The 519,160-nt window shown below is 40.8% G+C and overlaps 4 protein-coding genes and 6 long non-coding RNA genes across 69 annotated transcripts; 6 read left to right on the forward strand and 4 right to left on the reverse strand.

Annotated features, from left to right (window-relative positions):
• Window positions 1–13,775: 13,775 nt before the first annotated feature.
• SMAD1 (SMAD family member 1) lies at window positions 13,776–92,032 on the forward strand. Of its 8 annotated transcripts, none has more exons than XM_072773457.1 (8): window positions 15,276–15,326; window positions 16,379–16,484; window positions 47,015–47,597; window positions 74,722–74,979; window positions 77,685–77,801; window positions 81,008–81,229; window positions 87,209–87,465; window positions 90,686–92,032. In XM_072773457.1, the coding sequence occupies exons 3-8, from the start codon at window positions 47,198–47,200 to the stop codon at window positions 90,827–90,829; spliced, it is 1,398 nt and encodes a 465-aa protein (XP_072629558.1). In that variant the 5' UTR covers window positions 15,276–15,326; window positions 16,379–16,484; window positions 47,015–47,197; the 3' UTR covers window positions 90,830–92,032. The 8 variants fall into 8 exon arrangements, with proteins under 8 accessions (XP_072629559.1, XP_072629561.1, XP_072629558.1 ...); XM_072773455.1 differs by lacking the exon at window positions 15,276–15,326 and adding an exon at window positions 17,003–17,174 and having other exon boundaries at window positions 16,173–16,484; XM_072773458.1 differs by lacking the exons at window positions 15,276–15,326; window positions 16,379–16,484 and adding an exon at window positions 13,776–13,920.
• On the reverse strand, window positions 44,614–58,567 carry LOC140603027 (uncharacterized). Its single transcript, XR_012006055.1, has 2 exons — window positions 58,284–58,567; window positions 44,614–45,989 (listed from the first exon to the last, which is right to left on the reverse strand). It is a non-coding gene; the product is annotated as an uncharacterized lncRNA (long non-coding RNA).
• Window positions 92,033–122,486: 30,454 nt separating the features above from the next.
• On the forward strand, window positions 122,487–131,956 carry LOC140603026 (uncharacterized). Its single transcript, XR_012006054.1, has 2 exons — window positions 122,487–122,609; window positions 131,741–131,956. It is a non-coding gene; the product is annotated as an uncharacterized lncRNA (long non-coding RNA).
• Window positions 131,957–141,800: 9,844 nt separating this feature from the next.
• MMAA (metabolism of cobalamin associated A) lies at window positions 141,801–164,153 on the forward strand. Of its 6 annotated transcripts, XM_072773476.1 has the most exons (8): window positions 141,864–142,120; window positions 143,161–143,320; window positions 152,609–153,111; window positions 155,502–155,624; window positions 158,083–158,253; window positions 160,253–160,338; window positions 161,373–161,522; window positions 162,567–164,153. In XM_072773476.1, the coding sequence occupies exons 3-8, from the start codon at window positions 152,667–152,669 to the stop codon at window positions 162,852–162,854; spliced, it is 1,263 nt and encodes a 420-aa protein (XP_072629577.1). In that variant the 5' UTR covers window positions 141,864–142,120; window positions 143,161–143,320; window positions 152,609–152,666; the 3' UTR covers window positions 162,855–164,153. The 6 variants fall into 6 exon arrangements, with proteins under 6 accessions (XP_072629575.1, XP_072629576.1, XP_072629577.1 ...); XM_072773474.1 differs by lacking the exons at window positions 141,864–142,120; window positions 143,161–143,320 and adding an exon at window positions 141,801–141,857; XM_072773475.1 differs by lacking the exon at window positions 143,161–143,320 and having other exon boundaries at window positions 141,846–142,120.
• On the reverse strand, window positions 160,092–176,728 carry LOC140603034 (uncharacterized). Of its 3 annotated transcripts, none has more exons than XR_012006071.1 (5): window positions 175,050–176,728; window positions 173,997–174,256; window positions 173,231–173,407; window positions 161,406–161,563; window positions 160,092–160,415 (listed from the first exon to the last, which is right to left on the reverse strand). It is a non-coding gene; the product is annotated as an uncharacterized lncRNA (long non-coding RNA). The 3 variants fall into 3 exon arrangements; XR_012006070.1 differs by having other exon boundaries at window positions 173,993–174,256; XR_012006069.1 differs by lacking the exon at window positions 173,997–174,256 and having other exon boundaries at window positions 160,096–160,415; window positions 175,050–176,724.
• On the forward strand, window positions 174,503–276,554 carry C13H4orf51 (chromosome 13 C4orf51 homolog). 34 transcript variants are annotated; one of them, XM_072773502.1, is made up of 11 exons: window positions 175,182–176,684; window positions 177,786–178,878; window positions 180,669–180,745; window positions 186,291–186,412; window positions 202,237–202,294; window positions 202,711–202,835; window positions 231,452–231,560; window positions 265,142–265,320; window positions 266,805–266,971; window positions 270,059–270,152; window positions 275,135–276,554. In XM_072773502.1, exons 4-8 carry the CDS (start codon window positions 186,293–186,295, stop codon window positions 265,195–265,197), a joined length of 468 nt encoding a protein of 155 aa, XP_072629603.1. In that variant the 5' UTR covers window positions 175,182–176,684; window positions 177,786–178,878; window positions 180,669–180,745; window positions 186,291–186,292; the 3' UTR covers window positions 265,198–265,320; window positions 266,805–266,971; window positions 270,059–270,152; window positions 275,135–276,554. The 34 variants fall into 34 exon arrangements, 24 of the variants coding, with proteins under 24 accessions (XP_072629604.1, XP_072629605.1, XP_072629603.1 ...); XM_072773485.1 differs by lacking the exon at window positions 186,291–186,412 and adding an exon at window positions 200,200–200,258 and having other exon boundaries at window positions 175,188–176,684; window positions 177,786–180,239; window positions 275,135–276,549; XM_072773482.1 differs by having other exon boundaries at window positions 175,188–176,684; window positions 177,786–180,239; window positions 275,135–276,548.
• On the reverse strand, window positions 219,906–389,151 carry ZNF827 (zinc finger protein 827). 11 transcript variants are annotated; one of them, XR_012006056.1, is made up of 16 exons: window positions 388,453–389,151; window positions 356,902–357,945; window positions 346,809–346,981; window positions 340,551–341,031; window positions 323,245–323,478; window positions 297,493–297,732; window positions 295,070–295,127; window positions 278,387–278,490; window positions 239,583–239,720; window positions 237,993–238,164; window positions 236,756–236,922; window positions 227,956–228,147; window positions 227,422–227,599; window positions 225,693–225,759; window positions 225,378–225,410; window positions 223,832–223,916 (listed from the first exon to the last, which is right to left on the reverse strand). XR_012006056.1 is itself a non-coding variant. In XM_072773467.1 (15 exons), exons 1-14 carry the CDS (start codon window positions 388,493–388,495, stop codon window positions 225,395–225,397), a joined length of 3,240 nt encoding a protein of 1,079 aa, XP_072629568.1. In that variant the 5' UTR covers window positions 388,496–389,150; the 3' UTR covers window positions 219,906–223,916; window positions 225,378–225,394. The 11 variants fall into 11 exon arrangements, 10 of the variants coding, with proteins under 10 accessions (XP_072629568.1, XP_072629564.1, XP_072629569.1 ...); XM_072773467.1 differs by lacking the exon at window positions 225,693–225,759 and having other exon boundaries at window positions 219,906–223,916; window positions 388,453–389,150; XM_072773468.1 differs by lacking the exon at window positions 225,693–225,759 and having other exon boundaries at window positions 223,418–223,916; window positions 227,409–227,599.
• On the reverse strand, window positions 239,791–245,596 carry LOC140603036 (uncharacterized). Its single transcript, XR_012006074.1, has 2 exons — window positions 241,794–245,596; window positions 239,791–241,304 (listed from the first exon to the last, which is right to left on the reverse strand). It is a non-coding gene; the product is annotated as an uncharacterized lncRNA (long non-coding RNA).
• On the forward strand, window positions 279,504–293,821 carry LOC140603037 (uncharacterized). 2 transcript variants are annotated; one of them, XR_012006076.1, is made up of 2 exons: window positions 279,504–280,611; window positions 291,805–293,821. It is a non-coding gene; the product is annotated as an uncharacterized lncRNA (long non-coding RNA). The 2 variants fall into 2 exon arrangements; XR_012006075.1 differs by lacking the exon at window positions 279,504–280,611 and adding an exon at window positions 288,438–288,959.
• Window positions 299,210–331,667, forward strand: LOC140603035 (uncharacterized). Of its 2 annotated transcripts, none has more exons than XR_012006072.1 (4): window positions 299,210–299,451; window positions 325,793–325,937; window positions 328,195–328,372; window positions 330,059–331,667. It is a non-coding gene; the product is annotated as an uncharacterized lncRNA (long non-coding RNA). The 2 variants fall into 2 exon arrangements; XR_012006073.1 differs by having other exon boundaries at window positions 330,062–331,667.
• Window positions 389,152–519,160: the final 130,009 nt, after the last annotated feature.

A 519,160-nucleotide genomic window follows, 5' to 3' on the forward strand; every position in this document is an offset into this window, starting at 1 on the left:
AATATTTCAGTAGACATCTCTAAAAGATAAGAGCTCTTTTGAAAAAATATCATAACAATATCATTATCTCAACAAAAAAGTTAACAATTCCATAATATCATTAAATGTTTAGTTAATACTAAACCAAATTTATAGGAACTCAAGTCGTCATGAAAAGGTAACTTGCCTCAGCCCAATCTTTGTCTTCTTGAAGCTTATAGTAAAGAAGTGTTCATCTTTACTGTAGCATTCTCCCCTCTTTGGTCCATCACCATCACTAACTCCTAGTTCAAGCTATAGTTTTCTCTTGTGATCACTGTAGCAGCTACCTACCTGGCCTGATTTCACTTTTGATTCTTCTGTTGTTCCCACTTTTCTACAGAGAAGCTGGGAAATTGTAATCCCAATCCTGTCTCTTTCCTGCTTAAAACTATTCAATGACTTCCTGTCTCACTTTGAATAAAATCCGAAGTCCTTATGAGGGGCTACAAGTGATGTATAACTTCTACAGCTTCTTTCTTGTTGTCCACATCTCAGCTCAAAGTTCTCCAATCAGGTAGGCCCTCTCAGCCACCCTATCTAAAATAGAACCCTGCCCACTCTCTGAAGTCACTGTCACAGTATCCTGTTCTATGTCCTTGCAGCTTAAATAATCATATCTTAACTTACCCAGTCTTCCCCTATTCATTGTCTGTCTCCCCAGTTAAAATATGTGCGAACCAGAAATAAAAGCTATTGCTCGCCAGAGTAATCCTGGTGCTTTTAACTGTACTGCCACATAGCAGGCACTCAATAATTAATACTGTTTTTTAATCAAGTAATTAATGTATTAATATTGAATTAATATTGTTCTTTCACTTTTGCCAGGACTCTCTATAATAATCTTCCCATCTTTTACCTATTATTTTCTCTCCTTTAGTTTTACATGAGGCATTTTAATTTAGCAGTTACAGCTTTGGGCATCAATACAACTGTAAAAACTTTGAAATGGATAAAATCTGAGTTTGAACTTCTTAAACACAAAATGCAAACTTTAGGGGACATTATTCAGGCAAAGTGGTGTATTCATGGGTTAACTGGAAAAAATAAAACAAATACCACCTTGTCTCGGGTGGAAAAGGGCAACACTAGGCTTTCTTTAGAAGGATGAGCTAACTGGGTGTATGCAGAGTTTAAGATACAGAGTGAAAGAACTCTCCAGGAAACTAGAAAAAGAGCATTTTTCTATGGAAGGGAATGACCTTTTTGATGCACAGCTGTGCAAGTGAATTTCAGCCCATTGGCTGCTCCACTATGTTAATGCCTGAGACTTTCTAATTTGGAGGTGGAATATTAGCAAGGCAATTTGGCCACAGATCTATGGCTAAATGTTGCAATACACTTTATAATTAATAAAGATCATATTTTGAGTTCCATCTGTCTGACTTCTGGGTTTGGTTCTGGTTTGTCTCCACACTCAGGACAGGAAGCAGGTGTTATTTATTGACCATCCTCCAAAAAAATCCTGGACAGAGCTCAAACGCGGTTGGTTTAGTTGGATAGCCAAGCCTTCTAGATTGATCACTATTGATCAGTGTTTTTATTTTCAAATAAGGACCTTTATCACTACTGCTACAGTTGGATAACATTAGCTATGGTAAATCCTACCAAGCAAGATTTTGAAAAGAAAAATCTTTTAAGGAAACAAAAAGCGCTTACTATCTTTAATTATATAATGGACTTTAAAGGTGACAAAACAACACTAAAAATTCCTGTCCTAAAGGGTAGTATCCAAAGAAATAAAAACTGAAAGGAAAGTTTAATGCAAAATTTCAAAGGCTTCTTCTTTTCCATTTATCACAATAATAGAAAAGGAAACTTCTAAGATACATTTTGCAACTCTAATTCACACGTGACTTTGTTTCTGGTGCTCATTTCTAAATAGTCTAAATTCTATTTTAGAGGCAAGACCCCTAGTGTGGGGTCATCTTCACAAGCCCTTGAGATTGATTTTCTTCTCGTTTTTTGGCTCAGCTCCTGAAATCATTCTTCTCATTTCCTTCCTTCAAATCAAAGGGAAGGCATTCTTTGTCCCTATCAGTGTTGTGTTTTTAAGTACCTGTTTGTGTTCAAAAGAAAAGCAAAAAAGACCTACCTAGGGAGTCTCCTCCTTAAGAATGACAAACTATTGATTCCTCCTCATAACCAGCAGGAGAAAATGTTCCACTTTACTCTTTTCCCAGGAATAAATTTTGGATGAGGTAATTATTTTAAAGGATTTTTTTTTATACCTCAGTGAAGTTATACTTTAACTTAGAAAAGCTGCTCTGTCTTAGGCAGGGCCTGATACAACAATTGCCTCAAATACAGAGAGGCTGTTTCTGCACGTATTTCTGCAGAACTTCCCAGAATGGACTATTTTTTACACAAAACCTTTTCAGGTTCCTGAATAGACATTTAGAATATTTTCATGACATCCCTGACTTACTACCAAAGAACAACTTGTACATTGAGGAAATGTCAAAACACAATATAAATGCACATGCTTAACACTTTTATGAAATAAAGACAGGGTGATTGTTAGTATACCAGCAACTTCAAAAGATTGCCTGCCCAAGTGTTCACAGGTCTTAGTCATTCTAGTTGGAAATAAATGATAAATATAATAAGGCAAAATAAAAAATTTTCTGGGACTCTTGGCCACCTATGCAATACTCAGTGGTATGTTGGCAAATGACAACTGGCTTCATTATTTATTTATTTATTTATTTATTTATTTATTTATTTATTTATTTATTTTAAAGGCCTTAATTGGTGGTGTTTGCCAATTTTTGCAGTGTAAAGACTCCCACTATAACCAATTTCGGGCTACCGAGGTGTTTAACAACTAGGTTGTAAAAAACTTGAAAATTTAACCATCGGCTCCCAGAAGCCACTACAAACCATTTGGAGCCCATGTTTGCATTCATCCTTTCCTTCTTCATCACTAGCAGAAATATTATCTATTGTGGCAATTTTTTAGAATTAAAAACAAAAATGACATTTTCCAGCCATCTTTGCAAATACAGGAGGCCATAGGATAGTATTTACTAACGGAGTGGGCTGATATCATTTGGTGGTAAGGGCCTACCCCAGCCGGTGGTGGTAGTGTGTGCTCCTTACAGGGCCTTTGAACTCAGTTTACCCCTTCTATACTTGTCCTTTTCACTTTCCAGTCTGGAATGCAGACACGATGACGAGAGCTGCAGCAGCCATTTAATAATAAACAATGGGAGAGGACAAGGAAATCACAGTGATCTTGGCCCTAACATTTTTCAGTTGCCTCACCTCCCCTGGAATTTCTATTTCTGATCTTCTTTTTTACAAGAGATAAAGTCAATTTCTTTATTGCTTAAGCCACTGCCATTTTGCTTTTGTGTTAAAGGAAGCCAAGGCTAGTCTTTCAACTTGGGCAAACTTCCAGTGGATGTAGGCTTAGTGAAGAGAAATTGCAGAAAGCAAATTTCCAGAAGCAAAACTATTTAAGAGTTTTTCTTCTGAAATTGGGTAGTTGTTAAGACTTAAAAACTGACCAGTCCACTAAATATTTTGTCAGTGTGAGTGTGAGTCTACCTCAAACACTTGACTTTGGAAGCAGAAATTGTGCCCAGCACACAGTAGGCACTATGAACATTCAGTCAAAAGAAAACTGACTACTTTTATTGACCTGACTACCGTATACCAGATACCATGTTAAGCACTTTAGATGCATCAGCATACATGCTGTGGGACCTTAGGCAAGTCACTTCACATGTTGGTGCTTCATTTTCTTCATCCATAAAATGGAGATAACATAATAACTATATCATCAGGTTGTTTTGAAGGATAAAGGAGTTAATAACATATATGGAAGGTGCTCAAAACAATGCCTGGAAAATTGTACACACTGACTAAGTATTGGCTATTACCATTATCAGTATTGTTCCGCACAAACCCTATGCAGTAGGCCCTGATACCACCAGCAGATGAGGATAGTGGCATCTATCTCATAGGGAGGTCCTCAGACTATAAAGACGATGCCTCTCAGATGTTCACATTGTGCCAGGTAAATGCCCAGTAAACTCTAGCTATTATGAGTTTGATATGTAGCAGCACTCGAATGCGGCCCTTTTCAAATTTGCGTTTAAATATTGTGTCAGGGAAGAGAAAAAAAAAATAGCTTTTTGTGGGAAAAAAGGCTAGTCATTATTCATCCATCTCTACAATGTACTCATGGGGCCTCCTGATATGTAGTTAATCGGTCAAAGGATGAGTGATATGTGATGTGCAACACACAGCAACCAAGTGAACAGGGCACAGCACAAGGAAGGGAGCAGAGAATGCCTAGGGATAAAGCTTTGGTATGGAAAAGAGATTGCTCTTGAGTAGGAGGCCCAGAATTGGACTTGATTCTGCCATTTACCAGGTTTTTGACCTTGTGCACATTACTGAACTCTTTTTTTTAAAATAAATTTATTTTTTATTGTTCAATTTACCAACATACAGAATAACACCCAATGCTCATCCCTCAAGTGCCCCCCTCAGTGCCCGTCACCCATTCACCCCCACCCCCCACCCTCCTCCCCTTCCACCACCCCTAGTTTGTTTCCCAGAGTTAGGAGTCTTTATGTTCTGTCTCCCTTTCTGATATTTCCCACACATTTCTTCTCCCTTCCCTTATATTACCTTTCACTATTATTTATATTCCCCAAATGAATGAGAACATATAATGTTTGTCCTTCTCCGATTGACTTACTTCACTCAGCGTAATACCTTCCAGTTCCATCCATGTGGAAGCAAATGGTGGGTATTTGTTGTTTTTAATGGCTGAGTAATATTCCATTGTATACATAAACCACATCTTCTTTATCCATCATCTTTCGATGGACACCGAGGCTCCTTCCACAGTTTGGCTATTGTGGACATTGCTGCTATAAACATTGGGGAGCCAGTGTCCCCGTGTTTCATTGCATCTGTATCTTTGGGGTAAATCCCCAACAGTGCAATTGCTGGGTTGTAGGGCAGGTCTATTTTTAACTCTTTGAAGAACCTCCACACGGTTTTCCAGAGTGGCTGTGCCAGTTCACATTCCCACCAACAGTGCAAGAGGGTTCCCTTTTCTCCGCATCCTCTCCAACATTTGTGGTTTCCTGCCTTGTTAATTTTCCCCATTCTCACGGGTGTGAGGTGGTATCTCATTGTGGTTTTGATTTGTATTTCCCTGATGGCAAGTGATGCAGAGCATTTTCTCATGTGTGTGTTGGCCATGTCTATGTCTTCCTCTGTGAGATTTCTCTTCATGTCTTTTGCCCATTTCATGATTGGATTGTTTGTTTCTTTGGTGTTGAGTTTAATAAGTTCTTTATAGATCTTGGAAACTAGCCCTTTATCTGATACATCATTTGCAAATATCTTCTCCCATTCTGTAGGTTGTCTTTTAGTTCTGTTGACTGTATCCTTTGCTGTGCAAAAGCTTCTTATCTTGATGAAGTCCCATTAGTTCATTTTTGCTTTTGTTTCTTTTGCCTTCGTGGATGTATCTTGCAAGAACTTACTGTGCCTGAGTTCAAAAAGGGTGTTGCCTGTGTTCTCCTCTAGGATTTTGATGGAATCTTGTCTCACATTTAGATCTTTCATCCATTTTGAGTTTATCTTTGTGTATGGTGTAAGAGAGTGGTCTAGTTTCATTCTTCTGCATGTGGATGTCCAATTTTCCCAGCACCATTTATTGAAGAGACTCTTTCTTCCAATGGATAGTCTTTCCTTCTTTATCGAATATTAGTTGACCATAAAGTTCAGGGTCCACTTCTGGGTTCTCTACTCTGTTCCATTGATCTATGTGTCTGTTTTTGTGCCAGTACCACACTGTCTTGATGACCACAGCTTTGTAGTACAACCTGAAATCTGGCATTGTGATGCCCCCAGATATGGTTTTCTTTTTTAAAATTCCCCTGGCTATTCGGGGTCTTTTCAGATTCCACACAAATCTTAAAATAATTTGTTCTAACTCTCTGAAGAAAGTCCATGGTAATTCGATAGGGATTGCATTAAACGTGTAAATTGCCCTGGGTAACATTGCATCCCAAAGATTTTGAACGGTTGTATCTTCATTCTCATTAGTTTCCATGAATCTTTTTAATTCTTCCTTAATTTCCTGGTTGACCCTTTCATCTTTTAGCAGGATGGTCCTTAACCTCCAAGTGTTTGAGGTCCTTCCAAACTTCTTTGTGATTTAGTTCTATTTTCAAGGCATTATGGTCTGAGAATATGCAGGGGATGATCCCAATCTTTTGGTATTCGTTCAGACTCGATTTGTGACCCAGTATGTGGTCTATTCTGGAGAAAGTTCCATGTGCACTAGAGAAGAATGTGTATTCGGTTGAGTTTGGATGTAAAGTTCTGTAGATACCTGTGAAATCCATCTGGTCCAGTGTATCATTTAAAGCTCTCGTTTCTTTGGAGATGTTGTGCTTAGAAGACCTATCGAGTATAGAAAGAGCTAGATTGAAGTCACCAAGTATAAGTGTATTATTATCTAAGTATGTCTTTTTTTTAATTTTAATTTTTATTTACGATAGTCACAGAGAGAGAGAGGCAGAGACACAGGAAGAGGGAGAAGCAGGCCCCATGCACCGGGAGCCCGACGTGGGATTCGATCCCGGATCTCCAGGATCGTGCCCTGGGCCAAAAGCAGGCGCCAAACCGCTGCGCCACCCAGGGATCCCCTAAGTATGTCTTAACTTTGGTTTTTAATTGATTGATATACTTGGCAGCTCCCACATCTGGGGCATATATATTGAGGATTGTTAAGTCCTCTTGTTGGATAGATCCTTTAAGTATGAGATAGTGTCCCTCTTCATCTCTCACTACAGTCTTCCGGGTAAATTTTAGTTTATCTGATATAAGGATGGCTACCCCTGCTTTCTTTTGAGAACCATTCGAATGGTAAATGGTTCTCCAACCTTTTATTTTCAGGCTGTAGGTGTCCTTCTGTCTAAAATGAGTCTCTTGTAGACAGCAAATAGATGGGTCCTGCTTTTTTATCCAGTCTGAAACCCTGCGCCTTTTGATGGGGTCATTAAGCCCATTCACGTTCAGAGTTACTATTGAGAGATATGAGTTTAGTGTCATCATGATATCTATTCAGTCCTTGTTTTTGTGGATTGTTCCACTGAACTTCTTCTTAAAGGGGAATTTTAAGAGTCCCCCTTAAAATTTCTTGCAGAGCTGGTTTGGAGGTCACATATTCTTTCACTTCCTGCCTGTCTTGGAAGCTCTTTATCTCTCCTTCCATTTTGAATGAGAGCCTTGCTGGATAAAGTATTCTTGGTTGCATGTTCTTCTCATTTAGGACCCTGAATATATCCTGCCAGCCCTTTCTGGCCTGCCAGGTCTCTGTGGAGAGGTCTGCTGTTACCCTAATACTCCTCCCCATAAAAGTCAGGGATTTCTTGTCTCTTGCTGCTTTAAGGATCTTCTCTTTATCTTTGGAATTTGCAAGCTTCACTATTAAATGTCGAGGTGTTGAACGGTTTGTATTGATTTTAGGGGGGGATCTCTCTATTTCCTGGATCTGAATGCCTGTTTCCCTTCCCAGATTAGGAAAGTTTTCAGCTAGAATTTGTTCAAATACATATTCTGGCCCTCTGTCCCTTTCGGCGCCCTTGGGAACACCAATTCAACGTAGGTTTTTCTTCCTCAGGCTGTCGTTTATTTCCTTTAATCTATCTTCATGGTCTTTTAATTGTTTGTCTCTTTTTTCCTCAGTTTCCTTCTTTGCCATCAACTTGTCTTCTATGTCACTCACTCGTTCTTCCACCTCGTTAACCCTCATCGTTAGGACTTCTAGTTTGGATTGCATCTCATTCAATTGATTCTTAATTTCTGCCTGATTAGCTCTAAATTTGCAGTCATGAAGTCTCTCGAGTCCTTTATGCTTTTTTCTAGAGCTCCCAGTAGCTGTATAATAGTGCTTCTGAATTGGCTTTCTGACATTGAATTGTAATCCAGATTTTGTAACTCTGTGGGAGAGAGGACTGTTTCTGATTCTTTCTTTTGAGGTGAGGTTTTCCTTCTAGTCATTTTGCTCAGTGAAGAGTACACTACAGTACTCTGTACTGTACAATACAACAAAACAAGTACAATACAGCAAAACAAGTTGTATTGGGAAAAGGAGAAAAAGAGGAGAGAGTACAATACAACAAAACAAGTTGTATTGGGAAAAGGAGAAAAAGAGGAGAGAAAGAAGGAAAGAAAAGAGAAAAAGAAAAAAGGAAGAAAAAAGAAAAAAGAGAAGAAAAAGAGAAAGAAAAAGAAAGGAAAAAAAAGGATGGGGGAAGCAAACAGAAATCAAAAAGCAAAAAAACAAAACAAAACAAAACAAAAACACAGGGGAGTATCTTCTGATTCTGTGTACTTTAAGTCCCTTGACTTCCCCTGGAACTTGTCCATCTAGCTGGTCTTCTGGGGGAGGGGCCTGTTGTGCTGATTTTCAGGTGTCAGCACCTGGGGGAGCTGCTCTGCCCCCTGCCTGGTGCAGGGCTCAGTGGGGGTTGTTTACCCCGTGAGGCCCCAGGAGGAACAGCCCCAGTGGCGGGGCCAGCTCTGGAGCCCTGGAGTCAGCCCCCGCAGTAGCTCCGGAGCTCTCCGTCTGCAGGGCCTGGAGGCTCCGGGGCGGGGCCGCTGATCTGCTCAGCTGGGGCAGGAGCGTCCTCGCTGTCCTGGGCCCTCCCGGCCTCTGCCTGTCCCCGGGGGAGGCCGGATCCTGGGCTGTGTCCCGGCGCCCTGTGCTCCGGAGCCTGCGCTGGTGGATTCGCGCTCCCGCCCCGCAGCCCCCTCCGCGGAGCCGCTTCCCGAGCCCCTCCGAGCTGCTCCCGGCCGCGCAGCCCCCTCCGCACGGAGCCGCTTCCTCTGCCGGAGCCGCCGGAGCTGCTCCGGGTCCCGCCGTGCGCGCTGCAGACCTTAGGGAGCTCGGCGCACTCTCCCCGGGCGCAGGTGTCTGTTACTGTCCCGGGGAGCCCGAGGGCATCCCCGCCCTCCTGGGTCCTGCTCTAACTCCCTGCGAGCCCCTTTCCGCCCGGGAAGGTCGGTGCAGCTCCTGCTCCTCCGGGACGGGGCTCTCCTGTCCTGGGGACACTCGCCCCGGCCTCAGCCCGGCTCCTCGCGGGGCCCCTCCCCCTTGGACGCCTTTTGTTTCTTTATTTCTTTTTCCCCGTCTTCCTACCTTGATAGAAGTGCGAACTCTTCTCACTGTAGCATTCCAGGTGTTCTCTCTTTAAATCTCAGGCCGAATTCGTAGATTTTCAGGATGATTTGAAGGTTATCTAGGTAATTTGGTGGGGACAGGTGACCTGGGGACCCTACTCTTCCGCCATCTTGCCCCTCCCTGATATTACTGAACTCTTGACTTCACTTCCCTCATTTGTAAAAATGAAGATTTTGAGCTCAACCAACCCATCCCTCCCAGCTATCAGAAGGAGCTCAACCAACCCATCCCTCCCAGCTTTCAGAAGGATCTTTGTTTGTTTAATGGCTAGGAGATGATGTTGGCTCTTAAAGAACAGGTAGAAATTTGAAAACTAGAGATGCTGGGATCACATAGAACTATGGAGAAAAATAATCATATTTAAGTGCTTTGGAGGAATACCACTGCAAATTTGCTGGTGTTTGTGCAGGAGAATGAAGGAAACCAGGCAGGGTACTTCAAGGGACCTTGAGTACCAGGCCTCAGAGTTGGAAGTCGATTGGGAGGCGCTGCTGACCCACTAAACTGTTTGGTCAGGGGAATGACGTGGACAAACAACTCCTTTTGGGAGATAATTCAGCAATTTGAATGATATAAGGGTCACTGGAGGCATGGAGGAGAGTTGGACACCATAGAGATCTAAGCATGAGATCAAAGTACCTGGGGGCAATGGGAAAGGAGGGATGTGAGAGAGTTTGAAGAAAGATGTGAACATCTTAGGAAAGGAATGAACCTGTGGAAACCACTGCCCATATGATTTAACTGGCAGGGAGTAGATGTGCCAAGTCAGCAGTTTGGAGGGGGGGGCGCACAAACTTGGGTCCAAACATTTATTAGGTGAATTTAGGAACAACAATTTGAACAACACTCAAAAAATTAGGAATTCAGTCTTTTTACTAACAGTCGAATTTTTTTTTTTTAAGATTTTATTTATTTATTCATGAGAGACACAGAATAAGAGGCAACAGACACAGGCAGAGGGAGAGGCAGGCTCCCTGCGGGGAGCCGGATGCGGGACTCGATCCTAGGACCCCGGGATCACACCCCGAGCCAGAGGCAGGGGCACAACCACTGAGCCACCCAGGTGCCCCAATAATGGTTCAATTAATCGAGGTCAGGTAAGCAGAAAATGCTGTCGCTATATTATCTTTTAGAACTTCAGTAGCATTGATATTCACTGTGAGGTTTTGGAGAATAACAGCATTGAAATTCTGTGTTGCAGGCAAGTGGAGGAAGAAATAGTCTTCACAGGCCTGCGTCTAGATGCCATACATACTGTATTGTCTGATGCCACCTGGAAATGGGGTCACCGTGAACAATTCTGCTAAGCAAAGATTATAGAATGCTCCACAAACTTAAGGAACTGTGGGAATTCCTACAAAATTTTGTCATGATGATAAATACTGTAAAATGTTCACACAAAACCTGTGGTGCACAGACTGTTATGGAACTCGGAGAAGGGGTAATAATTTTTTGCAAATTCCTCACATTTATAATTAGACATTAGAAGTTTAAATAAATTGAAATTAATAATAAGTGAGAAATTCAGATTTGAGAGTGAAGGCAATCATGAAAAAGAACCATTACTGCAAAGTTTGCTCTATTTTAAGAAAAACACCAATTGGAATTTTCACAGCGGTTCAGTTAGATATTTAATTCCTTCAGCAAATATTTGAGTGTCTCCTGTGATAGGTCTGTGTAAACTTTGGGCATGCAGTGGGGAAACACTTGACAAGGTTCCCATCCTCATATTACTTAGAAGGCAGGTAGGGTCTTCCCACTGATATTCAAAACAGCGTGCCTAAACACATTCCTAACTATAAGCAGCCAAAAGTTTTCTAGAGGAAAAGGTGTGATGAGAGAATAGAAGAATTTCAACATAAAAAATTCATAATTTGCACTTTTCCCTCAACAATAGTTATCATTGGAACATTCCTTTTTAGTGTGGAATACCACACCAGTGATCCTTGGCCAGCTCATTCCAGGGGAATTGATTCATTTAAATTCACTTAAGGGGTTGCTACACAAACCCTACATGACATTTATTTTTCTATTCAGTAGAACTATCTCTTAACATAAATTTGGGGGGGGTTCATATTTTGCACATTTAGTATTTGCAGCCAATTTTAAGGGCTCACCTTACTGATAAATGATTAGTAGTTGTGTTTTGGTTTTGTTTTCATTTTTTAAGCAGGCTAGCTCAATAAGAGAATTAGTTTGCCTTTGGTGACTTGATACCTCCTTTTCTCTGAGGAGACTGTCCTCTTCCCTGCCTTACCCACCTACTTTCTCTGACCACACCACTAGATCTTGGCATCACCCCAAACTGCCCCAGCTCCATAATTTCAAGCATCCCATTCCCAGACTGTTCCTATTATTTGGGAGTGAGTCTCAACTCTGGCAATTCTTGGACTCCATTAGGACCTTCAATCCATTGATCTTATCACCTTTCCTTTGTCTTCTACTCCTTTATATCCTCACCTCCCTCACTCCCACAGCCCACCCTAGCCTCTCCCCTGCCCACATTCTCTGCTCTCTGACCCTCTTTCCCTCTATCACACTTACCTGCAAAACCCTCGTGCTGTCCCCTCAGGCTGACAAGGCTGTAGAAAAGTCCACAGCCCTGCTGAGTGTTCTTGCTTTGCATTCATGACCATTAACCTCAAATCGGCACTTACTAGCACTGCCTGGCAATCCTACCATATTTGTGTAGTTCATTTGCTCTGAAACTCTCCCAGAAGATAACTCTTTCATATCTGCTGCTCTTTTCCAACCTCCATAATCTCTCCCACCCTAACCATTCTCAGGAAGTAGGGCTCTTCACTAAGATAAGAGAAGTAGTAGAAGAGAACTTCCCTGTGTTCCTGCCTGGGCAGCTACCAGCACAGGTGCACCTGGTCCACACACTGTCTTCCCTCCTGTGTCTAGCTTCTCCCTGCATTGCTGCACTGGCCTCCTGGATAATCCGCGATTGAATGAAGTAGACTCAGGTTCAGGGACTTTGCACTTGTTCCTCACTCTGCTTGGGAGTTTGGTGACCCTCCTCCTAGATCAGTGGCATGCTCCCTGTCTTCCTTCAAGACTTCTTTGTTAGGGAGCTTTGCCCTACCCCTATAGACATAGCACCCACCCCTGCTCCCAATCCCTCCTACCTTGCTTCTTCCTTCCCATGTACCACCCACCACCTAGAATATTTGTGTATTTATTCATTATTTATCTTCTTTGATGAGAGCAGGGATTTTTTATCTGTGTAGTTTGTAACTATATGCCTTGTAATTAGAACAGTGCCTCACACATTTGTTTGTTTGTTCATTCATTCATTCATTCAGCAGGTGTTTAATAAGCTCCTACTGGGTGCCAGATACTGTTCTAGGCTCTGAGAGAATAGCAATGAACCGAACAGACCAAAAGTCCTGTTCTTTCAGCTAAGTAGTTAGGTAGTGATAGGGAAAGAGGATTACAAAACATGTGTGTTTGGGAGGGGTAGGTAAAAGTTTAGATAGAGTGGCCAGGCTGGGTCTTATTGAGAGGGGAACAGTTGGATGAAGACCTGAGAGGGGTGAGGGAAGGCCCACAGCCATGTGGGAAGGGCTTTCCAGGTAGGAGACAGCTACTGTGGAGGCCCTGAGATGGGATTGGACTCAGGTTGCTCCAGGACTTGTGAGGAGGCCAGGTTGACTTGAGGAAGTAAGCAAGGGAGAGAGTAGGAGATCAGGTAGGAAGGAGTTGGGAGCACAGATCAGGGAGGGCTTTGTACACATGGTGAGAACTCTTACTTGAATGAAATGGGGAGCCACGGGAAGGTTTTCTGATACAATGATATCAATACACAAGCCATATTCAAGCTTTGACAATTGTCCAAATAATGTCCTTTTTTGAAAAAAGTATCCAATTTTTTATTGCCGCCATTTAAAGAAATAACTTGCACAAAGGGTAAAATCAAATTGCATAGCATATGCAGTGTGAATAATTGTCATTTGTGGCGATCAGAACTGTACTAAGCAAGGTCACGTGTAGGTTAAAATGTAATAATTTTATAATTTTTATAAAATAAAAAGTGAGTTTTATTGTCATTGCATAGCTTCTCCCACAATCCTGGGTCCAATTAAGGATCACACACTACATTTAGTTGCTGTATCTTTTTAAAACAGCTTTATTGAAACAAAATTCACATGCCATCTAATCTACCCATTTAAAGTGCACGATTCAATGGCTTTTAATATATCCACAGAGTTGTGTAACTACCATCACAGACTAATTTTATAACATTTTTTACACGCCCCCCCCCCCCAAAGAAACACGATAACCTTTGGCTATCGCTCTTCCTCGATCTCCCTATCCTCCCAAACATAGGCAACCAACATTCTACTTCCTGTCTCTACAGATGGGCCAATTCTGGGTATTTCAATATGAATCAAATATGTGGGCTTTGTATCTGGCCTCTTTCATGTGATACAATATTTTCCAGGTTCATTCATGCAGCATGTGTCAGTATCTCATTCTTGTTAATGACTGAATAATGTTCCATTGTGTATACAGCACGTTCTATTTACCAGGGAAGGGTTTTGGGCAGAGGAGTGACCTGATCTGAGTGGCATTTCACAAGGCTCAGGCCAGCTGTTGTTTCAAGGAGCAGAGAATGATGAACTGTGTCAAATGCTGCTTTTAGGGAAAATAAGATGAGGCCCAAGACTTGACCAGTAAGTGCTCAAATAGCTTAACAAAGAGATGAACTGAAATATTCTGATCTATAATTTACAAAGTGTTGTATGTCTTATGGGGCTTGTTGCATTTCTTTTGAATAATTAAACATGGAATGCAGAAATAAATTAAGAAATATGAATTTAAAATAGACTGTGGACATGTAAAGGTGCATGAACAATTGGAGAGTACCATTAACTTCCTTCGGTCTTTGATATTTTCTTTATACTGGTGGTAATGGTTCTTTGAGTTCGTGAGAAATTTATTCCTCAGAGTAATCATTCCTCTCTAAACATAACTCAACATTATGGTAATTATCCAAGATTTCATGCCAGCTTCCAGAGAGCTAGCCAAGGGAAAAATTAATTCTTACAAAAGATATGTTCGAGGTCTATGCAGATCAGGTTAGATGAGAGCCAGTCTGTTTTTATTTTAGGGGGTTGGTGTCATATAAAAGATTATAGAAATCGGATCAAAAGTTGAGTTCCATCCCAAAAAAAAAAAAAAAAAAAAAAAAGTTGAGTTCCACTGTGGCATCTGCCATTACTTACTTAGAACCACTACGTTACCCACTCAAGTCATCACATACTGAACTGGCCCAAAACACAAAACAGCGATACGGGTGGGTGTAAGCAGATGCAGTAGCACTAGGCTATCCAGTTCTGGGTACGTGCAACTTGTGGGGCGTGCAAAAGTGAAGGGCAATGGAAACTGGACATGAAAAGGAGAGGTCTGAAAGAGAATGGTCAGAAACGCGCCCCGCGGGTGCGGTGGTAGCGTTCGGAGGGCGCGGTGGGCGGGTGATGAGTAGTTCAGAAAATAAAGAAGACTAAACCTGGAACTTCACGTGAGGATAACGCACCAAGCCCGCTCCGCCGGGACTCCAGGAAGCAGGGGAAAGAAGGCTGGTTTCTTTCTCCTTGGAGTCAACGGGGCGTGGGGCCGGGGGCGGGCTGGGGGAGGCGGGAGCAGGGAGGTGGCCGGCCCCGCGGCCCCGCGGCCCCGCGGCCCCGCGCTCGCGCTCAGCGGCCGGGAATTTGGAGAGGATCCCTGGTCGCGCGGCGGCGGCGGCGGCGGCGGCGGCGGCGCGCGGGTGCGCGTGTGAGCAGGCGGGCGGGCGGGCGAGCGTGCGGGCGGGCGGGCGAGTGCGCCGGCTGTTGGCAGCCGCCGAGTGGAGGCTGGGCGGCTCCGACTCCCTGACGCCAGCGCGACCAGATCAATCCAGGCTCCGGGAGCGAGCGGGCGGGCGGGCGGGCGGAGGAAGCGGAGGCCGAGCGGCCGAGCCCGGGCCGAGGCGCGGGGAGGCACCCTGCGAGCGCAGCGCCCCGCCGGCCGGACCGGGGCCGCGGGACCCCGCTCGTCCGGCCCCTCGTGCGCCCGCGCGGACGGGCGCGCCGCCAACCCGGTAAAACGAAACAGACCCGCACCCAACTTTCTCCTTGGCCGCGTCCCCGCCCTCCTTCGGCGCCCGGCGCTTGCTTTCCAGCGCCGCCGCCGCCTCCCGTGGGGTGAGCGCGGGGCCGGTGACGCGGGCCGCGGCGGGCAGGGGGCTCTTCCCCGCGCGGGGCGGGCCGGGCCGGGCCCCCCCCATGATGGCGCCTCCCGGCCGCGCCGAGGAGCGGACCTGCCACCGCTCCCGCTCCCGCTCCCGCTCCCGCTGTGGCGCCCGGCCGGCCAGGCGGGGCTCGGCGCCGTTCTCCTCGCGTCTTTGTTGGCTCAGCCGTGGGGAAGCCGCGCTCCTCCGCCCGAGCCTCTCCCCGGCGCCGGCCGCCGCGGGACCTCCCCTCCCGCCCTCTTTCCCCCTCCGCAGCCGGGCCGAGGCCCGTGCGCGCCGCCCGCCGCCCGCCGCCCCATTGTGTCCCGCCGGCCCGGGCGACCCTTGCGGGAGCTGGGGGACGGCCGCGGGGCGCTGCCCTCCGCGCGGTGGGCGCCCGGCCGAGCGGGGCCGGCTCCAGGGGCCCCCGGTGCCCCGCGCGCCTCCGCATCCCGCACGGGGGCCTTTCCCTGCCCCAGCGAGCCTCTTGGGGGTCGAGGTCAAGGAAAGTTCGCACCGAAATTCCCTCTAATTTATTCAAAGGCTTGGCGGCGGCGCGTATTTTTTTTTTTTTTTTCCCCTCTCTCTTCCGCCTACACCCCGTGCGCCTCCAAGTGTCGTCTCATTCCTTTCCCTTTACCGGATTCGATTGCCTCACTGCATGTGTATTTGTGAGTTCGCTGTTGAACAACTGTTCATTTACTCCGCTCGCCGCCTTTGTTAGTGTTCCTCGGGCTCGTTGCTGGAGGAAGGTGGGGGGAGTGGGTGTGAGCGAGACCGACGTGGGCTTGTTTTTCTAGTTGCTTTATACACATGAGGGCTTAAAGGGAGAACGTTTCCTTGATGCACTTTAGGAAGGGAGGAGGAACAAACGCCTGCCGGATCCCACAACTACAGTAGCTGCGGCTTTTGTTTATTTTGAGGCTCAAACGATTGTTCCATCTACTGTGCAAGATAGCCCGCGAGGCGCTTCCCTTCTGAAAATCGAGGCACGTCTCCGAACCATCTTCTTGAGAAAGCATCGTTTTCGTGAGTGCTGTGGCAACCGGCCTTCCCTACCCCCCCCCCTTCCCTTCCTGTTCTCTTCTTTTCCATTGTATCCGAAGTTTCAAAGCATGTGGAATGATACAGAAGTTGCATGATGTCACTCTGTCATCCTGTTGCTGGAACTCTTAGCACCTAAATCACAGAATGCCTTCGTTTCAGAGCATTTCTTGCTCTCCTTGCCCGTGGTGATAACATGCTTAACGTTCAGTAACACGATAAGAAAACTGTTCTCGGCCCGTGTTGACTTTTCATGTTGTTTATAATTACCACTTTACGTTTTATTGGAAGTAGGTGAGCTGTATTGGAACCACTGTTTCAAAAAAAAAAAAAAATAGTGACAGGGCCCATGTTCAGGGACCCAGCATTTTCAAGTAGTATAAATATTTTGCATCAGTGTTCTTCTGATGTAGGTGCCAGGCCTACCTATGCTGAAATGATTAAGGTGATTGTCGTACTCCCTCTCTCTTTCCCATTTGCAGTTACTTGATATTTCTCTGCAGGTGGTGTACATTTGTGTGATACTGCAATTCTTAGGAAACTGTAACCAGGGTCGTGAGAGATGATTTTCTAGAAGTGGGTGATGCCAGAGCCTCTGGAGGATCCAGACAAGATCGGGTTTCTTCTGAGTGTAGGGATTTGTCCTTGATTTAGTTTTGACCCCTCCAACCATAGGTATGTAACCAAATACATTTTTCCTTTTTGCAGTATCCATTGGTTTTATACCCTTGAAGAGTGGATGACCTTTGCATTTTAGAGAAATGACCATTTTATAGGTATTTGAAAATGTTAACCTCTTATATTCTTGGAATTTAAGTAAATTTTTCCCTACGAAATTCATTGAAGCATTATGTCAGTCTCATTCCCCCCACCCTCATACATTTGTTAGTTAAAAACTAAATTTCAGTTTGTGATTCTGATTTATAGTAATTCTGGGTTAAAGATAAAATTTAATGACTTGGTTAGATAAGAAAAAGAAGAAACTGGGGTGTAATTAGATGACTATGTTTAAGCTGTAGTCACCTACATAATCAAGGCCAAGTTGTGTGTGTATAAAAGATCTCATTTGTGTAGTCTTACAAGGCTAATGGAGGCATCATTGAGGCTTTATAAATAATGTAAGTTGTGTATAATGTAGAGTCTCCAGAGACAGCAGAGAAAGCATCATTACCAGCCTTTTCAACCTGCTTGAGATCTTAAATTGATTTACAGCACTGAACTGGTGCAAAATGATACATCAGGATGACATGGGGTCAGCCTGTAAAAGTCTATGATGTCAGCCTATTAGTTCAGTCATCATAATTAAACCATATTACAGGGGCAGCTAAGCAGGAGTCTGGCGTTATACTTCAGATATGGGTGGTACATGGATTTTGTTTATAGTGGAAAGGCTGAGCTGACCAGGAACCCAAGTGTTTCTGAAAGAGGGAAAGGCTTACAGAACTCCGAATTTCTGAAGAAATTTAAAATAAATGAAAGGATGTTCAATCTGCATTGTCTAAGTAGCTTTCCGTTTGGTAGTGGAGAAACAGATGCATTGGGGGTTCTGATAAGAACTTTTGCAGCTTTTATACTGAACCAGGCTTCATATGAGCTTGAATTTAACGTGACCTTAGGGACCTTCTAAAATATCAGAGGACCACATACTTCTTATCTCTGGTCCTGTCATTAGCACTGAGTTGCACTGTATTGATGTATCAGTTGGCATGTTTTTTCTTAACTAGCCACAGTTACCAGGTCTCCACTGAAAGCAAAGATATTTGAATTGAACATAGGAACAATTTAGGAAAAGAAGACTCTTGTTTTTTGTTGAAATTTCTGGCAATCTTTATTCAGTTTATGGGTCATCTGGGGAGGTACTATCCAATAAAACAGCTATAGCTACATATCAGTATTTAAATGTTAGTAAAATTAAAATTTATTTTCTCAGTAGAACTAGCCACATGTGGCTCGGGGCTACCATATTGGACAATGTATGTGGAACATTTTCGTTATCACAGAAGGGTCTGCTGGACAGGGCTGCTCTAGGACTTTTACTTCTTTTCCTTTCTACTCTTTCAGCTACTTCTCTGCTTACTACTTCTAATGAGCTTGTGGGGTCAGGAAAAAGAGGTGTATCATTAATTTTTTCACCTACTAGTTGCTCTTGATAAAATAAAAAACAATTTGGAGGGGATCCCTGGGTGGCTCAGCGGTTTAGCGCCTGCCTTTGGCCCAGGGCGCGATCCTGGAGTCCTGGGATCGAGTCCCACGTCTGGCTCCCGGCATGGAGTCTACTTCTCCCTCCTCCTGTGTCTCTGCCTCTTTCTCTCTCTATGTCTATCATAAATAAATAAATGAATCTTTGAAAAAAGAAAGTTTGGAAATGGTAATTGAAGTACGGGATGAAATGAGGTTGATTTTTCTCTGGATCATATTTATCATAAGGGTTAGGTACACAAAAGTCGATACCATGCTCATACCTTTTTTAAGCCCCAAAACTTACCTAAGTACTGTTATCACATTTTACAGGCAAAGAAATTTGAGTTCAGAATGATTCAGTGTCTTGCCTCAGGCCATATAACTAGTGAGTGATTATGATTTATAATCTTAGCTGGGATATGACAGACAATTTGACTGTAGAACCTCACTTTTAACTATGTATGTATATATATTTTTTAAATGTATATTTATATGTATATTCTGTCTAGAATATTCCAATATTCATTGTTCTGGGCTTTACCATTCCAGTATAGACATTTTTTAGGTTTTTAGACAAATCTGCCCTCTGTTGTGCTTTTCTAGGCTGTCTTCTTGTGTTGTCTTATTTTGCGTGATTAAGAAAAAACATAATATTTACATTATACAGTATCTAAGCAGAATATAATTAGAAGAATAAATCTGACAAAAAAGTAATGCATTTCAAAGCTGAATTATATTCATCTCTGCTTTTCTGAATAATTCCTGCCACTTTCCCTTGTGTGTTTCTTGTGATATTACAAGCTGATGGTAGTGAAAAGTTCTAGTAGTACAGTTTATCTCATCAAAATTAGTCTTCTCTTAGCTGCTGAACACTGTACTTTGAGATGAAAACAGTTCATGGCAAATCATGGAAATTTTTTTCCACATTTAATCTCTACTTTTGTGTAGTCTTGCAGTTATTCTTTTTTTTTTTTTTTTTTTTTTTTGGTCAGGCTGTTTAAGAATCTGATGAAACCATGGATCCAATATCTGGTCATTCCCATCCTCCAATCCAAAGATGTTTATATTCCCTGGTGAGCTTGTATACACAAATACCCAAGTTGCATGATATTTCAGGTGAAGGACATCCATGGGGCAGCCTTGCCAAGTGCATTCATAAACATTGAGAGTGTAATTTCCTGTGTAGAGAATAGAGATATTTAGTGTTAAAAGCTGCTTTGAAGATTTCCTAATCCCGTTAGTTCATATCAAGTTGAGCAATCTGAGGCCCAGAGAAGATTGCTGATTGGCCTAGAGTCACCCACCTAAGTAACTAGAAGAGAGAAAGCCAGAACCCGGATCACTCTTATTGTTGTTGAGTTCTCATTTGTTTAACCTTTCCTGTTATACTCACTCTGTTCCTAAGGCTTTGGTCTGAGCATATCCAGCGTAATTTGGGGAGGGGAGGAAAGAATTTTTGGCATGGTATTGACTTCTGTGTACCTACCTAACCATTTAGGTGAATAGGAATCAAGTCTGACCACCTCCAAGAGATGTTTTTTACAGATTAAAATTGACTTTTTTTTTTCATTTTAGAGATAGAAAAGAAAATTTCTGTGTCTCATGTAATCAATGGGACCTTTCTAGAAAATGGGAGATCCAAGATTGTACAAAGATCAAATTAAATCAGGCAGTTCTGCTATATGAATTTTCTCTCTTGACTCTCAAAAAGAAATCCCATTCCTAACCAAAAGCTAAAGTTTGGAGTATTTAAGGAAGGAGCCAGTAGATACTAGGGAGAGAATTGGAAAGGTCTGAGGAGAAGGATAATTTACGTACAGAGGGTAGAGGAATTTGATGTTAAATCATAAAATGAGACTGATGAAGTGTCCTCTGTAATGGTACTTTTAAGTGTGGTTTTACTGTTCTTTTCTTTCTTTCTCTCTTTCTCCCTTTCTCTAGCAGATTACTGGTTTATTATAAAGGATTCAACTCAGGAATAGCCAGATGGAAGAAGTGCACAGGGCAAGATACAGAGGAAGGGACAAAGAGCTTCCATGTCCTCTCCAGGCATGTCACTCTCCCAGCACTTTGTTGTGTTCAACAACTGGGGAACTCTGGTTTTACTTTTTGTACTGAGATTAGCAGGGGATGCTTTGATAACAAATAGGGGCATCACCTTTTTCCTCCAAACTTAAACCTCTTGGCTCTTTATACTCCTTTTCTGCTATTACCTGGTAGTGCAGATAGTGGTGATTTGTCACCTGATTTGCAGCAAAAACACCTGAAATATTTTTTACATTCCGGAGGAACTTCTTTAAAAAAAAAAAAAAAAAAAAAAGGCAAAGCGAAGTAGCATGAATGTAGCTTAAAATCTAAATTAAAATTCTCATTTTGGTATGCATTATTAAGGTGGAGTCAATTTTAGAGATGTACAAGTCCTATCAATTGAAAAAGTAACATTTACAGCTATTGCTGGCTGATTAGCAGAAATGAACGGGTTCTGTAGAACATTCGTTTATGTAAGAGGGGCTATTTTTTAGACAGAAAATGTCAAGACTTTCATAAATAGTTCAACTCCAGTGATCACATCAGAGTTCAAGGAAGGTGCTGGGAACTGCAGTATTTGAGCAATTTTACATCTTTACAGTTTTTGTTAGAAGCTCAAATCAGAACTCCTGTCAAGACTCCCTCTTGAAAATAAAGCATCCAACTTTTGAAGGTTTGAGGGAATCCTTACCTGGCCATTTCCCCTGAATCCCTGCTCAGTTCTAGTATTCAGATCAGGAGCTTTGTTACCTTGTTAAGATCCCAGGTCCATGGTGTGGTGGATTGGTTTCTTAACTAATTTTCTTTAGACAATAATCCTGAATTTAAAGAAAGAACACATATGTACAGCAGTTAATTATGTATCTATATGCTGTCGTGCTCAGAATATAAATATTTACTATGTCATATTTACAAAAAGGAGGATAGAGGGGTCTAGCTATTGATTCAAAAATATATTTATATACATAATTTTTAAATGCTTTATTTGTAGTTTCTCCTTAATTTTAGGGTAGCTGTACTATATTTTTTTCCTATAATCTCAGATAGTTAGGGTATAGTTACTTAAACTGTTCAGTCATTTTCCTTTCCTTGTCTATCTTTTGTGGTTTCTTTGTGGTGTACTTATGCAAAGTGGAAGTATTTCAGACCTTTAAGGTTTTTTTTTTTTGGTTTCAAACACCACAAGCAAAAAAAAAAGCGGGGGGGGGGACTAATTATCTTTTAAGTATTAGGAATTAAGTAGTTCAGTTAGCTAAATGCATGATATTTTATTTGCTTAGATTGAAAGAAAGTATCTTTTTTGATGGAGGGGTATTACATATACCATTAATTTGATAATTTTGATGCAGTATTATAGTGAGTATACACTTCATTTATTCCCTTGAATATTTGCTAGTTCTGAGTGGCTCAATAATTAGAAGACACACAAAAATGAAAAATTGAATAAAACAACATTGTAAGAGTTGTTACAAGATAATGTAGGAGGAAGTTGTACAAACAACTCACATGAGGCCATTGTGGTATGGAAGGACATGTAGATTGGCATAGGTAGGAGGGAGAAACATCCTAGATAGCGCAGTGATACGGGAGACCAGGGAGGCTAAGCATGAGTGTTGAGGATCTCTACAGCAGGACTGTCCCAGCAGAACTTTCTGCAGTGATGGAGATGTTTGCTATCTACACTGTCCAGTATAATAGCTGCTAGCCAGAGCGGCACTTAAAATGTGGCCAGAGCAACTGAAGGGAGTTGCATTTTTTAATTTTTATTATATTATGTTTAAACATAACAAACTGTTTATCCTGTGGCTATCCTGTTGGACAGCACAGATCTAGTGGCTAGTGAGCAGCCCTGCCTCACCACAGGGGCTATTCCCGATGGGGCTCAGTATGCTGAGGTGGAAGACACATTCAGAAAGGTTAAGTTGGGGTGAGAATTTGAGTACAGGGCCAGAATAAGAAAGCATTGGGAAGTCACTGAAGGGGAACGTGCAGTGAGGATTGGAGAAGGTAGGGCCTGGATGCCAGGAGAATAATAGGAAAGCTATTTAGTTACCTATGTGGTATGAGATGGGTTTTGTGAGCAAAAAAACAGTTGGTGATTATTTGGCTATAGAGTAATGGGAGAGAGGTATCAGAGAGTATTCTTGTTTCCAATCAGAGTGACTAGAAAATTAATGTTAAGTCTTTTTTTAACTGAGCCTCCCAGGTGCCCTAATAAAGTCTTTTCATAAGAATAAGGAAGAACTGGTTGTGGAAGGAATAGAGATTGAATGTCAAATTAAGGTGGGATATCTAAGTACAAACATCCTATAGGCCAGTTGGAGATCTATAACCAAAGCTTCGGGAAGGACTTAGAGCTTCACTTCACATGTAGATTCTTAGGAGTCCTCTCCTGGAAATGATGGTTAAACCACTAAGAATAGATACGTATTCTGAGGACACCATGGAAAAGAAAGAGCTGGTGGGTTGAGTGTTAAGTCCACAATTGGGAATTAGTAGAAGGAAGAGGCATGTTTGAAGTGGTTGGAAGAAGAAACTGGAAGAAAGATGTGGGGTCAGAGGAGCAGCGAACCCAAAAAGTCTAGAGAAGAGAGATTCCAGAAGGAGGTACAGAGTGGGAAAATGTTGTATGGTTTATGGCAAAGGAGAAAAGGTCAGGGTAATGAAGTGAATGGAGGTATGAAGAGATGCAGAACATATTAACAAATGAGAAGTAGATTCTCAAAAGCCCTTGCACACGTGACTTATATTTCAGAATAGATGCCATTGCGTTGATTCTGAAGTTGAAGCAAAGAAGTTAATGGACAGAGAGCAATTAAAGATGATGGAATTAGTGATCTGAAGCACAGGTGACAAAATATTAACCACGGTAAGGAGGGAGAGTTGTCTGAGAAAGAAGCAGAACAGAGTCTAAGTTAGAAGAAAGGAGATGGTGGAGGGTGTGCCAACTTGCCCTGACTTTCCTAGTGGTGTGGGAGGCGAGCCCCTTCACCGGCATGGTGAGGTGGACGACTTAGCAAATGGTACTGGAAGAATAATGCAGAAGTTTCGAAAGAACCGTTGTAGGTAGTGTGCCAGGGAATCTGGAAAATTCAAAGTCTAAGCAGCAAAGGCAAAGCCTGGTGGGAAGTTTGATGTGGCTGTGGACTAGGTTATTGTTACTTTCTGGGGTAACTTGATGGCCTGATAGTTAGATAGGAGAGAAATGTTGGCAAAGAGGATTCTGGCCTAGCCATAGAAATCAGTTAAGAGACGAGGCTCTAGAGTCAGATTGGCTGGATTTCAGTCTAAGCCTGAAGACTTACTTGCTTTTTATACCGTTAGGGGAAGCTATCATTCGCTTTGGTACCTTGCTTGTCCTCATCTGAAAAATAGAGATATAATAGTATCAGCCTCAGGATTGATAGGAAGATGAAATGAGTTATACTTTCATATTTCATCTAATCTAAGATGCTAATTATTGCACTATTTCATGTACTACTTGAGGGGAAAAAAACCTGTCAATTAGATATGACTTAGCCATCAACTGTATAGTTCCTGGTTTCAGAGGTGATCAAAAGGGAGAGAGGGGAGGTGCATTTATGTCAGTATAGGATTTGGTGTATTATAAGCATTCAGAAAATGTTAGCTGTTTTTTTTTTTTTTTTTTTTTAAGGTTTTATTTATTTAATCGAGAGAGAGAGAGACCGAGACAGAAGCAGAGACACAGGCAGAGGGAGAAGCAGGCTCCATGCAGGGAGCCTGACGTGGGACTTGATCCCGGGTCTCCAGGATCATGCCCTGGGCTGTAGGCGGCGCTAAACTGCTGAGCCACCCGGGCTGCCCAACATTAGCTGTTTGTAAAAATTAATGTGACTTTAGAATCTAGAATGTTAATGAGAGCCGTATTGAATCCAATCTAGATTAAGGGTCACAGGTTATAAGGAGTCTAATGGACTTAAATGAATTGAGAAGAGTTAAGCAATGGGAATCCTGGTAATGAAATTTGAAATATCAAGTTTGGGAATTTGTAGATGGAGCATTTCCCTGATAATTGTAGATAAAGGTTTTTGAGAAAAATATAGTAATTGAACTAAGAGAAGAATGCTGCTTAATGATTTAAAGAAGTTACTTAAATTGCCCAGAGCTTTTAAAGATAAGTATTCAAATTTATCTGTGGTTTTTGTTTTTTTTTTATAGCATTCATTAGTGTTACATTTTTTTTTTCTAGTGGAGTAATACACTGTGCTCAGTGTAGAACGATTCTGGCATGGATTCTTATCATAGTGTCAGAAGGAAAGGGGGAGATTGATTCATGCCATTTTATCAAGAGACAGGAGAGGGTAATTAATAGCCAGCTATAGAGCCCTTTTAAATGTGGAAGGCAGAAACAATAAAGGAAAATTTTATAGATTTGACAGCAATTATGTGGCCAAATACAAACAACCAAACATGGACTCACAAATACAACTTTTTAGGTGACATATTTGCAGCAAGTTTCTGTTCTATTTAAGAAACTTCTAAAAATCAATAAAAAAAACCACTCCTAAAAAATGAAATTGGTAAAGGACATGAACAAATAATTTAAAACATACATGAAATGCTGATAACTACTATTAAAAAAAGGTTCTCCTGTGTCCTGGTCAGATTCTTCACTGGAGTAAGGATGATATCTCTTTTACTTTATTGAGTTATTCTTTGTGTGCCAGGAAGTATCGGCCTGGGAAAACTGTTTTTTTTTTTTTTTTTCATTGAAGCCCAAATTTCCCAGCTGCCAAAGCAAAATTACTAGGAGGTACACCATATATATGAGCCAGAGTTATAAGAGACAGGCCTTCTCCCTCTTATTCCTTAATAATACACTGCTCCTTTCCATATATGATTTTGGGGTCAGAGTCTTGGAATAATGTGAGGTGTTCCCAGCCCATTAGGGGTTATCAGTTATATGCAGTTTTTTAATCAACTGACATGATTGATGCACCTTGGAGACATCAGTGCTTCGTAGAGCACATTTCAGGGCCTCTTTCTCTCCTACCTGAGTTGCAGCATTAGGTTCTATTTATAGTGGCATTTTCTTATTCATAGGAGACATGTAGTGGTCTTGGAATATGGTTTTGATTGTTGAAATGAATTAGTTTATAAGGTGGTATCAAAATGAGAAAAGTCCTCTCATGTAGTAGAAGTTCTTATAAAATGAAAAGAATTTAAAGAGTTAGGCATTGGCATTTAATTTCCCAGATTTTCTCTGAAGGGTAACAATGATCATAAGTGTATATAAAAGGCTTTTGGTATGTTGCCTGTAAGGAAAACATCTGCTGCTTGTGGGTGAGATCCATTCCTGGCTGAAGTATACTTAGTCTTACCTCAGCATTAATTGAGTTCTTACCTAGCTGTTAGAGTAGAATTATTCATCAGCATTTTCTGCCTCACCATCTCCTTTCTTTTAGATTTTTTTTTTTTTAAAGCAATCTCTGTACCTAGTGTAGGGCTTGAACTCACGATCTCAAGATCAAGAGTTGCATGTTCTACCAAATGAGCCAGCCAGGTACCCCTTAGATGATCTATGAATATTTTAAAGTTGGAAGAGGGGAGGGAAACACCTTTAAATCTCATTTACACGCTTATGACTTGGGCCCATACCCACCTGTTCCGTTTTCTTTCTTTCTTTCTTTCTTTCTTTCTTTCTTTCTTTCTTTCTTTCTTTCTTTCTTTCTTTCTTCCTTTCTTCCTTTCTTCCTTTCTTCCTTTCTTCCTTTCTTCCTTTCTTCCTTTCTTCCTTTCTTCCTTTCTTCCTCTCTCTCTCTTCCTTCCTTCCTTCCTTCCTTCCTCCTTTCCTTTCCTTTCCTTTCCTTTCCTTTCCTTTCCTTTCCTTTCCTTTCCTTTCCTTTCCTTTCCTTTCCTTTCCTTTCCTCTTTTCTTTTTTCTTTTCCCTTTCCTTTCCTTCCTTTCCTTCCTTTCTTTCCTTTCTTTCCTTTCTTTCCTTTCTTTCTTTTTCCTCCTCCGTTTTCTAAGTGAGAGACTGAGTAGGAACCCTGAACTGATATGCCTTGGTCAGTCTCAGACTCTTTAAAAGCTGAACCGGAGAGGTTGGATGAACGCCTGAAAATGGGTCTTAATTTTATCAGACACTGTAGCTTTTCATGAAAGGGAATAAAATGCAGTGCATGTTGCGTTAGCACTTAGTCTCTGTTGGAACCCAGGATGGCAGATTGTATATGGCTTGCCATCTCATCTGTTACAGCTTCCTGTTTTGCTTTTTGCCCATTGCAGGCTTTACAGTCTGGCATGATTAATAACACCCTCTTTATTTTCCTTGTGTTCGTGTTTGTGTGCTCAGGATTTCCATTTAGTTTGTTCAAGCTTGGGGGAATGTTTGATTGGTTTTAAATGTTTTTCCTGTTAACTGTGAACAAAATTAACTTGATTAACATTCAGATGATTGGCACACAAACTGTATTTATAGCATTTATTTGCATTTAAACATTGAAGAGTTTTGTCAAATTGTGCAGGCTGTGATGTTGATTTGTATTCCAGGAAAGGCTCCTTTAAGAAGGTGCATCCTCACTCTGGGGTCCTGCCTTTTGTTAAGCCCACATCAATCAATTCAGCAAGTAATTTGTATGCTCCTGCTCCTGTTGTGTGTCTGCTAGGTTTAGGGGCAGGGATAGAGAAATGTATGTCAGTTTCTGCCTGGAAGAAACAGTCTATCAGTAAGAAGAGACTACAATAATAAGAAAGTTAAGTAACAAGCCATCATTATTAATGTTACATATTCTTAGTTTGAAGATATTTCTCCTATAATTGGGATAGCCTTTCAAAATCAAGGAATTAAGAAAGAAAGCTAATGCAATTGGTAGAGCTCTTGCTTCCTGACCTTCAGGAGTTTTTAAGCGTCCATATTAACACTTCATAGGTATGTCCTATACCATTGATAAAGTTGGAATCAGTGGTTATAAATGGTAGACTTATACTAAAACTCTTGTAACTTTGAGGAACAGAACAAACTAGCTTGTCTAGTCTAGCTTTTGTTTTAATAGCTTTTATTATGACCAAATTACTTGGGGGTACACAGGCAGTGTCTTATGATCTGTGTGGTAGCACGATTATTCTCACCTTGTCTGCACATCAGAATCACTTGAACAACCAACACAGAAATCCATGGATCTGCCTCTGGGGGATTCTACTCAAGGGTTATGGTGGGGTGCTCTTATAAAAGTATTATAGGTAAGTTTAATGTACATCAGCATTAAGAACTTTTGGCTTGGCACACAATAGGTACTTGATAAGTGAATTTTTTTTCATTTTGATTAAAGTTCATTGTGGGTATGAACTGTGTCTTTTATACCTAGAGGCACTTGGCCCTGTGTGATACCTGTTGTAGGTGCTCAAGCCATACCAGTTAATTCTGAGGATTGATTGTTTTGTTCCTGCCTTTTTTTTTTTTTTTGAAAGAATTATTTATATTAGCACGTGTGTGCGCAAGAAGGAGAACAGGCAGAGACAGAGGGAGGGAGAGAGAGAATCTCAAGCAGACTCCCTGATGAGCGTGGAGCTGATGTGGAGCTCAATCCCAGGACTCTGAGATCACAATTTGGGTTAAAATCAAAATCTAAAACCAGTCGAGCCACCTAGACTCCCCTGTTCTTGCTTTTTTTTGTTCAAGGAGAAAAAGAGATAGGAAGAAAGGATATGTATGTTTGACATCTTTCTCTTTTCCATTCTTGAAGAGATCAGCAGTGAATTCCTTATGTCTTAGTGTCTAGAAGTGGAGCTATATAAAGGTACTGAAGCCTGAGGCACTTAGATTACAAGGAGAAAAGGAGAGAAAAAGTGTAGAGGAGTAGAGCCATGGTTCATCTGCCAATGTCTGGAGAAATTTTGGGTTGTCACAAGTTGGGAAGGCAGGGTGAGAGTGATTGTACCAGCATCTAGTAGGTAGAAGGCAGGGATGCATGCTGCTTGACATCCCATGATGCTAAGATTGAGAAATCTCGCAAGAGCCTGAAAAGAGGGATTAGAAGGCGGATTAGAACTGAAGTGGTAGTGCCACCAGCCAATGTTTCTGCCATACCAGTACACGGTTTGCTTTGTCTTCCTCTCTGCTCCTTATTCCCTCACCCAAATTCTCCAGAGTTCAGAGTATTATTTTTTACCACTAGGTATAGATAGCATTGTGACTGTCAGCTGTGTGTTAGCCATTAAAATAAATATTTTAATATTTTTCCTATGGTTACATTTTCTCCATCCCTACATTTGCATGAGTAGAAAAGTATTACCTTAAAAAAAAACAATGAGCCAGTAGTTTCATTTTGATTCGTTTTATGTTTTCAGTGAAGAAACCTAAGAATAATTATTTGGAATGTAAAGTAAATGTATTTCTTAAAAGGAGCTTAATTTTAATGTCCCGCACTTATAAGAAAAGAATATTACGAATTGAGCAAACACATGGTCTGTTGATGTAAAGCCATGGTGCATTTCCTTATGTCTTGTTGAGTTAACAGCTTATGACCTCTGATCCCCTATTTTAGGCTCTATATTAAAATGAACTTAATTTTGTCATTGCTGCCCTGATAAAACTCTTGGTTTCCCGTGTTCTAGGAAAGTGGGAAGTTATCAAGAAGGAAAGAACAACAAAAGCAAAAATAAGTTGGGAAAGGAAGGAATTGGGGGGACTAAAACAAAACTTTAAGTAAATCCTTGCTTACTAGTCCTGTTTTATGCATGAGACACAGGAGGAGGTTATTTAGGAGGAGCAGCAGCGTGGTAGAGTGGTTGCCTTGGCAAGCTCCTTAACCTCTGTTTCATCATCTCTAAAATAATCCTTTTGTTTTTTTAAAATTTATTTGAGAGAGAGAGAGAGAGAGAGCACTAGAGAGAGGAAGACAGCAAGCATGAGAAGGGATGGAGAGGGAGAAGCAGACTCCCCACTAAGCAGGGAGCCCAATGAGGGGCTCCAGCCTGAGACCCCACCATCATGACCTGAGCTGAAGGCAGATGCTAAACCAACTAAGCCACCCACGTACCCCTAAAGCAGTCCTAATAGGATTCTTTTAAGGATTAGGAGAGCTAATAGGTATAAAGTGTCAGAATGTGCTTGGTGCTTCATTGTGAGTGGTGGTGGTGGTGGTAGTGATAGGAGGATGATTTTTGATTCTTTTTGAATTCTAGAGCTGTGTTGAAAATTAATGGAGACCATGGATGCACTCATATGATGTCACCCACTGAACCATGTGCATCATAACTCCTTCCCTTTGAAGTTGGTAGTGATGGTGATGAGAGTTTGAGGAGTATTCAAATTGGTGTGTTTCTGATGTTCTATTAAGGCTGTTTATTGCCTATAGTAGGAATTTCAAGATGAGAGATTTACATGATAAGATATGTTTGCCTTTATACATTTTTATAATATAATAAAACCATTCTGGTTAGCTGCATCATCCACTTAGAGATTTTTCCACAGCAATATTTGAATCTTGAATAGGCATTTCGCTAGAATTTGCTGTGTTCTCAGGGTATATAGCATAAACAATATTAGTATATAATATTAGTGTAAACAAAATGTGATAAGGAATTAAAATCTTTATTTTTTTATTTTTATTTATTTATTCATGAGAGACACGCAGAGATATAGAGAAGCAGGCTCAATGCAGGGTGCCCGATGTGGGACTTGATCCTGGGTCCAGGATCACACCTTGGGCCGAAGGCAGACGCCCAACCACTGAGCCACCCAGGCGTCCCAGGAATTGAAATCTTTAATAGCATAATATACTCCAAAAATAATGGTTAATTTTAAAAATCCATTGTGGTATAATTGATGTACACTATTATTAGCTTCAGGTATACAACATACTGATTCGACATTTGTATGTATACCTTATGAAATGGTCACCACAATAAGTCTAGTTACCATCTGTCGCCTTACAAAGTTAATACAATATTGACTGTATCTGTCATGCTGTGTATTACATCCTCATGATTTATTTGTTTTATAAGTGGAAGTTTGTACTTTTAATGCCTTCCACTTATTTTGCCCTCTTCCCCCAACCTTCATCCCTTTTGGCAACTACCAGTCTATTCTCTTTGTCTGTGAGTCTGGGTTTTGTTTTGTTTCTTAGATTCAACACGTAAGTGACATCTTGTGGTATTTGTCTTTCTCCATCGGGCTTAATTCACTTAGGATAATACCCTCAAGTTCTATCCACGTTGTCACAAATGGCAAGGTTTCGTTCTTTTCTTATTTCTGTGTGTGTATGTGTATACCACATCTTCCATATCCATTCATCCATAGTTGGACACAGGTTGCAGTGTACATAGGGGTGCATATATCTTTTTGAATTAGTATTTTCATTTTCTTCAGGTAGATACTCCTTAGTAGAATTGCTGGATCACATGATATTTTTATTTTTAATTTTTTAAGGAACCTCTATACTCTTTTCCATAGTGGCTACACCAATTTACATTCCCACCAACAGGGGTTCCTTTTTCTCCATATCCTCACCAACATTTGTTATTTCTTGTCTTTTTGACAATTTTTTGATAAAAGCCATTCTAACTGGTGTTAGGTGTCTCTTTGTGGTTTGATTTTCATTTCCCTGATGCATAGTGATGTCGAGCATGTTTTCATGTGCCTGTTGGCCATCTGTATGTCTGGCACAGAAGGTCTGGACTTATGGTACAGTTCTCCTCTAATTCTGTAGGTTATGCTTGCCTTTATCCAAAGCATTTTTCCTCTAACCCAGTGGGAGATGTTGCATTTGCTTGTTTTAACTCTTAACTGGCGGGAGCTGGTCCTATTCTGGAAGAGGGCTGCTATTGTTTTGTTAGGTTCTTTTTCTCTGAGGTTGCCAAGCAAACCTATGTAAGTCCAGTCTAGTTTTTGGCAGATTGAAAACAGGCTGTTACTGATTGTCATGCAGAAGAGAGTGAAATATGGCTAATGTCAATGTTTGTTTCAATGGTTGTGTAAACTTTGATTTTTAGAAATTATTTCAATCTTTCAAGTAACAGATTTATTCACTGGAAAAGTGACAGGACCAAATTGTTTTTGAAGATATTTTAGTGAACTTTTTTTTAGGAAGAAATTCATGCATTAAAAAGTTTGAAGGATATTTGAATTGTTAGTGGAAAGGGGACTAAGGGACTACAGTAGGAAGAAAAACAATTTTTTGTTATAACATGTGTTCTGTAAAATTGAACTTTTTGATCATGTGGCTGAATTGCTTAATAAAAAAAGTGCATTCCCATCCATATCCTATTCACCTGGAATTAAGTCATATATTCCAACTCTGTATACAGGAATACATTTCTCTTAAAAATCCCAGCGCAATGATACTTTCACTCTGTGCAGAAACACTTTCAATTATTTTCTTCCTTATAAAAAGATAAATCTTGCCACCTCTTGGTCATAATACTGTCTTATAGAGCAATGTAGAATAAATGTTATCCTTCTTGATTTTTCTTTATTTTTATTTTTGGAGTTTTAAAATTGAAAACAGTAATTGGTTATAAGTAAAAATGTTCTGCACACCTCTTTCCAACTTACTCCTAGAGGGAACTGCTTACTTGTTTCCTGCATTTCCTTCTAGGCCTTTAAAAATGCACCTATATTATACCTGTGCATCTGTGCATTTTTTTGTTTCGGTTTGTGTTTTTGAAATGGAACCATACTGTATATATTGTTCTGCAGGTTTTTTTGTAACTGAACAGTTAACAGTATCATTTTCTTTCCCTGTTAGACATGAAAGTCTGTTTTTTCTTTTTTAACAGTTACATCATTGTCAGATGTACCATAATTTATTTAATCATTCCATTATTAAACATCTGGGTTATTTAGAACATGAATATGTTTGTGTATATTCATCTGAGGATGTCACTTCCCTTGCAGCTGTCTCAAGGCGTGGCCGTTCTCTCTCATAGCCCTCATATCATGCTGCCTGGAAGTGAGGGTCCAGTTCATTGCCACCACCACACCATTCTTCCACCATCCTCCATAGAAACACCCAGCTTTGACTATCATGTCAGATTATACCTCTCACTTTCCTTCCTTGTTAGTGATTTATCACCCCAGTCCCCATCATTCACCCTCATTCCTAAGAAATTTTAGCTTCCAATCGTTATCCCCCTCTACTGTTTCTGTGATAATTCTCAGACTGCTTCTCCAGTGACTTGTGACCCCACCTCAGACACTCAGCCTCACAGTTCCATAATATAGGATTTTGCATATCTAAAAATGAAACTGATTTCTCCAACTTTATGGTTAATTATCTTCTTTATTTCCTTCAGTAATAAAGTATATTTGTTCATGGCCATACCTTCAGAATATATCCAAGATCTGACTGTTCTGGCACACTGATCCAAACCTTTGACCCTCTCAAACCATTGCCCTAGCTTCCTAATTGGTCTACCTAGTTCTTTCTCCTGCCCCTACCACTATATCACCACTCCAGCTACTTCCTACTTCCATTCTTTAGCGGGCCAACCTGTGATTATCCTGCCAGACTCTGCTCACATCTCCCCAGTGGTTCCCAACTCAGTTTATTTTTTTAATTAATTAATTTTATTTTTTCTAAAGATTTTATTTATTTATTCATGAGAGAAACAGAGAGAGAGAGACAGAGACACAGGCAGAGGGAGAAGCAGGCTCCATGCAGGGAGCCCAACGTGGGACTTGATCCCAGGTCTCCAGGATCATGCCCTGGGCTGAAGGTGGCGCTAAACTGCTGAGCCACCTGGGCTGCCCCCAGCTCAGTTTAGAGTGAGGGTTGTGATGTCCCTGGGGGTTGGCTCCCTGTGTGTCCGCTTGTTACTTGTCCCACCTCAGTTCTCACTCCCTGCACCGTGTCTTGTGGTTTTTGCACTTGCTCTTCCCACTGCTCGCTCCCGGTGTGCTGCTTCACTTACCCCACACAGCGTAGCCCATCCATCACCTTCCTAGGCTCTATTCCAATGTCACCTTCTTAGTGAGGCCTTCTCTGACCACTGCAATGTTGCAATGTAGGTCTCATGAAGGCACAGACTTAAAAATATGCTTTTTGTCTTTTTTGTTAAGTGCCATGTCCCTAGTGCCTCTTCCCTCCTCTTTCCCTTTCTTTCTTTCTTTCTTTCTTTCTTTCTTTCTTTCTTTCTTTCTTTCTTTCTTTCTTTCTTTCTTCTTTCTTTCTTTCTTTCTTTCTTTCTTTCTTTCTTTCTTTCTTTCTTTCTTTCTTATAAAGTTAGAACTTTACAGAACAGGCGAAACTAGGATGGAAACTTCGTTTTTTTGTGTGTGTACAAAGTATTAAAATTAAGTTCCTTATTTGTGAAACTGTTGTGTTAATAAAATGTTTTATATTCTCTGGCATGTTGTTAATTTCAAATCAGTTTTATATGTTCATACTTAAGCCTCGTAACAACCCAGCAGAATTGGTGGTGGAATTAAAATTTTGTGGAAAAGCAAATTGGAGCTCAGAGAGGTGTTTTGTTCAGAGTACAGCTTCTAAGTGGAAGCAACTATTCCAACATACCTCTTTTTCACTCTCAAGTGAAGGGCTCTTGTTTTCTCATTTAGAAACATCTTATGATGACAGAAAAATTGTAGGGGTTTTATTTGAAAATGTGGGACATGTGCCCTGATTTCTTATTTTGGACTTATCCTGCCTTTTGTTTCTATTTTGAAAGTACATGGAATAAATAGTTAACTTTAAAATTCCTGACAATGACAGATCAACAAGTTTTATTTCTCTCACCTGTGGAGGAAGTGGCCTCCACCCAGTTTTACTGAATTAGGAGGGAAGTGATTTTTTCAAGTGATAAAAAGGAATAAAATTCCATGTTCTTCCCAGAGGAGGAGTTCAACAATTGGGAGAATGGCGTGAGACCATATGTTGGTTTGTAAAAGGATATAACTTGTAAAGATGTTTCCTTTGATGCCTGTGATGAATATGGATGTGTTTCCCTTCTAGAGGGTCCTGATTAAATTATTCAATTAAAACCTGAGCAGAAGGATCTAAATATAGGGAGAGGGTTCAAGCTGTCCTGCCTTGTGTATGTCAGCTCACCCCTACAGATGTGTTTGTTGTCATAAACAGCACCTGTGAGATCAGTGGGGAAGGAGAAATATGTTCCAAAAAATGAAATACAGCAGGACTTTTTTTTTTAGTAGAGCAGTTTTTTTCCTCCTCTAGCCTACTCCATTTTCATCTGTGAATTTGGCATTTGCATTACTTTTTTAAAAATTTGATTAATGGACTGTAGCACCTGTTCTGTGTAGTTATCTGTTTTAAATGTAGATCTACCACTTAGTCTTAAGAAAGTTACTTGACCTCTAATTCTCAGGTTTATTAGTAAAATTGAGGTAATGATATATACCATGAAGGATTGCTATAGGAGTCAATGTTTGTAAAAACAACTAATATAGAGCTTACATAAGGTAATAATACAATTAGAATAATTTTGTTCGGGATACATGGATGGCTCAGCGGTTGAGGGTCTGCCTTTGGCTCAGGGTGTGATCCCGGGTTTTGGGATTGAGCCCCACCCACATTGGGCTCCCCTCAGGAAGCCTGCTTCTCCCTCTGCCTGTGTCTCTGCCTCTCTCTCTCTCTGCATCTCATGAATGAATAAATAAAATCTTAAAAAAAATAATTTTTTTCATTTGTTAGTGATGAATCATAACTGACCACTTGTGGGAATTTACCACATTTAGCATTCTTTGCAATCTGTGAAATTGCTGTTCTACTTTAACAGTGACTCAGAGTATTTTTCTTTTTTCTAAGAGATAACTCTGGTAGAGTTTTTCTTGATGTCTCTGGTCATCAATCTTCTCTGTTTAAGGAGTGAGCACTTGGAGGTCAAATGATTGTCCAGTGTTTGAGTTGAGGTGAATACAGATGAAATTTATCAGAGTGAGGTAATTAGGGCCTGCATATCTTGAAGGCTACCCTGAGCTGAATGACAGTCTTCCATTGCAAGCATGAATTTGAGAGCAGCGATTCAATGGGATTAAAGAATGCCATACGACTTTTATGGAAAGTTGCAAGGAGATGTACAAATAAGCCAAATTTGTTTATTGAAGTTGAGGACAGTGAGAAAACTTCTGAGTGCCTTCAATCTATTCAACAAGTAATCATCTAATGAAATGAAACAGAGCCGACACTTGCTATCCTCCAGGGAGTCTCTGTGACTAAGAAAAGAAAAGTTGAGCAGTTCTATAAGCAGCCTAGGTTTGTCAGGATGGAAGAAATTGTGTATGCAGAACAGAACCAGAGAGCATTCTTGTCTTCAGGAATTTCCTGACACAGTGGAGAGGTACTGAAGAGTATACCTGGCACACCTAAATATGTAAACTAGAGTCCTGTACTCTTTAGAGTCTTGTGTCATTGTGACATCCATAAGTTCCTTGCTTCATTTTCATCAAAGGGACGCTACTTTTGACATGGTCTGGCCGAAATGGCACAGCTTGCAATGAACTTAAACGCGGTAAGTGGTGAGCTGCTATTCAAAGTCTACGTATTACTCCTTTCCTTTGATTCCACAGTTTCCACTCAGTTAATGCTGTTGAGAGAGCACATCGCAGCTCTTGCTAGCATGTCTCCTAAGCCACATCCGAGAGCCTGGGAAACTGGCTGTTAGCCCACGTGTTAAGGTAGTAGTACCTGCATCATTGCCTTGCTACTAAAAACAAGCTTTCAAGAGTTTATCTTCCCTCCCAACTTCACTCCCTCCCCCTATTGCCCCCGATCTGGAAAATTAATCTCTGAAAAAACAGCAAATTATTCTATGTCATTAGTTACACGTTTAGAAAGTTGGGAAGTATTTGGAAAGAACAATAACAAGGCATAATAATAAGAGACCTCAGTAAGGTGAAATTTGACTTCTGAGTGTTTGTAATGGCAGGAGTCTGCTGCTGCTTTGATCTAAGACCAGTAGAATTCTTCTGTGATCTCCAGTGGATCTTCATAGCACTTTCTTGCATAGGAATTTGTTTAAATACATTTTCTTTTTCTGAGGACTCAGTCGAGGTAGAGTTCCTTTTAGCTAAGCTTCCCAGCAGCAAAGTAGGTAGTTTAAAAAGTGCTTTCAGGTCTGTAAAAGTTGGAGAGATTTTATTCATCCTTATTGTTTTTTCATCATTTTCTTCTACAATTCTCCCCCCTTATTCAGAGTATTTTAACTTTGAGGTATTTGAGACCAAAATAGCTAGAGAAAATCTGTCTCTGTTTTGATATTCGTTGTAATGGCATTATACTTGTATAGCAGATTTAAACTTTATTTTTTCCTAAGAGTGGATAAAGATGTATTATTTTCTTTAAGGAGCTGTATAATAAATAGTCTCGTGTGCTTTTGTTTGGAACTATTTATTTTTTTAAATGATTTTATTTATTTGAGAGAGCGCAGGAGCATGAGCAGCAGGGAGCAGCAGAGGGAGAGAAGCAGATTTCTTACTGAGCAGGGAGCTCGGCTTGGCTCAAAAGGCTTTGATCCCAGGACCTCAAGATCATGGGCTGAGCCGAAGGCAGTAGCTTAACCAACTGAGTCACCCAGGTGTCCTGTTAAGGACTGTTTAGAGTTGATACTGCTTATGGTTGTATTTTACTTGTTCCAGAGTACTGTCTCCACCTGTGTTCATTACTGTTTTTCACAGGTATTGTTCATTGGATGGTTTTTCCACATCAAAATGTGAGTGTATGTGCTGCTTCTACTTCAGCACTCCTAAGATAGTATGTGGATTGTCTCCTGTTCCTCTTTTAAGTAATATGTAATTTAGTTCTAGCAAAAGTTTGAGAAGATACCTACTCTTCAGGACTTTTGACTCCATAGCCTAATTTTACTTAGGTCTAATGAATATGGTTATAATCCCCCCCCCCCCCCCACCTTCTCCTGCCATTTTGTGAATTTTCCATCTTACTCTTAACCAACAAAGCTCATTGTAATTCTTGGCTTTATGATGGATTGCTCTTTATGTTTTAAAATATTTACTGGCATTGAATCTCTGGAATGTTTTTCTTTGCAGCCTTCATCTTTTTAAGCATTTTTAACCCTAATATGTAGTGTCTACTCATCTGTGATTCTGTCGTTTCTGTGAGTGTCATGAATTTTTAGGTTATCTTTGTTTTATTCTTCTTGAGAATCATGATCTGTTTTGGCAATTCTCCCTTTGGTAAAAGTATACAGTTGACTTGGGTATGCAAATGAAAACAAGTAGGCTAAAAAAATGAAGTAATGAAAAGTTACAGATCCCCTAGTATGTTCACTTTTTGGCCCTTTTTGATGTTTTAATTTAGACGAGCATCTCAGAGGAAGCAAGAGTTCTTATCAAGCCTTGAATCCTATTTAAAATTGAAAGTTAGGATAGATGACACATACCTTTCCATAGTACTAACATTGCCACCAATTATTTATACAACACATCTCTGAGGTATTTTACATCTCCATGGCATTTTAGTTTGGTATATGTTGAAACATTTTAGATAAAAAACTATCACACTACAGAAATCATACAGTTGGCTTAGGATTTCTCTGAATCACCAGTGTAGCTCTGTCTTTGGGAGTTCAAGTCTTTTCCCACTTATTCACAAGATTATCTGTTTAAGAAAAAAACTAGTGGTTTAAGTCAGGAAATATGCAGTTTATTTCCTCATTGGAAATGCTTGCTTCCTAAAAAATGGTTCAAACATTTTTATAGATAGACTAATTTTTGTAAAGTCTTTTTTTCTGAAATAACTTATCCAACTGTTAAACAGTTCCAAAGTGAAGTTAATCAATACCTTGTGCTTTTAGTTCCTCGATTCTTTTGATCTTTGTGCCATGCTGTTTTACCATTAGAGTTAAGACAGAGTAATGAGCCAAAGAACAAGAAATGGGAAGAGAAAACGTGAGTTGCTTGCTTCATTGACAATAGACCATTTATCTTCTGTCAGTTACTTTTTTTAAGGTACTAGGAGTCTTTGATTTTTTTTTTCCAGTAACGTTTTAGAGCCTACGTTTTATCCTTATTTTATTGAATTGTTTAATTATTCCCTCAGTATTTAGTGGAGTCCTTTATTTTGTCTACTGCATTGAATTCCAGGCCAAGAATTATAAACCATACTAGTCTGAAGCTACAGAGGGCATTTAATTTGGTCCTGACCTGTCTCCTGTCTCTCTCATCCGTTTATAAAGGTACTTGGTTTGTACCACTTGGCAGCTATCCTCTCTCTGCCCTTTTTTAAAAAATGTATTTTCAGATACAAATTAGAATAATTCTTTTAAAACTTGTATGGGAATCTGAGATCTGAACGATATTGAACACCAGATAGTGTATTTTGTTTTTATTCACACAGTTGGATAATTATTGGTTTCTTTACTAGATGAGGCCAGGATGAAGAAATGTCCATTGTTGTACAATTGGCTAATTAGGTTTCCTTTAAATATAAAGCAAGTTACATAGCAGTTTAAGGTATTTTAAAATTTTTTGCTTTTTTTCTTTTAACATTAAGGAATGACACGTAGATTGCAAAATTAAATAGCCAAGTCAGAAGGAGTATTATAAGAGTATTTTTCTTGTTTGACCTCTGGCAGTGCTAATAGAAACCCTTCCCATAGGAAGGACTCCATAGGGAAACACTCCCTATATAGAGCCTGTTTTAAACTGTATTTTTATTTCTACGTCAGATCATATTATACATCCAACCTGATGTTAGAAATAGAGGTTGTATGTGGCTTGACCTCATGAAGTTGATTTTTGGTTTTTGCAATTTGCAATATTTGCATCTAGAAGCTATTTTAAAATTCAAAAGTTAAAGTTTTTCTTTAAATGTTTGAAAAGTGGGATCCCTGGGTGGTGCAGTGGTTTGGCGCCTGCCTTTGGCCCAGGGCGTGATCCTGGAGACCCGGGATCGAATCCCACGTCGGGCTCCCGGTGCATGGAGCCTGCTTCTCCCTCTGCCTGTGTCTCTGCCTCTCTCTCTCTTTCTCTCTCTCTCTCTCTCTCTGTGTGACTATCATAAATAAATAAATAAATAAATAAATAAATAAATAAATAAATAAATAAATAAAATAAATGTTTGAAAAGTTTAGAAAAGTAGGAGAGAGAAATTATCACCTTCCAAACTCAGCCACTGTTAATATTTTGGTATATTTACATAACTGTTTATGCTGTATATGCCATTTTATGTTGTGCTTAAGGTATTTTTCTAAGTTGTTACATACCTCTTATGGACATAATTTTTTAAGGGCTACATGAGTGGATTGTACCACTTACTGAACTGTTTTCCAGTTATTGGATATTATTACTCTTTTCCCCCTAAAATAGATAATGCTTTGATGAAAATATTTATGTAAGACCTTTTTATCTTTCTAGTTCAGAATCTTTCCTTTGAATAAGCTTGTAAAAGTAAAGTTGTTGGAACAAAAGATAGTATTTTTAAGGCTTCTGGTGAGTTCTTTATTAGATGTATGCCGTGTGTCTGTGTGTGTGTGTGTGTCAGTGTCCGCGTGAAATGTTTGTATTTGGAGAAGAGGGAAGGAAATCTCTGTTTGCTGACTCATGTTTTTATTTTGCACTTTAAACTGATAAGGCCACTTAGCTTTTGACATAAACTAAAGCAGGAAGTACAAAAAGCGGCAGAAAAAAATGAGTTGTCTTGCCAAGGCCATGCTATCATGGACTCATTTGAGTTCCTGATGGGGAGGTTAGTGGCTTGTTTGACCTGTATACAAAAAAAAACAAAAAAAAAAAAAAAAAAAAAAAAGCTTAATTCAAGTAGGCAGAAATTAGTCATTGGTCCGCATTTTGTTTCATCTACGCACATTTATACGTAAAGGTTTGTGATCTTGCCACTTTAATTTGTGTGGGTGGCATCAGGACGTGCACCCTCCAGCTGGCTCCTTCAGCGTTTAGAGGCAGTAGTCTGTTTTTTGTTCTCTGTTTGGAGAAGCCTTCCTGTATTGAGATCACCTTGGCTGTCTTTCTTGAACGTAGAGCTAATCGCAGCAGTGATCTGACACAAAACCTTCCACTTGTCTGCAGGATAAGATGCGTCATAGTCCCCTCACAGTCTTGCTCTGCCCTTCTTAGTAGCCTTGTGTCATCGCCAGCCACCTTGAACTCCAGCATTTCTACTTTGTGTCTGTGACAGCTAGCAAATTAAACAAGCAGTTAAAAAATTGACGCTCTAGAGCCAAATAGCATGGATTCAAACCCTGAGTCTGGCATACGGTTGTGTGTGTAAACTTTAGACAGGTTATTTAACTTTTCCATATTTCACTTTCCTTACCTGTAAAATGGGGGAAATGATACTGTTTACTCAATTTGTTGCGAAGGCTAAACTAGTTAGGAGATATAAAGCGCTAGGAACAGTATCTGTTGTGTAGTGATAGTTCAAAATGTTAGCTCCGTTTCATAAAATTCTGCTCAGCTTTTAAGACGTGTCTGATATTTCCTTTTTGGGAAAACTTCCTGAAATCCCTGAAAGTAATTGTTCTCCTCTTCTTTTATATATTGTTTATACTTGTTTTTTGTTTTTTTTTTTTTTTTTTTATGATAGTCACAGAGAGAGAGAGAGGCAGAGACACAGGCAGAGGGAGAAGCAGGCTCCATGCACCGGGAGCCTGACGTGGGATTCGATCCGGGGTCTCCAGGATCGCGCCCTGGGCCAAAGGCAGGCGCCAAACCGCTGCGCCACCCAGGGATCCCCTTGTTTATACTTGTTTTAGAGCTTTTATCATGCAGTGCTATAGTTAGTTCACGGTGGGCAAATGCACAGCACCTGGACCTCCCCTTCTATTCCTGCACGCGTGGTCTACCTTGGTACAGCCACACACTCCTTGCAATGAGGCCCTGGAGAAGGCCTAACACGTCTCAGCCCCATCCCTTATCGTTAGCAAGCAGGGACACCAGCTTACCCCTGTGAGTGTTAGTTGTTTACTCACTGGCTCTTCTCCTAGCCTGTGAGCCCCTTCAGGATGTAGACATTTTTACCCCTGGCCTCTGTGTCTAGACAGTGCCAAACACTTAGCAGGCACTCAGTATAGCTTTGTTGAATGATTGTCAATTTGAATAGTAGAAACAAGGGTCTGAAATGGTGGTTCTTAATCTCATGCCCGCCTCAACATACGTGCCTTGTATGTGCCCATCACTAACAGAGTTTGAAATAGCCCCAGGTGACTTTTTCTATAAACCTACTCCCTTCTATTTGAAAATCATTGGCTAAAATATAAAAAAGCAGTTATTGGAATAGAAGGGGCCATATAGAATAAGAAGAAATCTATTCCCTTTGTAATTTGTTACTAGAGGACTAGAAAGAAGTCGTCCTGTTCTTTTGCAAAGCTAACCTAAAAGTAAATGATTATTTTAGTAGGTACACTCTCACCAGTTGTGACTTTTGATAGTGGCATGGTTTTGTTTTCTCTTTCCCTTTCTGTTGAAAGAAAATAATGCCAGCTTCAAAAGGACTAGTAAATTTGGGTACAGTTCTTTACTTTAAGAAAAGAGACAATGAGAAACGACAAATACCCACCATTTGCTTCAACGTGGATGGAACTGGAGGGTATTATGCTGAGTGAAGTAAGTCAATCGGAGAAGGACAAACATTATATGTTCTCATTCATTTGGGGAATATAAATAATAGTGAAAGGGAATATAAGGGAAGGGAGAAGAAATGTGTGGGAAATATCAGAAAGGGAGACAGAACATAAAGACTCCTAACTCTGGGAAAGGAACTAGGGGTGGTGGAACGGGAGGAGGGGGGGGGGGGTGGGGGTGAATGGTTGACGGGCACTGAGGGGGCACTTGAGGGGATGAGCACTGGGTGTTATTCTGTATGTTGGTAAATTGAACACCAATAAAAAATTAATTTATTAAAAATAAATAAATACAAATAAAAATAATAAAAAAAGAAAAGAGACAATGGGCTCCTTACAGCCCATTGTATAATACGTATATTTAGTAATATTTATTCATATTTCTTGAATAAAGTTGAAGTTCCACATTTGGTCTTCTGATTTCTTCAGGGAGCTAAATTATTCATTAAACATTTGAGAGTCTGCTGTGTGCCCGGTACAGTGCTGGGTTCTAAAGATAGGGGATAAATAAGATGGAATTCCTCAATCGCTTTCCTGTAGTAGTGAATACAACATGTAACTACCACAGAGTAGCTGCAGATGGGCACCATTTGCTGTAACACCTGTTTGTAATCCTTATCTTTTGAACTTCTGAGGATCCGTGATAATTTTCCCCTTTTACTCCTCTTGTTGGTAATTTGTGCCTACTCCTTTATTGACCAGTCTTGCTAGTTTCCAATTTTATTAGTGTTTTCAGAGCAGCAACTTTGATTTTGTAGATTTTCTGTTAGAATTCCTCCCTTGTCCCCTGCCCCCGTTTTTGCTCTCATTTCTTTCTACTTTCTTTGGGTTTAATGTTCTTTTTTGTGTGTATGTGGTAGATACATAGAACATTAGTTTTCATTGTTTTTTTGTCTTTTCTAATATGTGCATTTAAGAGTATAAATTTCCCTATAAGTGTGGCTTGAGTCACATCCTGCAAGTTTTGATGTGTTGTATTTTTGTAATCATTAAGTTAAAAATATTTTTAATATTTTCACTGTAGTTTCTTCTTTGATCCATTAGTTATTTAAGTGCATTTATTTCTAAGAACAATATTTTTGTTGTGGATTTCTTGTACTATGATCAAAGGACGTATTCTGTATGGTCAATTTGGGTAAGTATTCTATGTGCACTTGAAAGTATTATGTATTCTTACAGTCATTGAGTGTAGTGATCTATGTACATGAATTGGATCAAGTTTTTTTTTTTTTTTTTTTTTTTTAAATTTTTTTTAAAGATTTTATTTATTTATTCATGATAGTCACACAGAGATAGACAGAGAGGCAGAGACACAGGCAGAGGGAGAAGCAGGCTCCATGCACCAGGAGCCCGACATGGGATTCGATCCTGGGTCTCCAGGATCGCGCCCTGGGCCAAAGGCAGGCGCCAAACCGCTGTGCCACCCAGGGATCCCTGGATCAAGTTTTTTAAAAATATCTATTGATTCTTGTTGACTTGTTTTATCAGTTACTATTTTCATCTCCCACTAAGACTGTGGGCTTGTCTGTTATTTTACTTATCAGCTTCTGCTTTATATATTTTGACACTGTTATGTGAAAATTCGGGATTATGCTATATTCATGGTAGATCAACTTTTAACATTATGAAATGCTCCTTTTTAAATCTCTGGTGATGCTTCTTATTTTAAAGTCTGTTTTGTCTGATTAGATAGTTACAGCAGCTTTTTTGGTTAGAATATGTGTAGTTTATCTTTTACTATCCTTTTTCTTTCAACCTTTTTCTGTCCTTTGTATTTAATATGTGTCTCTTGTTAGTACAGTATGGTCAAATGGTGCTCACCATCCATCCCTATCCATCTTTTACTTGCATATTTAAGCTGTTTATATCTAAATAATTAATGATACTTTTGGGATTAGATCTAAATCTTACCATTTTCTTTTTTTTTCTTTTTTAAATCTTACCATTTTCTATTTGTCCTGTTTGCTCTTTTTTTTTTCTCTCTCTCTTCTTACATTCTTTGGATTAATCATATTTTTTTAAAAAAAATAATTCCATATTTTTTAACTTCTCTATTTTTGTTATTTTTTTAAGGATTTATTTATTGTGGAGAGAGTGTATGCGTGCAAGTGGGTAGAGGGGCAGAGGGAGAGGAAGAGAGCGAGAAGCATGCTCCTCACTAAGCACAGAGCCTGACCACAGAGCCTGACCTGCAGCTTGATCTCACTACTCTGAGATCATGACCTGAGCCAAAATCAAGAGTCAGATACTTAACCAGCTGAGCCACCCAGGTGCTCCTCTCTCAGTAGTTTTTTATTATGACAAGACTGTATCAATAATAATTCAGTGCTTTATCACAGCCTGGGTAATACAGGATCCTAGAACACTAATTTCATTTACCCCTTTCTACTTTTCTTTTCTTTTTTTTTTTTTTTGTTATGCATTTTAGTTTTTTTTTTTTTTTAAGATTTTAGTTATTAAAAAAAAAGATTTTATTTATTTATGAGAGACACAGAGAGAGAGAGAGACAGAGACACAGGCAGAGGGAGAAGCAGGCTCCCTGCAGGGAACCCAATGTGGGACTCTATCCCGGGTCTCTAGGATCACGCCCTTGGCCGAAGGCGGCGCTAAACCGCTGAGCCACCCGGGCTGCCCTAGTTCTATTTTTTAAATACCATAAGAGATTCCTATTCTTGTTTTGTAAAGTCAGTATTCATTTAGACTTACCTTTGTTTACCCTTCTGGAGCTCTTCATTCGTTCCTGCCATTCCTTGCTTCTTCCTGGGATCTTTTTCCTTCTGGCTCACAAATTCCTCCTGGATGTCATTTGTCTCAGATTTTGTATGTTGGAAAACACATTTATTTTACAATCACCTTTGCATGATTTTTCCAGTAACTATAGATTACTAAGTTACTAGTTATTTGTTTACATTTGTCACACTCAGAATTGTCTTATTTCCATTGTTTCTGTTGGAATATCAGCTGTCAGCCTTATTGTACTTGAGAGTAATGTCTTTTTAAAGATTTTTGTCACAGGTTTTCAGCAATTCAACTGAATATGACACATCAGAAATATGGATTTCTTTGTATTTATCCATCTTGGGATTTGTAGAGTTTCATGTATCTCTGTCTAGATATCTGTTGACAGTTTTGGAAAATCCTTGGCCAGTATCTACAAATAGTGCCTCTGCAACAGTTTTTTCTCCTCTTCTCCCATCACCTTGATCAAGTCTAGTATTGAGATGATTAAAAAAAAAAAAAAAAGATTTCAGACTGTGTTTTAGTATAAAAGCTGGTCCATTTCATTTTTGCCCTTACATGAGCATATATCTCTTGAGGGTCTCAACTGAAAGCCTAGTATATTCACCAGGACCTCCTTCTCTGCATGCCCTCCACTGTAGTTTTTTGTTTTGTTTTTTGTCTCCTCCACTACGTGAGGCCACTGAAATCTCTGCTTTGTTCTTGAGTTTCCTTCAGCTTGGCTACCCAGCTTTCTTGCTGTTTATAGCACAGGCATTGGTAAGTGCCTTGAGAAGAAGAGCAGGAAAAAAGGTTCAGCTTACTTCATTGCTTTTTCCCTTCACAGCATCTTGGCCTCTCTAGTCCTGAGGACCTTGGCTGCTCTCTGATGTCTTTAAAATTAAAGTGGGACTTTTTTGTTTGTTTATATTTTATTAGCTGTATTAGTGATTTTGGGAGGTTGATGTGTTACATGCTCTACTGTATCATAGCTGGACTTGGTGTAAAGTTATCCTCTTGAAGGTTCCTTACCTTTTCTGTTTTCATCTGGGGAGGAAATTAGAAGGTTTAAATGAGACAGCTGGACTAAGGAATTTGGTAGAGTATGTGTTCATGTGCTTCATTCCTTTCATATCAGTAAAAACCAAATAAATTTCCTACCTTACTTGCCCTATAGCCCATAGGCACAGGCTTGTTGACTGAATAAATATCCTAAAATATTGTAATGTTTACATAGTATAACTATAACTACTTTTTCTTCTAGCATAAGAGAGATACTTGAGGAACACACCAAAAACAGATGTTAAGACCACTGTATTTTTTCTTCCTGTTGCTTTCAGTTTTTGTTGATTGAGGTGTTTTTGAAATACATGTTTAGAGCCTGTTAGAGGCTATAAATCTAAATATAAAGCATTACAATATCTGTCAAGAACTTGGGCTTCTGTGCACTAAGATGTCTACTGCTTCTATCTCAGAACAGTAACTTACTACTTTTTTTAAAGTGTCTCAGTTCTTCTGTAGAAGGGCAACAATTGTATAACCTCTCCGAAAAGACTGTTTAAGAAAAACTAAATACTGAGTGTGTGAGTGTGCTTGGGCCACCACAACAGAATACCTCAGACTGGGTGGCTTAAAACAACAGGAATTTATTCTCACAGTTTTGGAGGCTAGAAGGCCAAGATCAAGGTTCCAGCCCGTTTGGTTTCTGGGAAGCACTGTCCCAGGCTTGTAGACGGCTGTCTTTCTCTCTGTGTTCTCACCTAGCCTTTCCTCGTTGCATGTGCATGGAGGGGGTCCCTTCCTCTTAACCACACCACTGCTCTTACCAGATTATGGCCCCAATCTTGTGACCTCGGATAACCTTAGCTACTTCTTTTGAGGCTCCATCTGCAAATACAGTCACATTGGGGATTATGCTTCAGCGTGAATTTTAGGGGGGACATAATTCAGTCTGTAGCATATCGTAATACAGAAAATTACTTAAAACAGCAACAATAGCAGTTGCTTAATGAATGGTAGTTTTGGGATAGTGATTATTTAAAAAAATTTTTTTTTCCTTTTTTCCTTTCTAGGTGCTGGCTTTGGATTATTTTTTAAAACACCAGGAATGGTGATTTCTGCCTTTCGGAACCTCAAAACCGAGCAGCTAAAGAGAATCCTATGTAAATAAAGTGAAATCTCTTCCCTTGTCCTTTTGCATTTGGAGACTTCTTTATTTTGCCCTACCCAAGGAGACTATAACTAGTGCAGTCATTATGAATGTGACAAGTTTATTTTCCTTCACAAGTCCTGCTGTGAAGAGACTCCTTGGGTGGAAACAGGGTGATGAAGAAGAAAAATGGGCAGAGAAAGCTGTTGATGCTTTGGTGAAAAAACTGAAGAAAAAGAAGGGTGCCATGGAGGAACTGGAAAAAGCCTTGAGCTGCCCAGGGCAACCAAGTAACTGTGTCACCATTCCCCGCTCCCTGGATGGCAGGCTGCAAGTTTCCCACCGGAAGGGACTGCCTCATGTCATTTATTGCCGTGTGTGGCGCTGGCCCGATCTTCAGAGCCACCATGAACTAAAACCACTGGAATGCTGTGAGTTTCCTTTTGGTTCCAAGCAGAAGGAGGTATGCATCAATCCCTACCACTATAAGCGCGTAGAAAGCCCTGGTAAGTGAATCCTTTTATATTGATACATTTAGCTGATTCATATTGTTTAAAATAGGAAAATAATCCCTTTTCGTGTTTTCAGTTGTGATTTTTAAATATTAAGGGAAAATATGTCAGCCCTTAAGGGCTTCGTACATTCTAAGAACTTAGTCCTCTCTAGTTAATTTTCTCAGGAACAGGGCAAATTGTTATAGCAGCACTAACACCTCTATCAATCAATCAGTCATTTTCTAAGTTTATTTTTTATGTTTCTCATTGGTTCTGTGAATTTCTCTAGATAATCTTAGCTGTGATTTTATTGCAAGGGAAGAAATTCAGAAAGGAAAGAAACATGGGGTCTACATTACTTGAGGAAGATACATTTTTGCAGTTGCTGATGTCGTGTACCACTTTATTTTTAAGGAGAGCATCTTTTATCATCTCTGGTAGAATTTTGTCGCAAAGGGTATGAAGGAATTATGTTTTGCTGTGGAATCATCAGATACTATTACTTTATAGGATATTCATAGTGTTTTATAACTATAACCTTTTTGTTGGGGGGGGGCATAGTAAAGGATGTACCTTAAAATGTTTATGGTTCTGCTTCCTCAGATTAGAATCCACATTCTAGACAGTTGGATCAATTGGAAAGTAATTAGGCAATCTTAAGCACTTAAATATATCTCTTGTCATGTTGGAACCCATTTTGTTGATGGATTAGTTATTAATAGCTTATGGTTAACAGGGGTTCCCAAATGAGGCTGTGCATTAGAATCACATGGCTCCCCTCCCAGAAATTCTAATTCGGGCATAGTCTGATAGCCCATGTTTCTAACAAATACTTCATATGGTGTTGAGTAGCTGTTGAACTGATGTTAGGAACTACTATGCTAGATCATGTGCTAATGTGGTTCTCAAATAAAAGGCATTCTGTTTTGGGTATTTTTTAATGAAATATTTAAGACCTACAAAAAGTTTAAAGACTAGGGAATAATATAATAAACATCTTTGCATGCACTCAGTTTAAGAAATAAAAGATTACAAATAAAACTGAAACTCTAGGCCTCTCTGCTCGTTTTTTCCCTTTCAGTAACTATTCTGAATTTTTTGGTTAGAGTTGTCATTCCCATGCATGTTTTTAATACTGTTGTTACATACGTATACATACATACTTGCTTGTATGAATCCATGACAACATGTAATATTATATGTTTAGATATATTATTAATGATACTGGAACAGCCTTCCACAAGTTTTTTTGTTTGTTTTTTGTTTTTGTTTTTGTTTTTGTTTTTTCAAGAGGGAAAAGGATTTATTAGCCCATTTCCAGGGCAGAGAGCCAGGAGGAGTGGCAGGGTTCGGTGTTCTCACATTCAGAGGGAAGAAAAGGCAGCAGTGAAACCCACCTGACTGCCTTCACTCATTCTGATCTACACAGCTCTGTGCTCACAAAACCCATCTTTCCTCTTGCAGGGAGGACACAGAGCCCAGAATGCTGACCTAGGAGGTTGGGAATGGCTCAGTTTTACTCTTGGCCTTTACAGTCAGGGCTTGGGCTGGCAACCCAGGGCATCAGTCATAGTGCCTTCCACAAGTTCTATTCATTCAACATTATGTTTTTGTGTGATTTCCATATTATATTCATTAGGATTACATTATCAAATTTTATGAAAAATCCTCTGGAAATTTTTTTTGGAATTTCATTGGTTTCATGTGGGAAGGATTGACTTAATTATGATTTTTCTAAATTTATTTAGGTCTTTTTCTTTAAGTGTCCTTCATAAAGTTCTTGTAGGCCTTTTTATAGATTTATGTCTAGATAGTAGGTTGGTTTTTATTGTAAAAGTAACATTTTGTTAGAGTTGATCTTGGCTAGGACTGCATTTGCTTTTTTCCAGCAACTTTGCTGAATTCTCTTTATTCTAATACACATATTCTTTTCTGCCTGTTATACGTGCTGTGATATAAATTAAAAAGCAAAAACTCAATGCAGAGATACATGGTCTTTTAGCCAGAAGTTGAGATGGAGTTAAGAGTTTTGGAGAAGAAAAAAAGTACTGTATAAGTAATATATACAAACAAGATTATTTAGGTGTGTGATTTTTTTTTTTTTTTTGATCAGCATAGTAACCTTAAGAGAGATACACAGGGAAGATTCTAATCCTACTTCATTAGCGATGAAACTGAGGTCCCTATGAGTTAAGTGACCTGTGTGTCAGACAACTAAGACTCCTTATATTTCCTCCGTGTACCCTCCTGCCACTCCACTCCATCCTTGCAGTATTGCGTCTTGTGTCCCTAATCTGTCACACCCATCAGGCCAATATCTGCACTATAGAGAGAGTTTTTTTTAAGATGCATGTTATGATCATGTTATTTTCATGCTTCCTATTGCTTGTACGCAGGGCTCTGCAGGTTCTGGTCCTGCCTACCTTTCCAGCTGCTTTTCCCACTTTTCCATGTTTCATGTGTTTGAGTTGTGTGGGAACACTGTGTTCTTGTCCTCCATCTCTAATTCATTCCCTCTCACTTTGCCTAGCTCACTCTTATTTATCCTTTAGCTCTAAGCTTGGTGGGGGTCAGCTTTGCTGAGGACCCCCTCTTTATACATCCTTTCCGTATCTGAATTTCTTCGTAATGTTCTCTACATTTACAGTTATCTTTCTGTTAGTCTTTTTTGCAAAATAGTAAGTAAAGCTCCATGAGGGCAGGGACCATATATATTATTAGCATTTTTACTTTAGCAACTAGCATGGTTCAATCAATTTTTGCTGTTAAATGAAAATACTGGTTTTAATTTCTCTGTATGGACATTTTTTTGGAGATGAATTTTCAGCTTGCCTGTACCTTTTAAACACCATCTTCCTTTGTTTATTTCGTTTATTCATTTATTTTACTGCTAATGGTGAAATAACACCTAACATTACTAGTAACATCTCTGACACACGTTAAAGGTTTTTAGTTAAAAAATGAGATGATTGTGTTATTCTTAATAACTTATATGTAAAAGGTTTGATAGGGGTGTGGTAGAAAACCAGCTAAAATAAGACATTTGTGACTGCACAAATGTCATTTCATCCCGCCTGTTAGCCAAGAATCTTGTCAGGAAGCATAGAACAGTTCTAGAAAACTTTGAGGCTTAGGCCAAGGTCTGTTGTATTTGAACATACCAGGATTTTACTTAAAGTTCTTCTTCATATTGTAAAATGGCTGATGTGGGGATAAGAACAGATGGACTTTTCCCAGAGATCACTATGAAGCTGCCCCTGCACCTTTTGGGAAGAAGTCTTACCAGAAGTACAAGGGAGCCTAATCCCCTTACTCTCCCAGAGTTCAGTAGGCATTTTGGAGCACACCTGGTTATCGTTTCTGTGAACTAGGGTAAAAGGGGTCTGGAATTCTAAGCTGCAGATAAACAGCTCAACACTGAATTAGTTTGAACTACATAAATTACCTCAAAGAGCAATTGAGCAGTTTAAGCATAAGATAGTTAGGTCTCCCAAACTTGGTGTTTTGTGCAGAAATCCCTGTTGAGAGCTCTAGAGAAAAATTCAACAAAAATTGGGTGTCTGTAGGTTTAGAGTAGTGGTTTTCAAAGTGTATGCTCCTCAGACCAGCAGCATCAGCATCACCTGGGATCATCTTTTGAGGAGTGCAAAATTTTAGACCTTTCCACAGACCTATTGGATTGAACTCTGGGGATTGAGCCAGCAATCAGTGTTTTGACAAGCTCTTTGGGTGATTCTGACACAGGCTACAGTTTGAGAACTGCTGGTTTAAGGTATCCAGGCAAGTCATAAAGTCCAATTGGTTATATGAAGTTGTCTCTTATTGAAAAGAGATGCTAAAAGGTTTTGTCTTTGAAAGGCATTCAGCATTTTTAAACTTTGCATGTTTTATTACAGGTATAAAAATTGACCTGCTCTTTCCAGAATTTTCCTTCTTTCTGATATTCATTAAGGTCGGCACTCTGATAAAATAACATATGGTGTCTTTAAGGGGGTGGAAGAGTCAGAGAGAAAGGAATGCTTTGTTATTTGGCCCAATGCAGATTTTATAATTGTTCTTTTGGCTACGTGATACTGTTCAACCAAAAGTACTTTTATGGATTTAAGGAATTGTGGGTTTTTCCTTTAACCTATGTCATTTATTTTGTTAAAAATAAAAAGTTCTAAAAATTGTAGTGGGAGGGACTGGAAGTTACGTTGCAGCAACTTGTATTCATCATAGTGAATATGATGGTAACTATGTGGTAAAGAGGGTGAAAGGGGAACAACCTTCCTTTTGGTGAAAGGTACTACCTTGACCATTACTGAAAATGTATCTTTGGGAAAGTAAACGTTAAGGATTTCTTTTCTACGAATGTGACAGTTACAGGAAAGAAAGTTCGTGCAAGCTTCTCACTGTGACCCTGTTGATGATGTAACAGGTGACTGTTTACTTGGACTTTTGGTAGCCTTTAGAATCAAGGCTGCTTATTAGTGGTTGAGTTAAATATAGGTTTTCTTTTTCTTTACCAAAGTAAATGCTGATAGTGGTAAAGTCAGTCATCTAACTGTGGTGTTAAGAAGACCATTCAGTTGCTAGCTGTTGATACTAACATGCCTTTATGGAGACTTCCTGTCATTTTGCCTTATTTATTTTTTATGTTTTTCACATGGCTTTTGGAAACTGTCTTCTCTATTTTAATCAACTTGAAAGACCATACTAAACTGGAGCTTGAAATTCTGAGATTTTAATTTTAATCTTTAAACTAACACTCTGGAGCTCGCTTTGGGTGCTTTTATTTTCAGCGTAATGGCTCCCAGCTGTTAAAATTCAGATACATCTAAAATACTCTTCACCTGTTGGCTGAATGCGAGTTTTGACTCTTTGGCTACCTTAGTCACCATGTAATTCCTGCCTTGGAAAATTTTACCTTAGAAAGTCTTAAAATTCTAGAAATGGAGAACGAATTTAGTGCTTGCAAAGAGCTGAGAAGGAGATGGACAGAAGGGGAGTGGGTGTCACTATAAAAGCGCAAAAACATGAGTGGATCCTTGGGTTGATGGAAATTTTCTGTGTCTTGACTGTATCAATGCTGATATTCTGATTGTAATGTTCTCTAGTTTTGTAGGATGTCACCATTGGAGAAAATTGGGTAAAGGACTGACAGGATTTCTCTGTATTATTTCTTACAACTACATGTGAATGAATCTATAGTTACCTCAATTTTAAAAACCGTGATCTGTGCAAAAGCCCTTAGTTCAGCTCATGACTCAATCACGCTAGTGGTTTTCCTCAAAACCATCATACTTTGGTAAATACAGCAGAGATGCTCTGTGCGCACTTGTTATTTCCCACACAGGTTATTAAAAAGATATATACTTAGGGATTGAGATTTAATAAAATTAATATTTTGTTATTTCATTTTAAAATATTTTATTTATTTTCTGACAGCACAAACAAAAAGAACAGGAAAGGGAAAAGCAGGCTCCCCACTGAGCAGGGAGGGGCTTGATCCCAAGGATCCTGGGATCATGACTTGAGCCAAAGGCAGATGCTAAACTGACTGAGCCAGCCAGGCACACTTAAGATTAATATTTTTAAAAACCAAAATGAAAGTGTTTTAAAAAAAAGTCTTCATATTGCGAATCTGTTTTCACTTGAGCAGTGATAACAGAAATTTACATCCAAGTAAAGTTGTTGGTTTTTATTTTTCTTAGGTTTGTGTTAGTATATTCATTTGGAGGATGGGAGTGGAGGGGAAGTATTGGCTTTTTCTTAAGTTTATCTGAGTGATGATTAATAAGATTCTGATAATGGAAATTGTAAGCCAGATATCAAGATATAATCATTGTGAGTGTTCTGAAGATTTGGGATTAATTAGCCAACAATATTAACTATAAAAGTTAAAGCATTATGACTTGTGTATTAGGGTTCTCTAGAGAAACAACCAATAGGATATATAGAGACATATATATATGAAGAGATTTATTATAAGAATTGACTCACACAAATATAGAGGCCAGAAATCCCTGTGATCTGTTGTCTACAGTCTGGAGAACCAGGAAGCTCGTGGTATAAGTCCCAGTCCTAGGCCAAAGGCCTGAGAACTGAGAGCACCCACCTCTGAGGGCAAAGATGGTTGTACCAGATCAACAGGGGTGGGGGTGGGTGCACGTTTGCCCCTCCCCTGCCTCTGTGTTTTTCAGGCACTGAACAGATTGGATGATGCCCACTTTGCATTAGTGAGAGCAATCATCTTTACTCCATCTACTGATTGAAATGCTAATCTCCTCTGGGGACACCCTCAACAGACACAGCCAGAAGAAAAAATGTTTTACCAGCTATCTGGGCATTCTGGAACCCAGGAAAGTTGACACATAAAATTAACCATCACACCTTATAATTATATCTAAATTTCTATTTAAACATTTATGGCACATATACAACTCCTCAGGAACTATGTCCACCCAAGAAGGGTTAATATACAATTATAGCACAAGGTTGCTAAGTCAAATAGTAGAAATCCGGACAGGGGTTGCAGCTAACTCTCAAAGCCTTGAGAGTGGCTACAGAAAAGCTCACTTGGGCAGCCCGGGTGACTCAGCGGTTTAGTGCCACCTTCAGTCCAGGGCCTGATCCTGGGGACCCGGGATCAAGTCCCGCGTCAGGCTACCTGCCCGGAGCCTGCTTCTCCCTCTGCCTGTGTCTTTGCCTCTCTCTCTCTCTCTCTCTCTCTCTCTCTGTGTCTCTCTCATGAATAAATAAATAAATAAAATCTTTTAAAAAAAAAAGAAAAAAAAAACTCATTCAACTCTAACACATCTGGAATTGTGTTCCAGTCTGTGTGGTGGTGCAGATTTGTAGGTTTATGTATATTTCATTGTACACGGACTTTAAATCCATTTATAAGGAGATCTATGGGAAAGTAGAAAGTATTACTAATAAAGTAGAACAGGGAAAACAAATTAAAATGGAAGGTCAAAACTATGAGGAAAATTAGCACATAATGCATTCCATAAGGGTTATTACTATGATAGATACATACCTGTATGTAGTTACAGTATGTTCCTATCAGAGTCTGGGTGGTTCTCTAATACTTCCAGTGTGGAAGAGAAATGTGTACAATATTTAGATGAAGGAAGAATGTTTTGAAAGCTGTTAAGAAGTGTTTCAAGGAATTTGTACCTGTGAAGGGTGGGTAGTTGGAAGAGACCTTGAGACCCTCTGCAGAGGCTGACTGCAGTTGGGATACCCAGGGGCAAGAATGTCCCTGCCTTTGTAGTTGCTCTTCAATCCTCTCAGAGCTCCATTCTGTTTGATCACTGATCCTGCTTCTATAAAAGCTCTACACACAACCAAATGGACATGGAGTTTAGGTAGTGGATTTTCTCCATGCCATTATCATTGGCCTTTGGCTTGTGTTTGACAATTTCATCATTATCATCTACCATATTACTAGAAACAGATGAAGGAATATAATCATCAGTAGGATTTTTATACTCAAGTCTTTTAGCAGATTGCACATTCTTAAAGGCAAAATCTGAAGTTTATTCTGATTATTTTTTTTCCTGAGCAACTGTTTTTAGTGCTTTATTTGGGGCATTGGTTTTGTGTTGATGTATTAATTGATGAACATATGAAAAGTTACAAAAGTTACTATATGTTACTTTTACAAAGATTGCATAAGTACATATATTGAGGTCCAGATATCTGGACAATTATGTGATTTATTTCTGTATGGAATTTTTCTGTTGGCAGATATACTCCAATTTGAAATATTAAGAATATACAGATTATACAAGGTATCTTTGTCATCTTTTTGCTTTCCTATTATCTTATATTTCATTCTTTTTCTACCTCTGCAACATTAGGTGGGTAGGAGAAGGTATTTTCACATCTTTCTGATTCATTCAAAATTCAACATTCTTCCATCCACCACTGGTAGTGTATTAGGGCCGAAGGAACACTCACCAGCTAGCAGTTGTTAAAAACAAAACACAAAAAACTATGGCTTAAAAAAAATATGGCTTATAAAAACAATTTCAAAAATCATAAAAAGTTCATCATAATAAATGAAAGAAGTAATGTATATAATGATTGCAATTGTGTGAAAATAATTTAAATTAAAAGGGAAAGCTTATCTTCCAAGACTAACTGGGTAAAATAATGAGGCTTGTGAGTTGGCTTTTTGACTTACTGTCCCTACATGTGGAACATCCACAAATAGTGATTTTTTTTTTTTTTGTAGGTTTGGGATGTTTTATGTGGTTGGAGTAGGGAAGTGATAGCTTATTTGCCCCATATGGGAGTGTCCTGTGCTCTTGATGGATACTTGCAAAAGTGGGAGAAACAGAAGGGAAGGTTGGATAGAATGCTCTTAGGTTGAGTATCTCAATGTTAACTTCCAGCCTCCTTGGTACTAGGTAACAAAAGGCTCAAAGAAGACTGGAGATTTCTTTTCCACAAAATGTGTGTCCCGTTCCTTTGTCTTTTTCTACTTCAAAATGCAAGTGTTCTGAAAAACTCAGCACCCTGCCTGATAGTCTTGAATTAGCCAAATCATCAGACCTTGGTCCTGATATTTGGAAAAATATTTCTTTGGGGAAGAGATAGGGAAGGAAAGAGAGGATGTTTATTTTAAAGAGAGCTGGGGGACTTTGGGCAGCCGTAAGGGGCCACGAGCCCTATGTTAAACATCTCAGAGGACCTGAAGAATAGGAAAGCTAAAAAAAAAGCAAAAAAACAACCAGTTTTGTTAATTTGCCAGCTTGGCTGGGAATTAGTGTAGTTTTTAGATATTGGTGTTAGGACCGGTTTGAAAGGCTGCATACTTTTGTTTCCCCTGAGTTTAGTCTGGCCTGGGCTCCCTCTGTGTCAACAGCAGTGCTTCCCCATGTGTGGGAGGTGGGCAGATAAACACTTCACTTGCCGCTCACTCTTTTACTTTCCTAATTGTCAGTGCCCTCCACAGGATTTCTCCATTCCTATGACCTTAGCACCAAAGCCTGTAATACTCTGTTGTGGGTCCACTCTTCATAAAACTGCTGTGAGTGACAGGGGTTATATAACGGAAGTAACTGCAGTTTTCCTGAAAACAGGTCTAGAGTCTAGAAACAAGGGCCATGTTTAAATAAAAAGATTGAGGGCAACAAAGGACTGTTTGGCAGATTTTCCTCCAGTTCTTTGTATCATCAGTTTTATGCTCTGGAATCTTAGCCGACCTTATGATGGAAGATGAGGTTTTCATTCTACACCACTGCCTCAGTTCTAACACTGCTCCCCAAGACAGGCTGCTGTTCTTAGGTCTTAACCCTCTCACATGAGGAGTCGCATATCACCTTCCCTTGACCACCTACCTGCTTGCCTGTCTGGGATCTTCAGTTATGTCTAACTGGTTTCTATAAGTGGTTTTGGGCAGCTTTTTGTAAAGTAAAGGAAAACATATGTAAGACAACAGAGTGGATTTGCCTTGGATATTTTTTCCTTCATGTTTCCCTATCATTTCCCTTACAGTTATGTCTAGCTAGCTCTTTAGCAGATGTAGCAGTATTTTTTCTGTGGCTGTATCCTTTCTTGAGTGTCTAAACTGTTTATCTAGGGTATAGTGGTGTGCCAGGCAGATATTTAAGTATAATGGCCAAGGTAGGAAACAGTTTGGGGTAAATGCTTTTGAAACAATATAACCTACAACTTTTAAATAGGAAAAGGAAGAGCTAGTTTTAAAATGAGCTATGTAGAGAAAAGAAAATTGATGGGAGCATGTCAGAAGGACATAGGGATCAGCCTGCAGGGGGCTGCCCATAGCTTAATCAGAGACAATTTGATCAACAAAATAATTATGGACAGAAAATAATTATCAACTGTTTAGGGCTAGAAACAGGAATCCTATGATAAATTAATGGAGGGAAAGGAGAGAGCTCTTATTCACGGTACAATGCCAGCTGCTGACTGGTAAATGTGGAGTGGAGTTCTTTAGGATATTCAGAACAAATAAGGCTATTTAAAGCACTTGCTTATTTCTCTTTAGTTGTAAGGTTAAAATAAGTTGGGAGGAGTCTCGGATCTGAAGGCCTGGACTAAAATTTGGGCACTTGGTATCCTCAACCTTGGGCCAGCTACTTGTCCTTTTTGAATTTGTGCCTGCTAACCTATGAGATAGAGTTACTCTCCAGGGTTATGGCAAGGATTGAATTAAATAATGCCTGTGAAAAGGCTCTATATGCATTCTTGAAATGTAACATGACTAAAATAAGGAACACAACTTCTGTGTACATCTGCAGACTAAAAAATGAAATTCATAATGTAAGTAAACTTTCACTAAACAAATCATTGGAAAACTAATGACAATAGTTACAATAATAATAAGAGTAACATGAAAATTAAAACAGTTACTTTTTATGCTTGCTGTGTGCCAGGCACTGTGCTTGTCACATCCCATGTATTCTCATTTAACACTGACCACAACTGTAAGAGGTAGAGGTACCAACGGGCCTCAGAGATGCACTTAAACTAGTTGTCACACTACTGTAACGGGCCAGCTGGGGCTCAGATTGAAGTCACTCCAGAATCTATGGTGCTCACCACCACACTGTGCTGCTTTCCCAGAGAAGTAGCTCCTCCCTCCCCCACCCACCCCCCGCCCCCATCAGTTTTCTCTCTTTAGTGAAGGAGAAAGGCACTACATTTTTAGTAGCAGAGCCTGTGATCTGAAATATATACCGGTGGCTGGAAGTCAGAGTGGGGCCCGTGTGCTTCAGGTGTCTCTGGAGGCTTTCTGTGTGTTTATTTCCCATTGGTCAGTAATCTTCATCATTAGATAACAAGTATCTGTTTCATGGAATATATTTAATAGAATCAAATTTGAACTCTGAATGAGAACTAATTACATTCAGCTGCAATTACAAATTAAGCCACACTGCCTGGTTTGACCCCTGGGGATGGTCATTTACATATCAGCAGTGTCTAATAGATGATTAAGCACACAAGGCCTGCTAGCCAGCCACTGCTTGTGGAACAGTAACTGCCCCTCACTGAGTGCCTTTGTGACCCGTGAACTGACCTGTGTGACATAGGAGGACACCTTCACTCAGTGGTTAGGAGCCTAGATTCTGGAGCCACGTTTGAATCTTGTCTCCACTGGTTACTGGTTATATTGTCATAGGCAAGTTAATTTCTGTACCCCAGTGTCCATTTTTATAAAGTGGAGGTAATGACAGTGCCTGGGTCAGAGTTAAGAGAACGAAAGGAGTTATTTGTACAGCACTTGTCCTGTGTAAGCACTATGTAAGGGTTAAATTAAAAAATCTGAGAGAAGTACTGTTATTCCCATTTTACTTCTAAGAAAGTGAGGTTCTGATAATTGGCTAGCAAGAAATTGAGCAGGAATTCCAGTTTTGGAATCTAAAGCTAAAATCGGCCTCTAATTGTTGTTCTGCTGTGTATACACCTTATGAAGGATTTTTCCCCCTGGTATTTTTAGCTTACACTCTGAAGTTCTTCTTCCTCTAACAGACTCTGAAGCTCTAATAACATAGCACCTTCCTTCTGTGGTAGTTAAGCAAATAAACATTCGGCAAAGGAAAGGAATCTGGGGGAAGAGTAGGAGGAGAAGAGACAGGGAGGGAGCCAGCGTCTAGTCTAGAGCCTGCCCTGTGCCGCAGCCATGGAGCTTCACAGAGTCATTGCAAGCTTGTTTCGTTATCCCGTTATCCCGACAAAAACAGGTAAGAACTTAAACTGCCTAGCTCATATAGCTGGCACTCTTGATGGTCTTGATCCCAAAGCAGCACTTCTTCCATGTTACCATGCCACCTGACCAAGAATGTTCCATGTTTCACAGCTGCTTAGAGACATAGGGTAAGAAACCCAGTCCTGCATTGCCGGTGCCTACAGTAACCCCTCACTGTCCTGCACCCAGACTCCCAGACAGTCTGACTCAGCATACTTGGGATGAGGCAAAAGAATCTGCCTTTTTAAACAATTATCTTGCTAATTCAGATGCAGGTAGTATGAGAACTTTGAGAAAGATTGGTCTATATTAATCAGCTTATAACAGTAAGTATAGTAGTTTCCCAAAGTAGTTTGGGAATGGTAATATAATTCACAAACATATACACTAATTGAAAAAAAATATTAAGAATCTACTCTGTGCTGTGCACTGAATGATACAGAAGGGAAAAAAACCAAAACTCAGTTCTACCCTCTAGGGGCTTAGGGTCTGGGTGAGGTAGAGTCAAATTAGCAATAAAATGTTACAGATGCTATGATGGCGGTCTCTTTAGGCAATAGTGGGGCACAAAGAACAGAAGAATTCATTTTTACTGGGTGTAGAAAAACAAAGAAGGGCACCATAAAGGAAATGACATTTAGAATTAAGACTTGGAAACATGATCAAGTGAGCAAAGGTATGGAAGCATGAAACTAGCAGATGGAAATTGCAAGAAGCACAGGATGGCTGAGTGAAGAGAGGGCGATTGGAATGAGAGTCTGGGCCAGGTCATAGAGTCACAGAAGATGTACTGTGGGCATATAATCTCACAGATAAGATGTCTTTCAAGGAAAGCACTGTAGTATACAGAAAGAATCACTGGCCTGGAACTATCTAGGAAATTGAATTCTCAAAGTTGAGTTGGATACAGGCTACTTTGAAGTAAATTTAACATTTGGTTTTTTCTTTTAAGCCTGAAGGTATTGTTATTGAGTGCAGTTTATGTCTTTGCTTATATTCAAACTGTGTTCACATATTTGTTTTCTATTAATGTGTTTGTACTTAAGAGTAATTGATATATTCCTAGAAAATAGATACTAAGAAATTACTCCCTTTAGGCAAAAACGGTCGTAACTTTAAAAAGATGTTCCCCCCAAAAAAACTAAACAGAAGAATGGAAAGAGCATTTTTAGCAAAAACTTCCTGAATCTCCTTCCAGTTTTTCAGGGCTGAGCAGTGTGCAGCATGGTGGTGATGTGCAGGCCTTGATTCAAAGCCTGGCCCTCAGTGCTGCAGCTGTGGTGACCTTGGACATATGACTGAACTTGGCCAAGCCTGCTTCCTTGTCAGTTGTGAAGACTTGGTGAGCTGTTAGGACCTCCACGGAGGCTGGGACGGTGGCTTCTGCATCCACGGTGTCATGTGCAGGCCCTTGCCCTTTGTTGGTATTCAGAGGGCATACATGTAGTGCTCAGTGAACACTAATATTTCAAAACCCTCCTTACTGGTGCCTCACCACCACTAAGCAAACAAAAAGATAAAATGCCAGCACTCGGGGATTTGGGGCTATATTTTTTTTTCTCTTCAAACTTTATTAACCTTGATTAAAGGTTCTGAGAATCTTTTCTTCCTGATACATCCTGAGGTGAGGAATTTTATTTCATAAATGCATATACTGTTAACTTTCCAGTGGTCTTCCCCTCTCCATCACTGTCTGCTTGAAATGTTTCTGTTTAGAAAGTCACGGAACACACACTGTATCTAGGGACATCTGTCTAGTACAGATATTATACTGGGCACAGCTGCTCTGGCAGCTTTGCCGTCCCTTGTTTTCACATGGGAACTGCAGCCACTGGAGTGGCTCTTGGGCCATTCTTTGATTAGCCCTGGGCCACCTTGAGGTGACCTGAGGTGTCCTGAGACCCAACAGAGATGGGGTCTGGTGCTGAATTTTATACATGTGAAGGTCCAGATGTACATAAAACAGCACTGTCCTTAGTCGGAAGACTTGCAGAATTCAGGGCAGGAAGGTCCCTTGGAATTCGGGTCCTTTTTTTTTTTTGAGTCAGGAAATTGAGACTGAAAAGTTAAGTGATTTGTTCAAAGTCAGAAAAGTAGTTATTATCGTAGCCAAGGCTGAACTTGTATGTCCTGTTACCTAAATGCCTTTTCCAAGCCTTCAGAACTCAAAAGCATTTATGTACCAGAGGATAGCATCTAGCTTGTTAGACACCATGTGTACGTGGACAAATGTAGGCAAGGGCCTGACCACTTTGTCATCAGAACTCTCGTGTGTTTAAAAAACAAAACAGGGATCCCTGGGTGGCGCAGCGGTTTGGCGCCTGCCTTTGGCCCAGGGCGCGATCCTGGAGACCTGGGATCGAATCCCACGTCGGGCTCCCGGTGCATGGAGCCTGCTTCTCCCTCTGCCTGTGTCTCTGCCCCCCCTCCCCCCGTGACTATCATAAATAAATAAATTGAAAAAAAATAAATAAAAAATAAAATTTGTGAAAAAATAAATAAATAAAATTTGTGAAAAAACAAAACAAAACTTGTTCACCAGCATTTGATGCGTCACAAGTTAGGTAGGGATTTGTCAGCCTTAGTCTCATTACTAGGCTACCACTGACTTGGTGATAGAATTTCAAGCAGTATTTCAAAATCTTGAAAAAGCTCACAACCCTACAGGGTGTGCATGAATGCTTTCCAGAGCTCAGCTCCTCTTTCCAATTTTAGCTGTTTCTTTTTCATGCCTTTTCCTTGTGTCTTGGCAACACAGAAAAGCAGAGTCCAGTAGCAGAATCGTGAATGTCTCCTGAAATTTGCTTCCTGAAACTTTCTTAGTTTGGTTTCCCTGTCAACTGAGAAGGGGTTTTTATTTATTTTTTTAACTAAAAGAGACCTCTAAAAACTTTGAAAAGCAGCATACATCTCTAAGATGTATTCTCTGAGAAAAGGCAGCCATCTGACCTTCCTCCCCCTTGATTAGTCAGGAAAAGAAAGGAAGAGAGCTTCCTCCTCTTAAAGACTTAACAGCAATTAGGGATTTTCAAGTGGGTGGAAGGAGGCATTGTGAAATTGCCTGAGTCTTCTCCCTGCCCCCATCCACCCCAAATACACCTGAGGAGGTGGTGTGAAGCCAGTCAGAGTCTTACCAGGGTTAGGACTCTTAGAATATAGTAATGACACAACACAGTCTGATTTTTAAGTGCTTGAAATCAAAAAGAAATTGTGTGTATAAAGAAAGGTGTTTTACCATTGGGCTTCTCTTTCCAAAGAGATTCTTACAATTCAAATTAACCAGGAGCAGCCCTGGAAGAGAAGCCACAAATTTGAGTCACTGTTTGAAATTGCCAAGTAGGAGTAACCTTTTTGGTACACCAAAGAAAACGTTGGTTCCCCAGAAGAGTCTGTGCTTCCATAAAAAAGAAATAGCCTGAAACACAGAAAGAAATATTAAAGACATTTCTCATCCTCTTCCCCTTCCTATTCCTGACTGGAGTCAGGCCCAGAGTTTGCCAGTCCTGTTTCTTTCAGCTAGTTCATCAACAACCTCTTGCCTAAGAAATAAGAATTGTCATAGAAGTTGCATTTTAACATGGGTATTCATCTGGATGTTTATTCTTTCCTTTCCCCCAATAGAAAACAGATCTCTTAATCTTCCCTGAATGAAGGGACCAGGGTCTGGGGGGTGGCAGGGTGAAGAGACATCTGAGAGGGGGCAGTAGCATTGTCCTTTAGGGCCTGCACAAGTGAGTGGGGCCTGGAGCCCGTCATTTCAGAGCAGCGTGTGCGCGTAGGCACAACCCTGCACCACTAGCCTCCATGTGTCTCTTCCACATTAACTCTTCTCTCTAGGACTAGCAGCTCTTCCACATCCCAGACCCAGCCCTTTCCTTTCTTGAATTCAAATAGGAGTTTGACAATATCAATTATTGTTGATAGTTTAGATGCCCATATAATTCGTTGTCCAAACTAGAACACTTTTGAGAGGGAAGTGGGTCACCTCTTAATAATTCCCCTGGACAGCACATACAAACTGGAACTGTGCCAGGCAAGCCGGGACATAGAGACATCCTGCTTCTAGGTCTTCACAAAAATCAGATTTGATAATTATTTATTATGTATCATCAGAGAGTTAGAAGTACCTCATAACCGAACTTGTTAAATTAGACTACAACTTTTCCTTTAAATTAGCTGATCTTAACTTTAATTTTTCAAGAAACACTTCTGGAATTTACCTACCCATCCCTTAAACAGTATAGGACATAATTGAGCATTCTTGGAGACTTAGAGTCATTGAGGCAGTAGAACATCATGGTTGAAGAGTGCTCCATGCCTTCATAATTGTTGATACTTCTTGTGTGACCTTAGTTAAGTTACCCTGTAAGCCCTCTTCTTAAGTAATAGAACATGCTCAGCAGGGGTCCAGGTTTAGAACAAATATTTGTGGTGATAGTAGTATATTAATGAAATTTTGTGGAATATAGTGATCAATTAGATAAGTGTCTCCTTGCTTATATGTAAATGCTCTTAGTTCTAGAGTCTATTCTGCATATTATTTGTCTCCCTTCTTACTGTTACTGGTCACTTCTTTGCTGTAGTTTTCCAAGAAATAAATAACTTAAGAATTGTGACACTGAGAGGCACCTGGGTGGCACAGTCAATTAAGCAGCCAACCCTTGGTTTTGGCTCAGTTCATGATCTCAGAGTCCTGGGATTGATTGAGCCCCATGTCAGGCTCCAAGCTCATTGGGGAGTCTGCTTAAGATTCTCTCTCTCCCTCTCCTTTTGGCCCTCCTGTTCATGCTGTCTATCTGTCTCTCTCAAATAAATAAATTAAATTAAAAAGAATTGTGACACTTAGTAAATAGAAAACCCATACATTCAGAGTCTAGGGTACTACCACCCATCCCAACGAAGTGTGGCATTTTGAGTACTCAGAGCCATAGGTAACAGGGTACATCTTCTTGCAGTATCAGTTTTCCTTGATGACAAGTTACTTAAAATATCACCTTTGTGTTTGGTAAGTAATAAGAAGTAGGGCATAAAGTGTGTATGAATTTGGTAAGGCAGAGAACAATTTCAGTGTAATTTCACAATTCTAGTGGAGCTGCTGGGATCTCAGATGAGTTCACTTTCTGTCACTGGTGTTTACTTTGGTAAAAAATGTTGAAGAATACTGCAAAAATGTCTCTCAAAGATCTAAAGAAGATCTAAACACTCTTAAATGTTATCTCCACTTTAACATGGAGCTTTCTTGCAGCTCTTTACTTTTGATCTCTTCATTTGGTTTTCACTGCAAGAGCTGGTGTGTCTGTGATAACCAACTGGAATTCCTCTCCTGGATGGGGATTCTGCATTGGGAGATACACATTATATGGTGCCAGAAGTAGAGACAGTAGGACAAAGCTGCTTTAGTTGGCTATTAATATACTATTGAAGAGCTCAGAGTAATGCTTCTAAAACTTTGAAGTTAGGATTGGAAAAGGGAATTGATAATAGAGTATCTTAGCCATGTTTAAAACTTGGTAGAAGACAATTTTAAATTGCCTCTTCACATTTATTTTTTGAACAGTTTTATTAAGAAACAATGACAGAATAAACTGTACATGTTTAAAATGTACAACGTGATTAGTTTTGACATAGTCCTGTGAAAATATCACCACAATGAAGACTACATACACATCACCTCTAAAAGTTTACTCCTGCATCTTTGCAATTTCTCCCTCCAGCTCTTCCCATCATCCCCAGGCAGCTACTGCTCTGCATTCTGTCACCATACATTGGTTTGCATAATCTAGATTTTATATGCATGGAATTACACAGTATACACTCTTTCTTTTTTAAATATTTTATTTATTTGAGAGTTCGCACAAGTGAGCATGAGCAGGGAGAAGGGCAGAGGGAGAGGGAGAGAAGCAGGCTCCCTGCTGAGCAGGAAGCCTATTGTGGGGCTCAACCCCAGGACCCTGGGATCATGAATCTGAGCCAAAGGCAGCCGCTTAATTGACTGAGCCACCCAGGCGCCCCTACCTTCTTTTACTGTCTGCTTTCTTCAGCACTTTTGAGATTCATCTGTGTTGTATGAATCAGTATGTCATACCATTTTGTTGCTGAATAGTAGTCTACTGTATTGATATACCATAATTTATTCATTTGTTTGTCAATGGACATTTGTTTCCAGTTTTTGACTATCACAGATAAAACACACATCTGTATGGATATGTGTTTCATTTTGCTTGGGTAAATACTTACAATGGTTGGGTCATATGGTAGGTATGTTTAATTTTATGAGAAATTGCCAAGATGTTATCCAAAGCGATTATACCATTTTACAGCCAGCAATATAATAATAATTTTTAAAAATCTATTGTGGTAAAATATATATAACATAGTACTTATTACTTTAACCATTTGTAAATGTATAATTCCATGGCATTAAATAAACTCACAATGTTGTATAATTATTACCACTATCCATACCCAAAACTCTATTAGCATCCCAGCAAAAATTCTGTACTCATTAAACAATAACTCCTTTTTTATTCTTTCTCCCAGCCCCTGGTAACCTATATTCTACTTTTTGTATCTATGAATTTGCCTATTTTAAGTCCTTTGTATAAATAGAATCAAAATCTTTGTCCTTTTGTGTCGGCCTATTTCATTAAGCATGATGATTCTATGGTCCATCTTCTTTTCACATCTTCTGCCTAATTTTTAATTGGATTGTTTGTTGTTTTTTTCTTTTTTAATGAGTTTTAAAGTTCTTTATTCAGGATACAATCCTTTATCATCTACGTGATTTGCAAATATTTTCTTTGAGGCTTGAACGTCAATGTAAGACAACATTTCATAGTAAATATCCTCAAGCATTTGGAGGAAAAATCAGAGATTCAGAAACCAAGTACAGATATATGGACAAAAATTGGAAGAAAAATCAATGAAAGTGATAGAATTCAGGAAATAAATTTTAAGACAAAACCACTTCATAAATAAAGAATAAGTTGCAGTGTGCCAAAGGGAGACAAGATTCTTACTAAAATGTAATAAGATTTACTGAAGAAGGCAGGAAAACAACGAATTGGAGATTTGAAAAAAAGTCTATAAGGGTCTTAGTGAAAGCATTTGGAATGGACAACAAAGAAGATCTAACATATGTATAATTGGAGCTCCTACGTTCTTAAAGACCAAGGAACAGAAGTTAGAGAAAACCTAAACTTCCATTTTGAAAGGACCTACTAACTATTTGGGAAAACATCTAGAATAATGAACTTTGAGACAAACCCTAGTAAAACTGTATTAGACTTTCAAGACAAAGAAAAGTCCTCAGGGCCTCCAGGCAAGAAGAGCACATAGCTTGTAAAGGCAAGAATGTGCTGAAACCAGACTTCTCAAAAACATCACACAGAAATTGGCATCTGTGCAAAAGCATTTCAGAAAGCTTAAGGAAATCAAAAGCAAGCCAAACTCCCCTTCAGTATTAAGATTACAGAAAGTTTTAAATATGCACTCATGGATACTGTTAAAGTGAGCTCTCTCTGAGAAGTCTGATGGGGTAGTTTTACTCAACTAGGAGATGACTGGGGAAATTTTGTTGTGAAGTTGTAGAGATAAGGCAAAAATAAGATTGGTGATATAGTTGGAAAAATAATATGTAAATCTAAGATGTTCTGACAAAGTAGTAAAGTGCAAATTTAAAAATGGAATAGAAGAATAGAAAAGGAGAAAAGCAAAATAAAACTACTGATTGTATAGATAACAGATGAGAGTCAAAAGATAGCATGTAAAACTGACCAACTGGAAAATAATGATCACAAAACACCTGCATATCAGAATCTATGGGATACATTTAAACCAGTGATCAGAAGAAAATTCATAGCCTTGAATACCTATGTCAGTAAAAATGAAAGAATAAAAACAATAGATTAATTTTAAACTTCCAGTCAGAAAAGCTAGGAAAAGAACAACAAAGTAAATCAAAGTATGAGGAAAGAGAGAGTAGAGATGAAAGCAAAAACTAATGAGAGAACAAAGAAAAAGATCAAATGAACAAATCCAAATCCTGGTTTCAAAAAAAGACCAAGGATCAGGTAATTAAGAAAAAAAGATCAGATGGGGAGAAAGCGTAAATATATATAAAGATACAGGAAACAGTTATTGATACAGAAGATATAAAACTTAATTGTATGATTACTCTGCATATCTTTATGCAAGTAAATTTGAAAACCTAGATAGAATGGATAATTTCCCAGGAAACATACAATTTACCAGAATTAGCCTCAGTAATCGTAGAAAGTTTAAATTTATTTCTATGGAACAAAGAATTGAGAAAGTTATTGAGGAACTACTCCACAAGAAAGCACTAAGCCCAAATAATTGAACAGGGGAAGTCTGCCTAACATTTAGAGGCTGGTTAGCAACATAAACTCTTTCTGAGCACAGAAACATTTGTTTATTTTTAAAGATTTTATTTGAGAGAGAGAGCATAAGAGAGAGAGAACGCACACACAAGCAGGGGGTAGGGGTAGAAGGAGAAGCAGACTCCCTGCTGAACAGGGAGCCCGACATGGGACTCGAACCCAGGACCCTGAGATCACGACCTGAGCTAAAGGCAGATGCTTAACTGAGCCACTCAGGGGCCCCCACAGAAACATTTATGAAGCAAATACAACGTTGATATCAAAACCTGATAAAAGGGGTGCCTGAGTGGCTCAGTTGGTTAAGCATCTGCATGCCAAGCTCTTGAGATCAAGTACCGCATTGGGCTCCTTTCCAAGTGGGGAGCCCACTTTTCCCTCTGCCTGCTGCTCCCCATTGCTTATTCTCTCTCTCTCTCTCTTTCTGACCAAAAAAGCTTTTTTTTTTTTTAACCTGGTAAAGATCACAGACACACATGAATCAGTATCCCTTATGAATATTGACATAAAATTTCTAAATATTAATTGTTAGACTCTAACAGCCCACATTAAGAAAATAATACTTCATGACCCAAGCAGGTTTTATGCCAGGAGTGCAAGAATAATTAATCCTGTTAATTAGATCTAAAAAGAAAAATCAGAATACTATCTCCAGAAATGCTGAAAAATTCTCTGACAAAAATTTAATACCTAGGGGTGCCTGCGTGGCTCATTTGGTTAAGTGTCTGACTCTTGAATTCAGCTCAGGTCATGGTCTCAGGGTTATGAGATCGAGACTCAAGTCAGGCTCCCCGCTCAGTGGGGAGTTTGCTGGAGATGGTCTCTCCTCCTTCTTCTGCCCCTTCCCCCCTCACATGCACTGCTTCTCTCTCTCTCTCTCAAAATAAATATTTTTAAAAACTAATGCCTGTTCCTAATAACAACACTGAACTATAGCAATGGATGGCTACTTCCTTAACATAATCAACGTATATACCAAAGTCCTAAAGTCAGCATCTTAAGGGGAAATACTAGAGGCATTCCCACCAAGGTCCAGAATACTTCCAGAAAGTTCACGGTCTCTGGTACTTTTTAACATTATATTGGCACTATTAGCCAATGTGACTAGACAAGAGAAAACAATTGGGAAGGGAAAAGGAAAACTCTGTCAGTGATACGATCATTTACCTGGAGAATTCTGTAAGGAATCCGTGATAAAACTAAGACAACAAAAGAATTCAACAAGGGGGCAGTATATAAAAGCATGGAAATATCAATAACATTCATATATAAAAGTAGTTACCAGTTAGAAGATATGATGGAAGAGAAAACTCCCATTTACAGTAGCAACAGAAAAAATAGAGGAGTAAATGTAATAAGAAATGAAATGTATAAAAGTTAATGTAGTTTTCTAGATTGAATTGTTTATCCTCCCCCACCAATTTATATTTCAAAGCCTTAATCAAAAGTCCCTCAGAATTTGACTGTATTTGGAGATAGGGCCTTTAAAAAGATAAGTGAACTCTATATCTGAAACTAATGTTGTAATATATATTGGCTAATTGAATTTAAATTAAAAAAAAAAAGTTAAAGTGAGGCCATTAGAGTGAGTCCTTATCCAGTCTGACTGGTGTCCTTATAAGTGGAGATTGGGACATACAGGGAGACACCAGGGAAATAAGCTGTGTGAGGACACACGAAAAGAAAATAGCCATCTGCTAGCCAAGAAGAGAGGCCTTGGGAGAAACCAACCTGCCAACACCTCGAGCTCAGATTTTCAACCACAAGGACTTTGACTAAATAAATGTTTATTATTTAAGCCACCCAGTCTGTGATATTTTGTTACAGCAGCCTGAGCAGACAAATATAGTTAACATGGAACATTCCTAAAAGATGCAAAAGTAGACTTGAAGAAACCTTCCTAGGTTTTGAATAGGACATCTGAACATCAAGGTATTCTTACTAATAAGTTAATTTGTAAGTATATTGTGACCCCTGTAAAAGCACCAAAATCTCTTTTTTTTTGGAGGTAGACAGGGTGATAACTAAAGTTGATGTGGAGTAAGCATATAAGCAGAACATTGAAAAAGAACTGTGAAAGGGGATTAGCCCTATCAGATATTAGAACTTAAAGCCTCTATAATTAACACAGTGGTAGTGGGGCACTGACTAGAATAGAATGGAATGGAATGTCTAAACATAGACCCTAACATATATGGAACTTTATGAAAAAAGTGGTATATCCAGTCATTGGGGCAAAGATGGGCTTTTTAATAAATGGTGTTGGGGCAGCTGGCTAACCATTTGGAAAAAGATAAAATTAGATCTATTCCTCATGTATAAATAAAACTGAGCAAATAAAACTGAGCTACAGATGGATCAGAGATCTAAGTAAAATCGGAAACTCTGTATGCACTAGAAGAATGTATGGTTGAATTCCTCCTGACAGTCTGGGTGTAGGAGAAGCCTTTTTATGACTCAGAGTCCATCTGCAATAAAGGAAAATATTGATAAATTTGATTATAAAAAATAAGCTTTTTCACATAAGCAAAGTCAAAAGAAAAATGACAGATTGTGATAAAATATTGTAACATATAAAATAGCACAGGCTAATATCTCTAATACATATTTTTCAATGAAAAATGAAAAGACTAAATGAGCAAAAGGCACAAGCAGACCAGTTGCAAAAAAATATATTAAAATGTCCCCTGAAATACAGGGAAAATGATCAACTTTCACCATAAGAGAAATGCAAATTAAAATTGCACCAAAATACCATTTCTCACTCATATTGTGCAAAAAATAAAAATCATAGGGTACTTGGGTTGCTCAGTCAGGGTCGTGGGGTTGAGCCCCACATTGGGCTCCATGCTCAGCATGAGTCTGCTAGAGATTCTCTGTCTCCCTCTGCGCCTCCCCACCACATGCACTGCACTCTCTCTTTCTCTCTCTTAAATAAATAAAATCTTAGAAGATGAAAGAAATTCCTTTAAAAAAAACCTTGACAAAATAAGTCTTGTCTTGGGGGCTGTGAGGGGAAAGTCACGCTCATATGTGGCCGGTGGCAATGTGAAATGGCACAACCCCTGGAAAGGGGTACTTAACAGAGTTATATGTTTATTTTCACCCAGTATGGCCACTTCTAGGGATTTACCCTGAAGGTACTCCTTTAACAATACTGCAATATATGTGCACAGAGTTATTCATTACAGGGTTATGGTAATGGTAATATACCGTAAACTGCCAAGACGTGGGAGATTGGTTGAAGAAACTATGGTGCTACATTACCTGTAAAAACAAATATGGAAGATCTCTCTAAACTAGAAAGTTAATTTAGGATATAAGTGAATAAAGCATTGCAAAATAATATGTAGAGTAGGCTGCTTTCCTTTTTAGTAGTAAAGACAAAATAGGAAAGTACGCATTTGGGACGCCCGGGTGGCTCAGTGGTTGAGCGTCTGCCTTTGGCTCAGGGCGTGATCCTGGTCCGGGGATCGAGTCCCACATCAGGCTCCCTGATAGGAGCCTGCTTCTCCCTCTATCTCTCTGCCTCTCTCTCTGTGTCTCCCATGAATGAATGAATGAATGAATGAATGAATGAATGAATGAGCGAACAAATAAAATCTTTTAAAAAGTACATATTTATCAGGTTAACTTTTTCAAGAAGAAATACAGGAAGGATAAACCAGGGGGTAAAAAGAAATTGATTAGCCTCTGAGGAGGTTAGACAAGGGCACTGAGTAAACAAATTGTAATATATATATATATGAAATAAGATGCTGTATAAAACATTGGTTGAATCCTACAGACATAGTATTGAACTATAAGATAGTTCAGCTGTAAGATAGACATAGTATTGAACCAAAGATACCAGACACAGGAGTATATATTTCCATTTATATGAATACTTGCACATTTTACTATAGATGCGTGATACCTCAATACATTTTTTTGTAAAGATTTTATTTATTTATGAGAGACAGAGATAGAGGCAGAGGGAGAAGCAGACTCCCTGCAGGGACTCTGATGTGGGACTCAATCCTAAGATCCCGGGATCGTACCCTGAGCCAAAGGCAGACCAAAAGTGGCTCAACCACTGAGCCACCCAGGTGCCCCTTGATACGTTTTTTTAAAGTTTATTAAAAGATACTTGTCTTGGGATGCCTGCCTGACTCAGTCCATAGAACTGACCACCACAGCACAGAACAGAGTTACTATAGAAACACAGGTACTAGACATGAACTTCAGGTGTACATTGCCTCCTGCTGCCACTGTCCTTTGTGGGCAATGAGAAGAAGCAAATTCCTGGTTCTAAAATTATAGGCAATAGGAGTTGCTGAAACAGTGGCTCCAGTAGGTAGAATGTATATGTATGTGGGGGCCGGGGGGGGGGTCCTCTGAAGAGTCAAGATAGAGGATGGATTCAGGGTGTTGTCTGGTGCTGCATTTGGGGGTAGGGTTTAGACGCCAGTTTTTACCCTACTTTAAAGGCACTAATCAGAATTCAGATGGCCATGAAAGGCAAGTTGGAAAGTAGTAACTCAAGCTGCAGTGTTGCATAGGTAATTCAAAGGTATTGTGCCATTTCAGAGCTTTTGTTTACTTTGGAATGTAGATTTCTGTTGACCCGGGGGGCCTTTATGACAATTAGGAATTTGTTTCTTCAACAAAATAGCTTATATTTCAGGTGACTGTTGAAATGTAGAAGGAGTAATTATGCTTTTGATGACTTAATTTGGGTTAGATTCCATCACTGTACAGAAAAGGAAATACATTTATTCTACTAAAAAGATTTGTTTTTAAGGAGTCAGTTAGTGGGGAATTTATTTTTACCGATTAGCAATTTAAGATAGAGTTATGAGACCATTTAAGACCTTCAAAAACCTATTTTTAAAAGAAAAACAATGTTCAGCTCATGAATAAGTGATAATCCAAGTGTTTGGGGCACATTTTCCTGCAGAAATGGTATAAGTTATAGATAGATTCCCTGGAAAGCCCTCAAAAATCTACTTAATTCCTAATGCCACGACATAATTGTTTCTTTGAGAGAATATATTCTTTTTTTTAATAATAAATTTATTTTTTATTGGTGTTCAGTTTACCAACATACAGAATAACACCCAGTGCTCATCCCGTCAAGTGCCCCCCTCAGTGCCCGTCACCCATTCATCCCCACCCCCCGCCCTCCTCCCCTTCCATCACCCCTAGTTCGTTTCCCAGAGTTAGGAGTCTTCATGTTCTGTCTCCCTTTCTGATATTTCCCACACATTTCTTCTCCCTTCCCTTATATTCCCTTTCACTATTATTTATATTCCCCAAATGAATGAGAACATATAATGTTTGTCCTTCTCCGATTGACTTACTTCACTCAGCATAATACCTTCCAGTTCCATCCACATTGAAGCAAATGGTGGGTATTTGTCATTTCTAATGGCTGAGTAATATTCCATTGTATACATAAACCACACCTTCTTTGTCCATTCATCTTTCGATGGACACCGAGGCTCCTTCCACAGTTTGGCTATTGTGGACATTGCTGCTATAAACATCGGGGTGCAGGTGTCTCGGCGTTTCATTGCATCTGAATCTTTGGGGTAAATCCCCAACAGTGCAATTGCTGGGTCGTAGGGCAGGTCTATTTTTAACTCTTTGAGGAACCTCCACACAGTTTTCCAGAGTGGCTGCACCAGTTCACATTCCCACCAACAGTGTAAGAGGGTTCCCTTTTCTCCGCATCCTCTCGAGAGAATATATTCTAACTCCCAACAACAATAGCAGATTTTAAATCTCCTCCTTTTTCCTCGTGCAGATTTCCAAATGGGTGGTTTTTCTAGCCAAGGCCATGAGAGTAGTAGGGATTCTGACGGCCTTCCTTCCTGGGGAGTCCGTTTGGAGACTGTAGTGGGGAGTTGAGGATCTAACCCAGTTAGGGCTTCTTAGCCAGGCCTTCACTTTAATAAGCATCATAACTTATAGTGGCTTTGCCTCTAGAGGTTTCTGGAGGTTGCAAACCATGCTAATTATTAACTCCTTAGGTTCCTAACATACAGAGCTTTTTAGGAGTGACTTGAGCTGCTTTCTTTCATTCTCCAGTGGTGTGGATGTTTTTGACCTTTATACCTTGAGTATCCAGTTAGCAAAATGTGAATTGTATGACCCGTTTCTTCCTTTCCCTGTCAGGTAGTTCTGAGGGTTACTGAGAAGTGGGTTAAATGCATTAATATCCTCAGAGAAAAAATTTTTTGTGAAGTATGACTACTTGGACACAACATAAAGTCTGTCCCCAAGATGTTGTATTTTGTCTAATTAACTACCTTTATTGGCATTTGGATTTTTTGCTGCTGGCTGTATTTATCCTCTCCTTGTTAGTATACTGGCCTCCTTTTGTTGTAAAGTGTCAATTTAAAACATTTGTGATGAATAATTCATACCATTCAATAAATATTAACTCTTTAAATGTAACGTCTTTTCGGGCAGCCCTGGTGGCTCAGCGGTTTAGCGCTGCCTTCAGCCCAGGGCCTGATCCTGGAGACCCAGGATCGAGTCCCATGTCAGGCTCACTGCATAGAGCCTGCTTCTCTCTCTGCCTGTGTCTCTGCCTCTCTCTCTTCTCCCTCATGACAAATAAATAAATAAATAAATAAATGAATGAATGAATGAATGTAACGTCTTTTCAACGGGGGCTGTAAACGTGGTACTGTTGATGGTGGCATATGTTAATTGTGCTTTGGTTTTCAGTGAATGAAAAAATTCAGAAGCGGGAACCTTAACATTTTGAACATAACAAGTGTCCTGCACTTTTCTTGGGCAGTTTGTTAGTGCTACAGATCTCGAGCACAAGTCACAGCAATTCTAAAGAGACTATTTGTTACCGCATTTATTCCTGAGTAGAAAATGGCTTTGCATCTGAATGATGCTTTTGAGCTGGCAGCAGGGCAGGGTTCAGATAATTTATTGTTACTTACAGATTATGTTTCTGCTCTACTGTGACGTTATTACAGATTTTCATCATTTTCATGTTTGTCTTTCTCTTTTCTTTCCCTTTTTCCAGTTCTTCCTCCAGTGCTGGTTCCAAGACACAGCGAATATAATCCTCAGCACAGCCTGTTAGCTCAGTTCCGTAACTTAGGACAAAACGAGCCTCACATGCCGCTCAACGCCACTTTTCCAGATTCTTTCCAGCAACCCAACAGCCATCCATTCCCTCACTCCCCTAGTAGCAGCTACCCCAACTCTCCTGGAAGCAGCAGTGGTACCTACCCGCACTCGCCCACCAGCTCAGACCCAGGAAGCCCTTTCCAGATGCCAGGTAGGTTGAAATGTTCAGTGATTTTCCAGTCAGGTAGATGGTGCTGCTGCCTCTGCAAGCATCAGTGGGAGCTGGGTACACCTGCCTACCCGAGAGCTCTTCAGCTCTAGTACCTGGTGCTCTGCTCTTGGTTGCAAGATACTGCTGTGGCTGAAGGGAGACCTCGTAGTCAAGGAAGCAAATGTCCTATTTTATTTGCCAGGCATAGATGCTTGAATATATTTTATTTTCTATTTTGAAGGGTTTTGAAACAGCTGCATCCTTCTGGGAGTGGCATAATTGTTACAGTCTTTGCTCTTGATAAAAGAAAGAGAAAAATAATGTGTTGCACACATTTGCCGAAAATGGAAAAAGCCCTGTTGTAAGTGCAATCTCAGAAAAGATACTTCCTGAGGGATCACACCCCACCCCCCACACTTAATCAAATTCATTTAAGTGGTGATGTAATCCCAAGAAACATATACTTTAGCAACAAAGGAAATGCAGCAGAAGTACTGGAGACCATCTGCTTGTTTAACTTAGCAAAGACAAAAACAATTATCTTCCTTTTTTAGACTTAACTGATGGTGTAATGTTTATCAAAATAAATGATTAATTAGGGCATTATATTTTTCAGATTATAGGTTAGTAAGCAAGCATCTCACAAAAAAAAATAATTAGTGCCAAATTTCTTGCTAGTAGACCTCAAGGAGCATACTCTACACAAAGATGTACTTAACACTGATTAACATTTCAAGAAGGGAAATGCGCGGGCAAGCCTGTTTATTAGGCCACTTGAGATGTTTTTAAGTAAATGTGAATTTGACAACAGTGCTGGGTATGTCCTAAAAAATTGAAAAGAGGTACATACTTGATAGTGCTATCTTTTATTTATTTATTACTTCTTTTTTTTTTTTTTTTTTTTTGAGCCTTTTATTCTGCAGCATTTTGTTTTTCCATCCAAAACTGTTTAGGATGAGGCAGGGCATTGAGAATACAGACTAGTTTAAAAATCAAACTAAATATCATCTGATGATTTCTTATTCATCCCACTGTCTCCCAGACCCATCGGGTTTGGTGAACCAGGTTAGTGATGAAGAGACAGTTCCAGAAGCTTTTGAGCAGTGGCAAACCCAGGGTAGGCCCAAAAATGAAAAACTGGAAGATTTTTGCTTGAGTTTACACTCTGTCCCTGGCTGTGAAGGAATAAGGCACAAGCCAAATAAAGGAAATGTGGAAGAGAGAAAGCTGCCAGGGGTGGGAAAAGGCACTTGTGGGAAAAGTAGAGTATCACCCATAGCTATGCAGTAGTGTTGTTGCCATAGGGTGCTGGTGATATTCTCACCAGCTCATTTGCAGAAATTTACTGGATTTGGTCTCGCAGGATGCTCTTTGTCTTCATTCCTGGCTGCAAGTAAAGCAGAGTCGGTGTTACAGCTGCAGGGAAGAAGCTGGAGACAGGGTGACAGAAGCATCCAGATTAAGATCCCCTTAGTCCTGTCTTTGTGCTGTGAGCCCTCACTTGTTAGCAGCTGGACAGTGGAAGTTACTGGGTTGTGACTCAGCTGGAGAGTCAGTCTTGGAAATCTCTAAAAAACTGTAAAGGAGCAGCAATATCAGCCATTTTTGTATTCCCCAGTTGCCCTTAGGGATCTAGGCTACTTATCCAAGTTATTCATGGTTCCCTAAGGTAAAGCTTTGTTCCCTGCTCTGTCACGTGTGCTAGATGGGCTCACAATAGCCAGTGAAGCACTTGCTTTTTGATCACAAAGGATTATTTGTGGGCAACCCGTACCCCTTATTTAACTTAAGAAAACACAAGACCTATATTAGTGTTCTTTGTTTCAGAAGTCATGCTGTTTGCCTCTTATTGCCAGCTGGCTGTGAGCTTTCTTAGAAGAAACATATGTAAAATCTGAATTAGAACATAGCTGTGATAAACTGATTATTATTCAGCTGCTAGAGGTTTTAAAACTAATGATTATTATTAAGTAGGTACTCTTAACAGATTGTTTAAAGTCATGAGAAATTAACAGTTTAAATCAGTAAATTGTAATGAAACTCGGTAAATTCCTGGGAGCCTATGTGTTTAATGTAAGAGACCCTGAAGCTTTTTTTTTTTTTTTTTTTTTTTTTTTTTTTTTAAAGAAATCCTATGTTGGGGATCCCAGGGTGGCTCAGCGGTTTAGCGCCACCTTCAGCCTAGGGTGTGATCCTGGAGTGCTAGGATCGAGTCCCGATCCTTGCATGGAGCCTGCTTCTCCTTCTGTTTGTGTCTCTGCCTCTTTCTTTCTCTGTGTGTCTCTCATGAATAAATAAAATCTTTAAAAAAAAAGAAGAAGAAGAAGAAATCCTATGTAGCTTTCAAAGGTTTCCCATCCACCAGTGAAACTATGAAACGCACAGGTCCTCTCAAAGTGGCTTGTGTGAAAGTGTTTAAGTGTTCTTCTGATTATTTTAAAACAGCCTGAACCTAGTAGGCAGACAGCTTCTGTTACTGGCATACAGTGCTTTTCATACCACTGAATGTTCACTATGGTTGTACCAGATGATGAGATGTTAGTCACTTTCAGAAAGTATACACCCAGTTCAGTGTCTGTAGCAGCTATTTTCTGATAGGGAGGTTGAAATGGGCAATTTAAATCTCAAGAATTTCACAGAATATATGTTTTTAAGTGTGTGTGTTTATTTATGGAGAAAAAAATCATTTTCTTTAACTCTTGTAGCTGATACGCCCCCACCTGCTTACCTTCCTCCTGAAGACCCCATGACCCAAGATGGCTCTCAGCCAATGGACACAAATATGATGGCACCTTCCCTGCCCTCAGAAATCAACAGAGGAGGTAAAATAGATTGCTGTTTATTCCTCTTTTACTGTCTAAAGTTTATCTGTCCAAATGTTACTTTCCCTCCCAAATGTTTATTCTGTAAAAAAGATAGCTATAGGAGAAAGAACACAGCAAGAGAAGCTAGATAGAATTTTTTGGATTACAAATCTTTTTCATATGAAGAACAAACACACTGATTTAACTAATGAAGGCCTAAGTGTAATTGTTCAGTCCTCTCTTGAGAACACAATACTTAATAATTTTGAATTGGTGGTAAAAGAGTATTTTGAAGTGGAAGGACAAAGGGTTATTAAGAAACAATAATATTGCCAAGTGGAGTTGTCACTGGTGATTTCCAAAATTAGAAGTTCATATAACACGGCTTTCCAAAGGTTCTTTTGTTGTTAGGATAGATATTCATAAGTATCATTATTTTCTAGCTCTCATCCATATATAGCTGCAACTGGAACCAACTAATAACATTTGTTTCTTTCTCACTGTATTTGTTTCTAAATAAAATTGTGTTACAAAAATGGATCAAGGTGTATGTTTTTCCTGTTCTTACCTGGAAGAACATATAAGCAGAACCTCTAAGCAGAATGGAGCATTTCTTTGCCTTTCTGAGAGAGGGTGGGTATGTTTCCAGCCCTGTGTGACCACCGGCAGCAGCTGAGGGGAGAATGCTGTCATTCTGCGCTGGCAAGTGGGGTGGGCCTAGACAAGTAGAGAACTTGGGTCAGTGAACTTCTGGAGGATCCCTGAGCACAGGGGTAGGAGATTATGACCACATTGTTGCAGAAAACCGTTCCCAAACAGCCTCTCACAGAAGAAAGTGTTTGGCTGGTGCCATGTAGCATAGATCATTTCAATATGCAGCATTTTATGCAAATTGAAGTTACAGTGGGATCTAATTACAAGGCATTGGTCTCATTTCATTCTTACTATTTTTTTTTTTTTAATTAAAATGGCAGATACCTCAGACTTTGTCAGGGTTGCTTACGTTTTTTAAGTTCTTAAAATCTGACCATAAACTCAACCTTTCTTAGATGTGCAGTATAATAAATTGGAATGTGTACCTTTTTAATCTGTAAAATATTTTTCCATCTATTTTATTGGCTCTGTATTTCTCATAATGTCTAGAACAAGCTCCCAAACATAATTATGGACCAAAAAATAAAGATTCTGGTTGAGGAAAAAAAACAAAATCCTGTCTTACACATCTCTGGAATTTGTATTTCAAAAACAGGATAGCAGGAGAGAATGGGCACGGCACAACTGTATGATTAGGAGAGTGTGGGCCCTATTAGCTATTGCGGTTAAGCCTAAAATGTCTGATTTCAGGAAATAGGCCTCTAAATTGCTTTAAGGTTTTTCCTTTAAATAGCTTTACAAATTTTCCCCATTAGAATAAGTTTACAGTTAATATCTGCCTAAGGAAGGAATGTTGGCCTTTCTGTTACTCCTTTACCTTTGGTGGTTTTCCTAAAGCAGGAGTCAGCACACCACAGTCCACAGACCAACTCAGCCTGCTGCCTGTTTTTGTAAATAAAATTTTATGGGAGCACAGCTATGTCCAGTACATATTATCTGTGGCAGCTTTAACGCTACTAGGGCACAGTTGAATAGTTACAGTGGATACCATATGGCCCACAAAATATTTTTGGTCTTTTACAGAAAAAACTGTGTCGTCCTCTGACCTAAATGGATAGTATCTTTTTTTTTTTTTTTTTTTTAAGATTTTCTTTATTTATTCATGAGAGAGACACACACACAGAGGCAGAGACACAGGCAGAGGGAGAAGCAGGCTCCATGCAGGGAGCCCGATGTGGGACTCAATCCCGGGTCTCCAGGATCAGGCCCTGGGCTGAAGGCGGCGCTAAACCACTGAGCCACCCGGGCTGCCCTAAATGGATAGTATCTTAAACAATCCTGATAACTTATAAAAAGCCTTCTCTAATGATGTTACAACCTTCCTTTCAGTTTTAGCACTAGCTAAATCAGTAAAATTTTGCTCTTTGAAATACGGCAACTTGACCTGGGATAATTGTTCAGTAGAGAAATAGTGTATGCCTGTTTTTGGCTCACCTGCTAAGTGTGTAGAGCAGCTACCATATGCATGGTTTTTTTTTAAATGATCTTTATCTTTGTTTTCTTTACCAAATTCTAAAATTAAGTATGTTGTGATATCTGTGGAGGTTGATGTTAACACAGAAGTAAACAGTTCTAGCTTAAGCTTCTAATTTGGATATTCTTTCTCTTTTTACAATTGTACACTCAGGACCTCGTAAACCTTAGATCATTACGTATGGGCATACTGGGCATACATGGTTTGTATTCCTGGAATCTCTAAAGCAGTGGTATAAGAGGTTTTACTACAGAAGGAACTTATCTTTAGAACCTTTTAGTTGCAAATGTTTAGAAGCATGTTCTGTTTGGAGATTTGTTAGTCTTAAGAGATTTGAGTTAACAAGCTGCATCCTGTCAGTAAAGTTGGGTAATTTCCATTGTTGGCCCATTCTGGGAATGGAGAGACAAAACACACCTGCTCTGCATGACTTAAAGCAAATATAAGGAAGTTAGCATGAAATCTGGATGAGAGAGATATGATTCATTCTGTAAAAATGGCCAGCTGGCAAGATTTCTTCCTACATTTGAGGACCGGAGCAGAGCCGTGGCCGTGATGGTTATTGGCAGCTGAATGTGAAGTAAAGGAACTTCTTATCAATAATTAGAAACTGATTTTCATTGCTTTGAAAAAGCATAGGCCTATGAAGGCTTTGTTGAAAGTCACCCTTTTTCTGCCAGCACCTTTGGCACATTTCCTGTCCTCTATTGTGCTCTTCCCATTTGTTTTTCGCTTGCCACTTGTATTTCTTTAGATGGGGAGCCAGCATCTGTGGTGGGGGTGACTTCCATTTTGGCATATGACGGAGCAAGTAGCATATTGTGAGTGTTCAGCAAATGCTTTGGTATGCTTGCTTAGCTGGTATTCTGGGGATCTGATAGTAATTGGAGAAGATTATTTTCCAATTAAAGAGGAATGTCACACACAGTAAGGAGTACCTGTTTTAGATCTCATCGAGAAATCGTATACATTGTAATAGCATTTGCTTTTCCATATCTTCATTCCATGATCCGGAGCCAATTTTACAATACAGTTTCAGTTTTTGAGAGCCCAAGGCACTTAACCGAGGCTGACTGTAAGCTTTTCTTTCTTATAGACGTTCAGGCGGTTGCTTATGAGGAACCTAAACATTGGTGCTCTATTGTCTACTATGAGCTCAATAATCGTGTGGGTGAAGCGTTCCATGCCTCCTCCACAAGTGTGTTGGTGGATGGTTTCACCGATCCTTCCAACAATAAGAACCGTTTCTGCCTTGGGCTGCTCTCCAACGTTAATCGGAATTCCACTATTGAAAACACTAGGCGGCACATTGGAAAAGGTGAGTTTGCACTTGAACCTCTTTTAGATGTTTGTCTGCTGTGTCCCTGTTCCCCTAGAACTGACCTAGTCATTCCTAGAGCAGATTCGTATAGCAAACACCAGGTAATAAACGCTGGCTCCAGTACGCAAATATTGGAAGTTACTCGCTTTCCAATCAGCAGTTTCTGTGGTCTGCCACCCCAAAGGAGTTGATACTAATTAGCTGAAATAGTGATTGGAGGAAGGGCAGGGGGCACTAGTCTATCTTAGATTTTGCTGAAGAATAAAAACAGCTGTTAGAAAGTGACTTACAACCTAAAACTAAATAATAAGTTAAAAACGAGTAAAACCTAATGTGTTTCAAATGCGCCCCATAACTTGGGAGGAAAAAAGAAAGCACTAATCCGGAATAACCTATGAATGTCATGTTTGGCTATATTATCTTCAGTCTGGGCCAAGTAGGGTAGAGTGCTTGCAAACAAATCCAGAACTCTTTTTTTGTTAGTAGACTTGATTATCTTGTAACAGTATGAATGAAACAGTTATGAAACTTATAGAGAGAAGGTTAAGCAAATGACTGAATGTATGGTTGCTGCTGAGAACCTGGCTTTTCACTGTGGAGTAAGAAAAATACAGTGTAGAGTAGGGCAAAAATAAACCCCATGGTGGTATCAGAGTGAAATCATGATTTAAGAATATGTGTACATATGCGTATATGCATTTTTATGTTCTCATGGATGTGTGTATGTGTGTGTGTGCACTTAGATAGGTGGGTTCAGACATGCATATGGTTTCTGATCTGTCTGCTGAAAGGGCTAACAGGTAAAGATGCCCAGGAGCAATAAGCACATCTGCTGCTCGGCTTTTCATCTCTTAACACCAGTTCCCACTGGGAGGATCCAGGGCTTCTCAGGAAAAGTGCCGACTCCAAGGCCAGAATAGATAGACAAAGATGACCCTGGAACATTTTGTTATATCAGAAAGTGAGGAAATGTTTAGATGGAGCATGTCACAGGAGCCAACTTGGAGGGGCTTCCCCTGGCCAATTCTGGGACAGTTTGAGCACCAAAATAATTGAGTACAGCTATGGATTTTATTTATTTATTTATTTTAAGATTTTATTTATTTACTCATGAAAGACACAGAGGAGAGAGAGAGGCAGAGACACAGGTAGAGGGAGAAGCAGGCTCCCTGCGTGGAGCCTGATGTGGGACTTGATCCCGGGACTCCAGGATCACGCCCTGGGCCAAAGGCAGGTGCTAAACCACTGAGCCACCCAGGGATTACCCAGCTATGGATTTTAAACCACTGAAAAACAATAGTAATTTGTAAGTCCATGCCAATAATAAGTAGATAAAGAATGAATGGGGAAGGCTGGTTGGTAAACGTAGAGTGAGTGCTAGAGTTGGAAAGTCATCATTTTGCAGCCGTCAGGAATCTTCAGTGTATTCCTGAATTTGCAGAGAAATTTTTTGCAAGAATTGGGGTATTTGCAAGGTCTTACAGTGTCTCCACACAGACTGCCTGTTAGGTACAACAGAGAATAAAAATCAGTAACTATACAGTGGAAACATTGGACAGCATCTTGACTGGGAGATCAAAATTATCATTACCAATGAGAGACAGATAGATCTCATATGCCACCAGATGTGATGCCCTGAGAAGGAAGTAACATCACCTATGCAGAATTCCAATTGAGAATGCAAATCTGAGCCTCATCATGGGGAAACTTCAGACAAAGCCAACATTCTTTTAGAAAGAGTGAGGCGGGGATGCCGGAGTGGCTCAGTGGTTGAGCATTTGCCTTTGGCTCAGGTCATGATCCCAGGGTCCTGGGATCGAGTCCCACATCAGGCTCACTGCTGGGAGCCTGCTTCTCCTCCCTCTGCCTGTGTCTCTGCCTCTGTTTCTCCATGTGTCTCTGAATAAATAAGTAAAATCTTTAAAAAGGAGCGGGGGGTGAGGAGGAACTGTATTCTTCCAAAATATCAATGTCAAAAGACAAAGGTATAAAGATGTTCCACATGAAGAGAGATTAAAAAGATATGACAGCTGTGTAATAAGTTGACCCTGAACGTGATCACCTATACCAGAAAAGGGGGAAAAGACCACAGAGGACCTTACTGGGCTCTGCAGACAGAGTTAGAACATGAGTGGTAGATTAAATAAGAGTATTATATCAATGTTACATGCACTAGCATTGCTAATTGTACTGTGGCTATATAAGAGAACATCCCTATTCTTAAGAAATACATACAAAAATGTGTGTGTATATGATTATATATCCATCTAAAACAAATCCTATGTCAGAATATATATAGATAAATGAATATACATGTATCTATGTGTGGATATATATATATATATATATACACACACATAACCATATATATATGTGGATATGTATATATACATATATCTATCTATATATATATATATAGAATGTATATGAGGGTGTGTATGAAAGCAGAGAGGGGAAGGAGGTGCAAATGATAAAACATATGGAATAAATTGTCACCATAGATGAATCCGGACAGTGGTTATATGCATGTTCTTTGTTCTGGTTTTTTTTTTTTTTTTTTTTTTTTTTTTTGTCTGTTTGTTCTATTTCTAAAAGTTTGAAATTATTTCCAGAGTAAACATTTAAAAAAAATTTACCTACCATAAAATTTAGAACAGTGGACCAGATCAAGTGGTTATTTAATAAATGCTTAAAAGGCATTTGATATAAAGTTCAACACTTGATCTTTAAAAAAACCAAAAAACCCCCTAAAACAGGAATCAATAAATAGTTCCTTTGTATGATTGGGGGGGGGAGGAGGAACAAACCCTAAACTCTACATTTGATGATGAAATGCTAAAACCTAAGTTCATAACATATAGATACCCTACTATGATCTCTAAACCCTGAAAATTGTATACAAACACAATTTTACGTATATTCAGGATGGAGGGTTATATTTTTAATTAAGTTCTAAAGTTGACCATTACCCCAAAGTACTAAAAAGTCATTGTACTCTGGAACATTTCTATTAAAAATTAGGAAGAGGGGTACCTGGGGGACTCAGTGGATTAAGAATCTGACTATTGATCTCAGCTCAGGTCTTGATCTCAGGGCCTTGAGTTCAAGCCCCACATTGGGCCCCATGCCAAGCATGGAGCCTACTTAAAAAAAAAAACACAGGAAATAAAGATTCTGGGAATGCTGTTATTTAAAATTGTTTCAGATGCCTTGACTGGAGTATTCAAATGTAGAATTATCAATAATGGAAATAAGCCAAAATTACCATTATTGCAGATGATATGATTAACTAATTGATAATATTCTTGGGATGGATTCTTGAAGAGAAATTAGTAGGTCAAAAGCTTTTGATGTTATGCCAAATTACTTCCGAAATGCTTTTATTAATTTCTGCTCGTACCATAAGTCTGTGTATGAATGGCTTTCCTCCTTTCACCCATGTCAGTATTACTTATGTTAGTAATATGTAGTTAGTATGGTGGTACTTATGGTCATTGTGTTTATTCAAAAGTTATGGTTGTTTATCTAGAAACTTCTAAAGAATTTTTTTTTAAAGATTTACTTATTTATTTATTCATGACAGACATAGAGAGAGAGAGAGGCAGAGGGAGAAGCAGGCTCCATGCCGGGAGTCCGACATGGGACTCGATCCCGGGACTCCAGGATCGCGCCCTGGGCCAAAGGCAGGCGCCAAACCGCTGAGCCACTCAGGGATCCCCAAGAATTTATTTTTAGAAACTATGTGCCAGTTTTCTTTAGTCCGGCAATAACCAGTTAGAAAATATAGTCGAGGAGAAAATCACATTTCCTGTACCAATAGAAAACATAACTTTTTGGAAATAGTCTGAATCAGCAATATATGAGAATTATGTAAAGAAAACTAAATTTTACTGAGAGAGAAAATTTAGATAAACAAATAAGCAGTCAGTGTTCCTTAAAGAGAAGACCTAATATTGTGAGACTATTTTAAAGATGTCTGTTCTTCCTATTTCAGTGTATGGTTTAAAACAATCCATGCCAGAATCATAATGTGTTATTTTTTGAAAGTTGGCAAATATGTTCTGATATGTTACCTGGGAGAACAAACGAGTGAAAATAGCTCCATTTTTTAATGGAGAAGTAAAGGAAAAACTCTTGATGTTAGGCTAATTAAATTATAAAACTACAGTTAAATCAGGGTGTAGACAAATGGCAAAATAAATTAAACTCAAACTATATTGTATTTCAAAATGAATGTATATTAAGTGAAGCATAACAAACCAGCAGTCTCCTAGTGGTCCTGCAGGAACGACATTAGCTTCTAAGTGAGGCTGTCGGGAGAAACCCTGACCTCAGTATCATATATGCAAATAGATTAATGAACTGAGGTTTTTTTTAATGGCAAGCTATTAAGAAACTAGAAGAAAATACATTTGATCATAGAAGTAGAAATTTTTAAGCATAAAAAGCAATAGGAAAGATCATGAGATTTGACTACTGAAAGCTTTCAAACTTCTATAGATTAAAAAAAATACAAAGGACTAATGGGGAAACAAATAGGAAATAAATTATTTATATCTTACACACAGCTCATAAAAAAGTAATAAAAATACTAGAACCCCAGTGGGATAAATAGGTAAGAAATATGAACAGTAAGTTTGTAAGAGAAACACAGATGGCTAATAAAAATATGAGAGCATATCCAGTCTCACATGCAAATTAAAACAATACTGTTTTTCAGCTATAATTTATTTTAATTTATTTGTTTTTGTCTTAAGCTCACTCAGTCCTGGCATAGGCAAAATGAGAAAGGCATTCATACACTGCTTGTAGGGTGTAAATTGATACAAGCATTCTGGAAAGTCGTTTGGCAAAGTGAATCAAGAGCCTTCGATCCAGTGATTTAACTTCCAGGAATCTCTCCTAAGGATATTATCAAAAATTATCCAGAGATATTTATCCTGGCATTGGTATAACAGCAGAAAATGGGTATCAACACTATGATCCAATAATAGCAGAATGGCTAACGTAAATTGTTGTGTCCTTATAATCCCATCGATACTTTGAATGTTTGCAGAGAAAGTTTAACACTCAAAACCTGTAATCTAGTGCATCCAGCACTTACAGTTACTACCTTTACATTACTAAACAAGGGATAGTATTTGCTGCTTCATATTTTGTTTTACTTTCTAAATGTTCAAAAATGCAAATTCCTCATTTTTATTATCAGGGAAAAGAGTTAAACAGACACGCTCACTCTCTCTCTCTTAAATTGCTTTCTCTACATCAGGCAGGAAAATGGGCTTCTGCTCTAGCAGCTATTTAATCATTACGGAAGTCTTAGCCATTGTGTGTACATGTAAACACAACACATAATTTTTTAGATTGGATTGGAGACCATAGTTTTCACATTGGCTGAACCATGCTAGAGTTACCTGCAAGATAGATTGTTTAAAGCCATATGGGATGTGACTGTGTTCACTGCGTGGCCTATAATAATCTGCCATTAATGGTGTAGGACTTTGTCAGAATGCCCCCCACCGCCCCCACTTTCCTTTTTTTAAAGGCTGGGTAGGATCGATTTCCTACACTCCTGGCACTCTAAGATGTCACAGGAAGAAGTTTGGAGCAGATGGTAGTTCGGAGAGATCAGATTCCACATAGTATGAATTATTTTTATAATTTTCTTTTCCCCTCGACCTTACATCTTACAGCTCTTAGCACTACTTCCTCCACCTGTGGTTTTCTAGTTTTTTTACTTTTCTTGATCCTCCTTTGTTATATTATTTCCTAGAAACCTCTTAAATATACAAAATAACAAAGGGATATTGTATGAACTAATACAATTAACTAAGATTTTATCAGTTGTGCAAGATTTGGAGAATGTCTAGTTAGCCAAATTTTAGATCCATGCAGATTCATATATTGAAGTTACACAGATGCTTTTCAGCTGTGAAAAATGATAATGAAGACATTGCATGCATTGTCTTCCTACAGGAGTACATCTTTACTATGTTGGAGGGGAGGTGTACGCCGAATGCCTCAGTGACAGCAGTATCTTTGTGCAAAGTCGGAACTGCAACTACCATCATGGATTTCACCCCACTACTGTTTGCAAGATCCCCAGTGGGTGTAGTTTGAAAATTTTTAATAACCAAGAATTCGCTCAGTTATTGGCACAGTCTGTGAACCATGGCTTCGAGACAGTCTATGAGCTCACTAAAATGTGCACTATCCGCATGAGCTTTGTAAAGGTAAGTGAATTCTGATTCCTCTGGTCAGGGTTTGACACACTTGCTGCGCCTTCTCTTAGTTGTATATAAATCTGTATCTTCTTGGTATGTGCCCATAGAAGCCAACTTATTACCTAGACGTTTTTAAACTTTAGTGAGGATGTCAGTTACCAGGAGAATATAATTAGAATATAGGAGAGTTTGTATTACATGTTAGCAGCATAGGCGGCTTGACTAACTGTCCTATTTGAATAAGCACTATTTTAGTCATTGTAGTACCATAAAAGAATGTCTTGTTATACATTTAACTTGTATAATTTAAATGCATGGTTTTCTTAAGAGATCAATTCAGTAAACACACCCCCCTTCCTTTTCTTTTTATTCTGTGTTCTTAATACCTTTATGATGGTAATGATTGTTGCTTTAGTTTTGACAATGAACAAATAATCTTTTTGTAAATAAAAATTCGTAACACTGGGTTTTTTGTTTTTTTTTTTTTCCCACTGGGGTTTATTTTTGATTGGTCAGACTTTTTTTAATGGTTGTGGCAAAAACTCACGATTTTCTTATAATTCAAAAATTAATAAGACCTTTGCCCACAAATGCCTTAGTTCTAAGATTATTGTTAGGGTTGAGAATGGGGAAGGTTAAAGACATTGTTCACGGTTAAGTGATCTCTTTTATGCATTTGCCTCTGAAAAATAAAAAGTTTTAAGATGTCATTGAAATGTAAAAACATTAAATATCTGGTTAGATTTTATGAGTTGTAACTTATTCTAATGACTGACTTGTCTCTGAATTCTCAAAGATAAATTTTCATCCTCTGTTACCTTGAGAAACAGAACTAATTATATATTTGGGTGAGGCAATCACCTTTTATGTCCTCTCTTTAGAAGCTCACCTAACTTGTTGTTAAACCTGTTTGTAATGTATGTGTTACAGAGGGTAATTTTGGAAACTTACTTTGTTAATCATCCTTTAGATCAAAGATACCTTTCCCTGAGTATCATTGTTTTCTTACTTCTTTGAATCATAGTAGCAGATTTTGACTGTGTTCTCTGAATGTTGGCTTTCTCAAAACATAATTCAGTAGTTCTTTGTGGCTGAGTCTGGTGCCTTTTTAGTATTAAAGGAGGGTTTTTACCTTTTAAAGGGATTTACCAATATGCTATGTACCTATGGGACTATAAAGATCTTTCTCAGCCACAGTTAACATTCACTGTTTCGTTTTTGACTTTGCGTTTTAGCTAAAATGAATTTTAAAATGAGGACAGTCACTTGCCAGCAGTGCTTTTTGTCTGTTGTTTACTGGTATGGAGGAAAGAATACCTGTTGAGAGTCAAGAGACCCAGGTTCTAGTTTTATCTGCCATTTTAACTGTGCGGTTAAGGCACAGGGATCCTTTGCTGATCCTCATGATTGTCATCTTTAAGACCGGTAGGTGGAGTTTGGGAACTGTGGTAATCATTACAAAGGTCCCTTGGTGAGTCTACTACTATTGAAGAACCACTCAAGAGGAAATTAATGACTCTACTGCTCCAACTGGCTTTCTCCTCATGCTCATTTCATATTGATTACCTAATTTTAATGGTTTTACTTTTATACATTTTAAAATATTTTTACACAAGTACAAACTTTACACTAATAAAAAGTGTTTATGATATAAAGATCTGCATTAACAATGTATTAGATTTCATTTATTAAGCAAATATTTTTAGCACCATTCCAGAGAATTAACGCAAAGATGTAAAAGCACCTAACGTCTCTAGGATCACAATGATAGTAGCCTATTACATGTTTAACTATAAAATAATGAGATGGAATGGAAGGTTATGGACATATAATAAATCATATATAATAAAGATATAATGGACATAGTTGGGAAGCTGGATTTGGAGAGTTATGGGTAAACAAATTTCGTTTTAAAACTCCTGCTGACATGATAAAGGGCAGCTGCTTATACATTTGCAACAACAACAACAAAATTCAATAGTGTTTGTGCAGTATTGTTCTTTATTATGATAAGGGTTGCATACCTTGCCCTGTCACTTAGCATCTTAGAGAAATGATACAGCACATTTTACTAATATTAATAGCCAATCTTGTGCTATTTTGAAGACCATCATTTTGGACTTTAAAGCATTCATTTTATAAATTATTTGCACAATGAACTCCCCATATATATCTGAAAAGTCCAAGTCAATTCAGCTGAACAGGTATTTCTTAGGGCTTCTGCTTTGTGCCAGTCACTGTGCTAGGTGTTTGAGATCAAAGATAAATAAGATCTGGTCTTCCCTGTCTTCAAAGAACTTACTATCTAATGTAGGAAACATGCACACAAACCTTTAAATTTAGCAATGTATTGATATAAGTACAAATGCATAGATGTATATCGGTATGCAGTTCATATATCACAACTTTTTCTTGAAGGTTCTGATGTTCATATGTATTTCTTGAAATTCCTGGAGTAGGTAGGTGTCAGAGATAAATAGAATCCAACCTTCTCTAACATCCCTCACGAAACAAGGATTTATCAGAGCTTTATTTTCCATTGCCCACACCAGTGAGTTTTTGATCTTTGCAATTGCAAAATTAGCTTTCTCTTTTGCAATTTTAGTGTACCAATTCAGTAATGCTGAAGATGTCTGGATGTATAATGGATGTATAGATCTATTATATACATATACATCCGTGTATACAATATGTAATGGAATCTATTGATTCAGAGCAATGATTAGGTGTCAATTATAGCTTTTTGGGTATGTATGTGCTTCTGCCAGTTTGCTTGGAGATAGAAAGATCAAAAGCACTTGTGTTGATAGGAGGACCACCAGTGAGTGAGTAGGCAAGAAGCAGAATGTCTGTTTGCCTAACAGTAACTTCTGTCTTATTTTCTTGATGGTAAAATGAGAATTTAATATGTTACAGTACCATCAGTAAGGTAGTGGGCAATGAAAATGAAAGTTAGAAAGTGCCTTCATTAAAACAGCCTTATAATGTGTTTTGAAACTTCCATTCCCCAAGACCAGTACTCTTGACCTGGAATCTATGTAAGGACTTCAGGGAGCCTTGAACACACCCATCCCCTGAAATTGCCTGCCTCTTACGTGTGTTTGTGTGCACAAGCACCTGTCATGGAAAGCATCCATGTCTTTAATCAGCATGTCTGATTATGAGAACTCTTCTTATAAGTTTAATCACGGAGTTAAGCAAGTGAAATGACCTCCAATGTGTCTTCTAGGGTTGGGGAGCCGAATACCACCGCCAGGATGTTACTAGCACCCCCTGCTGGATTGAGATCCACCTGCATGGCCCCCTCCAGTGGCTGGATAAAGTTCTTACTCAGATGGGTTCACCTCACAATCCTATTTCATCTGTGTCTTAAACGGCCTCAGGCTTCTGCCTCTTGAAAACTATTGAGCCTTGCATGTACTTGAAGGATGGAATCAGACACGATTGAGAACTGACAAAGGAGCCTTGATAATACTTGACCTCTGTGACCAACTGTTGGATTCAGAAATAAAAAAGCCTTGGTAACATACTGTCGATATCAAGAACCTGTTTAGTTTACATTGTAACGTTCTATGGTAAAATCAACTAAAATGCATACTTTCAGCAGGACTTCGTATATAGTTAAAGGAGAGATGGCCAAGCCAGGGACAAATTATCTATTGGAGAAATGGTCCTAAGAGATTCTTTTGTGTTTGGCACTTTAAGGTCATCATTTGGCAAAAGTTTAGCATTAATAGTCTCTCTGAAGTGTGTTTTTATCAGGTTTAGGACCCATGTTGAATCTTCTTTTCATGGGTTTTCATAATATTTTAAAACTGTTTGTTTAGTAATGGTTTTTGTTTGTTTTTTAAGTAAAGTTTAATCTTGATGATATACATAGTAATCTTTCTAAAATTGTATGCTGACCATACTGCTGTCAGAATAATGTTAGGCATATGCTCTTTGCTAATTATATATGTACAGAATATTTGGAAGTTAAGAATTGATTAGACTAGTGGGTTTAGGAGTATTTGAGGGGGGTGGGGGAGAGGGAAATGACAACTGCAAATGTAGAATATACGGTAAAGAGTCAGTTTGGTGCTTTCAAGAAACAAACTGATGTCTGAATTTTGCTGTGTTTCAGTTTTTTAGAGATTTTATCCTACTTTTTTTTTTTCCTGTGTCTTCTCTTCCTTCTTCTCCAAAAAGCAGTTATGCAGCTGGTTAATTCATATAACTGTGAGAGCAAATGAGTAATTCCTGCTACTCTGAAATCGACTGCCTACATGTTTCAGTACCAATTGTATGGAGTGCTTGAATGTAATAAGCAGTTTTTATGGAGTTTACAGATACAGGCTTTAATTTTCAAGTGAATTGTTTGCCAAACCTAGTAACTGTTAAATATTTGGAGGATTTAAAGAACATCCCTGTTTAAATCCATTTCAAACTTTTTAAATTTTTTTGTACTATGTTTGGTTTTATTTTTCTTCTGCTAACCTTTTATATTCACTTATGCTCTCGTACATTGAGTACTTTTATTCCAAAACTAGTGGGTTTTCTCTACTGGAATTTTAAATAAACCTGTCATTATTGCTTACTTTGATTAAAAATTTGTTGTTTCCTTCCTGAATTCACACACTAGATTTTAGAAATAGGAATATTTACTACTCTTTTGAGAGATTTTTCTGAAGTATTCCTTGCCACACGTAACTAAATTACTAGCATGGAGACAGGGAAACTGAATTGTGAAGAGAGCAGAGGCCTCTTCAATTCAGAACAGACATGTGGAACTTAAATTAAGAAAAAACTTGCAAAATTTGGAATTTTAGATGTAAAAGTATATATTTGTTTATGTGAGGAATTACAGCACCAGCAATTATTGATGGACCTCACTCAGTCAACCAGAAGTTCCAATATCTAAACTTCACACGAGAATGCAAGTGTGATATTGGGAAGGAATGAGAACTAACAGTGCAACCGGACAGGGCTCATCCCATACTTTTACCGGGGAAATGAGCTGCCTCTCTCCCACCCTCCACCCTGGCCCCACACAGACCTGAGAAGATGTAGATTCTTCCCTGGCCAAGATGATGCCACTCTTTCTCCTGTGTATTTTCATACCATTTTCCCCACAGTTGTTTACCAGCTCCACTTATTCCCCAAACTATGGTCACACAGAAATTTCTCCTGCATCTTGCTGCCTCCAAAAGCATCATGGTACACGTGGAAACAGCCCTGGATAGAATACCTATATTAGAACACATGTTTATGCATGTCTGCTGGGTCACTTAACTTTTACGAACCTCTGTTTCCTTACCTGTAAAGAAGGAGCTGATGTTGTTTCCTTATCACAAAGTTGAGGTGAAGATATATTGGAAGAAAAAAGTGTGAAAATAGGTTGGAAACCTAATCGCCATGTGTAATTATAGGTGTCACTGTTTTCTTAAGCTTTCCCCTGTACTCCCAATTTCCCATTTCCCTGCTAAATCGTTCCTTGCACGAGTGACCTGGATTGATGATGGCAATTTGTGCCATATAATAAGAGAAGATGAATAAATTAAAGCTATTGAGCTTCCACAATGAAGCATCACTGAAAATTTTCTGCTAGTAAAGGACGCAGGTCAGGATTTCTCACCCTCATCCTAACGGAAAGCTATTTTTCTGTTTTCCCCCACATCCCACAGCTGCCTGTTGGTACAGTTATGCAAATTGTGAACTGGGTGTAGCACATTGTGGGTAGCCTGGAGACTGACCAGGTCAAACTCCAAAATAATCCAGGAGATTGAAACTTATTGGAATTGGAGATCCTAGGAATTTGCAGCATGGCCCATAAATCAGCCCTTCATGCTTAAGTGCAATTATTTGTTATTTTTGGTAAAATCTTGGTGACGGTCATTATCGTAAGCCATAGGAAGCTAATGAGTCACCTAGAAGTTTCTAATTAAAGGAATGAGAACATCAGAGCAACTATTTGTTTGGATTACTCTAAACTAGTTCAAACAAGAAGAAAGCAATGTGAACTGTTTCATACTAGACATATTTTCTGCCCCTAAGGAACCACTAACGGGGATGATTGGAAGTGAAAGCCCTGGAGCTACTGCCTTACTTCATCCCTTAATGGTTTTTGAGCTCCAGCAAGTTTCTTAACTTTCCTGCACCTGTTTCATCATCTATAAAATAGAGGCCACAAAGCCTATTTCATGGAATTATCATGGAAATTAAGTCAATAAATGCAAAGCACTTAGAACTTATCTAGAGATATTAATATGACCAATTAACTCTGGCTGGGAAGATAATAAGGGGAGTTCAACAAACATTTAATGAAGACTATTTACCTTTAAAATATTTAATAAGCACAGTGGGAAATCCTGACTGACCTCAAGGAGTTTGTAATCTAGTGAGAGAAATCCAAAGGAAGAATACTAGCAATTTTGAAGTTCCTTCCATGCCAGGCACTGCACAGGGTGTTTCTATACATTGTCTCTATCATCCTCATAAAAATGTAAGAGAGACTACTGCGTCGTCAACTCCTGTCAAGTTTCTTATACGTGAGGAAACTATCTCAGCTAGCTTGTTAGCATTCAGGTCTGACTTAAAATGTAGACTTAATCTCTTTTTTAAAAAAGACAAATATGTTCATACTGTATTATTGCATGAACCACATATTCTTGCATGCTGACAAAAACTCAAACTACATGAACAAAAGAGGGGATTATCCACAAAGATTCTCCTGGATTTATATCCTTTTCTCTTGTTAGTTTGCAGACATAGAAACAGTAAAAATAAGGCAGAATGAAGAGCACAGTGGAGAACAAAGGAAAAAGATATAGTTCAGACGTGGGTGAGTAGAAATCAATAAAGGTTTTATGGAGGAGGTGGTATTTAAGGTTGAGCTTCGAAGAATGGGAAGCATTTTGATAATTGGAGAAGCTTTTGGGCAAGAGAACAGTCTGAGTGAAAGTATGTGTGGCAGATGCCTGTTGCTTGGTAGACCCCAGACCCCAGTGTCTGCCTACCGGTAGGAACACATGCCTCCAACCCACAGGGTTTCTGTGGGATTTATTATATCGTCCCTCTGGCCACTGTTAGGAGATCTAGGTAGGGACCTGTTCTTTGGGAGTTCTGGGACTGGAAGTGAGGAAGGGTTTTCTTGTGCCTGGCTGAAGCTATAGTAAACCTTGGGATTGTTCCTGTATGGACTGTATGGCTACATGGGCTGGAGATGAGATGGTAAGAGGGAGTTCTAAGGGCATCCAGATTGTGGAGTGTAGGACTTCCCAAGCGCTCCCACATTCCTGCTCCTGATTTTCCTGGGACACCAGAATCTATGGATAATCCCCTCTTTTGCTTTGTGTAGTTTGATTTACTATCAGCCTGCAAGAGTATATGGTTTAAGCAATACAGTACGAATGTATTTGACTTTTGTAAAGATAGATCATTTCTGGGGCGCGTGGGTGACTCAGTTAAGTGTCTGCCTTCAGCTCAGGTTATGATTCCAGGGTCCTGGAATAGAGCCACACGTCGGCCTCCCTGCTCAGCGGGGAGCCTGCTTCTCCCTCTGCCCACCCGCTTGTGCTTGCTCACTCCTTGGGCTCTCTCTCTCAAATAAATAAAATCTTTTAAAAAAAACATTTCTGTAGATAATTTTCTTTTAGCCGAAACAATAGACATTTTAAAAGTCTAAAACAACAAAAAAAAGAAACTAAAAGTCACCTGTACCAACCGTTGGTAATTAAATTAGTTTATCCTTGAACCAGGTGGTTATGACAGGCTGGCATGGAGATATTCAACACACTATAGGAAATTCGGGTCTAAAGGTTAGTCCTATTAGCACAGAGACGATGATTGGCTCCATTTGTTAAACAGTTACTGGCAGCAACCCTGTGCCAACCATTGTGCTGAGTGATAAAAGAGAATAAATCCTCAGCCCCGCCTAAGGAGCCTGCAACCCTGAGGAGGAGGGGAGACAAGCAAGCGAACAGACAATAACACTGTGCTGTGTCAGCAAAGGACACAAAAGGGAACATAAACTGGACCAGAAGAGTCAGGGAAAACTTCTCAGAGAGGATGGTGCCAAATGCCTTGCAAATTATTGTACCAGATTTAGATCTCATAACTCAGGTTTCACCCAACACAGAAGATGAGCTGTTGGCCTCAATGTTCATTGATTTCTTTGTTACAAATACATTTCTTATTGTTCTGGGGGAATTGGGATTGTAGGCAGTTTTACTGAAAAAGCTCTTTTTTTAAATTGAGTCTGTTGAGTGTGTAATTTTATAATTCTTGTAATTCTTAAGTGGTTTTTAAGGCAGTGGTCCCCACGGATGGTGCTGTAGGGAATTCTCAGGCCTGCAGTTTCCGAGCAGTGGAAATGAAAACCTCTTCGCAGCAGATCTGGAAGCTTAGGGCTAGCAGCTGAGAAGCCATTCTACATTCTCGTCAGGATGCAATATGCATCCAATATTTAAAAGGCAGGGCCCTGTTATATTTAAAAGGTTGGAAATGACTGCTTTAAGGAAGACTTTGTGAAAACCTGACAATTTGTAAATATGCCTCCCTTGATCCGAAAAACAAGTATATATCAAAGTAACACAACACTCTTTGTCCCTAAACACAGTAACTTTGAAAAAGGTTAAAAAAAAAAAAAAGAGGGGCACCTGGGTGGCTCAGCGGCTGAGTACCTGCCTTTGGCTCAGGTCGTGATCCCAGAGTTCTGGGGTCTAGTCCTGCATCAGGCTTCCCGCAGGGAGCCTGCTTCTCCTTATGTCTCTGCCTTTCTCTTAGTCTCTCATGAATAAATAAAAGAAAAAAGAAAGAAAAGGACACGAGTGGCTCCATCAATTAGGTGTCCAACTCTTGGTTTCAGCTCAAGGTCATGATCTCAGGGTCATGAGATGAGCTCTGTACCCGGCAGGGAGTCTGCTGCAGATTCTTCCTCTGCCTGTCTCCTCCCCTTCTCTTTTAGAAAAAAAAAAAAAAAAAAAATTTGAAATTGAGCTGCCATTATTCTTTAGGACTAGATACCTTGTGAGAACATGAGAGAAATTCTTCTTTCTTCCGCTGGTCTTGGATCAGATGGAGGACAAAGGACAGATTCACCTCCACCATATTTCCAGCCCGTGGATTTACAGTTGTGTTGCAGATGTGATAGTTAAAGAGCCTGGACACATGAGTTATTATAGACTAATTTTTTAATGCTGACTCCGTCACTTCCCAGCTGTGTCATCTCAGGGAAGTGAATTAATGTATGAGCTTCAGTCTCATTATCTCTAAATGGAAAAATAATAGTCACACTCTCATAGGTTGTGTGATGGTGTGATGTGTACTAAATACTTGGCACAGAGCCAGGCACACAGTAAGCACTTAATAGTGGCTTGGGTACAGTGGTGGTGATGACCTAGAGGGCTTCATAAATACAGGCCTAATGAACTCTTGAGCATTCTCAGTATTTTTTGGATATGGTAGAGGATTTGAAACCCAGTAAAAATTGTTAAATCCCCACAACAATAATAAGCATTAGAGTAAAGGGGGGAGAAAAAAGCAATGCCCGGTGTATCACGCTGCTGATGTTAATGAGACATAAACCTTATCCATCTTCCCCCTGCTGCTTCCCACAAGAATCCTACTTATGGATTCTTGACTGTGACAATATTGCCAGTTTTTTTTCTATTTACTAAATAACTGTGTTTTCAGAGTACTTATAAATATTGATTTACATTATTCCCAATACCACCACTAATTTATAGACTAGCTGCTCATTAGGTCACTTCTTACACTTGTGTTTTCCAATATTAAAATAATTTCTTAATTCCCGGTTGCATCCTGGGGTATTCTAATGTTGAATATTTGCCAAACCTGATCACAGAGCCAAACTTGCCCCACCGGTCTCAGAGTGTCCCCCACCCTGAAGGAGTCAAGCTTCCCTTCAGTCCTTACCCAGAGTCTGCTCGGTCTGCTGAAAGGCGACCCCACTGGAAATTCCCATGCTGCGGATGCCTTTCCCACAACCTTAGCCATTTTTTTTTTCTGTGTGGTTCCAACATTCCAAATTCTTGTTTATCCCTTTGTAGGCAAGGATTTACTTAGTAGTGTAATTGTGTCTCCTCTGGTCAGGACATGGAAGGCTCCTACTCGACTTCTGGAAGTGTGTGATTCCTAACTGGGTGAATGGGTGGCCACCCGGCCCTGGGGGTCTGCCCAAATACACAGCAGACTCTACTGGTCACCAGTCATCATACATTCATAACTCACTCGTATCTAGTAAAATCCGTTAACTCATGTGCCTACCAATTTTCCTACTCCACCACCTCACTTGCCTAAATATATTTTGAAATCTGAATTAGCATAGGTAGGGCCTTTTGAGAGGTAGGAGACAAGATAAACCAATTTAACCTTTACAGGATCTGTAATTCTACTTAAGCATAAGGCATTAACTATAACACCAGTAAGAAATGGCTCTAAAACTAATCCCCATGTGACAGTAAAACGCTTTAAAATTTGAATCATTGAGATGCCAATCCCCATGGGTTGTGACACTGATCTACCTTTAAAATGGGAGATCATTATATACGTTCCAGACCGGAGCTTCTGTCTTCCAGGAGACTGGGGGCGGGAGGAAGAGAGAGAGAAAAGGTCTGAGTCAGAGACCTGTATCCAAACCCTGGCTGCTGGTGACCTCTGGTGATCTCTGTGAAGATCCTCAATTCCTTGAGCCTGGATTTCTCTCTGTAAAATGGAGGGGATACCCTTCAGGAATGTTATGACGAAGAGGGATAGTGATGTAAAGTCTGCTTGTCCTATGTTACCTGACTCTGTGCCCAGTAAACAAGAGATGCCATCGTTATGTGTGGTTAGGCTGCCAGGGTGATTTATTCTTCAACCTATATATAGGTCTATTTGAAAGTTCACTGTAACTGCCTTCAAATTCAAAAACATTAAAGTTCTGTGGTATTGAAGTTATGTCTTAATAAAGCTTGTGAAAAAGAGATTTTTTTATTTTTTTAACTTTTTAAAAGATTTTTTTATTATTTATTCATGAGAGACACAGAGAAAGGCAGAGACATAGGCAGAGGGAGAAGCAGGCTCCCTGTGGGGAGTCCAATGTGGGACTCAATCCTGGGGTCCCGGGAGCTAAGGGCAGACAGATGTTCAACCACTGAGCCACCCAGGTGCCCCAAAGAAAGATTTCTTAAATTTAGAAAATAGAATCTATCAAATTCCCTTAGAAAATATAAAAGTGATTTTTAAGCTGAAAAATCTCAGTGCCTATTCTGTAGGGGACCAATAAATATTGATTAATAAATAGACTTCATCTATAGTTTTCATGAGGACACAAGCCCAAGTTCTCCCCAAGTTCTCTGCCAAGTAGATTGCCCTTGATCCAAACATTAATTAGTACTTTTGTATCATAAGATTGTTAGGATAATCATACTCTATGCATTGGGAAATAATTTGAAGTTCATGAAGAAGTACATCTTGATGCTTTGATAAATGAGTATAATTAGTTCCAAAGTTTTTGTTCATAAGCCAAAACTAGTGTCATTAATCATTAAATATTCCCATTAAAATTAGTGTAAAAACTTCAGTGTTTCTTTTAATGGAATAATTAATAGAGTAGAGGCCTCATTTAATGGTGTTGAGGGCCTTAAGACTATCCTGGCTGTCCTTCTCTCCTTCATACACGCACTCTCCCAGGGTGACCTCCTCTACTCTCCAATCCCATGGCTTGGGTTCTATAGACCATTGACTCGCAGATGTGTCTCCAGCCAGGGCATCCCTTGTGAACTCAGACATCTAACTACCTGCTTGACATCTCCCCATGGTGTCAAACATGGCCGAAACTGAACTCATGATCCCACACCACTCCCTCATGTGCTCTTCCCCTTCTTGGTAAAGACCACTATCATTTATCCAGTTGCTAAAGCCAAAAATATTTTCTCATCCCACATCCATCAGTCAATCCGATTGACTCTACTCAAAGCACACCTTTATCCATTTCTTTCCACCTCTGCTCCTTCCATCTTTGCCTAAAGCACCATTATTTCTTGTTTGGACTACAACCATCACTTTCTGGCTGGTCTCCCTATCACCAGTCTTGCTCTTGCCACAGTTGATTCTCCACATGGTACCCAGGGAAATCCTTTAAAATCATTTTCTGTCACTTCTAGCACAAAACCTTTCGTTGAGTTCCCATAGGTGCATAGAATCAAATCCAAACTCCCTCCTGTGGCTCATGTGGCTGTGTCTTAGTGGTTCTCATTGCCAGGGATGATTAGAATTTTATGGGAACATTGAGATTGTCATAGTGTTTGAAAGGGGCTGCTGCAACTGGCATTTAGGGGGCAGGGTGAGGAATGCTAGATTTCCTGAAATTGCAGGAAGGGCCTTCAATCTGCCTGTTGATAATTATCTGAGCCTGGGTCCAGACTCCGTACCATATATTAAATGCAAAGTAGAAAAGGATGTGCTGTGTTTTGTTCCAAATTTTATCTAGAACTGTTCCCCATTTCAGAAAATCACCTCACTGCTGAAGAAGCCACTGGCTGTGTTTGAGTCACTATTACAACATCCCTTCACATGCACATTGGTTCTAACTGGTCCATTAATGCACTTACATACGTCTTCTAGCAGAGTCGTACCTGAGAATTTACATGTTGAAATACAAAGTATTGTATTATAAATTGCTTTTTAAAAACCAGTCCTTTAACAAGAAGTAATGGTTGATTGATGATACCAGTTTGGGCTTATGAGCAAAAATTTTGGATTAATCATATTCATCCGTTGAGAGATGAGATGAGGGAACTTCTAGTGCAGCATAAATTATTTCCCAATTCATAGACTATGGTTGTCATAACAATCTCATAACAAAATAAACAATGAACATGGGCCATGTAGGAGAGGTCTTACTCTTCTCACGGGAGAAAGTTGCAGATGAAGTCCATCAATTTATTGGCCACTTACAAGCCGGGGGCAGGGATTTATCGTTTAATACCATTCTTATGTTTCATAGGGGAATTAGATAGCTTATGTCTTCTCAATAGAGTAAATTTTAAAACACTTAGGGTGAAATTAACATATACAGGAATTTTATTTTGAGCAGCAGGAGGAGCACTAGAATTCTTTGTAAAGAGGCAGTGGGTCTCAGATTTGAGATTCAGTATCCAGGCAGCCCGGGGGGCTCAGCAATTTACCGCACTGCCTTCAGCCTAGGGCGTGATCCTGGAGACCTGGGATCGAGTCCCACATCGGGCTCCCTGCATGGAGCCTGCTTCTCCCTCTGCTTGTGTCTCTGCCTCTCTCTCTCTCTCTCTGTCTCTCATGAATGAATAAATAAAATCTTAAAAAAAAAAAAAAAGATTCAGTGTCCAGTATGCTCTGGTTCTGAATTACCTTTTCCACCTGGCTTCATCCCACTCCAATCCAAGTTCATTCCCACCTGAGCACCTCTGCACCAGCCACTACTTCCCCCTTCCTCCGATGGCTCCTCTCCCTGCTGTTTGCACAATGGCTCCTTGAGTATTACTTCCTTCGGTCCTTCGGACCTCTCTGGCAGTAGAGACCCTGAGTGAGGCACTCTCCATCACATCACCAGGGGTCACCACCTGATCAGGGACCTTATCTGTCTTACACAACAGAATAGTGAGCATTGCCTGGGAATATGGTAAGGGCCAAAAATAGCATTTATACTATAACACACAAACCTGTAAATACTTGCATTATGAAATAAAATGTTAAGACATTTGAACCCATACGATGACATCAGTGGCACCCATGCCTACCATTTCAGAGACTGGAAATTAGAGCTAACTGAATGTACATTCACAATAGATTTGCAAGCTGGGGGGCGGGACAATATGGCGGAAGAGTAGGGTTCCCAGGTTACCTGTCCCCACCAACTTACCTAGATAACTTTCAAATCATCCTGAAAACCTACGAATTCGACCTGAGATTTAAAGAGAGAACAGCTGGAATGCTACAGAGAGGAGTTTGCGCTTCTAACAAGGTAGGAAGGCGGAAAAAATAATAATAAATAAATAAATAAATAAATAAATAAATAAATAAATAAATATCCAGTGGGGGAGGGGCCCCTTGAGGAGCCGGGCTAAGGGGGGCGGCAAGAGCCTCCCGGACAGGAAAGCCCAACCCCAAGAAGCAGGAGCTTTAAAAATCCGCACCGGATTCTTCCCGGACAGAAAGGCGCTCGCAGGGAGCTCGGGCAGGATCCCAGGAGGGGCCGTGGAGCCCCCAGGCTCTCGGGGTCACTAACAGAGGAGGGGCGCCCGGGGGAAAGCGCCCCACACCCGCGGGCGGAGCGCTGGAAAGGGCTGAAGCCTGGAGCGCGCCCAGGGGAGCCTCGGGAGCAGCTCAGGGGGGGCTCCTCGCGGAGGGGGCTGCGCGGCCCCGGGAGCGCGATTCCAGCAGCGAGCCCAGGGCGCCGGGGGACACAGCCCAGGATCCTGCTCTCCCCTCAGGACAGGCAGAGGCGGGGAGGGCCCGGGAGAGCGAGGACGCTCCTGCCGCCGGGAGCCCCCAACGGTGCAGGTCAGCGCCCCCCGCTCCCGGAGCATCCAGGCCCCTGCGGACTGGGAGCTGCGGTAGTTCCTGCAGGAGCGGACTCCAAGGCTGGAGAGCTGGCCGCCGCCAGTGCTGTTGTTCCTCCCGGTGTCACCCTGTGCCGGGGACGGAGCACGGCCGCCAGGAAACAGAGGCCTCACAGGGTCAACAACTCCCACTGAGCCATGCACCTGGCAGGGGTCGGGGCAGCTCCCCCAGGTGCACACACCTGAGAATGAGCGCAGCAGGCCCCTCCCCCAGAAGACCAGCTGGAAGGACAAGGGAAGAGCAAGTTCTTGACCAAGCAGCGCTGGAAAGCTCCAGGGGAACTCCAGGGATTTACAGTATGTAGAACCAGAGGATACTGACCCTTGGGTTTTTTGTTTGTTTGCCTGTTTGTTTTTTCTTTTGTTTTTTTTCTTCCTTTTTCCAGTGCAACTCGTTTTTAGCCACTCTGCACTGAGCAAAATGACTAGAAAGAACTCACCACAAAAGAAAGAATCAGAAACAGTCCTCTCTCCCACAGAGTTACAGAATTTGATTAAATTCGATGTCAGAAAGCCAATTCAGAAGCACAATTATAAAGCTACTGGTGGCTCTGGAAAAAAGCATAAAGGATTCAAGAGACTTCGTGACTGCACAATTTAGATCTAATCAGGCTGAAATTAAAAATCAATTAAATGAGATGCAGTCCAAACTGGAGGTCCTAACGATGAGGGTTAATGAGGTAGAAGAGTGAGTGACATAGAAGACAAGTTGATGGCAAGGAAAGAAGCTGAGGAAAAAAGAGAAAAACAATTAAAAGATCATGAGGCAAGGTTAAGGGAAATAAATGACAGCCTCAGAAGGAAAAATCTACCTTTAATTGGGGTTCTAGAGGGCATCAAAAGGGACAGAGGTCCAGAAAGCGTATTTGAACAAATCATAGCTGAGAACTTCCCTATCTTGGCGAGGGAAACAGGCATTCAGATCCAAGAGATAGAGAGATTCCCCCCTAAAATCAATGAAAACCATTCACCACCTCAACATTTAATAGTGAAACTTGCAAATTCCAAAGATAAAGAGTACCAAGAGACAAGAGATCCCTAACTTATATGGGGAGAAATATTAGGTTAACAGCAGACCTCTCCACAGAGATCTGGCAGGCCAGAAAGTATTCATGCAGCTAAAATACCCTATCCAGCAAGGCTCTCATTCAAAATAGAAGGAGAGTTAAGAGCTTCCAAGATAGGCAGAAACTGAAAGACTGTGTGACCACCAAACCAGCTCTGCAAGAAATACTAAGGGGGACTCTGTAAATGAAGTAGGAAGTCCAAAGAAATAGTCCACAAAATAAGGGACTGAATAGGTATTATGATGACACTAAATTCATATCTCTCAATAGTAACTCTGAACGTGAATGGGCTTAATGATCCCATCAAAAGACGCAAGGTTTCAGACTGGATAAAAAAGCAAGACCCATCTATTTGCTGTCTACAAGAGATTCATTTTAGACCTAAGGACACCTACAGCCTGAAAATGAAAGGTTGGAGAACCATTTACCATTCAAATGGTCCTCAAAAGAAAGCAGGGGTAGCAATCCTTATATCAGATAAATTAAAGTTTATCCCAAAGACTGTAGTAAGAGATGAAGAGGGACACTATATCATACTTAAAGGGTCTATCCAACAAGAGGACCTAACAATCATGAATATTTATCCCCCTAATGTGGGAGCTGCCAAGTATATCAATCAATTAAAAACCAAAGTTAAGACATACTTAGATAATAATACACTTATACTGGGAGACTTCAACACGGTGCTTTCTGCAAATGACATATCTTCTAAGCACAACATCTCCAAAGAAACAAGAGCTTTAAATGATACACTGGACCAGACGGATTTCACAGAAATTTACAGAACTTTACATACAAATGCAACTGAATACACATTCTTCTCAAGTGCACATGGAACTTTCTCCAGAATAGACCACATATTGGGTCACAAATTGGGTCTGAACCGATACCAAAAGACTGGGATTGTCCCCTGCATATTTTCAGACCATAATGCTATGAAACTAGAACTCAATCACAAGAAGAAATTTGGAAGAAATTCAAACATGTGGAAGTTAAAGACCATCCTGCTAAAAGAAGAAAGGGTCAACCAGGAAAGTAGAGAGAATTAAAAAGATTCATGGAAACTAATGAGAATGAAGATACAACTGTTCAAAATCTTTGGGATACAGCAAAAGCAGTCCTGAGAGGAAAATACATCACAATACAAGCATCCCTGAAAAAACTGGAAAAAACTCAAATACACAAGCTAACCTTGCACCTAAAGGAACTGGAGAAAGAACAGCAAATAAAACCTACACCCAGCAGAAGAAGAGAGTTAATAAAGATCCGAGCAGAACTCAATGAAATAGAGACCAGAAGAACTGTGGAACAGATCAACAAAACCAGGAGTTGGTTCTTTGAAAGAATTAATAAGATAGATAAACCATTAGCCAGCCTTATGAAAAAGAAAAAAGACTCAAATTAATAAAATCATGAATGAAAAAGGAGAGATCACAACCAATACCAAGGAAATACAAACGATTTTAAAAACATATTATGAGCAGCTATACTACAATAAATTAGGCAATCTAGAAGAAAAGGACGCATTTCTGGAAAGCCACAAACTACCAAAACTGAAACAGGAAGAAATAGAAAACCTGAACAGGCTGATAACCAGGGAGGAAATTGAAGCAGTCATCAAAAACCTCCCAAGACACAAAAGCTCAGGGCCAGACAGCTTCCCAGGGGAATTCTATCAAACGTTTAAAGAAGAAACCATATCTATTCTACTAAAGCTGCTCTGAAAGATAAAAAGAGATGGAGTACTTCCAAACTCATTCTATGAGGCCAACATCACCTTAATTCCAAAACCAGACAAAGACCCCACCAAAAAGGGGAATTATAGACCAAATCCCTGATGAACACAGATGCAAAAATTCTCAACAAGATACTAGCCAATAGGATCCAACAGTACATTAAGAAGAGTATTCACCATGACCAAGTGGGATTTATCCCCGGGATGCAAGGCTGGTTCAGCACTCATAAAACAATCAACATGATAGATCATATTCACAAGAGAAAAAACAAGAACCATATGATCCCCTCAATAGATGCAGAATAGCATTTGACAAAATACAGCATCCATTCCCAATCAAAACTCTTCAGAGTGTAGGGATAGAGGGATCATTCCTCAGCATCTTAAAAGCCATCTATGAAAAGCCCACAGCAAATATCATTCTCAGTGGGGAAACACTGGGAGCCTTTCCGCTAAGATCAGGAACAAGACAGGAATGTCCACTCTCACCACTGCTATTCAACATAGTACTAGAAGTCCTAGCCTCAGCAATCAGGCAACAAAAAGAAATAAAAGGCATTCAAACTGGCAAAGAAGAAGTCAAATTATCCCTCTTCGCAGATGACATGATACTCTACATAGAACCCAAGGCTCCACCCCAAGATTGCTAGAACTCATACAGCAATTCGGCAGTATGGCAGGATACAAAATCAATGCCCAGAAATCAGTGGCATTTCTATACACTAACAATGAAACTGAAGAAAGAGAAATTAAGGAGTCAATCCCACTTACAATTGCACCCAAAAGCCTAAGATACCTAGGAATAAACCTAACCAAAGAGGTAAAGGATCTATACCCTAAAAACTATAGAACACTTCTGAAAGAAATTGAGGAAGACACAAAGAGATGGAAAAATATTCCATGCTCATGGATTGGAAAAATTAACATTGTGAAAATGTCAATGCTACCCAGGGCAATTTACACACTTGATGCAATCCCTATCAAAATACTATGGAGGGATCCCTGGGTGGCGCAGCGGTTTGGTGCGCCTGCCTTTGGCCCAGGGCGCGATCCTGGAGACTTGGGATCGAATCCCACGTCGGGCTCCCTGCACGGAGCCTGCTTCTCCCTCTGCCTATGTCTCTGACTCTCTCTCTCTGTGTGACTATCATAAATAAATAAAAATTAAAAAAAATACCATGGAGTTTCTTCAGAGACTTGGAACAAATCATCTTAAGATTTGTGTGGAATCAGAAAAGACCAGGAATAGCCAGGGGAATATTGAAAAAGAAAACCACAGCCGGGGGGCATCACAATGCCAGATTTCAGGTTGTACTACAAAGCTGTAGTCATCAAGACAGTGTGGTACTGCCACAGAAACAGACACATAGATCAATGGAACAGAATAGAGAACCCAGAAATGGGCTGTCAACTCTATCGTCAACGAATATTTGACAAAGCAGGAAAGACCATCCCCTGGAAAAAGGACAGTCTCTTCAATAAATGGTGCTGGGAAAATTGGACAGCCATGTGCAGAAGAATGAAACTAGACCATTCTCTTACACCATACATAAATATTAACTCAAAATGGATGAAAGATCCAAATATGAGACAAGAATCCATCAAAATCCTAGAGGAGAACAACAGGCAACAGCCTTTTGAACTTGGCCACAGCAACTTCTTGCAAGATATATCTATGAAGGCAAGGGAAACAAAAGCAAAAATGAACTATTGGGACTTAATCAAGATAAAAAAGCTTCTGCACAGCAAAAGAAGCAGACAACAAAACTAAAAGACAACCTACAGAATGGGAGAAGATATTTCAAACAACATATCAGATAAAGGGCTAGTATCCAAGATCTATAAAGAACTTATCAAATTCAACAGCAAAGAAACAAACAGTCCAATCATGAAATGGGCAAAAGATATGAACAGAAATTTCACAGAGGAAGACATAGACATGGCCAACAAGCACTTGAGAAAATGCCCCACATCACTGGCCATCAGGGAAATACAACTCAAAACCACAATGTGATACCACCTCACACCAATGAGAATGGGGAAAATTACAAGACAGGAAATAACAAATGTTGAAGAGGATGTGGAGAAAGGGGAACACTCTTGCACTGTTAGTAGGAATGTGAACTGGTGCAGCCACTCTGGAAAACTGTGTGGAGGTTCCTCAAAGAGTTAAAAATAGATCTGCCCTACGACCCAGCAATTGCACTGCTGGGGATTTACCCCAAAGATACAGATGCAGTGAAATGCCGGGACACCTGCACCCCGATGTTTCTAGCAGCAATGTCCACAATAGCCAGACTGTGGAAGATGCCACAGTGTCCATCGAAAGACGATGGATAAAGAAGATGTGGTCTATGTATACAGTGGAATATTAGCCATTAGAAATGACAACTACCCCCATTTGCTTCAATGTGGTTGGAACTGGAGGGTATTATGCCGAGTGAAGTAAGTCAGTCGGAGAAGGACAAACATTGTTTGGTCTCATTCATTTGGGGAATACAAAAAATAGTGAAAGGGAATAAAGGGGAAAGGAGACAAAATGAGTGGGAAATATCAGAGAGGGAGACAGAACATGAGAGACTCCTAACTCTGGGAAATGAATAAGGGATAGTGGAAGGGGAGGTGGGCAGGGGATTGGGGTGACTGGGTGACAGGCACTAAGTGGGGCACTTGACGGGATGAGCACCGGGTATTATGCTATATGTTGGCAAATTGAACTCCAATTAATAAATGAATAAAATAAAAATAAATAGATTGCAAGCTATTTTCTCTGGTTATGTATGGTATTTTTTAGGTATAAAATATATTTGTGGTCACAAAGGCAGGGTATAAAATCTCATATAAATGATTTCTTGTACAAACTGGGGTTAAAACAAAATCATACTGGAAGAGTATGAGGTCAAATGTCTCCCAGCAAACCTTGGTTACCAATTAAGCACAAAGAAATATTTATCAAGAACTGGCATATAGCTCTTCCCCTAAGCGGCCTGAGGTGACCTCTGAAAATGGTTTGCTATCCTCTTGACCCAGAAAACCCTACAAAACCATGCAAATCAAGAGGTTCAAATCCTTGTGTTCACTTTAAGAACACATGTGAAACTGCCCAGGCCATCAAGGGTATGCATATCCGAAAAGCCACCAAGTATCTGAAGGGTGTCTCTTTGCAGAAGTAGTGTGTGCCATTCTGTCGCTACAGTGGTGGAATTGGTAGGTGTGCCCAGGCCAAACAGTGGGGCTGGGCACAGGGTCAGTGGCCCAAGAAGAGTGCTGAATTTTCACTGCACATGCTTAAAAGTGCAGAGAGTAATGCTGAACTTAAGGGTTTAGGTATAGATTCTCTGGTCATTTAGCACATCTAGGTGAACAAAGCGCCCTAGATGTGGCGTAGAACTTACAGGCCTCTTGGCCACGAGCTCTCCCTGCCACATTGAGATGATCCTTACTGAAAAAGAGCAGATTGTTCCTATACCAAAAGAGGAGGTTGCCCAGAAGAAAAAGATATTCCAGAAGAAACTGAAGAACAGAAGCTTATGGCCTGGGAGTAAATTCTGCATGGAAGAAATGCAAATAAAAATAAATTGAAAATTGAAAAAAATAAAAATATAAAACAGAAAACCTGACATATAAGCACAGAGCTTAGGCAAATAAAACTTTTATCAAGAGAGCATACAAAAAGAGATCTGTGTAAAGAGTGTCAACTAACTTGCCTTCAGGCTCCCCCATCCTCAATCCATCCTCTACACGCTCTGTCTAAAATACCAGTGTTATCAGTCGAGTCCAAAGGAAATCCTTCAGTTAGGCCTTATCACCATATATGGAGTGTATAATAATGAGCTCAGTGTAGTGCCACCTTCTTGCAGAGCCTGGGCTGGCTGCTCCTGCCTCCTGGCATGTCCCCGAACAAGCCCTAAGCTCCAGTCACTCTGGAAAAGTTGTTATCCTCAACCACGATGACCACGTGCCTTTACACAGCCTCTGTCCGAGGTCCTTCTGCTCCCAGAAAATTCCAACACATTATCAAGAAGTATTTGGGGCCTCCCTGCAGCTGTCTTGGGCGGCGTTGCACCTCCTGCTCCATTACGCTAACCTAACACCCTTGATACACTCCCACGAACACTCCTAGGATAATTTTCTCCTTATGTTCCTCCACTCAACTAGCTGCTGTTTGAAAGCAAAGAGGAAGACAGTATCTCATTTATCTTAGGCTCTCAGGTGTTACCCGAGGTTCAGAATACAATAGGCACTCAGTGAATGCTTGCCTGAATGAAAAAATAAATTTACCTAAAAGTTTATGATCTTTTGCCGGGGTAAACTGATATTCCAAAAACTGCTATTCTAAATATGATTTTTACCCTCTCACACCTGGACATGATTTGCTTTTTCCATAGGGTAATCTCACCCCGAGTCTGACTGAGATCTGTGCTGCCTTTCCTTGGGATTCTCAGGTTCTGCTTCTTCAGAATAGTGTTCAGTAAAAACACAGAAGATTCGCGGAGGCAGGTGAATATTTATGAAGGCTAAATTCGACAAGCTTTGACCAGGTGCATTTGTGACGAGAAAACTATCATGAGGGGGTTTCCAGAGGGGAGGACGTGGCCCAGCCTGTGGCACAACTAAGCTGAGATGGCCCAGCGACAGTCACAGGAGGAGAGAGCCTGGAGAACCAACCAGAGAGAGCGGGTGGCCCCCAAGCGCTCAGACCTCCAGGTGCATGGGGTGGGGGGCTGGGAGGGTGGGGTGAGCTCCGGAAGCTGCGTGTGCAATGTTTTGTGCATGTACCAAGGTGGATTTTCCCTGCAGGTGGATGGGCCCATAGCTTGCATTACAGTCTCAAAACCACCTGTGACCAGTACAAGGTGAAGCTCTAGCCCAATATCGACGGCCTTCCGTCAACGAAGGGAGTTTCGGCCTGGTGGTTGGGTGAGTCGTCCGCGGCCTGGCACCTGGGTGTCCTAGCTCTGCGTGGAACCCAGTCTCCAGGGATCTTTCCACGGCTCGCCCCTGTTGCCTTCCCATCAGAGAAGCCTGACGCTTCCGGCAGTTTTCTTAGAAAGGGTTCTTAAACTGATGGCAGTATTCCGTTTGCCCTCAAATATGGAAGGGAGCCACTTCAAAGCCGGAGCTGAGGCATGTGCCCCGGGCGCCTGACCTCCGCTTTACAGCAGGTTACGTCACTGTGCCACCGCTGAGTGCTAGTCGATACTTTTGTTTGTGCCCCCCCACCCCCAACCACACACACCAACCCCACTTTCGAGATACTTTTAAATTTCATTTAAATTTGGACTGCAGGGGATCCCTGGGTGGCGCAGCGGTTTAGCGCCTGCCTTAGGCCCAGGGCGCGATCCTGGAGACCCGGGATCGAATCCCACGTCGGGCTCCCAGAGCATGGAGCCTGCTTCTCCCTCTGCCTGTGTCTCTGCCTCTCTCTCTCTCAATCTGTGTGACTATCATAAATAAAAATTAAAAAAAAAAATTTGGACTGCAGGTCACAATGCAAATTCCGTAATAAAATTACTGAGCTGTGTGGCAGCACTTAAAACTGTGATGACTTGCTTTATTGATACATGGGCCACGTCGTTCAACTTCCTTCCGAGGGACTCTGCATTTTGTTGCTTCGTTTTCTCTGTGGGGAAGAACAAAGAGACGTTCCCTTGAAAATTCTCGTTCCAACTCCCTTTCTGTGCTTTTAGAAAGACAAGCATCGCAGCCCTTCCGTGTGGAATGGTCAAAGGAGGTTCTCTTTTTCCTCGTGGAGCCTTGACGCGGCGCGCGTGCGGGGCGCCAAGAACAGGCCAGGCCGTCAGGGTGCATCCGTGCCGTCGGCTGAGGTACCGCTGCGGAGCCGGGGGCTCTCGGGGATCGCACAGGCGCCCGCGGTGATGCGGCTGGAAGCTCGGGCTCCGCCGCTGAGGCGCCCGCACCCGGGAGGAGGCGCAAGAGCTGTGCGGCTGCGGGGCCGCTCCACGAGGTGCGTCGGCGTCGGCGTCCGGAGGCCCGGGGCGGGGGCGGGGGCGCTGTCCCCCTCTCCTGGAATTCCGAAGAAAGCCGAGTCTGGAGGAAGAAAGGCTGGGCGGGAAATGACGGGACGGCCCGGGAGTGCGGGCGCCGCGGCACAGGCCGGGCGGGAGAGGAGGAAGGCTTCGGGGCTGCGGCGCCGGGGCGGTGGTCGGCCCTGGCCCAGCCCCAGCCCCACCCCTCCGGTGTCCCCCGGCCTGCCCCGCAGAGAACGGGCTCCCCCCGCGCCTCCCGCAGGCCCGTCTTGGAGCCCTTTCCCGCCGGCTTCTCCTCACCTTCCCCGCGTGCGAGCCTCGGTTCGGCGAAAGCTTATCGAGAGTGGCTTCCGGCGAGACCGGGGCTCACCGGGCCTCCTGCCGGGAAACCGCGAGGAGGAGGCGAAACCGGGCGCCGCTCGACGGCAGCGCGATCGCCCGCCCCGCTGCGGGACGCTCTCGAGACCCGGGTCACCGGCCGCGCGGCCTCGCCTCCAGCTTCCCCCGCCGCGGCCCGCAGGCGGCTGGATGGGCCGCGGGCGGGGGGCGCCGGCCGGGATCGCGCCGCCGCTGAGTGGGCGCCCGCGGCCGCGTGCGTGTCGCCCCAAACCCCAAACCCGAAGCCCGGCGCGGCGCGGCCCGGGGCGGCCGAGGGGGCCTGGGGGTGGTGCTGGGTTTCCGTTGGCAACACGGCGACGACCACCCGCTTGCTTTCTTCCTTTCCTTATCTCACACAGCCTTTGGGGGTTGGGGTTAGGTGGTTTTTTGCTTTTTTGTTTTTTTTTGAGATTTTTGTTTACAAATACAGGGTTGTTGTTTTTTTTGTTTTGTTTTGTTTTGTTTTTTTACAAATACAGTTGTTTACGTTTCTCATTAAGGTGACATGCCTGTGGTTAATTAAAGAAAAGACAGGGCTCATCCTTGCCAAGCAACAATCCCAGGCTGCTCTCCCGATCCCTAAGGTCGCTGCCCTGAGGCCACCACTGTCATCCGTTACTGTCCTGCCCCTGGCCCTCAGCTTGCCCTCCCAGCCTGGTCGCACACCGTCGGGGCGCAGGGCCTTTACACCGCGTCCCTGAAAGGGAGTCAAGTCTCCTGTGACTTGCCCACCAGTTGATTCTGAATGTCCCAAGCCACTGACCAGCATCTGCATCATCGTGACGGTGTGAGTGGCATCCGCGGAGAGCCCAGCGGCCTTGGGTTCTAATGTCACAACAGCCGCACCGCCCTCAGAGGAACTGTTTTTGGAGCCAACTTTAAACGGCTTCTCCTTTCGGGCGTTCTACCGTTGTGATCAAATAACACTTGAGGGCAGTTTGCTTTGTATTTGGACCATGACTTTCTCTTTTTTAAATATTTTATATATTTATTGGGACACAGAGTGTACACGAGGGGTGATGGGGTACGGAGGGACAGAGGGAGCAGGACAGGCAGGCTCCCCACTGACAGGGGAGCCTCACTTGCTGTGACCCCAGGTCCCTGAGACCATGATCTGAGCGGAAGGCGGACGCTCAACCGACTGAGCCACCCAGGTGGCCCGGCCATAACTTCTAATGATGGCATTTTTTTGTTTGTTTTTCTTAGAGTTACTGTTTTTTTGTTTTGTTTTGTTTTGTTTTTAAGATTTTATTTATGTAGTCATGAGAGACACAGATCAGCAGAGACACAGGCAGGGGGAAAAGCGAGCTCCATGTGGGAAGCCTGATGTGGGACTCGATCCAGCAACCCCGGATCCTGCCCTGGGCCCAAGGCAGATGCTCAACCACTTGAGCTTGAGCCACCCAGGCAACCCAAATTACTGGTTCTTTTTTCTTTTCTTTTCTTTTCTTTTCTTTTCTTTTCTTTTCTTTTCTTTTCTTTTCTTTTCTTTATTTCTTTTCTTTTTTTCTTTTCTTTTTTTCTTTCTTTTCTTTTCTTTTCTTTTCCTTTTCTTTCCTTTTCTTCTTTTCTTTTCTTTCCTTTCCTTTCCTTTCACCTGCATGTCATGAGAGCTTTGATATTGTCACACGGCTAGACTACGGTCCTATTATTCAAACTCCAATCTATGCAATGCTGGGAAGGGATTTTGAAGATGTAAGCAAAGCCCCCCATCAGATGATTCTAAGTAAGGAGAGATTAAAGTGATGGGCTGGTGTCTCCCTCAGAGGAAAAGAAATTCTTCTTTTCTTGAAGATTTATCACATCTTCAAGTTTTACTGAAGTCTTCATCGTTATTTTTTGGTCTACCACATGCTGCCCCCAACTTTTTTCTGGAGCTCTCCCTCCTGGAACTGTCTCCCTTGCCCCTCCTATGTAAGTCAGCAGGCCTGGATGGCCACCTTCTCAGGACTTCCTTCACGGCTCTCCCAGGTTGAACTTCGGTTTCCTGGATTCTGTATCATCCTCTTTGTTGGCTTACTTCTTCGTTGTGTTGGAGTTCAACTAAAAGTTATTTCCTTTAAAAAAAAAAAAAAAGAAGACAGACTTTGAGAAAATGTCATATATTTCACTCTCTCCCTTCATGGATAGTTTGATTGCAGAATTGCAAGTTGAAAATATTTCCCAGAAAGAACTTTGATGGCACTGGTAGAGGTTTTCCTTGCTATCTGGGATTGTTGGTGAGAAACTGATGCCAGACTGCTTACCAATCTTTTTTAGATTTCTAAAAATTTCTCTGGAAATTTGTGGGATCTCCTCTTTCTTTGTCATGTTGAAAGTCACAATGATAGTTCTAGCTGTTATTAAAATTATTTTTTTGGTTTTGCTAGGGACATCCTAATCCCTAGAATCTGTGAACATGTTACCTTGCATGGTGAAAGGAACCTCATGTATGTGAGTTAAAGATCTTCAGATGGAGAGATTAGCCAGATGAGCCCAGTGAAATCACAAATGTTCTTATAAGGGATAGAGGGAGGCTGGAGAGTCAGAATCAAAGAAGGAGATGGAACTGGGAAACAGATGAGAGAGAGGGGTCGGAAGACACTGTACTGCCAGCTTTCAAAGTGGAAGAATGAGCCACAGTTAAGGAATGCAGACAGCCTCTAGAAGCTGAAAACATCAAGGAAACTGATCCTCCTCTAGAACATAGACCTGCCCACCCCTTGAGTTTAGCTCAAGAAGATCCATTTTAAATGTCTGACTTCCAGGGTAATAAATTTGTGTTGTTTTAAGCCAGTGAGGTTGTGGCAATTTGTATAGGAATAATATAAACCAATACAGATTTCTGAGAGATTTACTCATCTTTGTCAGCCAGCCCTTCAAAAGAATGCTTTATTTCAGATATCATATTACATTTCCTCGGCCTGTTGTTCTTTGATTGTTTCTCTTCTATAGGATCTGATTCTTACTTTAAAGATATACATTATATTTTATGGACATGTATCTTCTTTCAGATAGAGTATCTCAAAGTGAATTTGAAATATCTTTTATTTTCAAAATTTCTGTTTTCTGAAAAATTTTTTTAAAGATTTTATTATTTATTCATGAGAGACACAGGGAGAGAGAGGCAGAGACACAAGCAGAAGGAGAAACAAGCTCCACGCAGGGAGCCGGACATGGGACTCGATCCCGGGTCTGCAGGATCACGCCCTGGGCCGGAGGCGGTGCTAAACTGCTGAGCTACTGGGGCTGCCCGTGTTTTCTGAAAATGTTTGAAATATCTTCTGTTTAATTTTTTTTCTTCCTTGCTACAGATTTTTCCAGATGTTTGTTGTAGCTATTGTTGTTGATTCTTAATTTTGGACTTTCTCATCATGGTGTTTGCTTTTCTCAAATGTCTGTTGAACCGCTACGTTCCATTCATTGTGGAGAAACAGGCAATGGAAAGGCTGATTAGAAGCCTAACACCCTCTGAGTGTCAGCAAGGGGCTCATTGACCAGCAGGGGTCCCTTCATAGGCACTCTGTTAGGGGCATCCTAAATGCCAAAATGAGCAGGGTTTTATTCTGGAGCCTAAGACCCATGCTCACTGCCTGGTTCTTCCTGGAGAGTTTGATGGGAAAGAATACTCCAATTTCTTTGTCTTGGAGTAATTGCCAGGCTGGAGAAGTCCTCAAGCAAAAGTTGGAGAGGGAGATGAGAGAACGCTTCTAAATATTAGTCCTTCTACTCTTTGCCTCACTTCTCATTCTTGTGCTGTGATGTCTATCATTTCCAGTTCCCTTCCCGCAGCTCTAGCTCTCACTTCTTACATTCTAGGCAGCTGCTGCTTCCTGTCTGCCTCATGGTCAACACACATCATCTTCATCATGAATTCCAGAAATGTGTTGAGCTCTCTTATCTGCTGATGGATCCCCTTGCCATTTATTTTTTATTGCTGAGAGGGTTTTTTTTTTTTTTAACATTAAGTTACTTTAGTATAATGTTATACTAAAGGAGAGAATGGAGCTCCATGTGTGCACTTTGGTCTGCCATCTTGAATAAGGTCTGCTGTGGAATTCTGACACAACAAAAAGTGGGCCAGAATGTGGTCAAAGGGAGAATCCACAAAAGCAAATCTGAGGCAAATGGGCTTGACTGTGCCTTGAAGGACAGGAAATACAACCACAGACAAAATAACATGAGGTTCCTATATATTTATATATATATTTATATATGTATATGTGTGTGTGTGTGTATAGGAATTACTAAGAATGGTTTTAAGTGGGCCATGAAGGAAGCACTTCCAGTGTTGACATGCATCCTTGTGATGGTTTGTTTTATGTGTCACCTTGACTGGGCTAAAGGATGCCCAGAGAGCTGGTAAAATGTTATTTCAGGGTGTGTTTGTGTGGATATTTCCAGAAGAGATTAGCATTCAAATCCATAGACTGAGTAAAGAAGATAATCCTCACCAATGTGAGTGGACACCATCCAATATCCTGAGGACCGAAATACAACAAAAAAAGCAGAGGAAGGATGAATTTGCTTGTTTTGCTTGAGTTATGACCTTCATCTTCTCCTGCCTGACATTGGTGCTCCTGGTTCTTAGACGTTTGGACCTAGACCATATTATACCCCTGGCTTTCCTGCATCTCTCTTAACCTCCATAATATGTGAGCCAATTCCTATAATAAATTTATATACATATAGATAGTTATGTAATCATGTGTGTGTTTACATTAACTCAGCATTTTTTTCAGTCATTAGCATCAGTGATCACCATTCATTCAATAAATAATTAAGTATCTATTTAGGGGGCCCCTGGGTGATTCAGTGGATAAATTAAGCATCCAACTCTTGATTTTGGCTCAGGTCATGATCTCAGGATAGTGAGATCAAGCCATCCCATCAGGCTCTGCGCTCAGCAGGGAGTCTGCTAGAGATTCTCTTCTTTCCCTCTGCTCCTCACCCTGTTCACACACATACTCTCTCTCTCTCAATCTGACACACATACATACATACATAAATCTTTTTTTAAAAGCATCTAATTAGTGCCAGATGCTGTGCTAGATGCTTAGGATATAATAGTGAGCCAAAATAGATGTGTTCTATGTCCTTACAGAGTTAACAGTCTTGTGATCACACCCGTAAATGTGAAATTATGTCTGGGGTTAGTGCTCTGAATGAGGGGGACATTAGTCTATGAGAGTGAATGGGGGCTTGCTGACCAAATCTGAGGGATAGGTGAAGATTTCTGTGAGGAACTGACTTAGTATACTATCAATACATGCCAATACATCAATACTTAGGAATAGTATAACTTTCAATACATGCCACTGTATATTTTGTGTATATATTGCTATTGCGTACGTGGATTTCCTCAAACACACACCATGTAAGAAATGGTAGAGTAGGAGTGGAAAGTATTCAGCTGAAGTTTCCAGAGGCCTGGAGTCCTTGAGTTTTGGCTTTGCCAACAGATGGCTCTCTGGCCTTGGATGACTCGACTTCACTTCCCTGGGGCAGGAGCCCCTTTATCTGTAAAATGAAGGGGTCCAATGAAATGATCTGTTGGGTCGTTTTCTGATCTAAAAGTCTCTCAAGGGGGATCCCTGGGTGGCGCAGCAGTTTGGCGCCTGCCTTTGGCCCAGGGAGCAATCCTGGAGACCCGGGATCGAATCCCACGTTGGACTCCCGGTGCATGGAGCCTGCTTCTCCCTCTGCCTATGTCTCTGCCTCTCTCTCTCTCTCTGTGTGACTATCATAAATAAATTAAAAAAAAATTAAAAAAAATAATAAAAGTCTCTCAAGGGACGCCTGCGTGGGTCAGCAGCTGAGTGTTTGCCTTTGGCTCAAGACATGATCCTGGGGTCCCAGGATCAAGTCCCACATCAGGCTCCCTGCATGGAGCCTGCTTCTCCCTCTGCCTCTGTCTGCCTCTCTCTCTCTCTCTCTCTCTGTGTCTCTCATGAATAAATATAATCTTTTAAATAAATAAATGTCTCTCAAAATATGTACATTTCATTAAGAGTTTTGTCTCTGTTAAGTGTCTTAAGAAATAATTCTGCTCCTGTCATGTACATATACTTTGCAATTCTAAGGATCATTTGTTCAAGAAGTATCTTTTAAGAGCTTATTATTCTCTAATTGCATGAGTGTGTGGAGAGACAAGAGAATGACTAAGCACATATGAGTAAGTTGAGCCATTTTGAGTGAAAATAGAAATACATCTCTATGTCAGCAAATATATGTTTTCTTTCTTGGAAATGTGTTAACTAGGGGTTTCAATCAATTATTTTTTGAGCATTAATTAAGTATTCCTTTGGGACTCCTGCTCCTGGCTTCATTTTAAATTGTAAAAGTTTCTAAAATGTTAACATACAGTAGTGTTGACTGCTCTTGAAATATTGTTCATGAAACTAGATGGAAGCTTGTGTCTGCGTGCATGAGTGCATGTTTATGGAGTTTATTTACTGACACCAAAAACCCTCGTTGGCAGAAACACAAGTTACTATTTTCTAAGTCCATAGAAACATCCTTAGAAATGGTCTGAGTGATTTGGCAAATTGAAAGGGGATACTTCTACATGATAAATAAACCAAAGTAGGTTTTAGAATTAGGCTAGTTCTGTTTCTTGAAGTGTGCGATCCTTCATCTTCAATCAGTCTGTGTTTATTCTTACACCTGAACACGTAAGTAAGTGTTCAGGTGTAAGAATAAAAATGATAAGAAATAGAAATGATAAGATCACTAAGCGAATCAACCACCCATATATTTTTAAAATAAAGGCACACACTTCCATTTTTGAATTTAATTTCAAAGTATCCCCCATTGTGTTCCTACGTTTTTTTTTTTTTTTCTTTTCCGTGTTCCTACTTTTAATTCCTACTTTGGAGTAAACCCTCTAGCCTTCCGGAGCTTCAAGTCAGTGATCCACTAGGTCCTCAAACTTAAGAGAGTTTGTTGTTTTAGCAGAGGAGTGATCCCTCTCCTCATGGTCAGGTGTAGTGTAGCTAAAGTTGCAGAAGTACCTTGCTGGACCCTGACTTCCATGGGTGGTATTGAGGTGGTGAGAAAGGAGGAGTCATGATGACAAGGGCGGGGGAGGGTCCTTGCTGGAGTCCTTGAAAAAAACCCTGGCTTTCACCAACACATCCTTTCCTTCCTGAAAACAGTGGTTCCGCCAGCAGCATGCAGTCCTCAATCCTTTTTGATCTCCGAGGGCCTTTGAAATATGAACATAATTACACATAAGGCTTTGGGTGGCACATGGAAATACTTAGGTAGCATCATCTTTGGAAAAGAGGGTGATTTCTCTACAGATTTCAATTCAAAAGCCAAATTCCTTTCCTGGAAGAAGGTTTGCATTTCTTCTCGCTTTCTATCTTGAACTTTGAGTTTCTGTTGCTAACCACCATTGGTCATCCAGAGGATGCAATGAGATGACAATCAATGCACAAATAAATATACGTGAATTGCTAACAGGTGTCTATAGACCTTATAGTCCCTTTTCAGGATTCATCTAAGAACTATGTTATAGGCAAATGTATTAGAGACACACATAACCTTGATCAGCTGTGACTCTAACTAAATAGTCAAAATGCAGCTGTTGAGGGATTAGGAAAAGCTGACCAAATCCTTTCTTAAAAATGGCATTAAAGTGAACTCGGAAGAGACAAAATGAATGAAGGCCTCTATGTATTTCCTGAGCCTACAAAGTCTGTGCCAATAGTTCAGACCTGCATTTTAATATTATATGTATGTATTTACAATTGAAGTTTTTAGCCATTAGAAATTATATTGTAGACAAATACTGGCATGGGAAGAAGTTTATGCTAGATTGTTAATTTAAACATCAGGTTTAAAAGTGTGTACTGAATGTCTTCTTGTAGTAAATAAATGTATATATTTATAATAAGAAGAGGACTGAATTGATATCTAAAAATTGTTGACAGTGATTACCCCCAGATGGTGGGATCATGGATATTTTACTCTTTTTTGCTGATCTGAGTTTTCCAATTTTTCTTCAATAAGATCGCATTGCTTTTCAAATAAGAAAAAAAACCAATAAGATTATTTAAACATACCATATAACAAAAAGTGTTAAGATCATTTGACAGCAACTGAGCCAATGATAGCCTACAGTGATCACATAGAACAGGGTGAAAAGCCAAGAAATGGTGATGTAAATGATTCCTTTAATTCTAACACCAATTCCAACATGTGGGTTTTTTCCTTACCACCAAGCAATTCTCCAATACCAGCTGGGTGTTCTACAATTCAATTGTGGCACTGTCTACTCAGATAGATCACCCCAGATCCCACAGGTTCAGGGTTCAGTCCCTCTCCCTCCCTCCCTCTCCCTCATCCCTCTTCCTCCCTCCACCACACATACTTCAGATGCCAAATGCAAGTCCAGGTTGTCACCTGTGATTCCAACCCTCCAGCTATAGATCAGAGGTTCCCTGGACCCCCTCCTTGGGTTGGGTTAGTTTGCAAGAGCAGCTCACGGCACTCAGAGAAACAGTTTACTTACCAAATCACTGGTTTACTACCAAAGAATATAACTCAGGACCAGATGGAAAGATGCACAGGGCAAGGTGTGGGGGAAGGGCAGAGCTCCCATGCTCAGCGAACAGGCCTTTCTCTCAGCACCTGCACATGTTCAGCAACCCAGAAACTCCCAACCCTATCTTTTTGGGGTTTTTATGAAGGTTTCATCCTACAGACAAAACACAGATTGATTTAAATCATGGGCCATTGGCAATTAATTCAATCTCCAGCTCCTCTCCCATCTCGAAGGCAGTGGGATGGAACCAGAAGTATCAACCCTCTTCTCAACTGGTTGGTTCCTCTGGCCACTAGCCCCCAGTCTTTGGTACTTTCCAAAAGTCACCCCCTTAACATAAACTCAGATAAGGTTGAAAGCAATTTGTTACGCATATCAACACACTTTTATTGCTCTTAACACTTAGGAAATGCCAAGGATTTTAGAAGCTCTGTGCCAGAAATGGGGATGAAGACCACATATGTATTTCTTATTATAAATTACAATATCACAATTGTATAGGGCTGGCCTTTCCCAAAGTGTGCTTCCCAGATCACAGGGCCCACAAAATGCTGCATGAAAAATAAAAAGGAGGGATCCCTGGGTGGCGCAGCGGTTTAGCACCTGCCTTTGGCCCAGGGCGCGATCCTGGAGACCCGGGATCGAATCCCACGTTGGGCTTCCGGTGCATGGAGCCTGCTTCTCCCTCTGCCTATGTCTCTGCCTCTCTCTGTGTGTGTGACTATCATAAATAAATAAAAATTAAAAAAAAAAAGAAAAGAAAAATAAAAAGGAGGTCTATTTTAATACGTATGGCAATGTCAGCAGCATTGTCTCAAAATGTACTTTGGCAATAAGAAGTTCTGCAGTGAAGAAACCTATGGCAGCAATTGCTTACTTACCACAAATACTCTTTTCATGGAACACTTATGAATATTCCATGACCCCCTTCAGGAAATACTGTCCTTTAGTAAAGCTCAAAGCTCAAAGAGAACTGCTTCTTCGTTTGAAGTCCCAAAGGCCTCTTATTTTGATTACTTTGCCTAAGAAGAAACTCCACAACCAAAGGTTTTCAGTTTAACATGCCTAATGAGTTAAAATGCAAAATAAATACAGAACTATCAAACAAACAGCAACGAATGTGTTTTGTTGCCTGACAGTGGACAGAGTTGTCCTCAGTGGGAAGAAACCCAAATGCTAAATTTCTCTTTATCTCCCCAATAAGAAGAGAGTGTATTCTCCTGCAACAAACCACAGAACCTCCAACTTTACTTGCTGGCCTTAACTCCATAAGGCCTCTTCTTGGTCATTTCCAGTGGGTTCTCACATCCTCCATCCTGTAGAAATGATGCTTTGAATGTCCCTAATAAGACAAATTTCCAGAGCTGGCTTTCAGCATGCACAGATCCCTTGCTGGATGTTGGCACACATAAGACTAACAATTTGGAGAATATTGAAATATGTTTTCATTATAATTTTAAAATAGCAATAAAACAGTTTTTTACTTTGGTGAAATACAGTATTATTTATCATTTTGATCACTTTTAAGTGTTTAATTAATTCAGTGGCATTAAGAACATTTGCACTGTTATGCAACCATCAGCACTATCCATTTCTAGAACTTTTTGATCACTCCAAACAGAAACTCTGTACTCACCAACTTCCCATTGCCCGTCTTTGCCTCCCAAGTCCCTGATAACTTCTATTTTATTTTCTGTCTCTATGAATTTGATTATTCTAGGTACTTCATATAAGTGGAACCATACAATATTTGTCCTTTTGCATCTGGCTTTATTTCACTTAGTATGTTGCCAAGGTTCATTTAAAACAAAAGTGTTCAATTAGTAGTAAGTATCTTATATCAGTGAAAAAAGATGATACTGTTTGTAATCTTTTACCAAGGCTTTTGTAGTTCTCTAAAAGATGGAAGGCTTGAGTCAGTGTCTTTTCTTACTCTATTTCTACTGAAATAGAAGTTCTAACCATAATTATTGGTTATCAGAATTGGCAAAATTGTTCAGGATCTTCATCTGATAATCCTAAATATATGGCTCAAACATACACCCAGAAAGTTGTTCTGATTTCTCTCTTGGCAATTAGTCAGGCACTAGAATAAAAGAACATACCATACTTAATACTTGGAATGTTTTGTTTCAACCTCAGAGATGATGGTAAATGGAATCCTACTCCACTTGGATTTTATTTGTCTCTAAAAAGTGTTTTTCTAGTTTGGGAAAAGTGTATTTGGATTGCTTTCTTTTATTTATCTTATTTTTGGAGAACATGACATATAAGGATGTCCCATACTGTCTTGGATTTCCCCAATGAATGAAAAAATCAAGTTTTAAGATCAAGTTGTTGATTAAAATATTTATACCATAGTTTGGCTTAAGAAATACTTATAGTGACAACATTTAAAATGACAAAACTCCCACTCTAGCGTGATACCCTGAGGCTATTAAAAAACAGAATATATCATTGAAATGTGCCACTTGAAGAAACTACTTTTTTTTTAAAATTGCCATTTCTAGTGTCACGAAGAAATGCTTTTATCTCATCCCTGATTTCAAAAGCTTGTCTAAACACTTTGACCTTGATAAACAGTTTACTTCTGTGTGGAAAGGAAGGCTTGTACTCACTGCCAGTTTCTTCACAAAGCATGCTTAAAAGGTAAACACTCAGTGACCACGGTTTGAACACATTAACTATGTTTGCCAACTATGTTGTGAGATGAAGCAATAGGTAAAGGGACAATTTATCCAAATAGGCAAACACTTCCTTGTTGAAAACATTACTGGTGCTGTGGGTGTCTTTCCAGCCTGCATCATGGCACAAAAAATCGCCAACTACATGAAATATCTCCTCTGGCACGAGAGTGGAGCACTAAACTCACCAGTAAGTCCCTGAGCACCTCCCTTTTCTACATTTCTGCACATTTCTGCCAAGTGTTGATTGATATTCTGCACATCTGTGATTCTTTCCAAATGTAAGCCAAATGTCGGCTAGCAGGCACTCATGATAGACATTGCCCTTCTGTGCTATATGCCATTAATATTACATGATGTACAATGGCCCTCTTTGATTATGAAATTCCCAGTAGCTAATTTAAATTTCTTCCTGGGCATGGTAATTATTATCATTAGCCTTACAATTGGATTTATAAACTTTTTAGCAACAGTGTGATTCGCTTCTTTGGTTTTGGGGTTTTGGTGTACAATTTTGAATAATGTTTCTTTTGTTTGGGTCTCTTCACCTTTAAATGACAAAATTTATCAATTTCATATTAGAAAGCATTATTTTGTGCTTGTTCAGGAAAAACTCAATTGGTTTATCAGAAAGGTCACGGTACTTTGAAAGCAATGCAAAAGCTTCTGTGGCTTCTTGCCATTCTTTAACAAAGTTTTGTAACAGACAATGCAATAGAAACTAGAGGCAAATTGATTGCTGGTCTGATAAAATCCAATTTTCACATATTCATCAAGATTCACTTGTTCTAGCATACAGTTTCACATTGATATTTGCATTGGGCTCGTGTTCACCTTACATTTATAGGGTTCTATTATGTTTATGTTATCGTTGCAACACTACTTTTACACTTAGCTACCTTTAAGCACTTGATTTATTCCTGTGAATTGGCTATCATGACATGCAATCAAAATGTAAAATTAGCAGATGTAAATAGCACACTTAGATGTATAAAATTCAATAGTCAAGGCAAAGTTCACCATGAATGGAATATTAGCTGGGATGAGCAACTTTTTAGGAACACAATAATTATTAAGTATGCAAATAGATTTCTATAAAATATAATAAATTATTCTTAACTTCCAAATTTACAAAATGAACATGAAATTGTTTCCTTGCTCTGTCCTTCTATAGATAGCCAGGAACACCAATGATCCGTGGTTTGCCTATGGGCAGCATTTTCCTATGGGGTATGATTTTGAGGTGTTGGGATGGCTACCTGCAGAAATAGCTCATCATCCAACTAGCCTGATATCCAAAATCCCCAAGTCATTTGTTATTCTTCCTACAACTACAAGATAGATCAACGATATTTGTTAAATATCATGAAGCACATAAAGCATAAAGGTAGACTGTAGATAGAGACTATATATAAAACATACAGTCTTTATCTTCCAGAGCTTCTGATTGAGACTTTACATAAATAAACACAAATAAATTGCAAGCTACCAACTGTGGTAAGTGCTGAAGGAAAACGAAAAAAGATGAGAGAGAATAATAAAGTAGGTGGGTGAGAACGGCAAGGTCTAATTGAAACTGATGGGTCAAAGGCAAGTGCTGTGTGAGCTATTTCCTTTGAGATCCTCAAAGAGGAATAATCCATGGGTACTTAGGACATGTTCTTTTTCCTGATAACATTTGTGTATTGTAGAAATAACTAAATACAGGCTAGCTTGTTCCTTCGCTCTATTACTATTATTATTAGTGCTTAACTGCCTTATGGGCACTGTTCTAGACTCTGGAGGTGTACTTGTGAATGAGCTTTTCATGAAGCTTTTATTCAGGGTCAAGATGCTACTCAGAATATGAAAAGAGAAAAATATGACTAAACTCTGGAGTGAGCCATTAGAAAAGCTTATGAAGCATCATTTCGCTAATAACACAAGATCTCCATGGGGATAAAGAAAAGTACTCTTACCTAACAACACTCTACTGTCATCTGACGGAATATTTAGATATATGTGTAAAAAAAACCCTATATATCAGTCAAAACTGGTGATCAGCAGTGTAGGAGATAAAACCCTAAAACGAAACTGGTGTACTAGGTATTATAGATCAATAACGCTAGTACTAAGATCATCTGACTCCTCTTGTGATTGAAATTTGGCCTCAAGTGGAAATTGGCCTGTAAAATTATTGACAACTAAATGTTATATTTTTATGACCAATCAATAAATTGGAATTCTGGTCACACACATTAGTGTTCATGAGTGTGCTTACAATGAGTCTTTACCTGAGAGATCATAAATCACATGTGAGTCTGCCAGGCTGAAGTTTGGCCTTGGGTGAAGTGGAGCAGTCGACCACAGGTGGTGTACCCCGCTACCCATGTTGGGGTGACCAGCAGGCTTTTCCTATGAGACTCCTGGCTTTAGGGTAACTTCTCTTTCCAATCAGGAATTTTCATTAATCAAAAATCATGAGATATTTTGGAGGCACTCCATCAATAATCCCTAGGGAAGAAATAATGATTTAAAATGTGAGGTAGGAAATGGTTATTTCAAGTCTCAGAATAAACCATTTTAGAAATTGGCTGATACTACTAAGAACTGTCAGAACAGACTAGAAAATGTAGGGGAAATTGTACCTGCAACTTTTGATCCTTTTTTAAGTAGAGTTACCTTCACTATCAGTAGGAAGACGGGCTAACAGCCAAAGGAAGTCTTTTAATTAAATAAACAGACATTTCTTATTTATTCTAACAAGTTGAAATAGTGTATGAGATTAAAAAAAAACATTCAGCAGTTTGGTCTTGTCTCCCTTTTTTGTGAAATTGAAAAGAAACAAAATAAGCACATTGAATCTGGTGTAAAGGGAACTAAAGATATAGACAGTTTAATATTAGTCTTCTGAGACCAAAGCTACTCTTTCCAAGTTCAGCAGAAATACACAAACAATTTGATAAATATTGAATTATGCTTCAAGGCAATTCTCATACTTTAATATAATCTGTTTTTTAAAAATTTATTTCCTTCTACTTTGAAATAAAAGTCCATCACCAAATACAATTTAAAAAATACATTGAATTGCTTTTCATTTCAGTTTAAGAAAGAGCCCTTGCTTGTTTTTATACCATCACCTTTAGCAATTTTTCTCCTGAAAGAGAGGAAAGGAAGCTTGAATGTTTCCAGAGAAATGTAGTAAAAAAACAGGCTGCCTGTAAAGTGATGGGGTAATGTCAGCTAAATTGCACATACTACTGTCAAGTTAGGACAATGTATTTAAAGACATTAAATTAGATTATGGTAACTATTGTGGAAGTTTGATTTTTCATTTTATGGCATTTTGTATAAACTGGAGAATACTCAAACATTTGAAAACATTGATCCAGTTTTTCTATACCTTGCACATTAGGATTCCCTGCTTGGGAGAGGGGTGGGGGGTGGGGGTTGATTGTGAAAATACTGATGCCCCATTCCCACCCCTGAGATCCTAGCTCCCTAGTTGATTGTAATCTGTCATTAAAGTTAAGAACCACTGCTCTAAGATAATTGTGGTAATTTAACCATTAAACTTCTAGAAGTCTGAAATGCATTTAGGTTTAGGTTAGATTGCCAGATAAAATAGAGGATGCTTAGACAAGTTTGAATTTCAGATAAACAATAAAAACATTTTTAGTATTTGGAATATTGCATTAGACACAGTATTTTTATTTACTAAATCTGGCAACCCTAATTTTTCTTTGCTTAAAACTTCTTTGGAACAAAGCTGTTTATCCACTATTAGAGTTTCTTTAGAAAAGACTTCTCTGAGTCAGATGACAACAGCAAAACTGGGTAAACGCATCAGATGTTCTCCTGTCCTGGGGTCCTGAATCAATTCATCTCCTCTCTATACTTTCAGAGTTGTGTCCTCCTGCTTCTAATGAAGTCAATTCTTTTTGGGTTCCCCAGACCCAGTTCCAGTGTGGATTGCGGGGAACACCACACAAAACAAGTCTGACACTGTCTACCTGGAGGCAGCATCAGATGCCACAGGTTAAGGGTCTAGTTCTGTGAGACTATCCTGTGCCCCAGTCCAGATGCCAGTGGCCAGTGAGTCCCAGGCTGGTAACATGCTTGTGACCCACTGGCTACAGACTGGAGGTTCTGGCCACCTCCTCCTTCGGTCCTTTTAATTTGCTAGAGCGGCTGGCAGAACCCGGGGAAGCACTCAGCCTGCCAGTCCATTACAGATACAATACAGGGTACGAACGAGCAGCCTGATGAGGAGATACACGGAGTGCGGGGCAGAGGTACCGAGCTTCCCATACCTTCGCTTAGCTCCCTCATTCCTCTCCCCAAACACAAGCGCCTCCAACTTCAGGTAACCATGATAGTGACTTGAAAAATAATCACTTTTCTATTTTTTCCCCTTGGTTTCCTCACCCAGGTATGTATCCATAAACATTGTAATTTGCTTATTTTTGAACTTTAAATGGAATCATATAGCATAAAAATTCTGTGTCTAAATTCTTTCCCTGAATATTTTGTTGTTGTGACTCCCTAGTATTCATCCATGTAGCAGTTTATTTGTTTGAAAATATCACTTTTTATCCTACTGTTAATGGACATTCATATTCATTTCTTTCTATATTAGGGCATAATGCTTCTGTGAACATTCTTTTTGAATATTTATTTATTTATTTATTTATGAGAGAGAGCACAAACAGGAGGGGCAGAGGGAGAGAGAGAGAGAATCTCAACCAGACACCATGCCGAGTAGCAGAGGTCGACATAGGGCTTGAACTCCTGAGCCTGAAATCATGACCTGAGAAGAAATCAAGAGTCAGACACTTAATCAACTGGGCCACTTAGGCGCCCCTGAACATTCTTACATATTTCTCCCGGGACATGACTGCCAACACTTCTTTATGGTATATACCTGGGAGTGGCATGACTGCATCATAAGACTTGCATATGTACAACTTTATTTTGAAATAATTGTAAACTGTTAGAAAAGTTGCAAAAATGGGGCAGCTGGGTGGCTCAGTCACTTAAGTGTTTGACTCTTGATTTCAGCCTAGGTCATGATCTCAATTTCATGAGATTGAGCCCTGAGTCAGGTTCCTCCCTGGGTGTGGAACCTATTAAGATTCTCTCCCTCTCAACCTTGGCCCCTCTCCGATCTTGTCCCCATCCTCAAAAAAAAAAAAAAAAAAAAAAGTTGCAAAAATGATAAAGAGAGTTCCCATATACCATTCACTAAAATTTCCCTAATTATAGCATTGTAAATAATCATAGTACTATTATCAAAACCAGGAAATTAATATTTATATAATAGTAAAAACTAATTATACAACTTATTCGAATTTTGCCAATTTTCCTACTTTCAGCACTTTCGTATTCTTATGTTTTAGATGTGCCCCTTGTAAAAAGTATTGATCTTTAAAAATCCAGTCACACAATCTGTCTTTTAAGTATTTAATCCATTTACATTAAATGTAATTGCTACTAGATAAGGGGTATATCTGTATAGATCATTATAAACTACCATTTTTTAAAAAAGATTGTATTTGTTTATTCATGAGAGACACGAGGAGAGAGGCAGAGACACAGGCAGAGGGAGAAGCAGGCTTCCCACAGGGAGCCTGATGTGGGACTCGATCCCAGGACCCCAGGATCACGACCTGAGCCAAAAGTAGATGCTCAACCACTGAGCCACCCAGGTGACCCATAAATTACCATTTTATTTTGTGCTTTGCATTTATTTCTTCTGTTTCCTTTTTCTCTACATTTAGGTCTTCCTTTGGGTTGATTGAGTCATTTTTATCACTTCAGTTTCCCCCATTCCTTTTAGTGTTTACATAGAAATTACAATATGAATACTTAATTTTATTGGAACCTAAAGTTAATATATTTATCTACCAGGACCTACAACACTTTTAAATCCATTTACTTTTTGTGCCCAAATAACATTTCATTATTTTAATAGATTTTAAGTCTAAGTAATTTTTCATTCCACTAAACACTATTATTTTTTGTTTGAAACGTGCAATACTTGTTCACATTTACTCATACCATTTGGCCTTTCCTCTGCCCTTTATTTCCTTTTGCCTATCAGACTCTTCCTTTCAGATCATTTTCCTTCAGTCAAAGTTGTATCTTGTAATTTCTTTTTTGGGATTTTTGCACTGGTGGTAACCTATATTTTTTGTTTAAAAATGTTTACTGGATGTATGATTTTAGATTAGCAGTGACTTTCTTTCAACATATTAAAGATATTTCACTATCTACTGGCTTTCATCATTTGCTGTCAATCTAACTGAAAATCTTTTGAATATAATGTCCTTTTTTTTTTTTCCTTCTGGCTTCCTTTAAAATCTTAAGTTTTGCTTTCTACAGTTACACTGTGTTTCCAGGTGGAGGTTTATTTTTAGTGTTTTGGGTACTTCTGGAAAATTCTCAGCCATTATCTATGCCTCATCTCTTTTTCTTTCCTCTTTAATTGGAACTATTATTAGATGTGTAGTAGACTTTACTACTCTAAGCTCCATGTTACATAAACTCTTGTTCATACTTAACACCTCTTTGTATCTCTGCATTAGGAATGATTTCTTCTTACCTATCTTCAAATGCATTAACTCTTTTTTCAACTATTTCTTTATGTTGTTAAATCTCCATTGAGTTTTTTATTTTAATTATTTTTTATTTTTACAAGTTCTGTTTTGTTCTCTTGCAAACATGCTAGCTTATATTTTATAGTTTCCTGTTCTCCAAAAATATTTTAAGCTTGTTTTTTATTTTTTAAAACATAGTAAGTAAGCATAGTAATTGTATTATCTGTCCCTGAAAAATTTGAATAGCTAAATTCAATATATGTTTTTTGTTTCTGCAGTTTGTTGTTTCTTCTGGTTTTTCTTCTTGGTGATTTCCCTGTGGCACTTGGTTACTTTTGACTGTGACCTGCTTTTTGTTTTCCCTTGGAAAATTATTTTTAAGGATTCCTACAGGCCTAGAATGCTGATATCTTTGTCTCTGCCTGGTACAGAACACTATCAATTGAAAAACAGCTTAAAGGTTTTGGAACCATCTTGGTGATATACTATGATTTGCAAGCTCCTGAAGCATTCATCTGGTTAAAACATCTCAGGGATGGTTTTTATTTCCCATCCCTGCTCTGCTTAGAGCTCAGGCAACCTTCCTGCACAACTGGGGTAGGTTAACTTTTGATTCGTCCTTAGATTGAGGGAATATCCTTGGGTATCTTGACTTTAAAGGGTTTCCTTTTAGATCTTCACCTGGGCTTTGATTTCTGTTGTCCACACTCTACAAGGTCACTAAAGTGAAAGTTTTTGGGATGCCTGAGTGGCTCAGCTTTTGGGCCCTGCCTTTGGCTCAGGGCATGATCCAGGGGTTACCAGATCAAGTCTCACATCGGGCTCCCAGTAGGGAGCCTGCTTCTGTCTCTGCCTCTCTCTCTCTCTCTCTGTGTGTCTCTCATGGCTAAATAAATAAAACATTTAAAATAAATAAATAAAGTGGAAGTTTGCTTAATTTAGCAAATGCTCTTAAGGGGAAAGCAACTGAAGTGCTCTGCTAACATCTGAGGGGTCCTTCTCTATTTTGATTTTGGCCCAGAAATTCCTTACAGTCTCATCAGATCTGTGTTGCTTTTAAGAACTTACTTTTTGTGTAACTCACTATTTTAAGTTGTCCTTCCTTCCAGCTGGGAGGGTTGGCCTGTATAGTGTAGCCTGCCATATGATTAGAAAGGTAGGTCTTATTTTATAATTTAAAAAAGTATGTTCAACTTGTGTTTCTATCCCCTTCCTCATTCTTAATGTATTAGTGTGTGTGTGTGTGTGGGGGGGGGGTTTAATAAGAAATTCCCAGGACATTTTTATAGTACTTTTCCTCCAACGAAACAACTTGGTCCACTTATATGTCTAATAGTTCTTATTTCATAGTTATTTAATTTCTGTTTTTATTTTTATTTGCTTTCTTATTATTTTTTTAAAAAATTCTTCCTAACTTATTGAGTTGAGTACCTCAAGTTTTCTTTTTTAAGTAATGAGTAATGAGAATATTTAATTAATAAATGTCATTTTGACTTCAACTTTGGATGCATCCCATTAGTTCTATTGTTCACATGCTCCTTTTCTGAAGGTTTGTAGTTTTGATTTCCTTTTTGCCCTAAGACTTATTTGGAATCATTTACCTCCTCCATTTTCAAACAATTCCTTTCTTCCCCCTCTTGTTTGATCATTTATTATTGATTTTGATTGTATTTTATTATTTTTTAGAGAGTGTGGCCTGTTTAGTTTCAGATTTAAAAAAAAATTTACTAAAAAAATATAAATAAATAAATGAAATTTACTGAGTTTTTGTGGCCTAATATATTTATCAATTTCAACATATATTTTACAAGTGCTTGTCAAAAAAAAGAATCATATGTAGGGTCTAGCATTCAAGATATTTATACACATAGATATTAATCTTTAAAATTATAGTCATATGAGGGATTTTTTTCCCCCTACTTGATTTGTCAGGCCATTAATTCAGATGACATAGGGACAAAATAAGCAGCTTTTTGGGAGTAAGATGTTTAAACCTGTTCTCTTAAATTTGAAGACATTTTCCTTTACATTACTTTAGAATGCTTAATACTTTAAGTAATGATACTTAAAAGAGTAAAGCTCTTGGTTAGTGTATGTAAAAGGATTATTTTCTCTCTCAAATTTTTACTTCCTGTACCACTTTCAACACTGAATACATCAACTCTATGATCTTTCTGTGTGTTGTCTCTCCAGTAAGCAACATAAGTACATTTCTTCTTTATGCTTTAGGCTGTCGCTATGTCAACTTTTCCCTAATTAACCATATATAGAGAAACAAATGGGCAAGAATATAATCTGTAAATAGTATTTTGACTTTGGAAAGTCTAAGGTTTTTTAAAGTTGTTTAAATCATTATATTGATAGGATTGGGTTTTTTTGTAAAATGGCTTCTCATAGAAATTTTGAAAACAGCATCTGTAGTATAAAGAAGCAGAAAGAAAGATGCATATAATCCTATCACTCCAAGGCAACCCTTGTTAACTGGTCTTGCTTGTTTCCTTCTATTTTTTCCAGAACTATTTTTACATAATTGAGATCAATTTTGTATTTTGAATTTTCCACTATTTGTATACTGAATTTTCCACTATTATATTTATTTTTCATTATTAAAAACTATCAGAATTGCTTAAATGCCCTGATAACATTTCATTATTTACTTAATATTCTTTTAATGTTATAATTTTCAATATCTCTGTATGAATAATACTTTGATGGATTTCTTCTTTTCTTTGTTTTTCTTAAGTGATACAGCTGGACTTCAATCTTTTGGGTGCATCAGAAGCACTGGGAGAGCCCCGTGCCCAGAGTTTCAGATTCAGTCTGGGATGCAGCCGAAGAATTTGCACTTATAACAACTTCAAGTGATGCTGATTGTCCAGAGATCACATATAGCATCACTGGAATAGCTGTAATTAACAGGATGTATACAGATTTGCTTCAATAAATTTCTGAAAAATAATGCTTCTTCCTTCCACAGTAAGTTGTATCTTTGATATTGCAGAGAAAAAAATAGTAATACTTATCTTGGCTAGAGAAAGAAATAGTGATGTCTATTAAAAGGTTCTCTAAAATCCTTACTCACTGGCTTTTGCTACCGCATTTGCACTTACTGTGGAATCTTACTGGAACACTTATCCATTTGACCCTGGAGCTGCATCACTATACAGCTGGTCTCTTTTTTTCTTTTCTTTTCTTTTTTCTTTTGTAAGTCACCTGCTCTCATTTAATTCATTTCCTTTGGTGTTTTCCTTCCTGTGGGAAGTCTCTGACATCTGTCCCACATACTTCTTTATGAATACAAAGGCTCATCTTTTATCTTTATTTTTAACTTTTATGAGTCAGTTACTCTTAGCCTTTTTATAGTTATGATCTTTTCATTCCTTATGTTTTAAAGAGATATTCTAGACTGTAATTCTTTGTGGCCGATTTTTTTTTAAATCTTATTTTTTAACACCTTTAATTATTTTCTGTTGACATTTGTATTTAGGTCTGAGCCTCTGTCAATTACCGGCAGCACAAGGCTTCTCACTTCATTGGCACCATCATGTGGTGGAATTGTGTATAACATTAGAAAACCTGCCACATAGAGGAAGACAGGGTACCATTACAGCACATTTTATAGAGAGAGCACTGAAATTGGAGAGTCATAATAGTTGGGGGATCTGAAACAATCCTATGACTTTAGTTAATGCACAGCAAAATTAGACCTAGTAAACACCAATGATTAATTATGTGGAGACTGTAGTCAATTATAAGAACTCAAGCCCTGGGTTTCTTACTCATTATGATACGATCTTGGGCACTTTGGTTAATCTCCTTGAGTCTCCGTTTCCTGATAAGTATGTGGACACCAGTGGTATCTATCTCATAGGAATGTTGGGAGGAACAATTAGTATTATGATAACAGCATAATGGCCATAAAAAGGCTCAATAATATCAGTTATGAAAAAAAATATCAGTTATGATTAGCTATTAACAAACCATCACATTTGTTTTTTTGTGTTCAATCCTAGAATAGAAAGAGTATTAGAAAAGAAAACTTCCCATGAGATTTTAGAAATGTATGCCAAAATAGTATAACAAATTACCAAAATGGTATAATTATTTCAGAATGATCAGAAGTAGCATGAAGTTAAAAACTGCAAAAGGTAGATATTGAAAGAACAGTTAAATAAAGATATATTTTTAGAAAAAAAGGAAGGAAACTTCTGGTAAGAAAGATCTTCTAAACTATTCTTACAAAGTGAAATTTGAAAATTATCTGGTTAAATTAACCATAATTGACAGAAAAAATCAATAATTATGGGGCGGGAGGTAACCTAAAATTCTTTCAAAGGATGGAAAAAACCTTTTAATATTAAACATGATTTATAGCCCCAAATCCTCTGAAGGTCTACTAAAGAGAAATGTATACTTTTATAAATTCCTGAAAGAGATACATTTAGGATGAATCTGGATGCTGGAACTTTTTCTGTTAGAAAATGAATTGTAACTATTTCCAGAAAAATAGGATGAAAAGATATTTAAGATCAGTGAGAATAAAGCATGTGGGGTATCCCTCCCTCCCCTTGAAAGCCATGTACATCATTAGACAGAATGGATAGTCTTGCCAGGATCAGAATCTTATATTCAGTTTCCAAAGTGTAGTTTCCCCAGAGAGTTAGCATCATTCAATGAATTTTTGTTATGCCATTATGCAAATGTAGTCTAGGTTCATTATCTTTTCACTTATTAAATTCATCAAAAGCTGTCCAGGAACAGATTTTCTGTTTTGTCAACTACACCCACAGTCTTGTTCCCAGATTTTTCATCAGTTTTTTCAGGCTGTGAGGGAAAGAAAGCAAAAAATGGGAATGATCTCATGAATTTTAAATATGCTATAACTCTGTTCCAGTGCAATATTCAAGTATATAACAGCCGTCTACAGTTGCTCACAGCATACCCCACGCTCAGGGGAGTGCCAGGTTAGTGCAGTTGGTTAGAATGTGGTGCTAATATGTCCACAATCAATTCCTGTATGATTCAACTGGCTGTGGAGAGAAGAAACATGTCTTCAGTGTCAGCTGGAATTCCTGTGGCCAGCAGTTCAGAAAATCTATGCCTTTGATTACTGAGATTTGGAGATTTTCCAGAAACTTATTATTGACATCTATTTTAATTTTATTGTGGTCAGAAAACATATTTTGCATGATTTCAATCCTTACAAATTAATTGAGCCTGTTTTATAGCCCAGAATGTGGTCTTTCTTGGTGTATGCTCTGTGTGCATGAATAGGAGGAAAGAGACAGAAATCCATCCACACTCACATATCCATTTATTTAGGTCTTTCATTTCAGCAATATTTTAGAGTAGTACAGTTCTTGCATGTCCTTCATTAAATTTATTCCCAGGTATTTATAATGCTATTTTAAATGTTATATATAAAAACTAATTTTCTACTTGCTGCTTGCTAATACATAGAGATACTGATTTCTATATACTGATCTGTTATCCTGAGCTCACTAATTTCCATTATTCATTCTAGTAGATTTCAAATATTTTCTACATGGACAGATATTAACCTAAAGGCAAATAATTAATAGTTTTTAAAAATAACTTTCTGGGCAGCCTGGGTGTCTCAAAGGTTTAGCGCCGCCTTCGGCCCAGATCTTGACTCCAAGGTCCTGGGATTGAGTCCCACATCGGGCTCCCAGCGTGGAGCCTGCTTCTCTCTCTGCCTGTGTCTCTGCTGTGCTCTCCCTCTCTCTCTGTGTCTCTCATGAATAAGGAAATAAAATCTTTTAAAAAATGAAGTAAAATAAAAATAACTTTCTATGTAGCTCCCTGTGAATAGATGGTTTTGTTCTTCCTTTCTAATCTTTACAGCTTTTATAATTTTATTTTTGCCTATTGCAGTATCTAAGATCTCTGACACAAAGTTGAATAGAAGTGGTGAAAGCACACATTTTCAACTTTTTCCTAATCCTAGGATTGAATATTTAACCATCAAGCATGATAGTAGCTATTGGTCTTTCATAGGTGCTCTTTATAAAACAAAGTCAGTTTTTTTTTAAAGATTTTATTTATTTATTTATTTATTTATTTATTTATTTATTTATTTATTTATTTATTTATGAGAGAGACAGAGAGAGAGAGAGAGGCAGAGACACAGGCAGAGGGAGAAGCAGGCTCCATGCAGGGAGCACAACGTGGGACTTGATCCCAGGACTCCAGGATCACACCCTGGGCTGAAGGCAGGCACTAAACCACTGAGCCACTCAGGGATCCCCAAAGTCAGTTCTTTTTTATTTCTAGTTTTGTGAATGTTTTCCACATAAATTGGCAATAAATTGTGCCAAATGCTTTTTCTAAGTGTTTTGAAATTATTGTAAGATTTTTTCTTTTATTAATACGGTAAGTTACATTGTTTAACTTATTAAATGTTGAGCAAAACTTGCATGCTAGGAAAAAACCCCAATTGGCCATTGTATTTTATCCTTTATTGCTAGGGTCAACCTGTTAGTATTTTATACAGTATTTTTTTTATTTTTTTTTAAATTTTTTATTTTTTTTTATTTTATGATAGTCACACAGAGAGAGAGAGAGGCAGAGACACAGGCAGAGGGAGAAGCAGGCTCCATGAACCGGGAGCCCGACGTGGGATTCGATCCTGGGTCTCCAGGATCGCGCCCTGGGCCAAAGGCAGGCGCTAAACCGCTGTGCCACCCAGGGATCCCCTTTATACAGTATTTTTGCACTTATATTCATGAGTGATTATTGGCCTGCGATCTTTTCCCTTTAATGTCTTTGTCAAATATTTCTGTCATGGTTATGATGTTATTATAAAAGTAGTGGGATAGTATTCTCTCTTCCTGTTTTCTCAAAGAGTTTATGTAAAATTGACAGTATCAGTGTTGATAGAATTCACCAGTGAAAGCATCTGGGCGTGGAGTTTCCTTTGCAAAGTGTTCTTTAATTATGAATTCAAATCCTGTAATAGATGTACAACTACTAAGATTTTCTACTTCTTCTTTAGTCAGTTTTGGTTGAGTTTTGTTTTTCAAAGAATTTATTCATTTCTTCTAAGTTATCAAACTTTATTACCTTAAATTTATAATATTTTCCTTTTATTGTTTTAATTAGAATTTTCCAGCCTCAATACTGTTGATATTTGGGGCCAGAAAATTGCTGTGGGGAACTCTCCTGTGCAGAACAGCATTCCTGGCTTCTACACAATAGACACTGGTAGCAGCCTCCCCAGGTGTGATAACCAAAAATATCTGTAGACATTGTCAAATGTTTCTTGGGGGCAAAACTCCTCCAGTTGAGAACCAGTGTTTTAATGTCTGTAGGATCTTTACTGATCTTTCATTCCAAATACGGGTAATTTGTCTCTATTTTTTTTTTTTTTTTTAGCTCTGTTAAGAGCTTTGTAGTGTGTACAAAAGTAGGCTCTGCCCCAAATTTGGCCCATGGATCATTTTGCTGATCTTGACTTAGATCATTAATTTTCTTTTTTAATAAGGGAATAAAAGAGCTATACATATTTCCTCTAGAACACTTTATCTGTATCCCATAAATTTTTATTTATTTTTTTTAAGATTTTATTTATTTATTCATGATAGACATAGGGGGAGAAAGAGGCAGAGACACAGGCAGAGGGAGAAACAGGCTCCATGCAGGGAACCTGATGTGGGACTTGATCCCGGGACTCCAGGATCGCACCCTGGGCCAAAGGCAGGCGCTAAACCACTGAGCCACGCAGGGATCCCCTCCCATAAATTTTTAAATGCTGTGTTGTGTTGATTGATATTAGCTAAATAATGGCTAGGGAGAGTTACTGTTTATCTATGGAGAGACTATATGAGCATTATTGTTATTCCAAATTGATTACAACTGGACTTGGGATCTGTGAGAGACAATGAAGAACAATATTAATGTAAGTATTAAATATAAGTCACATAAATACATCCTCCCACATAGTTGATAAATTGATGTAAATTCCTACAATCTGGGAAGCCCCAGTGGCGCAGTGGTATGGCGCCGTCTGCAGCCAGGGGTGTGATCCTGGAGATCCAGGATCGAGTCCCATGTCGGGCTCCCTGAGTGGAGCCTGCTTCTCCCTCTGCCTGTCTCTCTCTCTCTCCTTCTCTCTCTGCGTGTCTCTGCAAATAAATAAATAAAATATTTTTTTAAAAAATCCTACAATATGTAACAATAGCCTTTTTGCTCTTCTAGCTAAGAAAAGCCACAATCTACAACACCCAGAACGCTTATTGAGACAAGAAAATTTTAATAATTTTACAGTACCTTATCGAATATTGATTTGCTGCCACCTGCTGGGAGGCAGAAGTGAGTTTCCAGTGTCCTTAAAGGGCAAGAGTGATGACCTTAGACGTTGTAAAACTTTGCTTATCCCATAAAACGAAGCATAATATAGGTACCCTTGGGCCTGAAAGAAATCAATAATTTTAATTTTTTTTAGAAATCAATAATTTTAGAATAAATTAACTGCAGATAAAGAAAATATGATCTGTATATAAAATTGGGAGGCATTCTTTTCTACCTAAGAGAAATTAGATGAGATATTTGCACTTACCATGAAATGATGTACAATAAAGTTCATTACAATGGTGAGCTTCTCAAGTATTGATTGTGTATTTGTGTAAAGGTAATTAACCTCTTGACTGGGGCTAATGGAGAAACTTAAGAGGTAAAGAGCCACTACTGAATGAAGATTAGTAAAAAATAATACTAAATCTAATAACGATGTTTGTGATGGGCAGAAAAATAGTCACACAAAGATATCCATGCTGTAATTCCCAGTGCCCAGAGTGGAGCCATTGTGAGCCCAGAGAGCAGAACCAAGAACCACAGATTATTCCTAGGCCTTGAAATTTAATGGAGATTGCCTGATTGGGTTTTGAAATTCTTCAGGGTGGTGACTACTTTTATTCTTCCACTTTCTCCCTTTTTGAATGGAAACGGCTGCACTTGTTCTCCGTGCCTCCTCTTCCAGGGCCTGTCTGGGAGCAGACATCATGTTTTCTAGCTTCCCAGGTCTATAGATGGAAAGGGATTTTTCCCCAGGATGGATTATCAGAGCCTCATCTATACATAATTTAAATGAGGTTGGGAATTTTGAAATTTAGATGGACTGCTGTAATATGTTGAGAATTTGGGGGATCGAGGGAGGAGGCAAGTAGATTTTGCATATGAATGGACATGAATCTTTGGAGGCCAGAGGATGGACTGTGGTAGGAGCAATGCCCCTCCCATTGATGTTCACACCCTAATTACCAGAATCTGTGAGTTATTTTATAAGGATAAAGGGATTTTGCAGATGTGATTAAGGTTAAGAACCTTGATATGGACAGATTATCCTGGATTATCCAGGTGTACCCAATTTAATCACAAGAATCCTTAACAGTGGAGAATCTTTGACCAATGTTAATGGCTTTGAAGATAGAAAGGGGCCACAAGCTAAGGAATATAAGTGGCCTCTATAAGCAGGAAAAGGCAAAGCAACAGAGCCTTCCCTAGAGAGGATTCTGTCCAGAAAGGAATGCAGTCAACTGATACCTTGATTTTACCCCAGTGAGACCTGTGTTGGACTTCAGACTTACAGAGTTATAAGGCAATACATCAACGTTCTTTTAAACCACTAAATTTGTGGTAATTTCTCACCACCACAACAGAAAATGAATACAATAAGAGTTAGCAGTTACTGTGTCCTACATGTACCAGCACTACAGCAAGTGCTTCCCAGATGATAGCTAAAGGCGCGAAAACACCTCTGAAAGCATATTACATGATCTGGCCTTGGCTACTTCTCTCACCTCATCGCCTACAACTCTACCTCTTGCTTATTATCATTCATTCTCCTTGGTCTCCTTGCTATTTTTGAAATATGCTAAGCATGCTATCCCCTTCAGTCCACACTTTACTTATATCCACAACCCACTCCCTCACCTCCTTCAGATCTCTGCTCAAATGTCACCTTCTCAGTGAAGTCTTCTTTGTTCACCCTGTATAAAGTAGTATTTGCTCATCCTTACCTGGTGTTCCCTAATCTCAAAAGCCTAGTTTATTATTCTACACAGCACTTATCATTCGATAGGTACATTTGCTTGTACTCTGTGTTCTTTCTTATTCCCTAAATGTAAGCTGTGTGTGGGCAGGAACTTTATCTGTACATTATTGATGGAGGCTTTATCTCTAGAACCTAGTATAGTGCCTGGGCACACAGCAGTAAAGAAATACTTGTAGGAATAAATGAACATTTTAAAAATTATTAACAGATTACAAGAGTTCATTAATATTGTTAATTCTGATGCAACATACACGGCATAGAGCAGGGATCATTAGACGATGTACATGAACATTACTCTAGTGAATAAGCCTCAGTGTAGATTCAATATAATGCCTTTAAGAATGAGGTCATTTCTCAATTTCCTACAGTTCTTATACATGGCACACCACTTCTTAAGGTCAGATTATAAGAAAATCGGTATATAAATGAATTTTGTATTTTCCTATAAATAAGCGTTATTAGTATATTTTATTTCCTAAAGTAATTGCTAGCAAAAAAATAAAATAAAAGCTAGTAACTGCTAGCTACAATTTCTTCCCCGACTTTTAATCTTTAAAAATTTCAAACCTATAGAAGAGTTGAAAGACATACTCTTCTCCTAGAACCATAATTAACACAGTGCTATGTTTTCTCTTTACATATATGTTTTGTTTTGGCCTGGACTATCTGAAAGAAGTTCCCAGACAAATATCATGATCTCTCCCTAAAGATTTGAACATATATCTCCTAAAAACAAAAGCATTTTTGTAATAAACACAATTTATCATACCTGAGAAATTAAGTCAATAACATCTCTATTTTGCTCTCGTGTTCAAATTTCTTCAATTGTCTATGGATTCTTTGAAAACTTAAAAACAATCCACAATGCTATCCAGTTCAGTTGCCCTAATGGCAGATCGGTCTTTTTATTTCCTCTATGCTTCGACCTTACTGAAAAGTCAAAATAAATCACACTGTGAATTTATCTGAGTGCTCCTCACAAATTCTGGCTAAATGTTTTTGGCAAGAATGCTACATAGATGAACTTGCAATAAGCACAAAGTACAGCGTTCCCAGCACTGATGCTGGACATTTTTTCCATGAAGCATCTATTAACATTTTGCAAAGGACTAATGTTCCATAGAACAGTTTAGGAAACACCTGGATATATATATATTTAAAAAAAAGAGAGAGAGAGAGAGAGATGAGAAATGAACTAAAGTGTTAAACAGTTTGTAGAATAAAAACCGGTAAGGATTAAAAACCATTTTTAAATTAACAAACTGCCTCATTTCCTTTGGTAATGCAAACAGAAGTTTGCTAAAAATCCAAAAAATAAAAAAACAAAACACAGGGATCCCTGGATGGCTCAGAGGGTTAGAGCCTGCCTTTGGCCCAGGGCGTGATCCTGGAGTCCTGGGATTGAGTCCCACATCAGGCCCTGCATGGAGCCTGCTTCTGCTCTCTCTCTCTTTGTCTCTCATGAATAGTCTTAAAAAAAAACACACACACACACAAAACATTTTACAGACGAATAACCCCAAATTTAAAGAGATGAAGTAACTTCTCCCCAGTTTTTGTCCTTATTGTATTTACTGTGTTCAGGAGCTGGGATTTGAAACCAGATTTGAGTGCACCCATGTTCTCCAGGAGGCGGTCTACCTCACTTAGACTTAATGTTTAGTTTTCTGTAACTGACTATACTCGAGTAAATTACAATTGGCGTAAAAGTGGTGGGCTTTTAGCCTCGAAAATAATGAAGACGGTAAAGAAAACCAGCAGATCATTTTTTAAAATTGCTCTATATCCAGCAACAGTGAACCCATATCAAGCACTTGAGGAAGGCCTAACCCCTCCCAATCGCATATGCACATTATGGGGGGGCGGGTTGTAGCCTCGGCTTCAGATACTAATTATAACAGAGCCCCAATCATGACCATTTCTATTTGCCGTATTGGTCCCTCTTTATTGCCTATTGGTTACAGCAAACATTTGGGAGACTTCATTTTTCCCTAAAAATCCTAGAACTCAGTACAACTCAGGTTTGATCACTTATTATATAATCCAACAGGTTCTCAAAAACTGAGTTCCCGTGCTGCCCCCGCAGCGAGGTAGCAAGTGTTAAGCAGGTCCGTTTCCATCTCCGCTTCAGCGCGGAGCCTTCCCGCCCTCGGGGACGTTCCAAGGGCAGTCGCGGGTCCTTCCTTTTGGTCCGAGCTAAAATGTTAATAGCAGTGGTAACTTTTAAGAAAGATGAAAACCACAAAACTCTGCCACGACTTAAACGCTTGAGCTGTACTTCGGTCGACATTCAGGCCCATAGGCTGCAAAGTGCTCTGCGGGGCTGGGAGTCTTCCAGCTGGGGCCGGGGCGTCCGGGACCCCACGGCTCGCCCTCCACCCCAGCCTGGAAGCCTCCGCGCTCGCGGGACGGTGCGAGCGCTACCCTCGGGCTCTGGGGCCCACGGCCAACGCCCAGCCGCGGCAGAGCTCCCGAGGCCGCGAACGCCGCCTCCCCCACCCCTTCCCGACAGCTCCCCGGCGCCCCGCCCACCGCCGCGCCGACGCGGGCCCGCAGGCCTCCGCGCGCACGCGCCCCCCTCCCCCCCGCCGGAATTCCGCGGCCACGTCCGCCGGGCCCTAGCCCCGCCCCCGCGCCCCCGTCCGGGCCCCGGGCGCCCCTGGGCTTCTCGCGGCGGGCGGTGCGCCTTGCGCCTGCGCGCCGTGGCCAGCGCGGGGCGGGGCGGGGCGGGGCGGGCCCCGTGCGGCGGAAGGGGCGGGGCGGGCTGCGCTTCCGCGGCCTCGGGCGGGTGAGTCCGGAGCCGGGGCTGGGCTGCCGCCTCGGGCTGCCGTAGGGGGCCCACCCCGGCGTCGGGGGCGCCCCCTGGAGGATTTGGGGCGGGGGAGGGAAAAGGAGAATATTACTAAGTTGGGTGCTCCTGGGAATGCGGGGTATGACGCCCACTGGCAGGCGCCGGCAAAAGGGGTTCCACAGAGAAGTTTCGATGCTTTTTTTCCTTGAAAAGGAAACGTTCTGGACGCTGTGATTTAAGATCTACATCATTGTAGGCAGGTCTGTGAGCGTACCGTTCTGCCACAGTAAGGAGGCTTTTGGAAAGGGTGTTGGTCCCTCCGCTGCCAGAGCTGGCGGGTGGGTAGGCAGAGAATGGATCGGAGAAAGGCGGAGCAGCGTAGCTACTACCAAAGAATGAAATTAAAACTCCCCTTCTATGGAATAAAGTCCAGGGTGCACCCCGATGTTTCTAGCAGCGATGGCCACGATAGCCACACTGTGGAAGGAGCCTCGGTGTCCATCGAAAGATGATGGATAAAGAAGCTGTGGTCTATGTATACAATGGAATATTACTCAGCCCTTAGAAACGACAAATACCCACCATTTACATTGATGTGGATGGACCTGGAGGGTATTATGCTGAGTGAAGTAAGTCAATCGGAGAAGGACAAACAGTGTATGTTCTCATTCATTTGGGGAATATAAATAATAGTGAAAGGGAATAAAGAGGAAAGGAGAAAAAATGAGTGGGAAGTATCAGAAAGGGAGACAGAACATGAAGACTCCTAACTCTGGGAAACGAACTAGGGGTGGTGGAAGGGGAGGAGGGCGGGGGGTGGGGGGGTGACTGGGTGGCAGGCACTGGGGGGGCACTTGACGGGATGAGCACTGGGTGTTATTCTGTATGTTGGCAAATTGAACACCAATAAAAAATAAATTTAGTATTAAAAAAAAAATCCAGGGTGTAAAAGTAGGGCTCAAACTGAAAGTCGCAAAGAGAATCTAGGCTTTGTCAGGTACTCTAGAGAGGCGAAGTCCTTTCCAGCAGTCGTGCCGTATTCAAATTTATATTTGTCTTTAGCAAATGAAAGAGCATCTAAGCAGCAAGGGCATACAATTTCTTATTATATTACCTTTCTTAAGAGCTGTGCCCTAATACGTATACTTTGGAAAACGAATAGATTGCTGTAGCTTTTCCAAGTTGGTAGAAAACCCAAGTTTCCAGGACGCCTGTGAAGATTCTTAATCATTTCGGGGTCATCTGCAAGGTCCAAAATACTCTTTTACTGGTAAACACTTAATACTGTTTTGTGTTCAAGGTAATAAGAATTTTTATAAAGGAACAACTCAGCTATTTTAAGGGCTGCTATTAGAGGCAAAAGAAACATGAAAGTTTAGATGATCACAAGAAATCTAAATCTCAACTTGAGATATTTGAAGATGTCTAAAGAAAACGTGTATTTAGCATGGAAAGGACTGGTGAGTACCTGAAACATTTGCCCCTCAGCTGACTATTACCATGTGGGCATGTGAGTCCCTCATAGGCAGATCACACATAGGGCTCCCCTGAGACCATTTTGGATTTGAACTTAAGTGATAGCAATGGGAGTGAATGAAAATGTTTAATGGTGATGAAATTTAGAAAAATAGAGATTTCTCCAACAGATTGAAACCTAAAAGTGGAAATTGGGAAATCTGAGTCTTAACTGGAAAAGTAATAAAAGGTAGAGTGGACAGAGAACCTTAGAATATTCCCTGATGAGTTCAGTATGTATTTGGTACTACTCTTATATAACAATGACCTATTTAAAGGTTGCTTGTTAAAAAAGTCATTCTACTCTACTAAAATTTCCTGAGATTATTTGAAAAGGACAGTGTAAAATCTTCTGTGGGGGATGGTGGGAAATGGGAAACAGATTATTGGCATCTGACAGTTTATCTTCAAATCAAAAATGATTAGCATTGAGAAATGGAAACACATGGTGTAACACTGTATTGCCTGTATGAACTGTGCTTTGCTGCAGACACTGACCTAATGTATTGATTTTGGAAATCCTGTATGCTTTTTCTTGCCAGAGTAGTTATTGAAATTGAGAATATTCATTGGATCAATGTCAAGACAAATATCCCAAGTTAGACTGGCTGCTGCTGAGCAAATTTTTAATGAAGGAAAACATCCATATATTGAAATAAGACTTTAAAAAGAAAGTCCTTAAAATAAATATATATTTACTGTAAAATCTAGAAAAATGTATGTTTTCAAACATTGAATAATCAGCATAATGGAGTTATTGATCCAAGCACAATTATAGTATACGTTAATTCATTCTATGACCAATAAACTATGCTGTGGGTACAAAGATAACCCATAGTGCAGGCGGGACGAACAACTCAAAACAATGTAACCAATATTAGAGTAGAGGGATGTGACCTATACATGATGACAAGAGATAGGAGTGACAATTGAAAGGGCATGGGAAGGGGGAGCATTGTTTCTAGTTTCAAGACCTTAGTTCTTGAAGGCTGAAGAAGAATCTGTGAGATGATTAAAGGAGAGAAGGGCATTCCAATCAGAAAGAACATCACGGACAATGGGCAAAGAGTATGTTTTTTCTGGGACCTGTGTGCAAATCAGAATAGTGACAGCAATGCGGTAAAAGTGAAGGAGGAAAATGAATTAAATTGGAAAGGTAGATAAGAGCACTCCTAAAGAGTATGTAATGTTTTTGTAATAACTGTCTTCACTGGATGGTAAACTTTATGATGTTAGGACCTATGTTGGATCCATACACCAATGTATAGCACAGCGCCTAGTGTGTCAGTAGGTTCTCAATAAATAGCTGCTGAATAAATGAATGGCTGAATTAAAGAAAAACTATTTTTTTTACAGATAAGGCAAAGATATTTTAAGCTAAATGTATTTTAAGCAGAGGATTAAAATAAATTTACATTTTATGATAAGTGGTAATATGGAAGGTGAATTAATAATGGTCATAGAGGTAGCTGGAGTAGATCAGGGTTTTTCAAACCTAATGTTGCGCCTGTGGTAGTTTGCAATCTGCATTTTAAAATACAGAATAGATGGGCAGCTCAGGTGGATCAGTGGTTTAGCGCCATCTTCACCCCAGGGTGTGATCCTGGAGACCTGGGATTGAGTGCCACGTCAGGCTCCCTGAAGGAGCCTGCTTCTCCCTCTGTGTCTCTGCCTCTCTCTCTCTCTCTCTCTGTGTCTCTCATGAATAAATAATAAATAATCTTTAAAAAATAAAAAATAATAAAAAATAAAATACAGAATAGAAATATAATATTAGAATGTATCACATATACTAACAATAAGAAATGTTTTGTGAAACTTTTCTTTCACTTATGTTCCTATGTGTTGACTGATGTAAGCACATTTCTTCCTATGGCCATTGATCATAGCTTGAAAGCCTTTATTTATTTTTTTTTTAATTTTTATTTATTTATGATAGTCACAGAGAGAGAGAGAGAGAGAGGCAGAGACACAGGCAGAGGGAGAAGCAGGCTCCATGCACCGGGAGCCTGATGTGGGATTCGATCCTGGGTCTCCAGGATCGCGCCCTGGGCCAAAGGCAGGCGCCAAACCGCTGCGCCACCCAGGGATCCCTTGAAAGCCTTTAGAGTAGAGAAATATGGGAAGGAGGTGGAGAAGGAGGAAATGGATATAAAAGGTATCGGAGGGGCACCTGGTTGACTCAATGGGTTAAGCCTCTGACTTTTAATTTCAGCTCATGGCATAATCTCGGAGTGGTGAGATCAAGCCCCACTTCAGGCATTATGCTGGGTGTATAGCCTGCTTAAGATTCTCTCTGTCTGCCCTCCCCCCAGCCCACCCAACACTTGGTCTCTCTCTCTCTCTCTCTCTCATTCTCTGTCAAAAAAAAAAAAAAAAGAAAAAAGAAAATTTAAAAAGAGATATTGGAGGAAAACAAATGTGAATCTTAAATGCTGCCGTCCATATCGAACCTTTTTCCCTGAGAGGGGTTCACTCACCTACTCGTTTTATTGTTTTTGCCTACTTCATATTTTTCATTGTATATTAATAAATTAACATCCTGGTTTATTAAGAATGGCAAGGCTTTGAGGGATCTTACTCAATGTTGTAAATGTGAAATTTCTCATGTATTTAGGTAGTACTGAGCTTAAAATTATAGGATGAGACCTCCATGATTCTCAGGAATCATGAAAATTCATTGAAACTGTTTGATTTGATTTTTGGCTAAGTTTTAAAATGTCTTTCCATAAGAAAGCAGGAAAAGGTGCTTAGTTACACAAGTAGATGGGAGGTCTTTCTCCCTACCTCGATGATTTTGCCACTCTAGTAGTCTAGTTTTTTCTGTCGGTGACATGTTATAAGAGTTGTTCATACAAGGATGAGTTACATGTTATGCCCTTGATTGTCAAATGTGAATTATTCTCTGGAGTGAAAAACATTTTAAAACTGTAGAAATTTGGTTGTTCTGTCAACTAATACACTATTGGGATGTCCTGCTGGTAAGGTTTGCCCAGAAAATGTAAACCAATTTTTCATTTTGGCCTAAGCAAAGAAAAGAGAAACAAAATGAAGAAGACAGTTTGCCATAATCATTCCTTTTTTTTTTTTTTAAGATTTTATTTACTTATTCATGAGAGACAGAGAGGCAAAGAGAGAGGCAGAGAGTGAGGCAGAGACAGGAGAAGCAGGCTCCATGCAAGGAGCCCGATATGGGACTCAATCCTGGGACTCCAAGATCACGCCCTGAGCTGAAGGCAGAAGCTCAACCACTGAGCCACCCAGGCATCCCTCATTCCATATTTAAATGTTATTTGGTATTCCCTTGGTGCAGCATTACACCACTTCTCTCATATACATCTGGATTTTTAAAATCTGTCATTTCTCCCAAATTCTGCCGCTCGTTGTGAGGCCTTGGTCAATCAGTGTAACTTTACTGAGCCTCACCTGTAAAAGAGAATCGTGTGTACTGTTGTGAGGCTCAGCTGAAGAAATGTATGCAAAAATATCTCACACATGATAAATGGTCAGTGAAAGGTAGCTGCTGCTCTGCCATTCCCATGGTCCAGAAGGTTTGGGGGCATCAAGAAAATCAGCCTCCATGGAGAGATTTGAAGGTGTAAAAACCTTGGATTATATACATCTGGATAGCTTTTTGGTTTTAGCAAATGATGTCATCCTTTTCCTGGCTCTTTTTTTTTTTTTTTTTTTAAGGCCTTTTAAGATTTGTATTGGCATCAAAGAGCAGACCACTTCACAATCCCAATTTGTGCTAAACCCTGCAATATAAACCATGAGCTTGTCAGCACGGATTTTCTGAGAAAGACTTCGATTACATTGTTGTAAGAAATAACTCTTCTGTTAGAGCAACCTGTGTACTATTTATTAGACAATTTTTTCATCTCATTTAGAGACTACTGTTTGCTTGCATTATTATAAGTGGACATATTTTCATCTAGTAAATCTCGTTACTAGGTCTTGATTCCTTACAAACTTTCTGTTTTTCTGTTTTGGAACATTAGATGTCAATGGTGCTTTGATTGGGAACAGGAACCTTGAAAAAAATTTAACACATTACTATGCTGGATTCTGAGGAAACATAAAAAAATACTGTCTTTTCTTTAGGAGGATCAGCTGGGCTGAGGGATAAAATTAGTGGGGAGAGATCTGTAAGTGGATAAATTAGAAAACAAGATGAATAAAAGGCTGTGGAGCTTTGCAAATGGAACAGTTGATTGCCTGGGAAAGGTAGGGGTAGATGTGTCTTAGAAGACGTGATATTTGAACTGAGTAGGACTTTGTCAGGCAAAAAAGTGGAAGATAAGCATCCTAGACACCTAATTTTTGTTATAGCATAAAGACTTTTTTTAAAGCTGCCATGCTCAAAATGATTACTAGCCCATGTGTATCCCATTATTTCAGAGTACTGTTGAACTTCATATCTTAATGTGATGATTCTGATAGAATGTGCATAGAAGCATAGCTAAAACATGATTATCACTTTTTTCACCTTGTACATAATTCTTTTTACTAGGTTTTTAAAGTATATATGCTAATTTTATGTCTAATTTAGAAACTGACATAAATATATATTTAATGTAATGCTGATAGTCATAGTAACTGTTTAAATTAAGGACTCATCAAGTTTGATTCTCACATTATGAAGAAATCTCAATACAGAAGGAAGCAAGTTACAGGTTACAGATACAGAAGTAAAATTAAATCATGAGTAGTTATTAGATATTTCTTATTAAAAGTATACAAATTTTGTTTTATCTTTTAAAAAGATTTTTTTTACAATAGCAATTGTATTAGTTTTCTTTTGCTGCTATAACAAATAACCACAAACTTAGTGGCGTAAAATAACACAAATTTATCATCTTACAGTTCTGTAGGTCAGAAGTCTGACAAGGGTTTTACTGGGCTAAAACCAAGGCATTAGTAGCCCTTTGTTAAGACATGGACATCTTTGGGGGGAGGGATCATTATTTTGCCTATACAGAAAAATATGATTAGCTAAAAAAACAACATATAAGCACTATAATACCATTTAGCTACAGACGAAGTTAACATTTTGACATAGGGATATCTGTGCATGTGTGTGTAAAATTTTATGAAAAATGGTGTAACACCTCTTTATCTCTAGCCACTCTTCTGCTAATCTCATTTGGTCTTATAGATTTAATTAACACCTAAATATTAATGATTCTCAAATTTACACTTAAGCTCTGACCTCTTTCTTACACTAGTAATGCAATTTCCCACTTAGGATCCCACTTGGCAGTTTGGTAGGCATCAGTCTTCCCCAGCTCATGACAGGGCAACTCCATCTTTGCTGTGGCTCAGGGTAAAACCTGTGCTAAATCCTTTCTCTTCCATCCCACATCTCATTTATTAGCAGATCCTTTAGAATTCATCCAGAATCTGATTTAACACCAGCCCCACCTGATCCATGTCCTCATCAGTTCTCATGTGCAGTATTGCAGTCATCTCTTAGCTGGTCTTCCCATTTCTGTTCTTGCATCCCCATCAGATCTTTTTATAACAGAAGTCAGATCAGGTTCTTCTTTGTCCTCTTGCTTCCCTTCTTGTTCAAAGTCAAAGTTCTTCCAGTCATATCTGTGGCTATATATCTAACCCCCTCTTTGGCTTTCTCTCTTATGCTTTCCCCCTTGCTTATTCACGTCTAGCCACACTGGCCTCCTTATTTATATGTCTGTTGTCTCTCTTCCCTTACTATGTTAGCTTCAGGAGGGTAAGAACTTTGTTCTGTTTTGATCTTTGTTGTATCCCCAGTGCTAGACTATTGAATGACACATGGTAAATGCTCAAATATTCATTGAATGAATGCTTTATAATCTTGTTTCTTTCTCCCTCTCTCTCTCAGCATATTACTTTGCTGTTTTTTGATCATAACTATGTTGGGTAACGAGATAGTCATGGTAAGATTTGTTAATTAAAGGGCATATTTTAAATAGTTAAAAAAATTTTTTTCTTAGACCACATAAATAGCATCTCTCCCTAAGGGAGGGTAGGTCTAGGTTTGGTAGTAAGAATGTTCTGTATCTTGGTCAGCATTTCCTCTTCTGTGTTCTTTGGCTCTTCTAATGCCACCACACTGCACACTTTTTTTTAAGTTTATTTATTTGGGGGGGGGGAGCTGAGGGAGACAATCTCAATTAGACTCCCCACTGAGCTTGATTTCATGACCCATGAGATCATGACCTGAGCCAAAACCAAGAGTCAGATGCTTAGCCGACTGAGCCACCCAGGTGCCCCTCACTACACACTTAAAAAAAAAAAAATGTTTTTTACTTGCTTTGGGAAGGGCAGGATTAGTAATATCTCTTTACCTTTTAGCTAGAGGACTTTTCTTTGATCCTAAAATAATTTGTTAAGAAAAAAATGCCATAGTCAGTCCTGGCCCTCCCATTGTCTATGACATTAGTCACCTAACTCTTGCTTTCCCTCCCTTATTAAATGAGAATAAATCATCATAATAATAAATGTCAGCATAGAATTGTCTGGGAGAATAAAGTGAGATGAAGTGCTGGGATTATGTCATTTAGAGTAATATAATAAGACAGTTCGCCTTAGAAGGTGTAGTAGATTGAATGGTGGTCTTCAAAAAGATATACCCATGTCCTAATCCTTGGAACTTGTGAATATGACTTATATTTGGAAAAAGAGGTTTTACAGATGATATTTAAGTTAAGGATCTTTCTTTCTTTCTTTCTTTCTTTCTTTCTTTTTTCTTTTTCTTTTTCTTTTTCTTTTCTTTTTCTTTTTCTTTCGAGTGTGTGCAACCAGGGGTGTGCAGAGGGAGAGGGAGAATCTCAAGCAGGTTTCATGTCCAGACAGAGCCTGTCTTGGGGCTCAGTCTCACGACTCTGAGATCATGACCTGAGCCAAAATCAAGAGTCAATGCTTAACTGATTGAGCCACCCAGGTGCCCCTAAGTTAAGGATCTTGAGATGAAATCATCCTGGATTATCTGTGTGGATCCAATTCAGTGACAAATCTCCACACAGAGGAGAGACACAGAGGATAGAAGACCATATGAAAGCCAGAGGCAGAGATTGCAGTTGTGCGGCTGTGAGTCACGGAACACCAGGAGCCTCCAGGAGCTAGGAGGGACAGGAAGAGTCTTCCCCTAGAGCTTTCATAGAGAGTGCAGGCCTGCTAGCATTTTGATTGCTGACTTCCAGCTTCCAGAACAGTGAGAGAATAAATTTCTGTTGTTTTAAACCACCCAGTTTGTGGTAATTTGTTACAGCAGCCTTAGGAACCTAATATAAAAGGTCCTAGTAAAATGACTGGACCATAGTAAAATATCATTGTCACCACCAACACTAACACTGTCATGATTATTATTCCTTTTTTTTTTTTTTTTTATTCATGATAGAGAGAGAGAGAGGCAGAGACACAGGCAGAGGGAGAAGCAGGCTCCATGCTGGGAGCCCGACGTGGGACTCGATCCCGGGTCTCCAGGATCACGCCCTGGGCCAAAGGCAGGCGCTGAACCACTGAGCCACCCAGGGATCCCCATGATTATTTTTCTTAAACCTAGTATGGGACCTGAAAAGCAGTATATGCTCAGAAAATAGTGAGTGGTTGAGTAAAAATAACAGTTCTTCCTTATGAGCTTCCAGTCTGTAGGAATGGCAGTGGTATTGTTGAGAAGTGTGCTTAAAGAGAGTTTCCAAGATAGAGCCCCTCTTAACTCTCTTCTTTTAGATGTCTTTTTGTATGTTTGCATGAAGGATGTTTTTAAATTTTTTTAGGACTGGTTTTACTAGGTTTTCCATAAACTGTCCTTTTAGAATAAGATTAATTTTGTAAAAATAGAAGTCCTAATGCCCCTTTGCCCCCCCCCATGGAAAAATAATGAGCAGTTGTAGTTCTAACAATAGAAAACTTAAAATATGTCTTCTTTTTCCTATTAGAATTTATTTAGTAAAATTAATTTCATTCTGATTGGCCTTGAAATACAATTTAGAGATGTACTTTGGAGCAATATGGTAATTTATTTCATTCTGCTATAAGGTAGTTGAAAAATCAAAATTTTCAAATAATTGTAAACCCAAATTTGGTAGGCCATATGTATCATTTGTATGTAAATTCTAGTTTGCCACTGGAAGCTAGGTCTATTACCTAATTTGTACTAATGTCTTATAAATTGGTATAATAATAATAAAAGCTAATGTTTATTGAGGTCCTACTCTATGCTAGGCACTGTTCCAGGCTTTTTACTTGAGGTTTTGTGCATGAATTAACTGAATTCATTTTCATAGCCATCCTCTTCTCTTTACCTGTTTTGTTAACTCAAGAGGATGCTGAGGTACAAGGTGGTCATATCGTGGTAGCTTAAGTTGGCAGAGACTCACAGTGGCCAAGGCTCATAACCTCTGCACTTTCCCGACTTTCCGTGTACTGTCAGCTTCACTGTGGAATATGGTTTGAAATGGAGAGTATCAGTAAGTCTATGTAAAGCTTCCTCATCTAATTCCATAGTGGTTCAGACTTCAGTGTGCTTTTTCACCTACAGAGATTGTGATGCCTGGACCTGGGAATATGCATTTTTCGTACGCACCAGGCAGTTTGAGCCAAACTTAGAAATACACTGATATAGTTCCCATTCAAACCTCACAGTTCTTTTCACATGAAGGCCCGGGGGTGGGGTGGGGGTGGTAATGGTGTGCTTATGTTAGGCCATTATTTGCATATATCTGTGTTCTAGGGTGAGCCCATTGAATACATACATTTATCTAAACTTATGCCGCAAGTGTCTACACTACTATTCACTTTTTTTATTGTTTTTTTGTAGAAAAAGAATAAAAGGCTAGCATCGGAGGATTTTTTTTTTACCTTTAGAATGCAAAATAGGATGTATTTGACCTGAGGAAATTGTTAAGTCTGTAGACAGAAGAAAATAAGCATGACATAAAATTTCCACCCTAACAGGATTTTTTTAATATTATTTTTTGTTTAGAAGAAAATTTTAATGTACCTTGTATTTCACCGTAGAGCAATAATCCATCATTTGGGCTCCTCTGAATATTAACTGTCGGTGGTGGTTGGGGGGTAGAGATCTTCTCTTAGATTTGGTAAGAAATTTTCACCCATATGTACTGCCCAGAAGCTTGATTATGTGTTTTTAGAATATAGGGAAAACACTAAGCTTGCAGTTTTACTAACTTCAGTATCTTAATTGTATATTGAATTGGCAAAAACTACGTTTTTCTTTCTTCTAGGGAGTCACAAATCACATTGAGCCAAAAAACATCCAGTGTTTCTGCGGTTACAAACAAAATGAATATTCCCATGCTACTGCAGCATTCTCACCAGCGTTTCCTAAAAGGCCTTTTAAGAACACCTTTCCGTCGTTACCACTTCATCTTTCACTCAAGTACTCATCTCGGATCAGGACTCCCTTGTGCTGGGCCATTTAATTCTCTCAGACTCCATTGTACAGAATGGATACTGCTGTCAAATGGTTTAAAGAGAAAATTATGTGTACAAACAACCTTAAAGGAACACACGGAAGAACTTTCTGATAAAGAACAAAGATTTGTGGATAAACTTTATACCGGTTTAATCCAAGGGCACAGGGCCTGCTTAGCAGAGGCCATAACTCTTATAGAATCAACCCACAAGAGGAAAAAAGAGTTAGCTCAGGTGCTTCTTCAGAAAGTATTAGTCTACCACAGAGAGCGAGAACAAATAAATAAAGGAAAACCACTAGCATTTCGAGTGGGTCAGTCTTCTTTTTTTTATTTTCCTTTCGGTCCGTTCAGTAACTATTTTTCTAAATTTTCTGCTTTAAAATAAGTCTAAACATTTTGTAATCTAATGGAAATTCTTTTTTTCTTTCCAGAATTTTGGGCTGGATTTTAAATGCTCCCCACCCCCTTTTCCCCAAATATTAGTCTTTTTATGTTGAGGGGAAAATATCATGGTCATTTGAACCAAGGCTCTATATTTTAAGAGGATAATATAAGACTCCTATTTTGGCAAGAATCTGTGGCTCCCAGAATAGAATATGCATATGAGTAACTGTTAACTGGTTTACTGCTTTCTCTTGGTAGTCCTTCTGCTTGATGGTCTGAAGTGAATGCCTTTTTTTTTGTATTTATATCAAGTATAATTATCCTTACCACATTTCAAAATTCTTTTTTTTTTTTTTTAATTTTTATTTATTTATGATAGTCACACAGAGAGAGAGAGAGGTAGAGACATAGGCAGAGGGAGAAGCAGGCTCCATGCACCGGGAGCCCGATGTGGGATTCGATCCCGGGTCTCCAGGATCGCGCCCTGGGCCAAAAGCAGGCGCCAAACCGCTGCGCCACCCAGGGATCCCCCACATTTCAAAATTCTACTTCTTAGGTGTTTTATTAGTCTCCCTACAGCAAGTCTCACTTCTTTCAGGTACTTTTTGTTAAAGTTTCTTGGAGTTGCTTGACTCTAAGCCCAGCCATCTCAATACCAAAATGTGTTTTAAAGGAGAGACCATATTCATTTGCTGTCTAAAAATATGAGATGTTCACTTGATTTCTTGAACAATTGATGAGGTTCCATGATTGCAAATAAGCTTGTTATATATTTTTTAATTGTGCATTTTTAAACAATTTAGATATGTTTGGGTGGAATGAGAGCTTTTCATGATGGCAAAGTAGGTGATTCCAACCAACCTTCCCACTGAAAAGAACTTGAAATGGTAGACAAAGTGCAGAAATTTTGTGAGGATTGAGTAAATACACTTAAAAATTGACTGTCATTATATTAGACATATATCTTAGTTTATTGAAGATATGGGATTAAAACCTTCTAATTTTAGGGTAACAGGGTATAAATCATTAAAGATCATTTCAAAAAGAGTTCACCAACATATCTGGTACTAGTCTGTATTGTTCATACATCCTATTCTTCTGTCCTGAAGGAACTCTCATTTCGAGAGTACTGTGTTGACTGTTGTTAATCTTTATGTATTGTGTAGACAGACAAAATAGCAGACTCCCAAAGAGAAATTCCAGTTATGACAGAGTGTTTACTTATTACATTTAAAGGATATTTGAAGAGAAAACATCCCAGAAATATACAGAGTTAACCAGCAACTCAACAGTAACTAACTAGTAACTCACAAATTTTCATTGCTATTCTGGTTCTTTCATTTTGGTCTTATGAGGCCAGATAAACCTGTCTTTATTGTAGCTATTTTATCACCATCATAGATACAAGTAACAAATGTTTGTTCCTCACCCATAAAGATGTTTAAGAAAGAGACCTGCCCTGAAAATTACAGAAAGGAGCCAAGCATACCTATGACATACACATACTTTGGAATATAATTACAATTAAATGCTTAAATTCTGTATATATAATGCTGTATATTTAATCTAAACGTGGCAAATATCAGCTCATCTAATTCTTACAGCATCCTGAAGAGATACGTACTATTGTACTATCGTATGCGTTTTATTGCAGAGTGTAGTCAGGTACAGAGTGGTTAAGTAACTTCACCAGGATTACATAGCGCATAAGAGGCAGTGCTAGAACCAAAACTGGCCACCTGGCTCCAGGGTGTGGTGCTCTTAGCTGCCATGCTCTGTGAACTCTCCAAGCAGAAAAATTTTCTGCCTTTCTTAAGACTAATTTTTTCAGGATTCAGCTTATATCCTATATTTTGAGTATGGGTAAGATGAAGAAAAATTATCTTTCATAAATAGAAAATTATTTTTGCAATCACTGGGAATTTCTAGAGTAGTGAGTTGTTTTTCTGATGGGGAGATAAAGTGTACAGCAATGGGGTAGGTGGAATAATCACTGATCATGATGAAATGTGGGAATTCAGCACATTAACAACATAGGCAATGAAGTCTGTCCAAAAAGATCTATGTTATTGTAAAAAGGCAAATCATATTTTTACAAAGTGAATTTGAAGAACATATGGAACTCAGAATTGTTTTCTTCCTATATTCCTATTACTCAGGAACTTCGATAAATGGTTTTTCGTTTAGGAAATGTTAAAATACTTTAATGATGGCTTTAATACATTATGAGAAATAGAAAGTAATCTAATATTTGAATAGAACTTATCATAGTGCTGATCTCATTCCTTTCATTAAATTAGGTTTCTCTCTAACATAGGATTGTCTGGGCCCCCTGGTGCTGGAAAATCAACCTTTATAGAGTATTTTGGAAAAATGCTTACTGAGAGAGGCCACAAATTATCTGTACTAGCTGTGGACCCTTCTTCTTGTACTAGTGGTGGTAAGTATTGCTGATTCTTTTTAAATTGCAGAGCAGGGGCTCATCGGGCTCCCTGTTACATAATTTAATGGGAATTTGCACAGTCCCGTGACTTCTAACCTCCAGCTGAGTTTGGTCTCACTGAAAGGAGAGAGTTTTAGGGGGCGAGGCAGAGATTGGGGCCTTGGGCTCCTTAGTTTGTGGGTAGTCCAGGAGGAAGCTGGGGACTTCTTAGAGAACTAGGAAAAGGGGGCCAGAAGTTAAAAATCAAAAGCCAATTTCAACTCTGTGTCTATTCAGCTGACACTAGGCCCCTCTTCCCTTCGTTGTTTTTTTTCCTGGCTGTATCAGCCCCTACATAGTTCAGAAAATGGGTCCATGTCCTCAATCACTTTTTTCTTATATTGTCGTAACATCTCTTAAGCTTAAAAGAGTATCTTACTGCCTTTTATAACTTGTCACCTGTTCACATTACATGTTCAGTGAAACAAAGCTCTTAGAGGGACCATGTAATACACCACTGTTCTCCCTCCAGCACTTACCTTGGTGTGTCCCTTCTAGGGCTCAGCAACTATGTAACTGGTTTGAGGGGACACAGTCACTCAAAGTTTAAATTGCAGCTCATCAGAGAGAAAATGAATGAACTTAGTTTCCTCAAAGGATCATTTCAGGAAAATATCAAGCATACTATATGAATATTCAGGAAACTTGCTTCCCTTACCCCTCTCACATTGCAGTTCCTCATTTAACAAGTATTTGAATGTCTACTATGGACAAGGCACTGTACCAAGAAGGCACTGTCTTGTGTGATGGTGACTGAGACACAGTCCTCTTGGCCTTCTAAAGGTTTATATCTAATGAGGGATTCAGACATGTAAACACAGGCCACTACAACATAATGTGTGTTGTGAGGGGAAAATACAGGGCATTTAGTGGAAGTGTTTGCTTTACATACTATGGGTTTATTGCTAAAAAAAAAATAGAGATGATATGATCATATTTCAAGGGCTTTAGGTCAGTAGAGAGGCAGACAACAATTTCTGTTACCACCTATTGAGAACTTTAACTGAGAATATGCACAATTTTTGATTCACTATAATAAAAATGTTAACCATAAAATAAAATTTTATTTTATGTAGAAACACTCTAAGTTTCTACATTTCTATTATTGCTCCAGTACCATATATTTGAAATACAGCATGATGCTAAAGTTGAGAAGTATTACTTTTTTGGCCTGGAATCAGTCCTTGTTGTGCTTTGGATTCACAGACCCTTTGCAGGAGCTTTGAAACCACCCCGGCAGTCTACAACAGACAGTTTTGTACTCATTGGCCGAGACCATTAGAGGAGAGAGTAATTTCATAATGTTTAGTTCTGTATATTAGGATCTATCAGATAATAATTTCAAGTACAGCTTTGGCAGATTGTTGACTTACACAAAGATGATTTCATGTAGGAAATGACTTTAGAAAAAAGTTTTGTGTGGAATAAATAAGGTAGTTGAGATATGTGGTAGATGTATGCTCTCTAGAATTAGAACCTATAAGAACTCTAAACTGGAACCATGAGGGGAGAGATCATATCTATCTGTGAGGGACTTCTCAATGTTTAGCATCAACTTTATGTGGAAAACTTAGCTCTTAGGCAGAGTGGAAAATTAAAATCCAAGTTAGAATAGCACTATACCTTCAAATGTTGTTATATGGCTAAAGGAAAGTAAAAGTTTGAGGTAATTTCAATAGTTCCAGGTCTTTTAGTCTTCTAGAATTTGCAAGGAGTGATATTTGCCAAAATACTGAACTAAGCCCTGGAACATCACTAGTTTTATTCCATAGGAGGCATTATATTCAGTGCCTACAGTGAACAAGCACTCATTACACAATCTGTAAGGCATGATTCCATGGGCAGGGAGCTTATATTAAAGCAAAATTTCTCAGCCTTGGCACAAATGGCATTCTTGTTTGGGGCAGCTTCCTGACACTGAAGGATGTTTAGCCTTGCCCTCTACCCACCAGATACCAGTAGCATCCTACCTCCAGTTACGACAAGTAAAAATCTCGCTAGTCATTGCCAGGTTTCCTCTGGGGGCAAACTCATCCCCTGTTGAAAACCATAAAGATAACAATGTTAAGATGACAGTAAAGAAACCATCTTGGCTGAATGGAAGATTGGTTTGGGGACTGTGGAAGCTGAAATTGGACAGGTAAGGTAGGGCTGCATCCTGAGGGCCTTTCGTGGTAGGCTAAAGAATCCAGACTGGAACCTCTAGTCAGTGGAAAACCATTACAAATTTTGAGGGGCTTGAAATGTTATAAATGATTACTTTGGCATCACATACTCAGTGTTGCACCAAAGCTCAATAATATGAAATAATTTTGAGGTTTTGGGAAGAATGTCATAAAGCACTTAACCTGGGAATTGGCTGACAATTGGCCCTTATAGGTGTTCCATGATTATAAAATGTAACTCTCTGTTTTAGGATCACTCTTAGGTGATAAAACCCGAATGACTGAGTTATCAAGAGATATGAATGCATACATCAGGCCATCTCCTACTAGAGGTACTTTAGGAGGTGTGACAAGGACCACAAATGAAGCTATTCTATTGTGTGAAGGAGGGGGATATGACATCATTCTTATTGAAACCGTAGGTGAGTGTGATTTTCTATTTCATAACAATTAAATACTATTATAACAAATGCTATATAAAGATAAGTGGTAACTAACAACATTGTGTTCACTCACCATATATTTACTAAAGGTAGCTTGGATTCTATAGGAGATATAAAAATACAGGCTATAATCCTGACCTTAAAAGAACAGCCATGTATCTGGAGAACTGTTATACAGAGTGGTATGTTGTAAGTGCCAGAGGAGTACTGTAACCATTGGAAACAATACTTAATTCCTGTTTTGTTTAAGTACATTTCACATGTCTACAATATTTGCTGAGAAAATTCATGTAGTTGGGTATCTCTTTAATTCAGGGCCATGTTTTATTTCATCTTTATATCCCTAGTACATAGTTATACACAATGAAAATACTGAAATGGAAACCCCAAGAAATCTACCTGCTTATGGAAAGACAGTCTCCTGTTACTGAGTGATAAATGTTTGTGACACAACCTGACTCAGGTTTGAGGGATCAGGGAAGACTTCCAGGAGGAGGTGACAGTTGAACTTAGTGTTGAAGGAGGAATTGGAGTTAAATAGAGAAAGTGGAGGAGACGGCCCCTTTACAGAACCATGGTTTGCTCAGGATACTTGGTGTGTAGAGTATGGAGGTGCATAGAGGGTAAAGAGAGGTGGGGCTGGAGACCAGAAATGTACAGGCAAGTAGTCCCAAGCAGGCCCGGTGGTTCTACCGTACCCTCAGTGTCTCTGGCTTCTGTCCCTGCTCCCCATTCTTAGCACTTAGTTTCCATCCTCAGGATTGCTCTTGGGGCTCTGACAGTCACATCTGCATTGCAGGCAGGAGGAGGAGGGGGGAAGAGGGAGACTCAGAGGGAGGGGACCAGGGCCTGCAGAGGAGGTGTATACCTCCCATCTAGTGACTTCTGTTTTCACTCATTAATCATCTTTAGATGAACTGGGGTCTGGTGATGTGGGCTTTCACCTGGTGTGTAGGTGCTCCTCACAACGCCGGGGTTAGGAAATGGGGAAGAATAAATATGGGCTGGACAACTAGAAGTCTCTGCCAACCCAACAAAGGACAGAATTTTGAGAGGAGTTTCAGTGTAGCAGGTGATGTGGAAATCAGATTTAAGTGGATTGAAATTAATGTGAAGTAATGAACATACATTGATTTTTTTTTTCCTGGATACTTCGCTATAAAGAGAAAGTGAGAAATATGGTGATAATTGGAGGAGGTTGTGAGTTTTGTCCTGCTTTTTTCTTGTCTTGTTTAGTTTTCGGATGGAAAAGACATGAGCACAGTTCCTATGAGGTGCTGAAGAGACAAGAACTGGGGGACTGAGGAGAGGTCAAAGACAAAGCAGAGCAAGTGCCCAGAGGAAGTGGGAGGGAAGGAGAGGCTAATCCTCAGAGACCTGAGAGGTGCCAGGGAGCAGAGCTGGTATTGGAACCTGCTTGTCTGTGGAGGGGCAGAGGGAGAAGCTGAGGGAGCCCTCACCTTTATTTCACTGGCAAGTGGGTGCCATGATCCTCCTTGTGGGGGAGGTCATGGCACTGTGACAAGCGTCTGGAAAGCAGCTGACTGAAGGCGCTCATGGGCATTGCTTTGACCAGGCGGTGCAGGGTGGGTGGCAGATGGTAGATGCCATGGCCCTGTGGTGGTGCCTCTTCTCGGCCATTTCTCCAGCATACTTACAGAGGAGAGAACACAGGGAGTTGGACTGACCCCTGGGTGGGTGGGGGTCTGCAGGGTTCCTAAGACGATGACAAGACCAGAAAGCTGAATGTCTTGACAGGCATGGTCTAGGTTAAGTGAGGGAGAGAGGAGAGAAGGTCACAGGGCTTCTCATAGGGAAGGCAGTGCATTTAATAAATTCTTCAGAGGTGGGGTGTTTAAAGTGGGATCTGCTTGAGTGTGTGACCATGAGTACGAGTGAATGAAATGATGGTCAAGGTAGTTGAGAAAGTCTAATCACTATGAATATTTTAGTATATAGTTGTGATTTACAATTTCAGGTGTGGGCCAGTCGGAGTTTGCTGTTGCTGATATGGTTGACATATTTGTTTTACTGCTGCCACCAGCGGGAGGAGATGAATTGCAGGTGATTATGTTGACTTTTTCTCCTTCCAAAACACAAAGTATACATCTCTGAAAGTACAAATTTCCAGTGTTGTGTTTCTGTAAAATAAGTTGCTGTTAATGTAGGAAAAGAAATAGCATATTTCATATTGGCTAAAATAGCTAAGTCAAAGGCAGATTCTCTATGTTTCTTCCCAACTTAAAGAATTTATGACCTAGGGGATCCCTGGGTGGCTCAGCGGTTTAGCGCCTGCCTTTGGCCCAGGGCGCGGTCCTGGAGTCCCGGGATCGAGTCCCGTGTCGGGCTCCCGGCATGGAGCCTGCTTCTCCCTCCAGCTATGTCTCTGCCTCTTTCTCTCTCTATGTCTATCATAAATAAATAAAATAAATCTTTAAAAAAAAAGAATTTATGACCTTGAGCTAATCATACAGCTTAGATTTTTCTACTGCAGCTGGGAGTGAATGGAGTACATGGAGAGCTCCAACCAAAAGAGACCACTGCAGTATAGGTGTTTGTAGTACAGAGATTGGGGCATTTTTAGCTATAGGGTCATTTTTCCTCAAATAAAAATTGAAAAAAAATTTTAAACGTGAAGGAAAACTTCAAAGACTTTGTTTATGGAAATGCAGATGTTAGCGATGGGTGTCTTTTCTTTCTAAGCACTTGATGCTGGATGGTTTTGCATTCTGCAGGGTAGCTCCCCACCCCCGCCCCCGCCCCCCAGACGGAATCCATCACGAGACAATTGGAATTGTCTCCTGCCACTCATTCAGGTTGTGTCTTGATGGTATATTTACTGGAATCGTGAATGTATTTTAACATGTTAGTCTCTAAATATGGAAGAGAGAGTATAGATGACTTCCATAATCCCAACAACTGGTACTTTTTAGTAACTTAGTAATCGTGATTCCTGGTACCCAAGGCTTGGCCAGTTGCCGAGGAAAAGTTAGCTAATGAAGTGTGTGACTCTCGAAATCTTAGCATTGACTGGTGTCCCATTTTTTGCTATAATTAAATGAAGTATTTCTGACACATGACTGTCTTTTTCACTTCAGGGTATCAAAAGAGGTATAATTGAGATGGCAGACCTGGTGGCTATAACTAAATCTGATGGAGACTTGATTGTGCCGGCTCGAAGGATCCAAGCAGAGTACGTGAGTGCACTGAAGTTACTCCGCAAACGTTCAGAAGTCTGGAGACCAAAGGTCAGTTTGCATTCCGTTCCGCATTTCTCAGCCTGAGTGGACTGTGCACAAGGTTAGGAGAGGATGTGAGGCCCAGGCTAGATATATAATCCATCTTTGTTTGCTTGGATGTGAGGTTACAACTTTAAAAATTATGACAAAACCAGCACAGGTAGTCATGATTTTAAATATAATCCTTCAACCGCTAGGTGTCAAAAACTAGATGCAAGGAGATAGATTAGGTTACTTAATGCTTGACTTGAGCCATTAGGAAGTGATAGCAAATCCATTCTGAAAGGAACCATTCTTAAGATTATGGAGCAATTAGTGATTTGATTATCTATATTAGAGTTTGAGTAGGAGAGAAGAAGCTTTTGATGTGATAGCTTCCCTTCCCATTATGCTTGCTGGGTGCTATCTTCAGTAAGAAAAAAAAAGAAAAGTTCTGTAATAAATGGTATGATAACACTGATGTGGGCAGCTTTCTGTGCAGGAGGACACAGTAATTAGAGAGTAAGCTGTAGTCACTATCATGAGAACAGCAATGACCTCTCTTATTGTCCGCTCCCCACAGTCATGTTGTCTACACTGGGTATGGGGCCATCTTGCCTGTGAGTCTGTGCTGGTGCAGGTGTGGGGTGCTTGGCTCTTAGCACTTGCTGAATCAGGGAACTCTGACACAGGGAATGGGGCTATTTTCCCAACTTTGTTTCATTTTCTAGCACTCAGACCTACCCAGCATTGCCCTCATCATCCTCGTGATCCTCCCACAATTCATCTACACTTCCTCTGAAGACCAGCTGAGCAATCCTAAGTCAAATTAACCCTTGGGCTAAAAATTTTGCTCTGAAATCAGTATCTTGTTTCTGCACATATTAGTAATCATAGTAAGTGACCTCAGTCTATTTCTGGGTATATTTTACTTGACACAGTGATAAAATGTCTCAGTTTTCACTTACCTATTTTCATACACCGTAAGACTCAATTGGCAGATACCAGAGTCCCTATGAAGATGTTTCCTACCGTTTTAAGTAAAACAGTTTTGGTTTCTTAACTTTTCAATAGGTAATTCGTATCTCTGCCAGAAGTGGAGAGGGGATCACTGAAATGTGGGATAAAATGAAAGAGTTCTGGGACCTCATGCTTGCCAGTGGAGAGCTGATGGCCAAACGACAGAGGCAGCAGAAAGTGTGGATGTGGAATCTCATTCAGGAAAGTGTGTTAGAACATTTCAGGACCCATCCCACCGTCCGGGAACAGATTCCTCTTCTGGAACAAAAGGTGCTCAGTGGGGCCCTGTCCCCAGGACTAGCAGCAGACATGTTGTTGAAAACTTTTAAAAGCAGAGACTAATGGAGTTTATCCTATACAATGACTTTATCTATCATTTCATAAAGTATTTTAATATTAACAGTCACTTGAATGCTTATGTTTTTGGTAATTCTTTTGTGGTGCCCTTGGCCTCGTTTGTGAACCATGCTTAAAAAGTTGAAGAACATTGGATATGGCTGGCAAAGTTCAGGCCATCAGCAGTATTTATAAGGGGCCTCTTGTATGTTACTGATTTCCACTTCTTTCTCTTCTTATACCCATGGTAGCTGGTAGGATAGTTCCTTCTCATCAGTCACTAGCTGAGAAAGCTGAAGAGAATGGGGAAAGCTCATGTACCTTCAGATGTTTTCTTTGATTCAGTATTCTCTTGAGTATCCAGAGAAAATGTAAGCAAGACTGACCACATTTCTGAATTCTTACTTCAGGCCAGAATCATACATAATGGGTTTCTAAGAGGTGAAAGTCATGACTGATACTTAGTGTACCAGACTATTCTAGGAATTTCTGAAATGGGCATGTACATGAGTAACAAAACAAATGGGATGTGTAGTGATGTGAACACAATTTTAAAGTCTACTTGTCTAGACTTGTGCACCACCCCCACCCCCATAATAGGTAGCAGAGCCTGAAGGGAATTAGGGGAAATCAGCTTCAAATAATGAGGCCCATTAATCCCTAAGAGTTGGAATAAACCCTCAAAAGACCCAAGTGAGGTCCCAGTGATTCAAGAGTTATTCAGTTTGAAATGATCAAAGTCTTTTGCTTCTCTTCCTTCTTGGTCATTGGACTTCACAGTAGCATCTTAAAAATCTATCTTACTCCTGATAAGGAGGAACAAGTTTTGTGTTCCAGAGGAAGCATGGCACAGTAATAAGGGGTTGGGTTCTGGGGTTGGACTGTGTGGTTTTAAACTTTAAACCTAAATCTGTTGTTTATTAGCTGTTTAAGTTTAGACAAATAACCTACCTCTAAGTTTTAGTTTCTTCCCTGCTAAAAGGGAATTGACATGTTAACTTTATAGGTTTGATGAGGATAAATGAGATAACTCAGGAGAATCATTTTGCTACTGTGATGGTACATGGGGAGTATCCAGAGACTACTTGCTATTATTATTATTTTAGTTATAAATACTTGAAGCTGTACAAATCTTATATATAAGTTGAATTTTCTCTCGTGGTCTTACAATTACCATCATGCTCTTGTGATGTTTTATAATTCTCTTTAAAGTTCCTGCTATAGTTAATCTTTAAATATATTTTATACTGTTTGATGGTAGGTATAAGTATGTACATCTGAATAAAATTACTTCTAACCATAAAATTTCTCCATTGCACAAATTTCTTCCCAGAAATTCCAAACCTATACTATTCTGAATCCTTTAGAATATTTTACATAGTATGTCAGTTTTCACTGTTACCCTCTTATCTGGAATTAAATTACTTGAGTATTGGGGATGCCTGGGTGGCTCACTGATTGAGCATCTGCCTTTGGCTCAGGCCATGATCCCAAGGTCCTTAGATCAGGTCCTGCATCAGCCTCCCTGCACTCTGCCTATGTCTCTGCTTCTCTTGTCTCTCATGAATAAATAAATAAATAAATAAAATATTTTTAAAGTATTGAGTATTATCTTAGCAAACATTCCATAATTTTTTAAAAGGATTTCTGTTAGTGGCATACTGTTAGTGGCATCTTATATGAGGGCCAGGAGAAACCAAAAGATTATCCAGTCAATTCACCTAGTTTTAGAAAGGACAATCATTAAACTGGATGAAAACCTGTTTTTAGAATCTTCCAGAGAAAGAATTTCATAATTTCTCTTAGTAAACTATTACAAGGAATGACAAACCTATCATTTGTGGCACAGTGTAGGTGGCGGTGGAGCATATGCACCTTGCATTATGAAGAAGGTGGCAAAAGGGTGGCTTTTGTTAGCCATCAACTTAGCTATGCATTTCTTCTCAAGTTTGAATTACTTTTAAATGTCACAAATATAGTCATAAAAACATTGGAACCCCCTCCCCTTTGTCCTGTTTATGTGGTTATTGGACCACTGGTTATAATATAGAAACCAATTTCTAAGATATCGTTTACTTTTATTTCTGTTATTTGCTATCCTGGAAGCTGTATAATATACGAAAATGTTTGTGGCCTTTAAAAAGGGAAATTCCATGCTCCCTTTTGTTACACTTGAAAATGCCATCCTGCCCTGCCATCTGTGATTCTATCTTGTGAAACCCTTTGCCTGGTCAAAAGCATAGGTTCTGACTTGTATTTATGAGGTCAGATTTCAGCTGTCACTAACTAGCCATATGATTTGGGGCAGGTTTTTGCTCTTTTATATGCACCACTTTTCTTATATTTACAATTAGGGTAAGAATAGCTACTCTGCAGCATTGTTGAAATAATGAAATGAGAGGTTGTATGGAAAATGTCAACACTCAATAATTGGTAGGTGATGGGAATATTATACATGGATACTCGTGACAGCTCGTTGTTCTATAAAACAGACTAGCATCATTTAAATTGAGTTTGGCCAAACTACTTAATCTCCCTGTGTCCCAGTTTCCTCGTTATGAAATGGGGTTGACAGTGGCATCCACCCAGAGCTATTGAAAGGACTCTTAGTTAATATACACGCAGTACCTGGACATAGCGCTAAATAAATATTTAAAGAGTAAAATATTTAACTTCTTAAGGTGTTTTAAGGATTAAATGAGTTAGTCTCCCCTTATCCTAAAAGAATAATTCTTTTCTGAAAAAAACCTCCTGGGTTGATTTTGCCTTTGTCAAAAGCATAATTACCATTAATTTCTGTAGGTAGGTAAAAGGTGCTGAGCTCCAAAATTGATAGACATTTTGCTAAAACAGTACCAAATTTCATTAACTTGACTACAATTATTTGTACAGTTATAGCTGCAGTTAACAATACCTATCACAATACAACCTAGCAAAGAAGCCTCTCTTTATAATCACTCTATAATATGGCTATTTACTTCTTTCCTGAGCACACGTAGCTTCCCAGTATACACAGAAGACAAAAGCTAATGAACAACAGGCATAGGATACTCCGTGTTTATGCGGTTTAACCTTTTTTTAATACAGAAAAAAAGGAGCAAGAGGAAAAATCAAAGAAAACAATTGTTAACATTCTGCTCACCCAGTAGATTGCCGTCATAGAAGTCATGACACTACCGCTAAAAATTAATAAACCTACAAGGACTTTGAGAAGTGAAGCAACTTCTATGATTTATATGTTTGTGCAGATGGTGGAGCTCAGCTGCTCCGAAGCCTGGAAGGTCATGTGGGACTATGCTCAATAAATGCAACACAAATGCATCCTAAGCCAGACTTTAGGTACCTCCTCGGGAAGTTGAGTTCTCATCCTCTAAGGGGTATATCTAGGGCACCGCTGGCACCGCTGTAACTCACATAGAATTTTGGAAGGATGGCTGGGACCAGTACTTGCTAAATGTTAACACTGTTAGGTAAAACTAGGCAATTTACTTAGCCACCTCAACTTCTTGATGAGAGTGAGGGAGGGCACATGAAAGTCCATGAACTGTTTTATTCACAGCAAAGCTAAATGCTTAATCTCAAATAGTGTTGCTTTTAACCAACACAGAGGATATCATGTGACCTCATCCTCAAAGCTCTGTCATACCTGCCTGGCCAATCGTAAGGTATGGTTAGAAGTCCACAGATAGCTTACGATGACAATAAAGCCATTTATCGGGCTCCTTCTTAAATGCCAAATCTTGTTACACAGAGAACCCAACTATTTCAAGGATGAACACTCTTTTCTTGTGACTAAACTCACATTAGGTTTGACACTCAAATTTTGCCGACTTGGGATTCCATCATATCATGCAGGATCTCAGTCCCCCAGGAAGTCTTCTTCTCACATGTTTCTGGAAGTCTCAGGGGCTCCTCGCTGATTTACAAATAGGCTCATACTCTTGGCTGCAGCATGCTCCTCCCAGGCTTCTGTTGGGCCTCCACTATTTTAGTTGCTGCCGTTCCTGTAGGATAATGCTGCCTTGCTTTGATGTACCCAAACTGTGAAACTCTTAAGTTCCCAAAATAGTTCTGTGTTCCCAGAGAACAGGATGCTTTCCTGTCTCCTCATAGGGGCTGGTCCCCTGGGTTGGGGTAGGGACCAATTACCACACATTTCTCCTTGTACCTAGCTCTCCTGTCTCCTCTGCCAGGACTTAAGCACACAATCTCTGCAGAAAACTTCCCCCTCACAAGTCCCCTTTTCATAAACATCATAAACGGTTTCAGGGGAACTTCCCTTCTCTCCATAGATCCAATTCTGAAAATCTTAGGGAAGCACTCAGGCTGACCTGCCTGAAAGGTCATAAGTTCATCTCCGTGGCGAGTGGTGTGGGTACTATGATTGCCTGGAAACACCTGGATGGCAGGAAGACTCCAAAATAACTGGATTGCTAATCACAGAATAAAGTAGGATGCCAGGCAGACCAAAAACATGTTTACTACAGATGCTTTTTTTCTTTTCTTACAGATTTTATTTATTTATTTGAGAGAAGGAGTGTGTGTGTGAGCAGGGAGAGGGGCAAAGAGAAAGGGAGAATCTCAAGCAGACTCTGCATGGAGTGCAGAGCCCAATGCAGGGCTCGATTCTATGCCCCCAAAATCATGACCTGAGCCAAAACCCAGCATCAGAAGCTTAACTGACTGAGCCACCCGGGCACCCCTACTTCAGATGTTTTCATCTGTTTTGTCTATTTTGGACTAAGATGAGATATAAATAAATGTTATTAATGCATTATATTAAGAGATGTAATCTTTGTGAAAATGATTTTTAACCTAATTGTCAGTAATATATCACCAGAACACACAAGTGACGTTCATGTAGTCAGCTGCCACTTACATTCACACTTAGGTGGCTCTGCTACTCTTATTTGTTGCAAGTACCTTTCCCTAATCCAGTTTTACAAGTAGAATATTTCCCCACCCCCACCACTAGGTTATTTTACCTTCCTTAGAGTGAAGATGCATCTGAAAACAAGAAAGGATCTGTACCCTGGAAAGGGATGGTTTTAAAAAGTGTGGTATCTTTTAAGTATTATTTCCCTTTTATGTCAAACTGATTAATAGGATTTTAGCATAAGTATCCCTTCATACAGTTGGAAAAGCTGCAACTCATGGCAGGCAATAAATTCCTTCTTGTGAAAAAATAAAAAATAAAAATAAAAAAAATAAATTCCTTCTTGTGTATCTCCATACCTGTGGACCCCTTTTGATTATACGGCTGACCCACACAAAACAACTCAGGAGAAGATAGATTCATTTTGAATATGGTGATCTCATGAAAATCCAAAGACAGGAATCAAAGTTCAGTCTTCAGGAAAAGAGGCAACGACAAGGACTTACATTTCAAACTCTGATATGTAAAGGACTTGGAAGTCTTCACTCCTCTCTTCCTTACAACTTAGCAAAAACTGGCCAAACTAAAAATTAATTATTTTTCTTGGACCTATAGAGAAGCCACCACCCAGAAATCTGGAGATACAGGTATGGCGAGAGAGTCACAGCCAGACTCTACTTATCTGAAGCAGAGACTGTTAGAGCCATAAACTGGTAGGAATGCTTTAGCAGTTACTCTGAAGAACTGCTGAAGTCTGAGTGTGACCCAATGGGAGCTTGAGAAACTCCTGGGGCTGTGGTCTTGTGGGAGCCCACACACTTTCATGGACTTTACCTGTAGGAACTGTGCTGTCACAGTGAAGACCCAAGAAAAATCCCCTTGTGGCTCTGGAAAGAAGGGAAGAGTAATAGTGTGCAGGACACCCAGGATCTTCTCTGTAAGGTCTGGTCTCCAGAAGAGACTTTGCTGGGGTCTTATCCCAACTAGGATAAGGACATTCCTCCCACCCCCCAGGGTTTGTTTTTGGTTTGTTTTGTTTCGTTTCTCCTCACCTAATGTGGGAAAGGGAACATGGTCAACAGTGGTCAGGTCTTCAAGGGAATAGATTGGAAATCCTGTAGCCAGTGAATGGAGTGCGGAGTGCGGGGAGGGGAAGCTATACTACAGGAGAAAGCCTGTAAAGGTCATAGCCCAAGGACACAGGAGACTGATACTTAAATCAGTAAGTATCAGACTGATATTTAAATATTTAAAAGACTGATGTTTAATCATAAGATTATAGAACACCCCCCACCCCACATTATTGTCATGCCAACAGGGCTTTGGTGTAATGACAGTGAATCACAGTTGAAAGAGTTCTACAATGCAGACTCTGAGGAGGAGTACCTAGGGAAGCCCAAAGTCAGGAGGGGAGGCAAAAACAACACCAGAGACAGCTGTGGCCTCTGGGTCGTCCAGCTGCAGCATGCATGAAGTACACACCAACCTTAGCCAGATTAGCCTGCTTACCTCAGTTCCTGTTATTCAAGACATCGTGTCTGGATTTCAGCAATTACAAGACATGCCAAAATGCAAGAAAAAAACAGTTTGTAGAGACCAAGCAGTCAGAATCAGACTCAGATATGCACACGTTTTTTGTTTTTTTGTGTGTTTTTTTGTTTGTTTCTTTCATCCTTTTCTCTTGCATTTCAGTTTGGAAAGCCTATTTTTAGGCTTACTGATCTTTTTCCTTGGCCATGTTGAGTCTACTGATGAGCCCATTGAAGGCATTCTTTTCTGTCAGGGTTGTGTTTTTGTTTTTTCCTAGCACATCCTTCAAAAAAAATTTTTTTACGTCCCTCCCCACCCTAAATAATCTACTCTTTGACCTCCCGATTTCTGCCTTCCCTCAAGACGGTGAAAACCCACAAAACAAAAGGAATACGAGAGATTTGTCGTGTTTCTCTTGTGATGGTAACTTGTTTCTGTTGGTATTCCACAATTTCTATCATAGCTTGGCACTGAACTCAGGATTGGCTCTGATTATCCCAAAGGATCTAACTTTTACAAGTCAGGGAGGTTGAGTTCCTTTAAGAGGGATTCGGGGAAGTACAGAGTATCCTAAGTGATTAGCCTCGTGAGCAATGGAAAAGCCATCTGCAATGTCTGGCCACTCCAGGCTCTTCGGCCTTGAAGAAAAAAAGTCTGATACTCACCAGAGGGTGCGGAAGGAGTAGAGTATATAAAAAAAGGTTCTGTCCTTATAAAACTCCCTCTGGGTTTATTCAGCTTTTTATGATGTGCATTAAGCTTCTCTAGCATCAAGCCCTATCATATGGTATCTGCAATACAAATTTTTAGCTCAAAATAATGTAGCTGAGAAATTATTATACGTATTTGTATCTGCAAACAACAAAAGTTACCTCACTGCACTTGGTTTACCCACTTTCCAACACTTACTTATTTTTAATTTATTTAAATTATTAAATTCCAGTTACCTAACATGCAGTGTAATATTAGTTTCAGACATACTATATAGTGATTCCACACTTCCGTACAACACCCGGTGCTCATCACAAGTGCCCCCCTTATTCCCCATCACCTATTTAACCCATCCTCCCACTCACCTCCCAACTTTCCAATAAATTTCCAAATAAATTTGTATGAGGTTTATGCTACCTTTTTACATAGTTCCCTACCGAAATTGCTCTTGATTAGTGAATGAATCCTAACCAGGGTGACAGGAAGAATGCCATAGGTGTGGTGGCTATCACTATATGTGGAGGGAATAAAGCTATATGGCACAAAATAATACATGGTGTTGTTCAGTGGCCCGAGTGGATGTACAATAAATATTTATTGAATGAACAGATGAATGAACAGATTCTGAGTAAAGCTCATACATAGCCACAGAGACAGATAAAGCCGCATATTGAACAGCCCCTACAAAGAATGGGCAGACGTCAAATCAAAGAGCAGGAATAGATTAAATTAACCCGATTCTCCAGCATACCCTAAAATTGCATCTGCCAGGGTACCCGCATTTCTGTAAGACTAAATACTGTTGTATGTCTCTTAGCTCAAAGCATTTCTCAGCATCACCCTGGAAATGCAGAAACAGGCATGTAAATATCTGCGCATATTACAAATCTACTATCATGCAGATTAAGTGTCCAAAGGAAGTGGAGTGAAATCTTAATCTGATTGTTCTAGGGTAGTCTATTCTCAGGTCTTACGCACATTCCTTCTTGTGTATCTCCATACCTGTGGACCCCAAATCAACACGTAGTCAGGTTAAGTAACAGAGAAAAGGAAGTAGAACTTGGATTCATATTTGACTAAGTCAACAACATATAGGCAAATAAACTCCCCTTTTGAACAGGGAGGGAAGATCTGTCAGTTACACAGAGAGGATTTCTCTTCTATTAACTGATCATTTTAGTGACTTTATTTGGTTCCTCCTCCCTATACCTGTCATGACCTTCCAGGTAGGATTTGATTTTTTTTTTTAAAGCTGTGAATTCATCTACCTATTATTTGTCTCCAAGCATTTAGAAACTAGAATCCACTAAGATTAATTTCTTTTCAACAGAGAATATTCTAGAATCCCAGCTAGGAAATATGCATGGCTGATATTTTCCTAAAAGCTCGCTTCCTAGCTTGGAAGATTTATGAGCTTGTGAGGGTTTGTTAATATATTTTTTAAAGATTTTACTTATTTATTTTAGAGAGAGTGAGAGAGTGAGTGGGGGGTGAGGGAGTGGGGCAAGAGGAACAGAGGGAGACAAGCAGACTCCTGCCATAGGACTGATATCAGGACCTGAGCCAAAAAAAAAAACCAAGAGTCAGATGCTTAACTGACTGAGCCACCCATGGCGCCCTGTTGCATGTTAATATTTAATTGACAAGATTTGATGTATAGTTCTTCAACTTGACTTCAAAATCTTCAAGGTATTTAAATAATGTGTGTAACAAGAGGCCATTCACTTCCTTCCTTGTAAACAAGTCTATGATCTCAACTTGGGAGCATAAGCTAGTTCATTTAAAAAGTAAAGACGATGTTTTTTTGGTCTTTCTTTTCAGGGTACATTTATTGGCTCATTGATTAGAAACTTCTCTGAATATGAAAGTCAGTAATATACAAGTTGTTGTGGATGCTTTTGGACCAGACTAATGAGAAGGGAAGTGGTCAGTGGCTGTGGGACCAGACAATAGGTGAGAAGGGAGTATTGGGCAGAGATGGGAGATGACAACAGGGAAAGAGAGTAAAGCAAATTAAAGATACAGTTTTAAGTAGCCTAAAATAGTAGGATTGGAAAGATGTGTCTACTTCCCCTGCACTCTCCTTCAATGAGCTGAAGAAATCAGCTATCATTATATGATATTTACCCCAGGAGGTACCACTGGGATGTCAAAAAAGCCTTGAGTATTATTATGGCTCATTTGTTAGTTACAATTATCATGAATCTTGTTTGTTTGTTTGTTTGTGAGTGTGGGACATGCTCTGTGGATTTCCTTGAGTACCTATTTATAGGTATTTCCTTGGAGAACAACAACCGTTAATTCAAGTTTCATCACTTTGGGGTCTACTATATATATAAGTGATCTTTTCCTGTTTCTATTTTCTTATTCCCTATTCCCTCCCACAAACACACCCCACACACACCCCATTGAAAGAGCTGTGGGTCTTATTTTTTTCCCTACCTCTGATTACTAGACTCAAAACTAGAGGAAGAGATAAAGAAACATCGTATTTGATTGAATTGACTCCAATTTCTTTGCTCTAGAGTTGTTTGTTTGCTTGTTTTAAAGGTTTGGACTCTGGAGAGAAGCGGAAGAGAAAAATAATTGTAAACCTGAAAGAGATTCTTTGCAAGATTTGGAGGTTGATTATATATGGATGTATTCCATTTGTTTGAGTTTTTGTAAAATAACATCTGGGCTCTGATTACGAGTTACATATATTCATTGTAAAAAAGTTTAGACAATAAAGAAAGCAATGTAAAATATAAAAATCACATGTAATCTTCCCACTCAGCTATAATAAGCATTAACATTTTTATATATAGCCCCCTAAGCCTCTTCTTATAAATATATATACACACAGATATCCTTTTATTAAACAAAATTGGGATCACAGTGTATACATTGTTTGTAATCAGTTTCAGTTTTCAAACTTTAAACATAACCAAAAATAAATTTCAGGAAAGACAAAAGAGCCTTCCTTTTATGCTTCTCCTCGCTAATTTTATTGATTTTATTTTCCTGATCCTTTGCATTTTACCCTTCTCTTACTTTCATCTAGCCCTGTTGCAACCAGTTTGTCATGTCTTTTAGGCCATGTTTTTGATCAGTAAGCTAATAAAAATTTCCAAATCACAGAATTGATAAGTATGAAGAAAGTATTCCAAGATCAACGACTAGAGAATTAATATTATTGTAACTGACAAACAGTTATTAACTGTAACACATTATGCATGCTCATTCAGCTGTTGGCTACACTTATCCAAATATCAGAATTTGGCACCTTGTGGAGAGGAGACAGATTTTTGCTGAGATGGAAGCTTCAGCTTCATATGGGATCTTTTTTCTCAAGGGAGTTCTGCTTTTTCTGGCCTTTATATTACTTGTTTTCCTCCTGGCTTCATCTTGGAATGGCATCAGTAAGTTTCTGCCTCCACAGAATACAGCTGACGTATCTAGTCTGTGGTGACAGAAATGGGAATAGTGGTTATGTGTGTGTGCACGCATGTGTGCACATACACGCATGTGTTGTTTTGACTGGAAAGGGACAAGAAGTTGTATGGATGTACACATATGTAAAGTATTTTTGTGCACCTTTCTATGTGATGTTATAGCTCAGTTTAAAAAAAAAAAAAAATCCTGCCTTGATTCATCCTCTTGTGAGGCTGTCTGTGGTTTGGGCTGGAGACCCAGTCAAGATTTAGTAAATTCCAAGGACTACAGACTAGCCATTGTGTGAGCTATAGAGACCATTAGCCTTTTCAATTGCTGGACTGTTCGGCAGAATGGCAATACCCAGAGATGCTCTCCACCCCACAAAAGGAGTTTTGTGGTCAGGTAAGTTTAGAATTGCTTCACTATCCAAGGGCCTTTGAAAGATTCATAATGCACATTGAACTATCAAAGGCTGTGAGTCCTATGGCAAAGAAACATGTTCATTCCAACTTGTCCTAAACTTATTTAACCATGAAACTCTTTTAATTAATACCTATTAACACCTTAATAGAATAATCAGCTTATGCTCGGAAGCCTGGTCAAGGCCTACCCACTTGCCAGGACGCCACCTGCTGGCTTTACTGGGTATGAGGTTACTCAGGAAGCTTCTGTTTTCATAAATCTCATTCACAATACAGAGTTCATTGTCCTAGTGCTCTAGATTAGCTTTTTCTTCACATTACCAGGGACTAAACACCATAGCTTGCCATAATTCAGTTACAAAAAGAAGTTTTTAGAGTGTTCAGACTCTCGATTTGGAAGTCAGACCATACAAATCAGCACTGAGTATCGGTGTCCAAGAGGAGTGAAGCATCTGATCAAATGAGAACAAAAAATGAGTGTGAAGTCCTTTAGAATTCCAGGATTTTACAGATTAAATACTTATTTTCATAAATTCAGTTAGTCTGTTCTATTTATTCTCTAATTTGAAGTCTGACTTATTTTTAACAGATGTGTTCAATATCTAATAGGCTGATGAACTAAGCTAAAATCCCACCTAAACCCAGTATGAGTCATTTTCACTTAAATTATGAAGTTTCACTACTCTTGGTTCTTTTTTTTTATTACTTTTTTGTTTTGTTTTGTTTTTTTGTTTTTTGAGTGAAAGAGCACATGTGCGCATGAGCTGGGAAGGGGCAGAGAGAGAGAATCTTAAGCATGCTCCATGCTCAGCACAGAGCCTGATGCAGGGTTCAATCTTGTGACCTTGAGATCATAACCTGAGCCAAAATCACAAGTCAGACACTTAACAGACTGAACCACCAAGGTGCCTCTCACTACCCTTGGTTCTTGAGGTTATGGTTTGTTAAAGTGATATCATAATTGATTTGGGAAGAAGAAATAAAAATAACGTAAAGGATAGCAATGTTATGATAAAGTACACTTATGCCATACTTTATTTCTTAAAGAACTTATTTTATCCCATATTTGTTTATAGACTGCCACACAACCTAACAAGAAGATTTTAAAATATTTTCTACAAATAATCTTTCACAATCTGTTCTATATATGTTCCTGTCTCTAATACACATTGCTAGCAGCGATTTCTCTAAAACCATCATTTTTGCTAGAATGGCTAACAGTTGAAGCATATGCGCAGTTATTACCTGACGCTGGGTAGGTGAAGGGAGCTGGGCAGCCAGGGTTTCGGTCCTCTCCTTCCTTCTGCATCTCCATCTTCTTACCTGACATGGATTTCTCTAAGGAGCCCCAGTTCCATGGGAAAAAAAAAAGCAGCTGGGTCTGAAACCTCCCCCTAATTCTAGGGTGAAGGTGCTTATGTTCCAAATTGCAGAGTTTGAAGGAAAGAAACTCCTAATTTTAAATACTACCAATTATTGGCAAACAATTCTCAAAGAAACATGGCCTGTGGTGTGTCAGCCTCGCTATAAAGGACTGTTTGAATCCAGCTCCTAGAGCAGCGTTCCCAGTATTCAAGAGCAGTTGCATTCGAATCACGCAACGATGTTTGTGTGCTGATTGCTGGGCTTTTGCTCCGACTAGTCGTCTGCGGAGGCAGGGCTGAGGTCTCTGCATGTGTAACGTGCCCCGAACACCTATGGAGACGGGTTTTTTTAATGATGATGATAGAGCTACCGGCAGAGTTGCTGATCCGGGTGAGGCATGACATCGACTCTTATAAAGGATTCCACAGGTTCTGTGAATGGACACAGAAGGCTGAGAAATGCTCCAAGAGCTGAATGCTGAGAGATCTATTTTGATTTGTCAATGAATTGCTTGTTAGCATGGAGGAGGATAGGCAAACGCGTGAAGCCGCCTTAGAGTATTTATTAGGGAGGGATGGAGGCAACCAGGTGACTGGAAGACTGACTACCATCACCTCGCCACCTCAAGAAGGCTCACAGTGACATTTCAAGGACCTTGATTCTTAACCCTGGCTGCCTTGAGAATTCTCCAGGAGGCCGCTTTTAAAATATACCAGTGCCTGGGCCCTACTCCAGACCAGTTAAATCAGAACCTATGGGGGTGGAATGCGGGTGTGCGTGAGCTCTGAGCTTCTGCTTATTTTAACAGCTCCTGGGGTGACTCTAGCGTGCAGCCAGCTTAGGCACCATTGCTCTATGACACACGAGGCGCTGAGTCACCTGCCATTGCTGACATCACAAGCAGTTCGTTGTGCTGCCAGACCCTTAGGGCCCAGTCTTCAGAAGCCATGAATGTCTGGCAGGTGTTCCCACCTCTTAAGCCACCATCAGTAGGTTCTTGCCACCTGCTTTCTTGCCACCGTTGAGTAGCCGTGTGCTGCTCCGAGCAAAGGCCAGAGAGTCACACACCTTACAAATTTTCCGGTTAGAATTGGGAATTTTAGCCTTGTGGAATTCTGTGATCGGTGGCTCGGCAACTTTAATAAAAGAGTCAAGCTCTGCATTCCGTGCGGGGCGGGGTCGCAAAGTTCGGGGAGCCCAGTCCCCCGGCTCCCGCGGCCAGCAGGGCAGAAACCCTCCCTTCCGCGGCGTGAAAGGCGGCGGCGGGCGCGGGCCCTCCACAGCGGGGTCGCGCCTCTTCCACGTGGCTCCGCGAGCGCTTCTGCCCTTCAGCCCGCCCGCCCTCAGGAGCTCCACCTGCTCAGACGCGAGGCCCGGGCCTCCTGGCAGGAGCAGACCAGGCGGTCGGACTCTTCCGCGACAGCCCACGCGGGCAGTTACCGGGGAAAACAACGGACGAGTCCACGAGCAGCCGCGCTTCTTTTAAGGCGGGACAGCGCTGGCCCGGGGGGACCAGTAAGACTCCTCTGTCATTTGCACCTGGACATGTCGCTATAAATAGGCGGGAGCGCGCCGGGGAGGGGGCGAGGGCTCGCGCCGGGGCCCTGGGGCGGGAGGCGCGTGGGCGGGAGGCGCGTGGGGGGAGGCGGCGTGTGGGGAGGCGGCGTGGGCGGGGGGCGCGTGGGCGGCGTGGGCAGGGGGGCGTGTGGGCGGGAGGTGCGTGGGGGGGAGGTACGTGGGGGGAGGCGGCGTGGGGGGAGGCGCGTGTGGGGAGGCGGCGTGGGCAGGGGGCGCGTGGGCGGGGGGCGCGTGGGGGAGGCGGCGTGGGCGGGAGGCGCGTGGGCAGGGGGCGTGTGGGCAGGGGGCGCAGTTGGGGGAGGCGGCGTGGGCGGGAGGTGGTGTGGGCAGGAGGCGCGTGGGCAGGGGGCACGTGGGCGGGAGGCGCGTGGGCGGCGTGGGCAGGGGGCGCGTGGGCGGGAGGTGCGTGGGGGGAGGCGCGTGGGCAGGGAGCGTGTGGGCAGGGGGCGCAGTTGGGGGGAGGCGCGTGGGCGGGAGGTGCATGGGGGAGGCGGCGTGGGCAGGGGGCGCGTGGGGGGGAGGCGCGTGGGCGGGGGTCGCGTGGGCGGGGGTCGCGTGGGGGAGGCGCGTGGGGGGAGGCGGCGTGGGCAGGGGGCTCGTGGGCGGGGGTCGCGTGGGGGAGGCGCGTGGGCGGGGGGCGCTTGTGGGAGGTGGCGTGGGCAGGGGGCGCGTGGGCGGGGGTCGCGTGGGGGGAGGCGCGTGGGCGGGAGGCGGCGTGGGCGAGGGGCGCGTGGGCGGCGTGGGCGGGGGGGCGTGGGCGGGAGGCGCGTGGGGGGAGGCGCGTGGGCGGAGGCGTGTGGGCATGGGGCGCGTGGGCAGGGGGTGCCGTGGGGGGAGGCGCGTGGGGGGAGGCGGCGTGGGCGGGAGGCCGGCGGCTGCGACTACGCTACGGTCTCTCCCAGCCCCGACATTACCTTCCCTGGCAGAGAGAACAATGCGAGTATTTGGTTGAATTGCAGGTGTTGCGCGTTCTCTGCTGGGCGAGGACGTGCTCCCGAGAATTTCACTTTGTTTCTTGCCTGGTTGTTCCACTTTCAGAAGCTGAAAACTTGGCTCAGAGCAAGAGCGTCTCGTCCTCCTGCCGCACCCTGTGCTGTCCGTCGGGAGGTGCAAGCCTTGAGGGCCTGAAGGACGTTTTCTGAGCGTTTAAGCAAAGTCTTAGGAGAGGCCCACCGAAAAAATTAATTTGTTTAATATGGTAGCTGAAAGTACCGAAATAAGTAATCACAAAGGAAGGAGATTTTATCAGTGTCTGTGGTGGGGGAAGAGGCATTGTGTTTCTGGAAAGATCTCAGGAAATCAGGTTTCCTCCGCGTTGGTTTAGGAGGAGAAAGCAAAGGCGACTGTATGCAGGGCCGAGCGTGCACAAAGGCAAAGAAGGGCTCAATCCCAGGCGTTGTCAGGGAACGCAAATGGCTCAGTGAGTCTGAGGCAGAGACATACGGAGAGACGTGGAAAAAGATGAGGACTTGTTATGAAATATGTCCCGCTGCATATTGTCCAATATCCTGTCCAAATTCTGGAAATTTATTTGACAATCAGTTGGACTTTTGGCTCCAACTTGATGTGATTAACAACTCAAACAATGCCCTAAATAATTACTAATTATATTGCCTTCCAGGTCTTTCCAAATCATCAAAATAGTGCCTAAACCTAAGATGTCTCAGAATTAGTTTTCTATTGGATGCCTTGTCTAGTCTATTCCAGCAGATCATAGTCTCTGTATTTCTACTGGCTCTCAAATATGTTGACACTTAATTTTGGAAATCCCTGGGCTAATTCTGCGAACTTTGAGGTGACTTTCGGCAGATTAGGGGACTCTTTAAGCACTGCCAGGGTCCCCTCTGAACTTAATGTTTGAAATCTGGTATCGAAACAGATCCACTCGGATCTACAGAGTAGAAAAAAATATTTGATAACTAAAAAAGTGCAGAAATATGACATCTGGTGAAAATTTCCAGGACTTTGAATCTGTGTCCTGTTCAGACCATGGTCGTTACATGCATCATTCCAACCAATGCTCCCTGTGACCTTACAAACCACGGAAGACGCCAAGCTTGTGAGGTCTGTTTTCTGGGACCTCAGAAATGTAAACCTAGCCTTGGCGCATCTACAGCTTATTCTATTACAGGTGAAGAAGCGGGCACTGTTATAAATGAAGATAAAGGGCAGATTAAGCTCATTTTGAAAACACTGATTATATTCTAAACTTGCTTTTGTTTTTATCTTTTTCTTGGTTGATTTTAGCCCCAATGCAAATGTCTTAGGTTTTGAGCAAAAACTGTTTCATTAAAATTTTGTAAGGCTATAAGCAGACATTTTTACACTACAATAAAATCAAAATTGTCCAAGGGAGATTATTGAATAAAATATAAAATGATTATTTAGAATGTGTTAAATTGGGAAAATATTAAGGTGTACAAAACACAATACTATTTATTTATGTATTTATTTATGTATGTATATATTTATTTATTTATGAGAGACACAGAAGAGAGAAACAGAGACATAGGCAGAGAGAGAAGTAGGCTCCATGCAGGGAGCCCGATGTGGGACTCGATCCTGGACCGAAGGCACATGCTCAACTGCTGAGCCACCCAAGTGTCCCTGATTTACCTTCTACAGATACCATAAAACTTACCAATACTGCTTCTAAGTTTCTACACAGCTGAAATGCATTTCACACAAGCACCAAGAGACATGTATGTGCAAGTGTGTTTATAGCAGCATTTTTCATTATAGTAAAAAAGCTAAAAGGTAAAAGGTAAAAATAGTACTATTGACTTCCAGCAGAATGGATAGACAGTGGTATGTTCAATGTCAATGAATATGAATAAACTATGGTTACACCCAGTAATGTCACAAACATAATGTTGAGCCAGACGCAATACATATTGTATAATTCCATTTCTATGTATTTCTCTCTATATATTTAAAAACAGCTCAAATCACAGTGTTTGGGTATGTCTGCTTAGGTGATTAAAAATATAAAGAGAAGTGAAGATTTCCATAGAAGTCAGTAAACTGGTTTACTGCCTACTTGTATCAGACCACCTGCCCTAAACCTACTGAAATTAATTACTGGGATTGGACAGAAATCTGCATTTTAAAATTACACCCTCAGTTGACTCATCTATTGCAGGTAAGGAGAAGAAAAAAGCAGAGTGGGCCAGCAGCCCCTGCCTCAGGGATGATTAGGGCTAGTTTGTTGGCTGATTGCACATCCAGGAGCATTTTGGGACTGTCTAGGCTGACATCAATTCTGCTCTTCTACTTCATACCACGATTCCAGGTCTCAGGAGCTTGGAGACCCTCTTATGCCCTTAATCAGAGACCAAAAACAATGTGGTGAACTCTAGAAATTGAGGACTGTCCATTCCATACAAAATAATGGTGCCTCCCACCAAGACCCTACTTGCCTCAAAAGAATATCACATCTGGATTTGGGGAAACCCAGCTAGAGATGTGTTTCGAAGGACAGACACAACATCTGTAAGTCCCTGAATTACTCCTCTGCTACTCTGTTCTACACTTTCCTGGGAAATCAGCACAATTGCTGCGATATTTCCTGTTCCATTCATAGCACTTAGCTTATTCTGAAAACAACTACCTAGAGAAAGACCCACAAATCCTGTTAAAACAATTATGAACTTCACGTTTGAGCTTTTCATGTATAAAAGCTGAACATTTTGCCCTTTTATGACAAAACGGAAGAAACAAATCACCAAAGACAATGAGAAAATCCAACTCAGGTTGATTTCATGGGAGTTCAGGGTTATGGCTGGGAGTGTAGAACAAGGAGAAGAGAAGAAGCAAGAGTTTACGAAGCCAAATGAGAAGAGCAGTGAAAATTCCTCTAAGTATGTAGGCTGTGGCTTATAGATCCATGAACTCATTACTTGTTTCTTCTACTTGCTACAGGATATCATCACCTAACTCTTCTGCCTTCAATCCCATAGTCTGTAGGGCCGACTCCCGAGAGAGCACAGATGCTAAGGGTAAGTGCGACAGTCAGGGGGTGAAGCAAAGCCCTTTTGCCAGGGTTGCTGTCTTTGTGACTTTTAGGTTCTTGACTGTAGTCCATTCGTTTCCATTTGCCTAGTAAAGGCAAAGTGTCTTTAGCAAGAAAACGAGTATGTTGTACTCTGGATCTGTCACTCTTAAAAATGAGTTATTCCAAGGCCCGAATGTCCTCTTCCATATAAGTACCAGAATGTTCCTTCTGCCAGAGTTTGGAGCTTTAGGTAATGTAATCTGAGCTTTACTGGGTACATTAAAAAAACTAAGAAGAGGACCAAAGCTTTAAACCGCCACCTAGTAAACTGTATTTACTAATCTATAACCACTTCCACCCTGTTTTAGTTAAATTAGAATAACACTAGCTGCTATAATACATACATCTTAAATTCTAGTTGTTTAACACAATAAAAATTCATTTTTTTTCTTCACATAAAGGCCAAAGTAGGTATTTTGCAGACAAATGTTCCACATAAGGATTCAGGGACACAGATTCCTTTTATCTTGGGGTTCCACCATCCCCTGGGGAGCCAGAGTCCTTTGTAAAGGGTAGGGAAGGCACACCTGCTTTCTTACCACTTCAGCCTGGAAATGAGATGCATCTCTCCTGCTCACATTCCAATGGCAGAAGTACCCACAAGGCTCCACCTAGATTCCAGAGAGTTCAGAAGTGGGTTCCTCAGCTGGACAGCCCCTTCCTGACAACTGCATACTGTGGAGGGGAGCAACTGGCCCTCCTGCACACCCACTGATTTTGAGGAAGAAACACAATAGATTTTTCCCATATAATTTCCACCTCTCTGGGTCCCACCTTCGAAGGCTTCATAAGACGAATAATTAAAATATCAAATTAGGACTTCCTAGCACTTTATAAAATATTCTGGCTATCTGTTTTGCTGTAGCATGTAAAGGTCTAACATGAATGTGTGTGTTGTGATGGGGGGAGGATGGATGGTAAAAAGTATCCTGTAGCCTTATGGGGTTTTCCTAAATAATGGAGATACAAGTTTTTAATGACTGCCTTAAACAATCACTATTCTGCTGGCTCTCCTAATAAAAACTGGATTTATCGGAGTAGTACATTTGAGGTGGGTTTTATGTGTTCTTCTATGGTCTGTTGAGGCAAGAAGACAGGACAGCTAACTATTTGTGCTGTTGTTAAAATCAGGAAAGACTGGGCAGCCCAGGTGGCTCAGCAGCTTAGCACCGCCTTCAGCCCAGGGCCTGATCCTGGAGACCGGGGATGGAGTCCCACATCGGGCTCCCTGCATAGATCCTGCTTCTCCCTCTGCCTTGTGTCTCTGCCTCTCTCTCTGTGTGTCTCTCATGAATAAATAATCTCTCTGTGTCTCTCATGAATAAATAAATAAAATTTAAAAAAATCAGAAAAGACCATCTTCCTCCTCTTTTAGTAATGAACATAAAATTAAAACACACTGCATAGCTTGGAGACAAGTCTGAGCCAGGGTACGGGGAACTAAACAGCCTGATCACGTCCTTCACAGAAAGTCAAAGTGACAGTGCATTTGACCTGAGTGGCACAGAGTCCAGTCCTACTGCATTTATTCTACTTGCCATGCCCTTCAGAATGCTGATTATCCATGCTAATCGCCGGTGGCCCATGAGTGCTGGTTGCTGAGCAGTCCTGGAGCTGGATGGGTGGAAGTTCCTGGAGGGTGATAACACAAGCGACAGAAGCAATACTTTTCTACTCCATGATCAGTATTACTGTGTTTTCCTGCCTCCTCTCCTACTGTCATGGTAAAGTACTGGTAGGAGGAAAGGTAGAGAGGACATCGGTGCATATTCATGATGACGACTTCTTCAGGGACTTGGCCCATGTTGCCTTTTTCACTCTCCTCCAGCGGTCGTTTTAATTTAACTGATAACTACTCTTTTCCTTAAGAGGTGACAGGACGTCAAGGTAGAATTATTTAATTTGGCCAAGTAATAACTTCTTCTTGTGCTGCTTCTTTTCAATTTCCATGCTTTTTTTGGATTATCAGGTGTAACTGTGCTAGAAGTCCCTAATGGCGGGAGTTAAAACATGAAGTCAAATGAACATTGGTCTGTTGATTGTCTCTTTGTAGATATATATCCATTTATAGTTATGCAAATCAGGTGGGCTCTCCTTAAGTGGGATGTATGATCATCATAGGAAATATATTCTCAAATCCTTCTTCACAACTGCCTTTCAAAGAGTTCGTTCAGTTGTTCTGCCCACATTAAGGTGGTTTTCCTTTTGCATTACTACTAGTTTTCTTCCCAAGTATTTGATTTGGTTATGGCTTTCCTTCCTGTGGTCTATCACATGCTTGTCTCTCATGTTCAAAGAACAAAGCAATACCTACTGAAAATTAAAATCTCTTTTTTCTTATTGAAGTAAAATTGGTATATAATCGGTATATAAGTTTCAGGTATATAACATTATAATTCGATATTTGTATATACTACAAAGTGATCACCACCATATGTTTAGTTATCACCTATCACCATATAGTTGAGCCCCTTTACCCATTTTGCCCACCCCAATTCCCCTTTTCCTCTGGTAACTACCAATCTATTCTCTGTATCTATGAATTTGTTTTTGTTTGGCTTTGTCTGTTTTGTTTTTCAGATTCAGCACAGAAGTTAAATCATATGGTATTTGTTTTTCTCCATCTGACTTATTTCAGTTAGCATCCATGTTGTCACAAATGGCAAGACTTCAGTGTCTTTTATGGCTGAGTAGTATTTCATTATATAAATATCACATCTTTATCCATTCAATGGATAATTAATCAATGGATACTTAGGTTGTTTCCATATCTTGGCTATTATAAATAGTGCTGTAATGGACATAGGTGTGCATATATTTTTTCAAATTTGTGTTTGTATATTCTTCAGGTAAATACGCAGAAATGGAATAGCTGGATCATATGGTAGTTCTATTTAATTTTTTGAAGAATATCCATACTGGTTTCCCTAGTGGCTGTACCAATTCACATTCCCACCAACAGTGCACAAGGGTTCCCTTTTCTCTACGTCCTTGCCAACACTTGTTATTCTTGTCTTTTTGATGATAATCATTTTAACAGGTGTGAGGTGATATCTCACTGTGGTTTTGATCTGCATTTCCCCAATGATTAGTGATGTTGAGCATCTTTTCATGTATATGTTGGTTATCTGTATGTCTTCTTTGGAAAATGTCTATTCAGCTCCTCTGCCCACTTTTTAATTGGGTTGTTTGGGGGGTTTTGTGTTGTTGTTGTTGAGTTGGGTGAGTTCTTTATATATTTTGGATATTAATCCCTTATCGGATATATCATTTGCAAATATCTTCTCCCATTCAGTAGACCGCCTTTTTGTTTTGTTGATGGTTTCCTTCACTATGCAGAAGCTTTTTATGCTTGATGCAGTCCCATTTGTTTATTTTTGCTTTTGCTTCTCTTGCCTTTGGAATCAGATCCAAAAAGCATCATAAGGACCAATGTCAAGGAGCTTACCACCTATGTTTCCATCTAGGAGCTTTATGGCTTCATGTTTTACCTTCAAGCCTTTAATCCATTTTGAGTTAATTTTTGTGTATGGTGTAAGAGAGTGGTCTAGTTTTATTCTGCTGTATGTGGCATTTATGGCCAACAACATTTATTGAAGACACTGTCTTTTTCCCCCTTGGCTTCTTTGTTATAACCTAATTGACTATATATGTGTGGTATATAACATTATACCATTATTATATATGTGTGGGTTTATTTCTGGGTTGGACAAATAAATATCAAGCATTATAAAACTGTGGTACAGCAAACAGAAATTGCTAAACACTTCAACTTTCTCTCCACTTACACCCTAAGACAGACACTAACAAATTATTTTTAATTAAAGCTTCTCTCCTGCAGAAGCAATTTATGAAGAGTGTGGTGGAATACAGACCAGATGGCAGGCCTTGCCAGCTCTTTTTCCCTTCTCCCACCCTTGTAGCCCTCAAGGATGTGCCCAAGCTACCCTTGCAAGGGGGTACACTGGCCTCTTGATTCTTGCTGTTCAGGAGGTGTAATTTATACTAGGGAAGAGGTTTTTTGTAGTATGACCACATCCAAGCCCAGATGTGACAACATGTGTGAGATCTCCTTGGGATATTCCCTAACCACAGACAACAAATTCTAAGCCCCCGAAGCGTGTCTCTGGAACTGTTTTGTATGGTATATAGCCTCTTATAAGGATGACAATGTTTAGAAGAATATTTACAAGAACCAAATATTTTAAGAGGGCAATATAAGATAGTTTGTTGTGTTAATTCAAGAGTATTTGTGCCCATTTTTAACATCCTTCTTTTTTACCCATTCTTTTACTCCCACTTTTAATCTATGAATCCTTCTCCAAACCTCAAGACTTCTATAGGCAGTAAGAGGTCACCAGACTACCCTATAAGTCATGTCTTCATACAATGGGAGCTTAAAGCATAAACATGATGATGTCACTTCTCTGTTTCCTATCACACTTGCTATAAAATCACAATTCCTTACCAAAAAAAGTCTTGCACGGATGTGACCCTACCTATCTTTCTAGTCTCACTGCATGGCCCCTCCTTTTTGCTCACCTGCTGTTCTAGTTACATTGGCTTCTTTTAGTAACTTGAAAATGCTAAGCCATTTCCCACCTCAGGACCTTTGCACATATGTTCTCTTTGTTAGAAGGCAATTATCCCAGCTCTGCTTAGCTGTATCCTTTAGGTATGAGTTTAAATGTCACCTCTTCAGAGAGGTCTTCCCAGTCCCCAATATTTAAAGTAAGTCCTTCACACTCTTTCCCTCTTATTTTTATTTATTTATTTATTTTTTATTTTTTTTTTATCTTTCCCTCTTAATTACTATCTTGGTGCCTTGCTTGCTTCCTATGTACTATTGTATTTGTTTACTTGTTTATTTTCTCTGTCCTTTCCTACAACATAAGTTTCCTGAGAGCAGACTTGTTTGTCTTATTTGTCTCTGTACCTCCAGCACCTGGAATAGGGCTCAACATAAACCAGATGCTCCATGTTGTGTGTTGAACCATGGTGTTTATGGACCTTCCATTGTAGACTTTTCCCACCACACTCAACATATTTTCTTATACAGGAAGTTTCTTATTCATAATTTGTCTTCCAAAAGGGAGTTTATAAAGTACTTTTAAAAATGAGAATGTAAGGACATCTGGATGGCTCAGTGGTTGAGCATCTGCCTTCAGCTCAGGGCATGATCCTGGGGCCCAGGGATCGAGTTCCACATCGGGCTCCCCTTGAGGGGAGCCTGCTTCTCCATCTGCCTGTATCTCTGCCTCTCTCTGTATCTCTCATGAATAAATAAATAAAAGCTTAAAAAAAATGAGAATGTAGTTTTCACAGAAGCAACCTTACAAAAACTTGTATTTCCAATGGCAGTCTTTAGAGTCCTGCATTGTAGCACATAAAATTGTAATATTGTAAAAACTGAGTAAATAAATAGTATATGGGACTGTTGCCTGTATACGTGGTTTTAGTTATTCACACTCTTTCATCCCCCACCCCAGATATGCAGTGGACTGAAGGAGATACAGCAAGGCTAACCTCTAATTTGAAAATACACATGCAGTTGTACCAACAAGATATGGCAAACGTGATTCAGGATGAGAGGGAGAAAGGAAAGAGAAGAGTAAGTGGTGCCTGTAGGGCTTAAGGCAGGGGAACTGCCACCCATTTCTTAGTGTTGTTGGTGTCTTGTGGCTTCCAAGCTTTGTTAATCTTGTTTCCATAATGTCGCAGGGATATGTGCCCCTGCTACTGTTTTTGGAACATTTCCAAAGCTTATTGATTCTGGCGGCTGGGGCCCCAAGTGACGGTGGAAGCAGATGGGTTAGCACAGGCTTAAATAGAAGAGGCTTTTTCTACAGATTTTCTAGTCTACCTGACAAAGGAGCAATAGGCTGGCCCTGGGATGGAATAAGAGAGGAGCAAATAGCCAAGTCAGGCAGCCTTCCCCCTACTTTCCCAGGAGAGACTCACAACTCCCCAGTCAAGGCTCCTTCACAACTAGGGCAGCTTTTCCCAGGCAGAGGCATCAGGGAATACCTCCCCACTCCAAGGCATCCTTGCAGGTGCAGAACTGGGGCCCACAGGAAAGAGCTCTACTCCCCCTCAGCTAGCAGGAGAAACCCTGGAATGAAACCTCCTCCTGCAAACAGAAACAAGGTTCTTGTCCATCTCTTCCACACAGTCCTGTGCCTAGAAGCTGAGCTGCTTCTACCCTGAGACCCCATGCTTTTCACTCCTACCATATGCACTGGCAGTGGCATTCTTGCTCTGTCCCCACTCATCCCTCCTCACCTGTTGTCTGACAGGGACTAATTTTACATTTTTCTCCTAATACAGCCCTTCCAGATTCATTCTGTTGGGAGAAGGAGACTCCTCAGGCTTTGGTGTGAATGTCTTCATTGTCTTTTCTTAGGGCCATCTTGTTTGCCTTCCATTGTTACCGGAGGAAAGCTGCCCCCTCCTCCCAACACTCAAGGGGGGCCAGGCCGCAGGCAGGCTGCTCCCTCACGTCATCATCTAGTGCCCTCATTCTCCTCCCTCTCCTCTCACTGCGGAGCTCGGGAGCTCGGAGCTCGACAGCCACTGGTTGCCCAGGGTGTGCAATGGAGGAAACACAGTGACTTAGAACAAGCCTCACTCACTGCAGGGTTCCCACATTCACTCCTGCTGTGGGCGGCACAGCAGCAGAGGGACCTTGTAATACTGGGATGTAGTTTGTTTTCTGGCTCATTTGTATGCCTTGCTGTGGGAAGTGCATTTCTTTTAAACTATAGGAAGAAAAAAATCTCACATTGGCCACCAATATATCTCGATAGCCTGATAAGCAGTTTGCCTCGTATTTACATCCTCACCACATTAAAAATGACAAATATGCTGAGTGATTGCCAGCCCACCCCAGACAATCCCAGGATAAGGTCCCCAGACTCAGGAAATACCAATGTCCCTTTCAGGAGTTGGGAATTCTGTTTTACTCTCTCTGACCATTTTAAATTGGGAACCGGTCTATAAATGGTTAAACAAGTTTGCCAGAAAATATTCAAGTGTAAGGCAACAGTTTCCAAATTCCCTGCAGAGACTGGACACAAAGGAACATTGGCAGCCAAGCCTGTTATTAAGAAGGTCACAAGATGCCATCTGTTCCCGTGTGCACTTTACTGTTCAAGCATAACATCAGCTAGGAGGTGGCTGCAATGGATTCTGTCTGTGGATGCAAAAGTCAGCACCGTGGTGGGCATTGCAGCGATTTTAGTGGACTTGTGTGAACAAACTGTCGTCTGCCTATGGGATGCACCGGGTTATGAGGGAGAAGATGGGAAGATGGCAAAGCCCTGCTGTTAGGTCTGTTCTTGGTTAGGAGTAATTTGGGATGATACTGGCTGGCTTTCCAAATCTTTTTCTGCCTGATGTTAGCCATCTATAAAATATGATAATAGCATTCTTTCTTTACCTATAATTATAAAATTAAGTTAGAAAAAGAATGCCTTATTCTCATATTTACAACTTCATTTCTTTTTATCCATGTTGAAGGAATAGCACCATCAATATTCACTTACTCTTGCCTAGATTCATCAATTGTTAACATTTTGCTACATTTGTGAACATGGAGCTTTATCTCTGTCTCTTTATACCTGTACTTGTATACACTCCTTTGATGAACTTTTGAGAGTACATTACAGGTATCATAACAGTATATCTTTAAATACTTCAGCACTAACCTAAAGCAAGAATGTTCTCTTACATAATCATCGTATTATTATCACACTCAAGAAACTTACTATTGGTAGAGTAATTTTTAACTAATAAACAGACCATGACATGCCTTATTCTTAAAAATCTGTCAGGAAAAGACTTGCTCTGTCATCTATCCAAATGGTTAGCAACTCTTTCTTTAAGACACTTCATTTTTTTTTAAAGATTTTTAAAACTTATTCATGAGAGACACAGAGAGAGAGACAGAGACAGAGACAGAGAGGCAGAGGGATAAGCAGGCTCCATGCAGGGAGCTCAACGTGGGACTCCATCCTGGGTCTCAAGGATCAGGCCCTGGGCTGAAGGCGGTGCTAAACCACCGAGCCACCTGGGCTGCCCCACTTCATATTTTTGAGGCACTTTGAAAAATCTCATGAAATCTCTGGGCCCTATCTTCAGAAAAACATCCATAAAGACAGCTTTGCAAGCCAACAACACATCTATCTTGGACGCCTAAGTGTTGTTCATTTTTGATCTAAATTCTCCTTTTTTGTATATATACAAAAGGATATACAACTTGTATATATACGATTTAAGACCACAGTTCTCAGAAAAGGTTAAGAATAGTTTGTCTTCACTTTCCAGCATTGTTTTGTGTTCAGAAGTTTTCATTTCAAGAAACTCAGAGTTTGGGATGCCTGGGTGGCTCAGCAGTTGAGTGCCTGCCTTTGGCCCAGGGAGTGATCCTGGAGACCCGGGATCGAGTCCCACATCTGGCTCCCTGCATGGAGCCTGCTTCTCTCTCTCTCTCTCTCTCTGTGTGTGTGAGTGTCTCATGAATAAATAAATAAAATCTTAAAAAAAAAAAAAAGAAACTCAGAATTTTAAGGAATTCAGAGTTGGGTAGGTAGGAAATTATATCGTCTCCCATCTATGAAAAGAAAACTCAATCAGAAATATGTCTGAGAGTTATATTATAACAGACACACAGTAGGTAGACTAAAGGATTAGAAGACCTAAAAGAATCATTCTAAACTTGAGCATATGTGATTCTGAAAGCACTGATGCTCACAATCCTACACTTGCTCTCTTGACAACATACTGTTAGAAACCAAATACCTGTAGCATTCCATCAGTCTTGGCACAACATTTAAAGACCCAATATGTAAAAGTAGAATTTGTTGGATGTCACTAACATTGTTAGTTTCATCAACAAAAGTGCTCAATTCAGTTATTGTTCTAGGACTGGGAATGGGAAGCAGGGAGATGGATCCACACTAGCAAATCAGGGTAATATTAAATGTCCTTAATTAAAAGGCTGGCTAAAACTACCACTGTTAAGTTGTACTGTGGGATCTATTTTGACAACTGTGAACTCACAAAGAAAAAAATCACTAGCTAAACTATACACCAACATATGTGGGCTTGCTGACATTCCTCTCCATAAACAGACTAAAGAAAATAAGAGACATTTCTGGTTCATAAAAATGACCAAGTTTGGGTAAAAGATGGACATATATGTGTAAATCCCTCACACATGGTCTAGCACAAATTCTAAGGGTTTTTTCCCATAATCCACCAAATGCCTCAAAAATACTTTCTACAAAACTTTAGTATTATAGAATCATATCATTTACTAATTACTGATTATCTCATATAATTCTTGAAAGGAAGGGTGACATAAAACTAGTTAAAGCCTCTGGCAGGCCTGTGGGATTTATAAAAGTCTTATAGAGCTTTGAAAGGCTAAAGATTCACAGCCAATGGAGTGATCAGAACTAATTGTGCAGGATAAACTTCTTATCCACCTGCTTTTACTTTAGCTGTGAAGGTGGGTTTTTCTTGAATTTTTTTTTTAAATTTTTATTTATTTATGATAGTCACAGAGAGAGAGAGAGAGAGGCGCAGAGACACAGGCAGAGGGAGAAGCAGGCTCCATGCAGGGAGCCCGGGTCTCCAGGATCACGCCCTGGGCCAAAGGCAGGCGCCAAACCGCTGCGCCACCCAGGGATCCCAGAATTTAACTAAATAATTGTTGAACTCTGTATTTGACGTTAGCTTAAGATATATTGTTTAAAAATTCATTCAGCATAAAATTGCACAAATAGTAATAAGCATTTGACAAAAACTTTTCCTCTTCCTAGACTTATTCCTAATAGACTCCATCGTATTATGCCAAGCAAGGCCCCCTTTCTTCTTATAAATCAATATTTATTTATTTATTTTAAAAGATTTATTTATTTATTTATTTATTTTAGAGAGAGAGAGAGAGAACACAAGTGGGAGGAGCAGAGGGAGAGGGAGAGAGAATCTCAAGCAGCCTCCGTGTTGAGCACAGATCCTAACATGGAGCACAACCCTGAGATCACGACCTGAGCTGAAACCAAGAGTTGGATGCTTAACCAACTGTGCCACTCAGGCATCCTGATCTTTATTTTTAATCGAATTTTTTTCTCTCATTTTTTTAAATCAAAATACACAGAGAACTCAACATGATTAGTCATTAGGGAAATGTAAATTAAAATCAGTGACATACCACTTCACATGAGAATGGCAATATCCACAAAGACTGACAACAACAAATATTGGAGAGGATATGGAGAAACTAGAACCTTCATTCATTGCTAATGGGAATGTAAAATGGTACAGTCACTTTGGAAAACACTTTGACAATTTTTTTAAAGTTAAACATAAATTTACCATAGGATTTAACAATTCTACATATAGGTATATACCAAGAGAAAAAAAAGTATCTACACAACGACTTGCACATGAACGTTCACTGCAGCATTATCTATAATAGCCAAAATTGCAAATAACCCTTATGTCTATCAAATGGTGAATGGATAACAAAAATTGGTATATTCATCCAACGGAATATTGCTCATCAATAAGAAGGAACAAAATACCAAATAGCTCCAATATGGATGAACCTCAAAAACATTATGCTACATAAGAGAAGCCAGGCATAAAGAAACCACATAGTACATAATTCCATTTATGTGCGATGTCCAATAAAGGCAAATGTATAGAGAAAGTAGGGTAGTGGTTTTCTGGGGCTGAGTGCAGAAAAGGAGATTAGCCATAAATGGGCATGAGAAATCTTATTGGGATAATGAAAATGCTCTAATACTAGATTATGGTATTATGATGATGGCTGTATAACTCAATAAATTTACCTGAAATCATTAACTATATACTTAAAGTGGGTCAACTTTATGATATGTAAGTTATATTTCAAAAAAACTTTTTTCAATAAAATTGTTAAAAATAAACCAGAGCTTTTTCAGACTTAAAGAAAAATTTACAGCCTTAGAATTTCAGCATAGACTTGGTTCACCCTGATTCTAAAAGCACAAGCTGTGTGTATAGAATGTTCCAGGCATGAAAATGTTTACCTCAACTTCTGGTTTCTGGTTCTGCTTGTAAGGAGCTTAGAAGATGCCCCTCCCTTCTAACAACAGGTAAAAAGCTGAACAGAATTAAAACTCAACAACTCTTCTAGATTCATAAGAGAGGTGAGGACACAGGACAAACTGCTGCCCTCAAGATTGGAAAGATGAAGAAGTAAACATAGGTAGTCACAGCTTACCAGAACAGACACTCAAAAGCAGAAACCACCATCAGAACCAGTAACAGGGTCTGAATATCTGAACTGTGATTGATGAATTGCTGGAGACTTAGGACAGACAAGTCTGGGAGTTAAAAACTCCAGGGGGACCAGGCATAGGAAAGCCCCTAGAGTACTGTGAGATTTACTGCCAGGAATTTGGCCAAGCCACCCCAGTAAATATCAGTGAAAAATTCCCTAGTGTTTCCAGCAGGGGGAGAGGGAAAGTATCATTGCGAAGTACTCCAGAGTACTATGTTCTTTTTAACAAGGTCTGCCTCAGGAGAAACTAGTTTACCAAAGCCTAATGTGCCAGGGTATTATCATAGCCTAACTGAACTGAGGGAAAAGAAATACCAAACTCTAGCCTACCCTAGCTTTCCAGGAGAGAAAAGAGAAATAATCAACTCCAGCCCACTCTGGACCCTATTCCACCTAATAGGGGAGGAAAAAAACCTTAGAAATACTTAGGAAGTTCACTATCCAAAGGCATAAGCTCACTGAAAGACTGAGGCCTACTCATAGGACTGCAGAATGCTTCCCCTCTGCCTACACCCCGCCACTTCATTATTAAGGGCCTATTTACAGCTATTTTTTTCCCCCTGGAACACCATGTCCTGCTGTCAGGAAAAAGTTACAAGGCATACTAAAAGGCAACAGCACAATTTGAAGAGCAAGCAAGCATCAGAATCAGACATGGCAGGATTTGGTATTATCCAGCCAGGAATTTAAGACAACTATGATTAATATGTTAAGAGCTCTTAATGGATAAAGTAGATAGCGTATAAGAACAGATGGACGATGTAAGCAGAGAGATGGAAATCCTAAAAAAGAACCAAAAAGAAATGCTAGACATCCAAAACATTGAAAAAAAAGAAGAATGCCTTTAATGGGCTTATAAGTACCCTGCATATAGCTGAGGAAAAAAATCCTGAGCTTAAGGTTATTTCAGTAGAAACATCTAAAATTGAAAAGTAAAGAGAGCAGGGACACCTGGGTGGCTCAGTGGTTGAGCATCTGCCTTTGGCTCAGGGTGTGTGATCCCTGAGACCCGGGATTGAGTCCCGCATCAGGCTCCTTGCATGGAGCCTGCTTTTCCTCCCTCTGCCTATGTCTCTGCCTTTCTCTCTGTGTGTTTCCCATGAATGAATGAATAAAATATTTAAAAAAAGAAAAGAAAAGCAAAGACAAAAAACAGAACAGAATATCCAAAGATTGGAACAACTACAAAAGATGTAACATATGTGTAATAGGAATACTGAAAGGAGAAGGAAAGGAATGGAAGAAATATATGAACAATAAAGACTGAGAATTTCCACAAATTAATGTCACACATCAAACCACAGATCCAGGGATCTCTGGGAACATCAAACAGTATAAATGTAAAACAAGCAAAATAATTACAGTAGGCATATCATTTTCAAACAAAAGAAAATAAAAAAGAAAATCCTGAAAGAAGCCAGAGGGATAAAATACCTTACCTATAGAGAAATAAGAATTATATCCAACTTCTCCTTAGAAACTACAAGAGCAAGAAGAGAATAGTGTGAAATACTTAAGTGCTGAGAGAGAGAAAAAAACAAAACAAAAAACCAACCCAGCAACCTAGCAATTCCATACCCTTTGAAATTATCCTTCAAAATGAAGGAGAAATATTTCTCAGACAAACAAAAGTGAGGGGGATCTCTGGGTGGTGCAGCGGTTTAGCGCCTGCCTTTGGCCCAGGGCGCGATCCTGGAGACCCGGGATCGAATCCCACATCAGGCTCTCGGTGCATGGAGCCTGCTTCTCCCTCTGCCGTGTCTCTGCCTCTCTCTCTCTCTCTCTGTGTGACTATCATAAATAAATAAAAAATTGAAAAAAAAAAGGGAGGGAATTTGTTGCCAGTAGATCTGCCTTGCAAGAAATGTTAAAAGTTCTATGCAGAGAAGGAAAATAATAGGTCAGAAACTCAGATCTATATAAAGAAAAGAAAAACACTGAAGAAGGTATAGGTAAAGATAAAGTAAAAACTTTTTTCTCATTCTTAATCTAACAGATAATAGTTTGTTCAAAATGATTACAGTAACAATGTATTCAACTATATAGGCTTACACATGTGTCATGTATGTACAGTTGATCTTTGGATAATGTGAGGGTTATGCGCATTGACCTTCTGCACAGTAGAAAATCTGTGTGTAACTTTGGACTTCCCCAAAACTTAACTACTAATAGCCTACTGTTGACTGGAAGCCTTATGATAACACAAACAGCTAATTAACATATATTTTGTATGTTATATGTATTATATACTATTCTTTCAATAAAGTAAGCTAGAGAAAAGAAAATGTTATTAAGAAAATCATGTATAAGGACCTTTGCAGTCCAAAACCAAGCTGTTAAAGGTATGTGTACGCTTTTATGCTTAAGTATAAGAGAAATGAATGACAGCAATGCTACAAGGGATTAGAGGGGGGAATTAGGAATATTTTGTTATTATAGGCTACTTGCACTACTCATGAGTGGTGTAATGTTATTTGAAAGTGCATTTGGATTAGTTGTAAATATATACTGCAAACTCTAAAGCAACCATTAAAAATGTTTTAAAAAGAAGTATAAGTAAAATGCTAAGAAAGGGGAGAAAATGGAATCATGTAAAATGCTCAACTAAAACCAAAAGAGGCAGAAAAAGAGTGAAAGACAAAAATAGGAACAAGAAACAAGGGCAACTAATAGAAAACAGTAACAAATATGGTGGGTGTTTGGGGTCCCTGGGTGGCTCAATGGTTTAGCGCCTGCCTTTGGCCCAGGGTGTGATCCTGGAGACCCAGGATCGAGTCCCATGTCGGGCTCCCTGCATGGAGCCTGCTTCTCCCTCTGCCTGTGTCTCTGCCTCTCTCTCTCTCTCTTTCTCTGTATCTCTCATGAATAAATAAATAAATAAATAAATAAATAAATAAATAAAATCTTTAAAAACATATGGTGGGTTAATTCAGTTATATCAATCACTTTGAATATTGATGGTCTAAATACACTAATCAGTAGGCAGAGATTGTCAGTGGATCAAAAGACAAGACCTAATAACATGTTGTTTACAAGAAACCCACTTTAAACATAAAGACACATATAGAGTAAAAGTAAATGGTTGGAGAAGAATATCCTATTATAATATTAATAAAAATAAAGCAAGAAAAAAAGCAAGAATAGATATATTAATTTGGATATGTTATACAAATATATGTAATAGATTATATTATATATAATGTTATATATATGATATGTATGATATATATGATACAGTAATTTCAGACTTCAAAGGAGAGAAAGTTATCAGAAATAAAGAAGGATACTAAATAATAATAATTATAAAGGTGTCAATCATCCAAGAAGACAAAATAATCTTTAATATGCATGTGCCTAACAACAGAGTCCAAATATGTGAGGCAAAAACATGAAGTTATAAGGAGAAATAGATGAATCCACTATCATAGTTGGAGGCTTCAGCACATCTCTATCAGAAATGGACAGATCCAGCAGGCATAAAATCAGTAAGGACATAGTTGAACTCAATGACATATAATCAATTAGATTATACGTCAACAACAGCAGAATGGACGTTCCCCTAAAGCTCACGTGGAACATGGACCAAGTTAGACCACTTGGTCTGAGACATAAAACATACTTAAATTTAAGAGAGTAGCAATCATAAAATATTTGTACTCAGACCACAATGGAATTAAATTAGAAATCAATAACAGAAGGATAAGTGGAAAATCCCCACATAAGTAAACAACACACTTCTAAATAACATGTGAGTCAAAGAAGAAATCCTGGGAAGTTAAATATTTTGAACTGAACGACAATTTACTAATCTGTGGAATGTAATAAAAGCAATGCTTAGAGGGAAATTTATAGCATTGATTGCATATATTAGAAAAGAAGAAAGACCTAAAATCAATCTAATTTCTATGTTAAGAAACTAGAAAAAAACTAAATCCAAACTAAGCAGAAGAAAAGAAATCATAAGAATTCGAGCAGAAATCAACAAACTTGAAAGCTGGAAATCAACAGAGAGAATTAAGGAAACCATATACTGGTTCTTTGAAAAGATAAAGAATATCTAGCTAAGAAAATAAAGAAGACATTAATTACTAATACCAGAAATGAAAGAGAGGACATTGCTAGAGACCCCATGGACATTAAAAGAATAGCAAGGGAATATTATGTATAACTTTATGCCCCCAAATTTGATAACCAAGATATGCTTCCCTTGAAGATACAAGCTGCCAAAACTCACACAAGAAAAATAGTCTGAATAGACTCATATCTATTAAAGAAATTAAATCAGTAATTCACAACCTTCCCAAACATAGCCTTAGGTCCAGATGGGTTCGTTGATGAATTTAACAAACATTTAAGGGAGAAATCATACCAATTCTCTGCAATCTCTTTCAGAGGAGAGAAGGTGAGAAAATACTCCCTAACTCATCTGTGAAGTCAGCATTACTGTAATACCAAAGCCAGGTTAAGACATTACCAGGAAAGAAAACTACAAATATCTCATGAATATAGATGCAGAAATCCTCAACACAATATTATAAATAAATCCAACTATATTTAAAAAGAATTATACACCATGACCAAGTGGGATTTGTCCCAGGCATGCACGGTTGGTTCAACAATTAGAAATCAATTCATGTAATCCATTATATCAAAAAGCTAAAAAAGAAAAATCACACGATCATATCAATAGATGCAGAAAAAACACTTGACAAAATCCAACACCCATTCATCATAAAAAGTGTCAGTAAACAACAACAGAAGAGAACTTCCTCAACTTATAAAGAAAACCTACAAAATACCTACAGGTAACATCATCGTTTTCTTTTTTTTTTTTTTAAGATATAATTTATTTATTCATGAGAGACACAGAGAGAAAGGCAGAGGCATAGACAGAGGGAGAAGCAGGTTCCCTGTGGGGAGCCCGATGTGGGACTCAATCCCCGGACCCCAGCCGAAGGCAGATGCTCAATCACTGAGCCACCCAGGCGTTCCAACATCATAGCTGTTGATGAGAAACGTCAAGCTTTTCCACTAAGATCACCTAAAGGTAACTCCTCTTACCACTTCTTTCAACATCATACTGAAAGTACTAACTAATGCAGTTAAGATGAGAAAAGAAAATGTAAGTTATAGAGACTGGAAAGGAAGAAATAAAACTACCTTTGTTCACATATGACATATTGTTTATGAAGACAATCTAAAAGAATTGACAAAAAAACCCTTCTGGAACTAATAAATGATTATAGTAAGGTTGCAAGATACAAGGTTAATATACAAAGGTTGATTGCTTTCCTATAAACCAACAATGCACAAGTGAAATTTAAAATTAAATTCTTGTACACTTAATCTTCACAAGTTATTTTGTGGATATCAACAAAGTGATTCTAAAGTTTGTATGGGGAAGCAAAAGAGCCAGAATGGCAAATACAATATTGGAGAATAAGAATAAAGTTGGAGGACTGATATTACCCAACTTAAATACTTACAATAAAGCTACAGTACTTAAGACAATGTGGTTTTGCTGAAAAAATAGACATAAAGATCAATGGAACAGAATAGAGAGCCCAGAAATAGACCCACATATAGGCAACATATCTTTGACAGAGGAACAAAGGCAATACAATGGAGAAAAGAGTCTTTTCAACAAATTTTGTTGGAATAACTGGACGTCCATGTGCAAAAGAAAAAATCTAGATATAGATCTTACATTCTTCACAAAAATTAACTCAAGATGGACCATGGACCTAAAGGTAAATGCAAAAGTGTAAAATTCCTAGAATATAACACAGGAAAAACTTAGATGACCTTGGTATGGCAATGACATTTAGATACGGCACCAAAGGCATGATCCATGAAAGAAATAATAGATAAACTGGACTTTATTAAAATTGAAAACTTCAGCTCTGCCAAAAACAATGTCAAGAGAATGAGAAGCCACAGATTGGGAGAAAATATATGCAAAAGACACTTAAAAAAAAAGATTTTATTTATTAATGAGAGGCACAAAGAGAGAGGCAAAGACACAGGCAGAGGGAGAAGCAGGCTCCCTGCGGGGACCTCGATGTGGAACTAGATCCAGGACCTGAACTAGATTATGACCTGAACTGAAGGCAGATGCTCAACCACTGAGCCACACAGGCATCCCAAGCAAAAGACACTTTTGATATGAAATTGTTATTCTAAATATACAAAGAAGTCTTAAAACTTAACAAGAAACAAAAACTTGACTAAAAATGTGCCAAAGACTTTAAAAAACACCTCACCAAGGAAGATATAAATGACAAATAATTGGGGTGCCTGGGTGGCTTAGGTGGTTAAGTATCCAAGTCATGATTTCAGCTCAGGTCTTGATCTCAGGGTTGTGAATTCAAGCCCTGCACTGGGCTCTGCACTGGGCTCTGCACTGGGCATGTAGCCTACTTTAAAAATACATACATATATATATACAGCAAATAACCATGTGAAAAGATGCTCCACACCAAATGTCATCAGGGCAATGCAAATTAGAACAGTAATGAAATATCATTACACATATTAGAACGCCCCAAATCTGGAACACTGACACCACCACCAAATGCCAGCTGGTGAGGATGTGGAACGACAGGAACTCTCATTCATCGCTGGTGGGAATGCAAAATGGTGCAGCCACTTTGAAAACCAGTTTGGTGGTTTCTTGCACAATCTAGCAATTGTGGTCCTTAGGATTTATCCGAATAAGGTGAAGACTTATGTCCACACAAATACTTGCACACAGATATTTACAGCAACTCTATAATTGTCAAAAAACGGGAAACAACCAAGACATTCTTCAGTATAGGTGAATGGACAAACAAACTGTGGTACATCCGGACAATGCAAGATTTATTCAGCACTAAAAAGAAATGAGCTATTAAGCTATGGAAAGACATGGAAGAATCTGAAGTGCATATTACTCAGTGAAAGAAGCCAATCTGACAAGGCTGCAAACTATATCGTTCCAACTACCTAACATTCTGGAAAAGGCAAAACCATGGATAAAGTAAGATCAGAGGTTGCCAGGGGCTGAGAAGGAAGAGGGATGAAAGGACAGAACACAGAGGATTTTTAGGGCAGTGAAAATTGTATGACACTGTAACGATGGACACATGTCATTCTACATTTGTCCAAACCCATAGACCATGCACCACCAAGAGGGAACTGTAATGTGAATAGTGATTGTGATGTGTCAGTGTAGGTTCAACACTTGTAACAAATGTTCCACTCTGGGCAGCCTGGGTGGCTCAGCCGTTTAGCATCGCCTTTCAGCCCAGGGCGTGAACCTGGAGTCCCAGGATCAAGTCCCACGTTGGGTTCCCTGCATGGAGCCTGCTTCCCCCTCTGCCTGTGTCTCTGCCTCTCTTTCTGTGTCTCTCACGAATAATAAATAAAATCTTTTAAAAAACAAAAACAAAAACAAATGTCTCATTCTGGTGGGGGATGTTGATAAAGGGAGGCTATGCCTGTGTGGAGGCAGGAGTATATAGGAATTCTATGTATCTTACTCTCAGTTTTACTGTGAACTTAAATTGCTCTAAAAAAAACTTTTTTAAAAAGAGCAGCATTTGAAAGGTTAACTATTTTTAGAAGGGAATGGGGACATAGATAATTATTTGTAGTTGAGTTAAAACTCAGGAAAATTAACAAAGACTGAAACACAGCCTCTACTTTACACTTACTTCAGAAAAACCTCATAGAGAAAGCCAAAGGACATGTAAAATTGAATTATTTTGATAACTTTTAAACTATAGGCTTGTGTAATTTCAATGTTCCCTTAGCCGTTATCGGTATGGTTTTCTTTTTAAAATAAAATTGAAATGTATCATAAAAAAAATACCTCCACCCTCAAAAGCTCCAAAGTATTTACTGAGTTAACTTTTAATCACAGTTTTTTTTTTTTTTTACCTGACTGACTCATTTTCTGTTGGTCAAATTCTAAAGGGAAATAAGGCATGTGTGTACAATTTGTTTGGATGGTATAATTGGGAGTGTAAGAGATTTCATTCTAACACTGGGTTTAATCCTGGTTTCCCCTCTTTATATGCATGCAGGACTATTTCCTCAAATAATGAATTCTTTTAAAAATTCACATGATGTCAAGCACAGTGTGGTAAGTCCAATATTTCTCACCCATCATTTACATGGAGAGAGCTTAAATAATTGTACCCTGAATATTTCATAAAAAAACAAATGAGGGAATGGATTGGAGTCATTGTTTAAAATTACTTATTCATTAAACACTTATTTATGAGTGCTTATTGTGTGTGTAGCTTTCTTTAAGGTGGTGAGGGTACGAAGATAAACAACCAAGATTATAAATTGTTAACTGATGATGTTGTATCTTTTTCAGAGTCACCAACTTCTCCTCTTTCCCATGTAAGACAATAACTATATATATTATATTGACAGTTTAAAAACAAAAACAGCTTTTCTCAGATTTTAAACTTTCAAATAATACGGAGGAACAGAGAGACAAGGGGAAAAATTATCTGAAATCCTTTCCCTTCCCACCACCCCAGGGATAATCACCGTTAACATTTTATTGAACTTCCTTTGAAATACCCTCTATACTTATGCATAAAGATGCACACACATATACACCCACAGAATGTATTGATGGGATCTACTGTCCTCTGCTCTGCTTTAATCACTGAATTTTTTCATGGCATATTCTTTCAGTGTTAGCAATAATATTTATCATTTTAATGGATATGTAAGATTCCATTGACTGGATATATCACTATTTAAAAATATCCCAGATTGCTAGGCATTTTGGTTTTTCAAGTTGGCAAATATTGTAAACAATGCAGAGATGAGTACATTTAAAGATAAATTTTTGCAATTGTACAATTATCTCCTCAGGGTACTCTCTCATAGGTAGAGTTCTTGGATCAGAAGTTACACTTATTTTAAATATTGACCTATGGCCAAATTGCCTTTTAGAAAACTGGCCTCATGCACCTGCAGCCCTCAACAATATCTGTTTTCATATATTTTCTCCAACTCTGGCTTAAAAAAATAATTTTAATATTTCCCAATTGGATAGGTGAAGATATTTTAATTTCCTTTTAATTTTTAATTTGATTATTAGTGAGTTTGAGCATCTTATGTTTATTAGTTATTCATAGTTCCCTGTGACTATAGTCAATTCTCATAATTTGAGGTAGTTATGTTTTCTAAAATCCCTACTAACACTGAATTACCAAACCATTGCTCCTAGGAGAAATGTAGGGCCAGGTTCCTATGAGCCTTTGGCCACAACATTTTCATCAACTGCAAATCTGTGTTTATGTGTGTTTCTGTTTAAAGATACCTTATTTCATAAGTATTGTTGATTCATTAATGTTGAACTTACAGCCAGCAGCACTATAACTCATGTCTAAATGAAGTTTAGCTAACAAACGTAAAGCACATCAAAGTCTTCTAGTACTTTGTAAAGCACATCAAAGTCTTCTAGTACTTAGGAATATCACATGGCACTTCAGCATTACACAGGGGGCCATTTTAAACAGTGAAGTCACTAACAAAACACAAAAGAATGCAGAAAATGTGGCACTAAATAGGCCACAAAAAGGACACTTGTTTAAAGATGAGAGCTAAAACAAGAAGGCAAAGTGTTCTCTTGATTGACCTTGATTGAGAACATGTGTCAGGTGACTCAAATTGTTTTCTGCTCTGTGACTGTCCCTGAATGCCTCAAAAGTGCTGCATATATTGACTTTGGTGTTAGAAATAAATCGTATTGAGTAGGAAAACTGGAAAATCTGGAATCCATGAAATAATGAAGACTGATTATGTTCATTTCCTTTGCCCATATTTCTATTAGGGTGCTTAGCTTCAGCTACATTGATTTGTTTGTATAAGCTACTTCCATATCAGGATAGTACTCTCTTGCCTATCCTATCTTATAAATATATTCTCCAATTTTGTCTTTCTATTTCACTGTTAGTGTCTGTTATTACAGTGGCTTTGACAGCAGTATCAAAAACTGCCTTTTGAATGAAGAAGCACAACATAGGAATTTTATTAAATCTCTATTGTTGTGAAGGTAGTTGGTATTTATTTTTCTATCTCTTTTTCTTCCATAGGCACACCAAATTCTGTTTGGTGGTTTTTCTCCAGCACCTCCAAATTATGAAAAACCATGTAAGTCCTGTCCCAAACTATCACTTTGTATCATGCTCTGCCTTTAATTATGGTCTTCATCTGATATTTTCATCCCTTCCAGAGTCTGAGGCCATTTAAGGCCTTTTGCATTTCTGCTTCTTTCCTCCTGACATGCACCTTGTTACTTTGCTGTATCTCTCCTACTAAACAGTAAGGGTGGTAAGATGCAGAAATGAGGGAGACATTCCAGAGAGACACTTGCTAGCAGCAGTTCTGAAAAAGAGTGTACATGTAAGAAGGTTGTGGGGGTAGCAGAAGTCGGGTGGGGCTGGGCGTTAGTATGTACATGAGTATTTGGAACTATTGAAAGTGACTTAGGAACATTAGTCAACTTCATTCATGTCATGGTAGGCTCTACCACAAGCACTTACACATTGCTTGTCTCTTTATACCAGGTATGAGAAGTAAAAAACCAGCATCTAAGAACCTGATAAACTACCATCTACGAAAAAAAGACTTTCTGAAGACTGTAAGAATCTTTTTGCTTGTCATCCAACAGTGGATCCCTGGGGTAGTGTCAGTAAGTGTGCACAGTGTGGCTGTGAGGATGGTGGTGTGTGCATGTTCAGTGTTGGTATGAAGGGGATCCCAAATTTACAATCAAGTGACACAGAGGGGGATCCCTGGGTGGCGCAGCGGTTTGGCGCCTGCCTTTGGCCCAGGGCGCGATCCTGGAGACCCCGGATCGAATCCCACGTCGGGCTCCCGGTGCATGGAGCCTGCTTCTCCCTCTGCCTGTGTCTCTGCCTCTCTCTCTCTCTCTATGTGACTATCATAAATAAATAAAATTAAAAAAAAAAAAAAAAATTCAAGTGACACAGAGAAAAGCAGGCTGCTCTGATGAGCATTCTTTCTTAAAGCAGCATGAACATCCTTGTATAGATCTCTCCAGTGTTTTATATTATATAAATAGTTATATAGTTATATATAGTTTTAGTTATTATAACTCTCCAGTTATAAGCCTCTGTGAGGCTTACGGAAATTGGAAATTTCTCTTGTACTGCCCAAATTTTCATCAGTGATATCAGTGATTTGCTGGATTTTTCATCTTACAAAAAAGGCAATGAGTTCTCAGACTGTCTTTCTTTTCTGGGACCCACTCTGGGTGCCCACTGTCCTGGGCTTAATTTCCTCAGATGCTTGTTCTACTACTTAATATCCATCATCTCTGTTCCTCCTTGACATGGCCCTCCAGAGCAGGGGCTTTGTCTCACCTGAGCAGACTTTCTCAAAATCCAGTAATTTTTTTTAACAGGATGTTAAAATGGAATTCTTTTCATGTCTTAAAAAGATCTAGCAGAGATTCCTAAGGAATGATTTGGAAAAAGGAATAAAAACTAGTTTCTGCTTGCAGAAACTCCACTGACTTCACCTCATTTAATATCAAAGTTACAATTATTCTTACTATCCTATTACTTTTGTTTATTAAGGTTTATCTTTAAGTTGACTAGAAAAAATCTCAGCCTCACCCTAAGTAATTATATTTGCAACACCATGGATTTGGTATTCTAGTTATGTGTGTTAGAAAAAAACCCTGACCATTAAAATAAGAAGTGTTACTCAAGTACCGCCTAACATTATCACAAGAACCACTAGTTATACACACGTATCACCTTGGAAAATGCTAGTCTATGGGCACCAACTAGCTAATCTGACAAAGTTAGCTAATGGGGTAGGGTTGGCCAGCCCATCTGGATTCCCAGGTAATTAATCTATTTAATGATGCCCTTCCAGAAATTGTGCACTTTTCTTGATTTTTCTGCTTTAGGAATTGATAACTCTCCTATGGAGCATTGCAAACATGAGAAGGCAGGGCTGTGGCAGGCTGTGGAAGGAGTTCTTTGGGGGCATCTGAACCTGGGCAGTCTACTAAAAGATAGATATATTGGGGAGCCTCCCTTCTCTGTAGGGTTGCTGCATCCTTCTAGGAAGGGTAGATGATTTCCTGAAAGTCTATTTACTGCTATCTGGGCCTCCTGGGAGTTGCTTGGGAGAATCATTAACTATTGCTAAATAAATAAATCCCTCTTGCTGCATGGAGCTGTACTGGTGCCAAGCGATTCCACTGCCAGTGGCTGCAGCTGTTCTGGGGAACAGTTGCCTTTCTCTGTGAGGTACTTCCCAACCCCCCCCCCCCCCCAAAGTGATTTTCCTATCCTCACAGTAGCCTCTTTTCAGTGAACAATTCCTGACAAATTAGTGGCATTACATCCTACTCTTGTTTCTATAGTACACAGAAGGCTAAAAGTCCTCCCCCTCCCAACACCCCACCCCCTACAGCTCACACAATGAATACCGGGTACTTGTTTGGTACTTGTTTGTTGGGCCTGAAATTCTGACCAAAAAATAGATCATGACCTTGAATTTACTAGACAAGGCCAAATCTTAATCCTTTTTAGAGGTGCTATATCTTGGGGGAGGAGGACACACATTGAGATGTAAAATGTACAAATTCCCACATCAGCAACAAGAAGGGATTGAAAGACATTTTCAGCAATACCAGTAAGGACTGGATGAAATTTTCAACCATCATTAACAATATTCTCACCTTTTAAAGTATCTGCCTGGTGTCTAATGCCTTCTTATTCTAATGCCTTGCTATTTCTGGGTCCTATCTTTAAGAAACTCACAATGTAAAACTAGAAAGCAGAGAAATTCACACCCTGGCTCTAGCTTAAAGGAACAGTAAGGGAAGTCAGGGGAAAGAGTCTTACCACTGAAGGATGATGAGGCAAGGTCAGTAGAGGAGCAGTTCACCTGTGATTCCAGAGTTCCTGCATTTTTTTCCCCCTCTCTCTCCTGCTAATTGGCTCACTTTTTTTTAACACATTTTTTAAAAAAAGATTTTATTTACTCATTCATGAAAGACACAGAGAGAGGCAAAGACACAGGCAGAGGGAGAAGCAGGCTCCATGCACCAGGAGCCCGACGTGGGACTCGATCTCAGGTCCCCAGGATCACGCCCTGGGCGGAAGGCAGGCGCCAAACCACTGAGCCACCCGGGTGCCCTGCTGATTGGCTTACTGACTGGGCTTCCTGACAGAGACACGATACAGGGACAATTGCAACTCCTGCTCAAGAATGAGGTTTTAGCAAACCTCATTCCCAGTTCCGTGCAAAAAGTGACTTCTGCGGATGGATGAGCACTACCAGCCAGGCCATTTTTTTCCCCAGCTTCAGAAACAGAGTAATTCTGCAAGCAAGGTTGGCTCGTCCGAAGACTCAGAAGGTGATCAGTACTCCGTGGATAGTCTGAGCGGACCGTTATGGTCACTTAGCTGAGTCGGACAACCAAGTCCCAAAGGTGGAGGCCTGCAGCTTTTGCCTAATTAACGGCTTTGAGGTAGGAGAGGACCCGGCACTGTGTAGACCTTAGCAGGTTGGCTTTCTTGCACACTTCCCCGGGCTTCAACACCCTCATCCCTCAAATTTTCTCTCTCTCAATATTAGAAACGAGAACAAAAGTTATCGTTATCATCATTACTGATTTTTTTAAAAAGTAAGTACTTGTGGCCACCCTTCTTCGCAAGAACCGCAGAGATGGTGCTGCGGGCCCACAGCCCTGGGCTCCGGCGTGGAGGAGGAGCCAGTCCCTTCGGCTGGGAGTCCCGGGCGGGCAGGGGCGCAGGGGGCGTGGGAGAGGCTATTCTGTATTCCGAGCGGGAGCCCGGAGGCAACGCAGCCTTCCGCGGCCGGCCTTCCCTCGGCTCCGGGGAGCAGATGCGCCCGCGCCGTAGGGCGGGTGGGGGGCGGGGAGCTGGCGGCCTCTCGCGGCCCGAAGCCCCGCCCCGCCCCGTCCCGCCCCAGCCGCGGGCTTCCTCTCCGCCTCCGTCTGCCCCGCCTCCTCGCCATAGCCCCGCCCCCCGCCCCGAAGCCCCGCCCCCGCCCCGAAGCCCCGCCCCCGCCCCGAAGCCCCGCCCCGTCCCGTCCCGCCCCAGCCGCGGGCTTCCTCTCCGCCTCCGTCTGCCCCGCCTCCTCGCCATAGCCCCGCCCCCCACCCGGAGCCCCGCCCCCGCTCCGGAGCCCCGCCCCCGCCCGCCGCGGGCTTCCTCTCCGCCTCCGTCTGCCCGGAGCCCCGCCTCCCCGTCTGCGGCCCGTCCCCCGAGCGGAGCGCGCTGGAGGCGGGGACCGGCCGGTGGCGGCGCGGGGAGGCGGCGCGCGGGAAGCAGCTCGCCGCGGTCCCGGGCGGCCAAGGGCCCCAACGGCTGGTGTCCTTCGAGGGCGGGCGGAGCCGTGTGGCCACCAAATAGCTGCCTCCTACCCCTTCCTCCCCACCTTGCGCCCCGCCCTCTGGCCCTGCGCCGTTTACTTGCGTTTACCCAGACCGTCTTCTCCCGATGTCTGCCGAATAGAAGAGGTAATTCATTAAAAGTCGTAGCACCAGCGCTCCCACCCCCGCCGCCCCCGAGCCCCTGGTGGTTGTTTTTGTTCTTTAGCCCAGGTTAGGCTAAATACATTCCCAGGAAGCCATCTGGTCCGGTTCCCGGGATCCCTTCGTATGGTTTCCATTAAGCTCGCCAAGCCGTGCATTGACAATGCAGCCCTGGAGCCGCTCGGGAACCTCCAGGAGTTTGGCCTTTGCCAGCCTCGTTTAGAGAATCTTAGGCATGGGGAGGTAGAGGCCCCTGTTTAAGTTCCGAGTCCAGTACCTTATGGTCCTGGTCTTGCTGTAATTAATATGCTTTACTCCTCCAAGAAAATACCATTCTCCCGTTAACTGGTATCATTCATTCATTCATTCATTCATTCATTCATTCGGTATTTGCTGTATGCGAAGCATTGCTTATTAGAATTCCGTTTTAAATCTGAAACTCTGCGTTAACAATTTTACAGATGAGTTTACAAAATAACCTGGCCACAGAAGTTGAGTTCGACCGGCAACATTTGTGTGGTTAGGTCTACATCTTTTTTTCTTTGTTGTCTCCCGTTCCTCTACCCACCACTGAAAAAAAAAAAAAAAAAAAAAAACCAAACATGAGCTTGTGGGAAAATATTCCCTTAACACATGGATTGGGGTTTGTGGTCCAAGAAAAAAAGGAAACAGCCAGGTTCATAAAATCATAGTGTTATAATCGCAAAGTTCTTAGAACTCATCAAAGATGTATTGATAAGACTGAGAAGGTGTAGGGGCTTCAAGGTCACTGGCCCCTCGGTACTGTGGCCTAACTTGGGGAGGAGACCCAACCGGCACTTGCCCTACGTATACTGCAAAAAGGACTTGGAGCCAACAATTCAGTTGTAGTACATCCTCTCCCCCAGGCTCTTCCCTCTGCCTTTCTCTCTCTGTTCTGCTCTGGGTCTTGCCTGTGGGGTGACAGCCCTTTCTTGCTACCCCTACCCTAGGCTTCGTTCCCTTCTTTCTCTTTTTCTTCCATCTCCCCACCCTACGCCAGGCCTGACCATGATATTTTATTTGGGTTTTTAAAATGAAACCAGGTGCTGCCTAAAACAAAGGCTAAGTAATAACAAGGAAAGACTATCCAACGCCTAAGGAATGTGCTGAGTTTTATGACTCAGGCTGTCCTGGCAGAGAACGCCGACTTACATGGAGAGGTGGGTGGCACGAAGCTCGGACCATACATGGCAGCCCTGGCCTCCCCAGATAGGCACGGGCAAGGCAGCCTGTGACTCATTTTCACAAAACCAGAGACTCCTGTTCTTTGTGGAGCAAGACTTCGGGGGGCGAGAGCCAAAGGATCTTCAGCTTTTCCTTGGGGTCGGTTGGGGCTGACACGGCAGGGGCCACCTTGAGGCCTGCAGGGGCCCCTGGAAGGAACCCGGCTTGCGGGGCCTGGATGGACGAGGGTTTTGGTGCGCTGAAGGGATGGGTAATGCGTCTGCTGCCAAGGGACGTGAGATGAGCCCGTGTGGTCCTGGAGACCAGGGCTCGAGCGCCAGGTGACCGGCTTGCCGCAGGGCCGCCCCGAGCCCTTCCAGCGCCGCCGCTGCCGGGTCAGGAGCGGGCGCGGGAGTGGGGGCTGCGCGTAGGCCCCCGGGGCCCCCAGGCGCACAGCGCACGTTCTGGGAGTTCCTCGCCCATGAGTGTGGTAGCGGGGTGAGGTGTACATTTTTTTCTGTTACTAAGAGACAGGCTGAGAGCGCTCGGAGAAGGTGGTGGAGGGTCGGGGGGTGACAAGGAGGCGTTTGTGCTTCCTTCGCTACACAGGCCCGTGGAAGGGCACCCACAGTGCCTCCTCGGGTTTCCGCCACGCGGAGGAGGCTGCCGCTCTCCGAAGGAGGCTGGATCTTGACGGCGTGAATGAGATCTCCATGCAGCAGCCTCTTGGGACAGGGCCGTATTTTTCCTTTCTTTCTTTCTTTTTCTTTTTCTTTTTTTTCTTTTTTTCCTTTCCAAGGAATACCCTGTTGAAAAGCTACAGTGATGATTCCATAATTGCAGGAAAAGCTCTGCTCCACTTTTTCATTAAAGTCTACTTACCTGGAAAAAAGAAAGTCTTTTAAGAACCATGACTTCATACATATTTATAGTGTAAACAGGCGTCACTCTGGTTCTGCCGGAGAATGGGCTCATTCAGTTTTATTTATGATGTGACACTCGAGTGAGTGACATCCGTCATCTGGGTCGGTCCTCTGTTCCACTGAAGCAAGTTTATGGAGTGATTATGCCTGCAAATATTTGCTATATTTAGTCCCTCTCCTCCCCTAACCCCCTCTTAGCCCTTTAAACTCCCCCAAACCAGCCAAAAGCCAAGCTTGTGGTCTAGGGAAGGTTTGAACCCTAATGACAAGGCACAGGGGCTCGAACAAATGCCGTGGGAGCCGGGAGGCAATTAGAGCGGGAATGATGGCTGTTACTCTAGCGTTTGTGCACTGAGGTGCTTTGGTTGGGCCGGTGTCTAGCAGGTGAGGGCTCTCAGCTGGGCATGCAGGCTGTGACAGGTGATGGGCACAAGTCTGAGTGACAGATGCAGATGGGTACTTAGGAAACTTTCTTTCCCAGGGAGCTTTCTCTGGACAGGCTCTCACAGCCTGCAAATCTGTCACAGCGCACCCTGGGGCTCTGGGGGCAGGGGACAGTAGGAGCTCTGTGACCGCTGCTGGGTCAAGGTTTCTGGTGGAACCGGAGACTGTCCCCACTCAGCCACACCTGGCCCCTGGCTGGGAGGGTGACGGCTGCCCTTCATCTGCTAGGGAGGCAGGAGGGCCACCTTTGGCTTCTAGCTTTACAGCTGCACATGCCCCGACCTAGGCATTCCAGGCTGGACCTAGGCCCACCCACCCCCTCACCCCCCCTCGGTGCTCGCCTGTGATCAGCTTGGCCACCTATTGTTTATCCTGGGAAGGGCCAGGTCTTGGCACAGAGGCCTGAAGTGTTGCCAGCATTTTATTTTTAGAGACAGGAAAATGTTTGCTTTTTGGCAGCTGCTTTTTTTTGGGGGGGGGGGGGGGGGCATATACCGTGATGGTGAAAAAAAGTTCAAGTGAGAGATTCCAAGCCTTAAACTCATGGCATAGGGTATAGGCAATAGTACCATGAACCTCTCAACAGAAGCCTTTGTGGAGCTAAGACCTTGCGTTAGCAGGGCCCTTCTGCAGAGTCCCGCCAGCTCCACCCTGGTGGCAAGAGGCCTCCCACATCCATAGACCCCATGGACTGGACGTTTAATGAGTCCCTTTGCAGTGTGTCAGCTGGTCTGAGATTTTGTAGCTGTTACCTCCAAGTCATCTCCTATACCAATTCATAACGTAGTCCAACTTGGTAGACAGAGTAAGAAAAACAATCAGCCTGCTAAGTCTGAGGTTTATCATCCCTCCTCAGACCCACGGTCATTGTTATCATGATCAGTGGTGCAAAGCAGTCAGCTTCCATGGCAGAGAGTGCATTACTACATTCAGAATACATTTCCAAGTTTTATTGGAATTATTATTTACCCCTATATGGTCTCTCTTAAAACATATTTTTGTAGTTCCTGTGATTCTGTCTACTGACTATTTATCCGAAAGCATCTTGTAAACTGTAGTAACATACTATGTGAAAAGGTAAAATGGAATGGAAACCAAAACCAGAAACAGACTTATAAATACAGAGAACGAACTGGTAGTTGCCAGAAGGGAGGGGGTGGGGGGATGGGTGTAATAGGTAAAGAGAATTAAGAGGTGCAAACTTCCAGATATAAAATAAAAAGTTACGGAGAAGAAAAGTACAGCATCGGGAAAATTGTCAATAATATTCTTCTAACACTGTGTGTGACAGATCGTGATTACACTTATTGTGCTGAGCACTGAGTAATGTGTAGAATTGCCGAATCACTGTGTTGTGTGCTTGAAACTAATATAACATTATCTGCAAATCATACTTCCATAATAAAGTTTTTAAGAAGTAAAGAATTGAAGTCTTCTACCTTCCTTTCTCCCTAATCTTTTAAAAAAAATTGCTTTTTTCCTTGAAGTATAGTTAACACACAATATTACATTAGCTTCAAGTCGTTTGACAAGTCTGTATGTTATTCTGTGTCCTCACAAGTGTACTTACCATCTGTCTCCGCACAAGGCTATTACAGTACCATTAACTATACTCCCTGTGCTGTCTCTTTCATCCCTGTGATGTGTTCATTCCATAATAGGAAGCCTGTACCTCCCACTCTACCATTTTGCTGATCTCTTCCCACCTTGCCATGGGAATCACCACAAAAATAACCTTTTAATCACAAAATAGAACCCACATACATTTGGGGCACCTGGCTGGCTCAGTCGGTGAGTGTGAGACTCTTGATCTTGGGGTCATGAGTTTGAGCCCCATGGTGGGCATTTAGCTTACTTAAAAAACATGAATACATTCTTCTTTGCCACCTGATTACCTTTTATATTCATTTTTCTTCTTGCTGGAGTATATCCTGTGGTAGGTTTTCTTTTCCTCTCTTTTCTCTGCTAGAAAGTATCTGTGGAAAATAAATTTTGAGGGTTTGTATGTCTGAAAATATATTTTGATCTCTCTCAGGTGTGAATGTGGTTTGTTATACAACTCTGAGTTGGAATTTATTTTTCCCGAAGCTACTGTTCCATTATTTTCTTGAAACTTCAATGGTTGATCTGAATTTCACTCCTTTGTAGGTAATCTATCTGTATCCTATTTTTCTTTTTTGGACTTTTTCATTTTGAAGCTCTGGAGTTTTATTTTTCACATCTTTCTCACCTTGATGTTCTGGAGTTTTATGATGATATCTCTATATGTCAATTTATTTTTAAAGTTTATCCTCCTTGGAACTGATAGGCTCCTTCAGTCTGAGGGCTCCAGTCTTTCTTTAGTTCTAGAATATGAAGCAGTAAGGAAAAAAAAAACCCAGAAAAGTTACAGGGATCTATATACTAAAGTGCTAAGGAGGGGAGAAAAGGGACTGGGTGGCTTGAGTATTGGAGGGGGAATTTTAAGGGGTTCTAGAGAGAGGGAGAAGAGTAAGGTTTGGAGGGATTCATTACCAATAAGGTGAAGAAAATGTCCTCAGAAGATTTTTAAGAGTTTGCGTGTACATTAAGAATATATTCTCCTCTTTGGTTCTGTGGAGATGCTAAGAGGTGAGTTGCTGTTAATTCCATTTTTCCTGTGGGACCGTGTGTGTGTGCGTGTATGTGTGTGTGTGAGAGATTTGGCGCTGAGACTGAACCACAAGATTGTCTTGGATTAGTTACAAAAAAGACTATTATTATTATTATTGACTGTTAAACAAGTTTCTTTCTTTCACTCTTTCTCTGTGTCCTCTCTTAACTTCTCCTACCTAGTCCAGGCCAAAGGTTCTTCTTTTATATGATGAAGAAATGGAATTAGAAGCTCTGAAGTCCCACCATTTCCCTCTGACTCATTCCCTCTCTCTTCCTCATCTTTGATTTACCTACTTACACATTTTCTTAATGGCTAATAGCTTATAAGAAGCTTAGACAAGTAGTTTGTTCACTCATTTCTGTAATCTAATTAGTCACTAAATGAGCTGTCATGAATAGATGATAGATTTGGACTGAGAAGACAGCACATGAGGCAAGCTTATAGCAGGTGAGAACTCCTGTATAAGATCTGGCACGTGAAACTCTGCCAACCTCCTCAGAAACTACTCCTCTAGACCAAGGAATTCATTCCATAGATTCTCTTGGTCCAACCTTTGGAGTTGCTAAGTGGCACAGAGGAGAGATTTGGAAAAGGCTCAACTTATAACAGCATCTCTGAGCAAACAAAGGCAGAAGATGGCAACAAAATCATGTTATTCTTCTTGAAACGTAATCATTGAATCAGTTTGTATTTTATCATGTGCATGCCTTACCTCTTACACGGTACTACAAGAAATAGTTATTAAACTTTTCAAAGTATGAGGAATAGTGGAGTAATCACCGAGGGCCTAAATTCTCCTGGAAGATTTGGATTGCATGACGGCTATTTCCTCCACTTCTAAATATACACACAAAGGTGTTTGATATGAAGAAACAGCAAACATATGTAGCCTGTGTAATCTGAATTACTCACTCTTGGAGCTAAACAGTAATTAGGGCTCGAGTAGCTACAGCCCTGCCACCTCTGACAAATACTGAGTTCCGAGTTGATAGATGTGGCTATTCTCATTAGAATTTGAGACATGCCTAACTAGGAGTGCTGTGTATCATATTAGTACCATTTTGATGTGCAGTGTGGCCCTTTTCAGATGACTCCAGATATAGCGATTGCACGTTGGCAGGTGGATGCCTAGTGGTCTTGGGTAGGATGGGAGATGATGATGGGAATGAACTCCCAAGTGCTGAAACTCGACCAAGGTCAAGGTCTGCTGGCCCTCCCTATTCTAGACTGAGGAGTTTGTTTGGTAGATTCTCTACGTGCACCCATTTGGAATTGACGTGGGAAGTAGAGGAGAGAGATCTGGAAAAGGGAAACAACTGATGTTCAACCGACAATAGCATCGCTGAAGGCAGAAGATGACACAACATTAAGTTCAGGAAACCTATGAAAGTATAGGGCAGCCAGGTGAAAGTGGTTCATCTGGGTCCTGAAGGGAATGGGATGTTTCTTCGAGTTGCCATCAGCATTTCTTCTTTTTTGGAATGTAAGTTTTTCTCTACTTTGTGCATGCCCAGTGCTGTGCCCATCTCCAGAGAGGGTATGTGCTTTCCAAATTATGGATATTCTGCCCTTCTGCAAAAAGTGTGGCAGCACAAGGTTTTAAAAACTGCGCTTTACAAAAAAAGAACCATGCATTTACTTTATAATCTCATGATGCTGTAGGGTGTTTTCAGTTCTCCGTTAATCTATAATTGACCGTGGCTCCCAACTCTTTAGATTTCCTCAGTCCTCCTTCATCTTCGGTGTAGCCTTTATGCTCAACAATCAGTGCTCCATGCATTTATATGTAAATACTCTTCTGGAATTTGGTGCCCGAGCATCCATTTTCAAAGGGAGAGATTCTGAAATAATACCCACCCCTCGTTTTGAAAATGTCAGTTTTCATAGAACAACATTTGTATAAAGCAGGCCCACCTCTCAAGAAATATGTGAAAAGTATCTAGCAGATGTCATTACTGCAAAGCATTCCCCTCAAAACCCTCACATTTTCACCTCCTCTGGATCTGCTGCTTTATGGAAGAGCCCGCCGCCGTGACACATACCCTCTGCTTCTCCAAGTGTGGTCTGCGAGGCCCTGCCAGATGGTCTCCTTCAGAATAAATGCTTTCAATATGATAATGTTTATATTTGTGTTTCTGGCATGAATTAATAATTTTCTCATGATATTTAATAAAAAACAGATGATTTCGTTTCTATCTCATAAAATCCAGTACCTTTCTTTCCGTTATGTCTGATGAGGGTGATTTTTCTCCTGTTGTGGGATGACAGCAAGCAGAGGTAGTAAAGTGAGTGAGCTGCAGCTCTCTTCCTCAGCTGAAGCAGCGTGCAGTCTAGAACAATTTGAGATCTGTTGCTTTCCACAAAGGTCGAGTTTGCAAAACCTTAGAAAGGGACAGTTAGTCAAGGCTCCAACATAAACAACCTTTCTTAAGCTTCAAGATTTACCCCCTGGGTCTAATATTCTGGAATTTGGTGACTATGTCTGTGCTCTCTGGCCACATCCATCATGGTTGTTTTTTTTTTTTTTTTTTTTGAGACCTATCATATTCCCCTCTAAGCCTTCATCTTTCCACATTGAAACCCTTGTTTTATAATTCTAGCCACAGTAGAGAGGGGCTGGGGAGTGACTTTCCATCTCTTGACCATCTTTTTTTTCATTTCTCTAGACTCGCATATTTAGAAGAAGTGCTACTAAATTTTATCCGTGCAGCCCATTTCCTGTGGATGTCTCTGGCTAACAGGAACTGGTCCAGGCACAGCAATAGCAGGCATGGTGTGAAGACAGACTTGATGCACCAAAGAATGAGTTATATCCAAAGTGATATGGAAAATTGGTTTGGAGTGTGGCTGAGGATTGTAATGTCAGCAGTTTATGCTTCTCCTCTTTGAAGGCATGTGGGTTAGGGAAAGGAAAAAGGGTAGGTTTCCTTGAAAGAGAAGGGAGGATTGGGCATTTTTTGGCAAGGGCCAGGCATATGTGATTTTTTTCTTTCACTACCAAACTTAACACAAGAGCGATCTTTTCTTCTTGTCACCAGGTCCTCACCATCAATTCATTCTTTTCCCTATAGGAATTCAGTTTTCATCCCCAGTCGGTCACTGAAACTGACACCTCAAGGATCACCGAGGACCATCAAATTGGTAAAGACTAAAATCCAACTTCAACCTACTCATCCCTCCGTCCAGTGTCATATAAAAGTCTCTCTAACCTTGGCTTCTCTAACAATGCTGCATTTACCTCTAACTTCTCTGGTGGTTTCTTTTAAGTCTCCGGAGTTGCTTCCTCCTGCTTCTCCACTAAGCTGGCATCTCCCAGCATTCTGTCTTTGGCGCCTCTGCCACTGTTTTGTTGTTGCCGTTGCTACCATGATGTTATCATCCTGTCCGCTGGCTCCACCTCTCATCTTTGTGTCTATGAGTCTGATCATGAACTTTCTTCCGAGCCATGGAATAAATTGTTTACAGTCTTTCCTATGCAAAAAATGTCCCACTCAGACAGGAAACTATTGCAAGACACCTGGCAAGGATGCTAGGGACCTGCATCAGGATGTTAAGAGTGGAAAGACAGATAGAGTCATGAAATACTTGGCAGATAAACACAGCTCTGATGGACTGGCTATCCAAAGAAAGGAGGAGGAGAGATAAAAGTTGAGGCCAGGTGTTGTAGCTTAGGTCATCTGGAGGATGGGCTGCCCTTCCTGAGCTAAGGACTACGTGGTTAAGGGGCAGAGGCAGGTCTGAGGGACAGGATGATGGCTCCCCTTTAGGACATTCTGGACATATCACATCTCTCCGCCTTTTTTGTCATTCAAGTCTTCCTTTGGTAGTGCTGCTAGAATTCTCTTCCTTAAACAAGAGTCAGATCATGCCATTCTCCTCTTCAAATGTTTTTCTTAGTGCTTATGAACTACGGAATAGCTTAGACATTCAGTCTCCTTAACAAGGGGTCTGAAGCCCTGCACAAGCTGGCTTTGTTTGGTTTCATTTAATCCCCTAGCACAACAGAATCCACCATGCAATTTCTCACCTTTTTGCTTTTTCTCAAGCTGTTGTCTCAATCTGGAATGCCCATCCCTACTTTTTCTGCCTAGAAAATTCCACTCATCATTTAGATTGCAGGTTGCATGGGATGACGTCCCTCATAAAGCCTCCTCTCACCCTGGTTGGAACTAGTAACTCTTTATTCATTTTTCCCACAGCAATTTATGTATATTTTTCCTGGCATTATAATGCACTTGCTCAAACGTGCATTTCCTCTGCAGAGCTGCATATTCTTATATGTCTTATATGCATCTTCTTATATGTCTCTGTTTCATACCAGCTGCTTACACATGACTTCCCACATACTTCTTGCTCATTAAATAATGAAGGCAAAGCAGAGAAATTGGTCAGGGTTAGAAGGAAGGGGAGTCGGGTGGGGGAGAAGTGATTGGTAGGATAGGCTTGGACCTGCTTTAGAATATGGCCAACTGGGATGGATGCTCTGTGTGAAGAATAGATGTAGGGTATAACAATGAGGGAGGCAGTGGATTCTGGATAATGTGCAGGGTTCATATTTAAAGGCAGGATCTTGTGATACAAAATCATGCATGTATACAATTTAGCCTTACTCACAGGCAGACAAGCCAAGTTGTAAAGTCCTTCATTGGCAGGAAATTATTATTCTGCCCATTTAAAAAGATACATGGTCTCTTTGTGTAACCAAGACTCCTGCATATTTAGCTCTTGCAGCTGCTAGGTCTATTGTCTGATGCCATAAAGAGATGGGACCTTGACTGATAGTATGGTGATGACCCATTGCTGTGTCCATCTATTTAATTGTAGAAAAGATGGGCAGGGGGATATTCTGATTAATGGGATTTCTTTGACCCTTAATTATTCTTTTCATATGTTACTCTTTCATCAACCTATATTTATTTTCAGCAGCACAAAGGAAAAATGAAAAAAAAATTATCTTTTAATAATAATGTGAATCCCAGAATAATAAAATTCACGGCCTTCCTTCTGGATGCTGTCACACAAATACATATCTATTATGTTTATATCTGTATTATGTGTATACTGTATGCACTCTTTATATATATTTTCTATATAACTATCCATTGGTCCATGCTTAGCTCAATCCTCTATTAGCAAAAAGACTGGTAGTTGTGATCTAAGCGTGATGATTTAGTGTTTAATCAGAAGAGAAAAATTGTAGACCTCCCAAACTCTGAAGTGGGCAGAAAAATATTTTTAGCCAATTTTTTTTTCTCCCTTGAGTCTCTTGTGGTTTGAAAATGTTGAGATGTCATTTTTGCTTTAACTGCATTGCAAGGATTCTGCTTTGTGACCACTTTTGTTTCCAAAGACTGACTTCGACTCGTTTATTATGTTATGTGTTGCGAGGGGGAAGGAGCCTTATAGATCATTTCGTTCAACCTATAATTTCTGAGTCAGTCCTCAAACTCTGGTGATCTGATTCCATGGCATTGGCCCTCGAGGCTGGAAAAGACCATCTGCAATCCAGATAGTCCCACCGACTAGGGCAGAGAGCCACCTGTTAGGGATGGACTTGGGGGAATGTAAGCCTGAAGTGAGAATTGAGGTGGACTCTGCTCTGGGTCAATAATTATATTGAAGACTAGGAACTAATTAACTAATCCCTGTCCTAACTCTTATCGAAACAATTCCAAAGGGGTATAGTACTTGACCTTCTTTTTCCCCTTTGCAGCTCTGCCCAATGACCAATGTCAGCAACATTTGCATTTCCTGTTTTATAGACTCCCCCAGCTATCAAGAAAGAATTCTGAATAGGATATCTGCTACCTCCTAAAGAAGAGGTCTTGCTTGATAACTTGAGACCATTCAGACCTCAGACAAGGAAAGAATGTACCCCTCAGGCCCCACAGTCATCACCCTTTATTTACCCCCAGGGACTGCTTTAGGGATACTTGCTTTGTTAGTTAATGGTAGTTCTTTGCAAAAATAAACCTCCTTTTGTGTAGGACTTTTCTGTTTTGAGACAGTGGGATAAGTAAGAATGTTGGTGGGGTCTCTGGAATATCTGTGGTTCATGGCTCTTCAGAATGGGGTCTGAATCCCCAAGGGCATTCTTTTATTCCATGGATTGTACCCAAAGGTTCCAAGGCACCATTGAGAAGGATTCCAGTTTTACATTCTGTCTTCTGCAAGCACGATGTAGTCACCCAGTTGCTCTCTCCTTTCATCTCTCCCTCCCTTTTGTAGACTAGAGCTCCTCTTGGGTCTCCTTCTTCCCCAGACTGAAAGCCACAGGTGGGAGTGGGGTGGGGTGGGGGGACTTGAGTTCTGTTTCAGCGGCTCATGAGATGTGCCTTCTCCTTTAAATTGTTCACAAGCCCCGCATCAGCTTTGGCGGGTAGGAGTTCTAACATGATGCTTCATGTGGTAAGGAGGTACCTGTGCTCATCAGACCTTCCTATTTCTCCCTGTGCCCTTGTCTGTGACCAGCACCAGGGCTCTGTTAAATCATCAGGGAGCTTTTGGTGGCCAAGAAAGGGAGCCAATCAGCCTAGACACATTATAGGAAACATGGCCTTGAGTCTTAAAGTATATTTATTTAACATGATGGTAGGAAAAGTATGTATGATTTTGGATTAAATTCAAGCAGGTGGGGGGGGGGGCACCTGGGAGGCTCAGTGGTTGAGCATCTCTGCCTTTGGCTCCAGTTGTGATCCTAGGGTCCTGGGGTGGAGTCTCACATCGGGCTCCCTGCGGGGATCCTGCTTCTCCCTCTGCCTGTGTCTCTGCCTCTCTTTGTGTATCTCAGGAATGAATAAATAAAATATTAAAACAAATAGTTCAAGCAGGGGCCACAGGATGGGTTTGGAGCCGTCCCGGGGCATGAACAGCAAGCTAGGTAAGCAATGATGTTAGGGGCTGTGGTCTGTTCCATCGTGGATGGCTCCGATCCCAGTCATTCCTCAGTCCTGGAAGCTTTTCTCAATCAAAGGACAAATGTGAGGTAGGTATGGGATCTAAGAAAAGAAAATATACAAAATGAAAAGTCACTCTGGCCTGTAGTACTAGCAAAAGGCAAGGAAGTCTGACTTATTTGAATATTTTTCAGTCAGTATCAGCCCCCGCCCCACCCCCAACAAAACTGGTCTTGAATCAAGTTCTCGCACTTGATTCGATCACCCACAAAGAGCTATTGGATGAAAAAGTGAAAGGGAAGATGGTGTCTGGTTAGTGACTGGTCATTTTCAAAGTGGCTTCTTCTACATCATCTCGTTTTATGAAAAGTAAATGTGATCTTTAAAAATGTTAGAGTGAAGCAGTTCATAATTTCTCACAAGGAGCAAAGGACATTATATTTATAAGCATGCAAGCTGTGAACCAGATAGAACATTCTCTTTTGCTGCTTTGTATTTTTTTATCAACCGTCACAGATTCATAGGGAAGATCTCTAAGAAATAGAACTTCATGAGTGATTTTTAAAAATTATTGTTTGAACTCAGTGTGCTCTTCATGTTTTGTTTTGGCCTCAGTTTCTTTCTCTGGTACCTTCCTTTGAATGGAAAATTATTACTTGGATTTGGATTATTATTTAGCTTGCAAAATAGACCGTTTTCCCCTTCATTAAAATCTCATAGTTGCCAAACTTCATTAGTATAAATGGAATTATTCATCTGTTTCCCCCCTGCCCTTTGGCTATGGGGTCAGTAAAATGATGTTAAGCAGGAGAGGGGAAGGCTGGTGAACACTTTTAAATGTCACTAAGCAATTTCAGGAAGGAGCCGGTCTGCAACTGTACTGAGTGATGGATATGCTCTCAGCCTTAATGGCTATTAATGACTTACGTAATGACAGTTTGCATCATAACATGGCTGTTTGAAACTTGCATTTTGTGATAGCTACAACTAGTAGTGGACATTTCCTAAACTTATTTAAAATACACTGAAAAAATGGGAACAAAGCAAGACAAATAAGACCTTGAGACTAACAAGTAGTCAAGGATGGCAACTGAGGGGGGGAGAGGGGAAGAAAGAAAAAAAAAGAAACAAAGAATATAGCCAACCTTTTTTTTTGTTTTAATTAGAGTATATTATACTTCCAAACTGGATACACTAGAAATTGGCAATGCAACATAAGATGCAAAGAAATATACCAGTTACTGTCAAAATGACCCTGTACAGCCTTGTAATGCAAAAAGCTTTATACAATACAAATTTTCAGTAATGTACACAAACCTTGACAGTATGATCATCTGAACATAATATGAGGAGTTAAAAAAAGGATAGAAGCAAGAAAGTGCTGAGAACGCTAACTGCATTACTATATGGACAAATAAGCTAGCTTTCATTGAAGAATGCATAGTGAAAACAGAAATGAAGTTAGTTGGCAGGTGAATTTCTCAAAGACGTTAGTGTTTTACACGGAAAGGATATCTATGGAATAATCCTTCCCTGAGTATCGAACTGCAAACCAAATTCGGGGGTATATATTATCTCGGTGGAGTCTGAAAAATGCTGTAGATTTTTCTTTATTAATAACAATAATAATAATATAAAAAGTCAAACAAACTCCAAACACACCTTTTCTCACTCAGAAAACTTTTATAATTTACCAGAAAGATTGATGACTCTTTCCAAAGTGCTAAAAAAGTTGCCCAATTACATTAAGCATAACTAAGTCATTCAAATACAAGTTCAGTGGCAAGCAGTGAAATGCATGGCATTTGAGCAGTAAACATCTCCTTCCAACACCCCTCTCAGTCTTGAAGGTTTCGACCTAGGACCTCATATTGCACAAGTGGCATGCTGTAAAACCTGTAGTCCCAACCGTCAGGGCCACTCTTTCAGGTTTTTAACCTGCTGGTGCTTATGTGCGATTCACCTTTCCTGCCAGCCTCTATGGGATCACCATGGCCCTCTTCTGTCATCACTGAACTTGTAGATTTGAAAGCACATTATTAGCCAAGTGGCACATTCTCCATTACATGGGGATAAAGACAGGACTTTTAAAAAACCAACCCACCCATAAGCCCAGTATTCTTGGAGTGTATTGTCCATAACTGTCTAGTGTCTTTTACTGAGACATTGACATGGCGAGGTTGAACGACGCTTCTAACAGAGCCAAGGACAAATGTCTCTGCTGGAGAATGACCGAGGGTTCAGGAGCTTCCTGCCCTAGCTGGCTCAGCCTCCCTGCCCCTGGGGACATCTCCTTAGTGTAAACAGGTTTGCCAGGGCTGGATGACTGGCAAAGGGAAGTGGAGCACACCTGCTAGGTCTGAGGGGGAGGAGGGTGGGTATGGGGTGGGGGAGCCCATGGTGTGGACAGATGGTACAGTCTTCTGGCTTCCTGTCGAACTGTACCAGGTTCGAGGGGGCTTTCAGTGAAGCAAACTGACTAGAGAAGAAAATAAGGGATGCTTTTATTTTCCCCTGGTGAAACAGATGAAAGGAAAAATCCCAACTCTAGGATAACACATGATGGAACACAGCAACGCAGTAAGAAAGCATTCCTCTTGTACACCAGTTCTTCAATAGATAAATAATATATAGACTTTTATATTCCAAACTTCCCATTATTATACAAAGCACATTTCTTCCTGCTCTTTCAGCCTGTTTCATACTGGAAATTCTGTTGTCTTACAAATACAAGCGATTAAGATAGTCGGCCAAAGATTCTTTTCCTTTTCTTTTTAAATCTCCCATTACTTTTTAAGATTTGCAAGGGGCTATGTAACCAATCGACATCTGCTTTTTGCTGCAATAAAGTGCTGCACATAAGTTGCCATTTTAATGACCACAAAATAAAAGCTTTAAATAAGTATAAAGTTAGCCTCCTAGCAGGTTATATCTACCAGGCGTTAACAAAATGGAATACAGAATAATTAATAACATGGAGAATACCGCTATAGCCAGACGATCTGCAAACACAAGGGAAACTTCTCAGGGGCATGAATTGAACCGTAGGACTAAACAGCACCTTTTTTGTTGGGTCGTTATATGTCAAAGAGGTTGTGACAAAATTTTCAAACATACAGTCTACTCATTCCATATAAAAGGTACATTTTCTTCCTTTTATTTTACTCTTTTTTTTTGCAGATGAGAAACAAAAACTAGTGCAAGACCAAAGCACTGTGCAAAACTGCCGTTTCTTTTTTTTTCTTTTTTTTTTTTTTTTTTTTTTTTTTTTAGTCTGAGCATTTATACCCAGAATTTATCCAAACCCCTTTAATCTCCTTGGCTGGATTTATCAACCATAAAATTTTTCACTCATACCATTTTTTTTTGCCTGCAAATGAACGGTAACCACTGAATTAATACATCATATATATATATATAAATATAGAAAATCATATATATATATATATATATAATCTGCCCTTAAAAAATGATGCACTGTGTGTGTGTACCATACACATTGTATACGTATGGACACACACACACAAAACACACTTAAGTTTTGTGATATTGGCTGCAGTGCTGCGAGATATTTCTTCCAGAGCGGACTCTCGGTTCTCGCATCTTCATAACCAAGAAGATCTGAGCACAAGGTCTCTGGCGCTCAGTCGGAAATCTCAAGCAGCACTGTGGGTGTCTACCAGTCTTTCATCGACTAAGCACCAGGCCCTACCACTCTGTAGCTATAAAATAGAGAGGGAAAGGTGATGAAGGAGCTTGGGGAGAGATTGTAATGGATGAGAGTTCTCATCCCAGGAGGGAAACAGAATGTTCATCGCTGTTAAGGAGGCCAGTACAAAGAAATGTGCAACAGAAATGTCATGGCACACAACACACGGCTTTCTCCTCCAGAATCCACGACACCATACACCCCATTCACCCAACAGAAAACGAAATGCACCAGTATATAAGCTTACAAGTGCTGATTGCTATTAAGGACACTCTCTTTAGGGTTTAACAAGACAAAATTCCTTTCAGATAAAAATACGGAAAAGGGCTGAGAATGGGAGTGGGTGGCTGGGGAGGCATGCCTCTGAAGGTAGAAGTATGCAGTAGGTCACCTCTGAAGATTGGATAAAGCAGCTTTCAGGTCAATGCAATAGGTATACACACAGAGCCAATTCTCTATTCCTTACTAAAGATATACAGTACACATGGTTCAGACCCAGGGGGTCTGTAGCTTTTGCAGCAACATACACCTGCTGGGGTTGTGTTTAAGTTTTGTGGGTTTTGTGTTTTTTGTTTTTGTCTCTGTCTCTTTGTTTTTGGTACAGAACACGGCTGCCCTCAGACAGTCTCTGCTCGTTCTCTTAGTCCGAGATAGGCGAGGAAGGAGTGTTTGGGGGAGGGGATGCTGGGCGGCGCAGTCTGAGGTCGGGGAGGGTGGAATGTGAGATCCAAGTGGTTCTTGGGGTACAACATCGTCAAGGGAATGAGATGGGCAAAATCCGAGTTCCGGTACTTGTCAAAGCGCACAGGGGAGCCGTTGAGGGCCAGAGCCTTGAAGGCCAGGTTGGGCTCTGAGCCACCGCCGTGTGCAGCCGACAGGGCCACGGTCTGCAGAGCCTGCGAGGCGGACATGACCGACAGGGGAGACAGGAGGCTCCGGGGGCTCCCGACAACGAGGAGCGGGGCCCCGGGGCCGGCTGGTTCCTTGGGGGCCGGACACGGGCCCTTCTTGTCCTCCTCGGGGCAGTCCCCACTCTGGTGCTTCTTGACGTGGCGGCTGAAGACGAAAGGGTGTGTGGTCTTGAACAGGCACTCCTCGCAGCTGAAGGTCTGGCGTGGGGCGTGCTTCAGCTTCTTGTGCAGGTTGAGATTGTCCTTTCGCTTGCAGCTGTAGCTGCACTGGTCACAGTGAAAGGGCCGCTCCCCGGTGTGGACGCGCACGTGCTCGATGAGCTTGTTGGCGGTCTTGGACAGGTAGCCGCACTGGTCGCACTTGTAGTGGTTGCCCAGGCGATGCTCCCGGGTGTGCGTCTCCAGCTCCAGCTGGTTGGCCTTCACCGTCTGGCAGATCCGGCACTTGTACTCCATCCTGTAGTGGGTCTTGAGGTGGCACTCCATGGCGGCGGGGCGGTTGGTGGAATAGATGCAGAGCGGGCACCTGCCGGGAGGGGGAGAGCAGGGAAACGGGGGATCAGCCGGGCCTGGCAGCGGCACCCAGCTGCTCCTCCCCTCCTCGCCAGCCTCCCCGCCTCCGCCCCCCTCCACCTCCAGACTCTGGGGCCTGGCCTGCCCCTACCCCTGCCCTGCCGCCTCTGGGGGGGGGGGGGTGTTAGGACCACCCTCTGGGCTTCTCTGCTGACAGAGCTATCCCCCCAAGGAGGAGCTCTGGCAAGGTGCCCTACCTACTGTGGGTCTTCTGGCTGGATCCCTGAGCACCAGCCCACAGGAAGGGGAGCAGAGAGAGTGCGGGGAACAAGTAAGCAGCGGCTCCCCTCCGACCTTCCGCCCACCCCATTCCCTGTTCCCGGGAGCCCACCCTGCACCCCCCAGACACAGCAGAGGTCTAGACCTCGTGACCTCCCCTCTAGATGGGAGCAACACAGAGAATCGACTTTTCATGCACCACACCAAGCACACGCAGAAAGGCTAAGAGTTTTGAAGAACAGCTTATAGGGGGAGAGCTACCTCCAGCAAACAGAAAGTCGTAGGGGTCAGAATCGTGCTTATTAAAAGGTGGTTAGGATGAGAAGGCCTGTGTGTGTGTGTGTGTGTGTGTGTACCTAAATCTGTACTCATGAGTCCTGTCTCCTACAGCCCTGGTTCTCCATCAAGGAAGGCAGCTGAGGACCAGGACCGGGCTTGGCAGAGGAAGGCCCACCCACCAGCCCATCGCTAATGAAGGAGGAGGGAGGGAGGCAGCTGCTATCCAGAGTCCAGAGACATTATTAAAACGGTATCACATCGTGGAAATAATAGTAATCCGGGTGGATCATAAATTCTCAGTGGGCAGGACCACATCTTACATTTCTTCTGCGTTCTCTGCAGTGCTCAATAGGCACTGATTCAGTACTGGATTGGTCTCTACACAAAATTTTGGCAGATTCTGGTCCCAGCTCCGTCACCTTATCGGGCTATAGCTGGATCTGCCCTGGGACAAAGCATGGGCCTCTCCGTGGCTCGGTTTCTCCACCCTATGCAGTGAGGCTATGCCACCCCCTGGCCTCCTGGCTGTCCAGAGGGGCTAGGAGGAGCAGTGAGGGCATGTTTACAGATTTTGCTGAGCTTCTCTTTTGGAAGCTGCAAGGCTCAAGTTGGTGGCTGAAATGATAGCTGTAGCGTGTTTGCTCTCTTTACAAAAAGAATGCAGATGCAAAAGTGGCTGCCTCAGCTCTGGCTTGGCACCTGCAGGGCAGGGGCCCAGGAGTGAAATGTCCCCTGAGGGTCTGGAGAGGTGTTCAGCAGAGCCCAACACAACCAAGTGCACCGTGCACTGCTCCTCAGCGCCAAGCTCGCCGTTAGCCTTTGAACCTCAGCTCACAGAAGAGTGCACACGAGAGAAATATAAAGCCCATTCCCAGGTCAGGTGCACACACAACCCCTACGCCAAGCTGGGCCTTACCTAGAGGAGTCTGAAACTCACCACTGTCCTGAGCTACGGCAAAAGAAAAATAATAGTATAATCTTATTTGATCTGCATTATGAACAGGATATAGAGTACAAGCAGTTCCATCACAGAAAAGCAATTTAGACATCGGCAGTCCGTTTCATTTTAAGAACATTTCTGTGACCCACAGCTCAATCTTTCTTCCGCTGCTCAGGCAAAGTGCTAAGGGTTTTCCGTGCTCCCATTATTTATTGTAAAGACACTCTCTCAGCCAAATTAATTCTCTGATATAGCAAAGGGAAAACAAAACAAAACAAAACAAAGACTCACTGTATAGCCAGAAGGCATTATCAATTTTTTCAAAGTATTCTTCTACTTGGTCATCCTAGAACATAAACTATTACACAGGGGACCGTTAGCACCACACCGGAAGTGTCTGGACTGGCAAAAGCATCAGCATTCACTGTGCATTCTCCCCAATGGGACGGAGGCTTGGGACTCCGTAGGTCCCCAAGGAAGGGCTAACTGACGAAGCCACAACTGGCAGGGGCCGCAGAGTTAATGGGTGTGATGGGGCTGCTGGGAAAGGGCAACGAGCTCTAGTCCAACCACAGAAATACCTTTTTTTTTTTTTTTTTAAATAAGAGTATACAAGTATTTAGAAAGGGACAGTGGGAACAAACCAAATCAGATTCCCAAATAAGCTCTTGCTGGGCATTTCCCATTTACTGGCTGGCTTGAATTATAATCTCCCCTCCCCCATCCCTGCAAACCTCCCCTCCCTCTCCCACCTAAGTGCCCCCAAGTATGAAAGAAAATAGAATTTGACAGTCAGTGCTGCTCATTGACTCCTCTGTGTGGGAAAATTTTTGAGGAGGGTGCCTCTGACCAGGCAGGAGCCTGGAGGGGTCAACCCTGAACTGCCCCAACACTTGACCCACAGGATCCTTTTGGGGTCTCTCCATCCCTTGCCCATTTAGAAGAGTCATGCCAACCTCTCTGGCAATTTGTTAGTTTCAAAGATAAAAATGTTTAAAAACAAGAGGTTTTTTTTTTTCTTGTGTTAAGCAAAATATAAATTTTCATTCCTTTAATTACATGATTATTGCAACTAAACAGGAATAATTGTGCCTTGAAACTTGGGTGTCTTTGTGTACTAAACGACATATGCTTCTTTCTCTACTAGATCATAAATGCTTTGTGAACAGGGGCTGATTAGAAGAATCATTGGGAAGATTAAATTCTGCTAGTGCTAGGACATACATTTCCTGAGGGTAGAAATTATGTTTTATTCCTCGTTTGCCCTTCAGCGCCTATTATCAAGCCAGACACACCGTGCGTTTGGTAATAACTGACGGGTCTCACTTCAGACCAGAGGGCTTCTTGCAAATATTGGTTAATGATAATGCTTGTTGTCTAGGTCTTTGGGGATCTGTGAATAACGTGTGCCTGGCGATGTCAGATCTCATGAAAGCTAGTGAGGGAGATCCCAATTGCCGCTCCTGGGAAGCCATAAGGCATGTTTGCAGGAAGACATGAGACACATGATCTCTGCCTGAAAAACACTGCTTCCTGCCTGTTCAGAAAGGCAAGGGTCCAATATTTGGGGGTGGGGTGCAGATGGGGTTGTTGTAATGCTTGTTTAAAAAGATATATGGCAAGTTATCTTAAAAAATAGAGGTGGTAAAGTGCTGTGACAGTGTAATGGTTTACACTTGGGGACACTAACCCCTGAGTCCATAAAATCAAGTCTGAACAAAACTTAAGCAGTATAGGATGAGTCGATCCCCTGCATGCTGAGCTGCTCCGACAGGTCTTCTTGCTTGCCAGGAATCCTGGGAAATTTGTGAAATGGATTCTCCTGCTGCGTCTGCTGACCCCCTGGGGAACAGGTCTGATTCATGTCCAGCTAAAGGTAGCAGAGGTGCCTAACTAACTAGCCCCATGCCAAGCTCTCCCTTCTTCATGACCCAAAACCTTCAGGGGAGGGGGTAAGGGAGGGATGGGGGAGGGTATTTAATAACAACACAGTAAAAGGTTTTGTACTTGCTTTCCTTACTTGAGCCCACCGGTGGGGACAGTGTGGCATTTCTTATGCTCCAGCAACTGTTCAGGTGTCTTCATGAACTTGTGGCACACGTCACACTCAAACATCCGGGTGATGAGGTGTATCTGCAGATGGCGCTCAAACATGTTCTTCGTCTTGCAGACAAAGTTGCAAAAAACGCATTCGAACCCTGAAAGGACGGGAGCTGGGTTGTATTGTACAGGGGTGCGGTGGGGGGGCTGTGCAGCATGGGGCAGAGGGACAGGAGGGCAGGAGTGGGACAGACATCTCCTGGTTTCTCTTCTTCTCAGCTATACCCTTTCAGGCACTGTTCCCTGCATCTCTGTGGTAAAGGAGTTAAACATACAGCTCCAGAATCAATGCCACACTGCCCATCCATCCACCCCATATTTGGATGCAAATCAAGCCAAAAGAAATGAGAATTTTAGGTGACAGCAATATGCTGTTCCTAGGCCTAATGTCTGTTTTCCAACATCACTCCTCAAGGGTTTATTTTTAAGTAGGCCAACCCACCTCCTCCCTTACCTTTCTCTGGCTTTTCGTCACTATTCACTGAGGGCTGGCTCCCAGGCACAACAGAGATGACCAGCAGGTTGTTCCCACTCTTGTTTTTCTGAGAGCTGTCTGAATCATCTTTGCTGTTGGCTGAATCACTCAGAGCTGAGAGGGAGGATGAAGAGGGGCTATTTGATTCACTGGGGGTCTTCCTGTCTTCTCCTGAAACAAACACAAACCCCCCCAAAAAAACCCAGGTCTGTTATTTGGGAGATGATAACACTCTAATAATAGCAATTGGGGGTGGGAGAATTGGGTCTCATGACTACACCATCATTTAGGGAACACAGGTGAGCTTTTCAGTGGTCCCAGGCACCACTGGGATCCTACTTCCCCCTCATCTACACACTTGATGACACCTGTGATACCTGGGAAGTCTGTAATGCTTTAAACACATTATCTCATTTTATCTTCTCAAAAATCCAATGAGACACAACTGTTATCACTCCCATTTTACAGATGAGGGGCAGGGGTGGCACAGTCAGGGTAACTGGCCTATGTCACATGCTAGGAAGTGGTGGAGCAGAGATTTCAGATGGTTCGACTCCAAGATCCATGTCTTCATCAGGGCACTGGATTCTCCCTCAAAACCAGAAGTAAACCAGTCAGTAGGCCATTAAAATCCAGTGTCAGGAGACTAATGATTCCACTCAAGATGAAGTGCCAGAGACTGGATTTACTACTGCTACTGAAATAACTAAAACAAAACCAGACAAACTATATCAAACAATAGTTGTTCCCCCCTCCCCCAAACAATAGTTTTTACAGCACTGGACATCAGACACTGAAGACTGATCCCTGAGAGACAGGAAAGAGGTGGTCCACTTCCTGCCTTGAGAGATTTTACTTTCCTAGGCTGCAGTGCAGGGATGGGGAACTGCCCGTCAGATTCATATTGAATTGAGAGGACAGTGCTGAGGGCCTGGGGAGATCAATATGGCTAGATTGGCAGGGCAGGGTACCAGAGGGCAGAGAGCTGTACAGAGGAAGAACTCAAAGACCTGCAGAGGGTCCCCCATGAGTAATTCAGCAGAGTAGGGACCAGAGCACACGTGTGAGAAAACCACCCAAGGCTGCAGGGAAAAAAGTCATGTGAAAGGCTTGGAAAACACTGCTGTTTCCATTAGTAGCCAGATTAGAAAGACTTGCTATTCTCAAGGCATTGGGTAGGAAACTGAGGAAGATCTCTTAGGAGTGGGTAATGATCGGCGCTACTTGGATCACTGCTCCAGACCTGCCTGACAAGCCACAAAAGCAAAATCCAAAGGAGTCAAATTTTCCAAGTGATTAACTGCATCCTAAAACAAAGGTCAAGAATTTTTATGGGAATATAAAATATCCAGCACCCAGCAAGGCAAATCACTATGTTTGACATTCAAACAAAGATTAGCAGGCATGCCCAGAAACAAGAAAACACAACCCAAAACAGGGAGAAAAACCAACCAGTTAAAACTGACCTAGAACTGACACAGCCATTAGAATTTGCAGTCAAGGGCATAGGCACAATTATAACTATATTCTATAGATTCAAAATGTTAAATAGAGATATGAAAGATATAACAAAATAACAAAGATCTAAATCAATTTCTAGAGATGAAAATTATGTCTAAGATGAAAAGTACACTGGATGGGATTACCAGCAATTTCAACATGACAGAAGATTAATGAACCTTGAAGATAAATAACACTGATAGAAATTATCTGCAATGAAACGGGGGGGGGGGTAGTATAAAAATGAAAAGTACATCAGTGGATTATGGGGTGCCTTCAGGTAGCTTAATATAACTGGAGTCCCTGACCAGGTGGAAAGGGCAGAAAAATCTGAAAGAGTGAAAACTTTTCTATACTTGAGGAAAACCATAAACCTCAGATCCAAAAGGCAAAACGAATCCCATGCATAAGAAAGATGAAATCTACAGCAAGGGATATCATAATCCAATTGCTCAAAACCAGTGATAAAGAAAATATCCAAAAAGGCAGCCTGAGGAAGAAGGATACATTCTGTGTAAAGGAACAAAAATAAGGATGACAGCAGATTTCTCACTGGAAACAATGCAAGTGAGAAGTAGTGGAGCGCCATCTTTAAAGTGCTGAAAGGAACAACTGTCAATCTGAGATCTCATACCATGTGAAAATGTATTTCAAAAAATGAAGCTTCCCTCCCCACCCCAAAAGCAGGAAGAATTCATCACCAGCAGACTAGAATTACAAAAAAAATTCAAAGAAATTTTTAAGGCAAAAGAAAAATGACATGAAATGTAAAAAGTGAATCTACACAAAAGAATGACAAGCACAGGAAATGGCAACTATATGGATTAAATACATGAGGTTTTCTTATTTAAATCTCTAAAAGATAAGAGTAATTTTGTTAAAGAACAATGTAATATAGGGTTTATAACATATATAAGTATTTGACAGTGATAGCATAAAGGCTGGGAGAGGAGACAGGGAAGTATGTTTTTGTCAGGCTCTTACACTGCACCCAAAATGGTATTATATCACTTGAACCTGACTGTAATGAAAACAACGTATGTTATGCACCCCAAATAACAGGAGGGCTCTACGTTGTTCATGGTTTAGAAGACTTGATATTGTTAAGATGTCTGTTCTCCCCAAACAAAATCGAAGCAGTCCCATCATTTTAGGTTAGGGTAGGAAATATGGGGAGACTGTGCATCAGTTCCCTTCAAAACAGTCAATTAAGTAAATCTAGTCATTGTAAACTCTAGAAATGAACTTTATTAGGAGATTAAAAAATAAGTCATATATTATATATGGGCATTAAAAAATCCAGAAGTAAACAAAGCTGATGGTGGTTACAGCTAGTGCGTGAAATCATCGGCGGTATGTTTGTTTTCTTTTATTTGGTTTTCAAAATTTTCTAGAGGGACCATAAATCACTTGTCCAATTTAAAACAGTTTTTAAAAAGAGGAAGGAAAAAATATTTACCCTCTTGCAATGTTTCCAAGTCTTGTTCCTGGCAGAACTGAACTTGGTTCCTGGACAGACACTGTGACCTCACTCACTGACCCACAAGGAGGGATGGAATACGCCTTTGAAGTATAGGAACCTCCCCATCTCTTGGTACAAGTCTCTTACCAGTCTCTTACCTAAATATATAACCAGGGTAGTCACATTTTGTAGACAAACAGAATATGTTTGGTGGGGGACCTGAGTCTATTGCTTCATCAAATCCATCATCTAAGGTGGGTCTTATCCATAGAATCTTGCAAGTGATGATTTTAAATTAGTTTTTAGAATCAAAGCCTATAATTTTAATTACCATCTTTAGCAATAGCTAAGTATCCTCAGGCTTAAAGCACTGGGGAAAGCTGCCTAAATTAATAGATGTACCAATATACAGGTGCCACGGCAGCCGTTCTGTGATTCGGCATGGGGAAAGAGCCACGGCAGCTCAAGTTGGAATCCTTAGCCCCACCGCTTCCTCTGCTCTCACTCCTGTAGGCTGTGACCCGGGGTGCCCTTGTCAACTCAGTCCATGGCTCACTTCGATCCAAGCGGTCATTCACTTTCAGCAGCACACAGATTCTTGGTGAAGGACATCTGTGCACAGGTAATGCAACCTCATACTTCAGGACAGCCAGCTAAAGAGAACTTAAAACTAAATCTTTCATAATCTAAAATGACACCAAATGATAAATTGAGACTATAAAAATTACCCATTGTCTTGCTGCCTCAATATAAACGTCATATTTTTGATATACTTCTTTTTATATTTTTTAGAAGTAAGCATATCTGTTTTAAAATTGTTGCCATTAATTGCATAGTAGTTAAGAATAAGGACTTCAGATCCAGAATACCTGAGTTTGAATGCTGCCCGTACCACTTAATGGCTGAACGACTTAAGACAAGGGATTTAATTTAGTGCCTCAACGATCTCATCTTAAAAATGGGGATAATATCAGCAGCTTCATATGTTTGTTGTAAGGGTTAAATGGGTTTTTATACATACAGCACCAAGAACAATGCCTAGCTCATTGCAAACATTATAGAATGCATTATTATTATAAAATATAACATAAGTAATGATAACAATAATGAACACTTCGTGTTTTCCCATGCTGTTTTATATACCCGGCACATAGTTGGCTCTCAAAAAATTTATGAAAGTAATTATAAAGGGGATCCCTGGGTGGCTCAGCGGTTTGGCGCCTGCCTTTGGTCCAGGGTGTGATCCTGGAGTCCCAGGATCGAGTCCCACGTTGGGCTCCCGGCATGGAGCCTGCTTCTCCCTCTGCCTGTGTCTCTGCCTCTGCCTCTCTCTCTCTCTCTCTCTCTCTCTATGTCTATCATGAATAAATAAATAAAATCTTAAAAAAAAGAAAATAATCATAAATTAATGGTTTCAAAAGGTAGTATTGGAGCACCTGGGTGGCTCAGTCATTTAAACATCCAACTTTTGGTTTCGGCTCAGGTCATGATCTCAGGATCATGAGATCAAGTGCCAGGTCAGGCTTCATGCTCGGTGGGGATCCACTTCTCTCCCTCTCTATCCCTCTTTGCTCACATGCTCATGCTCTTTCTCTCAAATATATTTTATTTTTTTTAATTTTTTATATTTTTAAAATATTTTATTTATCTATTCATGAGAAATACAGAGAGAGGCAGAGACACAGGCAGAGGGAGAAGCAGGCTCCATGCAGGAGCCCAATGTGGGACCTGATCCTGGGACCCCATCCAGGACCCCTGAGCCCCCCTGCTGAGCTCAACTGCTGAGCCAGCCAAGTGTCCCTAAATATATCTTTTTAAAAAAATAAATGATAGCATCATATCCATGGGGTAGACTTATCCTACACTACTGAAAATATTGCCTTAAAATTGAATTTTATTATTTATTTTTTAAAAGATTTTATTTATTCATGAGAGACACAGAGAGAGAGAGGTGGAGACACAGGCAGAGGGAGAAGCAGGAGGGAGCCTGATGCAGGACTCGATCCCAGGACCCTGGGATCATGACCTGAGTCAAAGGCAGATGCTTAAGCACTGAGCCACCCAGGTGCCCTAAAAGTGAATTTTAAGTGAATATTATTAGTATTTCAGGGGTGCCTGGGTGGCTCCCTTGGTTGAGTGGCCAACTCCTGATCTCAGTTCAGGTCATGATCTCAGGGTGCTGGGATCGAGCTGGCCCGAATTGGGCTCTGCACTCAGCAAGGAGTCTCCTTGAGATTCTCTCTCCCTCTGCCCCTCCCCCTGCTTGTTCATGCATGCTTTCTCTCTAAAATAAATAAATGTCATTAAAAAAAGAAAGTTACAAATCACATGTAACTCCTTAAAAAAGAGAGAAAAAAATTAATATTCCATTGGTTGATATTTTCCCCCTATAGACAGACTCCCAGAAGGACTACAGAGTTACAGGCATTTTCAAGTCACTTGGTCTATACCACCTAATGAGTTTTCAAATGTTCTCCCACTCTGTAGGGTCATGGCCATAAGAGTATCAGCAGCATCCAGTGACCATGGGTGACACTGTAAAACACACTCCTAATGCAATCGGTGAAACATAAACCACTCTTGAGTTTTAATTTGATGGCTAGTGAGGTTGAATATTTTTCCTTATGTTGAGTGGTTAGCTTTTATTTCTTTTTTTTGTGTGTGTATTGACGGTTTTTATCCTTTTGTAAATTCTTCACTTAGAGACCTAAAGTGTTTCCTACCAGTTTATATGACATTTCTACGTAGCAAATATATCAGCCTTTGTCATTTTTACCAACACATTTTTCAGACTGGTTTTTCTTGGTTTTGTTTTCCTTCTCTTTTCCTTTTCTTTTGCAAATAGAAGACGATATATTTATGCATCAAATCTCTTGATTCTTTTCTTTTCCCATTTCTTGATTCACTTAAGCTTTCACAAATCCTTCTCACTCTGGAAGTTTGATAAACATTTAATTTGCTTCAAGCGTTTCTAGGGCTGATTTGTTAATGGGGATTGTGTAAGTTGTCGGATACTTATTTTGGTGTTGGTGTGAAGTGAAGGTATTGATGGTTGTATTTTCCAAATAGCTATTCAGATTCCTCAATGCTGTTATTGCAACATTGAAAAATTGCAGCAAAATCTGCGTTGAGGAAATCAGGAAAACCAGAGGGAATATTTTTCCCTTGTTGATGTTCTCTGCAGACACAAGGAGCCAGGGAGTGGGAGCAAGAGGGTAAGGAGGGGTCACTGAGAAGAAACTACCTAGACAGAGGGCAGTTCCTCAGGTGCCCACTCAGCAGCACCCTGTTCACAAATGTGCCCTGGGTGAGAGTAGCCAGGAAGGAAGTACAGAAAGCACATGGATTCTGTGGGAGACAAAGCTCATCCTGTAGATCACAGCTTCACGTCTGTAACAAGAAAGCACCACAGATTTCTTGACTATTTCACTGAAATAATAGGTGCCCATTCCTAGGACAGGGAAATCAAGTCGGATGACAAGGTCCATAGAATTATAGAATCTTATGCCTGTTGGGCATCCCTTGCACATTCAAAAAGTCAAGGAATGGATGGAGGCCCAGAGAAGTTAAAATGAATTTCTGGAAGTGCAGCGCTATTTATGCTACCATGGGGTCTAGAATTAGGATCTAGAATTCAAAGCATGTTTTCCTTCATTCCAAGGAACTACTTCCACATAGATTATAATGCATAAGTCTCTCAGGGTTTGATAAGGGCCTCATCAGAATAATTTTCTTGCTTAGCACACACAAGCATGTGTAAATGTGCTTGCACACACATATTCATCCACTGAATGAACGTTTGTTTCCACTTACACAGTGCAGGCACTGGTCCAGGTGCCTGAGAGACAGCAGCAACTTAGATAGGCTTCCTATTCTCAGGAATATGGAGTATAATATGTATCACGTAGCATATATACTGCCTTGTATCATAACTTTGTAATCATACAGCTTATTAATGAACCGATGACGATCGACGTATCTTGGGTCAAACTCAAACACTTCAACAGCAACTAAATAAATGCAAGAAACTCTCATTGTTGAAGACCATTAGCTTATAAAAGCGGTCAGCAAATTATAGCCCTAGATTTGGCCAAATCTAGCCTCCTGTTTCTGTAAATAAAGTTTTATTGGAACAGTGCCAGGCTCGCTTTTTTGTGTATTGTCTACACTACTTTCAAATTCCAATTCATTCCAATGAATGTAGTGACAGAAACTGTATGGCCTGAAAGCCTAAAATGTTCACTATCTGGCCCTTAAAAAAAAAAAAGAAAGAAAAAGAAAAAACAAAACAAAACGCAATTCTGAGTTTCCCTGGCTAAAAAAAAAAAACCTATAAAAAGGTTATAACCTTATTCCCTAATAGCAGCACTGTTCAAGGCTTCTACTGTATTGAAAAAGCAACTTCTTGGGATCCTTGGGTGGCGCAGCGGTTTGGCGCCTGCCTTTGGCCCAGGGCGCGATCCTGGAGACCCGGGATCGAATCCCACATCGGGCTCCCGGTGCATGGAGCCTGCTTCTCCCTCTGCCTATGTCTCTGCCCCTCTCTCTCTCTCTCTCTCTCTCTCTCTGTGACTATCATAAATAAATAAAAAATTTAAAAAAAAAAAAAAAAAAAAAAAAAAAAAAAGAAAAAGCAACTTCTTTAGTGCATTTCACTCTGGTCTCTGTGCTAACAAACGAGGATATTCTTCCCAGGTAGACAAGGAGCCCTACCACCTCGGAGGGAACAAGATGTCTCTGTTTCTTGTGGCCATGAGCGTGTTTGCACTGGTTACTTGTGAATGTGAGGTTTTCATCCGTGACAATCAAGTGATTCTAAATCCAACTGCTTCCCAGCCATTATGGTTTCTATGGTTTCCTTGAGGCGGGTGGTGGCCGAGGAGCTGGAGCCTGGTGGGGGAGGAGGAAGGTTCCTGAGCGGCCTCAGGCCAACCTGGGGTGTGGAAAGGGCTGGCAGAATGGGAGAGTCGCGGAAAGGAGGGAAAAAAATATCTGAAAAGCCGGTAGCACTGGAGGAGGGGCGGCCTTTGCCTCCGTTAGCCACTCCCGAGACGCTGCTTCCCTTGGTCTTTGACGCGGGTTCCCGCTCGCCCGCCGCCCCGGCGCGACCGCGACGGCGGCTCGAGCCCATAACCGACCGGGAAGCGGCGCCTCCGCAGCCCTCCAGTCACCGCCGCCCGACGCGCGGCAAAAGCGAGCTTTCACCGCTGCGGCTCCACGTCACCAAAGCGTCACCAAAGCGTCACCAAAGCGGCGGCTACGGCCCAGGGAGGCCTCAGGGCTGCGAGCGGCGCGGGGGGCGGGGCGCGCGAGCACGTGCGGACGTCGCTGCCGTCCCCGGCGCCCGCCCTCGCGAGAGAACCGCGCGGTGACGTCACAGCGGGACCTTCGCGGAACCGAGGTCAACCGGGCGGCGGGAGCCCTAGCGAAGGCGGCCCCTGCCCGCGCCTTGGCCCCGGCCGGCTCGTCGCAGGGATGCGGCGCTCGGGCCCCGAGCAGCCCCGACAGGCGGCCTGTCCCAGCAGCCGCGGCGCGGCGCGGAGGGTCGCGTCTGGGCTGCCGGCCGGGGCAGCGGGCTCCCTTCTGGAAAGCCGCCGCCACGGAATGCGGGAGCGGCGAGGCTGGGGGCGTCGCCTACGACGAGGACCCCGGGGAGGGCCACGCCGCCGGCTCAGCACCGCCCAGCGACGCGGGAGCCTGGGGCGTCCGCCACCCGGGGCCTTCGCTGGGAGGGAGAAACGGCCCGGGTCGCGTGGTGATAGGGATGCTTCTGCCCGCGCGGGCGTGCAGGCCAGGAGGGCGGACAGTGACGGTCACCTGTGTGCTTGGTGCCAATGTGAGCCTTCATCTCTGCTTCCTCCATGGTGACGAAGTCACAGGCGGTGCAGCAGATGGAAAACATCCACTGCTCCTTGTCCACGTGGAGTGACATGTGGCTGACAAACTGGACGTTGAGCTCAGTCTCAAATCCACACACGTGACAGCTAAATGAGGGGATGAAAAAAGAAAAAAAAAAAAACAACGGAGAGTGAGAGGAGTGAGGCTTTGTGGTACGCTCAGAAAACTGGACTTTGCACACGTTTCTCCTCCCGCCAAAAGGTTTTTGCATTAGAAAATTCTCCCGCTTTCTGGGACGGCTCTGAAGTGGTCACCGTGCCAAGTGGACTAAGCACCAGCATAACGTAACAATCCCATACATGCTATAATGATGCTAAATAATCATAAAGATAATTAAAAATCAGAGATTCCAGATGCTGCACATCACCTTACTGATTCCTCTGGGCAAGGGGATGCGGCGCAGCCTTGCCAAGATGTTAGCAGCGGTGATACACTCATAAATTCCGAGCACCCCGCATACCCGGTGAGCCTCTCTCTGGCCCCGGAAACCTTCCGTGTAGGACCGAAGGCACGTGCAAGTCCTCGGATGGCACTGCAAGCAGGAGCAACTCCTGTCTGACAATTCCTGATAGAAGCCACCCATCCACGGGGACATTTCATGAAAATGCAAGTTTCCATCAGTCTGTATGGTCTACGTCTTGGGCAAGATGCTGAACCTTGGGATCATCTAGCAACCAAACCAAATATGGATTCGCGGTCGAATGTGGAAGGGAAATACAGCATTTCAGGTGCTGAAGACAATACGACTGGGGAAAATAGGCAATGCTTTCAGGGCGATTTCCTCAGAGTTTCAGATTTATTTTCCCTACTCTTTTCCTCCTCAAGACAATTCTCAGGAAGCGGCAAGGTGTTCTGTTACAAAGGTAGAAACTTCCCAGCTGCACAAACCTAAAAGCTAATAATTCCCAGAGCCCTGTCACTCTCCGGAGTTCCACCCCAGAAAGCCACCTCCAAGACCATGTCCCTTTCAATTAATCCTACTGGGGCCACCCAAGCCAGAGAGGAGTCAGCGCCGCTTCCCGGTTCAGCCTCAGCAGAGCAACTATTAAAGCGAAGGTTGGCACGGAGACGGAGAAGCAGCATCTCATCACCTGTGCCCTAGCACACAGGCAGGGAGTGTGCAGGAAAGTCGGGGAAGGTTCCATTCACAGCTCACCTGTAATAATAAGGGTGCTTCTTCCCATCACTGCCTTCAGAGGTGACGGCGCTGACAATGTCCTCAGTGTCCGTACTCACCAGCTTCACCGAGTGGACGGTCAGGTGCTGGTTAAGGTTCGCACGGCACTTAGCAGCATAGGGGCACAAGTGGCATTTGTATTTTCTTTCCTCTGGGGGAGAAGGAAGAGGAGAAAACCCAAACCGCTCTCAAAAATGAAAACCCAACACCTTGCAAGAGACTACTTAACGCTATCAAGCTCGGGGGAGTTCAAATCTCTTTGCAGACGGCCACAGAGGGAACACCTTGGAACTGTAGTCTCTAAAAGTCATTATGCAGCAGCTCACTGCTGGATTAGTACTTTCAAAGATAAAGTCCCAGGGCAACTGGACCATCTCCTTTTTTCCTAGACACCCATAGGTCCCTCTTCTTGATAAGGGGAGCCCCCTAGGAGTAAAAGAATATTGTGTATGTGTGACTGTGTGTGTGCACATGCTCCCCACGTATCTGCCGAGGGTGGGCGCTTAGCTGTGGAAAGGAGAATGGAACACAGCCTTCCTGGGACTGGTGTAAGAGAAGCCTCATCATTTTCCCTAAGCTCCAGGCCTAGGTCAGCCAAGAAATAAAAAACTAATGAAATTAAAGGGGGGAAAATGACTCGTGTGAAATAATTTAATGGGAAATTTTCATTTTACGTAAATAAAATTAAAAATTTCAATTAATTTCTTAATGAAAAACCTCTCGTAAAACTGACAACGTTTCAGGGCTCTTTCCAGAGTGGCATTCTGAATTCATTCGATTAATCAAGCAAATTATAGTAAAAGGAGCGGGCTTTGCTTTCATTGTGCAGATAAAGGTAGCAGGCGGTAGCAGAAAAAGCAAGGAGCAACTTCATTTTCTTTCCCGGATTCTTACTTTGTATTTCTGGGCTTGCCTTTACAAAATGCCCGTCTTACTCACCTCACAGCAAAGAATGAGGAAAAAAGTTTTTCTCATCATTATTACTATGGGGGGTGTCCCACATGTTAAGTGCTGGTGGCCTGGGGCTTGGCAGGGCAGGGGAGGACCCCCACAGTGAAGATAAAATACAGTCCTTTCTTCTGGGGGAGGAGGAACTTATTTTTGTTGCATTAATTAAGTTACTATTTATTCCTCCTTTATCCTGTCTTAATTTGGTTGCCTTCCCTTTCACAACACGGAGAATCAGCCACATTTCTCTACTATTACATGAAGGTAAAGATAGCAACAGTTTCTCCACCAGCTGCTCTGTCCCTCTGCTGCTCCCATTTACCACTCTAGGATGAAACCAGTAAGATGGGGTGTGTCCCCATCCCCTGCACCCTCAAGATGACAGCAGTACATTACTTAAGAGTTCGAGAACTTTACCTACACGAGCCCACATGTATCTTTTCTCATCCATCCTACTTTCAATATAAATAAAAACCTTTTCTGGGGCCTTAGTTTGAACGTGCCAGGACAGAAACATTTCCACCATTTTCTGTTATAATCCTCTAGAGAAACTCAACTTGTTGAGAAGAGAAAAGCTGGGTGATCCAGAGTGCAGAAAACAGGAGTGAGGCCCTGACTCACCTGTGTGCAGCGAGAGATGTCGGGACAATGTCTGCTGGCGGCCAAACACTTTCCCACACACATCACAGGGGAAAAGCTGGTCATTGAATTTCCAAGATGGCAATCCGTTTCCTGCCTCTAGTACTATCTTTTCTGTTTCTGGGCCAAAAGAGCAAAGCATCATGAGGGGTAAACAAGGCATCATGAACAAATTTCATTTTAGTCAAAATTCATCAGGACTTTAGCAGAGGCTTCCTTCTGAAGACTGTGGCTGGGCACTGCCAGTAAGTCCCAGGAAACTCCAGGCTTCATGTTCATTTCCTGTTTCTAAGAAGGCTATTCTTGAAAGTTGTGGTGGCAAATGGATTCCAATTCTAGTCAAGAATCCCGTGTTTTCTCTGTCACTAAAGGTCAGCCAACCAAACCTTCCAGTAGGTTGAATGCAGGGTTTAGCGCTGTGCCCAGTATACAGTTGGTACTCAACATATGTAAGTGAGCAAATGGTTGGTTGAGTCGCATGTCAGAACTCCAGACATGCACATTCTTGCCACAAGACGGTAAATAAAGAGGGCTGGATCTCGGACTCTGATGGAAAAACAAATGGTTCGATCCCTTAAAGGAAATACACTTTCACTGCCCTTTATGAAGAAACGTTTTGCCCTATGTCCGGGGTGGGGCAAAATCCTTAATGAGGAACTTAATGTGTTACACGGACACGGAGATGCTAACTGCATCCTTCTTGCTGTAGTCTGAATGTTTGTGTCTCCCCCAAATCCATGTATTGAGACCCTACTGCCCACAGTGATGGTATTAGGAGGTCATACCCCTGGGAGGTGACGAGGTGGTGAGGGCGGGGCCTCATGAATGGGATTAGTGCTCTTATAAAGGAGATCCCAGAGAACTCTCTTGCCCCTCTTGCCCTGTGAAGACAAAGTGAGCAATAGAGAGCTGGAACAAAACCCTTACTTCACTATGCTGGCACCCTGATTTCAGACTTTGGGGCTCTGGAACTGTGAACAATAGACTTCTATTGTTATTATAAGCTAGCCTGTCTGTGGGATTTTGTTGTGGCAGCCTGAATGGGCTCAGACACTACTCCACAACTAGAATTTCCCCAAAGGTCTCATCCTATTGGGGAAAGTGATGAGTATTGCCAGTTATCTGTACATAATTCACAGCCATGACTGAGGTGTGTGGACATTAATACACCTTCTTGTCATCTTAAAAAGTTTTTAACTTCTCATCATCGTCCATAGAATTACCTCTGATTTTCTCATCTGTATTTCTTCTCACTGAACTGTAATGGGCTGCACAAACATAACTTCTACAGTAATAGAGGGAGATGGGTGACAGAATCCCCAAAAAAGAGTGAAGGGGACACATTAATGAGGACACTTGTCTGGGCCACTAAGAGGCCTTTAGGCCTCACTCTGAAGAATAAAACAGTTTACTGAATTGACAGCTTGTCCTTTACTTTAGGAAATTATTGTGAAACTTCTTAAAGTGTATTAGATGTTGCTTTATAGAACCGGATGCCAAGTGGTGAGAATTAAATGGTACAACTTTTTCTAAGGATCCATGCAGATGAAAATGCTGAGACCACTGGACAGAGACATCACAAGAAAGAACTTTATTTCTCACAATTGGGTTAACACTGCTTCCCAGATACGGGCTTCCACCTGCATTGGGGTGAGCGGGCGGGATCAGTTTTTGTTTGAATGCAGATGTGCCAGACAGTGTGATCTACAGACAAGCAGAAACAAATCCAAGTGTGTTTGGGGGGGTGGAGGAGGGGACCAGGAGGATGATGGCATCGCAGTCCTGTTTGCTCTGAGGCACCTGCCAGCAATCCCAACACTGATAAGGCACATTTATTGATTTATCTGTGTTTGTTAAAACACAGCTCTTTGGGCCTCGGGGAGAACAGCCAGTTTTATTAAAGTAGGACCATGCAGCTAAAACCCTGTCGGGGATGGGGTGGGACTGGGGTGGGGGGGCACGGAGACCAAAAGGGAGGTACTGGCTACTGAGTGGTTGAGAACACAAGAACCACTGTTGGATGACTGTCCTTAGGCCCAAGCAGCGGTGAGAGGGCATTTTAGTTCCTGTTAAGCGTGTAATCCAGATGGTGCTTCAAAGGAGGACCCCGGTCATAATTATAAGGAGAGGTCAAGAGGGTACAGGGTCTTCCAATAACATTCACAACAAGAATGAATTAATTGGGTCACATACCGAACAAGTAGATGCAATTAGAAATAAAGAAGTCTCCTAATAATTCTTTCAAGCATTAGTCACACACTTGAGAAGTTGAAGCATCATCAGAAGTCCAATTCCCTTTGTGGGCCTTAGGAAACTCCTAGAACTATGAGTACGTGCTGCAGCCCAGCAGGGAGAACAGCCCCGGGCCTCTGGAAGCGGCTGGGCAGCTGCGGGCACCAGCCGCTGCCATCGGGGCGCAGGCGAGGGAGCCCAGGGGCTCCGAGGGGGCGGGGCGGCGCGAGAAAGCGCAGAGTCCGTTTGGAGTCCGCAGCGAGCCTGTCGCCGGAAGCTGTCCGTGTGGCTCCAAGGTAGGTACCCAGCAGGGCAGGCGCCCAGGCGTCCGCGCGCCTTTCTGCAGCCGCACAGGCCCAGCTTCCCCGAGAGCCGCCCACCGCGCCGCAGGCACCCAGCGGCACCTGCCGCCTCTCCTTCTGGGTGATCTCAGGGGCTCACAAGTCCTTTATGACGCCGGGGCGCCTGCCTTCGGCTCAGGTCTGATCCCGGGGTCCCAGGATGGAGTCTCCCATGGGGCTCCCTGCTCAGCGGGGGGCCTGCTTCTCCATCCGCCTCTGCCCCTTCCCCTGTTCTCACCAGTTCGCTCTCAGATGAATAATAAAAGATTTTATTTTATCATGAGAGACACACAGAGAGAGGCAGAGACACAGGCAGAGGGAGAAGCAGACTCCATGCGGGGAGCCGGATGTGGGACTCCATCCCGGGACCCCAGCATCATGCCCTGAGCCAAAGGAAGACGCTCAACCACTGGGCCACTCAGATGCCCCCCACCCCCACAAAAACTTTAATAATACTTTAATATTTAATAATACTTAAATTGTGAACTTAATGGTAAGGAAACATTTATAAAAACGGATACGTAGGCCTATACTGGTCTCTATGAATTAGCAATAGTGACTGGAACCCTACATTAGGGAGACCACTGGTGGGACAGCAGCAAGTATCCCAAGTCGTAGATGCAGACGCCCAGCCCCATCGCTGTCCTGGGCCTTGAATGAGTTGGCCTGGCTATCACTTGTGGTCACAGGCTACAGGTTTAACAAAGAGATTTCAGGTTCCAATTTGTGTGTGTAGACAACACTGTGGAGTGAAGATTGACATATTTTTAAGTAAAGTTTTTCTATTATTTGATTCTTTAAAATCTTTGGAAACGAACAAACAAATCTGAAAGATCTTTCTGTGACTGACCTGACTGCACTGCCTGAATGGAGTCCTCTTCTCTCACCAGGATTGCTAATAAAGCCTCTGGAACAGCTCCTCCCCATTCCAATAGCTCCCGTCACTGGTTTCAGAATGGTCTTTTGAAGGCACAAATCTGACGTGTCTTGTCCAGTATCCCAACGGCCCCTCCAGGCCAAGCTCCTTCCTTCACGTGCCTTCTGAAGAGTGTCAAAATCCTTGACAATCCTCCTCCACCCACCTCCCACCTTCAGCTCCCCACTTCACCCCCAACCAGCCAGATACTCAGCAGAGTGGGCTACTTGCCCTTCTGGAAAACAGACCAGTCCCTTCTAAGCCAGCAGTACTTTTGAATCAATTGTACCTGCACCAGAAACCACTCCCCATCCTAGCATTTCTTTTGCACGGCAAAGTCCTGCTCATGTTCAAGCCCTGTCCAGATTTCATCTCTTTGGTAAAGCCTTCCCAATTCTCCAGGGAGAGTTAGTCATTTCCCCTTCTCAGTCCCAAAGCACTTTTACGAACACTTTCATTGCACCTCTTTACCTGTTATATTATTTGTTTACACACCTTCTATATTACATATGTCTTTTTCACATAAAGCAGCCAGTGAGTCCAGTATGCAGTAGTGCTCGATAAGTGCATTCTCTGGCCTCTCTTTCCTATTAGAATGTGAGTCATTGAGCAGAAGGGGTTCTACATGATTTACTTCTGTATCCTCAGCACAGTGCCTGATACATAATAAGGATGTAGTATCTATGTGTTGCGTACGTGAATGGCTGAATGAAAATCTAAGTAAGGCAGGGAATAAACACTATTCTTATTTTATAGTGGGATAGACTGAGGCCTGGAGACAGCATATGTTAAGGTTTATGGCCAATTCAGGGTGAAAACAAGGCTACTTGCCTTCTGAATAGGTGTTTTAACTCAACCCAAGAACTGTGATTTAAAGATTTTATTAGTGAAAATATCTGCAGGTCTGAGCCATACTCCAAAGGTTCTATATCCTTTCTTCCTCCCAATAACAACAAGCCAGAAGATTATTCTTTTCAAGACAAACTCTCTGGCAGATATTGTTTATCAGTTAACCACAAAGCTCCAGCACCCTATGAAGAACTCTTCACATTCATTGTCAGTAGCAACAGCGTGCAGTCACTTGTCACCTGAGCACATTTCCACCTCAATTATCTCCTATTCTGCTAAAAACAAAACCTAGTTTCTTTTAGATTAATAAGGAGTTTGCTTTATAAAACTTTTAATGCAGTGTAACATTTAACAGAAAATTCCACTTAACAGGAACTGCTTTTTTTAAAAAAAATTTTTTTTTAAATTTATTTATGATAGTCACAGAGAGAGAGAGAGAGAGAGAGAGAGGCAGAGATACAGGCAGAGGGAGAAGCAGGCTCCATGCACCGGGAGCCCGACGTGGGATTCGATCCCGGGTCTCCAGGATCGCTCCCTGGGCCAAAGGCAGGCGCCAAACTGCTGCGCCACCCAGGGATCCCCAGGAACTGCTTTTAAACTGTTCATACCCATGAATTAGTTTGGAATATAGGTATTATTTTAAAACATTTTTTTTCTTCCCTTCCTTCAGCTGGGACAGGGATTAGTTTCTGGCGCAGGTACCACTGATCCAAAACATTTTCTTCTTTATCTTTATTCCCATATCCTTAGCATTTGTTTCACTATTTTTAAGGAGCTGTGAATAAGGATTTCATTTCTTCTAGAGCAAAGTACTCATCTAGTGATGTCTTTTTGATACAGAGTCTCAGAGGATTTTGTTTTCTACGAAGCATTTTATTTTATCTTCATAGTCTTAGGCTGTGATCCCAGGATATCCATTCATTGTTTCCACAAATTCCCTTCTACTCAGTTTTATCTGATCAAATGGTTTTCTCTCTACTTTCCCACCTGTGGTTTTTGTTGTTTGGGACTTTCCCTCTTTCTTAAACAGGTTTTTGTTTTACATGAAGTAAATACATATATAGGAGCAAGTACTTTGATCCTCATAGTACAGTTGGAAAAACAGGAACCTAGTGAGAGTCTCTATCTTAGCAGCCCTACCTCAAGGTCTCAGCTCTTCCTGTTTATGATGAACTAATGCCCTTCGTTCATAATGACCAAGAGATGGTATGCCAAACTGTGCCTCTTATGACCCGGTGATCCAAGGGTACACATTTCATTTCATGCATGGGTCCTGGGAAGATGAACCCTATTAAACATTTCTCCAAAAATTTCCATGAAATAAACCCAGCTGGTTGAATCTGGGAGCGAGTCCTATCAAACTCTACTCAACAGAACATTACATCAAGTACAGGACTCAGATTTCTTCGAATCTATCTCTTTCATTTCCGTGAGGAAGAAACCAAGGCATAAATTCCAGGCCCTCTCCCACTCCAAAGCACACCACAACTTGTACAGGGTTGAATACCAAAATCAGGGTTTTCATAGTAACGAAGACTCCATCCCGCCCCAAACCTTAGTTCAGGGAGGAACCTTAAGAATCTTTCTTTCTTTTCTTTCTTTCTTTCTTTCTTTCTTTCTTTCTTTCTTTCTTTCTTTCTTTCTTTCTTTCTTCTTTCTTTCTTTCTTTCTTTTTTTTTTTTTGATTTTATTTATTTATTTATGAGAGACACACACGGAAAGAGAGACAGACATAGGCAAGGGGAGAAGCAGGCTCCTTGTAGGGAGCCTGATGTGGGATTCAATCCTAAGACCCCATGATCATGACCTGAGCCGAAGGCAGATGAAGGATCTTCTCTTTCAATGTTCTCTTTTGACTTATAAGGAAACTGAGGCCTAGAGAAGTAAATTGCCCCAGGTAATCTGGCTCATGAATCTGGGAGAGCAGAGACTTCAGACCCATGGACTCACTGAAGCTCCTCCAAGCTTTGTGGGATCAATGCCAACGTCTACAACAAGCAAGGAAGGGATTTTTCTTCTCCTCCTGTTCTTTGGCTCTGAGTTTAATATTCTTGGTTACAAGTGGACATGTGCAGATTTAGCAACAATTCACAGACACCAGGATTTCTTTCCGTTTTTCTTCTTGAAAGTGTCAGCCTAGAATATTTCTAGCCAGAGAGAAGTTAGAAACTATAGTATGTCAAGAGTCAGAATAAAGAAGGAATAAGAGAAAGATCCAATGGGAAAATCCTAAAAGCCAATTCCCTCTGAGATAAACTAGTTATTACCGAAGAAAATTCTTTTGTACCTTTCATTGAAACTTGGGGAGCATTTTTGGTAAAACAAACAAATACCACCACCACCCCCATCCCCACCAAGGCATACCAAAAAAAGATCAAGCAGGGCAAAGGAAAGGACTTGAGTTTGCTTCTTTTCCATCTGAACACTATTTAGCCCCCGACTAGTGAACTGGTTGGCTTTGTTGGTGCATTTTGCAGTGTGAGAAGATCTCTGTATCTCCTGCCAAAACAATCTTCTCAAAGAACCATCTCTCAACCTGACTTTGGCAAGGGAAATGCGGAGATGAGAAGGCTTTATTTGGTTCAAGCCGTAAGCAAAAGATTGGCCAAAATGTGACCTCAACGCATAAAGAAGTGTCCAGATTGACGAAATCTGCATTGGCTGCCGCATGAGGAAGAGGCTCTGGGGCTGCCTGCGTTTTCCATTATGACAGATGGTATTTTGATCATTTCTTTCTTTCATTGTCAAGCCTGGAGTTTCAAGGCCTATCTCAACTGAAATTCTGCAATCCTGTGCATTTACCATCAGAATCCCAGATAGGTGATTATCTGGCTAGATCCTGGCCCTATGGGCTCTGTCCTTTGATTTCATGGCTCTGCAGGCCTCTGCTTAAAATAAGCTGCCACCTTCTGAGGGCTGCTTATGAATTAAGGAGTCAGCTGTGGTGAAGGACTCTGGTGGGTTGGCATCTTTGCTTCAGTGCTTGCAGTTCTTCTATAGCCTTTTTTTCTTTTTAAAGGTCACTTCAACTTGAGGTAACTTGGCTGGTCCTACCAGATCTATAAGGTTCCCTAGGATCACCTCTCTGCAGGTCTTGGTGTAACCAAATCCCCTTTGAGGACCATTTCAAACACTCTTCCAAAGCATGGGAATTTTTTGCAGGTCAAGATGTCAATTCAACGAACAGCTAAGATAGCAGAATTTAGTGATAGTTTTGGCCAATCTGTGCCCAATTAAAAACATTGGGTGGCGATTCTTAGGCATAAGAGTTCACAGGCTTGATCTTCTTTAGGGTCATTTCAAACTTTACTTCTTAACTAACTTGGAAGAATCCATGCACAGGTCCTGGGAAGATGAAACCCATCAGGCATTCCTCCAAAAATTTCCATGAAATAAACCCTGGCTGGTAGAATTTGGGAGCGAGTTCTATCCAACTCTACTCAACAGAACATTGGATCAAGTAAAGGATGCAGATTCCTTCGAATCCAAATCTTGTATTTCAATGAGGAAGAAACCAATAACAGAGCACTGAATAACACCAAATTCCAGGCCCTTTCCCACCCCAGGGCACCCCACAACCTGGACCAGCATCAAGGTTGAGTACCAGAATCAAGTTATGAAGGCTTTATTCTGCCCCAAACCTTAGGTCAGGGAAGAACCTTAAGGATCCTCTTCTTCAAAGTTCTCTTCTTACATTTAAGGAAACTAAGCCCAGAGTACTTAAGCAATTGTCTCTAGGTTTCATTCAGGCTCCTTTCAGCCTTGAAAAATCAGTGCCAAAGTCTACAACCAAGAATGGTTTGTGAAACTGGTTCTTGATAAACATCCTGGGATCAACTCAGAAAAGTTAGATGACATTTTTTGCTTAGTGCTGGGCAACAGTTAGCCTCAATGGAATCCTTAGATTTGTAATCTCTTAAGCTGGTAAAGATTCATAGATGCTTCCTGCATCTGTGTTTGTTTGTTTGTTTGTTTAGGTCATTTTAAGTCAATAGAAGAAAACTGAACTTCAATGCCTCTGGTAATCAAAAATGGCTAGGACTTGGTATGCCTAATTCCAGGGAGGCTGATCACATAGAATTGAATTCTTTAGCGAACTTCTCTAAGCATCCAAACATGGAGCTTCACTGCCAGCCTCTGTCATCTAACTTAACCTTAAAAAAAATCCATTGGGATTTCAGATGTTGCTTCTGTATTTTCCCCTTACTTGTATTTCCAAGCTCAGTGAGTCCTCAATACATGCTTACGGAATAAATGAGTCATATCACCAAGATCATGACTGTTGAACTAAATGGCAACCTGATTCTGCATTGCAGCATGAAAGCCAACGGAGAGTATTGATTTAGGAGTCACATCTAATGGACTTTGGTTATTATCTTGCCAAATCATAGATCAGTGACCATCTCTCTTCCTAACGATGACTGGAGGATGTAAAGTCTCAGCAGATGTCCTCAGAATGTCTCAATGTTGAGGATATTTATAAATCTTTGTTAGAAAACCATCAGGCTTGGGAGCTGTGTCCTTCTTGTGGCTTTGTAGCAGACAATGCCGATTGCTTACATAATATCTGAGGTACAACCGGTTTTTTTTTTTTTTTTTTTAAGGGTGGTATGTGCCCAGTAAACATGCTCTTCCTTTCCCAGCCTCCACTGCAGTTAGAGGCTAGCCATGAAACATAGTTCGGGCCAATGAGATACAGGTGGGAGTTCCTAGGGTGAGTCTCTCTGACATTCCCCCCAACTCCCGGAAAAATGACAATCTTGTCACCCTGGGCTGTTCTTCCTCAGATATCTGGAGGTAGAGCAGCCCTCTTTCAACCATGAAGATAAAGCCATCTAATAAGGGTGGTAGAGCAGAAAATTAGGAGCTTGGGTGCTCAGACAACTACACCAGCCCTATCCTGTCTATTTCTGAATTCCTTATTGTGTGAAAAAAAACAGACCCCCACTTGGTTAAGTTACTGTGGTTAAGCTATAATTGTAACAGATAAAGGTAAAACTGTATAACTAGTTTCACCCCATTTTGAAAGTTTATCTCCGTTATGCAAAACAGTATTAGAGTTTGTTAAAAGTATATCAAGGAGATAATGCATAATTAACACAATAGCTTATGTTTACGGAGGGCTTACCATTGTGTGAGCCACTGTACTATGCAGTTTACACATATTATATATTGAGCCTTATAACAGCACTATGCATTACTGATATTACCATTCTCAGTTTGCAAAAAAAAAAAATTAAGAAAAAAAGGGAGTAGCAGGCTTAGGCGCGTTGAACAATGAATTCAAGGTCACCTAGCTAGTAAGTGACAGCCTACCACAAATCCAAGTCTATCTGACACCAAGGCCCATATCCTTGACCATTCATTACGTTATACACTATTCTTTACTGTAAGATCAAAGAAGAAAATGCAGGCCTTTTGGTTTATTTTACCAGGGACAAATCTGTCACAGTCTTGATTTGTTCTACATTAAGTTTTTCTGTATTCACCAACCATAAAGAATAAGCATCTATGATCACAGATCACATAAATTTAAAGGGGGCTTTACTGGGGCAACCCAAACACTTCCTCCAGGACCTAAATGGACAGAGTGGTGGCTTCAGAGCTTCCTCCTCATTTCTCTTGCCCATTTCTTCCGGCTTTTTCCCAGCTCTTGACTGCTGGTGGCTTGCTACATATCAAAACTCTGACCACCAATTATGTAAATTTTAATTACCAAGTTCCCTTCAGGTCACCTTTCACTTGCCCCAGAATGAGGCCCTATAATGACTGATCTTACAACTTGTCCCAGGGAAGGGAAAAAAACAGCCATTCAAGTGTGGAGCTACCCCACCGAGTAGTAAGTGATGGCAAATCTTTAAATCTGAAAGAGTTTCCTTCTACGAATTATTAGAAAGTATGGGCACACATGAGAACATCTTGGGGAAAAAAAGCATTGCCATTGTTTGGGCAAATAGAATTCCCTCTTTTCTTGTTTAGTGTTGAACTAGGTGCTCAATCCTCAATACGTATTTATTGAATAGATGAGGGAATGAATAAACTTAAGAAAAATAGCAGAGTACGATAAAATATGAAAATTCAGAATTTGGGCAGCCTTGATGGTCCAGCGGTTTGGCGCTGCCTTCAGCCCAGGGTATGATCCTGGAGGCCCAGGATCGAGTCCCACGTCAGGCTCCCTGCATGGAGCCTGCTTCTCCCTCTGCCTGTGTCTATGCCTCTCTCTCTGTCATGAATAAATAAATAAAATATTAAAAAAAAGAAAATTCAGAATTTCAAAAATATCTCCTAAGGTACGAAGATTTTTAAAGTCCACTTACTCCTAAAATTGTATGATGCACTATGCATCACACCTCTAGAGTACTTTAAAAATATTTAGTATGTTTCTTTTAAAATTCAAGTCACAGCTGTTTCCAAATATTATTCAAGTAAGCCTCTAAGGGATTCTGAACTTCTCTTCACTAAGATTGGAATCCACTGGTATTCTCAATTATTCTAGTCCTCTTTTCTTACGGACAAGCTTTGATCATATCATCCATTCCTTTAAAGATTTCTAAATTTCCTTAAAGCCCTTATCAGCTCCCAGACACTGTAATATTCTTGTGTGACTACATCCAGTTTCAAATTTTCAGTCTTCTTCTCTCTCTGCTAATCTATTGAATTCTGTATTAGTAGAAAATATAACTCTTCTATTTTGCCTTTCTCTTGACCTTGGGCTTTAGCACATTATAAAATTTGTGTTGGTTGATGCCAGCTTTGACATTTTAAGGCAATACAATACTCATCACAAATATTTTTCTACTTGACCCAGAAATAACTATCTATTTGATTAAACAGAGTTGTGTGTTTTCATATAGTGGAGACTTCTGTTTGTTGGTTTATTTAATGATTTTTTCCCCAGGTAGGGATCACAGACAGGATCGGGAAATACCTTGTTAGCTAAGAAAGAAGGGAAAGAATTGTTAGCATTTTCCTATGAAAATATGCCATAGTGATTGGCAGCACTGGTAATTTGTTACCAAGAATAATAAGTAACACAGTTGGTAAATATTTCTAAAAGAAATATATCAGACTGTCTCCTTACAAATATCATTGTCAATAGTTTGAATATCTATGGCTAAAATTTACTTAGCACTTATTTTGTTCTTGGCATTGTACTAAGGCTAAGTCCTTTACTTACATTATTTCATTTAAACTTCAAATAATGAGATTGGCCTCATTATTATCCTCATTTTATAGATGAGAGAAATCAAAGCTCAGAACAATTAAGGAATTGGCCTGTTCTCACACAGCTGCTTAGAGGTAGAGCAGGATCTGAACCCAGGATGCTTAATCTAGAAGAGTGTGTACTCTATGCCTCCCTTATATGGCACTAACCATCTAGGTGTGTCCATGGGGTGTGTCACTCCTTTAGTCTCTATATCAAAGTAGAAAAAGGCTGACAGCTGCTGGCTTTGAGATTTTCATAGGCTAATGACCTTGATTTGGACCAATCCTATGGGGGCCATGGTCACCTGTTTAATTCTTCTCTTTCCCAGGTGGTAAGTGTCACTGTATTCTATGGTCTCAGATGAAAATACAGCCTTATCAGCTGCCTTGAGCACAAATGTCCCTGTTGTGGAAGGTTTAATGTAAACATTAATAATATGTTTACATTAAACATATTATATAATATTAATAATATTAAACATAATAATATCTGTTTATTCCAAACAGATATCCTATTGACAAGGGGTCTGAAGAATTGAACTTGTATTTGAAAGTTACAGCACTACCATTATCAACATAAATAAATGGAAAATCTAATTATATTAATGAAAATATCTTCTATTTAATGATTTCAGGATTGAAAGAATGAAAAATAGATTTTTTGCTCATAAACCCGACATGTAAATATCTAATAGCCTGAAAATATTAAGAAACAGATAATACTCGAATATACAACTCCAAAGTAGTTCAGCCAAAGGAGAAACCTTAAAAAAAAAAAAAAAAAAAAAAAAGGAATCTTCCATTTCAATTTGAAAATTGAAGAGGAAATAAAATAACTTAAATACAAAAATATCAATGTAATATTTCAGCTATAACTCAAACTGTTAAAAAAAATCAAATAATAGATTTGGAAAAACAGAGGCACTACTTTCCACCATACTGAAAAAGCAATATATTCTTGTTATGTGTCCTGTATTACTGCAGATGCTATGTATGTGCTTTACTTATGTATTCTGACTTGGTCGTCTTTGAAAGCATCTCTACTTATCTTTTGTCTTTACACAGATCTTGAATATAGTAAACAACAAATATTTGTTGATTTGATTAAAATTTCACTAATTATAGAAAAGGAGAGAACATATGCATCGATGCATGATATATGTAAATTAATATAAATTACGTGCAAATAGACAAAACTGAGAAGTCCTACTCTTTGGGGTGCCACTTCCTACCCCATAACAGAAAGCCACTACCTCTAACTTTGATGATGAAAGTTCAACATCGGTTGGAGACTTCATCTCAGCAGAGTCTTTGCCTCACCTCCTGTAAACTAGGGAGAACTAGAAAGAAGGTACATTATTACTTCTAGTTTCTAGAGAGCCTGAGGTGCAGGTCAACTAATTGCTTAAAGTCATACCGTAAAATCCTGACTGGCAGTGAACCAGTCTTAGCTTAGTAACGTCTTCACCTTATCCCTCCTGCTTCCCTACATGCTGAAGTTCAGGTTCTTAATCACACCACATACCAAAGGCTTTGCATAACTAATCATTCTTCAAACTGTATTATAGAACATATACTATAGTGGAGAACAGATGTCACCATGAGAATCTTATTTTCTGCTATTTCCCAATTTTGGCATGTGCACATTTGTAACCTTAACGTTGCATCAACAAAGATTTTTACATTTAATATTAATATGGGGACTCACAAATGCTCCTCGAATTGGAATGCTGCCACATTCTGATTAACAGCATATGGCTCTTTTTTTCAACGTATGAATTTGCCTCAAGGTCCCGTTGATGTGTTCAGAGCTGAAAATGTGGTCACATTCTAATCTTACAAGAGATAATGTCAGGTGAAACTCCTAGAGATATCTACATTTCTCATATAAAAAGCACACACATACCTGATACGGTAAAGGCCAATGGAAAAGCTCTTTACTTATCAAGACCAAATCCACAGAGCTATTTCTACTGCTCAAGAGACCAATAACATCCTCAGCAGGACAGAGCACTGAATAACACCAAATCCCAGATACTTGTTTGGGAGGTAATCCTGGGTAAAAAGTGAGTTTCCAAAGGGAAGGTTTTCAAACAGACAGGCACACCTATTCTTTTTTATTATTTATTTTATTTTATTATTTTATTTTTTTATTTATGATAGTCATCACACACACAGAGAGAGAGAGGCAGAGACATAGGTAGAGGGAGAAGCAGGTTCCATGCACCGGGAGCCTGACGTGGGATTCGATCCCGGGTCTCCAGGATCGCGCCCTGGGCCAAAGGCAGGCGCCAAACTGCTGCGCCACCCAGGGATCCCCACACCTATTCTTCTGAAGTGAAGGCTTAACCAAAATGGCAAACCATGATACCTAGACTAGGTCTGTTAACCATGCACGGGCCAGATGACACCAGTCACCATCAGCTGCTTATGCAGAGTGACCTCGTCTGCTGCTGCTTCCCTCATTGCATTACTTACAGATAATATTACCACATTACTAAGGCACCATGATAATCATAAATGTGCTTTTTTAACCCATTTTTGTCCTAAGGGACAGAATGTGGAAGTGCTGAATCACGGTTTTATTAGGTTCTTTTATGTGGGGCAATGGGCATGTATAAAAGAAGAGAAGTGGCTGTCATTTTTCTGAAATTCTTTGCTGTACCTGTTCAGCTAGAGTAGGGTGTCTTATACCAGTCTTCAACTAAGGCTTCCATTTTCCTTTCAATATGGAGCCAGTCAACTAATATATAAAAATATATAATAGAGAGTTGGTTGTTGATTTTGGGCACCCATATATTTGGCCGAGTAATTAAATAATCATGTCTCTATATGGAGATAAAATGATCTACTGAATACAATAATATTCTTCAGCGTGACTCCACTGAACCACTTCTTTGGGCCTCGATGTGCATCCTATCAATAGGATGCTAACATCCTCTATCTCTAGTTAAATGGGGAAGGATATAACCATTTGATTCCACAGGGTAGAAGAACTTGCTTGCCATTTGCAACCATAGAGGAAAGAGATTACTTCATTTCCCATTTTAATTATCAGCTGGAAAGGGGGTTTTTTACTCTTTCAAGTGAAGGCTGCTTATGAATAAATGTTCCAAAAATAAATATCAATATACACAGATATGTTTTCACTTTTCTGTATATACAGTATCTCTGGAAGGATGCCATGAAAACTGGTAACACTAGTCGAGTGGCAGAGAAAGGGGGAGGTGGGGAAGAGAAGAGATGAGGGGGAGGGTGGTAGGAGCCAGGAGCCAGGAGCCATGAACTGGTGGTGGGAAGAAGGGTGGCAGGAACACTTTATTTCATCAGTTGCAAATTGAATTTCTAACCAACTCTAAAAAGTTGATATCATCTTTCCATTTACCCTCTTAACACTTGTGCAGGAAATTTGCAACAGTACCAATAATAAAATTTATTGAGAGTTAATGATGTGCCAGGCACTCTGTAAAGTACCTGAAATAAGTTCTATCATTGCTCTTCCCAACGACCTATATGGTAGGTGCTGTCCCCTTTCCATAGATCCATAGATCCAAACCACACACACTGATCAGAAGTAGACATACTGGGGGTGTCCTTCTAAGAAAGCCCCAAGTTACACAATCTTGGGACTACATTTGCAATAAGTATTAATCAGTGGAATCTTGGTATGATTTCATATTCCAAAACAAACACTGAGGTGCTGAAGAGTCTCCCACAAACAAATCATATGGTTCAGGTAAGAGTATGAGTCTCTGTCCTGGGGAAAAAAGACTCTGCAGAACTGAGAAAGTACAGATCTTGCTCTTAAAGACAGACTCTTTGCCTTTATGTAAAATTATTTTCAAAAGTTTCATGCTGACCTTTTACAGACACTCCCTCTACTGTTCTTATATAATATTAGTTAGAGGATTATCATTCTATCAAGTTATAACTATTTACCTAGTCACTCACATGAGTCTTATGCTTTGTTCAAATTGGCCAAGGAAAGATTTGTGAAGTCTCTAAACTTTTAAGAGCTTATTCATAGCCCCCTACTCACAAATGCTGCCTTATGGGAAATGGATTTTGTCCCCTTTTCACTGGAGCTTGTTCACCAACATAAGGCAACCAGTCTCCATTCCCATCCATTCCTTCTATGCCTTTCTGTTTCCTGTATTAATTTATTTTAAAAAGAAAGAAGAAACGAATGGAACTCTTCTTTTTCTGTTTGGAGGAATTAACACTCTAAGACCAGTTTCTTTAAGTCATGAATAATTTTTCAGCTTATTCTATAATATGTTGAGTTTTAAGAGATCAAAGCTTCTGTGGTAGAAATGGAAATGATTTATCTGAAAATTCCCATTATGCTGTTGTTAAACCCACACGACTTCTGAGTGCTTACTATCCAGCCTACTAAATATTTTGGCACAGGTCAGTCTAAATAATTTTCATTTCCATAGGACTTATGAAATTGTTTTGTCATTTCTTGTTGGTAAAGTAATAATGCTATGGAGTCACCACCATCCTTCTTCACTGAATTTAATATGAAATGGATAGAGAATCATCCTGTTAAGTTTTATGTTGTGAGGACCAAAGGGACTTAGAAAAGAAAATCAAGACAAAGGTTTATGCATAGCATATAGAAGTTCAGCTGCTCGCACTAACTTCACTCCAGAGTATGTTACAGCCTGTAGAAAATACATCCGGTGCCAATGCAGCAATATACAGGATTTGCATTTCTATCACTCCGTATAGAGGTAAAATAGCCACAGGCTTTCAAAAGTTACACTAGTAAAAAGTATGCAACAGTCTAACAATGAACAATGGATGTTTTAGGGGCCAAACTACACTATCATCAATATAGGATTTTCTCTGATACACACACACACACACACACACACACACACACACACACACGAGCATGTTTGCAGCATTAATGGTACTCTAACTTTATTTTGAGTCATTTGCTTCTTAGAGCTGATGAGACAGGATGTCAGGGAAGGATATCTGCTACAAGATGTTAAAATATAAAATAGTGTAGAAAGTCAGACAATTACAGCCATTTGTAGATCTTCTGACTTCCAATGTTTTTCTTGTGAATTCTTAACTTCCTTTACTAAGAAGTAAAGAAAACTATCAAGTTTAGTGTACTTTGTTGGATCAAACCAGAAATCTCTGACCTCTGTTGAGAAATCAACAAATGTGGGCAGCCTGGGTGGGGATAGGGGTGGGGGGGCTCAGTGGTTTAGCGTCGCCTTCAGCCCAGGGCATCATCCTGGAGACCGGGGATCGAGTCCTATGTCAGGCTTCCTGTATGGAGCCTGCTTCTCCCTCTGCCTGTGTCTCTGCCTGTCTCTCTCTCTCTCTCTCTCTCTCTCCCTCTTCCCCTCTCTCTCTCCCTCTGTGTCTCTCATGAATAAATAAATAAAATCTTAAAAATAAAAAAGAGGGCAGCCCCAGTGGCTCAGCGGTTTAGCGCCTCCTTCCGCCCAGGGCGCGATCCTGGAGTCCGGGGATCGAGTCCCACGTCGGGCTCCCGGCATGGAGCCTGCTTCTCCCTCTGCCTGTGTCTCTGCCTCTCTCTCTGTGTGTCTCTCATGAATAAATAAATAAAATCAAAAATAAAATAAAATAAATAAAATAATAAAAAGAGAAATCAACAAATGAGAGGCAAGGTTATATGTTGACAAAGCAGCTGGAACATTAGTTGTCTACACCGACTAGCTTGTCCACTGATGTGGCTTCGTTGTAAGAAGCTGGCAATCCACTGATTCATGAGTTAGCTCAAATCTACCTCAATCCCAGTTTAGCTTTATCTTCATTTCATATCAAATCCTACTTTAGTGGATGGAACTGGAGGATATTACGCTGAGTGAAAGAAGTCCATCAGAGAAGGACAATCATATGGTTTCACTCATATGTGGAATACAAGAAATAGTGAAAGGGATTATAGGGGAAAGGAGGGGCACTGAGTGGGGAAACATTAGAGAGGAAGACAAACCATGAGAGACTCCTAACTGGGAAATACAGGGTTGCAGAACGGGAGGTGAGTTGGGGGATGGGGTAATGGGTGACAGGCACTGAGGAGGGCACTGATGGGATGAGCACGGGGTGCTATACTGTATGCTGGCCAATTGAATTTAAATTTAAAAAATGTAAAAAAAATCCTACTTTCTTTTTTTACTGAAATATAGTTGACATACAATGCTACATTAGTTTCAGGTGTACACACAGAGATTTCACAACTCTGTACATTATGCTACCCTTACAAGTGTAGCTACCGTCTGTCACCATACAGGGTTCTTAGGATACCACTCACTATATCCCCTGTGCTGTATATTTCATCCTCATGACTTATTCATTCCATAACTGGAAACCTGTACCTCCCACTACATCCTTCACCCACTTTGCCCATCACCCCCGCCCCGCCCCAACCCCCCCCCCCCGCCCCGGCAACCAGCTATTTGTTCTCTATGTTCATAGGTCTGATTCTGCTTTTTATTTGTTTATTCATTTGTTTTGTCAAACACCACATTTTAATACTTTGTTAGGGGTGAGGGTACAACTCAAAATTAGATCAAATTAATACATACTCGTTGAGATTTTATTTTATTTTTTAAATATTTTATTTATTTATTCATGACAGACAGAGAGAGAGGCAGAGACAGGCAGAGGGAGAAGCAGGCTCCACCCAGGGAGCCCGACGTGGGACTCGATCCCAGGTTTCCAGGATCATGTCCAGGGCTGCAGGCGGTGCTAAACCGCTGCGTCACTGGGGCTGCCCTCATTGAGATTTTAAAACCAAATGAAATTAATAGATATCTTTGTGCTTAATAAGATAAGGCTAAAAAAAATAAATTAAGGCTCGAATTAGCTGATAAGAAATCAGTTAGCCAGGTGCAGGAACCCTCACGATAATAATGATGTTTAGAGCTCTTAGTGGTACTATGTTAAAGACTGTTCTGAGTATTCTACATGTATTACTTCAGGAATCCTTACCATAACCCTGTGAGTTAGAGATTATCATCATTAACAATTTACAAAAGGAGGAAATCCAGGCACAAAGAGTGGAAATAAACTTGCTAAAATCAACTCAGCTAGCAAGTGGCAGAGCTAAGATTTGAACCCTGGTGGTTTAGCTCCTGCCCTAGTACTGCCTCTCATGTGATTTAGGATTAATATAACAGAGTGAAAAACCAGGCCACGGTGGACACCATCGTAGTCTATGACCTCTATCCTCACCAAAGGCCAACTGGAATTATTAAGCAGTCTCTGGGTTCCTTGACCTTGAATTAACCTAAGACAAGATACTTGAGGCAGAGACAGCTAGCTGTCCTCCAACATCCATGGGTTTCTTCTTTCTTTAATAATAAAGGCACCTCAGAGTTTTAGCTGGACACGCGGCTCCATAACAAAACAGTCAGTCTTCCTAACGGGTAGCTATAGCCATGTGAGCAAGCTCTGGACAAGAGGATGAGCAGAAGTGGTGTGCACAGCCTCCAGATCTCGCCCTTAAAAGGGGATCATGCCCTTGACTTCCTTCTTGCTTCCCTGCTATTTATGATATGGATGGGATGGTGGGCACTGGAGCTGTCATATTGGACCATGAGATGGAAACCGTGTGCCAAGGACGGCAGAACAAGATAGAAAGCAAGAGCCTGAGCACCCTGATGCCACACAGTAACCCCGCACTGATTCTGCTCTGGCTGCTACATTAAGAGAAAGATAAACTTCTACTGGTTTTAAGCTACTGTTATTTGGCCTTTTTACAGGCAAAACTTTATCCTAACAAATACACATAATGTCTTGGATCATTTAAAGTATGTTCAGCTAGTTTATGGTGTGTACGACTCTCAAACTGTTTCCTGAGATTTTAATGATAATTCATGAACAAGATCCTGTCATGTTTAATGCTTGTTTTTCATACTACTGATCTACTGAAATAGTGTCAAAATTGACCAGTTGTTTATTATGGAACAAGTGCAAGTGTTAATAGAGCTATTAAATAACCAAACTGTCATTTAGAAACATTAAAATTTTTCTAGAAATACATGTTTTACACACAGTTGAAGTGGTATCATTTAATTTGTATATCTGCTCAATGAGCTTAAGCTTTCAACATGCCCTTTGTACACATCTGCTAACTCCTAAGGCAGAGTTTCTACCTCAGCCCTATTGATATTTTGGGCCAGATAATTCTTTGTTATAGAGTCTGTTCCACACATGGTAGGATGTTTAGTAGCATCGCTGGCTTCTACCAAACAGATGCCGGTGGCATCTCTCCCCTTAGTCATGACAATGAAAAAAAATATCATAGACTCTGCTAGCTGTCCTCTGGGAGGCAAAATCACCCCGAGTTAAGAACCCTACATTTCATGTATCGCAGGTGGCAGCTTTTGGGAAAGCAGAGATTGTGACTATTTAAATTCTAGCAGGGATCCAGACAGGTAGATCCTTAATATACTTTTTCATGAGAGTGGTGCCCTGGTGATTGCCAGGGGCAAGGAGCATGAGCTGATTATTATTTTTCAAATTAAGTTTACCAAGCATTCAATAAGAAAATTCACAGGGTAGTCAAAAAGTCAGAGGCATAATTCCAAGCACATTTAACTATTAGCCCAACTTCCTCGATCCAAGGTTAAGATGGAAATAATTATGTGAAGTAAAAAAAATAATAACCCTCTGGATGAAGAGAATTCTTTTATAGAAACTCTAATAACAGTTGAAAATCTGACCCTTCAGAATTGAGAGCATTGCCCTATTCAGCTTCCAGTTTCTTTTAGCCTCTATATGTTGCGAGCACCGTATTTTCACATATTTGGATATTATGTATATGTAATAAGTGAGAATGATTTGCAGGTATTGTCAAACATGTAAGCTTTTTTAGCCCTACCAGTCAAGTTTTTCTACCTTGATACCTCTCAGAATACTTAGCATTGAATCTATTTTGGCGAATGGAACTTTGCTAAGTTCCATGGGATCTACTCATTCAAAGCGAATAATAGCTTCAAAAATCTCTTTCCCATGAGAAAGTGGGGGAAGAAATGTACTCTGAACTGATACATCAGGCCTGTCACCTGTGGAATTCTGGGGGTGAGGTGAGGGAAAAGCTGTCACCTTGAATTTCTTTTGGATCACTACACTCATCAGGAAGGTCCCCAGCACCTTTGGCATAATTGCTGATTGTCAGGGTGTGGGAAGCCCATCAATTTGATGTTCATTTTCATCAACAAAGCAGAAGTAATGCCCCAAGGGTGGGATGAAAATGACATTATGTTTTAATTGAAAGAATTCTCTCTTTTGCTGATTTCTGGAGTGGGTGGAATCCAAGACCTATCTTCTTTTCTCTTTCAGTATTACATATGCTTTTAAAATCTTAGCTCATTACTGCAATCCATCATTTCTGGCAAACAAAAACTTCCATTAATTCAATCTGAGCATTTTACCCTTCATGGAGGTTGGGAGTGGGGGGTGGAAGTGGCAGGAGCGGAGATCTGCTATTCATAGGAAGAGATTATTTCCAATAATGGAAATTAAAGGCAACACACTGGGGAGAGGGGGTTAATTATCCCTTATCTAACACATGAATAAGAAGGAAGGCTGGGCATTGTCATAGCTACCTATATCCAAGGTACAAAACCAGACTAGTTTCAGGTACTAAGGACCCTAATAGTTCAATTAATGACAGAACTTTAAACATTTCTTCTATCATTTTCCTTCCACTTAAGTCCACTTTGACATTACTTTGAGATTTTGAAAAGCCATTCAGAAACATTTGTTCTTCAATGAAATTCACTCAAATGTAAAATCATTACTTTCTCTTTCTTACCTAGATACAAAGCCAAATATTACCAGACCACACTGGGAAAGGGTTTGATTTCTTTTGTTTTGTTTGTTTTTAGTACAGCAGGGCACAGCTTCAAATTAACTGCAAATTCTGATTCTGGAGTGATTATTTCACTACAATTATTTCACTACAATTATTTCAATACAAATGGGAATTCGGATCCACAAGGTGTTTGGCACAAACCAGCCTGCTGAGTCAAAACCAAAGATGGTAGTTCTGGGATTTGCCAGAAGGGAACTCAAAGGTGAGAGAAGACTCTAGGTATCCTTATAGCCCAGTGATGTCTGAATGTCCAGTTGTGACCCACTGGCAGATCGTGAAATGACCTTAGTGAGTGGGTCTCAACCAGTATAGAGAAATGGTGAAATAAAATTGGATAGATTAGAAAATGTTACATATGGTACATATGTAAAGATTGTTTGATTTATTAACCAACCAATCTCTCTCTGTATATTTTATATTGTCATTTAGCACATAGAAACACACACTCATGTATAAACATGAAATTTACTCTGGGCTTTTGTCAAAAAAGCTTGAAAGATATACCATCTCAGTACATCATTCCACTTACTTTATTATGATAAAGTCTCTTAAGAGTCCAACTCTATCAAAACTGGTACATAAAAAAACAAATATCCTTTTCCTAGTGCAGACTTACAGGTCTTTCTTCCAGAAATTTCTTTAATCCTGCCTACCTCGGCAATTTAAAAAAAAAAAAAAAAAAAAAGTGAGCCCAAAGCTTGTTACCACCTGCAAGAGGGTAAGAAAATCACTTCTTTGCTAGGAAACAGTGTATCAGAATCACTTCCTAGTTCTCAGTTGCACAAACCAAGAGTCATGTTGGAATCCAGCTGTTTGCAAAAGGATTTGGAAAGTGTTATGGATGTAATCTGAGAGGAGTTAATATCATCTCTAGAATGCTGACCACAAAATCTGACCTGTGAGGCGTCTTCTCTGCCTTCCTTCTGAGCAGAGAGTTTTTCCCAATTCATCAAAGGATTCCTTATGAATCAGTGTATATGACTCCCCAAGACTCTAAGAATGTAATAGAGTCAGCGGTATCATTTAGCTTGAGCCAGTAATGATTTCCCAAAGGTCTAACTGCAGGTTTATCCCAGTTCCCCAATAAAACAAAAATGACTTCAATGCATTCAGTGTGCTAAGCACACAGGAACATCCTGGTTGGGTTATTTATGCAAACAACAACAACAAAAATCCACTTTCTCAAAATGGTTGCAGTTATCCTTAAATTCATTTCTTTTTATTATGACTTGTTCTAATATATGGCGTGTTACCCTGAAGAAGGGCCACCATTGCGAGGGTACAACTAGTTGACTAAAACTTCCATTTTTTAGCTATAAAATCTTTTAGGTAGAAATTTCTGTTTAAAATTGCAAAGCCCTTTTAGAGATTTTTGACCAGTGTGCTCTCGTTTGGAACAAGGAAATGCACATGCACACACACAAATGAAAATGGACCTCACTGGACTACCAACTGGTAAAGGTTTGTCTCTACACCCTCTTCCCTTGCTCCAGTGAATTTTGAAGCTTGCTTGCATCGTCCTGGAGGAAACTGCAATTCATACTTACTCTCTAGCCCCATATTAAGTAGTCAACCTCATAGCTTGCCAGCAAGGAGTGGACTGTTTATTTTATCATTGAAACATATTATCTCACTCCCTATCTCAGCAAACTGTCTCTGAATGGGTTGGCTGAAAAATGGTATGGCAGTAGGTCTAGACTAGAGAATCACCTATTCTATTCTGATGGCAAACAAAACAAAACAAAACTCCCAAAACCACTTTAAAATGTAGTGGCTGAAAAATATTTTTGTATAACCAAATCTTGAAAAATCTATGAAGAAGCTACATTTCCTCAGATATTATGGATAATAAAATATTTTTTATTTTTATTTTTTAAGGATTTTATTTGAGAGAGAGGGTGAGCAAGAGAAAGCACAAGCAAGGGGGAGCAGCAGAGGCAGAAGTAGAAGCAGACTCCCAGCCGAGCAGGGAGCCTGTTGCAAGGCTCCATCCCAGGACCCTGGGATCACGACCTGAGCTGAAAGTAGATGCTTAACTGACTAAGCCACCCAGGTGCCCCAACAAAATATTTTTTAAAAAGGGATTTCAGCATCTGAGGTGATAGGTGAGATGTGGCATATATGCCAAAAGGTTGTCTTGAAACTGCATGCCTCAGTGATGGTGGTAGTGATCTTACTTAGTAATAAGGTTTTTGATAATTTAGTAGTTGGTGGTCTTTCTAAGAATGGAAGACAAAGAAATTCCTTATGCAATACTATTTCCACGAATGGGGCAGAGGCGAATCCCCCACTGCAAAAGATTCATACTATGGTGCTAGCAAATATGAGTTCTTCTGATCGTCAGTAATGCATGTATATAACAAATATTTAGGAATTCTGTTGTAAATAATGAATTTGTTTGTCTACACAATATAATTGGGTATAACATTTGTAAAATGCCATCATTAGTGGTTTTAGGATTGTAAATCTCATCTTCATTGCCAGAACTGGCAAAACGAACATATACAATAGCCTCTAGGCACACTTTGTAAGCATCTGTTAGAGTAATTTGCAGTTTTATTGGTGAATTCACAGTTCCCTGACATAGCTCTTTACAAATAATACTGGAGCAATTCTTATGTGAAGCTAAAGTCACCTTTCTTATGAAGGCATTCTCTTTTCTACAATGAATTCTAAATAATGAATTTGTCTTGTTTTAAAAAATTTCTGATTTCAAATTCTGTAACTTTCTGAGCCTTTTTATTAGGTCGAGTTTTGCAGCCTTTTTCCAATAAATATTCAGTTAAATATCTAGATAGCCATTTTTAAATAATTGAGAAAGAACATCAAAATGTCAACCAAACATAATAGAAATCTAATCTCTTTTAAAATAACTTAATAGTAAGAAAGATTAAATGAGGCAAATACCAGGCAACACTTACTATCAATAATTAATTATTAAAAGGATATGCACAGATTCTACCCACTATAAAAATAATACTCAGCAAATTAAATTAACTCTCTTTGCCTCTCTTATCTTTCTGTAGGGCCTCTCTGTTTCCACTAAGCCCTTCAGGGGACTTTATTTGGGCTTTAAAGATTAAACAAGAAAGAGTCGGATTAACTCTTTAAAATGGAAGTGAGATTATGCCATTTCTCTGCTCTAAACATTCCACTGGTTCCTGGCATACTTGCACTAACAGCCCAAGTCCCCGCTATTCACCATGAAGCCCTCCCTATAAGCCGTTCTCCTTTATTTCCCTCCAGCCTTGCTTCTCCTCTGGCTGTCACTTCTCCTGCCAAATTCGCCCTCCCCTCAGGCCTTCAGGTTACTGCCCCCTTTACCCTGAACACTCTACCCCACTTGGTGTATGGTGCGACAAGACTTGCTCCCACGCTTGCTGCAGGTCTCTGCTAGACACCTTAGGGAGAGCTTTCTCCACCACCGCACCCCCTGCCCACCTTGCTTAGTTTTCCTATGGTGTTATTATATATTACATATAAATATATATAACATGTTTTTAGGGATGTTATTATATATGTGTGTGTGTACATAATTATATACACTCTGTGTAATTATTTGCTTATTGTTTACTTCTCTCCCTTAAGTGTATACCCCATAAGGACAGAGACTTCGTTTTGTTCACTGCTGGTCCTCAAGACCAAAAAGTACCTGGTATATAATAGCAGCTTCTTAACTATTTGTTGGATGAGTGAATGAACTTTCTTTTCATCCCACTGGTACATACCTCTCACCATGGCTTCTCACACTGTTTACCGGATATTTAATGATACTCAGATCCTTTTATTTTTATTACATTATTGTTGTTATTATTTTTTAAGTGGTGCTCCACACCTAGAGTGGAGCCCATTGTGGGGCTTGAACTCATGACCCTGAGATCAAGACTGAGCTGAGATCAAAGAGTCGGACCCTTAACTGATTGAGCCACCCAGGCGCCCCTAACTCAAATCCTTTTATACATCATCCTCATTTCATAACATCTCGTTGTCCCTCAACCCTGATGGAACAGAATGCAAGCCAACAGAAGGGGAGGGTCAGTGTACCTGTCTGTAGCCACTGAGAGTATCCTTGTAATTGACTAAAAAGATATAATAGAAATGTGAATGCTCATTGTTGTTGTTTTGGTAGAACTCCTGAAAATCTCCTCCAGAGCAGCTATCATGTTATTAATAATGCCTAAATGAATGACATTTATGAGGCCAGCAGTGTGATGCAATTCTCCAGTGAAGTGTTCCCTGAAACACTATTTCCACGGCCAAGTTAAATAAGATAGTGTGCAGTTCTGCTCCAACAGTGGGTGCCCTAAGGTAAATTTAATTCATTAATCTTCCTTGTAAGGTTCAAAATAAGTAACCATCCTGAAGCTCTAACTGGTCCTCAAGTGAGCTGAGTAAGTACCCAAACCAAAATATATATTTAAATGAATGTGGTCATATACGAATTTCACATGAGGGCTCCAGCTCTTTGTTAGTAACTTGCAGGATATTTAACAGAATATTTTAGAAATGACTCTGCCAATATTTGTCATTGTAACACAAGACGTTTAGGAGCCTTCAACAAGACTCATCTTGGGTGTGACCATAATTATTAGAGTATAACTTAAAGCACGGTGAACCTTCTCTCTGCTCCTTAACACCTTACTCCCTCTAATAAATTAGTTTTCTTTCTTTATAAAAGTGTTCCATGGTGATGATAGAAAATGAGAAGAACAGACAAGTGGAAAAAAAATAAAAAGGAACACAACCACAGATCCATCACCACTCAAAGACAACTGCTATGAACATTTTGGTGAACTTTCATTTTTATTCCTTTTTCATGTCCAAATGCCTTTTTAAAAAAAAAAAACATTAATTACTATGAAAGGCATGTAATTCAAGGCAAGTCTTAGTATGACACCAGTGATGATATTTTTAAAATACCACATTTTCGAGTGATAAAAGTAACAGTTGGGAGATAGACCGGAGTGCTTTAAAAATTAACATTTTTCATAAAAATGAAAACCAATTTGGCCAAAAATAGTGTCAAAAATAACTTTCACATACCGAAAGCATGCCTACATGTTAAAAGCATCTGCAAGAGTACACATTTTTTTTTTCTGAGTAAAATTTTCCCCTGCTATTCTTTTGGCATGTACCTACACAGTACATACAAAATTAGTGAGCAAGAAAATAATTGGTATGAGTCATTTTGCCTGAAAGACAAAATACTTACCTAAAATCCATATAACCAATTAATTCCTGCTGCCATCCTCTAGCAAAAACTGACAGCCAGAGTTTGGACTTAATCTTTTTCTGTAAATCATTCTCCCTTTGGGCTGTCTGACTCCCTAAATTATTCTGTTTCCCCAGCCTTTTTCTCATTTCTATAATACAGCTGATTTCCCAGATAACCTCACCACTGCCTTTCCCGGGACCCACCCATTCATGAATCTTTCAAACCAAAGTCCCTGAGCCTAATTCCATTCAAGTTAAAAGAGAAGCAACCGATTGAGTGACTCATTCCTGGATACTTTAGGCAGGAATTAGATTCTGCAGATGGATGAGTCATTTTGACTGGAAAGCCTGGATGGGAAAAAGTACCCAAGGGTGCGTGTAACAGAGGATGGGGAAATCGTGAAGGTAGTAGGTGCCAATAAACACAAGGCATTGAAACAGTATGCCTTACTTAGTCTGAGGTGCTTTTGATATCCTAAGATGGGTTCTACTTCCAAACACCACTTACAAGCTTTTTTTCCCTTACATTTTCAACTCTTCTAGCTTAAAATATTTCCATTCATATTTGTTGCTTTTAGGTAAAAGTCTAACATTTTTGCTGGGGTTGCATTTTAATGTGGTTCTGCAGAAGCTGATCTCCTTGTCCAAAGCTCCACATCCTTATGACAGAAACTTCCAGAAAGATCTGGTGTCAGGCATTCAGCACCAGAACATACAAGATAATCTCTCCTTGTTCAAAATGAAGGTAGCTTGTTGATGTTTTCTGATTATAAAAATAATATATGTTTATTGTAAAATAGAAGTCCATAAAATACAAGTAAAAATCACTTGAAATCCTAAGTAGACAGAAACAGCAATTAATATTTCTACATTTATCCTTCCTGAGTTTTATATACTATGGGATCATACCATTCAAGGGGATTTGTAACCTGCCTTATATTCTCATGAACTGTACAAAACAGTCACTTCACTGGCTTCCAGCTGAGGTTGCTCACTGAAGGAAGGTGGCTGAGAATCACTGCTTTGTCTATTATTTTTAGTAGTGCACTTAATTTACAGATTATTCATTAAGGTTCTAAGTCATATGTGTAAACAACAGATTCTAAAAAAGTGATTTTAACACACACTTCACTTTCTTTAATTTATAGAAGTTATAAAAGTAATGCAAATTAATGGTAAAAACAATAGAACAAAGGATATAAACTGAAAAATAAACGAATACCTCTCCCTTAATATCCCTCTCCACCCAACCCCAGTCCTTTTCACTCCTTGGTGGTAGTCACTGTTAACAGTCTATTGGTTGAGAAATTATCAATGCACATGCAAGCATATTATGTGCACATAAATGCATCACTTCTTTTTTTCTTTTTTAAAAACATAAATGGGATCATGTTACACCTGCTTTATGTAACCAGTTTCTTTTTCTGTTTGTTTTTTCAATCTAACATTATCTCTTGAACATCTTTTTAAATAAAATTCCTACAGATTTCCTTCATTCTTTTTTTAGATCCCTTCATCCTTTTTTTTTTAATGGCTGTGAAGTTTTCCATGCAATGTCCCATGGCTCATTTCATCCACTCCCTACCTATGGACATTGAATCTGTTTCAAATCTCTATGCTGCAAAGCACATCTCTGTCCGTATACCTTACATCTTGTCCATATACTGTAGTGTTACTTATTCAAGTCTATTTGTTGATTAAATTCCTAGAATGCGACATCAGGTTCCAAGCTCACAAAGTAACATGGACCATCAAATTTCTCTGAAACTGTGAGAACACATTTCTTATTTACGTGTTTAATAGAGTTCTCAATGAAGTCTTGCCTTCTGTGAGCCCCACAATGGCTCACAGTAGAAAAAAAGGGAACCAAAGGTTTGAGATGAGATAGGATGCAGAGGCACTAAGAGAGGAGGGAGCTGAGGGCAAGAATGGCTGTGCATGTGAGTTCATTCCAGCTCTAGGAAGGCCAACTCCATGGTCTTTCGAAGAGGCGAAGAGGCGAGGAGAGGGTTGTAAGACCAGAGAGCTCTGCAGCCTGAGAGCTGTAGAAAACAGCTTCTCTCTTCATGTGTAAGAAGCAATGGAAGAAGTGTCAAAAGATTTGTGGAATGTGTTTCCCAGCAAGAGGAAAAAGCCATGTATAATTTTTTAATGATTTGAAAGGGGTGGGGGATGTTTTCATTTCCAGGGAGATTCAGGCCTGAATTCAAATCTGTCTCACACAAAATTTCTCTTTAGTATTTATGAGAGACTCCTATGTGAACTCTTGCCCTATTTGGATCAAAATATAACACTGTCCTTAAATTAAAATAATTTACATTAAAAGAGAAACTCGTTTGATAAAGCAGCTGGCTCGCAGATGGGAAAAACATTCTGTATGAAATAATTCCAGGCTTTTTAATATGAGATTAATGACATAGGGAATTTTATGCCTGGTAAGTTTATTATTACAGGTGAAAATCAGTGTAATAATAACAGTAATTCAGCTACTGGCCTTTCACATCAAACCATCTAAACTCTTCTTGTACTTCCATTTCCACTCTCTGACTTCAAAAATGCTGCCCTATAGTTTCTTTGGTGGTTGAAAGTTAGATCTATATCTAAGGTGAAAAAAAATGAATGCAACAGCACAGAAATCTTTCTCTTGTCAAGCTAAACCATTTAATTCTAAAAAAGAGAGTTACATCATGGTAGTGTGCTACTCACATTAGATAGAGAGACCAACTATATTTGGAAAGGGTTTTACTGCACATCTTATATTTATAAAGGGATCCATTTTTATCTGTAGTCAAAACCAGATCTGTGTTATAATCAAAGCCTTATCAGATCTCTCCTTCGAACATTTAATACTAGTTCTTACAAACAGCATGGTTTTTCAACAATATGTTTTTGTCCTATGATTTGATGGGCAACTATATTAGGTGCTAGCTTCTGGGAGATAGAATGATTAACAAGACTGTTTATGCCCATCAAAGAGCTTGCAGTTAATCAAGAAGGTGATGAGTAAACAGGGAATTCTGAATATCCAAGGATATCAAAGAAAGTGGTGGCTAATCCAGTTTTGGAGTGGCAGGGAATGATTTCCAAAGAAAAGAGACTCTTAAAAAAAAAAAAAATCCAAAAAACCCAAACCAACAGGTAGTGTCCAGGAGAGTGTGTGTGCAAAAGTTAGGCTTTCTCCAGAGGGGAATGGAAGCCAACAGGGCTGAGAGTGACATGATGAGATCCACTTTCTAGAAAGAGCATGACTGCAGAATGGAGAGAAGGGACTGGTGGGGGTGACCCTGGACAAAGCAAGATCAATCAGAGGCTGCTATAATCCAGAGGACCAATGCTGGAGACTTGAATGAAGTTATTGGTGGTTGGGACTGAAAGAGAAGAATGCATTTAGGAGAGAGCTGTGGGGGAGAATCCACTCCGGGGGAAAAGTAACTGAGCAGAAGTGGAAGGAGAGGAAGAGGTAATCATGAGAGACAGTCCGCTAATACATCATCATCAATGATGGCCGTTACCGCTTCAATGCCTGCCTTTCCACTGCCAGCACCTGCATATGTTTCCAAGGGCTCCTCTGGTCCCTGAGGCCTGCTCTGTCCTCCTGTGTAGGAGGCCAGAGTACTGGGGAGTTGACTCTTGAGAGTAGGTTTGACTGATGGATGACTGACCACATAAATATCCTGGCTCTCTGACCTCCCGGGGAGGAAAGCTGAGGTGGGCACCCTCCAGTGCTTCCCAGAAGTTAACTCTAATTGTCCATAGAAGGTGACCTGTGCGATGACATTCCCTTTACTAACTGCCTTCCTTTCGTTGGCTCTCTTCCCTATTCCTCTCCCAGGGCTTCCTGTATCACTTGCTAGAAAACAACACTTGAATCTTTGTCTCAGGATCTGCTTCTAAGGAAACCCAAACACATGGTGTCCAACCTTCAGGTTTGTGTCATGGTGGGTGACGATGATGATGCTATCCACCAAGAAAGAAAACCGCAGGATAGAGAGGAGGGCTTTAATCAATTAACAAACCAATAAACTGATTAATTATTTTTGGAAGGGTCAGGGGAAATGTTATGCTTAGTCTGGGACCCGTTGAGTTGGAAGAGCGTGAGGGACTTCTGCACGGGATATCGCAATTGAACTCTAGCAGATGGTACAGGGAACCAAATATCATTAAGCAAATTCAACTACCCATACTTTTGTGCCTCAAGTTGACTTTTCTTTTCTGGATGATAGGTGGACAACAGAAATGATAAGTACTTGGAAATGGAAAGATGCTTCATGAGGGAGAACTGCCAAAAAATGAAGCCCCACTGTCATTCCTGTAACGACATCAAGAAAGGGTTGGGGTGTGATGTGGGGGTGTCCTTCTTATCATGGAGAAGCATTCATTTGGCCTACATATGGAATACAGAATGGCTTTGTTTCAATGAAAATACGTGGTCTAGTTTGCACTGACTGTTTTTTCTACCGGGGTTACTGGAGGGCAGCGGCTGCGCTGCAAAGAAATAAACACAAAGTAGAAATTGCATGAAATGAGAATATGTATTTTTGATATAGCAAAGGAATGGAAGAACATATTGTAGATACAGAAAAGGCCTTGCAGATTGAATTAGCCGGTCCCAAACAGAAGCCAGAGGTTACTACATTCCAATTTTTAAACAAATACTCTTCATCATCCATTACACATTCTTGAGAATTTGGCCTTTTATTCATTCTTGAGGCACCTCAATAGTCTTTGCAAAGTAAAAATCATGGCTACAAGGCACAGCCAAGGCCTTATAAATGGTGTGCAGAAAATTTTATGTGAGCACATACACATCTGCTGTGCTCTCAGGAACACACTCGGCCAGGGCCAAAGTGGCCACGGCCCCCAGGGCTTTTGGCTGTTACATTCCCCACAAAGAACAAACATGAAAGTGTTGATGATTATCTTCAGTACCAAGTGATTCAACCCCTGTGCCATGTGGGCAGAGATAAAGAGGCTTAGCCAAACAACCACAGTTGTTTTTCTTTTCTCCCCCTGTCTTCATGGCTCTTGATAGATAGCTCAAGTGAGGCATCCAAACTGGGTACAAATTTCTCCTTGGCAAAGCTTACCACCCTTAAAAAACCGTGGGCCTACACTTTAGTGTGTGAACCCCACAAATGCTGGTCTGCAGAGACCCCATTAGTTGTAGTTTTGAGAAGGGCTAACTGTGATACAAAGTTGACAGTGCCTGATGCAAACACTTTTCTCTACAAGGAGTTTTGAATGGAGTCCATAGCTCTCTTTTGAAATTTGCCCACGTTCTAAGACCAAACTAGGCTGGTGAGGGACAGACGGGGCTAGTTGTGAGCACATCTCTTTTAGCCTCAAATAACATTATCTGGATCAGGAAGATCCATCACAATGAAAACTTCCCCCCTCTGGTAAACAGCTGGACAGACTACAGTTCATCTACTGCAAGTACATCAAAGAAGTGCTATAAACCGTACAGAATAGCTTTCCAATTTGAAACACAACAGGAATCAGATCTATCAGCCTCCATGTCATTTAGTTCAGGGCAATAAGTTCGTGCTACAAATGGAAATGTTCCTGCAGACTAAAAGGTGGATAATTGAAAGGATGCTGTCCTCATCATCATTGTCGTAGTCTCTGAAGTGAAAGTGCACTCAGATTGATGGCTTGGAGGTGACCGCTTGGCATGGAGACCCACCTATTTGTGAATAAGCCAATTAGCCCTAACAAATGCAGAAGTACTGTCAGAGCACACAGCTTGGTGAATTTTCACAAAATTACATATGCATGCAATCAGCAGCCAGAGAGAGAAACAGAACATCCTAGCTTCCTAGAAACCCTTCTTGTGTCCCCCAATTCTTAGTGGGAGGGGTGGAATTTCAGGGACAGAGACTCCTGTTTTTCTTCGGTCCTGACATTCTAGTTTGGGCCCTACAAAGAAAATAAAGGCACCTGGGCTGAAGTTCCAGATGGCAGAGTTTTTGAAAAAGAAGGGATATGGAAGAAGCTTGGAGGCCTTCTACTCTCTTTCTCCTGGAAACTGGACTAGAATTACACCTGGGTTCTCCCGATTCCCAGTCTAGAACTTTTTCTTCCACACTGCTGACCAGATCCCCACTACCTTCAGTGCTACGCGTTTGATTTAATCAGGAGGGTTTTTACAGTTTCCTGAAACTATTTCTATGGCTCAGGTGCTCTTAAAAATTACTGAAAATAAACAATAACTCTTTCTTTAGTTTTTGTAACTGAAAGAAACATTTTAAGGGACTATGATGACCAGATATCTCAGTATTAAAGGAAGATAGAAAAGAGAGAAATGGAAGGGAAGAGGACAAAATTAGAATTACATGGATAAACAGTATATTCTTATCTTAACTTCTTTGAAATATCTTGCTAAAAGGACTACTTTTTACTCCTGGTGAAAAGAGGGCAATCCACCAGTGATACTTCAAATGCCAAGTGTGGGTATGTGTGAGCAAACACTGTAGAGACATGTTCCTTTTGCTCACTGCCAGACACCTCACCTGACTTAGGTGGCATGGTGGGCAGGAAGAGAATGTATCGTGCAGTTCTGGGTTGGAATTCCAGTGCTGCCACTCCCCAGTGGCACGACTTTGTACAAGCTATTAAATCTCTCTGCAAAAGGTTCAAACTTCCAGTTATAAGACAAATAAGTCATGGGGATGTTACGTATGGCACGGTGACTATAGTTAACGATACCGTATTGTTGGGTTTTTAAAAAGATTTTATTTAACGATACTGTATTGTTAATTTTTAAGTTGCTATGAGAGTGGATCTTAAAAGTTCTCATCATGAGAAAAAAAATTGTAACTATGTATGGTGATGGATGTTACCTAAACTTACACTGTGGTAATCATTTTACAATATATGTATCAAATCATTATGTTGTATACCAAAACCAGAATCTTATATGTCAATCATATCTCAATAAAACTGGGAAAAAAAGTTATTATATCTCCCTGAACCTCCAGTTAGTCATTGAGATTCCCATGTCTCAATGAGTTGTTTTCAGAATTAAATGCGATGACATATGTCCTGTGCCCTAATAACTCGTGACCCTTGAACAACACAGAGGTGTTAGGGGTGCCGACCCCATGGAGTCAAAAACCTGTATATAAGTTCTGACTCCCCCAAAATGGAAGTACTAGTATCATACTGTTGACCGGTAGCCTTACCAGTAATACACAGAGTCAGTTAACACATATTCTGTATGTTGTATGTACCCTATACTGTATTCTTACAATAAAGTCAGCTAGAGAAAAGAAAATGTTATTAAGGAAATCATAAGGAAGAGAAAATACATTCACAGTTACCATACTGTATTTATGGACAAAAAAAAAAAAAAAAGGCTGCATAGAGGTGGACCTGGGCAGTTCAAACTGTGTTGTTCAAGGGTCGATCATATTAGCTTCCTTCTCTGTACACAAGGAATTGGTGCAGTCAAAACGGGGCTTAAGCTACAAAATGATACACGCCAACAACACTCAACATTCGATTGTTTATCTGTGACTTGCCCTGAATTTAAAAAGAATCTGCTGTGTTTGAAAAAGGATTAAAGAAAACACTTTGCTGTAATGCAGGACAGTTCTGTCTGTCTGTCTGTCTTTCTCTGAGCTGGTAAGTGTTAACGTGAAGGAAGGTAACCTGCACCTCTCCTAAGCCAGCAGTCTGAAGGCAGCTCTCCCTGTCTGGCCAGTAGCAGGACAGGCTGACATCAGCCCCGGTGGCACTCAATGCAAGGCTGGCTTTCCTAGGCCTCAGCCAAGTGTATGAGGTGCTACCACTTGTATTAGATTGACGGGCAGAAAGGAGGGTGGAAAATCAATCGAGAATTGGCCTGGTGACAAGGCCAGCCGCTCCAAACCAAACCAGTCTTTTAACTTTAACAGCCAATCCCGATCGGCAGGGCAAGTCCTGCAAGGGACTAAACTTTCCCCATGTTCTTTACGTCTTGCTTCTGTGTCCTAAACAACGACGACCACCACCACCACCACCACCACCAAAAGTGGTGTTTTCTTTTTAAGGGGCGCTGGCAGGTAATGAGGGTGGGGGTTTAGAAATGTAATTGTTTTTACCTTGTGCATTGTCTGGCTCTAAGCTCCATCTGAACTATCAACCAGAAGCATCAGTGGCTCCAAGCTCCGTGAGAGAATTCCGCGGAGACCCACATTTCCCTTCACACTCGCTCTGCTTCTGCTTTTGTTTTTTGGCTTAATACAGAGCAAACATACTGTGCCTTCAGAATCATAATAAAACAGAATCGAAGCTCCACATTGTCTGAAAGCGGGGCTGAGACAGAAGTGCTGCTTCTGGAAGGCCGCCGGGCAAGCGGGGAGTGGCTGCCGGGGGACAGTAATCCGCTCCCGACACGGGGCACCCCGAGAGCACCTGCCTGGCCGCGCCGTCTTTCCTCTACGAATGTAAACCTTCTACACAGTGAGACAACTGCAAGTTAGACAAAATACGTTAGACGATACGCCGCCTGGAATTTCTATCTCCTCCCTAATAGGAAAGCTCCGCTGTTTCTTTTGTAAAATCACCATCGGCATCACAACACCCAGGGCGCACCCAGTCATCTATTCGTGGCTTTAAGGATATTTGGTGCCCACATCCCTCCAGCAGAAAGTGACAGCAGCTTTTAACTCATTTTATTAAGGACTCTGGGTGTTACCTCTGCCTAAGACATTCACAGCAAGTAAAAATGTTAGGTCTTGGCACGTGAATAATCTCTGGTTCTCAGGAAAGTCAGTCTAGAAATAGTGGCACCAACGAAGGCCAGGACACCGTGAAGCTCTTGTGTTTATTCTGTTTCTCTGGGATGGTGGCAGCTGTGTGTCTCAGATACCATCTGCCGGAGGCAAATGCCTAGTTAACTGTGCTATTCTCGATTTCTTCACAGACCATGGTCCTACCCACCTCTCCCCACTTTGCTACCCCCCACACTGCTTGCCTCGTTCTCCATGGGCCTGAGGCACGATCGCAACACGCTGGATGGATGCCTCTGGTCTGGAGCTGTGGGGCCTACGGGGTGCTCTGTGGCATACCTCCTCTGCTCCAGGGTCCGACTCCATAGGTATTTGGAAGAGAGCTACATCCTATTGACTGGAGGTTCATAAATACATACCAATACATATTGCTGAATTAATGCTATGGGTCGTCAGCATTTGCAAAGGACTTCTTAGATTGGAACGAGGCATGTTAGACCTCACTGATTAGGGTGTCTCCTAACTGGGAATCTGAGACCATTCTTTGGGACGATATTTATCTTTGCATTCTCTCTCTCAAAAGAAGAAGTTTGTTAAGTAAATAAAGAATAAAAATAATATTTTAATGGTAATGGTTAAACTGTTGAAGATTTTGAAGGACTGTGAGGCTTTTATTTACACACTAACAACAAGTTATATTGGTTTCCCCAATTCTGCACAGAAACTATTGCTCCCTAATTCCACCTGCCTAGGATAAAGCTAACTAGTCTCCCAAACCAGTGAGCTAGCCCTTTGTCTGCCTCTCCTACCCACCTCTTCCTTTTCTCCTTAACCCAGGCCCTTGTTAATAATGCCGCCTTAGTGAGAGAACATCCCCATTGGACGCTTCCTGCCTGCCGTATCTCCAATGACTTAGCAATCTGCTGCCCACTAAGTCTTCCAAAATGTTCTATAAGAATCCACGACTCTTATACCTTTGAACCTTCAGTTCTTCAGCTGTAGCTTTAATTTCTTTGCTTCCAGCACTGCACTTAGCAGAGCCCTAGAATAACTGTAGGTCCACAGTATCTACCTGAGACTCCTGGGCTCTGATGTATTTGGGGATTCATACTTTTTCTTATTTCAGAATGCTAATATGGTGCCTAAGACATATTTTATGTTAACACCCCAGTGGGCCTTTATAATCAAGCATATTGATATTTCTGTAGCAAAATGTATGAATGTCACCCTTGGCAGTACATAGTCTATAGATAGCCTCCCATTAGGTTTTGCCACCAAGTAACTTATTTAAAAAATTGTGGTTGGAAGAGCTTTTTGGATTTCAGAATTGAGGATAAGAGACTGGGAAGCCCCAGTAGGAATACAGTGGCCATTTACTGCTACCCAGACTTGAAAGAGATGTTTTCTTGAAAAGCCTCCGGAATGCAAGCTCTTGTTAATTCAGATTGGTCTTCCCCACAATTAGTCCACGTTATTGAGGCTTTCCTTACAAAACATGTGTTCAGATTATGAGAACTTTGTGACTACAAGGTTGTCCTGGTCATTTTAAAACTTTTCTAATTTTGATTCCATTTCTAGAGCATTTTCTCACCTTGTTTATTTTTTTAAAAGTCCTTTTTTAGATGTCTACTTTAGCAAATGTAAATATAGTTATTTTGCTTTTCCTTTGCCTAAATGAAGGCTTTTTGAAGTATAGAGTGATTATCTCTCAAAACAGTGGATTTAAGTTTTAAAAATCCCAGTTATGCTGACTTACCACCCAAAATAAAAGTTAACTTTTTAAGTGGGAGTTTATCTAATTTGCAATATGTCTATCAAGCAAACCACAGAAACCCCCTCTATACACAAACACACTGATACCACTCTTTGAGGCCGAGTTGTAACTTGACCAATAAACCCTTCTTTAAAATATAGCCAAGCCAAACATTAAGCCAGCAATGCGGGGTTTGTATATACATCATGGGATGCTGGCTGTATGGGTCACAGCACTCTGACAGGCAGGTCCTAGGCAGTTATTTTGACATTAGAAAGTCACAATCCATCAACTTAACAGCAGGGTGATAATTTGGGGACCAGGGAGATGGCTATTCAAAATGACACTGTGGGAAGTAAACAGTAGTTCAAATAGCCTCAAATGTTTGAGAATGAAGACATCAACTAAGTAAAATTTCTCTCCACCTCAAGAACCAGATATTATGTAATTAATGTGTTTTTGTGTAAGCATGTTATTTATGGTGTTAAAATTAAAAAGTCCTGCAAAGCTAAAAAGCATGGACTCTTTGGGGATGAGAAGAAATGGATCTGTCATTAGAAGAATAAAGGGTGACAAAGAGTTGCCTTCCCCCCACTGTTTGTCACAAACTACTTCCAGTGACCTGTGATACCCCAAGCCAATATTTCATAAGATGCTACTTGGCTCTTTCTGAATTGCAAAACACTCAGATCTCCAGCCATCTGTGACACCAGGCTCCTTGGGTGTGTGGAGGACACTTGGACTTTATTCTTGCAGGAATTCCTGGTCAACAGCCCTGCTGTGAGCTTCTCCTGAACACTCGTAGCTTTGGTCTCCCACACCATCCTGGACAAGTAAATGGGTGGAGAGGCCACAGGGAGCTTCTGAAATTCTCTCAATGGCTGGAATTAAGGTTACAACAACAGGAAGTTTCCTGGCTGTTGCACTGGTGTTAGGGCGTGGGGATGGGAGGCCAGTGAGGAAGATGGGATACAGCACAGTTGGTCCTCAAATGTTCTCATCTCATAATAACTCTGAGAACACACACACAAGCTCTGAGGGTTGGCCACGCTGTTGATAACAGGACAGCAAACACATCCTGCCCTCTACTCTGGAAAGGAGAAATGCTAAGGGAAGAGTGGATAATACATTAATTATGTATTGATGCTGAGATTGCAAAAAGGAGCATTAGATGGATATATATGCAGATACTCTGATTAAGAAGAGAGGCGGAATCCAGGTGGCAAGATTATCTTAATGAGCTGTGCTGCTTCCGTGGAAACCAAAGTGGTCTTTGTGGCCACTCACACCCCACTCGGGTCATGACCTTCCCTGCTGGCGATTAGTTCTCGCCACTGCCCTTCTATATCTTCCTGCCTGCCTGCCTGCCTGAAATACGAACAGCGTGTAAAGCAAATTATTTGCAGGTTATACTTCACTCTTTCAAAGAAAAAGAAATTTGCTATATGAATGAAACATCAGCAGGTAAAGAACAATAAGCTCTGAAAGCAAAAATGAAGCACTTTATTACTGCCTACACTTTACTTTAATAAACTTTTGTGGCTGTTTAAATTGAGTTTCTCCTCTTTTTAAAAACCTAGCTTCATATGAATAACCTCCACATCTAAGCTGAAAGTATCTGAAAATTTACACATTTCAGAGGAGTAATTTTAAGCAACCAACAGCAGAAGCAAAGTCAATAATGTTTCCATACCTGGCGCTGATATTCTTCCGTGAAGCACATTTTCACTGGGCAGCAGGTCTTTTGAATTAGAGGTGAATGGTGATTGTCTAAATGTATCTTCTGAAAAGAAAGGGCTGGGGTGGGGGGAGGGGGTGAAGTTTAGTAAATTAAAGTTACTTACATTATCCAGAGCATCTGGCCCCAAATATATACATATATACACACTCATATATATTTATATGCACCTACAAACATACACAAATGCAGGATAAGGTATTTCTTTAAAATGGAGTTTAGAGAATATAAGAAGATTGTGTTTAAAATGGAATAAGAGAAAATCTATGACATCAGACAAGTGCCATCTGTATATTCTGCTGGTTGGTTTTAGACTTAAGGTGACTATATGAAATATCATCTTTGAAACATTGCTAAACCCACCGTCCGGACGGCTGAGCAGTAACTTTTACTCTTGTGCTATGGTGTCATGCAAGCGTGTTGTAGCCAAATGTAGACAACTGTCTGAATCAGACAGTTCTTGAGGTTCTTCCCAGAGAGGCGACAGATTTGCCCTGGCTCACCCACATTCTGTCACCGGAGCCCTCGGGACCAAGAGCATGCAACACAAAGGACAGAAGGCAGGCCAGAGTCCGGGACCATCGCGCTGACGGAGACAACTCACTGGTCCCCACGGAAACTGTGACTGCCTCCTAGAAATGCCTTGGTTTGGAAGGAGTTAAGCCATCTAATTGGAGAGACCTTGATTTCCCATGAAACTGAGGCTCTAACCCGAGTGATTCCTAAGTTCCATGAGTGACTCAGCAAGAACTAGAATCAGGGATGTCAGACACCGAGCCAGGGTTCTGCTCTACTACCACAGCAACTGTGAACACAAAGGTTTTGGACGTTTTGAACCAGAGGATGTCAACCCAATGGTAAGCATCCACTATCCATCCCTCTAAAGTAAACTGCAGATAAGTACCGCGATCACATGTGAGAATACTGCAGTTGTCCACTCCAGCCTGCAGAACAGAAAGCCCAATTCATTGGCAACAGAGAAAATTTACTGGAGGGATCTGGTACACAGGTGGTGCAGGGCCCATAGGGGCAGTAATGCAGCCCAGAGCCACGATGAATGGGAGGCAACCATCACAGAGGCTGGGGGAACAAGAAAAGGGGGTGAATGGAGCCCAAGGTTGGGGACACCTGCGGGAGCAGGAGCTGGAGACCTTCCCAGAAGCCGGAGAGAGGCAGCCCGCAGGGATCAGGTCCCGGCAAGACAGCGGAGCAGGGGAAGGAAAAGATTGCAGGGCACACAAAACTAGGACTGCCATGACCGCTGTTGCTTTTCTAAACATGCCTCAAGGCTATGGTTACTGTCATTAAATATTGAAAGGAAATATTAAGATAAAATGGGAGACATATATTTATTAAAAAGACGTAATTAACAATATGATTTTATGTGACTGTTAGGCTAGATTTAACACCTGCTTTTTACTTATATCTTAAATACAAGACCATTTAAATAGGCTTAGAGAGTGAAACGGCTATAGGCTAGTAGGTGATGGGAAATGGGGAAACATACTGTTTTATGTCAGACAGCTCATCACCTGCAAGTGATAGAGCATCCTTGAGAGGACAAGGCAATGCTGTATGGTGGTTAACAGCATGTGCTCAAAGGTGGGCAGCTCTGAGTTCAAATTCCAGCTCTATCACCTTTGGCTGTGTGACTTTACAAATATGACCTAGCTTCTCTGAGCCTGTTTCTTGCCTGTGTAGTGGGATGATCACAGCATCCACAGCTCACAGAGAAGCTGTCAGGACTGAGTAAGACAGCCCATAGAATGTGCTTTCATAGTGCCTGGTAAACACGAAGTGCTCAATAAATGTGAGATACTTTTTATCCATACCTGTGTCTAACTCAAAGAGGAGCATAAATGAACCAACTTTTCCTTACAAGTTGACCGAAAGTGTGGAGTTTTCTTGTATAAAATGAAGAAAAAGTCACTCTGATTTTGAAGAGTTGTGTTTTTTTTTTTTTTTAAGATTTTATTTATTTATTCATAGAGACCCAGAGAGAAAGAGACGCAGGCAGAGGGAGAAGCTGGCTCCACGCAGGGAGCCCGACGTGGGACTCGATCCCGGGTCTCCAGGATCACACCCCGGGCTGCAGGCGGCGCCAAACCGCTGCGTCACCCGGGCTGCCCTTGAAGAGTTGTTGACTTCTGGGCGACGAGGTTGATGTCCAACTCTTCCAAGTAAGAAAACTGTTTACAATCAAAGGACTTCTAGGGACGTAGAGACCATGGAGGATTGTGGGTCAAACCCAGAGTGTTAAGATTTCTGGGTTCCTACCTCATGAGCTCTGGAGCTTCCATACAAGAGGGCAGAGCTACCCTTGTATCTGAGTGGACAGTTCACAAGGAAAACACCAGGGGCTGGTCCCCGGGCACATGGTAAAGGTCAGGCAATGGGCCTCCATGTTACTGTGACTCTGGCTATTGAAAGCACCTAGAAATCTGAGAGTTCAGGAAAGCACACCAATTGTTTGGCCTGAAATGTGGAGATTCCCTCTGAGGGCATCAAGAATCCCAAGAGGGGTCCCCTAACAGGTATCTCCAAATATTACCCTTCTTGCCACAGAGAAACACGTGTAATTCCCTCATTCCCTTGGCCTGACAGTAGTAGCCATCTAGTGAGTGCCCACTAGGTGCAAGGCCCTGGGAGCAAAGTGGTCAGCAAAAGTGGCTACGGTTGCAAATCTCAGGGAGACCTGTGTGGGCACGGGAGAGGGAAATGTTCGGAGACCACTGCTAAGCAGGAGAGGGTATGGTGTTACAGTGGGGGTCTAGCCTGGCCAGGGAGGCCAGCTACGGCTTTCCTGCAGACACGGCAACCGAGCTGAGACCTGAACGGAGGGAAGGGTGGTCAGCGTCCAAGGGGCTGGGAAGTGTCCCCTGCAGAGCCAGAGAACTCAGCCAGGCTGCGCAGCTCGCAGAAGGTGCACTGAGGAGGGACACGAGGCCCCAAAGCCTCGGGCAGGCACGCTGCGTGCAGGGATCCTGACTTTGTCCCAGTAGCAGCAGAAAGCCCTGCTGTATTTCAAGAAAGTGGGGGACGGAATAAGATTTCAGTCCCGGGAAGTTCTGCCCGGGGGGCTTGCTGAAGACAAGACAGGGGACCAGAGTAGCGGTCCACGTGGGGCATCGTGACGCCGGTGGCCAAGGCTTCAAACCAGCAGTGACACAGGCAGATGGAATAACAGTTTAAGAGCTAGTGCAGGTAAGACCATAGGTGCATTTAAAATCAGCCCTCAGGTTTCCAGGTGAGCCGGGCCAAGGCTGCCGCACCGTATGCTGGGAATAGCCTCCTAGGTCTTGCTAAGTAGTGGAAGTGGGCTAGCTCTGCATCTTCACGTCTTCTTTGCAACAGCGCAGGTTTCCACTGATGTGAGGAATGAAGCCCTATTATCACCAAGCCATTCATAAGAAATTGAGTCGAAAGGGAGAGAATCACTGAGGAAAACAACATTCCAAATAATTTTCTACCCCGGGTGCAGCTTTATCCTGCATAGAACAGAAAAGTCTTCTTCTGAGGGAGGGGGAGTCACACTGAATACTAAAGAGACACAAAAGGACAAGTAATGTTATGGGGCAAGGAATCAATAAAGAAACTTTCACAGGTCAAGGCAGCATAAGTCTAGTGTGAGGTCTTATCTAAAAAGAGACGCTAGAAGGTCAACGGAGAGCATCAGTCCCAGGCCACATGTGCAGCTGCACCACTGCATTTGTTCATTCCGCGGAGTGCAGTGGTTTAGCACACAGTTTGGCATCAGAAAGATCTGAGTCTGAGTTCCAAACCATTTAATAGTTAAGTGCCTTCTGATCACATAAGCAACCTCTCCAGCATCAGTTTCATCACTGGAAAAAGCTTTTAAAATGCTTTCTTTCTAAGGGTGCTGCAGGGGTTAAGTATGGTATTTCACATTCAAGTCCTCAGTACATAGGACATGCTCAATAAAAAGTAGCAACTGATGCATATATTGCTACTATCTGGCACTGTCCTAAAATACTTTGTGTACTTTAACTTCACTTAATCCTCACAAGGTCCCTTTACCAGCAGGTTGGCACTGAAGTCTGCACTCTTACCCACTAAGCTGCACCACCTCTCCTGTGATCTCTTAATATCCAGGGAGCTCATGGACAGTACGGAACCGCAGATCCTCCTTGGAATGGACAGAGCAAAAGGAAGAGAGAGGAAGGAGGGCTGAAGGGGGGATGGGAGCAACCATTTCAGGATGAGGGATCTCAGGTAACTAGAGGAGAAATCCCCCCCCCTTTTTTTTAAAGATTTTATTTATTTATTCATAAGAGACACAGAGAGAGAGGCAGAAACATAGGCAGAGGGAGAAGCAGGCTCCACGTGCAGGGACCCCGAAGTGGGACTCAATCCCAGGACTCCAGGATCACGACCTGAGCCGAAGGTAGGCACTCAACCGCTGAACCACCCGGGCATCTCTAAAGAACTTTTTCAATGGAGAAATAGAGCAAGTGAAAATGATTTAGTCTTTATTTCCTCTAGAAGATATGCCCCAATTTTCTAAAACTTCTGCAACCCTGAGGCCTGTCAATTTGCAATCCTAAACATTCCCTACTGCTGGCACGCACTGCTTTTGAGGGCAAGCTCATCTCTGCTATTAAGCCTAAACAAAGAGGTTAGAGGAATGAGGTGATCAGGTGTTCAGAAGCCTCTATTTCAGCACAGATATGAAGCTCATGGTGGCAGTATGGCTACATACACATTGTATATTAATCTTTCAGCCACCTAGATTGGCATCTATGTTTCAGGAAGAGGAGGAGAAAAACCCACACTTGGAGCATGCTTGCATAGTATGTGCTTGCTTAATGGGATTAGATCTCCAATGATGTTGGCCATCTTCAACTCTGCCTATGTTCTGAGGATGGAAGACACAGCATTTGCAATCTGGAGCCGAGCAATGCAATTTCCAGAATGCTGAGATGGTATTCTTTAAGCTTCTTTTCTTCTCCCATGCCTCATGCGTTGGTAAAGCACCGCCGCCCCCAACCTGCTCTTGGCGGAGGCCCAGGTTTGCAGCGGACAAAGCCGGCACTGCGTTCATGCTGCAGTGATGGCAACGGTGGGAGAAGGTGGCAGAGAGGGGAGCTCCGGGACGTGCCCAACACAGCATGAACTGGGTCGGCATCTCCCCAGGGAGAACAATAAATGAAATACAGACTTTCTGATATGCTCAACTCTGAAGCACATTTGTACTATCCTTCAACTAGTCACTTAGACGGTTCCCAGTTCTTCCAGAAAAGCAGCCAGCTTGTGACTGCTGCATGGCTCTCACTTCCTGACTCCCCAGCTGCCTGAATTTTAGTCATTTCACTATGAAAAAGCCTCTCCAACAGAAAGTGAACTAAAGAAGGGGAAAAGGGAAAAACTGCCACAAAGTGATTTATTTCTGGTTAACATTTTTGCTGAAAAGTTGGTAAAGTAAGAGGTTGAAACTAATGGCCAGTAGGAAAAGGGATCATCATCTGTCCTCATATAACAAAATCCCCACCTGCCACGGCATATCCCCTTTGGGCCCAGACACAAACAGGCTACCTGAAAGACTTAGTTAATGAGTATAAATTTTCAGAAGCAGCATCTGGAAGCTACCAGTGTAGACTCCCCCATTACTTTTCTTGCCTTTTGCTACTTAGAAAAGACAAGATGTTTATTTATCCAAGTTTCTTTTCTGGATAAAAGTGAAATGAACACTGAAAGTGTATTTTCATTTGTCTCTTGTGGAAAACTGAAGAGTTAAAACTTGAGGGGGCATTGCTGTCACCGTGGCTGGACAGTTCCAGGCATCAGACAGCATGGACCAAAGGGTCAACAGCATGGGGCTGTGAGAAGGAAAGATTTACAATAAATAATAAAACAGTTCGTAAAAGATTATGGCTGTAAATAGTGATACATTTTGCTAAGTGCCGATTGTGGCACAAATATTTCCACCTTTAACATCTCAGTGCCAACAGGGAGCTGTGCTTCATGCAGAACAGAAGGCCCATCTACTTAAAAGCCACCCTCCCTGTGCACCAGCATTGAAACCAAACGTTACAGGAATTCTCATGTTGATAACAATAGCAAAATAAAAAGGAAAAGAACAAAGTGGATACAGTATATAAAAGAAAGTTGGAAAAGGTACTTTACTTTTTTTTTTTTTAAGATTTTATTTATTTATTTGAGAGAGAGAGCATATGAGTGGGAGGCAGGGCAGAGGGAGAAGGAGAAGCAGGGAGCCCATTGTGGGGCTCTATCCTGGGACCCCAGATCATGACCTGAGCCAAAGGCGGACACTTAATTGACTGAGCCACCCAGGCGCCCCAGGAAAAAGTACTTTAAATAACGACACAATTATTTCAAAGGAGCAACAGAGAAGAAATATTTTTTCCTCTTCTAAAAGACAATAATAACTCTTAGGGCTCCACTTGGGAATGACCAACAGAAAAGAAAGACTAAACACGGGAAAGAGACTGCTCTATAGTGAGTTTTTACTCAGAACCCAGAAGGATCTCTATACTTCAGGATAGAATGAAATTCTATTAATGTAAGAGTTGCAGACACATCATGCTGAAGGGATATTCTGACTTCATTTGCACATGAATTTACAAATTTTTCTTTAATCAATTAAAAAAAGATGGTGTATTTTCAAGTACTTGATTATCTATTCAGCTATGTATCACACAACATAACAGGGCCTCAGGATTTTTTCCAAGAGCTGCGTAAAATATGTCCAAAAGAATCTGGGTTAATTTTTGTTTTGTTTTGTTTTGTTTTTTAAGGAAATCTTAAGAATAAATGATCTGACTCCGATATTTCTGAGAAGTTATATATTGCAAAAGGAGAACCAAAAGGGCCATTCTGGAGTGGAAAAGTTCTGCGGGGGTCAGCATCTTCTCTCTTTAGCTGCTACCCACTCCCAGCAGACCCTGGCCCCTGGACCACCTCTCCAGATGGCCTTGTTTACAGGGCTTGCCTCAATCTCCACTAAGCCTCAGCTATTAATTCACATCAGTACAATACTAGTTTTCTGTATTGATATATCCTGTTATTTTTTAAAGGACTGAAACTCCATATATTAATCTAAAACCACTGCACTGGGTTTTTAAAAACTCTGACCCCTAAATCACTTCGACCTGGAGACACACCCCAAGAGTGACACACCGCATTAACTTCTTGAAGTGAACAGGAAGCACTAGTCACAAAAGCAATCTTCCGTGCCTCCAGAAGCCTCCAGAAAAGATAGGCAAGAGACCTGGCTGACAAAAACAGAAGACGGTCCTTGCCAAAGAAAGGGTTGCTTTGTTTTTTTTTTAAAGGTTTTCCCACATATCAAATAAAAAAGATGGGATTATTCGAAGATAAGGAATAGAGGAACTATTAGGATTAGCTATAACTCTCTTAACATTTCCTCAAGTACTTTAAGGTCAGAAGAAACATTCTGAGAAGCTGGAGCAGCTTGCATGAAAATATGCCCACAACTACACAACAAAACATCACTGCACTTTATTTTTCATATTTCATTGTTTATAAAAGATCAAGTAACATTATTTCATTTTCAACTTAATTAATCATGATTAACACCTGAATTTTAAGGAAGTGTTTTTTATCTCAAATATCACTGGCCTTAATTAATTTCTCTGCTAACAATTTATGAGATAAGAGATGCTTAATCCATTTTTGATCTATTTACATATCTACTACATATTTTATACATTTATACATGATTTTATTTGAAATACACAAAATGCTCAGTTCTACAGATCTCTGTAAAAGAATTTTTAGTACTTTAAAAAACCCTTGTCAGGTCATTTTGCTACAGTGTAGCAATCACTCCATGTCATCTTAGACTATATGTGGTCCTCCCAACTTCCAACTTGGGCCCTCAATTTCATTTTGGATGAGACATTAGCTGCTGCTTCTGAAATGGGCCCAGATATTAACATTTTAGGTATAACAGTCAGTGCCAATTTTATTATGAACATTCTAGCAGTCAGTTAAAAAGGGAATCATCTACAATGAAAGAAAAGTTTTAATGATGTTCATGAACAGTGCCTTTCCCTTTGCAACACCACAGAAATAAGAACCTCCTATTCTTGAATGATTTAATGTATTTTTTTAAGATTTTATTTATTCATGAGAGACACAAAGAGAGAAGCAGACACATAGGCAGAGGGAGAAGCAGGCTCCCTCCAAGATCACGACCTGAGCCAAAGGCAGATGCTCAACCGCTGAGCCACCCAGGCATCCCGATTTTAATGTATTTCTTTTAATAAAAGAATTCGAACATGGGGATGGGAAATGACTGTAAGCCTCTGACCCGAAGACAACTCTGACCATCCAAAATAGCAAATTCCCTACTCAAGCTTGAAAGGGACATGACAGAGACCTACAACCCCAGTGGGCAGGCCTAGAAACCCAGTCGTCGATCATGTTAGGTACACACATTTTCAAAGAAAGAAGGATGGTACTGAATAAAACGTGAATAAATTGCTATACATTGGCAGGCTTCAGCCAGGACATTTTATCTACAAATTGAGGCTGGCACTGCAGACTCAGTGGGTTTCTAAATGGGGCTTGTGGGCAGATGGAGAACCAAGGTCATTCTACACCAGATTTTCATCTTTAATTTTCAGAGTTGACAAGAAAGCTAAGATGTGTCTCCTCCTCCTAGTCCATTGATATAACTGTATATACTTGGCTGGTGGTGATCAAATAGAACTTTCTTGGCAATTAAAAACAATCAAATATGTTGTTGATTCTGTATAGTGTTAAATGGTATTGTGAAAAAGATTCTTATTTCTTAGAGAAATATATAAAAAAATCTGAGAGTGAATGTTATGATATCTGTCTGGTATGTGATTTAAACTGTACAGAAAGGGACGCCTGGGTGGCTCAGTGGTTGAGCATCTGCCTCCAGCTCAGGGTGTGATCCTGGGATCCCAGTATCGAGTCCCACATCGGGCTCCCCATGGGGAACCTGCTTCTCCACTGCCTATGTCTCTGCCTCTCTCTCTGTGCCTCTCATGAATAAATAAATAAAATTAAAAAAAATAAACTGTAGGGAAGAACAGGGTCATGAAATAAAGCGTGGCAAATGTTTTTTCAGTGGGTGATGGGAGCATCGTGGTTTATTTCATTATTCTTTCTACTCTGTTTTGAAATTTTTCATAATAAAAAAATCAATAACAATCAAACAAAAATTCCAACCCAGACAAACCACCAAAGAGAAGAATAAATGACAGTAAAAGAAAATATACAAAAGAACAAATACAAATGCCTCCCTGTGAACAAAATGCTTGACATCACTAAGAATCAATAAATAAAAAGGTTTTAACTATAAAATATAATTTTTAGTTTCTCAATTGGTAAAAAAACACATTTTTCTAATGATAAAGCACAAGACCTTTGAAATATTTTCTTGATCTCTTAATTAGCTTCTGGTAGAACTGCAGATTGACCTTTTTTGAAAGTCCATTAGACAAACCATGCAAAAGCCTGAAAACTATTTTTTTTTGTCAATTTATCCTCAGATTGTTTATATTAGCAACAACTTGGGAAAACAAAACCAAACCAAATCCTTAATATCTAATAACAGGGGATTGATTAAATACATTGTGACACATGCAAACATTGAATACTGTGTAAACATTAAAAGAATAAATATTGAGTTACTTTTATTGACATGGAAAGAAGTTCTTAGTATATCACTAGCTAAAAAGAGAAATCTGAAAAACTGTATCTATAGTAGGATCTAATTTTTATAGGAAAGTATATGCACATACACAGACAAAAATTCAGCCAGGAGATACACCACCAATTCAGCAGCAGCTGTCTCTAAATAGCATGATTATTTTTTCTTCTTTATGTTCTCCTGTATTCTCCACCAATAAAAGTTATTTTTAAAACTTAAAAAAAGACTAAGTTTTATAGTTCAGGATCCTTTGTTTTTAAAGAGCCTCTCAGTCTTTTAAAGAGTAAGCCGAGGAATAATGTAATCGAAGGCAGTTTTAAGACCCAGGCAGACACAACTGTATGTAAGTCATGACTCCACCAAGTATCAGTCACTTGAGCTGGAGAAAGGCCAAAAGCTGTGGACGGGAGAGGCTGTTGAAAATAATTACAGAAGAACAATAGAGCATCTTGGGAAGAAATATATATTGGTAACTTATTATTATTATTCTTTAAATTTTATTCTTTCAAAAGTACAAATGCCTTCTATTTAGGGTTGTCTCAGAGGCAGGCCAATCTGTACAACCTAACACCAAGTTTTCAAGAAACAATTCCTGCGGCTGCAGCTTGAGCATTCATCTACTGCGGGGCCAGGAAACTTCTCAGGACAAGGAGCACAATGCCAGGCCTTGTGGAGGGCTGCTGCGGCGAGGAGGCCAGACCCGGGGAGCCGGAGCCAACTGCAGGCCACGGAAGTGAACCTGCATGTCCGGATCCGCGAAATGTCAGCTTGTGAGGGACCTGGATCTCCCACGGGACTCTGACTTTGTGCTCCAGCAGGGACAACAGGCTTTCTGCTGAGGTGAGCAGAGAACAGCTAAACTCAGTCTTCCCTGCAGTGACACCAGACTCTGTCCTGTGGACGTTGTAGGCAATATGCCAGTGAAATGGGGATGCTCCAAGGTCTGCTGCATCACCCAAGAGGGCTTTTTATCCTGAAACAGAGGTCACCCCTTGCATATCTGATATGTCTCTAGGAGACACTCTTGAGAGGAAAATCCCAGATGAGAAGAACAGGATTGAGCTAGCACCTAAACCACATATACCTCCTAGTCATGTCACCCGTGCATAACTTGTCAAAGGCAGCAAAGGGAGAAAGCTAGATGTCTACTTACGGAGACTTACACATTTATACTTCATCCCTGGCTATTTTGAGTTACACAAACAAGACAGAACACTGTTGCAAGCCAGCAGAAGCAAAGGTGGCAGGGCTGGTGGGAAATGAAGAAAAGGTACAGCCCTCTCTAGATCCTCAAAAGGAGATTGAAACTTGTTTCCTTACAATAACACAATACCAAATGGTTCTGGAAGCACATTGTTTCAACCACATCAGTTCAGTATAGACATCTCAGGTGGGGAAAAAAAAAATGGCAGGAGTGATACTTACAGGACAATGGAGGGCAAGAATAGAAAGTACTGAGAAAGGTGTGGTGAAATAAGGAAAAAAGCCAAGTGGAGCCATGCACAAAACAATTTCAGGCTATATGCACATAAAAAAAAAAAAAGATTTACTGTTTTCAAGGATGAGTTTAATTTCTTTGAAAAATGAAAACTCAAAGTTAAGTTGAAAACAAAGGTAAGTTGAAAACAACGTACTGTCCATGAAAAGACAACTCAACTCGACACTTGTATCAGAGCAGCTGCAAGAGTGGTGCAGGCTATGCACTGCACAAAGGTACCACATTTAGAAGGGCCTGCTTCACATCACAGATATCAAAAATTTATGTACTTATTGTGACAGTATAACAGTAGGTGGCAGTACCTTGAGGAAAGGTGTCTTAAAATTTGCAATGGCCTCCCACGGGCCTTGACTTCACCCAAAAAAGTACCACATGTCTTAACTGAAGGGACTCCATGAAATAAGTAGCAATTTCCATTTTTTCAGAAGTGGAATCTCAATGCATTTAATTTTAAAGCCCTAAAATTTAAAGGGTAATGAGAATAGGTGGAGAGCTACTCAAAAATTACCAATTTCATGTGCTCTGTTTCTTATTTTCTTAATTGCTTTTGTCTAATTCAGTGTTCTTTTAAGGTAATAGAGCATTATTCTCTTTGGCCTTCCAAAAAACTAAGAGGAGATTGTGCAAATTGAGGCAGCACATTATGCTTTTCCAAATGTGTGTATTTTCTATTACTGAATCATAAATATTTAAGGACATGCATCCAAACCATCACACGGGAAAATTCTATATTGGACACTTCCAAGTGCATACGTCTTTTAGTGAGCACTTAGAAGTGCCATTATCTAAATCATAACAAAAAGCCCACATTTCAAGTTCTGAAAATTGGGCAAATTAAATGTTGGTTGGCATGGCATGATATGAGTCGACCTTTCTCTGATTTTCCCACTTCTGCTTTTTGTCTTGTAATAGGGAAAAGGCCAATTTGGGCAAATGCTTCCTTGCTTTTGGAATAAAGCAAGCCAGGTGTGAGAAGTTTTTCTTAAGGCCTGCAATCTTATATCTCCAAGGACACTGAATTATTAATGGGTAAAAGAGAGAACAAATAACCAAGAGAGGGTTCTTGGCAGCCATTGTTTGACGTTCATGGTGTTACACAACATTGAGCATGTCCAATTCACCTGCCAGGAGCTATCTGATTCTTACTCTAGGGTTCCATTTTCCTATTTTGATCTTATCCAGCATCTGGCGGGGTGATGGTCCATGTCAGAAGATGTAGATCTTCTTTTTATTCCATTAAACTTTGGGATCTGGTTATGATATCATGCCTCATATATTTTCATCAACAAATGATCATATTAGCTGGTTATCTATTCCCTGCAGAATCTAGGCTTGTGCTAGGAACGGAAATAAAAAATCAGGATTTTATTAGTCTCTTAAGTGTTCAGTCCTTCTGTTCTCCTGGGTCTGGCTGGACTGTCTCCTCATCTCATTTATCAAGTAGAATGGCATTAAGAACACTCAGTCCACACACTATCTCAAAGGAGATGCACAGCCTTCTTTACACTTAGATTGAATTTGCTAGACTCTGAGGTTAAACAGGCAAAAGAACTGCTGTTTTAGCATTTACAGTGAAGTTCCAACTCAAGGACTGATTTGGTGGAGGTGCCCCTAGGAGGGCACAAACAAGGGTAGAAGGGTTAAGGTCAAGGCATTGGTGAGCAAGACCACATGATCCAATCATTCCAGCTGTTAAGTAGATTGATTTCTCTGCCTGGCTACACAGTGCACTTTGGTAGATTGTTTTTCTCCTTTACTTTTGGAAGATGATACTAATTTAAGCAGCTGAGTCTCAGTTCTTGGAGTAAAAAAAAAAAAAAAAGGCATTCTCAAACAAGTTCTTAACATGATGTCTTAACAGGATTTACTTTAAAATAATTCAGGGTGAGTGAGAACAAAAGGAGGGGACCTATCAACAAGGGTCATGAGATGTTATTTGTTTAAACTGAGTGATGGGTACATTCTCTACTTTTGTATGTTTGAAATTTTCCATTGGAAGAGTTTTCTAAAAATGAGGTAGAGAGCCAATGATCCAGAAACTTGATAGTTATTAGTTTCAACCTTTAGCTTCATCTAAACCTTTTTTAAAAAACTACTAACAAAGAATGCTGTCTAACATCATTTTCTCTTTCCATATCTGCCCGTCTTTTTTTTTTTTTTTTTTTTTTTCTGCCCGTCTTATAATAGAGATATTAACAAACAGCAGAGTTGCCAATTGAAAGGACTGGTCGAGGAGGGAGGTGCAATTATCGGCCCAGGAGATCCACACCCCACGTCTCCTTGGTAAGCACACACTGGAATGGCAAGCTACAGTGTTTCTTCCTAGGCTGCCACACTTTTCCTTAGTTCTTGTGGTTGGAATGAGAGTCAAGACCAAAAGATGACAAACAACTGTGGAGAAAGTTGTGGGTTTATGCAGGAGAGGAGAGAATTAGCTGCTTTCTTCTGGTCTTGCACATCTCTTCTTTGCTCTCAGCCCCCTGGATATCCAGACTCTAAGGGCAGGAGATCTCACTCAGTGGAGGAGCTCAAGCACCCCCTGGCATTTGGAAGAGCTTGATCCCAGTACCATGCTGTGGCCAGCGTACCAAGGCCCGCCCTTCAGAATTAAACTATCTTCAGTACCTAGCAACTCTCAAACATGGAAGATTCTGAACTTGACTGCAATCATGAGCCACCATTCCGGCCAGCCAGCTTCTTCTGGAAAATCTAGAAGAAGATCCCACTTAAGCACCTAAAAATCCAGAGATAAGGAACTTTGGAGGCTTGACATCAATCTTTTTGAAAAGTATCACAAATCCTACCTTAAAACATAACCTCCTTAAACTGACCTTGCACATACAAAATAAGAGTTCCTTCTAAAACAGGAACCAATAAAGAGAGGGAGCTGGCTTTTTTTTTTTTCCTGGCCCTGCTATCAGTTAACTGAGGTTAAGGAGGATTTCTTGGCACAAAGCTGCTTGATTCTATTCCACCTGAAGTAATGAGGTGAGAAGGTAAAAAAGAGATCTATTTGAGGAGAGGCTAATTGAACAAGTTCCTACTCAGAGGAAGAATAAAAACACCGAGGATTCTATAGAAGGAGGATAAACCAAGAATTCTGCAACGCTGCGTTATGAACACTGTACTATGTTGGGGGCTCACAGCAAGAACCTTTTCCTTTTCTTTGGGAAAAAAGATCTGATTTTGATTTCTTCTTACTCATAATTTCCCAGCAAGAGAGGAATTTAAAGATTGCTTCATTTTTGCCAAATGGCTAAAAAAATTTCTCTTCTTTCCTATAATTATGCTCTAGCTCCAGCCAAGGCAATTTAGGCTATGAGACGCATTTCACTCATTTGGGGCAAGTTCAAACGTCCTCTTACTCTTCCCAGAGAACACCTGAAAAGCATAAAATAACATGGCTTCACAGCATACCTTTCTGTTGTATAAATATTATTATGTGATCTTAAAGATCCAGCAGGAAAACCACCACAGGGGGTGCTGTTGGGTCCTGCCCAGAGCTCCGTTACTGTTTAGAGCGAGCAAGTGGCTGGCAGTGCTGGCTGCAAACAGCAAGCGAGAACTGCCTTCACCCTTCGCGCCCCTGCAACGAGGAGGATGACCCAAAGCTAGTGAATAGTATTGGGGTCCTAAGAGCTGGCCCCCTTGCTCCCAGGCAGAATTCTCCCTGTCGTGCAATTCATGCTTCAGAATTCTCTGTGGAATTGCGCTACAGCTGGAATCCAGCGAAAACCACATCCTTGCTCCACAGCTTCCCCTTCCCTCTCCTGCTACCTTCGTTCCTGGCAGAGTCCTGGGCGAGCACTCCCTCAAAAAGCCCCATCACCGGAATCCCTGCCTCAGGCTCTGCTTCTAGGAAACCTGACCTGTGATGCTTCCAGAAACCTATGGAAGCAAATTAAAATTAACATTTATTATGTTTAGTCTGCTGTCTTTCATTATCTCCCAATCAGCACAACTTCATGTGTTGAGACCCACAGACATAAGCATAGATACTGAGTAGTCTTTTGATCACATGTAGAAGGTCCACTGATACCTGTAGTAGGTAACATCTCCTACTCGGGCATCCAACTTGGGAGAGAGACAGCCTTCCCAGCCCTGAGACCCATTTCCCCAAACAATGTGCTGACCAGATCACCAGGCCCACTTTCTATCTGTGTGCTTAATATAAAGAAACAAGGCTGGCACCACTCTTCTGTTCTGTTACAGTAGGTTTCATGTTCCTAATCCTATATGAACTTTGTGTGAGGGCAGCTGGCTCTCTTAATTACTGTTAGATATTTGATATTCCTAAATTCCAAGTCATCGAATTAAAAAGAAGAAAAAAAAAAAAAAACTCAGGGTAAGGTTCAGATGAGCACTGTTCACTTGCCTGATAATGCTCTGAGGTCAATTCATACCACCTCCAAAAGAAAGACATCATTTATCTTTCATTGCAAGAATTAAAAACACAAAACCAGTCAACTGTTCCCATTAAGAAGAACCTAAGTTTGCTCAGGGAAGCAGAGCTCCTTGATTTAAAGCCTTTTTGGGAGCTCACACCTCATTCTCCCTGTCCCTCTTTCATCTGGTAAAGCCTGCATTGTGGGCAATTCAGGAACTGGAGGGTGGTCTGAGGGCAGGGAATGGTTCTTCAAAGCTAGAGCTCCTATCTCCTCCAGGGTTCCTTTTCTGCAGTGGTGGGGTGTGCACTCGCCAGAGCTCACGTAGTTCAGGTCTGGACGGCCTTCCAGGCTGGGATGGGTGGTGCTACTGGCCAGTCCTCCTCCTTCCACATGGCAAATGGATGAGCAGCCCATCCTGGCTGACCTCCTCAAACTGCCTTTGGCAAATGTCAAGCTTCCTTACCTACAGCTGTTAATGACAAAGGTTTTCCTGCAGCCCTTTAGAGCATTTTTCTCTCGATTTAAAATTGTCTACTCTTCTAACAATGCTGAGATAAAAAGTTGAGATATCCTTGGTGACAAATGATCAGTCCACACCTGCGGAGCTATGTAGGTGCACAGGTATAGTAAGAACCTGGTCTACTGACTGGGTGAGGCCTTCCTGAGGTATGGAACCCAGCTCCTGATGTCAGCTGGGCCACCAGTTTAAACTCCCAAATCAAGAAACTTGTGCAGGGAGGATGATAATATGATCTACTTCACAAAAACTATCATAAGGAATAAAAAACAAGAACATATGGAAAATTCTCCAGCCAAGTAACAGCTATTAGATGTTTGATGACTATTAGTGATCTCCCCCTTGGCGCCCTTGCTTTATTGAAATTCCTAAATTTCCACAAAATTTCTAATACACACTGGTGGCAAAGGGCATGATTCCTTTGAACTCCTTTGACTCCTTTGAGAAAATAGTTTGGGGAACACTGCGCAACACGTAACTGTGCCTGATGGCCCACATGGGGGGTGCTCTGAGGGGATTCCCCACCCCCCTCCATGAAATAGCCTACCTGGTGGTCGTCCGAATGGTGTTTTCTTTTGTGTGATTGTGCTCTTTGCTCACTTTTTCTGTAAGGAGAAAGAATGAAACGTTCCTCAGGTCATTCTTATATTCAATTTGTGTCTCTGAGGCTTAAACAGAAACTCCCTCAACATTTTTCTTTCTTATGGTTTGCTTTGGGTTTCTTTTTCTCAATATTCAAACCCTCCCAGTCTTATTCGTAAAGACAATCATTAAAAGCATATAGACAGCAGCCACAAAAATATTTTAGTAAAAACCAATCAAAGGGAAATAGTCACTGACAAATTTCAAATGTGTTGTCTGATTTTAATGAGGCCTTAAGAAGTACACATACACACAGAGAGACGTGCACAGAACCCGTTATTTCTACTACATCTTTCCCCAGCTGAAAATTTCTGCTTTCCTCTGATTCAGCATGAAAATTGCAGTTGTTGCAACTGTTCCGCTTCTGACTTTGATGGCAACCTTTAAGCATTCTGTATTGTCAGGCCCCTTTGTGAGAGGGGATATAAAAACAGCCATAAGACCTCTGGGTTCCGCAGTCATCGAGCGCTTATTCTGATAAATGTCACAAGGGACAAAAAATATCATTAGACAAGCAGAGGTAAACCCTCCCTTACTCTGTCTTGAGGTCTGTATCTACCAGCTGTCAGAAATTATTTAATTAGCTTTCAAGAACACAAAAGTTGAACTCTGGCCTTCCCAATCCAGTTCAAATGTGAGGATTGTGCCCTGACTGTCACAGCTCTCAATGGCTGGAGCAGGCAGAGAAAACCTGGCCAGCTTACAAGGGTTTCAGATTTCCAAGGCAGGGCAAGTTAAAAACTCCTGATCTTAGGGATTTCTGAAAAAATTTAAGGAGATATTTGGAAAAATTAAAGACTTACAACATCTGCCCAATACTTTGTGACACCAGTCTGAAGCCGCTGCATGCAAGCTGGTGTGGACAGTTGCTTTCTGTCCACTCAACAATGACAACGAGGGTGAGTTTGGATTCAGAGGCAGTATTCTTTCAGAGAGTAGGAAATCGGGGCTAAAAGACTTGCCTGAGGTCACCCAGGCAGTGAGTGACAGTGCCAGGGTGAGAACTCTCAGACACACAGTTTTTCACTGATAGGAGACAGTGATAATGTACTGTTAGAGACAGAGACTTTCTGAAAAAAACCATACTGGCCTCACTTCTGCAAATTTTAACTGCTAAGTAATTTTCAAAGCTATATTGTTTTTAGATATGCTTTCAGCCTGTTTTTTTTTTTTTTTTTTTTTTTTTAAAGCATCTTGTATGATTTGGAGCTTTGGAGGGCTTGCACAGATCTCTGTGTCCTGTTAAATTTAGAGAATTAACTATTTCCATTACTGCAGGGCTCTGCACAAATAACAATCCCTGTTTGAGAACTATAAGGCCACCATTTTTGGGACCAGCTGATAGTTTCAAGCTCTGGGGTGGGTCACCAGGCCAACGAGAAGGTGAACTATCATGATGGTGTCCAGATTTTAGCTTCCTTTCCCTGACATTCTTCTTAGTGGGGAAAGCGAGTGAATCCTTAAATAATGAGGCATCTCATGGCGTTCTGAATATGTTATCCAAAACAAAAGAGAGCTTATCAGATATTAGTAACAAACTTGACTGATGCGTGAACTTCCATATGCAGGTCAATGCTTGACTACAGACAAGCTATGTGTATTTCATATGAATCTGAACCTTACATGTGTATATATCTTTGATCTCAATCATGTTCAAATAATAACAGCATGATAAATTTGTTAAGGACAAACACTATCCAGCTTGAAAGGGCTAACAAAGGAAACAAATAGGACTCTCAACTGTTCTATCAAGATACTCAGCTGAGCTGGTAATTCCTAAACCTGTGAATTCCAAGTATTCAAAGTAGAAACAGTTAATTTACAGAAATATGCTCTGCAAGGGGATGGCTGGAAAGAGTCCTTATATTTTTGTCTTTTTCCTTTCCTTGATTTTTTTTTGGCAAGATACAGTAAAATCGCCTTAATTCAAACTATACTAATGTGGAATTCATGGTAATTCAGTCACTGCTGGAGTAAATGGAAGTTTATCTTTTGACATTAGAAAAAAAAAAAAAGGCTGTTAATCAGATCAACTGCCTAAGCAAAAGTAGAGGTGAGATGTTTAGCCTAGTCAACAGGGATCATTTGCACAAAATTGAATAGAGTTCTAATTTCAAATGATTCTTAACTATTTATTGAAGAAAGTTTGGCAGGAGTTCCACTTGGCAGCATTTTATTAACTGTTAGTTTGAGTGGCAGTATGCACGTTAAAGTAACAAAATTGATTTCTGTCTGAAAAATCCTATAATGCCGGTGTTTTTACTTTGTTAGAGTGGCTTTCCTTCCAATTATTCCCAATTATTGACATTTTTCTGCACAGAAACATACCTGACAGTTGAAAGAGAAGCTCGGAAGCCATCTTCACAGAGATATCCTGACTGAAGAGGTTTCTCTCTGGGGGCACTCTGCCCTCTGGCATCTTCTGTAAGGGTTCGGTTTTCTCTCGCCCGATTAAAGTGCTATAGCCAACATTCCGGCTGGGTGATACCGAGACATGTGAGTCCTGGATGTCAACCTCCATGGGCTCCTCTTTAATCTTCACCATCTGAGTTTCCTTGTAGCTTTCCGCTGCAAGCAAGTGAATGAGGAGAGACAAAAACACCATGGTTTCAAAATTCTGAACCAAACCCAGTTTCTAATCCCAGAAGAGAACCACAAGGATCACGTCTGGGCGCAGGTGAGAAGAGTGCCACAGCACATGGGAACGGAGTTTGAAGACCTACTAGTTTGGCCCACCTGGTTTCCTGAGAAGGTGGGGAACTGAAGCCCAGAGAGGTTAAGTGACTTGCCCAAGGCTACACCAGCGGCAGCAGAATCAGGCTTAGGTCTCTGAATTTACCACTCTTGTCCGGTGACCAGGGTCTCCCGACCACTCCCTCACATGCTCTATCCTGCCATGCTGCTTCCAGAATTAACAGAGAACATGGTGAACGTCGGTCTTTGTTTCAGAACTTACTCAATTTCAGCAAACCAAATAAAAGCAAACATATTAATATTATGATTGTCTCCCTCTATTGTTAAAGCTCCAACTGGGACACCTGGGTGGCTCAGCAGTTTGGCCCCTGCCTTTGGCCCAGGGTGTGATCCTGGGGTCCCAGGATCGAGTCCTGCATCGGGCTCCCTGCATGGAGCCTGCTTCTCCCTCTGCCTGTGTCTCTGCCTCTCTCTCTGTGTCTCTCATGAATAAATAAATAAAATCTTTAAAAAAAAATAATAAAGCTCCAACCAATTTTTTTCTCTCTCTCTTCTAGGGCACCTAAATTAATAAAGGGTAAATAGGGTCGATTCAACTGAGATATTAATACCTTGCTGGGAGCTAGCAATCCTCAAAACCACCTAGGAAGTTAATTGCAGCCCAAGGACCAACGCTTAGAAAAACAGCAATCTTACAGGTTATAATAATGGTTCAATTTACTGACTGTTGTTGCTTTAGGTGTGACTACTAGATGTTAGATCTTTAGTCTGAAACTTACATTTGTCTTGCAAAGTTGGACTGTTTTTAGGTCCATGCATTTTTTAGAGCTAATGACAGAGCATCTTCGAAACAAGGTGGGGCAATCAGCCCAGCCATTAATTTGGGTCACTTTAAAAAGCGCATACTTTCAAATCAATAAGCATTTATTAGTAACTATACTGTACTCAGCATTCTGGAAAAAAAAAAAAAAAGAGGATACAGATAGATAGAACAGTGGGTTGAATGGTGGCCCCTCCAAATATGTCTATGTCCTAACCTGGGAAACCTGTGAATGTTTCCTTATTTGGAAAAAGTGTATTTGCAGATGTGATTAAGTTGAGGATTTCAAGATGAGATTGTTCTAGATTACCCAGGTAGGCCCTAAATCCAATGATAAGTGTTCTTATAATAAATAGATACAGACCAGATACAGGGGAAGGGCATGTGAAAACAGAGACAATGCTATGGATTGAGTATGTGTTCCGCCACCCCCACCCCCGCACCCCAAAATTAGTATGTTAAAGAACTTCATTTCCAGTGTGATAGAATTTCGAGGTGGGGCCTTTGTGAGGTGATCAGTCATGAGGATGGAGCCCTCATGAATGGATTAGTGCCCCTATAAAAAGACCCCAGAGAGCTCCCATACAGCAAATATTTGAGCTCTTGGATTTTGGATTTGCAGCCTCCAGGTCTGTGAGAAGGAAATTTTTGTGGTTTATAAGCCACCCAGTCTGTGGAATTTTGTTTTAGCAGTCTGACCAGAGCAAGACAAGAGAGTGGAGTCATGCGGCCACAAGTCAAGGATTTTCCAGGGCCACCAGAAACTGGGAGAGGTAAGGAAAGAGGCTGCCCTTAGAGCCTTCAGATTTCGGGCTTCTGGGCTCCAGGCTATGAGGGAATCAATTTATGTTGTTTTATGCTACCAAGTTTGTGGTAATTCGTGGTGGATGGATGGATATAGCAATAAGAAGTGGTAGGAAGTGGATGGGACAGGTGTGAAAGGGGAACTTCATTGCTATAAGCTAGGTGGTTAGAGAAAACTATGCTTTCCTCACAAAGCAAGAGACAGGTGAGAGCCAGTACATGTACAGTTTGTTGAGTTGTAGTAAAGAAGATACAGAAGCTTTTAATTCAATGATTTCAGTTAATATAGTGTTGTCAATAAGAGCCATATAAGAAGTGTGCTAATTGTTCTTTTCTCCTTCCCGACATATTACACATGGTTTTCAGGGTAAATGACTTGTGTTTTTTTTTTTTTTTGTCAGCAACTAAACTGCAAGCAACTGTTATATTTAATTTAGGCCCCCCCTTCCCTATTCCTGCCAAGCTGTTGTCTCTCCGCATATCTGTGAAGCTCACAAAAACCAAGTTGATTCAATCATGCTAAAAGAAAACAAAAAGAAAAAAAGAAAAGAATATGAAGCTTTCAAAGTTACACGCCTAGCTTCTTTGCCTTGACTTGTAGTCCACCTGATTCTTTCTGGAGTGCTGACTGCACCCCTTGCAACCTCTTAGGGATTTGGTGACCTGATAGCCAACCTGACCTCTAGCTACCTCACCCATAGGTGCAGTCACAACACACATTTCCCTCTTTGTGCTCCCACAAAGTACTTAATATTTGGAAAATAAACAGTGAGGTCACTGACACAGGTGTGTAATGATGTCTTTGAACCCTGCAAGTCATTCCAAGGCTTGAAGACAAACACAAAAACATACTAGAAAAGGATTCACTTAATTCCACAAAAATCTCAATGATATGAAGAGCAAAGCTAGAAAGAAGCTCCATTATCTTTATCTCTTTCCATCTCCTTTCCCCAGCTTTGCCCCTGGATTGAAAATCATCTGACTATGTGTACCACTAACTTAATGGTATCAGGTTTTGAAAGCTACTTGGGATAATTTCAAGTATGATTTACATGAAGTGCTTTTTGCCCTTTCTTATGACAACTCTTGACCTTTCACAAATGCATAAAACACTGATTACTGATAAAAAAAAAATCTTTAGCATTTTTAATCTACCTGATAGACTCCAGACTTAAAAAGAAGAGTTTTCAAACTGGCATCTCAATGGGAAAGTGAGACATAATATAAGAAATATTTTTGTGGTCCTTGCTTTTCTGTGCAATAGCATTATGGCCAAATGTTCTCTTGACTTTTTTTGTTAAAGAAGGGTTTCTTAACTTCAGCACTTCTGACATTTGGGACCAGATACTTCTTTATTTCGGGAGGCTGTGCAGTACATTGTAGGATGGCTAGCAACATCCTTCGATTCTACCCAGTAGGGACAGTAGGACCCACCCTCCAAGTGTGACAACCACTATGACTCCAGACATTGCCAATATCCTCTGGGGGACAAGATCGCTCCATATGAAAATCACTGCTGTAAAATTTTTGTCACATTTCTGTGTTCAACCCTCTTCCCCCAAATTTAATCAGCACCCAAGGCAAATAATAAAGAAAACCTCCTCTTAAGTTCTAGCTTAAGGCTCCCCCACATATTAATCACCATCTCAGGCTTGGTGCCTGGACAGGTCAGCCTAGGAGGCAGGAGACAGGCTGATTTGGGAACAGATCCCAAGTCAGCAAGAGATCCCACTGTTCTTCTCTTCCTTTGCCTTAGGTGTCTTGACAAAACAATGGTTGAATTAATCATTTCACTCACCCTTAGCTTTGAGCCCCACACCCAGGGACATGTCTATCCATCCAGGGTTTATTCTTTCCCATCATCTTCCCTCTTCACATATGTCATAAATCCTTTTAGAATCTCTTCTTAAGGGGCAGCCCCGGTGGCGCAGCGGTTTGGCGCCGCCTGCAGCCTGGGGTGTGATCCTGGAGACCCAGGATCGAGTCCCACATCGGGCTCCCTGCATGGAGCCTGCTTCTCCCTCTGCCTGTGTCTCTGCCCCTCTCTCTCTGTGCCTATGAATAAATAAATAAAATCCTTAAAAAAAAATAAGCTTCACACAGTGAAGTCCAGAGAATTGTTATATTTAAAAAAAAAAAAAGAATCTCTTCTTAAAATAATAAAGTAAAGTGAGTACCCTATTCTGCTATTCCAAGAAAAAAACTAGCCCATGGAAAAAGATGAGGGACAAGTTAACAGTAGGTTATGCCTGGGAGGTGGGTGGGTGGTAGGTGATTACTTATTGCAATGCCCATTTGTATCTTGTAATTTTTCTATGCTAACTACAAATATTTTGTCATTTACTTAAATTTAAAAAAAATTAAAAAGTAACTACATATGCCCATAAAAAGATGATTATTTCCTTTTTGGAAGCATTTAGAACACTGTGTATGCCTGGTAGCTTCAAGGAAGAGTGGGTTTGCAAATCGAATAAGTCCTATTCAAACTCTGCTTGGCGGCCAAAGGGACAAAAGCAATGAGAATATAACAATCCTGTCTTTTCTACTTTTGCAAATACAGTACACAAAAGTAATTATCAATTAGCATTATTACATTCATCATTTGGTCATTCCACCATTTTAAAAATGTCTACTTTATTCTATGTACTGTGATAGAAGATACGTGGGATACAGATGCAAATAAGACATGGCTCTTGCCCTCAAGCACTTTATATCTAAACAAATGATCAGACAAGTATAAACAGCCCTCTAATAAAAGAGGTAAAATTAAAATATGGAGTGGGAAGAGGAGTCCAGGAAGATTGGGAACCAAAGCACAAAGGTGGAATTGTACTCTACCTGGGGTGTTCAGGGAATATGTTGTCTGGTTTGGCTGGAAGGCCAGAATTGAGAGGTGGAATCTTGAGTAAGCGAGACTCAGAGGGTGTAAACATAAAAGCAACCCTACTGTCTTCCACTGTCTCTTTAAACCTGCCCTGTAGGAAGAGTTCCTCTCCTGTCCCTGGGTGAAAACTCAGGCAGGCCCATAACCTGATAATTCTTATATAATACAAAGTGTGATGGTCCTTTAAACAGCAAAATAGTCTTGATTCAGAATCCAGAAGGTCCGATCCACGTGTTAGTCCACCAGTTTCCCCTCCTGGGAGGGTGAGTCTTGGGCCCTCCCTGGAAGGGTCTACAGGTAGCCTTTTTTTTGGGGGGGGGAGGGAATTGGCTCCTTCTCCCTCTCTTGTTGCCTTCTCCCCAGCACACCAGCTGTCTTTTCAGACCCTAGGAAAGAGTGAGAGGAGCAGGGGGACACGGAGGGAAGGAGAGAGGATGGAAAGCTCTTGGCTATCCCATTTTAGAATGTTTTTACACTGTGTAGGCCAGCTGGCATTTCTCTCATGGGATTCAGGCATGGGGTCTTCAGAGACCTTTACCTTCAAGGTGATCTTTCCTCTCAAGTTCCCTTTATGTGGCTGAACTCCCTCTTGCCTGTGGTCCCTTATTCCCTCCACTGCCCTAGGAATCCACCTGTCGGCTTCCGTTCCCCTTTGTCATTGTGCAGCCCCCAATTGTCTAGGTGGCCCCACTGGAAGGCATTTAAGACCATCCCCATGCCAGCCCTCCTGTGGGAAAATGGCCTACACTGGGGCCACGGCTGACTGGTGCCTCTGTACCTGATTAGGACAGACCCAGCAGGTTCAGGCCCCCCGCCCAGCAAAGCAGCGTCTCTGGCACATGCAGTCCTCAAAGCAGCTTGCCATTTCCCATCTTCTAGATTTCCCAGGCAGACAGGGGACATCAGTGCACTAGGCTCCCCACCTGAGGAAAACACATGACAAACACCCCAGGGGCTGTCCCTTCAGCTGTGCTCTCTAGATCTAGGGTGAGGCCAGTAGCCCTTCCCTCATCCCCACCACCCTGCAGTAGGGGGCTCATGGAGGGCTCACAGCACTGTTGTCTCTAAGATCCCCTCATCCCCATCTTCAATGGCCTCTCAGTTCTATCCTCTCAGGTCCAGTGGTCCAAGAGTTGTGTGTGGGGTCAAGTTTATTACTTTAGTCATTTTTAAGTGTGCAGCTCAGTGACATTAAGTACATTCACATTGTTGTGCCATCACCACCATCCATCTCCAGAATTTTTCATCTTCTCCACTGAAGCTCTACCCATTAAACACTAACTCCCCATTGCCCCCTTCTCACAAAGGTAACCACCTCTCTACTTCCTGCCTCTGGGACAAAAGTTTCCTTCCTTCCTCCCTCCTGCCCTCCCTTTCTTCCCCTTCCTCCCTACTTCCTTCCTTCTTTCCTTCTTCCCTTCCTCCTTCCTGTTCTTCCCCCCTCCCTCTCCCTTCATTCCCTCCCTCTCCTTTCATTCCCTCCCCTCCCCTGCAGCCCCTCCTTTACTTTCTTTCCCTCTCCCCCCTTCTCCCTCCCTCCCTTCCTTTAAAATTCCTCATGCTAGAACCTTGCTGCTGAAGCCAAATCCTCTATTGAACAATCATTTAACAAAGGGAGTCATATTATATTCCAGAGAAATATAACTGGGTAAGTAGGTAAGGGCAGAATGTGGAATCTTAGGTGGGGGCCCGGAAGCCTCTACAGAATGGGGGCCAGCAAGGAGCCAGCCTTTGGGAGGTTTGCACAGGGGAGGAGCACGATCAGATTGCACTTCAGAAGGCCAACCTGGCAGTGGCACTTGGAAGGCCTGGGAGGAAGTGGAAATGGGGGCAGTTGTTAGGAGCTTACGGTGGTAATCCAAGCAAGGAGACGATGAGGGCCTGAACTAAAGGTCACAGGGATAGAAAAGATTCACAGGATATTCTAGAGGTTGAATGGGGAGGAACTGGAGGAGACTGCTAGAAGTCTGAATAAAGAATGAAGAGACAAATGTGAAAGAAATTACAAAGAAAGTTTGTACATAGCCTGAGGCAGTGTGATTAAAGAAATATTTCTATGACCTTTAAGCCTTGAGATTTGGGAGAAGCTATCAATGGGAGTAGGAAAATAGAAAAGTTGGGCTGTGGGGAAATACGGGGGGAAATTTTCAGTTCTGTTTTGGCTAAGTACTTAAGATTCCTGCAGGAAGTGGAAGTCGGGGATGTCTGTGGGCAGTAAGAGGGGGAATCAGCAGTGACACACACACCGGAAGTCATCTGACTCCAGAGGACTTGGTAAGATCCAAGGGAAGGTGAGTAGAGAGCAGTGGATGGGGTGGAACTGTTACCCCTACCCTTAGACCGGAGGAAGAAAGAGGGAGGAAAAGAGGAGGAAAGGGAGTGGCCCAGCATGGTGTACATGGAAGTCCAAAGAGGAGAGAGACAGACTGATACTTCATGAGAGCCTCCTGCTTCAGCCTCTAGGACTGTTGGAGGCTCACTGCATTCCTGCCCTTGGGTTCCTGCAAGTTCCCTTTATGTGGCTGAACTCCCTCGTGCCTGTGGTCCCTTATTGCCTCTACTGCCCTAGGAATCCGCTTGTTGGTTTCCATTCCCCTTTGTCATTGTGCAGCCCCCAATTGTCCAGGCGGCCCCACTGGAAGGCATTTAAGACCATCCCCATGCCAGCCCTCCTGTGGGAAAATGCCTACACTGGGGCCTACATGATTCCTTCCCTTAGTTCCTGTCCCCTGTAAAGCCCCAGCCCCACCTCCCTGCATCATCTCTCAGCACACCTCTATGTGCCATTGTGCTCTTTCAATACTGCAAATACTCCAGTTCCTGAACATGACATGCTGTTTTTCACCCTATTCCCTTCTAAAACACCCGATAACATCCTTTTCAGATTTCAAAAGTACACTTGACCCTTGAACAATGTGAGGGTCAGGGGTGGTGACCCCTCCTCCCCCATCACAGTTGAAAATTCACACATAACTTTTGACTCCCCTAAAACTTAACTAGAACAGCCTACTACTGACTAGAAACCTGACTGATAGCATAAACATCCGATATTTTAGATGTCATATATATCATAAACAGTATTCTTACAATAAAGTAAGCCAAAGAAAAGAAAATGTCAAAAAATCATAAGGAAAAGACATTTAAGGCGACTGTACTATATTTATCGAAAAAATTCCACGTATACGTGGACCTGTACAGAAGTGGACATGCACATGCCAGTCCATGTTGTTCAAGGGTCATCTGTATTCAGGTGTCCCCTCTGTGTGCAGCATTCCTTTATCCCCCCCGTCCAGTGATCCTCTCTCTCCCTGCTCTATCCTACATCTAGATCAGATGGCCTCTGCAAATCCCATGGCATGTTACTACTATCATTCAGGCATGTATTTCCCCTCTGCACTGAACTCAGGGATGAGTGAGATTCTTTTTTTTTTTTAAGATTTTATTTATGTATTCATGAGACACACACACACACACACACACACACACACACACACACGAGAGGCAGAGACACAGGCAGAGGGAGAAGCAGGCTCCATGCAGGGAGCCCCATGTGGGACTCAATCCTGGGACTCCAGGATCACGCCCTGAGCTGAAGGCAGATGCTCAACCACTGAGCCCACCCAGGCATCCTGCTGAGTGAGATTCTTATTCATCTTTCATTCTCAAGATGTCGCACAGGGCCTGGCACATTAGATATGCTTACTGTATATCTGTCACACATGTCACCTAAAGCACGCGTGTGATGCTATTCTCTGTCTCTTGACTCCTCAATCTGCCATTGATGTTATGAACTCACACATGCTATGAACTTAAAAACAAAATATGAAAAGATGAATCACTGGCAATGGCACTGAAAGAGACAATGAAAACTGACCCTTCTCTCTCTGGGTGGCTCATGACCATGATCCTGAGCTAGCATTTTAGAGTAACAAGAAGCTTAAAAGAATGTGTGTAGAAGCAATGCCAACTATACCACGTGGAAACAGTATGGTTTTTAGAGTGATGTTCGTATCAATTAGATAAATTAAAAATCTTTCATCTCCAACTAGCCATCCTCAAAGAGACAGGGTTCTCATTGGTTATAAAAACACCGTCCAGGTATGAAACCTGATTCCTGTAGACAGTGGGTTTATTACTAACACTCTGTGAACAACAGCGCAGGTCAAGAGGACCAGGTGAAGTGACATGAACAACCAGGAACAAGAAATGAGATCACACGGTGGCATCCTATCGCAGGGCCTGCACCCGCTGGCATCTGATAAAGGCAGTCGCTTTCTGCCTATGCTTTCTCTTGCTTGACTTTGCCCTTGCCAAAATCAAAATGGAATGAAGAGTTGGACTGGGTTTCCTTGGCCGCTCAGGGAAAGATGGAGCCCCAGACCTCCCCAAGCAGAGACAAGGATGGAGGGAGAAATGGAAATGTTATTCCACAGAAGTGGAAGCGAGACAGCCCTGGCCGGGCAGTCACTCCCTTGCCGTGTGATGGCAGTTGGGTCCTCAGTGAAGGAGAGAGAAACCTAGCTGTTCTTCCTATGGTAATTATGAACCCGAGTCTTACAGGCTGTATGGAATTCTTCCTTTCCTCTTTTATAGCCTACCCTGTCTCTCTGAAGGAGTGATCACACGGGACACAAGCACACGCATCCTGATACAATTTTCCATTCTTTAGGGGACTGGATTGGTATAGGCTTCTCCACGGGAAGTTGTATCTTTAAGTCTCATTTTTTCCACGGCGTGGCCCTTGGCTCATCTCCACAATGCCTAGAGTGCAGTGGGCCTCAGTGGGGAGAAGCTCCCCGTTCCTGCTCTGAGGAATGAATTCTGAGGCTGTGGCTTTTCCATGGGTGCAGCCACACCCCAGAGAGAGGCAATACAGGCTCTGACCAGTTTTCTCCCTATGGACACGTTGGTCATCTGCTCCTAGGGAAAATGAGAGTAAATCCTCTCTGTGAAACAAAGCAGTGGTGCAGCAGATTTTTCCCTGGTTCTTCTAATATAATATATAAGAATTTTCAAGAAATTTCTAATAATATATAAGAATTTTCAGCAGATTTTCCCCTGGTTCTTCTAATAATATATAAGAATTTTCAGAATTTTAAGTATTTTCCAACAGGAGAGCCCTACAACCTCCGGTAGACACACACACACACACACACTTTTGATTTCTAAAACAACCTCAAATATGTTTTATCAGAATTGGCCTTTTGAATTGCCAAAATTGAGAGTTACCAGTGTTTCCCCTCTGTATCAGTATACTGCCTGGCCAATCAGGAAGGAGAATTCACAAGCCTCTGAAGATTTAGCTATGCACACTAGTGAATTATTAGACAGAGGTAAGCAGGGGATCAACTTAGAATCAAGTTTTTAAAAACTACAATGAGTAGCACCAGGTGTTCTATCTGAATCTGCAAGGAATAAATATGCCCTAAAAAAATAGAACTTGAACTTTAAAGGTAATAAAGAGTTAGTAAGCCCTGGAAGTTCTTTCAGGGGTCCAAAAAACATTAATTTCCATCAGAGCAAAACACTTGAAGCTTTATCCTTCAGTCGATTTTTAAACTTGCCTTCACATCCTCCATACCAGCAAGCAATGCAACGGGTCCTTGTCTGAGATAGCTCAGCTGGGCATTTGCTGGTGTTCTCGGATTGGCCACAAAACCAGGCCCAAGGCTGCAGCACAAGTTTTGGACTCGATTCTGGGTATGATGTTGCCTAGTGTTAGATGACAGAGGAGGCTCACGTGACGAAAAAGAGGTCCCTCCATGGCCACGCAGATGATCACAAGTCAGAATATGTCCATCACACCAAAAAAATTCTGCATTCAATTTCACTTGTGTCCAATCACAATCAAGAATGAAGATCCTTCAATGGGGGCTCCAGGAGATCAGCTTCTCCAAGCAGCAGATGATATGGAGTGGCTCCATCACTATCTGTTGACCTCTGAGTGTCCCGGTGTTAATGTAAAACCTCTCACAATCATCTTGTTTTCTTTTCATTTGATGATTTCACTAGAAATTAGCTAAAGAGGCACATTTAAACTGTATGTCTGCCATTTGGTAACATTCCAAATGATCTCATTTTTTAAAAATTAACCTATTTTTCATCTAATATCCAGAATATACTTTGCTATCTCACAAGAAAGAAAGAAAGAAAGAAAGAAAGAAAGAAAGAAAGAAAGAAAGAAAGAAAGAAAGAAAAAGGGTCAATTAAAGTATCTGTTCTAACTTTAAATCTATTTAACATTATTATCCTTTGCCATTTAATAAATCTAAGCCCTGTCCACCTCATCTGCTGTGATTAATAGGCCTTTATATAACCTTCTATGAACCTGAATGCTGGTTGGGGATGGGGGTGGGGGTGGGACAGGGTGCATACTTAGGTTTTAAACAGACTCCCTGAAAGATTCAGTAAAATTCCTGCTGACATGAAAATAACCAAAAAGCAAGGTCCATCTCTGTCAAGTTATCACTTGGCCACTGCTTTGTGCACAAAGAGGAGGGAGAAGGACCAAAATACCCAAAGAAAGGAATGAGCAAGGGAAGAGTTTAATTTTTAATAGCTGAGAGTTTTACTAAACTTTTAAGTATTTTCCATTAAAAGATGGTCACAGGGCATAAGTATATAGCAGACAAGTTTAAAGTGTTTTCCTTGGGTGGTGCTAAATATTACTGAATCATGCCCCAAGGCTATCTCTGTTGAGAAGCCTGGACTATTTCTCTTCCACTGGTTGATGTTTTCAGCAGGCAGGGAAGGGCTGATCAGCATGGTGCACAGAGCAGGACCACACATACCAGGAGACACTGACCCAGGCACTAACCAACTAGAGTGAGGGAGTGAGGTATGGGTAGCGATAGATGAGGTGGGAAGAGAATGCAGGACCTGTGCAAGAGAAGGCACTGTTTTAGTCCCCATTATGCCCCTAGGACCTAAAGCAGAACTTAGAAAATAGCAGGAGCTCAATAAATATTTGTTGAATAAATGAGTAAGTGAAAGCAAACAAACAAAAATAAGGAAGGCCATAAAGAAATATAAAGAGGAGAACTGAAGTATAGAGTTCATTTAAAGCCCAAGAAATCTTTACATACTTGTGCCAGAAATAAAATCCCTCATAGCCAATGATAAAGGAGCTTTTGTTTTTGATAGAGCACTGTCCCTAGTACCATGCTTGTGGGAATCCTTAGATGGCGTGGAGGGCTGGGGGGGAACCATCTGATGGTGCAGAATGGTCCCTCTGGACTCTTAATTCCCCTTGGTTCTTGAAGGCATGGGTGCATGAGTATCTTCACAATGTATTCTGGCTGTGTTTCAACCTTCTTTTCCAAATGTTTTTTAAATCAAAGCTCCTTACAAGTAGCAATAAATGACTCATTTTAATTTCCCTTCCTTTCTCTGTTCCCGTGTCCTCTCCAGCGCAGGTGCTGAAGAGCAATAAAACAGCCAACTGGGGGCAGAAAGGGGTAGGGAGGTAGGGAAGTGGCAGGGAGGGGGAGGAGGAGGAAGGGGAAGGTAGTCCCAAAACTGAGAATGAGGCCCTAACGCGTGAACACTCACTGTCACACACAGGATGAAGACTTTTAGCTCTGGGTGTCACCAGGAAAGCTGAGAAAGAATCATATAGGAAGAGCTTTCTAACATATACAATGTGTTAGGAGAACATATTTTAAACAGCGTTAAAATAGGATCAACAGGGCGCAAAGGCTTCAGTACAAGTAATTGAAAGGAGACCACCATCTGTCTCGGTTAACTCATCCTCCTACTCCCCAGTTTTCTCCTTTATTTTCCACAGCTCTTTAAAACAAAGTGGAGGAAAAAAGGTATTATATACATATTACCCAATATGTGAACCAAATAAGCACTGATGAATTCCAAGTGAAGACTAATACCAATATTCAAATGTGCACAGTGAGGCATGATGCTTTCACCCTCAAAATAAGTCCCACAAATCACTGCAATCTCACCTTTCATTCTCAATGCTTAGTCTCTGCAGAGGGCCTATCTCCCTCTCAACCAGAGGGGCTATGAAGATACCTCTGGCTACATACATGTGGACCACAGGAAGCCTCCAGTCAGGCTGTCTCTGTGAATTTCCCCCACTCCAAAACACTACGAAGGATTTCTGGTAGCAACAGTAGGGAACTGTGTGTCTATGTTTAGGTAGGTTTATGGAGGTGAGTATGGTAGTAACAGGAAGTAAGGAAATGAGCTCATAATTTATTCTTTAAACAATGATCCTCAGCACCTGATTTTTGCCCTAAAATGAAATGTGGTGGGTCACAAATATATTCTATCACTCCTCCCCATTTCTCCAGCTGTGGAGATAAGTGATCCAGGCATATGGCAAGTCACAGGAAACCAGGAAATGTGCTTGAATCCAGCTGCTATCCTAAATTTAGAAAATAAGAAGTAAAGCACCTTACAGCACAAACTCAGGATGGCTTAGATTTGGGAAAAATAGATACATGGGTGGCATATATAGAATCATGAGGAGGGAAGACCAAGATCCCTTCAGAAAGAATGTCACTGGTCCTCACATTTAGATAAAGCAAAAATGCCACTTTTCAATCCTTTGTTTTCATGTAAGAATAATAGAAGCAGTAAGGGAGAAATAGAAACAAGCAAAGCCTGAAGTGAGTAGAAGGAAGGAAATAATAAAGATTAAGGCAGAAATAAATGAAATAGAGACTAAAAAGAACAATAGAACAGATAAATGAAACCTGAAGCTGGTTCTTTGAATGAAAAGATCAACAAAATTGACAAACTTTTAGCTAGACTCACCAAGAAAGAAAGAGGACTCAAATGAAATCAGAAATGAAAGAAAAATAATAATTATCACCACAAAAAATACGGAGGATTATAAAAGATTATCATGAAAAATTATATGCCAAAAATTGGATAACCTAAAAGAAATGGATACATTCTTAGAAACCTTCTAAAACTGGATAGGAAGAAATAGAAAATTTGAACAGACTGATTACTAGTAATGAAATTGAATCAGTAATCAAAAAACTTCCAACAAACAAAAGTCCAGGACAAGATGGTTTTACAGGTGAATTCTACCAAACATTTAAAGAAGAGTTAATACTTATTGTTCTCAAACTATTCTAAAATACAGAAGAAGAAGGAGGCAAGAGTGCACAATGGGAAAAAGTCTCTTCAATAAATGGTGCTGGGAAAAATGGACAGCTACATGCAAAAGAATGAAACTGAACCATTTTTTTTTTTACACTATACACAAAAATAAACTCAAAATGGATTAAAGACCTAAAGATGAGATCTGAAACCATAAAACTCCTCGAAGAAAACACAGGCAGTAATTTCTTTAACATTGGCCATAGAAACATTTTTCTAGATATGTCTGCTGAAGCACGTCTGCTGAAACAAGGGCAACAAAAGCAAAAGTAAACTACTGGGACTACATCATAATAAAAAGTTTTTGCACAGGGAAGGAAACATCAACAAAACAAAAAGGCAACCTACTGAATGGGAGAAGATATTTGCAAATGATATATCCATAAGGGGTTACTATCTAAAATATATAAAGAACTTACACAACTCAACACCAAGAAAGTTAATAATCCAATAAAAATGTGCAAATGACACAAACATTTTTCCAAAGAAGACATACAGATGGCCAACAGATCCATGAAAAGATGCTCAACATCACTACTCATCAGGGAAATGCAAATCAAAACCACAATGAGATATTACCTTCTGTCAAAATGGCTAAAATCAACAATACAAGAAACAACAGATGTTGGTGAGGATTGGGAGAAAAAGGAACCCTCTCCCCACTGTTGGTGGGAATGCAAATTGCTGCAGCCACTGGAAAACAGTATGGAGGTTCCTCAGAAGATTAAAACCTGAATTACCATATGATGCAGTAATTCCACTACTAAGTATTTACCCAAAGAAAATGAAAACATTAATTCAAAAATATATATGCACCCCTGTTATTTACAATTGCTCAGATATGGAAGCAATCCAATTGTTCATTCGTAAATGAACAGATAAAGATGCGATGTGTGTACATACACACACAGTAGAATATTACTCAGCCATGAAAAAGAATGAGATCTTGCCATTTGTAACAACACGGATGAACCTACAGGCTATCACGTAAGTCAGTAAGTGAAAGACAAATATCATATGGTTTTACTAATTTGTGGAATTCAAGAAAAAAACATAAACAGGAAAAAAGACAAACAAAAAACCAGACTCTTAAATACAGAGAACAGACTGATGCTTGCCAGAGAAGAGGTAGGTGGGAGGATGGGTAAAACAGATAATGGAGATTAAGAGTACACTTATCTTGATGAGCACTGAATAATGTATAGAATTGCTGAATTATTAAATTGTACACCTAAAACTAAGAGAACACTACAACTTTTAAAATTTAGAAAAAACAAAAAAACAGAAGCCATAAAGGAGAAATCGTTCTCTTCATGAAAGTTTCCCATTCTTGGGCCATTATGGACATCCCCTACTCCACGGAAACAGATCCCATCGCTCTCAGATTGTGGGTGTCTTCTGGTACTCAGTGCACTGAGTGGCCCAGGCACTGCCACTCACTTGAGCCTTGGGCAATGTGGCCACTCAGCAGTGGTTAGGCCACCTGGCAGTGGAGAAAGGATTCCTTTCTTCAGGGGTAGATCGGTGATACCAGTTTGTATGAAGAGGAGCACGGAATCCATGGGGTTTAATTATACATGTGAACGTACCCCTTCCTTGATGTTCATAAGTCGAAGGTGAAAGGTTAATATGGCAATGAAGAGAAAAGCTGTGGAATGAGAACATTTTAGATATTTTGTTGAGGGAAATAATGGTCACGCTCTTCCTCACAAGACTACAACTGTGGTAACAACATATAGCCAAAAAGGCTGGGGTAAGAACCACAAAAAGCTAGAGCAGTAGAGGAGATCCTAATGCAGTGATAGGATACACAGCTTCCACCTAGCAGGGGCATTTGTCCTCTGTGTGAAAAATGGAAGAGAATGTTTTCACTGGTGACTCAAATATTTACATCCACACTGCAACTGGATCCCTCAGAAAATAAAGCTTCTTCTTAGAGTTATCACCATTGAATAGTATCTATTAGTGGTTTCTCAATACAAACTGCACTACAGTTTGTGCCCTGGATAACATCTGTAGTCATTTATGCAGGGAAACAGAAAACAACAGAGGAATCAGGAGGGCACACTATCCAACTGCAAGCACATTTTCTAGGTGTCATTCTCCATTCTTTGCTCAGTATTACAAAGGAAGATCTGGAACACCTCCACGTCATCCTACCCTGTCTGTACCCCTCCCCACCCTATAGCCCCACCCTCAACCTTTGCAGCAGTGATCAAACCCCTCCCTCCCCCAGATTGGCCAAACAGAAAAGGAATCTTTCATGAAGGTGGAGCCTATGAAATTCCTTTCAGAGTTCTTGCCTGGTTTCTGGAAACACACGCCAATACAAATTTTCGTGGCTACATTAATATATGCAGCTATGCATTAGGGAGATGATAATAAAACAAGAACCCTTTTGAGTGCAGTCTTTCTGAGTCCCAGGCCGCGTGTGGGAGGCGGAGGAAGCCAGGTCAAGAAAGCAAAAGGGTGACCAGTGGGGTGAAGGCTCTAGGGGGAAAAGGAGGTGCAGAGGCACTGGCCCTGGGGGCAACAGCCAGAAGAGTTCCCACAGGAGGTGGGGAGCAGCATCAGCTATTCAGGTGTGTGCCTCCAAGATTTGTAAGCTGAGTGTGAAATTCTGAAAGGAGTAGAAGGGTACCTACTAGTCAAAGAGGGAGGGTAATACCAGTTAATGGTGGGAGAATCTGTTCCAAACAAGTTCCCTCTTCTTGCTGGGAAAAGCTGCACAGAGCTCAGCGCTAGCTCAAAAGGCAGGTCAATAAACCACTGTATTTCTGTTGAGTTTAACAAGATCTAGACCTTCAAGAAAAGGATTCTCTTTGGTATATAAGCATGTCACATTTTTTATCTTATTAAAGTGATCTAGTCCCTGTTTGTATAAGACATAGTTTTCACACTGAAAATACCTTCAATTCTCACTAAGTTTTCAAGTCCTAAAAGAAGAGTCTAATTCTTTAAGATTTAACTCAGGGCACCTGGGTGGCTCAGACAGTTAAGTGTCCACCTTGGGCTTGGGTCATGATCTCAGATCCTGGGATCGAGCCCCATGTTGGGCTCCCTGCTCAACGAGGAATCTGCTTCTCCCTCTCCTCTCCCACTGCTCATGCTCTCGCTCTCTCTCTCAAATAAATAAAAAAGTCTTAAAAAGAAAAGATTTAACTTCCTTAATTATGGGTTTTCTGTGTATATGTGTATACATGCATATACATATTCACATATATATACATACACAAGCATATCCCAAGAGTTGCTTATGATGTATATGGCATGAGGAAAGTGATCTGGCCATTAGCTGTAAACCCATTACTCACATTCATTATAAGTCATTTAAAAAGTTGACATATGGGACACGTGGGTGGCTCAGTCAGTGAGGCGTCTGATTCTTGATTTCGGCTTAGGTCATAATCTCAGGGTCGTGAGATCAAGCCACGTCAGGCTCTGTGCTCAGCAGGGAGTCTGTTTCAGATTCTTTCTCTCCCTCTGCCCCTCCCCCTACTCCCTCTCTCACTCTCTCTAAAATAAATAAAGAAATCTTAAAAAAAAAAAGAATTGACATACAAATATTCTTTGCCATCAGGTGAACTACAGAATGCTATTGCAAAAATATAGAAATCAGGTAAATTCCACTATGAGGTCTGTATTCAATAAATTAGTTTTCATAGGCTTTATATCTGAAACTTAAATGCTGCCCTCATTTAAGTAAAGACACTATTTCATTTTAATATTAAACGAGTCTCCACTTTGACTTAAGTTTTGGAATCAAGGAAAATGTGATGGTGCTCACTAGCAACAAAAGAAAGGAGAGGTAAACTGGACTACAACATCAAAATTAAAATATTTTGTGCTACAAATCATATTATTAAGAAAATGAAAAGACAATTAGCAGAATAGGAGAAAGTATTTGCAAATCATACATCTGCTAAGAGGCTTCTATTCGAATATCTAAGAAACTTTCACAACTCAAAAATAAAAGGACAAATAACTTAAAAAGCAGGAAAAGGACTTGAATAGACATTTCTCCAAAGAAGATACACCAATGTCTGATAAGCACATGAAAATATACTCAACATCTTAAGTCATCAGGGAAAAGCAAATCAAAACCACAGTGAAATACTAGTTCATACCCACTATGATGGTTATAAAAAAAAAAAAAAAAAAAGACAGACAATAATAAGTTTTGGCAAGTATGTGGAAAAATTAGAACTCTCATACATTGCTGGTGGGGATGTAAAATGGTGCATCTGCTTTGGCAAACAGCTTAGCATTTCCTCAAAATGTTAACCATAGAGTTACCATTTGATTCAGCAGTTCCACTCCTAGGTATATACCTAAGAGAAACTAAACATATGCCCACAAGAAAAATTTGTACATGAATGTTCATAGCAGTCAAAAATTGGGCAACAACCAAATGTTAATCAGCAGATGACTCAATAAACAAAATGTGGTATGTGTCCATTTTATGCCATATATAAAATCAACATTACAGTATTGGCATATTTATTCCAATAATATTCGATGGAATATTATTCAGCCATAAAAAGGAATGAAGTACGATAATCAGATGAACAACACAGATGAACTTTAAGAACATTATGCTAAGTGAAAGAAGTCAGTTACAAAAGACCATATATTGTATGCTTTCATTCATATGAAATGTACAGAACAGTCAAATCTATATAGAGAAATAGCAGATTAGTGGTTACCTAGGGTTGGGGGTGACATGGGGATGGGTAAGGAATGACTGCTAATGGGTATGGAGTTCTTTTTGGGGTGATGAAAATGTTCCATAACTAGATACGGCAATGGCTGCATAATTCTATGAATATATTAAAAACTACTGAACTGTATACTTCAAATTGGTAAATTTTATGGCATTGAATTATCTCTCAATAAAGATGTTTTTAAAAATGAAATAGTGCTTAAAAATCAGTCTAGAAGTCCCCTCAAAAACGTATAACAGTGTGAAATGAATAAATTCTTAGAAAAGTAGTAGACCACTGGATTCAATCAATTCAATTTCTCCAGGTGCTCAAAAAAGTTGAAGTGAAAAAAAGAACTTCTCATTTCAGGCTGAGTAGGCTACGCCACTTGACATTTTTATGCCCTCAGATTCTTCAGTACCCTGTACTTGACAGTGTGATAAATAGACAATATTAATAAAAGAAATAAAGTGCTTTTCAACTGACTTCAAAATTATTCTTTACATCTTCTCCACTACTTTGCTGATATGTCCACCTGTTTGCTTTTGGACTGAACTCTACTTTCGGCCTGATGTGAGCAGTAGAACCACCATGAACTAGGTGCGATGAGGCCTTCCATGTTCTTTCCACCACTTAATTAGGTAACTTATAGGTCTGAGGGAGGCAAATGTAACCTGACATTAATATAAAACTGAATCATCTACTTTCCATCCTTGTAGATTATTATAGAAGCCATCCTGTTCATCAAGTTTGATGGACTACAATTTTCCAAAGGAGAAATCCTAAATAGAACAGTGAATAGTTTTTGCTCTGAAAAACTGTTTAGCTAAAATCTCTTGCTTATCTTGAGGAATTCTTTAGAATACGACAGTTTCTGACAGGGTCTTTGATTTGCAGGGAAGGGAGATAGGAGGAGCTTTTTCTTCTTAAAAACTAAACAAACAAGACAAAAGCCAACATCGCCCACGAACAATCATGAAATTTAACAACAAAGAACACCGGAAAAAAAAGCAGTATTAATCTGAGGCTCACAACCAACACTATCTTGATTAGGTGCATGTTCCCTTCCAAAAAAAGTTTCCCAGATACCATTATTGCATAATAAGTGAAAAAGAATCTCTACTGAAGAGATGCTCTTCTTAAAAGTAAAATGTACATTTGGTAGACTGTTGTTTTCTGTCAGCTTTAGTCTAAGGCAATCTTCTCAGATGGGCAAAACTTATTTCTTTAATTAACCATTTCCTTGGCACGGTGCTTCTCAAAACTTAGCTGTCAGCATCACATGGAGGGCTGGCAAAAACACAGACAGCTGGGCCTCCAACCTCAAGAGTTTCAATGAGGTCCAGAGTAGAGTTCAAGAATTTGCATTTCTCCCCCACCCATGCTGATTCGGCCAGTCTGAGGACCGAGGACCATACTTTTTTTTTTTTTTTTTCTGGGGACCATACTTTGAGAAGCACTGCCTCAATACTGTGAGAGGCTGGCTAGGCAAAGTCCTGGCTGGGTGGGTCTTCCCCAAAGACTCTACCAGAAAAGAAAGGTAAAAGTCATCCGAAGGCCAAAACACATTTACATTTAGTATTTAAATAACAGCAATTACCATGGTCTGCTCCTCAAACTTTTGTGGTTCATACATATTGTTTGTCTTCCTGGTTTCATGCCACCCCCATCCTTGCCCACCCAAGATGCCTTTCTAGGGGGTTCTTCTCCCTCCCAGCCATCCTGTATGACCGCAGCCATGTCTGCCCAACATGCCATTAGCCCTAGTGGCAGTACAAGTTTCCATTAGTGGATCCCAACTGGACCTGAGGCAATCAGCTGGAATTTGGAATTGGGACTAAGAAATTTCTGTCTGGCTCCTTTTTTGAACAAGAAGCAAACTCGGAAGCTGCAAGAAATTGTCTTTTTCCACCATGTGAACTGGGTAGCAGAAAAAGTCCATTTGCCCACACAGAGAAGCAAGGATGAGGTAGGGAGGGAGAGCTTCCTGGTTTCCACGTGGTCCTCCAGATCCTGGCTTATGTGAAGGCCTTACAGCCTTCTCCATCCCTGCCCTCGGATTCTGTAAATTAACCCCAAACCTGCACGTTCTATTAAATTCCCCTCGTTTGCCTGAACTGGCTGAAGAAGATCTATTGTGTACAACCACAAGGGTCCTAATTAAAACTATTCATAAAGTCAATTTTGGGGTCTCTCTGTTTCAGTTCATCCCAGAGATTAAGCTCACCTTAAACTTCATCTTACTCAAGTTTGCCGGCTTCTAAATATTTCATAGCTGTGGAGCACCTGGCTGGCTCAGTTAGTGGAACATGCAACTCTTGATTTCTGGGTCGTGAGTTCAAGCCCCACATTGACGGTAGACATTACTTAAAAAAAAAATACTGGGGGGGCCTGTGTGGCTCAATTGGTTAAGTGTCTTCCCTAAGCTCAGGTCATGATCCTGGGGTCCTGGGATGGAGCCCTGCCATCGGGCTCCCTGCTCAGTGGGGAGTCTGCTTCTCCCTCTGCCATTCGCTCAGGCGTGCATGGTCTCTCTCCCACTCTCTCGCTCACACTCCCTCAAATAAATAAATAAAATCTTTTGAAAAAGTACTAAATAAATAAATAGATATTTCAGAGCTGAAGCCCTATCTTACTCAGGAGATTTCCTGAACCCAACATCTCTATGTATTTCAAATCCATGGTCTACTTGGATTTTTCTAGGTGAGGCAATTATAATTTATATTTTTCTCCAAGACGAGACTGGGATAAATGAATACAAATCGGAAATGAATATAAATCCACCTGGTTTCCTTCTTTGTGCACAGAAATAAGAAAACCTACAGAAGTGTCTCCAATTAAGGCCTAATATGAAGTTTTATTTACCATGTTAGGTAAATTTAAGTGCTTAATTTTTCACTAGTTTCAAAAATAACTTCAGCCTTTATTTTTGTGGAATTCACGTTTCAAATGGCATTCTTAATCTGCTTCAACCACGTACACTGTACATTTTATGTATTCATTCCCACACAAACATGTGGCTTCCCAGAAGGAGAAGGGGCATTTCTTTATCTCTGTGTGCCTAGCTACTTCTCTTACAGCCCACCAGAGACAGATCAGATTTTGTGTCATCTTCAGTATTGCATCACATCTGTGATAACACATCTGTTCCAGAAGTTTGTGAAGTCACTTGATGTTGCAAAACCAGGGTTTCACAGCAACCGGATTTTCTTCGTCTGTCTAATGTTACATATCCCCTGTACTGAGCTTCAGGATTCTGGCCTCCTGAATCACGACTTCTGGGAATTATCTTTGGCAACTCTGCGCGTTAGCAGAAAAGTCTGATTGTTTTGGCTGCCTTGTGTCACATAACAACAGGTAGTCACAGACATCCAGCAGTTCCCTCAGAGTGGGTTGCTTTCTTTATGGTAATCAATTTACTTGGCCCAGCTGTCAGGCACTTGACTTCCCAATTAACAACTGGAAGGAGAACTTGAGCCCCAGGAAGGAAGAAACCTCAGATTTTCCCAACACACAGTTAATGAAGAATTTAGCCTAGCCTCTACCTCATCTGTGTTTTTCCCATAAAATGTAAATGTCAATTTGAAAAACAATATAGGTACAGACATTTCTCCACATGGGAAAGTTTCACATGATGTTTGACTGGGCCCTGTGCCTAATGTCCATCATTAAGGAGTTAACACAAATTAATTTAAACCTGGAAATGAAGCAGCCAAAACTGTTGACCCGTTTCCTCTTATGGATTCAATGAAAAGACTAAGAGGGCCTACACTACAGATCATAGCTTCTAATCTCAAGGAAACAAATAACAAAGCAGAAAAATCCTTTTCTTCCAACATCTTGGCTGTTCCTTTGGTGAATACTGGAAGAAGAAACAAAATGTGCGATATATGCATGGGGCATACTTTTCAAATTCACCCAACTCTTCCTGGCCAAAAGGATTTCCCTCAATGTGGCAAAAGCCTATAAATGAAAATTGGCAAGGCAGGAAGCAACAGAGACTCACGTTCATGAGAATGCCCACAGCAAGGCTCTGGGGTATCAGCTGAGGTGAACCTAAGGCAGCCCTGACTAACCTGCATGGCTGCTATGGGAAATGAATCACCCCTCTTGTCTACAAAGGGACAGGAACTATTGTGGAAAAGGTACCTTGAAGACACCGACAGGTCCTTTCCGTGGATGTCTTTCAAGACATGAATACTGAAATTGCTAAACTGCATCTTGAGGAAAGAGAGCATAGGAAGTTTTTCCCTAACATCCTTCTTCCAAGAGCACTGATCCACCTATGATTAGAAACTCTAGTATCCACTTTAAACCCAGTAAAGGGTGAGTCCCCTTTACCTTGTGGCTTAGGAATGAAAAGACAGTTGTTTTTAAGTCACGTGTCTATTTTTAGGACCAACTGGAAACTTCTTCACAGTTTACCTGATTATAATCTGCTAGAGTGTAGAAGCATGGAGTTCTAAGTGCAAAACATTTATGGAATGGATTCCATCGCCCTGGACTACTCCCGACTAGACCATACACATCTAGAGGACAGGGGCTGGGATGCTTTTTCTTCTACCTAAGTCTCTTACACAAAGAATGTTGCCCCCCCCCTCCAAAAAAAAAGTTATCTTAGTCTTTCAAACAAGTTTTCGTTTCTACACTAGGAAGCAGGGTAGATACCTTTGGAAATATGACTATGTCATCCAATCAACTGTCGTTGAACCCCACAGCACAAAAACTCAACAAGAGTCAACATAAACATTTAAAAGAGCCATTGCTGTCCACAAATATCACTACATGTGCACGGCTGTATGGCCATATTCTATTTGAGGGATCTCATTATTATCTAGGAAATGATTTCATACTACAGTGTCCCAAATCACTTCGGCTAAAAGGATTAGGATAAAATGTCTTCCTGAAGAAAATCTTCCCTGAAATCTCATTTTTGCATATTATCTTTTGGTGCCATCCCATCTTTCTCTGCTCACAATACAGGTGGCACAGCAGCCTCTGAAACAGAAATAGCACATGCAAGGAGCCTACCGACAGGAGTCACCATTGGAAGAGGGTCACTGCAATGGGAAAGTCTATGCTACAGAAGAAGAATCAAAGAGCTATGTGACTCCTGTGAATTGCTTGGAAAAACAACAGACACATTGTTCTATATCACTGAGACCTTTTTTTTTTAAGATTTTATTTATTTATCCATGAGGAGACACACACACACACAGAGAGAGAGAGAGAGAGAGAGAGAGAGAGAGAGAGAGGCAGAGACACAGGCAGAAGGAAAAGCAGGCTCCATGCAGAGAGCCTGATGTGGGACTCGATCCCGGGTCTCCAGGATCACACCCTGGGCCGAAGGCGGCGCTAAACTCCTGAGCCACCAGGCTGCCCTCACTGAGACCTTTTGACACAGGAAGGAGGGCTTAAGTATAAGAAAATATGTTGGCCTGAACATATTTTTAAACTTTCAGCTTTCAGCAATCAGCTCAGTCTGCTAGAGAGAAGCTTCACTATCATTGCAAAGTTTAGAAAAATGGGGCTATAATAAGGATGTAATAACTGTAGTATGCTTTATCTATACCAAATCATGTTCCCTTGAAGTTCCAGTGTGTTCTAAATTAACATCAAAGGGAAGAATTCTTAACCCCACCAACTGGCATACACAGGAATTTCAACTGCTCTGACATAATAATGGCTCTAAGTAAATCGCTCTTAATTTCTTACTATCCAACCTACTGTTCAACCAGAAATAGTCAGAATTGCTGAGAGGATTACAGGGAAGGAGTATCCCTAATGTATCTCTTGCTTTCATCCTCCAAGTACAGCAAACTGCAAACTGAAAACAGCTTTCCATTCATATTAGCACTCTGAATAGTTTCTAAAAAAAATCACCTTTAGTGAACTGAGGCTGGGATATGGCCTGGTTAATATTATTGATACAATTCTTCATTCCATGCTCTGGAAGTCATATTTTGAATTTACTTTTTTAAAAAAGATTTTATTTATTTATTCATGAGAGACACAGAGAGAGGTAGACACATAGGCAGAGGAAGAAGCAGACTTCCTGCGAGGATCCTGATGTGGGTCTTGATCCTGGGACTCCGGGATCTTGACCTGAACCAAAGCAGACGATCAACCACTGAGCCACCCAGGCACCCCATACTTTTGAATTTAAAAGACACTAAATTTTTTACCTGTTTTGAAGGGGCAGATGGGACACTGTGTGGAAAAGAACCCAAAATACAGGAATTTCAAATTATAACCCATTTCCCAACCTCCGACAGGCTGGGATTACATTTAGAAACTACTAAAAAATTATTCATTCATTGTTAAGAACTTGGATTAATTATTGTAATAGTCCACTATGACATTTTCTCTTCGTAAAATCTTATTGCTATTTTATTGCTAATTACTGCAAGCACCACCTCAACTGCTTATTAAGTTAAAAATACTTTTAATGGTTCTTAAAGAATACAGAATAAATACACACAAAAAGAAAGGCAGCCCCAGTGGCCCAGTGGTTTAGCGCTGCCTTCATCCTGGGGTGTGATCCTGGAGACCCGGGATCGAGTCCCACATCAGGCTCCCTGCATGGAGCCTGCTTCTCCCTCTGCCTGTGTTTCTGCCTCTCTCTCTCCTCTCTGTGTTTCTCATGAACAAATCTTTAAAAAAAAAAAAAAAAAAGAAAAAGAAAAAGAAAGGTGCTCTATTAAGAAAGAATAGGTATTTTGATCAATTTGCAGAAATGCTTTGAATATCATTAGAACCCACTTAAGATTATGACCTGCATCGTCTTAGAAAGCAGCAGTGTTTCCCAACAATTTCCAGGGAAAGAAGGCAGTATTTAACAAGACAGGTACACAGACAACATCCGCAAACAAACTCATACACACAACACAGGAATGTAAGGCAAGTCATCCAATCATTCCTGAATTTGTCTCAATAATGTGATATTGCTACCATTAGGCTAATTATAATCCATGCAGGAAGCAGCCCAGTTGGCTGCAAATGAAATGATCAGAATATTTTAGAATATTTTAGAATAAATCAAGTACCTGATAGTTTCATGAGAAGTTCAGAGGCTGCTTTGACAGACATATCCCGCCTTAGCACATTCCCCTTCCCTTCCTGGGGCTTAAGGGTGTCTTCAGAGATGCTGGAGGCTGGCACTTCCGATTCCGGGCTGAACACATAGCTGGACCGAGGCAAAGTGGCGCTTAAGGCCTCCTCTTCCTTAGGCTCCTCTTTCACTTTAAAATTAAGATTCATGGGCTCCTTCTGATTCGCAGCTGTCAAAAGAAGAAAGGCATTGTATATATATACATATACAAAAGGCCACTCCCCCTCTGAGCTGCCCCGGACTTAATGAAATACGGAATGCACAATCACAGTGTGCTAGCAGCAGGAGGGACCACAACCTCATCAAAATAGGCTGGGACCTGGGCAGAAAAAAATACGGTACACTCCATGAGCACAGGACTCTGAAGAATGTGGGCTTCTGAATCTTCGGAAGCTATCATCTTTTAAGAAGTGCTGCCTCTACAAAGTGGACATTTTCTCTCTGGTTTCCCTAAACATCTTATTTCCTGTATATGCTGCTGCCTCCCTGACCTATGAGCCTTCTCCCCACTTAGTCCTATTATAAAATAATGCTTTCAGGCAATTATTCTGCCATAAAATATTCAATATAAACATGAGTCAGAGGCAATACCCAAAGCAAAAACCTGGAATGGGGTAGTAAGGTGATGAAGAATCTGCCAGAGAGAAGCTCAGACTAGAGATACTCCAATTCTCATTATTATGAATGGATGCTCCTGACCCATGAGCCCTGGGGCACACATGTGGAACTGTTTTCCCAGTCACAGTAAATAAATCCATATCTGTAGCTCAAGTCATCTTTGGGTCCATGATGGGCTTTTTTTTTCCCCTAAGATTTTATTTTTAAGTGATTTCCACACCCAACGTGGGGCTCGAACTCACAACCCTGAGATCAAGAGTAGCATGCTCCACCAACTGAGCCAGCCAGGTGCCCCTCACAATGGGCATTTTTAAAAAAGAAAATCTTTTATTTTGAAATAGTTTCAGACTTATAGAGAAGTTGCAAAGATGGTTCAAGGAGTTCCCATATATTCTTCACCCCGCATTCTCTGATGTTCACATCTTACATAACCATGGTGCATTTGTCAGAACTAAGAAATTCACATTGCTATGATCTAAACTCCAGATTTTATTCAGATTTCACCAGTTTTTCCACTAATGTCCTTTTTCCATTTTTAGCATGGTTGGTTCGAGTGGAGAGTGTGGTCAGGGCAGAGCTAACTGGCCTATTATGGGATGGCTTCTGTGGCTTGGCTACCCCATAGCAGCAGGCCTTCACCCACTGAGCTGTATGCTCCCAGGGAAAGACCAAGGAGGAGGACAAGCATCTTCGTCCACCACTGGCCACTTTCCCAAGCATCTAGCTCCCCTTTTATGGGCCATGCAGTAGGAACTTCAGGTTGGTTGTATTAGATGTGTTTGTCTTTTAAGAAAGAAGATCCATCCTAATACAGAAGTCTTAGTAACACTTATGAGAGTGAGTCTGAAGCCCATTTCTGCTTAACAAGTAAGAATGAAAACAAATCCCCAAAGCAAGCACTTGTAACCTGTTGTCCACCACCTACCCTAGGCCAGTACTCAAGCACAAAGTCCTTTCTCCTTTGTGCCCTCTAAGGGTATACATTCTGGAATCACAAGTTCACACAGACCAGCATAATTAGAAACTGGACTCTGGAGGGCTAAGATGACAGCCTGGAATTTTGGAAGTTTTAGAAGTTTTACCACCAGAAAGATGCAGAGCAGTTCCAAGAGCTGCCCACTTTGTGTCCCTCACTCATTTTTACCTTTACCTACTTCCACCATACCACTCCTCCACTTCTGGTCCCTGTGCTATAACAACACTTGACTGTAAATTGACCTTCAAGCACTGCCTTCTCAATGAAGTCTACCCTGACCATCCTGTTCAGAACTGCAATTCCCATCCTATGGTATTCCCAATCTCTCTTACCTTACTCTTATCCTCCTTTTGCTCCAAAATACTTATCACCTGATAACTTCTGGTTAAGGATTGAATTGTGCCCACCCCCACCAATTCTTTTTTTTTTTAATTTAAATTCAATTAGCCAACATACAGTATATACTTGGTTTCAGATGTAGTGTTCAATAATTTATCAGTTGCATATAACAACCCAGTGCTCATCACATCATATGCCCTCCTTAGTACCCGTCACACACCTGCCCTCCAGCACCCCTCAGTTTGTTTGCTAGAATTAAGAGTCTCTCATGGTTTGTCTCCCTCTGAGGACTTCCTATTCAGTTTTCCCTGCCTTTCCCTATGATCCTCTGCACTGTTTCTTATATTTCACATATGAGTGAAACCACACGATAATTGTTTTTCTCCGATTGACTTATTTCGTTCAGCATAATGCCCTCCAGTTCCACCCCCATCAATTCTTATGTTCAAGCTCTAACCCAGGATGTGGTTGTATTCTGAGATAAGTAATTAAGGTTCAATGAGGCCACAAAGGGGGGAGATGTAATCCAGTATGATTGATGTCCTATCAGAGACACCAGGGATGCATGCACAGAAAAGAAAGATCATGGGAGGACACAGCAAGAAGATGGCCATCTTCAAGCCAAAAAGAAAAGCCTCAGGAGAAACCAAACCTGCCAACACCTTAATCAGACTTCCAGCCTTGAACTGTGAGCAGTGAGTTTCTTTTGTTCAAGCCACCAAGTCTTTGGTATTTTCTAATGGCAGCCCAAGCAGACTCAATATATACCGTATAACTTTCTTATTATTATGTTAGCCATTATGATCTGTTCCCTTAACTCAAGAGTAGGCTTCAAGAAGGCTACGATCTTTGTTTCAACACTGATGTAACTTGAATGCCTCGAACAGTGCCTGGCACATAGTAAGCGCTCAATATAGATCGTGGAATGAATAAAATATGTTGGCTACAAATTAGTGACATCTGATGGTGCTTCACAATTACCCATGGGAAACAAAAAGTAAGAATCCCAAAATATTCCACCAAAGGTAATCAGAAGTGCTTTCCCTGGATCTGATCCTTAGACTGGGAATAAGACCTAGAGATAAAAGCTTTGCTATCTACAGCACAGCACTTACCGAGGTGTCTGTGATAATCATTCACTTGGACTCCCACATTACCTAAGGAGGAGTTCAGACAATTTTCAAGAGAAGCACCTAAAATCTGGCTCTTTGGTATGCCTGGTTGGCTCAGTCAGTAGAACATGGGACTACTGACCTTGGGGTCTTGAGTGTGAGTCCCATAGTGGATACAGAGACTACTTTTAAAAAATTAAAAATAAATAAAATAAAGTAAAATAAAATAAAATTTGGCCCTTTGAGGACAGTGCCAGTAGAATCTGAACCAAAGAGTACAGTGATGGTCTCTAGAGCAATCTGCACATATTTCTGACCTTAGCAAGGAAGGTAGCTCCTAAGAGGACTTTGTTTATTTAGCATACTTCTCCCCTTTCAACCATTTCCTGAGAGGGGGCTGGTTCCTGGCCACCTCCTAAAGCTTCTCTCACTCTATGCCTTTCTTCCAGAACACTTTATATAAAATCCTTTTCCAAAAGCATCCTAGTTAGTCACAACAGAGCAATTAAGTGGTGTGTTCTGTTAAGTCTGAAACTTTGATTCTTTGGGAAGCAAGAATATTAAGTTATGCACTTTTTTAAATGCTTCTGTATCTTTTATTTTGAAACTTTAAAAATTTCTTTTTTTAAAAAAGATTTTATTTACTCATGAGAGACAGAAAGAGAGGCAGAGACACAGGCAGAGGGAAAAGCAAGCTCCATGTGAGGAGCCCAATGTGGGACTCGATCCTTAACCCAGGATCACACCCTAAGCCAAAGGCAGACGCTCAATCACTGAGCCACTCAGATGTCCCTGAAACTTTTTAAAATTCTAAGGTGAGGCTAGGAAAAAGGTAAGAAACTACTGAAGCCCTAGAAGCAAATCCCAATTTTTAGAGAGAGCAACCTTAAGCTGATGCTTTCTAAAGATATAAGTAGCTTCTAGAAGTATTAGTCACGATACATGCTACATAAGATTTAAGAAAAAAATTTTAGCATTGTTAGTACAACCCAGATTTAACAGAACTTCAGTAAGACACATAGAAAAACAAGAGGCAAACTAGTATGTTGCTGGATTATAAATTTGTAGGTAGCTCATATGTGGTTTTTGTTCTGACAATATCAAAAATGACATAAAACTAGTAGTATGCTGGGGAAATGTAATAATAACTAATAAGAGATCACACACACAAAAAAACCTGTGGGAAATACTCATTTGCCCACGTTTTAATTTCCCAAACACTCTAGGTCTAAATACTAGAAATATTTATACTAAGAATGGTACATAAAGCCTATATTTTAAAATTAATATGATTGAATAACTGCCATAGTTTTTTGTTATCTTACTTTTGTTTTTTATCTTACTTTTAAAAAACCCATTCTCTTTCTACAGTAAAGGGTGAAATTAAAGACGTTTCTTCTTTTCTCTTTGGGGAAACTGCTAAGAAAAAAAGGAACCAATCGCAATTCACTGCCTAGTCTTTACTTCATTCTGATTAACACAAAGATCTTAGCACATATGGATCTCTATTCATAAAAGACTTTCACTGCCCTCACCTTGACTTCTCTTTATGTATCTTGAGGTTTCCAGATACTCTATTTTTTTTAAGATTTTATTTATTTATTATTCACAAGAGATACAGAGAGAGAGAGAGGCAGAAACACAGGCAGAGGGAGAAGCAGGCTCCATGAATGGAGCCCCATGTGGGACTCGATCCTGGGACTCTGTGATCACGCCCTGAGCCAAAGGCAGACACTCAACCACTGAGCCACCCAGGCATCCCCAGATACTCTATTTTTAATGCAGTGAAGAAACTCCACTAATCAAGAGGCCCCTTCTCTCTTTGTTCCAAACATTTTAGGATCTGAGCCACTTTGATTATAAATTATGTATATCTGTAAGTTCAAGCACTCAGTGGAGCTGAGCCACCATTTAAAGGAAACAAATCAGCTTTTTGAGGATTTATAAAGGATGCAAGATAAAAGCTAGTATGGGAAAGCCACTGGGACAAAATGATTCCAAGTTTTCAATTCTAATGGGTGAGTATTCATTAATTAAAAAAAAAAATCTTAGAGCAAAGTGTCATCATTTCACACTGATATGCCTTCTAAGTGCCCCCTCTGCCTACGACTATTCTCTAAATTTCCTTAAGAATAATGCATACACCTAGCATTTGCATAGTTAACAGGAACTGGTCCTTCCATCAATCACAGGAAATAGGTTTTACTATACGATCTTCACTTAATGAGTGAGGGAACTAGGGTCCCAAGAGGTTAACAGACCAACCCCTCCAAATCACAGAGACACAGACTTCAGGGTTTCTAGCTGAAAATGCACCCAACCTCTCTCTTTTCTCTCCAAGCGCCTTGGAGAGAGATACTATCCTAAGCAGTTGGACTACGGGCTTTCAAAATAAGAGATATGGAGTGAACCAGACTTCATTAGTGAGAAAGGGAAAGGTGGGACATAACCACCCTAAGAGGCACAAAATGACCCTTTTCAGTAGAAAAGAGATCTGACTAAGAACATAGAAGAAGAAGAACGGGCCCTACCATGACTGCTTCTGCTCTGCTTTGTCTGTTCCCTCTCGTGAAGGAAGGGGACACTTTCCTTAAATTTAATAAGACAGAGCCCTCTTTCAGCTCAGAATCTAGCAATTTTGTGAATGCTGAAATGCTACATGAAAAAGGTAGGCCATTAAGAATTTTATTTACCACCTCACCCTAAGGCAGAGCCAAAGACTCCTGGACCTAGAGATTGGTGGTTTTCAAACAGTGTTCCAGGGACTCTTAGGATAAGCTTCAAAGGGTCCCAACAAATGTTCATTTCAAATTTAAGTTTTTAGGATTATTTAAAGTAATTGAAAATTTAATATAAAAATATGTACCTTCTCTTCTGTGTTAGAATGGACACCACTAATATTTACTTGTGTTGACAAGTAATTCAGTCTGGTATCACGTGTAATGAAGTTCCTCCTGTTATTATAGGAGTAGTAAAATTCTAGTAATATGTCATTAATAAGGAGGTGGTTGGCTATACACTGTTCTTTCAAAAAATTTAAACCTGTGAATGTGTGTCCATGTACAACTATACAGTTGTGGTCTTACTAGAGTCTATGTGCATACCTTGTATCAGGCTTTCTCAACATCACCACCACTGACCTTTTTGGGCAGGATAATTCACTGTTTAGCAGCATCCCTGGCCTCTGTCCACTAGCTGCCAACAGTACTGCCCGATCATGAAATCAAAAATTCTCTAGACACTGCCAGCTGTGCCCAAGGTACACCTCTGGTTAAGAACCACTACCCTGGGTTAAATTCCAGGGTGGGTTCAAGTGTATCTGCTTTGGTGAAGCTTCTCATCATGGCTGACTGACAGACACAGATATGTAAGTCTATCTGGGTCTATCATTTATGATGCACTTAATAGGGGCCAGGGGGTATGCTAAGTGTTAAATTATTTGAATTAATTTATTTGATCCTCACAGCAACCCTATTATTACCCCCATTTTGCAGTTGAGAAATCTGAGACTAAGGAGGGTAAATAAATTTCCAAATACCAGTTAATGGAACAACATTGAAGTAGTTAGTATGGAATTACAGGTGGCTTTACTGCATATTGCAAGTGTTGAATTGCTTCTGGCCTAATGACAAGGAATGAGGGAAGTTGCTAAATGCTGTCAACTTTGAAGCAACAATTTTTCATTATTATACCCTTCTTTCCAGCAGCTGAATAAATTTAAAGGCATCTTGAGATACAAAGTGAATTGTTAAAAATCTATTCTTGTTTACCACAACATCCCCATGGAAGTAGTATTTCTGGAAACTGCAATCAGCAAAATAAATGTAGAAATACACTAAAGGTTTATGCTGCTATATGACCTCCCCCCATCATAACGCTAATTCCATGCTCTGTGCTTATCAAATAGCAACTCTGCTCTGATTGCTGGACTTTTTGAGTAAGCAAATGCAATAAATGTGAACTTAAAAAATAAAGTTGTATTAAAAAATACACATTCTCTGTGTTTTATATATTGAGTCGGCACTTAGGATCATGTTTGACAAAATGAATTTATCGTGTAAAAAAAATGGAGTGAAAACCATTATTTTTACTTTCCTTACATCATGATAAGTAAACAGAGGCTCAGAGAATGATACGACTTATTTAAAATCACACAGCTCATTAATGATGGAACCAAAATCAGAGCTCAAATCCCCATATTACAAATAACCACCCAAGTTCCCTTGTAAGTATATGTGAGTACGTATGATCTGGCAGGACCAGGGGTTATTTGAAAACCTGATGCGCTTTAGGTGAGAGAAAAATAAATTACCTTATAAAAGTATAAGGAAAACCAAGATGTAGTTAAATAATAATTAATCATAGTGGAACACTGTTTTTAGATGTTAAGCATATTATATTCAAATAGAACATTTAAAACATGAGCTAAATATTTTTAAATCTTGCTTTCTAATAAGGTAAGCTACTCAATGCCTTAAGTAATTTTATAATTAATGTTTGGTGAAGTTTGAGCCATCTCCTATTTCTCAGTAGGCCCCACCTGGGCTTATCTTTGGACACATTTCGGTATCAATGTCCCCAAATCAGGACCACACAGGTCCCCTATGACAGCTACTACCACTGTACACACAGTGACGAAGGAAAAACAAAACAGGGCAGGGTCAAGGGTATTAACAATGAGCAGTGCCTCAAGAACTGTAAAATAAATAAATAAGGTTTTCCTCCATGAACTAAACTAGCAAATCAACACATAATGAGCAAAAGTAGCTCTCTGCAGTAATCCGCTTAACAGACAGGATATCTCCCTTGTCAAAAGCAGGAAGGACAAGTCCGGGAAAACCAATCAAGTTATGAGTAAATGTGAAAGAAAGCTGTGTTTTAAATTCATTCTATTAACACGTACAAAGAATGAAATGTATGAACAGCAGTGAAGTGATTTTTATGTATGAACAGCATGAAGTGATTTGAGACTAGAAAAAAGAAAACCTAAAGATTGGATAATATATTTCCAACACTCTTCAGGGAAGTTGGTGACCATCTGCCCCAAATGACATCTCCTCTTGATTGTTACACTTGTCATTCTAAATTACCATGCTGACATTCTGGTTTATACATCAGTTTTTAAATTATTTTTGACATTGTGGAATACCCAGAGAGTCTGAAGAGCTCTGGGCTGTAGTAGACTATAAAATGGCCATGATAGGGGGTGCCTGGCTGGCTCAGTCAGTATAGCATGTGACTCTTGACCTTGGGATTGGAAGTTCAAGCCTTATATTGGGAGTAGAACTTACTTAAAAAAAAAAAAAAAAAAAAAAGGCCATAACTATTCCCCTTCCTGAAGCCCCATTCCTTGTCATGTGACTTTGCAGCAACTCCCGTCAAGAGGTGGAGTGCAGAGCAGCCCGGGTGGCTAAGTGGTTTGGCACTGCCTTCAGTCCAGGGCGTGATCCTGGAGAATCCGGATCGAGTCCCACTTGGGGCTCCCTGCATGGAGCCTGCTTCTTCCTCTGCCCGTCTCTCTGCTTCTCTCTCTCTCTGTGTCTCTCATAAATAAATAAGTAAATAAGTAAATAAGTAACTAAGTAAATAAATAAATAAATAAATAAAGTCTTTAAAAAAAAAAATAGAGGTGGAGTACATTTTCCCACTCCCTGAATCTTGCCTGGAGTCGTGACTTGCTTTGCTCAGTAGAAGGTGGTCAAAATGGTCTTGGGGCCAGTTCTCAGTCTAGCCTCCAGAGGCCTCATGCACTTTTGCTCTCTCCTTTGGAACCCTGCCCAGCTGTCATGTGAATGAGCCTGGGTTAGCCCACTGAAGATAAGAGACCATGGAGAACAGGGAGAAGCCATCCCTAGCTGAGGCTATCCTAGACCAGGCTGGCCCCAGCCCATGTGGCAACGTACCTTAGATAGATGAGTTAGCCTGGAGAGACTCGAAGAAGCACCCTAATCAAACCATGCCCCAAATGCCAATCCACAAAATCATAAACTAAGTCAATGGCTATTATTTTGAGCTGCTACACTGTGGAGTGGTTTTTTACTTAACTGTGTGATGGACTCCAGTTCCTAGACTTGACCCTCCCAGCTGAGGGCCTGGAACATGGGACATAAGAAGACATCAAGGGACTCACAGCCATCAAGCTTCTCTTTGAACAGCCTGCTTACTTTCCACAGATTACCACTCTGCTCCATCTTCTTTCTTATAATACTAAGAAGCTAGCTGCAAATTTGCAAATCTTTCCTAAGTGAAGTAATATCACAACCTCAGAAAACTTGACTTCCAGAATATGACTAATGGAATATCTTTTTATAATTTGTTGTGGAATGCACTGTGGATGCTATAAAGATAAAGATGTTACAAAAGAAACATTATCTGCCCCCCACACGCACACCATAGCAACTTGAAATAGTTCAAGAGACAAAATTAATCATACACAAGCAATCAAATGAACTATGCAATAATACAACCACCAACCTGGGTGATAAAGACTCTAAGTATCACCAGAATTCACAGGGGGCGATGAGAAGGTTGGCTGTAAAGACCAGAATAACAGGAAAAGGTTTTACTAAAGAAATCGGAACCAAAATATTCTTTGAAGGATGACCAGCATTTGCATGGGGCAAACAGTAGGAGGAAGACAGGAATGGGTCCCTACATTGCTAGAAATTCTCTACAAAGATACAGAACCACTGGGTGGTTCAGAGGAGCATTAAAATTTAAGGATGCCTAGGTGGCTCAGCAGTTGAGCATTTGCCTTTGGCTCAGGCCGTGATTCTGGGGTCCTGGGATGGAGTCCCACATCGGGCTCCCCACAGGGAGCCCACTTCTCCCTCTGCCTGTGTCTCCTCTGTGTCTCTTATGAATAAATAGTTAATTTAGTTTTAAGAACATTATTATTCTTTTTTGAAAAGTTCTTATTCCCCCCCCTCATTTCTTCCCTAACAAGAGGACGATAACAGGGAATTCCACCATCAAATTACCAGACTCCTAGAACAACATGAATGAAGGCAGAGAATAGCAATGAGAGGGTATATACATGAGCTGGTGAAGACTGTCAACATTTTTCTGGAGAGCAGTGAGGATATGGTTCCTCTGGAGAAAGGAGCCAGGCAGAGGCATATCTGATGCATGACATATTAGAAGAAGAGTTGTTAGAATGAGTTGGAGGGCCTGCGCGGGGAGGCCGGGGTGGAGAAGGCACCAGGGAGGGAGCTAAGAAGGCAAGCTGCCTAGGTGTGAGCTGATGACCAGGAGAGGCTGCACGTGGAGGGACGGATATATTTTCAAGACACAAAGAATTTAACCAGATTAGTGACTGAATTAGCATGCATTAGAAATGATGCCATGGTTTGGAGCCAAGGAAAATAAACAGTGAAGCAGACGGAGGTCAAAAGACAGTTCGCTCAACTGAGAAAAAAAATTAAGTAATAGCTAATTAAGTGGTCATGAGCCAAGGCTTTGCAGTTCGGCAGAGATGAATCTTTGCTCTCTCCTGTGTAGCTAAAACCTTTTAAGCCTCAACTTCCTCATCTGTAAAATAGGTTTAATATTATTGACCCCCTTCGGGCTTTTAAGAGGGTTACTGGAAAAACATGAAGTTGTGGGCTCAGCAACTTGGCTCACTGTAGACACATTTAATTAGTAAGTAGTAGAAGTAGTAACAATAGTAATAAAGGGCAATAAGTAGAAGACAATGTACTTCTGAGGGAAGGAAGAAAATGGCTTGGATTCAGATTTGCAGAAACAGGCTTTGATAAATTTTCCCAGGAATCTGTCAAGATAAAAAATTAGTCTCAGAGCAATTCTGGAACAGCTAGGTATATTCCATCCAACACTGCGAGGGAAAAAAAAGACCTGGATTCTAGTTGTGACCCTTTTACAACTAATCTCTTTGAGTCTTGGTCTTTGTCTACATGCTTGTCATGAGATGATGTATTTGGGAAAATGCCATACACTGTAATGCCCTACAGAAATATTAGTTGGGGGCAGCCCAGGTGGCCCAGCAGTTCAGTGCCGTCTTCGGCCCAGGGCGTGATCCTGGAGTCCCGGGATCGAGTCCCACATCGGGCTCCCTGCATGCAGCCTGTTTCTCCCTCTACCTGTGTCTCTGCCTGTCTCTCTCTCTCTCTCTCTCTCTGTGTGTGTGTGTGTGTGTGTATGTGTGTGTCTGTGTGTGGTGAATAAATAAATAAAATCTTAAAAAAAAATATTAGTCGGCCTTACTGTTACTACTGTTTGCACTAAGTAATTCCTGAAAAGCCTAAAGGAATTAATGCAACTTTCAATGGTGTCTAACATACAGCAGTCAGAATGGCTCCGTCCTGGGGACTGTAACTACACACCAGCAAACAAGGAACATCTAGGTGGCTCAGTGGTTGAGTGTCTGCTCAGGCCGTGATCCCGGGGTCCTGGGATGGAGTCCCATATTGGGCTCTCCATGGGGAGCCCACTTCTCCCTCTGCCTCTGTTTCTGCCTCTCTCTGAGTGTCTCTCATGAATAAATAAATAAAATCTTTAAAAAAAAAAAAAAAAAAAGCAGAGCCAAGTTCAATTGCTCTGTTCCCTTGTTTTGTGATTTGGGGTACAGGCAGCCTAGGGGAGGGAATGTTGGAACCAGGCCCCTCGGATGGATTAGAATCCCAGCTCTGCCACCTAGTAGCAGCATGGGCAAGTCTCTTAGCCTCTGTTTCTTGGTTTCCACCTATAAAATGTGAATCCTCATACTATGTACATATAGAGTGCTTATGTTCAAATGAGTTAAATGGCACAGAGTAAGCACTATGTGAGCGATTGTTAAGGAAAAATAAGAAACAATGAGTAGACGTCATGAAATCTCTACAGAAGTTTCAGTCTGCATGTGTATAACTCCAGGCCTCATTTTCTTGTAATGTCACCTCTTCTTTTGTGACTCTGATCAGTCCTTGTCTCATAGAATAGCAAGTCACTGAAAAACAGGAATCACCCTCTCTCTCTCATATGAATCACCACTGGGGTCAATAAAATCCAAGGTTTCAAAAGGGCATTCAGGCCACCTATACGTATACGGCCCTAAATGTAGCTTTTGACACCAGGAATTTCGATCAATGAGCAGGTGAGTGCCAAGCATGAGAAAAGCAGAGCACAGTTAAAAAAAGAGCCAAGGGGCCTGGGTGGTTTAGTCAGTGGAGTGGACAGCTCTTGATCTCAGAGTTGTAAGTTTGAGCCCCACGTTGGGTGTAAACATTACTTTAAAAAAAAAAAATCTTAAAAAAAAAAAGTAAACATGAAATAAAAAGAAGCACCAACTGAAGGAAGGCATAAAGGAAGACTCTTAAAAATAAAACCACTGGGGAAGGCGCTTTTAGGGAAGGGAAGTGGGAGCCCCTGGCTACTGGCGCTGAAATCTTATGGCATGACTGGCACAAGGATGGCATTTACTTACAAGAAGGCTCATTTGTAAAGATGTTTTACAGAAAGCCAATCAGAACCACCAGGCAAAAAGGACTACCTGGTTTACCAAGCATCTTACCCCTCCTTCTCCAGCAGTGCACACAAAGCCTTCACAGGATAGGGCAGAAAACTGTGTGAAATAGATAGAAGCAGAAGAACAAAGGCCTGCAGGAAACTGCAAGATAGTACACAAACACATTCACCAACTCACCTGCATTTATACAAGAAAGCCTCTGCTATTTTATAGCAGAGCTCCTCATATATCAGCAACAATTTGGCCTGTACCCATTTGTAAGTCACTGCCTTAAACATGCCTTCTCTCCTAGTTAAAATTATTTTGGACTTCATTTTACAAAATTAATATAATGTGGGAGACAGTATGAAATTTTTTTTTGCCAGTTTCCAAATTAAAAATAGTCAAAATGACTTGTATCTTTTATTTTGGAAAACCAGGGACAAAAAGATATTCCCAGCCTATAACTGAGGTGCCAAGTTTCTGTCAACTGCTTGGTTACAATGTGGAGAGTTAGAATTAAATTTTGTATCTTGAAAAGTGTAGCTTTGAAGAAGAGAAATGATGTAAAGGCTGTTGCAAACAACTTTTAAGGCATCTAATGATGACACTCCTAGCTCCTTGATGCTCTAGATGAGTCTTGAGACTTTCTGGTTCTAACTGGAGAACACAAAGATGCTTCTTCTAATTCTCCTGTCATGAGGCCCCACGAGGAAAAACAAGGGGCTCAGTGGCCATGAGTCACCCAGGCCTCTTATTTATGTCAACTTTGACCTATGGGGGAATGCCTCAGACTCATCTCACACCACTCACCAGGCCCCTTTTTGTGATCTGAGATAGAAAAGAAGGAAAGAGGGCTTCACTGAAAAAAAACAAAACCAAAACCAAAAAAACACCACAAAACCATAGCTGTACTGAAAAAAACTGTATCAGGTACCAACTTCATATTCCACATCAGTGGGCTTGAGTCCCGGCTGCACATTAGAATCATTTGAGGATTTTAAAGAAAATGCCAATGCCTAGGCCCTTTCCTAGGCCAATTAAATCCTAACTTCTGGGAGTGACCCTGGGCCCTGGCATTTTTAAGAATCTCCCCAGGTAAGTATAATGTGCAGCTGAGTTTACACTCACAGCTGCTAGTTACGGGACAGAGTCTCAGAAGCAGCAGGAACCTAGGTGCTCCACGGTCCAGTGAGTGCCTTTCCCCTGCACGCCCCAGTCACGTGACCACTGGCTCCCTTGCTCTGGCATTCCATGACCTGCCTGGGTCTTCTGGATCCAAGAAGGATCTATGCCAATATACGGGGCTGCAGCCCTCCAAGGCCTGCCTCCTGGGCTGAAACCCCGAGTGAAGTTTACAAAATTATTTTTTCCATCAGTCCAGAAAGCCAGCAGCAGGGGCTTCCCCATAACCTTCCCTGAATCAATCACAGTGTTAAGCCCGGGAGCCTCGGTTCTAGGGAGCAACATCAATCTTCAAAGACTATGGAATGTTAAGTGTTGGCTCAGCAGAGGGATAGCTGACGGATTGGAGAAGGGGTTTGATTTCACCATCACATATACTGGGAAACCTTAAAACAGAGGTGGGGTTGGAGGAGGACTCAGAGTCTGTTTAAACAGCATCCTGCCAGTGAGTTTTTAATCCCACTGGGTTCCATTAAGTCATCTTTATGCTTAGTTTTAGTTGAAGGAGCAAGAAAGACTTCCCTTAATAACCAAGCAAGAAAGAATCAAGTGTTTTCCATCTCTTTCTGGGAAACAAGTAGGTATGTACACGCCTGAATCTGTCACTGTGCGCCAGTTCTGCAGTGATGTGGCTGGCACAGAGACTCACAGACTTGGTGCCCACAAACAGCTGCACCCCACAGAGCGTCCCAGCAGGTGCACGCACAGAGCCCAGCTCAAAAAGTCGTTGCGGGAACAATGCCGCCGTTATGACGCTGAGAGACAAGGCGACAGTAACCACTACTGCACTGCATTTGGTGATGGCAAAGGGCTAGAAACTCGGCCGCAGCTCCCTGAGATCTGGCCTTTTGGTCCCAGGATCACATCCACAGACACAGCCAGGTAGAGCACCACAGTGACAGCAGCTACCAATTACAAGGCCCGACCAACCAGAGAGTTAGTGGAAATTAAAGAAAAAAAAAAGCCCTCCAGAAAACGTATTCCTCTCCTCTTAACATATCTTCTCCTCCTGTGGGCTGCACTGCCACAGTCACTAAGTTTACATTTACATCCGAATATGCACGCACACACACACAAAATTACCGATGCATCTCACTCCCTCTCACTCCCCAGTGACTTTGTAACAGGTTGCTAGGTAACAGTGCATACAAGTCAGGTTTCAGGACCTCTAGTAAGCCACCATAAAATAGCTGCATGGGCCTTTTGCATAAATAGTGTGCATTTGTTATCTGTTTTCTTATGCCAATTGATCAGTCCGTAAATACTCTGACTACCAAACTGTATAAATAAGTCCCATCAATAACTGAGAAAAGAGATCACAGTGTAAGGCTTTGGTGCAGTCTTTCACCCCAACTTTCCGACCAGCTTCTCTTGAGTCTCTCCTCTTTGCAGTGGCAGCGCTCGGCAGGCCTTATCGTATGCTCCCTGAGATTGGGTCTGGAGCTAGTTACAGCCATAGCCCAGCAGGAGTAGGGTATCATACACCAAGCATTTCATCCAAAGACCAATCTTCCTTCATCATCTCTCCCCTTCCTTCAGATTTAAAAACTGCTTGCAGTCTTGGAATAAAAGCAGCAACCCCGTACTAAGAGCTATTCACCCCCACTTAGTCTCTCCCTGTCAAGTAAGGAAACGTCCCGTGTTTAAGCCACACTAAGTGAATATGCCATGTGCATTCCTTCCCTTGGGAGTGCACTAGAGGAGCCCAGAAAAGGAGCCTGCTTTTGCTATAAAATTGGTAGGAGAGATCAAGGAAAAATCCAGAGACACACACCCTGCACAGCCCCACCCTGCCAGAGGTGAAGCCTAAAGGATTAGCAGTGAAAGGAAAACTATCAGCATGAATTTCCCCACAGTTTCAAAAATGTTTAAATATAAAACTCGAAGATGCTACAAGCTTATTTTGCCCTAGACTGGGGTAGGATAAGGCAAGTGGAGGGGTGGAGAGGAGAGAGGCCCCTGTTCTTCAAGAGCACAGGCTTCCTGTGGCCTGTTTCCAGCAGAGGACTCTGCACTCATGCTGTGGGTTGCTGGACTGGAGCGCCTAGCTGTACCATTCCTGGCTCCCGGTGACTCCCCAGATCATTTCTGACGCCTCATTTCATCCCCCACCTCTCCTCGTTTCTTCCAACTAGCATTGCACACTCCTGAGGGGCAAAGATCTGGGGTGCGGGGAACATTGCAAGAGACCTGACCAGAAGAGTCACTGAGCAAAGGGACTTCCAAGCGAGTGAAGCTGAACCTCTAATTCACCTGGCAATGACATTTAGTGAAATGCGACTCACAGTCCATTTAAAGGAAGGCGGTGACCAATTATTCTCCATTTAAAAGGGTATTGTCAATCTCCAAAGAGCTGAAATGGCATTTGGAAATCATCATGAGGACTGCCATCTTCACTGAAAGACAGAACCAACTCTCAGCCGACCTTTCCCCACCCTCCACATCTCTTTTACAATTTAAAATCATACTTCTAAAAATGTAACGAGTAGCAGCACAATCCCACATCATGTTTTATCATTCCCAAACAGTCAGGAAAAACAGCGCTCCCTCAATAGCACCACCCCCTATTCAACCTCACAACTTAAGCAAAGAAATTGGGGGAGGGGGCGGGGAGGACAAAAAAGACAAGAAACACCATGTATAATTTGATGATGAATGTGATGCCAATTAATAATAAATCTTTATAACATATTTCATCTTCCTTCCAAAAGGCAATGGGGTAGCTGGGAAAGAATATTTTTTAAAAAGTTAGTTTTGTTTTTGTTTTAATTTCAGTTTACATTAGGCGCCTAAAGTAGTCAAATTTATAGAGGCAGAAAGTAGACTAGCGGTTACCAGGGGCTGTGGAGAGGGTGGAATGTGGAATTATTGTTTATGGGTGCGAGGTTTCAGTTTGGGATGACAAAAAAGTTCTGGAGATATGGATGGTGGTGATGGTTATACAACAACAGGAATGTACTTAATGCCAAAGAACTGTATACTTAAAAATGGTTAAAACGGTAAATTTCATGTTAGGTGTATTTTATTTCAATAAAAATTTTTCTAGTGGAAAAAATAATGTAAAGATAATCTTTTTCATTTGCTCAAATTTTGAAACTCTAATTCCTAACAGTTGTCTCTGTATATATGTCCTTTAAAACTCTTTCCGATTAAGGCCTTTATTAACTTGAATAATGCAAAATGAGATATTCTGTACAAGCTTAAAAGAATCAAATGCAGAGACAAGTTAAATATGGCCCAAGGTCACACAAAGAACTGTCACCAACTTGGCTCACCATGTGACCTGTCCCCCACAACAAGAACCCATAAAAATGAAAAACCGGAAGGAAATCAACAACCCCTGTTATTTCTAGACCCAAACTATAGTAATGCCTACTTCCAAAGGACTTCAAAAAAAAAAAAAAAAAGTCAAGGAGCAAATTTATGAAAGTGCAAACGATTTAAAGCAACCTTGAAATCATCTAGTACTACCAGCTCACTTTACAGATAAGACTCCTGGTAGAGAAAGAGAGAGAGACAGACAGACAGACAGAGAGGAAGAGAGAGAATATACAACCCTATGCAAGTACCTGACAGCTTCATGAGAAAATCAGACGCCATCTTAACAGAGATGTCCTGGCTGAACAATGCTGATGCACTGTTGGCCACATACTCGGAGGGGTCTTTCAGCTTTGTGTGGTTGGCCGGCCTGTCGGCAGCATTCAGAGTAAAGGAAGTTGGCAGGCCGTTATCTTCCTTGGGTTCCTCCTTCACCAGCAAAGGCGAGACGCCAGCCCCACCCTGGCTAGTCCTCTCTGGAGTGTTGGACGTCATCATGGTCCCCACTAGCTCTGTCCCTCCTCCTTCCCTTTGCTGCCCCAGGCAGGCACTGTCACTGAGGTGGGGAGATCCCTTGACATCTGGGTCTGGGATCTCCTCCTTCACCTTGGCTTCTGTCCTCAGGAAGTGCTGATGGCAACGCATGTGGAGTTTCAGGCTGAAGTGGCGTGAGGAAGTGAAAGGGCATAGCTGGCACTGAAAGGTCTCTCCCCGGTCCTGGTGCTGATGAACCTGATGAAGAAGCAAGAAGAATGAGCTCTCCACCATCTGCTTACAAAAAATGCCTTGTTGTATATCCAGACTATTCATTGACCATTTCCTCACAGTACCAAGGGCTGGGCTGGCCCAGGAAATAAAATCACCAGAGGAGTATTTCATTTCCCTGCTCCAGGTAATGAGGTTTGTCCCTAAACATAACATGGGTCCACGTAGGTTAAGAGCCCATTATTAGAGCCACACTCACAACTGAAGATGCTGTCTGCCAATGGAGGCTGTTTTTAGTAGAACTGTCCTAATATTCTAGTCATCTCATCTCAGTGGGTCTTCAAAGAAAATACAAACCCAGCACAGTGCGAACTTACATAATTACTGGTTGGGGGGGTCAAAGGAGGCAACCTGTCAAGTAATTCCTTTCACAATAATAATGAGTCATACGCGCCCGATTATTCTCACTTGGAGAATTCGTTATGTTTTGCAAACATAATTTCAATTTTCAAAACACTTCTCCAGGTAAATTAAGAACGTGGAGAATGACATCTCTGGAGTATTCCCGTTTCATAGACAGGGAGACTGAGACCCCAGAGTAAGTGGCTTGAGCAAAATTATATACAGAGCAAGCAAAGTAGAGTGGGAGAAAAACCAAGGTCTGATCCCCACCAAGTATTCTCAGCAAGATGAAACTAATGTTTCCAAATGTGGTTCTATCAGGCTCCAGATTCTGATATCTGCAATGAAAGAATGCAGACTTTTAAATCCAGTTCCTGTCTCACATGCACAGTACCTGTAAAAATTGGAGGAAACTTTTTTCTTCCTGTCCCTACCAAATTTAGTGCTTGGAAAAGTGAGGAAATCATTGCACTGGACTGAGCCAGGCTTGGAGCTGGCAGGTGCTGGTAAGCTTGTAACTTCCCCATTCAGCTCTGCCAATGTACTTCAGTGCTGACCTGCTACACCCTGCTATTTCAGGACTGCCCCTCCCTGGCATGGAAACTGCCAATTGTGGAAATCTGGGCCAAATGATTTGGGGAGTTGTGGGATCTGGACAAACAAGTGATTAGGATTCAAAACCAAAACAGCACCGATACCTCATCGTCCAGCGGTGACCCAAGTAGGATCTGAACCCAGGTCTGACAAAGGTTAAAGGCTAGTTCGTTAATTCACTGCACCACCTGGCCCCTCTGCGTAGGCTTCCTTTCCAAGACAGCAAGTTTTACTACAGCTGTTTATGCATTCTGAATGCAATCCAAGAGCATTATTCATCAGCCAAAACATACTTTTAAATATTGTTAAGTGACCAACAAAAGCAAAGAAATTAAAAGTTAATGGTGAGATCCTGTCGCTACAGCACCCCACTGTGGCTTTTTGAAAAAAACAGCCGAAGACATTCTGGGTCCCCCATCGCATGAATTTCTTTCTCAGAAATAACCATATCAACTTCAATTTAGGTGCAGCAAGGCCTGGCGCATTAAAAGGTTTCCCCTCTGCCAGGTCGGGAGGGGCCGAGGGTTAGGGACGCGCTCATCACTGGCTGTTAACATCACCGCTCTCTGTTCTTTCATAACAAAGGGATTTCACTCTGGAGCTGATCGTTTCATTTTGCTTTCTCACAGAATCATGAAGATTCCTCCCCATCTCCTCCACCCAATTTCCACAGAAGCAGGCACCTTGGGGGCTCGGGTCACAGCCCCACAGGACCCTGACAGGTGCTGCCTAAAGCATGCCCAGAACCAGGTGGTAAAGGTCACAGGGGAGACCGCTTCCGATGTCCCGGGAGCAGTGGGGGCAGATTCCATTTCAGAAGCGCCCTTACATCTATCAACCCAGGAAAGGAGCTAATCCAAGAACAGAAGCTCCGGAAGCAGCTTCTGGAAGAAGGGAAGGACAGAGAGTGAGCCCAAGTTCTAAAATCAAAAGGGAGCCCTGGACTGAAGAGTTTGAGCACAAGTATTTTACGTGGCTTCTTTTCCACCAGATCCCAGCCTTGTTATATTTAGTTGTGGAAAAATCAGTGTCGGTTTAAAGGAAAAACAGTGGCCATGGTGTTGACTTTCGCACTTATCATTTTATTTGAGTTACAACTTCCCAAAGGGGCTATATGTCGCATTGGGCCCTTGAAAGAAGTATTCCTACAGTCCTCCTGATGCACTTTCCTCCCTTCTGTCCTGACAGAAAAGCACTTTCCGTTATAACTTTTAATCTCTTTCGCCTAACACTGGCTTTGAGATCCCTCTAAGTCCACTACTGTGCAGAAATGCTTGTCTAAAGCACATCATTCTTTCCAGGCCACTTAGAGACATGTTTATTGACTGGCCATTTTGTACCAAGAGCATCTAAGGGGCGGGAAGTAGAAAGCACTGTTACATCTTGAGGTCCATCTCCCAGTGGTGGCGGGATGAGCATGAGGAAGCTTTGGCAAACATCTGCTCCATGTGCCCCTGTAAGGGACCAGGCTGGGCAGGGAAGGCATTTCCTCAGGAACCACAGCTCCTTAAGTGGCAGGTCCCAGGCCAGCAGGACTCTGTGCTCTGACCCTTGCCCTGTTTCTTGCCATTACTTCCTTAGTGTTCCTTATTTCAGCAGTCCTCACCTTTTCTGTTCAATCTTGGCTTATGAATTTCGCATTTAATTCCTGTATGCTCACTCATCCAGGAAAGTTGTAAAAGACTTAATGGGAATCTAAGATAACCCGGAGGAAGCTGGAGGCATTTACAAGCTCCTTCCTCAGCTGCCCATAAAAACGTTTGCGAGATATACAGAGGGAGGAAAGGCAGTTTTTTTTTAAAAAATTGTACAGTGCCCAGCACCCAGTGGGAACACCGTCAATACTGTCCGTGTTGAACAAATAAAGCAGAATCCCCATTCGTCTTCAATGGGTCTATATCATCAATGTGCAAGGATATACGTTAGAATAGTAACAATGGGGATCCCTGGGTGGCGCAGCGGTTTGGCGCCTGCCTTTGGCCCAGGGCGCGATTCTGGAGACCCGGGATCGAATCCCACATCGGGCTCCCGGTGCATGGAGCCTGCTTCTCCCTCTGCCTGTGTCTCTGCCTCTCTCTCTCTCTGTAACTATCATAAATAAATAAAACTTAAAAAAATAAAAATAAAAAAAAAATAAAAAAAAAGAATAGTAACAATGGTTCTCTCTGTGTGATGGGATTGAGGGTCAATTTTAATTTTAGATTCTTGGCATCTACCAGTTTTTTAAAAATTCTCACCATTAAAGATGGATCACAAAAAGAAAAAGGCAGCAATAAAATTTAGAGTAATTTTCTAATCCCACATCATTACTTGATTTTCGCATGTAAAGGCTAACTCAGAGAACTCTTGGGTAACAGTGGCCAGGTTAGCTACGTTAACCGAGTGTGCCCCATGCAGCCACTGTATTCAGTTGCTTCCCGTCCATTATCTCATTTAACCCTTATAACGACTCTGGACTCCAGGCGATAGATCGGATGATTATCTCCATGAGTGGAAAGAAGGCTGGGAGAGGTTAAATGATTAGCCCAAAGTCTCACCACTACTAAAAGTCGTGGAACTGAGATTCTAACTGAGGTCTTTCTGACCACACGCAGCATGAGATCTTAATCTATAGGCGACACTGCCCCCACTTCATAAGCTGACTTTGTTTTAGAAGACCTATTCATAGTTTTAGTCACTGGTGAATGCAGCAGAAGACATCTATTGACAAGACCACTGCCATTATACTCTTATATAGACTGTTGACAAAATTTCTCAAAATTTGAGTATGTCAAATCAAAACAAAAGCATGAACTCTTTAATTAAAGGAAGAAAAAGGCCCATTCGGGAGGTGGAGAAGAGAGGAAAGAAAGACTACACCATTTGATAAAATTAAACTTGCATGAGCCCTTCTCACACTTCCCTTATCAAAAGCTTGAGTCGTAGCTCAACAGGTTAGGACACCATGAGTTTGAATAAAGTAGTAATTTCACACAACTGCTTTATTGTACTGGTTATTGATTTGTTCTGAAAGCATTCTGAGACCCTGCGACCCGCAAAGCCCTGGCCGCTCTCATCTGTGACACTGTCATGGCCGACCGTCTGCATCATCAAGGCACCCAACTCATCTCCCTATGGTTTCAGGGTCAGTAGTTCCTGCTATTGAAAACCCATCTTTTTTTCTGTGGGTTTATAAATAGGTTGTTTTATGTGACCCTGAGCTGAAACCAAGCTTACAAGGTGTCAGGCTAGATGCAAGTTTTCTGCTCACTGAAGCTTTAAATTTGCCAGACCTGATTTCTAAACACAGTGTAAGACACAGTAACGAAAACAAATTTTAGTTTTAAAGGCATTCCTTTTGAAGGCTCATCCTGCTAATGAAATCCACTTTGCAGGTGTAAAATACAAGATTTTGCTTTGGGAAGAGGTGACAGAGAATGAGGAGGGGAATGGAAAAACCAAGTAGGCTCAGTAAAATCCAACCAACCAGAACTCCTGGTTCAATGGATTCTGAAGATGAAAGGCAAGCTACTCCCGGGAGAAAAAGGCAAATGATAGAATACAAATTACATCATGGATTTAATTTTTCTTTTTAATTTTCTAAGCTATCTCCTAAAATCAGGAGAGGTGCTGTCTGAACACACATTTTTCGAGCTACAATTCACAACAATCCCTGATCTATTCAGACAGATTATTAGGCTCCAGGGTTTTGTATAAAAGCAAATATCTCAATTACGTAAATACACTATGCTTCTTATGGCAGGGAAGTAAAAACGTTATAAACAATGTCGACAGCCAAACTATATTGAAAATATCGGTGGGAAAATCAAGGTGTTCAAAGACAGTTATCAAAATTAAATAACCACTACTGAACATTTCGATGTCAGATACTTGGCTAACATTATCTCCTTAAATACTAATGATAACTCTTTGAGATAAACATTATCGTTCTCGTTGAACAGATGAGAAAATTGAGAGCCTAAAGTTCATTTGCTCAAGGCCACTTAGCTAGTAAGTTGCACAATAAGATTTAAATGCAAGTCTGTCAAATTCAAGAGCCCATGCTGTTTTATCTAGTGATTTTCTTCCTTGAGTTTCAGAGAAAATCTTTGTTAGTAGTGGGGTCTCCAGAAAGATTTCAAGATGACTAAGTTTTCTCCATCTCACTTAAGAGTGAAATGCAGTTGTTTTTAATAAGACATTGAAAACAATGTCCTTAGATGTTTGATAAGTGTGATCCTGGGAATTAGGACAGCACAAACAGGGACAGCCTCAGGAGGGCCCTGTCTTGTCAGAAATAGTCCCCCAAGTCCCACACAGGGCGAAAGTTAGAGCCCAGTGTCTTTCAAGGTCCTCACTCCTCCTCTAAGGAGCCTCTGGGTGTTCCTGTGGGTTTGTAAGCTGGAGAACAAAACAACAGCAGAAGAGGGCAGTCCCTCTCTGGGGTAGGGGTGTAGCAGCCCATCCTGTACTGGTCTTTCCTGCTCCTTGCTCTTCCCTAAGTCTTCCTCCTAGCGCCCCAGACATGCAACGCCATGCAAGGTCAAGGTAGGCTGCTGCTCCCCAGTCAGAAAGGAGGACTCCATATTATGTCTGTTAAAGTCTTTGCCTTTAAGTTCTTGGTTGTAAAAGGACAGGAATAGCATCACAAAGGAGACCCTCCTCAACACGCTTCATTGGTGCTGCACGCGACCTCGGAATCAATGAGCGCTTCATTCCGTAGGCTCCACCACGGCCCCTCTCCTGTCTAGAAGCCGCCAGCACCAGGCCATGTGCAAGAGCTTGGGCTGTGCCTGCCTCTCTGTAAGGCCCGTCCGCAGTTGGCTTACCTTCATGTGGGATTTGAGATTGTCCTTGCGAGCACACCGGAATGGACAGAGCGGACACTGATGACTTTTTAAACCTGTGTGAATCACCATGTGCCGCTTCCAGTAACTCTTCCTTTTTATAACCAAACCACATATTGGACACTGGAAAGGCTTTCCGCTTTCCTCTTCAGAGGCTTGGAAGAGGGAGAAAGAAAGAAAAATTGAGGAAAACAAAAAGGGACACTGCATCCAGCATTCACTCACATGCATTACTATATAAAGAACACTAAAAATGATTTGGTATTTTTCCTGGGCAATTCCAAGACTTTATCCATGAGGGAGTTTTATTAAAGCTTTTCTTCAAGTAGAAACCCATGTTCATCTCATTACTTCCATGTGGGTTCCATTTTTCAAAATCTGACCAGGCTGCTGTGTGACAGTGTCACTTTTGAAGGCCATCCCACACTTAGGAAAGTGTCTGCAAAGGGGCTTTGCCTGACTTGTCCTAGTTCAGCTCAGAAAAGCTTGATGTCAGGGGCTTTGTTTCCTGAAGGAAACCTCCAAACCTGAGGCCATTTCTGAATTCCTAAATTTAGAAAACAGCAAGAAATAAAGACAAATCAAAGGGGACAGGGAATGACGCATTGCACCACACTGAAAACCAAACAGCCATCATAAACCACTCCAATGGAGACAAATTTTAGGATCCTACTGTTGACTTGTTTAGTTATATCTTGAGCAAATGCTACTGCCAGTTTGGCCATCAGGGGATCTTAAGGCTAGGGTTTTTCACCTACTTTTTTTTGTCCCTCTGGTTGTCACTAATAAGATCCACTGCTTTCTTCTGCACTGGGCCCTACCACCCACTTGGGAAAGAGCTACAAAAAGGCAGTCACAAATGCTTCCATTTTTTTCAGGAAAGCAAACAAACCAACTACTTCCTCCAAGGAAAGCTAAGATAACTCTCACCTCCTCCATCCCCACAGCAAAGGGTCTGTGTTGTGACACTGTGTTGCTACACCTCTGGTCTATCAATTTATATTCCCAGGAACACAGTAGTTTCTGCAATTTGGGGATATAGTAAATAAAAACAAGTAGAGTTGAAGACTCAGACTTTCCTTTCTTAATCATGAGGGATCAGAAATATTTCCAAACTGATTAACTAAGTCATAATACACTCATAAAATAAAATAGATGAAGCTGTTTTTTTTTTTATTTTTTATTTATTTATGATAGTCACACAGAGAGAGAGAGAGAGAGAGAGAGAGGCAGAGACATAGGCAGAGGGAGAAGCAGGCTCCATGCACCGGAAGCCCGACGTGGGATTCGATCCCGGGTCTCCAGGATCGCACCCTGGGCCAAAGGCAGGCGCCAAACCGCTGCGCCACCCAGGGATCCCGATGAAGCTGTTTTTTAAAATGAACTAGATTTAGAGATGCTGACAGAGAAACCTGCCCAAGATATTACAGTTAGTGGATAAAGCAAGAAGAATGAGCCTGTACGTCTAGGTGGATTCTGTTTTTGTTTTCTAAAAAACGAGAATCAATTGTTGCTAATACATTGAGGTGAAAGGTTGAGAGAAAACTTTATAAAGGATTAATCAAGCTGACAATACCTACAGCCACTCATTAAGCTTAACATTCCTAAAAAGGGGACAGACATTGCAGGCCTTCTGATAAGCCACCTATGAAATATTCCTACACAAAGTTTAATCTAGCCTCTATATAACTAGAAGGCTACCAGAAATATGATTAAAATAGCAACGACACATTAAACCCACATGCCCAGGGGCCAGAAATCAGCCAAATCCAGAATGTGGGCAATTCTACAGGACAGATGACAGTCTCTTCAAGGAAACAGCGCTTGGGAAAGGGACACAGTTATGGAGACATATCAAACAAATAGAAGGTGTGAAACTGATTTTGATCCTAACTTGAACAAAGCAATTATGAAAAGACACTTCCGAGATACTGAGGGAATACTGATTGTAGCCCAGGTGTTCTATAAAATCATGAAACAAACGTCGATCCCCTTAGATGTGATAATAGTTACCGTGTTATTATTATTTTTTTAAGTTCTTCTCTGGTGGAGATAATATATATGGTAACACTTACAGGCAAATGGATACGAGATCTGGAATTTGCTTTTAAATGCTTGAGCAAAAAAGGATAAGGAGTAGAAAGAATGAGATGAATAAATGAAACAAAAAATGATATCTTTTTATTTGTAGGAAAATGGTCTGGAAGCATACCCAAGAAACTATTAAGCAGTTACCTTTGAAGAACTGTGGGTTAAAAGGAAGGGGTCAGAAAGGGAAACTTGTTTTTATTTTACATTCTTCTACGTACACTGAAATTTTTAATGCACATATTATCTTTATAATTTTAAAAGGATACAGTCTCATGTATAAACTTTAAAATCATCTTATTATTTATTCATGGCATCAACTGAGTCTCTATATGCAAAGGACCACTTATCATAGATGGAACCAGAAAGGTTCTGGAATACAGTCAGAGTATTCCAAAAATTCTGTTTTACTATCACGAATATAATAAGCAATCTTGGTTACCTTAACCAAGCAACCTGAAAAAGAATCTGCCAAAAATATACCTTCAAGTCTGGAAACTCTACTTGTGATGCTTCCATCACAAGCATTTCCTTTTCTAATTGGGGGATGGGGTGGGATTGAAGGTTCTCTTTCACTCTAGGACAAGCACGTTTGTAGAGGCCTATCAACATGACATTTTTTTTTTTTTTTTTTTTAATTAACCTGACTTTAGCTTTCCTACTGCTTTTGTTGATTGCCTCTGCTGACCTGGCGTCCTATCCCTAATTTGGGCTCTCATTTTCTATCCTTCATTGTCATTTCTTCCACTCTGGTATCTTGATCACAGAGACTACACATTGAACAATAGATTTGAGAGAAAAGGCTGAACCAGGCCTCTAGGTGAGATTACTGTTCTAAACCAGAGGGGGGAAAAATGATAATGATGTCTATTTGGGATTGTGAGAACATCAAAATAGTAAGAAAGATACATGCAAACAGGCTGCCACTGATCTTCATTTTTCCCATATCTAACCCGCAAACTGCCTCATTTTATAGAACTGTCTGGAACAGGAGAGGAAAATGGAGATGTCCTCCACTGACCTATGGTTTCATGGCACATCACAGGAAGGCAATAAAAAGGCATTTGGACAAAGACAAAAGGAACATGGCCAGTGTCCCCTGGATACCTTGTTTTGTTTAATGTGACCAATACCTTCCTTACTTTTTCTGATCCCCCCCCACCCAGGGCCCCCTAGGGTGTATTACAGAGCACACCACATTAAATCCTGCACATTAGCATTTCATATAAATCTATTTTATTTTGGAGCTATGCTTCCTTAGTTTTAATTAATACCAAAAGACACACGAATCATGTACAAATTAGGGTGTCCTTGGATTGAATGGGAAAAAAAATTAGAATACTCATAACGATAAGAAACTAATGGCAAGATATGTGCCAAAGCACTACATTATTAGAACTGTTTGAAATTTTTAACTGATCATGGCAGGAAAGGAAGAAGACAGAAGCCAAGTGATAAAAATAACCATAATACAATGATCGATTTTCAAAGTTGGCCATTAATCTCCCCTGGTTAACATTTGCATTTTTATTTATTAAACATTTTTTGATATTTCAGTAGGATGCCCTCCCCATCTATATGATGTTGATAACTACTTTGGAGAAGGGAGGAAGTAAGAATGTGTTCTAGTTCGTATGCTAAACTATTTTCAAGGAACTGACAGCTGTAAATTTCACTCAAATTTAGAGCCTAAGGAAATATGACCACTTCCTCAGACTAACCACACATTCATAAGGCAATAGGATTGAAACATTCATTATTTTACCCGGTTTACAACTGTCTGATAAACAATTTCCCCCAAATATATCACTAGCTGGCTAATATCACCACAAACAAAACGAAATCCCCCCAAATGCTAACAGACCCAGGGGCATCAATAGTTGCTACTTTGCTTCTTTGGAGAAAACACATTCTCCTTACAGACAATAGTATTACTGGAGTAAGGGAGATAATAAATGTGTGCAAAATGCCTGTCACACAGTAAATGGAAGCTACTGGTAGTAGCTGTTGCAATAATAATAGTAATGATAGGCTCTAGTCATACCTTCCAAAGCAGGAAAACTCACCAGGAGAGCAGATGTAAATTTAAACAACTGACATCACATAAAATACATAGCTAGGGGCCTAGCCCCAAATGGTGATTTTTCACAGGAGCCCGGAGAAAATAAAGGGGCAGGAGTCCACTGTGCTATGCAGGTAGGGTCCAGCTCAGCCTAGGCAGAACTCTGATGGGCAAATTCAGCTCAGCAGGGAAAAGAGAGAGGTGGAAAGACAGAAGGGGAGGAAGGGGCAGAGGAGGAATAGGCTGGGGCAAGGCTAGAGGTCTTTACCTGTGTATCTCCAGCACCAAACAGTACTGGGTATGATGTACAATTCAATAAATGTGTGTTGGACTGTAATGAGAGTAATTGGAAAGGGCTGGGTCAAGAGAGTATCAGAAAGTGAAATGAGTGCTGGAAATGGAAGAAAAAGGTACAGGAAGCTGCCAGCAAGTCCCAGTGGAAGCGGCTGTCAGCCCAAGAGTGCATACTTTTCACATAGCACGCCAATACATGTCTCAAATGAATGGGTGTGGAGAGATGTTTATGTGCTTACATCTCACCTATTTCTAAAATGAATTAGGAGCAGCTGATATTTAAAATGCATACAGTATGACTACACCAATAATAAGGTACAATGGTAAGTGTTTAAACTATTTACCATGGACAAGATCTGCCCAAGGCTGAGACAAACTTGTGGGAGGTTTGATGGTGAATTTTAAGAAGCAAGATAGTTAATTAGAAAACTAGGGGAAAAAACAAACATTTGTCTTGAGTTGATGGACAGGAGTTCAAGAATAAGAAAGGAAGAGCAAGGAACCTTAGTACAGGAAGGAATCTTGGAGCTAATTCCCAACTAGCTCAGTTTATAGATGAGGAAGCTGAACTGAAGTGTAGGCTTAAAATCCCTCTGCTAGTTAGTGGCAGGTTGGGATTGGAGCCAATATCTTCACTTCTGGTTTGATGTCTATATATAAATCCACAAAGCAGCAACAACACATATCATTGAGGGAAAAAAAATCAGGAGGCTCTCATTAACTTACTTGCTTTAACTCAAGGTAGGAGTTTTCAAACCAACATAACTGTTTTATAGGCCTTGAAATCAAACTTTCTCTTGTTAGATCCCATGTGCCAATTTGCAGAAAATTGAGCTAATTTGCAGGCAGTTTGCAGGTGGTATCTGCATATACACCCGACTGTCTTACTATACACATCGAAGGAGTTCAAGTCGCCTGGTGACCCTGGCTGTACATCAAATCATCCCCAACTCCACTCCAGGCCCACCAACCCACCAGGGCACATCAGCGTAGGAGGAACCATTCTCCTTTCTAACAATACACACGGAATTTATATCTTTTAATAGAATTTCATGGGCATGTCTCTCAAATGCTATTTCAGGGTGTAAAACCTATGTTAGCAACGGATATCACTGGGTTTATCTGTCATTATTGACGCTGATGTTACTAATGCATATTTTAACGACTGGGAAGTATTCAATAAAACTAAGAGGTTGTAGATATCTGGAGATCTAGATGAGAGGCAGTCTAAGTTTAAATGGCTGGGGAAATATAATTGAGGTCAGTGACAGCTAGTTCTGAATCTTGATTAAAAAGTGAATTTTCTAAACAAGTTCCTGTCTTGTGATCATTCCCAGATTACAGTGATAATAACCGTGGACCTAATGGGAGTAGAGGAAGAGGTTGCCTCACTTTCTGGACTTTCTATGGCTTTGCAATAAATTTTAATAGCATCACGTAAATATGAAAGAAAACAGTACCCAGAAAACATCTATCTATTGACCCAGGAAATATTCTGAGCCTTCGGTTGCATGAGACCAACATGCTTCTTTTTTTTTTTTTTTCTTTTTTTTTTTTAATTTATTTTTTATTGGTGTTCAATTTACTAGCATACAGAATAACCCCCAGTGCCCATCACCCATTCACTCCCACCCCCCGCCCTCCTCCCTTTCTACCACCCCTAGTTCGTTTCCCAGAGTTAGCAGTCTTTACGTTCTGTCTCCCTTTCTGATATTTCCCACACATTTCTTCTCCCTTCCCTTATATTCCCTTTCACTATTATTTATATTCCCCAAATGAATGAGAACATATAATGTTTGTCCTTCTCCGACTGACTTACTTCACTCAGCATAATACCCTCCAGTTCCATCCACGTTGAAGCAAATGGTGGGTATTTGTCATTTCTAATAGCTGAGTAATATTCCATTGTATACATAAACCACATCTTCTTTATCCATTCATCTTTCGGACCAACATGCTTCTAAGCATACCTAAATTTAGTAAAATAAAGATGTTTCGCAGACGTTCCTTCTGAAACTCTCCTTGTTATTTCTCTTAACTAGGAGCCTGGCATCCTAGGAATCTTGGTGGCCGTTTACAAGAAAGTTTGTCTTTAAAATAAAAACCATTTATTTTATTCTGAGAGGCAACAAACAGTAGCTTCAAAGAGAATTGAGTCAATGTGTGACATTTATCTTTATAGCAAGATATCCCTTTCAGAGCAAGTGCAGCATGTGCTGGGGCGCAGGGTCACATGAAAGAAACCTCCTCCTCAAGTGTCACGTCTCTCTTGCAGGGGGGAAAGGCTACAGAGTGGTGGACTCTTTAAAGGAATTAAATACACCATGACCTGGCAACAACTGAATCCTGTTCAAAAAAGAGGAATAAGGTCAGACCTAAAAGACACTTTTTTTTCCCCCATGGTTTGGACTTCCCTTGACCTAAAGGAGGTCAAAGAAATGCTGGTGTCTAAATTACTCAATACAGATTGGCTTTTCTAGCACATATCTCTTTGTAACTCCAGAATCAACTTTATATGCCCTTTTTGCAACATTTTGGGAAACAGCTAAGACCTGCTGGACATAAGGATGGTGTATAGTTATTTTTAAGGATTTTTGGTTGGGTTATCACTTGTTTGTTTAAATTATTAGGCAACAGACACCCTAACTCTACTGCCAGAAGCAGCCTACATATCTGTTTTGAGTTAAAGGAAGATTTATTTCTAAGGTAAAGGGAAAAAAAAAATAATGACGAGAAATGTTTAGAAACATGGGTGACAGCTCTCATGACATTCTCATGATGCTTTCTCAGTAAAGCCAAATTACATCTGAATCTAGCCCTGGATTTCCCTGAAACCAAGAGTATAGTGTGTAGAAAGGGGAGGAGGGGGCCAGATGGAGAAGATCCACCTTTCCTTCCACTCCTCAGATTAAAAAATCTGTAAGAGCAACCAAATCATCTCTCCACCATATGAAGATAAATAACAGAATTAAATAGTCCATCAACTCCTCCTTAACCCATAATCTAGTTAGCATGCTATGAAGTGATGATGTTCACTTTAAGTGAGAAGGGCACAGAGCCACCCTTTCTACTATTTACATCCCATGCGGTAAGAAACCAAACTTGAATTTAGGATATGTCCACACGGACACACGGAACATATTCCGATGGTCCATTTCAAGAGCCCTTGTGTTTATCCTCACAGCGATCTTCCCTCTTGTGTGAGTTCTACAAAATGAGTGATTTTTTTTTTTTTAAACCACAATTACTCATCAAGGGAGCTGCTTCACCAACTCTTGGATTGTGTACAGAGGCACGGGGAGAACAGGGGGCCACGGGTGCCAGTCAGCCAGCAGGCGGTTGCAGAGACGCAATCCAAGAAGTTCCTTTGTCTCCCATTTCAATTTAATCATTTTGAACATTCATTGATTAAAATATTAAGTGGGGTTTTTTTTTGTTTTTTTTTAAGATTTTATTTATTTATTCATAAGAGACGGGGGTGGGGGGGAGAGGCAGAGACACAGGCAGAGGGAGAAGCAGGCTCCCTGCAAGGAATCCAATGTGGGACTCGATCCCAGATCCTGGGATCACGACCTGAGCCAAAGGCAGACGCTCAAAAGCTGAGCCACCCAGGCGCCCCTAAGATATTAAGTGTTTTGGCAACAGAAGAAATTCAGGAAAAAGGAAAGAAAAAGTGATTGTTCGTTCGTAGGTCTCTGTAAAATTCTGCTGAGAAGCTCGTTGAGACGGTGGCATGAATTAAGTGCATTTAAACCATAAAGGGAACGTATCTTTTCCCTTGGGTGTATATCCTATAACGAAACAGGCAGAAAGTCTACTGTGCACTGGAAGTTCATGACCTCTTTTACATCTTTACATGCATCTAAGCACTTGAAAGAAAAAAAAAAATTATACTTCATCGCTATTGTTCCCTACACCCAAGACAATTCACGGTGATAAAGCTGCTGCGATTTGCCTTCAGGAGCCACAGTTTTATCAGTTACCTCTTTCCTGAGTCTTCAGTCGACTAACACTTATTAATTTTGTATAAGCTTTTCCAAGTAACCAATGTCCAGTTGAATTTATAGTGTAAACACCATAAATTACACTTATTCAATAACGAGACACAGAGACTATTTATCAAACTTCATGTTACATACAGTCATACTTCTCTTTCTTCTGCTACCCCTAAATGAAATTTCTATAAATGAGGGGTGATTTCTATAAATGAGGAGCAGGTAAATGCAGAATTACCTAGCTCCCTTTGCTCTTCTCCTGGTTTCCTAATTTTAGCCATTTCTCTCTTTATTTCACCAGATGGCAGGTAAGAAGTGAGGAGACATGAAACTCAGAATTGATAAACGTTTCGGGATTTTATGGACACTTCAGAAACTCTGGAGTGAATGGTTTGGATCACTTAGAGTCATAAAAGTTCCAGATATCCATTTTCCTAGTTCTACTCTGCTGTTTACACAAGTTTTAAAATAATTAGGTTTAGTGCATATAGACCACTCAGCAATTTAAATGGAAATTTGTCATAAGTGTGTCAAACTGATGTGAGCTGCGATCGTTCAATTATTTGCCATTCTAAGCACTCTTCATCAATGCGGCTGCAAATATTCAAAAGTTGGCTAGATAGACACAATGGCAGTGTTTATACCAATGAGGACACACATGGCCTACATCCTGTTCCAATCTGACAGGATATCCTTGGGAGACATCTGAAGCTCCGTACCTCCATCCCAGTACCATGAATTTATCATACACACAATTTAAAAACAAACCAGTACAAGAAGTGATGCTTCCACCATGAGAACTCAAGTGACTAAATTTCTCCCTCAGATGAGTAACTTGTGAATGTCAAGGCTCCATAAGACAAGCAACTTCTCCTTTGGAAAGACTGCCCTCACAAGAAAAACTTATGATTCAAATTTTCCACATGCACATTCCTTCAGGATCTGATTGGATTTGAATTAAAAAAAAAAAGAAAAAGCATTTGCAGGAAATGCTTTGATTATGTCTGAATGACAATATTCTTTAGAGTTCTTATGTGACAAGAAATTACAGAAGAACAGGGTAAGTGGGAAAGGCTTAAATTCCACACACACAAAAAAAATAATAAAAATGCTAACATAAAAGTGTATAGTGTGATAAATTAGGGCAGAGTAGTTACTGTATACAAAAGTCCATTTGTGATGGGAGGCAGCAGGAGGGTGGGCTCTCCCCTTGTCCACTGTTTCAAAAGCAGCAGGGTTTTTCTATCCCCCTATGTTCAGTGATGCCATGCACTCCATGACAAAGATGCTTTGATCTTCTCCCATTAAATATGTCTTGTATGGACCTAGCCTGCACTTGGTAAGAAAAAAAAAAAAGATCATTTATATGAAAGGGAGGAGTCCTGTACGTCTCCAAGATTATTCATTACCTTTCAAAAATGAAGCTATTTGTGAAGTCTTTGTGTAACCCACACATGAAAGCCCACGACACTGCTTACTTAGAGTATTTTCTGGTGCTCCTGCTTTTTTATTCCTGCCACAGATCAGATGGGGAGCCCAACCGAATAGAGCGATGAATAAGACATTTGCAATTTACAGTAAAAAAAAAAAAAAAAAAAAAAATCTTACAGGATGACTGAAATAAAAGATTCCATACCTGAATTGGAGGGCTTAGAAACCCTTCCCTTAGGAACCGGGAGTAACAATAATTCCAAGGACTGTGGCGGTGGCGGTGGTGGCGGCGGTGGAGGCGGTGGGGTCACTTTCTCTTGCTTCTTCTCCGAAGGCGGCGGCGGTAGAGGGTCCTCAGGCACCAGGGACGACTTCTCAGCCAGAAGGCTCCCAGCAGCCCTGGCTGCTACCTCTTTCAGAAGGGCGGCCGAGGAGGTCATGGAAGCCAGGGAGAGGAAGGGGCTGGCCGGAGGCGGGTGTTCCTGCCCGGGAGTCAAGCTTCTCTCACTGACTTTCTTGGATAAGGCTGCCAAGGTGGAACTGGCAGACTGGGAGCTAAAAGGGGAGGGAAAGGACTCAAATCGCATGGTCTCCTCAGTCCTGGTGAGGGATTTGTCCTGCAGAACAGCATTGGCTGCAGCTTTCAATTTTAAGATGGCGGAGTCCGGGGACAAGCTGCAGGTGGTGGTTGAGTTTGACAACCACTTACCTTGATTCCATATAAAACGGTTACTTGGAGTGTATTGGTCATTCTGTTCCTGCTTCTCAGCCAACTTCCTGGCAAGAACACTGAGCTGCTGGGCATGGTGGGATGGTGGGGAAAAGGAGAGATTCGAACCCACGTTTACCGGGGACTCCACTCTGCCATTGGCCGTGGCTGTGGCCTCGAGTTTGAGGGAGCCGGCTTCCAGCAGCCGCCGCAGGTTGCTGCTCAAGGGCTTGGTGGAGCCTGGGGGGTCATCTTCACACAAAGAAGACACGCCAGGGGAGAGGTGGTCTTGACACTGCAGTGAGTCTCGCAGGACCTCACCGTCAAGTCCCACCAGCTCCAACGTGTGACTGCTGGGAGTTGCACTTCCCAAGGAGGTGTCGGGGGAAGTGGACTGCTCCTGGATCCGGTCCTCCAGAGACAACTTATAGTTCTCCTGGACTTCTCCATAGGACGCTTCTGACGGAGTCTCTGAAGAGTTTCCATACCAGTGCTCTCCTTCACTGAGTTCTCCCTCCGCCTCCTCCAGCCTACTAACATCTGGGGGAATGAAGAAGATCACGTTTACTCCCCAGTGAGCAACAAACAAGTCTGAAGACATTCATATGGACTGGTTGACATGCTTCCTCTTCCCCTTCCCCTAAGAACCACAAGAAAGACAGCAACCACCTTACTAGAATGTCAGGTGCTGAGTCAGACGGCCTTGGCATAAGCCTGGAAGAAGGCAAAATACTAAACAGGCAAAGGTAAAAACACACCCACCAGTGAAACATATTCATCTTTCTATAATTATTCCAGACAAGTTGAAATGGAAAAGTGGCAGGGGTCGGAATGGATCTGGTCAAAAAGTAACTGCATGAAGAAAGAGCCTGCTATTCCCAGTGGTGGGGGAAATGGAAAGAAGCTTGCTCCTTTGTAAAAAACAAAAACAAAAACAAAACAGCATGATATCTTTAGTGTTGCATCAGAATTGGAGAGGCGGCCCGGCAGGGTGGGAAAATGTTGTCTGTGAGGCACATGACAGTGGGAAGCTACTTCCCCAATTTCTGATTCCATAACCTCAGGCAAGTCAGGTTAGCTGGTTAGACAGAAGATGCAACTGATTTTTTTGAAAAGTTCATCCAAAAATGTAAGTAATACCTGCTATTACATATTACAACTTCACCCAGTTGTTAGGAAGCTTAAATCATAAGAAGCATGTGATTGATTTGCAAACAGGTTCTATACAAAAAATCAGACCTCATCAGCAAATACTATTCACATTACTGATTCCTTCAAGTGACAACATCTCCCATGTTATGGATGCTACTTCTTTGAGAGCCCTGGATTCCAGTTACCAGCATGCCCACCATCTTGTCACAGGCAATGATTAGGAACGTGTCCCTTTACTCCACTAAGAGTCCCCTTTATTATTTTCCATCCATTAATTTATCTACCCACCACTACCTCTCTGACTGCCCCCTAAGCACTGCTCACTTAGGACTCCCTGCCATTCCAAGAGTACCCATGAGCTCTGCCATTTTTCTACCTTTGCTCAAGATATTCCTTCTATCAGGAATGTCTTTCTTTCCCTAGAAAACCTGATTGTCTATCCTTCAACTTTCTACCTCAAAAGTTTCTTCCTTGTGATTCTCCCTGGAATTCTCCTTCTCATTCATTCATTCATTCATTCACTTATTCAACAAATAACTGTGAAGTATCAGGCATTGTTCTAGATCATTCTAGATTGAACCACAGTGAACAAAACAAGATCCTGCCTTCTTGAAGCTTACATCTCAGGGAAGGTAGATAGTTTGTCACACAATACTTAAAAACTAGTAAGTCATATGGTAAGCCAGAGGGTGGTAAGTGCTATGGAAAAAGATGTAAAGCAGGACAAGGAGGTTTGAGGGGTAATGGGTAGGAGGGGAGTTGCAATCTTAATACCATGGTCAGAATGGAGCTTCACTGAGGTGGTGACATCCGAGCAAAGACTTGAAAGAAGTAAGCAGTTGTTCAAGCAGCTACCTCTGGGACAGCATTCCACACAGAGGGAGTTGCTATAAAATCCCTGATGTGGGGACATGTCTGGTGTGTTCGTGACACAGCAAGGAGGCCAATGTGGGTAGAGTGGAATGAGTAAGGGTCAGAGCAGTAGGAGAGGAAGTCAGAGAAACAACATTAGAGATAGAGAGGGAAGAGGGAGGGTAAGGGGGGCTGTGTGTTGTGAGGCAGCAAGGCTCTGCAGACCAGCACAACGCCATAAACTGATGAAAGGTCTTTTGCATCTGGTGAAATTGGGAACTACCAGAGGGCTTTGATATGATGTGACTTACATTTTCAAAGCACTGTTCCAGCTGCTGTGTGGAAAAGAGGCTGCAGACACGAGGGTGGGAGCAGGGAGACCAGCTACCAGACTGGAACCCTAGTGAAGGATGACTGGCTCAGCTCAAGGCAACTGCCAGTGGTCAGAAGCAGCCAGATTCCATGCATCTTTTGAATACAGGGCCCACATTCCCGCGTTTTGTTTATATTGATTTTATATCACTCTAAATTACCTGTCTACTATTGGCTTGTCTTCTAAAAGGTAAGTGGTGGTGTTCCTTGAAGGCAGAGATCAAGTTTTATCATCCACACATCCCACACTGTGCCCAGCACAGTGCCTAGACCCCAGCAGAGTTCAATGAATGTTTAAGGATTGAGCCAAAACTCCCCATTGTGCCAAGTTTTGCTATATAACATGCTGTTTCTTTTCTGAATAGAAATAGCTAGAACTAGTAATGCATGAGCTACCAGCTAATACATTGATCTTCCCATGCTATTTAGAGAAGAAATGTCACAAATGACAAATTCTCTTTCACTAAGCTAAAGTTCTGCAACTCCTTCCTGAGATTCTTTATTAAATTATCAAGAAAATGTAAAATATCAAATGGAATTTGCTGAAAAAAAGCAGATAAAATTGAATTTTCTCTGTTAAAAACAGTCTGGTTCCTTGTGATTTGCCACATTTCCTTCTTCCCACTCGATTTCAACATTTTTCATCTTTGCTGAAACCGGCAGGACCCTGAACTACTCTTCTCCCCAATGGCTCCTCGAAGAGATGCTTTTTACCAAACACCAAGCAGTCAACATCAATTTCAACAATAGGGCTAATTTTAAGTTCCTTTGGCAAACCACCTTTCCTGATTTCAGTTTAAATACCTCATCCTTCAGAAAAATCACATGGGAACTATCCTGTACATAGTAAGAAAAGTAAAAGATTTAAAAATCACTACAATAAGAACAGTTGAATATCTCCTCAAAGAGTCTCCTTCTCTAATCTTTATTGACACTCACTAAATGAACATGGGAAAATAAATGATTCAGAAGTAAATACTTTCAGATTATATTTTTGTCATACTAGAGTAGCTCTAGACAGTCAAGAGTGGTCTAGAACCAATGTGATAATCAGTGTCAGATAACAAGGTACATAAAATCAGTGTTTTGAGAACTGCGAAGAAATCATAACCACACATCCAGGCTTGTCATTTTATGAGACTATTAAGTTCTCTGAGATGCTACCTGCTGTGATCAAAGACACAACTACCAACTGCTAATGCTGGAACCAAGAACCCAAATCTCACAACATCTGGCCAATGCTTCTCTGCAAAGCCCCACTGTAATATCTGCCCAATGCCCTCTGAATGGCAACTTCTAGTGAGCTTGGAGCAGCTCCCCTCCCATCCCCAGTCATCCATCCATCCTTCCACTCTCTTGAAACAGAAATGAGCAAGGGAAGTCTCATAGACAAGGACAGTATTCACTCCTTATCTTGAGATACAACATTAAGAGGTCAGTATCCATTATTTCCACACACAAATATCCCCATTCCCTCCCTACAGCTTCTTTGTTGCAGTGGTCAAGAACTGATTCACATGTCTCAGGAATCCAGCACATCTACTGGCAAGGCACCAAAGGCAAAGCTTAATCTCCTACCCCTTCCACCCTCAGTGAGCAAGAATATTCCCGCCTCCAAACGTGCTGAGGTGTCGAGTGTATCAAAAACTAAAGTTGTCAATTCAGGTTCTAATCCTATCAAGCAGTGGTAAGGAGATCCGAACATTCTTGAATGATACAAACAGCTAATATCTACATTTAGAGAACTTTCCCAGCCTTGCCAAAACAGAAGCCCCAAACAAGCAAACAAAGCATTTCTTTTCTTTTTTTTTTTTTTTTTTTTTAAGATTCTACTTATTTATTCATGAGAGACACAGAGAGAGAGAGAGAGAGAGAGAGGCAGAGATACAGGCAGAGGGAGAAGCAGGCTCCATGCAGAGAGCCTGATGCGGGACTCGATCCCGGGTCTCCAGGATCACGCCCTGGGTGAAAGTGGTGCTAAACCGCTGGGCCACCAGGGCTGCCCCAAAGCATTTCTTAAACAGACCAATTTACATCCTGTAAAATACCTGGGTAGTTCTCAGTCATCAATAACTTGGGTCTTTGTAGACGCCGCTGAGATACACTGTCTTCTGGACTACAAGAAAACTCGGATTCATAAAGAATGTTTTTAAACTCAATACTCTATTAATCATTTTTTTCTGAAGATGCTGCTACTAAAACTGAGGTCATTCAAGTAATAAATCACCAAATAATTTTAATGCATGGCCTAGGAGGAGCCAGACCAGAAACCAGAGAAGAAACATTTTTGAAATTATTCTGGCATCACCTGAGGTCCCGCGAAAAGTCGGGGAAGCTTTTGGAGAAACGAATGCAGGAGAAGTGGAGACCCGCAGAGGCTGGAGAACAATCACCAGAGCCTCAAACAAATATGCTTTCAGTTCACAAAACAGCAGCAAACCAGGATTTTCTCCCGCAAATATTAAGTCTCTTCCCCCTGCTGGGCTGCTCTGTGCCTCGCATTTGATTGCAAGCAGCAGGTGTCCTCACAGGCCACACGGGTGTGGTTATGGGGGGCCCCCTTCAGCGGGGTGAGCAAGAACCCCGGGCACCTTTGGCCCACCATTCTGAGAAAAGATGCTCTCACTGGAGAAGCTCAAAACAAAGCATTCCTGAAATCTAGGGGATTAATTTGTTGGACACCACGAACTTCTAGAACAAGCTGGGCTTGACTTTGGACTCCCTCTCACAACTCGAGAAGCCCCTGGGCAGCGACACCGCCCCATTTTCCCGCGTGTCACCCGCACAGGATCAGGGCACCTCAGCGCAGAGCAAGCCTCACACGGGGCCCGAACACGCGGCCTGCCCGCCGCAACTGTGCCTTTCACAGCTTTCCTAACTAAGGCTCCAGGGGAAGCCTCTAAACGGCCAATGTAAATAACTTCCTTCTAAATACATTATTTTTAACCTTCAGAATAGGAAGCTATTTCCATTGCTAATTTTACAACAACCTATGTCTCTGACAGCCAGGTTCACACTCGTTCCTGTCAATTTTACGCAACAGTCTGTTTTTGTGTTTTTTCACTTTAAATCATAAACTCAAAGAATTAAGAATAGAAATGGTACAATTACAGAATGAAAATATGCTGAATAAATTTTGTTTCCATGTGGTGAATATTTCTCCTTTGGGGAAAACAAAACAAAATTCCACTACCTAACACATTTATTTATAATTCAGTTCTCAAGCAAAAAATCGGTAACTTGATATTATCCACAACTCTTGCTACAGGTTTGGTTTTTTTTTTTTTCCCCCAACTCACTTCCTTTTCGGTTTGACAGTTTTAATCAGATGCATTTAATTGGACACTCAACTCAGAAGATCCTTGATCAGAAAGATAGGGAGCGAAAAGTGGGGGGAAAATGCGAGAAAGAGACACCTATTAGTTTTCAGGCCTTTTGGCTGAGGTTAAAGTGAGTGGAGATGGAAATCTCAAAGCCCCGTTTTCTAAATCTACCCACAACCCATTCCACCAGCTGGTCCACCGTGAACTCTGAACTAGCATGGTTTGAAGAGAGCAAGGTTTAAATTCCAGACTTAAAAAAAAAATAAAAAGAAAAAAAAAATAAATTCCAGACTTGCCTGGAATGAAGCCAACTCATTGGTCAGTCCTCCGAGAGTCAACACCTTCTTGTGATAATAGGTGTGTTCACCTGGTACTTACCAGCTAACTGTCTGGTTCGTTTTCATCTAAAAATCTCGCCAGTCTTATTCCTTTCCAGCTACCACACATCTATAGCTAGATGTCTATATTGAATTTTAAGGTCACGCATCTTTATCAGTATTAATCACTTATACCCATCATACCTACCTCAAATCGTACAACCAACTTTTCCATGCATTCTAAGGCAAAAGTGGTGTGTAAAAAAAAGTGGTTTGAGGAGCCGGATACAAAAGCTATTAACAAAACCAATGCTAATAATGGACTTGATTCGACAAACATTTACTAAGCATTTGCTATGTTCCGGGAGCTGTTCTTTGCCACAGCGAGCCTCAGGATTCAGCAGTCTCTTGCCCAACGGCTTATAATCACCAGGGAGCGAGGGTTGCACAAGCATTCGAAGCACGATGATCAGTGCCATCACAGAGCAACCGAGCAAGAGTTGTGTGTACATAAATTAATTCCAATGGTGCAGATGGCTTTTTGAAATGGATCTCAAAGGGACGAAGATGATTTTAACAGACAACATTGGAAATTCACATATCGGAGGGCTGGCTCTTCTGAAACTATGAGACAGGAAATAGCCCCGTCACGGAGTAAGCTAATATTCAGGTGACATATGTTAGATAAACTAACCTAATGAAACATTTTTCATATTCTTAGTTCTTCACATTTAAAAAAGAGACCATCTATGGATTTGTTAAAGGGCAGATCTTACCAATTTTCTTACCGTACCCACTAGTTTGGAAATCAGACTATCCGATTAGAAATGCCTGAGGCAGGACCACAAGTGAGTCAGTTTTGTATTCCTGCTCCATACTCTGCCCAGAGTAGGGGTATTAGGGCCCCTGGAGTTGTAGTGACAAGCAGGACCCACGAAGCAACAGGTAGGGCTCTCAGTCCCTAGACCCAGCACAGAAAGGGGCCCGGAGAGAGCCTCAGACAGGGTGTCAAACTCACCATCAGGCTCTCTCTCCCTGCTTCTCATCTCTTCTCAGAGGTTAGCCTCATCCTCTCAGGTCACCTTCCCCTGGAGGCTGAAAACCTGGCTACACAGGTTCTGGATTTTCACTCTCATCCACTTACCACTAGAGAAAGGTCTTTCCCCTCGGATTAGCCCACTGGAGGCTAGGTTCTGCTCACTGGATTTATCCCTGAAGCCATAGGGTGGTTCTACAATTGGCTTAATGGGGGTCACAGAGGAAAGAAGGGGGAAGAGACCCTGGAAGACAAGAACGACGACCTCTGTAATGTTTAATAAAGGTGTAGCATGTGGCACATCAGGCTGTTCTGAACCAGTTTGAGGATTTTAAGCATAAAACACATCCTCATTTAGGCTGATCTTAACCTCCAATTTTTAAATTGTCCCTTGAAGCCCAAAAGCCTCAGCACATCCCCATGCCAGGTCTGCCTAATACTAAGAGACCTCTCAGGGGTTCAAGGCTCTGAGGCCACAGTGTGAGTGAAACACACGGCGTGGGAGGGGAGCAGAGCCTCAGGGATCACAGTCATCAAAACATCTCAATGCCCAGGTACCCAACCGCTGTCAGCCTGGCCAGGACAAAAAGTTAAGAAGAGCTACTAGTTATTTAAAACTGCTACGGTGGAGATGACAACCAGACTCCTGTCACCAGTCCAGCTGGGGAAAAGGTGCCGCGAGGGCACGGGGAAATGGGAGGAAGTCTGGAGAGGATGAGTGTCCACAGGCCGAGAGCCCCGAGAGGCCCCCTGCATCAAGACGCACATTTTGCACACAGCAGTATGTTCAAAGTACTGTTGCAAATGCCCACGAGCAAAACCAAGGCAACATGAATGAATGCGTCACTTGCTATCTTCAGAGGGAGTTGCAAATGGTATCTGAGCAGGTTCCAGTCTCTTCATATATAAAGTTGCCAGATCTTCCAGTGACCAAGGGGCTACCCAATCCTCCATTAAACTGCCCATCTCAACACAAATGGCAACTCCTCCATCCCTGTGATCACTCTGAACAAAAACCCTGCAGCCAGCCTTGACTCTTCCCTTTCTGTCATACCCCTCATCGAATTCATTTGCAGATTTTTGGTTTTACCTTCCATGTACATCCCGAATCTAACCACTTTCACCATGTCTATCATTCTGCCCTGATATGCGGCACTGCCGTCCCTCACCTAGAGCACAGCAGGAGCCTTCCAGATGCTCTCCCCACTTCTGACGCTTGCCCCACTATGCTCAGCCAGCAGCAGCCGTAGTAAGCTTTTAGAAATATATATCACACCCCAGGACCCCCATCCTCAAAGCCCCCAAAATGGCTTCTCATGTTCTCAGAATAAAATCTAAAACCCTTACCTTGCCCTCAGGGCCCTACATAATCCATATCCCCCTGACCTCATCTCCTACCCCCACTGTCTTGCTAATAAATAATAAATAAGTAGCGAAATCTCCCCCGAATAGCCACACAGCTGACTCCTTTACTTCCTCGGGTCTCCCCCCAAACATCACTCTTTATTAGACTAAATGCTTCACGAGAGAGAGGACTTAGTTTTGTTTGCCGCTGTGTGCTCAGCACTTGGAATGCCATGGAGCACGGAGCAGGTGCTCAGTTATTATTTGTCAAATGTATGAATGAGACAGAAGAATGCGCTTAACAATCAGAAAGGCAGCACTTGTCAGTACTGGAAATGAGGACAATTTTCAAAATTACAAATGATAATCCTATTTTTCTCATGTGAGTCAAACATGAAATGGGGATAAGAGCATGTTTTGCAAACTTTTCCACCAGTCTCCCTTGCGGCCAGGAAAAGAGACCACCACCCCAGGGGACCAAAGCCGAAGCCCCCTCCAGGAAGCCCCAAATTTGTTTGACTCTTGGCTGAGCATTTCAAGTGAATTCTGCATCCTACTATATAGCATAGCCATGCTTGTTCTTACTAAATGCTAGAGAGGTGTGTCTCACAAACCACTGAAGAAAATCTGTTCTCAGCAAAGATGTACCACATTTCTCTGGAATTCCCACATGTTCTGGAGAAACATGTACCCTATGTAGAGAAGCAAGGATATATGAAAGGATCTAGCACAGTGTCAAGAGCTCAATAGCCACCCTTTGGTGGCTATCGTAACTATTAATACTACCAGAAAGCAGATAGTATGAGTCCTATTGCTGTCCCCACTTCAGAAGGAAAAGCTAAATCACAGAGGGTAACTTCCACGGACTGTACCATGGATGTGTAGGAAACCAAGGACTATAACTCTATTTGCTAAATTTGAATTTTGTTGTCTGAATTAGAGATGGAAAAGCCTTGGAGATTTAGTCCATATGGCTGGTCTCTAGGCAAAGGCCTAGAAAGGGCCAGTGATTAGCCCGTGGTCCCATAGCTGATTTATTAACATAGACAGGACTTGAGCTCAGATGTCTCACTCCAAAGGCCAGTGCGTCTACTACTAAATCATGGCATAATCATCATGAAGTGAATGAGTGAATTCTAGAACAAGCCCTGGAACACAGTAGCCTTCCAACAAACATTTGTTGAATAAACAATCATGCATAATGCACTAAAAACCATACAGGCTACTTTATTAGATGTTTTAATATTCATCAGCAACTGTGATCTTCACAATGATTTTATGTGGCAGACCATACTCTCTCTTCATTTTACGGACCAGGAAACCAAGGTTCTAAAAGTTAATGACTTACCCAATGTATACATTTAATGAGCAGCAAAACAAGGTTCAAACCCAAATCTTCAGGATACCTAAAAGTATGAGTAGCTTCGCAAAAAAGTAATTTTTCAGGTAATCAAAAAGTACCACAGTACCTTCAAGTAATCAACATTTTAAGTTTTATTTTGATGCAATTTCAAAATACATAAGTCCCTTCCTTCTAAATTTGTGGGGTTTTGTCCGCCATAGTTCCAACAATTACCCAGCTTACTAAAACTGTGTGCAAACTAAGGATGAAAACTTAGTGTCACGCATTGAATTGTGTCCCTGTAAAAAGATGTTGAAGTCCAACCCCTAGTACGTCTGACTGTGACCTTATTTGGAAAGATGGTCTTTGCAGGTGATCAAGATAAGATGACATCATTAGAGTGGACCCTAATCCCTTATGACTGGCATCCTTATAAAAAGGGAAATTTGGACACGAGACAGACATACACACAGTGAAGGCTGGAGTGACACTGTCACAACCAAGGAGGCCTGAAGCAGGTCCATCCTGTGTTTTCCTTGTGTCTCTGCCGACACCTTGACCTTAGACTTCTGGCCTCCAGCACAGTGAGACAATACATTTCTGTAGCCACCTGGTTTGTGATACTTTGTTACGGGCAGTCCCTGAAAACCAATATACAGAATTCTGGATGAGGGCCTGAGACTTTTTGTTCTGGATTTGCTCACCTCTGGATTCTAAACCGTAACCTTTGTGAGTGCTGTAGTTTTTATACAAGCTGGCTATTACCACACAACACTGACCACGCTGCTGCTCACTGTGAAGTCTTCTGAGGCTGCAAGGGCTGTGAGCAGACTATTAAGTTATTTTTACCAACCTCTAAATTTTAAACAAATTTCGTTCAAATGAAAGATTCTGGGAAAGACATGAGGTAAGAGAAGGCTTCTATGACTAAAGCTACTTCAAAATCTCCAAACAGAACATAAATATATATATACTCATCACCATGTATGCTGTGGCAAATTAATAAGAAAGGGATACTTCAAAATACAGCACAAATCCACTAGCCGAAAGGCCAATCTAGAGACCAAACCACTACTGGTTAGTCCACGGATTGATTACTTGTTCCTTCAGCCTTTCCTGCACCTCCATGTTACAAGAAGCATATAGAATCTGTCCCCTCAAGCAATCAGAAGTAAATTTACCATGGCTACCATGGCGTTATCAGAAAAACTGTCTGTTAAGGCTGATAAATCAGTCGATTATCTGCTTCCTTGACTTTTATTTCCTCTTGTATAAATGTTTTCATCCCAACATTACCAATACCTGTTATAAGATGAACGATATATTACCAAACTACTGAAATCACCAGGAAATTCTTAATAGATCAAAAAAGAACTTAACTACAAAAAAAAAGCCCTAATAACATAATAATGCACTCTATAGTCTACGAACAGCACTCTATAGAGAGATAAATGGCTACTTATTGAAATCTTAGCTTATACATAAAATGATACATTTCTTCCCAGGCACATTTGCCAAGCATTGACATCACGTACCTTGTAATGAAACAGATTATGCTCATAATCATTCTGCCTGCCAAAGGAAAATTTCACACAGTAAGTCCTTTATTTACTAAAAATATATGTCTCTACTGGAAGAAAATGGGTCTTTGAGGATAAGAGATTTACCAATGGAAAGGAGATGGAATTGCTTTTTATTTAGTGCTTAAATACATACAAAACAAAAGCTGCAGAGAAAGCAGCTCCCAACGCCCCCACCCCCCACCCCCGCCAACATTTTCACAAAAGGATATTGGTATAATGAATTGGGAGAGAACTTTTTTTTTTTTTTTTTTAATTAACCACACCAATCCACGACACTGATTACAAGGACAACCCTAACTCAAAGTTAACTTTAAACACTAATTTAGGCCAACAATTTTGACCTTTACTCTGACCAGACTTTGAGCCATGGCTGCTATCAAGTGATCAAATGTATTCTTATCCATTCTCTCCTTTTATTTTCCCTGCCTGCCTTCTGGCACACACACTCAAGAAGTCAATGATGGAGGGCCAAAGACAAGGAAAACAACAAATACTACAACCAACCAACAAACTGGGCAATTCAAAGGATACCCGGTAGCTAGATGAATATCACCTCAACAACTGGAAGTCTTATGGTTTCACCCACTTAATTCTCTCTGAAGACTCCAAAGCCAATCAATGCTCCAAAGGGAGCATTCCACAGGCACATTCACTTGGGGTTTCACCAAGAAATCTTCCCTAGCTCTTTTACTCGAAAACCTGGCATTGCTTTTTTTTTTTTTTTTAAGATTTTATTTATTTATTCATGAGAGACACAGAGAGAGAGAGAGAGAGGCTGAGACACAGGCAGAGGGAGAAGCAGACTCCATGCAGGGAGCCAGATGCGGAACTCAATCCCGGGACTCCAGGATCACGCCCTGGGCCTAAGGCAGATGCTCAACCTCTGCACCACCCAGGCATCCCCTGGCACTGCTTTCTAACTGTCTATCCCCATAATTGATGCTCCGCAGGAGAAAACATTCATTCCACTTCCCAACAAAGCTCCGATGCCTCCGGAAATGCATCAAGTGGTAAGGATGAAGCTATGTGCTTTAATGACCGCTGCTTCAAATGGAGTCTCAACTCAAAGGTAGAGGCTCAAGACAAATCCCTCTGGTGGGAATAGGTAAGGACCCAAAGTGACCAGGAGGGATTCACATCATTCCTACTCTTGTTCCTTTTATTCTGAACCTTTTAGGGTGGTCCATAAAATGCCCTTATTTTGTATTTAAATATGTATACTGCTTCCTTTTCATCTTATAGAACTTAACAACTATAGGCAGCCCTCTGTTTGCAATGTCTCCTGCGTATTTTAAAGAACTTGATTAACCAGCCTATCCTCCACCAAAACTTCATGTTTGAAAAGAAGGATGAAAATGTGTTGGGCAATTTAAAGAAGCTCATTGGAGGAATACAAGTTTGAAAAGCTTTTTGATGTGAATATGCTCAACTAATCAGGGTTTGTTTTTAAATCTACATGTTTTCAAGTTACTTAGAGAAGGACAAATTCTTTTCCTACTTCCACATTAATATCAGAAGTAGTGAATCCAATAAAGCAGGGTCAGCAATCTTTTTCTGTGAACAGAGAGCAAATACTTTAGGCTTTATAGGGCACCTATGGTACCTATCCCATATTCTTTGGTTTTTGTTGTTGCTGTTGGCTTTTTTTTTTCTTTTTTAACAATGGTTTAAAAATGTAAGAACCATTCTTAGCTCAAGGGGCTGCCCAAAAACCTCAGAGTTTTTGCTGACCCCCACTCTAAAGAATAGGTACTTTACTTTTTCTTTATAATAAAAGCAGAATGGTGTTTAAAACAATATTGGAAATTTGGATATATGGCGACAAGCTTCATTATCATCTTAATCCAACCACCTCTGTGGGTCACTGAGCACCTTTGTGCCTTGGTTTCTTCACTATAAAATGAGGGGTAAGAACAGATCAGTGATTTACAAACCAGACCGTCAAGCAGCCCCAAGGACTCCAGGGAAGGGCATAGCATTCTGGATCTACCCCTACCTCCCACCTTAGCACATATCTAAGCGGCGCGACCTGGCTTTGCTCTTGTCTATGTATTGGAGTGCCCCTTAAAGACAAGGTTTCCACTATTTTTTTTTTTAAGTTTTGAAAAATACTGTATTAAATGATCTCAAGAATCTTCCTGATGTTAATCTTCTATGATCCATTATTGGATGATCAATCCTTTTCAAGTCATTTCACTGAGAAGTTATCAAGTAGATAGGAAACTATTTAAAATCCTATGTTGAGGCATTTAAAGGAAAAGAAATAAGAATAAGAGAGCTTATTCTAAGGGGTGCCTGTACTTATTTAGATTTGTGGAAATTCACCAGATAGCCCTATCAGAGGATTCCCGAATCCTGTAGATTAGGGCTCTGGGAAAAGCAGAATGGTTTAGCAGTGGAACTCTTTCCAGTCTGAGTTCAGACTTGGGGACCTGGATTCCCATCTGAATTTGGAACTTACCAGCTATATAACTCATATTTAATTAACAAAAACCAGACAGCCTACTAAATACTAACCCTTACAAGAGGTGTTAGGAATATGGAGATGAACCAGACAGATGTGGAACATTCTGCCTCCCAAAACTCGATTCCTTATCTGTAAAGCAGGGTAATAACACCTATTCTCTCTCCCACACCTCATGGGCCTGCAGAGATGGCAAAGCTTTGTAAGCTGCAAAGCATGGACAACGTTAAACCAGCAAACTGCAGCTTCTCTTCCTTTTAAGTACATAAAATAAATTTTATTTATTTATTTATTTTAATTTATTTATGATAGGCACACAGTGAGAAAGAGAGAGGCAGAGACACAGGCAGAGAGAGAAGCAGGTTCCATGCACTGGGAGCCTGACGTGGGATTCGATCCCGGGTCTCCAGGATTGCGCCCTGGGCCAAAGGCAGGCGCTAAACCACTGCGCCACCCAGGGATCCCCAAGTACATAAAATAAATACAACTTCAAGAATTTACCAAATTAATAAAATAAGGCCACAACAGGTTTTGCAGAGAAAAACCATTTCTAGAAGCTGAAGCAACATGACAAAACAGAAAGGGCACAAGCTTAGACACCAGACACACTCCCACTCTGCTTCCAAACAGACCCACATGACATCCATTCACAGGCCTATTTTCTCATTTATAGAATAGGGTACTAATACCTATTATCTGACAGGTAAATCAAAATCATGTAAGTAAACACCTGACACAAAGTTAGCACTTAGTGAATAATCGTATCCCCTTGCCTTCCCTCCCAGGCACCTAGAAATCTCAGACGAGAGAAGATTATTTTAAATAGTAGGGCTTACCTCAAAACTGTTGATATTGCTACCCAGCTCTATATCATAATCACCTCAACCAAAGAGGACAGGAAACTTCTGGTTGTTATGACCATGGAATCCAGATGTAGAATATGCCCAGTCATCAGGAAAATCTTACAGTCTTGGCACAGTTTGAGGACAGAGAGAGAGCAACAGCCAATAGCTGAAGGGAGACTCTACAGTTTGGAATGTGCCACAGACTTCTAACCACAAAAGTTCTCTTTGCACTTCGACTGTGGTATCCCCCTGTGGTATAGGCCGTGGCCTCTGCTCTTCTCGGCAAGTCTCCCCCGGAAGCACATGACTTTCCCCAGGCATCTCTAGGCCACATCCATGTGAACGTCTGTGGCCCGGTTCATCACCTTCCACCAGGCCGAGCTGTACAGTTTAGGCAAATCATTTTCTCATTTCTGAGAGAGGATGACAACAGGAGGTGTTCCCCAAAGTCCCTTCTACCTCTAAAACCCTTTGACTATATGACCCACTCTGAACTTCGTTCATTCAACTCATTCATTCATTCAACACTATTTATGAAATACCTCCTATTTCTTTGATTCTGTGACCCATTCTTAATTTCATTCATTCATGCATTTATTCAACAATATTTGACCACCTCCTACATACCAAGTACTGTTACATGTAAGAATGTATAAAAATGAATACAGAAGAGCCCATGACCTTTAAAAGCTCATAGTCAATAATGACATAGAGGAATAAGCAATTAGTGTAGCATGGGAGGTATTATGAGAACAATGGGAGCCAGTGGAGGGGATGCCTAACACTGCCCAGTAATGGGACAATAGTAGGGGAGAAGAAAAAGCATGAAAGTCTTCCCCAAGAACTGAGTGCTAATGTATAGGTAGAAGGTAATGGGGGAAATCTGATGGCTCGAAGACATCCCAGAATTAGAGAAAATGAATCTGCCAAAATAAGGAATACAAACATGGTGATCAGTAAAATAAATAATCCAGTATGAATGAAACAAGGAGTATATAGCAGGGCAAAAGAAAGGAGTCTCAGATGATGAAGCACCTTCTCTCTCTTTTTTTAGATTTTATTTATTTATTCATGAGAGACACACAGAGAGAGGCAGAGACACAGGCAGAGGGAGGACTTGAATCCCAGGACCCCAGGATCACGAAAAAACATTTCTAGTGCCAAAGGCAGATGCTCAACCACTGAGCCACCCAGGTGTCCCAAGGAAGTATCTTCTAGACTTTGCTAAGAAGAACAAACTTTATCCTTTGAGAGGATGTCTAAAACATCCTAAATAAATACATGAGTGTTTTAGAAAGTCTACTGTGGTTGCAGTGTGAACACTGGACTAAACAGAGGCCAGAGTAGGGGGGAGGGGACATGACACTGAGGCAAAAAGAAAAAAGAACCTATAAATCCTTAGAGGAGAAAAGAAGAGTATAAGCTACAGCAGTGGCAGGGTGTGGGCATGATGAATTCCAAGTTATACTGGCAGTAGAGTCAACAGACCTGGCTAGCAGTTTGATGTGGGAGAAAAGGCAGAGAGCATGGTCTCTAGGATGGCACTCAGGTTTCTGTCTTGAGTGAGGGGGTTAATTCTTGGTGAGCACAGCAGCCCAGAGAGAGCACACAGGAAGCCCAGAAATACTCCCAGATTCCTAGGCCCAAAACCCTTGGCTATCAGTCGTAGGCAGCTATGCACTCTCCATGATGAGGCATGCTGGCCCATGGCACCCAGTAGAGTTCTCCTTCCCTAACAGGGACACCAGGGAGTCACAGGGTAAGCATCAAGCATCTTCATAAACTAACGGTGTTATATATATATATATAGTATATATACATCTTGTGTGAGGAAGAAAAATATTAACTGCTAAGTTTATTTAAAACATTACTTTTATTTCAAAACCAACAGATACACAGCAAAATACATATTTGCATTCCCATTTGCAGACTGAACAAGAGACTTCAGAGAAATCTCATAGAAGCTGAGAACACTTGTGAGCAAAAGATTTCCTGTCTTCAGGACTCTGCCTTTTGGGTTCTTCAGTGCAAATATTCATCAAGTCCTACATTTTAACATTATCAAGGAAAGCTGAAGAAAGACAACTGCCAAGACTTGGAATTCCATTGCTAAGTAGACAGCTTAGATAGTGGTTCTCAAAGTGTGGTCTGCAGACCCCTAGTGGTCTCGGAGACCCTTTTAAATGTCCTCAAGATCAAAACTGTTTGCATAATAATTCTAAGATGGTATTTGCCCTTTTCACTCTATTGATATTTGCAATGATGATACAAAAGCAATGATGGGTAAAATGCTGGCACTTTAGTTCAAATCAAGGCAGTGACACCAAACCATACCAGTAATCACTGTACTCTTCACAGAGACAAACTCATAGTAAAACAGACACATACACCCCCAAAGTAAGTAACCCTGTCCATTTCACTTAAGAATGTCTTTGATGAAGCAACAGTAAAAATTATCCATTTTATTAAAGACTGAGCAAACATCTTTTTAATATGATATGTAATGAAATGTGTCCGTGAAGCACTTCTGCCATTACTGAAGTGTGATGGCTATCTCAAGGAAAAGTAAATCTGTGATTTAGTTGGCAGCTGAACTAGCCACTCTTTTCATGGAACATCACTTTTAATGAAATAACTGATGAACTATGGTCATTCAAATTTGGGTATCTGGCACACTTTTTCTTGGAAATGAATGAAGTAAGGCTGATACTTTAAGGAAAAACTAACAGTATTTGTAACCAATGAGAAAATTCAAGCTGGCAGGCAAGATTTAAAATTTTAGAAAACCCCTATCCTACCCTGTGAACTTGACAGTCCCTCAAGACAAAGTGATTTGCATGCGCATGTTAGCAAGATGGAGAAACAAACCATATAACCATGGGGCATGTTGCGTCAGTATACTACCAGAGAGCAGAGACAGTGAGTGCTCCACAGCTACAAGCAGAGGTGTGGCCATAGCTCACAAAGATACCAATCAAGTGAAAAACCAAGGTGCAGAATGCATGCTGTGTGCTACCATTTTTATAAATTCCAAAGATAAGCAAAACCAAATACGGTAAAGCTAGGGGAGCAATAAACAGAAAATAAAATTTAGAATAAGGGAACAATTAGCAGGAGAAGAGCACAGAAGTTCAATAGTATTGAAATGTATTAGGTTGGACAGTAGGTTTACAGTTGTTTTACCATTACGCTTCATTATCTGTGTATAAATGTTAGATGTGTTGTTTTTTGTGAATAGCACATACTTTATGACCTTCAAAGGAAGGCACTGCATTAGAGCTTTCCTTGCCAAGGAAAACCAAAGAGGTGAGGAAGGAGGTAGAGGCATGGTGCAAACCCTGGCTGAGGGTCTGCAGCCCTGGCCCCAGAGAAGCCCATGGCTGGCAGGTCTCTTCCAGAGACACCTTCAGGGCAGCATCCGTGCCATTCATCTATTTGGGTTTTCAACAGCCCTCCCTATTTAAAAAGCCCTCCCTATTTTTTTTTTCCTTCAGGCAATCATCCTCCATCTCTTTTGTTATCACAGTGAAAAAAAAACTACTACATTTCACAGTTGATTTTGTATTGTATCCAAACTACAAAATTTAGTAATCATAATCTCTTATCATCTGGACCAGCTCCTACTACATTTTTCCTACCTCCCATCCTTCCATCACCAATATAACCCTTCTGATTCAGCTAAGTTTCTTCTCTTAGTGTCTCCCACATACTTTTGGCTTATTTCAACCTCTTTTGGCTAATGCCATTTCTTCTGCTTACAATGTTCTCTCCTCTCTTCTCAAGATCTAAATCCATCCCTTCCTCGAGGATGTTTGAAGTATCGCTTCTCTCCAAGAATCTTTTAGCCATCACTCTCACTCAGTTTCCTCAAACATTTACACATCTAATTCATATTATATTGTCTTGCACTTGTTAGCATATTGATTTGTGCTTATCCTCTGTGATTGTTTTGTGTCAACATTTGAAAGAACTGTCATCAGGGACTGCATTCTATACAATTTCTACCAACCAGGTAAATGCTCATAACTTTTTCTTAATGAATGAGCACTCAGTAGGGACTACAGCTCTCAGGGGATCGTGTCCTCAGTGCGCCAATGTGACACCATGTAGGTTAACATATACCCTTACTGCCTGAAAAGGCTTTCAGTCCAGCCTAGTGAGGGATGTTTTCCTCTGCTATAGGAACAGATCTCCCATTCTGTGACAGAAACCAAGCAAAGCAGCACTTGCTTTATAGAATTCTTTTTCATAATATTCAGTGATTTCAGAGTTCAACATGTCTCCTCCCATCGTGACCCTCTTTGCCTGAAGTCCTTAGAAAATCACCCCAGCCAGGTGGTTGAACCAGCTTCTTTGTAAACACAAGATCTTCAGTTTCATTTCTGCACAGTTGTATTTACCCAATAGTCCCTTATCTTAAAAAATCAGTTATTTTCCCTGTAACTTTTACCCTCTTGGTCCTGGTTTCTGTTTTCTGCTCAGCATTTCATAAATCTGTGAAAATACTTTTCAAGCCAAATTTTAATTATTTGTTTCCATCTCTTTCTCTGCCCCCTTGGCTCGAGCCCCTTGCAAGTAGAGACCATGCTCTATTCAACTCCACTGATCCCTAGTCCCTGGTACAGAAGCACTCAGTTGCTGCTGCTTGAATGAACGAATCAACAAATCAATCAATCAATCAACTATCAGTTATCAGACACAAACTACAAATTTAGGAGAAATGACAATTAAGATTAAGTTTACTCCCTTTATCACTTGACAGAACTTCATATATTTGAATGTAGTTACCAGGCATGACTCTTATCTCTCCTCACTCTCAGCTTCAAATTAAGCATTCCCAATGTCACAATAATTAATTCCTCCTCTCATCATTTCAAGAGTCTAGCTGCTAGTTGCCTCCCTTCTGGTGCGTAGTTTGCCAATTTCCCCCCTTTAAGTCGGGACACCCAATCTGGCGGTCCACGTACAGATGTGATCTAATCAGTTTACAAGTCCAGTGTTGCCACCCTTGTTCTGAATTCAGTACTTGCATTAACTCAGCCAACTCTGCTGAAATGCATCCATTTTTCGAATGAAGGCTGAATTTTAAATGTTGCTTATTATCTTTCTGCTTGTTACTATGAATGTGGTTATCTCTGAGGATGGAAGTTGGGAAAGGGGGCTTTCACATTTTGGTTTAGACATTTCTACATCGTTTACATTATTTACACTAAGCATGCACTATGTTTGCCATTAAAAGCCAATACGGACTTCTAAAAATAAAAGAATAAAAAAATTTAAAAAACTAAAAATCAAAAGAATAAGCAGAATTCATACCTGTGACTTCTATGGTTCAGTCTCAAGGAGGACACTTAAGTCATAGTTAAAATACTTGTATTTTTTTTTTTTTTGTATACATTTTCTCACCTAACAGCAAGTATTTGAGTAGCCACTGGTGCATAGCACTTCTCTCTAAATATGATCTAGTGGTTTTGCCAACCCAAACCCCACTTCTAGATTGTGACATTTCTCTCTTCCTAGCAATATCAGAAAGCAGCTCACTATAATTTGGTTCCTCTCTTTCTTAAGGGCAGATTAAAATCCAGAATGTTATTATTTGAGGTTTGCTTTCCCCTAGAAGGGAGAAATCATGTAGCACATTTCAGGAACATTTCCTGAAGCAGAGGGTGTCCCACACTTTGTTTCCTTCCAAATACAGCTGTGTTTCATGCTCTGGAGAGGACTGTTGGGTTAACAAGTAGGGCCAAACAAGCACAGATTAGAAGACAACTATAATTCTAGGCCATTACCCGAAAGCAGTGTTCTCCATATGGAGCACGTAATTCAGACCCCAGAAAGTGTCACTGCATGGGACTCTAATTCTCTTACCCTCCGCTGAGTCTAAGGTCAAAATAAATCTTTGAGGAAAAAAAATATTGTGGCACAAGTTCTCATGAATCATAGAGTAGCGTGCTCTATCCGCACCTAAGGGCTCCTCCTACAGCAGAGGGTCTGTGAAAGGAGCACAGGTGGCCAAGACATGTCCTTCATGTATGGGGCCCCATGAAGGTTTTCTAGTCCTTCAAGATGCCGCAGGCCTTGGGAGACCAGAAGATGATCCAGCCCTTGATGGTGCTGACACTGGGGACCTCAGGCCAGTATCCTCCTCTCCGTGGCTCAATTTCTACTTCCATCCAAGTGGTGGGAAAAGAAGTCCTTCCTGCCTGCTTACAGGCAGAGGATTTCAGGGAAAATGCTTTGTGAACAATAAAGTATCATGTAAACAGAAGGTGGAGGTAATCCACTATTATCCGTTTTGCAAAATGGTGCTACTAAGCACAGAGAGGTTCAAATACTTGCCAAAGTCAAAAAGCTAGTTAGAAACCCTGGTGATCGTGATAGGAGAGGAGGACAGAAAACACTGGAGTCCTGCCCCCTGCCTAGTGCAAGTCCCTCCCTGAGCCTCTGGTTTCAACTTGGAGGAGTCAGAGTCAATGAGCTATTTCTAAGGTTTTAAAAGTCAAACAAATTATCGTCGATAAGCTGCCCAGGCTCAACATAACATGTCTTTATTTTTGGCTGAAGTGGCATCAGCCCAGCGTGGGAGTTCTGGTAAGTTCAGGGGTCCTCAACACTGGCTAGCCATTCAAATCACTCAGGGAGCTTTTTAAGAATGTCTACGCTCAGGATCCATTCTGAGCCAACAAATTTAAATTGCTGGGGGGTGTCTATATTTTTTTAATCTCCCAGGTGATTCTAATATGCAGCCGGGGTTGAGAATCACTGGGCTGGCTAATGGTGATCAGAAACTTACAGGCAACAATAGTTGTCTGACTGATTACACATCAGTTAGAGCAATCTTTCTCAGATCCCTAGTTGAAATGAATTTGCACCTCACACCTATTAATGTGGCTGGCATTATTAATATGGCCAGCATTTACTGTGTACATATGACATGCCAGACACGAGTCTACATATCAATATGTACGAACCCAGTTCATATACACCTACAACGCTAGCCCATTGTACAGATGTGAAAACAGGTGGACAACTGCACTAACCTGCCAAGGCCACGGCTAAAATGTGGTGCAGCCAGGACAGGAAATCTGGTACCAGGATCTTAATCCCCACCCTATACTGCTTCTTAATATTGCCGTAGAATGTGGTTCACAATACCTTAGCCTCAATGATGAATGAAAAGATCACACAATGTTGGAAAATGCAGAACAGTTTTGAATCCAAATGCCTGCAGGGGCCAGGAGGTAATATCCGTGAGGAAGGCGGGCAGGTGTATATGCAGACGGGGACATGGCAGCAGAGTGGTAGGAGCGGTGGCAGACTGATGAGCACATGCCCGGGCAAGGGAGACAGCCGCCACTGACTACAGCAGATTGCTGCCATGTGGGGAGGTGGGCCCCGTGCTGCTGGCTCTTCCAAGTTTTCAAAAGAAGCTAGAAATTTGGATTTTTATGGGAAACCGCCCATTTCCAAATGCTGTCTCAAGTTTTTAAACATACTGTGTAGGGCAAAACACATCAGTACGCCACTAGCTTGTAACCTCTGATATGATCTATCTCACACACACAACGCAATACACACACACCCTTGAATCCTTCATTTAAAATCTATTTAATGTGTTCTCTTGGACTGGTTCTCAGCAATTAGAAGCAGCAGACCTTGCCTTTCCTTCTTTTGTACAAAATGTAAACTATTACCTAAATAACACATGGAAAAACCAATATAAATTTCCCCTGGGTAATTTTAATCAGTGGACTGACTGTTGAATAAATGAATAAATAAACATTTATTAAATACCTATTCTCTCATTTGAATCTCACTATAAATCTGTGGGCATGGATTTATTGTCCTCACTTTACAGTAAAACCCAGTCATAATTCATATGATTATTACACAGTTTAGATATAATTCAGGTCAAATCACAAACACAGAATATACTCCTTTAGTAAAAGTCTAAGTGTGATATTGTTGGTCTATGTTGGCCAAGTATTAGTCAAGCCCTATTTTAACAGCCTTAAAAAAGAATTTTACCGTATCATATTATTACTCATCACTCTAACGAGAGAGATGGGAAAAAAATGTTTAAACATAGAAATCACCAAAATGTCCTGGGTCAGAAATGCCTGTGGTCTCGCAATCTAAGCAAATGGAAACTTATTTCATATACATAGGAAGAGTTAATATTTCTTGAGTTCTATGGAGCAGGCTCTAATTAGGCATGGTTTTATGTGTATGTGTATTATTGTATTTATCAATATCCATACTTGTCAACCAAGCCTTACAAGAATCTATGATATAGGAACTATTATCACTAGTGAAAGATGAAGAAAGCAAAGACAGGGAAGTTCAGTAATTTCCCCAAGGTCACACAGCAAGTGAGTGCCAGAGTCTGTACACTTAACCACTATGAAAGCATGTGTGTGTCTCTGTTTTCACTTAAGTCGTACCATATACAGCAGACACAGTGAAAAGAGGGCAAAATCACGTGATATTTTCTCCCTCTCGTTACAAACAACAAAAGCTTTTTAAAATATACTGCCAGACAACCGAAGATGCCAGCACTATATAACTTCAGAAAAATCTATCACCCTCCACAAGTGCAGTAGCTTGTCTCAAAAGCTCAGATGGGCGAAGTGCTCCTGATCAATCATTTCCCCCCACCCCCACCCCCCCGCCTTCTCTGGTCCACTTTGAAGGCCAACTTTTTCAGGGCACTCAAACAACTCACCCTGGGATCCTCCTCTCTCTCACTGCTTGCCTTTTTTCCTCCACACCACACTTCTAATGGGGTCTAACCCCTTGTCTGATCCATGCAGAAATTATGAGAGAGAGAGAGAGAATAAGAGAGAGAGACAAAGTGAGAGAGAGAGAGGGATTATTTAAGGGTCTGCTTTTCAGGCTCAAGCTTCAGAGAAGGTCCATACATTTCTTCCTTGCTGATAGAACTTGGCTGAATTCAGACTTTCTTAAAAACAGAAGCAATGAGTATCTAAGTTTTAGTCAATTCAGAACTCTAGAGACAGAACTTTAGGGGTGGAGGTTGTTTTTTAATAAGAAGGGAATGGACGGCTGGAAACAATATCCTTTTTAGGCACACAGAATCTGCTGCATTTAATATAACCCTGGGTCAGTCTGTGAAAAGCAGAGTTGCTAAAGGCCACATGCTGATCTCAGACCGTGGGCGTGTATCACTGTACATTTTACAAAATTAGATACAGTGCAGCCTCTATGTGTGTGTGCCTGTGTGCGTGTGTGTATACATGCAGTGAAGCTGACTTTTATAAAAAAAAAAAAAAAAAAAAACACAAGATGCACCCATGCAGCTAAAGATTAGTATCAAGCCAAAGTCTGATTTTAATTTATGAAACTACCTTGTAACTACAGCAACTCTATCCCAAAGGTGGGTCTTTGGGGAATGATAAGAGTCATCTGAGAGGCCCCTGCTTCAGCACCTAGTCATGCACTATTCTTCGATATCATAAAAATGTAATTTACAGACAGGATAGAAATACAAAACTTGCTCCTGCACAGAAGAGGGAAAGCAGCTAGTAACTTCAGCCCATAGAGTACTCTTGGCTATTTCTAAGGTCTGTACTTTGCACATTAGTTTCCTATAAAATATGACAGAAGACATTTCAGCAACCATGAACCATAAAGTATTTTGTACACTTGGCCCTAGATGGTATGAATTACTGAGCTACACCTTGCAAAGTAGGGAACAGAAAAGAATACATCAGAAACAGGACACAGCATCTTCACTTATAACCTCTATCTCTAAAATGTGATTCTCAAGTACCTTAACTAAGCTAAAATACAGTAGTAATAAAGTCCAGGGGGGAAAACAAAACAAAACAAAAAACCACCGCATGTCTTACCATAATGAGGCTGGGTCTGGATTTCTTTGCAATAGGAGAAAACTCAGAATCTATTCCTTCCTCACAAAGCCCATGGTCTTGTAAAACCTTATGCTAAGAAGACTTTAATGCCCCCAAACGTCCTCTTTTGTAGGTCATACCATTATTATCTTGTTCTGTGATCGGTCTGATTAAATTATAGAAAATTACTAATACATCATTCAGAATGGAGAGATCCGTTCCCGGCCTGTTGTGTTTGTTTCAATCCTCCTGTCCTAATGTTTCAGCTGATACTTCGAAAAGGATGGAGGAGGGACAAAGGAACTTCACACAAGGAAAGCGAATGGGATACGTGAAACTATCCTGGGGTACACACTGCCCTTCAGCTATCTCAGGTGGCACTGCTGACCAGTCACCGAAACCAAGGGAGCTTCTTTACACAGTAGCACCGCTTGCCACCCTTCAGTCCAAAGATACCACTTTGCGTGCAAGTGACCAGGGTTAGTTACACTGGGTGAGTTTTTCTCTTTTGTCAAAGTGATTGATTCATCCAGACCCTGCCTGAATCCAAACGACTGGGACTACTAAATAAACTGGCTTACCAATCCAGCCAGGCAGCATGCACCGCTAACCCAGTCTTCCCTACAGGACTATCTTGACATTAATAGGACTCCTTGTATTTTAAGCCACCTTTTGACCCCAAAAGAAGCTTGCCTGGTTGCTCCACCAACACAACGCTGTCCCTTGGGTGTTTCCACGGCTTCTCTCCATCTAATTTTATAAGCCTCGCAAGACAGAGATTTTCCACACCTCCCTTGGACCTCTCCTAATAGAGGCCATTCAAAGGCTCTAAAAACTCAAATGCACAGTCAGCCCTCACACTGACCGAAAGCTGTCCAATTTATACTTCTCCAGCATGATTTATTAACACTTTGTGCCAGAGACTTGTCAACTCGCACCAGCTGTGTCATCCCCAGAGCGAGATGGCAGCCCATAGATAAATTAAAAATCAATTTTTTTTATTAGAAACTATTTTGAAGCATTAGGAGGAATGTGATTTTGAACTATCTTCCTTCTTTTAACAGGAAAGTTCAGTGTACCCTACTTACTATATTAGGAATACACGGATTTCTTTTAGGAGAACAGATGAACATTATTGCCCAGTATCAACCTAGCCTGCTATGGGGTATTTCAGAATCGTTAGCTCTGCCTGACAGGAGCAGTGAAATATTTTATTGCCTCAGACTCAAAATGTTTCCCTGTGGTTCCTATCATAGGAGGATGTCCATCGCCACTGAAAAAATTAATAAGAGTAAGTAGGGAAAAGAGTTAAATCTTCTACCCTTCGTCTTCCAATAGATATATAAAGACAGGGAAAAATCTAAATATAAGGGCCCCTGTTGCTTTCTTGTCACTTTTGCTTCCCGCATTTACTAGAAAGCAGAAGATGATTTTTAAAGTTTTGTTAATGAAGAACACAATAACCTGTTCTGGTCTTGACCCACAACTGAGTAAACAATGAAAATACTAGAATAGCAAAACAACTGTTCTATTAACTTTTCCTTTGTGCTCCCCCCTGGGAATAGGCATCAGGCAGATTTCCAATGATAAATATAATAGGATCTGAACTCATACATGTTCATGGGTTAAGTTGCAGCTAATGAGGAAATCTTAAAAGTGCTGATGATGCCAATGGTAAAAGGATTTACAGATGTAGCAAACATAGGGGAAAGCCCTTCCTGACCCTTTCCCTCCTCAGTTAGTGATCCCAAATGTAATGATGTTCATAAAGTGCTGAGCCCCAGGCCTGGTAAACAGACACAGTATCACTTTTCCCCTCTTCTTCTTTCTCAGACTGACAAACATTTTTAAGCCATGCAGTTTGGGATTCTGCTACAGATAAGCACATGGTCTAGTGCAAAGGATCTCTAGGATTTTTTTTTTTTAAGATTTTATTTTATTTACTCATGAGAGATACAGAGCGAGAGAGAGAGGCAGAGACACAGGCAGAGGGAGAAGCAGGCTCCATGCAGGGAGCCTGACGTGGGACTCGATCCCAGGTCTCTCGGATCACGCCGTGGGCTGCAGGAGAAGCTAAACCGCTGCGCCACCGGGGCTGCCCCTCTAGGATGTTTTTTTAAACATGGTACTGAACCTGGTTGATGGAAAGAACTTTTAGAAAAGAGCCTTCAACAGCAGCAGAATCATATTTAAGTCTCCAAATGATGACATTGCTGTAGTCCAAGAAATAAAGGCTTTACTTGGAGTAATAATTTTTAAAGCCACTTCTCAAAAATAGTTTAGGTTTAACACCTTTTGTTGGAGGTCACCTCCAAAAGCTAGTGCAAAACTTCTTTTTGATTTGGGGCCAGTGGAATCAGTACACAGCTCTATAGGATGGGCCATTTTCTTTTCCACATATATATGAGGCCCATGTAACACACACACACATACACACTCTCTTACTTCAGAGGCCCAGGAGAAATGACTATGTAGAATTTTAAATCAGAAATCTAACGCCTAGGTTAGTAGTGTCAGGTTAAAGGCTCACCCATCCCCAAAGCTAATTCGGTTCTGAACAATCCCTTGGGTGTCTCATGGAACAGAACGAGCTAGGAAACCTTAGCAGGCCGAAGCCTAGCCTGGGGAATTGCTGGAACTCCGTGCCAGGGGCTGAGGTACACCCCAGACTCCGTATCAGATAATACCAAGTGCTAGTCTGGATTTCCAGGACTGATCTATTCGAGGGTGAACTTCCAGGTTCCTTGATGTCTGCGCTGTAGAGTGGGAGGACTTTGTCCATCCACACTGTGCCTGCCTAGTATTATATTTAATAACAGAAAAATTAGCTCCATACATAAAGTCTATTAGTAGCAATGGTTTATGAGGGGGTGAAGAGGCGAGGGGGGGGGGAGGTGGCTATGGGAAAGGAGAAGGCGTTCTGAAGTTTCAATAGATTCCTTTTCACAAGTTTCTTTTTTGTAATCTAATTTGTATTCTACTTCTAATTTTAAATGTGTTTATAGCTTCTCTAGATTCTTAAAGCTGTATCAGTAGTGGCTATTAGCCACTTTTGTGTTTACTCAGAAGGGTTCTTTGGTTTCAAAAGCAAGTTTCTCCACCTCATTCCTCCACCAACCTCCTCCCCCGCCCCCAAAGCATACACCTCTCTCCTTTCCTTTAGGGTCAAGTTTAAAACCTAATGCTGTATAACTTCCTAAAACCCTGAGATGACTTCTATCAGGGCAGCCTTAATGCCCAAAGTTGCTTTAACTTTATACAAAAAGGTTCTCCACCTTAAGAAAAAAATCCCCCCCCAAACACATACAAACAAATAAACAGTTTAGCATTAAAACTGGGATTTAAGACTACAATTATATTCTACATTAAATACTAATTTACACTAATTTTACCAAAGTCAATATTTATTACATCTCCCCACCTCTGCAAGTTTAAGACTCGCTCAGCACTTAGGAAGCTTTGGGTTACTATGTCTGAATTGCAAAACACACCATTTGTCCAGAAACTGCTCTTAGTCCAAATGCAAACTGCTTACAAAACATGTGTGAACCATGCTTAGAACAGGCAGCCACATCCACAAAAATCCATTCAATGCAAAGGTAAGTGGAAAAGCTTTGCAAATTAGGCTTCCCTTTAAAAACTGGAGGGACATTTACCGCTTTTCCAAAAGGTAATTGCTTCTTACTTCAGTAAAAGTGGCTTTATGTGACTGGAAGGAGTTGCTTTCTTTTTTTTTTTTTTTTTAAGTGAGTGGATAACAGTATTCAATTAGAGAACAGGGTGGGAGAGCCCACTCTGAAAATATAACTTAATCACCGGCCATCAGCAAGCAGGAGAGGCCCACCGAGCACACGAGCTAAAATGGAGCCTGAATTTCCTCCCAGGCTGAGGGTAGTCGCACGAGGTCAGGGTCAAGGTCACCAGCAGGGCAGGCTGCAGCTGCCCGAAAGCGCTACACACAACGGGAGGGAAGGCGTTCCATCTCCGTCAGAGCCGAAAACAGATAAATCCCTTCTCCTCTCCTACCCTCCCTCTAACCCCGCCAACATTTTTTTTTTTTTTTTTTTAAAGCAGGGGGAGAGGAGAAGAAAGGAGAATGACCAAATAACCTCACCGCCCTGGTTTTCGCACACAAGCTCATCAGCTCCCAAAGTTGCCATCTAAGGGCAAGTTCGCAGAGAACACTGAAGCCCATTTTGTCCGAGCAGGGCAAGCCTCCCCCGACCCCCCCAGGATTCCTGCCTCCTCTCCCTCCCCCGCCACACGCCCCCGAGAAGAGCTGGGAACTGGCCGGCCGGCCATGTGCACGCACACACTCTTCCACCAACTGCTGCGAGTTTTCTGTGAATCGCAGCGCGGAGCCTCCCAACTCGCCCTCCCCGACTCCGCCGCCTTCTCTTCCCTCGCACAAAATTTCCCTACACACGCAGCCGCCTGCGAGCGATTTTATGTGCATATATATTACATATGTGATATTATCCTCAGAACCTCTAGCGGGCAGGCGAAGAAAGGACTGCACAGGGGCATTTTTTTTTTTTTTTTTTTTTTTTTTTAAAGGAAGGGGAAAAAAAGCACAACCCAAGCCCTGTGCGTCGACTCCTGCGTACCGGGAAGGGGAAAGAAAGAGGAATGTTTGCGGAGCGGGCTGCCTGCAAGTGCCCTTGCTCGCCACTTCGGCCGCGGCCCGGGTGACACGGAGCCGCGGGGGCGCTCGGCCCGAGCAGCCCGCGCCCCCTGCGCGTCCCCCGGGCAGGCACAGCCGCGGATATTTCGCGAGGGGGAGATCGATCGCGCTGCCTGTCTGCAGCGGAAACGCACAAGCTCACACACAACCCGAGCCCGAGACACCATAACCTTAACCCTTCCCCCACCCTCCGTGAACTTCAGGTGACCGACCACGTCGGCCTGACACCCGGGCGGGCGGGCGCTCCGGCTCCGCTCCCGCCCCCAGCCCGGGTTTTGCAGGATCGAGCTCCGAGCAGCGCCAAACCGCCGGGAGAGGGGAGCAGAGCGGGGGGAGAAAGAAGAAATTGACCCTCGGTCTCCCCCGACCCCTCCCTCCGGCGCCTCCGCGTCCCCTCCTCCCCGTCACCCCGCCCCACGCCTTCTCCCCTGCCCCCTCCTCCCTGCATTCAAGGAGCCCGGCGGCCCCGGGGGATATTTTTAGTTGCTTCTTTCTCCTTCACTTTTAGCTTTAGCAGCATCTCGGAACACTCAAAGCGGAGAAAGATGGGGGGGGGGGGAGCTGGAGAGGGAGTGGGGGAAAAGTTAAGAGTCTCGCAAAGAAAAGCCGGAGGGAGGGCGGAGAGGGACCGGGGGCGCGGGTGGAGGAGGGGAAGGGGACCGGGCCGTGCCGGCGGGTGTGTGTCTCCAGTTGGTGTATGTGGCTGCAGCCGGGGAGGGTTGTGATGCACTTTAGTCCTGGACTCTGCTCAGGCTCGCCGGGGAGGGGGGTCTGAGAGCCCGAGTCTCGCCTGGCTCCGTCTGCTCCCACTGACCCCGCATTTTATTGCGGCCAGGAGCCCTGCTCCTCCCTCCCCTCGGCTCTGCAGGGACCTCGCGCGCCGCGAGCCGCCCTGCCTCCTGCCTCCTGCCTCCGCCTCGGCACGGCTCCCGCACCCCACATCCGCCCGCCGCTGCCCGGCCTCGCCCCCCGCCCGGCCGCCCCGCGCCCCCCGCGCCCCCGCGCCCCGCCGCGCCCCCTCGCCCCGGCGCCGCGGGAGCAGCCGCCCGGCGGCGCGTGTGCACCGGTGTGTTTGTGCGCGGTGCCCCCCACACCCTCCCCAGCCGCTCCCGCCTCGCCCGCCCCCGACTCCCCTCCTCCGCCGCCGCCTCCTCCACCTCCGCCTCCTCCCGCTCCGCCGCCGCCGCCGCCGCCGCCGCCGCCGCCGCCGCCGCCGCCGGCGGCTCCGGGCCCGGCCAACCCCGGCGCAACCTTTAGCCGGAGACGGACCTCTCCCTGGATCCCGTGCCCGGCGGGCGGCCCGCGCCCTCGCCCCGGCACCCGCGAACGCCATGTCACGGCCCCCCGTCCTCCGCACGCCCCGACCCCCGCACCCTCGGGCGCTGCGAGCCGCAAGGAAATTTTTTTTTTTTTTTTTAAGATTCCAACCTCTCCCACCTCCCCCCTCGCACACACTCCCCGATTAAAAAAAAAAAAAAAGAAAAAAGAAAAAAAAAAAAACCGGCATCCACACTACTCCCCTCCTCCCGTCTCTTGCCCCCTCCCCCCAGCAACCCGGAGTGAGGAGGGGGAGGGGGAGGGAAAAGAGGGAAAAAAGCCCGATCTCAAGGAAAAAAAGAGGGAGGGCGAGAGAAAGAAAGAAAAAGAGAGAGAGAGAATAGAAAGGGCACGGGGCTGATCATCACCAACATGGCTGCCTCGGCATAGACCTAAACGAGGAGTAACCCGGGCTGTGTCTTTGTCGGTTTCACCTCTGTAACCCTAAACTAATGCAGAAAACAACGGACGAGGCTGCAGACGCGAAAGAGGAGAGGGAGGGCGACAAAATGGCACGAGAGGAGGTGGAGAAGGGATGACTTACGTGAGGGAAGGCGCTTGGGCTGCTCCTGCTTCCTCCTGGGCATTTTCCCCCTTTTCTCACATTCTCCTCCTTGGTTAATGTGAGATCAAATAAACCCCCGTGGGGGCAGAGAGGCAGACACTGGCAGGAGCGGGGAGGTAGTTGGGGGGCGGGCGGGCGGGCAGGGGGAAACCCCTTCTCTCCGGTGTGTGCAATGGGTTGAAGCTTGTTTCCTGGAGCCAGATGAGGGGTTCTCTTCTTTTCTTTCCTTTCTTTTTTTTTTTTTTTTTTAATCCTTTTTTTTTTTTTTTTGAATTTTTGGTCGTGCACCTGGCTTGTCCCCGAGCGTAATATTCTTCAATGGAAACGGATCTAATAGGTGTGAGTGTGTGTGTGTCCTGTGCTCGCGTGTGTGATGGGAGGTATAAATAAATGAGAGCCGGTGCGGCGGTGTCTATGGCCGCGCTGTGTCTCCGAGCCCCTAACACTAATGTCGGGATCAAAGGGCAGCGGCGGCGGCGGCACAGCTCACAGCTCGCTCGCTCGCTCTCTTTCTCGCTCTCTCTCTCCTCTCGCGCTCTCTCTCTCTCTCTCTGTCACACACACACTCACACATACACAGAGGCACAGACTGAGGGAAAGAGCGAGAGCTAGACACACACACACACACACACACACACACACACTCGCACACACACGCGCGCGCAGAGCAAAGAGGAAGGTGCCCTAAGGCTCCCAGGGCGGACTCAGCCTGGGATTTGCAACCGCTCAGTCTGGAAAGAATGGGGGGCGCGCGTGCGGGGGTGGGATGGAGCCCTGCGAATTTATCCCGCTATTCGCCAGATCTAGGTGGGGGGGGAAAAAGTTTTCCCCACTCTTTAAACAACGAGGAGTTCATTACTCTTGCGGATTTTTTTTTCTTTTTTAAAGAAAATAGATGTTTCTCTTAACTTTCTTTTGTGTCCTCAAGTGCATTTGGTTCTGTATCAAGATTTTTCAGGCTTTTTCACTGCCACGATGGCTCTCTTACCCCATCACCTTAAGTGTGTGGAGGTTACGGTTTCCCACACCCTCGTCCAAAAACATTCTAATAAAAAGAATTTTTAGAAAAAAATAAATAAGATAGCATATGGGGATATCGATTCCGAGGTTGATGGAATACGTGCCCAGTTTTGGAGTGTTTAGGGGAGTTAAAACTGAAACATGCTGCCGAAATGAAAATTACATCCCCTTGACGACGTGGGGGGGGGGGAGTGGGGGGTAAGATTCTCTCACCCCCGTGGTTGATTAAACTGCTACATGATACTCCTACAGTGTGCAAAGAGAGATCTTGACTTCTGAATTGTATTTATTTATTTATTTATTTATTTTGCTGCTGTAATGCAGGTATGTGAAGCTTACCCTGAAGCAATTCTAGTTTGCATTAGGAACCCAAATATAGCAGTTTTCATCAACTGATACATACTTTCATTACTTTACAAATCACACATCTTTCTTCAAAGAGACATAAAGGGGAAAAATAGAAAAGGATGGGTCTCACTCTAGCACAAAAGGTACTTGGTGAAAGAGGACTGTTCTCTTTGTAACTTGCAGTCATTTGGATAAAAGTTCACTCAGAGGTTGTTAATGATTTAAACTCCAAAACCTGCTACTATAATTGAAGTAAAAATGGTCTGAAGAAGAGTTGTTTCATAAAACTCTCTTTGTAAGAGGAAACTTTGAACTTAGCAGAATACATTATATGTCATGAGTCAGATGTAGCTAAAAAATAAAAAGGTGAATTATTTAACTACATCTTCCCTTTTTAGCTTTTTAAAAACTCTGACTCATCATCTTATTATGTTAAATATTTTCTTACCAATTTTAAAATAGACTTTTTCATCAAAGAAAGTGGAGGCATGGTTGAGATAGAGAATGATAAAATGACACTCTCCAAGCTTACATGGATAGCTAATGCCTCTCTGAGGTTCTAGTGCAATTCTCACAAGCTGAGTGGTATTAACAACAGCCATGGTGGACAAATCCCTACATTCCCCTTAAAAATAATAATAAGGCTTTATATTACATATTTTTATTAGAGAAGCTTAAAGAGTGTTGTAGCTCCCATAAGATGTTTTTCATTGATAATGAAATCTCAGGAGGAAACCCACCCTGCCAACTCCCAGAAAGACCCAGCTTCCCCGTGTGATGCTATCCGAAGCAGGTTTTGAAAACACCTGCTTGAATTCAATCTAAAACCAAAACAGAGAGCAGTCAAGTTTAAAATGGATCATCATTCTTTTTTTTTTAAAGATTTTATTTATTTATTCGAGAAACAAATAGAGAGAGAGAGGCAGAGACACAGGCAGAGGGAGAAGTAGGTTCCATGCAGGGAGCCCAACATGGGACTCGATCCTGGGTCTCTAAGATCACACGCTGCCCCTGCGCTGAAGGCGGTGCTAAACCGCTGAGCCACCTGGGCTGCTGTGGAGCATTGTTCTTAAACCAATTCTTCCCTGAGTGTTGGCTTAAGCAAACTGGTTATCTAAGTTTTGCTGATTTGTAATGTAAAATGGACCTCAACTTACCACGACTTTGACTATTGTCAGTAGCATTGGACTTGAAATTAGTATATGAATGATAATAGGTCAGAACCCATACATTCCAAGTAGACTCATTGCCTTGGGACTGTGCATGATCTTTAAACTTAAGACAGGGTAAACAAAACGGTCACGATTCCCCACCACTGCCTGCTCTGAACCTTTGGCTAGGATTTGAAGGATGGTTACACTGCATAGACTCATCACCCGTTTTCTGAATTGCTGTGACTCTTTACAATCCTTAGTACGCTATGACCGAAAACACACTCTAGGCCTTTCCTGAAAGTAGACTACATTTCCTGTGACCTTTTAAAGGCATGCAGGCAAACACTGTCAACTTTTAATTATAGAGGTATCCTATCAACAGCCAAAAACATTTTTAATTGAATTTACTCATACCTCTACCACTCTCCAAAAATTATCTGTAGTACACAACAATAGAAAATGGAAATAAGGACAGAACAATTTCTGCTTAAATCTCAGCTTGGTATCTGCCTGCTACAAAGCACTCTTCAAGGACACTGGCATCTCACCCTCAGTGGTGATATGTTCAGAGAACACAAACTAATTTTCATGTTAGACTAACCTACAATATTAGGATGATAAATGACTGGAAGTTCCTGCAATGGATTTCAAAATCAAATGAATAAATGATTTTGGGAATGAGTGCCTTTTGGATGCACATACTCATGAACTTTTAACCTCGATTATTGTTGACCATAGCCATTACACTGGAATATTCTATTTGATTCACCCCTCCCCACAGTCCAAGCTTTTAAAATAATACTTTATCTTAATAATCATAGTAATCTCTCCTACCTCCAACTACATCACCTCTCAAATGTGAGATTAGAATAGATTTTCTCAAAATTATGCATTTTAAGAAGATGTTTCATAAATGCTCCCTTCCACAGGAGTAAATTCTGTCCTAGCCAAAGTATTCCTAAGTGGGTAGACAGAGGGAGCACATCCCGTAGAATGGTGTGTGGTCTCCTGAGGGGTCCTTGAGTATTTTCAAAATAATACTATGATATCATTTGCTTTTTTATCTGTGTTCACATTTATACAGATGATGCAGAAGCAATGGGAATAAAATGCTGGCACCTTAGCGGCTTGAATCAAGGCAAAGGCACCAAAATGTATTATAAGTCATTCTCCACCACCAAGCACTTAGAGGGAGAAAAAAAAAGGAAGATTCATTTAAAAGTGTCCTTGATGGAGCAGTAAAATTTACTAATTTTATTAAATTTCGACCCTTGAGTACAAGACTTTTAAACATTCTTTGTGACAAAAGTGTAGGTACATATAAAGTACTTCTGCTGCATACTGACATACATCAATTGTCTCAGGGAAAATCACTTTTGAGACTGATATGGCTGCATTTTTCACAGAATATTATTTTTACTCAAAATAATGACTGATAGACAAACTGCAGTTATGCAAAGTTGGATATTTTGCACAAAAAAAAATGAATGAAGTGAGCCTGTGTCTTCAAGGAAAACAATGCATGGTATTTTTTGGCAATGATAATATTTGTACTTATAAGTGAAAATTAGAATTGTCGATAACTTGTATACATCATTGTGAGTATACAGCTTCCTAATACAGGCTTTTCTGATGACATCCATGGTGACATTAATGAATACGACCTTTATATATTGTGTCAACATTTTGGAGGAATGGCATAACTCAGTGAACAAATATTTTCCAAATGACCAGTACATGATGTTACAAATCTATGGTTAGTAAGAGATCCATTCAAAGTACAAGGTAAGGGGCGCCTGGGTGGCTCAGTCAGTTAAGCGTCTGCTCATGTCCTGATCTCAGGGTCCTGAGCCCCACATCCAGCTCTCTGCTCCATGAGGAACCTGCTTCTCTGTCTCCCTCTGCCCCTCCCCCTGCTTGTGCTATCTCTCTCTCTCAAATAAATAAATAAAACCTTTAAAAAGAAAAAAGTACAAGGTAGGACAATGGATTTTAGCGTGAGATTATATAAAAAGTTCATCAATAATGGTTTCAGATTCCACAATATAAATAACTTTTAAGAAATTGCCACTCATCAAGTTTTGGTGTCATGTCAAAGAAGAATATTCACATTATCTGGAAAGATTATTAAAATACTCCTCCCTTCCTCCAACTGCATACCTGTACAAAGCTTGTTTATCTTCTAGACCAAGCTTCTTGCTTTGCTCTTTAACCAAAGCAACATATCACAACAGATTGAATGCAGAAGCAGTTATGAGAATCTAGCCCTCTTCTACTAAGCCAGACATTATAGAGATTTGCAGAAATCTAGAACAGGACTACTCTTCTCACTGAAATTTTATTTGGAAAAATATAGTTGTTTTTCATAAATATATGTTATATTGGGTTTATTATTGCTATTACATGTGAATTTATTATTTTCTAAATTCTGCAGTTGTAATGCACAATATAGTGAAAGTCAATAGACATTACGCACATAAACAAAACTTCTTTGGAGCTCTTGATCACTTTTAAGAGTATAAGTGAGTCCCTATTTCAAAGAGTTTGACAGCCACTGCCCTAGAACTTATTAAGATGCAGTAAAAGAACTCTGGGTGTTCCACTAGAGGCCTGGGAATCCAATTGCAAATATGTTTCAACTTCTCATAAAGTAAAACACACTTAGCTTCAGGAGCTGAGAGTTGGTTTTGCTTGCCCCAAGATTGGCTCCTCTAATGAGCTTCCTTATGAGACACAGAGAGGATGTATCAGACAGGGTTTCCCAGAGTAACAGAATCAATAGGATATATATATATAAATATATATATATATGTGTATACACATATATATGTGTATATATAAGAGAAGATTTATTATAGGAATCAGTTCATATGGTTATGGAGGCCAAGAAGTCCCATGATCTGCTGTTTGCAAGATGGAAAACCAGGAAGGCCAATGGTGCAATGTAGTCCGTGTCCAAAAGGGCTGCGAACCACAGGAACCTATGTGTGAGCGCAAGAGAGGATGGATGTCCCAGCGCAATCAGAGAGAGCAAATTCGCCCTTCCTCCGACTTTGTTCTATTGGAGCCCTCAGCATTAGTTAATGTCCACCATTGGTGAGGCGGATCTTTACTCAGTCTATTGATTCAAATGGTAATCTCTTGTGGAGAAACCCTCACAGACACACCCAGGAATAATGGTTTACTGGCTCTCTGGCCATCCCTTAGCATGGTCCAGTTGACACATAAAATCAACCACCTCAGAGGAGAAGTAGGGTTCAACAAGTCCTATTGGAATATGTCCATCCATGTGAAGAAGCTGGTTACTCCGAACACAGGGTCCTTTAGGAAAATGAAACCACCAAGAGTCTCTCTCTCTTTCCCAGGGCCTGAGCTATCTGCCTCAGGATACTCTTTACCCCCAAAGTGCTCCATATTTGACATTTTAAACAATTAGTGCCTGTCCCAAAGCAGAGAAATGGGTCTGGCGTCTCTCCTGGCCTGGACCTCAAGTGCTGTAAATCAGTATCTGGTGACGATGACCAGCCATCATTTACAGAGAGACAGACATTTGGTGTAATCTGTACTTGTGTTCTTACGAGGCCAGGGCCCGGCTGGGATCAGCAAGTTTTATCACAATTTGGATAAACCATGCTTTCAAAAGCATATGACCTGACAGAGAACCTGGCACAGGAAACACTTCTGAGCATTTTGGGTGTCTTTCATCCCAATTCACGTACTTGGGATCTTTCCTTTAAACATCTTACCAATTGTTTTTCAACTCTGCACCATCTCCGAGTACAAGTCATATTTAGATTAAGAAAATCCCTGCTCCCTGTGATCTGTGTTTCTCTCACCTGGTCCAAACTGTCAGCTTTAATGATTGGGTCGTCCAGTCCTTCCTATTCTTTCCAAACTTGAACCCCAATTGGAGCTAAAGCTCTTGTCTCTAAAGCCTTATTTGCGGGGATTCTTAGCATCTCTATCAATTTGGCTGCCCTGGACCCTTTTTTATCTACATGGATGAAAACTCCCCTAAGCAGCTGCTCTCCACCTTCACTTATTTTTCCAACTGATACGTCTGCTTGCTTAATGTACTTCTTTGCTGCCTGACCCAATCACCTTCTGACCTGCCTCAAATCATGCTGCTGTCTCCTTGCAAGTCCCCTCATGCATTGTGGCTTTTCTCTCAGCCCCTCTCTCTGGCTGTGATGAGCTCTGATTTTGTTTCTCTATAAGGTCGATCTTTCCCTTTGTCTATGCTGTTCCCCATCCCCTTCACCCACTATGGGGCACTGGGACATCTTGGCAAGTTTGTTAACCCAACCCACAAGTCAAGCAACTTTTGACCACAGCATTGTGTGGCATAATGCCAACAGAACATCAAAAAGCAAAACTATAACAAACACCAAGTATCACAATTTTTGGTAACCAGCAAATAAAATGGGAACAGAAGGTAATCCAAAAGCTTCCTGTGTGTTTCCCTTGTATACTCTTTCCTCTGTGATTCCTATCTCTTCCATCTGTAGTCATGCCAGTCGGCCTCTATCCATTTTTTGCCAGATTTTATGTGGTTTGATATCTCACAGAAGATACGACCAAGTTCCCTTGATCTCCAAATGTGTCTTTTCAGTGTTTGAAGGGTTAGCTATACCTTTATATCAGATTAAAAGTCTTTTCATATACAACAGCACAAGATAATGCCATGGGAGTTAGCTAATAAGCTCCCTCTCTTCCATCATTTACTCACATATTTTAATATTTTTAATAAGGAGAGAAAATTAGAGCCTCAAATTAAAATCTCAGAACTTTATGGCCAAGAGGTGCCTAGCAGATCCCATGGTTTAACCCTGGTATTTCAGAGATGAGGAACTGGAGGGACTGACCTGTTGGATGCTGCTGCTAGCTGACTGAGCTCCAACTAGTGACTGTTTGCTATTTCAGAAAACTAGAGCTCAAACATAGAATTATGTGAAAGCATCTTTATGCATCCTAATGGATTTAAACAAACCAAATTTGCAAACTAGGACTTAGAAGCATTTGATATAACAACATGAAAAATTAGGGAATTTAAATATTGTACATGGTAAATTCAGCATTGATTTGATATTAACTAGTTTCTGGAAGGTTCTTTTAAATGTGAACAAAGGGTAACTATGAGGGCTAGAAAGAAACTTAAAAATTACCAAAAAAAAAATTCACATGCCATAGAAATAAACTACATTGATAATATAGACACTATTTTAAAAATAATTTTATTTTTTTATTTTTTAAAGTTTTTATTTATTTATTCATGAGAGACACACACAGAGAGAGAGAGAGAGAGAGAGAGGTAGAAACACAGGCAGAGGGAGAAGCAGGCTCCATGCAGGTAGCCTGATGTGGGACTCGATCCCGGGTCTCCAGGATCACGCCCTGGGCTGAAGGCAAGCACTAAACCGCGGAGCCACCCAGGGATCCCCTATTTTATTTATTTTATTAAAGATTTGGGATCCCTGGGTGGCGCAGCGGTTTGGCGCCTGCCTTTGGCCCAGGGCGCGATCCTGGAGACCCGGGATCGAGTCCCACGTCGGGCTTCCGGTGCATGGAGCCTGCTTCTCCCTCTGCCTCTCTCTCTCTCTCACTGTGTGCCTATCATAAATAAATTAAAAAAAAAAAATTAAAAAAAAAAAAAAGATTTAATTTATTGGGATCCCTAGGTGGCTCCGCGATTTAGCGCTTTGCCTTCGGCCCAGGGCATAATCCTGGAGTCCCGGGATCAAGTCCCATGTCGGGCTGCTGCATGGAGTCTGCTTCTCTCTCTGCCTGTCTCTCTCTCTCTCTCTCTCTCTGTGTGTGTGTGTGTCTCATGAATAAATAAATGAAATCTTTTTTTAAAAAAGATTTCATTTATTTATTTGAGGGAGAGAGAAAGAGAGAGAGAGAGAGAGTGAGTGTGTGCCTTGCCAGCATGAATGGGAGGAGACGCCAAAAGACAAGCAGGCTCCCCCCCCCCCCCCACCCCCCGCCAGCTAAGCAGGAAGTCAGACTCAGAATTGGATCCTGGGACCCTGAGATCATGACTTGAGCGAAGTCAGACACTTAACCCAACTGAGCCATTCAGGTGTAGTGAGAATATAGATACTATTGATTACAAACTGGAAACTCTTAAAAGGGGGGGGGGGGATCCCTGGGTGGCTCAGCGGTTTGGCGCCTGCCTTTGGCCCAGGGTGCGATCCTGGAGTCTCGGGATCAAGTCCCGCGTCGGGCTCCCTGCGTGGAGCCTGCTTCTCCCTCTGCCTCTGTCTCTGCTCCCCCCCTCTCTATCATAAATAAATAAATAAATCTTAAAAAAAAAAAAAAAGCAGGAGAGAGGAGGTGCTACATCTTCTGAGCAGAAACACCGCAGACATTTGAAAATAAAGTGTCTATACCTTTATGAAAGGAGTGTTTATGAAGCCCAACTTCTGATCCTATTCCAGTGTTAGCCAGCAGTACACAGCCTTGGCCAATTGTCTTACAAAAGTCTTTCTGTAGAGTTCATAGGTACCTTGGAAGAATGTCAATGTATCAGTTCAAATCTATTACTCTTAAAGCAGAAACCATGAGTCACCCAACCCTGCTCCCTGACAGCAGGTCAGTGGGGTCATTTTCACGTTGGAAGGATGGGCACTCTAAACAGCAGCTGCTCTTGAAACCTCATCCTTCTTCCACGTTGTATTCAGGATTACATACGTGAGGAACGATGGGAAAAATAGAGCTTTGTGAAATGTTCAGGATAAAAAAAAAAAAATGATACCTACAAACTGCTCAAAATAACAGGAAGGAACAGCATGGATAAACTACAATGTACAAGCTTGTCCCAGGATCTGAGCACAACTGGTTCAGCAAGTGTCCTTTCAGTAAACAGACGCTGGTGAATGGATTAGCAAATTAGTGTGGAGTTACACTCTGATAGAGGTGTGCTCCATGGACATTCTATTTGTAAAAACTTCCTAGACCAGGACTCCCTTGGCATCTGTCTTGTTCCCAAAGAGCACAGAGCACTGGCTGCCGTATAGTTCCTATTGGATGTCCTGAAAAACAGAAAACGGGCATGGCAGGAATTACTTAATTCCCAAAGGTCATGCCTTTAGAAATTTGCACCCCAGGAGGTTCAAGCTCCATTTGTGCCAGGATGTTTGTTGTGTTAGAGAAGGTTAGGTTGCTGACTGGTGGTTTTGGGGGGGTTTTTTTGTTTTGATTTTTTTTCTTTTTTTACATATTCCAAATCCTTGGAGAATTTGCTTCCTTGTAGGGTGTCCATGAGAAGCTTTGTGGTGTCTTTGCATAATGTAAGTGTTTTGTTCAGCAATATTTCTGTCTGAATGTCAACATAGTTACCTATGGAGTGTGTGGGGGGCATATTGTATCAGCAAGGACTCCCGAATTCATTTTCACATTAACTTTTAAAAACATTTCTGCTGTTGGGGAAGCTGAGGCATGGCTGAGGCAAGAAATTGCTCAAAACCATGTTATTAGGCCACTTTCACTTGGAGCTATAGATATTTTAATTCAATGACTAGTTTTCTACTTCAGCCCTAATGATCCTTCTGTATCAATCGGGCAGAAGCCTAAGGAACAGATGGGCCATGGATCATGCCCTAGAGGCCAAGAGGCTCCCAGCTTTTATCTAATAGGGAAGGAGTAAACCCAGATGCCCTGGTTCTCTCCCCAGGAAATGTTGCTTCCAGTTCCCTGAAAGAGTATGAGCTCCCATGGAGATATGAATTGTTACCTTACTAAAGGGAACAAAGTAATTTCTAAAAGTAACCAGAGGGATCCCTGGGTGGCGCAGCGGTTTGGTGCCTGCCTTTGGCCCGGGGCGTGATCCTGGAGACCCTGGATCGAATCCCACATCGGGCTCCCAGTGCATGGGGCCTGCTTCTCCCTCTGCCTGTGTCTCTGCCTCTCTCTCTCTCTCTCATGAATAAATAAGTAAAATCTTTATTTAAAAAATAAAAATAAAAAAAAATAAAAGTAACCAGAATATAGATAGGTAGAAATGGACAGTAAATTCCCTGTGTAACTGTTTGTGAGTGGTTCAGTGCTGAGGGTTGGTTCTTCTACCTTTGCTTCTCCTCCCTCCTCTGCCCTGTTCTGTGCCCCCAGAAATTGACCTCAAGTGACTGCATCTCCCTGGCTGGCTTGATCTAGAGTTGGGTCCAGACAACAGGATGTACTCAAAAGAGGAAAAAGAGTGGGAGGGGAGAAGGATAGAGATATTTCTTCTTTCTTCTCACCCTGTTTTGATGCCTTGACTATAATTCTGTCCTCCATAAATAGAGCTTCTGAACACAGCTCAGACTCCACTGGACTTGGGATATACTATTTTCACCCCTTGTTCCTTCAGTCCTAGAGATGGTAATGGTCTCCCACAACTAGTCTCTAGATGTCTCATCAGCTCACATTTGGTCCCATAACCTTACCCATACCTCTGTAAGTAGTCCCCTTCATTGGAGATTCTTGTTTGACCTATATGATGAGGTAAATTCTGTTCACTCACTGAACCTAGATTGATCAAATTTTTCTTTCTTTCTCTCTCTCTCTCTTTCTTTCTTTCTTTCTTTCTTTCTTTCTTTCTTTCTTTCTTTCGTCTTCTTTCACTATTTAATAAGTACTACTATGTGCAAAACATTGTGCAAACCACTCTCTGTAGATTTTATCTAACTCCAAGGCTTATTTCAAACCCTTCATTGATATTTCCCATAAAACTTAAATAACTTAAAAAAAAAAAAAAAAGAACTGAGGGATGACTGGGTGGCTCAGTCGGTTAAGGTCTGCCTTCAACTCAGGTCATGATCCTGGGATCCTGGGATTGAATCCTTGCTCCTTGCTGAATGGTGAGTCTGCTTCTCCCTCTACTCTCTGCTTGTATTCTCTCTTGGTAGCTCTCTTTCTCGCACAAATAAATAAATAAAGTCTTATTTTATAATTTTATAATTCTTATTTATTTATTTATTTATTTAAACTTTTAAAGTACAGAAATATCCAGGTCAGCTAATAACTCTAAAACAGGACATGAAACTATGTGAGAATAATAGACCCAGATCAATATGAAGCAAATAATTAATAAATGCTATAGGCTGAATGTTCTTGTCCCTCAAAAATTTGTATGTTGAAACCTTAACCCCCAATATGATGGTGTTTGGGGATGAGGACTTTGGAAGGTAATTAGGTTTACATGGGTCATGAAGGTAGGCTCCCCATCATGAAATTAGTGCCTTTATAGACCCTGAAGAGCACACTCTCTCTCTTTCTCTCTGAGAAAGGCCTTGTGAGGATACAGGGAGATGGTGGCCATCTAAAAGCCAGGAAGAGGGGCACCTGGCTGGCTCAGTCAATAGAACATGTGACTCTTAATCTTGGGGTCATGAGTTTAAGACCTAAATTGGGTATAGAGATTATAAATAAATAAATAAATAAATAAATAAATAAATAAATACCAGGAAGAGACCCTCACCAGAACTTGACCATGCTGACACCCTGAACCCAGACTTTCAGTCACCAGAACTGTGAGAAAATAAACTTCTATTGTTTAAGCCACCCAATGGTATTTAGTTATAGCAGCTCCAGCTGACCAATAGTGGAGATGAAAAAATGTAAAAAAAAAAAAAAAGGAACAAGCAGAATCAGTTGCCTAAAGAAAAGTCTTCATCCCCCCATCTGCCAGGATCTAGGACCATCTCAGTCACATGCTCTGGGCAAATTTAGAGTGCTCTAAGGGAAACTGCTAACTGGGCAGAGTTTCTACCAGGTGGAACTCCCTCGCCTCCTCTGTCCTCCCCTCCCCCTGGCAGCATGTTTGGTGCCCACTTGTGTTCTCAGCAGCACTGTCCCTCTCAGCATCCAGACACCACCCATCAAACCCATCCTCTCCCAGCAGGTCGGGCTCATCATCTTTCTACATTCAAAATATACCTGTTCCCGTTTTCTCCCATTTCTCAGGGCCTCCTCATGCTTCCATTCTCCAAAAATGACAGCCAATGGGATAATGACAGCTGTTCATGTTTTCTCTTTTATTGTCCATAATATTAAAACATATAGTTACAATTCTTTTAATTTAAAATTTAAGCATTTAAAAACAGTAACAATAATACATTAGCTATTCAGCGCTGATGTCTTCAGCAGTACAAATAAGTTGCTATTAGGATCCCTGGGTGGCTCAGCAGTTTGGTACCCACCTACCTCCCAGGGCATGATCCTGGAGACCCGGGATCGAGTCCCATGTCAGGCTTCCTGCATGGAGCCTGCTTCTTCCTCTGCCTCTCTCTGTGTGTGTGTCTCTCATGAATGAAATGAAATCTTAAGAAAAACAGGTTGCTATCACATTATTTTTTCAAATAGGAATATATATAAAGTAGCCAGAAAGTCTAAGCTATCATAGAATAAACATGGTTGTCTTTCTGGAATGCTCCTTTCACTCAAATATTTGTTGGGGGGAAATTAAGTAATTTAACATTCAAATAATTGTAGACTTTTATTAAGATATGTTTGGACATACCAAGTACCTTGGTTTTTCTCATGGAAAATGAGGATAATGACAACAGATTCCTTACCCTATGAGGTTGGTGTGGGATTTCAATGAATCTGCTGTGTGAAGTCCTGAAGCCCTGATGGCGTGGACCTTGCCTCAAGGACCAAGCTCTGCATAAACTTTTAGTCGAAATGCAAGGTCTCAAAGAAGTTTTGCTGGAAACCTCTTCAAATTCTACCCCCTAGACTCCTATGGGATAAGCTCTCATTTTCTTTGGCTACTAGAGGCAAAGTTTGAATATATTACCTCTGCTTTCTGGATTCCCCTATGCTTTATCCCAGAGCAGTGACTTTAATAGCAGGAATTTTAGGCATTGTGGCATTCATTCAGTTATAAATTTCACTTATAAAACATTTATTGAGGTTTTCATGATTTGATTTGTTTTAAACCAACCTATTCTCCCTCCTCCACCCCTATTGTTGTGCCTGAAACAAAATAAATGACCCAGTATTATTTGGCATTCATCTGACATAAATCATAACCCACATTGGATTACTTTCAAGTCTACATTATAGTCTTACGGAAAAGTATAGTTCTGAATGAGCACTACTCTTTCCCTTTTAACACTTCTCTGTGTCCAAAACAAACAGATAGGCAAGTAAAAATTTCTTTGAAATAATAAGAAAGAACAAAGTAAAAAACAAAATTTACTTTATATACTTGGAATTTCTCTGAATTCACAAAAGGATTTTTAGACCAAAAATAAATAAATAAAACTGAATTTAAAAACATGCAAACAAAACAAAACAAAGCTCATATATATACATTTTGATAATGTTTAACCAAATTTTAGTTTGGAATGTTGTCCCTGAAAGGACTAAAGTCAGGAGACAAATTTAGTTGTCTTAATATACTTTGAATATATGAATGCTTTTTTTCCCTTAAGATTTATTTATTTATTTTAGAGCAAGTGAACACAAGTGGGGGAGGGACAGAGAGACAGGAGTAGGAAAAGAATCTCCAGCAGACTTCCTGCTGAGCAGCAGGGGAGCTGGAGGTGGGGCTCAGGACCCTGAGATCATGACCTGAGCAGAAATCATGAGTCTGACACTTAACCAACTGTGTCACCCAGGTGCTCCTAAATGAATGCTCTTAATTACACACTATTTTAAGTACCTGTGTCACTCTGCTAGTTATTATGTTGGACAACCTCATTCAACTCACCACAAAATATACTCAATACTTAATAATAGCATTGCGTGCATATTACAGCTCATACCATCCTACACCAAGTATGCTTTCAGTGTACAATGTGAAAAAAGAACCATAGTCCCTGCTGTCACATAACAAATATCACAATGACAAGTCATGATCCTTTCTGTAAAACATGTTAACACGAGTACCTTAGACTTAATCCTGTTAATTTCTTCAAAAACTAAAAAAATAATTAAACATATGAACACTGGAAAAAATAATAAATGCAGTAATGTCTCATTTCACATCTTTGATCAAAGAGCTTATATCTTTTGTTTTGTTTTCAATAATTTTTTTAATAATAAATTTATTTATTTTTTAAAATTATTTATTTATTTATGATAGTCACACACAGAGAGAGAGAGAGAGAGAGAGGCAGAGACATAGGCAGAGGGAGAAGCAGGCTCCATGCACCCGGAGCCCGACGTGGGATTCAATCCCGGGTGTCCAGGATTACGCCCTGCGCCAAAGGCAGGCGCTAAACCGCTGCGCCACCCAGGGATCCCAATAAATTTATTTTTTTATTGGTGTTCAATTTGCCAACATATAGAATAACACCCAGTGCCCATCACCCATTCACCCCCACCCCCTGCCCTCCTCCCCTTCCACCACCCCTAGTTCGTTTCCCAGAGTTAGGAGTCTTCATGTTCTGTCTCCCTTTGTGATATTTCCTACCCATTTCTTCTCCCTTCCCTTCTATTCCCTTTCACTATTATTTATATTCCCCAAATGAATGAGACCATATAATGTTTGTCCTTCTCGGATTGATTTATTTCACTCAGCATAATACCCTCCAGTTCCATCCACGTTGAAGCAAATGGTGGGTATTTACCATTTCTAATGGCTGAGTGATATTCCATTGTATACATAAAACACATTTACCCCAAAGATACAGATGCAAGGAAACGCCGGGACACCTACACCCCGATGTTTATAGCAGCAATGTCCACAATAGCCAAACTGTGGAAGGAGCCTCGGTGTCCATCGAAAGATGAAAGGATAGAGCTTATATCTTATTGAAAGCTCTTTAAGTACAGAAATCACTTAATTCACCATTCATTTGTAATTGAATAGCTTGTCTAAATGGAAACTGGAGCTGAGGTGGAAGTGGACTGCAAGCTGATGAACAGGGCGGCTGGGCACCTTCTGTTTCTCCAAACCAGGGACTACAGGCTCATCGTTGCCATATTTTCCCATCTTCCAAAAGAAGCAGGAAATCTAAATTTATTGAGATATCTCTAAATTTAGGGACATATATACTAAACAAACACATCTTTAGGTCACATCTATGGATCAACAGTCTGTGATCTCCCCTCTGTCTATACATACCCTCCAATAGGTCCTTGAATTCATTCATTACTCATATATATATTGAACCAAAAAATAAATGAAGCCCTCAAATACCGTTATGTGTTCCAGATTCATTGACTTTCAATTTTGGAAGTGGGTCAACATTCCTCGAGGCTAGCTTCTGACTTATCAGTCCTAATAATGGGGCAAACTCTAATCAGACAGGTCTTATTGTGAGATAGTTCTGTCTTAAAGTCCTTCAAAATCTGGCATTTCCCTTCACATGCATTAGGATGGCCTTTACCAAACACACAGGAAATAGCAAGTCTTGGTGAGGATATGGAGAAATTGGAACCCTTGTGCATTCATAGTATGATTATAAACAGTAGAGCCACTGCGGAAAACAATATGGCAGATCCTCAAATAATTGAATCAAAATTATCAGATACTCCAGCATTTCCATTTCTGGATATATATCCAAGATGACAGAAAGCAGGGGCTCAGTAGATATTGAACCATCAGATTCATGGCAGCATTGTTCGCAGTGGTCAAAAGTGAAAACAATCCAATCATCCATTGATGATTGAATAGTGGTATAGACACACAATGGAATATTCTTCAGTCTTACAAAGGAAGAAAATTCTGACATGTGCTACAACATGGATGAACCCTAAAGACATTACATTAAGTGAAATAAGCCAGATACAAAAGGACACATATTGTACAATTTGACCTATATGAGTGACCTGGACTGGTTGGATTTTTAGAGACATAAAATGGAATGGTGAGTGCTCGGCATTGTGGGGAGGGGGGAATGGGTAGTTTTCACTTAATGGGCACAGCATTTTAATTTTGGAAGATGAAAAGGTTCTGGAGGGTTTGGGTGGTGATGGTTGCAAAGACAATGCAAATGAATTCCGCGTCACTGAACTACACGCTTAAAATTGGTTAAGATGGTAAATTTTATGTACATATATTTTACTACTATAAAAAAGATGTGAAAACCTAGCATTTCTGCCCTCTGCTCTTTCTTCTGTTCTCTGAAGCCACACTACCTTGGTCCATTCTTTCTCATGACTATCATACAAAGGTTAGCAGCCAGCCTTCCTTCTGCCTCTTTCTGCTCTTCTCTAGAGTTCTTCCAGTCTGCCTGGGGCCTGTACGCAGGCCAGAACACAACGCGTGTGCAAACGGGAGAAGGAAGCTTGCCTCCCCTGCTCTACATGCAGACTTTAAGGAGGCTGCCTCCAATTGCATGGCGCGGGGGTGTTAGGTTTTATCTTGTTTTCTTTGGGCCCGGAGAGCCTGTGTCTCCAGCATCACTCATCCTGCTCACTTATTTGCAACTGATAGGTAGCCTCCGGGGAGATAGGCAGGGAAAAGGAGACCTCCAGGACCGTTACTCCCTGATCAGATGTCTTCAAAATTGATCTATAAGAAATACTTTAATTTCTTTCCAAACTCTGGAACTGCAGCATGAGTGGATTTGCATTTCCACTGAAAATTAATCTGTAGTTGCAAAAAGCCCTGAAGGGAGTTTTCTGGTTCATCCATGGACTTTTCTGCCTGGAAGATATGTCCATCAGAAATCAGGTGAGGCTCGAAGAAGAGAGGCACTGACAAGCTAACAACAAAACATTTTTTCCCCTCTGTGTTTTGCCACCATCTTTTCTGGCACTTTTACTACTAAAAGATAAATGTAGTCTTAAAAGCTTAAAAGTTAAGTTTTCAAGAAGGGCTCCTCCTACCTTTAGGTATCCACACAACCAGTTGTCCTTCTTCTTGTAAAACCTTCCCTAACTCCCCAATACAGGGGCTCTTTTATATTATTTCTCATTTGGTATTTGCCCATACAGGAGAATATAATAAAAAGTGACTTCCTAAAGAGACTAGGAAAAAATCCATGAGCCCTCTGACCTCACAGGCTTTAAGGCATCCCAAATGATTTCCTACTAAGAAGAGAGGTGGGAAAAAAGGCTTCCTTGCTCAAATGGCTAGCTTTGCAAAGGACCTTGAAAGGTCTGGGGAGTGTTGGGAGTTCCTAGCCTGACGGCTCAGGCTCCGGTTCCACCGGGTCATGTTCAATATGAGTAGACACACTAATGAAGGGAGATGACCTCAATAATCTCAACAGGATGTAGGACAGCAAAGGGGTGCTGCAGCCAGTGGCCCAGGCCTTCACTATTAAGTGCTTTAAATATCACTGGTATTAATAAATGAGCAGCTACGAGCAGTGCCATAAACTTTAGGAGTTCACAACATGGTGTGACAAATCCTTCTAGAAATATTGATGGTAGCTTAGGGATTCCTGATTGTGCTGGATATGGACACAAGGTAAGTGAGCCACCGAGAAAGATCATTTGTCTCTAAGCCAAAGTTCATCCATGGACAAAAATATTATTTCTTACTAATGTTCACTGCAATAACTTTATGCGATTTGATGGTATTTGAATATTGCCAAGGACTTGTTCTCAGTTATTGTACCCCACCATGGAGCAGGTAAAAGTCAGAAAGAAAACACCAAGCTTAGATGCAGCAGAAGCTGATTTCAGGATTCAAGTGGCATTGGTACCCCATATGAAGGAGGCCACTCGTTTACATTGCTGTAAAGTTAAAGAGTCAATAGAAGTCCCTTACTTGAAAGGGTCAAAAATGTTCGATGTTCTGATTGAGGACTTCCACAAGGTGTCAAAGATTCTGAGCAGTGGGGCTTTCTCTTTGCCCCCGCCCTTTCCCTTTTAGCTACCCACTCCCCAACTCCCAAATCCAAGCCAGGACCGAGGTGCTCTCTGGCATATCAGCTCTCTGCCATCCCTATGAAGCACCCCCACCCCAATATCCTACCTCTCCGAACTTACTTCCTGCCCGGGGCTGCACTGTGACTTCTGTGGGCCTGTTCTACCACTGAAAGAAAATAATAAATTTTATTTTATTACTGCACTGGTATAAAGATGAGTATATTGATGTTATATATTAAAATATGTCCTTCCATCTGAAAGTTCTTTTGTTTCCTTCTGATTTTAAAAGAAATGAAAACATTTCATGGTCCTCTAAAGTTTGTTAAGCCTGGTGAAGCACTTGGCCTTGACAAGACCTTTGCATTGCTGTGTTCTCTATCACTTTTTACAATTTCTGATCCTAGTACACACCACCTTGTTTCGTGATCATGCATGGTTGCTGGGGCTTCATACCCCTCAGACCTTATTTTACCTTATTTTAGTAAGAATACTTAACATGAGATTTACTCTCTTTAATTTTTAAGTGTACAATATTATTAACTTTTTAATTTTAAGTGTACAGTATTATTAACTATAGGTATAATGTTATACAACTGATCTCTAGAACTTATTCATCTTGCTTAACTGAAGTGGGTTGATGAGCAACTCGTTTCTATTCCACTCTTTAATTCTACGAATTTGCCTACTTTAAATATCACACGTGAATGGAATTATGCAGTACTTGTCCTTCTGTAACCGGCTTTTTTCACTCAGCATAATAACTTCAAGGTTCATTCATGCTGTCACATATTGTAGAATTTCCTTTTTTTTTTAAAGACTGAATTCCATTCTGTGTATATATCACATTTTCTTTATCCATCCATCTGTTGATGGACATTAGGTTGTTTCCAGATCTTGACTGTCGTGAATAATATTACAATGCACATGGGAGTGCAGCTATCTTATCAAGATCCTGATTTCAATTCTTTTGGATAAACACCCAGAAATGGGATTGCTGGATAATACAGTAGTTGCATTTTTAATTTTTTAAGGGACCTCCATATTGTTTTCCATAGAGGCTGTGCCACCTTACATTTCCACTGATGGTATGCAAAGGTTTCAATTTCTTCACATCCTCATCCACACTTATTATTATTATTATTATTATTATTATTATTATTATTATTATTTGGTTTGGTTTTATAATGGCCATCCCAACAGATGTAAGATGACATCCCATTGTAGTTTTTTTAAAAAAGATTTTATTTATTTATTCATGAGAGACAGAGAGAGAGAGAGAGAGTGAGAGAGAGGCAGAGACATAGGCAGAGGGAGAAGCAGGCTCCCTGCAGGAAGCCCGATGTGGGACTCGATCCCAGGACCCTGGGATCACACCCTGGGCCGAAGGTAGACGCTCAACCGCTGAGCCACCCAGGAGTCCCCCACTGTAGTTTTGATTTGCATTTCCCTCACGTTTAGTGATATTGAGAATCTTTACATATGTCTGTTGGCCATTTCTATGTTTCCTTTGAAGAAATATCTATTTAAGTTTTTAGCCTATTTTTTAACTGAGTTATTAGGTTTTTTGCTATTGAGCTGTAGAAGTTCTTTATATATTTATATATATATAAATATATATATAAATATATATATATATTTATATATATATATATAAAGAAGTTCTTTATATATTATTAGCCTATTATCAGACAGATAGTTGGCAAATATTTTCTCCCATTCCACTGGTCGTCTTTTTATTCTGTTGCTTGTTTTCTTTGCTGTTCCCCTGATGACTTCTACAAGCACATATTGAGTATTCAATAAATGGTTCCTGAATTGAAAGTGAATGAAGAGAAAGAAGAGAAAGATACAGAAGATTCTGCAAAAGTATAAAGAGCTTATGTTTCAACATTGGACTGCTTGGAATTAATGAGGATGGTTTCAACAAAATGCAGAGCCCTTGCCAGGGGACATTTGTCGGATAGTGCAAGAGAATCATTTTAGTGTGCAAAAAAGAAAGCTTATTAGCATCATAGGCATCTAGCAACAGGTCTCTGGAATGATGTTTGGTGTAGTGGGTCTGACTTTTTGGGCTGCAGAATTCTCTTTTCAGGAAAAAAGAGACGTAACGACTCTTTGAAAAGTCCAGAGATAGGCTTGCTTCAGGCCTTCCTGGAGTCCCGCTCTAGCAGTGTCATTGGGCTGGGTTGCTTTCTCTCCTCAGCTCCTTCCTCCTAATGGTGTGGCTTTCATCTGAGCTCCTTCTTCTAACAAAATGGAGGCACAGGTCTAAGCAGTTTGTCCTCTCAAATCCAGCATGAGCAGAAAGAGGGTCTCCTTCCCAGAAGTATCTGTTAGGTCTCATTGTGTTTCATTGGCTCTGATTTGGCCATTTATGTGTTTTTGGCCAAGTCACAGCACCTCCGTAGAGTGTGATGGTGCACTCACCTTCTTAGACCTGGGTCATCTTGTAGAGTGACTTGTGGTACTGGGGAGGATGATGGGGATGCTCCTGAGCTACAAAGGGACAAGAGTGAGATTAGGGGAAGAGTCCCCTAATCACAGTTATAAGAAATAGGGTATATGGACACTGAGTGGCCAAAAAACAAATGTCCACTGCTCTTGGCTCCAGAAAGAAAGTGTAATGGATTGGTTTGGCATAAAAGGCCTGGACTTGATCTAAGAGGTTGCAGGGAAGTATGCTAAGTATTGGATTCCCTAGGGACAATGAGAAAAGATCATTAGCAAATGTGGAAGAAAATTAGATTTCCTTCCTCACAATTCTTGTGTCCTGTGATGTAAGCAATTCCTATGATTTAAGACATGAAGAGGGAGAGGTTCATTTTGTTGAAACATTACAAAAAAAAAAAAAAAAAAAAACCCCAGAATTTTGTTTTAACCCAGCTTCAGCTTCAGCTTGAGCCCTGGTTGTGGGCATGGGTGGGGAGTGAATTACCTTTCTTCACGAAAGAGACAGAGTCTGTCCTCTGGGGATCCTGCTTTATAGGAGGAGTAGGTGATTTTTCTACAACTGCTTCTGACTGGACTATCTTAATAAGTCATTTCTGTGCCTAAGAGAAATGGATAAATGCCAGATGACTTTCTGCCTGGGCTTAAGTGTTAGACAAGAGAGCTTGGTAGATGTCTTATTTTATTATGTTTTCAGAGGAGAGACAGATTCTTCCCAGCTCCCCTGGTAGCCACTGTCCTCCTACAGGAGCAAACCTGCCTTCCTCTCGTCTAGATCAGAGAAGAGAGAATGTTTGTGTCCCTGAAGTTTTCTGAAAATCCATCGAATCATAGGCCACACCGAATTAAGAGGTCTGCTCACCTCTCTGTGTACTCTAAGTCAGAATGCCACTTAAGACCAGATCAAACAGATGAATACTCCCATGTTTTTTTCCTCAATACTATGAATGGCTATTCTGTTGAGTAACAAATTCCACTGAGCCATTATCAGAGTATTTTGCCTCTTTAGAAAAAAAAAAAAAAGATAAACATAAAATAAATAAGAACATTTCAATCAATTCACATTGCAAATACCCTCTTTCATGGCCATCCTTTTTTCCCTAATAATAAAAAAAAAAGATGTCCTTTCTATTCTAAACTTAAAATGTCATTGTAAAAACAACAAAACTTAGAATTTGATAAGTATAGGGGGCACCTGGGTGGCTCAGTTGGTTAAGCCTCTGACTCTTGATCTCAGCTCAGGTGTTGATCTCAGGGTTGTGCATTTAAGCCCACATTGGGATCCATGTTGGGGTTGGAGCCTACTTTAAAAAAGAGTTTGGTAAGTATGTTCTTTTTGGGAGGGGGGTGCCAGGTGAGGAGCTGTGTTTTCTGCTGATTTATCCCACAAGATAAGAGAGCAACATATTTATAAAATACTTGGTAATCCTTTGGCTCAAGTTATATAACCAAGTAAGCAACCAACCAAACCTTTGAAATGGTGCTGCATTAGTTACATTAGTTCTGTTTTGTTTTGGCCAATTAAAATGTCACAGAATGTCTTATTCCTCTGCTTTCTTCCTTCACTTAAAAGAGAGAGTGTGCATCTTTAATTAACTAACTTTTTGTTCTAAATACTGATATCCTCTTCCTTGGGAGGAAAAGTGTTTAGAATTTTAGACACGGTCTTACAGTCCATATATCAGACAGTCTTACAATCTGATATCATGACGTGAGCTCCTGCTATTAAGCTCTGTGACAAACCTTCCCTGAGACAAACCTTCCTTGTCGTTCACATTCTTTCCTGTCCTCCACCTTTACCCCTGCCTTTGGCATCAAACAAAAGGAAACTAAGGAGGCAAAGTAATGGCTCCAAACCCAGAAGCAACAGGATGTAAAATCTTGACAATTTTACAATGTGCACCAGCCAGCATCCACTCTTCCCTTCTTCCTTGAATGAATGAATGCTAGTGTGAGTGATCTTCCATGCTACCTGCTGATGTTATCCCTCTAATAAATACTGCTTTACACGGCTCTCCCAGCAAACCTCTGTTCTCACATCCATTAGCCGGATTTCAGTACTGCCTTTTATCCAACTGCATCTGTCTACCATGTGCCTTTTGCCACAGGGAGTCCCTTTACCTCTTTTACATTTTTAATTTGGTCCCCTATTTCATTAGTTTAACTGAAATCAGGATTTCTGCCATGATGCAATTCTCTTATCAGCTTTCTCCACCAGAAGCCACTCTTCTTGCTTATGGGCTGAGAAGAAGGGATCCCCTCCCTGAACTCTGCTACTTACAGGCCACAACCCCACTACCTTCTCTTCTGAAGTCTACCTTTTAGTTATGCCAGCCTCTTCCATTCTTTCCACCATAATTTTCATCTTAGAGAAAAGTTCTATCTCCCTCAGTGATTTCAGATCTGTGTCCCATATATGGCCAATACCCATTGGTATTCTGCTATTCATGTTACTAATACAGCAATCCTTCAGTTTTTTGACCTCTTAAGCTCTGAAAACAACAATCTCCACCTTTACTGAACCTCTGGTATGACCTCATGTTAACCTTGGACTCTGTTTGCATTTAGGACTGCTCTTTTCTAAGCCTTCATGGTAGCTAGCCTCGAAAAATGGCTCCTCCATGTACACTCGGGCTGCCCTGCACACCAGGATGTACAATTTATTTGTCTTCCTCTGGAATCTGGGCTGGGAGTAACTTATTTTGGTAAATAGGGTGTAGCAGTAGTGACATCTGTGACCTTTGAACCCAGCTTTAAGACAACTAGAAGCTTCTACTTCTTCTCTTAGAAATTAGCTAGAAGTCTGATTGCTCTGAAATGACGATGCTGTGAGGAAGCTCAAGCTAGCCATATGAGAGCCCATATCGAGAAAGAGAGGTCTAGCCTGCTCCCAGCTATTCCAGCCATCCCACCTGAGGCTCTAGACACATCAGTGAGGAAGGTATCTTGGACATTCCCCAACCCAAATTAGGAAGTATGGGAAACAATAGGTTATTATGGCTTAAAGCCACTACACATGGACAACCCAAACCACCTGGGGTTATGAAGTTTCTCTTTAGCCACAGTATTATAGCTTCCCGGTCACCCACAGTTTCATTACAACTGAACTTCTCAAACGACAGTCTTTAGAAGGCTCTTTAGAGGTTACGGTCTATCAGCCTGCTACCATATGCAACCTGGATCCCTCAAATACGTTCATATTTTAGATATCACCTCTCTATACAAAATACCCTTCCTTAAACTCTGTGACATTGTTGTGGGTTCCAACTTATCTCTCCTTTTCCCTCATCTATACATTTCTTTTCTTTTTTCTTTTTAAGATTTTATTTATTTATTCATGAAAGACCCAGAGAGAGAGAGAGAGAGAGAGAGGCAGAGACACAGGCAGAGGGAGAAGCAGGCTCCCCGTGGGATCCTGCTCCAGGATCACGTCCTGGGCCCAAGGCAGGCGCCAAAACTCTGAGCCACCCAGGTGTCCCTCATCTATACATTTCTTGAAAGAGTTGTCTGTTTTTCCCGACAGTATTTCCTCATTACCTACCCCATTTTTGTTTGACTCATTTAACAATAGTTATTGCACCTACCACATACACTGTTTCAGGGATGCAACAATGAATAAAATAGATAGTATCTCTGCCCAGTCGTTATGAAGATGACATTCCGAGGAGGGAGTCAAAAGGAGACAGATGATAATAACAATGAAAAAAATCAAATTTGTAATGTCAGGTGGTAATTCACGCTTTGGGGAAAAAGTGGAGTAAGAGCCCGGAGGTAACGGGGCCACCACCCTGAGTCCTGATCTTTGTTTCCTCAGCTCAGTGTGAGAATTGTGTCTTACTTAGGTTTCCCTCCTTGAGCAAGAATCCAGGCAGAAAGCCTGGACTTTATTGGGCTTACTTCTCTTAGCGATGACAACTGCCAGTTGTTAAATGACTGATGTCAAATCGTATGTTTTGTCCAGTTTTCTAGTTGTTTATGGTGGGAGAACTAGTCTGGTATGGGTTACTTCTTCATTGAAAGAGGGAATCTTCTGGCTTGCATTTTAGAGGATGGTTCTGGCTGCTGTTCTCAATTTCTGCTAATTTCTGCCCTTCTAATTTGCTTTCACATCAGTTCTAGGCACCAAATCCAGTGGGCTTTTCATAGGCTTCATCCTTCTGGATATTTCCACATGTCTTATTCCTCTTGATTCTATTGGTTGCCCTCTCCTCCCTGAAATTCTCTCCTCCTTTGGCTGTTATAATACTCAGGTTTTTGTTTTGTTTTATTGCACTTCACTTTGTGTGCTCATTTGAATATATACCATCTTCCCCACTTGACTGCAAGCCACGGAAAGCGGAGACATGGATCCTACATCTTTATGTACTGATGCCTAGTGTAGTGCTCTTGACTTCAGCAGGGGCTCAGTAAGTGTTTACTGAGTGAATTTGAAACACAGTAATAAAAGATGCATATAGGAAGCACCCTGGGAGGGGCACAGAGCTGATCAGAAATTTCTCCGCATGATCAACAGTCTCTATTTGCCAGGGGTGTTGAACTTCCCTTGCTAAAACCGGGAACATCTTGGTCAAACAACATGATGGGTCACCATAGAGTTTTCCAGCCTTGTTCAAGTCATGGTGTGTGGAAAATGGTCATATTTGTAAAGTGTCCTGGAGTGATGGGTGAGACCAGCCTTGGCAGAAGCTGGCCTGGGGGCTGTCAACCCCTCAGCCCCACAGGGACCTTGGGAGGGCTATAGGCATTTACCAAGGGAGCGGTCTTCCAGCTATGCTGGGAAAATGTGTCTGCACTCACCAGCTGGGGAGAAGAGCAATCCCAAGAAGGAGGTGGCCCAGCTGGCACACTGGGTCTGAAACTGGAAGGCTCGAGTTTGAGTCCTCTCTCTGCCATTCATCACTTGTGTGAGTGTTGGTGAGTCAGCTCACCTCTCAGGGAGCTAAAAGTAGGAAAACAATAATACCTATTTCCTAGACCAATTGTAAGGATTCAAAGGAAATTATGTAGCAAGAGCATTTTGTATACTAAAAATACTACAAGAATGTTTTATCTGATTGTTGCTTCTATTACATTATATGCATGTTGAGAGAGAAAGGAGCTGGTTGAAAGGATAGAGCCACAGAGGAACTCTTCAGGACAAAGGTGGAGGGTTGAGGCTGGAACACGAGAAAGGGCACTGTCTTTCCTGAGATAGGAGGGGAGAAAGAAAGGCACCGTGAAGAGATGAAAACATACTGAGTTGGGGAGGTTAAATCTAACCACTTTGAACTTCTCAGGAAAGTTAAAAATAGTGTTGTCTGCTCAAACTTAGGTGACACTGGAGCTGAAGGCCCCTGAAGAAGATTTGGACTAACTTGCTTTTATTAACACGTGTGGTAGTGGGTGGCAGGGGGAAGGGACTGGAGCTGTTTGTGGGAGAAATGAATAGGGAGACTCCACAGGTATTCACGTGAGGCTGAGAAGGGAGCAGAATCTGAGAGGAAAAGCCACAGCTAAATATGATCATCTTACTTTCTCTTCCTTCTTTCATTTCCCCATCTTTGTCATGTCTCCTTTTTTCCCCTCAACTGACCACGATATAGCCAGTTTAAAGTCATTAGTTCTTATTACTTGTATTTATTGAGTTCAGTATTACTTTAAAAGCTTGGAAGCTGAATGCTTTGTCTTGCTTTCTCTCCCTCAAAAAAATTAATAGTGAGAGTGTTTTCATTTCCATGTGTCCAATAATGACTTTTATAAGTGCATCTTTTATTATTCTTTTGGGGAAAAAAAAAGTCTCTCCACCCTAAGACTATTTCTATAGTGCTTAAAATATGTGGCATTAATGGCTCTTCTTCAATATCCATTTACTACATAGTGTGTAATTTTCAACTTGTATTTCCTGTGCAACTTTCTTTCTGGAGAAGCAAGATCTCTCTTCTGACCCTCTTTCCCTTGATTCTAAGGGCATGCAATGGTTGGATTCTCCCAAAGGTCATCTGCCTTGCAACCTGTCCTAGAGCCAGTGTATCATATGAAGAGGAGGATTTAGGTTCCACAGCTGGTGAACCCCAGCTCTTACTATACTTTGGGTAGTTGTGATTATTCTAATAAATAATGAATTTCCTTAAATTATTGCCTTTGTCCTAATGCTATAATTTAATTTGTCCTGATCTTGGTGACTATGCCCTCATTATTTATTTATTATGAATACCCTCACACAAGCACAGTTTTCCACATGCTTTCTGGAACAATCACAGCCTCATCTCTATCTTTGGCTTACAACAAGTGAAGGATTAACCCCCTGCCATTTCTCTGTTTATTGAAGTCTGAGCCAAGAGATCATTTCTAAAGTTGAGTTTACTTATTAGGCCTTCTGTTTGAAGTTAATTTATGATATGCCCAACTAACTTGTTATCTCCTTACCAGTCCACAATGGTTTAATTTTTCATAGTGGCAAGGGAATATTATATAAGTATATAATGGTTTTAGACTTTCAAATGCTGTCTTTTATCTTCTTTCTTATGGCTTTAAATATCAACCATCAAGTCAATAAGTCACTTATTTGGCATTATTGTTCAATATACAAAATATCTTCATCCATCCGGGCATTTCTAGTGGCTATAGATTACATTGAGATACTAGGCTATGTGTTGAATTCCATATTTGAAATACCCAAACTCAGATGTTTGGATAAAACTTTTCAGTTATAATACATAATTCTCTATCAGTAGGAATCTCATTTGGTATCAACATGAATGACTATCAAAAAGTTAAGCTAAACTTTTTTCATTGCAGTGTATTCAGTCTATCATAATGCAGCCAGTTTTAAAAATTTCCCCTAAGAATTTGAAGATTCATAAATAAACTTATAACAACCTTGCCACTTCTCCCCATCATTATTTGTTTCAGTCTTCCAACCTCTAAGTGACTCTCCCACTTTTGTGAAGCAATTGGAATTCCTATTTGTTATCTTCCTTTCCGTCCCAATTCCTTGCATCTGCCTGGTTTATAATAATGTCCATGTGACAATCCATTAAACACCATACCTTAAAGCTTCCTAATCTCTTGTAGGTCAATGACCTTGATCTCTATTTCCTCAGATCTTTACCAAGATCACATTGTAGAGTTTGTTATCAAGAATCACCCCATCTTTGAAACTCCACTGTTCTCTTTTTAGACTACAAACTCCCATCCTTTCATCTTTGATTCTCTTATTCCACATCTTGCAGGACTCCTTCCTCAGTTTTCTTCACTGTTGTCACTTCTTGTATTTCTTAATATGTACTGAAAAAAGATACTATCAAGTGTAAAATACATCCTTATTTTATATACCACTAGGGAAAATAATGATGCCAATTAAACAATAGCACAATGATTTCCTATCACTTAGAATTTTTATTTTATATTTATTGAAAGAGCTCAAGGTATAATTTTTATTATGTATCACTCATATATATATATATATAATTTGAATATAAGTGTCTGAATTTCTTAAATTACTTTTCAAAACAGAGTCCTTGATATACATGGTTTTCCACACAAAGTTGTCTTCTGTGCTACCCATAGCACTGGTGATGTAGCATTTTTTAAGAGAGAACACCACTATTGTCTCTGTATTTTCTGCCAAGATAATGACACCCATTATGCAAGTTTTGATGTTGACACTTTATTGATCTGACCAGAAAGTCTCAATGGAAGGTTTCTGACAAATTATAAGGGTTCATATTTCTTCCTCAGATGGTCTTTAAGTGATTTTTACTGAAATGTCAAGAGGATACTGTTCAGTCACGACACCTGAAATAACAATCATATCACCCTACTTTCTAGCAAGTTCCTGTTTAACATACAAGTCCATAAAATGTATCAGAAGCTAATATACTGGGCTGGTGGTATGGAGTTCATGGAAGGCTATTCCAGGTGGCACTTAGTGGCTGCCTCTTCTCTCTTTTCCTCTGCTTTGAGGAACCTTTGGGCCAGGAGAAATCCTCTTCCCTTCAACTTTCTTTGAAAGGATATCTTGTCTGTGAATTCCTTTCTCTTAAAGGCCAACCCTATGCTTAAGCAATGTACCCAACTCAATTAAAACGACACAACATTAATAACCCTGATCACATTTGCACATACAGAGACTGAAACAACTATATTGTAACTGCAGCCTAACCAATAGCAATTGAAAGACAGCTCCTCATTTAGAAAGGTTAAAATGTATATCTAAAGACTTCTGCTTCCAGGGACATGGAGTAGATTAGACATAATTTTTCCTATTCCTCCTGCTTAGTAAGGCTAAAAATCCTAGACACTATAAAACAAACACAGCTGACCTACCCTATGAGAATGGGGAATTTCTCCAAACAGAAAAACAATAGTGAAAGAAGGAAGCTTGAAACATCAGGAGGTAAGAAAGAGCTTTGTAAGCAAAAATATGGGTAAGTATGGCTTACCCAAGTAAGGAAAGCCAAGTAGGCTTTCCTTCTTTTCTTGAATTTTCTAAATTATGTTTGGCAATTGAAGCAAGAATTTATAACACTCTCTGATGTAATTCTAAATGTATTTAGAGGAAATTTGAAGACAATTATATTATAAACAGGGGTGGGAGGAGAGATTTAAAGGGTGCTTAAGGTTTTTATACTTCACTTGAACTGGTACAATGATGATGCCAATGATGACTGTCATAAGTTACTTATATATAATGTAGTACTTTGTGCAACCACTGAAAAGTCTATGCAAAATGATACACTCTGGATACTATAGATAAATCAAAGTGGCGTTCTAAATTTTTTTTTAATTTTTATTTATTTATGATAGTCACAGAGAGAGAGAGAGAGAAAGAGGCAAAGACACAGGCAGAGGGAGAAGCAGGCTCCATGCACTGGGAGCCCGATGTGGGACTCAATCCAGGGTCTCCAGGATTGCGCCCTGGACCAAAGGCAGGCGCCAAACCGCTGCGCCACCCAGGGATCCCCAAAGTGGTATTCTAAAAACATGTTTAAGTAATCCACAGTAAGGATCAAAAAAAAGAAAAAAAAAGAAAAGAGAATAAGCAAACAGCAAAAAATAAAATGGCAGAGGTCAGGCCTAACGTATCAATAACCATTTTAATGAACGTGGTCTAAATATACCAATTAAAAAACAGCAGATGGCAGAGTGGATTAAAAAACATGACCCAACTATATACTGTCAATAAGAAACTTACTTCAAATATAATGACATAGGCAAGTAAAAGGATTTTATATTTATTATCTATCATCTAACTATTTATCTATCTCTATTAAATATATGTGTATATAATGTAAACATTAGTCAAAGGAAAGCATAAGTGGCTATATGTATATTAAATAAAGTGGACTTTAACACAAAGAAAATTTCCAAAAACAGAGAAGGACATTATGTAAGGATAAAAGAGTTAAAAGAGTCAATCCACTTAGAAGACATAGCAATTTTAAATGCATATGCACCAAACAACAGAGTTGCAAAATATGTGAAGTAAAAATTGATAGTACTAAAAGGGAAAATAGACAAATCCTCAATTGTAGCTGAAGACTTTAACACCTCTCCCTTAACAGTTGATAGAACAACTAGACGAAAATCAACAAGGGTTTGGCAAAGCTTGACATCACAACCAATAAGCTCTAATAAAAACTTATAGAACACTCCCCTCAATAGCAGTAGAACACACGTTATTTTTGTTTTTGTTTTTTTAATTTTTTTAAATTTTTATTATTTATGATAGTCACAAAGAGAGAAAGAGAGAGAGGCAGAGACACAGGCAGAGGGAGAAGCAGGCTCCATGCACCGGGAGCCCGATGTGGGATTCGATCCTGGGTCTCCAGGATCGCGCCCTGGGCCAAAGGCAGGCGCCAAACCGCTGTGCCACCCAGGGATCCCCACACGTTATTTTTGTATGTCCACAGAATAGATAGCAAGGCAGACCATGTTTTGGGTTTCAAAACAAACCTCAACAAATTTTTGAAAATTTAAATCATATAGTGTGAGTGTTCAACCATAATGGAATCAAATTACAAATCAATAGCAGAATAACAAAAAATCTTCAAATACTTGGAAACTAAACAATCTGCTATTAAATAATCTATGGGTCAAGGAGGAGATCTTAAGGGAAATTTTAAAAATAATTTTAGCTGATTTAAAATGGAACATACTAAAATTTGGGGGACATAGCTAGCACATACTGAGATGGAAAGGTATAGCACTAAATGAACACTTTATAAAGAAGAAAAGTTTCAAATAAAAAATCCAAGCTTCTACTTCAAGAACCTAGAAAAAAAGCAAAAGTAACCTAAAGCAAGTAGAAGGAAGGAAATAATAGATTGAAATGAAATCGAAAACAAAAAAGCAGTAGAGAAAAATCAAAGAAACAAACAGTTGGTCTTAAAAAAATCCATAAAAGTAACAAATGTCCAACAAAATTGACAATGAAAAGAAAGAGAAAAGACAGAAATCACCAAGGTATGATTGAAATGGAGTATCATTACAGATCCTGCAGACATCAAAAGGAGAATAAGGGAATGCTACAAACAACTCCACACATATAAATTTGATAACTTAGGTGAAATAGACCATTTCTACAAAGAAGCACAAACTACTACAACTTATCCAACATGAAAAAGATAATTTGAATAGCTCTATAATTATTAAGAAAATGTAACTAATAATTCTAAAACTCCCAAAAAAGAAATTAATACTTATTTTACACAGTCTTCTCCATAAAATAGAAGAGAAGGGACCACTACTGAATTTATGGAGCTAATATTATCCTGATACCAAAACCAGACAAAAATAACACAAAAATACAAATACAAATACCCCTCACGAATGCAAATGCAAAAATCCTTAACAAAACATTAGCAAATAGAATTTAGTGATACATAAGAAAAATTATACAAGATGACTAAGTGTGGTTTATTCTAGATGTGTGAGGTTGATTCAGTATTTGAAAATAAATCAGTGTAATCACCACATTACAAGGCTAAAGAAGAAAAGTTACATGATCATATCCATTGCCCCACGTAACAGCTTTAGGACCAAATTGTTCAGGAAAGGCAAGGAAGAGAAAAGAGAATGGAAAAGAAAGGAACAGAGGGGAAGGGAAGAACATTTGACAAAATTCAGCACCTGCTTATGATAAAAACTAAAAAAAAAAAAAATGGAATAGAGGGAAACTTTCTCAACTTAATAGGAAACACCTACAAGAAAAACCCTAAACTCATCTAAAACAAAAATAACTGACATTATATTTAATAGTGAAAGACTGAATGCTTCTCCCCTAAGTCAGAAATAAGCCAAAAATGTCTCTTTCACTCTTATTTAACATAGGGCTGGGACTTCTAGCCAGTGCAGTAAGGGAAGAAAATGAAATAAAAGGCATAGTGATCAGGAAGGAAGAAATAAAACTAGCCAACTGACAAATGACATGATTGTCTACACAGAAAAATCCCAAGAGTATACCAAAAAGCCTCCTAGAATAAGTGAATTTAGATTCAAGGTACAAGAATAAGTGAATTAGGATACAACATAAAGGTACAAAAATCAATTATATATCTATATACTAGCAATGAATATATGGCCACTAAAATTAAAATACAATATAAAATTGTTTAAAAAATAAATACTTAGGCATAAATCTAACAAACACAAACAAACCTATATGACAATAGGCACACAATGTTGATGACAGAGGAGAAAACCCTAAATAATAGAGAGATAGGCTGTGTTTATGGATTGAAAGACTTACATATAAAAAGATGTAAATATCCTCCAAACTGACATACAGATTTAACTATATTTCTTTCAAAATCTCCACAAGATTTTTTTGTAGGTTAAGGTAAGATTATTAAAAATATTTATATGGAAAGACAAAGTAGAATAGCTAAAACAATTTTGAAAAAAAAGAATAAAGTCAGAGGAATTAGTCAACTCAATTTTAAGAATCTGTACATAGCTGCAATAATAAAGACTGTAGTATTGGTGTAGGGATAGACATGTAAATGAATGGGACAGAATAGAGATCCCAGAAATAGATCCACAAAAATATGCTCAAATGATTTTTGACAAAAGTGCAAAAGCAATGCAGAGGAGAAACGATAGCTTTTACAATAAATGGTTCTAAAGCAACCAGGCATTGATAGGTAAAAAACTGAATCTCAAACCTGATTTCACATCTGACATAAAAATTAACTAAAAATGGATCACAGGGATCCCTGGGTGGCGCGCAGTTTGGCGCCTGCCTTTGGCCCAGGGCGCTATCCTGGAGACCTGGGATCCAATCCCATGTCGGGCTCCCGGTGCATGGAGCCTGCTTCTCCCTCTGCCTATGTCTCTGCCTCTCTCTCTCTCTCTCTCTCTGTGTGACTATCATAAATAAATAAAAATTTAAAAAAATTCTAAAAATAAAATAAAATAAAAATGGATCACAAACTTAAATGTAAAATATAAATCAACAAATCTTTTAGAAAGAAACATAGAATAAAATCTTCAAGGTTTAGTGCTTCTCAAAGACTTGACACCAAAAGCTTGATCCTAGGAGTACAATTGCTAGGTCCTATCACAGTGCATGTAGTATTTTCAGAAACCGCCAAACTGTTGACATTTTCATCAACAGCATATGAGTGATTCTGTTTATCTGAATCCTCAGTTGCATTGGATGTTGTCATCATTCTTTATACTAGCCATTCTGATAGGTTTGGAATGGTATTGCAATGTGATCCCTAACAATTAAAGATGTTGAACATATTTTCATGTACTTTTTGCCATCTATATATCTTCCTTAATGAAATATCTCTTTATATCTTTTGCTTGTGTTCAATTGGATAGTTTGGTTTTTACTGTTGAGTTTTGAGAGCTCTTTATATATTCTAGATATTAGTCCTTTGTTGGAAGATATTGTTTGCAAATATTTTCTCCCACTCTGTAGCTTGTCTTTTCATCCTTTATTTTTTTTTCTTTTAAAATTTTTTTTCTTTTCATCCTTTAATGGATTTTGTAAAGTTTTCATTTTGATGAAGTCCAATTTATCAGTTTTTTGCTCTTATGGATCAAGCTTTTGGTGTTGCTCATTCGTAGCCACACCCAGTTGCCTCCTGTTCCCATCCCCTCCTTAATTCCTGGCAACTACTAATCTGTTCTCCATTTCTATAATTTCATCAATTAAAGAATATTATATAAATGGAATCGTACAGCATGTAACTCTGGAATCAGCCTTTTCCATTCCATAATCCATCTGAGATTTGTCAAGGTTATTGTATGTATCAACATTTTGTTCCTTTTTATTCTGTGGCACAGAATAACTTCCATGATATGGATATACCACCCACCCAGTTAAGGACATCTGGGTTGGTTCCAGTTTGGGTCTGTTACCTTAAAAGCTGCTCTAAATACTAATGTAGAATTTTTGTGTGTGAATGTGTTTGTCTCTCCTGTGGGGAGCCTGCTTCTCCCTCTGCCTATGTCTCTGCCTCTCTCTGTGTGTCTCTCATGAATAAATAAATAAAATCTTAAAAAAAAAAACTACATATGAATCTACAATTAACTAAAAATTTTCAATTAAAAAAATACATCTTACATCTGATACAATACGGTAGCTTGCTCAAGGTCACAGAAAACAAGTAGCAGAGTGTGTTGGAACCCAGCCTTATCCTGTATGCCATAGTGCTTCTCAATGTATCTATTTAATATTTGTCTCTTCATCTCTCTTCCCTTCCCCTCTGTTCCTTTCTTTTCCATTCCCTTTTCTCTTCCTTGCCTTTCCTGACAATTTGGTCCTAAAGCTGTCAGGTGGGGCAAAACAAGGTTGGTGTCTGAACCTAAGGTGGGGAAGGAATGGGGGAAGTATCTGTTGTGTTCCAGAATTGGCTATCGGGACCAAAGCAGGGTGAGGAGGGCACCTGCAGGGCGGCAGTCCTGTAAGAAGTGTCAGGGGCTGAGTGGCCTGGGGACGGCATCTGTGCCAGGGAGGGAACAACAGGAGAGCTGCAGTGTCGTTATATGCGCTGGGTTGATCAAAAGTAACCAGAAAGCCAGCTTTTTCATGGTTGGAAATCAAATATAGAGGTATGGAAAAAGAAAAAAATTAGGACAAACCCTATGAACTCATTGTTTTCAATACATGTAGATAGATTTATAAACGAATTCCTGTGTGTGTGTGTGTGTGTGTGTGTGTGTGTGTGTGTGTGTAGAGATGTGGATTCACAAATACTTCCCTAGCTCTATCCTTCGACAGGGCCTGGAACAGTGACACTGCAATACTATGAGCACGGCCAGTTCCCTGAACGCAGCTTCTAAATATTCTTCTCCACTAAAGGAAACAAGGCTCCTTAGAGAAATGACTGATTTCAAGGCTGGTAGGAAAAGTACAAGATGAGTCTGGAAAATCTTCTTTATGCCAGAGAGCAAGGAAGTGTTCAGAGAATGATAAGAACATGTCAAAAGGACACAGAAACCAGCCCAAAGGGGATCCCAGCGGCCAAATCTCGAACAGTTTAAGCATGTAAATAAATAACGATGGTAATGGATTATAACCAATTGAATAAAGAAATCACGAATCCACTCTGATATAAACTAATGAATGGATAAATTGCAAGTTTGATGAGCAATAGCAAATTTACTTGTTAAGTACAGATGCAAAAGAGTAACGTTAAAGTGAAGAAAACTGGCAGATACCACTTCAATCAAGCAATCAAAGCAAATATCATCAGTAATGGGATAAATTGAAATCGTGCACCACCTGATAAGATGCAGTAAGAAAGTAGCATCATTTCATTGATTTTCCTGCCAAAGATGCATAACCTGAATCTAAGCATGAGGAAACACCAGACAAACCCAAACTGAGGGACATTTAATACAAGCAAAGACGGGGGCCCTGTTCTAGACAGAAGGGGATGAAGGCAACCTGGCAACTGAACGTGGCCTGTGATTCTGAACGCAATTCTTTTGCTGAGAAAGACTGATGAGAGATATTTGGCAAAACTGGATTGAGGTTTGAGGATTTGATGGTAGTGATGTATCAAGCAAATTTCCTAACTTTGTGCTTCTCTTCCCATTGTCTGGGAGAATTCTCTGGTTTGTAGGAAATACACACTAAATTAGTAGGTAATGGGGGATCAGGTCAGTGACTTACTTAGACACAGTAGGGCTTTAGGGTATAAAGGTTTGTTTTTGTTTTTGTTTTTTTCCTTTTTACTCTATTTCCAGCTTTTCTTTAAGTTTGGAATGTTCCAAAATTCAAAAGAACACAAAGAGAAAGAAAAAAAAATACTTCCAGCTGGTTAAAACCACAGGTATTTACAATTTAGTATATCTCAAACAGAAATGATCACTCTTCCAACTGCTCCTTTTGTGATTCTCAATTCTGATTTTTTTTTAACCTAAGCACTTACTAAAGCCAGAAACCATGGATTCATTCTTAATGTCTCCCCTCTCTCACTCCTATATCTAAGCTTTATCTATTCTGCCTCAGAAATAGCTCCCAATTTTAACCCATCTTCACCCTCTTATTGCCACCACCTTGGCCTGTTTCTTGTCTCTGATGTCACCAACCAGCCTTCCTGCATCTGGCCTGTTTCCTCAACAGGCCTGCTGGCAATTATCTTACTAAAAGTGAATCTTCAGGTCATCCCTCTGCTTAGAATGAGTGTCCAGCTCGCCAGGGTGTTCAGGACAAAGTCTAGTGTTAGTAGAATAGTTTCTCAAGCCCTCCTCAATCCTAACCCACCCCTAGTCATCATACATCCTGCCCCTCCTGAAAAACCACAGCCAGCTGCCCCGACTTCTCAACCCTTTCCCTTAAATTAACATTTCTGTGACTGTTGTCACCACTGTCTAAAACATCTTTAAAGTAGGGGACATAGGGGCACCTGGGTGGTTCAGTGGTTGAGTGTCTGCCTTTGGCTCAGGTCATGATCCCAGGGTCCTAGGATCGAGTCCCACATCAGGCTCCCTACTGGGAGCCTACTTTTCCCTCTGTTTATGTCTCTGCCTCTCTCTGTGTGTCTCTCATGAATAAATAAATAAAATATTAAAAAAAATAAAGTAGGGGACATAAATTAGAAGACCCACACGCTAAATCTGACCTCCAGAATATTTTTTGTCCAACCGAGAGGTTTCTAGAGGGCAAAATGTGTATCTTTCAGGTGGAGCCTTCTCTGCAGCTCATCATGAAGTTCTCTATATTCCACAACGTCACACATTCATTTGAGTTGGATCTTTCAGCACCCATATCTCTTGAAGCCTTTCGTGACTTTTCCCTCATCAAGGCTCTATTCATAACTCTAACATAGCACCTATCACATTATCTGGAGGTCTCTGCAGCAGATTGCTCCACTCTGTGAGCTCTCAGCAGGAACTGTGGCACGAACGTAAATTCTATGGGGGAAATACAGACAAGCATTGCAAAGCACTAGTTAGGGGTTCAGAATGGATTCACTCCTTACTTGAAATGTTTCTGAGCTTAAACAGTATAATCTGGAACACTCATTTCCATATGATCCCAGGTCATATATCTTTTAGAGTAAAGTCCCAAGGGGAAAATCGCTTTGAAAGTTTCTTTCATCTTCTTTGGGAAAGTGGTGATCCTAAATGTTTGGACTTGACTATGTATTTTGTTTAATTATGCTTTTTGGCGGGCTGTGAAATAGAATGTGGGCTTTTTCTAACTTTGGTGCTGGCTGATTCCATTTGTTTCAGGTCTGCAGGCCTTTGGACAGAGAGCAAACAAATGAAGAAGCACCATCACTGTATAGGACTATCCCAATCCATCAGGGCAGCAAACATATTTCCATTACAATAATTTTTTGGTTATGTGAGTAAACATCAAACTTTAGCTTAGAAATAAGTGAAAGGATTTGCATGATTCTGCCAATACTGTATGAAAAAGAAAGCTTTTTTTTTTGTAATTTAAAAAGATTGTAATTATGTTTTTTCACCACACATCTTTAGAGGATTTGACAAATTAAGAAGCCCAACAAGCAGGCGAACAGAAATGAAGAAACAACGACAGTGCTCACCAGGTGGATTCCCTGGGTGCCTTCACAGTTCTGTTTGTTCCCATCAGCAATTAGAACTTATAAAAGCCAGTTACCACAGAGATGGCAAACAGATGCCAGACACATGTGGTTCCCTTTAAGAATGATCTTCTGCGGGGTGTTCTCCATGTTTCTGACAGTCCTCTCTGTCCAAATCCTGGATCCCTTAGATTAAAGCAGGCTTCTTGACTCCTTAATGTAGTGGGAGAGGGGGAGCTGGGCTAGAAGAGGAAGGGTGTCTGAGGAAGCGGCACTCAGGGCGATAATCAGATCCTTTGTCTATCTACCTGGAAAGCAACATGTTTCTAAGTCAAACTCTGGTGATAGTCAAAGTTAGCCAAGTTTATGTCTTCATTTTACTATTTTCTATTGGATATAGTTGGTAGAAGTAGGAAGTGTCAGTTTCTCTTTGTCTAATAAAAGGATTTAAAAAAATTCATTATATAATTAGGAATAATGATGGTCATACATAAATATGTTTAAGGTGGGACAATCTGTGGAGACCTTTTTGTGAGAAGTGGGTTTATCAGCTCGAAAATGTTGAGTTCAAATAAAATAATAAGCCTTGTTTTCCCATTTGATTCTTTCCTTTTTTAAAATTTAAATTCAATTTGCCAACATATAGTATAACACCCAGTGTTCATCCCATCAAATGCATTTGATTCTTTAAAATTACCTGGGCTCTCTCTCTCTCTCTCAAATAAATAAAAAAATATTTTTAAAAAGAAGGATGGGGGCACCTGGGTTGCACAGCAAGTTGGGCTTCCAACTCTTGGTTTTGGCTCAAGTCATGATCTCAGGGTGGTGAGATTGAGTCTGTAGCAGAGTCTGTTTAAGGTTCTCTCTCCCTCTCCCTCTCCCCCTCCCTATGGAGCTCTCTCTTTATCTTCTTCTCTTTCTCTCAAATATATAAATAAATCTTTAAAATTACCTGGAGATATATATGGCATATATATATATGCCTAGATGTGATATCTATATTTGTCTATATCTATCTATATCACACACACTATATATATATAGTGAGATATATATATCAACTCTAGATATCTTTGCCTAGAAGCTAAGCAGGGAGGTAAATAGCACACAGCTGACCAACCTGGCTTACTTCCTTCATATTCTAAAAGCTTAGTTTCTGAGATGCTGTCAAAAGCAAGATGCACCACCAGTCCAGTGACTTTTCAAGGGGGAAAACTCTTATTATATTTAATATACATACTGATTGTATCATAAGTCCCCATATTAGAAATTTTGTCAAGTGTCACTGAGAAGGGAGAAGTGTATCTTAAAATTGGGGTAGAAAGATGCAAACTTGGAGAGACTTTGTTCTGACCACATTGGTTGACCTAAAAAAAAAAAAAAAGGCATTTATTTTAAGGACATAGAAAGATCTTAGACGTGCAGCAAAAACGGGAAGGCTTCACAAGACCAGGTGGTCACCAGGCACCAGGGTCTCCAGTGCTGGCTTTGTCTTCTGTCTGCAAGTCCCCCACTTCATCTAACTGCAGATCTTCCCATTTTCCCCTCAACTTCTGCTTCTCCATAGTCTCAATTTTGACTTTCCAGGGATCCAGATTTGAACTCAGGTTGGCTACCACCCATTGCTCAGAGACTTGAAGTGTTCCAATTACAAACTTCGGTAGGAGAAATCTGATTGGCTCAGCTGGGGCCAGGCATTTCCTCTTTGTCCAATCAGATTTGTCCATAGAGTTTGGGTCCCCCTAAATAAAACAGGGACACATGGACTCACTTCATCAGGGTATGCATGGAGCTATGATCTCTGAATAGGGAACAGGAGATAATGATTGGCATTGGAGAAAATCATGGACGTGTAGGGAATTTTTCAGATCTCTAGATTCTGGAGTTAAAAGAAACGTGGTCATAGAAACCTTGGCTTATATGTGAAGATTACCAAAATAGTTGTGTTTACTGATCACCTAAGTTATTCCTATTGTTTTAAGTTGTGAGGGTCTGTCCTCTAGGCTATAAACTCCATACTCTACCATCTAAAATGTTAGGGATTTAAAGCTACAGAACATTGGGTTTATACAATATACAATTTGTGTGACACCCTTTTTACTTAAGGTATTAATTTCATGCAACACATACAGTGAAACAGAGATTTTCTTACATTGCTTGTGGGAGTGCCAAGTATCAGAATCCTTTTAGAAGGCAATTTGGAAATGTGTATCAAGACCCTTAAATGTGTCCCTAACTTCATTTTAAATTTGGTTTGAGGCTTATTTGAGCTGGTTACATAGTTGGTGCTCAGTGAAAGCTTGTTGAGAGATTAGTTTACATTTAATTTGCTTTTTGCGTCATGTCCTTTCATGCTTTTCTGTTTAACTTGCTTTACTGTGTATGGCATATCAAGCTTATGTTTGAATGAATGGAACAACATTTGTGAAAGTAGTTTAAAATGTATGCCTGCGGTTTGTACAATGGAATATAGATTGCATGAGAGTGGAGCTTTGTGTCCAAGTTGGCCTGTGAATACAGGTTTATAATGTGAGCTTTAGGACGTGATGACTGAGGGTAAACGTGGGTAAAGGGCACTGATGAGAGGTTGAGGTTTTATTATGTCCACTCTTGAGTGAAATTTCACCATCCCAGAATTTTCTTGGTCTGGCTCAACTCAGTTTCATTGGCAGCCAGAACTCATCACCTAACCCAATGTGCAAGAGGCCCATCTCTCTCCTTCCATACTGGCTCATTGTCAGCAGTTGGGGAGAAGGCTGTGTAGTGTGACATATCCTTAAAGCTATAGGCTTGAGAGCTCCTCCCCTTTTCCCATTCATACTCCCACGTATTTTACGGTATCTACCTAAACCAAGCTATGCCTACAGACTTTATTTACATAGTCTCACTCTTCCAAGAGTGAAATCACAGGCTGATCCTTCCAAGGGCCAATACAGCAGGAGATTTTTTTTCCCCCTCTGTTTTTGTTGAGATATAATTAACATATAACATATGTATACATTGTGAAATGATCATCATGATATTTAGTTGACATTTATCACTTCACATAATGACAAATCAGTTTTCTTGTGATGAGAACTTTTGAGATTTACTCTTTTAGTAACTTTCAAATATACAATACAGTATTGTTAATGACAGTCACCATGCTGTACATCATATCCCCAGAACTTATTTATCTTATAACTGGAAGTTTTTACCTTTTGACTACCTTCCCCCATTTTGCCCCCTGCATCTGGCAACCACCAATCTGTCAGCAGAAGTTCTTCCCACCTGGTTCTGGGTGTCATTTTACAGAATTGCACAAAGGTGGTCCCTGGTCCTGGAGAAATTTGTCCTAACACATTCTGGTTGCACACCTCAAAGTATAGACTACTCCTTGTTTACTTCAGGACTGTTTTTTTTTAAAGATTTTATTTATTTCTTCATAAGAGACACAGAGAGGCATAGACATAGGTAGAGGGAGAAGCAGACTCCCCTCAGAGAGCCCGATGCAGGACTCCGTCTCAGGACCCTGGGATCACAACCTGAGCCAAAGGACTTTTGTTTCCAAGATAGCAATGGGGATTAGTGAATGCCAGATTCTGCTTCCTCATTATAGACAAGCTCAAAGAGACTGCCATCTTTACCTGTCAGATGCCAAGTCTCACTTGAAATCCCCATACTTTAAGAGTGTGCAGACACATACATATGCCTGGTAATAGCATTTTTTGTTTGACGTGTTGAATTTAGATATTTTTAATGCCAAGTGGAAATTCATCGCTGAGTAGAAGAACTCAGCATTTGACTGTGAAATTATTTAAATAACTTAAAAATTCAGTATTAATGGAACTCAGAGTTTTTATTAGGTTTCCGAGATTCCAATGAAATTGTTAACAACATCTGTCATGAGAAGTGCCAGCTGCTTCTGGCAGGTTTGCATGATCTATACTAAAGAATGTTTTACTAAAGGCTGCTACAGATTTCATATATGTACTTCTTTCTTATCAAGATTCCCAGAACGTTATGTTACTGAAAAGCAGGTGAGATTAAGTTTTGAGGGTGCAGGAGAATTTGTGAGGAGTGAGGAAAAGCAGACTATGATTTTGCCTCTATGGGCTTTGAAATAAATGTTTTAAGCAGTCCCCTGCCAAAAATCAGGGTAAAGGGGAGTTGTCATAGATCAATTTATTTTCACTATTTAAATTGTAATTCTAACTAACTTCCCAGGATTTCCTGCTAAGATTTGTATTTTCTTTTATTAAAAGATTTTTATTTTTAAGTTATCTCTAAACCCAACATGGGTTCTTGAACTCACAAACCCAAGATCAAAAGTCATATGTTCCACTGACTGAGCCAGCCAGGTGCCTCTAAAATTTGTATTTTCTAATAATTGATGATGGAGTGACAGGATGAGTCTTCCAGTATCCAGTTCGTTCTAGACCTTAGTGTGCAAAGGCCCTTTCTCCCAAGGCTAAGGGGAATTGTAGGCTTATCTCTCCGTTCCAGACTCTTTAGGGTTCTGGGAAACCTTGGCCTTGTGCCCCTTTGTCCATGAGCTCCCATAGAACTGCAGATGAATCTGGCCTCTGGGTCATGATGCAGAATTCTGGCCTGCCAGGATGGCAGGGAGACTTCTGTTACCTGCCTGCTTTTGTTGTCAATTCCTATGTTCAACAACAAAGGGGACCTTTCCACTCTGTCCCTGGACCTCATTCCTTCCTGGAAGCGAAAAGCTGTTGGCAACAGTACACACATTCAGAACAAGGGCAGCCTGCTTTCCTTGAGTCTCATGATAACCCAAGGCGTAGAAGGTAACCACAGAGCTTTCCCTGGGAATCCATCTGAGGCACTGAGGCAGATTTGAAATGAGACCCTTATTGTTCAAGGTCCGGATAATAAGGGATACCTGATGCTAATGCCAGCTGCACGTGTAAAGTACCGTCAACCCCACAATCTGCATTTAGAGCTGTATGGAAACAAATTGGAATCTCAAATTTAATATGCCACATTTTAAGTCTTGCTAAAAAAAAACAAGTGCTTTTGGAAAAGGTAAATGTTTTCATTCTCTCTGCCAAGGGCAAGGTGTTTCAGTTTTTCCTTTGTGGTAAGTGCAGCGAGAGACAAAGGAAGTGCCAGTGTTCAGCCTGGACAGTTGTTATACATCTATACTTAAAGTCATTACTCTGTCATCATGCAAAGTCATAACAGAGAACATTGAACTTTTTTTTATCTTAACTGCTTGGTAAGCCACATAAATAATTAAAACTCATGTAAAGATATATTGATGTATACAGCTTTATGTTTATGTGTTTGCTTGTTGGATTTTAACCATTTTCTTATGAAACATATGTGCATATAAAAATATCTCCTTTATATGTGAGAGTGTTTATTTAAAATTAATGCTTTCCTGAGTTTTATACATTTCAACAGTTCTTTTAGCTTTATATTCTATTTTGCAGAGGAAAGCTTGCTAAAGTTCTGCAAAGCATTTCTTTAACTTGCAATTGGCTATGATTATTCAAAGCTTACTTATTCTTCAGTCAAATGCATTAAGTACTATTGTTTCAATGGCCCTTGCTGTGTCAAACTGTTATTTCTGGCATTTCAATATAAGCATCAGGTCAAGAAGAATAGAGAACACCAAATAAATTTCTCAGCAGCAATTCTAGCTTCCTTTCTCCTATATTCATACATCTGATTTCTAGGAGGAAAAAAGAAACCTTATAGGCAGATGAAATTGTCTGAATTTGGCTATCATTTCTGCTCGTGGCTTTAGGAATACTAAAGGTACAGTATTCTAAACTGTAGTGGATAGTTCTGTATAGTAGATGCTGACTATAAATCTTCTTGGTTCATATTAGAGAATAGTCTTAAAAGAAAATATGTTTCAAGCCCTGAACTTACATACTCTTGAGTCCTTCCTTATATAATTCTTCTACAGGAAAATAGATTTTCAGGATGATTTGAAGGTTATCTAGGTAATTTGGTAGGGACAGGTGATTTGGGGACCCTACTCTTCCACCATCTTGCCCCTCCTCCTTCTACAGGAAAATAAACCACCATGACATCTCATTTCCAGAACTCTCGTTGACTGGTGCTTTCCAAACTTTGATGTTTGGATGTCTTTAAAAATGTTTAATCATCGTAATGCATAAAATAATGTGGAGCAATCTGACATTGTTTGTCTTTGTGTGGTTGAAAAAAAATGCAAAAATAAATTGTTTGTATAGTGCTGAAAATGGAGGTTGGGATTAAATTGACCTAAGGTTAATGATAGGATGAAGATCAACTGTCAAGTAGCAAGAAAATGCTATAGCCTTGGCAATAATTAATGTTGAACAATGACTGGAGTTCAGATTATTGTAATGAGAGATGATATGCTGTTCTAACTGTCCAGAGGTCAATGTTACTTGGTTTCCTATGGTTAGGAGTAAATAAGGAGGACTTCCTAGTAAAAACAATGTAACTGGATACAATGAGCCTACAGTGACCCCAGGTTCATGGAAGACATTGTTAGTATGTATAAAGACATTATAAAATATGTAGCAACCAATATTTTATGGAATTTGGTGCCTGAATGGAAAGGGCCAGGGGCTTCTGGAGCAAGGGAGCTGTTTATCTTACCAGTAGAAAACAGAACAAGATTGCAGTTTCCAGAGTCCCATATGTTGGCTATTATCCTGTAATTCTAATGAATCTTTTCTTGAATACTTCATTTTCTGAATGGCACCATTATTTCCCATAATATATCATCAGTTGTCCTTGCTCTGTTAATGTATTACATTAATATATCATTAAAGCAACAGATGTATTAGAGTAATACATTATCAGAACAAAGTGCTCTGGTGGTGATGTATTTCACAAAAGATGGCTCCACCTTGGACAGAACAAATCCAAAAGCAGAGTCAGTTCAATAATACAGAAAGGTAAGCCCATGGCACGTACTCATAGGCACCTAACATTTGGCTCCAGCTGTAGGTTGTGACCCGAGTGGAATGTGTATTCTTGCTTCTATTGAATCATTGATCTTCAGAAAAATCCTTGGATATGGTGAATCTCATTTCTGAAAAAGAGACAGAGGTGAATGAAAGCCTTCTATGAGAGAGGATCATTTGTAGGCAATGAATTGTCCAACACTGCTTTATTTCTGGGAAGGCAAGTTCATCTGGGAGTGCAAACCTGAGTCTCACTTGTCAGGGTGGCATCTGTACCATTTGCTGGCTCAGAATGGCAGCTGTATTTGCTTTCCCTGCCACCTCACCCCAAGCATCATTTTTCCTCAACACTTTATCAAGTCCTTTAACCTGGGACAGGTGCTTTTAAAATCAAACATCTGATTTATAGGTAAAGAAAACAAGTTCTAAATATGCTCGATACTTCCAGAAAAACCAAAATAGGGGGAAAAAAAAGATAAAGAGAGGAAGCAAGTATACTTCATCTAAGATGGGCATATGTTAGTTCTGGCAAGTGGCCAGAGCAATGGGGCCCAGATAGGAGCAAATATGGAGTACTTCAATACGTGTATGGTGCACTTTCAGACGAAGGTGGATTTTTGTTTTAATGGTTTGTCTATCATCAACTTCAATTGCTTTATACTTGATTTAGGAATTCAGGATATGGGGGTGGGATTGGACCTGCACGGTGTTCAGGCCACATGTGGGTATGTTGACATGTTTATATGCAGAGAGGACCATGGCTAGTGCCATGATGAGTGTTGGGATTTTTTATGACAAAACCCCAATCACATTATTGCTTTCACTGTGCAGAAATTAAATTTCTTGTTCACTGTCACTCTTTGCAGCTACTAGGCTTGACCTGCAACAAGTCCAAGGAAAGGAATAGAATATTTATAATAACTCAAAGGCAAACTGGCTAGGAGCCACAATTGATGGGAAGATTTCCATCAAATATGGTGTGAGTGAGGAGGAGGTAACACCTTCTAGGTATCGACCTCTTCCATTTGAATGAGCCCAAGAGAAAGGGTTATTCACTTAGATTCTTTCCTTTTCCTCTCACAGCTGTGAAGTTATCAGCCCCTCCAATCCTCCTACCTAGGAGAAAGCAATAATCACCTCCCAAGAGCCTACAGCAGCAGCCAACACCTTGAGAAAATAGCCCCAGTGTAGAGAATGGCATCCCATAGGAGTTTTCCTTTGGCACTCGAAGGAGGGATTTGGACATGTCCAAAGGGAGGAGCATGTATACTTGCTAATGTGATTTTATAGTAATTGTTGTGACTTTTTGTCACATGACTTTTTCCAAGACTCTTGGTATGAGATATTCATTAACTAACTGGCCATTTTCTAAGTGGATGACTTAGATGAACAGATGGATCTATCCCTTAATGGATCGACTATCTCTTAATAGAATGCCAGATATCCCAGGAGAGAGAGGTGGAGGGAGAGAAGAACCATTGTTGTCTTGCTAATTCTAGTTTCTTGCCTGGAAGTTACAGGGCAAAATACACACAAGTAATATGCCTGAAAGGGAAAGGAATCTGGAGTGAGATTCATTGCAAAATGTGAACAACCTCAACTAGAAGACACAGCAACAGGATATAAAAAGAGACAATTGTCTCCCACATGAACTTGGGTGCTGTTGTGTGTGTATTTGCCATGACCTTGCCACTGCCACTTAGAACTGAATGATATAAGAAATAATTGAGTGCCTTTTTTTTTTTTTTTTTTTTTTTACATTTCACCAGAATAGACGTAGTTCCCACAAGGGGACTAATATATCCAGTCCCTGAGGCACCATAGATTAATTCATTGATTTTAAATATTTTATAAAATATACCCATCAAAAGGCTAGAAGTATATATCCATAAATTAAAAATTAAACAATCGAGGCAAAACAATACATACAAACACACACACACACACAGACACGACTCAATCATGCTATCCATTTCTATAAATAAGCCATCAACAGGAAAGCAAGGAAAGACAAATAACTTACATCAGGCCTGCAAGTGAAATACATTTATCAGGCCACTTAATAAATGCATTTTGACATTTAAGAGCCTGTTTCTATGTGGTCCTGCACTGAGAAAGATTTACACATACATAATCTGTGCATTCTCAGAACGTCTAGTCTAAGAAAGACAATTGAGCAGAGTCCATTGAGGCATGCTGTACCAGTAGGAAGTTATTTTTTAAACATAAAGTTAATGTGGGTATCTTTTATGGGTTTTCTTATATCACACTCTGAACTAGGCAGGTAGATGAGTAAGGAGGCTCACATCAGAGAAGTATGCAGAGACTCACAGATATGATTGAGGGGAGTACAGATTGTTTCCAACTTCCTGGGGCAATTTGGTGATGTGTATTTAAAGCCTTGAAATTTTTCACTCCTTTTGGTCCAGGGATTTATTCTTTTTAAGAAATAATCATGGAGATTGCAGAGATTTAGCAAAAAGAATATTCATTTCAGCATTGTTCACAAAAGCTCACATTTGTAAACAGTCTAAATGTTCAAAAACACAGCATTATTTCAATTATGGAACACTTATACAGTGGAAACCTATCAAGTTTTATTTATTTACTTTTTAATTTATTTTTTATTTTATTTTTTAAAAGATTTTATTTATTTATTCATGAGAGACACACAGAGAGAGGCAGAGACAGAGGGAGAGGGAGAAGTAGGCTCCCTGTAGGGAGCCCGATGCAGGATTTGATCCCAGGACCCCAGGATCACATCTGAGCCAAGGGCAAATGCTCAACCACTGAACCACCCAGGTACCCCGCCTATCACGTTTTAAGTAAAATAATGAAGAATAACTAGTTACATCATGAGATGAAAGAAATATACTCCAGAACAATATTTACGAAATCATCATGTTTTGGCCAAAAAAATTATTATGCACATGGTACATATACATGTAGATAGCACCAGACCTCAAAGAAACACATCCAAATATTAATAATGATTACCTCTGTGCGATGAAATTACAGATGATTTTATTTTATTTTTGCCTATTTTTATTATCTTCATTTCTAAATAAACCATTTGAAACTTAATGACATTGTCCATGAAAACAAGTGTTGATGTGCCTGGGGATGGGCGTGGCAAGGAGATAAAGTTGGAGATGTAGGTAGAACCACAAGAGTCTTGCTTGAATGCTAAGCTACGAAACAAGACATTTTTTCCATGTCTGGGGCATTTTATTAAAGTTATAAACAACAGAATTAGTGCTGTATAAAATATTAGCAGTCTCACTTTATGTTCAAAATTGAAGATAACTTAACCCCCCCGCCCCCATTAAAAACCTTCATCAAGAATCACACATTATCCTTGCTGGCAGGCTGAGTAGTCAGGAACCTGTGTTTGCTCTGTGGCCACACAGCAGCGCCACCTTAGTGATCAGCATCCTTTGTAAATGCCTGGCAAACCACAGCTGTTTACCTGTGTGGGAACCCCTATAAGAGACCTGATGGCTTCTCCCCTCTTATTTGAACATTTGCTGCCATTATAATTTAAAATCTTCTTTATATCCTACCTATAATCCTATAACAAGGTCACCTAAGAGTTCATTAAGTGGTAGAGCTGTAAAACACTCAGCAAAGTCGGGGACTTTGGAACAGAACTTAGATGCGCTAAATCTCCATTGAGAAGGCCAAACAACTACCATGATGCTCTGTAGTGTTAATTTAAGAGAGAGCACTTCAAAATATGAGAGAAAATACAGGGAGAATAAAAAGCCGTCTTAAAGCAAATATACATTACAACATTTGCAGATTTATGCACTCCGAGATTGCATTCCCCCCTGCGTACACTTTATATTCAGTCCTGTGGGAAAAGCAGGATTGAATTATGTAAGTTTTGAATTATAGGAGGTCTCCAGGAATACATTCTTTGCATAAAATGTACAGTGGGGGGACGGGGTGGGGGTGAGGGTGGTGGTGAAAGAACAGAGGGCAGATAAGATATTGAAAGGAGGGCAACAGGAGTATAGGCTTTTTGAAACCTACTCAGGCTTCTCTACTTAGCTAGGAGGAGGAATGGAGGGAAGGTGAAGATGGGGCCTGGGAAACAACTGGAAAGAGGCAAGAAGGAATTAAAAGTTCAAGGCACTGGAGGAATTGATTTACATAGATCATGTCACTTAACTTTTACTACCTGCCAAGACCTTATTTCTTCTTGACAAGAGAAAAAAACCAAAAAAAAAAAAAAAAAACAAAAAAACAATGGAGACCCCAAAGAGGCTTACATGGAAAGGCTTCTTTGTTTGTTCCTCAACTGGTTTTTCATAATTCTTATTTTTCTAAAATAAGAATTTTAATTATAAAAGCAACACATGCTCTTAAAGAAAAGTCATTCGAATAATTAGGAAGGCTTTAAAATAGAAAGTGGAAGTCCACCATCCAACAACTTCTCTGCTTCTCCACCATTGAGTTCTGCTCCTTTGAGAGAAGCACTGTTAACCATTGAGTTATGACCTTGTAGACCTTTTTATTATTATTATTATTATTATTATTATTATTATTATTATTATTAAACTATTTTTTAGAGGAGTTTTTGTTTTACAGCAAAATCAAGCAGAAAGTACAGAGAGTACTCCTACAGCCCCCACCCCACACGTGTACAATTTCCCTCACTATAGACTTTCTGATGGGATGCTGTTGATGAGCCTGCATTGACACCTCATTATCACCTGAAGTCTGCGGATCACAGTAGGGTTCACTCCTGGTGGTGTACATTCTATGGCTTTGGACAAATGTATAATGATGTGTATCCACCACTATAGTGTCATACAGAGTATTGCCTCTGTGCCTTAAATATCCTCTGTGCTCTGCCTTCTCAGGAGCTGCCCCTAGCTCCTGGCAAGCACAGATCTTTTTAGTGATCCCCATAGTTTTGCTTTTCCAGAATGTCATATAGTTGGAGTCATAGAGTATAGAGCCTTATCAAGGCTGTCTTCTTTCACTAAGTCATATGCATTTAGGGTTCCTTATGTCTTTTCATGGCTCAATCACTCATTTCTTTTTAGCACAGAATAATACTCCATTGTCTGGATGTATTGCCATTTATTTATCCACTCACCCACTCGAGGACATCTTGGTCACTTCCAAGTTTTGGCAGTTATGGATAAAGGAGGGGAGACTTCTGATTTCTGGTTCCACGTAAGGGAGCTTGGAAGTTGCCACTCCAACCTAACAAGTAAAAAGCCAAATAGACTAAAATATTAACAACTCCTCTTAAATTCATAAGAGAGAGGAGGACACCAGGCAAACTGCTCCTGCTACAAGGAGAAACTCAGAGAAGTGAACACAACTCACCAGAGCAGAGATTGACCAGGGAATGGGAACCTCAGCGGCAACTAGTGCCATGGTCAGAAAACCTGAGTTGTGGTTGCCAACTGTTGGAAGCACAGGAGTTAAAAGAACTCCAGGGGTACCCAGTCATGAGAAGGACTCCACAATGTGGTGTGCTTTACTTCCAAGGGCCTGACCACATTCCCACAGAAAGTATTGGGGGGGATATCTCCTCATCCCTCCTGCAGAGGAAAGGTAAAAGGGATGATTTTGAAATAATGCCAGAGCACCTTGTTCTTCTTAGCTGTACCTTCCCTTACGAGAAACTGGTTAACCTAACCTGCTGGGGTATTATCAGAGCCTAACTGACCTGAGGAAGGGAAATGCCCTAATTCAGCCCACTCTCCATCCTGATGGACCTAAGGTGAGGGCCGGCGGAATGGAGAAACACTCGTGATGTTCACTGTCCAGAGGTATGGGCTCACTAAAAGGCTGAGGCCTAATCACAGGATTATGGAACACTTCTACATAAATCTTTATATTTATAGAGTGTGTTTATTGCAGATAATATACACTTGGGTCTTGCTTTATGATATGCACTAACAATTTCTATCTTTTAATTGATGCATTTACACCACTGACATTTTAAGTGATTATTTATAAAGCTGGACTACTATCCGCCATATTGTTATTGTTTTATATTTTTTTGCTCTTTTTTTTGTTCTTATTTTTGTTTTCTACACTTTTTCTTTCGTGTTTTTTTTTTACTGAGCATTTTATAATTCTATTTCTCTCTTTTCATAGCAGATTAATTATACTTTTTTAAAAAGCTTTTTTTAGTGGTTGCCCTAGACGCTGCAATCCACATGTACAACTAATCTAAATCCATTTTCAAATAACATTATACCATTCACAAGTAGTCTAAGTACCTTGTTGTTTTTTTTTTTTGTCTAAGTACCTTGTAACACAATAATGTGATTTCCTCCATTGTCCCTTATATCATTTGTGTCATTCATCTTATAAACACACATAATATATATGTATGTTTATAAGATGAATGACACATAACATATATGTAAGCTTACATAATCAAATACATTGCTGTTGCTATTATTTTGATCAAATGATCTATTAGATCAACTGAGAATAAGAAAAATAAAAGATTTATTGTACCATTACTGATTTATTCTCCAATGCTTCCTTCCTTTCTGTAGACCTATGTTATTTTCCTTTGGTCGGTAGAACTTCTTCTTTTTTTTTTTTTTTTTTTTTAAGATTGTATTTATTTATTCATGAGAGACACAGAGAGAGAGGCAGAGACACAGGCAGAGGGAGAAGCAGGTTCCATGCAGGGAGCCCGATGTGGGACTTGATCCTGGGACTCCAGGATCACACTCTGGGCCTAAGGCAGTGCTAAATCACTGAGCCACACAGGTGTCCCTGGTCTATAGAACTTCTTACATTCTTTTGCAAGGCATGTCTACTTGCAACAAATTCTTTCAATTTTTGTCTGAGAAAGTCTTTATTTCTCTCTCACTTTTCAAGGATAATTTTTCAGGATACAGAATTCTAGGTTGGTGGATTTTTTTTTCTCAACATTTATGATATTTCACTCAACTCTGTGGCTTCTGAGGAGATATAGAATATAACTCTTATCTTTGCTTCTCTCAAGATAAGGTATTTTTCCTCTGACTTCTTTCAATATTTTTTTCTTTATCTTTGAATTTCTGTAGTTTTGAATATGCTATGCTTAGGTGTAGTTTTTAAAAGTTGTTTATCTGTTTTTGTTTGTGTTTGTTTATATATCCTTCTAGGTTCTCTTCCTGAATCTGTGGTTTGGTGGCTGAGATCAATTTGGGGGAAATTCTCAGTTATTATTGCTTCACACGTTATCTATTTTCTTTTCTCTCTTTTCCACCTGGTATTCCAACTACACATATGTTACATCTTTTGTAGTTGTCCCACAGCTCTTGGATATTGTGTCTTGGGATATTTTCCCTCAGAGCTTTCTCTCTTTGCTTTTCAGTTTTGGGAGTTTCTATTGTCATATCAAGAAAGTCTTTCCTCAGCTGTGTCCCATCTATTAATGGGTAATCCAAAAACATTCTTCATTTATGTTATGAACATTGCTACCATTCCTTTTCCATTCTTTCTTAGAAGTTTTATAATTCTGCTTACATTATCACCCTGCCTTGCATATTGTCTACTTTTCCCACTAAAGGCCTTGGCATATTAATCATAGATTTAAAAAGAATCCTGTTATGATAATTCCAAGTTTCTGTCATGTCTGACTCTGGTTGTAATGATCCATAGTCTCTTCAAACTGTGCTTTTTGATGTTTAGTATGCCCAGTAATTTTTTTGTGTAGAGGTGGACACAATGTACTGGTTCAAAGGAACTGTGGTAAGTAGGCCTGTAGTAATATAGTGGTAGGGTATGGGGGAGGGAGGAAGCAGCTTGTGGTAAGATTGTGTCCTGGATTGTAAATATTACCAGTGCTTCTCATTCTCCCATTTCCTCTTAGGGAGAACAGGACTGGCAGAGGGGATAGAGTTGGATATTTCCCCTCCTCCTTCAGGTAGGTGAAACTCTGTTAAGACAGTTCTGCTCTGGTAAGGTGAATCCTCTGTATTCTCATGTCTGTCTCTTCAGCTTTAAGAGTAACTGTTTGTCCTGTGACCTCTGTTGTTCAATGGATCTAAGAAGAATTGTTGATTTTTCCTTTTTTTTTTTTCCAGCTTTTAACGCATTGTTAGGATAGAGTGGGAACTTCTAGTCTTCCAAGTTGCAGGTTGAGGAACCAGACATATTTACCTTATCCTTTTTAAAATAGCTTCACAGAATCTCACTTATGGTTATACCATACTTTAACCAGTCATCTGTTATCAGGGATACTTGTCATTTTTTGCCTACCCAGCTTCCATTCCTTGTTCTTGATTGGCACTTTGGTTTCCTTGTATTTAGTCTTAGTGGGACTTAAATCCTGTGTCTGCCTCTCACTAAGGAAGTCAAAGGGGCGAGTTTTACTTCTCCTTGCCCTAGATACAGAGAGTTCACTCAATCAGATGCTCTGTGCTATGATTTTGATCCAAGGAGAAACATTGGAATAAGCTGTAGAAGATCCTTCATCCAGACATGCATGTCCTGATTAAACCATTCCTGCTAATGGATATTGGTTATAGTTCCTACTTCCATGGGCCTCAGAATCACTTGGGTTTCCTAACAGGCACTTCAGGCCCTTGTTGATCCTGAGGTCTCTGAGAACCTCTAATAAATTGGACAGACCTGATTTCTGTTCTTTCTATCCAAGAACCCTAACCTGTGCTCCCACATTTACGTGTCATGCTCCACACAAAAATGTATATGAAAAGTATACTTTCATGGTTCAGTTAGATAAACCTTAGACCCCTGCCAGCTGTCCTGTGATCTGAAATAACCAGTCTCAACACACCTGCACCCACTCTCAGTTCACCAATGAACAAGACCCATTGGGTGGCAGCTCTTCCCTTACTTATATACCTGTTGGTATATATTTAGATTTTTTTCCAATTTTGCACTCAAGGAACTATTTTATAATAGGTGCCCTACCGATGTTCTTTCAGTTCTCAATTAACTTGGTGCATTTAAAATAACCCCCAAATGTAATTGACCATAGAATTTCAGAATGCACTTATTATAAACCAAAGTAGTATCTGTACTTTCTCCCTGGCTCATAAAGAATATTCCTACTAGCTGTAGGCAAGTGGCTTCTTTGGGTACCCTACTAGATGATGTCAAATACTTTGCTAACTTCTGTGAAAAAGAACAGATAACATCACATAGAAGATTCAGGTTGCAAGATTGCTCTGGCTTAGGGTCAAAATTATGCTTTTTGTCTGGCATTTACAGGTACCTATCAGATGGTCAAAGACTCCTGTGTCCTGTCCAGTTGTGAGGCTTTTGTAGAACTGTGGCAGAGAATCAATGGTAACGACAACATTTATCAAGGACTCGCTATTTGTGGCACTGTCTGCTCTGGGCACTGTATCTGTCATGTCAGCCCTATGAGGAAGATTGCATTATCAGTCCTAATTTACATATGAAAAACTGAGCTAAAAGAAATGAAATAACTTTCCCAGGGTTACCTGGATGATATGTGTTGGAGCTAGGGGTTGAACTCAGAACAGTCTTGTTCCACAGACCTTAGGAACAAGTAGTATTAAACAGGTAGCTTTAGTTTAGCATTTTAGGACCTATTTTACCCATTTCATATCTCTCAGACATCCAGTATTGTCTAGTTTTTTCAATGAAGACATAGCAGTTTTATAAAAATAGAATGATTTCATTATTTAAAAAACTGAAAAAAACCATAGGCAAGTATTAACAGGAAAGAAGAGGAAGAAAAATATGTCACAGTAATCCCATTGTTCCAAGATAACTATCTTTAACATTTTGATGAAATTCTTGTTTATATTTACACTAGAAACATAATTATTTATTTTATAGAGTTAGGACATACTGTACATACAATTTTATATCTTCTATTATGCAATTTTTATTATAAAATTTTACTGTGCTTTAAAATAATGTTCAAAGCTTGAATTTTAATGATTACATATGATTCCACAGGCTTGGATATGTTATAATTTATTTAGTATTTCCCTTTTGTTGACATTTAGGTCAATATGGATTCTTTGCAGAAATAACTATTGCTATGAAGAACATCCTTGTGTTTTCAATCCTGATCTTCTGAAACTCTAATCAGCTCAGAAAATCTTGAGCACCTGTGCTCATGCCAGTCCATACTGATAACAAATTTTAAAGCTGGGTACACGTAGCCTATCAGGCCCATTCACTTCCCTCTCTAATGAAAATAGAAGCCACAAGAAAATGAATTGGAAGACAGATCAAACAGATGTTCACACTTAAACTCTAGGTGTGGCATCTGATGCCTTTACATTACCATCCTTCTGCAGCTGAATTGGGTATGTTAAAGGTGGGTCCAGGGATCATGTATGAATTCAAAGGAATGCATCAATTATAGATACAGTTCACAATCAATGATTATCAAATCATAAAATTCCCTTTTAGTACTTTGCTCCATTTTAAATCTTGGACCTTTGATCAATGTCATCTTTTTCCTCATTTCCTCATTTCCATCATCATCCTGGAATGTACCCTCTCAAGACTAATCTGACATGCCCTATTATTTTAAGTGACATTAAAATTGTTTTTTGGAATAATTTGTGACGTAGCAGTTCAAGTTTCTAAGAAATGTGGCAGAAAGTTTTTAAAAATTATTATGATGATTTTAGAGTCTTTGGAACTCAAAGGCCCAAAGTCTGTTAATTTTGTGTGTGTGTGTGAATAAAGCTGTATCATTTTCCATATAATCATTGTACCCTACTCAACATGGTTTACTTACTGATAGAACATTCTTTGGACCCTGGTCATTGAACTCTGGTTCACTGGTATTGTAACACAAATGGTTTTCTTTCCTCAGAGCCGTTACTACAAAGGAACATGGAGAACAGGAGAACAGCCTCTTCTATTTTCATTCACTGTCTTTTAATTGGCACATTGGTAATAGAAATTCCCTGAACCGGTGTTTCCTAAGTGTGTTCATGGAATACTTTTTTCTTTTTAGTAAGAAATCAGGCTCCAAAGATGTGGTGTACTGTTGTGGTGGGGCTTGCACAGGCATTATAGTCAGACTTTCGCCGCTCGGCATACTTGTCCTGTCTCTCACAAGCTTTCATCTCCACACCCTTAAAGTGAGGATAATTCGTACTTACCCCTTACCATTGTTAGGACTAAAGGAGGCAGAAATTGTGTGTGTCATGCTTAACACCACGACTGGCTTGTATGTGCTAAGTGTGGGAAACTCAAGGTTAAAACATGCTTGCTTAAAAAAAAAAAAACATGCTTGCTTGTTTGTACATTGCAAGAATTCTCAGAACTTGTTGATGGGCCAATATGCTTTTTGAATCTCTAAGAACAGTTCCCCTCAAACTGACCAGGAAACTCCCTTCAAGGAGCGTTTCCCAGGACTGATTGCCAGAAACCTTCCTGGGAAGCACAGCCCCAACCAGTGTGAGGTTTGTCAGTACTCTGTACTTCCACACCCGTGGTGCATAATTTAAGATTACTTTTAAGTGCTCTGACTCCAATACAACCTGTTGTAGTGCGTCCTTTGATGCAGTTCACTTCTTTGAATAAGCATGTGGGGATGAAGGGAAAATAATGTACCCCCAAATGAGCCAAGATAGGTGCGTATTTGCACACAACAGCACATTCAGTTGGGTAGGGTCCATTTGCATAGGGCTAGTGTCAGTAAAAGGGGACAAAGTTTTAAATTTTGTTTTAATTTATTTCACAGTTCTGCAAGAGATTCTATGTTTAGAACCCAAATATCAATCCTTATAAATATTTTATTGGGACCAGAATCTCCTTATAATCAGTTATATATGGCCTCTGTGAACTTCTTGAATGTATATGATTCTCCAAACACCATTTCAATCACTCCTATTTTTAAAAACTTTAAGTGTGGTTTACACATCATAAAATTCACCCATTTGAAGTATACAATTCAACTTGTTTTTGTTTTTTAGTAAATTTACTGAGTTGTGCAACTATCAGCATAATTTAGCTTTCATCACTGCGGTAGGGTCCCTCGTGTCCATCTACATGCCCATCTAGTCCCCAGTCCTCCCTCCAGCCCTGGGCAAGCACTCATCTACTTCGTGTCTCTATAGATTAGCCTTTTCTGGACATTTCATGTAGATGGAATCATACAGTATGTGGCCTTCTGTGCCAAGCTTCTTTCAATCAAACCCAACATTTTTGAGGTCTCTTCATTCTACAACATGTATCAATAGCTTGTTTCTTTTTTGCTGCTAAACAGTATTCTACTGTATGACTATACCATATTTTGTTTATCCATCCATCAGTTAATGGGCATTTGAGTTGTTTCCACTTTTTGGCTAGTACGAACAATGCTGCTTTGAACATTTGCAAGCGAGTCTTTGTGTGTATATAAGCTTCCAATCCCCTCGGGTAGATACCTGGGAGTGGAATTCCTGAGTCTCAGTTACTTGTTTGACTTTGGTAAATGTATGAAGAACAAAGAAATCCAGTGAAAATAGATCCATTTCTACCTGGTCTACTGAATACAAAGAAATGTTAATGAGGATGAAGAAGATAAAATTAGGCATGAAAGGATGCTGATTTCCCTCAGAAACTTATGTTGCTACATGTGATTTGTTATAAATCTCTTATCCCCATACTGAATATTAAAAGCCGGCCTTTGAACAAATTAGTAGATAAGGTAACTGCCACTCAGCCTGTGTTCCAATGACCACTTCTTATGCCTTCGTGTACCACACAGGTCAAAAAACAAAAGAATTTCCCAGATTCCCTTAGAGTTGGGTTTTTGGTTGTGAATTAGGTTCTTCTGATTAGGTCCTGAGACTTGGAGAGTAGAAATGTGGGGTGTTATTCTGGTTATTTGGCTATTGTTCCTGGCACATTATATTTTTCTGGAGCTATGATCCTGTGTCCAGTCTCTAGCTTAACAAGAATTGAAGAGCAAGGCAACAATAACAGTGGCTTTCTGGCCTTTCAATATAACCATGGTGTTCTTGTAGTGTTCTTAGAGTGCACAGTTCCTTCTAGTTCCATCCTCAGGATTATAGGAAGTGCCCCCTCCTGTGGGCTGGATTGGTGATGTTATGCAGGGAGTCATTCCTGTAGATCCAGCCTAGAACCAACTTCTTAATGATTTGTAAGGGCCTCATTCCTGTATTAAATTCCTTCTGCTAGGGATCCCTGGGTGGCTCAGCGGTTTAGTGCCTGCCTTCAGCCCAGTGCATGATCCTAGAGTTCCAGGATTGAGTCCCACATCGGGCTCCCTGCATGGAGCCTGCTTCTCCCTCTGCCTGTGTCTCTGCTCTCTCTCTCTGTCTCTCTCTCTCTGTGTGTGTCTCTCATGAATAAATAAATACAATCTTTAAAAAAATTCCTTGTGCTTGACCCAACTAGGGTAGTTTCTGTTTCTAGCAACTGAATCCTACTAACCCCAAAACCTGTAAAATATTAGTTGTTTATACAAGATAGGGTGTCTGATTCCAATTCCCCATGAGCAATTTTTTTTTTTTTTTTTGTGAGATAAGAATTCACCACAAGTGATTTATTAAGAAAGTTCTTCTGGAAAAAACTATTAAGGATATAGGGAAAGCATATGGGGGAGGAGAAGAGGGCAACTAAGGACGAAATCTCAGTGAAGCCCTACAGAGGGTAGTTTCCAGCAAATCCCACCAGGGAAGTGATGGTAAGTATAGGATCAGTAGTACCACAGATTTGTCCTTATCTAGGGCAAGGGACCTGGGGCTTATATTCTCCCCCTGCCTCAGGGGGTGGGAGTCTTCAGGCACTTGCAGCTCTCTGCACTCATGGGCGTTGTGGTTCTGGTAGCAATGCTGGTCCTCCAAAGAACTGCAGGTGCTGGCTGTTGGAAGTGATAGCACATCAAATATAAGAAGGGTGCACAACAATAGTAGGAAGAGAACTGAGGGAGTCTGGGCAGTGCTCAGGGCCGCACTGGGCTTGTTGCTAGCCCAAGGCTGAAATTCTAGAGCTCTGGCAATCCTCTGGTACAGCTGGTTCCCCTTTATCTTGGTGCAATTTGGGGTTAATCAGAAAAACAAAGTTAATGTCAAGAGGACATTTGCCATATGCAAGTTATTTGAATCTACACTTCGTAATTAGTCAGAATTTTCTTAACAATGAAGGTTTGTTTGTCTTCTGTTTTGATCTCAGTAACCATTAGCACTGATTGGGCTTCTGCTTTTATCAAGACACTGTTGAGTGCTGGGCATTTGAAGAGGTGTAGAACCCAAACCCATCAATGAGGCCACAATTACCATGCTTCAACCCTGCCTTCTCCCTCTGTTTCCCATTTCCCTGCTCACATCCACGTCTCCCGCCATGTGGAACGTTTGTTGACAATTGGAATCTGTGTGTCTCTTCTCTCCTCCATGCCTCCTCATACGTCATTTCTTTAGCTTGCATGCCCTTCCTTGTTTCTTTGGCTGTTTTCAGCCTGCTTCCCAGGACCCAGCTCGGGACAGATGCTGTGGAATGGACCCGATCCTGTTCCCAGCTCCTTCTTCTCTGTCCATTTGCTCTGTGAAGGAGAGAGATGATCACTTTTGCAGTCTCCTTTGATGCCCTGGTTGACCATGTACTCAGTTCTAGCCAATGAAACAAGGGGGATATCTAACTACTTGGGGCTCCTATGAAAGTTTTTGCTTTTTAATAAAAAAGGACAAGAATCAGAGGAAAGAAGCTGGGGCTGCCTCTTCCCTGCTCTTCCTTTCTTGAATGTGGACAGACCTGATGCTCAGATACTCAAGTCATTTTGTGTCGTGAGGAAACATGCATAGAGGCAGGCAAAGCAGACAAATGGAAAGAAACTACTGGTCACCAGGAGCTCTTGAGCCGGAACCAATAGTCACTCATCTCTGAGTCCCTTGTTACACGAAATAAAAATAGACTTCTATTTGTTTAAGCCAGGGACTGGCAAATTATGGCCCTGGAATTGGTTGCCTGTTTTTTTGTTTGTTTGTTTGTTTGTTTTTTCTATTATCTTCAGCTAAAGCATTCTTAATTGAAATACCACTGAAGGATCACCTCTTCTGGGATCTTCTCTCCACTCCACCATGCTACTAATGTATAATATATATTTGTAGATTGTTTTATTGCACTTATCTTACAGCACTAGAATAGCTGCTTTCTTCCATATAGGCTGAGAGCTTGTGAGGGGGAGGCCTTTGCTATTCATGCTAAATATTTAGCACCACTCCAGCCCTGTGCACGATTCTCAGGAAATGATTGTGGAATGAAGGAAAGCCATAGTCTCCCTTCTGCAGTGGATACTGAGGATTGCCTCCCCATCTACCAAGTCATCCTGCAGCAGTGTTCTTTCCAGCCTTCTGACTGACTGACTGCCTTATGTGGCCACCCTCCCTCCTCCTTCACTTCCCAAAGCACCACCACCATCAGGCTGTTCACAGTGAAAGTTTTAGGGTAATGGATAAAAATTTTAGCATAATCCAAAACAGGAGCTAACTTAAAATGAAGTAAATACTGGACATTACTGTATAAAGTTCTTTAGTACCATGTACTGTGGAGAATCTGGGGAAGTCTCACATTGGTTGTCTTTGTCCTTGGGCCCTGGCCTGCTGCCATTTTGCTTGCTCTCTTTATTTATCTCGAGATCTTTTTCTTTCTGCTCCCTTTGCCCCACTCCAGGGCTTGCTACCTGTATTTTCCTACCTCATTACATAAATATGTTAACCAATTTAACTCTCGAGGGTTTTCCAAACTAACTGGACTTACTTTTGAATATCAGTGGTATCTTGCTAAACAAAAGTGAGATCTATCTCTGGTGATGCCTGGCAGAAGGTTGAAATCCATTTTTCTTCTACTTCTGCAGCATCAATTTCTTAGGCAGGCTTTACTGCACCCTATAATCTGTGGACTAGGGGTGGAATGGAGGTGTAGTAGTTCTTCTTATTGCTGCAGATGGGAAAAAATGAGATGATTTATTCTAGAAAAGAGTAAGCTAAGAAACAATTTAATAGTCTTTAAATAAAAATTTTATTAGTATCTTGAGGGAAGAGAGTGGTGGCTCTGATAATCCCAAATTTATGAACAGCATTGAAACACACATGTTTCACACCTGACTTAGCTAATTTATAATTAGTTTGCATTTGCTCGTGGGTTTTGGGTTTTTTTGTTTTTTGTTTTTTTTGTTTTTTTTTTTGAGAATATATTAGCTGAGTCACAAAAGGAGATGGTGCAATGGTAATGTGTAGGATGTCAGGGTAACTTAACCTAAGATTTTAAAAAATGTCATGAAGTGGACAATTAAGAGCTAAGTATCCACGAAGAGATATTCTGTAATAATTCTTCAGCCTCAGGAAAGATGGAAGTGGGATTAGGGAAGGGAAAGGAGTGAAGAAGCAGAGGGATGAACTAACTGCTCTACCTCTGCAAAGTTCACCATGCTAAGCTTTGCTGCTATCTCTGCTGTGGTCTTTCCTGTCCCTTTAAATAAGAGTCACAAAGCCTTTCCATGCCAGCTTGTGACAATCTTAATTCATTCTGCTGAAACTATGGGTCTAGAAGCTGGTAGTACAGTCCAGACATGCCTAGCCTACTTCAGCCAGTGCCAGTGTCCCTTGGAATAGTTTCTACCTAGCATCTGGAAATTAAACAGAGACCAAGTTAACATGTGCTTGTCTTCTTACCTCCTCCAGAATGTTGTTTTCCTGAAGATGGCATAGAATCAACACACAGCTGGAGGGTGAAGGAAAGGAAGACCATTCTGTTGCCTCACAAGAAGAACAATGATAAAAATCCATCCCAGGTTGCAGGGCCATTCAGGACCCCATTCTCTGCCACATACTCACTGCCTCTACCCCACGTGTCTACCTGGTTTAGGAAGGAGGGATCCAGCAGGGCATACCCAAAGTTCATCTTAGCATGAGCTTGAACTCTACTCCATCCAAGACAGCAGATTTTCTAGATTCTAGAATTAAAGAGAAAATTATGGTTGCTTTGAGCGGAAGGAGGCAAGAGGGATTAAGTACATGTGTGGAGAGGAGGGAATGTGGGAACCACCTGATGCATTGTGGTAAAGACTATTGCTAAGGTCATAGCTTTAGTTAGAGGCAGGGTTTCCTAGGTGTTTATGATATGATTAAAAGTAACTAGGGGGCAGCCTCAGTGGCTCAGCAGTTTGGTGCTGCCTTCCGCCAGGGGCGTGATCCTGGAGTCCCGAGATCGAGTCCCACACTGGGCTCCCCACAGGGAGCCTGCTTCTCCCTCTGCCTGTGTCTCTGCCTCTCTGTGTCTCTTATGAATAAATAAATAAAATCTTAAAAAAAAATAAAAAAACATCACTTAAAAAAACTAATTAGCCAAATAGGCAGAAGTAGATTATGCATGAACCTGCAGTAATGAGAGTGTGTCATAAATTAAGGATTATCATTAATCCAACGGTTAGTTCCAATCCGAGGGAAGGAAACACCGTTGATTGTGGTAGGCGATGCTCACGCTGAGTTCTATGGATACGCATGTAATCGCCCTCGTTCTTGTAAAGAGTCCATGGATTTGTGTTAACGACCATTTCTTAGAAGGAAGAACTGAAGCTCAAAGACATTAGATGATGGGCTCAAGGTCACAGAATTGGCAAATGCAGTCATCAAGTTTGTGCCCTGGGTGTGACTCCCAGCATCTGAGCTCTGCTTGCGCTCTACCCCGCAGGGGGCCAGTGGGCCCAGGGAGAGTAAGAGCTGGGGGAACAGGGCAGTGAGCGCCCCTCTCTCATGGGTCCCATTCTGGTGCCAGGTTTGAGGGCAGTGTTTCCACTTTTATAATAATTATTTAATAGGATGAAGCACAACTATAAGGGTGATCCTACTCCATGCTCAACACACCACATCTCCCAGAAATCTTATTTTGAAGAATAAAAATGCTTTTCCTAGGAGCCAAGTTTTACAAATGTCTGATACTAAACATATTAAAACCATGCTACATGATCATCTGTTAACTAAAATGTCAAAAACAATAAAAATAACAGCAAAGTCCCACAGTAGGTAGAAGGCACTCTCAGGATTTGCAGGAGGAAAATACAGTGACAAACAGGCTGGGTACACAACCCAAGGTCATGTGACCCCTCAGCACAGGACCCACAATAGTGTCTTTTAAAATAGCCAGTCCTGAGCCATTTCTGCGTTTTGAATCAATTTAGTAGGTCTCAACCAGCATTTAAAAAAAGAATAGAAAATAGAGTTCATCCAGAAAGTAAGGTTATGTTTTATAAGGCTTTGTTTCAATCACATAGGTGCATGTGTATGTTTGCACATATGAGTATGTTCACAAGTATGTGCATTGGGTTGTGGACCTCTTCCTGTGGATGGTGGTTAAAAAAGCTTGATAGCCCTTCTTTATGACCAGAGCATTGATGGGCACTTCTAGGTTTTAATGCAAAGGCAGCTGAGAATGGACTTGATCTCATGTGCACACAGAGAACACAGGTGGGCTCACACACAGGATTTAAATCCATGACCCATGCTTCCTAGGGTTAGAATTAGATATTGAAGCAAATCACGAATGTGTACCATTTTCAAAATGGCACCTGGGCATAATATGGAACTTGAATGGTCAGCTAGAGAGTTGGGCTGGACATGGCCATTTGGACCAAGTAATTGTACGAGTTATAAGACAGTAGAGAATTGCAGGCCCTTAAAAGTGTTGTGGCCTAACTGCTACCTCATTGCCTTTATGTACATTGGGAAAGAATTTCTCCTATTTATTGTAGATAGTGGTGGTTATTTATGACTTCTTTTAAGAGTAATTTGAGACTGTATAATTATTTCTGGAATACAAATATTAACAACGACAACAGCAAAAACTCCCATGTTTGTTGTCTACTAGGTTCCAGACACCTGTAGGTGCTCTGCTTGTGTCATCTTTAATCCTCAAAAAGACCTTACAAGGCTTTCCTATAAAAACAGTACATATAAAAGGACAATAGCTACCTGTGTAGTTCCCAGTCATTAACAGGAAGCTGGTTGTCCAAGCACAGGGGCTCACCCATTAGTTTGATAGCTTTATTACACCCAGTCCTCAGCTCTGTGGATTCAGATGCCTGCTTCTGTCAGTGAACTGAGTAGGTCTCTGGGACATGGATCATACCATCCAAGCTCACAGTGGAGGTGTGGACAACTGGAATGACTATTGACTGACATATGGTGGGAACTATGGCACAGTCTGGATGACTAGAGGTAAGCCTGAGCAGACCATGGGAGCTCAAAACCCAGTAGAAATCTGCTCGGTTAACATAGCATTAGGGAAGGAGATGAGAGGTGGTTAGCAGGGTTTAGTGTTCTCATGTCAGGAAGGCCTGAAGCCTTTTGAAGATGAGGGTTTGAAGTGAGGGTTGCCAATCCACCCCTTTGCCCAGGTGGAATTCTCAGTGAGAAGGAGAACACACCCAAGGAAGTTTTTTAGGGATCAGAATAGTAGCCCGTGCCCCTGAGGCTCCTGTGCCCCGAGCAAGAGATCTCAGCTTGTGCTTGAAGCCAAAGTATGGAACTTTGACAACCCACCCAATCTGAAGATGGATAGGGCCCTCCCGATGTACCCTGAGAGGCTGGAGCAGAGAGAAGGCCAAAGGCAGCCTGGTGAAGATGTGAGGCTCAAACGCCCCAGTGCTGGGCAGGCTGATCAAAGAAGGCAAAAGAACATACCATTCATGAGCAGTGCCCTTAACTCCCCATCCCGGTCTCCTGACACAGGAGATCAGCAGTTGACAGGCTCTCCCCAGTCTGATTAGCTCCTCCTCCTTTAGGGAGAAAAGAATAAAAGGGGTAGGGAAAGACTGCAACTGTTCTCTACTATTGTTAAGTGGGGGAAGGGCCCCTCACCTAGAAGACTGAGGTGGGAATATGGGAAGGGAAATACCATTCATGGACACAAAGGGGCCTGGAGTACAGGATGTCTTGACCATGTGGCTTTTTCTAGTGAGCTGTTCTTAGATGAGTTTGGCTTGGAACCCCTCGAAGATGGTGTAAGTAGGGTTTGTTCACTAGCTCTGTGCTTAGCAGACGCCAAATGTGGATAGAGTGCATGGATTTGCTCTCTCTGCTCTCTCCTTTCCCTCCCTCCACGGTATCCAAGCCCACTCCCAACTGCCCACTGGTCCTTTAGCTGCGTTAGTATCTGCAATCAGATTACTATGTTCAACACGATGACTTTGCCCGTCTCTGCTCCATACGATATATGTTGATTTTGTTGTTTAGCTCTTGGAGAAAAATTTCCTTTTCCTTCATTGCTGATACCAAGTTCTTTTAGGGGGACATTTTCCTGTAGATGTCAAGCGCTTACCATCTCATTCCATTCTCCAGTCACTTGAGAGCAGAGTCAAAGTTAAGATCCAAAGTCACACACACACACACACACAAAGAAATTGTTTGGATGTACTGTTTGAACCACTTCTTTTAGACATTAGGATTTCAAGAGAATGTATCAGAGAAATCCAAGTCTTCCCCAAATTCTATATGTATTCCCACCTCCCACAGCGGTCATCTTACTTACCCAAGAGAGAAAACCGCTTCCAATTTACACACAGTAAAGGGCACCTTCTAAAAATTTCCCTTTGGGGCCCAGAATCAAATCTTGACACTGGTTGATCTCTTTTATTCCGGTGGCTCCTTTGCCTCTAAGGAAAGAAACAATCCTTCTTCTACTGTCACTTCTTCAGTTGCTGTGAAAAGACGCTCTGGTGGGGTTGCTGTAGAGGCAGCCCAGGGAAGCCCAGTTTGATGCTGCTACTGGAGAACAGAGGTGCCCAGTTCAGTCCACCCACTCCAGCCTGGAGCCCCCCAGCCCAGAGGGCAAAAAGGCATTTCTCTAAGCCTCTTTCTTCCACTTCCTGTCCTTCCACTGCTTCCGTAGCCTTCCCACAACTAATCTGGGCTTTCCCCTTCCTTTTGTCTTCTCTTTTATGTTCTCAAATGACAGGATAACTTTCAAAGCCTTTCTTTCTTTCCTCACTCCCTCCACACCCCCTCAGCTACACAAAGGCACAAAATTCACCCTCCAGGGAAGGAGACTGTGTGATCTTTCCTAGCAGGTCCCCAGCCAACTGCCTACCAGAGTCATTTCATCCTGTGTTCCCACATCTGTAAAATGGGGGTGATTCCAGGAGCACCTAGCTCACACAGTTATTATGAGAATCAAATGAGTTCATGGACTTTGTAAAAGGCTTAGAAATGTTGCTCGTCACATGTAAAAGCGTTGGGGGAAAAGAGTAACCCAAACATGTCACAGGGGATAAGTGAACAAGAATGTGAAAACGAGCCAGAGGACCTGGTTCATATTCCACACCCTGTTCCCCTGATTGAGGATGGGGGTTTGGCTGCATTTGTGTTTCTTTTCCTAAAACACCCTGAATCTGTTCTTTTTATGTAAACTGAGCTAAGTCCAGAAGTGTTTGCTCATTTCCTTTTTCTTCATGTGTTCACGTTTGCTACCATTTCTTTTTTGCAGAGTGAAAAATCTGGTCCGTTTTGTGAAGAGATACCTCTAGGCAGTTTTTAAATAGTGTTTATATTAATGACTATTTATTTGTGCTCATGTGACATACAAGCTAAATGGCTGCCCATGCATTATACCATTCAAGTCCCAAGGTATGGGGAGAAAAATGTCAGGAGAGCATGGAGCAGAAAGAAAGTACACATCACCAATCCACCAGTAACCCCCCCTTCCCCATTCACTCTCTAATTACAGAACTGTATTTATGTACACATTTAGATAATTACATGTTTACATGTCTGGTCTCCCCTAGATCATAAGCTTGTGTCTGTTCCATATTATGTATTCTCAGTGCTCACGAGTGCTGTACTTACCTACGGGTGTAGAAGTACAATTTGCTGACAAACCCAGGTCGTTTATGCAAATCGACATAAATATACCATGTATTAATCTAGTTTTAAAAATATAGAGTCCATCAAATTTATGAGCCTTAAATGACAAAAATTAAAGGAAAGAATGAATGAAAATGACAGTAGTCAGTCTCCCATCTTCTGCAGAAAGATCTGAGACGCAATCTTAGTGTACTTTCATTCTCCCAAGCACATGGAAAGGGATATGTATCTGGCGCATATGTGTGAGGCATGTCTATGTGTGAGGTGTGTATTTGTATGCACACAGAGACACATGTCTGTATACACATACCTACCAGACGTGTGTATTAGGGTTTTTGTTTTGCTGGATGACTTTTAGACATGCCTGAGGCTTGTATCATTTCCACGTGAACAGTTAGGGTAGTGTCTGTGCAGTGGAGTCTCTGTATAAACCAGTTGGCCTGCCTGGGAAGAGGCTTTTTGGTCTCAGTCTCATTGGCAATGTACATTAACCATGTGACTTTCCTTACCTGTGCTGGGAGTGGGAGCTCTCAAAGTAGGGTTATGGCTGGCTCAGCTTAACCAATTTCTTGTCTCTGGAAAATGATTCTAAGCTCACAGCCTATAGCTGGAAGGCAATTGGGTTATATTCATATAAGGGCAGCCCAATTTCCTTCTATGTTATCATTTCTTTACAAAGCCAAAAATAAGTTGCTATGCATTATCACCAAGCATGGGCAAGCATGGGCAAATTGGTATAGAAGTTATAAAAGAACATAACTCTTCAGTGAGACTCATCTTCTACTTATTTTTTATAATTTAGTAATTTTTCATGATCTTTCATAATTTAGTAGGGCAGAAATTGCCAAAAAATTACTATCAAATAATCACTGACTTTCTTGTAAAGGCAAAATGGAAAATTTTTAATTTTTACGAGATATGGGGTTACAAATTGAGAAATTACTGAGGAACCAAGGGAAACCTATGTACCTGTTCCCAGAGAGAGATTATATTAAAATAATTTTGACATTTAAAAAAAAGAGAAATCAGGGGCGCCTGGGTGGCTCAGTGGCTTAAATGTCTGCCTTGGGCTCAGGTCATGATCCCAGGGTCCTGGGATGGAATCTAGTGGCAGGCTGTCTGCTCAGCGGGGAGCCAGCTTCTCCCTCTCCCTCTGCCCTCTTCCCACCCCTGCTCTGGCTCTCTTGAATAAATAAATGACATCTTAAAAAAAAAAAAAAAAGTGAATCAGATACATGGCTGAAGTCGAACAAGACATCCCCATGTTAGCACAAAAAGCAAGATTCCACCCAGTTCCTACTCGCAAGGAGTCCATTAGAACTTCCTACATATTTTATAAGCAATTGAGCTATTAGGATTAGTTTCAACAGTGAGGTTATCTGCCATTGCAGGTTATTAAAAAAAAATCTCTATCTATATATAAATTAGCTAAATGTGATATTAAATTTGGTTTCTATGAACAAAATGTAAGAGCCAAGCTGACAAGGACATGGGACATGGTACCTAACTCATTTAATACGGAAACATAGGAGAACAAGTTAGCACCTTCGAGCCACATACAGTCGCTGAGAGTTATTACCGATTTATTTCTGAGCAGAAATGAGCAGCCTTTTGTGTAAACAATGCCCTGCAAGAACAGAGGATGAGAAGAAACACCTCTTATGGAAAGAGCACGCACTCTGGGCAAGACTCAGTGCTGAGCGGTTTACCTCAATGACTTGCCAAGTGATGAAATCGTTGCTGCTGATCTGTCCGAAAGGCCTGCGAGACACTTACACATTTTCTCTTAACTTCCAAATAAATTTTTGTTGAGCCATCTCCTAGGTGCTAAGCGCTACGGGAGATCAATAATTAAGTGGACAGTGATTCAAACCCTAATGCTGTCCCCAGTGAGCTTTCTCTCAAGTCAATAGGAGGACCACACATCTACTCAAGTGATTACAATTCAAGAAGAAACGGCTAAGTGTGGCCAGTAGAATTTATAGTACAGTTATCTTTAAAGGTTCACTGCTGTGGGAGTTTGGAAGAAGAGATCATAATTTAATTGTGTTAAAGTATTAAGTCATCTAGGAGGACTACCAAATTGACGGGGACTCGATTGTTTTTGAGTAACTCACTCCCACTGTCCTTTATCTTCAGAAACTATTGTTTCTAAACATTTTTTGATTGCACAGGCCAATAACAGATAACATTTTGAATAGCAACTCCCTAGCATGTATATCTATATTTTGTTCTACCTGTGGATTGCTGGATTAATATATTAATACAAATAATATATTAATCCAAAGCATGTATGTTTAAAGGATGAGCTAAATTTGAAATAAGCAATTTAAAAATATTTATTTTTATTCATGGCATAACATGTTGTTCTCAAAAGTTCTATTTTTCATCCGCACAATGCGGTTAAATACGCTTCGTTATTTTTGAAAATTGTAGTTTAACTTTTTGCAATTTGAAGGTCTGCTTCTAAGTTGTTTGCTTTGTCACTGGTTTCAATGGTGATCATCATTGAAAAAGGCCAGCTCACAGACACAATGTAAATGTGATTGATACACCTAGGTATGTGAACTGGGTGTGTGATAGCAGATACACTCCCGTGCATTTGGTAGTCTTCTTGATTTTTCACTTTGGTGAGAACAACTTCTTATTAGATCAGATTAGATCTTCTGTGGTTTTACTGGGTGATGGGGCCACTGGAACCTTTTCCTGGGGGATGCAAATGTCAGCTCTGCCATTTGTTTGATTTTGCTTGCCTTAGAAAGATCTTTCTTTCTTTCTTTCTTTCTTTCTTTCTTTCTTTCTTTCTTAATCCTTTTTAAGTCATTTGTGTATTTGGTGAGGGCTAGTTTACATAAAATTAGATACTCTGATGTAGAAATCCAGTAAACCCGACATAAATAAATGGCCCTGTGTTGCTAGACCCTGGAATAGCAGGAGGAGTGGATGCCACAGTTGATTTCCCCACAAGCCATTAAAGCCTCTACCTTTCCATAGCAATGTCCCCTGCAGGTAAGTGAGGCCTGGCCATCAGACACAGCTACCTAAAGTTGGTGCTTCTGAATTGAATATTCAGAATGCATATTTCCCTTATTTTTAAGATAATCAATTTTTAAATGATCTAATATTTTCTTCTCACACCCCAGTGATTGCCTGAGAACCATATTTGGTGCACATTCACACCTCACTTTGGAGACCTGTGAACAGTTAGGGGAAGGGCTTGACATCCCAGGATGGAGCCTCAAAGCAGCATCCTTTCCCTGGTGAATAGAATCCTACCTGTTTACCAAGACAGATTACCATTATGTTGCAACCATACCAATTTTTTTTTTGACAAAATAATCATTTACTCTGCTCTATTTTCCAAGTCTCTTTAAAGTTTTCTTAAACCTGTGGTGGTAGATTCATTACCCTGATAGATTGGAGCTCTCCTCTCCCGCCGCATATCAATAGTACAACACAGAACATGAGGATGCTGTTTGTAACTCATCAGCATTGGGAGCTTGATAAACAGTTTTAATACTAAATGCCAAATAACTGTGTTTGTAGATGTGTCAAAACAGATGGTCCAGTGTTGTTCTTTTCTTACTTCTCAGACTCAAAATGAAACACTGCCCTCTCTAGGATTTCACTTATTCCAAGGACAGCCCCCGTGGCTCGGTCTCTGGAGGTTTGCTGATACATCACGTCCATTCTGCTTCTCCTGAGGCCAGCGAGCTGCTGACTTTCATTATTTGATGCTTGCCTTTGACCAGCCTCCAGCCTCCAGCCTCCAGCCATGTCCCACAGCTCTCTTGACTCCATTCAGTAGTGTCTCATATTCAGGATTTCTATTGCCCTGAGAATATTTGTGTGACCGTCAACCCTCCATTTCAGCTCTGAGTTCCATTGGGTTAGTTGTTTGGCATCTTCCAAATGGACTCAACGCCTAGATCCTTGATTATTAACTTCTTTTGGGGGGGTGGCCCATCAACCCCTTTGAGGATCTATGTAACGTTTAATCAGAAAAATGCTCAAACACATAAATCATGGATAGAATTTCAAAGGGAGCAGTAGCTTATATCCCTTCTGAAGTTCATCTTAAACTAGAACTTTTTAAAAAACTGAATTTACTGAATCGATGACTTACAAACCAGTTCATAGTGGAACTGAATATTTTAGTTTTCAAATTTTTATTGCAGATTTTTTTCAATGGGTTTGCCTTGAACAAAGTGTTTATGGTGTGCCTATTTATATTGCCTCCAACAGTTAAGGACTGTTCATTATGGTACAATGTTTATCCTTAAAGACATAGTTACAAAGGCCCCTGCTTTATAATTTGGTTGTCACTGAAGCCTGTACAAAGGCTGCTAGTTGTTTACCCCAAATCAATCTCTCTCCTTCTTCCTTACTAAGAGAATGTTGATCTTGTTGGGGGTGGCAGTGTGCCCAGCTGAAAATCTACATTTTCTAGCCTCCCTTTTGAAGAGAGGTGGCCATGTGATTAGATTATTGTCAATGCCAATCTATAGAATGCTCCTTAAAAAGGCTGACTCAGCTGGAATTGCTCTTTTGCCTCCCTCTCCCCACCTTATTCTTTCCTTTTCTTGCCTGGGATACAGACAGTTATGGCTGGAGTTCCCACAGCCGTCTTATGGCCATGAGGCAAACTTGGGAATGCAAACCATGCTCTCTGCAGAACACAGAGTTAGATGGAGACTGAGAAATTTATAACCTTGAAGCCTCTAACTAGCCTTGGGCTTCCTTGCTTTGGACCTCTGGTCTTCAGGTTACATGAGAGAAAAAAGAAATCCTGACACTGATCAAACAAGCAAATAAATTCATATATGTACACACACACACACGTGCACAAGTACACGTATCCATGCAATTTACCACATTTTTTAACTAATACAGCCTCTTAAAGATTTATTTTTTAATTTTAGGAATGTTAAGTAGCAGATTATCCCTCATAGAAAACTGATAATTTCTGCAAATTCAGCCAAATCTTCTCAAAATGAGTTATCAAACAATCTACTTGTAAAGCATCACCAAAAATATACCTAGTGGTGTATAGCATACAAATAATACAGTTTTGCTAAAATTTCCAGTTTAGAAGTATTAGTGTCTCTTGATGTCTCCGCCTTCCTTTTTCCCCAAAATCTACTTCCCAAGAATAACCGCTCATATCACTTTCCTACTGCTGTTCTAACAAATTACCACAAACACAGTGGCTTAAAAAAGAATACCACAAATTTATTATCTTACAGTTCTGGAGGTTGGAAATCCAAAATGGGTCTTACTGGGCTAACATCAAGCTTCTGCTACGGCTGAGGTCCTTTCTGGAGAATCTGGGAGAGAATGAGTTTCCTTGACTTTTCCAGCTCTAGAAGCTGCCTGCATTCCTTGGCTCCAGGTCCTTTTTTTCTTTCTTTCTTTCTTTTTATTTTTATTTTTATTTTTTTTTGAGATTTAAAAAAAAAATTATTTATTCATGAGAGACAGAGAGAGAGACAGAGATACAGGCAGAGGGAGAAGCAGGCTCCATGCAGGGAGCCTGACCTGGGACTTGATCCCTGGTCTCCAGGATCAGGCCCTGGGCTGAAGGTGGCTCTAAACCACTGAGCCACACCCCCCTCCACCCCAGGCTGCCCTCCAGGTCCTTTCTGTCACCAACGCCAGCAGCTGGCTCCTTCTCAGCATCACATCACTGTGATACTGATTCTTCTGCTTTTCTCTGTCACTTATAAAGACAAGTGTATTACATTGGGACCACCTGGATAACCCAGGATAATGTCCTCACCTCAAATCCTTAATTTAATCAGACCTGCAAAATTCCTTTTGTCATGTGGTTCTGGGAATTAGAATGTGGGCGTATTTGGGGACCACTACTCTGCCTACCACACCACTATTACAGGTTTGGTGCATCTCCATGAATGCTTTTAGGAAATGTATTCAATGATACTTGTATTGTAATATATTTTATCAAAACAAGACTTCGTGCTATTCTGTAAATTGCTTGTTTTCACTTAAAAACATAAAAAATACACCTTTCTGCATCAGAATCGATAGATCCAGTAAGGTGATGTTTTAAAGGAAAGTTTCCTTCTGAAATTTTGAGAAAATGTTTGTTTTTCTGTTGAAAAAATTAAAAGAAGGAAAAAAGAAAATTCTAGAATCTTTCCAAAGGCTAAGTGAAGTGAAAAATGAAAGTGGGGGCACCTGGCTGGGTCAATCTGTAGAACATGCGACTCTTTATCTCCGGGTCATAAGTTTAAACCCCACCTTGTAGGTAGTGGGCACTTGAAAAATAATGAAAGTAGGAATTTCAAGAGAAACATTCTTGTCTATTTACATGTTGCAGGTAATTTTAGGAGGCACTTGATATCCAATTTTATTCAGCTTAGCTCTGTTGAAAACACCAGAAGTTGTCTGCTGTGTGTACGCACGGTTATTTTATTGCTTAGTGCTCATTCCTCTTACCAAAGGCACCTGAATTCCCTTGCAGAATTACTATTTCCCAGTTTGTTGGGATTAACATAGGTGTCCTGCCCACCTCTCAGCCAATGGTGGCTACGTGGCCAAAGCCAAGCTGGTCAAATGCTCCCTCTCCAGAATCTAAATTTTTTTTTTATTCTTATTTATTTTTTTTTATTTTATGATAGCCACAGAGAGAGAGAGAGAGGCAGAGACACAGGCAGAGGGAGAAGCAGGCTCCATGCACCGGGAGCCCGACGTGGGATTCGATCCTGGGTCTCCAGGATCGCGCCCTGGGCCAAAGGCAGGCGCCAAACCGCTGCGCCACCCAGGGATCCCCAGAATCTAAATTTTGATCAGAGCATTATGGACTAAATGTTGTGCCCAACCTCCCCACTGCCAAATTCATATGGTGAAGCCTAACCCCCGATGTGCTGGTATTTGGAGATTGGGGGCCTTTGGAGGTGAGGAGGTCATGAGGGTGGGGTCCTCACAGTTGGATTAGTGGCCTTATAAAAAGAGGAAGAAAGAGAGAGTCCTCCTTGCCCCTGCCCACGTACCGAAGAAAGGCTAAGTGAGGACCCACAAGAAGCTGGGAGAAAGTTCTCACCACTAACCAAATCTACCAGCACCTTGATCTTGGACATTCCAGTCTCCAGAAGCATGAGATATAAATCCTTGTTGTTTAGACTACCTGGTGTATGGTGTTTTGTTATGGCAGCCCAAGCAGACTAGGACAGAGCGTGACAATTAACTGAAAATGGCTGACATTCCTACATCACACAGACTGTAAAAAGATTAAAAACAGGGGGAGTACTTGGTGAAATAGAAAACAAAATCTCTGAAAACAACATTGAATCAAGTCTCCAGAACTGTATCAAAGGATGATGTTAACAATTGTCACTTCTGCAGCATAGTAGACAAGAGCTGTTTGCTGAGATCCCTTGTTTTTATCATTGGGGTAAAAAAGGTCAGGGCAGTCCTTGGAATTGCTTAGGCACTCCTGAGAACATGGAGTGCCCTAGCTTTGGTAACCTAATATTATAATTTCCAGAGGTATGTTCCCTACTGCACCTAAGGGTGGTGCCCACCCGCCTCTGTAATCTGTGGCCAGGCCAGCAGCATAAATACTACAGAGATACCTCTCCTCACAGGTAGTCAATATCTGAGCTGGGGGGTTGGGGGCGGGCAACAGGTGTGAGAAAGCCCAGTAAGGGAGCATATATTCTTTAGAAATCAATGACTGAGAGCCCAAAAAGGAAAAGCAGTAGAATGCTTTGTCTAATTAAGCAGTGATCTTATAGCTATTTGATAGAACAACGCAAAGGGGAAATAAATGTTTTACAGTCATCAGAGGTTTTGATTGTAAATACTGGAAACCTCACTTAGCAGGAAAGAGGAGTAATAGGAAAGATATTAGAGCTTGAGAATAGAGAGAAAAGGGGAAGGACCAACCCCAGAGGCAAGGGGATCAAAGACAGCAGTGGGGACTTCAGGACTGCATCCTTCATATCACCCACATCTGCAACTTGGCTTCATCCATTCGGACCAGCTTCCTCTGTGTGCTGGAGCTAGTGGCTGTTTCAGGCATCATTGCTAGAAGAGAAAGGGCTCTGCCTCTACTCTTAGATTCACTTTGAAAATCCTGGAGAGGACTTCTGACTGGTTTAGCTTCCATAGTCTCTTGGAGCCATCACGAAAGCCAGTGCATAATACATGATGATTAACCACATTCCTGCCCTTGTGACAGGAACAGAGAAGTGAGGGCTCTATAATTAGCAGTTCCCACTAGAACCCCGTGGTTGGAGTGGAGAAAGGGCAGTTCCCTCTAAAAAGTGAGAGAGTTGTCATCAGGAAAAGCAATCAGCAGAACTGGGTAGATAGAGGGTCAAATAAAGCCTGTACATGGGGGCATATACAGCAAGAAGGACATTTGAGTGTTCAACAGGCCTAGGGGAAAAACGATCTGTATACCATTTGGTTTCAGAAACTAACATCGCATCAAAGGAGGAGACAATAAAATAGAATTTATTCAACAAATATTTATACAGTTTAGAATGAGCAGAGATTGTTTATTCCTGAGTTTTGATCACTACTGGTGTTCTCAGGGCAGCACTGACATTTTCTTCCTCTGCCTGAGTATGGAGCCCCTTCTAAATTTGGCTTAGCAAGATCACTTCTGAATGGTTTTGTACTACATGCAGGAGAGAAAGGAAGAGCCACTCCACAAGTGCCCCCAGTGTGGATTTCTTTGCAAACTGCATTCTAGAGGGAATACTGCATGCATTATCAAAATAAAATGTATGAATCTGTAGAGCTATACTCTGCAAAATGTATAAAATACCAAGAGAGGGGTATGTGTGTGTGTGTGTGTGTGTGTGTGTGTGTGTGCGGGCATATATGTGAAAACTCTTCTGTAAACTAAAAGGTTAAGAGGGCTTAGTAGCCTAATAGCTCATTAACTATTTATTTATTTATTTATTTATTTATTTATTTATTTATTTATTTGACAGAAAGAGAGAGGGCACACAGCAGGTAAAGGAGAAAGAAGCAGACTCCCTGCTGAGCAGGGAGCCTGAGGTAGGAGCTCCATTCCAGGACCTTGGGATCATGACTGGAGCTGAAAGCAGTCACTTAACCGACTGAGCCACCCAGGTGCCCTGCCTCAACAACCTTAAAGGAAAAAAGAATACCTATTAAATTGACTTATAACATTTATTTCTCCTGCATCATGAAAATGTTGCTTTCATTAATTATAGTAGTTGGTCAATGATAGCAATTTCAAAATAATCCCTTGATAGTTGACAGCATGGCCAACTATTTCCATAGTTATTAAAATATTCCTCTTCTTAAAGTGTCAGTATGTATTAGTGCATTTTTTCAAAGTTTAATTTTCATGTTCTTTGTGAACTTGTGAAAATAACTTTCTTTTTATTTTCCTTCACCTATTTACTCTTACCACCAATATGTGTTGTTTAGGCCCATCAACTTAAATTTTATTTTTCTCCACAAAGTTACTTTGGCAGCAAATAACAAATAAGTATAGGTAGACAACCTTATAATAAACACTTTCCATCTTTGTTTGTGCTCCCCAAAGAGCAGACCCTGAAATAACGACTGGACTGCATGTGGTTTACTTGGTCATCTCAGGAGGTCATGGGATGGAGTGGGCAGAAAAAAAAATGAAGAGAAAGGCAAAAATGCACACATTAATGAGCAAGCTACCACTCTGGGTAACTGGGACTCACCTCCACTGGGGGTCTCTGAGAAACTATGTAGAAGATGTCTTGAACTAATCCTTCTGGAAGGGTGGGGAAGATGGAGAATTTATCTTCTGATTCTAGAACCTCAGTGGTTAAAAGTTGACTTTGAAGGCATTATGTCCTGGCACTTCCAGGCTACTCAGAGTGTGGGCCCAAAGGGGTCTCAGGCAGAGAAGCAGAGAGGCATGGCCCCCCAGGTAGGAGGCTGTCTGGCACATGGAAATGTTCACTACAGTTGCAGGGGAATGAAGAGGTGGACCACTGACAGGAGCTGTGTGTCAGTGGTGTTGACCATGTTCACTTTTTTCTGATCAGACCCTCTTATATCCCCCTTGAGTTTACTGTGTTACTGACATTTCAAGGTTGTACCTGGCTGCAATTTCCAAAAAATACAGAAAATAACAGAATTGCTGGGACACTCCACAATCTTCATTGTTATACCTGGTCCCAGGGCCATGCTCAATACTCATCACCTCTCCCTTCTCCCACCTGGTCTAGATTTCCCTAATCCTGAACTAGCAGTCACTAGATTAAGTTGCTCACTCTGTAGGATGACCAGACCTTTATTTCTGAGCAATTGAGGCTTGGTGTCCTTGCTGTTGTCAGGCTCTGATTGCCTCCACCCCACTCCGACTGTTATCATGAGATATCAAAGCACTAAGTGGTACCACAGTGAATCCCCCAAGTTCTAGACATCTTCCTCTCTGCTCCATTCATATTGCAGCAACTCCATTTCTTCAAGATAATTACTCAGGGGTCCCCCCCAGTAGAGTAATTCCAATTTTGCCTGCTGATCTATCAACATGAGGACCCCCAAATCAACCAGCGCCAGTCAACAGTTTAGATGCGGTGAAACCAGTACTAGATCCCTATAGGAAGTGTCCCCTTCTATGCACAATTCCTGAGATCAAGGTCTTTGATCAGGAAAAGCCTGAAGTTATAAGGATTAGAACCACAAAATTTCACTAATGGGTCACTGGGAGTATGATAAATGAGACCATTCCTACTTGGATCCTTCAGTTACCATTCCTGTGCATTCTAGATACTGGGGGCACACACATATAGTCACTACATATAGAGATCATTTGTTTGACGTTTATGCCACATTCTTGAGAACAGTGACCCAATCATGTGAGGAGTCATCTCTAGGCTGATGGTCACGCTGAGCCTTTCTGAGGCTATTTAAATACTATCTCAAAAAATTTGAGGCCCCTCAAAACCAAGGATCTTCTAATAAATGTGTCAGAGTAGTATTTACAAGGGTAGTAATTTTTGCCTTGACTATCCGAAGTCGCTCACCAAGTGCCATGCCTCATTTTTGGTGGTAATAAATGCAGTGTATCCTTTTAGATGAGACATCTTAGACCTTTGGGCCCCTAAAAGCTTCCTTGCTGTGGTAGGCTTCAGAAACTTTGTAGGGTTTATCTCTCAACCTCTGGCAAGAAGTATTTTACTTGCTCCTTCCTAAAAACCAAGTCCAATTATCATGCTGTCACTCACATAATGGGACAATAAGATGTGCAGAATGTGAAGATGATTAAGGTCCCTGTAGAAAATACTGTAACAGAAAGGAGGAAAGTTAGCATAACCCTAGGACCAGGTAGTAAATGATGAATAGAATGCATTCATAAACAACAACCTCTGGCATTTAGCAGAAGGCTATTGCTAAAGCAGTGTGCACTCACAAGGGAAAGACAGCAGTGCTCATTCACTGTCAGCCTGAGTCTCCCACTAAAGCAACCAGTGTACTAGCTCTTCATGTGCCTTGGCTTTCTTACAGCATGATGGCCTTAGGGCAGTTGGTCTTCTTACAAGGTAATGCCAGCTTACAAAGGCAAACATCTTCATGAACAAGGCAGCAGCTGCATCACCTTTATGACTCAGCCTTGGAAATCCACACAGCATCCCTTCTGCTGCACACTGTTGGCTAAAGCAAATAAAGTCCAGCTCAGATTCAAGGGGAGGAGGATTAGACTCCCTCTCTTGGTAGGGGAATGGTAAGGTTGCATTGTAGAAGAGCCATTGGGATGAGGGATATATTGTTGCAGCCCCCTTCAGAAAATAAAATCGATCACACTCTCATAACTTAGGCTATGCTGACACTGGTCTCTAGTTTCTGGCATAGAGGCAGTGAGGGGAAGGAAGGGCGGATGTTGAAGTAAACAAGCATAATTGGTGAGGCATCTGCTTCTTCTGCTTCATCTACTTTGGAGAAGGACTTTGTAGGATTTCTAGGCAATGGGAAGCTGTTCTCTTCAACTAATAGGGTAAAGCATATTCTGCTAGGCTTGCTGGTTCAGGGATGACTTGGGGTTTAAGGATCTCTAGTGCATCTACCCACATGCCTTCATCTCAGGTCTCAGGGCCCATTTCCTTTCTCCCTGGTCTCTGACTTTTGCCTGAGAGGCCTGCCTGTCCTGTGCCTTCAATCTCCTTTGCAGTTTGGTAGTCCTGTCCTCTGCAGGAAATGGAGATCTCCAGGGAGGCTTTCTGGCTTTCATTCTCATGTTCTGGATTGATAGTTGGATGAGGTAAAACTATCATTCTCTTTCCTCAATTCTTCTGGCCAGTGAACAAAAATCCAGACCCCTCCTCAATCCCTATGATTACCACAATCCCATATCTTTCAGACATAGTACTACTGTGCCATCCCAGCTTCTCCTTTATCTCATCCCAGGACACAGCAGGGGAAAGCTTTGGTAATTGTGATTTTACAAAGTGCCAGGGTTTATCACTACCTAACTTACCACCACCAATGAAGTTTTGTTGCCTCCGTACCATTGAGAATATACTTTCTGGGGGCACTTTCAATACCAGTTCTGACTTTGAGTTCTTGCAAAATCAGACCTTGAGACAAGGCCTTATATATAAGGAATTTATGTTGGAGAGGATCCCAGGAAGCACAACTGAGAGAAGGTGGAAAGTGAGAGAGGAAAAGGAAAAAAAATCCAACTGATGATTATCTTCTCCTATAGGTAATTTAGGCTCAGTCCCTCTGGGGACTTTTGAGGTACCGTGCAGAATGCCTTAGAATAGTCCCACCAAGGTATGGGAAGTTTGGCTGTAAATTTACTTATTTTGTTCTTCATTGGTGTTGGGAGGTATTAAATCCCCAGCAATTCTAGGATACTCTAGATGAGGGCTGAACAAACTCTTGTGGTTCTGGAGAAAATCTTTCATCAGAGAAGAGGAATGGTGCAAGAGCTTGAGTGGGAAGCTGTTAGCCTGCTTACTAGATGCTGTTTCCTGCAGCTACAGAAGTGAGTCAAGAGAAGATGGGGCAGGATATCAAGAGTGTCTGCTATACCTACTGTTCAATAATTTAGATGAGAAAATCAGAAAGAGATCTCTGGTGAATGCATGCATTTATCACACCTCTGCCCTGAAGTCTCTCTAAAATGACTGAAAAGGAATATATTATATATTTTAATTAAAGCCCTGAAGGATAAACAGGACAGAAGAAGCAACAGTAACAAGAGCTAGCAATGAAATGTTGGAAGACAGAAGGCAGATGGATGAGTGGTAACAAAGTTAACAGAGTAGCAAGAAAGTTTGCTTTACTGTGGAAACCATCAAAAAGCAAATGTATTCCTACTATAAAACCCTGGAAAGCTCAGAAACTGGAGTTAGCTCTGTAGGAAGAGGAATAGGGTGGAACTAAAAAAAAAAAAGAAAAAGATTATAGTTGGACCTTCAGAATTCCTGTCCCTTCCCATGCAGGCAAGGGCCAACACCATCACCAACTAAATTGGCAGCAGGAGGTTTAATTTCTGGAGAAATGGAGGCAGAGAGTCTTCAGACTGAATGATACTAGGTTTGGTAGAGGATGGGAGTAAGATTGAAAAAGAAGGATTAGGTAAGATCAATATACCATGTACTGAATTTCAGAAAAATTAGATTGAGTAAAAGAGCTGGAAGATTGAGTCTTTAGAAAACTAAGCAAAAGGACTAAGAGATGGAAAAAATAGGAGGTCAAGTAAATTAGAGGAACAAACCATCATTTATTAACAGGAGTTCAAGAAAGAGAATGTAGAAAAAGGGAAGAAATTATCAAAGAAATGACTCAAAAAGCTTTCTCAGAACCTAAGGATATGTCTCCAGATTGATAGACTCAAGATATGAGTACAAGGAATGAAAGATCAACTTCTGGCTTATAGTCGCTCTCTCCAGTATGAATGTCCTCATAGAATTCTTGACAACTCAATATCTATATAGATATTTCTTCTAAAACCCTGGCCTCAATAAATAAATCTTTGAAAAAAAAATAATAAATCTTTGAAGAAAAAAAAAAAAAAAGGCGGGGGATCCCTGGGTGGCTCAGCGGTTTGGCGCCTGCCTTTGGCCCAGGGCCCAATCCTGGAGTCCCGGAATCAAGTTCCACATCGGGCTCCCGGCATGGAGCCTGCTTCTCCCTCTGCCTGTGTCTCTGCCTCTCTCTCTCTCTCTCTCTCTCTCTGTCTATCATAAATAAATAAATAAATCTTTGAAAAAAAATAATAAAACCCTGGCCTCTCAGTTCCATCACCTCCTTTCCTTCAATTGTTTAATTAATTTTTCAGTCATAGTCTCTCATCAGACTTATCGGCTTATCAACACCAATAACTGCATTGAAATTAATTTAATCTCAACTTCAAGCTTCAAGCTTCCCACCTTCTGACTGCCACTGCCTGTTTTCCATTTCACTCTCACTAGAATCCCAACCCCCAAAATATTTCAAATCTTTTGGGACATAAAATCAGTTAATCTGATTCTACCACCTTTTCATAGTCCCTCCTCCACCTCATGTCCTCGCTCAGCTTAGAGACCATACTCCCTCATTATAAATATTCCTTTGCATATTTTCAACCTTCTTCTTCCTCTTTTCTTTTTTTTTTTAACTTTTTAAAAATTTTTATTTATTTATGATAGTCACAGAGAGAGAGAGAGGCAGACACATAGGCAGAGGGAGAAGCAGGCTCCATGCACTGGGAGCCCGACCTGGGATTCAATCCCAGGTCTCCAGGATCACGCCCTGGGCCAAAGGCAGGCGCTAAACCGCTGGTCACCCAGGGTTCCCTTCTTCCTCTCTTCTTTCATTGTGTTCTCTCTCTCTCTTTTTAAGAAGATTTTCTTTTTAAGTAATCCCTACACTCAACATGGGGCTTAAACTCACAACCCTGAGATCAAGAGTTGCATGCTCCACTGACTGATCTAGCCAGGTGCTCCCCATTGTATTTTCTTGATAAAGACCCAATTCTAGTTTAAAACTTTAATCCTACTTTTCATCTCTTATGTTTTCACATGTGCATGCAGCTTAGTTAATATGGGTGGAGGAAAGTCCATTTCTGTACTATGTAGTCCCATTCATTATCATCTTCTCCAGTGAACATTTTTGTGGTACTTGGAAATCCTGCCATATTTTGCTGGTCTGTTCATTGCCCACTCTCTTCATTTATTCCTCTCTTACTTTCCTAAATAACTGTTAACATCTTCCCTCCTACCCTCATGTAAAGTTAATAACCTTCTTCCTAGATCACTGGAAGAATAAAAGCTATCTTTCAGGTACTTTCAGGTACTTGCTCATTCCCACCACCACTTTCACTTGTATCTATTGGTATAGTCAGTATATAGACTGTCCATGCTCTAACCTAAGATAATCCCTCAATGTGCATTCTAGATTCTATTCACTTGCTTTCATGTTCCAGCAATTGTCTCTTTTCTCCCCTGTATCACCAATTTCCCCCATCTTTTTTATTGTTCTCACCAGCCAACAAGTGCATGGAATAATATCTTCCATTAAAAAAAAAATCCAAACCTCTTCCTTATGTCATATCTCTGCTTCCCTTCAGGATAAAATATAAAGAGTTGTCTATGTTTACTGTCTCTACTTCCCATCTTCCACTTCCTCTTGAACCCATTCCAGTCTTGTTTTAACTCTTGCAGGCAGATCTGATCAAAATCAGTAATGAACTCCATGTTGCCAAATCCAAAGGTTTTGTTTTGTTTTGTTTTGTTTTTTCAGTCTTTATCAGCTAGTCATTGGTCACCCTGTTTTCTTAAATCTGTCTCCTGGTTTCCTTTCTACCTCCCTGGCCAATCCTTCTCAGTTTCCTTGGTAGATTCTTCCTCTGAAAACTGGTCTTTAATATATTAACATGCCCCAAATCTCAGTCCTCAGATCTCTTGTCTTTTTTATATTCCTTTATTCCCTTGCTGATCTCACTGGTTTTGTCATTGTTTATATGTTAATGACTTCAAAGCTTATATATCTAGCCTAAACCTCTCCCCTTAACTCCAGGTTCCTATTCCTAGCTGTCTTGGCCTCCACTTGAGATCTCCACTCCAATGTCTACTAGGTATCTGAAACAGAGATGTCCAAAACTGAAATCTTACTCTTCCTATAGACTTCTCCATTTTAATAAACAATAATTCTCTCCTTCTATTTGTTCAGTATAAAAACATCAGTGTCATATTTGACTCTCTGTTTCCTTTATTCCACATATAATTGTTAGCATATCATGCTGACTGTGCACTCAAAACATAAACAGAAACTGAACACTTTAACACTTCACACCACTAACGGAACACTCCTAACTGGGTACCAGTTCATTATTACTTGTCTGGTTTACTGTAGTCCTCTCCACTCTGGTCTCCCTGCTTCAGCCCTTAGCCCACTCAGTCTATTCCCAACACAGCAGCCAGGATGATCCTTTAAACATATAATTCAGATCATGACATTTCTCTGCTCAAAACCCTTCACTGCCTCCCCAGCTTATTCAGGATAAAAGCCAAATCCTTATAAAAACCTCCAAAGCCTGATATGATCTGGCCACTGACTACCTCTTGCACTCTACCTCTTACCTCTCTCCTGCTCGCAAATTCTGCCCCTTCCTAGGTCCTTGTTCCTGCCACTCACCGCACAGACTCTTCACACTGGATGTCTAGTATCTGTCTAATACTCTTTCCTGAGTGGTCCATTCTCCTACTTCCGTGAGCTCTTTTCTTACACTTCAAGAAAAAAAAACAAAAAACAAACAAACACTAAAATAACAATGCCTTTAAAAACTTTACTGGAAAAGATTTCCAATCTATATTACTCTACATATTTAGAATACCAGTCAAGTTTGAAGGTAGAAATATTTGAAGGCATTCAAAGTCTCAACAAATTTCCCTTCCATTTCTTTTTCAGGAAGCTCCTAGAGGATGTGCTCCACCAATATGACATAATAACCCAAGAAAGAGGAAATGGCATCCAACACTGAAGAGAGGCACTGGGAATTCCCAGGGTGATGGTAATGGGAAGTTCTGAGCACTAGCTGTGCAGCTGGCCTGGGAAGAGGAGAGGGCTTTAGCAGGAAAGTACCAAGGGAGATAAAGCAGAACTGCAAGATTGCTTGCTGTATTTGACCATAGTAAGGAGAAGAGTGCAATTCTGGAGTTTGGGGATGACACGTGTGAGTTATGTAGGAAAACACATAGTTTTCAACATGCCTCAACTGTTAACCATATTTTCATAGTCATGAGAATGAAATAACCAAAAATTGTGTAATAACTATATTGGGAGGATGTAAGAGTATGTGGAAAAGGAGTAGAAAAGAGCTAGAGCCTCAGCTTTCAGGTTTAGAAGCTAATATATTATGTCTAAAGGTTTAAAAATTAAGATAGAGCAATGGAGGCATGTTATTTAAGAATATGGAGGTGTATACTAGAAGTGATAGCTAAAAGATTGGAAAATGGTTCCCTCTGGGAACAAAAATCAGGATAGAGAGGGGAGGATTTTTCCTTCTATAATTAGAAGCCTTGTAATAATTGATTTTTTAAAACTAAACTGTGATGGTCAATTTTATGTGTAAACTTGACTGGCCATGGGGTGCCCAAATTAAACATTAGTTCTGGATTTGTCTGTAAGGGTGCTTCTGGATGAGATTAGAATTTAAATCAGTGGATTTAGTAAAGTAGATTGCCCTTCCCAATTTGGGTGAGTGTCATCCAATGCCTTGAGGGCCTGAGTAAGAACAAAAGGCTGAGAGGAGGGAAGAACTTGTTCTCTTTCCTGCTTCATTGCTTGAGCTGGGATATGTCCTCTTCTGCTCTCAGGCTGGGATTTACATTCTCAGCTCCCAGTTCTCAGGACTCCATACCTGGACCTATTCATACTGCTGGCTTTCCTAGGTCTCAACCTTGCAGATAGTAGATTGTGGAATTCCTCTGCCTCCGTGCTAGCATGAGCCAATTCCCGAAGACAAATCTATGCATATGGTCCCTATATATTCCCTCTTGGTTCTGTTTCTCTAGAGAAACCTGATTCATATGTAAGTATAATAATTTCTCTGTGAAAATTAAAATAAAATTAAAATAAATAAATAAACTGTCTCCAAGCACCCCTCCACACATAAATCATGAATTATATAAATCATACTTAATAAACTTGATATATAAGTAGTATAAATTTCTCCTAGAAGAAAACAAAGGATATCATCTCAATGTACTATAACCCTGTGAATATCTAGTCAGCTAACATTCCTCCTTTCTTCTGGAAGATCTACCCCCTTTGTTTTAGAGAATTTCTCCTTTCTCCAACTCAAATGCCCATTTTTGGACTTACCTTTCGCTGTATCCTACATCATGTATACAGAGTGAGGCATATGACTCAGGACAATCTGAGTCCTGTCCTGAAGTTTTTAAATTGAATAGAGAAAGGGAACTCTGTAAGTGCAGCCCCAGAGCTGCCAGCAAATATGTCCTCTTCTGTATGAAAAACCTGTCTAGTACTTCAGGTTAATGGCGCTGCAATAAAGAGCTTGGAAGCCACCACTCCACCCTAACAACAGGTAAAAAGCCAAACAGACTGAAAAATCAACAACCCTCCTTGGATCTGTAAGAGAGGGGAGAGCACACGGCACAGGGCAAACCACTGCCCCCCAAGACTGGAGAGTCAGACAAAAAATTATAGGGAGTTATGGTTTACCAGAGCAGAGACTCAGGAGTAAAATCCAGTGTGGGATTCAGTGCCAAGGTAGGAAACCCTGAACTGTGATTAATGAACTTTCTGGAGGCTGAGTGTGGACAGCGCTGAGAGCTGAAAATGTCAAGGTGCCCAGTCATAGTGGGCCTCCCATACTTCCCTCTAGGAGTTCAACCAGCTTCTTATAGTGAATACTGGAGAACAATCCCTTCATGGTATAGCATGGAAAGGAGAAAAGAAACATTTTGAAATGTGCTGGATAACTCTATTCTTTCTAACAAGGTCTGACCTCCAGAGAAACTAGTTAGTCAGAGCCAACCTGCTGGGGCATTATCAGAGCTTAACTGATCTGGGAGAATGGAAATACAGCTCCTACCCACTGTAGTTACCCTGTTCCACCCAAGTAGCAGGAAAAACTGCAAAAACAATAGTGCAGTTTGCAGTCTAGAGGCACAGGCTCACTATAAGACTGAGACCTAATCATGAGAGTACAAATCACTTCCCCTCCCCCATCTGTCACCACCACAGTGGTCCTAATTATAGCAGTTCTTTTCACTTGGTACATCTTGTTAGACTATCAAGAAATAGTAACAAGACATACTAAAAAGCAAAAAAAAAAAAAAAAACACAATTTGGAAAGAGAGAGCACACATTAGAACTGGACATGGAAGGGATGTTGGAATTATCAGATCAGGAATGTAAAACAACAATGATTAATATGCTAAGGGCTCTCTCAATAGAGTAGACAGCATGCAAGAACAGATGGACAGTGTAAGCAGTGAGAAAGAAATCCTAAGAAAGAATCAAAAAGTGCTAGAAATTAGAAACACTACAACAGAGTGAAGAATGCCTTTCATGAGCTTATTAGTAGACTGGACATGGCTGAGAAAAGAATTTCTGAGCTCGAGGATATCTCAATAGAAACATCAAAACTGAAAAGCAAAAAGAACAGAGACAAAAAAATAGTACAGAATGTTCAAGGACTGTGGGACAACCTTATAAAAGGTGTACCATATGCATAATGGGAATATCAGAAAGAGAGAAAAAGAGGAATAGACAGAAGAAATATATGAAATGAATATCATTACGAATTTTCCCAAATTAAGGTCAGACACCAAACCACAGATCCAGAGAACTCACAGAATGCCAAACAGGATAGCGAAGAAACAAATAAACAATAACTACTGCTAGGAATATCATTTCCAAGCTACAGAAAAATAAAATATTAAAAAAATCCTGAAATAAACTAGTTTGTGGGGAGGGGACCTTACCTATAGAGGAACAAAGAATTACATTCAACTTCTCAGAAGCCATGCAAACAAGAATAATGTGAAGTGAAATATTGAAAATGTTGAAAGAAAAAAGTACCAACCTAGAATTTTTTACCTCGTGAAATTATTGTTCAAAAATGAAGGAGTAATAATGACCTTTTCCAACAAAACTTGAGGAAATTTGGAGTCAATAGACCTGCTTTGTGAAATATGCTAAACATTTTATAAAGGACTCTTACCTAAAATATACAAAAAACTCTTAAAACTTGACAATAGGAAAACAAATAGCCTAATTAAGCAATGGGGAAAAGATCCAAACAGATAGCTCCCCCCAAAAGATATACAAAAGGCAAATAAGCATATGAAAAGATGCTCTACACCATATGGCATCGGGGAAATGCAAATTAATACAGCAATGAGATGCCACTACACAACTATTAGAAGGGTCAAAACTAACAACAGAAAACTGGAAACACTAAATGCTGGTGAGGATGTGGAGCAACAGGAACTCTCATTCACTGTTGACAGAAATGCAAATGGTAAAGTCACTTTGGAGGACAGTTTGGTGTCCTTATAAAACTAAACCTACTCTTATCACACAATCTAGCAATCATGATCCTTTGTATTTACACAAAGGAACTAAAAATTTATGTCCACACAAAAACCTGCACATGGAGGTTTTTAGCAGCTTTATTCATACTTGCCAAAACTCGGAAGCAACCAAGATGTCCTTCAGTAGATGAATGGATAAATAAACTGTGGTGCATCCAGACAACGAAATGTTATTTATGGCTAGGATGAAGAGATCCATCAGGCCATGAAAAGAGTTGGAGGAACCTTAAATGCATATTGTTGAGTGAAAGGAGCCAATCTGAAAATGCTACGTACTACATGATTCCAACTATCCAACACTCTAAAAAAGGCAAAATTATGGACACAGCAAAAAGATCAATGTTTGCTGGGGGTTGGAGGCTGGAAGAGGGATGAATAGGCAGAGCACGGACGATTTTTAGGGTAGTAAGAATATTTTATACTATAATGGTGGATGTATGTCATTATATACGTGTCCAAACTCATAGAATGTACATCAAGATTGAGCCCATATGGGCTTGGGGTGATTATGGTGATCACTGCAGGCTCATCACTTGAAACAAATGTACTCCTCTAGTGGAGGATGCCAACAGTAGGGGAAGCTATGTGTGTTGGGGTCAGAGAGGATACGGGAAATGTCTGTACCTTGCTCTTGATTTTGCTGTGAATATAGAACTATTCTTTTTTTCTTTATTCATGAGAGAGAGAGAGAGAAAGAGAGACAGAGGGAGAAGCAGGCTTCTCTCAGAGGAGGGAGCTCGATGCAGGACTCAATCCCAGGACCTCGGGATCATGACCTGAGCTAAAGCCAGACGCTTTGCTGCTTAGCCATCCAGGCGTCTGAACACAGAACTATTCTTATAAAATATCCTGTTTGCCATAAGTAGTAGGCAACAGTGACTTGAGACATGCAGAGAAATCTGGAGAACAGATGAAGAAAGAGCCAGAGGGTGGGAGAGAAATAAAAGCCTGATAGCATTCAAGTTCCTGGTTCCAGTTGTCCCAGCTACTTCCCTGCATTCTCAGTTCACAAGCCAAAATTCCCTCCTTTGCTCTTAGGCTGTTACAGGTTGGATTTATAGCAACCTCCAAACGCAGGCGTGAGTAATATACATGTTACTCAGGCAGAGGTAGCACCACCAACAAACATTTATTATTCCCCGACTAACTGTGGGGCACCATGCTTGACACTGGGTCCACTCTCAAGGAATTTATGCAATCAGGACACAAAGACAAATAGAATCCTGCAGAACCTCCAATGCAGGAGATCTCTGTAGGTAGCCAGTGCATGCAGAGGGAGGTACAGTGATCCAGGAGTAGAGAACCAGTTCAGGAAAAGAGGTAGTTCTGGAAGGAAGAGGAGAAAAGTAGGAAGTATATTCTGGGCAGGGGATGAGGGGAGCAGTGAAGCTGGGGTTGCAAACTCAAATGCTCACCAGGGCCAGGCATAAAATGAGTCAGGTTGGAGAGGATTGTGGGGGACCCCAGTGCTCCATCTGCAAAGGGCTGCTGTGCTCAATAGAGGAATGCTGCCAGAGGACACTCCAGTGTCACCTGATCTTCCAGTTTTTCAGGAAAAGTGAGGAATCTACATTTTGTTGTGAAATGTATTACTTTTAAACGTTGACAACAATTTTAAAAAATTAAAACAGCATGTGAGCCCAACATAACATGTGTGTTGTGTTGCCTTCTATGAGAGACTGATACTGTCAGCAAAGGCAACACGGGGGAGGCGTGATTGTTGGTGAAAAGGTGATGTGGAGCAGATGGTGCTATAGAAGGATAGGAGAGTTTGGGGAGTTAGACGGGACCTCAAGCCCTGTTAGCAGGTTATTCAAGAGGAACGTGTGCAGAACAATATTTTAGGAAGATATGTTTGGTAGCTGGGTGAAGGATGAGTCAGACATGGGAAGGACTAGAATACTGTTTTATTTAAAGATTTGATTTCTGTGTTTTTTTTTTATTGTAAACTGAAGTCCAAGTTATTTTCATATGAAACAGTAGGGTTTTTGTTCTGTGTGTCTGCAGTAGAACAGATTTCTTTGTTACCTCCTCACAGCAATATTGAAATAACAGGTGATTTCGTGAGGAAGTAGAGGGAAAGATTTCCATTGTACAGAGTCTCGGAGTACAGTCTAATAAAATTCCCATTAGGTATTTCTATACTTTCCCCAAAGCCCTTCTATGATCCCCAACCACCGAGTGTCCTTCTCTGTCAACTCCATCCCCTTCCATCATTACCTGTATATTCCTCCTCCCAGAGTTGTGGTAGCCCTGGATTCATGCTACCCAGATTTCCCTTCCAAAGAGAATCTACCTATTTCTGCTCCTTCACCCCTGTATCTTTTACAGTCTTTTCCCCCAATAAATCTTTTGCAATTCTGTGTTGGCACTTACTTCCCAGAGGAGTGAACTGATACAGTTGGAACAAGAATTAGCCCAAGAAGGAGGTTAGTAAGAGGAGTTTGGGGACCAGATTCCTCACTGGCTGGCTGGCAAGGAAGACCCCATCTTATATGGAGGGTGGGGCACGGATCATCTCTGGCACGAGATGGTAGTCTAATTGCAAAAACTTTCATTGGAGGGATCCCTGGGTGGCGCAGCGCTTTGGCGCCTGCCTTTGGCCCGGGGCGTGATCCTGGAGACCCGGGATCGAATCCCACGTCGGGCTCCCTGCATGGAGCCTGCTTCTCCCTCTGCCTGTGTCTCTGCCTCTCTGTCTCTCTCTGTGTGACTATCATGAATAAATAAATAAAATCTTAAAAAAAAAACTTTCATTGGAGAAATCAGACTTGTGAAAGTTATAGGAGAGCAGTGAATATAAGGACAAAGTTTTTGTATGCCCTGAATTATGAAAAATAAGCAGGTAGAAACTATATGTGAAAGAAAAAAAATGTTTTTTAAATGAGGAGGAGATGCAGACACTTCCCCAAAGAAGACAAATGGATGACAAATAGACCAGTAGAAAGATGCTGTATATCATGAGTTATGAGGGTAATGCAAATTAAAACCAGAATGAAACAAAACTATATACCAATTAGAATGGCTGAAATAAAAAATACAGATAACTCAAGGTCCTAGCAAAAATGTGTAACAGCTGTAACTCTTATAGATGGCTGGTAGGGATGTAGTGTGGTACAGCCACTTTGTTAAAGTTTTGCAGTTGTTGTGTTTTTTTTTTTTAATAAACTTAAACATACAAATTATTATATGCCTTAGCAATTCTACTCCTAGCCACCTACCTAGGAGAAATTAATACATAATCTTTATATAAAGACCTATATGTGACTGCAGGAACTTTATTCATAATCACCAAAAACTGGAACACCACAAATGTCCATCTGATGGGAAACGGGTGTAAGTAAGTAAATTGTGATAAATCCACACAATGGAATACTGTTCAACGACAAAAAAGAACAAGCTACTGATACATACAACATGAATGACTCTTAAATGTCTTATGGTAAATGAAAAAAATGCAAAAGACTTCTTGAATAATTCCACGTATATGACATTTGTAAAAGTCATGGGGACAGAAAGATCAGTGGTTTCCAGGGGCCGGGGTGGGAGGGAAGACTGAATATTAAGCGACATGTTGGGGAAACTTTTTGAGGGGTGATGATAATGGCATGTATCTCAATTACAGTGGCTGCTACACAACTCTATTCATTTGTCGAGATTGGTCAAACTTTTCATTTAAATTTTACCATATGTAAATTTTACTTTAATAAACTTGAATTAAGAAAAAAAAAAAAACCCCAAGTATGAAAGCCAAAGGCCCTTTTTGGTAACTTATAAAGCAACCCTTTTTCTTCAGCAGTAGAAAGTGGACACAGCTAAAGAGTAAAGTCGCAGAATCACAAAGATAATTGAATGGTCAGGCAGTCTGGTCTGTTACACTGAGATCAGGGCTCTGGTTGAGGAAACTTGGAATCCTAAATCATGGAATGGGAAGATCTGGTGAATGTTCCCCAAGATCATGGCGTGGCAAATTCCCCTAACTGTTGGAGCTGCCAACATGTCCCAACCCCTGCATATTGAGAGCTAGCACTTTTTCTAGGCAGGAAGACACCGTAGAGCCCCCCCTTCCCTTAATACAGCAAGTGACCCCTCAGAGGGACACAACTTCTTCTCCTGGTGCCAGGTAGAGAAATAAGGTCAAGTCCCAGCATCCCCCTGCTGAGTTGTGCTGGACCTGATGAGAGAAGAAAGAGAGTACATTTCAAAGGGGCTGGAAGCATTAGCCAGCATGGAACGGCAGGAGCCAGGGGGATACTCATGGTATTTGATGATGAAGGTATTTGATCAAAGAGGCCAGAATGTAAGATGGCAAAAGCAAGAATTCACTGTCTTGGAGACACTGTCACATCCTGGCAAGGACCCTGGAAGGTGAGATGAATTTGTGACTGGGTGGTTCTTCAAAACATGGAGAAAGTGATGGCCCTACCAGAAAGTATTTACCACAGAGGAGGTAAATTTGCTTTGAATAAGAAAATAGACAAAATGACTTGGTTCGTTGATGTGGCCAGAACTAGCATGATTGGCACATGAATGAAGTGGCCATCAAAGCAGAGATGCCTGCCACATATGGGTCCAAGGGCATGAATTTCTCACAGTCTAGCTATCACTGCCTCTGAATGTCCGGTCTTCCAGCAATAGGCACTAATGCTAAGCCTGCAATAGGGAACATCTCTTAAAAAGACCAAATTGCCACTTGGTAGCAAGTTGACTACATAGGATCCCTTTGGGGACAGGATCTGATTCATTCTCACAGTTACAGACAGCTATTCCAGCATGAGTTTGCATTTCCTGTCCACAGAGCCTCAGCCTGCACCACTATTTGGGAGTTTATGGAATGCCTGATTCACAGGCATACAATCTGTCACAATATAACATCTAACAGAAGACCCACTTCACATTAAAGGGAGCCTACAACAATGGGTCACCTGGTGGTACCAAATACCACATCATCCAGTAGCAGCCACCCCGAAGAGCACTGGGACAACCTTCTTAATGGTCCAACTTCAGTGCCAGTGCAGATAAATACCTTGTGGGAGTGGGTGCCATCCTGCAGGATGCAGTGTCCGCACTGAATTAGAGACTTTTTATGGAGCTGTGTCCCCAACATTAAAAATAGGTGGGCCCGGGAACCAAGGAGTGGAAGCGGGAGTATTCTAATTTCTGTAACTTCTTAACATTGTATCATCCTTTCTAATACTCACAAGGGACATTTTATTTCCTGACCACTCCACTGTGGACTCCATGGCGTTAGAACTTCCAGTCCCAAAAGGGGGTGCATTCTCGTCTGGCACATAGCCAGAATTTCACTGAATACAAGTTAAGGCCCCTTCCAAGGCACCTTGGGCTCTTTGTCTTCAGGGACCTGCAAATGAGAGAGGAAGTCACCTTTTTGATGAGGGTAATCTATCTTGATCAGTAAAAGAAGGTAAGACCTAATACATGATGGGCACAGGAGGAAAACCTGTGGTACTCAGGGGATCCACTTGAATGTCTCTTAGTACTGCTTTGCCCCATTGTACTATAAAAGGAGATGTGCAGCAGCTCTGGACAGAGAAGGGTACGCTAACCTGGAACTCAGACCCTGTAGTAATGCAGTCTAGGTCACATCCCCATGTAAGTCTCCAAGACTTGCAGAGGCACTAGCTGAGGGTGAAGGGAATTTACAATGGATAATGGGGGAGGGAAAAAAATGAGTACCAGTTGCAACCCCAAGACCAACTACAGTGATGGGAGCGGAGTTATTTATGCTAACCTCCCTCCTCTGAGTTTCTCCTCAAGAAGCATAGCCCACAACAACTGTAGAGGAGCTGCCCCTCAACTTGCATGGAGAATGAGTCACATGGATGAACTACAGTGGTTGTGGATTTGCTCTGCTCTGCTCTCTCCCTCTGAGAGAACTTGCTGTAAGAAGTGTAGTTAGTTGTCAGTCTCTAGCTGCAGAACTTTCTGGATCCTGTGCAAGATTTATACATGCTGAAATCATGTTCTCTTGAATGACTGAACATGGCAAGGGTACTACAGCCTGGCCATTTCTGTCCAAGGCAGGACTCCACTCACACGGCAGTCTCTGCCCTGCGCTTCCCTGCCGGGCGGGTGGAGACTTCCTGAGAACCCTCTAGTCCTGAGGCTCTTCTCACCCAGCACTCCTTCCTTCTCTCATTCCTCTCAGAGTTGTCAGACCTCCTTCAGAGTCTGAAGGCTCTCCCTGCCTTCACTGGAAAGCCTACTCCCTCTGTCCTGGTAGTAGCATCCACAGGACCCTCACTGAGAGAGAAGTCTCTTGTTGGGCACATGCCTGCATGGAAGCTTCTTAATGGGATCAAGCACAAGAAGGGTGGTACATCCCCCAGTAAATCTCATGTGTTTCTAATTCTGTCTTAGCACTGGTTTCTCAGAAGGGGGACTCTGAGAGAGAGTCCACTCTTTCTTATGCTACTAAAGTGAAGAACAAAAATCAATAGTTTGCCACAATTTAACATCCAGAACATTTGGGATGCCTGGGTGGCTCAGTGGTTGTCTGCCTTGGGCTCAGGGCATGATCCTAGGGTCCAGGGACTGAGTCTCACATCGGGCTCCCTGCATGGAGCCTACTTTGCCCTCTGCCTATGTCTCTGCCTCTCTCTCTCTCTCTCTCTCTCTCTCTCTCTCACTCTTTCTGTGTCTCTCATGAATAAACAAATAAAATCTTTTTTAAAAAATCCAGAACAATCACTTATTAAAATTGAGGGAAAGACTTCATTTACAGAAATATAACCATTTATATTTTAGCAAAGCATCACCCTGAAAGTAGGATATCTGCTCAAGAAATTTCCAGAAGCTCTTCGAACAGTCTTTAATTTATTCTTTTAGATCTCATCAAGTTTTGTTAATTTCCACACTCTTTATCGTAAAACATACAAGTAAATTTTTCTGTTCCATAACATGTTAAGAAAAATTCTAATTTCCATTGATTGAAAAGAAAACTTCTGATATTAAAAAACAAACAAACAAAACAAAACCAGACAGCTTTAGAGAGGCTTACTCTATTATGCTTAACTGGTTTTGAGTGTTTTCCTTTTCCCAATAATCCTAAATATTTAGAATTATTGCTTCTCATTATAAAAACAGATTAATTGAAAAAAGTGAAATATATCCAACTATATATAAAAAAAACATTAATGGGGTCTTCCAACCTTTTCCATTCTGCCTGCAAGGGTAAGCAATGGTAACATTTTGGTGTATCTTGGTCCACATCTTTTTACATGCTTATACAGAAATGTGAAAACAGGTGTAGTAATGTGCAGTTTGTTTTGTTGGCCCAAAAAACAATAGCACTTGAGTAACTTGTTTTTCTCATTCCTATATCTCAGTAAGTGAGACTCTGGCTCATTTTTAAAAAAATTATATCATATTTGGAATTATTAGTAAAACCACAATTTACTCAGTTTGCTTATTCTGGGTTCTAATGACATTGAAGATATTTTCATAACTATTATGAAACATATAGTTATTTCTCTTCTATGACTTACATGTTCATATTCTCTTTCTTTTTTTTTTAAGATTTTTAAAATTTATTCATTCATGAGAGACACACAGAGAGAGAGAGAGAGAGAGAGGCAGAGACACAGGCAGAGGGAGAAGCAGGCTCCATGCAGGGAGCCTGACGCGGGACTCGATCCCGGGAGTCCAGGATCACGCCCTGGGCTGAAGACAGCGCTAAACTGCTGAGCCACCTGGGTTGCCCCATATTCTTTATTTCTTATGTTTAAATTTTTAAGCATCAGAACCGTCTTTTTGTGTATGGTGTGAGACAGGGGATTTACATTTGTGTTCTTCCAGATTGATAGCCAGTTTTAAAAATCTCAAATATGTATAAAAGTATAGAAAATAATATTCAAAAGAAAAATGCCCTCTCTCATACTTTTTAGATTTTAACATTTTGATATATTTAAGATTTCCTATTTAACATACAAAGAAATAAAGAATGTGGTGACATTCTTCCATCTGTATTCTTTCCAGAGATGCATCCACACTTCAGAAGTTAGTGTGTATGATTGCCACAGCATGTAAACTTTTGTTACCTATATATGTATCCCTATATAATATAAAATCTTTTTTACGTGTTACAGTAAGTGAGATTTTAAGTCAGTTTCTTTCTTTTCTTTTTTAAAGATTTATTTATTTATTCACGAGAAACACAGAGAGAGAGGCAGAGACAGGCAGCGGGAGAAGCAGGCTCCATGCGGGGAGCCCGATGCAGGACTCGATCCCGGATTCCGGGATCACCCCCTGAACCAAAGGCAGATGCTAAACCAGTGAGCCACCCAGGTGTCCCTTTAAATTAGTTTCTTTCCATGACTAGTTACTGCTAGTATTGAGAAAGAATTTTTATGTATTTAACTTGATTTGAGATACTTTATCAAACTATTTTAATTGTAGTAGTTTTATTGGCATCTTAGGTATTCATTGCTCATGATAGTATCACATGCAAAGAAATATGCTTTTGTCATTTTTTACATAATATGCTTCCAATAGTTTTATTTCATTTTCTGTTTAGTTATATTAATGTTCCAAATAATATTAAATAATATTATTTACATTATGTGCAGGGTACAGTCTAGATGGTTCACAGAATGTGGTCCTTGGACCAGCAGTATCCGTTATCTCCTAGGAATTTGTTTGAAATATGACTTCTTGGGGCTCACTCCAGCTTACTGAATTAGAAACTCTGGGGGTGGGACCTAGCAATTTGTGTTCTCACAAGCCCTCTGACACATAAAAATTTGAGAACCTCTGGTCTGGAGAACAGTGCAGAACTCAAAAAGGCTGTTTTATTTTTTAAATCTCATCAATTGTGGTTTCTAAAAAAATTTTTTAAATCTTCTTTTGATCTCAATTTTCCCACCAGCTATCACCCCATTGCTTTTTTCTTTTCAGGAAAAAAAACTTCTTAAAAGAGTTGTCTATGTTCATGGTCTACACATCTTCTCTTCCCATTCATTCTTCAAGCCACCTAGGAAGGGTTTTTCTGCCCACACTCATTGAAACTGTGCTTGTCAAGTCTCTGTGATCTCCATGCTGCTAAATCTAATGGTCATTTTTGCAATTTTCAATTCAACTGACCCCTCAGTAGCACTTGACAATATTGATCACTGTCTTTTTTTTTTAATATACTTTTTTTTTTTTTTTTAGGACATCACATTTTCCAGGCTTTTCTCTTACCTCTGGTTGCTCCATGTCAGTGTTGTTGTTGTTGTTAGCTTCTCTTTTACTACCTAACCTTTATTTATTTATCGAGTAATCACTATACCCAAGGTAGAGCTTGAATTCATGACCCTAAGATCAAGAGTCACATGCTCTTCAGACTGAGCTAGCTAGGTGTCCCACTACCTCCCCTCTAATGTTGGAGTGATCAAGGGTTGGGCAGTCCTTTTCTATCCTCTTCCTCACTCACTTCCTTGGTAATCATGTGAGCTCATTGCTTCAAACCCCGTCTTTGTTAGAATTGCCCAATTTAGCAAATATAAATACAGGATGGATGGAAAATGTGAATTTCAGATAAATAGTAATTTTTTAACATAAATGTGTTCCAAATATTGCATGGGACATGGAATTTTTATTATATTAATTATGTTAATGTTGTTGATTAACAATAATTATAATAATTCATAATACTTATGCTAGGGGATTAATTCCATGTCCTAAGTAATATTTAGAATATCCTTGTACTAAAAAATTGTTTGTTGTGTATCTGAAATTTAAATTTCAGTCAAGAAGCTCTGTTGATTCTGCCTATAAAAGGTATCCAGGTTCCAAGCATTTCTAACCATCTTCACTCCACTACCATCCTGGCACAAGTCACTATCATTTCTTACTTCCAACAGCCTCCTAGCTGATTTCCATTCTATTTCCTTTTTCCTGCTAAAGTCTGTTCTCATTGTAGAAGCTACAAGGATTCTTTTAAAATGTAAGTCAGATGTTTGCTGCTCAAACCCCTCCAAAAACTCACTCTCATGAAGAATAGAAGCCAAACTCTTCTCAATGCCTGCAAGGTCTTGCATAATCTGACCCTCCTTACTTCTCTGATGTCATCTCCTATTGCTTTCTCTTCCTTTAAACTCTTTTAGCCATACTGGCCTTCATACTATTGTTTGCCTGAGGCATGTTCCCCCCTGAGGACCTTTGCACTGGGTGTTCTCTCTGCCTGGAGGACTCTTCACCCAGATATTTATGTGGATAATTCCCTTACCTCCTTCAAGCCTTTGCTCAAGTGCCATCTTCTCAATGAAGCTCAGACTAATCACTTTATTTAAATTGGTGATTCATTCACTCTCTACATATCCACATATCTGACATTCTTTACTCAGCTTTATCTTTTCCATAGCACGTGTCATTTTAACGCAATTTAACTTACACATTGTTACTTATGTTTGTTCTTCCTTACTGTACCCAGAATGGTCAAGGAAAGTTTTTGCTTCTGTTTTTTAATTCTTTGAGTGCACTTGCCCCATGTTCCTTACACCTATTTCCTTCTTAACACACTTTTCATAATATTAATAAGATCCTTTAATTTAGCTCAGCCTCCCTTTCCAGCAAGATAATGCAATTCATTCAAAGAAATAAGGTGCTGAGAGGTTTTAATCTCAGGTGAGTATTCTGCATCTCCAAGGACTTTAAGATTAGGTGATGCCCAATACATTTGGCTCCAGCCAAACTAGCATGATTCCTATAGACATTTCTTCACAGAAACTTATATAAAATATGTTCCCCTGCAGAATTTGCTTCCAATTTTAAAAGACCCTAAATGCCTAACTACAGAGTTTGTGTTAATAAAATATTTCAGCAAATTAAATATTATGAGGCAATGCTTTATAGAGTACATGGCATATGGCAGGTACTTAATAACTATGTTTGGACATTCTCGCATTCTCTCTTCCTTAAAATTTACTACTTATTTAATGTAACATCTTTCTCCTAAGAGCTCTTGGGGCAGCATAGCTCAGGTGAGTTTATAACTATGATTCCATTAATTCAACTCACAAAGTAGAGTTACCAACTGCTATTACCCTCATTTTGTGGAATGGGAAATGGGGTTACCAAAAGTCATAGTGATTTGCCCTAACTTTTATGTGTCATTGTCACAGGTATTCTTTTCATCAATTCTTGGTACCTTAAAGCCAATATTTGGTTGCAGTTTCATGAAAGCCCTTAAGTGAAACTAGCTGTAAGAAATCAGCCTAGCAAAAATACTTTATATTTATTACACTTCCCTAGGACCCTTGAGTATTCAGCATCTCAGTACTCAAGAAACGAGCAGTAAATTCTGAGGTCCATTTCATGCTGAGTGAAGTGATTGAAGTCATCAGTCATTAAAGGTGATGAAAGTGATAAATTCTGCTCCATATTTCAACTGTTTATCCTGGCTGCCTACGCTCATTAATCAGCAAATTAGAAGATAGTGCCTATATTGATATTGGTATTCACTCAAATCATTTATTTAACCACTTTCATAGAGTTTTCATATAACAAGAGGGAGATTAAAAAAAAATCCACCAAAATAGATGGTGGATTTATATTTATCTATTTTTAGATAAATATAAATCCAATTCAACATGTTAGCAGCCTCACCAATTACATTTCTAAGAACTCTAAAAGGTAACTATGAATATCGGTTCAATCAGGAATTTTTTTTTAAGATTTTATTTATTTATTCATGAGAGACACACACACAGAGAGAGGCAGAGACACAAGGCAGAGGGTTCAGAAGCAGGCTCCCTGCAGTGAGCCCCCTGTGGGACTTGATCCCAGATCCTGGCATCAGGCGCTGAACTGAAGGCAGACACTCAACTGCTGAGCCACCCACGTGTCCCTCAATCAGGAATTCTTAATCTGGCCACATCTGTATCATCTGGTAGCCAAAAAAGCAAAAAAGCATGTACCCAGTCCTCAAACATTTTGGATTCAGGAGGTTTGAGTTAATGGCTCAGGAATCAGTATTTGAAAAACATCTCCCTGCTGAATCAGGTACAAACAGGTTTGAGACTCATGAGTTAAGTAAACAGTGTTAGGATGAAAAGAGAGTCAGCCTGGAACTTCTCACCAATTGGCTGGTTATCAATGGGCTGAAGCTGGACAAACCAATTTCACTGGAAATTCTTCATTCAGAATGTCAGACAGATAACTTAGCATATTAGATTTCCTTTACAGACTGCTGACCTGTGCCCTGTAAGGCCAGTGTGACAACTTTTGTAAATCTACAGGAGAAAGGTTGCAGTAGATCCATCTCTTTTGATACAACCATCTTTCAGCTCTCTCCCCATGAGCTCAGATGCCCCAGGTTTTGCTTTTCCTCTCTACTAGGGTCCTCTTTCCCCAGTCCCCCATCTCCCCACTCCCTGACTCCCTGCCCCACCACCTGGCCCCAGAGCCTTGTCCCACTTCTCAGAGTGAACCAAGCCCAAATCTGAACTGAGAGGGTATGTGTGTGAAGGAGCAGGCTGCAAGTAAACAAAGAGCTCATGCAGGCCCCGAGTACCCAATTTATTTTAATAGAGTCTTTTTAAATAATCACCCCACAAAAGATCATATTTTTCTTTGCTGTATTACTCCTTAATCCGTTCCCTCCACTTAATTCGTACATTGAATCATTACTGTCTTCTGATAGCTATTCTATATTTATCATTATTAAACTCATTTTATTGATCTCATCCTTTGCTCCAATTTGTCATGATTTTATGAATTTTAATTCAATTCCTTCTGCATTTGTGATCCCTCCAGCATTATACTATCTTCACGTTTTTATTAATATGGTCTCCAGTCTATCTTCTAAGCTGCTAGTTATTATTATTATGTGATGTTTATGAGACTATTTAAAAATATTATGCCACTGCAGGACCTTATTGGAAAGAAAAAGTCTTACCTTGACATGAAGCCATTAATATTAACTTTTATGTTTAATTTTTTTGCCAATTTAGCATTCATTTTACAGCAGAGTGGCTTGATTCACGTGTCTGTAGTTTTCCTCTGAGTGTTGTGTACAGGCAAATGCTTTTCATGGTGAAATAATACCATGAAATGCTCACTTTGAGAACTACATTTCCTTTAGCGACACAGCTTCTCAGTCCATCAAATAGATAAATTCTCAACCTTCTTCACCTCCATTAGTTAAGGTAAAAAAACAAAATTCAAGGCAATGTTAAAATAATATAAAGCCTTTGACATAAAACTACAAATTCTAGACATTTATAGGTAAGGCTTACACTACATCCTAAATTCATTCTGTGGAATCTAACTTCTAGTCAATACAGGATTTTCAAGTTTCCCCAAAGAGCTGCTTATCATGTACTTACTGTACACAAAGGAAGTGAGTTAAGATAAATTAGTGGATTAAGATACGGAGATCCCAGAACTTTCTGGCAATTTTAGTCAAAATATTATATATCTACATAAAGATGATAAACGTCAGCAGTAACACTCTGTACTTGTTTGCACCTTGTAGTCACAAATTTCAACTCTTTCTAGAATCATTAAACTTCAGAACACTTGTGCAGCAAAATTAAGCCAGGTTATTTTCAATTTTCATATTAATAAACAGACGAGTGTGGAGTGTTTATGAATCCCAGGGGTTTTAAACGCAGGGATCCAGCCTGCTCCTCTCTCTCTGGCATTGTTGTACAGTTCTTTCTGCACTGCTCTCTCCTGGTGATCACAGGACTGGCTTCCAACTGGCCTTTTGACATGATGACCACTTTTCAGGCTGAAGCCCTCATCATTTCCACTTGCCCAATTTTGACCTTTTAATTCCCAAAGGCCTAAAATTCATGATTTTAGAATTTCCCTCCAACTGGGCTTGTCAACTACTTCTGGTAATTGCATTTCTGGGTCCAGCCCCTAAGGCATTTCATCTCAGCAGGATCTAGGGTCTGGCACCTGGCTGTGTTTACCCTAGATCCTTCTGGCAAATCCAGATGGCATCCATGCAATCACAGCCTAATTGGCCTGAAATGAAAAATGTGGTTATTTCAAATCAATAAGTTTTATCTGTACAGCTGAACCATGTGGTACTGCCCCTAACGATGATAAGACCTTAAAGACATCCTCTACCACACCTGTGAATGTGAGAAAATGGCATTTTATGGTATATGTTTGATTTTCTTTCTTTTTTTAAAAAAAAGATTTTATTTATTTAAGTGGGAGAGAGCATGAACAAGGGGAGGGGGAGAGGCCAAGAAAGAAGCAGACTCCCCACTGAGCAGGGAACCAGACAGCATCTGGACCCTGGCAGCAGATGCCCAACTGACTGAGCCACCCAGGTGCCCCTGCTTGATTTTCTAGAGTAGAAAAGGCCTAAACTGTTACTGAACTGACAGGTACTTCAAAAAGCAATCTGTCTAAGGATTTCAGTTACTGGATAGGCTGTACAATGCAGACTTCTAAAAATGGTCTCCTGAATTCCTTGTGACCTCACCAAACATTAGGGGCAGGAGGGAAGGAGGGGCCTCAAAGAACATGTAATTGACCTTTTCACTTAACAGAATAATAAATCTAAGTGACAGAGAACCTAGGTAAGTTTTCTAGAGCTCAAACTAGAACTCCAGTCTTGGTCTAATCTTTTTCTTACTCAATTTGACCTTAGTATGAACATGTTACTACTTTTCCAAAGATGAGTAAAACGAGATCATGGTGCATTAGTAACAAAATACAGGCACTATAAGGAAAATAATCTAGCATATGTTAGAAAGTTCTGGAATTCTTTACAAATTGTTCTTGAATGAAATAGGACCATGCCATTTTATTTTATTTTTAAATGATTCTATTTATTTATTTGAGGGAGGAGGGACAGAGGGAGAAAGAATCTCAAGCAGACCCCTGCTGAGTGGGGAGCTGGATGTGGGGCTCAATCTCATAAGCCTAAAATCAGGGTTTGAGCTGAACCCAAGAGTCTGACACTTAACTGACTGAGTCACAGGACCATAGCATTTTAAAATTGGAAAGAATACATCATCCTTTCCACTTTAGCCTGCATAAAGTGGATATAGCTTATGACTATATTAGTTTAGTGTTCACTAACCAGCTCTTTGTTCTTAATTCTATAAAGAAGTTGCCACATTTGAAAGTCTCAGGAGAATGTAGCTGAAACAACTGAATGGAAAAATCTGTTTTGAAAATTCTCAAGTTCTCCCACTGGATTTGTACCTTCATGGCTCCAAATAGTTTCATTCAACACCTTAAGCCAGTAAAACCATATCTGTAAGGCACACTAAACCAGTCTGAATCCATTTGAGAATTTTAGGCAAAGAAGATAAATCTTCACAGTACAAATAAAAAGATGAAGACAATAAACACATAAATATGGCTCTTCTGCAAATAGTCAAGACTGGTGTTTAGTTTCTGATTACAGAGTGAGTGACAATGTTCTGACATTGTCTGTTAGGACAGCCACTACTGTATATTTGCTACCCTTCAGACGCCTGGGTCCTACATTCCTTGGCAGTTTCACTGGATTGTTTCTCAGCCAGCTATACTCACTCTTGCTTTTAGACTAATCAAATCTGAGGGACCTCAGTGACGGCTTAGGAATAGCTGTCTTCACCCTAGGTTGCAACCACTTTCAGGTTTGAGCATCCTTGGGAGGAAACTGAGGAGGCCTTTGTGGCACCTTGAAATTGGACTTGAAGATTAGCGCTAGACCAGTGCTGTCCAGTAAAAATACAAGAGCCCCTTAGATAACTCAAAATTTTCTAGTGGTAAATTTTTTACAAAAAAGTAAAAAAGAAATAGAAGAAATTAATGTTAACGATCTCTTTTATTTAACACAGTATATCCAAAGTATTATTTTTTCAACATGTGGCAGAGCCACATTTTAAGTACTCAACAGCCACATGTGGCTAGTGGCAACCATACCGGAGAAAGCAGTGCTAGATAGTTCTCTTGGCAAACCATTTTCTTCAATTCATCCTAGAAAGTTCCCACCCTTTACAATGAGTTTGCCGTGTTGGAAAAATCATGGCAAGTCGGGACTTCCCAGTTGTATTAATCAGCATTCTCCAGCAAAGTAGAATCAGTAGGATATATATCCTATATGTGATATGATGGTTAATTTTATAATATTTGGTTGATGTGATGTTTAATTTAATTTAATTTTGTTTATTTTTAAATTTATTTATTTATTCATAAGAGACACAGTGAGAGAGGCAAAGACACAGGCAGAGGGAGAAGCAGGGTCCATGCAGGGAGCCTGATGTGGGACTCGATTCTGGGACTCTGGGATCACATCCTGAGCCGAAGGCAGATGCTCAACCACTGAGCCACCCAGGCATCCCGATGGTTAATTTTATATGTCAACTTGGCCAGCTTATAATTTATAGCTATATTTATATATTAATATTAATATGTATATATATTTATATATATATATAAATTCTCATGATATCCTGAGAGAGTAAAGAAGATGGTTTTTTTTAAGAAGATGGTTATTAATCTTTTTCACACTTTATTTTACACAGAACTGATACAGAAACCACGTACTCTCATTACTTCATTGCTTCTGTTGATCTTTGCAAGTTAAGATTTGGATGGTAACTATTTTGGGGGTAACCCAGAGAAGGTGGAAGGCAGGCCCTGTCCTCTCACTCTGTAACCTGAAGGGAGCAGAAGTTTCCTTTGCCAGCTCCCTGGCCACTGGGGTAAGGACGTGGAAACGCGGCTCAGCCAATCAGGTTTTCCTTCTCAGGTGTTGACTGCTGCGCAGGAGGATGGGACCTTACGGAGGCCACCGTGGTGGATTTAAGAGGCCATCGGGTGGAAGTAACTGTGCAGTGGCCGCAGCAGCCCCTCGCAATGCCAGGAACACAGCGTCACAAACAGTCCGTTCCTGTGACTGAGACTAGGTCGTGGCTGTGCCTGGTATTCTTGGCTTCTGCTCACCACTAAATCTATGGGCTAGCAAGTATCCTTCCAACAATTTCTTTTTTCTTCTAAATGAGGCAGAGTTGGGGCACTTGGGTGGCTCAGTTGGTTAAGCGTCTGCCTTCGGCTCAGGTCAGGATACTGGAGTCCCAGGACCGCGCCCAGCAGAGCCCAGCAGCATCGGGCTCCCTGCTCAGTGGGGAGTCTGCTTCTCCCTCTGCCCCTCCCAGGGCTGTGCGCTCTCTCTCTCTCTCTCTCTCTCTCTCACTGTCTCCCATAAATAAATAAAAATCTTAAATAAAATAAATAAATATATAAATATCTTTAAAAAAATTAGTCTGAGTTAATTTCTACTGCTCACTACCAAGAACGTAGACAGAGCATGGAGCCCTAGCTGTTGGAAATGAGATGTATATGATACTTCAAAAATTAACTCTAGGGGATCTTCACTGGCTTAACAGAATCTCAAACTATTTGGTCTAAGGACCCCTTTACAGTTTCAAAACTTATTAAGGGCACCAAAGAGCTTTTGTTTATTTGCAGTATGTCTATTGATATTTATTGCATTAGAAATTAAGAGAGAGTTTAAAATTATCTATTAATTCAGTTAAGAATAAAATGGTAAACCTAATTGCTTGTTAACATATATAATACTTTTAATAAAAAATAGCTATTTTTTTCTAAAACAAAAAATAATTATTGAGACGAGCCATTATTTTAGATTTTTGCAAATTTCTGGCGTAATAGAAGAAAATAGGATTCTCAGATATGCTTCTGCATTCCCTCTGTTCTAGGTTCTTTCAGTTAAAATATGAAGAAAATCCAGCTTCATCCAGATATGTAACTGGAAAAGAGAAGAGAATTTGAATGGCTTTTTCACATAATAATTGTGGATATTCTTCTTCAAGATCACACCAAAACTTACAAGTGGTAGTTTCTAAAGATTCGTCGCATTATGGAATCTGAAACCACACCAATAAACATTTCCTTTTATGTTGTAGTAAAATCAATTTAAAAATGATGTTGCAACAGGCATTGGTTATTTGGAAAATATTGGTTTACTAAAGTGTGAAGATCATCCAAGTGTTGCCACAACTCACTATATAGTATGAGAACCACATTCATTAATGTTGCCACCAAACTCGTTTAAAAGATCTTTAAGTCTTAGGAAAGTGCCGGGCTGACAGTGGCAAATATAGATTTGCAAAAATTCTAATTTTTGCTTGAAAGCTGAAATTTTATCATGGACAACAAAAACTCTCTGCTGTTTTCCTTCAAGTGACAGGATCATTTCATCCACTTAAAAAAAAAAAAAAAGGAATGTCTAAAAAAAAAAAATAGGAATGTCTACCAAAGATATCAATAGGAAAACTATAGTTTGAGAATAATTTTTTCAAGTAAAAATGAAGTTCAGTGAAAAAAATGGCCCATTCAGCTGTGTTTGAACATTTTATTTTCTGTTTTTTTTTTGTTTTGTTTTGTTTTGTTTTGAGACCATCTTTGTACTTTGGAATGCATTAGAAATACTTTATGTAAAAAAAAAAACAGAAAGAAAGAAAGAAAAAGAAATGCTTTATGTGTACTTACTTGCCACTTCTTTCTGAAGAATATTTTCAAGATCTATATAGAATGGTCTAGATGTACCAAAACTGATAATTTCTGCTGCTTCCTCCAGGACATTCTTATATGAAGCTGGTGTTTCCTGCTCCTGTGAGAATGGATGATGCCAGTACTATCTAGTCACAGCCTTAAGATGCTGAGGCCCTGGGGCAGCTCCACCTCCCATGGCCTAAGTGCCTTCAGTGCAGATGCTAACACAGTGACAAAGACTCTGGTATTATAAAAGTAGTTCTGACTTCATAGGCTCCCTGGAGGTTCTGGGGGCTGCGAGGTGTGTGTGGGGGAGGTTGGGCAGGGTGGGTGTGGGACTCCATGGACCACCCTGGGAGAACACAGGGCCAATCCGTTAATGAGTGCCCAGGCCAACCAAATGAGAGGCTTTGTGAGCTTCTGTCAGAGCAGAGACAGGTGAAAATAAGACCTGTCTTCTTAGTTTACACTCTTTTGTTGTAATTGTATCTAAATAAAGAGCAACCTGTCCTGCTTTCCCAGCAAGATCCTTTGCCATCCTCCTCTAGGTATAGGCCAAATCGGATTTTTAAAGGCTGGAGTGTCTGGGTCCTCAGCACCTTGTGACCAAACTGGTTATTTTGCCACTTTGACCTCTCAGACTATGGCAGGTTGTGCCATCAAGTATCACTAAATTCATTTTAAGGAGTGAGGCTGGAGTGGCAGGCAAGGTTAATTGACTTGAGCTCCTGTAATGATCTGTGGCTCTGCTGGTTTAGATATCAGAGATCCTAGGACATGGTTATCAGTGAAACCTCTCCGGAAATCCAGCCTTCATGGGTTTTGGCCCCTGGATAAAAGCTTTTAATGTGCAGTTAAATAAGGGGCAATTGTAAAGGTAGAGATGATGGTTGTACATGAGCTAGCTTGAAATGATAGCACAGATAGAACCTTGGTTGATGTTTGTACTAGATTGTATTGGATTGGTAAGAACCAGGAGGACCCGTAAGAAAACTTCTTTCCAGTAATGGTGTATTAGAATAGAGGGCCAGTTACAAATCCTACCTTAGGTTTTAGGGAGTTTTCTCATTGGTCCTTTTGAGTATTCTTATCACTGAGTATTGGAGAACCTACTTTTTTCTTCAGAGAATATATGTTCAGGTTGCTTTTGCAGACCATGTCTGACAAAGACTGGAGTGAAAAAAAAATCCATTTGAAAGGAAAAGGAAAAGGAAAAGTTAATTAGATAACAAATAGATATAATCAGTTTTAAACATCCCCAGTTAAAAATGTATGATAACAATTCTAAAAAAAAAAAAACACACACACACACAATTCTAGAGAGGTATATCTGGTACCCAAATGCCTATCAAGTTATATGGTTTATATTTTTATTTTAAAGGAGTTAAAATGTGAAGGATTGGTGTCTATAGAAGGCTGAACACACGAATCCTTCAAAATACCTCTCACACGTGTGTGAGATGAATAACATGTCACTATATAGTAAAATTCCTGTGTATCTTGACTTGGGGATGTCATTCAAGGAATCAGAGTCTTTGGCCTGGCATAAGGTCAAGGGCATGGGCAGGCCAAATGCTGGTGAGGTTTGGATGTCACGAGAACTACCTTCGTTGCTGGTGTGGTAGGAGTCAGTCCAATATGGGAAACAACTTGGCAATATAAAAAATCTGGTGATGCACATTTCCTAAGACCCAGAAATTTCACTTCTAGAAACATTTTCTCAAGAAACCTTTGCACATGTGCACAAGAGGATATGTAGAAAGAATAATCATTGCTATTATTTAAAATATTATACCTACATATAACTATATATTATTTATAATAGCAACATTTAGAAAAATCTAAATAGCAACCATTAAGAAATGGAGAAATGATGTGTTGAATAACCAAGTAATAAAATAATAAATAGTTAAAAGAGTAAACTAGAGCTACATGTTGTGGATCTATCAACATAAATACATTTTATAAATATAACTCTGAGTATAAAAACCAAGCTACAAAAGGTACACATGCATCATAATACCATTAATGTAAGAAGGTAAAATAAGCAGCATACCATATTTTCTCATGGTTATATTTATAAGAATTAACTATGTATAAAAAATATGACAACATGAATGGGAAGGATGCACCCCAACTTTAGGCTAGTGGTTGATTTTAGAGAGAAAAGAAGCAAGAATTGGAGAGGTGACATAATTCTATTTTATTCTTAATTTAAATGAATCAGAGGTAAATATGACAAAATAAGAACACTTATTTAATAAGTAGTAGGTATGTGGTAATTTGATATATTATCTCTATTTTTATGTTTATAATTTTCATAATGAAACCACAAACACATATTTAAAAAGGGAAATGGGCCCGAGGGTTAGAGAGATCTAGGTTCCAATTTACTCCCCATTATACACTAGCTGTAGGTCTCTGGGCAGGTTATTCAATCTCACTAAACTGCTTCCCTCTCCTATATATACACCTACTTCTTGGGAATATTGTGAAATTTAATGAAGCTCATTTAAAGGACCTGGCACACAGTAGACAAAATAAATGCTAGGTCCTTTTCTTGCAAAGTATTGTTTGACATTACTGGTTCAAACTCCATGCTTTTGTGTAAATTAGAAAAAGGCTCTGGGTGGGGACAGGGATGCCATGCGATAGCATGCTCTTCCTATTTACCTTTTCCTGGCCTTCCTTTTCTCTGAACACCCCATTTTGTCTCAAGTGTTTAAATGTGTATGTGCATATGTATACACATGAGCAATATATCACAAGTGCTCTAGAGTACAGCCTAAGTTTTGGAGGGTGGGAAAGCTGTTTAATTTCATGTAATCATGAAGCATCTCTTGACTTATGGGCTCCACTTGTATCACAGTGAAACTGGAAATCAGTTAAACTTTTCATGTTAAGAAAAGTGCTTGCTGGCTGAATTCTTATGGTGTATGCATTCATTTTTATGTAGGCTTTCCCAGCAATATAATGAGGACAGTTTTGTATGGTCAGCTTTCAATTATCCTTGCTATGGAGATATATCAGAGAGCTCAGGCAAATCCAGAAACTTTATCTGAATCAATAGTTTCAATTTTTTTCAATTGCCATTTGAACTAGCTGAAAAGATAATAGATTCAAGTGCATACTCCTTTTTGTTCTTTTTTTTTCGTGCTAGAGAATTTATTAAAGAAAAATGTGAAAGTCAAAATATCAGCAGCAATAAAAGTTATAAAGAAGTGATTGAACAATTAACAGGTCTCTGTTACTTTGGGCATCTTATAAAATGCCTGCTGAAACCCAAGCTGACCGAAATGGTTGCCTTCAATTCTACAGACATAGGCAGAGGGAGAAGCAGGCTCCCTGTGGGGAGCCCAATGAGGGACTGGATCCTAGGACCCTGTGATCATGACCTGAGCCAAAGGCAGATGCCCAACCACTGAGCCATCCAGGTGTTCCAGGTCAGAGATTCTTATAACTAAGCTTAGTCCATAGAGGAGGAGAGGGTGGAGAGAATAAGAAAAGGAGGCTAGGTCACCAAGGACTGCCATGTATATTGTCGCTGCACAGCTCTAGAGTGCTATTCATGTTGGTAGCCATGTATGCATGCAGGGCACTGAAAAGAGATGTCAAAGTAAGGGACAGAAAAGATCCTTAATGACACAGAAGAGTCCATAGTCTCTACAAATGCCCCACAATCCAACTCCAGGTATGAAGAATCAAAGTCCATAATGTAGATCACATATAGGACTATTTCAGTATGATACCTCTCAAGAACACAAGAGTAAAGAGAATGAAATGAATAAGAACCAATACCCAAAAGATTGAAATTGAGCAGCAAATAGATGTAATAAACAACCAAATCTAATTTTAAAAGTAGATCAATCAGATCTTGGTGTGTGTTGAGTAGTTTCCTGTATTTATAAAGATAAGGCAACAGTAATTAGTATTGGGATGAAAACATGTATCTAAGGAAGAACCCCATCTTTTCTTTAGTAGACACATCTGAGGAGTGCAGTTTATAGTTTTTGCAGCTCTGAGAATGAGCTTACTAAGTGGATAGAGAAGAAAAAACTAGACAGTTTTTTAGACTCAAGGAAGAAATACCTTGAGTCTCATTGCTTTGGTTGAAAGTGTAAAGTGAGTGAACCCCCAAGAGTCCTCCTCTTAATGTATGAAACCAAAGGTGAATTCATAAGTTCTTTTTGGCTTTAAGGTTCTGTGATTCTCTTAGCAGTGATGGGTGATAATGTAAGAAAGAGGAGCAGAAAGAAATCATTCCTTCCCATGGATTAATGTTGTTCTCCTTTGTCACTGTATTTATGTGTGATTAAATTCTTTAATTTTGGTAGAACAAAATATTATTCCAAATGCTTTTCTCCAAATCTGTAAGCAATGCAGGGCAGTTGTTTAAAAATGTGATTAGGAGATCAAGTTCTTGACCTAATATGGTCAAGGTCTATTTTGAACTCCTTCATTTGAAAGTAGCAACAACAGATTAAGTCAAGTTTACACTGCAAATTGAAAGTAGAAATGTCTTTTGACCAACATTTAATATTTTCCTCTTCAAGATCCAAATTTGTAAGTTTTTAGAGATTAAGTATTAGATAATATTACTGCCTTGCCCAGAAAAATTATTCTAGTCTATATAACAGAATAGTAAGCATTCAGAGAGGTCCACTGCTTGTTTTCATGGCACATTGATGGCTACTGGCTTGTGACCCATTAGTAGGTCAAGTTCATTGTCAGTAACCACCATGTTATCCTAACCTCTACTAATGACCACAGACAAATGAACCAGAAGATAAGGTTCTTTCCTGGATCATTAAATTTTTCCATTTTGGCAAATTTATATCTTTCTGGATATAGCAATGTAGTGTTATGCATTGTAATTTTGAGAGCTGAAGTGGAGGTGTTATAGAAAGAAGCCAGATGGCTGCCAGCACAGTGGTGGTAACGTGGTGAAGTCTGTTGTCCCAAATCTGTACTCAGATTTTCAGGTCTAGAATTGGTGCTATTTACACATCTAGATTTGATTGGGCTCAGGGGTAACAGCAAATAAACAAACTCACAAGGCATTGATGTAAAAACCAATATTCCAGTTTCTTAATTACAGTGGTAAATATTACTATATTATAAACAGGTTACTAGTGCTTCATATTCAGGGACCACTCTTTTAAAGAATTTTGGATTCTGGAAAATTAAGTGAATTTTACCAAGATGTTTGCTGTCAGGATCCAATCAAGAAAGAGAGAAGAGGAAAAAAAAACAAACCACAGTAATTCAAACAGGGAACATTTAATGTAAAGGATTATTAACTATAGCAGGGAATTAGAGTCATAAGGATTTAGCTCATAGCGAATGTAAATAACTCTAAAGCATACAGGAATAGCAAATATAAGGAGCCGCCACAAGCCTTGGGGCTGTGGTAGAGCACTAGGAAGACACAGACCTTGTTGGAAAGGATGCAGCCACAACTCACTGGATGGCTGAGAAGCCACCGAGGTGTCTTGCAAGTAGATCTTGCTGGAAACACTCTCTGGGGTGTTGGGGAAGCCAATCATAGGGAGTCATCACACCTTGGAATTTACCGTGAAGTCACTCAGAGAGGTGCAGGAGAAGCTGTTGGCCAGCTGGGTGCTATTGACTGCTGTGTGCTGCTGATGCTTGGCAATGGAGAGGCTGCATAGAGGGAAGGAATGTGGGGAAGAGCGCAGACCAGAATCTGGAAGGGGAACCCCTTCCTCGTCTGGTGTTTCTTCTGTTCTTCTACATACATAACATCATGCCAGATGGAAAAGGAAAAATATTTATAGGGTCCCTCTCCATTCTCACAGAGTAGGCAATTAAGGGTGGATTTAGAACTGAGAGGCAATAAATTGATAACTGGCATACTTGCCAAGTCAGTCAGCAAGAAAGACAGTTTTGGAAAATGTCATTTAGGCTATGAAAAATTCAATAAATTCTCCCTGTCCCAAAACATTGCATACCTTCCTTTTTCTTTCTTTCTTTTTTCTTTTTTTTTTTAAATTTATTTATTCATGAGACACACACAGAGAGACAGAGACATAGGCAGAGGGAGAAGCAGGTTCCCTGTGTGGAGACCACTGCAGGACTTGATCTCAGGACCCTGGGATCAAGACCTGAGATGAAGGCAGATGCTCAACCACTGAGCCACCCAGGAGTCCCAAGTGCATACCTTTCTGTTTGAGAAAAATTCCTATGGGTTCCAGATTCCTAACTCTTGGGTAGTTTTGATTAAATATGATCTAATCATTGTCCTGTTTCCTAAGTTCTGTGATGGCCATCTTCTTGTTTTTTTGGGCAAGATGTAATATGGTCAAACTGGTTTACATTTTCTCAGGTTTCTATCACTTTCATGACCTCTCTCCCTCATGTTATTACTTTGTTTAATATTGGGTGTTCCCTCATTTCTTTAGCCATATATTACAACCTTTGTATGACAACTACGGACCACTAACTCATCCAGGTCAGAGTCTCAGACAGAGATTACATTAGTTCCAAGTTATGAAATATCTCTCATGCCTATAGAAGAAATTCTCATTCTCTCCAAACTGACTCGAGAGAGGTAACATCATTTATGTTTTTAGGCCAGTAGCGTTTGATTTTAGGAAGTACTAAAGAACTTGATAGCTTTCCTATCAACCTCCCTTATTCCCTGCAAATAAGCTTTGCAGAGGAGAATGAATAAAATAAAAGGAACACATACTCATAATAGTAAATATTTATTAGTTGTGTAACTTTAGGCACTCTTTGCGCCTCGTCTTTTCACAACGCAAAACGTGGATACTTATACCAACATTTCGTAGGATCATCGTGAAAATCAGTTGACATGCGCTAAAGTACTTAGGCCAGTGCCTGGTACGTAGTAAACACTTGTAAGTGATATGGATGATTTGATGTGAAAATGAAGAAATGCCTGAAATTAGGCTCATTTTGAAAGGAAAATGATCAGTAAGAATGAAGAGTTTTAATACATTTTTGAAATAAAAAGTACTGCTGGTACGAGACTAAGTTTACTTCCTTCGACTGCGGTCAGATATTCTCTCTTTATTAAGCATAGTGGGAACTTGTGAAAATTTATAGGATCTGTCCACTTAGCACCTAAAAGCCTTGAGGAAAACACTTGTCTCCAATGGGTTAATGATGAATTGCCATGAGTGGTGCAACATTCAGAGTCACTAGATGGCACTGTAGAGCAATTAAGCTCTGTTGTTAACGGTGATTTTAAACATTATTTTAAAATTAGATTATTCTTAAACAAATATTTTGCACAGGGACTGTCTTTTTTTTTTTTTTTTTTTTTTTGCACAGGTACTTAAGTGAGCTGAAAATAGCATGGATATGTTCATCGAGTTCTTTACTCTCAAATAGCTGGTGTGGGAAAACAGAAACCTTGAGAGCAAGTAGACCAGCAGGACTAGCAGACATTTAGAAAAGTAACTGAACACATAGAGAGGTCAGACCAAATCACTGGCTGGGCTCACTAAATGATGACAGAGCAACCACAGTTCAAGGTCAAATCGCCAAAGCTAGGATGGGTGTCACTAAAGTGAAACTGTGAGCCAAGTAGACACTTCAAAAATAGAGCATTAAAAGAGTATGATTTGATATTATTATTATTTATATGCCAGGTCTCCACACAATATCCCTGACGTTTTACCATCTAGCTCATACAAACAATGCTAAATTGAAATTACAGTTTTTTTTTTTTTCCTAGTGGTCCTCTGGAAGAGTATTTCCACTCTGTAAAGGGTATGTTTTAAGGGATGTAAGCAACTATTTAAGAAAAAATTGTGTTTAGGATATAGCAGAGCATTTTTAAGGAGGTAGTAAGTGAAGTAGTGAGGCATGAAATCAAGCAAGATAGGAGTTGGTTTTATATACAGATGTTAAGGAAGGCTATAAAGAGAGAAGAGAAGGTGCAGGCCATGTTTAGACATTTGACTCACACTCAGGTGCTGTAAAACTAGTCGATTCAGCTCATTGCCTTCAATCTCCTCAATCAGTCCAGCCTTGCCAATTTTTAAACCAGCCAGCGGAGAGCTAGAATGACTGGATAACTGTGCTGTAATCCATTTATTGTACTACACAGGGCTATAGCCAGATTCCAACTATGCCATAACACTGGGAAGGCGCAGATTCACTTAACCTATAGATTCATGGCTTCTGATGGGGGTTCAGATGGAGTGGGGGCAAGTCAGCTGCTGTGGCTTAGACGGTAGACATGGTGGGAAAAGGAGACAATCTAACATCCCTGGAAGAGAGAAGAGATGGACGTAAGAGATTTACAAAGTCAAGAGAGGAAGAGGAAATAGAAAAAAACTTAAAGGGAAATTCTTCCCTGGACTCAGGAAATTAACTCTTGATGGTTTCCTCATAAGTTAGATCCTTTAACAGTCAGGACTGTCTATGGTGTGTCGGGAGGAGTGTCTGTGTGGTGGCTGTGTCATAACTCAGGATGCTGGTTGATGCCCAAGGGTACAGCGTTTCAGTAGTCTGGCCCTCAGAACCTCCTTGGTTTTGATATTGTAATCTTTTAGTCTCCGCCAAAGTTCATCACAACTGAGTATTGGTACGTCATTAACATCAGATTATTAGATGTTAAGTTTGAGTAAAATCCCTGTTTTAGAGATATTCTTTAAATTCACCAAGGGTAAACATGTAATTCTTAGGTCTTGTCTCATCAGTCAAGATTCAATGATCACTCAGTTTTTTAAAAAGTCACCAAGTATAATGATATAGAGGAATGTTATTCTTGTAGCATTTAGTATGAAAACCCAATATTTGAGGGGGTTTCACTGAGCAGAGACTGGACCACTTGCTGCTCTGGGGATCCTGTGTTGGGAGGATCCTGTGAGGTGAGATGAGGTGAGGTGAGGTGAAATGAGATGAGGTGAGGTGGGGGAGGACAGATGGGGAAGGTGCTAAGGGGAAGGAAGGAGATGCTGGTAAGGTGGCAGGAAGTGAAACAGTGCTCACCCTACCCTCTCCTGTGGCCCACCAAATCTACATTGTCACTCAACATGCCATATGCTTGGAGCAAGTGGGTCCAGAGTTTTTAGGGAAAACCATGAAGGGATTAGGCCATGTGTCTGGCTGGCATGTTCAAATTTTGGCGTAAAGATAGAAGCAGAAACCATGAGAAAGTATGATGGTGAGATTTGTGATATTTATTTACTACAGTCATTTAGAGTTGACACTGGACTAGAGAGGCAGACCCATCACACCACGTTTACCTTAACAGAGTGTAAAAGTCACCTCTTACAAGATAAAATGAATGAACATGGAAGTTCCTTGCATTTTAAGGCTGAATAGTATTCCAGTGTATGTATATATTACATTTTCTTTATGCACTCATCTGCCAATGGATATTTGGGTTGTTTCCACATTTTCACTATTATGAATAAAGGTGCAGTGGACATGGGAGTGGTAATATCTCTTCAAGATCAATATGCAAACAACATGGATAAACCTGGAGGACACTATGCTAAGTTAAATAAGCCAATCACAGAAAGACAAATACTGTATGATTCCACTTATATGAGGTATGTAAAAGAGTATAAAGTTCATAGAGCCCAAGTGTGGGTCAGTGTTTGTCAGGGCCTGGGGAGAAGGGATGTGGGGAGTTACTAATCAATGGGCATAAAGCTTCAATTAAGTAAAATGAGTAAGTTCTGGAGATCTGCTGCTATAGTCAACAATACTGTATTGTACACTTCAAAATTGTTTAGGGGATAGATTTCGTGGTTTGTTTTTTAAAGATTTTATTTATTCATAAGAGACACAGACTTTTTAACTGAAATTTTTTAAATTATAGATTCATATGTAGTTTTTAAAAAAGATTTTATTTATTTATTCATGAGAGACGCACAGTGAGAGGCAGAGACACAGGCAGAGGGAGAATTAGGCTCCATGCAGGGAGCCTGATGCGAGACTGGATTCTGGGACCAGGATCATGTGCTGAGCTTTGCAAAGGCAGATGTTCAACTACTGAGCCACCCAGGCGTCCCAATAAAATAAATAAAAAGAAATTAAGGAGCATGGAGATTAGTGAGGCATTTTTTCTCTACCACAGCTCATTCTTCCTTAACTATGTGCATCCTGTACGTCAGCCCAGACCTTTCTGCAGCTTGAGGGGTTGGGTAAACTGAATCACCGATAAATTACCCTCTCCATTTCCTTATCTGTGTATCGGGGATTAATAGAGCTCCCCCCTTACCCTAAGACGTGGTGATAGTTTAACATAAAGCCCTTAGACTATTGCCCACCGTATGGTTGACTATAAAATATATGTTAGTTCTTATTATCATTTTAAAAGGCCTTGTGGAGTTGTTATTCAAAGGGCCTAAGGTTTCAGTTATGTTAGATGAATAGGTTCTAGAGATCTGTTGCACAACGTGGTGTCTGTAGTAAACAACATGCTATTGTGCGCTTCAAAATTTCTTAAGAGGATAGATCTCACATGAAGTATTCTTACTTCCCCATCGCACCCCCCAAAAGGGGGACATGCTGAAACTCTGGGAGGTATCAGGGACGTCTGTCACCTTGATGTAGTGACGGTATCACAGGGGTTGGCCTATGTCCAAACCCATCAGATTGTATGCATTAAATATGTGTAGTGCTTTCTATATGACTTACATTTCAATAAAGATGTTATATTAAAAAAGACCCGGCCTAAACCCTCTGCAGTGACAACAAATGAGGGAAACATTACCCCCGGTGTTTAAACTTTCTTCAGCCTATGCTTTATTACCATGACTTCTGAGCTCCCAGCAAAAGTACGAAGTCTGGAAAAACCTTGGTATTCTAAGACACCCAGAGGTCTTAATGCTGTATAGTCCACCTTCCAGCTGTAGGGACTGTGGGCAAAGCACTGACATATTCCAAGACAGATGAGCAGAACAGAAAAATATCAGAAGGGGGAAAATAATCATTTTAATGACATCCAGTTACAATTAAATAATACAAAACTACAACTGAGCATTTTTGTGTTATGCCTTCTATGAGTAATGTTTGTACTTTGAAACTTTTAAAATATTTAAGGCAAGAAGAAATGAAACACATGGCAACCAGTTAAGGTCATACATTTAGGACAAAAATGATAAAATATTAAAATGAAGGAAATAAATGTTCTCACTGAAATACTGAGATTCTGTGGGGATGAATTATTTAAAGTAGGAAACACATGTGACCTCCAATCTGTTATATAACAGGGGGGAGAGGGTAGTAGAGATCAAGTGTAGAGCAATGCCGAAAAATGAGGGAATGACAGCAGGTGCTGCTTAATAATATTCCAACTTTACACTTAGATTCAGGGGGAAGGGACTTCACGGAAAGAAGAGGTATGGTTGGATGTGCAGAATGGAGTTGGGAGGGTAGAACCTGGGGCTTGAAAATGGTATTTGTAGTTAGGACACCTCAATGGTTGGCACAGAGCAGGTTATACTGCAGTAACAGAGAACCCCTAGTCTCAAGGCCTAAAATAACACCGTTGTATTTCTTGCTCATGGTAGATGTCTACTATGAGTTGGTAAGGATTTCTGTTCACCAGTTACTTTGGGAATGAGGTTCGAGGTTGCCAGTGAAACAGCCACTATACTATCTTGGACTTTGCTGATTTCTGTTCTAGAGGAAGTAAGAGCCCAGGGTTTCAGAATATGTGAAATGCTAAGGTCCAGAAGTGACACATGTTACTTGCACTTGTGGCTTCCTGGCTAGGACCACTCCAAGGAGATCAGAAAGTACAATCTTACCCTGTTCTCAGAAGTGAAAAAGATTTGGAGAACCACTCTGGTGATTCCCATGCAGCTGGACATGGTGCTTGTTAGATGAAAAACTTGGTTGCTTGGCTGGGGAGCTTCACACTCCTTCTTTGTTCACAAGAAAAATAATTCTTGACCCTAGCACTTATCATGAGCAGAACAGTTGTGTCTAGGATGTTCATAAACCCAGGGTGACTATAAGGAAAGGATTTTAGTTTTAATTTTAGTACCAATTGCTGTAAATGTAATTGGAATCCAATAGACTATTGGAATAGGCAAGGGCCTCAACAATTATCTAGCTTCTACATCTTGAACTCAAATGGTTCCAGGATCAAGGCAGGTAAGGTGAATGAACAGAGAGAGCCAGGAGTCACATGAGAGAGCTTGGTAGGAACAGGGTGACAGAGAGGACACGTTCTGTCTGAAGGGAGCAGCTACTTCTCAGCACCAGCTCATTGTTGTCAGCATGGATTGTGAGGTGACTTTTGCCAGATTCTCAGATTTTTTAAAGAGGAGCTTGAAACACATTTTTAATGTGAAATGTTATGATTTTTAAACATTGATTTTTAAATCTGAAAATTTTACACTAGTATTTGGAACCAACAAGCCATGGCTAGATCTCATGGCCTACCAGTTTGTGACAACAATTTAGCCAGTGTTTTTTGCCCCATTCGTATCCCCGCTGCAAAGCAGCAGCGGAAAACTTTATCAGGTCAAAATTAAACTCAGAAACCCCATTTGTAGAGGGGATGTATCTGGGGAAGTAGAAACAGAGTGAGGGTTTGGGCCTTAAGATTCACAACTCTTGGGATCCCTGGGTGGTGCAGCGGTTTAGCGCCTGCCTTTGGCCCAGGGCGCGATCCTGGAGACCCGAGATCGAATCCCACGTCGGGCTTCCGGTGCATGGAGCCTGCTTCTCCCTCTGCCTGTGTCTCTGCCTCTCTCTCTGTGTGTGTGACTATCATAAATAAATAAAAATTAAAAAAAAAAAAAAAGATTCACAACTCTTTTCATTTTTCTCCCAGGACCCAACAAGCACAGTTTGCAAGCCAGGAAATGAGTGCAAACCTCTCCTTCTGCAGGTGATGCTTCAGACCAGGAGCTGGACCAGTCAGAGGCCTCTCTGTCCAGTTTCCCTTCAAGAGTATCAGCAGCCCGTGCAGAGAGCTCATCAAATGCACTGACAGGAAGTGCCCACTGGAGTTCTCTGTTTATTTAGAAATGCACTGGGGTCTTTGTTAGATGTTGTTTTGGTTTGCAAGGTCATCGTCACCCTTACCATCATGAAATGTGCCCTGAAAATACTCTCGTGCAGGACACTCTGCTGGCAACAGGTAAGGCCAACAGAGCAGCTGCTGCCTTCTCCAAGGGACAGTTTCCTTCTCGGTAACTTCAGAGGCAAATACCCAGGTGCTCTCCTTGGAAGAAGTTAAATTAATAAACCAAGAGGAGTACCATCCTGGGGAGCCTTAGTCCAGGTGTTCGTTGTGTAGTAGGAAATGGAAAATGGGAATGCTATGACAGACTTGGTGGCAGGAATGGGAAAGAGTTATGTGGGATCATGGGTGTAGGAGAGTTTGAATGAGTTAATCGTCATTAGTTTGCAAAGAATTTCATGTATACCCAGACTTTCAGGTCTGGAGATAAACATATACATATATATATCTCACATTTATGTAATATTTCTTATGTATATTATATATATTACATAATGTGTGTATACACGTGTATATTTTTTCCAATGAGTTTTATTTTAAAATAGAAGATAATTTTTTTAATTCAAATATGAGTATGTGTGTAGAAAAAAAAACTGCTTGACTAGGGTTACGTTAACTGACCAACTCTTGATTTCAGCTCAAGTCATGATCTCAGGGACATGGGGTGGGATTGGGTCGGAGGCAGGCTCTGGGCTCAGCAGGAGTCTGCTTGGGATCTTCTCCCTCTGCACCTTCCCTCCTGCACGCATGCAGTCTCTCTCCATCTCAAAAATAACAAATTAAAAAAAAAATTTTAAGAAAAAAATAAAAACTTGCCAATCATCTAGTCCAGCAGTCAGCCAATTACGGCCTGTGGGCCAAATTCTGTCTGCTGTTTTTGTATATGAAGTTTTATTGGAACAGAGTCATGTCCATTCACTATGTGCTGTTAACGGTTGCTTTCTGGCTATAACGGCAGAGCTGAGTACCAGTAACACTGGCTGTATAGCCCATAAGGTCCAAATATTTACTATCTAACCCTTTGCAGAACAAGTTTGTCTACCTCTTATCCCACAAACTAAAGATCATCATATTTATTATTTGGCCTATTTACTTCTAATTTTTTTTTATGTACACACATACATTGGAAAGAAGATAAAATCATAACCTGTATTAGTATCCTCTAATATGTGCAGAACTTTCTGCATATGATGGAAATGTTCTATATCTGCACTATCCAAAATGATAGCTATTAAATACTTGAAATATGCCTCATGCAACTGAGGAACTAGATTTTGATTTTATTTAATTATAACTAATTAAAATTTAAATGGCCGTGTGTGACTAGCAGATATTACAGTGAACAAAACTTCCTTAAAATACTTTTATTTGCTTAATATTTCATGATCATTACTTCAAATCATTAAATATTCTTTATAGAACCCCTTGTTATGACTGCATAATAACATAACATATGGATGTGTCATCATTTACTTAACCAAACCTCTATCACTGAACCCTAGATTAATTCCAAGTTTTCACTATAAAATCCAGTTCTCTAATGAACGTTTCTATGCATACAAATACAAATGAGTGTCTATGATTATTGATTTAGGATAAATTTCTAGATGAAGAACTGCATATCATTGATAGTGTGTAAGTGAAGAAACATAAATATTGTTCAGATGCTTGAGACATATCATTAAATTACTAGAGGGATACTTCAATTTTATATATTGCTGTGTCTATATTCAAGAATTGTCTGGAAAATGCTCGTCTTTATATGTTCCATCTGGACCAAAGCATCCTTTTGGATATCAAGGGGAAAATGGAGTAGGGCACCTTATGAGGACCCATCATGTGCTGGGAGAGGTGGGAGCAGCGAGCAAATGGACTATTTCTCCTGAAGTTTTCTACACAGTCAAGGCTTTGGGCATCTTGATTAATGTGGGTAATCACTTCTGAATTTAGTGCTGTGGACAAAGTCCTTATTTTGTGGCAGATCATGACATTGAAATATTCTTGCTTGGGGGTGATTAAGACTTAAATGAACTTGTATGTGGGAAAGGCAAATAGGTAGGCAAATGGGGAGGAGGGAACCAGCTCCTTCCCTTCCTCTATCCCTCATCCCTCAGGATAGAAATTTTAAGAAACAGGCAACAGAGAAATAGAGGGATGGAGGAATAAGGAAATTAGAGGTAAATAAGAGGCTCGGGCACCAATTGTGAGTGCTATAAATAAAGGTCACGTGTTGTGAATTAGAGCAGGGCTTTCTGGTCAGAAAACCATGGGATTGACTTTTACTCTGCTTTTTCATCATGTAACCTGAGTAAGTGACTTTATCTCTCGGAGCCTCCATTTTCTCATGAGAATAATAATGGTACTTTATGTCTAAGGATTATGTGAAAAATTCAGTGCAGGGCTTGACTCATAGTTATAGCACCTACAAGGACAAGGGAGGCCAGCAGTGGGATAGGACTACCTTTCTCTCACACCTAAAGCCAGGGGCTGCCTCCTGCTGGGGGTTGGTCCTTCACCACAAGCCTTCTCACAGCCAACAGCAGGGCCCTTGGCCTAGGCTCGCAAGGCATCGATAACATATGTGTTTCTCAAAGAGAAAGGGCACTTCCTGCAATGTGTTTTACCCAGGCATCACTGAAAAGTCAAATAACTTGCCTTTAGGATGGCCTGGGCTACGCGCTGCCCTCACGGTCTGGAGGGCAGGTGGCTGTCCCCTTCCCTGGCCTTAGTAATTCCTGTCTTCCTGAGAACCAATTAGAATGGGTCAGGTCAGACTTGCTTGGGGTCTGCCTATGTGTTAGGGTGATTTCCCACCAGGGTCTGTTCTTTGTTTTTAAAATGTACTAGGTTTGTTTGTTTGTCTGTTTGTTGTTTTTGTTTTTGGTCATTCAGGGGCTCTCATCCCTACCAGTGAACACCAACAAAACCGAGCAGCACTGTTGTAAAACAGAGACACACAGAGAGAGTCCATTCATTCCATTTGTGGGCAATTACATTTCTCTTTTGCTGTTATAGATCTTTCCTTGCCTCCTTTAAAATAAACAAAGGCCAAAAGTGACTGGGAAAATGCCCAAAGGAAGGAATAAAGCCAGTATGAAAGACAGTCAAAAGCAGGCTCACCAGAATTATAACCGCCGGCCCCCACGCTGCCACCACATGCACTTGCTCTTTTTTTCTTTTTTAGCCAATCTCTTAGTTAGCAGGGTACTAACGTTTCAGGAAAGGCTTGGGGGGTTTTTCTTTAGGAAATAATGGTCTACGTTATTCATAAACTAGAGAAGCTCTAGCTGTCCCTTGCCTTGGTAATACATCGTCTTGGCAAAGACGAGATTACATAACCCAGACAACCTTGCTGTGGCCGCAGAAAATCTTCCACTTCTCTGTTCAAGGGTCAGAATTTGAAGAAGTAGTGTCGATATTTTCCCAGCTTCCCAGTGGCTGCTGAAAGCACCAGCCAAATTTTTGAAGCAAAGAGAGGACGGCCATGCAGCTCACATGGAAAGCAATTGCAACCCAACCTAAGTATTACAACAGCTGGTTTAATTGCTAACAGAAGAAAGTTGACTTCTTCTGTGTGGAGGAGCTCAGAAAGTGAGTGAAAAGGTTACATTTTCATAAAGATGTATGTGGGTAGAGCCTGCAAAACCCATTCCTGCTTGCTTAAGGACTCTCAAGTTCAAGTGTGGAGACCAGCGAAGGGGTGTGCCCCAAACAGTCTGCCTTGATGAGGCTGCTCCTGGATCTCAGCTGGGAAGCAGCCACCGCGCTGCAGGGAGAGTCTTCTTGTCCTTATCCACCGTGTCCCCTACTCTATTTATTTAACACAGTTCCCAGAGAAACAATTAGTTAATACATTCACACATGAAACTAATTATGGTAGAATTAAAGCTTTGCCGGCTCTTTTCTACAAATTGAATTACTGAGACTCAGATTGAATTCTAAAAAATCTCTTCTTGAGTCATTCCGGGAGGAAAATGAGTCACACGTGTTGTGAGGCTTGAGCATCATGGTCCCCTTATGTCGCCACATGTTCCCTTGAAGAGTGGGAGAACCTTCATGATAACAATCAGAAAACTGGGAGTGGGAACCTCAGCTGGATCTTTAAAAGAGGCTCCAGAGAGCACGCAACTCAAGAATATGCCACAGTTAGTCTTGTAGCTGAGATTTGGAGAATCTTAAGCCAACAATTTGTAAACTTGTTTGGTTATGAATCCCTTGAAAGATTGTAATGTCTGCCACATCTTGGGCATTTGATGGGCTCCAAATCACAAAATAAGATGTCTAGAATATTTTGAATGGCTGTTTATATCTTCCCTTTTACTGGCATGTCCACATTCATATTGCTGAAGAAGTAGCTTTGGGAACTATTGCTCTGGATATAAATCAACAATGGACTGCACCAACCCAATAGTATGCCTCAAATACTTTTTCCAAAAACTATATATGAATGTGTGTGTGTGTGTGTGTGTGTGTGTGCATTCCATGTGCTGGTAAGCATTAATAAATTGGCATTGGGCAACACAATTAAAATTCACTTTATTAGAAGCACATATTACATTAGGATTTTTTTCCCAATGGTGTTTCATAGCAGGACACTTTTATCCAAAACATCGTGAAACAGCGACAATGAAATTCTACAGCACTTCACTTGTTTGTAGTACCCAGTAGGTCTGAGGCACCATGGGAGACACACAATAATCAACCCCAGACCCCACCTTCAGGGTATTTACAGCCTATTAAGAAAAACCATTTTTCCCAATAACAGAGAGAACAAAAATACAGCCAGTTCCCCTATTTGCTGTCAAAAATAGAAAACTTACTCTGTTGGAACGCATTATTATTAGCTTAAATATACACAAACACACACACGTACAGATGCCAGCATAGTAAACTTAATTCAAAGTACCATGAAATTGGAAGTCCCTTGTTTTTACTGACCAATCAACTGAGACAAAGAAAATATGAATGACTTTCCCAGGATCACACAGCTAATTAATGGCTCATGTGGCACCAGAAACCAACTTTTTATTTTTATTTATTTATTTATTTATTTATTTATTTATTTATTTATTTATTTATTTATTTATTTTTATGATAGTCACACAGAGAGAGAGAGAGAGAGAGAGAGAGAGGGAGGGAGGCAGAGACACAGGCAGAGGGAGAAGCAGGCTCCATGCACCGGGAGCCCGACGTGGGACTCGATCCCGGGTCTCCAGGATCGCGCCCTGGGCCAAAGGCAGGCGCCAAACCGCTGCGCCACCCAGGGATCCCCAGAAACCAACTTTTTGACTCTCAGACAGAAACTTCGATGTATAGTGAAGGTACTGGACAGAAGGGTTTTAGTGAAACCCTTTCTGGCTCTAAAATTCTGACTCTGTGAGGACTCTGTGGTGATGCCACTACACTCCCGTTATTCCTTTAAATGGATAAAATCACTTACTTGAATAACAATAATTATTTCATGAAGATAGAGGAAATGCCACATTTAATCGCTAAAAATGACACAGTAGGGCTAATTTTTCTTTTTAGGGAAACTTTTATATTTAAATCCTTAATATAGAGAGGTTTTAGAGAATTGCCTAATAAGGAAAGACCAGTCGTCTATTATTACATAATATTTGATTGCCTATTCGCTTTGATCACACTACCGAACACATGGAGCAAACTGTACTGTTGCTTCCCTGCACTAAAGCATGTGTAGAAACTGCCCTATTTTTACTCTGCCATTCTAGTTGTTTCTAGGACTTATGTCTTTTTACTCGAATGATGTTTTAAACTGAGCATTTGATGTCAACATTGTCACCCACTGGCAAACTGTGAAATTCTCTCTGAAGAACGCAAGGCAAAGTGAACCCTTTCAAATCAATGCATGAGGCTTTGTTAGTATTTGCTGTGTGTCCAGGCTCAAGTTAGGCTTGTGAGGGGGAGAAAAAAGGAAAGGTTTTGCGGCCAGTTTCCTTTGTCTCATCCTGCCTCCCAGCCCTGCTTGCTAAGCCCTGGGAAGTAAGTAATTGTGTTAGAAGACAGCTGTAATAGTGATAAAATGTGACATTTGTATAGATAGTACTCTGAAACTTTGTTTCAATGCACTTTCCTGCACAGTATCTCAATGACCCCAAAGTAGACAGAAAACAAATACTCTTATGAGAAAACTGAGCCTCGGAAAATTGAAGTGACCTGCCTGATTTTGACAGAGGGCAGACCCAGGACTGAAATTCAGGTTAGTGGGAGGCTGGTTTGGGGCCATTCTTCCATGATGGGGAAATCCATGTAGAGGTTGCTCAGTTTCAAGTTTCTGTTTACCTTAGGCATGGGAAATAATTATGTGTCTATCCTCCAAAGATTCCAGGAGTGGATCTCTGGTTTTGGGGTAGCCTCAGCTGCTGACATCTTATCTGACATGAGTCTTGGTCACATCTTAGCCAACAATGCTCATGGACATCTGTATGCTCCAGTCTGTCTTGTTGGTGCTTTGATAGGTCAATCATGGGTTATCTTACCCCGACTTCAATTTTTGGATAAATTGGAGAAAATGGTTAGAGAACTTTGGACTACAAGATTTTGAGCCTGACCCCCCACATTCTCAATCCCAAGCCATGCCTACATTTCTAAAAAGATCTCATTGAAGTAGGAAAATAATATCATTAGCATTTATTGGGCACCTAAAATGCTAGGCATTATTCTAAGAACATTGAACGTTCTCAGCATCCTAAGGAGATGAAGACTATAGGCAATGTAACTCCAGAACCCACACTCTTAGATGTGACGGCACCACAATACTGTACTTGCAAGTTTTGTGTAACACTGGCATTTAGAAATTTCTTCAATATTATGGGATTCTGGATTTTCTTCTTCTGCTGTGTCAAAAACCACAAACTAAGAACATACCTAATGGACAGCTGCAATAGATATTTTCATCTTAATTGGGGATTAAATATCAAAGAAATTGTTCTTTTTAGCATGATTTATGATGTTCTAACTTTTCCAGAAGTTCATTTCAAACAGATTTTTTTAAATAGTGGGAGAAAACAACACCACAGTAGCTTTTAAAAGTATATGTGGGAAATTAACTGCAAATATTAAGAAGATCACTCACTCACTGTTAGCATTTATTTTTAACCCCCAAACAACAGTTTGAGCAAGTGTGACGATTTTTTGTCTATCATCTTTGCTGTACTTTCCTCTTTGAAAATATGCTCATTAATAAGGAGGTAGAAAAGGAAAGCTTAGGTATCTCAAGATAAATTATACTAAAAGTTTTTTTTTAAGAAACAATTTTATCAAGACAAGTTTGCATATTAAAAAAAAACTACCAAATGAACATATTAGGGGAGTGTAGCCATCAGGCATGTTTTTATTATGCAATAATTTATCCATGGACAGTTTATATTTCACATTCATATTACAGTATTTCTTCCTTGTCACTGGGAGTACTTAAGTAGAGTTGAATGAATACTCATCCATCTGGAAAGTTCCAGAAGGGATTTTGCAGTGGGTGGGAAATTGAGTTAGGTTGGACTATAAGGTCCCTTCTAATTTGGATATTCTGTAATTTCCAACTTAGACAACTGAAATAAGGTCAGTACTCTCATGGACTTCATCTGATAATGAAATAAAAAGCTCTGGTGGTGGTAAGCAGTAGTGGGCTGTCTTGAGCTCTGCCTGGTTTTGCCATTTGACTTCACTGCTAACAAGCTGTGTGATCCCAGGGCAAGTTACTCTCCCTGTCTGTATCTCAGTTTCTCCATCTGTAAAATCGGGGTAATAGTACCTACCTCATAGGGTTGTTGTAAACAATAAATGAGTGAAGGGAGTAAAGGGAGTAAAGAGCTAAGAACAGTCCCTGGCACATGGTGTACATTATATAATCTTAGTTATGCTATTATTTTCAATGAACAGTGGGGCTAGACTGTTCATTTTGAATGAACAATATTACCTGGCCCTCTTTATTGTTTCTAACATGAAACAAATGGCAGTGTATTCAGTTTAATTGAAGTAGGGCTAGGGCTCATATCTTGTGTGAAGCAAAGGAATTGAGAAAGAGAGGATGAGAGGTAAAATAAGGGGTTTTATGTAAAAGAGACAGAGAAATGTGTGACATTCAGGGAGAGAAACAAAAATTCTATGGGCCTAGTGATATTGAGATTGAAAGTATGGTGGGAGGACAGAGTGCTCGAGGTATATGCTGTCATCAGGCATGTACTCACACACTTATACACACATGCACACACACTCATACACATACACACACCCTTTAAGGAACAATTTGGGAATTACTGGTCTATTGTACCTTAAGGTTTCCACTTTAGCACAAGTATTCAGTTCCAATATTGAAATATGGCTTCAGTGTGGCAGCTCACATCCACAAATTTGTCCTGAGCCCCTGCTTAGCTACCAAACACTGTGTGAGGTGCTATGGAAGCTAAGACGGTGTTGCGCATGGTGCTCTGTCTAGAAGGAGAAGCTGGGAGGCAAACACCCATAGATTTCACTTAGTGTGGTAAGTGCTATAACCAACTTTTGTGAAAGAACACTATGGAAGCTAAGAGGAGACCACCTGATCCATCTTAGAGGGATGAAAAAGACTGCCAGGAGGTGAAAGCTTATTAGGCTGATGAAGAAACAAAATCAAACCAAACTAAATTAAACAAAATAAAACCCCAAGAAAATTAGACTATGAAATCTTTTAATTCCCTCCCTCAATTCTGAAATTTGATAGACTTGATTCTGCTACTTATTAGTTTAGTGACTTTAGGCAAATCTCTTAACCTCTCTGAACCTGAGTCATCTCTGAGACAAAGTCTCTAGCTCATTGTGCTGTTCTACGAATTAGGGAAACAATGTGTAAAAAGCTCATATCTCTGTGCCTGATGCAGGGAGCCTGTATAGGATTATTTTGAACACTGATGGCATTAAATCACTCACACTACAATGTAACAAAAGAAGGAGAAATGACTTGTTAAATTTAGAGTAGGAAATAATGTCAAAGAAAGCAAAAGTATCACAATAAACTCAATATTAAGGCTCATGCCTCAATTCTTGCCAGAGCCACTAAATCAGAGTCCACATAGAGAAGAGCTGGTTGAAATCTGCCACATTCCACCTAATGACATGCCTATGGGAGCAGGTGAAGGGCTCTCGGGCAATCACCTTGTCTATTATCCCCCCCATTGTACTGTAAAGATCCAGCCCAGACCAAAAATTTAGAACAATCATAGGAATACATCTTCTCAACCATCCACAAAAGTCAAATGCAAAATATTGATCTGTTTCATTAGCATCATCTATATAATTTCACCTAAACATGAAGATGTAGCCAAACTTCCAAGCACCTGGAAATCAGTTTATATTAACCATTACCATTTATTACAGGTCTGTTGTGACTTGGGTAACCTCCATATGCTGATTCTAATGCACATTGGGACTTATAGGAAGGCTGTTCTGGTTTACAAATGAAGAACTCAAGGCACAATTGGTTACTTGACAGAAGTCAACTTTCTCCTAAGTGGGAAACCACCAGAAGGCAGATCTATCTGATGGCAGAGCTGCTGTCTTCATCATGGGACTAGTATGCTTTCACTTTGTGATCAGGGAAGGGAGGTGCCAGGCCTGCTCAAGGAGCTCCCATGTCCATGCCAAGGAGTCTAGGAAGGTTGTACTTTCTGCTTGTGCCTCTGTGGTATTGCTAACAATGTTATACTGAATATCGTGTACTATGCTTGTAAGTCAGGAATTTTCTCAGAGAAGAGAAAGGATTACCCAAAATGGGAGAGGAAAGACTAATTAGAATTCTTCAGGAGATGAATGGAGTTAATTAAAAACATGATCCTGCACATGACAAGATGTTCATCAGCTCTTACCATTGGGGAAATGTAAATGAAAATTACAATGAGATACCACCTCATACCCGTCAGACTGGCTAAAGTCAACAACTGAAGAAGCAACAGGTATTGGTGAGGATTTGGAGAAAGGGAAACCGTCTTGCACTGCTGGTGGGAATTATATATATAATATATATAATATTATATTATATAATGGAGTATATCATATATTGTATAATCAAATATTACTCAGCCATCAAAAAGAATGAAATCTTGCCTTTTACAATGACAAGGGTGGAGCTAGAGAGTTACTGCTAGTGAAATAAGTCAGACAGAGAAAGACAACTACCATATGATTTCATTCATATATAGAATTTAAGAAACGAAACAAATGAGCAAAGGGGAAGAAAAAGAAAGGCAAGCCAAGGAACAGACAAGTAACTATAGAGATGAACCAATGGTTTCTAGAGGGGAGGGAGTGGAGGGATGGGCTAAATGAGTGATGGGGATTAAGATAAAAAAAGGAAATAAACTTAAGGTGCATTCACTTCTCAAAAAAAAAAGGGGGGGGGGGAGAATGTGGTCCTGAATGGGGCTGTCCTAATCCAGCAGCCTTTCCCTATCTCTGCTTTTGCAACCAATCCAAGATGCAGGCTCTTTGGGAAAAGAGGAGTTCTCTGGTTGTGAGGAGGTGTATTCACTTCTTGGGTGGAGCAGAATGCTTTTTTTAAAGTGGATTTAAAAAATCAATATTTGGTTCAAATCTTTACCAGTTAATAACTGTGTGATTTAACCTCTCTAAGCCTCATTTATTTACCTAAGTGAAATTAATGATACTGACTTCACTTTTCTTATCTCTAAAATGGTGACAATAATGCCTACCTCTTAGGATAGTTGCAAGGGTTCAAGGAGGATAAAACCTGGTGTGTAGGAAATGTTCTTTAAATATGTTTTATTTTGGGATTCCTGGGTGGCGCAGCGGTTTGGCGCCTGCCTTTGGTCCAGGGCGCGATCCTGGAGACCCGGGATCGAATCCCACGTCGGGCTCCTGGTGCATGGAGCCTGCTTCTCCCTCTGCCTATGTCTCTGCCTCTCTCTCTCTCTCTCTCTCTCTCTGTGACTATCATAAATAAATAAAAATTAAAAAAATATGTTTTATTTTTTGTATATTACTATTTTCATTAGAATTCTTCTTTTTAAAGATTTTATTTATTTATTTTAGAGAGAGAGAGAAAGAGAGAGAGAGAGAGCATGAGCAGAGGGAGGGGCAGAGAAAGAAGCAGGTTTCCCGCCAAGCAGGGAGCCCAATGTAGGGCTCCATCTCAGGTCCCTGGGATCACAACCTGAGCTGAAGGCAAATGCTTAAGTGGCTGAGCCACCCAGGTGCTCCTCATTAGAATTCTTAAAGAAAGTTCCTTGGTATGGTAGATGATCAATAAATGGCAGCTATTCTTATTAACAGGCAACAGTATTGTATTGGTGCTGGTCTGTTGGTGGAATAGAGTGGGATGAAATGAGGAAAAGCCTAAATTCATATGCAAACATAAAAACAAAACAATACAAAAGCAGAACTAGAAGGAAAAAATCCTAGCCTGGTCAACTTGTTATTCAGAATGTAGTTGTCAGAAATCTTTACATTGTAAATTTGGCCTTTAGAAATTTTTTATTTTAAGATTTTCTTTTTTAAAAAAGATTTTAGGGATCCCTGGGTGGCGCAGCGGTTTGGTGCCTGCCTTTGGCCGAGGGCGCGATCCTGGAGACCCAGGATCGAATCCCACATCGGGCTCCCGGTGCATGGAGCCTGCTTCTCCCTCTGCCTGTGTCTCTGCCTCTTTCTCTCTCTGTGTGTGTGTGACTATCACAAATAAATAAAAATTAAAAAAAAAACTATTAAAAAAAAGATTTTATTTATTTATTCATGAGAGACACAGAGAGAGAGGCAGAGACACAGGCAGAAGGAGAAGAAGGCTCCAGGTAGGGAGCCCGATGTGAGACCCGATCCTGGGATTCTGGATCACGCCCTGAGCCCAAGGCAGACTCAATTGCTGAGCCACCCAGGAGTCCCTATTTTAAGATTTTCAAATGTATTTTACAGAGAGGAAGGGAGAGGTTGAGCAGAAATGGGGGCAGAAGGAGAGACTCTCAAGCAGGCTCCCTGCTGAGTGTGAAGCCCGACTCAGGGCTGGATTCCACAACACCTGAGTTCGTGACCTGAGCTGAAACCCAGAGTCAGACACTCAACTGACTGAGCCACCCAGGGGCCCCGGCCTTTGGATATTTAAAAAATTTATCCTTTACTGTTTTATTTTGTTTTGTTTTCACCAAAGTCCATTGGAAGAATCCTATGTTGACTGGGCCAATGAAGAAAGGGAAAGAGATTTAAATGCCTATTTATTTATTAGTTTGCTTTGTGAAAGAAAAGAACAGTCCTAT

Source organism: Canis lupus, chromosome 13 (genome assembly GCF_048164855.1).
Source record: "Canis lupus baileyi chromosome 13, mCanLup2.hap1, whole genome shotgun sequence".
In the NCBI taxonomy this organism is placed as follows: Eukaryota; Metazoa; Chordata; class Mammalia; order Carnivora; family Canidae; genus Canis; species Canis lupus.

What these genes read in the sequence shown, in the direction of transcription:
- SMAD1 (XM_072773458.1), top strand. Translation starts at nt 47,198, where the DNA reads ATGAATGTGACAAGTTTATTTTCCTTCACAAGTCCTGCTGTGAAGAGA. An exon ending in CTCAGAAATCAACAGAGGAG is followed by an intron (nt 77,802 to 81,007) that starts GTAAAATAGATT and finishes TCTTTCTTATAG; the next exon opens with ACGTTCAGGCGGTTGCTTAT. An exon ending in TCCGCATGAGCTTTGTAAAG is followed by an intron (nt 87,466 to 90,685) that starts GTAAGTGAATTC and finishes TGTGTCTTCTAG; the next exon opens with GGTTGGGGAGCCGAATACCA.
- C13H4orf51 (XM_072773480.1), top strand. Translation starts at nt 180,634, where the DNA reads ATGAACTCATTACTTGTTTCTTCTACTTGCTACAGGATATCATCACCT. An exon ending in AGAGAGCACAGATGCTAAGG is followed by an intron (nt 180,746 to 186,290) that starts GTAAGTGCGACA and finishes CCCCCACCCCAG; the next exon opens with ATATGCAGTGGACTGAAGGA. An exon ending in GGATCCCTGGGGTAGTGTCA is followed by an intron (nt 202,836 to 231,451) that starts GTAAGTGTGCAC and finishes TCACTCCTGTAG; the next exon opens with GCTGTGACCCGGGGTGCCCT.
- ZNF827 (XM_072773463.1), bottom strand. Translation starts at nt 388,495, where the DNA reads ATGCCCAGGAGGAAGCAGGAGCAGCCCAAGCGCCTTCCCTCAC. An exon ending in GCCCAAGCGCCTTCCCTCAC is followed by an intron (nt 357,946 to 388,452) that starts GTAAGTCATCCC and finishes TCATTCCCCCAG; the next exon opens with ATGTTAGTAGGCTGGAGGAG. An exon ending in CGGAAGAATATCAGCGCCAG is followed by an intron (nt 239,721 to 278,386) that starts GTATGGAAACAT and finishes CTTTTGGCCCAG; the next exon opens with AAACAGAAAAGATAGTACTA.
- MMAA (XM_072773474.1), top strand. Translation starts at nt 152,667, where the DNA reads ATGAATATTCCCATGCTACTGCAGCATTCTCACCAGCGTTTCCTAAAA. An exon ending in ACCACTAGCATTTCGAGTGG is followed by an intron (nt 153,112 to 155,501) that starts GTCAGTCTTCTT and finishes TCTCTAACATAG; the next exon opens with GATTGTCTGGGCCCCCTGGT. An exon ending in CATTCTTATTGAAACCGTAG is followed by an intron (nt 158,254 to 160,252) that starts GTGAGTGTGATT and finishes TTACAATTTCAG; the next exon opens with GTGTGGGCCAGTCGGAGTTT.